Source organism: Sphaerodactylus townsendi, linkage group LG01, assembly GCF_021028975.2.
Source record: "Sphaerodactylus townsendi isolate TG3544 linkage group LG01, MPM_Stown_v2.3, whole genome shotgun sequence".
NCBI lineage: Eukaryota > Metazoa > Chordata > Lepidosauria > Squamata > Sphaerodactylidae > Sphaerodactylus > Sphaerodactylus townsendi.
Window position 1 is genome coordinate 98,738,864 of NC_059425.1, and position 423,718 is coordinate 99,162,581.

General features: G+C 43.2%; 1 protein-coding gene across 1 annotated transcript; it reads left to right on the plus strand.

The window, feature by feature from the left end:
* The first annotated feature begins 19,818 nt into the window (after positions 1–19,818).
* SYNE1 (spectrin repeat containing nuclear envelope protein 1) lies at positions 19,819–395,706 on the plus strand. The gene is made up of 139 exons (XM_048488624.1): positions 19,819–19,911; positions 28,661–28,839; positions 32,170–32,366; positions 34,167–34,276; positions 40,449–40,556; positions 41,517–41,654; positions 45,055–45,219; positions 51,200–51,312; positions 51,899–52,067; positions 54,968–55,064; positions 55,942–56,144; positions 61,321–61,485; positions 63,572–63,724; positions 66,908–67,051; positions 68,478–68,651; positions 73,119–73,277; positions 74,349–74,513; positions 76,685–76,819; positions 79,258–79,416; positions 81,161–81,369; positions 81,867–81,975; positions 85,039–85,203; positions 86,042–86,209; positions 86,989–87,165; positions 88,675–88,815; positions 90,531–90,691; positions 94,767–94,914; positions 100,231–100,458; positions 102,739–102,837; positions 104,381–104,568; positions 104,677–104,800; positions 107,688–107,854; positions 109,647–109,800; positions 111,131–111,759; positions 116,753–116,932; positions 119,729–119,879; positions 122,619–122,777; positions 124,104–124,286; positions 129,415–129,516; positions 130,009–130,212; positions 130,683–130,890; positions 131,381–131,493; positions 132,092–132,297; positions 133,364–133,519; positions 135,444–135,735; positions 137,086–137,258; positions 138,334–138,643; positions 139,567–139,731; positions 140,586–140,942; positions 142,534–142,670; positions 143,016–143,193; positions 144,574–144,756; positions 146,389–146,532; positions 147,719–147,874; positions 148,854–149,018; positions 150,990–151,162; positions 151,491–151,644; positions 152,591–152,734; positions 154,921–155,085; positions 155,362–155,679; positions 158,050–158,205; positions 159,648–159,818; positions 162,415–162,741; positions 165,055–165,207; positions 168,036–168,203; positions 169,933–170,109; positions 171,016–171,162; positions 173,036–173,161; positions 174,699–174,875; positions 177,827–178,092; positions 178,626–180,786; positions 183,133–183,470; positions 186,631–186,775; positions 188,451–188,669; positions 190,450–190,712; positions 191,602–191,767; positions 194,365–194,520; positions 195,130–195,282; positions 196,204–196,386; positions 196,726–196,863; positions 198,466–198,651; positions 204,380–204,502; positions 205,409–205,591; positions 206,730–206,873; positions 216,877–217,071; positions 218,534–218,674; positions 224,190–224,357; positions 225,663–225,824; positions 227,467–227,661; positions 229,260–229,433; positions 233,975–234,166; positions 246,190–246,321; positions 247,276–247,382; positions 250,395–250,551; positions 250,730–250,861; positions 251,276–251,431; positions 256,119–256,328; positions 259,592–259,693; positions 263,311–263,430; positions 264,002–264,202; positions 266,102–266,275; positions 267,309–267,440; positions 268,437–268,633; positions 269,394–269,526; positions 269,880–270,062; positions 274,668–274,817; positions 276,277–276,453; positions 276,601–276,756; positions 278,424–278,579; positions 281,625–281,795; positions 281,959–282,092; positions 282,571–282,775; positions 283,725–283,907; positions 287,435–287,581; positions 287,674–287,828; positions 289,958–290,105; positions 291,721–291,815; positions 295,232–295,466; positions 302,980–303,174; positions 305,815–305,940; positions 307,783–307,938; positions 319,458–319,616; positions 320,609–320,775; positions 337,083–337,245; positions 351,543–351,730; positions 352,504–352,654; positions 357,181–357,363; positions 357,529–357,666; positions 360,712–360,903; positions 361,648–361,972; positions 364,683–364,825; positions 374,915–375,041; positions 376,722–376,945; positions 377,867–378,067; positions 378,531–378,659; positions 379,166–379,378; positions 380,015–380,107; positions 384,211–384,269; positions 394,821–395,706. The coding sequence occupies exons 4-139, from the start codon at positions 34,202–34,204 to the stop codon at positions 395,062–395,064; spliced, it is 25,542 nt and encodes an 8,513-aa protein (XP_048344581.1). The 5' UTR covers positions 19,819–19,911; positions 28,661–28,839; positions 32,170–32,366; positions 34,167–34,201; the 3' UTR covers positions 395,065–395,706.
* The last annotated feature ends 28,012 nt before the right edge of the window (positions 395,707–423,718 follow it).

The window sequence follows — 423,718 nt, forward strand, 5'->3', positions numbered from 1 at the left end:
GGGGGGGGGGGGGTGGGGGGGGGGGGGGGTGGGGGGGGGGGGGGGTGGGGGGGGGGGGGGGTGGGGGGGGGGGGGGGTGGGGGGGGGGGGGGGTGGGGGGGGGGGGGGGTGGGGGGGGGGGGGGGTGGGGGGGGGGGGGGGTGGGGGGGGGGGGGGGTGGGGGGGGGGGGGGGTGGGGGGGGGGGGGGGTGGGGGGGGGGGGGGGTGGGGGGGGGGGGGGGTGGGGGGGGGGGGGGGTGGGGGGGGGGGGGGGTGGGGGGGGGGGGGGGTGGGGGGGGGGGGGGGTGGGGGGGGGGGGGGGTGGGGGGGGGGGGGGGTGGGGGGGGGGGGGGGTGGGGGGGGGGGGGGGTGGGGGGGGGGGGGGGTGGGGGGGGGGGGGGGTGGGGGGGGGGGGGGGTGGGGGGGGGGGGGGGTGGGGGGGGGGGGGGGTGGGGGGGGGGGGGGGTGGGGGGGGGGGGGGGTGGGGGGGGGGGGGGGTGGGGGGGGGGGGGGGTGGGGGGGGGGGGGGGTGGGGGGGGGGGGGGGTGGGGGGGGGGGGGGGTGGGGGGGGGGGGGGGTGGGGGGGGGGGGGGGTGGGGGGGGGGGGGGGTGGGGGGGGGGGGGGGTGGGGGGGGGGGGGGGTGGGGGGGGGGGGGGGTGGGGGGGGGGGGGGGTGGGGGGGGGGGGGGGTGGGGGGGGGGGGGGGTGGGGGGGGGGGGGGGTGGGGGGGGGGGGGGGTGGGGGGGGGGGGGGGTGGGGGGGGGGGGGGGTGGGGGGGGGGGGGGGTGGGGGGGGGGGGGGGTGGGGGGGGGGGGGGGTGGGGGGGGGGGGGGGTGGGGGGGGGGGGGGGTGGGGGGGGGGGGGGGTGGGGGGGGGGGGGGGTGGGGGGGGGGGGGGGTGGGGGGGGGGGGGGGTGGGGGGGGGGGGGGGTGGGGGGGGGGGGGGGTGGGGGGGGGGGGGGGTGGGGGGGGGGGGGGGTGGGGGGGGGGGGGGGTGGGGGGGGGGGGGGGTGGGGGGGGGGGGGGGTGGGGGGGGGGGGGGGTGGGGGGGGGGGGGGGTGGGGGGGGGGGGGGGTGGGGGGGGGGGGGGGTGGGGGGGGGGGGGGGTGGGGGGGGGGGGGGGTGGGGGGGGGGGGGGGTGGGGGGGGGGGGGGGTGGGGGGGGGGGGGGGTGGGGGGGGGGGGGGGTGGGGGGGGGGGGGGGTGGGGGGGGGGGGGGGTGGGGGGGGGGGGGGGTGGGGGGGGGGGGGGGTGGGGGGGGGGGGGGGTGGGGGGGGGGGGGGGTGGGGGGGGGGGGGGGTGGGGGGGGGGGGGGGTGGGGGGGGGGGGGGGTGGGGGGGGGGGGGGGTGGGGGGGGGGGGGGGTGGGGGGGGGGGGGGGTGGGGGGGGGGGGGGGTGGGGGGGGGGGGGGGTGGGGGGGGGGGGGGGTGGGGGGGGGGGGGGGTGGGGGGGGGGGGGGGTGGGGGGGGGGGGGGGTGGGGGGGGGGGGGGGTGGGGGGGGGGGGGGGTGGGGGGGGGGGGGGGTGGGGGGGGGGGGGGGTGGGGGGGGGGGGGGGTGGGGGGGGGGGGGGGTGGGGGGGGGGGGGGGTGGGGGGGGGGGGGGGTGGGGGGGGGGGGGGGTGGGGGGGGGGGGGGGTGGGGGGGGGGGGGGGTGGGGGGGGGGGGGGGTGGGGGGGGGGGGGGGTGGGGGGGGGGGGGGGTGGGGGGGGGGGGGGGTGGGGGGGGGGGGGGGTGGGGGGGGGGGGGGGTGGGGGGGGGGGGGGGTGGGGGGGGGGGGGGGTGGGGGGGGGGGGGGGTGGGGGGGGGGGGGGGTGGGGGGGGGGGGGGGTGGGGGGGGGGGGGGGTGGGGGGGGGGGGGGGTGGGGGGGGGGGGGGGTGGGGGGGGGGGGGGGTGGGGGGGGGGGGGGGTGGGGGGGGGGGGGGGTGGGGGGGGGGGGGGGTGGGGGGGGGGGGGGGTGGGGGGGGGGGGGGGTGGGGGGGGGGGGGGGTGGGGGGGGGGGGGGGTGGGGGGGGGGGGGGGTGGGGGGGGGGGGGGGTGGGGGGGGGGGGGGGTGGGGGGGGGGGGGGGTGGGGGGGGGGGGGGGTGGGGGGGGGGGGGGGTGGGGGGGGGGGGGGGTGGGGGGGGGGGGGGGTGGGGGGGGGGGGGGGTGGGGGGGGGGGGGGGTGGGGGGGGGGGGGGGTGGGGGGGGGGGGGGGTGGGGGGGGGGGGGGGTGGGGGGGGGGGGGGGTGGGGGGGGGGGGGGGTGGGGGGGGGGGGGGGTGGGGGGGGGGGGGGGTGGGGGGGGGGGGGGGTGGGGGGGGGGGGGGGTGGGGGGGGGGGGGGGTGGGGGGGGGGGGGGGTGGGGGGGGGGGGGGGTGGGGGGGGGGGGGGGTGGGGGGGGGGGGGGGTGGGGGGGGGGGGGGGTGGGGGGGGGGGGGGGTGGGGGGGGGGGGGGGTGGGGGGGGGGGGGGGTGGGGGGGGGGGGGGGTGGGGGGGGGGGGGGGTGGGGGGGGGGGGGGGTGGGGGGGGGGGGGGGTGGGGGGGGGGGGGGGTGGGGGGGGGGGGGGGTGGGGGGGGGGGGGGGTGGGGGGGGGGGGGGGTGGGGGGGGGGGGGGGTGGGGGGGGGGGGGGGTGGGGGGGGGGGGGGGTGGGGGGGGGGGGGGGTGGGGGGGGGGGGGGGTGGGGGGGGGGGGGGGTGGGGGGGGGGGGGGGTGGGGGGGGGGGGGGGTGGGGGGGGGGGGGGGTGGGGGGGGGGGGGGGTGGGGGGGGGGGGGGGTGGGGGGGGGGGGGGGTGGGGGGGGGGGGGGGTGGGGGGGGGGGGGGGTGGGGGGGGGGGGGGGTGGGGGGGGGGGGGGGTGGGGGGGGGGGGGGGTGGGGGGGGGGGGGGGTGGGGGGGGGGGGGGGTGGGGGGGGGGGGGGGTGGGGGGGGGGGGGGGTGGGGGGGGGGGGGGGTGGGGGGGGGGGGGGGTGGGGGGGGGGGGGGGTGGGGGGGGGGGGGGGTGGGGGGGGGGGGGGGTGGGGGGGGGGGGGGGTGGGGGGGGGGGGGGGTGGGGGGGGGGGGGGGTGGGGGGGGGGGGGGGTGGGGGGGGGGGGGGGTGGGGGGGGGGGGGGGTGGGGGGGGGGGGGGGTGGGGGGGGGGGGGGGTGGGGGGGGGGGGGGGTGGGGGGGGGGGGGGGTGGGGGGGGGGGGGGGTGGGGGGGGGGGGGGGTGGGGGGGGGGGGGGGTGGGGGGGGGGGGGGGTGGGGGGGGGGGGGGGTGGGGGGGGGGGGGGGTGGGGGGGGGGGGGGGTGGGGGGGGGGGGGGGTGGGGGGGGGGGGGGGTGGGGGGGGGGGGGGGTGGGGGGGGGGGGGGGTGGGGGGGGGGGGGGGTGGGGGGGGGGGGGGGTGGGGGGGGGGGGGGGTGGGGGGGGGGGGGGGTGGGGGGGGGGGGGGGTGGGGGGGGGGGGGGGTGGGGGGGGGGGGGGGTGGGGGGGGGGGGGGGTGGGGGGGGGGGGGGGTGGGGGGGGGGGGGGGTGGGGGGGGGGGGGGGTGGGGGGGGGGGGGGGTGGGGGGGGGGGGGGGTGGGGGGGGGGGGGGGTGGGGGGGGGGGGGGGTGGGGGGGGGGGGGGGTGGGGGGGGGGGGGGGTGGGGGGGGGGGGGGGTGGGGGGGGGGGGGGGTGGGGGGGGGGGGGGGTGGGGGGGGGGGGGGGTGGGGGGGGGGGGGGGTGGGGGGGGGGGGGGGTGGGGGGGGGGGGGGGTGGGGGGGGGGGGGGGTGGGGGGGGGGGGGGGTGGGGGGGGGGGGGGGTGGGGGGGGGGGGGGGTGGGGGGGGGGGGGGGTGGGGGGGGGGGGGGGTGGGGGGGGGGGGGGGTGGGGGGGGGGGGGGGTGGGGGGGGGGGGGGGTGGGGGGGGGGGGGGGTGGGGGGGGGGGGGGGTGGGGGGGGGGGGGGGTGGGGGGGGGGGGGGGTGGGGGGGGGGGGGGGTGGGGGGGGGGGGGGGTGGGGGGGGGGGGGGGTGGGGGGGGGGGGGGGTGGGGGGGGGGGGGGGTGGGGGGGGGGGGGGGTGGGGGGGGGGGGGGGTGGGGGGGGGGGGGGGTGGGGGGGGGGGGGGGTGGGGGGGGGGGGGGGTGGGGGGGGGGGGGGGTGGGGGGGGGGGGGGGTGGGGGGGGGGGGGGGTGGGGGGGGGGGGGGGTGGGGGGGGGGGGGGGTGGGGGGGGGGGGGGGTGGGGGGGGGGGGGGGTGGGGGGGGGGGGGGGTGGGGGGGGGGGGGGGTGGGGGGGGGGGGGGGTGGGGGGGGGGGGGGGTGGGGGGGGGGGGGGGTGGGGGGGGGGGGGGGTGGGGGGGGGGGGGGGTGGGGGGGGGGGGGGGTGGGGGGGGGGGGGGGTGGGGGGGGGGGGGGGTGGGGGGGGGGGGGGGTGGGGGGGGGGGGGGGTGGGGGGGGGGGGGGGTGGGGGGGGGGGGGGGTGGGGGGGGGGGGGGGTGGGGGGGGGGGGGGGTGGGGGGGGGGGGGGGTGGGGGGGGGGGGGGGTGGGGGGGGGGGGGGGTGGGGGGGGGGGGGGGTGGGGGGGGGGGGGGGTGGGGGGGGGGGGGGGTGGGGGGGGGGGGGGGTGGGGGGGGGGGGGGGTGGGGGGGGGGGGGGGTGGGGGGGGGGGGGGGTGGGGGGGGGGGGGGGTGGGGGGGGGGGGGGGTGGGGGGGGGGGGGGGTGGGGGGGGGGGGGGGTGGGGGGGGGGGGGGGTGGGGGGGGGGGGGGGTGGGGGGGGGGGGGGGTGGGGGGGGGGGGGGGTGGGGGGGGGGGGGGGTGGGGGGGGGGGGGGGTGGGGGGGGGGGGGGGTGGGGGGGGGGGGGGGTGGGGGGGGGGGGGGGTGGGGGGGGGGGGGGGTGGGGGGGGGGGGGGGTGGGGGGGGGGGGGGGTGGGGGGGGGGGGGGGTGGGGGGGGGGGGGGGTGGGGGGGGGGGGGGGTGGGGGGGGGGGGGGGTGGGGGGGGGGGGGGGTGGGGGGGGGGGGGGGTGGGGGGGGGGGGGGGTGGGGGGGGGGGGGGGTGGGGGGGGGGGGGGGTGGGGGGGGGGGGGGGTGGGGGGGGGGGGGGGTGGGGGGGGGGGGGGGTGGGGGGGGGGGGGGGTGGGGGGGGGGGGGGGTGGGGGGGGGGGGGGGTGGGGGGGGGGGGGGGTGGGGGGGGGGGGGGGTGGGGGGGGGGGGGGGTGGGGGGGGGGGGGGGTGGGGGGGGGGGGGGGTGGGGGGGGGGGGGGGTGGGGGGGGGGGGGGGTGGGGGGGGGGGGGGGTGGGGGGGGGGGGGGGTGGGGGGGGGGGGGGGTGGGGGGGGGGGGGGGTGGGGGGGGGGGGGGGTGGGGGGGGGGGGGGGTGGGGGGGGGGGGGGGTGGGGGGGGGGGGGGGTGGGGGGGGGGGGGGGTGGGGGGGGGGGGGGGTGGGGGGGGGGGGGGGTGGGGGGGGGGGGGGGTGGGGGGGGGGGGGGGTGGGGGGGGGGGGGGGTGGGGGGGGGGGGGGGTGGGGGGGGGGGGGGGTGGGGGGGGGGGGGGGTGGGGGGGGGGGGGGGTGGGGGGGGGGGGGGGTGGGGGGGGGGGGGGGTGGGGGGGGGGGGGGGTGGGGGGGGGGGGGGGTGGGGGGGGGGGGGGGTGGGGGGGGGGGGGGGTGGGGGGGGGGGGGGGTGGGGGGGGGGGGGGGTGGGGGGGGGGGGGGGTGGGGGGGGGGGGGGGTGGGGGGGGGGGGGGGTGGGGGGGGGGGGGGGTGGGGGGGGGGGGGGGTGGGGGGGGGGGGGGGTGGGGGGGGGGGGGGGTGGGGGGGGGGGGGGGTGGGGGGGGGGGGGGGTGGGGGGGGGGGGGGGTGGGGGGGGGGGGGGGTGGGGGGGGGGGGGGGTGGGGGGGGGGGGGGGTGGGGGGGGGGGGGGGTGGGGGGGGGGGGGGGTGGGGGGGGGGGGGGGTGGGGGGGGGGGGGGGTGGGGGGGGGGGGGGGTGGGGGGGGGGGGGGGTGGGGGGGGGGGGGGGTGGGGGGGGGGGGGGGTGGGGGGGGGGGGGGGTGGGGGGGGGGGGGGGTGGGGGGGGGGGGGGGTGGGGGGGGGGGGGGGTGGGGGGGGGGGGGGGTGGGGGGGGGGGGGGGTGGGGGGGGGGGGGGGTGGGGGGGGGGGGGGGTGGGGGGGGGGGGGGGTGGGGGGGGGGGGGGGTGGGGGGGGGGGGGGGTGGGGGGGGGGGGGGGTGGGGGGGGGGGGGGGTGGGGGGGGGGGGGGGTGGGGGGGGGGGGGGGTGGGGGGGGGGGGGGGTGGGGGGGGGGGGGGGTGGGGGGGGGGGGGGGTGGGGGGGGGGGGGGGTGGGGGGGGGGGGGGGTGGGGGGGGGGGGGGGTGGGGGGGGGGGGGGGTGGGGGGGGGGGGGGGTGGGGGGGGGGGGGGGTGGGGGGGGGGGGGGGTGGGGGGGGGGGGGGGTGGGGGGGGGGGGGGGTGGGGGGGGGGGGGGGTGGGGGGGGGGGGGGGTGGGGGGGGGGGGGGGTGGGGGGGGGGGGGGGTGGGGGGGGGGGGGGGTGGGGGGGGGGGGGGGTGGGGGGGGGGGGGGGTGGGGGGGGGGGGGGGTGGGGGGGGGGGGGGGTGGGGGGGGGGGGGGGTGGGGGGGGGGGGGGGTGGGGGGGGGGGGGGGTGGGGGGGGGGGGGGGTGGGGGGGGGGGGGGGTGGGGGGGGGGGGGGGTGGGGGGGGGGGGGGGTGGGGGGGGGGGGGGGTGGGGGGGGGGGGGGGTGGGGGGGGGGGGGGGTGGGGGGGGGGGGGGGTGGGGGGGGGGGGGGGTGGGGGGGGGGGGGGGTGGGGGGGGGGGGGGGTGGGGGGGGGGGGGGGTGGGGGGGGGGGGGGGTGGGGGGGGGGGGGGGTGGGGGGGGGGGGGGGTGGGGGGGGGGGGGGGTGGGGGGGGGGGGGGGTGGGGGGGGGGGGGGGTGGGGGGGGGGGGGGGTGGGGGGGGGGGGGGGTGGGGGGGGGGGGGGGTGGGGGGGGGGGGGGGTGGGGGGGGGGGGGGGTGGGGGGGGGGGGGGGTGGGGGGGGGGGGGGGTGGGGGGGGGGGGGGGTGGGGGGGGGGGGGGGTGGGGGGGGGGGGGGGTGGGGGGGGGGGGGGGTGGGGGGGGGGGGGGGTGGGGGGGGGGGGGGGTGGGGGGGGGGGGGGGTGGGGGGGGGGGGGGGTGGGGGGGGGGGGGGGTGGGGGGGGGGGGGGGTGGGGGGGGGGGGGGGTGGGGGGGGGGGGGGGTGGGGGGGGGGGGGGGTGGGGGGGGGGGGGGGTGGGGGGGGGGGGGGGTGGGGGGGGGGGGGGGTGGGGGGGGGGGGGGGTGGGGGGGGGGGGGGGTGGGGGGGGGGGGGGGTGGGGGGGGGGGGGGGTGGGGGGGGGGGGGGGTGGGGGGGGGGGGGGGTGGGGGGGGGGGGGGGTGGGGGGGGGGGGGGGTGGGGGGGGGGGGGGGTGGGGGGGGGGGGGGGTGGGGGGGGGGGGGGGTGGGGGGGGGGGGGGGTGGGGGGGGGGGGGGGTGGGGGGGGGGGGGGGTGGGGGGGGGGGGGGGTGGGGGGGGGGGGGGGTGGGGGGGGGGGGGGGTGGGGGGGGGGGGGGGTGGGGGGGGGGGGGGGTGGGGGGGGGGGGGGGTGGGGGGGGGGGGGGGTGGGGGGGGGGGGGGGTGGGGGGGGGGGGGGGTGGGGGGGGGGGGGGGTGGGGGGGGGGGGGGGTGGGGGGGGGGGGGGGTGGGGGGGGGGGGGGGTGGGGGGGGGGGGGGGTGGGGGGGGGGGGGGGTGGGGGGGGGGGGGGGTGGGGGGGGGGGGGGGTGGGGGGGGGGGGGGGTGGGGGGGGGGGGGGGTGGGGGGGGGGGGGGGTGGGGGGGGGGGGGGGTGGGGGGGGGGGGGGGTGGGGGGGGGGGGGGGTGGGGGGGGGGGGGGGTGGGGGGGGGGGGGGGTGGGGGGGGGGGGGGGTGGGGGGGGGGGGGGGTGGGGGGGGGGGGGGGTGGGGGGGGGGGGGGGTGGGGGGGGGGGGGGGTGGGGGGGGGGGGGGGTGGGGGGGGGGGGGGGTGGGGGGGGGGGGGGGTGGGGGGGGGGGGGGGTGGGGGGGGGGGGGGGTGGGGGGGGGGGGGGGTGGGGGGGGGGGGGGGTGGGGGGGGGGGGGGGTGGGGGGGGGGGGGGGTGGGGGGGGGGGGGGGTGGGGGGGGGGGGGGGTGGGGGGGGGGGGGGGTGGGGGGGGGGGGGGGTGGGGGGGGGGGGGGGTGGGGGGGGGGGGGGGTGGGGGGGGGGGGGGGTGGGGGGGGGGGGGGGTGGGGGGGGGGGGGGGTGGGGGGGGGGGGGGGTGGGGGGGGGGGGGGGTGGGGGGGGGGGGGGGTGGGGGGGGGGGGGGGTGGGGGGGGGGGGGGGTGGGGGGGGGGGGGGGTGGGGGGGGGGGGGGGTGGGGGGGGGGGGGGGTGGGGGGGGGGGGGGGTGGGGGGGGGGGGGGGTGGGGGGGGGGGGGGGTGGGGGGGGGGGGGGGTGGGGGGGGGGGGGGGTGGGGGGGGGGGGGGGTGGGGGGGGGGGGGGGTGGGGGGGGGGGGGGGTGGGGGGGGGGGGGGGTGGGGGGGGGGGGGGGTGGGGGGGGGGGGGGGTGGGGGGGGGGGGGGGTGGGGGGGGGGGGGGGTGGGGGGGGGGGGGGGTGGGGGGGGGGGGGGGTGGGGGGGGGGGGGGGTGGGGGGGGGGGGGGGTGGGGGGGGGGGGGGGTGGGGGGGGGGGGGGGTGGGGGGGGGGGGGGGTGGGGGGGGGGGGGGGTGGGGGGGGGGGGGGGTGGGGGGGGGGGGGGGTGGGGGGGGGGGGGGGTGGGGGGGGGGGGGGGTGGGGGGGGGGGGGGGTGGGGGGGGGGGGGGGTGGGGGGGGGGGGGGGTGGGGGGGGGGGGGGGTGGGGGGGGGGGGGGGTGGGGGGGGGGGGGGGTGGGGGGGGGGGGGGGTGGGGGGGGGGGGGGGTGGGGGGGGGGGGGGGTGGGGGGGGGGGGGGGTGGGGGGGGGGGGGGGTGGGGGGGGGGGGGGGTGGGGGGGGGGGGGGGTGGGGGGGGGGGGGGGTGGGGGGGGGGGGGGGTGGGGGGGGGGGGGGGTGGGGGGGGGGGGGGGTGGGGGGGGGGGGGGGTGGGGGGGGGGGGGGGTGGGGGGGGGGGGGGGTGGGGGGGGGGGGGGGTGGGGGGGGGGGGGGGTGGGGGGGGGGGGGGGTGGGGGGGGGGGGGGGTGGGGGGGGGGGGGGGTGGGGGGGGGGGGGGGTGGGGGGGGGGGGGGGTGGGGGGGGGGGGGGGTGGGGGGGGGGGGGGGTGGGGGGGGGGGGGGGTGGGGGGGGGGGGGGGTGGGGGGGGGGGGGGGTGGGGGGGGGGGGGGGTGGGGGGGGGGGGGGGTGGGGGGGGGGGGGGGTGGGGGGGGGGGGGGGTGGGGGGGGGGGGGGGTGGGGGGGGGGGGGGGTGGGGGGGGGGGGGGGTGGGGGGGGGGGGGGGTGGGGGGGGGGGGGGGTGGGGGGGGGGGGGGGTGGGGGGGGGGGGGGGTGGGGGGGGGGGGGGGTGGGGGGGGGGGGGGGTGGGGGGGGGGGGGGGTGGGGGGGGGGGGGGGTGGGGGGGGGGGGGGGTGGGGGGGGGGGGGGGTGGGGGGGGGGGGGGGTGGGGGGGGGGGGGGGTGGGGGGGGGGGGGGGTGGGGGGGGGGGGGGGTGGGGGGGGGGGGGGGTGGGGGGGGGGGGGGGTGGGGGGGGGGGGGGGTGGGGGGGGGGGGGGGTGGGGGGGGGGGGGGGTGGGGGGGGGGGGGGGTGGGGGGGGGGGGGGGTGGGGGGGGGGGGGGGTGGGGGGGGGGGGGGGTGGGGGGGGGGGGGGGTGGGGGGGGGGGGGGGTGGGGGGGGGGGGGGGTGGGGGGGGGGGGGGGTGGGGGGGGGGGGGGGTGGGGGGGGGGGGGGGTGGGGGGGGGGGGGGGTGGGGGGGGGGGGGGGTGGGGGGGGGGGGGGGTGGGGGGGGGGGGGGGTGGGGGGGGGGGGGGGTGGGGGGGGGGGGGGGTGGGGGGGGGGGGGGGTGGGGGGGGGGGGGGGTGGGGGGGGGGGGGGGTGGGGGGGGGGGGGGGTGGGGGGGGGGGGGGGTGGGGGGGGGGGGGGGTGGGGGGGGGGGGGGGTGGGGGGGGGGGGGGGTGGGGGGGGGGGGGGGTGGGGGGGGGGGGGGGTGGGGGGGGGGGGGGGTGGGGGGGGGGGGGGGTGGGGGGGGGGGGGGGTGGGGGGGGGGGGGGGTGGGGGGGGGGGGGGGTGGGGGGGGGGGGGGGTGGGGGGGGGGGGGGGTGGGGGGGGGGGGGGGTGGGGGGGGGGGGGGGTGGGGGGGGGGGGGGGTGGGGGGGGGGGGGGGTGGGGGGGGGGGGGGGTGGGGGGGGGGGGGGGTGGGGGGGGGGGGGGGTGGGGGGGGGGGGGGGTGGGGGGGGGGGGGGGTGGGGGGGGGGGGGGGTGGGGGGGGGGGGGGGTGGGGGGGGGGGGGGGTGGGGGGGGGGGGGGGTGGGGGGGGGGGGGGGTGGGGGGGGGGGGGGGTGGGGGGGGGGGGGGGTGGGGGGGGGGGGGGGTGGGGGGGGGGGGGGGTGGGGGGGGGGGGGGGTGGGGGGGGGGGGGGGTGGGGGGGGGGGGGGGTGGGGGGGGGGGGGGGTGGGGGGGGGGGGGGGTGGGGGGGGGGGGGGGTGGGGGGGGGGGGGGGTGGGGGGGGGGGGGGGTGGGGGGGGGGGGGGGTGGGGGGGGGGGGGGGTGGGGGGGGGGGGGGGTGGGGGGGGGGGGGGGTGGGGGGGGGGGGGGGTGGGGGGGGGGGGGGGTGGGGGGGGGGGGGGGTGGGGGGGGGGGGGGGTGGGGGGGGGGGGGGGTGGGGGGGGGGGGGGGTGGGGGGGGGGGGGGGTGGGGGGGGGGGGGGGTGGGGGGGGGGGGGGGTGGGGGGGGGGGGGGGTGGGGGGGGGGGGGGGTGGGGGGGGGGGGGGGTGGGGGGGGGGGGGGGTGGGGGGGGGGGGGGGTGGGGGGGGGGGGGGGTGGGGGGGGGGGGGGGTGGGGGGGGGGGGGGGTGGGGGGGGGGGGGGGTGGGGGGGGGGGGGGGTGGGGGGGGGGGGGGGTGGGGGGGGGGGGGGGTGGGGGGGGGGGGGGGTGGGGGGGGGGGGGGGTGGGGGGGGGGGGGGGTGGGGGGGGGGGGGGGTGGGGGGGGGGGGGGGTGGGGGGGGGGGGGGGTGGGGGGGGGGGGGGGTGGGGGGGGGGGGGGGTGGGGGGGGGGGGGGGTGGGGGGGGGGGGGGGTGGGGGGGGGGGGGGGTGGGGGGGGGGGGGGGTGGGGGGGGGGGGGGGTGGGGGGGGGGGGGGGTGGGGGGGGGGGGGGGTGGGGGGGGGGGGGGGTGGGGGGGGGGGGGGGTGGGGGGGGGGGGGGGTGGGGGGGGGGGGGGGTGGGGGGGGGGGGGGGTGGGGGGGGGGGGGGGTGGGGGGGGGGGGGGGTGGGGGGGGGGGGGGGTGGGGGGGGGGGGGGGTGGGGGGGGGGGGGGGTGGGGGGGGGGGGGGGTGGGGGGGGGGGGGGGTGGGGGGGGGGGGGGGTGGGGGGGGGGGGGGGTGGGGGGGGGGGGGGGTGGGGGGGGGGGGGGGTGGGGGGGGGGGGGGGTGGGGGGGGGGGGGGGTGGGGGGGGGGGGGGGTGGGGGGGGGGGGGGGTGGGGGGGGGGGGGGGTGGGGGGGGGGGGGGGTGGGGGGGGGGGGGGGTGGGGGGGGGGGGGGGTGGGGGGGGGGGGGGGTGGGGGGGGGGGGGGGTGGGGGGGGGGGGGGGTGGGGGGGGGGGGGGGTGGGGGGGGGGGGGGGTGGGGGGGGGGGGGGGTGGGGGGGGGGGGGGGTGGGGGGGGGGGGGGGTGGGGGGGGGGGGGGGTGGGGGGGGGGGGGGGTGGGGGGGGGGGGGGGTGGGGGGGGGGGGGGGTGGGGGGGGGGGGGGGTGGGGGGGGGGGGGGGTGGGGGGGGGGGGGGGTGGGGGGGGGGGGGGGTGGGGGGGGGGGGGGGTGGGGGGGGGGGGGGGTGGGGGGGGGGGGGGGTGGGGGGGGGGGGGGGTGGGGGGGGGGGGGGGTGGGGGGGGGGGGGGGTGGGGGGGGGGGGGGGTGGGGGGGGGGGGGGGTGGGGGGGGGGGGGGGTGGGGGGGGGGGGGGGTGGGGGGGGGGGGGGGTGGGGGGGGGGGGGGGTGGGGGGGGGGGGGGGTGGGGGGGGGGGGGGGTGGGGGGGGGGGGGGGTGGGGGGGGGGGGGGGTGGGGGGGGGGGGGGGTGGGGGGGGGGGGGGGTGGGGGGGGGGGGGGGTGGGGGGGGGGGGGGGTGGGGGGGGGGGGGGGTGGGGGGGGGGGGGGGTGGGGGGGGGGGGGGGTGGGGGGGGGGGGGGGTGGGGGGGGGGGGGGGTGGGGGGGGGGGGGGGTGGGGGGGGGGGGGGGTGGGGGGGGGGGGGGGTGGGGGGGGGGGGGGGTGGGGGGGGGGGGGGGTGGGGGGGGGGGGGGGTGGGGGGGGGGGGGGGTGGGGGGGGGGGGGGGTGGGGGGGGGGGGGGGTGGGGGGGGGGGGGGGTGGGGGGGGGGGGGGGTGGGGGGGGGGGGGGGTGGGGGGGGGGGGGGGTGGGGGGGGGGGGGGGTGGGGGGGGGGGGGGGTGGGGGGGGGGGGGGGTGGGGGGGGGGGGGGGTGGGGGGGGGGGGGGGTGGGGGGGGGGGGGGGTGGGGGGGGGGGGGGGTGGGGGGGGGGGGGGGTGGGGGGGGGGGGGGGTGGGGGGGGGGGGGGGTGGGGGGGGGGGGGGGTGGGGGGGGGGGGGGGTGGGGGGGGGGGGGGGTGGGGGGGGGGGGGGGTGGGGGGGGGGGGGGGTGGGGGGGGGGGGGGGTGGGGGGGGGGGGGGGTGGGGGGGGGGGGGGGTGGGGGGGGGGGGGGGTGGGGGGGGGGGGGGGTGGGGGGGGGGGGGGGTGGGGGGGGGGGGGGGTGGGGGGGGGGGGGGGTGGGGGGGGGGGGGGGTGGGGGGGGGGGGGGGTGGGGGGGGGGGGGGGTGGGGGGGGGGGGGGGTGGGGGGGGGGGGGGGTGGGGGGGGGGGGGGGTGGGGGGGGGGGGGGGTGGGGGGGGGGGGGGGTGGGGGGGGGGGGGGGTGGGGGGGGGGGGGGGTGGGGGGGGGGGGGGGTGGGGGGGGGGGGGGGTGGGGGGGGGGGGGGGTGGGGGGGGGGGGGGGTGGGGGGGGGGGGGGGTGGGGGGGGGGGGGGGTGGGGGGGGGGGGGGGTGGGGGGGGGGGGGGGTGGGGGGGGGGGGGGGTGGGGGGGGGGGGGGGTGGGGGGGGGGGGGGGTGGGGGGGGGGGGGGGTGGGGGGGGGGGGGGGTGGGGGGGGGGGGGGGTGGGGGGGGGGGGGGGTGGGGGGGGGGGGGGGTGGGGGGGGGGGGGGGTGGGGGGGGGGGGGGGTGGGGGGGGGGGGGGGTGGGGGGGGGGGGGGGTGGGGGGGGGGGGGGGTGGGGGGGGGGGGGGGTGGGGGGGGGGGGGGGTGGGGGGGGGGGGGGGTGGGGGGGGGGGGGGGTGGGGGGGGGGGGGGGTGGGGGGGGGGGGGGGTGGGGGGGGGGGGGGGTGGGGGGGGGGGGGGGTGGGGGGGGGGGGGGGTGGGGGGGGGGGGGGGTGGGGGGGGGGGGGGGTGGGGGGGGGGGGGGGTGGGGGGGGGGGGGGGTGGGGGGGGGGGGGGGTGGGGGGGGGGGGGGGTGGGGGGGGGGGGGGGTGGGGGGGGGGGGGGGTGGGGGGGGGGGGGGGTGGGGGGGGGGGGGGGTGGGGGGGGGGGGGGGTGGGGGGGGGGGGGGGTGGGGGGGGGGGGGGGTGGGGGGGGGGGGGGGTGGGGGGGGGGGGGGGTGGGGGGGGGGGGGGGTGGGGGGGGGGGGGGGTGGGGGGGGGGGGGGGTGGGGGGGGGGGGGGGTGGGGGGGGGGGGGGGTGGGGGGGGGGGGGGGTGGGGGGGGGGGGGGGTGGGGGGGGGGGGGGGTGGGGGGGGGGGGGGGTGGGGGGGGGGGGGGGTGGGGGGGGGGGGGGGTGGGGGGGGGGGGGGGTGGGGGGGGGGGGGGGTGGGGGGGGGGGGGGGTGGGGGGGGGGGGGGGTGGGGGGGGGGGGGGGTGGGGGGGGGGGGGGGTGGGGGGGGGGGGGGGTGGGGGGGGGGGGGGGTGGGGGGGGGGGGGGGTGGGGGGGGGGGGGGGTGGGGGGGGGGGGGGGTGGGGGGGGGGGGGGGTGGGGGGGGGGGGGGGTGGGGGGGGGGGGGGGTGGGGGGGGGGGGGGGTGGGGGGGGGGGGGGGTGGGGGGGGGGGGGGGTGGGGGGGGGGGGGGGTGGGGGGGGGGGGGGGTGGGGGGGGGGGGGGGTGGGGGGGGGGGGGGGTGGGGGGGGGGGGGGGTGGGGGGGGGGGGGGGTGGGGGGGGGGGGGGGTGGGGGGGGGGGGGGGTGGGGGGGGGGGGGGGTGGGGGGGGGGGGGGGTGGGGGGGGGGGGGGGTGGGGGGGGGGGGGGGTGGGGGGGGGGGGGGGTGGGGGGGGGGGGGGGTGGGGGGGGGGGGGGGTGGGGGGGGGGGGGGGTGGGGGGGGGGGGGGGTGGGGGGGGGGGGGGGTGGGGGGGGGGGGGGGTGGGGGGGGGGGGGGGTGGGGGGGGGGGGGGGTGGGGGGGGGGGGGGGTGGGGGGGGGGGGGGGTGGGGGGGGGGGGGGGTGGGGGGGGGGGGGGGTGGGGGGGGGGGGGGGTGGGGGGGGGGGGGGGTGGGGGGGGGGGGGGGTGGGGGGGGGGGGGGGTGGGGGGGGGGGGGGGTGGGGGGGGGGGGGGGTGGGGGGGGGGGGGGGTGGGGGGGGGGGGGGGTGGGGGGGGGGGGGGGTGGGGGGGGGGGGGGGTGGGGGGGGGGGGGGGTGGGGGGGGGGGGGGGTGGGGGGGGGGGGGGGTGGGGGGGGGGGGGGGTGGGGGGGGGGGGGGGTGGGGGGGGGGGGGGGTGGGGGGGGGGGGGGGTGGGGGGGGGGGGGGGTGGGGGGGGGGGGGGGTGGGGGGGGGGGGGGGTGGGGGGGGGGGGGGGTGGGGGGGGGGGGGGGTGGGGGGGGGGGGGGGTGGGGGGGGGGGGGGGTGGGGGGGGGGGGGGGTGGGGGGGGGGGGGGGTGGGGGGGGGGGGGGGTGGGGGGGGGGGGGGGTGGGGGGGGGGGGGGGTGGGGGGGGGGGGGGGTGGGGGGGGGGGGGGGTGGGGGGGGGGGGGGGTGGGGGGGGGGGGGGGTGGGGGGGGGGGGGGGTGGGGGGGGGGGGGGGTGGGGGGGGGGGGGGGTGGGGGGGGGGGGGGGTGGGGGGGGGGGGGGGTGGGGGGGGGGGGGGGTGGGGGGGGGGGGGGGTGGGGGGGGGGGGGGGTGGGGGGGGGGGGGGGTGGGGGGGGGGGGGGGTGGGGGGGGGGGGGGGTGGGGGGGGGGGGGGGTGGGGGGGGGGGGGGGTGGGGGGGGGGGGGGGTGGGGGGGGGGGGGGGTGGGGGGGGGGGGGGGTGGGGGGGGGGGGGGGTGGGGGGGGGGGGGGGTGGGGGGGGGGGGGGGTGGGGGGGGGGGGGGGTGGGGGGGGGGGGGGGTGGGGGGGGGGGGGGGTGGGGGGGGGGGGGGGTGGGGGGGGGGGGGGGTGGGGGGGGGGGGGGGTGGGGGGGGGGGGGGGTGGGGGGGGGGGGGGGTGGGGGGGGGGGGGGGTGGGGGGGGGGGGGGGTGGGGGGGGGGGGGGGTGGGGGGGGGGGGGGGTGGGGGGGGGGGGGGGTGGGGGGGGGGGGGGGTGGGGGGGGGGGGGGGTGGGGGGGGGGGGGGGTGGGGGGGGGGGGGGGTGGGGGGGGGGGGGGGTGGGGGGGGGGGGGGGTGGGGGGGGGGGGGGGTGGGGGGGGGGGGGGGTGGGGGGGGGGGGGGGTGGGGGGGGGGGGGGGTGGGGGGGGGGGGGGGTGGGGGGGGGGGGGGGTGGGGGGGGGGGGGGGTGGGGGGGGGGGGGGGTGGGGGGGGGGGGGGGTGGGGGGGGGGGGGGGTGGGGGGGGGGGGGGGTGGGGGGGGGGGGGGGTGGGGGGGGGGGGGGGTGGGGGGGGGGGGGGGTGGGGGGGGGGGGGGGTGGGGGGGGGGGGGGGTGGGGGGGGGGGGGGGTGGGGGGGGGGGGGGGTGGGGGGGGGGGGGGGTGGGGGGGGGGGGGGGTGGGGGGGGGGGGGGGTGGGGGGGGGGGGGGGTGGGGGGGGGGGGGGGTGGGGGGGGGGGGGGGTGGGGGGGGGGGGGGGTGGGGGGGGGGGGGGGTGGGGGGGGGGGGGGGTGGGGGGGGGGGGGGGTGGGGGGGGGGGGGGGTGGGGGGGGGGGGGGGTGGGGGGGGGGGGGGGTGGGGGGGGGGGGGGGTGGGGGGGGGGGGGGGTGGGGGGGGGGGGGGGTGGGGGGGGGGGGGGGTGGGGGGGGGGGGGGGTGGGGGGGGGGGGGGGTGGGGGGGGGGGGGGGTGGGGGGGGGGGGGGGTGGGGGGGGGGGGGGGTGGGGGGGGGGGGGGGGGGGGGGGGGGGGGGGTGGGGGGGGGGGGGGGGGGGGGGGGTGGGGGTGGGGGGGGGGTGGGGGGGGGGGGGGGGGGGGCGGGGTGGGGGGGGGGTGAGGGGGGGGGGGGGGGGGGGGGGGGGGTGGGGCGCCCCCGGAGGGGGGGGGGGGGGGGTGGAGGGGAGGGGGGGGGGGGGGGGGGGGGGGGGGGGGGGGTGGGCTGAATAGAAGTATCCTGGCCTTTGTTTCTTTTGTCTATGGTCATCCTGTGTTTGTGTGGAGCTGGTTAGACACTGTCTTGACTCTAGTATTTTTCAACACTGGCAGCCAAGTTCTGTTCATTTTCATAGTTTCTTCCTTCCTGTTAAAATTATCCATGTGCTTATGGATTTCAATTGCTTCTTTGTGTTGTCTGACGTAGTGGCTTTCTGCTAGCAGAACACATGATAAACCAACCTGGACATAGAATATTATTTGAAAAAACAGAAATTCTGGGCCACTCTGAAAGCCACTACGTCAGACTACACAGAGAAGCAATTGAAATGGGAACTAATAGAAGATGGGGGCTACACCTTTGAGGATCCATAACTTTGGACCCCCTAAATCAAACTTCACCAAACCTGGGTGGTATCATCGGGAGAGTCGCTTAAAGATTCCCTGAAAGTTTGGTGCTGCTAGCTGAACAATTGCACCCATGACAGCAGGCACCCCCTGAATTTCCCCAGATTCTCCTTTTAAATCCACCCCATTTGGCATGGATTTAAAGGGAGAATGTGAGGTCCCCAGTTTAAACATTGAAAGTGATGCTGTTTTGGGGTGGGGGATAATCTACCCCTAAAAAGCATCACTTTCAGTGTTGTTTTAACTGGGGACCCCAGCTTCTCCCTTTAAGGTGGATTTAAAAGGAGAATCTGGGCTTCCTAGTTTAAACACCATTGAAAGTGATGCTGTTTGGGGGTCGATTCCAGCATCACAGCGGCTGCCCATAGGGGAGGGTGCAAAACTTAGATTTTACACCGGGCTCCATTTTCCCTAGCTACGCCTCTGCCGGGAGGGGAGGGCAAAAGGAACTGCCGACTGCCAGCTGGGAGCCCAGCTGGTGGGAGGTGGGGAGGGGCAGGAGGGGTAGGGGAGTCTGCCATCCCTGGCTTCAAAGAGCTGCTTTTATAAGCACTGAGGCCGGCTGCGGGGCTTGGGGAGGCATGGCCACGCCCACCGAGCCCCCCCTAAAAAAATCTATACCTACGTCACTGAAAGGTGGTATGGTTATATTAGAATGGGTCAAGAGATGTTTCAAGGAAGGGAATAGGTCTGTGAACTGGTACGTGTTATCCATTGATGTATGCATTATCTTTTTCTAAGTGTATGATAATTCCACATACTGTAATACCATCTACTGCTTGTTTAATGTACCATGTTTCATACTTATGCTTTGTTCAGATTTCTGCAGTTCCAGGCCTATTTCATTGTTTATTAGATGTTTCACTTCGTGTCTCAATGACAAAGGTAGACTGTAAATACCATAAATAATTAATAATACTCTTACACATGTACAGAAAATGATAAAAGTAAATTCAATGGATTAAGACAGTAGTAAGTTCAAAGCTCTACTTTAGCAGCCACTTTGAAAGCAAAGAGTCGTTAGGGCTGTTTATGCACCCCCTACTTACCCAACAGCTGTTTCGTTTGCATTCAGGTTTTCCCACTTTTTAAATTTGCATAGCAGTTCTCCTCCTGTGAAGTGTCCCTAGCCAAGCCAAGCCATCATTTTTCCCACTCGTCTCTTCCTTTTTGCTTCTGTGCAACATCTATTTTTTGTGGGGGTGGGGGTGGGGGGGAGGGGTTGCCTGCTGCCTTTTCCTTCCGCTATCTTTGGTCTAGTGTTAGTTTGCTAGACCATGTCGATTTCACTGGGTCTATCACTCCAGTGTTAAACCTTCTGTGAAAAGAACAGAAAACCTTTCTGAAATGGTGGCCTGACGAGTGTGAGGAACTGCTATGGTGCGGAATGGGGAAGGGTGGGGAGGAGCAAGAAAACTCAGAGAATGCTTAACACAAGCTGATCTCCTTAGTTTTCCCTGCAAAGGGAGAGGAAAAGTTGCAGTTTCAGAGCTTTCAAAAACTACAGAGATTTTCTGATCTGAAGATGGGGTGACTGCTGAGAAAGGGGAAACGTGTGTATAACCAAGAATCAAACCCAAAAGGAATGTACGCTCAATGTGAAGGAGCCCACAAGTGCATAAATGGCCTAGGATTGTCCTGTTCGATGCTTCAATGGTACCACCTGTTTTTATATGGTAGATTTATATGGTAGATTCATGTTCTCCTAGTAAGGTCAGTAAACAGGGTTCTTTTAGGATTTTTACTGATTTCTGAAAAAAATCACAAAATTTGCAGCAATCAGCAATAGCTATTTTCGAAATAATGTGTCTGGTAATATGTACATTTTTGTCTTGTCTCTTACTTTCCCATCTCTATTCTAGTAATTGTTTCACATTTTAATTTCTGTTTGTTTTTCACGCTAGTCCGTGTACAGAGGATCACCGGTTGGTACATTGTATGAAATAGTCATATAACATATTCATAACATTAAATAGTATATCTTTTGCACCCTGTATTATTAAATACTTTATGTAGAGAGCAAAAACAATGTGGGAAAGTGGTGTTAATAGAATTTTAAAAACAACGTATAAAGGAGATTTCTGTTACTGAATTATTCTGTAATTAGTTCATATTTTCACTCTTCCTACTTCCCACTCCTTCTCTTCAGTTTAATTCTTTACAAGGCCTTTCTACATGGTGATACTGCACTGGTTCTGGCCCCTTACTGCTCTGGTTTATCATGTGACTTCTATACATTTTGTCCACCATTATTTTTCAATTCAAAATTTCCCTGTTCTACTGAAAAGGGAATTATGGAACCATCTTGGGGGATCATGAAGCAGTCGGGATCAGCACATAATGTAATGTGAGGATCTGCAGAGGGTGGGGAAAAGGGCAAAACTTGCTGTCATTCTTGGGAAGAAGCCTTTGGATCCAAATTGCTGTCTCCTCCTGCTCTTGTTTTACCTGGAAAATTTTTACAAAGTGCATAGCATCTGAAAGCCTATGATGGAAATTTCTTGCAAAGTGCTTTGTTCATTTTTATTAGCCTGTCAGGAAAAGATAAAGGAGACAGCAATGAACAAGCAAAGAAGTGATGCAGAGGACAGGGAATGTATGTTTATGAACTGCAAACTGCATGTCTTTTCTTTTTTAAAAAAATCTTCCTTCAGATTGTGGGATAATGGTAGATGTGGCTTCCATATTGAAAATACACATGATAAATATTCACCCTCACAAACATTTCTAAAACAAATGTAAATTCTTATAAAGACCTACTAAGTGGTTGTGGTGTTCTGTTGCAAATTCTAACAAAATACTATTTTTCTCCCTAAACAGATTAAACTTGTAAACATTAACTCAACTGACATTGCTGATGGCAGACCATCTATTGTGCTTGGATTGGTGTGGACTATAATTTTGTATTTTCAGGTATAGTTTTTTATTTCTTTTCTTAAATTTAAATAAACTGCTTAAAATACATTTTCATCAATTGTGCCAATAATTCAGAGACCCTACACTCTAGTATTCTTTCTCCTCCTCTTTTCTTCATCTAAATCTCTCTTCTCCCCACCCTGCTGTTTATTACTCTGAGGGAAAAAACTATGTATATTTTGTTCAGAAAAATGTCATGAGGGAAACATTTCTCTGCCAGAGAACCCTCTCATTAAGAATATTATGAAAAAAATGTACTGGTTGTACCATATGATCAGAAATACCACAGGGTTTTTTTAAATGGTATGGTTGGATCAGAAGGACGCATATTATTTTTCTCCCCCTGCGCCAATTAATCTACAGCATTATTCGCAAGGTAAGTCAATTCTGGGAATTTGACCCTTTCTGGATTACTACTATTAGCAAAACAGTAACACAAAGATTTATACCAGTTTTTAATTTGTGCTAGCATTATGAAATTACTTGTAAATATCTAACACCAAGATAAAGTCAGTTACCATTACATGCTGAATGTGAGATTCAAAGATAGGGACAAACCAATCCATAGCTCCAGGCAGCCGTGGACAGTGCTGCTGCCGCGCCACCCTGCAGTCTTTCTGGTAGCATCAGACGCTGGTGCAGTTCTGCAGCATCTCCAAATTCCAGGTATCATTGTCATGGAACTGAGTGGTGGCCGACTGGCAGCACCTTTTCTCCCTCTGCCAGCAAGGGTGCCCCTTTCACTGGTGGAGGGGATAAGCACATCAGTGCAGCACTGTGAAGCAATTCAGCCGCCATAGGTTTGGGCTGTTAGGGTTGCCAAGTCTGACCTGGGAAATTCTTGAAGATTTGGCACAGTGACTATGGATGGTGGAATTTGGGAAGGGATTTCACTTTGAATATATGGTATACCACAGAGTTTTCCCTCTAAAATTATTAGTTCCGAGACTACCAGTCCACCATCTAAGTGAAAAGTGGTGACTAAAGCGCAAGGGAATGCAAAGAAGGCATTGCTAAAATGGGTTCAATATGCAGCAGTAAAGTAAGTAATTTATGAATTTAGTAGTGGGTTAAAAAGGGGAAACGTGAGTGCTCACGCTCATTTGTGTCACAGTCATTTGGGGTAGTTACTCAAGTGTTGCCAAGATCATTGCAACGACAACAACTTAGTCCTAAACTATTCTAAATCCAAAGTCTTAGTTTTCTCAAACTTGTGGCACCTCCTCAAATTGCCTCTCAACAACCACTGTTTAGAGCAGGGGTCGGGAACCCGCGGCTCGCGAGCCGCATGCGGCTCTTCCGCCGCTGTTCTGCGGCTCCATCAGCCGAGCCGCGGGGCCCCTCTTCTCCCGCCCTGCGAGAAGCAGGGCGGGCGATCGTTCTTCAGCGGTTGCCCGGCCCGAAGCCGGGCTGGTATGCTCCCGCCCTGCAAGGAGCAGGGCGGAGCATCGTTACCCCGGCGCCGCTCCGCCGAAGCCGCTGGTGCACCTCTTTCTCCGCCGGGCTTCTATAAGGGAGCAGGGCGGAGCATCGTTATCAGCGTCGCCCGCCGAAGCCGCTGGCATCGCTTTTCCCGGCTCTGCGCGAGTAGGTGGGCGGGAGCAGCCGTTCGGGCCCGGTCGTTTCAACGCCCGAGCCGCTGGCTCTTCGCCCGCCCTGCAAGTGAGTAGGGCGGGCGATCGCTTCGGGCGTCGGGTCTGAACGCGAGCCTCTTCACCTCGCCCTGTAAGGAGCAGGGCGGCGGCACTTTCGCCCCGGCAGCCGGGTAAGGCCAGCCGCCGTTCTATCTACGCCTGCCCTGCAGGCGCGGTGTGTGTGTGTGAGCGGCGAGGGGCGCCGAAATGCAGCAAGGGCGGGAGGCGGAGGGGGGGCGTGCCAGCGAGTGGGGGGTGGGTGAGCCAAATGGCTCTTTGAGGGGAAAAGGTTCCCGACCCCTGGTTTAGAGCAAGTGAAAACTTTCAAATATTTAGGCCTTAACTATCATCATAAGGCCAACTGGATACAACATAAGAATAGTGATAGCACTGAGTAAAGCCACCAGCAACACTATCCTTTGCTTCTTCTACAACAAGGGACATAGATATATTCCAGCGGCTTTAAAGATCTTTAATGCCAAAATCTTTCAACAGCTCTTTTATGGTATCCCGTTATGGATTCAAGCATGGAACATGAAAGATGAGCGAATTCAATCTAGGTTCCTATACAGAATTTTTGGAATCCCCCATTCTGTGTCCTATGCTGTTTTGTGCTTAGAAGCAGGCTAGCATTTGATGGAAAGCAGAGCTTGGTGTCTCACCTTCAAGTATTTGCTATAACAACAAGGATTCTAGCTTTACTTCTCATGCTCTCACCTTCCTTCATTCAATGGGCTGGTGGGTTCATTGAACGCCAAACTACAAGATCTGGATTTGCCACTGGACTCTTTACTTATGCTAACTGCTAATGAGATATTTCATAAAGTAAAACATAGACTTTTTGAGCAGGAATCACAGAGACTGATGGCCCAAGCAAACAAAGTTTTCTCCCCTATCCATCTGGGCATCCTCCCTCGGTTTACCATCACAGCCAGCTACAGGAACGTAGGTATAGATTTTTTATGGGGTGGGTTCGGAAGGAGGGGCCATGCCCCCACCTGCCCCTGGGGGCATGGTCATGCCTCCCCAAGCCCCGCCCCTGGCCACAGTGGTTATAAAAGCAGCTCTCCAAGGGATGGCAGACTCCCACCCTGCCCCCACCGGCTGGGCTCCCAGCTGGCAGACAACAGTCCTTTCTACCCTCCCCTCCGGGCAGAGGTGCAGCTAGGGAAAATGGAGCCCAGTTCAAAATCTGAGTTTTGCGTGCCCCACCCGGGCAGCTGCTGTGATGCTGGAATCCCCCCCAAACAGCATCATTTTTTTATTTATTTATTTATTTATTTATTTCATTTTTAAACCTCCCTCCCCCGAAGGGCTCAGGGCGGTGTACATCAACATAATAATACAAATATAAAACAATTATAACAATTTTAAATTAATAGAATTTAAACAATTTAAAATTTACAATTTACAGTTTACAGATGGCGACTTATCCCAACCCCATTCCCACCCACGGGAGACCAAGATGGTATGGGGGTCAGATGGTCATCCTGGCTGGCCAAAAGTTCCGGCGTGAACAGGTCCGCTTTTACAGGCTCCTGCGGAAACTCTGAAGGTCTCCAAGGGCAGGGCCCTGGTCTCCTTAGGGGAGCCTGTCTCCACCAGGTAGAGGCCAGGGTAAAAGCCCTGGCCCTTGTTGATGCCAGCCGGATCTTCTTTTGGGCCAGGGATTTCAGCAACCGCCTCCTCCGTAGAGCCGGAGGGCCCTAGTAGGGCAGTACGGGGAGATGCGATCCCTCGATATGGTAGGTCCAATGCCGCTAATGGCCTTAAAGGTCAAGACCAGCACTTTGAAGATGGCCCGGAACTTGATGGGCAGCCAGTGTAGATGGTATAGGACCGGAGTAATCCAGTCCCAACTAGCTATTCCTGTAAGTAGTCTGGCTGCCGTGATGTTGAACGAAGTCTTCACTCTCTCGATCACCGACAGAGGCAGGCCAGCGTAGAGCGCGTTACAAGCATAATCCAGCCTAGAGGTGACCGTTGCATGGATCACTGTGGCCAGGTCAGAACGGGACAGATACGGGGCTAATTGTCTCGCCTCTGTCGCGAGATGGTAAAAAGCGATTCGGCAGTTTGAGTTAGGGGACCTGGGCCTCCATTGATAATGTCGGGTCCAAAGCCACGCCAAAGCTCTTAAATACAGTCGAGGTTAGATGTAAGACTCCTCGGGCCGCTTAGCATGAACGGGTGCAAAAGTCTACACCGGGTCTCTCCCCTCGTCTCCAAATCCACACAGGACCTCCAAGGCCTTTGCAGGGTTTAGCTTCAACCCACTCTGCTTCCTCAACCACCCAGCTACGGCTTTCTAAACAGCACTGGAGAGCTCCAGGCCGCAGACGGCTGCCCTCCATCGTGAACACAAGTTGGGTGTCATCGGGCGCATTGGATAGCACTTGCAGCCAAACTCCAACTAAACTTGCCAGGGGGCGCGATGTAGATATTAAAAAGCATCGGGGAGAGGGATCGCTTCCTGCGCACCCCTACATTCAATGGGGTAGCTTCTGGAGTTCTCACCCTCGATGTCACCTGCAGTCCCCGGTCTCGAGAAATGAGGCCAGCCAATCCAAGGCTGACCCGCAGACCCCAATATCAGCGTAGGGTGGTGGGACCAAAAGGTCGTGATCTACTGAACGTCAACGCCAGCAAGTGAGATCTAACAACACCAGCAGCCGCACTCCACCTTCTGTCCAAGCGAAGCCGGAGTTCGGCTCCCAATTAACGGCAACCAGCACCGCCTCGTTCCCATGGCCAGCACGGAAACCGGACTGGAAGTGGGATCCAACACGCGGTGCTTTCTTATCCAGAAATCGCTGGAGCTGCTCCGCATATCACCCGGGCCACAATTCACCTTGCCCAGGTGGTAAATGGTAGATTAGAAACTGGGCTGTAATTGGCCGGATCCTCAGGATCTAACAGCGGTCTTTTTCAGGAGCCGGGCGGACCATCCGCCTCTTTAAGCTTCGACCCGAAAGCTCCCTCTCTTGCTCAAGAGCGAGCTGTTGGATAATATCCAACAGATGGCTTCGAAGCACTTCCCCGCTGGCTTCTCACCCAGTTTTCAGGAAGGCACGGGTCAAAAGAACATGTGGTAGACCGTACAGCTGCCAGTGTTCTGTCAACATCTGATGGGTCAAGTCGGTCGAAGTGGCTCTAGACGAGGACTCCAAAGACGCCAAGGGGCCTCTAGTTCACTTATTGTATCAATCTGTCGGTAGGGTTTTGGCTTAAGAGCCAACACTTTGTCCGGGTGAAGTAGCTCAGCGAAATGTCTCACAGCTTACAGCCAATTTCTCTAATTTAGGGACCCATAGCTGAGGTCGCCAATGACCGGATCACTCCTAAACAATTGTGCTGGACGCTAACTAGCTTCTGCTAAAGAGGAAGCAAAAAATACCCTCTTTGCAGCTCCTCTCTACAGCACCCTTGTAGGATCTCTCATAAACGTCCGGATACGAGTGTCTTGTCTTCATCGCCAAGGGTCCGCTGCCACACACGCTTCCAGCCGCCTCCCCAGTTCCTGCTTCATCCGTCGCAGTGCCCCTCAGTATACCAAGGAGCCAGTCTGGTGCGGGAGCCGAGAGGGAGACTTTGGCGCGACAGCCTCAATGGCTTCAGAGAGCCTGTTATCCCAGCCCTCTACCAGCTCATCAAGGGTGCCGCCGGTGTAGGGTCTCCTCAAGAGCTTCCTGAACCTCTCTTGGGTCCAGTAGTCTCCGCGGGCGGAGCTAAAAATATGCCCGCTGCTCCAGACAGGGGGGCATGGCAGCATCTATCCGGCCTTAAGGACGAGTGGTCAGACCAATGCACTCTATCAATAGAGGATAAGCCCACATGCACACAATTCTCGCCACAAAGATCAGGTCTAGAGTGTGGCCTTGCTGATGTATGTGGGGACTCCGAAGGGTGTTTACTAAGGAGAGACTCTAGCGTCAGCCATGGTTGACACCTAGATCAGCGGCTATATCAAAGAGGGAGGGTCGACCAACATGGACGTTAAAGTCACCCAGCACCAAAAGGCGCAGGGTACCGCGAACGTCCATTCCAGAGATCGAATTTTCCAAAAGCTGCCAGCGACAGGCTTTCTGCCGGCAAAGCGCTAGGGCGACCGGTACACCAGCAGAACTGCCAGTCTCTCCGGAGAATCCCAACAAAGGCCCAAACACTCCAACTCCTTCCATGATCAGTGGACGGGGACGACCGAAAGGTGATCGAATCCCGGATGAGCATCGCCACACCACCCGCCCCCCCGCCCTGTGTCCTAGAGGCTGCTGAACAAACATAAAATCCCTTTGGGGTGAGATCATTGAGGGCTACCGCTTTCCCTCCCTCATCCAGGTCTCTGTAATGCACGCCAGGCTCTACGGTCTGATGGTAGATATATGGTCTCAAGGAGTGAAGATTTGTTGTTTATTGACCTCGCTCAATAACAGCAAGCAACCTCGAGCAGAGTCATTAATCCCCACCACACTACCTACATCTCTTTGGGATAGGGTCAGAGGGTCAGGACAAGGAGCCGTAGCATAACCAAGTGATCTCCCTCGATGTCTCCTCATATGGCTCTAGGCCTACCTCTCTTTCTCTACTGCCCTAGTATCACCGGAATCCCCAACCCCCCTTCTGGTCTCACCGTGGACATGGACAAAAAACCCATCCTAATCCACAATTTACCCACTAACTGGCACCTAGTAATTTAAACCACTCCCTTAGCCTAACAACTAACTCTAAAATTAATTTCCTTAACAATTTACCATCCTATTGTTGTTTAACCAATTCCGTTTGCCTAGTGCCTAACATTAACATTAATAGGGGAGCTCAAGGAAGAGACTAATTACTAACTAAACATCTATTACATCTTCTACTACTACTAGCTAATTCTAATCTCTCTTCCTGTTACCACATATAAGTCTCTGATGTGGACCCTTGTTATAAAAGTCTCTATGTTAAATCTTCCTTGCAGGCCACCAGCTGCTCCATTCACATCCACCAACACCCTCAACAGCGGCAGATGACACACCTCTGATGCTAATGCTGTTAATAAGCTCCCATTGATTCCACTTCTGCATTGAATCCAGTCCGGCCCAGTCAATTCAGTCCAGTGGGGGGGTGTCTGCCACTCACTCCCTTCTTGAACTACACAGCAGCGTCTGTATCGCACCAACCAACCCTCCCCAGCTTGATTGATAGGTCCAACCTGTCCAATCTGGATCCCCATAGGGGTGTCTGCCACCCACCCCTCCTCACGCGTGCAAGATTGAATCCACAGTAATAGGTTACCGGAGTTTGAGCAGGGCAATCGGAAGGAGTCTCAGTAGGCACAAGAGAACGCAGCAACATGCCCTATTTCTCCCCAGTGATGGAAATGCTGCCAACCCCACCAGCTCAATACACCCCTGGGGAGGCGACTGCCACTCACCACCTCCCCAAACCAGCCAGCAGGCAGCGGCTCAGGAGCAACAGCAGCTCACAGTCCCTCCAACGTCGCCAGCCAGACCTCCCAGCGAAGCCAGCAGCCAGTAAGCTCGCAGCTCTCTCGCAATCGAGGAGGCACCGCCGGTCCCACCAGCTCGACACAGTCGGGAAGGGGAGGGGTGTCTGCCACTCACCACCTCCTCAACAAGATCAACCGTCCACAATTCAATCTGGCGGCCAGGAACCAGCAGCAGCTGCAGTTCAAAGCCTCTCCAACGCCCTCGGCCAGTCCGTTGAATGAGAGCAACAATCAAATGGCCACAGCTCAGCATCCACTCCGAGAACGCCGGAGGAGAAGCGTCGGTGGAGGGGATGCGTCGGAGGAGAAACGTCGCCGAAGAATACCAGAGAAAAGCGCCGGGGGGGAAGCAAATGCTAAGAGAAACCGCATCGAGAGGAAAACAAAACGTTGGGAGGAGAGCAAAACGCTGTCAGAGAAGAAGCTTTGGAAGTGAAACAGGATGCCGAGAACTGCCCAGAAGGAACAGGGCGCGGGAGCCAGCAGGAGCCAGTTTCTCAACAAAACAGCAGCAAGGCAATTTCCAGCATAGTCTGTTAATACAGTCAGTTTCCAGTCCAAATCATTCATTCATCCACCCTCCGTCAATTTAAAACTCTCAGCTGGGTAGTGCGGTTAAAAAGTTAAAAAGTCATTGGAGCTACTGCAACGTGCAGCAGCTTCCGGTCGCCATCTTATTATTTTAAATGGTGTTTAAACTAGGGAGCCCAGATTCTCCTTTTAAATCCCCCTTAAAGGGAGAATCTGGGCTTCCCAGTTAAAACAATATTGAAAGTGATGCTTTTGGGGGGTAGATTATAGTCTAGCAGCACTGCAGTTTCAGGGTATTTTTAGGAGATTCTCCTGAGGATACCACTCAGGTTTGGTGAAGTTTGGTTCAGGGAATCCAAAGTTATAGGCACTCAAAGGTGTAGCCCCCATCTTCTATTAGCTCCCATTGGAAACAATGGGGGATGGGGCACCCTCTTTGAGAGTCCATAACTTTGGACCTCCTGAACCAAACCTCTCCAAACTTGGATAGTATCATCAGGAGAGTCTCCAAAAAAATGCCAAAACTTTGTTTTTGTTAGATAGCAACTCTGTCTCATTCCTGGAACCTACGCCCAGATTTCTGTGTGTCGTTGTCACCACATGTTCACAATTTTTTGCTAAACAAAACTTTTAATCCTTTCTTTTTAAAAAGATGGTTTTATTTAATGATATTAATTTTATAGTCTTCAAGCTTATTTCATATTATATATTTTTAATGCCATTAAAGGTTTCAATTCAATTCATTTGGGGTAATTGTATGTTAATTAGTGCCTTATGTAGGGTACTGCATGTAATTTGTATGATAGTGGTGGTTGAAAAGATTCTAAGTCATGCAAACCCAGAAAATAATGATTTCCTCTTTGTGGAGATAGTAGTTCGTACAAATGACATCTGTGCATGAGCAGAATCTGGCTAGTAAAATTGCATGAGTAATACTGACAATAAATACACTGCCCTACATTCCTTGAAGCACATTGTTTTCATGTAGCATATATGATGCCTGACTATTAACACAATGTAATTGATTCCAAAACTAACAGTCAATTGCTAAAATGCTCACTGCAGTTAATAGATTTTATTTCATATACAGATTGAGGAACTTACGAGCAACCTTCCACAGCTGCAATCATTATCCAACAGTACCTCCTCTGTGGACAGTGTTGTTAGTTCAGAAACTACCAGTCCACCATCTAAGCGAAAGGTGGTAACTAAAGTCCAAGGGAATGCAAAGAAGGCATTACTAAAATGGGTTCAATATACAGCAGCAAAGTAAGTAATTTATGGATTTCCTTAATGGTGGGTTAAAGGGGGGAAACATTAATTTATGCAGCAGCATAATAAGATGACTTGTCCTGGGAACAGCAGTGAAACCTAAATAGAGAATTGTAAAAGGTATACAGACTTCTCTAAAGGGAGCATGCAACTCTGGCTGTTGAGACTCAAAGGAGATTTGGTGCTACCCCCCACCTTCCAGACCCAGCACTGCAACTCAGAATAGACTCAAGCCTAATGCAAGAGATAATGAAAACTTAACAGGGAAAAGAAATACTTTGACCAAATTCCGCTGGAGGAGCTACTTTCCCCAGCAAACTGTCTTGTCCAGAACTCTTCTTTCATATGGTCTCTGTACTCTTTCCCTCCATTAATTTATGTATCTTCTGAAGACTTTGGCTATCAGAAGTAAATAAAGTTGACATCATTGAACTTGAGTACGGAGTTGGATCCTTTCAGAAGTAGTTGCAAGAGGTAACACATCGTTAAAATATTTGACAGTGCATTTTTTACTATACTGTTAGGGGCATCTAAACTGAGTTAAAATAATAAATGTAATTGCCTTTAAATCCAAGTAGTACACATCATGAACAAAAGTAACTAAACTGATATTTCTAACTGAAGATTTCATTGCATTGTTTGTATTTTTAGAAGAGAAGAAGAAGAAGAGTTTGGATTTATATCCCCCCTTTCTCTCCTGTAGGAGACTCAAAGGGGCTTACAATCTCCTTGCTCTTCCCCCCTCACAACAAACACCCTGTGAGGTAGGTGGGGCTGAGAGAGCTCCGAGAAGCTGTGACTAGCCCAAGGTCACCCAGCTGGTGTGTGTGGGAGTGTACAGGCTAATCTGAATTCCCCAGATAAGCCTCCACAGCTCAGGCATCAGAGCTGGGAATCAAACCCGGTTCCTCCAGATTAGATACATGAGCTCTTAACCTCTTACGCCACTGCTGCTCCTGTCAATACTCTGTCAATAGATTATTACCTTGTGTTTGAATTTAAAATTATCTTTATAAGCCTCAAAGATTTTTTCCCCCAAATATAATCTGCAGCCTTCAAGTAGTTTACAAAAGAGTGTGTGACATCATTATACAGTTTTGTTCATAATTTAGGATGCAGCTCCACAAAGCATAATACAAAAGCTTATGTAAAATCAAGCTAAGATATTACACTGTTCACTTTGTTTTGTCATTTTACTACTTCATGTTTGTTAGAAGTGCTTTAATAATTACCAGATTTTGGGCAGGTGAGGAGTGTTGTGCACTAATTTTGTTTTAACTTAATTAAGACAGGAGAACATGGGATTCATAGCAACGTGGCATTCAGGAAAACTAGGAGACAGACAAGGCAGAGAAGTGTGCAGTAGTAACTTTCTAGCCACTTGGACTACATCACAATTTTAAAAATCACATATAAGAAAAAGAATCACAGGGCTGTTTGGAAAGACGTGGAACTTTCTAGCCTGGAATAGTACAGTTGTTCTCTATCGATTTTGGACAGTTGATATTTAATAACCAAAAATAATTGACCTTAAGGAAATTAGTAATTGTCTGGCATTCAGGGATAGGCTTCACTTATCCAGAGGGTTTAGAACTGCCTTTTGGAAATTTGGAAGAGAAATGATTTAAACAAATGTAATTTGGAAGAGAAATGATTTAAACAAATAAGTAGGCAGTAAATAATAACATGAGATTGAATATGAGCCAACAGCCAATAGCAAATAAAGCCCCAATGGAAGCATAATATGTGTGATATAGATGTCTTTCATGATTTTTATAGCCAATGGCAGTGGTTGTGATTGTCCTCTAGCCTTTTTATTGGCTTGTCAGGACCCTTCCATTTTCCTTTACTGCTTTCTCCCACCATTCTAAATTCTAGAAATAGACTTCATGATGGAACTCAGGAAGGTATATCAGCAGGTGTATATTCAAATTCACATCAATGAGAGTTGACATTTGTAAGGGTTAAAGAGAAATGATAACAAGAGCACTAACAAAAATGCTTCAGTGTATATTCTGCATCTAATAAGTCAAGCCCTTTTATACAAGCTTATGCATACTCAATAGACTCAATACTCAATATATGCGGACTGGATGAAAGAAGCTGGAGTCAATGAGGAGATATGGGAGAAGAGATTACAAAGAATGAACTTACTGCTGTTTGTTTGATAAAACCATGAAGAAAATACAGGGGGGAGGGGAAAAAGGGGAAATGTATTGTTTGAAAACGAATGAAGAAGAGTATTAATATAAAATGGAATATTCAAATGATACAATAAAAAAGAAATGCATCTGTTTAAACAGAGTAATAGATTATGAGAAGAACATAAATATTAGTGTGTCTCTCACAGTTATTTGTAGCAGTTAAATCCTTTACCATCGTTTGTCTGATTTCTTACTGTTTTTCAGTGGTTTTTCTAAAATATGTGTTCATTGCATGTTATGTGGCAGGTCAAGAACTATAAAACTTAATAAGCTGTGAGTCGTGCAGTGTATCTTGTGCTGCATGAATGGAGCTGCTCTTGTAGAAGAGGATTTTATCATATCCCACTTCCTGTTGCAGCCTGCTGTGCTTCCTGAAATTCTGCCCCTAAAAGAATGTTGCACAGTTGTGATCAGAATTTTGCCACATAAAAAGATAGTAGAACAATAGATTTAAAATATATGTTGGTGTACCATGTCGTTTCTGTAGAAGGGGTTTATTTTCTCATTTGCATGCTGTAGAAAGAGAATAATTATATACTTCCAAACAGAGTTTTAAGACAACACTTAAAATAAATGAAATAGAAATACTTTTTTTGATAACATAATGGAATAGTTTCAAAAGTGTTGTTTCTAAACTTGTTTTATATTTTCCACAAAACAGTTCTTTCTCATAAAAACTAAACTTTCTATGGAAAAAGCAAAATTAAAATATTTTGTTTTCAGAAAGATGGTTATTAAATATTTAAATATTTATTTTTAAAATCTGAAGGAAGTAAACATTTGTAGCAAATAAAAAAAAATCCATTACCATTGTCCTGAAGACCATTTCTTGCTTGAAGACCACCACACAACTGTTAAATTATATGGAGTGGAATTGAGGAAACTTGCTCATCTATGTAGTAACTTATGTTCACATGAAGAAATAGTGGTAATTCTTTAACAATATTTCATAGTATCACATTTCTAAGACAGTGAATAAAGTGGACTTAAAAATCTGGTGACTTCACTATAAAAGAATAAAGTCTTTCTTGCAAAAATATAACACTTTGGATTGAAGAAAGTGAAGAACTGAAGTTCTTTGTAAAGAGTTTGAATAGTCTGTCAAAAATTATTTGTTATTAAGGCAAGCTGGTATTGAAGTCAAAGATTTTGGACGAAGCTGGAGAAGTGGTGTCGCCTTTCATTCGGTTATTCATGCTATTCGTCCAGAACTAGTGGATTTGGAAAGGGTGAAAACAAGATCCAACAAGGAAAATTTGGAAGAAGCTTTTACAATTGCAGAGTCAGAATTGGGAATCCCAAGACTTCTTGATCCTGAAGGTATGTAATGTCACCTTTTACATAATTCATATTGTACCAGAAAACGCTCCAAAGCAAGACTACTCAGAATCCTGAGAAAAGCTTTAGGTGGGATTGTTCTTCCTACTGATGATTCTCGCTTTTGCTAAAGAATGCTTGTGAGTCTTCAAGGTTATATTATTAGTTATTATGTATTTTTATTTTATTCCTGTAACATGCTCTATGTTGTGAGGATAAAATGGAAGAGAGGGGAACAATGTAAGCTTATTTGGGTTCACATTGGGGAGAAAGGTAAGATTTATACTTATGGGGGCCCTCCGCTCTCTTATCTTGTTTCTTTCCAGGGTGGGTTTATGAAGTTTTATGCTGGACGCCAATGTAATTTTGCTAATTTGCTGTTTTAATGGGGTTTTAATGTAATTGTTGTTTTATTGTGCTGTTCACTGCCCAGAGCCCTTCGGGGGAGGGGCGGTATATAAAATTAATTAATTATAAATAAATAAATAAATAAATTTAAATGAAGTAAATAAATACATACACATCCATGAAGACAATCTGGAAGGTGTCGCTGGTACAAAATGAGTCTGCTGTTTATTATCTGGGATTATGTTACTCCTAACTGGACCATGTTATTCCTATTCTGAAGTTTTTTTCATGCTACCATTTACTGCTCAATTTGAAGGGGGGCAGTAAAGGGAGGTATGGAGGCAGCAGAGCCCTACACTGTTTGATTTGTCTTCCCTGGAGCACTTACCTTGGTGGAGGTACAGATCAACTGGCAGGTGGCTGCCATCGCCCTCCACAACAGCTAGATGCGGGGCAAAGCACTGCATCAGCACTCTTGCTCTCCTGATGGTGTGGCCAGGAGTGGAACCGACCCTGGCTTTGCCTCCTGGAATACAAGCACCCAGGACATGGATTATGCCACCCTTTAGGTTTGTGTAAGCCTACTGAGCCCAATGCAGGGCTTTTCGGTGGTGGGGAGGGTCTTTTTGTTTTTTGCCTCCTTCCGCTGGCAAAAAGCTCTTTCTGGATTGGGCTGCCCATTTCCAGGTCCAGTTCAAGTTGCTGATGCTTATCTTTTAACCTTCAAGATTTGGGGCCCACATGCTCCCAACAGTCCAGGATTGAGCCTCTTTAGTGACTTTCCTTTGCCTCTAAAAACAGCTTCCTAGAAGAGGCAGGGGTAAGCTTTTACCATCCTGGCTTTCCTTCAAGGTTGCAAAGCAGAGCTGTTTCAGGCAGCTTTTGGGGTAGCCTGGGCAGAGGAGGAATACCCATGCCTGGGTGGGAAAAGGTGATTTGAGATAGATTTTAGTGGCTATATATCTGTTTTTAAATTTGTATTTTTTTCTTCGGCGTCCAGGTGAGACTGAGCTCGCCCACGTAGATGCTCCTTTTCACATGCAGGCTCCAGCCGGCTCCTGCATATGATGTGGCCTCCTGGCTCCATGGGAACGCACAGCCCAGCCCAGCCCCAGCCATGCCCCTGCCCTCACCCAGGCAACAGGGCTTGTGCCAGGCTCCTGCCTGTCCCGCAATGGCGGGTCATGGTCGAACCGTGGCTACGCCTTGTTGTTATGTGTCTTGGGTCCTGAGCTACCCTGTAAAAGAGAGTTCGTAAATATTTTAAATAAATAAATGCTTCTGAAATCTATTCAATGAAGTTACTTCCAGAAAAGTGTTCTTGGGTTGCATTGTAACTGGGTCTGTATTTAGGGTAGAGTTTATTTGTTCTTTTAACAAGCTTAAGCAGTGATTGCCCAAACATTTTCTGGATCTCACTTATGTGTAAATTTATTGTCATACTTATTCTTTCAGATGTAGATGTGGATAAGCCAGATGAAAAATCCGTTATGACCTATGTGACACAGTTCCTGAAGCACTACCCTGATCTCCATAATGCACCAAGTGAATCACACGAGCCTGATGTATGTTTTAAATTATAATTTATACAAGATAGGGATTTGTGAAACTCAAAGAGAATGAAATCCCTTTCCCTCAGATGGGTTCCCACCAACTTACCCTCTAATCCTTCCCTGGTGCTGGGTGGAAGTTCCAAGATACTGTGTGAAACTGAGCTGTCCAGCAGAACTCCTTCTGCCAGGGGGCCCTTTCTCTGTATGGCGTCAATATAGTGGCCATGTGGCCACACTTGGGGGGGAGCGTGGCTTACATAAAACATTGGTTCCTGTTCTTGTCTCTTTGTTTGACCCTTGTTCTACTTTCTCTCCTTGCATTTTTCTCTTTCCATCTACTCAGCTTTCTCTACTTTCCTTCCACGCTCTCTGTTTTCCTCACTGTCTCCTTTCCCCATCCCCACTTGACTCTGTGGAGTAAGAGTTGAACTCGTTACCCCCTATGTGGGTTCTTGATTTGGTCAGCACGTACACTCAGGGCCAAAAATCATGTAAAACAGTTTTTAGTTTATTGAGAAATAAAGTTCACAAAACAGATGAAGTTGCATCTGCAATAAACACATAAGGTCAACTGAAACAGAGCTAACAACATCAATCTAATAGCTGAAATTAAAAGAATAACATTAAAATATATTGTCGAAGGCTTTCACGGCCGGAATCACTTGGGTGCTGTGTGGTTTCCGGGCTGTATGGCCATGTTCTAGCAGCATTCTCTCGCCCGTTTAAGCCTGCATCATGACTGGCATCCTCTGAAGGCGAATCCTGAGGAGACTCTGCTGCCAGCACGGTCATCAATTGAAGCCCGAAAATGGCTACACCTTGAAGCTCCCCAACAGCTGTCATCAATAATCCATAATATATCATAGCCTTGGTTTCCAAAAAGCAAGCAAAGACAAAGAGAAGGTCATCTATAGGTGCAAGCAGGCTGAAATAGCATTGTGATGTCAGGTAGCGGGAGGGAAAAAGTTGTTAGGTTAGAAGATTGACTGATGGTTATAGGAGAATGATAGGGTCAGGTGGCACAAGCAAACCAATTTTGTTACATTGCCAATTAATTGCCAATTAGCAGTAACAGTTGGTGTGAACTCATAATCACTATCAGGTGGAGGTGGCTTCAAAGGCCCTGCTGGAATTTAGCTGTTGGATAAACAATCCACAGCTGGGACCCATCTCAATCTTCAGTTTATGATCTAATCAGGGACAGCTTGGGAAAGCTGAAAGAGGGGAAAAAAGTATTATTTTGAGAACCAAATCTTACTCACTATGGCTGCGCTTTATCTAAGGAAGACAATTTCTTCACAGACCCCGTTTCCCTCCTTCTTTTTCCACACTTCTTTTCTCATTCTTGTTTGCTTCCCAGCTCATTCTTAATTTTCATCCCCCATCCTTTCCCCTCATTTTCTTCTTCTCCCTCTGCTCAACACTTTCTGTGTCTACCCTCACTTCTGCTATTTTCACTTATTCTGTAGTAATAATAGAGTTGTCTGTACCCAAGTTTCAGTGCTTCAGTATCTAGTCAACTCCATGGTGATCTCAACTGATCTCTCCATTTTGCTATTAACCTTCCCTCAATTGTTTTTATTAAGTTTTCAGGTGGGGTTTGTTTTTTTTGGCGGGGAGAGGCAAACCTTGAAGTTCTTCCTGGAATTTCAGAAAAAAAATCTTCTATGTATACATGGCCACAATATGTAGATATTTGGATCCACACTCTAAGGCCATTGTTTTGAATTAGATACTGATAGTTACTACTGAGAATATTCCAGTGCAGTTACTCCCGTCTAATTGCTCTAAAATCAATGGGCTTAGGGTGAAGTAATTCTATAAGTTTACACTACGTCATATTGTTATTCCTGTTTTCAAAGTGGTTGGATTTTAAAAAAAAACTCAATTGTTTCAAGTAATGATCTGTTAGGAGAGAGTGTCAGTCAATTTAGACAAATTGTCAAGGAGACCTTGTGAACCAACTTCAAGAAAGTTCCCGCTGGAGTTCCGGATCATCTTTAAGGTGTTGGTTTTAACCTTTAAGGCACTCCGCTGCCTGGGGCCTTCACATCTCAGGGACCGTCTGTCCCCATATGTCCCCGCTCGGCTTCTGTGTTTGGCAGAGGCCAATTTGCTAGTGGTCCTGGCCCCCTACATGATATGGCTGGCCTCTACACGGGACAGGGCCTTTAGTGCCCTGGCCTTAACCTGGTGGAACACTCTTCCCCCAACCATTCGGGCCCTGCAGGACTTAGAACAGCTCCGCAGGGCCTGCAAGGTGGAGTTCTTCTGCCGGGCTTTTTGGGAGATCAGCTGTTGAGGGTGCCATTCCATGCATTCCATTTTCAATTTTTGGAGCACACATTTATTGTATCTGACCGCCCCAGTGAGTTCTCTGGTGTTGTTTGGTATCTGATTTTTAGAGTTAAGGTTGGAGTTGTTGTTAACTGATATTTTTAACTGGAATTTTATTGTGATTGTTTTTATTGACTTGTACACAGCCCAGAGCCCTTTGTGGATGGGGTGGTATATTAAATTTGAATAAGGAAGAAAGATAGATCGATCGATCTGGGAATGGATCTCTGATTTCAGTAAACTTTTTCCACTATTTTGGATTGATCAGATTTCTTTGAAAAATTTTATGCTATTAGGCAAGTTTTAAGTGCAGAATGTATTTGTGGTATGAATTGTTGAGACAAGGATGCAAAATGATCTATTCTTATATTTAATTACATAATCTACTGGGATTTGTTATTTTAGAAAACTTGTTTGTTGTGCGTGTTTTTTCCTTTGGACTGGCCTATCCATAGTATTTTTTATTAGCAAACAATATTTCATTTGCCTTCTAATCCTGATTGTATACATTTTTAATTGGCAAGTGTATAATTGCTACTGTGAGGCAATCTGTTCAGCTCCTTACAATCATCAAGATAGAGAAGATGCGTCTGTTTTTTCCCCAGCAATAACCTGCAAGTTCTGCTCAGGAAGGATATAGACCTTATGTCCTTTTGGGTCTGCAACTGTGACCACGACACACAAAATGTGAAGGGCAAAGTGCTTGTCTCATAACTGCTACCGTATATACTCATGTATAAGTCAAGGCACCTAATTTTACCACCGAAACTGGGAAAACTTATTGACTCATGTATAAGTCTAGGGTGGTAACTCCAAAGCAGGCGGGGGCAGGGAAGAGCTGGGGCACCTGCTCCCCACCGGATCGCTCCCCCCACCACCTCCTGAATCCCCACAGCAGCCCCAGCCCTTGGCTGCTCTGGTGTTTCCTTGCTTGCAAGCAAGGAAATGCCACAGCAGGCGGGGGCAGGGAAGAGCCGGGGCTGCCCATGATGCTGGGCACACGCCTGTGGGGCGCTCAGCAGGCTCTTGCCCACCGCCCACCGCCCACCGCCACCGCTGTGCTGCTGCCTCCGCCTCCCATCATCCCCCTGACTTACCTGCTCATCTTTCCCTTTCTCTGGCTGGCTCTGAGGCTTGGCTTCAGGGAAGCTGCCACTCGGGCAGGGTATCTTTATGATTTTCTTAAAAGGGCAATGCTTCAAAGATTGCTTAAGCAATCTTTGTTGAATACTGGACTTGTTAAATACTGAACCTTATGCATGCGAAGTATGTACTATGCTAATTGTTAATGAAAAACATGTTACCTGTTGTTGGATCTACAGGGTTCTCGGTGTAAGAAAAAAACATATCTACTTCCAAATGAGTCTTTTCACAATTTCTGTGGATTTTCTAACTTCACATATATTGGTCACTCCACTTTTTAAAACAGACTTTGAGCAACTTTTCACATCTGATTCTGCCCTGAAGAGTTTACAGTGATAGGCATGGCTTCTTACTTTTATTCTTGCAATAAACTTTGCCATCCTTAGGATCCTACTCAATGTGGCTTTCTCTCAGGAAAGGGTCCTTAAGAACACACAACCTAACATTCTGCCCACTGGACACATTAGCTCTCAGTTGTGTATGCATGTGTGACATGAAAATATTTGGTTGATCTATCCAGGAATTATGTGTTATGTACAACTTTATGTGAATGCAGTATACAGAGGCTAGACACACTGAAACCGACACAGTTTTAGGGTTGACACAGGTCATATAAATATTAATTAATCTGATTCCCAGTAAGCAAACCAGCAAACAATGTTATATGATGTGTATCTTGTAATATTTATACTTCCTCTTTGGTGCGTTTATACAGCATTCATTTTTGTTTGAAATGTTTAGAGTGATGTTTTTTGTTGGTTTGAAATTTCATCAGAAGCCAAATAGCAAGTTTATTTGGGAACATTTCATGCAATTCCATGATAATAACAACTTGGTCCATTACATGCTGACATTCACATAATTATTTGGATGAAGAAAGCACATTAAAAATTGAAGACCTTGCAGTTATTTTTAAATTTGAAACTTCAATTTTAGAATGTGAAAGCATTAGACTTTTTCGAATATTAAGGAATAGTAATGACTATGTTTAAGTCATTGTATTAGATATTTGTAGGAAAAATTATATCATCCTTCCAAATACAAGTACACTTAATATGGTTCAGAAAAGTAAAATACAATATAGAACTAAAATCAGCTTAAAAATGACAATACAATGAAAAAGATAAAAATGATATCCCTTTTATGCAAAGGTATTTCAAAGTGCATGTGTTTTAAGGTAATGCTAGAAGGCTTATAAAGAGGGGCTAAATGGGGTTCCTGAGCAAGGAAATACAAAACACACCTGCCATAATTTAGGTTCCCAGAATGGAATCCCTTCAGCGAATTTCAGTCTGTGGCAAGAAGTTATGAAGGGTGAAAGTCCTTATATCTTTGGCCCAAGATGATTTAAAAGTAAAACAACAACAACAACAACACTTTGAGATTCACTTGCAAACAAATTGGGAGCCAATTCAGTTAATGTATCATGCTTTTTCAGGAGCGATTCAACCACACCCAACCTATTGCTTTATCAGCATATAATCAATCTTCAGCACTTCCATTTGGTCTGGATTAAATTCCAGTATGTTCACCCTCAGCCCGTTCATTGTTTCCAGACAACGGTTTAGCACATTCACTCCCTCCCTGGACTAATATGGAAAAAAGAGAATTTAATATTACTTGTACACAGATGACTATTCACCGTAAATTTCTGGATGACCTGTCCCACTGGATTTCATGTAGATATTGGATCATATTGCAGATAAGATGGAGCCCTGTGGAACCCTAATGGCCAACTACCAAGGGACAGACAAAAAAAAAATCTCACTGCACCGCCTTCTGAGATCTGCGTTCTAAGGAGGACTGGTGCTACCTTAGACAGTATTTCCAAAATCTATTCCAGCCCAGAAGAATGCCACTCTTGATGGCACTGAAAGCCACAGACAATTCTAGTAACAACCAAGAGGGATGTAATCCCCTGGTCAGTAGACTGGCATAGATTATCGATGAAGTAAGCCTAGGTTGTTTTAGTATCATGCCCAGGAATTGGGCTAGTCTAAAAAGGATCTAGATAGAGAATTGCATTAATTGAATTAACAAAATGTATTCAAAACATGTTTTTATGACTTTTTTGCTTATAATTTATTTAAATATATTGATAATTCTGAAATTATATTGACTTTTCCCAGTCAAATTATCTTTTACTATCAGCTTACCAAATATGTGTGTATGATTTACAACATCATAAATTAAGTTAACTTATATATTATCACTTTCAATTAGCTTAATTTTCCAGAATACCAACCTTACAAATATATGATTTTGTGGGGAATAAGAGCCAGAAATAGTTTCATCTTCCAGATGCCTGTACCATTGTCAGTATACTACTGAAATTCTGTAGTAAAGACTTTGTGTGGATCTTTTGGAGCATGTACACTAGGGCAGCTGTGATACAGTTGCCTGAGACAGGCTTTAACTTTTGCTGTTAAACCTTTGCAACAGATACCTTAGCCTGTACTGCAGCTGCTGTCGTTGAAGATATGGTCATACTTTCAAGATCACATAAAACAATCTCCCTTTGATATTCAGTGGACTATATTGGGGGGTGGGGGGGGGAGAGAAAGGAAGACCTCTATAAACACGCAGAGGAAAAAGGGAAAGAGCGGGTTTTGATCAGTCAGGTTTGTCCACAGTAATTTCATATATATTTAACTGTTTTAATACCAGATTCACTTTCTTATGTTAACTCTTTTTCTTCTCACAGAAAGAGGACAGGCTCATATCACGAGACCTGAAAATTTGGATAGAACAGTTTGAAAGAGACTTGACAAGGGCTCAAATGATGGAAGTAAGCTTGCAAGAGAAATACCAGGTAATATTACTTTTTTGTTTATTTTCAAAGTAATTTGATGTAATTTCTAAAATTATTTGAATGTAGTTAGATATGGTTTATGACCTTGCCTTTTAAATGTTCTCCCTCAGTCATCTTATGGAAGTACTGATTGGTACTTCTTTCTTCCTTAAGATAAATGTTGTAGGTGACAAGGTAAACTTGGTTTTTATAACCTAAATTTTCAGAAAATATTCTAGTTTATTTTTTTTTTTTTGGAATTTCTCCATTTTTTCCCCTGTCACACTCATTTCCTTTCCTGAAACACCCAACTCTTTCTGTTTCTTTTATGTGAGAGTGCTTGGATAGATGAGGAAAACATTTCACCCATTTGACCACACAAATGGGATTGGTTAAAATTGAAGAAACTATTCATAGAACAGATAGGTAGATGGCCCCTATTTCTTCCAGGGAGAACCAGACTGATTATTTGGATGTACTATGGATATCCAAACATTTATCTGCATTTGTCAAATTAATGGATTTAGTTCTCATGGCATAGAAGTTCTAGATCCTGGAAAGAGTCCAATTATATAATTGAGGGTGTGCCAAAATGAAGCCTCCGTCTCTTGGGCCCATTTCAGTGTCAGTGAGATCCTCCCCATCATCTTGTTTTTACTGGATGATGCAAAGAGTTTTCAAGAAGCATAATGAGTTAACAGATACGAGCATGTTTGTATCCTGAAGGCCTGAGGCTCCACACAGGTCATGGCCACTCATAATTGTGTGACATATTTATTTGATCATAATGGGAAGTTCATTTTAACCCTGTACCACAAAACTGAGTGGGGAGAGGTCCCCATCATATCTCATGTCTGTTTTTCTTTTCTGGAAGAAAAGATGTAGAAAAATTTGCCAGTTATATGTAAAATATTAGAACTAGAATCCCCCTAGCTTATTTTTTTCTCAGTGTCTTATTGTTTGTTTGTTTTCTTTTTGCAGTCATTTAAACATTGTAGAGTACAATATGAAGTGAAGAGGAAACAGGTTGAACTTGCAATCCAATCTGTTAGGAAGGATGGTAAACTGTCACTTGATCAAGCACTGGTGAAGCAGGCATGGGACAGAGTTTCTTCTCGGGTAAGTTTATAAAAAATATGAAAATTTAAGACAAAGAACAACTATTTTTTTATTCATTTACAAAGTCTTTAGTCCTGACCTTCTACTTTTAAATGTACTCTGGGTGGCTTAAAAATAAACAGTTTTATCAATAAAATTATTTCAAACAATAAATATTATTAAAGCAGATAACAATCAAATTAACTGAGCCCCCACCCGACCCCGCAAGTCCCAAAGCCGAGGATTTGTAATCCCAAAGAGGATTAATCAGAACCAAATTCAAACTACTAACTACTACTAAAAAGTCAGTCAAACTAAACCAAAAATAAAGATAGGAATAAAACAAGCCAGGTTTGGCTGCTAAGTACAGTTGCCAGGCTATAGTTAGCAATCCCTCCCTCCCCTCCCTTGCATGCCACCCCTCACTCCCTCCCCCCACCCCCTTCCCTTGCATGGCACCCTTCCCACTCCCTCCACTAGGGTGGGTAGGCCATGTCCAGATGCCGGGACCCCTACCTCTTCTCCTCTTGCATGGCATCCCTCCCTCTACAGACTATTGTAATTCGCTCTACTCTGGCCTGCCCTTGCGCCTGATCCGGAGGTTAAAGCTGGTCCAGCATGCGGCAGCACGCTTACTTACAGGAGGTGCCTACTGTGATCATATTCAGCCTGTATTGCGCCAGCTGCACTGGCTCCCAGTGGAATTCCGGATCATCCACAAGGTATGGTGTGCTAACCTTTAAGGCCTTGCGTGGCCTGGGGCCCTCGTACCTTCGGGACCGCCTTACCCCATATGTCCCTACACGGCCTCTGCGCTCGGCAAGAAGCCAATTTACTGGTGGTTCCCAGCCCCTGGAGTGACTGTACGGCCAGCCTCCACCCGGGCCAAGAGCTTTAAATGGCCCCTGCCTGGTGGAACACTCTTCCTCCAACTGTCCGGGCCCTGCGGGATCTTGGAGAGTTCCGCAGGGCCTGTAAGACCGAGTTGTTCCACTGGGCTTTTGGGGAGGCCAGCCATTGATGGTGAGCGCCCTCTTTGCCTCCCCCCTTTTTAACATTCTGGGAGCTGTGACACCTGGATCTACCATCCCCCTCTCTGGGAGGGGTTTTATTGATAGTTTTTAATACTGGACGCCGAGTGGTTTTTGTAGAACGCTGTAATTTTATGCCTTTAATGATGTTATTTATATTACTTATTTATGGTTTATGTAATATTAATTTGTTGTTCACCGCCCAGAGCCCTCAGGGGATAGGGCGGTATATAAATATAAATATAATAATAAAAATAAAATAAAATAAAAATGCCAGGCCCCCTCCCTCCCCTCCCTTGCATACCACCCACTCCCTCCCCTCCCTCCGTCCCCTTCACTTGCATGCCACCCTCCCTCCCTCCCTTCCCCTCACTTGCATACCATAAACGCACACACACACACATGCCATATATGCATGTATGTTGCCACATATTAATATATCCTAATGTTAAAGCTTAACCATACTATGCAAACTAGGGCTTTATCAGGCTGTTTATATTTAGAATTACACTATTCTTTTTTCACCTCCTACAAAAATCTTTGTTTCTTAATGTGGGCTTTATTGGAATAGTATCATTTTTGTAGTTTATCATGAGTAGAGAGTAAGTACTGGAGTTTCAGATTAAAATTATTAATAATTCTAAAATATTGCTAAATATTTCAGATAGTTTTAAACCTTTTAAAGCTTTAAAGTGCAGATTGCTAACAATAGCCTAACATAATGTGACCCATGTAAGTCTTGTTGATTGAATTCCATTCCTATCCATAACCATGTTAAACAGAGGATGTTAAATTATGGTACAGTTGTTCTTGGAGTTATTCAAATCCTTCCCAGCAAGTACACACAACATTCCATATACATCCTCATGTTACAGCAATGGCAAATGAAGTTCAATGTAAGCAAGTGTAAAATGATGCATCTTGGGGCAAAAAATCCCATCTTTACATATTCACTGTTGGGATCTGTGCTGGCAGCAACTAACCTAGAAAGGGATCTTGGGGTGATAGTGGATAGCTCAATGAAAATGTCAACCTTGTGTATGGCTGCTGGGGAAAAGTCAAATGCCACACTGGCCATAATTAGACAAGGACTAGATAATAAAACTGCTGATATCACACTGCCCTATACAAATCTATGGGGAGGCCAAACTTGGAATATTGCACAGTTCTAGTTACTACACCTAAAAAAGGATATTGTACAGCTTGAGAAGATGCTGAAAAGAGTAACCAGAATTATCGGGGGACTACAGTGAGTGCCCTATGAGGAGCCATTAAAATGCCTAGGGCTGTTTGACAAAAAGTGGGTAAGGGAAAAGATGATAGCAGTCTTAAAATTATGCAAGGTATGTAGAGAGTGGAAATGAATATGCTTTTCTTCCCCTCTCATAATATTAGAATGTGGAGCCATCTGCTGAAGTTGAAGGATGAGGGATTCAAAACAGACAAAAGGAAGGATTTCTTTATGCAATGCATAGTTAAATTTTGGAACTCCAAAATTTGTGGTTATGGCTGCCAACTTGGAAGGCTTTAAGAGGAGAATGGACAGGTTCATGAGGATAGGGCTATCCATGGCTGCCAGTCAAACTGGGTACTAGTCATGATCCATACCTATTCTTTCCAGTATCAGAAGAACATGCCTATTATATTGGATGCTGTGGAGCACAGGTAGGATAATGCTGCTTCAGTCATCTTGCTTGTGGGCTTCCTAGAAGTAACTGTTTGACCCCTGTGTGAGCAGACTGCTGGACTTGATAAGCGTTGTTCAGTGGCTTCCCTGCTCTACCCCTAAAATTACTAGCCAGATTCCCCATAGATAAGTAACTGGCTTAAATTTTCCCCATAGATAAGTAACTGGCTTAAATTCATGGCATGTAGGTAAATAAGACTGTAATCTAATCAGTTATTAATTGTTTCTCCTGGGTATACATTTCAGGAGATAAGGCATTAGAGCTGAGTGAAGTTGAGCTTTTGAAACATTAGTGATAGGGGAATAGCAGAAAGGATGGGAAAGGATGGGCCCAAGATTTTGATGGCGATGATGCATGAACTGGAAATAGGCATGATAGTATGTATGAAAGTATGTATGTAGTTGGAACATATCTCTGTGTAGATTCTACCTAACTAATTTATTTTAATTAACATACATCTGCCATCTATTAGTTATTCACCTGCCACAATATTAATTAATTATTTTGAGGATAAAATTTTCTGTTTTGAGGATAAAGACTAAATTGTGTTAGTGCTTTATTTCTAAGAAGACTGTAACAAGATATTTAGTATGGATGTGAGAGATCTGTGCATTTTGAATTTTAAAAAAAATTCACTGTTTCCAATAAGACAAAGTATCAGACCCTATGTGCATATAATATGTATGCATTTATCTTTTCCAGTTATTTGAATGGCACCTGCAGCTTGATAAATCTCTTCCTGCTCCTTTGGGCTCTATTGGTGCTTGGCTTTTTAGGGCAGAGGCTGCTCTTCAAGAGGAAATCATTTTCCACCAAGCTCATGAGGAAACAGCAAACATGATTCATCGGAAGCTTGAGCAGCATAAGGTTTTTATGCATTGTAATTTTTGTAGTAATATAAAATCTTCTGAACCTAGGCATTGTAGAATTAGGAAGATGTGTTTATTGTGGTGATAGCTACAAATAAACAAAGAAGAGTAAGAAATGTTGCTATTTCCCATTAAGTAGAAGAGGTCATGATCTGAACAAAAATATGCTATGTTATTGTTTTGAGATCCTGCTCTGATATTTTCAGAATGTGGGCCCAAATATGTTTGCTAGTTGTGATATACCAACTTGAAAGAAATTCTGTAATTGAATTGAAATATCTACTATGAAACTTACCAAAACACTGAATTTACATTGAATCTATTACATAGACAAATTTAAAAACTGGAAAATGTTCAGTATGCTGAAGTTTACCAGTTCAGTGTCTCACTGAAAGATTCAAGCACATGCTCAACTCCTTATTTTAAAGCAGTGTAGTTAAAAGTATTTATCTTTATCTGGGATATGACCATTTCCGTTGTGTTTTTACCACCAACAGCCTCTCAGTAAACTAAGGGTCTACTTGGGCTCTAACACTTGGGAGAGGGCTCCTGGGAGTGATTGTGTCAGCTGTGTGTGCATGTTAAATGCTGTCTTGTCACTTCCAATTCATGGTGATTCTATGAATCAATGTCCTCTAAAATGTCCTATCGTTAACAGAATCAGGACTTGTAAACTGAGGACTATGCCTTCCTTTATAGAGTCAATCCATCTCATGTAGGGTCTTCCTTTTTTCCTGCTGCCTTCAACCTATTTTAGCGTTATTGTCTATGCCAGTTACTTCTTATTGTCTTCTTATTGTGTAACCAAAGTATAACAGCCCCAGTACAGTTATTTTAGCTTCTAGGGACAATTCAGGCTTGATTTGATCTAGAACCCACTTTTTTTGGCAACCCACAGTATCTGTAACACTGATCAGCTGTAGTCTTGCTGTGACACTTACTCTTTTAACTTTCAGCAGTAGTTGTTTCAAATCTTTGCCACTTTCTGCCAAAATGTAGTATAAAGGGCATATCACAGATTTTTTTAATGTTCCTTCCCCAGTTTTCACTCCACTTTCATCTAAATCAAATTCAGCTTTTCTTAAGATATGTTGCATACAGATTGAAAAGATAGATGATTTCCAGTGGAATGGCATTTCACTCTAGTTGAGCCTCTGAGTGCTCTCACACTACGCAGTGCTGATAGGGGCCATCTTTGCCAGCTGTGGAGCAAGTTTTTCTAAGTACTCACCTCCCCAGATATTAGGGAGCTTAAATTTGACAGCTGAACTGGAAGGGTCTGGATTTTAGACACAGTAGTTCTGAAAAAATCCAGAATCAGTGTGAATAAACCTAGCTCAGTGATGGTGAACCTTTTTGAGACCGAGTGCCCAAATTGCAACCCAAACCCCACTTATTTATCTCAAAGTGCCACCCCCGCAATTTAACCTGAATGCTGAGGTTTTAGTTTAGAAAAAAAAATGGTTGGCTCCCTCTTCCTCCGCCCCACCTGCTCGAGCAGGGGCCAGTCTGCTCTAGCCTCCAGCAAGTCCTGTGCGCACCGCTCTGTGCCTCTCTAGCATCTCTGCTTCCTCTGCGCCCCCCCCCGCCCCTCGGACAGCAGCCACCCGGAGCACAGTCACCAGGCTCGTCGTGGTCAGTGGCCCAGGCCAGCCTAGATGTGTGTGTGTGTGTGGGGGGGTGATTTTCCACCCCCCACATGACGAACTCTGTGTGCGTCTGCCCACAGAGAGGGCTCCGAGTGCCACCTCTGGCACCCATGCCATAGATTTGCCATCACTGACCAAGCTCTTGGAAACAGCCATCCCCTTAACTTTGTTTTTGTTCTCGTTGGTCTTTCATTTTCTTTTTCATCTTTTCCCTTTCTCCCTCTTTTATTGTTGTTATTATTTTTATTGCTATTATTGTTGACTTTCTTTTCTTTTCCTGTAATATTTTGTTCATAAAATTTATATATATATATATATATATATATATATATATATACACACACACACACACACACACACACACACACACACACACACATATACATACACTAGCGTGTATGTATATACATACACTAGCGTGGTGAAATGGGAAAGGAACAGTAGCAGCAAATCAATTGCAGAGGCCAGCAGTACGTGCTCATAAACACGCAGCCTGATACTGTGCAATGTTAGTGATGTGTGTGCCCACGTTCCTTAAGGGGGGGGGGAATGGAAAGGCACCCCTCCCACACATCTAGGTTGGCTGGTCATGATCCTTTACCTGAGAGTAAGTTTGGTTGGTGGCAATGGGTGTTGCTTCTGAGGAAACCCTCTGAGGGGCACGATGCAGCCATTCAAAGTATGTCATGGTTGCTGTACCGATCTTACTCCTGAGTAATGTGTGCCTGGTTTTCTTAACTGTAACCGCAGTATTCAGGGAATCTAGGATGCCTGTCCCCTCCCTCCCATCCCTTGCATGTTGCCCCTCCCTCACTTCTCTTCCCTTGCATGCCTCCCCCTTCGTCCCTTTCCTCTCCCTCCCTCTCTTCCCTTGCATGCCACCCCTCCCTCTTCCTCCCTTCCCTCTCCCTCGTGTGTATGTGTGTATGTGTTTCACTTCCACTCGAGTTACTGCCTATGTACTGCCTATAAAAAAAGCTAACAGTGTTTTTGTTGATGACAGTATACCTCAGTAACTGCTGGGCCAATTCCTCTGAAAATTCCCAGCCACTATAGTGAGCCAGGCGAGAGTGTTTTTAGATGTTCACATACCTGAAATTTCACACCTGGCCCAGGTAAAACGCCTTTTTCCTGGCGCTCCCTGGTGAAGGACATGCAGCTGCCTGTGTGTAACTGTCACCCTTAGAATGTTCGTGCTGCTTAGAATGTTCACTCAGATGGCCAGATATGAGCAGTGGAAACAGTACATAGGCAGTAACTCGAGTGGAAGTGAAACACATACACACACATACACACGCGAGGGGACAGGGGAAGGGAGGAAGAAAGAAGAAAGAAGAAGAAGAAAGAAGAAGAAAGAAGAAGAAAGAAGAAAGAAGAAGAAGAAGAGTTTGGATTTATATCCCCCTTTCTCTCCTGCAGGAGACTCAAAGGGGCTTGTCTCCTTGCCCTTCCCCCCTAACAACAAACACCCTGTGAGGTAGGTGGGGCTGAGAGAGCTCCGAGGAGCTGTGACTAGCCCAAGGTCCCCAGCTGGCGTGTGTGGGAGTGTACAGGCTAATCTGAATTCCCCAGATAAGCCTCCACAGCTCAGGTGGCAGAGCTGGGAATCAAACCCGGTTCCTCCAGATTAGATACACGAGCTCTTAACCTCCTATTCCACTGCCACTGAGAGAGGGAGGGGTGGCATCAGAGGTGGGATCCAGCAAGGTTCTCACAGGTTCCCGACAGTAGGTTACTAATTATTTGTGTGTGCCAAGAGGGGGTTACTAATTGGTGATTTTGCCACGTGATTTTTGCTTTAGTTACAACCCCGCCTCTCAGCAGTAGCGTGCAGAACTTGAAGCAGTCTAGCAGGAGGTGCACCGGCGTGCGTGGCAGCCTGCGCCTGCGTGCATTCGTTTCCCACCCAAGGACTGGCGCAGTGGCTGCGTCCCTGCCACAGCCCTGCCCAGGAATGCCCCGCCCCTGGAATACCCAGCCATGCCCCCGTCGTGCCCCGCCCAGCCCCATTGGCGCTAAGCCACAGTTTGAATCCCACCACCATGGGAACCTGTTACTACATTTTTTGGATCCCACCACTGGGTGGCATGCAAGGGAAGAGAGGGAGGGAGAGGAAAGGGACGGAGGGGGAGGCATGCAAGGGAAGAGAAGTGAGAGAGGGGAGACAGTGAGGGGTGGCATGCAAGGGAGGGAAGGCAGGGGGCCCAGCATCTTGATATGACCCACCCACCCCAGCGGAGGAAGAGGGAAGGGAAGGAGGGGGAGGGGTAGCATGCAAGGGAAGAGAAGTGAGGGAGGGAAGAGAGTGAGGGGTGGCATGCAAGGGAGGAGAGGCAGGGGGCCCAGCATCTTGATATGACCCACCCACCCTAGCGGAGGGAAAGGAAAGGGAGGGAGGGGAGGGTGGCATGTGCAAGGGAGGCGACTGGAGGGAGGAGGGGCCAGGCTTTGAGATTCCCTGAATACTGCGGTTACAGTTAAGAAAACCAGGCATGCATTACTCAGGAGTAAGCTCGGTACAGCAACCGTGACATACTTTGAATGGCTGCGTCGTGCCCCTCCGAGGGTTTCCTCAGAAGCAACACCCATTGCCACCAACCAAACTTACTCTCAGGTAAAGGATCATGACCAGCCAGCCTAGATGTGTGGGAGGGGTGCCTTTCCATCTCCCCCCCATCCCAAGGATCTTGCGGGCACACACATCCCACTGACATTGCACACAGTATCAGGCTTGATGTTTGTATGAAACACGTGCACTACTTTGTACTCTGCCATTGATTTGCTGCTACTGTTCATTTCCCATTTCACCACAATAAGCCACAGCAACGCATGGTTGGGCCATGCTAGTGTGTGTGTGTGTGTGTGTGTGTGTGTGTGTGTGTGTGTGTGTGTGTATAAATATATAAATTTTTAAATATATATATAAGAAGAGATAGGGAAATGAAATACATCCTAGTCTTTGCCAATTAGAAACCATTTTTTTCTCCATATTCTCTCCATATCCTGATTGTGTCAGCTACTCAGGCCATTTCCTCATTTCAGAGGTCAAACAGGGCCTCAACAGGAGCCCCAACTATCTAAAAAACAAATCTACAGAAGCCTTTAGAAAGCCATTCTGATCCATTTTGCCTTGGGGATTGATTATTTTCTTCCCCCCCCTTTGCAGGGTATTAGTATCTATAGTGTAGAATCAAAAGCGTATGGCATTAATGATCTTTTCATGACAAAAGAACTGTCATGAGCTCAGATTTTATTCCTCCCAAATAGAACAAAATACTTGATCAAGGTATGATAGGGACAAAGCAGATGCCAGTTTATAGTGTCTTAACATAAAGGTGAAACTAGTGTCCAGATGTGTAGCATGAAATATAGTTTCTGCAGTTCCAGTTTCCTATCCCAACTGTTGAAACATGGGAGTGGTCCTTTCCCTTCACTCCTTTCTTTAGGCATGGTCCTCTTTTTCACCCCTTCAGAAGACAATTCTTCCTTAAAAGGAAACAGGCTGGAGGGTTCCCAGCTCATGAGCAAGATCTTATGAAGTTCCAAGCGAGACAGGGGTTTTTTTTAACAGGCAAAACTGTTTAACACCCAGTCATGTCAAGCAAGAAAAATTATGCAACAAACTTAATCTTCACACTCTGGCAATCTTCTAAAAACTCATCATTTTATTTATAAATACTTCTTAGGTGATGATTATTAGTAATTCATTTTAATAAGTAATCTCCAGTAAACCTTGCAGTGTGCTGTTGCTTAGATACTACATGAAAGAGCTCTGATTATTAAGCTTATTCTGGTTTGTATTTTATCAGTGATGTACAGTTTAGAAGCTGCACTCTGTAACATTGAGTATATAACCACTGGGTTCTCTAATTTTGTGTGCCAGAGGTCATTGTACACTGAACACACGATGACCTTGTGAGATCGGATCTTCAGTTGTTTTGTTGGGGTGAGGAGATAAATCTAGGTGCAGAGAGCATTGAGATGAGGTAATTATTGGGTGGGGGGGAAGACTGTTATACAATATTACCAATTACAAAGTAATCTTTTTTTTCCTTGCAACAAAAATGCACATAGCTCAAAGAACATGTTTCCTTAAAGGTCTGAATGCTTTAAACAGTGCCAGAGTTGCCTTTTTTAAATGTGCTGGAATTATAAGGCACAGTTTTAGCACAATATCTCAGAAGGCACTTTTCTCCTGTACAAGCTTATGCTGCTGTGACAGCATGATCAAACACTTACATGCATTGAGTCATCAGTGCAGCTTTTCAAAATTGTACCTTTTTGGATTGCTTACTGAGAATCTTTTTCCCCCTCACAAATCCAAATTAGGATGTGCTTAAAAATTTAGATGGCTACAAAAAAACATTCCAGGAGATCCACAGAACTCAATCTGTCAATGGGGTTCCAGTTCCACCGGAGCAGCTAGATGATATGGCAGAGAGGTAAGTCTGATTTCATCCTTCATTAATTCAGTGGGTAAAGGATCTGTTTGCTTTTATGTTCTTTTCAGTTAAAATGTCTGTGCATGGTAGTTTTCCAGAGTGCATTTCTGTATTGCGAAAACTGAATATCCCATGCTGGACAGTAATTAAACAATATTCTTGAAATTAATCATGCTACCGATTTCAAAAAAGGATTTTTGTTCTAAATGATTTCTGGTTGCTACCTAGATAGCTATATGAGGAGCATTATGTAACAATATTTTTGTGATTCTTATGAGAAAACTGAGAAATGGATCTACTTGTCAATATGATTTGATAATGAAAGTTACCTAGGCAGTAACCCTAAGTATATTTAATAGCAAGTAAACTCTGCTGGGTTGAATGGGATTTGCTTCTTAGTATGTTATGATCTATGTATAAGACATATTTTTAACTTAATAAATATGATTAATTTGCTGATAATGAACAATCTTCAGTAAAATAGCAATACAAAATCAAATTTACCTTCAGATTTTGACTTACAAGGTGAAAACTAAATGTTCTACTTATTGTTTCACGGTTGTAATATACATTGGTTCTTACCTAGGTTTAATTTTGTTGCCTCTACGTCTGAGCTTCATCTATTAAAAATGGAGTTCTTGGAACTGAGGTACCGCCTGCTATCTCTCTTGGTTCTGGCAGAGTCAAAATTAAAATCATGGATTATTAAATATGGAAGAAGGGAGTCTGTTGAACTTCTGTTTCAAAACTATATAGTAAGTTTAATTTTTATGCACATTCTTTGCTCATTTTGAATGATACCTTCTCCAAATTATAGCACTCCCTCTGTTCCTCAGTCACCATACACACACACACACACACACACACACACTATTTTACACAAATGAGAATTATATACAAATAGATGAGAATGGAAACCCCCACATCTTGATGAGTTAAGGCACACATGGTCTTATATTTTACATTTTCTTGTTGTGTAGGCAAACCATACTACATTAAATAATGTAATACCTATTTGCAAAAGACCTATGTTTCCTTAAAGAATTATTGATTCTGTTTTCTGTAATTGAGCTACTGACCAACCAACTAAGAGATAATGTACAACACTCACTTCAGATTCAAACACCTTTATGAAGACTCATTTAATATGCAGTTTTGGTTAACAGGGGCCAAAGTGTATGCATGATCTAGAAATATTGAAAACATTCCATATGTGTTTAGGTTGTTTAAATTTTGTGCTCACTCGTGTGAGTTTAATGTTTTCCCCCAGAACAACATATATCTGTATTTCCCTTCCCTGAAAATAGTGCTATATTAATATGTTGCTCTCCAAAATCACAGTCTTGACTTTCAAGACAGTGTAGGGCTAAGAGCACCTTTTCAACACCTGTATCAGCATGAGGATGAAGAAGATATTGTGAAATTTAAGCTGCTGGTATAGCAAAGAATTAGAAGTGCATACTGGGATCGCATCATTTTCACTGCTTTTATATAATTAGCACCAATTCCTGCAAAATAAGAAGACTTTTTTTCACAATTGCCTGATGAATGCATGGGAATTCTCATATATTTATTACTTGCTTTGGGATTAACAAGTTTGCACACTTCATATCTTTTTTAGACCTCATGAAATAATGTGATTTTTCTAGAATTGATTTTATAAAAATCTGAAATTTCAACAATAATATGATGTTTCTAGTGTCAATAACAGTTGATTTTATAAAATTCTGATATTTCAACTGGGAAAATATTAGTGAGAAAATTGCCAGCTGCCAGGCTTATGAACTTGAAAATGTATGAGTAGCTGCTGCTTCTGAAATCTTAGACCAAATAGAAGGCCGTGCTGGCACCCCTTCCCATGATTGCAGTGAGAGAAGAAGGGACAGGCTTTGCTACACCTAGTGGAAACGAAGAGTGGCGGGATGAAAGAAAGCCCTTTAAAGAAATGTGTCTTATAAATTCTGCTTGACGAATTTAGACTTTCTAATTTACAATCCAATCCAAAGCCCCGGTGGCAGGATGGAGCACCACTGTGAAACCACCTTGCCACCTCCAGGAGGGCTTCTCAGAGGCACAGGGAGATATGATGAGAAGGAGAGATGTTAGATGCCCTAAAGCGTCTTCCTACTGACTCATGCCCTGAGGAGATTTTCCTCAGGGCATGAATTTTTCCAAAATTCTAACGGTCAATTATGCTTTGACTGAGCCGCCCTTTTGTTTGTCAGTATGCAATACAGTAACATGAATGTGGTAATTTAGACTTTGGTATACACTTTGCATTTTCCTACTTTTATAAATTAAATTAAACAGTAAGAATGGTCTTTAGTTGTTCAACCTGGACACTTCACATCCAGGAAGATTAGCAGCTTTGTAGGGGCACCAAAACAATTTTTTTCCTTTCTGTCAGAAAAAAATAAGAAACTGGCTCCTGAGGCTTGTAAAGTTTAAACAAAGTATCAAAAGGTTTTTTTTTACAGGAAATAAATCAGGAAGGTTTTTTTTGGCAAAGGATATAATTAAAATTATATGGTTGCTGCCTCCCTTTCTATTATATAGCTAGGCAGGTATATTTTAACTAGTGTCTTACGTGTATATTGTACACATTGTCTACTGTGATTTTATGACTTTAAAGATACTGTATCATTTGACAGGTGGTTTTTGCATGGCTGTCTTTATCAACATTTTGTGATTTGAAAAGTTGAACAGAAAACTAAATTGAGACAATAGGAAAAGGCAGAAAAGATACCTTCCTCATGCACTGCTCATATTTATCTGTGTCAAAGCCGTTTGGTGGACAGACTGAGAGTGGTGTAATTGGCTAAAGTTTCCAAAATGCTTGTCTATAGTTGTAGATGACTAACCCAACTTCCCTTTTAATTTTTGCTTTTAAACCTTTCAGTGCTATTTAAAACTTTATAAATGGATTTTGTTCAGAATCATGGATGGATTTTGTTCAGAATCACATGGTAGTGGCTGTTTCCGTTGTAGTAGTGCCAACTTACCTTTCAGGGCAGGCTCACATCCTGTCTTTCTAGATGAGCTCCTAATACTAATGTAGCATCCTACTTATGAGGTTATGCTATTTCCATATTTGTGATTCAACTAATTTTAAATGAGATCACAGGATCAGACCTTGTGAAACAAAAGACAGTCATCATGTGACCCAGGCTGTGATTTCGTCTAGGTTGTCTGAAGAAATCACCCAGTTGTTTGGACCTCCAGAATTTGTCCAACTTCAGCATTCCTGACAACAGACATTCTCCAAATAAAGAGAAGTTCTATTGATATCAAATGCATTTTAAACCCCCTCTCACTGTCCTTAATTTTTGTTGGATATTGTCCTTGTAAAAAGAGATCCCATCTCTAATTATTTTGGCCTTATTTTTAGTAACTAAAAGATGTCACCACCCAACCATATTTTCAGAATCTTGGAAAGTTTACAGCAGGCTCTTCAAGATTCATTTACATTTTTTAGTTAAAAAGGCACTTAGCAAAGATGGTGTGAAACTTGTATTTTCACATGTAGATTTGTTAGCGTATGGTGAGTTATAATAACAATATTGGACAAAACTCACCAATATACATGGTTGTATAGAATGATATTATATCCTCATAAATTTTGTTAATGTCTTGTAATGTCTTATTTCATTTTCAGTCTGTTATTGAAAATAACAAATTTTTTGAGAAGTATGAAGTTACATACCAAATCCTGAAAAAATCAGCAGAGATGTATGCTAAAGCTAATGGTTCCCGTAAGTACTGAAATATTTGTTTTAACACTGGCAGCACTGTAAAGTGCTAGTTAAGATTCCATTTTTATTATGCAGTCAAGCAGAACTGTAGATGTTGCTAAGCAATTTGGAAAATGACAAAATTATAGTCCATGTGAGTTCAGGGGACATGGGTCCCAAGACGAATACATTTTAGAGTGATATTGTTGCTAAGACTGTAGGCAGTCTATGTTTTTGCCATGTGTTCTCCTAATTACATTGAAACGTATGGAAGATTATGGCCTATAGCTGTCAAATCCTTTGACAACCTAATTTGCAGCCTAGTTAATGTGTTTCAACTTGAGCTAGTTCTTCACTATGTGCAACAGTTCTGATTTCATATACCTGTAGTACTTCCTGAACTAAAAACAATAGAAAAACAAAAGAACTGTAGGTATAGTATTTTCATACTGGACATTGTATTGACCTCAATTTTCCTATTTACATTTATCACAGAACCAAAAATTATGTGAATAGAATTTTAAGCACTGCCTGAGAACAAATTAGAATAATGATCATGAAATACCTTTTTTTTGTAAAGTGGTCAATTTAGAACTCTGGAATTTGTTGAAAAAAGAGTGGCCTGTAAAGTAATGTTTTCATTTAAGTTTTTGGAGTCTTGTGGATTATTCTAGTTGCCCATCAAAAAAAGAATATTGCTGAACTTTGAACATTCCAAGAAGTTGGAGACACTTCTAAATGCTAGGAAAGCCTAAAGCATTGGAGGTGACACAGTGAAATTGATAATTATTATTGCTATCCTTATCTTTTTTATCATCATCATTGTCGTTATCGTTATCTTTGACTAATCATTTCTGTTGTTTCAAGATTCATATTAATTCCCAGAATTGTATTTCAGCGGAAGAAATTGAGGCTGTGGTGAGGTTCATGAATGAAACAACCACACAGTGGAGGCACTTGTCAGTTGAGGTGAGAAGTGTGAGGAGCATGTTACAGGAAGTCATTGCCAACTGGGACCGCTATAGCAGCACAGTGGCCAGTCTGCAGGCCTGGCTGGAGGATGCTGAAAAAATGTTGAATCAACCTGAACATGCCAAAAAGGTAAGGAGTGTTCTTTTGCTTAATCTTACAGCAGGTGTTTGCCATTGTTGTTCAACAAAGGTTGAGAAGAACAATGACTCTAGGGCAGAACATCTGTTTTGAATACAAAGACTCCCTGGTCTAATCCTAGCGCCTCAAGTTAGAAAACATAGGTAGTAGGTGACATGAAAGAACTGTTTGAAACCATAGAGATCTGCTGCTATTCATCAGTGGTTCTCAACCTGGGGGTCGGGACCACTTTGGGGGTTGAACAACCCTTTCACAGGGGTCCCATCAGTGTTCTCCATCTGTAAAATGGATAAATGTTAGGGTTGGGGGTCACCACAACATGAGGAACTGTATTAAAAGGTCGTGGCATTAGGAAGGTTGAGAACCACTGAGATAGATAATGCAGACCTTTTTACATCAATAGTGTAAGATTGTTCCATGTGGTACACTTCAGTGATGGGTGGATAAGGACATGGGTGTATCTGAGACTAGTAAGTGATCAACTGTGTTAACTTTAGTGACCTTGATTTTCTCTTGCAGTGGAAAAGCAGTGGTTTCATTCCTTTTACCACCACTACCAAGCTATCTTGGTTACCTTGATTAGCCAGATACAAATCTTATAAATAAAATAGATGAATAAAATAGGTAATTTGATTGTCAAAGCTGAGCACTCCGGTTGTATGTTGAACATTGTGCACAATCCCAGTTCAACAATGGCAAATACTTAGGAAGTACACTTTTGTTCATGTGGTTCCTGATCCCAGTGAGAATTCACTGTGCACCCAGATGGCTTTTTTATTCATATAATATTTTCTGGAACAGAGCAAAACACTATAATTGTATAAGTGATGGACAGGGAATATAAATTATTATTATAGTACAATTATATTTGAGTACTCTGTCACAGGTCCAAGTGCAGGAAATGTTGAACATCAACATCAATGAAGAAACAGGAAGTTCTGAGCAAATTTACAAATATATTTGCAAATTAATTTTTGTTATAATTTTTGCATTTTCATTTATCTTTTGTAATAATGTTTGATCATATTCTTTATTATAGCTGTAGTAGAATATATATTTTACATTAATAATCCACTCTTTAAATGCACATCATTTAAACAAAATATGACATTGAAATTATTATATATAAGGGCCTAGTCATCAAACAACAGCTTATCTATCAACATTTGTCAAATCTAAAAGAATCCCAGAATCATCAGAACATAAGAAGAACCCTGCTGAATCAGACCAGTTGTCCACTAACCCAGCATCCTGTTTCACACTGTGGCCAACTAGTTCCTCTGGTTGTCTAACAACGGGGCATAGAAATGAAGGCCTCCCCTGATGTTGCTTCCTGGCATTGGAATTCAGAGATTGACTGCCTCTGAACATGGAGATTCACCAGTGCCTAGTAACCTCTAATAGACTTATCCTCCATCTGTAATATTGGAAAAGAAATAGATAATGGGTTATATCCAAGGTGTTTCCATCAGCAGAAGAAAGTGTTCAATTTGTCTGTAAACAGATAATGTAAAAGCTTTTATACAACATGCATAATATTATCATACATATTTTTCACATGGCCAAAGGCATTAAGTCCATTTGGAGGCTATCTGTATATATTTAGAAACATTACCACTCCCTTTAAAATGTAGGATAGACTGAGTCACAGAGATCAGAGGCAAGGTGCACAACAGTACAATTTATTATGCATGTGATTTGATTTGATTTATTTATTTATAGTCATTGACCAGCGAGATACAAAAGGGTTAAATTTACAAAATACAGATTAAAACAAATAATAAAATACAGATTAAAAGCATAAGAAAATTCAGGATGTGAGTACACAATAATAGAGACAGTATCTATCTAATAATAATATGCATTATTATGCATGCAGTGCTTACCCCCCTGGCTGTTTTCTTCACAGTGGGCTTTCCCACAGTTATCAGTTTAAACTGGGGATTCTCAGGCATCCCCAACTGAGCAAGCCACTTTTCAGTTCCCATGTTTCCTGCTGCCTTTTTTGTTTGTTTTTGGTTGTAATATTTTTTTTAAAAGAAAGAAACCCTTTATGCCTCTTTTCTGGCCTGAAGTGTGGTAGGAACTGCTGTTGAGTATATGGTGGCAAGAGGAAGGCTGGAGGGGTGTGCAGAACCAAAGCAAGCTGAGGAAGAAAAATCACACTTTGGAAAGTTTTAGGAGCTGCAAGGCTTCTTTGATTTGTGGTGCAGTGAGTTCGGGAGGGGGGGGAAACATGTGCACAACCAAGAATCTGACCCAAGGGGAATGTATGCTCACTGCGGGGGAGACCACAAGTGCATAAATGGCCTATGTTTTCAGGCTTCCATAATTACCTCTCAAGAATCACACTAGCCCTCTACAAATGATCTGTTAGTGAATTTTTTAAAAAGCATTTAGAGCAGGAATTGACACAAGTGTGCTGTCCCCTACCCAACTCCATGTGATAGCTGGCTCACAAACAAAGCATCTGGCATCAAGGCATCTTCCTTGGATAAACTGCCTCCACATTATTAGGAGTATTTGAAAAGTGGAGTTTGCAGTTGTGGGGAGGGAACCCATGTACATAGACTTCTTCTAGCGTAGACATGAGCTGGTGATAACGTAAGATAGATGGGTTTAGTGTGTTCATGCCCATTCCTACGGTGATTGAACATAACAAATAAACCATTTTTAGATAGTTACTCTTTGGAAGAGAAAGCATATCAGTTAGCACAATGGGCTCAGTGGCTATTTATTCATTTGTGTGTTTATTTAAAACTTTCTTATTCTGCCTTTCTACTCAACTTGGGGCCCTAAAGTAGCAAACAATAACCATCTTTAAAATACATGTATAAAAATAATTAGAACAACAATTAAACAAAGCATAGAAATAGGAAGAAGGTTCGGTGAGGAATTGCTAAAATGTGTTATATGTGAGCATCTAGAAGTTACAATTGGTGCAGAATGCCATGGCCAAAATGTTAACTGTCACAGAGGCCATAACACTCCAGCCTTGATCCACCTATACTGTCTCCCAATGTGCTTCCAAGCCCAATTAATAGTGATGACATTGACCTTTAAATATTTATATGACTTGAGACCAGCATACCATAAGGACCACTTACTCCCAAATGAACCTACTAAACCACTACAAATCCATCCCAAAACTACCTCCAGGCACTGGTTTACAATTCCTTCAAGTGTTGGCAGGGGGAGCAGGTGGGGACAGAACCTTGTTGTGTATCCACAGGCCAGCAGTAATCCCCCAGTACCATACTCTGTAACCCACATTCTAGCTAGAACAGAAACAACCAGAAAATAATGCTTCTCAGATCTAATCCCAAGAGTCAGTCCTGAGGGATACCAAGATAAATGGCATCAAAGACACGAAGAGGTCCTGGAAAATTAAAAGGATTGAACTTCCCCATTTATTATCTGGTGCAGATTATCCACCAGGTTAACCAAGGCTGTTTCAGTTTCATAACTAACCCTAAAATATGACTGGAAGATATCTGAACAATCTATGTTCTTAACCAAAAGATCAGATATATCAGTCAAAGGCTGATGGATTAAATAAGTTTTCTGGGAATAAGTCCATTGAATGATATAGTTTTCAAAAAACTATTTTTTCCTTCTGTTCATTTGTGAAGTTATATCTCCTTGTTCAGGATTCACTTCATCCATCTAATGAAGTAGGCTATAGCTATGAAACTTGTGCTACAATAACTGTTAGTATTTTAAGGTGGCAAAAATCGCTTCGTATTATTTGTTTGTTTTGCATGACTGTCCCTCACGTATTTGACTCTGAAATGACTTAATTTGAGACTTAAAGATTTCTCAAAATCTTAGCACATGAGTTTAGTTTCAGTTATGGTGCTGTTGGTAGAAAAGGTACCTCTGAACATCTACACAATAATTGTAGCCTCCCCACAGACCACTGAATAATAAAACTGTCGTCTCCCTATGTACTTAATAACTGAAGAGTAGGTTTCTTCTGGGAAAAGACATAGGCAAGAATTTGAAATAGAAATGTTGAACCCCCAACCCTTTACTATAGAAGAAAAAAAGCCACTCTTCAGTTCTTATTTCCTCACCTCACCTCATTTGCCACCTTTCAGTTTTCTATAGATAAACAGACAGACAGACAAGACCAGAGGCAAATGGCAATTTCATTTTAAAATGCTGCTCTTGGTTTGTTCTCAATTAAACATTGTGTAGACATTTTTGGAAAAAAGCTGGTTCCTTTGTTAGATGCTTCCATTTCTCATCCTAGAAGCTTCTGTTGCCACTTTTGTATGACTTCTACAAATATAGAAAAATTCAATAGCAGATGCATCTAGTTTGCATTGAACATGAAAGCTTCTGGGTGGGAAATTCATATAATATTATATATTTATTCAGGTTTCTTTTCGCAGTTTAATAACTTAATGTGACCAGCAGTTGCAGTGGCATAGCGCCAAGGGGCCGGGGGCACAATGCACCAGGCACGTGCCAGTGCAGGGGCAGGGCGGGGGGGGGTTCTGGGTGCGGGGGGTTCCGAGGTGGGGCTGGGGCACAAGGTGCACACTTGCCCTGGGTGCAGTTTCCCCTAGCTCTGGCCCTGAGCAGTTATAAGGGGAGAGGAAAATATTTTGTCAGTATGAACTTGAAGGATTCAGATTGCAGGGATATCTGTACCACTTGGGAAATCTTGATATTGCTGAGGTTTTTGGCTTTAGTTTTAGTTTTAGTCGCAGCCATAGAGGAGTCCTTAACATAGGAAGCTCCCAGTAAGTGATGAAAAAAGACTGAAGCAGTTTTTGGAAGAACAGCTCTGCTTGCCTAGTATGGCACTCCTGTTGCCATGGTAGTGAACAAGTTCTGTTTGTGACTCTTTTATAGAAAGCCATACTGAAAATAAAATGGGTCAGTGCCTTAATTCTCCATATCTGCAATCAAATCAGTTCGTTCCAAGTAAAACTGATCATTAATGAGTCTTTCTCCTCAGAAATATGTAACATGCTTCCAACAGTGTGTAGAACATGCACTGAAAATTGCAGTCCAGATTTTAAAACTGGTTTCCCTCCTTGGATGATAAGCATAAAATAACATCAGGGGGAATGGTGTGTGGGCACTAGCAATGTTTTCATCATATGGTAAGGCATGATAATAACATCTTCATCAATGCTAGATGTTTTATTCCTAGGATTTCTTCCGACATTTACCTCATTGGATACAACAACACACTGCTATGAATGATGCTGGTAATTTTCTGATTGAAACCTGTGATGAAACCATTTCCAGAGACTTAAAACAACAGCTGCTTCTGCTCAATGGACGGTGGAGAGAATTATTTATGCAAGTTAAGCAAGTATGTCCTTAACAGTTTTTTCTACAAATATTGATCATTGATATGAAGCACCCATATAAAATTAATTAATCTGTAAATCAATTAAGATGGATATTTTGACTTATCATGATATCAGTATAGATATTCCAACATATATCCTGTCTGGCAAGTGGTCCTTAGCTTTCTAGACCTGGAACCTACATCTGGAATTATGGAAGACACAGATCTACAAGCATATGACAGGAGAAAATCATGTAACATAGCATCTGTGATAATCCCACACTTTCTGGCACAATGTGGAAATTTTTCCCTCCAAAGGAAAATCAGTCTGTCCCTTCTGACTCCTCAGAAACTGAGAAACCCTTACTAGTGTGTAAGTGATGTTGTTACAAATCTTATCCCACTATTAAATTAAAATATATGTATTTAAAACATTGCCCTGCCCCCCCTCCCCCCATCTTAAGGACCTTCCCAGAAAACGGTAGCATATCATTGTATTTCCTCACTCTGTTCCTTGTCAGAAATGAATTGGCACTAGAGGCTTTTGACCAGTTTTTTTAAAAAGGAACTAGAAAAATTTATTAAAACTAAGTTGCATGGCATTGTCACAAAGGAAAAGCAAATAAGTTTCAGTATCAGACAGTTATTTACAGAGTACTGTTGCTGTTTCAATGTAGACACTGCTTCAAGATTGAACATGTTTCTCAGCCCCTGACAAGATGTTACAAGTAACTTAATATACAAAAAGCTTGCAAATGTTGGCATTTTTTCTTAGGAATGTATAATTCTATTTAGGTCTGTTCACCTTCAGATGCCTGAGTTATCAGAATTAAAACCTATATGTAGCTTGAGCAAATACTTTTACCCTGGGGTAAAATCTTTACCAATTTGACCTAACACCAGACTAAGGTTAATCTTCTAGACTATTCCTTATTCACATGGATTATGATCAGGATTTTCCTGACCCTCAGAAGAATCCCTTCCCTCTTTGAGTGCTGACTAAATTAGAAGTCTCACTACCTCTTACTTTCAGTGTATCATTCCTAAAGATAAACAATATCCCTGTGTGTATCTGTGTTAAACTGCTACTAGGGAACAGAGATCAGACTAGCCCTGTCTGTCTGATAATCTCTTCAGAAAGCAAAGCTTTCAGCCAAGAGTACTAAATTGTTCACTCAACCTCTACCTTTCCAAAATTCTCTTCCAAGTGTCTTTTCTGTTCAAAATAACCACCCACTGAGTTACACATTAGCAAAGTTCTGAGATTTGTCACAGCAGCCAAGTGACTTCAAGTCATATACCAGGAACAGAAGGAGCAAGGATTATTTCACCATTTTCAAGACCAGAATGGTGGCTAGCAGACTAAGAGATCTGGGCCTAGCAAAAACAAGCTAAGCAAGTAAACTGTAGAAAAGCTTTTATAGAGGTAGCTCTCAGCCAGCCTATTCTAAAAATGAATCCTTTCCACTACTTGGTGAATGTGTCACCAAGAAGCAGCAGTGGCATAGTGGATTAGAGCAGGTGTACTCTAATCTGGAGGAACCGGTTTGATTCCTGCTCTGCCACCTGAGCTGTGGAGGCTTTTCTGGGGAATGCAAATTAGCCTGTGCACTCCCACATCCCAGCTGGGTGACCTTGGGCTAGTCACAGTTCTTCTGAGCTCTCTAAGCCTTATCTCACAGGGTGTTTGTTGTGAGAGGGAAGAGAAAGGAGTTTGTAAACCCCTTTGAGTCTCCTACAGGAGAGAAAGGAGGGATATAAATCCAACTCTTCTTTTCTTCCTGCCATATTTTGACTTTTTTGACATGTGTGCAGACATGAAGAGTTGAGTCCTTGCTTTCTCTAGTCCCAACAAGGGTCTTTCAAGGCAAGTGAGAAGCAGAGGGGATTTGCCACAGCCTTCCTCTCTGCAGAAGAGGTGAAACCATTCTTCTGTAGTGGTCTCCCCTCCCAGTACTGACTCTTCTTAGCTTCTGAAAATTAATGAGATCAGGCTGCACCAGCCTGCCTTCCAATCCCCAAGAAACTATAACAAAATGTAAATACTTATTCCTGAACTGTCAGAGGTTGGGTTTTAGTTTTCATTGACTTTATCTTCCTTTTTCAGTATGCTCGGGCTGATGAATTAGACAGAATGAAAAAGGATTATTTGGATGGTGTTGCTGTCTTGTCTGCTTTCACTGATGAAGCAAACAGGAAATTCTCTGTACCTCTAGAAGTGTCCTTTTTAAATGTGAAGATGTTTGTCCAAGAAATGCAGGCAAGTTTCTTTTCTTTCTCTAGAAATTTTATTTTAGAGGATGTTGGAAATTAAGAATACAACTACCCTGTTTCCCCGAAAATAAGACAGTGTCTTATATTAATTTTTGCTCCCAAAGATGTGCTATGTCTTATTTTCAGGGGATGTCTTGTTTTTCTGCTCCACAGCGGCATGCTCTGGTCGACGGGCATGCTTCCAAACAAAAACTTTGCTATGTCTTATTTTCGGGGGATGCTTTATATTTAGCACTTCAGCAAAACTTATACTATGTCTTATTTTCAGGGGATGTCTTATTTTTGGGGAAACAGGACTTGCTCCTAATGGAGCTGTTATGTCTGAGCTCTTCCCTAGGGCAACATTTCTCATGGATCCAGACACTATGGTGGGTGCAGAGGCAGAGCTACAAGGGGACCGGGGGCTGCATGTTGCACCGGGCACGTGCCTGGGGGGCAGCAAAAATTTCAGGGTTTTTTTTGGTATTTTTTTAGTGTTTTTCAGGTTTTGGTCTGCAGGGGGCACAGTTTTTAGGCTAGCAGCACCAAAATTTCAGGGAGTTTTTGGGGGACTCTCCGGATGATACCACTCAAGTTAGGGGAGGTTTGATTCAGGGGGTCCAAAGTTATGGACTCTCAAAGGGGATACCCCCATTGCCCATTGTTTCCATTGGGAGCTAATAGGAGATGGGGCAACACCTTTGATAGTCCATAGCTTTGGACCCCTGAACCAAACTTCACCAAACCTGGGTGGTATCATCAGGAGAGTGTCCTGAAGATACCCTGAAATTTTGATGCTGCTAGCCTAAACCCTTCAGGCCCGGAAACTGAAAAAACTCTAAAAAATATAAAAAACACAAACAAAAGGGGGGGGCAGCAAAACTCAGATTTTGCACCGGGCTCCATTTTCCCTAGCTATGCCTCTGGGTGGGTGCAGGAGGATGAGGGGGTCCATCAGTCTTTATAGAGGATGTTATAAAGCTAATAGGAAAATGGAACCTTTTCAGTTTTCCAGGAACTGCAGGGATCCTAGGGAAGGGGACAGAATAGGTTTCATCTTCTTCCCCCACTATGAGCTCCTTTTACCTACAGCTACCTACCTTCCAGATCACTTAATAGCATTAGACTGATTAGTTGTTCAGATCCAGTAGCTTAGTCCTATTCAGTCTAATTTATTGAATAGAACTAAGAATGTACAGTGCTGATGCCTGATATAGTCATAATAGTTGATTCTGATGAACTGGACAGACCACAAGACCACTCTGTATTCACACACAATAATAAATCATGGCAGTTTTCAGGTGAATACCAGAATTTCAGGTTTTATGGGATGCTAGGGTTTTTTTCTGGCCTCTAGAAGCTATTAACCAATATGAACGTTTCTTTCTATTTTTTGGTAGAAAGTCCATTTAAGGGCAATTTCCCATGGGGGAATTCATCCTGGGATATCCCTGGTAGGTGTCCTGGGACAACGGAGAACTCCCCATGGCTCCTGTGTCAAATTCGGGTCAGTTTTGTCCCTGCCCTGTGATAGCCCCCTCATCCAGGGATTTTCAGAAATCGTCAGGAAGGTACTTCTTTTCTGGTGACCCCAGGATGATCCCGGTATCGTGGGGAATCCCTGAGTCTCTGTTCGTGCTGTCAGCCAATCATAGCATAATGGCCTGGGCATGCACAGAATGGGAGGCACAAGGCAGGCAGGAATGCGCCTTTTTAAATTTTTTCTTCTTACATACAAAGCTACGACCATGCAACTAATAGGTTCATTTTGTGTGGTGTTCTTGCTTTGTGCTGTCACAGCTACGTAGCTGTTACGGAAAAAAACCAAAACCAAAAAAGGGAACGCTCCTTCACGTTCCTGCCCTAAAGCAACAGGCAGTTGGGAACAAGGAGCAAAAGAGCCATGGAACTAATCCCAAGCTCTGATCCCAGTTTCAATTCCGGTTTTCAACCGCCGTGGGGAGGGACAGACCTGAATCAAAAGGTACTGTACTTTATGGTCCCAGTCCAATCCCAGGATGATTTTCCCTGTGGGTAGGTTTTCTGGGCTATGTGGCCATGGTCTGGTGGATCTTGTTCCTAACGTTTCGCCTGCATCTGTGGCTGGCATCTTCAGAGGTGTATCACAGAGGGTATCACTGAAAAAACCCTCACAGTGTGTAATAGACTTCCCTCTGTGATACACCTCTGAAGATGCCAGCCACAGATGCAGGTGAAACATTAGGAACAAGATCCACCAGACCACGGCCACACAGCCTGGAAAACCCACGAGAACCAGTTGAATCCAGCCATGAAAGCCTTTGACAATACAGAAAACCAACTGGATTTTTTTTTAAAAAAACCTCACCTCCCCGCTCCAAAGATTCTCATATCTCATCCAAAGCCCTGACAAACAGACAAGGCTTACAGCATTTTCTGGAAATCTCTAGTGAGGGGGCTCCCTCAACCCTTTAAGGAACCCATTCTATAGAGTAGAAGACATGATGGAAGAAACCTAGACTATGGTAGATGCTAGGTGGGTCACCTTAAGTGGAGGAGCAGCTCACGGTGCCATGTTGAAGACCTCAAGTGGCACATGGGTACATATGGGAAGTAACAGTCATTTAGATATGTGGTTTCCAGAATGAGAAGGACTTGAAAGGTCATAACCAGTTATTTGTTTGTCTTCAAGGACAGCCCAATGTAGAAAGTACACCAATAATTCAACCACAATGTTAGAATAGCATGGATCAATATGGCCAAATTGGCTCAGTCCAAGAAAGAAGAGAGTTGGTGGGCCAGGTTCAGCTGATAGAAAGATAACTGATAGAACAATTGTCAGTGTTTTTTTTAAGTTTAAGACTTTAAAATTCTTGCAGCAGATAATTTTGATGCTTCCTGTGTTTCTCTTCTAAGCATCGTGCTTCCTGTGTTTCTCTTCTAAGAGTTTTTAAGCAATGTTAATGGGTTTTCCAAGGAGGAATGGATTTTTCAAGGAGAAATCTTCACAAGAAAGTTACATAGAATTGTTGTACAGAGTCTGAATTTATACATACTTGATATAATATAAAATCATGCTTACTGATATAATATAAAATCATGCTTACTGAAAAATAGCTTTGTTAGTTGTCGAATAAACTCTTTCATTTTTTTTTCTGATCCATGAGAACCAACTGTCATAAAAAATGACACACATACATATTTATTGCAGGATATTAAACAAAAAGTGCCTGTGATGGAAGCTCAGTACAAGATGGTTACACGAACAGCACAGCTTGTTACTAAGGAAATTCCTCAAGAAGAAGTCAGTGAAATGCTTTCAACCATGTCAGCAGTTAAAGGACATCTCAGCAAGGTCACAGTTGTTGTTTTTTGGCTTACGTGATTGTTCACCTCATTGAAAGAGTTCAAAACCTAAAGCTAATATGGTTGGCCTGAAAAGGGAAGGATCAGACACTGGATTTAGTAGGGTCCCCCCACTCTCAATTCAGTGTCAGGCTCAGAAACCCTAAATTGACTAGTGCCCTCCTATATGTTGAAGGTGAGGGATGGTCATGGAGATACATGTAAATGCAGTAGGGACCACATCGGATCCAATTCACCAGCCTTTCCCCCACAAGTTGCTTACTACATATTTTACTGCCAAATCCTACCATTTTTTCATTGAATTCTGCATGTTCTTTCTTCTGTTTGGTTCTGTATTTTTTTCGTTTTTCCCTCATTGTTTCCCCAAGCACTTTAACTGTGATTTTTTTCTGATCCATTTCTGAGCCAGCTTCCCTTGAGCATGCCATCATGTTGAAACTTATTTTTCCACCCCACCAAACATCTGACACTTAACCACACCCCTGTTGCCTAACTTCCACTTCAGCTATTTTATCCTCCTCTTCATCCTTCATTTTCAAAAGGATTTAATTTTTTCCTTTGTCATATTGAACTAGTAATGTAACATTGAGGCAAAGATACAAAAAAGCAGAGTTGATTAAATCAGTGTTGTCAATTTCGCATAGAACTTGGGATGTTCAAATTAAAGCAGAGAGTGATTTTGAATCTGGAGGCTAAAAATTTCATGCTGGGGGATTTGGGAGGGGGGGTTCTCTATATTAGCAGCCCAAAATATCCCTTGCCAGTTTAGGCCTGTCAGTGTGTTCTCAAATCTGAATTCTGAGCTTTTGAACACTAAAGGAACTAAGTGTGTTGTTAAGTGCTTATCACAGAATTGGAGAGATGGCGTGGTGTAGTTTATTTTGATAGAATGTTTCCTTTTGGGGAAAAAAAAGCATATTCAAAGAAAACACTCATAAAAGAGAGCAGGACCAGGATAATAAATTTTGAAAATGAGCAGAACAACGCAAAATGCTTGGATTGGGGAGGTTATAGAGGAATATAACAAATTATTTTTTTAAAGCATAAGAAATCATAGTATAAAGGAGGAAATCTTGTAAGAATGTTAAATGTGAACATGGTAGGAGGGGAAAAAACGTGAGAAAAATGTGGAGGAAGAAGCTAGCAGTAAAAATGACAGCTGATTTTTTCCCCCATAAAGATAGTCTAATTACATTTAATGACTATGTATTAAACTAATATAAAGTTAATAGTACTGTACAGAACATGCTGCTCTTTTAAGCCTTTAGCACTAGTGATAGCTTTTGTCTGAATACATTATCAGAGTCAACGAATACATGACATACATAATGCATATACATGTATGCTTGTGTATGTGTTTTCCTGTTTTGACATTTTGGTAGAGGAATTTTAAAATATCTTTTTGATACCCACAGGTTAATGAGTCCTGTCCCGCTGTACTTTATGAATCTCAACAAATGCTTCCTTCCCTTGAAGAATTAGAGAAGCAAATTACACATTTTTATGAATCTCTTGAAAAGGTCAATGAAATTGTTTCTGTCTTGGATCCTGAAGTACAGCCTGCAGATGTTTTTAAGCAACAACATCAGGTATTCCTTGTATGAATATTCAATTTGCAAAAAAATAGCAATTTTTTTAGATTATGAGAGTTATTTCTGAGTGAACGTAATTGTACTAATGAGCATGTAAATCTACCCGTATGCAATCCTTAGACTTCAAGCACATTATTAGGCACTGTGTATTGGCAAAAAGGTTCATATTAGGACTGTAATGTTCTCCTTTAGCAACATTAACAAAACAGCTTGCTTGAGTGATGCTTTGTAGATCACCAAGGATCAATGTTATCAATGTATTAATGTTAAGCACAGTCTTTTTTAGCACATACAAGGTTTCAGGAAATAGCTTGCTTTTAGGAGAATACCCTGTGCAATACAGAAATCAAATAGTTATGTTTTTCTAACTAGGTGTTCAAAGCTTGGACCATTTGCCTGGTGGGGAGGACTTGAGTGGACTTAAGGCTGCTTAGCATAGTACTGTAATAATGCAATCCAAAGAACACAATTGGGAATAAGCCTTAAGTAGAATTCTGAGTGGACTTGCTTAAGATTGACCTCTACTTAAATAAAGATGAGCAAGCTCCCCTGGTTTGTTTCATAATGAGGTGATTTTTCTATACCTTCTTGTAGAATTTTTGAGAAAAGTATAACCTTTCCCTAGCTTTTTCCTCAAAGAAAGCAAGCTTGGAAAAGTTTTCCCCTAATCTTCCCTTTTAGTTCTCCCCTTTCAAGAAGTAAACTGATAATGGGGTACATCCTAGGTGTAGTGAGAGCCTTATAAAGCCTGATGGCTTCTCAGGTTCCTACCATAGTGCAAGGGACTTGTAGTTATGGTCTGTTTGGCACGGTATCAATATATCAGGTTGATGAAGGGAAATATCCCGGTTTGTGCAAGAACCTTGCATGGCTCCCATTTCTAAAGTGGGATTATCCTGCAATATTTCTCTCATGCTGGGTTTTTAAAAAACCACTAAAAAGTTGATCTTTTTCAAAAATCCCATATTGAACCCATTTTCATGGGAACACCACAGGTGCCCAATCGCTTTATTTTCCCCACCCTTATGCCTATTCTCCCCGCCTGATCTCATGTCAGTTTTGTTTCTGCTGAGCTACCAACTGGTGTGCAGCCTGCCCTTTTCGAAATGTTCCCCAAGCACATTTTCTGCCCATGGCAGCGACTGAGTGCCATTTCACCCAAGTGTGCATGGGGATGGATTCACAATGTTTCAGTGCTTCAGCTGAGCAGATCTTTGACAGCTCTTCTGGGACCCCGGCAAGTGACCCCATGCAGGAAAGCATGAGTGCTTGCCCCGTTCCCATTTGCTTTCACCAAGCACTGCTTGCTAGACAAGCCACAGCCCAGCTAGCTCAGTCCTGTGGCTCCAGGCTCGCTTTCTCAATGAGGTCCGGGGGCGGGGTAGGGGGGGAAGTACCTTCATGGCAGGATGCACTCAAGCATCCTGGGGCACCTTGGCACGCGTGACAGCCCCAAAGACCAGTTTGCCCAAAACACCCTACAGCCCTCCTCACCGTCACCCCCCCCCCATGAAAGGGCATGACATGAGCCCTTGGACTCACACAGTACTGTTCATCCATCCCTACTGTGTTTCCCGGAAAATAAGGCAGTGTCTTATATTAATTTTTGCTCCCAAAGATGCACTATGTCTTATTTTTAGGGGATGTCTTATTTTTCCGTTCCACAGCTGCACGCTCTGGTGTTCTGTTTGACGGGCATGCTTTTAAACAAAAACTTTGCTATGTCTTACTTTCGGGGGGTGCCTTATATTTAGCACTTCAGCAAAACCTCTACTACGTCTTATTTTCAGGGGATGTCTTATTTTCGGGGAAACAGGGTAGAACACCATTTTGAGCTAGGGCTGGTGATGGCTTGGAGCAGCAGCATCCTGGCAATGCTGAGTGTCTCATGTTAAAGAAATCAGAATATTTCCTCCCGGCTTTAACTTGATTCCTTCAAGAAAATGGGCACTTGTGCCAAGAGAGAAACTGGGATAAAACAGACCTGGATTCTAAAATATTGAATGTAGCCTGGTATTATTATGCTGTGCAGAAACGACCTGTGTATCCTGGTCCAGTTCATTTAATTAGGATATACCTAAGTAAGTGTATGAACCCTGAAATAAAAGAATCCATTTAATTTTATTTATTTAAAATATTTATATCCTTGGGTGCTGTGTGGTTTCCGGGCTGTATGGCCGTGTTCCAGCAGCATTCTTTCCTGACGTTTCGCCTGCATCTGTGGCTGGCATCTTCAGAGGATCTGATGTTGGGAAAGCAAGTGGAGTATATATTTGTTGGAGTGTCCAGGGTGGGTGGAGAAACCTTGTCTGTGAGTAACAAAGAAGGCAACCAGGTCAATAGTTGAGGGCATCTGAATAGAAGTATGAGTAACAATGAAGACTATAGCCTGGGAGTAACACAGTAGCTAAAGGATCCCTCTTATCCTTTGCTGAACGTAGCATCTGTTGAATTTTCTTAGTGGGTCTGTAGATTGTTTGTATCAGTGGTTCCCTTGATGTATGGTAAGAACACTTTCCCTCTAGATCCATGGTGGCGAACCTTTGGCACTCCAGATGTTATGGACTACAATTCCCATCAGCCCCTGCCAGTGTTCTTACCATACATCAAGGGAACCACTGATCGCATAGGAAAACTGATGAAGAAGCACAACCTACAAACAATCTACAGACCCACTAAGAAAATTCAACAGATGCTACGTTCAGCAAAGGATAAGAGGGATCCTTTAGCTACTGCAGGAGTCTATCGCATACCATGCAGCTGTGGACAAGTCTACATAGGAACCACCAAACGCAGCGCACAGACACGTATCAAAGAACACGAAAGGCACTGCAGACTATTGCAGCCAGAAAAATCAGCAATAGCAGAACACATGATAAACCAACCGGGACATAGAATATTATTTGAAAAAACAGAAATTCTGGACCACTCTGAAAGCCACTACGTCAGACTACACAGAGAAGCAATTGAAATCCATAAGCACATGGACAATTTTAACAGGAAGGAAGAAACTATGAAAATGAACAGAACTTGGCTGCCAGTGTTGAAAAATACTAGAGTCAAGACAGTGCCTAACCAGCTCCACACAAACACAGGATGACCATAGACAAAAGAAACAAAGGCCAGGATACTTCTATTCAGATGCTCCCACCAGTGACCTTGCTATCTCCAGTGTTACTCCCAGGCTATAGTCTTCATTGTTACTCATACTTCTATTCAGATGCCCTCAACTATTGACCTGGTTGCCTTCTTTGTTACTCACAGACAAGGTTTCTCCACCCACCCTGGACACTCCAACAGATATATACTCCACTTGCTTTCCCAACATCAGATCCTCTGAAGATGCCAGCCACAGATGCAGGCGAAACGTCAGGAGAGAGTGCTGCTAGAACACGGCCATACAGCCCGGAAACCACACAGCACCCAAGTGATTCCGGCCGTGAAAGCCTTCGACAATATATTTATATCCTGCTTTTTCTCCACAAACTTAAGGCTATTAACAAACCAGTAGAAGCTGCAGGACACAAACATCACAAATGTCCAGCAAGTTAAAACTAATATAGAATTAAAACACAGAGTTAAATGCCAGTACACAGAATTAACACAGCTATCACAGTTTATTCTCCACTAAATGCTTCCTGGAGCACAACAAAGTTGCATGTCTTCATGAATGTGGCATCTGAAGGTACTGCCCCACCTACCCTGGCAGACCATTCCAGAAGAATGGACCTACCACTGAAAATTCTTGTAATGAAAATAATGTCAAACAGATCAGGCAAAGAATGTATGTGGAAGCCTGCTTATGTACAGAAACATACTGGATGATTCTGAGCATGCCCAACAGCAGCTAAACCTAAGGGATAAAGCCTTTACCACCACCACCACCCACCACTCAGTGCAAGAGCAACTTTACTTGGGAAAAGAGGATTGACAGGGAGGATGCCTAACAGCTGGGCCTGAAGATTAGGACTCAGTTTGCAGCAAAATATGGATTTTCAAACTTTACTCATTCTTTTATAAATATCAGTGCTGTTTGTAGGTGAGAGTTGCATTTGCTAATCTTGTATTTGACAGCAGGAGCTGATGAAAAACTCTTAAGAAGAGTAAATTTGCAGATTCTAAAAAAAGCTTTGCTCATAAAGGAAATCTAGAATTTTGAATCTTTCATATGATCTTACTCCGGGCAATCATTTTTCCATGGAATAAAACTCATGGAGTTCTAAGAGTCATGGAGACCCTAGCTATACCCCTCAAATATCCAGGAATTTCTCAACCCAAACCTGGCAGCCCTACTGGATATAGAATTGCAGCCTTTAAAAATGTTAATAGAATGACATTACTTTAGCATCGTAATTTATTATTTTTATATGTATAAAATAAGGTTGAAAATATTACTCATAATTAGTGTCTAGGAACAACACAATGATGCCAATCTGTTTTAATGTCTCCTTCATTTTCTTTTAGGATCTAGTAGCCTATCAGGAAAATTGCAAGAAAGCATTGTCACTTATTGAGAGAAATTGTCAGAGCATTATGGTGTTTGTGGCCTCAAGTAAGGCGCTAAAACACTTCAGTTTGTCCGTGATTCAAAAGAAAGTCACGGAAATTCAAGCTGCTTTTCAGGTAATTTGTCTGAAGTAAGGTCAGTGTGTTTCTTCTGACGTGGCTGTGAAGAAAGCCAGAATGTGTCAAATGAGGCTAGGAATGCCAGCCTCCAGGTAAGGCCTGGGGATCCCCTGGAATGACAGCTCATCCTCAGACTACAAAAATCCCCTGGAGAAAATGAATACTTTGGAGAGTGGACTCTAGACCACTCTGTCTTACTGAGGTCACTATCCTCCCCAGGCTCTATCCTCAAATTTCCAGGAGTTTCCCAAACTAGAACTGGCAACCCTGCCCCCACCCCCACCCACATCCTACCAGTGGCCAATGGGAAACCGTAAATGAGGTGGCTTCACATTTAATAAGAATTCATAAAATTGAGTAATTTATTCTTGAGAATCATATTAAGGAATAATGTAAACAAGTGTATTTTGAAGATGCTATGTGAGGGGCTTAACAACATGTAATGTAGGGTAATTTCTCAGTGCAACTGTAATTAGTGTTCACCTTGGCTTCACTGAATTTGGACGGGTATATCTCTGTTTAGGATTGTATTGTTTGCCACCAAACCATTTTAAAATAGTTAAGTGACTTTAGGAGGTAGGAATTTGGAATGAGCAATGGGGAAAGGGTAACAATATATGACATGAAATTGGGGAAGGTAAACAATATATGACCTGAAATTTAATATGATAGTTACTTTTGTAAATATGTTACTTTTGTAAAGAAGAAAGGAACTTAGAATTTAGAACAGAAAAGTTGCAGGGAGGGAGGTCTTAACCTTTTCAGCAGTTACCCTAATCTGCCCCTTCCTTGAGTGGAGATCTACTGTCAGGAGAAAGAAGAAATCAATTGCCTTGACAACCTCTCAACCTACATATTACTCCATGATCCTGGGAATAGATTTCTCCAGGGTCAGGAATGGCTTCTGGGGGAAGTCAAAAGGTGGGAAAGGTGGGAAGATTGGTGGCCCTTATATGGCTTTACATGTGGCTTGCACTGGGTCTGACATTTTGTCACAATCCTTTTGTAATATTAAAATACAAAATCTAAGGCTACAATATTATATATGTCTTCACTTATACATTTAAGAATATGGCCAAGAAGACAAGTGACTGGAAGAAAAATGTTGAGGCAAATAGTCGTTTGCTGAAGAAATTTGAAGAATCTAGATCAGAATTAGAAAACGTTCTACAGATTGCCTATTGCTGTCTGAAGGAAAGAGGTAATCCTGAAGAACTTCTCAGGAAGCATACTGTAAGTATGAGAGTTTTTGAAAAGTTTCTCTTGAATTGTTAGTAATGTATATTTAAATTAATTAAAAATAACATGGAACTACATAAACTTGATAGCAACATATAGCATTTTGGAGCATGGCACAGATACCCTGCCCCTTCAGCTCTGCAGACCTGGGTTAAGGGCCTAGGGGCATGGTGGCGGCGAACCTTTGGCACTCCAGATGTTATGGACTACAATTCCCATCAGCCCCTGTCAATTCACCATGCTGGCAGGGGCTGATGGGAATTGTAGTCCATAACATCTGGAGGGCCAAAGGTTCGCCACCACTGGCTAGGGGGTTGTACACCTTCTACACTTTGTCTAGTAGAACATGCCTCCACATTTCATTCTGGATCATTCTCAGTAAAGGCAGTTTCAATGTCCTCTTTCAAGAAGTTGTAGGATTTGTGTTCCCCTACGAAAACATTACATTGTCTTATACGGAATCATTCCTTGACTGATTTTGTGACAGCTTCAGCCAGTGCTACAGTTAGCCTGTTCCATCAGGATGTACAAAATATTTTCCAAACTAATTCAGCAGTTGACTTTTTATATATTGAGTTTTCCAGACCAGTACCATTTGAAAGTTGAGAGAATTAAAAAAATTAAACTCCTGTCATGAAGCTGAATTAAGGAACTGAATATCCATGTATTTATTTATGTGTATACACTTATTTATTTATACACACACACATTTATACAAACATACATGTATGTATGTATATATTTTTATCCCACCCTATACCCGAAAAGTCTCAGGGCAAGTTACAACATAAGACTCATAATGTCTCTGTCAAGAACAGAAATGTACCACTTTTATAATTTCATTGCCTTGCATTATGAAATAGAACTATAGAAGCATATAACCATAGAATTGGAGGAGACTACAAACCTCCTGCCATGCAGAAGCACTATCAATGCACTACCATGTCAAAAATATCCTGTCTGATGGTTTTTGTGTGCTTATATGTGTCTTAACTAATTTTAGTCCTATTACATTGTTTATTGGATATCTTGCTCTGACTGCATATTTCATATTGTGTACTCTGCTTTGAGTTTCAGTAAGAAAGGTGGACTATAAATGAAGTGAAGAAATAAACTGTTTAAATTATATACATTTAATTTATTGTCAACATGAATGAGAAAAAGGGAGAATCTTGATTTTTGCTGCTATTGGAATACAATTGAATTGACTTGTTAAGATCAAGGATCAGCCAGACTACCAGAATGCTAAAATTTTGCCAATTGCCACTGGCCAGAAAAGAACTAAAATTTTCCAAATCACTTTAGATTCTGGTAACATAAATTGTGGAGTTGAGATCTTAGGATATACCAGTTTCGATGCCATTCATAAAAATAGTTTTCAGAGCAGAAATCTAAACCTCTTGCTTGTGCAATATCTGAGATTTTGACTCCAACCTTTCTTTTCCATGGCAACAATGTTATTATTCTAAATGTGAAACATTCTGGCCAATTATGCAGAAGACACTTACTTCAGGACTTTTCTCTGTGCGGTGGGCTTGCAGAGTGCTCTCCTCACATTTTTCTTTTTATGCACAAGGAGGCAATCTAGTTCCTGCTGTGCAGCTTCCTGAAGTCTCAACTCCCTCCTTTTGTTGCTTCTCTTAACTCCACCCATGAACAGCCTTAATATGATATTCTCTTCTTCTCTCTTCCCCTACACACATACACTCTCTCTCTCTCTCTCCCACTCCCACTCCCACTCACTCACTCTTTCTTGTTGCTGGGGGCAAGAGAGGCTTGTTTTAAAAACAGAAGCTTGCCTGAAAGAAAGTTTTAAAAATGCCCTCTCAATCATCAGCAAGTGCAGAAGCAAAGTGGTGGAGCTGGGGTACAGCCGGAAAGATACTCTGCTTGATATTGAGGGAATGGAGGAAGGGAAGACTAGGCATGCTGGCTGTGACAAAGGGAGGAGGTCCACGGCAAACCTGTGTCCACTGGCAAATCTCCCCACTTTGGCTGCGAAACAGAATTAAATTCATGCTAGCAGTGGTTTTGCTGTGGGGAGAATAGAAAGTGAAAGCGGGTCTTGAAAAAATACGTCCGTACAAGAAATCTTCTGGTGATGAACATCTGTCCCATCAGGCAGCAGATGCCTTGTGTGTAATTGGCCTCTCTTTCAATATCAGGAGTTTTTCAGCCAATTGGACCAGCGGGTGCTTAATGCTTTCCTGAAAGCTTGTGATGAACTTACTGACATCCTTCCTGAGCAAGAACAACACAGTCTCCAGGAAGCTGTGAGGAAGCTGCATAAACAATGGAAGGTTAGTGTTTTCTACAGTGGCATATCTGCCTAGGGATGGGGGGTACCCTCTTTCCCCGGGTGCCACTAATTCTGGTCATGCGGGGGGAACAAAATCGGCCCCCCATGTGACCAGGAAGACAGCAAGGCAGCAGGACTTTGTCATCTTTGGGCACCCTCGGCCCCTCCCATGTTGTCATTGATGTGGGTGGAGCCAAGGAAGCCTGAGAACACTGCCCCCAACCCTCGCCCCCCTTTCTTGGCTGCTGGCACTGAGCCAGCAGCTGGCAGTCCCTTCTGCCCTCCCCTCTGGGGATAGCAGAAGCAACTGAAAGGCTCCATCCTCGGCCCTCTGGGGAGAGCAGAAGCAACTGAAAGGCTCCATCCAAGCCCCGCCCCGTGCTTATAAAAGCAAAGGAGCCGAGGATGGAGCCTTTCAGTTGCTTCTGCTCTCCCCAGCTGCTGGCTGGAAGCCAGAAGGGGGGGGCGAAGCCTGGGGGCAGGGCTTGGGGGGCGGGGCACCCCCCTGAACCCTGCTCCCTGGCGTACCAGGGGGCGCCTAAAGAATGGCTGCTCAGGACTCCATTTTCCCACCATATGCCTCTGGTTTTCTATAAGTACAGAGTACAACTTATTAGCGCCAGAATCCATTCTGTCCATGAGAGTAGACTGGACTTCTAGATGTTCTTCACAGTTGGTAAAATTTAAAATGCTTATAAATTAGCCATTTTAAAATTTGGCATTCTTCTATTGATTGTACATAAAGCAATATGATGAGGCATTTTTCATTGTTTTCATGGCAAGTAGACCTAGCCTCTAGATAAATTAAGGCTGTTTTTTTCTAGATACCAGCAAGACAGCTTTTCAGATGATATATCTAGCACACGTGTTAACCAAATTATGTTCTTAAGATGCCTTTCTGTAATTGATGAAAGCAAAATAAGGAAACAATACAGATCTTTTGTCAAACCATTTTAAAACGGTTTTAATGGAGAAACTCTGCAGTACATATTCATATAAATCCACTATGATCGAAATCACACACTGGAACTGTGGAAATTTATCCATTTTCCTGCACTGCCATCAGTTGATTCAGAAACCTCTTGAACGTACAGTGTTAGAAGATGGCCAATCAATCATTTTATTAAGTTTGTGCCAAATGCCTGCCAAATGAAATGGTTTTCATTAGGTTTTCTCAAAACTACACATGTGGAAAGATACTGCCAATTTCAGCCGATCAGTGAACATTAGCATGAGTGAGGCCCGTTCCACATGGAACAATAAACACAGGTTAAGGGTTGTAAAAACACCGTTTTTTGGGGGGAACTTCACATGAATACACCCCTAAAGCAAGTCTGCCCTGTGTTATTTCCCCCATCCAATTTTTTTTAGAATCGCACTATTTGCGAGTCTTTTGAAAAATCCTGGGTTGTAGCCACTTGCAAGCAAATGTCTGGGTAGAAGGCGCTTTATTCAGCCGCACTTTCTTTAAAAAAAATTCCTGGCTTACATCTGCATAGCCACGCAGGTGTGAATGGTCGTATCATGGTATTGATACGTCAACATGGCTGCGGGGGTTCATTTGTGCATGCCTGCATAGCTACGTAACAGTGGGAGGTAAATAAAAAAAAATAGACGTGCCTCCGTGTGAAGGGGCGACAGCAACCCGCATTGTTTCCGTGGGCTCTGATCACTGTCTGCATGGATGCATGCGAATGCAAAAGCAGGAAAGCAGGTTAACTTTATTCCAGCTGCAACCCACTATACATTTGCTGTGCGGAAAGGGCCTGAGCACTACTCAACTACCACAAGGGGCAATCCTCTCACCAATGTTATTTAATGTCTGCATGTGCCCTCTTGCCAGGTTGGTTCAGAGCTTTGAGCTGGGCTGTCATCAGTAAGCTGTCCATACCCAGCTGTGACTGGTGACGGGTAGATGGCCAGATTCTACACTGGATATTCTGGCCACTTGTATGGGGGCCATAGGGTTAGGGTATGCCACCTTGTCTATGAAGGCACAAGTCACAAATGTAGCCCTGCTGGCATTTTACCATCTTCACCAGGCTAGTCTGCTGGCATCCTATCTGTCCCAACCTAACTTAACCACAGTGATCACAGTGATCCATGCAATGGTCACTTCCAGGCTAGACTAGTGTAACTTGCCCTTAAGACTGCTCCAGACGTTCCAGATAAAAATAGATAATTTGTAATTTGATTGCTGCTTGCTCTATAACACAAATAATTCAGAAAAAATAAGAGTAAAATGTTAAAATTTTGAAAAGACTCAGAAATGGAGGGGGCAGTGGCTATCAGAACTGTGTGGGAAAGACAGGTAATATTCTGTTCTATGTTTCCCCTTAACCAGTCACTTAGTGTTATCCATAAACTCTTGAGAGTTTACTAACTTTCTGAATTGTAGCATGTTAACTTCGCCTTTCTCAATCCCATCATGGAGTGCAGGATCTCCAGTCAGAAGCACCATACCATTTGCTTCGCTTGAAGATAGAAGTGGAAAAGAGCAAATTCTTCGCTTTGGTACAAGAGTGTCATGGTGAATTAGCTCGACAGCAGGAGCTGGTAGCCAAGGAGAGCAGTGAGAAGATAATTAGAGAACACAAGGTATGTTCAATAATTGTCAAGAGGATAATTCTAGAAATTCACCCACATGAAGCATGTAGCCTTTTAAAAATTATCCTAATGTGAAAATTCTTCGAATCATGACTGTAATGTCTCTTAGTCACAGCAAACACAGCAATCCTCAAACATGCTCATAGGACAGCAGTAGAGTTTAATAGAGAAACCTGGAGGCACAAAGTCTCTGAACATAGACAGAGAACAAGAACTAGAAGAGAACAACAACTGGCTCATGATAAAACACCAGGCTTAATAGACTCAGGTTTGCTAGGAGAATAATCCTAGTTAAAAGAACATACATCACAATGCTTGTATTTCAAAGTGAATCCCCTATGAATCCAAGTTAAAGCTAATTCATGTGACAAAGTTGGCATGTTGAAAGTCTAGGTAGGCTGTTGGCAAAGGATTTAGCATCTGATGAATCAATTGTGTGATTGCTTTGCCACATGCTGACCTCAATTCTCCATGTATCACCACTGCAGTTAGGGGGTTTCTGTAGACAATTCTTCTTTTAAAGCAATAGGAACATTTATGCTAATTTTGCATTTGTCAGTTAAAATGGGTAAGTAGCTTTGCAGGAGCAATAGTCATGCTATAAGTAAAAATCATTATTTTGAATTCACAGAAACAAAGGCAATGTGCATTCTAGTGGAGTGACTTGTGGTCACAAAGGAATGTGTTTGTTCTTGCTGTATTCCCCACTTCTAGGTTATACCAGTCTGATGACATGCAAGGGAAGACCCCCTCTCTCCACACCTCCTGGTAGTAACTATTGATGGAGGGTTGAGATAGTATAGAATACATATGTGTTTGGGGGGTAGGAATGAGGAAACATTTGCAGCAGTCACAGGTTGAGAGGTGATTCTTCCTCCCTGCCTACTTCTGTGGGGTTCACTATTCATGCTCCATTTGAACGAGTGGAAGCTTCAGTTTGGCTTTTGTATGTTGACGTGTAAAGCTCCTAGGCAAAGGTCCTACTGTTGTATATTGAAGTGTAAAGGTCCTACTGTTAAATATGTATACCAAAAGTGTTTATTCTCCATCTTACATATTCATATAAACTTCGCTTTTGCTACAGTTTCCATCAAGGAATTTCCTTGTTTGCATTCAAATGTGCTGAAATGAAGCCAGAGTAAGATAGTTCTATAACATACACCTTATGGACACTAGGGGTTTCCTGGCTTGGATTTATGTAGTACTTGAGAGAGCTGTGATTGGCTGCAAGATTGCTTGGTATCCTACACTGTGCTGTGTTGTGGAACATGGCAGGAAGCTGGGGTTAGGCATTTGTATTTTCAGTCTATGGGGCCTTTCTCAATTACAAGCAGCAAAGCAAATTACAAATATGAAAACACCACCAGTCCTACTGCTACAATCATAAACACACATACAAAAAAAATCCTCTGTTAAGCTAAACCATTTATTCAGTGAAGGAAAAGGTAATAAAGGTGTCCAATTATCTAGGACAGCTTTTCTCAATTACATCAGAGTTGCCACTGGAACAACATTATACTTGCACCAGAATTTACCAGTAGTGTATTTAGAATCACTGACTTCATTTTTTTTTCTTTAAGCAACCATTGGCATGACCTGAACTTTGGTTTTCAAACGTTTATTTGCATTAATATCATTTTGCATAAAGATGTTTATATTCATAATGGAGGGCATATTCGTTTTTACATGATAACATCAATTGAATTTGTATTCATTTTCTCTTTTGTGCCCTCAGTTGTCCTTTGGTGATAAAGGACCCTTACAACTATGTGAGAAAAGACTACATCTGATTGAAGAGTTATGCTTGAAACTGCCAGAATGGGATCCCCATAAGGCAGCCTTGGAAAGCTGCAATGAGTCCCTTGGTGAACTTAAATCCCAGGTTGCTAACACCTACATGAATCTAATTGAACACCCAGATAAATGGAAAGACTACAAAAACAGGTACAGTTTGTGTAAATATGTTAAAAGTGTGAAAGGCAACAATTAATATAACAATAGCAAACCCCATAGGCATGTGTCCCAATAAATATGCAGCTTTACATGTAAAATTGAGTTATCTAAAGCAGAGGAGTTCTTTAAAATACATTCATACATACATATGTATATATATATATGTATACACACACACACACATACTCTTTATATATATTTGTGTTTGTGTATATATATTGGAATTTTTGGGATTAATTATCTGGAATAGGAAAATTAGGAAATTAACTGGATTAGGAAAATTTAGCTAATCAATATATTTCTGAATTATATTTATCCATGTTACTTGTTCAGCCATTTTTTCAAGTTGTAAAAATAATTCCCTCAGTCAATCAAAAACTGGCATTTTGTATAATCATTTCAGAAATCAATTTCCTTTCATTCTGTTAACATTTATGTAGGTAACTTCCTATTCAGTAACCTATGTATTTTATTTGATTATATTTCAGGCTTTCTGAATTAGAAAGTTGGATTTTGTCAAGAGAGGCCCAACTTAAGGAGATTAAGCACAGTGCCACTGATTCTGCTAAATATAAGCACCTTAAAACATCAACAGAGGTATACTTATGGTCCAATCTGGCAAGGGAGCATATCAACCTGTGGGGCTGGAGTGGGCCTGCAGCAGTTCATTTGCCCTCTCTGGAACATCTACTCTGACGGAGAGGAAAATACACTAGCATGTGTGCATGCTCTGCAACCCTCTTGGATGCCCAGATGCAGCACTGTGTGCCATGTCAAGGTTGCTGTGCTGCCGCCGGCCCTGTTGGTGCATGCCAGAGCCATTCTTGGGGGTAGAGCTGATGTTAGCCAGCCTCCATGCTGACTTTGCTGGTAGGTGTGCCGTGGCCTGGGGCTTGGACTTGTGCCATCAGAAGGTCCACTCAACCCTATGAAGGTCTTTCCAGTGGTAATTTTTTCTGCTTCCCTGCACTGCTGGAAAGTCCTTTGGAGGTGGTGAGGTGCTGCCCCTGGCTGCTTCAGGCTGAACGTTGGGCTGCCTAGACAATGCCACCATTAGCTAAGATTGGGATGTTTTACTTGTAATACTACCAAATTTAGCTGCAATAGCAAAAATGGATAGTGAAGACAACCATTCATATGTTCGAATATGGCAAGTAACCTACAAAAATATAATCAACATTTTACATATATACAGCAAAATATAACAGAATTGACACTTCCTGGATAGACAAAACCAAGAAGAATGGCTACTGGCTGGAAGTGGCCCTCTGTAGAGGGGGATACTCTATGTCATATAGTTTAATACAGCAGAAACATGTGAAAACAAGTGACAGATAGCTAAGTATGCTACACAGAGAAAAGTAATTGGAGTCACTTTGATTAATAGGCGTGGTTTATGGGACAATATTGGCAAGATGTCACAGTGGACAGTCTGTAGTATGCTTATAAAATATATGCACTCTGATAAAAATCTTTACAGACACAGTTTAAAGGGTGGTTTGGGATACACTTTGACAGCCTATTTCACCCTTCAAAAGGTAGATGAGACAAGAATCTTGAATAATGATTGTAATTAAATGGATTCATGGTTAAAAAACAGGGCTGTTCATATGAATCAGGAAAATTAATTTGTCACTTTCCCCTCCATAATTACTTTCTTAAACTATATGTATGCAGAATATTCTTTGTAGAATAATAATGATAATAATGTAGAATAATAATTCAGAATATTCTATGTAGAATAATACTATTTATTCAGCTGGGCTGGACAATGGGTTGGATCCAGTGCTATCTTCCATTCATGGTGGTTTTTTCCTGTTCATGGAAGGTGGCTTTCTCTGAATGAAGAGGCACCATTGATGCAACCCATTTGTAAGGGATTATCAAAATTTTCCATATTTCTTATCATCATCAGTTTAAGAGACTGATTTCTCCCACCACAAAAGACCTGTGTCCTTGAGTGCTTCTGCAGTCAAAAGTGGATCAAATAGGAAACCAAATATAATAAATGGAAGATGACACATCAACAAAGCTGCAGTAAGACATGCCATTGGATTTGGAGCAAATGCTTCAGTGCTATTGATAATTGGCAAGTCTTCTATTAGTAATGCCAACAGCGGCATGGGGGAGCACAACACCAGCAGGCATTGTTTCAGAAATCAGAGGCTGGAGTATATATCATTTTTAAATTAAAAAAAACCCCTTGTATATGGAATTATAACAGTCAGTTTAAAATTCCAAAAACTTTAATCAAATTATAAATATTTAAAACTGCATCAAAATACATCAGTCATTGGTTACCTACCCTGTTTTCCCAAAAATAAGACATCCCCTGAAAATAAGACATATATAAGGTTTTGTGAAGTGCTAAATATAAAACATCCCCCGAAAGTAAGACGTAGCAAAGTTTTTGTTTGGAAGCATGCCCGTCAAACAGAACACCAGAGCATGCAGCTGTGGAGCGGAAAAATAAGACATCCCCTGAAAATAAGACATAACGCATCTTTGGGAGCAAAAATTAATATAACACACTGTCTTATTTTCAGGGAAACACGGTATATAGTTACCTTCCATTAGTGTAAAAATCTTTTAGTAAAAATGCACTTGTATACATGGGGATGTCACACACCTACAAGCATTTTTGCTATAACCAGGTATAATGATAAATAGTAAAAGGTATGTAAAGCAAACCAAATGGATTTCAGCTGTGAGTCTTTCCTTAGAGGTTTATATCTGTATAATACATCATATAGTGTTTTTGTTTAAATGACAGCACACCTGACAAAAGCACTGAGCATCCTAAAGAAGATAAACATTTAGATTAAATATTGTATTTAAAAAAAAATCTTTCAGGTTATTTACAAAAATATTAAAATTATTCACATCTACCAGATGTAAAAAAATTACATTTTGCTTTTAAAATAGCAATATATGTACCTATGTATGTACACAATGTCTGGTGTATTTTGATGCAGAGTTTTTTAATATTTGTAAATTGACTGAACCTTTTTTGGAATACAATTTTAGCTTTTTTAGCTGACAGTGATAATTCCATGTATAAGGTTTTCTTTCAACCTTTTTGGTTATCTGGTCTGTTCTGGGTTGAAATCTCCCCCCACCCTTTTATTTAATTTTTCAATGTATTCAGTTTTTTTATTGCAATTTGTAAAGAAGGTTGTCAAGCAGAGTCTGACATTTATATTTGATTTTAAATATACATAGTTTTTCACAACTTTTATTTTGTTCTGTTCTCAAAATGTCTGTGCTATAGATTGATACAACCAACTGGTTATAGATAGGAAGACAGAAACAGATGAAAGAATTTGGTAACACTCAAAGTGTTACCAAATTCCCATAGAGAAGATGATTAGTTTAGTGAAATTGCATAGCTCTGTTAGAGTGAAATTGCATAGCTCTGTGTATTTCTCAATGAGTCTGCTTGGAGTACACTGCTTGGAGTACGCTGAAAAACTGTAGCCATTTGTGATTTTTTATCATCTGTTATAATCTACAGATGGATATGAAAATGCTTTCTATGTAGGACTTCTGTAACTCCATTAAATATCCTGTAGTGACTCATCATCTGTACTGGTTAGTTCACTACTGCTGTCCAAAATAGTTTGTCTTGCATTTCTAATCTTTATATTGATTGTGTTTCAGGAAATCAGGCAAGAAGCTTTCAAGCAAGGTGAAATTATCACTTGGTTAAAATCAAGGCTTTCAACTCTGTCTGAGATTTCTTCTGAGGATGAAGTTAAAAAGCAAGGGGATGAACTTTCTAAACTTTCTAGTAATTTCAAGAGGCTTTTAACCTTGTTGACTGAGGTATCATATAAGAACATTCCGATAGATCCTTTATCATTATTGTTTCACACAGAGCAGCCCAAATAATGTACATTATTTCCATTCTTTCTATAACTAGATACTAACTTATTATTCCTTCTCAGCAGTTATTTGTTCAACATGGGGTTTTTCATTAACAAAAAGAGAGAAAAAGTTCATAAAGTTTCCTAGTTTTTCGTCTGAGTGCATACAACCATTTTGCTTATTAGAAGAAAGTATGGCTCCCCACATTAGTGTGAGTCACTTCTTTTCTATATTGCATTTACTGTGCAATCCAAAAAGGGAGGAGTGGAGTAAAGCTATTCTATACATCAGTTATTATGCATCCAGTCCAGTTTGAAAAGACAAAGAGAGAAACAGAGAGCCTGTATATATACAATCTTTTACAATTGTGCATGTGATAAAATAAATATTCCATTTATTTATTTATTTATTTATTTTATTAAACTTCTATACCGCCCTTCCCCGAAGGGCTCAGTTATCTCAGTTATCACATACCCTAATTCTGAAATTTATTTTAAAAGGTCATCATTAAACTGGAAGTCAAAATCAAAAAACAAAATGGGGGAAACCCAGTAATTCCTAGTTAGAATAGAGGATTATTCTGAGATGGTAAAAAAGACACAAAGATAGAGCAGCTCAGTAGAGAGAGAGATCATCTTAGGGCTAACACTAACAAAACTAAATGATTAAAGATAAAAGAAGAAATAATGGATTTAGGTTAATGTCGTTCATGCAGGGATTTATATACATTTTTAAGTGCATTGATTACTTGGAACTGAGCAATTTCAGAGAGTTCTAACATTTTGCCTAAACTTAGATTGAGAAAACATTGGCTGCTGTCAGTGATTGTGTACAGTACACAGAAGAAGTGAAAGACAACTTGGAAGAACTAATCACAAACTCGAAAGAAGTTCAGGAAGAGGTTGAGAAAATCTTAAATACAGAAAGTTTGCAACAAGCTCAGCAACTTCTTCGACATCATTTGGTAGGACATTTGTCTACACATAACTTTCATCTTGTTTTTTTGGTAGTAGGCAGCTTTATATTTGTATATCTTTTGTTGATGGTGCTGATAGTTTTTCCTGCGGGAATGATGAGTTTTTCCTGCAGGAATGATGAATGAAGTGTATCAACAATTATTTTAGAGTAATTCTGCAGCATTTGTTCACCTAACTGCAAATGCTGTTTATGTTAACTTTGAGATTCATGTTAGGTAGTGCTACGACACAGTAGCATTCTCTTATGTCAATCCTGCAAGATGTTTGATTTTCTGAAATTATACTTAACACAGTAATTTTGTATGCTATTTGTGATTGATTGATTGATTGATTGATTGATTGATTGATTGATTGATTGATTGATTGATTGATTGATTGATTGATTGATTTGGATTGAAATTTGTACACCAAAGCAGTACGAGGTCATCTTACTCTCCCTTTTGAAATGGGGGGGGGGAGATAATTCCAGTCCTGAAAGCAGCAATGTGTTTTCAAATGCTGTTTCATACACTGTACACTGAAAACGTGTGATGCTTATTCTGCCAGTATGACTGAGACTTCTTTAATTGTTGTTGCAGAGTGTTGCAAATAAGTGTGCTCCTGTTGGAACATAAAGAGAGGCTGGCCTATGGGAAAGTATTCAGACAGTCTTTAAAGTGCTTGCGTTTTACAAATACTTTTGTCATTATTTACTGATGTGCTTATTTCCTTAGTGAGTTAAACAATATTTACATCTACTTCAATACTTTTTAATATTTATTTCTAGCATAAGACGAAGAGCCTCCAGGCAAAAAAGCAAGATGTACAGCAGCAAATTGCCCGAAGTAAGCAGCTCCAGATTGAAGGTGACCTGTCTCCCAATGTACAAGAAGATTTATTGAAGTTAGAGAGCACGTTACAAAACATGCAGCAGTCTATGGATAAACGTGGTGATCAACTTCAGGTTAGTGTTCTTAAATAGGTATAGAAAAGGGGGAAACCTTAGATCTCTTGTGTGTAAAATAAGTTATACATTTGACTTATCCCTGATATGTAGTTAATAAATTCTAATTACTCTTCCCAGATGGATGTTTTTAGTCAACACCCTATTCCTGTCTACTCGTGGTAATATTTTCTCTATGGTGAATTCTAGCACTCATGAAGTAATTTTTAATACAAGAACTACGTGGATGAGGGCAGTTGCATAATTCCTTCCTATTCACTGATCACATGGGAAGAAACCACATAATTGACGTGACCCCATGTTTCTATTATCCAAACACTTAGTGTAGCATTATGGAGAGATAGTGTGATGAAACAACTCCCAATCATCTAGTGGAGAATATGAACAGGAAGGCAATATGTTGGCTTGTATTAAAGTATGGAAAAGCAGAGACTGAGAATCATCTGTGCTGCATTCAGTTTGGGGGAATCAAGAGGGCACAGAGTGTAAGCTTAATTTCTTGTGGCATATTGTGTCATATTATCATCAATATATATGATTTTCAATATAGCCTTATCTATGGATACTTAAATCCAAAGATTGGGACCATAGACAGACAAGACAGAACTTCCTAAAAACCTAAGAAAAGATCCAGATTTAGAGAAAAATCTAAAATCTTTTTTAAAAAATACCTGGGAAAGGGAGTTAAAACCCGCAAAATGATAAAAGCAGCACCTGTAGCATTAAGAAACAAATGCCTTAAGCTGCCATTGTTAGGCAAACATGACACTATTGCCATCATTCAAACTTTGGTTTCTATCAGTAATGGTCACGGGAACAATTGGCCTTTGGGAGAGAATTCATCAGGGCCAGGCTTGGTAGCATCTACCAGGAGTAGTGTACTGGGCCTAAATGGCACCTGGGGACATGACACGCTCCCCCCCCAGCTCCCTGCGCCCCCTGCACCTCACTTACAGGAGCCAGCGGGGAGGGGGGGCTTGATGGCAGCTCAGATGGGCGCCGCAGCAGCAGGCCAGCTCCTGGGCTCCTGGGCTGGCCTGCTGCCAAGCCCCCTCTGGCCTCCCTGCAGCCAGGCGGCAGGAAAGCCTGGGGGTGCAGCAGTCAGCTTGCAAGGAAGTCTGGGGGTGGAGCTTGGCCACAGGCCAGCCCAGGAGCTCAGAAGCTGGCCTGTCGCTGCGGTGCCCATCCAAACTGCCCCCCCCCCACTGGCCGGCTCCTACAGGCCGGCTCCTGGTCTTCAGCCTCTTCCTCTTGTGGGGCCAGGCCAAGGGGCACCCAGCAGGCACCCAGGAGGCTTCAGTCTGTGGGGGTATCTACAAAAAAAAACTTCATTAATTCCTATTATTCTTTGTATATTTTCACATGTCCGAACGTGATCTCCCAAAAGCAGCTGTCCAGCAACATCCATACCAGACACTGTTTTGTTGATTTTGGTCTGCAATCAATACTTTTTAGTAATTATAAGCCATGCTAATTGTCTTTAACATATCTTTTCTTTCTTTCTTATAGATCACTGTAAGCACATGGGAACAGTTTGAAAGGGACAAAGAAAGTGTTGTAAAGTATCTTAGTCAAGCAAGCTCTGCACTAGAACGCATCTTAAACTTTAGCAGTTTAGAAAGTTTGTCATCAGAACTGGAAAAAACAAAAGTATGTCTGTTATACAGTACTGGAACTACTCTGCAATGTGTTGGAACTATAGTTCCTTTGATGTTCTGTTTTTGTGTTTTTAACAGATACTTTAATGTGTTTTATATTTTCATTATTTTTCCCTTGGGAAAAGAAATAGTGTATTAATTTTCAACATAAATAAATATAATATACAAAACAGGATCCTAGAATCTTGACATTCAAACATGGAGGATTCAACAATCTGTTCAATGGAGTTCTGTTTTCCTCTCTTCCCTATTGATATATATGCAGGAAATGCATCAGGTCCGGTTCTGGTGGTGGGATTGAAATAATTTAACAACTGGTTGTTTACAATCACCATTTTAACAACTGGATCTGCCGAAGTGGTGCAAACTTGCTGAATCTCACCACTGGGTATACACTACAGCTATGGGTATCTTCCATATGTGGAAGCTGCACTCATAAAAGGACTAAATCATGTCTTAAATATTTATGCCCATCAATGTGATATAATTGTAGGTGAATTCTGCACAACATATTTATAATGAGTTGCAATCATCATAAGTGAACCCATTTTGCATTTTTATGTTCACACATGTGCCTTTTACCCATTCAGGAAGCGATTCGAGCTCATGAAAACAATTTGGGTTGTTTTGGCCCCTTCACACGAAAATACATTAAAGGTTTTTTTTCCTACAATGCATGCATAGCTTTGAAGGCATGCAAAAATGAATCCTTGTAGGCAAGCCAATTTTTCCGCATTCTGATTGACTGTTCCTTTTCGCCCACAATCTAATAGGATATGTCCAGTGTTCCCTGCCTCCTTTGCTTTCATTGGTTGTCACAGCAGGATTGAGTCATGTGTTTCAAAGTCCTTGCCTTCCTGTTTCTCCAGTATAGAAAATCACTGTTACAAAATTATTATTATTATTTTATTATTATTTATTCAATTTCTATACCGCCCGATCCCCACCACCTGGCCTTCTTTAAGTTCATCATAGTCATTAATAAAACGTGATGATTATGAATCCAAAAATCTGGGCTGTTCACCTAACAAACTCTCAGTCTGGATTACAGTTGAGTGCATTTGTGCAGCTTTGCATTTTCATCATTCAAAATTTTTTTTAAAAGGAACTTTCATGCAATGGCCAGGCAATAATGGATGTATTACTATCAATTTATGTGTGAAACAGCATAATTGCTGCCATGGGGAGAAAACCTGCTTGGGGAACTTTGTAAAATGGCAGGCGGTCAGAGAATCAGCCTACAACATTCTAGGTGAACTGAACAAAATGTGGGTAGGCAGAATCATCCTGAAATGATGGACGGTGGTAGAAAGCAAAGTAAAAGGGTGGAAGGGAGGGGGCAATTGGCCAATGGGTGGGAAAAATAAAGTGTCTTCTGCCTGTGCAAACCAGATTTTTGAAAAAAAGATCGCTAGTTTGGTGATTTTTGAAAAACACGGGTTGGGAGAAAAAAACAGGATGAGAAGTTCTTCCCCAAAACCCTCTTTATAACATCCTCAAGACGTTATATTTCTGCTGTGCAGAATCCACCAGTGCCTTGAAATGTGTGGCAGAAAATTATTTAGAGATACTTGAAGCATTAATTTTATAACACTTTTTGAGATTTATTTTTACATTTTTATCAAGTAAATATAATTTTTACTCATAATTAAATATTTCTGGGAACTTTGATCAAGCATATCTTTTCATAACTCCACACTTTTACAGGAGCTTTCTAAACAGACAGTAGCTATGGCGACGGAAGCTGAGAACCTTGTCAAGAAGTCGTTTGCCATACAGCTTGGTGCAAAGAGCAAGCAAATCCTTCAGCAACAGGCCAAGTCTATCCAGGAGCAAGTTAAAAAAGTGGAAGCTACCCTTGAAGAAGAGTATGTTCTTTAAAAGTCATAGTATTTCCTCCCTGATGACACCTTTTGTTGACCTATCAAAATGCATCGTTTAGTCAAAAACTTTGTAAACTCTAGTTTGTGATGAAAAATTAATTCATGAACCAGAAGTTACCATATTATACAGATGGTGGATTTGGCTATGGTAGTGATGGGAATCCAACATTTATAGCCCACAAATCTAGAAAATGGTGACAACCCCACTGTCTTTATACTGGGAAGTAAATTCTCATTTCTTTAAGTGGGGCTTACTTCCAAATAAGTGTCTTCATTATTGCCATGTTAGGCAGCAATCTGAATCCAATTATGTGTATTTAAGCCCATTAACTTCAACGCAGCTAAGCACTATTAACTGGACAGATAACTAAGGCCTTACTAATACACAGTACATGATCCCACTCAGGCTCAGATAATTTAATACTGCCATGTCCCCAAGTGCCTAGAGCCTTTAGAAAACTATCTCAGACTACCCTATGAAGTATTTTTCTTGACAAAAGATCAAAATGTGCCTTCTCTCAATGGAATTATATCAGTTCGGATTATTTGTTCCTGCTATTTAAAATAGTTTATTACAATGTATGGAAAGGTGTACAAATCTTGGGCAAAACATTTCTCACATTTTGCAGATTAGAACTGATTTTTTTCCCTCAGAAAATTTCTTTTGAAAGATGAGCTTTGATAAAAATTATATCCATTAAGTGATGTTACTGGATCTGGGACAGTAGTTCAAATTTTGGAAGTTTGAGGGTTGTGATTTCCGTAAGAATAATCCATGAATAAAATCATCCATGTGAGGTCCTACATTGTAGTCATACTGTTCTTGGCAAGCAATCATATACGAGTATTTAATAGGTTTTAGGAATAATATGAAGTTAGATATTAGTTTCAACAGATTTCAGTCGGCGGATTCTGAACAAATTAATAACATTTTCAGAAGCCCTGAGTTGGTACCGTTGTGTCACAAGTTATATTTATTATTGTTAACAAAGATCCTCAGACATTATCTAATTTGATGCTGCTTTATTGGAATAAGTAATAGTTAACAAAGCCTGTTCCGAATAGGGACATAGGATCTTATCTGATGTCTCATTCTAATTTTCTGCATCCAATCATTTTTCCTCGTCTCTAATCCAGCTGATTACGATGCAGATTATAACTCTACATCCACTGTTTATTCTTTGCAATATCTCTCCCACCTTCTGATTGAGATATAAGGACTCAGAAATCTCCATTCCAACACATATCTTACAAAGGGTGGTTCTAGTCCCCAAAACCTATGCCCCCCAAATCTTGTTGGTCTCTGAGGTGCTACTGGACTTGATTCTAGCTTTTTAATCTCCACTGTATGTTATTTCCAGTTATATTCATGTAGAGAATGTCTTCTACAGTCTAGAATTTTGATGGATACATCTGTTGCTTCTTGGACCCAATCATATTGCACTTAAAGCATAGCAACACCTGGAAAAATCCACAAGAGTAATGCCTGCTTCTGGGCCATAAGACACCTTCCAGAGTCATGCATTAATACTATCACATGCAGACCAAACTTAACTGTGGAATATGAACTATAGTGTATAAAGTACTTTAATGAAAGTATCTTTTCAACACTTTTTATCAGGTGTGTCATTAATATTCCCACAAGAACCTGAGGGTAAAATTTGCTCAAGGCAAGTAACTAATTTCATGTGCAGAAAGTTAAGCCAGGTTCTCCTGAGTCTCACTGCAGTTTTCTGGATCATAGTTTTTTTTATAACAAACTTCACAAAGAGATTGAAGACATACTACGGAATAAGGATTGCCTTGGTAATTGCTTGGATTTTAATTATATGCATTTTTTTCCCCGTGAGAAGATGCCTAACCTTTTGTAATGTTGTTTACCACACATGTGATTGAATTTTAACAGTTTGGGAGAAAAGTTATGTTTTGATATAACCATTTTGTGCTTAATATTAATCCTAAAAAAAGTAATACATTTTTCTCTTGTTGGTGGCTTTATTCTTTATGGACTCTGATAATATAATAGGATATATTATAGTTTTTGTTGGATGACTATGATTTTCATTGTATACATTATTTAACAGTCATCTTTTTTACCAGATGTAGAAAAGTTCTTTTAATTATCCAGTGTCTTATTCCAGTTACTTTTTTAAATGAATTAAAAATAGCTTAAATAGCCTTGTTCCTGTTTCAGTGTATATTTTGAATAGAGTTTAATATAATTTAATTTGTAGAGTAATCTACCTGTTAACAAGCTACAGACAATCATGATTAGTTGCAAAATATGTATTCATATTTAAGCAACTGTTTAAGCAAATATGCATATTTTAGCAACTGTTAAAATTTATTTGAAACATACTTAGGCCGTTTCTGCATGGCCACGATTGGGGTTGGGTCGGCGTACATGACGCCGACCCAACCCCCCTGGGACTGTTCGCACGAACGGTCCCAGAAACAACCGGGAAGACGGCATCGCGGAGCGCCGTCACCCGGTCGACCTACAATTGCTGCGGCCGTCCGGCGCGTTGCCTAAGAAGCCAGGTCGAGACGCTACCCTGCCCTGCGCAAACCAGCATTTAGCGTCGCCGAGGGCAGGGCAGGGGCTGTGTCCCCAGCGGCCTCGACAATCGCGCCCTAATTGACCCGGCCGCCCAGCTAATTTGCAATCAACAGTTGAAAGGGGGGAGGGAGGGCGCCTTCGAGCTGCCATTTTCCATAAACCTCGCTGGGGAAGCAAGGTCGGAAAACCGCGGTTTCGCGCGGGGGCAGCGCAGCTGCGCAGCAGCTGCACCCCCTATGCGAATAGCTCCCTGGGGACGGCGTTTTTGCCGTCCCCAGGGCACTGTTAATGGCCCGTGCAGAAAGGGCCAGAGACACAGATAAATGGTTTGCGCATATAGTTGTATGGTTCATATTGCACATGCATTCTTTGCAGCATTAGCATTCGCACAAGAAAAACTGATATGCTGCTTGGAACTGGATGAAGCTGACTTTGAGTTCAGACATAAGATGCTAGTTATATCAATGGATGTTATGCCACATTCAGTGCACTGTTTGCTGTACAACGTTGCATCCTCTTCCAACATAATTGCGGCATGAGGACAATAATACAGTGTTCATAATAAATTATGTCACATCCATAGTGGGAAGGAATCGAAAAAAATGGCAATGACAAAGTAAGGTGAAGCAAATGCATGAAGGTTTGGGGAAGTATTGACTTAGGTACAATAATTAAAGCTGACCTAATCTATACCCTGGAGGCTGTAAAAGAAAGTAATATGGATTGGTAATGACATGAAAGAAACAACTAGCTGTGCTAGTTGCAAGAGGTCTGTACCTAAGGTAGCACTGTGGGTGCTGCAATTCAGTACATAAATGGAATTTGTGAAGCCCTTGCATGAATTACAGGGAATAGACTCGGTCAGCTTTAATTATTTTCCCCAGAACTTCAGCACACAGCTCTTTCTTTCATCTGAAAGAAATAAGATTGGGTGTACCTACAGTACTAACAGAGTTATAATGTACCTCTTGATGGTTCTTCTATATTTTGTTTTGATTTCAGTAGTCAACCATCACAAATATATGGAGAGCAAGTCACTGAATTTATTGACAAAGCTTGAGTAGAATTTAGTGGCCCAGTACTATATCTGCAATGCTAAATTTAAAATGACTGGCATTATTTGGAATTAAAATTAAGTAATTAAGAATATGCTGTTGTATAGCCTCAGTTGGGTACAAGCTGCTGCAGTCTGGCTTCTTCTCATCTTGCTCCAGTTAGGGAAGAGTCCCGATACCATATTTGTGATCAGCCTACTTTTTGGGCCAGCATTGTCCCTTTGGTAAATGATGTAACAACACTGGTAACTTCATTAGCTAGTAAGCTTCAATAGTGCTGGGGCAATATAAGAATGCTATAAAATGCTAAAGCAAAATTCTGGTAAATTTACGGGTATTTACAGGTAATTGTAGGAGCATTTTCATTAAATTATTTATATAAAGATGGACACAGTTACACAGTAACAGACTGTTTATTTTTTCTACTAAATATGGTTGATTTTAGTATTAAAACCATGGAAATGGTGAAAAACAAGTGGGATCATTTTGGCAAAAAATTTGAAGCTTTGTCCATCTGGATCACTGAAACAGAAAAAGCGCTGGATACCTTGGAAACATCGTCTTCCTTGGATATACAAATCAACCAAATTAAGGTGATTGGTTCACATTATATTTAGCATTAAAACAGCCTTCTTTTCTCCATTAGAAAGCCATAGAGGAAAGGAATGTGCATTTAACTCATGTTTCAATCTACAACAATGTACAAAAATGTCACACTTTGTGGCGAAGATACCCAGATGGAATATTTTGCAGGAGTTGAGATAAAATGTATTTGTTGAGTTCCTTCCCTGTTTTTAGTGTGCAGTATTTACTTATGCATCCATGATGTGCAATGTGAACATATATAAGTTTTAGTGGATAAATATCTTTTCAATTAAAATTCCTGGCCTGCAAAATATCCTTGTGGTATGTTTTCACAGAGTGTGGAATGTTTTATATTGTAACATGTATGACAGCTAGTAGTATTTTATTTCAGTATGGTAGATAACTTACATATGATTTGTGTATTTTATTTCTCAATAATGCTGAAATAATAAAGAAACTACTATGCTTGGTAGCTTCTATATTCCTAGCCCTTTGTTACATGTTCTGAATTTATTTCGCACAGTAGATTCCATTTTTCCTGGTTCAATAATAAACCTTGACAACACAAGAGTTTCTTGCATGAAAAGAATTATTGTTCCCCAATATTATTGTTTATTTCCTCCTCATTTTGTTACAAACAAATACACATATTTTCAAAGGCTTTGGCCTCAGTCTCAAGGGGCTCGTGTAAGACAGAAAGTTGTACATTCATTATGTTCCAGGAGCTCCTCCACCAAGCAGATGGCTTGTACTGCTAGATCTCTCAACACTGATAATCTGTTCAGGTAAAAGAGCTTATTATACCCAACCAAACCCAGACACCTGATTAGTGATGTCAAAATAACAGTCCGGCATACAGCGAAGCATCCAACATTACTGCATCTGTACTTTTGGAAGGTGAATATGGAGGGTTTTTTTCCTCCTTTGCAGTTACCGTGACATACATGAGATTTGATCCAGAAAGGTACACCACTTCTGCTAGATTAGGGCACACATGATCATAGGTAAAAATGCCTTACTTTTGCTTTAAGCATACTTTCATTCAAGTTCAAGCCAGCAGTACTGGGCTCAGTAAGTGCCTTTAAAGTCCCTTAAAATCATTTGGCCTTAAGTCTTCATAAATTGCACAAGATATCAAACAAGACAAAAGCTTCTTGATGTACTGTTGTTAAATTGTATTTTAAAGATGCAGAGCAATTAAAAGATACTTCAGAAGATCCCTTGTCTTGTAAGAGAGAGGGTTGTACTTTTAATAGAATTTCTGAAAATCATATAACATTAATTATAACATTAATTTGAATATCCTGAGGGTTATGGGTTTCTTTTCTTTTCTTTTGCCATCAAGTCACAGCAAACTAAGGGTGACCCCATAGAGTTTTCAAGGTAAAATACACTCAGATGTGGTTTGCCATTGCCTTCCTGTACCTAACAAACCTGAGATTCTTTGGTAGTCTTCCATCCCAATACTAACCAGAGCCAACCCCAATTAGCTTCTGAGATCTGCCTTTCCTGATCTATGTAGATCAGGTCATCTCCTGAAAATGGGGGAGAGAGGCGGGATGTACTATAAATTTTATACGCGAAGTATTAAATTGATCAGGTCATTCATGTCTTAATTGCAGTGGGGTAAAATACTCCCTGAAATTGCCCTTGAATCAGCAGTGAATCAGCAGCAGTTTTGTCAATCTGTTGCAACTGTCCTCCCTCAAGGGACTGCAAGACAGTATACATGGGTCTCCTCTGCTCCACTTTCCCCTAATTAATTTATATCATGTATTTTTATTTGTTCCAAATCCAAAATCCAAAAAACCTTTATTAGGCATAAATATTTTTATTTGTTAAGAATGATGGAATAGATTTCATGTAAAATAATTCCATCAAATGAAAATATCACGATCACACAAAATGTTAATTGTGATTGTGTGCCTGGCTTTCTCCAATTTACTTATTAGAGGGTGGGGGTAGGGTGAGTATGCATGCATGCTCAGGTTGTTGGTTGTGTACCATGTGTGGTCTGATAGGGGATTGCAGAGCATTGCAGATTATAATTACCAATTACAAGAAATCAACAGAGTACAAAGTACAGCAACATTTCTCTGTCTGTATATATCCATGGTGGCGAACCTATGGCACTCCAGATGTTCATGGACTACAATTCTCATCAGCCCCTGTCAGAATGGCCAATTGGCCATGCTGGCAGGGGCTGATGGGGACCATAGTCCATGAATATCTGGAGTGCCATAGGTTCGCCACCACTGGTATATATAATACCTGTTACGTATGTATGTATATTATGTATGTATGTATGTACACACACACACACACACAAATACCAATATGAGCCTCATAATGCAATTCTACACAGTTACCCATTGATTTCAAATTGCTTGAGTGAGGTAGCTTTGAATAGGATTAAATTCCCGAAACTTCCAATGTAGGAAAACTAATAATGTTTTCAAAAATTAATGCTGAAAGAGAAAAAAGATGGCTAATGGTTATATGTTTGTTTAGATTTTATATACATATATTGCTCAAGTGATGACCAAGCATATAAGCTTCCTAAGCCTTGTGCCCTGAGTTGTTTAGAAGGCCAGTCATATAAACATTTTTAAATGAATGAGAATAAAATAAACAAGCTGCAGTCCCCTTACTGCTAAGTGGTAGTATCTTGCTTATAGAATCTACACCTCTGTGAAAGTGTTACACTGTACTGAAAAAAACAAAACAAGCAAACACTTCTAGTCTGGACCACTATGCAGAAAATAGTGTACCCTCCAAGAATGCAGACCATCACAAGCTGAAATTGAAGCTGATATTCCCACACACCTACTCTTTCCTTGTTTTGTATATTAATGACAGTAAGGAACTGTCTCCATGAGATATTTTGTACTTGGTTAGAAACACCAGATCATAAAATAGGAGGATACTGTATACATTCTGCCGAACAACCACAGGTTTCTCTTTAAAATCAGTGGAACTCATACATGGGAAAGGACCCAAACCCTTGCTTCCAGATATCTTAAATCAGGAGTCTCCAGTAGAGTGCTCATGGGCCCCATGGCACCCGCCAACACCTTTTCTTCTGCCTTCCTAGTGTGTTTAGGAAGTGAGTGGGGACTTTGCCCATTTTATTATTGAAGATTGGACTGGCTGTGCAGCTTTTTTAAAAAGTTGCTTTAGAAGCAGCTGCCAGCACATTACAAGTATCTACACTGTGTTGCTGTGGCAGTCTTTTTGTGATTGGCTCCACTCCACTGTCTGCAACAGCCATTTTGTTGCTATGCGCATCATGCTTTGTCAGAATTTCAAATATTCCCACAGGCTTAAAAAGGTTGGGGACCCCTGTTTTAATAACATCTCAGAGAAGCCTTAAAACTGAGGCTTGTAATTACAGAATACAACACAACTTTTGATCAGCTTTAATGTAAGGTATCTATATAAAAAATTAAACAGCCTTAGGTCTAAAACACAACCCCGTTATATCCCTCTAGAAGTATATATGGGATTAGGCACGTGGTCAGCTCAGTTACAAATCACTTCCAACCTAGTATCAGAACAAAGCCATTGTATCAACAAATATTTATCAATGGATATGTTCTTTAGCTTAGCCCACAAAGAATCTCTAGGTATGGTTGGGCAGGGCGGAATATAAATTTAATATAACAACAATATAAGGTCTAAGGCTGATTTAAAATCAATAAAGGCTGTAAACAAAGTTCCATTTATGAAATGAACATATTTATCTAACCCATTTAATAAAACTTCCTCAGAAGTTTTGAAAAATCTTACCTTAATCTTCTAGCAAATAAATATAGTCAAATCACAGAGAAGATAGCAGAATTTTGCACTGCAGTGAAATCAATTTATGCTTCAATGGGGAGGTAGTTTTATTTTATTTTTCTAAATTATGTACATTTTATTTGGTATTTTAGTTTTGGAAAACCATGGGATCAGAAATGATTGTAGATTGGAATTATTAATTATTTGTGTGTGAGTTTTTAGTTATTCTGGTCATTGACCATGATAATAAATTCTATCTGCTATATATATATGCACTGGGAAACATATTTTAACTTTGTTTTTCAAAAGGAAGAACATCAGTTGTCTCTATATATGTGCACCATGAGATTATATCAATTTTGCTTATAACAACTAAGCAAGAAGAAATAATGCAGAGGGGAGATAAAATATATTGCTTACATAATAAAATATTGTTCTGCTATAAGTCCAAAAACAAATTTCTTTAAAAATTAAATTTAATCTAAAACTGAAAACATTATTTTAAAAATAAACCATTTTGTATTTCACAGTTCCATGATAAAAAAGAGCTGTCTCCCAAAATATAGTGGAGATTTATTACATTTCTCTTTTTCAGAATGTTCTATAATAAATTGTAGTTTAAACATAGTGCTGCAAGACAATTTAATGCATACATTTCTCATGAAACTATTTCCTTTGTCTTTTGTTTTATATTGGTTCTTTTATCTCATGACCTCTCGCAAAGAATTGTGTGAGATGTAGTTTGGCAAGAGGCTATAAACACTAGTTTAACTCTAGTACAAATACATCCTTCTTTGCCTGGCATTGATTCTGATTCTTGTTTCTTTCATTGCAGTGCTCATTGAAAGAATGTTTAGGCCACATCCTTTCATTAATACCTTGCTAAATTTGTTGAATGCAAAGGTGTATACTATGTATACCTATTTTTAAATCTGAGACAACTATAATGTAACTTTTATTTTCCTTCTAAAACAAGGATGGGCTATTTACATAGTTCTGGAGAATGAGATATAGATTATTGTAGTCCACAATCCCCAGAGCTTCTCTTATGTAAATATGTTCACTTGGCTGTTTGAGGAGGAGTGATTTTACATTGGCCTGGGGGTTCACATATTTGTCACAATAACAGCTGGTAGACAGCAACCGAACAAATTCAGATCTCAGTAATCCACCTACACAGCTAGCTAATTGCCACATGTGAGATGATTAGCGTGGGTATAAATTCACATAATCTCTACCTGCTTTACCATATGTTGTGGTTGCTATAATGGCAATTAGTGCCTTTCCAAGCACAATAGTATTGAGAAGCAAGAACAGCACATTAAACTTTTGATTAATTCCAATTTTTTAAAATTACTTGTAATGTAATGTAACCTCAGTTCCTAATGGTACACTCCATCTACTTTTACTTCCATGTTGTGGCTGTACTGTATGCAGTAGCCCTAAAGAATCCACGCAAGTGTATGATAGAAACTTCTGGGAAAATGGCTGGTTCGAAGGCAAACTGTTAATGGATGCTGTATCCAAATTGCTTTACATTTTAGGTTATTATTAAGGAAATGGATGGCAAGAAAAATGAAATCCCAAGTCTTGAAGAAGATACTCAATCATTTTTTCAATATCTTACCTGTGGAGAATCAGCACATATAAAAGCCAAGCTGACACAGATCAGAAGGTACTGGGAAGAACTCAGAGATCATGCACAGCATCTGGAAGAAACAATTGTAGGGAAAGCATCACTGCAACAAAAATATGAGGAAAACCTCACAAAGGTAGACTCTATAAATTCTTTCCAGGCTATTCAGTAGGTGACAGTTCACTATCTCCAGAACGGTTAGCAATTAAAATACCATGTTTTCTACAGCAACTTTAATGAAATATATTTTTGTTTGTTTGAAGAGCTCCAATTTATCATGAATAACATATTAAAATTAATGCAAAACTGCAGCTCTAATATGGGAATAATGTCACTGTGTCTTTCAAATGTCCATCTTAATAATTTGTGACAGCTCGGCTGCAACATATGCTTGTATGTGGGAAAGACAGTGTGACTCAACTCTGGAACAACTCTGCACAGAATTCTACTGTAAGTCTCACTGAATTCAGGGGACTTAAGATCCTCAAGCACTGTAAAAGCACTTTAATCTAACACTTGATTATCCAAAATGCTCAGTTAACTAGCATTGTCAGATGGCAGACTCCTCCGCCTCAACCACCGTAGCTCTGCATCTTTAGGCGTACATGTGTCCCATTCTCATTTCTCTGGTGGATTCCACACAGGCCAAAATCAGCACTGTGAGGACAGTAAAAACACCATTTTGTGGGAGGACTTCACACAGCTACCACTGCTGAAGCGAAGCTGCAATGTCCTATTTTCCCCAAACCGGCATATATGTGACTCGCTAAATGAGCAAGTTTTTTTCAAAAACGCTGTTCTGCAACTGGTGCCGAGTGAACAGCCAGGCAGGAGGCACTTCTACTTCAGCTGTGCTTGCATATTTTTTTTCATTTCAGTCTCACTTCCACGTAGCCACGCAGGCACACAGAGTCGTATCTGGGTCTCGTAGGATGTCAGCATGGCTGTGGGTATTCATGTGTATATTCCTATGCAGGAATGGATGCCCCCTAAAAAACCAGCCACGCTTCCATGCAAAGGCCTGAGGCCCGGCTGATTTGCATGCTGTCTACGGGATGCCCAGCCATGCAAATGCCCTGGAGCAACTGCATTTCCGTTTACGCCAACTGCACTCTGCTGTTTTCGGCCCATGCAGAATCTGCCTCAATCCAACTGGCTTGATGTTTCAGGCTGTTAAGTGTCTTGCAGCCCATGTTTCCAGTTGACAAGATCTTCAGACGACTTCTTCCTCAGTCTTCCTCAAGGTGTAGGCAGCCAGCTCTCCTGGAGGGCTCCCAGGCAACTGGCCTGCTGTTCTGTCTGCTGAATAGCATGGCTTCATGGAATGGGGGAAAGAGAAATGTCCTAACGGGTTGGGGGTAAGAGTTGTTGCCATAACATTCCCAGTGAGATGGGATTTGGTCAGCATGGATTCCTGCGGGCAAGAGACAAGGCAGAGCAATAAGCTTTGAATATCTGGCACCTTTGATTAACAGAAATTCCAATTCCCCATGAATGTTCAACAACAAGGCTTTTATTATAATTACAATTGAGAGGAGATACACTGGCAACCCAATTTACAATGCAACCCTAATCAGAGTTATAACTTTTTCTAAATTCATTGAAATCAATGGGCTTAGAAGGGTGTAACTCTATTTAGGACTGTACTACTGGACTAACCAATGGTTAACAATATTTCTTTAGGGAAAAAAACACCTCATTTATTACCAGCTGTAACAACAACAGCAACAAAAAAGGAAACCAACAAATAGTTTGTAGTTGCATGACAACACTGCTGACTATACTGGTTAAACAACATTCTTTGAAAATTCTTTACTGTCACAATCTCAGTTTTGTTGGTATGTGTCTAATTAACCTTTTAAATGTTCTATCTATCCAGTTTCTTCCCTATTCTCACCCAGGTCTCTCTCCAGCTTCTTTTTTCCCTCTACCCCCTTCCCTCTTCAACTATCCCCAAATTACTTTTTCCCATCTTTTTCTTTCCCAGACATTCTATATGTCTCCACTTTCAGTATGTTTTATAATGTCACAAGAGTAGATATTACACTCCCATTCAAATAAACAGTCCTGACATTAGGCTGCATGTCACCCATATATATGTACCCAATGATCCATCACTTTCAGAAGCGTGAAGGTGTTCAGACTTATGTGTTATATGAGCAGAATACTTGGAATTATTTTAATGTTTGGATTTAATCATGTTGGAATTAAAAACAAAAATGAATAATAATATAGAGATGCATAAAACTATAGCAGTGCCAAAAACTACAAAAATAGCTTTTCGCTCAGGTCATATTAAGTTTAAAAGGGTCTGTATAAGAATAGTTCCTGAAATGTAGAAAGAATATACATGACAATATCAAAACTGCAGTGTATCTGTTAAGCATCTTTGTTTTCATTGATTACATTGGTTTAGATTCAACAGGACCTTTACGGATATGAATCCAAACTGGCGGAGACAGATATTATATGTTCTTCATCAGCAGAAATTTACAAGGCTCTCCAATTTCATATGGTAAGAATAAATTTAAGGTTTGCCATTTATTATATGTTTAACGTTGTTATTTACTTAATTTTTATTTAGAGAACGTTTATTTATGTAGAATTTTGTGGCCATGGCCCAAGGCAGCCATAGAATAAAAACATAAAATATGTTACTTTGGCTTGTGCGCGCACGCACGCACGCACGCACGCACACGCACACACACACACACACACACACACACAACAAAAATAAGCATTCAAAAGAGTCCTGAGAGGGTATTACAGCCAGGAATAGGCTTGTGAGACCTGAAAGGTACACCAGATACAGACCTTGTTTACATTTGACTTCGTCAGGAGATCCCCGGGAAGAAGGGGCTGGAATTGGTGAACTCTTACAACTTTATTTGCAAGCACATGATTAGTTAGAGACTCATCCTTGAAAACCAGTTACTAGTTCCCACCCCCTTTATATTAAGCTTCCCTGTTTACTTAGTACAGGGGTAGGGAACCTGCGGCTCTCCAGATGTTCAGGAACTACAATTCCCATCAGCCCCTACCAGCATGGCCAATTGGCCATGCTGACAGAGGCTGATGGGAATTGTAGTTCCTGAACATCTGGAGAGCCGCAGGTTCCCTACCCCTGACTTAGTACATTACAATTCCTGTTGTTATAACTTCATGTCAGTGTAATTGTCAGAGTCCACCATGGTTGAGAAAGGTCTAACCCTGAATTGCTTTCAGCTGTTGTCTCAAATCTTGTTTATACAGGCATGCTACTCATTTGTACTCATATTGTACTCAATTGTACTCAATACTCATTTGTATTGATATTATAATGCCATAGCACACAGTTTCAAGATAGGCCATTTCCATTTAAAATCTTGCATGGTCTTGTGTGAAGACTGGGTCTGTGACCATTATCAGGCCCTTGTTGGAGATATGTGGACTCAGAAGGGCTTTGATATTGTGAGTTATTCCAGTTCCTCTACCACCCCCACATCTGACCACATCTCATTTACCGTTAGCTGATTGCCCTGTTCTAAGTCAGTTTTCAAAGACATTTAGTTTATTTTATTTTGTACCTGTGCGTGTCTTACCTTTCTGCTAAAGAAGTGTTCAAAGCAACTTGCAAACCAAGTGTCAAAGCCACTAAAGACAATAATATGTCGACAAAATCAAAAAGGTCAATCTAAAATGTTCTCTTTTTCAACAAACAATAACTCTGATGAAAATCCTGATGCCTGTCACCTAATTTGAAACATTTTTTTTAAAATAAAAATGCCTTTACCTGCCAGCAGAAATTGTCCAACATGGGAACATTGGGGGTGTCACTGCAGATGGTGTTCTACTGTGTGGGTGCCATTTCTGTGCATTCCACAGGTTCTCACAGTGTAGGGAACAGTAAATGTTCTAGTTATGTTTATGTGCTGTCTGAATTTACTGCACTAGTACTTGTAAAGTAGCTGTTTGATTACTAATCTCACATTTTCTGACAAAATGTAGTACCACACGACAGCCATGTTTTTTGGATGAGGATAGTAATTGCATTCTGTTTGCTGCTTTAAATTAAACAGGATTTCTCTCAGACTTTGGACAAAATGAAACAAACATTGGCCTCTCTGACACTGAGTGGTCGCAAAACTGCAAACAAAGAAAAAGCAGCTCAGGATGTTTTAATATTACAACAAAGACATGAAAAGGTTATGAGCCAAGTTAAAGATAGACTAGCCTCACTAGAGACCTATCTAGCACAGTGGCAGAGGTGAGTAAACCAATGTGTGTTTTACTCAGTTTGTGAAATCATTGTAGACTTCATCATATTTACCTTTTTAAAGAAATGAACTAATAAGATTTTGTTGTATTCCAATAGACAGGAGAAGGACCTGTCCGCCTTCCAAACTTGGTTAGAAAGGTGTGTAACTGTTGCCAGACCTTCTGAAAAATATGTTTCTGCTGACAGAGTCATACTAGAAAATGAACTACAGCTACTTCAAGTAAGTTTTTTATTTGGCTAGTGATGTCATACCCCTCTATTGTCTTCGCCTGGGTTCTGCCATATGTCTATCTATGGAAAGCTTCCTGCTTGAATGGCCTGGTGAAGTTTGCTTATGCTAGGCTCTGTTATCTCTTGCATCTGCAAGGGGGGTGGAGTGAAACCCATTAGCTTTTCACCCTCTCTCCTTAGTCATCTCTGGAATGTATCTGAGTGTGTGTGTGTGTGTGTGTGTGTGTGTGTGTGTGTGTGTGTGTGTGTGTGTGTGTGTGTGTGTGAGAGAGAGAGAGAGAGAGAGAGAGAGAGAGACCCTATTCCCTCTTTCCTCCTCCCTCTTCCCCACCCTAGGAATGCATGAATGTGTGTGTGTGTTCTCACCTTCAGAGAAGGAAAGGGGTGGGTGGGGTGTGTCTGACTTGTCTCTGCTGGGGGATATAATATTTTGCCTGTTGCCTTGTATTCAGTTCAAACAATATAGTCATCAGCTTTACCATGCCTATCATCAATAAATGAGAATTCTACTTCTAAAGTTCTGATCCCTTTCTTTGAGCAAGTCTGGGGTTGTGACAAGTAAAATGCTTCTGCATGATGACATGGGCAGGGTAGACTGCCGTGTTACCTAGCTTAACAGTATGAACATTTGTAAAGTATCAATGGGGAATAACTCAGCTTGGCAGTACGAGAGGCAGGCTAGGTGGGATCTTTTAGACAGCTATACCAGAATTGGCTTTTGAAACATTCCACAGAGAATACAAGGTGATTGAATTATAGTTTAAATATTTTTATAAGTTTTTGGTGCAAACATTCATACTGTGAGGCATGGAGAAGCATACATGCAGTTCCTAAGTAATATAGGCAGGGAGGAAAAATAGGTTTGGATGATAGATTGGGAAGGGAAGCAGTGGGGACTATACGTTACCTAAGTTCAGCTGAGAAATTCTAGAAAGAGGCAAGGATTTCTATGCCAGCATGGAGACTGGGGGCCAGCAGCAACTGGAGCCAGTCTGGAGAGCCAGCCTGGGGAGCCAGCTCGGAGAACCAGCATTGAGAACGTTGAACTTGGGGTGCAATGTATCTTTATACCCCTTAGTATAGTTTGGGGCAGGAGCTAGTAAGTTTCAGTTTTGTTTTCCTGAAACTTCATGGATTTCCATGCTGGGATTGCTGGGTTGAGCTGATTAATGTAAGGAATTCCATAGAGCAGAAATAAAAGGCTTTTTTGGTTGAAAGACCGTTTATTCAGACATCTTAGAAAGCTCACGTACACGCCGTGACAGGAATGAAGTCTCCCGCCAGAACCACAGGTTATAAGCTTTTCCGTCCCATCCCCCTCCCGGTTTCCCCAGTCCCATTCTCATGGGAACGGCATTCTCATCTCTTTCTGTGAGATAAGGCCTCTACCAGAGTAATAGCCACCGCTTCTGGCCCATCGCCCGAGTCCTGGAATTCAGTCAAGGCCAAGCGGCTGTGCTGAGAATCAACACCATTGAAACCTTTACAATTAATAGCTCATATGTTGTCTTCTAAATGTTGGGATAGTAGGACCAATTGTCTTGTGATTAGTTCAGGATAGCACTGAATGGCTTGTGCAGAGTGTCTTTTGAGAGTCTCTGCCCAGGTATTCAGATTTAGCTGAGGCTTTGAGTAGATCAGGGAGGGAAAGATTGTAAATGTTGCTGCAGCCATGGCAAGGTGTGGTATTCAAGATACAGTCCATGAGGCCTGTAGTGAGTTAGCCCTTTCATTGGTGTGCTGGCAGATCTCCTTTTGCAGAGTTGGCCTGTTTTTAGCTTGGACCTCTGCTCAACACATATATGGCTATTAGCTTTTATATATATATAAAAGCTAATAGCCATATATGTGTTGAGCAGAATTAATATAATTATTATATAATTAATATAATGAATTAATATAATATAATTGATATAATTATATATATATAATGAAAAGTCATATAAAATCCCCCAATATGCCTCTGTTGCAGTAAATGTAGGGAGGAGGAAGGATGCATATGTACCATTTAATAAAACTCAATTTAGAAGATCCATGGCGTTCAGGCTCCTGTGAGCAAGAGGGGGTAGAATCTTTAAGATCCGCAGGCTCTTGCTGAGGAAGAGGGGAAGTGGTGGCATTCAAGAATCATTTAAATGATCCCCGAATGCTCCCAAATACATAGAAGCCGATCCGAATACTTTCTATTAGGATTGACTCGTATTCGGGCATAATGTATTTGGGACGAATATTGCCCGAATATGCCTGAATAGGCTGCGATTCGGCCCGAATAGGTGATTTGTTTTATGAGAATCACCAACCCTAGTCCCAATCAAGCAATTGAACTTGAGTCAATCAGTTTTAGACCAGAAAATTGAGCTAAGACAATTTTCCCCACTATTCTCACAATGATGGGAAAACTTTTCATCTGTATTGTACTCTTTGAGAAGTCTTTGTGTGTGGGGGTTGGGGTTGGGGGTGTTTTTTTAGTTAGAGGCCCCAAATTTTCAGCATAGCTGCAAGTACCTCTTCTTATAAGAGCTGTCGAGTATGGGTGAGAGGGTCCAGTTTAACAGGCATCCAGTTTTTCTCCATTTGATTGCCCATAATATTGGATTCCCTGACCCAGCCTTCACCAAAGATGGGTGTTCTTGTAAGTAGAGGCACTTGCTTTTGTGTATGTCCCTTAAACAGTTGCTGCTCCCAAGAACCCTGGAATTATTTGCTGTAGGGAAACATGGAATTGTTCTCTTTAAAAGTTAAAGGGAATGGCTCTTACATTAATCTTGTTGATCTATCTGGTGCTACTGGACTCAAATCTCACTTTTCTACTGCAGATCAACAGGGCTACCCTCTGAAATGATCTTCATTATAAGGTATGCTTTTTTGTTTTACAGGAATTGCAAGCTGATATTGTATCTCATGCATCAATATATAACAGCCTATTGCTGTTAAGTGAGTCCCTATGTAAGTCAAGTTCCAAAGAACGCAGGGAAGTAATTAAAAAAGATTTGGAAAAACTAGACCGAAGATGGAAAGCTCTACCTCAGGAAGCTGACAAAAGGTTTGGCTTTTTTGTTTGTTTTTGTCTCTTTCACACCAACATTTCCAGTGGTATGTTTGAAGGGTGTTTATATAACGAAATAATATTGTACTGACAGAAATTCAAACTATAATCAGAACATAAAATCACTAAAATAAATAATTAATCTATAAAACTTGCAGTAGTATTCTAAGTAATGCAAGCTTGCCTAGAGTGTCATGTCTTAATAATCTTCCTAAAATTCTTGCAGAATTCCTTAGAAAGTATACTGTGTAATGATGGAGCCACAAATGAGAAGGCTTATCTTTTCCTGCTCGTTGCAGCATGGAGACTTTTAAGAAGAACCTGCTCAAATGAGCTAAAGGAGGGATGATTGCAAATATAGTTAAATTGGATTTCACAGTCAAGTCTAGTTTCCTGTCCTTGTGACTACCCACTGAATCAAATCCTGTTCTATGGGATTTCCGATGAAGAGTCCAACCAAGTTTTGAACACGCCCATTTTTTAAATGATACTTGTGAGATGTTGAGATTTACTGTGCAATCCAAAGGCTGGGGCTAAAGCCGCATTAGAAGCGGCATGACCCCTGTGCCAGCATCATTGCCACTTGCACCACCCAAATAGTCATGGATGCAGATGCAGTGGCGATAAAGTTGGCAGTGGGCCATTGCATGGCTCTGTGGCTGCCAAATGCAGAAATTTGCCCCTGTGCCACCAGGCCTCTGTTGCAGGAGGCTGTGCTGGCAGGGATTGGGGCATTCTAAGGATGTTCCCTAAGGATTGGGACATTCTAAGGGCTAACTTTGGCTAGCTTCCTAAGCCTTTTGGGCTGGAAGTGCTCCTGTACACTAGTGCTATTTTGCAAATGCAGAATTGGGGGTGTAGCCTATGTGTCTGTATATTCCACTTTCACATAGGGTTTTCTTTTTCATTTTTGGATTGCCTGTCATGGCTCTGCAATCCTCTTCAGAGGCAGCATGGCAGTGGCTGGCTGTGTTGCAACACCCCCCCCCCCCTTGGATTGGACTGTTAGAGACCTTTGCAACTCCCATGACTTTCGTAACATTTGAATGCTTTAGGAAAGTTATAGGAATTAATTTACCAAGATCCCTAAATTGCGAATTGCACAAGTGTCATGCTAAGTCACAGTAAACGCCAGTTGGGTCAGTCACTGAAGGACAAGGATAGAAAGAAGGAAAGGAGAGGCCATCTCCAGTCCACCTTGGGGTTTTGTTCTGTTGATGTCCTTAAGCTTTAATAGAAAATATTTGAATTGTATCCCCAGGTGTGGACGGGGGAGGGAATGAAACTTATGATAGGAAAGAATTGCAAAAATCAGTTGTTCAGTCATCTGAATTCATATGTATATGGGAGAAGATAGTTGTTAATTTGGTGTAAAGATTGCCAAAATAAAACTTTTATACGGCTAATTGAAAACTTTTATATGTCTAATTGAAAACTTTTATACGTCTAATGCTAAGTATCATTAGATTGCTTTATAATTTAATGTACAAAACAAATAACAATGTATTTACCAGAATTCACATTTCACATTATAAACTCTGTTTGCTTAAACTGTTGTTTTGAAGATGTAATTCTTCATACTCAAGGCTAGAGTTGAATACACTCCCTTCACCATCCACTTTCATTTCTTTTTGTAGGTTTAAGGTTCAGTCCACTGAGGAATGCCCATTTATAAATGCTACCAAAATGAATGAGAATTTTGCAGGAAAAGTTCTCAGTAGATTATGTTGTTAACTTGGATGTCCTTTTATTGGCCAGCCTTTAAAAAAATTAATTTGTTGTCTTATAGAATCAGTTTGCTCCAAGCTGCAGTTGCTGAACACAGGCAGTTTGATGACCTCCTCCTCAGTTTTTCTGACTGGATTAAGGAATTTCTTGGTATACTCCATGCTACATCTGAGATAAATACTGTTGATCTACAGCCAGCTATGTGTCACAACAAGGTAAAATTTGTTTTAAAATAAATATCCAAATAGAAATATTGCATTTACAAAGCTTTTCCAAAGAACAGCACATTTCCAGTCTAACATGATACTGTGATCTAGAAATAGGAGCAAGCTGCAATGTAATGTCCTTTTAATGATCTCACAAATTGACGGGAAGGGATTAAGATGGGAAGAATCCCCCACTTTCTCATTCATTATTTTATTATCAAGATCAAAGCACAGGCCAAAGAGAGCTTTCAAATGGTATCTTAATATTATAATACTAGCAATGAAGCCCATTGTGTGAAAAAATACAATGGGCTCTAGAAAACTGTTGCTCTAGTCATACCCTAAATCCTGGCTTTGCAAAGCAGGTGGGGAGGGAGCCAGCAGGGTGCCTGTGAAGATGGGGAGAGTTCTTCCCACCTCTATTGGCATCCCCTCATTTGCAAAGCACAATAACATTGAGTGCTCAGCTGTCTGTTTTTTATCTGCAGTCAGGAGAAAACAGTGTGGGTCTGTCCCCAGGTCTCTCCCATTCCCCTCACAGTAAAGTAGAGGCTTCTCCAACAGGTCCTGCCTGGCTTTGCCCATCTTTTCACGCTTCAGGCATTCAGCAATATATCTGGAGCAATGTATCCCATAATAATGGCATCCCATGCTCAATCAAGTTGTAGATAGCAATACTGTAAATCTGATGGCTATGGCACCCCCTCCTGGTTGTAAAAAATACCTTCCAGAACAAGCAGCCTCAGTTCTTCAAGTCACAGGGGCTGATGGGAATTGTAATGCATTACCATCTGGAAAGATCAGACACCTCCCTGATGATAATGCAGCATAATTCCCAGCAGCCCCTGCAACTTGGAGAACCAAATGTTGCTGCTACAAACGCTCAGTCAAATCTCCCAAAGCACAGACAGATGGAGTTCATGAGCATCTGGAAGGCACGGAGGGTCTGGCCCTCATGGACTACATTTCCGATCAGCCCCCACTTTAAAAAGTGAGTCATCTGAAACACGCTGGGCTTTTACATAGTAGGATGTTGTAGCCAGGGCAAAACAGACAGGATCCACAAAAAATAGAAAATTTGGCTAAAATGTTGATTTGCTACAAAATAACTCTAGGAGGAGCACAAACCTCTGTTTGGATAGCAAAAATATGAGGCTTGTATTTTGTATTTTTAAAAAAGATGCTTGGAATTTGGGAGGTAAAACCTGCTCAAATGTTTGGTAGCACTTTGATAACAAATTCTGCTGGCTTTCTAAACAAGGTGTGTGTTAACAAAAGGTACAGATATTTCACTGTTTAATGCATCAAAGATATTAATTTCTCATTGTTCATATTACAGGAGCATGAAAATGAAGTGAAAATGAAGTATGAAGAACTAAAGACACTGAGGAGTCATGTTGAAAAGCTGTGCTCTTTCAGTTGGCCAGAGGACCATACTGTGTTCCAGAATAAGGCTGAAGACTGTCTTCAGCTCTACCGGGAGGCCAGTCAAGTTATCAGTCGAAGGCAAGAGACTCTTCCGCATCTCAAGGTCTTCCTGGAGCTTCATGCGGCTGCATCAAAGGTACTGTACCACTTGAGGCAAATGGTAGAAACCACTGGAAACATTGATAAGTCTAAGTCTGAAGTGTTGAAGAAGGAGCTAAGTGAAGTTGTTCAGGATGTCAGCAAACTGGAATCTACTGCAGGCACTTTGGATGCATCTCTTACTAAAGCCCAGTATCACCTGAAACATCATGGCTCTGAGCAAAGGACCTCTTGTAGAAATATTGCTGACGATCTGTGCATAGAACTGGAGTCTATCCAGTCTTTGCTAGGAACTAAGCAGAGTGAAGCAGCAGCCCTTGCAGCACTGCACAAGTCTGTCATGGAGCATAAAGAGCAGCTCCTGCAAAGCATTGAGGACATTGAAGAACGGGCTGACAAGGAAGGACTGAAAGAACCAAGTCTTCAAGAAATTCAGCAAAGGTAAAGAAAAAATTACTGAGGATGTCTCTCTTATCCAGATGGAATTCAGGAAAAATGTGTGTGTGTGTGTGAGTTTGTCATCAAATCACATCTTGATTATGGCGACCCCACAGGGCTTTCAAGGCAAGAGAAGTGCAGAGGTCATTTTCCATTGCCTGCATAGACTGAGAGAACTGTGACTGGTCCAAGGTCATTCAACAGGCTTCATGTGGAGGAGTCGGGAATCAAACCTGGTTCTTCAGATTAGAATCCACCACTGTTAACAACTATACCAACTATACCAAGCACTGAAGGCTGCAGCGTTTGGGACTCTTTAGTTTGGAGAGGAGACGTCTGAGGGGGGATATGATTGAAGTCTATAAAATTATGCATGGGGTAGAAAATGTTGACAGAGAGAAATTTTTCTCTCTTTCTCTACAAATACTAGGTAACCAGGGGCATTCATTGAAAAATGCTCGCTGGGGAAGAATTAGAACTAATAAAAAAAGGGAAAAGACTTCTTCACTAAGCGATGTGATTGGTGTTTGGAATATGCTGCCACAGGAGGTGGTGATGGCCACTAACCTGGATAGCTTTAAAAGGGGCTTGGACAGATTTATGGAGGAGAAGTCAATTTATGGCTACCAATCTTGATCCTCTTTGATCTGAGATTGCAAATGCCTTAACAGTCCAGGTGCTCGGGAGCAACAGCCGCAGAAGGCCATTGCTTTCACATCCTACATGTGAACTCCCAAAGGCACCTGGTGGGCCACTGCGAGTAGCAGAGAGCTGGACTAGATGGACTTTGGTCTGATCCAGCTGGCTTGTTCTTATGTTCTTATGTTCAACTAGTGGTACCTCCTTAATTAGGTTAATGATTTACCATCACAAACACTCAAGAATTAGCACATTAAACAGTTTCAAGTCTTAGATGAGATACATATTTGCACTATGTCCTTATGTGGATGTCAGCTTTGCAAAATATTGCAAGACTGAGTAAAATATAAGTGCAGGTTTGTTCACTTAAGACAAAGCAAAGGATGTATTTAAGAAATTTAGGGAATATCTGTGTCCTGTCACTCAGATGCTGAACTGTCACAGGCATTTCGTCTCACTACACACACACACACACACACACACACACACACACACACACACACACACACACACACACACACACACACACACACACACACACACACACACACACACACACTGTTACTTTTTCTGGCAATTTTAATTATCATATGATAACCTCAGAGTGTCAAGCAGTTATTTTTTATTGAAGCTATTCATCAATTGGCAGAAATCACTGATGTGGTGACCCTTCCATCCATGGTCACCAAAAGTGATGTCCCCTCTTTTAAAAAATAAATATATAAAAAGTGCCAACTAATATTTGTTCCCTTAATTCTTCTTCATGTGGTAGCTGTCACCAGGAATATTAATACCCTCCCCCAAGAAAAACCCCTCCTTTATCTCATCTTGGTAGTGTGTACGAGCTTATAAGGCAAAGTGGATGGCTTATGTAGTCCTAAAAAAATTAGGGTGAGATTCCAATGTTTCTTCAAAGTAAGATTTTGTTTATAACTGATAGGTAACTTCAAGGTTTGAAGCTAAATATTGACAAATAAAATAAAATAAAATGGAGGCAACAAGTACTTTGAGGACTTCACTCAACATAAATTTACTCTGACACTTCCTGACAGCTTCTCTCTCATAGTCCTCTCAGTCTCTCTGTCTTTATTTTGTCTAACAGTTTGTCTAGGCTCTGGCTTTCTCTGTATACACTTTGACTTTCTAACTCTCTCACACAGCTTTGTCACTCTATGACATCTCTCCCAGAAACCCTCACACAGTTGGATTCTGCACATGACAAATATAATGGATGTAGGATGCAATGCAAAGTGTTTGGGTAGGGGACTTTGCTCGTCCCCAAAATGAGTCTGCTCTGTTTCATTTCTCACAACCTGGGATTTTTGAAAATCACTAAACCCACAATCCTTTTGCAAAATCCTGAGGTAGAGCCGCTCCTGTGTGAACGGCCTGGCAGGAGGTGCTTTATTTCCTTTCCTTCCATTGTGCTGTGTCCACAGTCAGGGAGAATCCACCTGCCATTGCCCTGCCATTGCAGGGAGACCCCTTTCTGTTTTTTTCTTTATTTTGTGTGTTGCACATGCACAGCTCTGCAGGTACAGCCGATTGTATTGTGGGATGATCGGCATGGCTGCAGGGGTTCATTTCTATATGCCTGCACAGCTACACATGTGTTGCAGGAAATAACAAAAGAGAAGTGTCTCCGTGCAAAAGGTGCAAAAGCAACCCGGATTGTTTCTACTGGCTCCAATTGATGCCTTTATAACGACTGCAACCCATTATACATTTGCTGTGCAGAATCGACCACACTCTGCCATGGTCACACAAAGCTTTAACTGTCTCTGTCTAGAGTTGACACTCCCAGTCTTGTCATTCTGAAATCCTGACACCTTCTGCCAGTCTAACATAGCCCTCCCAGATGCACATTCTAGAATCAACCAATCATATTCCATCCCGCTCTCATCCCTCTTTCTGTCCAATTCAGCTCTCAGTGTAAAGTCACTTACACACACACAAACAATAATTACAGATGACCTTAAGTAGATCTTCAACAGGGTGACCCAGGACTTTTCCCCATGCTGAACTTATTCCGGATTTTCTTGGCAGTCAGTCCACAAGCACTGAAATTTATTTGGGCAGCATTCTCCCACACACCTACCCTCTATCTACATTTTCAGAGCTGTGGAAACAGATTATTTTCTTCCACATGCCATCAGCAGGGGCTGGTACAGTCATTATTAGTGGCGTCATTTATGCTATCACAGCAACCACCCCCCTTTTTTAAAAAGTCCCTAAAATATTGATACATTGCTACAGTGTTATAACATTAGGCATAGCAAGTTCTCTGAGTAAACAGCTTTTATTTTTTCAAGTAAGCTTTTATCCCTTTCCCTCAAAGATTTATGCTTTTTCCCTTCTATATCAACAAGGGAAGAGGCTAAAGACTTACTATTTTGAAATGAAAGCTGGGAATTCAGATAACTGTTAATCCTATTGTTACAGCAATGAAGTAATATATCAGTGTTTCTGGACTTTTAAGAAACTGGTCTTCAGTGTATGTGGGAGGTTTAGAGTGGTTTGGCCACCACAGTCCACTAAAAAATGGGATAGAGGTAAGTGAGACGAAGCAAACCTACAGAAACATTGGCTCATTCCGCACATGTAGAATAATGCACTTTCAAACTCAGTGCTCTTTGAAGCTGTGCGGAATAGCTAAATCCACTTGCAAACAGTTGTGAAAGTGGTTTGAAAACGCATTATTTTGCGTGTGCGGAAGGGGCCATTATGTATGAGGGAAAAGGTACATCAAAATTGGCTTCCAGAAACTATCAGGGTAAAAGTGGTCTGAAAAGCCTTTGGGGGAGGGCGGTATATAAATATAATAAATAAAATAAATAAAAGACTGACCAAAGCAGTATGGGACCAAACCCCATAAAAATCCATTCAGAAAAGCTCCAGTTTGGAAGACAACATTATGTGTGTTTTTAAGTGAAAGTATCCTGCAACAACATTGACAACCACAAGCCGGTAGCCAGTTGTAATTAAGTAAAGAATATGTGACATACACTCATGAAAGACAGCATGTGTTTTAGAGACTTTAAGGTTGGATATAAAACATCAACTGTGACATTATATTATGGTAAAATCCCACTTTTTGCCATCAAGTCACAACTGACTTATTGCAGCACCATGGAGGTTTTTCAAGAGAAGAGATGTTCAGAAGTGGTTTGCCATTGCCTGCCTCTGCATCTCAATCCAGGACTTCCTTGGTAGTCTCCCACCAAGGATGTACCGCCCTAGGTACATGGGGATACCCATATCCCCAGGTGCACACCTTTCAGTCATGTGGAGGGGCGCCAGACGCTGCCCACCATGGTGCCCCATCCCATTCCCGGCATCCCTGCAGGCCCTGGGGAGAGCAGAAACCGGCATCCAGGGATGCAGGGGGGAGCTCCACAGCGGGCAGCAATGGCACCCTGCCCTCCCAATCTCCTTGCAGGCTGGCTTCTTCCTTCCCCAGGCCCTGGGGAGAGCAGGAGCTGGCCTCTAGGGATGTGGGGGGGCCTCCACTGTGGACGATGTCAGTGCCCTGCCCTCCTGGGCTCCCTGCAGTCAGGCTTCCAGAAGCCAGCCTACAGGAAGCCCAGGAAGGTGGGGTGCCACTGCTGCCTGCTGTGGAGCCCTCCCCCGCCCCATGCAGGCTGGCTCCTCTCCCCAGTGCCTGCAGGGAGGCCAAAATGGGTGCGGGACCCCAGCCTCCATGCTTTCAAAAGTCGGCTTTCAAAAGCTTTGGCTTTCAAAAGCCAGCCTGCACGGAGCCCCGGCCCTGAGTGCAAGGAGGTGCGTGGGTGGGGGCAGTGGTGGGATTAAAATAATTTAGCAACCAGTTCCAGGGGTGGAAATTCAAATAATTTAACAACTGATTGTTTACAAGCACCATTTTAACAACTGGTTCTGCCGAAGTGGTACAAACCTGCTGGATCCCACCACTTGGTGGGGGGTACCTGGAGAAGGAGTTGACTCCAGCTGCCATTTCCCCCCAATATGCCTCTGTCTCCCACCAAATACTAGCTAGGACCCTACTTAGCTTCCAAGACCTGATAAGTCAGGGTTAGGCAGGTCAGGGCAAATAATTCATTACACTGCTCAAAAGTTCTCCAGAATTTTAATTGAATATTTGTAAGTGCACTGTGTAACTGACTGGGAGCAGGATGTATGTAAAGTTTAGTTTATGTTTCGTCGTCAGTTAAGTCCATATAGATCTGCCACTGCACTATGAATATCCAATATTCGATCCAGATTTTTTTGTAGTACTGATGCAGACATTATATTATATTTTTATATGTTGCTCTTATGTCATAATATGTAAACCTACAGGCAAATTAGTAATATGTAATACAAATTTGTTGATTTGCAGATTAAGGGTTTTTAATCAGTTGGATGATGAATTGAATTCTCATCAGCATGAACTTAAATGGCTAATGAGCAAAGCAAAGCAAATAGTTCAAAAAGATATAAATCTTGCTCCAGAAGTTGACAAAGTAATAAACTGTTTGGAATTTACTTGGGAGGATACTAAGAAACTAATCCAGGAAAAGTAAGTACTAAATGTAATGTTTATATTTTGTTGGGGATGCATAAACACCCACCAGTTTGGCTCATGCCCTGTTCCCTAGTTTAAAAGCAGAGAAATGATTGTTTGATTATCAGTTTGTCAATCTGCTTGTGGACATTTGACAGGTTGTTTCATTCTTACCTTACTAATCATACAGTACAGTGCAAGTAGCTTCTTGCACATGTGTTCTCACACAGCCCATCTGAGGTCTGCTGCTTTCCAACCTAGCTATGTTACTGCTCTACTCACAATCAGTTGTTTAAATAGACAGTTTCATTATTCATAAATCATATAAACCAGTCATGAATAAATTCTGTGTTTCAATAAAATTCAACCCTTTTTATGGTGGCTCAGTAGTCCTTAGTAATGCTAACAGCTGCCGATTCAGCAGCAACCTTGTGACTGCACAGTCTTAGGAAAATCTGCTCAAACAGGGCCAGATTTGGGGCTGTGTGGGGCCAGCTGCCCTGCGCGCAGGAAGAGAGGTGTTTGTGGCAGAGGGGGGTTGCCGGTGAAGCAGTCACTGGTCAGTGGCTGTGGGTAGCTGCCGACCTGGCTGCTGTCCACATTGCCCTGCTGAGCACATGAAGTGGGGTGATGACACCTCTCCCCTGGCCAACCCTGTTCCTGGGAAACAGCATAATGAGGCAGAGGCTACAAACACTCAGCTTGGCTCAGTCAAGCCACAGCTTGGCAGCCTAGCTTTGATTCTCACAGCACCCGGGCAGGCCCCAGCACACCCAGTCAGAGGCGTAGCTGGGCCATACTGCGCCCGGTGCACACTCTGTGTTTTCTATGCCCCCTATGGCGTCCCTTCCCCCCCCCCCCACACTTCCCTTAGTTCAGCCTGAAAGTGCAGGCTGGAAAAAGCAGCCTATTCACTTGAGGTTGAAAATGGCCTGGTGGGAACTATACTTCCCAGGAGACCTTGGGGCTCACAAGGTCTCCTGGGAAGTGTAGTTCCCACCAGACCATTTTCAGCCTCAAGTGAACAGGCCACTTTTCCAGCCTGCACTTTCAGGCTGAACTAAGATAAGTGTGTGAGGGTTGGGGAGCCACGGGGGACGGGGGGCACTGCAGGCAGTGATTTTCTGCCCCCTCCCAGGCATGTGCCCGGTGCAATGTGCCCCCCGTCCCCTAGTAGCTCTGCCTCTGCACCCAATACATTGCCAGCCCTGCCACCTCCCTTTTCTTTGGCAGTGTCCACCTTCCTTGCAACCTGGTCAGTGAATAGCTGCCACATTAGATCACAAACTAGGGACAAGGTGAAATGATGAAATGATGATGAAATGATGAAATGACTCTCATCATGTTTCTACATTCATTAAAGTCTGTCTTCCTAACATCTAATATAGGTGTCTGACTATGAACTCCCCTGATTCTCAACAACAAAATTCTAGGAGGGATTTATAGATTGCTAAAATAATGTAAAAGTGTAATCATTCATTAACAATGCATCGAAGTCAACACAATTTATTCTATCGTTTAAAAGAGTAGTTGATTATATATGTATATATTTTTGCCCCACTTCAAAAAAATGTAGATCTGCCTGAATGCAAAACTGGTTCGGCAGGCATTTGAAGGTACTCAGCTTGAACTGAAGAGACTGCGTGATTGGGTCTCATCTGATAGCTATCGTCAAACACAGCAAGATCTGCAGTCAAATGTACTCATAGTGAAATTTGCATCATTCCTAGATGTTGTTTTTAATTGAAATATTACAGTGCCTTAACATTTGATGCTATGTATAATCTATTATCTCTTGGAGAGGAAGTGCTTGTGTATATATTGTCAAGAAGAAATTCGGTAGGAAATTCTACATAATTGTTCATTGTGTCTTCTGTGTGCAACAGGTTTCAAAAAGTATACAAGTAATTTCCTATAGAAACTTCCCTGTGCACTTAGGTCATCATCTGAATTTGTTGCATTTTGTTGCATTTTTATGCCAACATTCCTCCTACAAGCTCAGGGTAAAACATATGGCCTGTTCCCTCTATTTCACATTTCCATGAAGTAAGTTTATGCTGAAAGAGAGTGACTGGCCCAAAATTATCTTAGTTTTATGGCTGAGTGGGGAATTGAACCCAACATGGTATAGTGGTTAGAGTGTTAGACTAGGACTGGGGAGACCTGAGTACAAATGCTTATTGCTCTCTCAGACTGACAGGTTTGTCGTGAGAGTAAAGAGGACAGGGAGAACCATTTAAACCATTTTTATTGCCTGATTGAAGGTAAGCTGTGGCAGCCATTTTGTGATTGGCTTTGCTTCCTATGGCAGCCATTTTGTGACTGCTACAACCATATTGTGTCAGAATTCCAACAGGTTCAATGTTGGATACCCCTACATGGAGCATTATATCATGAAAGCCGATCAACTGCCTTGATCTATGAAGCCATACCTTGAGAGATAAAGTATATGGAAGGACATGAAACAGTCTTTGTAAAAGCTGTAGAGCACTTTCCTGGTAGAGGTCTGCATGGCTCTTTTTCTGTTACTATTTAAGAAAAGGTTCAGACCATTCTGTTTTATCAGATGTATGGAACTAGCTAAATTTATGGAACTAGCTAAATGGAACTAGCAGTCAGATTAATAGCGGTTAGTGGTTTAATTTGGTACCTTGGATTATGGCATTTGTTAGTAGGATTTGCTTCACTTCATTTTTCGACATTTTATTATTTTACGTAGCTACATTATACAGATTTACATATCTAATTGATTGAAGAGGTGTGTTATAAATATTTTAATTAATAAATATGTGTCATCACATTTCTTGCCAGGCAGGATCAATGTTGTATCCTCATTGATCTGATAAGAGAATATCAGAACCTGAAATCCATAGTAACTAAAGCCATAGAGGGTGCTAGTAATGTAACAGTAATCAAGATCATACTTAAAGATCAAGAAGATGTCAAGTGGTCTTTATCAAAGGTAATGTACATATTTTTCAATTAAAACAATGACAACAGTATTTGTTTACTTAAACATTTTGTATTTTTAATGGGATTGTAGTCGCTGCAGCTACAGATAGATTTCCTGTTTCAGAGAGCTTTTACTTTTCTGTTCCAGCTGAGTTGTGTAAAGATTTGTGTAAAGATCTTAAGGTTGTGTAAAGATCTTAATATATACAGAAGTCCAAACATACTCCCGCTTTTTGCCCTCTCTTTTCTTTGTGCAGGACAAATCAGGTATGTTTTTCTCCATTTCTGGCCTAGACAACTTGTGGGGCATCAGCCCAAGCATAGTGTACCAGTCTTCTTATTTGGCAATCCTTGATAACTACACTGATTTGCAGTCTTAACTGAAACAAAACAAATTGTCAATCCCTTACCATGTAATACTGAACTGTGTTTGACATGGCATATCACAAGTTCTGGAGAACTACTGTAACGAAAATATGTTTTTGTTAACTGCTGATTGATTGATTTTTTTTTTGTGGATTGCTATGTCCTGGCCCTAGTTTATCAACAGATTTCTAACAATTGCAATAATTAAAAAAATTCCCTGGGCAGGAATTTTGAATAATGGCAATAAGACCCCCTACTTCTAGGTAAGATTAAAACTGCAGTCCTATGCACTCTAAGCACCACTGAACAAAATAGGACTTGAGTGTTCTGACAAACTGTAGATAACAGAAGGCTAAAAGTGAGGTGGACGAACCAAGGACGTAGGTAAGGGGGGGGGTTTCTCAGGTTCAACCCCCCTTACATGTCTGAAGCTCCCCCCCCGTTTGTGTTTTTTGTATTTTTTAATGTTTTTTCGGTTTTCAGGATAGCAGCACCATAAGTTTAAGGATTTGTTGGGAGTCTCTCCTGATGATACCACCCAGGTTTGGTGAAGTTTGGTTCAGGGGGCCCAAAGTTATGGACTCACAAAGGGAGTGCCCCATCCCCCGTTGTTTCCAATGGGAGCTTATAGAATATGGGGGCTACACCTTTGAGGGCCCATAATTTTGGACCTCCTGAACCAAACTTCACCAAACCTGGGTGGTATCATTAGGAGAATCTTCTAAAGATACCCTGAAAGTTTGGTGCTGCTAGCTTAACAATTGCACCCCTGACAGGCACCCCCCCCCAAATTTCCCCAGATTCTCCTTTTAAATCCACCCCCTTCGGCATGGTGGGGGAGAATCCACCCCAAAACAGCATCACTTTCAATGTTGTTTTAACTGGGGACCTCAGATTCTCCCTTTAAGGTGGATTAAAAGGAGAATTTGGGCTCTTTAGTTTAAACACCTTTGAAAGTAATGCTGTTTGGGGTTGGATTCCAGCATCAGAGCGGCCACCCATGGGGGGGCAAAACTCAGATTTTGCACCGGGCTCCATTTTTCCTAGCTACGCCTCTGCCCAGAGGGGAGGGCAGAAGGGGCTGCTGGCTGGGAGCCCAGCTGGTGGGGGGTGCTGGAGGGCGGGGCAGGGGAGTCTGGTGTCCCTGGCCTCGGAGAGCTGCTTTTATAAGTACTGAGGCCTGGGCGGGGCTTGGGGAGGCGTGACCTCGCCCCCAAAGGCGGGTGGGAGTGTGGTCTCACCCCCGAACCCCCCCATAAAAATCTATTCCTACTTCCCTGGCATGAACCACAATTCTGCTAGGTTTAAATTATGTTCCTACCATATTAGATCACAGTTAACATGATCTAGAGGCAGCATTCTATTCTCAGATCAGCACAGGTACTATAATACAGGGCAGTAATGAGATAATGTTCTCACTAAATGTGCAAGTCTATTTACAGAACAATGTGTTGAGAGAGGAGTTTCTCACTGATGAAGGAAAACCGAAAGCACGTACAAACGTGTCGTGTTCTGTTTTATGCCCTCGTTATGATTGTGGGAGTTCAAGCTTCATAACAACGACTTGTAGATTGCCTAGCACAGGTCCTGACATCCAGGTGCAACTAATTAGTACTGCAGCATTAACAGTCAGAAACATTACATTGATCACAGAGACCGTATGTTGATTTATTACATGAATATACTGATGCAAGATTCATTGTAGTGTTGAAGTGACTATAAAGGAAGCATATAACCTACAGGTTTGGAATGAACTGTTGAATGAATTGAAACGTTTTCATAGATGTACTTTACTGTAATTGAAAAATATTGTAAATAGACTTGCACATTTAGTAAGAATATTGTTTTGTATATGGATTAATTTGATGTATTGTACAATACTCTTGTCATTGCAGTACTTATATGCAACAATTTTGGTATTTTTGAATCATACTTTCCTTGTTGATTTCTGTTGCATAAGGTCATTTATATCAGCAATGAGATAATACATATGAGGTTGCTGAATATAAAACAGAACTGTTTTGTTTGCAGTTTGCTGGATCATGGTGCTTAGATATAACATTACTGTTATCTGTGTGATCCTAACTGCAGTGTTAATTATGAAAGTGTTAATAGATTTAATGATCCTGATATGGTTTGTTGTCTTTAAGTTCCACTGAAGTCAATGGGTTTTAAGTTGATCATGACATGTAAAATTATCTTAAAATTAGGTGACTAGGGGTAATTAAGCAGAGTGTATGCATGATGCTGCCTTGTACTGAATCACATGCTTGGTCCATCATCTGAATATTATCTACTCAGACTAGCAGTGGCTCTTCAAGGTGTTCGACTGAGGTGGACCTCTTTACAGATGTGTGTAACAAGCATATATTTCTGTTCACAGCATGAAGCAGCAAGGAAGAAGTTGAATGACAGACAGACTGACCTGGATACTTTCACTAGCAAAGGAAAACACTTGCTAGCAGAACTGAAAAAGATTCCAAATTGTGATCCCAGACAAGTGAAAATAGATATGGACAGTACTGTGGACAAATGGCTAGATGTAAGAAAAATATTAAATAGTAATTAAAGATTAAACTATTGATAATCAAACAATTAATCCCATTTCCATTGGTTCAATGGGAAATTTATTTCTGCCCATTATGGGATTCTTGTGTACACAGGAAACAATTAGTCATCAAAAAATAAACACAACACAAACAAGCAGTCATTAAAGTTATTTAGAATGACTTTCATTCTATTAGCATCATAGAAATCAGAATCTTGTTGTTCCTTTAGAATTTTAGAAAATTCAGCAATATCCCTAAAAAAGGTCTCTATTTCAATCTTTAGATTTTTATCTTTGATGGTGTTTTCATTACTGTACAGTATCCAACAAAAGTATCTTGGCCCTATAAAATACCATTTGACATAAATAGCTTCTGATTTCTGTCTCTGAAAAGAATATTTCAATCTCTGGCTTGACTACTGCCAGCTAAAAGCACTGGTGGATACAGAGACACAGAAACATAGTGCTAGAAGATACCTCAGGAGTCACCCCCCTTTGCGCAACACAGGAAATTCACAACTCCCTCCTGCCCACCCCAGTTCCCCCAGTGATTCCTTTTCTAAACCTAGAAGAAGGCAAAAAACCTCCATTATCCCTAGGCCAATCATGTCTAGAGGAAAATTCCTTTCTGATCCCAAAGGGGAGATCAGCATTACCCTGAGCATGTAAGCACTGGCTAATCCCTCCTTGCCATGATTTGTTTAAATTCAGAGAATTAGCATTGCTGGAAAATAGCCATTTTGCCTCTGCTCTAAAACCTCTAAAGGAGGAGAGCCCTCCACCTCCCTGTTCCACTGAGGAACCACTCTGACTGTCAGGAAGGTCTTCCAAATGTTTAGACAAAAATTTTTTGATTTAATTTCAACCTACTGGTTCTAGTCTAACCTGCTCCATCCTCTATATCATAGCCTGTTAAGTAACTGAAGATGGCTATTATGTCACCTCTCAATAATGATTTCCTCTGTGTCCCTTCCCCCTCCAGCAGTCCCTTCTGACTCCTGGAAAGATGGTTTCTGGGACAGTGGGAGCCATATGAATAATATGGGTCAGGGGACTTCAGTGAAGAGGGAGAAGAAGAACCATTATCCATCTACTATCATCTGTGCTTGTGGAGAAGGAGGGAGGTGATTTTGTCCCCTTCCACCTCCTAATCAGAGCTCCAACGTCTATTATTGTGGGGGGGAAAGGATGGGTGATTGAAATGAAAATCTGTGCTCCTTCTATGACATCATTGAATTCAAACTATTTCTCAGTTTTGTTGCAATAGTGATTTGGTTCTAGGAAATATTCTTCAGGTTCCATTTTCTTTCATTGCATAAGGTTTCAGAGAAGCTTGAAGATAATATAGAGAAGCTGAGAGTTAGTGTTTCACTATGGGAAGATGTGCTGGCAGTTGGTGATGATATTGATAGTTGGTGTAGTAATTCTGTCTCACAGCTGAATGACATCATAAGCAACTTGACCAGCTATCAGGGAACCGAGTCCTTCTTGGAAGAATTTCAGGTACTCTAAAATATACACATACAATATTTTCTCTGTGTTATCAGGTGCCAGGTTTTGGAAAGGAGCTGAAGTGAAAAACTGAGTCCTTTGGGAAGATCTCTAGAAGTAAAATGCTTTTTATCATTAATATGAACATGAAAGGAGAGACTACACTTTAAAAGTTCTTAGAAAATGCAACATATCTCTTTGCACTGTGCATACAATGACATATTTCAACCCCTTCAGGATTTCTGTCGGAAACAAGGGGAGGAAGGCAAGTTTTATCCTAACCACAGTGATATTCTAAGTACAAGCTTTACTTTACCAAAGGAATAAATGGTCACCCTAAGTAAATAGAACTCAGGAACCTCTGTTTCTGCCCATCTGTGAGTGAGAAAGTCTCTTAACCATGCCATCTCCTATCCAGTCAGACTTCCCACCTCTCTCTCTCCCTCCCTCTCCTTCTCCCATCCATCCCCTTCTCCCATCACCAACTAGTCATTTATTAGGGTGCTTCCTTCCTGAGGATTAACTCTCAGGAAACTTTTGACCTCATTGTGACTTTGCCACCAGCCTCATTGCCACCTTGGCAAGATTTTTCACACTCAACTTACTTAGCATGACAAAGTCTGAAGAATTTTACAAGTATGGAAAAAGCCCACTCATGAAATATTTTCCCTTTTTCAGTAAGAAATACCTTGTTTAACAAACCATTTCACTGATTCCAAATGTACAGCATTAAAATGTCAAAGGATTTTCTCAATGGAATTTTGGAGGTCACTAGAAAAAAACCCTCTGATACTATGGTCCAGACATATACAAAATTTATGAACTGTTGTTTAAATGTAATAATTTTGCCAACAATTAGTAAACTGTTATCATTAATGTGATAGATTATTAAAACGCCTTAACCCCCCCCCCCCAAAAAAAAACACAGATGGTAAACAACTTCTCAACCTGGAAGCAGAGGGCGGACAAAATGGTGGTTATGTTTAGTGGGACACCTCCTTGTTCATAATCCAGGAAATTTGAGATGTCCCTCAAATTTCAGAATCACACAGCTGCACTGCAAATTGTAAGTACACAAAGGGCCAAGTATTGCATACATTTCATTTTTTCCCAATATTTCCATTGTCTCCTGAAAAATACAATGAGAAAAAGAGGTTTTTTCCCATTAGCTTCAACATGTCCAAAAATTACTCCTTTGCCTACCCTTTGTGGATCATCTTTCTTTTCCTTTCCCAAAAGGAAGGTCTGTTCTTTCTCTTTTGGCCTCTCAAACTGTAGGTTAGGTGTGACTCTAGTTGGGTATGTACTGGCCACATACTATCCTTGTCTAGGGCCACTTGTGTTTATATGGTGCTGGATCTCTGGAAGGTTCTGTTGCAGACTGTAACACACTCTCCCTCACTCACAGAGGCCCTACAGGTGGGAGAGCTGAGAGTTCAGCTAATAGCTGCTGATAGCCCAATCACACCTCACTCACACACCAGCTTTTTAGGCAAATCCTGTAAGGAAATGTAGGCTGCCACCTTTCTGAGGGAAAATGGAACTCTTGAGAGGCGTTTTAATAGTAAAACCAATTTATTTACAGTATTTTTCTTCTCAATTTGATGGTTCAGAGAGATTTTAAGCGTTTCTTTTACTTAGGCAGAGACTTCTTAGATGTTACATTCAGATCTTAGCATTTTTCTTTAGCTGTTTCACTTAAAAGGCTGTTTCAGTTTATAATATACTTTCATGCACCCCTTTAAGTCCTTCTGGGTAAACCTTTCCTACACAGTCCTGAACAAGATCCTGAACCACCCACCCTTTACTCCTTCGGATTTCACTCTGGGCTGGGACAGACAAGCTCTGGGTTTCTCTAAACCCACACTTGACTCTGCCAATAATACTAACACACCCCCAGGAACTCTCTGGTCCCATATCTAGTTGCTGGCTCTTCCGAGACATTACCAAGCCCTTTGTGTGTGGCCTTAGGATTGTCCCCGTGAATAGGTTTTTTCTCTGTTCTTTCACCACCCACTGGTGAAATAAGGATCTTTTCCTCTTAGCTTTTTAGAGATTTCTTTGAGAGCTCTGGCCACCAAGCCTCTTGACTCTCACTGACAGGATCTGTTGACTGACTCCCTCTGTGTCTGACTCGATCTGACTTCCTCTCTCAGGCGAGCACACGCCCTTTTTGTGGCTCTGGCTAACTGCATCTCAGCTGACCAATCAGGTGGAGCTCTGGTTAACTCATTGTGCTCCTGTTCTGTCTGAACTGCACCTTTTAAAATTAACCATTTATACTGTAATCACACAGACCAATATGGTTACCATCTGAAACTATTCCCACTTCTCTTTTTCTACCTTTCCCCTTCCAGTAAAAAGTAACTTTCTAACCTCTGAACTGATGTAGACCCAGTTATAAGAAACCTTGATACTCATTTTTTGTTTACATGCTTCCATGAAAGGCATTTCACCAAAACCATTTTTTATTTCACTGAGAGAAAGTGAAGGATATTTGGGTATCTCATTGAGGTGGAAATTGAAGTGACTTCCTTGTTAGTGACCTCAGTCATGGAGAATCACGTCAGCTCCTATCTGCAAGACACTACCCCAGAGGTGTAGCTAGGGAAAGTGGAGCCCGGTTCAAAATCTGAGTTTTGCGCCCCCCTCCCACCCCCGCCCAGGCAGCCACCTAGAGGCATAGCTGGGCCATACTGCACCCGGTGCCCACTCTTTGTTTTCCACCTCAACCCTCTGGGGTGCCCTGCCACCCAGAGGGCTCGCATAGCCCCACCCCCACACACTCATAATCCCGCCCTCTACATGCCCCTACTGCTGGCTCCTGCTCTTCCCAGCATCTGGGAAGAGCAGAAGCCTGCCTGCACAGACCCCAGGAGGGTGGAACAGAGGCATATCTAGGAAAAATGGAGCCCAGGGCATAATCTGAGTTTTTCACACACCCCTGCTCCATTTTCCCTAGATACAGTGGAGGGGGGAGAGAAATCAAGCCATCTGCCGATCTCTTCGAGGAGTGCCCAGGTCTACTGCTGGGCAGGCAGCAGGAGGCCCAGGTCTATTGCTGGGCAGGCCAGAAGGGGTTGAGTCAGCGTCCTGGCAGGGGCTCTGGTTCCGGAGGGTCAACACCCTCCCTTGACCTGTGGCGCCCACCTTAAAGGGAGAATCTGGGGTCCCTAGTTTAAACACCATTGAAAGTGATGCTGTTTGGGGGTGGATTCTCCCCCCCCCAAAAAAAAGAACCAGCATCACTTTCAATGGTGTTTAAACTGGGGACCCAGATTCTCCCTTAAAGGTGGATTTAAAAGGAGAATCTGGGGTCCATAATTTAAACAACATTGAAAGTGATTCTGGAATCTACCCCCAAACAGCATGGCTTTCAATGGTGTTTAAACTAGGGACCCCAGATTCTCTTTTTAAATCCACCTTAAAAGAAGAATCTGGGGTCCCCAATTTAAACATTGAAAGTGATGCTGTTTTGGGGTGGATTCTCCCCCACCCTGAAACAGCATCACTTTCAATGGTATTTAAACTAGGGACCTGAGATTCTCCCTTTAAATCCATGTCAAAGGGGGTGGTTTTAAAAGGAGAATCTGGAGAAATTGGGGGGGGGGTGCCTGCTGTCAGGGGTGTAATTGTTGAGCTAGCAGCACCAAAATTTCAGGGTATATTTAGGGAACTCTCCTGATGATACCACCCAGGTTTGGTGAAGTTTGGTTCAGAGGGTCCAAAGTTATGGACCCTCAAAGGTGTACCCCCATCTCCTATTAGCTCCCATTGGGAACTATGGGAGATGGGGGCACCCCTTTTGGGAGTCCATAGCTTTGGACCCTCTGAGCCAAACTTCACCTAACTTAGGTGGTATCATCAGGAAAGTCTTCCTAAAAATTCCTGGGCGAAATTTTAGGGCTCTCTAGAAAGTTAGCTCAGAAGAGGGAACCTGCGGCTCTCCGAGATGTTCAGGAGGCCTGACAATTCCCCATCCAGCCTGCAACAGCATGGCTGGTGGCCATGCTGACAGAGGCTGATGGGAATTGTAGTTCCTGAACATCTGGAGAGCCGCAGGTTCCCTACCCCTGTGCTAGCCTAAAAGCTGCGCCCCCTGCAGGCCAAAAACGGGAAAAACACTAAAAATACAAAAAACCCAAACTTGAATTTTTTGCACCTCCCCCCGCACGCGTCCAGTGCACCACATGCACCCCAGCCTCCTGGTAGCTCTGCCACTGTACTACCTGTTTTATATTGCCCAATCCTAATTCTATTTCTGTGAGTGTTGGAATCTAGGGAACAGTAAATATACCTTGGCACACATACATAAGAATAATCGCTATTTGCATCAAGGATAAACTCTGCTGTTACCATGGCTGAAGCAGTTCTTTTTCACATCAAATCAGAAGTGTCCTGGCAAATCTAGACCCCTGGTGGGAACAAACCCCACCTAGATCTGTTCACTTCCTGAAAATGCTTGATGGGTGCCGAAAAATGTGTCTGTGGCTGCTAGATGTTGGTGACCTCTGGATTAAACTTTTGATACAAAAGAAAATGTGGAATTTTATGCAGAATCTTTTTTTTTTTTGCTTAGCAAACAATTGAACTGTTTCCAGCGAGTTGGCATTAATGTGTGCCATGTGCTGCTATATATAGTCTACTGCTATGCTGTTTTCACTTGAAGAAATTGTAGATATTTGTTGCATCACATTATCCTTATTTTTTCATCTTGAGATTGCCATGTCATGCCTCCTTATGCCATGGAAAATTTTGGAAGTCTAAGCATTTAAAAACCTGCAATATCAGCACTCACATCTTACCTGATGAGAGGTTAAAAGTGTGTGGATTGGTTCTCATGGAATTCCATTAACCTATTAAATAAATTTATGGACATGTGATATATAGTGTAGGTGCTTTTATCCAGTATTTTGTCCGCTATTTAAAGACTCATCATTTATTTGGTTAATTTCAGCCAAATTGATTTTTAACTAGAAAAGAATAAAGTGGAGTAATGATAAGAAATAAGAACTTTAATGCTTTATAGATGTTTTCTTTTTAAATAGAACATTTTCTATTCTGTAATTGTTTATTCTAAACCATTGCTAACTGCATCCACACTTGATAGTTATAAATTTATCCACATGTTCTTTTACAGTCTCAAATTAAGCACAAAGAGCACAGCTTGGAGCAACTTCATTTAAAAATTTGTGAACTTAAAGAACTAGTAAATATGGAAGAACTTCCCACAGATCTTCAGGTGAGATATCATTTTAAACACTTTGTAGCTGTAATTGAACAAACATCCTGGAGAATAACTAAACTGAGGCTATCGTACTTTGGTCACATAATAAGAAGACAACAGTCACTGGAAAAAAACAATGATGCCAGGAAAAGTTGAAGGCAGTAGGAAAAGAGGAGCACCCAAAATGAGATGGATTGACCCAATCAAGAAAGCCCTCAGTTTGCAAGACCTGAGCAGGTCTATTCTAGTTATGCTGGCTTTGTATGTAATGGTTTTTTGTTTTTAAATAGCAGAGAGATTATTCTACCCAAGAGTTGTGCTAAATTTGTAGCTCAGCTTTAATTCCTTTCAAATTGGAGACTGATTTTATTTTGTTTGGACATTTTTCTTTCCTTGAAACCACTGGTACCTCTCATATGCCTCTCCATATATAGACATAACATTCAAAGCAATAATAAGCATACTGTAAATATCAGAACCATTTAAATCCATCTGTATTTCGTAAAGTTTTTAGAAGCAGATCTGAGGAAAAAGCTGATACATACAAAAGAAATGAGTGAAGTAGCAAAAGAAACTCTGAAAGATTTCAGTACTCAGAAGATGCAGTTACAGAACTTCATTAATCAGATGGAAGATTGGCTTGCCAAAACGGAAGAATCGCTTTTACACTGTGCTCATAGCCAAGATCCGTCTGGTCTAAGTACAATCAAGGTAGGAGCACAAACAAACAGAAACAAAAAGATTTTGAGCTTCATGTTCCTTTCAGGCTTTACTCTCACTGTTGTGATTATTGTAAATCTGACTCTGCCTGGATGTTTGTTATCATCTGATGATCACATATATATTGTGGCTACATATACAAAATAGGTTTTAAATGATACAGATTGGAGGGATTTCTTTCTGTCTTCAGCTAGACTTCAAAAACTAAAACTATTTAAAATGTATATGAGGCTATGTGTGTATTTCCAAAAGGTGATATTTGTAGTCATTGACCTACAGCTGAGGTACAAAAAAAGATAGTTTAGAATTCTGAGACATCAGTTTGTGATTTTAATGCCATTAATGAATAAATCAATTTCGGGGGAATTTTAGAATTTAAGAAACTTAATATGCTGGCGTATAATTGAACATAATAAAAGTTAAACATCATGTGATATAAATGTCATGAAATTGTTCTTCAGAAAATACAAAAAGAGTTTCAGCAACAGCAGAGCCGATTTGATTCCATTCAGGAGACTCTCAACAGCCTCTGTCGCAAATATCCATCCATGGAACTTGAGACCCTTGGGAGCACTGTCACTGCACTGATTAAAAAGTATGAGACTGTGAATCAGTTAAGTTTGAAAGCACAAGCTTCCATGCAGGAGTCCCTGGAAAAACATTTTTTCGGTGAGTCCTCGAGATTGTTAATATGTTAGCCATTTAGACCACAGGAATGTATGAAACTTCTTAAAATAATCATGTCCTCAGAGGCTGGTGAAAAGTTTCCATTGACTTCACATAATCATTTGCAAGCATAAGGACTATAAATCTCTTAGTGTCAAAAATATGTTATTGACTGGATTTTATACATAGTTTCTTAACACATTTGCTATTCAAGGCAGGAGCACTGATCAGAATTTGCTCAAATGTGCCTTTCAGTAACATTAGATTGCAATGAAGTACCATTAATGTATTACCAGTATTCCTGATTTTATCATACGAAGTGATTTTTATTGGATTTTGCTAGGTCATGATTCAATCTCCCATTAGTGAATTAAAATCTGTGTTTACTTTAGTAGCAATGATTGGAGTGCATAATTCGGCGGTGGCAGCTGTTAAAAAGTTCTGAACACAGAATGTCTAATTCAGCCTTTTAATTTTCTTTCTCCTTTTTAAGTGACAATGACAGAATTCCAAAATTGGTATTCTAAGTTGAAAATCACTGCAAAAGATTCATATATTACATCTGGTGACAGTAAATCAATAGATGAAAAACTCCATGGATTGAAGGTATGATTAGTGAAAGTGAAAAAAAATTGTTTTAACTCTTATGCATTCCTGCAGTCTTATATATCTTACGGTCTCTAATGGGTTGTGCAGCCAAACTTAGAGAGCTTGTTGCTGCTGGATCCCACTGACATCCCTCCCTGCATTCTCCATTTATTAATTTGCCAAGGTAAAGGGGGATGAGGACATCTATATGGAACAATATTTTTTCTTTACTATTGTAAGCTGCCTTGAGCAGCTCTGGAGACACAGCATATTTTATTATTTATTTATTTACTGTACAATTTTTTCCTGCCCATCACCAAAGTCCCTGGGCAGGGTACAGTCATTAAACACCATAAAATACAATCATAAAAACATCTTTTAAAAAGTTGTTACAACTTCAGTTTCAGCATAGCCTTAGTATCACATTTGGTCTATGCTGAATAGATTCTAGCAAGCCTTTTTTTTAAAAAAAAAAAGTACTTTCATTGATGTTTGTATCATGTGATTAGTCTACCAGTCTAGACTCAGCTTTCTAAATATTTGATGAAAGAGATGAAATGCATAGCCCTCACTTCAGTTTCCTTCCCATTCCTCATGTAAATCATGTTTCACTTAGGAAGTGCTGGACTCTCTTGATGAAAGCAGGAACAAACTGGAGGTAGCCTCTCAGGAAGGAGAACAGTTATGTGCTTATGTACCAAAATCATCAGTGAGTAGCATTCAGGAGCAGATAGCCAAAGCTCATCAGGACTTTGAGGAATTTCTGAAACAATGCTTGAAAGATAAACAAGCTTTGGAAGAATGTGCTGCAGAACTTGAAAGGTAGGCTATTTAAATTAGATGAACATGTGATGCATTGTACCAAATAGTTATATGAACTGCCTTATGCCCACTCAGGCCATAGGTCCATCTTGTCCAGTGTCGTCTGCACTGACTAGCAGTGGCTCTTGAAGATTGCATGCAGCGGTCTTTCCTAGTCTAGCTGCTCAAACTCTTTTTAACTGGAATTGCCAGGAACAAAACTTGAGACCTTATGCATACTTAGCTATGGTTTCTACTGAAAAAAATCCATTTGAAAAGTTAACGTGTATTTGAAAATACTGACATATAATTCAACGCTGTGAAATCATGGGTGATCATTTTAAGGGATTTCCTTTCTAGAGAGTAATAGTGATGTGTTTAATCTTCATTCATGGAATACCAACAGTTGCAGGGAAAACAATACCATAGAGTTGTTCACATACCAGACAATATTTTCTTTCTGTTTTTTCATTATTCAACCAGAAGTGAAGTAGAATCGCCACTATTTATTCTGGCCACAGCTTAGTAAAACTTAAGTTGCAATCTCTTCTTTCCTCAAATGTCTCATTTGCTGCTCTGCAACTTCTCTGCAAGTGGATGTCCAGGGAACACACAAGAGGCGACCGTGGGCAAGGATATGAAGAGGATATGGATCAAGAGATCTTACTTTCCTGTGTATCTCAAAATATAAAGGATGGTATTTGGTGTCCATGGTAGGAGGTACCAGCATGTGCTAGGAGTACCAAAACCATCAAGACTGAGGGAACATTTGACAGTTTGAATGGCATACCAAAAAAATCAATTTCCTTAAAAAAAAGTGTTCAGCTGTAAAATTTGGATAGTGCCGCCCCCCCCCCCCCCGTTCTTAAGGACTTGTTTGGCATATTTAGATTCTTGCTGAGTATTTTAAATTATTTGTCAGTATAGAAAACTATTTTTGTGCAGCTCTGATTTACTAGGTGATGAAACTTATATCTATGAAACTTATATCTAGACAAATTTCTTACTGAGTGGTGATTAACTATGTAATAATTATTGAATTGGTTCTAGACTTTTCTAGAAACAAGTCTTATATTTTTCTTGATAGCTTCAAGGCTCTGTGCAAAAACCAGAGCCAGTGGCTTCATGAAATGGAGAAGAGAATAAGTACAGAAGCTTTTGGAGAGACCAAACAGCACATTCCTGATAAGAAAAATGTGGTGCAGAAAGTGGAAGCTTTTCTCGAAGAACTACTGCTTGCAAGGTATAAAACCAACTTTACTGTATTTTCCTGTTTTGCCAATGTTTTCAGTGATGTATTATGAGACCTGTTTGGCTCCCATATGGGAGGCCTGTCTTCCACTGTGCTTTCAGCTCCAACCAGGGAAGGTTCCTTAGCATCAGAATTGACCTAAGAAGAATTTAACCTCTCCCCAGGAACTTTGTTGTCCCAACTGGCTAGTTACCACATCAAGAAATTCTCCAGCCTTCTTCCATCTCAGCCATCTGAGAAGTACCTTTCCTCAAAGGGAGGTTGCTCCATCCCCTTTCTTTGTGCCCAGTATGAATCCTTCCTTCCCCAGTGCACCCTGGTGATTGGCAAACCAATCCATCTTCCTCACCTCTGTTCCAGCTAAGTCTACCATGTCATACCTGTCCTCCCTGGAGGCATTCTTCCCACCCTGGCTCAGCCCCCCTTCATTGGCTTTGCTCTCCTCCAGCTTGCCAGTACTTGCTTCCACACCACCATCTGAAAGGGTCATTGTCAGCATTTTGCCAGGCTCTGGTTGTGATGCATCTCCCCCACAAGTCCTGGCCATTTTGGAAGTTGCCTCTCCTGCTCATCAGAGGCACCTACAGCCTGGCTCACTGGTTCACTTCCCCCGCCCCATCCCAGATAAGGAGGGGGAGGAATGCCCCCCCCAAAGGTCCAGGAGACTGGATGACCTAAGAGATATATACCATATATACTCGAGTATAAGCCGACTTTTTCAGCACATTTTTATTCTGAAAAAGCCCTCCCCGGCTTATACTTGAGTGATATATGGTAATTCCAAGATGGCAGCTGGAGCTGGGGCTGCTGTGGGGATCCGGTAAGCTTGTTGCTGCTTTTTTCCTAACTCACCAGAGAGTCGTAAAAACAAGCTGTAAGGACAGCCTACATAGCATTACAACTAGGTTGTGTGTGTGTGTGTGTGTTAAAAGAACACAAGGCATTTCTCTCCTAAGGGTTATTGGTGCATTGCATTCTAGATGAATACAATTCTTCGTACAGTAGTTTACTGCCAAACACTGATGTTGCTGAAGAGCAAAGTTGGAGCAAAGTTTAGGCTGGCATGGCTATGAATCCCAGAATTATTCTACATTTGAAGGAAAACAGTGGTTCATTTGTGTTCCTAGAGTGCTGGAAAGCTGCTCATCCCTAATGCAAACTCTGTTAAGCAACTCTATCTCATCTTGCTTCCAAATCTTCTGTTTTTAGCTGCTACTGAGTCAAGTTCGAAGGCTTATACTCGAGTCAATAAGTTTCCCATTTTTTTGTGGTAAAATTAGGTGCCTCAGCTTTTATTCAGGTCGGCTTATACTTGAGTACGGTAATGAAAGTAAGTTGTTTGCTTTATCCCAGTGGTGGCGAACCTTTGGCACTCCAGATGTTATGGACTACAATTCCCATCAGCCCCTGCCACCATGGCTTTATCCTCTTCAATGGCAGAAGATTTTTTCCTACATATTTTCTACATATTTTCTACATATTTACAGCAGGGCCCCCCAGTCTTTTTGTGCTTGGGGATACCTTTGGAATTTTGAGAAGGTGTGGTAAACACCACCTCAAAATAGCTACCACAGGAGCTGGAGTCATATGATCAGAATATGATAGATATCATTTGGCATTAAAAACAGACAATTTTGGCTAAGAGTTATTAAATGGTTTAGAAATTAAATGGTTGAGAAATTCTCATTGAGAATTTACAGTCAAATTCAACTTAAGTGCAAATAATATAGAACTGCAGTTTGATAATACATTTTTTACTAGTCTTGGCATAAGGGCTAACAATTATTTTTCAAACTGTAATTTTGTTCATATTTCCTTAAATGAAACAATTACCTCTGAATCATTTTTATCCATCATTGTATTGGCTAACCATCACTTAATAGCTGTATCTATAATTTTAAATTTTCTTTTTTAGAGAATCTTTTGAAAAACTTTCCTGGCAGGCACAGGCTTTAAATGAGAAAGGGTATAGTGCTGGGAAAGAGATCCGACTGGCATCCCAGCATTTTTCTGCATATCAGGCGCTTGTCAAAACAGTCAAAGAAAAACTGAGGGCCTCTCGGGTGGCCCTCCAGGAGCACCAAACCTTTGAAGAAGCTCTGCTGAACATGTGGACGTGGGTGAAAGATGTGCAAGAAAAGCTGGTCTCTGCAGAGAGCACCGTTGGGAACAAAATTACCTTAGAAAAACGTCTTTTGCAAATTCAGGTAAAGTAACAAGATGATGTAACTGTTATTATCAGAATTATTGCTATAAAATAGAGGCATCGGGGGAACCATGTAAGAAGAACAAGTTTCAAAGTGGCTTACAAACTCCTTTGTAAGGAGCAGCAGTGGCGTAGGGTTAAGAGCCGGTATACTCTAATCTGTAGGAACTGGGTTTGATTCCCCACTCTGCCGCTTGAGCTGTGGAGACTTATCTGGGGAATTCAGATTAGCCTGTGCACTCCAACACATGCCAGCTGGGTGACCTTGCGCTAGTCACAGTTCTTCGGAGCTCTCTCAGCCCTACCTACCTCACAGAGTGTTTGTTGTGGGGGGAAGGGAAAGGGAAAGGAGATTGTAAGCCCCCTTGAGTCTCCTTACAGGAAAGAAAGGGATATAAATCCAACTTCCTCTCCCCACAACAGACAGCCTCGGAGGTAGGTAGGGCTGAGAGCGTTCTGAGAGAACTGTGATTAGCCCATAGTCACCCAGCAGGCTTAATGTGATGAAACGAACCAGTGACATCTTGAAGACTAGATAAAACTGTCAAGATAAAATTTAATGTTTGAGCATCCCTACAGGTAACAGTGACCAAGGAAAGACCGAAATACAATATTACCTTGATAACTTTTTGTATGTTTACTTATGAACTTGCATATCACTTTTCTACAAATGATGTTGAAATCACTCTAATAAAGATGGCAAACATACAGTAACACTGATAAAATCAGAGACAGAATTAAAAACTAGATTGACAGCACCCACAAAAAAGGTAAATCGTTTAAAAAGGTCTACATAGTCAGTCTGCAAAATACCTCAACAAGTTGCAAAAACCATTCTAAGTGGGGGAAAATATTCATCTGACAGTGATTGAAATTAAGGGGCTGAGTAGAATTCTTTAGAAAATGTAGTAGTGGAGAAGTCCTGATGGATTCATGGAGACAGATTCATGAAGGCTACTAGCCATGATGACCAAAGAAGACATCCACATCCAAAGGCAGTAAATATTTTAATACCAGTGCAAAAAAGCAAATCAGGGGAAGGCCTTAGCCTCTGTTCCCTGTTCTTTGGCTTTTCAGGCAGCTGATTGGCCACAGTTTGAAATACAATGCTGGGTCCAGCCGGGCTCTTCTCCTAAGTCCTTATTTAATGTAATTTTAACATAATACATCTGTGAGGAAGCAGCCAAAAGGAATCTGTTGTCCATGTCACAGTATTGCCTCTTGAAAAAACAACATGGTTAACTCTGTCTGCTTATATGATACAGTCTGAAATTATCACAAAGCTTGATGTGGGTTTTTTTTTCAAGTCTGAAAACTACTGAATTGGAAAAAAAGTCTTTTTGCTTCCTAGGATATCCTTTTAATGAAAGGAGAGGGAGAAGTCAAATTAAACATGGCCGTTGGCAAAGGTGAACAAGCCCTTCGAAGTAGCAATGAGGAAGGGCAGAAGGTGATACGGAGCCAGCTACAAACATTAAAAGATGAGTGGAGTAGCATTATCAAAACTTCAGTGATCTATCAAAGGTAAGTATATTCATTTTTGTTTGTTGTAAAATATAGCAATTATATGTGGTAATTATTTTGTAATTATGTTAATTGAGAACAACATAATCTTTGGTTCTGTCAACTCACTTGAGGTCTTTTTGCACATTCGGCCATTCACTGGGTACATATTTCAGTGTACGAATCAGGCTGTACAACATCTATTCAGTATACAAGCCTACAAAATACAGAACTGTAAACCAAAAAAATTGAATTCTGCATTCATAAAAATGTGATATTATAATATGCACAATGATCTCGTTATAAATATTGAATATAATATCCATATATACAGACACGTCATCTTCACCTCATAGAGAAAAAAACTCTGCCAAAATGAGGCTTTAGGATCAATAAGATTTCCCTTATTGAGAATATGTTTTTATAACATTAAACTACGATTGAGTCCAACTTTACTCAAAAGTTTCCTTATAGTTTTGCCAAGAGGTTTGCTGGTTCTTATTGGATCAAGCTGACTTCTAAGACTGAATGAATTTTACTTAGCTTCTACTACTATGTTTGTCGATGGGTATTATATTAAATATGTGAATTAGTGAATTCCATTAGATCAATCTTTTATGTTAGCTGAAAAAGTAGCACTAAGGACTGGGTTCATGTACAGACCATGTTTTGAGTTCTGTGTGAGAATCTCCATAGAAAGTGAGGTGGAACTGTTCATATGTAAACAGTCATGTGTAAATCTTCAATCAATGCTTCCAAGTATGCTTCTTTAAAAAGGCAATTATGTCAGGCTATGGCAATGTTGCTAATTTGGGTCGACTAGAATTTAGGGAGAATGTTAATTACCCATGTCACAAATGTTGACATGAAATTAGAACTAAAGGAAATTAAGCTATGATGCTAACCTGACCCATTCAGAGATTTGTGACAAGTGACATTTTCTGTGTCATTTTCTCTGTGCAAATATTTGTTCATGCATTCATTTTTTTCAATAGTAACCTATATTAGCAGTTCTGCTGAACATTCTGTGATTAAAAATAGTATCTCTGCAGTTATGCAGAATTTCTGAAGTTAATATGTGTTTCTTTAATATAAGCTTGCTAGAGTCTGTAATTAATCAGTGGAATGACTATCTGGAGAGGAAAAATCAGCTAGACCAATGGTTGGAGTCAATAGACAACAAAGTGGAGCAACCTTTGGAGCTTCAGAGTGGCCTGAAAGAAAAATTTGCACAACTGGATTATTTGCAAGCTATTGTTTCAGAAGTTGAAGATCATTCTACTGACCTGCACCAACTCATAGGGAAAGCTAGAGAACTGCATGAAAAAACAGAGGACAATTCTTTCATAGAAGCTGCTCAAGAGGAGTTGAAAACACAGTTCAGTGACATTACAACTGTCATAAAGGTAAATGTTTTGTAAGTTGTTTTGTAAGTCATGGACCCTCAAAAGGGTAGCCCCCATCTTTTTAGCTCTCATTGGAAAGAATGCGGGATGGGGCACCCCTTTTGGGGGTCCATAACTTTGGCCCCCCTGAACAAAACTGCACCAAACGAGCGGGGTATCATCAGGACAAACTCCTGATGATACCCTGAAGGTTTGGTGCCAACATGTCTAAATATGCGCCCCCTGCAGGCCAAAATGTGAAAAAACACCAAAAAATTAAAATTCATCCGAAATTCCTGGACATTCCCACAGATTCGGGTCAGTCCGAATCTGCAAGGTTCCGAGCCCATTGATCCGAATCTGGTCCGAATCCGAATTGGAACAAATCTGGCTGGTATCGACCAACTCTAGTCCATTTGCTAATACTGATTTAGGAAATATCAGCAGTGATGCTGGTTGATAAAATTAAACCTTTTATGGATCCTTCCTTGATTTAGAAACACCTGTTAGGTGTTTCTGTGCCAAAGAGTTAGGTGGCAGTCCTTTTAACTGGAAATCTGTGCACAGTTTTTAGACTATAAGGACCTTAGTCTATTCTTTTAATTGTAAAGAAGAGTCACAAGTATGTCTTAGTGCCATTTGTGTGTAAAGTGCAGTTGCAGCTGACTTATACCAATCCTGGTGAAGTTTTCAAGGCAAGTGGTTAAACAAAACACTAAGAATCTAGGAACTGACTGATGTCCAAGTGAGTCTGAAGCATCAAACCCTATGTAACCACCTAATTAAAAAGGGGATAATTGGAGATAATAAGAGAGTGGCCTGGGTGATAAATTTGGGCAGAGGCCAAGAAATCACATCCAGTGAACTGACAGTGAACTGACACTGAAGCCTTTAGATTGTTGTTGTTCAACCATCTCATTAACCACGATCTTCATAATTTACAGGAAAAAATGAGAAAAGTAGAAGACATGGTCAAGGATCATTTACTGTATCTTGATGCAGTACATGAATTTACAGACTGGCTTCATTCAGCAAAAGAAGAGCTTCAGCGCTGGTCAGATGCATCAGGGGATTCATCAGCCATAAAAAAAAAACTGACCAAAATAAAGGTGAGAAATTTTACAACTGTAGCTTTACTAGCAATTAATAATGTGTATTAAGACACAGCATGCTGATTAAGATAATTTTTTAAAAAAATATTACATTTAGTTGCATGCTTATATACCACACACATGTATGTATGTATATATGTGTATATATGTACATATGTATATAAATTAAAGTTTTAATCAGAGGTATTATAATACAGCACTTGGCTTACAGTGATAATTGTAACCCATGTGTACCATAGATCTAATAAAATTGTATACATAAAGAAGGAACAGAAGTATGATATACTAATGGGACCATCACAAATGCCACTGGCAGTTTTCTATTTTGCATTTCTTTGTGTCTGTATATATCACATTAACTTTACATATCACTTCCAAAACAAAACACAGTTGTGAGTACCTAGTAAAAATGCTTCTTCTCACAGAAAATATTGATGGAAAATGTGGGAGACAATTGCAAAATAGCATTTCTACATCGGCCTTTGGTGAATTTATACTTCTTATAAGAATTCACATGTATTGTCAAGCTTAATTAAATGTAACTTGTTTGCATCTTTTTGAAAATGTGTTTTTTTCCATTGTGAGTTTTTTTAATTCTCTGTAACTTCACACTATTATTGGTATTTTCAGCATAGCGCTTTTGGTCAGCATATATTGTAACATTGTACTAACATTTAGCATGTGTTCAGATTAAATTTCTGGATGAAATTGCTTTCTAGTTCGTACTCATTCAGTTGGCAGTGACTGTAACTGCTCCGTAAAATGCCATCCACTGTTTGTAGGAAGTGTGTCATTATCCAGCTGAAGTGAATCACAGCAGTTTCAGTTACCATGGTGATATTCCATTGCAGGAGCTGATAGATTCCAGACAAACTGGTGAGAGCCGCCTAAACAAAGTTCAGACCCTGGCTCCTTTAGTGAAAAAGAGCACGACTGTTCAAGGGTGCAAACTCTTAGACGCTGAAATGCAGGCCCTCCAGTCTGACTGGACTCAGTGGGAAGAGAGTATATTCCAAACTCGGAATGGCTTGGAGGAGCTGGTTAACCAAATGGCCTTGTCGGAGCAGGAATTTACTACTCAGGCTTCTCAATTGGAAGAGGCCCTGCAGCGTTTCAGCACTCTTCTTGCAACCTGGTCAGAAAGACTGACCCCACTGGCTAGTAAGCACACAGACAAAGAAATTGTGGAATGCTGGCATCAAGAAAAGGTAAACAAGTTTTGTTTGCATTTGTGTGTTTTGCTAGCAATTCCTACTTTTTTAACTTAAGTCGGGAAGAGACATGCTGCTTGCAAACAAGAGAATGCAACATACTGTTCTTGGTAAACTGGAAGTTTCAGAATGTACTTTTAACAGAGGATAGGAAAATACTGAAAGAATGTTTAAAACACAAATACTGAAAGAATGTTTAAAACACAACTAACACAATGTTTAAAAAGCAGGAAGCTAGTCACTATGTAGAGTGACTTCATGGCCTCCTGCATGCACATATGGTTATATTAAACTTTTCAGTGTTAACAGTACACGGGGCCTCTGAGCAGACGCTGTGAAGCTTTTGTTTATTAACTTGTGTTGTTTTCCAGGATATGTCAACATATAATCAAGGCAGAAACTTTCTTAAACAGGAGAAATTTACTCAGAAAGTTATGTTTGTTCATTTGAGGAAACTTTGTCTCAATTTATTTAATTCTTATAGACTTTGGGTTAGAAGTTTCTCACAAAAATTCCTGTGTTTTGTCAGTCAGAATAAATTTAAAGGAACAAATCTAAACTCCCCCCACCCCCACCCCCTGCTTAGTTTAATACTTTTTCTAATTTGGGGCCAAGGGGAATCAAAATAGTTTTTCTAGATCCATAATATATTTAAATGTGGGCTAAATCTTGCAGTCTGTCAGCAAAGGCATTTCTCAGGAAAGTGTATTCATGGGGTCCTGGTGTATTCCTGAAAAAAATAGCCACATAAATCTGGAGGCTGTAGTGAGAAGGGGGAAAAGGACAAAAATGCTGCCACCTTCTTCTTCTGTGAGTGGAACTCCACTCTCAGAAGAGAAAGAGGAAGAAGAGAGCAATTTTACTGTCTTTCTCCTCCCCATTGTAACATCCCTGTTTGTTCTTATTCTGTGTTGCTCCCATTACTCTGGAAATTACTTTTCTTGGGAATGGAAACAGCTTTGAGAGGGAGGAGGGAAGGCCAACCAATCTGTACAATGTGTTCCCCTTTGAGGCTTGCCTGGTGCCTACCCTACTCTCTATTAGGCTTTAGTTCAAAACATTTCTTTTAAAGCAAGCTTTTCCACTGAGTATTAGATCTTTTAAATTCTTTTTACAATTCACTGTTGTTATAAGAATCATTTTGGCTTCCTAGTGTTTTATACTTCTGAGTTTTTATGTGCTTATAAGCTTCTGGATTTTCACTTTTTTTTATGGTTAATAATTTTAGTGATTTTATATTTTACCTTATTTTGTTTTATGAGCCACTCAAGCAAATATCTGAAGAAGCTGCATATAAATAGTATTCACAGCTCCTTGTAGATATATGCATACTCATTTTAATCTCTGACAAAGTAAAATTGCTGCTATCTCCTTTATCCACTGATGCAAGCTACAAGAGGAAGAGAGTTTACCAATCTTCAGCAAAGAATCTCAGTAAGGCCAGCGGGAAGTATAAGATTGAAAAGTCTGCATGTAGGATCCAACCCAAGAGAAAAGAGTATCACTTATATTCTGTCACTCATACTCTAATACTTCTGAAAAATAGGCAGCTGTGTAAAATATTTTAAGAGTATTTTCTTTCAATTAGGAAATGTTGGATGTCCTAACAAAGGCTGAACCTATGAGTGATGACATCAAGACTCAGTTAAATGATCTCTGTAGGTTCTCCAAAGATTTGAGTAACTATTCTGAAAAAGTATCACAGTTAATTAAAGAATACAACAGGTAAGTTTCCATTGTACAGAATTAACAACTACCGGTAGTTCAATGGATATATTTGTGTTGTGTGAATTCCATGTGGAATTTCTGTTCTTTGAAATTTAACTTTAATTGTCATAGTAATATAAAGTGTACTGAAAGTATTAGGATGTAAGTTATTCCACAAGTTCTTTCAGTGAGAGATTCAATTCAGATACTGTCCTTATATTCTGATGCAACCTATGACAGCACTGTACAGTTTATTATATGAACAAAGTTGTGCTAAATTGTGTGACACATCCTGGGGGGGCTCCCACCTAATTCTAACAATTTCGATCCATGTTTTCATTCGGATGGCATGACACTCCAAAGTCTTTGTCTACAAGCTTCGAAGGGTTGCCAGAGTAAAGAGCAGGCCTTGCAACAGAGATTCCGAACAGTTTTCAGGGATTTCCAGCAGTGGCTGGTCAGTTCAAAAATTGCTACTGCCAAATGTTTTGATGTACCTCAAAGTGTGAATGAAGCTGCAACCAACCTACAGAAATTACAGGTAATTCCAAGCCATGTAAACACTTTCAGAACACAAGTAAAATACAGATACTAGTTTGTTTGTTTTCTGTTTGACTGTTGCAGTTGTATTTAAAATATTGATTTTGAAACCATAATCTGATGTGTGGTTCTCAGCAAAGGGTTATCTTTTAATAGCATGCAAAAGACAGTTGAAGGTTCTATTCTTTTCTATTCTATTCATATTTATTACCCATCAATTACCACAGTCTCAGGGCAGGTTACAGTAAAAACCTACAACATTAAAATAACAGTAAAACACCATAAACACCATTCTGAAAACCCAGATACAATCTAAAATCTCCTGTGCTCATCCAGAGGGGTGTACAGAGATCTTAGTAGGAGGAGTCAGCCAAACGCCCAGGTGAAGAGGACTGTCTTCACCAGGTGCCAAAACTAAAAGAGAATAGGTTCCTGGTGAACCTCTGGAGGAAGGACATTGCATAGTGTAGGAAGCATTGTGGAGAAGGCCCTCCAGGCTTCTCTCAGACCCTTTCCTCTGAAGGGGGCATGACAGCCAGGCAGGCCTCCCCCTCTGATCTCAGCCCCCAGGCAGGAATATGTGGGCAGATGCACTCTCTATCACACAGGTGTCAAACTCGCGGCCCTCCAGATGTTATGGACTACAATTCCCATCATCCCCTGCCAGCATCGTGCTGGCAGGGGATGATGGGAACTGTAGTCCATGACATCTGGAGGGCCGCGAGTTTGACACCTGTGCTCCATCAGATACCCAGTACTGAAGCCATATAGGACTTTCCAGGTTAGTACTAGCACTTTGAATTGAGCCTGGTAGCTCATCAGAAGCCAGTGAAGAACACTGGTCAACAGACATGCTGCCATATTCTGCACCAACTCAAGCTTCCAGACTATCCTCAAATGCACCTCCATGTAGAGCATATCACAATAATACTATAGTCTATGCCAGGACTCTTGAAATAATGAAGGGTTTGAAATAAAATTAGACTAATAGCAAGTTAAGTGAACTTTAATTTGTCCTTTATTTGCAAGAAACCTATGTGTTTTTCTTTTGTTTACAAGAAACCTATGAAAAGAAAGATAATGGGACAGAGAACAAAATGTAGACAGGTCATCTTTCACACTTTTACATTCATATTCTTTCAATAGAATATTTGTTATATGTTTCTGGTTTAATATGGTAATCTCAACTGTTGATGTGACTGGTTCTTCCATTAATAGAAGCACTGAGCACTTAATCCTGCCATGGATAATATGGCGGGGTGGGGTGGGGGAGAGCAACCAGGGAATTGTCTCCAACCTAGTGACTTTTTAAACTAGGTCCAACATTGTACTTGCTTCATGCTGCTTTATGATGATTGGGATGTACTGTCTTTTGTAATAGGAGTTCTTAGCTGAAACTGAAAATGGCCAGCATAAATTAAATCTGGTGGTATCTAAAGGAGAGCTATTAAATACTATTCTGATTAAAGACAAAGCTCAATCTATTCAAACTAAAGTTGCTACAGCTAAAGAGGACTGGAAAGAATTTATCTCTTCATTGCACAAGAAGGAATCAGTTTTAGAGGTATGAAATGAATGAGAAAGAATGGGGTGAAATAAACATTTGCCTTGCTATTTTAATTTATGCAGGTTTAGGGCAGGGTGGGGTAGATTAGCTGGCAGGTGGGTTGGTCGATGCGGGGATCAGTTTGCTCCACACTGAACCAAGGCTCCATCAGCTGCTGTACCAATAAAGTTGTATCCATTTTCAGTTCAAGAAGGATACTGTATTTGTACATGTGTTTTGCTTGGTGGAGAACACTGCCATTTCTTCACCCCTTCACTGTTGGGGCTCCAATTACTGTTCCTGGTTTTTTCTGCACAACATAAATGCAGTGTCTTCAGGATGGAAACAAAAGCATTTTGGGGAAGAATCTTGCACAGTTTTTCCCCAGTTTCTTTTTAAAAACAGTCTATTTCCACCCAAAATGTTTTTTTAATGCTAAAATAGCAATCTTTTTTGCCAAAACATTTGAAAATGTTTCCTTATTATGCAGTGAGCCGGACACATTTTATTTATCTCACCCAATTTTGAAGCTCTCTTATTTTCTCCACCAGATTTATGGAGAAGTCTATGGCTACCAATCTTGATCCTCCTTGATTTGAGATTGCAAATGCCTTAGCAGACCAGGTGCTCGGGAGCGGCGGCAGCAGCAGCAGGCCATTGCTTTCACATCCTGCATGTGAGCTCCCAAAGGCATCTGGTAGGCCACTGCAAGTAGCAGAGTGCTGGACTAGATGGACTCTGGTCTGATCCAGCAGGGTTTCTTATGTTCTTACTCGCCACCTGCCGTTTTCTGCTGCTTCAGTGATTTTCCATGCTGTCCACCATTTGCTGAAGTTTCCCAGGGACATTTACTCATCTGGCATTGTGTATGCCTGCCATTTTCATCATTAATGTCTATTAACGAACTCAGTATTGCCTGCCAATTATGCTAAAGTGTCATTTTTTCCTCTTTTTTGTTTTCTGTAAGCTATCTTTGAATCTACGAAGACGTAATATGAGAATATGGCAGTCTCCATAGCTTTGAAGATACCTCACAGAAAAATTTTTAAAAATGGAAAGAACCGTTGTCACCAGAGTTGCTTTATTTTCCTGCACTATACAGACAAAAAAAGTCAAAACAGTTCTTTCCAAAATGTTTGCAAAACATCTTAAATGTTTTGTGCAGAAAAAGCCTATTACTTTTTGGACTTGGGCATACATACAGGACTGTCAAACATGCTAAAAAATAAAAAAGTAAAATAGTATTGATGTTTTGAAAGATATATCTGAAACAAGGGATTCACTTTTTCATTTAGTAATGTATATAGTAATTGTTATGCAAAGTAGCTGTAGCATGCATTATTAAAAAACCCTAACAGTTCTTATAGGAGTGATCAGATTTCCCTGCAGTTCAAATGGCAACTAAGAACTTTTTCTCATTGTGCTCTGGAAGCAAGCCCACTATACACATGGCACATGTTGCATGAACCAAGACCTGCATATGTACAGTTGTGGACTGCTCTTCTCAACAGTATATACTTACAAATACATGATTTAAGTTCAAACTACCATTGTCAGTAATGTTTATACACCATGTTATTCCTGTTTTCTATTAAACATTGCTTCAGTAAATATAAACCAAACATGTATGTGTTTTCCTGTATTTTCTAGAACTTGAAGATTCAGATGAAAGACTTTGAAGCCAGTGCTGAACCATTCCAGGACTGGCTAACAGATACCAGGAAAATGGTTCAGGAAAGTGGTAATCGTCTGCATGATCTCCCAGCCAAAAAAAGAGAACAACAGAAACTACAGGTTATTAGGATTGTTATGTGTGTTCATACTTCTAAAGCTTCAGTCTTCTTAAACATTTGGGTCATAACACTTCATTTCCTTATCTCATGCACTGGGTATTCAAATGGTCAATTCAAAGCACAGCCAAATAGAATTTTATTCTTTGTTTGGCAAAGTCTCATTGAAAGGCACTAGAACAATGTCCAGTTTAGTTTTTGACTGGTATCAAATGTGTGAATCTGGAGAGAGGACTGTATATCACCGAACCAAAACCTTTGTAACTGTGGAGGAAGAAGGTAACCTGGATGTTGTTCACCACTTCAACAAAAACAACAACTACATGACTGCTTCCATACTAAGATTGTACATCTGGGACTCTCACCATGCAGCCTTAAGAACACTTTAATGGGAGAAAGCTGAATAGAATCGAGAATTCTGATTGACCTGCTTAGGATTTGTCACTAAAACATTAGTGATAAATAGTACAACACTTAACAAATGGGTGGGAAGGGGATGTTTTTCATCAGTGGGAGTGTCATATACACTGGAGTACATCCAACAATGCCTTTACACAGTACTTTTGCCCATGGAATGTGATTTTCACAACTTCTCCCTCATGTGGCAACTTCCAAAATACCATTAGGGATTGCTTCAGGAGGAGGGAGAAGCAAAAGCTGCAGTCTTCAGGCAGAAGTCATTGCATTCACATCCTGCAAGTGAGCTCCAAAAGGCATCTGGTGGACCACTGCGAGTAGCAGAGTTCTGGACTAGATGGACTCTGGTCTGATCCAGCAGGCTCTTTCTTAAGTTTTTAAGTTTTTGAGCCCATGGAAGCATACTGTTGGATCTAACTCAGTATCTCATAGATGTCAATAACACTCATTAATCATGTTTTTCCACTATGGATGACAAAAACAAATGTGATTGTGAAAAGGTGGAAGAAGAATGATTGGTTCTCCCTCAGGTCAGGAAAATATGATGCCTCTTTAACAAGAGCTGCTTCTTGAGAAATGGTGGCAAAATCCTCCCTCCAAACAAATGAGCAACAATTATACATTTGTCATGCTATGAACTGGCCATTTGGAAGCTCCAGTATGTCTAAGCCCATTAACTGAACTTTTCTATTGGCTATCCTGTGATTTCCTTGCTGCTTGCCTTCTTTATCGCTTGAATTTAAGCTTAACAAAAACATGCTTGTGCTTTACAGTCTGTCCTTGAGGAAATAAGGTGTCATGAATCTCAGCTCATCAGGCTTAAAGAAAAAGCTCAGCAGCTTTGGGAAGAACAGGCTGCCAGCAAAAACTTCATGCACAGAGTATCTCAGCTGTCTTCTCAATATCTTGCTCTGACCAATGTAACAAAGGTAACGCACCCACCGCTGTGTGCTTTTATGCTACTAACTTGCGTTTAAAAAGTGAATGTCCACTTCATGAAAAAAGTGAATGTCCACTGCAGTTCTGTTTGTGTGAAGTTTCCTATCCACTAAGGTTGTAAAAGTGGATATGTTAATAGAAGTGTCAAGAACCCACCTGGGGCCTTTCCATGTTTCATGTCCAGGGGAAGCTGGGAAAATGTGACACTTGGTGTATGTATATTCCTTTTCATTGCTTTGCTTTGCACTAGACTTTGCTCTTCCCTGGTTTCTTTTCTCTGAGCCAGGCAGCACCTGGCTCCTTATCTGGCTCTGATCTTGGAGAAGTGATGCAAACTGGGAGAGGAAAACTGTTTCTGTTGGATGGGGCACAGTGGGAGGGGTCTAAGAGTGGGGTTTTAGCTAGTGGTGGGAACATTTGAATTTCAGTTTCAGCAACACTCAAGTGCAGCCTGTTCATTACTCAGATGCAATAAACAGATTTTGTTTGAACCTGAGTCCAGTTGTAAGGGAGGAGGTCAGCTGCCACAACACAAAGATTAAAAAAAAACAACCTTAGCAAGAATACTTGGAAACATCTACACGCTTGTTGAAGAATATGCAATCTAATGGTAGGATCCCAGGTCAGCAGCACAGGAATACCAGGACAACAACTGTTTCTTGGGCAATGTTTTAGTCAGTACAAATCACAAGTTTCCATTTCTGCCAACTGACTCATGGAAATTTAGTCTTCTGAGATGTCACTATGGCCCCTTCCGCACACACAAAATAATGCATTTTCAAACCACTTTCACAACTGTTTGCAAGTGGATTTTGCTATTCCGCACAGCTTCAAAGAGCACTGAAAGCAGTTTGAAAGTGCATTATTCGGCATGTGCGGAATGAGCCTATGTGATTTTTTCCCCCCAATTGTAGTGGAATGTTGAACTATCTAAACGATTGGTAATGTTAACATATGTCTGAATTTAAGGAAAAGGTCTCCAGAATGGACAGGATTGTAGCAGAGCATCAACAGTTCTCTCATGGTCTGAAAGAACTTCAGGACTGGGTAACAGATGCAATCCAGATGCTGGAATCTTATTGCCATCCCACATCAGACAAGAGTGTCCTTGACAATAGAATGTCAAAGCTGGAGGTAGGTAGAAGAAGACACAAGGCACACTTATTTCAGATATTTAATAGCAAACATATTAACTGATGAAATTTCATTTGACTGTAATGCTGGAGTGTTACATAAGCAGATAAATAAATCAAACCAGGTGGGACACTCCATGTACTCCATCTTTGACAGAATACTGGCTATCATTCAGAGTTTCTAAATATTGTATAGCAAGACAAAGAAAATTATGTACCAGAATGAATAAGATAATATGTGGGATAAAAAAGTACCTGCAATGAATTTAAATACCAGACCCATGAATGTGGAGTTTAGTGATTTTATATTTTATTATACTTTGTTTTCTCCTAATTTTGAAACTTTATCAGTAACATTTTCAGATTTTTTTTTACATTCACAAAGGCTACAATTTCTTGCATTTGAAACAGGAGTTTATGAACAGATTGTTGTCTATTATGTACATAATCATCACAATATGTTCAAACAATGTAAACTGTGTAAATTGTGGCAGTTAGGGTTGTGCATTCAGCTAAGCTGAACTGAAAAACAAACAAACCCCAACTGCCAGACTGTGGCTCCACAGCCCAGAAAACTCACAACAGCCACCCCAAAAAATACCTTATTAGTGTTTGGGGGGGGGTGTCTCCCACCCAAATGACAGCAATGTAAGGGAGCCAAAAAGCAAATCCCCCCAAATGCTGAATTTTTTTAGCATTTTTAAAAACTGCTTCAGCCCCACTAGTATTTTAAAAAAGGGGGGGGGGAAACCCTCTTCCCCCCCTCTCCCCCCGAAAAACCACTGAAAATGCTCTTGCCCTGGTGGATGACAAGCAAGCAATCTGTTTGCATGGTATTTGTACCATTTTGTTAAAACTTTTTAAGAGACAGACAAAAATAACAAATAAAAATACACACAAAAACTACACTGAAATAGGGAAAGGGAGAGTTCCTGCTTTCCTCTGTGCCAAATATAAACATGGCTAAAGATTTATCACATTCTCCCCAGTTACAATTATAATTCAGTTAATAATTATAATCAGTTAATAAATTATAATTCAGTTAATAATTATTACGACTACTACTAAGAACTTTTCTCTATTGTGTCCATTTTCTTGTTCTTCTGGTCCTCCATACAACAAATCATTACTTCATTTTTTCTGTTTTAAACCTTTCAGAAATTTCCAGTTATTGATAAAAGTAGATGAGTTCTTTTCTATAATCACAGATGTAAACTTAGACATCTTGGCCAATTCCAGTATCTTCACAAAAGACTCTTCTATTGTAGATATAGATGAAGAGTTTCATTTTTGCGCATCTAATATTCTCTCTGTTGATGTTATCTATAAAAACAAATATAAAAACAACATTCCATATTTTTTTCAAACTATCTGCCCATAAGCCCCAAAAGCCCTACTTTCATTTGTATATTAGTCTTTAAAAGCTTCTGGATTAAATGCATTTGTATCCAAAATTTTTAGCTTTATTACACCATAAATAGGAAAATCACCCTTCATGGTGTTCACATTTCCAACACAAGTTTGGAATACCAGCAACACACCATTTTATAGAGACTCGCTCTGAGATTCGAAGTTAATGTAAATTTATTACTTTTTAAGCACATATTCTTCCTTCAGTCCATGTCTACATTATACCCAAAGTTACTGGCCTGTTTTATCATACACAGACCAGGCATCTGTAGAAGGCGCAACAGTGATGATCTAAAGAGGCAAGGGATCATACTGCGGGAGGCAGCAAACTGACAGTTTTTCTGAATAAAACAGAAGTCCAGTGGCACCTGAAAGACTAACGACATTTATTCCAGCATGAGTTTTCATGACTCAGAGCTCACTTCTTCAGATGATATGAGCTGTGTGGTATGGTGGATGGGATGGGGGATATTGTTCCCGTTTGATAATTTCTTCCTCTGCCTCTATTTGTGTAAGAATGAGTATATGACAAGCATGGGAAAAGGATCTGTTTATTCTACAGGGATTGTTTTCAGTAAAACAGGAGAAAGAAATCCAGATGAAAATGGTGCTGACAAGAGGAGAATCTGTTTTACAAAATACCTCTGTAGAAGGAGTGTCTGTGATTGAACAGCAGTTAAAAATGCTTAAGGATACCTGGTCTTCTTTTTTGTCTGCTTGTATACATTGTAAAAGGTAAATGGATATATGGCAGTTTAAGACAGTTAAACTAATACTTGGAATGTGTCTGCAGTATTGTTTGGTCTATGTTCAAGTAATGCTTTCTGTCCATGGGCATTTTAGAGCCAAGTCAGACACCAGCTACTGGGAACTTATTTCCCAATACAGTCTTCAGGCTTCCCCTTCCCCATACTGTTTTCCTTCCCCCAAATTACCCCGGGTAAGGTTTATAAATATTGTATAAATTGTGCGTGGGAGTTATAAATATTTTAAAGAAATTATTCATATATGTATTCATTTAAACTATGTAAATGTGTATAGCTAATATCTGTACACATTTCAGCCAGCTGGAAGGAGCACTGTCCAAATGGACAAGTTACCAGGATGATGTTCGACAATTTACTACCTGGATGGACAACGTGGAAGCAGTCATGAGTGCTTCTGAAAGGCAGAGTGCGGAACTGAGGGGAAAAAATGCTTCACTTAGCAGAACTAAGGTTTGTGCAAAATCCAAGCTCAGATAGCTTGTAACAGCATGGACACCCACAACAGAGACTATTTCATGACTTTTAAAACTGTGTTTAAAATGGGAGCAGCTAGATCAAATGATTTTTCAGGACTGTCTCAGAAATTTTATTTTTGTGTGAGTTCACTCATTTTATTTGCTAAACATGTTCAGGTAGTTTAATAGGTTTGTGTCACATGTCTGAAATTGTTATTACATTCAAATGACATCGCTATTGGCTTCAGCTAGGGATGTTGCCAAATTTTGTGATTCATTTTAAAAGTTCAGGCACCTGTTGTGGTTTCTCTGTATTCTTTTTTCTTGGTATATTAATCAAATGGGAGAGAAAGATGGGAATTAAAGTTGAAAACTTTCATGTATTAGCTAAATATAAGTGCCATTATAGTGACATACTACATAAAAATAGAATATGCAGTATAAAATCTTGTGAACAGACCTCAAATAAGAATTTGTTAAAGAAAAGAAGCAGGATGAATGTAATCTTTCTGACAGTGCTCAAAACATTCTGCTGTGCGGAATCCACCAGTGAGACTAGAATTACAGTGTCTACATTATTCATTCATTCGTCATTGATGAATGACCAGGATCAGAAGGAAATTTATATTGAGAGGAAATAATTGACCAAATCCCGTTTCAGAGGGTGTTTACCTGCAGACTGTTTTACTTGCTACATTGCATAAATTCAACTTTGCCACTGGGATATGTTTTACAAGGAGCTGTAGCCAATCCTAGCTTTCTGATCAGTATGCCTGTATAATAAATAATGTTTTTAAAAATCAGTTTGCCTCATTCACATTTTAGATGTATGCTTGACAAACTCAATTTGTGAAGAAACTATTACAAAATTCAGGATCAACTAAGCTGCATAACTCCTGTTGTATGAGTCATATTGTCAACTTTTTGTTTGTGTTCTATAGTTACTTAAAGAAGAAGTGTTTAGTCACAGTGTGCTGCTGGACAAAATTGAAGTTAAAGGCATCAGCATGACTGAACATTATGTAACTCAGCTTGAACTTCAGGACCTTCGAGAAAGATACCAGTTTCTCAAAGACAGGACAATGGTACTGCTTCACTTCACAACACTACTATCTGTCTCCTTGTGTGAAATCATTCGATCTGTGACTATGGTCTTTCATGGTTCTTAGTAAACTATATAGCAGTTTTGAAGACTATCAGTCAATCTTTATTTGATATCCATAGGCCATTCAAATTAAGGCAATAAGAAATCAGCAAATAAAACACATACAATTTAAAGCTAAATCTTATATACAAATGAAAGAACAAAACCCTAAGAGCTAAGAAATTTGTACCATCTTGCAGACTGCAACTTAGCCTTTATACTACAACCTTTCTGCAATCTAAGTTTAGATGAGAGAAACATAAATGTGGTTACGTTGCATGTGACATCCTCGAAGACATCAGCCATTATAAAACACATTTTATTCTCCTCAGTACCTGATAATTTTGCTAAAATATTTTTAAGATATCAATTCCGGATATGAGAATGCATAGGACAGTACAAGATATAATGCATTACATCTTCTATCTGATCTAAGCCACAGTCACATATGCATTGATCTTTTGAGCTCTTATTGTATCTTCCAAAGAGATAGTTTGATGGAAAAGATTGGAATCTTAGGCTTGTGAAATCCTTTCTTAAATTTGGATTTGTTAAATTTGTGAGATAAAGAGCCTGATTATTATGTTTCTTAATTTTTGAAAACCAAGGGGCAAAATTCGTGTTAGCAGCACTCTCTATATCCTGTTGGGAGTTTTTATTAAATAACCAGTCTCTAATTCTACTTGACTCCCATACCAAGATAGTTTCAAGGGACGGAATCTCATAGCTATTTATTAAGGCAGTTAAATGGTCCAACCAAGTTTTAATGTGCTTTCTAAACCCTAGACAAAGTTTGGCCAGATGTTCTTTAGGTAAACCAGCCAGCTTTTTATAATATAACAGTAGCCTAAGTTCTTGTTCTAATAGTTGGCACCCCTGTCTCCAATCGCAACAAAGAAGCTGGAGTAGATTGGGGGAGGCCAAGAATTTTCCTAAGAAATTTATTTTGAATTATTTCTAATTGCTTGATTAAACTTGATCCCCAACCCCAAATTTCTGCTCCATATAATAACTGAGCAATTATTTTACCATTATATATTTTAAGGATCGGGGGAGTCAGTTGGCCACCTTTATAGTAGAATGTTAGGAGTAAGTTTGTAGAGCGTGCTGCAGTCACGACTTTTTCCCTTATTTGAGCCCTCCAAGAAAGAGACACTTGAAAACTCCCAAGTAACTCCCAAGTATTTGAATAAAGAAGTTTGTTCAATTTGTTGGCCGAAAAATTGCAATTTATGTATCTTTAACCTTCCTCCCAAATACTACTATTTTGGTTTTATTAAAATTAATGTTTAGTTTGTTTTCCTTTCAATATCCAGCCAGTTTATTTAATATCCTACCTAACCCTATTTTAGTAAAATACAGTACTGCCATATCATCTGCATGTAGTATCAGTGGAATCCTTCTCCCTTCCAACGAAAAGGGAAGCTTTAAAGACTAGAAAATGGTTGCAGAGACAGAGGGCATTTTAACATTTTCCTCCCATACCTCTTCAGTAATATATGACATTTGAATTCTGTACCTAGTTACCTAGCAGGAAATAGAACTGCCAGTTGACCTGGGAAAAATCCTCTCCCTTCAATAGCAGTTTAATATAGACAGTTGGCAGTCCCTGGCAGTTGGCAGTCCTAGGAGGAAAAGGTGCTATTCTGTCTTGATCCTCTAATGAGCAAACCGCAACTTCAGAAAAGATACTGAATTTATTCCTCTTTTAAAAAACACTCTTAAAAAAACCACTGTTTCCTAGAAGCCTTCCAAACAGTTGCACAGAGCTGCTAAGTAATTTTATAACGTGAGTTATACTCTTCGTGGATATTTTTGCCATATCAAGCTTGATTCCCAAAGAATATTTGGAGAGGAGCATTTGTTGCTACTTTGTTCATGAATTTTGAAGCATATATTCCAGAGTGACTATTTTTTATCTTAAACAACTTTTAACTTTAGAAGGCAGATTTACATATCATAATGTACATGGTATATTGATATCTCAGCTATTTGATTCATAAACACTTCATGCAATCCTACGCTTGAGCTCTCTTATGTTAGAAAAGGAGATCCAGACATTTCAAGCTGGTTCTACTTCAAAGATCTTTTTTTCTTACTCCACTAATGAGATTTTTCTAATAACAGGAGGCAATATGTAAAGCTGAGGAATGTGTTCACTTGCATCATGAATACCAAAAAAATCTGAAGGCTTTTGAAGCTTGGCTAGAAAAAGAACAGGAAAAACTCAACTGTTTATCCCACCTTGAAGGTGATGCAGACAGACATGAAGCAACGCTCAGGGAACTCCAGGTAGTTTCTTACATACTGAATCAAAAATTATCTTCCATATAAAGACTATCAGAAATATATTTGCAGAGGCATATGAAACATTGTTCTGTATAAGTTTATAGTTATATTTACTTTCTAGTCAACTTAAGTGATATTAAATATATCCCCAGAAACTGCAGTGGTTGGTTTATATGTCTATAGAAAGCTCTTAAAGCTCTTAATTTATGACCAGAGTACCTAAGGAATATCAACAGAGACTGAATGAAGCAAGTAATGCTAATATTTTTTTATTTCCAGGAATTACAGGTGCATTGTGTAGAAGGACAAGCATTGCTTAACACAGCATTGCAAGTTAGAGAAGAAGTGATACCATGTGGTATACCACATCTGGAAGAAAGATTATTAGAGTCTGTTTGTCAAGACTGGACTATTTATCAACAGAAGCTTTCTGAAGTGAGGACACAATTAAATACTACCCTTAGCAAACTGAGGCTTATGGAAGACAAGTTTATGAAGGTGGATAACTGGCTGAAAACCTTGGAGGGAAAAGTTAATATTAGGACTGGCCGTCAGTCTGATAGAGCTACAAAGGAGATGCAGTTACAGCAAATGAAGGTAATGAGGTGGGATGATGGGCATTTATAGTGAACAAATTTATGTAGATCTGACACTAAATTTGAACCCTATTGAACATTCAAAGTGCTAAGAAATTAAAGTTCCAAGACTTAGGGCTTAAGGCCAAAAGTGTATGCCACTGATGAGAAAGCATACAGAGATATGAAAAGACCATGAAGATCTGGTTGGTCTGCATGTGGAAACAAATACAAGAGAGGGAGTGGTGTTTGCATGTGTATGTGTGCAAATCTGGCTTGGATCAAGCAGTGATTTATGTTGATTGACTTATTCCCTGTCTCTCTCTACTTTAATCCAAAATAATACCTGGAGTGCTGCTCCTGGGGCACAAGGACTTCCAGGGAATCAGTGGGAAAGGGTATCAGTTATAATGATCTATCCATTATCCAGTTGTAGGAATCCTGCTCTGGATCAGACCCTGTGACTTGTGTTTGTGTTTGAGTGAGATTACTCAGTGAAAATGAGAGAATTGAATATTGAATATGAAAGAAGTGAATAAATGATGTGTGTGTGTATGTATGGGAGATCTGACCTGTGTATTAGTGGATAATGAATGCAAGTTGTTGAAACAGACAAATCTACTCATAAATGATTGCATTAATTAGGATCAGCTTCTAGGAGAAATGCACCATTTCCAGAAATTTTGAAACCACAGAAGAAAACCATGTTTTCATCTTCAAGGGTTCTGTGTAGTCCCACACTGGAACTGCTCGTGCACCGGCCAACCATGGAAAAGATTTCCAAGGCTTTCTAGTAGACGAGGAGCACTGCTCTTCCTGGTGCTTTCATGCCAATATGATCACCGCACAAAGAGAATCTTCATTGCTATTCTGGTTTTTCTTCACCTCATTGTTATGGTTCAAGAGGAGCCTTTTCAGGATTATGTCAACTGTGGCTTTAAAATGGTGCTGATAAATACCTGTTATGAGTGCCTTATCTGCTTGGGGAAATCACACAGCAAAACTGCCTACTCTTTTTGTCACCAGTCTACCCCTGAAGGCATGATCGAGTAGAGCTGGACCCAAAAAGCTCTTTTTCAAAGATTTTTTTTCAAGCACCAGCCTGAATTAAGGTCCCTTCCCCCTCTTGGTGAGGGGTGATCTCACAGAACGTAAGATTCACTGACCATTTTCAAAGACTTTGGCTTTGCGCCAGCCTGAATAAAGACACATTTCTCCTGCTTGACTGTGTCAGCTCTGAGGGGAGAAACCAGGAATTGCTGCCTGAAAGATCCTCTGATTCAGACCAGCTCTTTTCTAAGGCTTTGGCTGCAGTCTGCCTGCCTGAAAGACATTGTAAGAGGGAAGGACTCCATTTCCTTTTCGGTCTCTGTGACATTGAAGGTCTTTCAGTTCTGAAGGGAGAAGTTTTGAGTCGTAGCCTGACGCACTTCTTTCATCAGCTCTGAAGTTTTTCGGCTCCAGGAGCCTGTCTGACTGAAAGCCCCCCTCCCCGCCCTTCTGTCTGTTTGGAGGAGAGGAGCTTTGAGGTTGTGACCTGGGAGAATCTTTTGAAGGCTTACCTATGCCTGAGTGAAGGAATCTTTCCCTGGCTACCCTCAAAGGTGAAATCTTTGGAGGCCTGGGTTAACAGAACCTTGAAATTTTCAGTGGCTCTTTGTAAACTGTGTTACTTATCAAGAGAGTTTTGTGGGTTTTAGTTGGGGTTATTTGGACCTCTTCAGCCTGTGTAGTTTTTGGAGAGTTGCTGAAGTTGTTGGAATTTCCTTTTCTTGTGTTCTGAGGCAACCAGCCAACTTATGGTCTGCTGAGCTTTATTTTACCAGTCAACACAGTCACGTCGGTCCACCCTTTTGCTCCAGTCTCTCAGCACTGATTCTTAATCCTAAAGGGTTTTCAGAAGAGGTACTGTTTCAAGCATAGGCAAGACTTGCTATTACTTTCTCCATGGAGAGCTCAGAATTGATCACCGAGATCTTGGGTTTCTGTCTGTTGCTCTGAGGTTCCAAGAATGACTGGTCAGTATCCTCACACTGCTTGTAGGTTGGTATAATTCATCATGAAGAACTGTACATATGTACAATGTGCCCACCTTGTCTTAGTAGGCCTCCCAAATTTCCAATTTTCTGTCAGAGGCATTGAAAAAGGCCTTTAAAAATCTGGAGAGAAAAATATCGGAATTGTTCCAGTTTGATTTACAGGCCTTCACATCTCTAGCTTCCATAAGATTGCACTTAATTTGTTCATATTTTTCCCATTGAATAAAAGTGTGAAAAGTATACGTTTTTATTGCATAGGAGAGATGTATAATTTTCTGATTCGATTTGAAGACTCTAAACCACAATTTATGATACTCAGCAGTGGTTACAAGCATTTCGTTTCTTTGACTCAGAAATGGCATGAAGAAATTATAATCTATAAAGATGAAATTGAAGAAGTTGGACTGTTAGCCCAGCAGATCCTAGAGGAGAGTCATACTTCCAGTAGGATGGGAAGGCAAGCAACACACCTCGCCTCTCGGTACCAAGCTCTTATCCTTCATGTATTGGTGAGAAGTGAAACATTTTTTAAAAATATCATTATGGAATGTTAATTACAAGAAACATGTTTTTCATTAGCACAAGTGTTTCACGGATACAAAATATTTAACCATTGTTTGTGAATGCCTCAATCCATTCTTCTGAAAACTACCTCTGATTTTAATAGAATGTTTCTAAAACCAGCCTTAGTTTGTATGGAGCAATATCAAAACATACACAAATTATGAACAGTAATTGTTTTCAATTTCAGTTCTGATCTGTAATACTGAATCCTTCCATTTATTTTACTATGGTTTTCAAGTTACCTATTTTTCCTATGAAATGAGAAAAGTGCATGCAGATGTTGTTTTTAAAAATTCAGTGTAGGTTTAAAAACCGAAATGGGCACAAACATATTAGTACCTGTGACCAGATATAGAACATAATAAAAACTGGGGGAGGGACTCAGAGGGGACACAGGAGGAATTAAGGAAGTTTCAGGTGAGTCACCTTATTAGCCTTATTAGCCTGTAGTAATAGAACAAAATTTGAGCCAAGAAGCAAAAGACCAACAGCTTTTTACAAGGTAGAGACTTTCAACAATTTGGCACAAATTAGAATGAAGATCCATCAGAAATAATATGCAGTTCAGAATGTGGAGGAGTGGTACAAAGAAGAACTGGTTGGAGTCACGATGCAAGATGGAGTCAGGTTGATTAGAGCAAAGAAGTATACATGGAAATGGGAAATAGAGAAAATCACACCTGTAATGAGATAAGAATCCTATGTCCCTATTCATCCTTGGGGGAGGGGGGTGTCCCTTGTTTTGAATTTATAAATGAATTCAATTTCAGCAATCTTGGGTTGTAATCTCCCCTTGAAGGTTCCCTGTTTGAATATGGCATTGCTGCCACTCAGCCCCCTCCAGAGGGCTTCCAGGTGGTGCAGGGAGGCAGGAGAAGCCAGAGAAGCCCTGAAAGCCCTTCATAGGGGAAAACAGCTTGCGTAAGTCCTTCTACCCTGCCTCTGGTGTTCTCAGGGCCAAACCCTGGTGGTAGCTGACTTATATTGGCTCTGCCTCCAAGAACACCCCCCAGTTGCATTGGCCTCCATGTTATGTTGACACAACTCTGGAAGTGGCACCTGGAAACTGGTTGAGCACCCCAGAGCTCAGCGGAGCACTGTGGACCTTCCTATTTGCCCTCCCAGCCATCATAAGTACCACGCCAGCCACAAGGGCAAACACATTGTCATGAGCCTGCACCAATTTCAATGGCTGTTCAACCCTCCTCCACCCCTAATCTGGATTGGGCTGTAAAATCAGCAGTGGATATCCCGGAAAAGTAAAATGATCTCCCCCTGGTTTTAAAATATTGTGATTTTTTAAAAATGTCTCCTATGGCTTATAAAAAACCAAAAATTGTATAAAACAGTATAAAACTATCAGTGTCTTTTTATATTGTGTTTTCAGGAACAAATAAAATTAATTGAAGAAGAAGTTCGAAGTGTGGAGGAATCAGAGCTGGCTCTTAGTGTTTACCGAAATTGGTTTGGAGCTACTCTGAGGAATTTCAGAAATGTGGCAACAAAATCTGATGTAGTTGATAAAGCAGCAATGGAGAAAAAAATGCAAAAACTTGAGGTACAGCATGGGAGCTCTATGATACTGTGTAATGATGCCATCTTTGAAAGTAATAACTTACTGATATCTCTGAAATTCATTGCTCAAAAAAATAAATTTGCTGAGAAATATCAATATATTTGCATGCTACTGATCTTAAATTCTAGGCTACAATTTCAGGTTGCGTTGGGCTATTTGGAGACTTATTTGTTTTAACAGTCACTCTTCTGCAATTATACTGTTTTGATATTCCCATGAACATTTAAGTGGAACAAAAGGTATAAAGGCACATTGACCTTTTTTACTGGTATAATGAATAATGGTTTTTTTCATCCTAGAATCAAGATGGTATATCCTATTTGACATTTCTCATGGACAGTCTACGTGGCAAGCAGCTTAATATGACCACATTTTTTAAAAGCCGAATGTAAAATGCCTGTTACATTTTCTAGACTAGTGGTTCTTACATTTTTAAAAATGGTATCCACTTACAAAGTAACTCTGTTACTTTCCCTCTGCCCAGCATAAAACGCAAGAATCTCACAACAGTTAACATTAAATTGTTAACATTAAACAAGTTTATGTGTTATTATTCATTGTTATTATTTACAAATATAAATTACTACTGAATAACAGGGTTTATACCCATATGTCTATTTTACACATGAGGCAAACCCAAATTTGCCATCAACCCATTTTCCCATTTACCTGCTAGGAGCAGCAGTGGCATGGTGGTTAAGAGCAGGTGCACTCTAATCTGGAGAACCAGGTTGATTCCCCGGTCTGCCACTTGAGCTGTGGAGACTTATCTGGGGAACTAGATTAGCCTGTGCACTCCTACACACGCCAGCTGGGTGACCTTGGACTAGTCACAGCTTTACAGACTCTTTCAGCCCCACCCACCTCACAAGGTGTTTGTTGTGAGTGGAGAAGGGAAAGGAGTTTGTAAGCCCCTTTGAGTCTCCTACAGGAGAAAAAGGAGGGGGGTATACATCCAAACTCTTCTTCTTCTTCCTTCTGTTCGTAATGTGCTCACCACTGATTGGCAAGATAATTATGGCCAAAACGCAAAGATATATCCCACTAATACACAAGCCTCAATATAAAGTGCACAATGCATTTATTGTGCTAGTGTAATTTCTAAACATCCACTTATCACTATACCTAACAGACAACCACTACATACTATTGCCTAATTCTAACACACTACAAATACTTATTACCAAACATACCACTCTTACTCATAACATACCATTGTGGCCCACAAAGGCACCCAACCACAATGTGAAAAACCATTCTCCACTCAATTTCAGGAAGCTTTATAGGTGATTCTTTCTGTGACATTTTGAACAATTTCAGGCAGCTTCATAGCCAGTTACTTTTAAAAAGTCATTTATAGGTTCAGCTATTTTATTGTCCAGCTTTTAAAGAACTAATGGTGCAATGCTGTACAGAGTTTCTCCAGTCTAAGCCCACTGATTTTTTTTTTTGCAGGCCTAGACTAGGGTGATTTTGCAGAGGATTGCATTGCAAAACTAATAAGCAGCATAAAACAAATAAATAAGAAGAGGCCCCTTCAAATGTAATGTCTAGTGTGCTACAAAACCATAAATGTATTTTGTACTAGGGCTTTTGGAAACTGTTTTGAGGATCAAAAAAACTAATACTACGAAGTTCTGCGTGAAATAGAAATATATTTCACATTAGACTTCAAGAGTAATTCTTCTGCTGAGGGGAATTTAAAAGAAGGAAATAAAGTCTACCAGTAGGAAAACAGAGATAATAATACATTGTATTGTCGAAGGCTTTCACGGCCGGAATCACTTGGGTGTGGTTCTGCATCTGACCTTTCGCCTGCATCTGCATCTCTGAAGATGCCAGCCACAGATGCAGGCGAAACGTCAGGAGAGAATGCTGCTAGAACACGGCCATACAGCCCGGAAACCACACAGCACCCATAATAATAAATTGTCTATAGTCTTATTGACTAGGGGTTGAGAAGATTTCCAGAATTTGATTAGAAAGGCACATGGTCTGCATGGCTTCTTTTCCTACCTGGGCATACCAGCTATATGGTAGAACTGTAGAAATCTCCCTTAAATAGTACTTGCCTAACCATGTCTGAATTACAACTACTTCCTTTGGCTCAGATTAAAAAAGACCTAAGAACAATTTCTGTGAATGTGCAGAAGCTCATTTTATATTGGTCTAATTTAGTACTTCTCATGGAGTTGACATTTGAATGGTAATAAGTTGAACATTACAAGCTGGACTGATTTGTAATCTGAACCAAGTATTTGCACATTTTGCTAGCATCGGTAGTTCTGATTGCATTTTATGAAGCATAGTATTCAGAAGAAAATATGCCGGTATGTCATTTGTATCCCTTCTGACTGTTAGCAGGATTTTGTAATAGATATTAAATGCCTGTGAACAGACTGTGCATATATGTGGCCTTGAACAGAATAAATTAGCTTAGAAACAAACTTTGCACTTGAGCAAACTAAACATCTCTTCAGTAAAGTGATATCTCTGCCATCGGAATATATCTAAATTTGCACAAAGGGTTCAGTAATTGTCCTCAGTCATATAAACAAACTATATTTTTTGTATGCAGGACCTCATGAGTGACATGGATGTTGGTCAAAATTTGCTGAAATCTGCTCGTGAAAAGGGAGAGAGAGCTATTAAATACATGGAGGGAGATGAAGCTGAAGAACTAAAGACTGAGATCAGTGATTGTGTGCAGAAACTTGAAGAAATAACCAGCTCTATCAGGAAGGAGCACACAGCCTTAGCAAAATCTCTCCACTTAGCAAAGGAATTTTTAGATAAGTATAAAGCACAGACTCAATGGCTGTCAGAGTATCAGATCATACTTCACACTTCAGTTGATCTCAAAATGGAGTTATATGAGAAAAAGGCACAGTTGTCCAAATACAAGGTAAGCAGAATGTGATCAAATACAAAATAAGTAAATGCTTGAACAAGAAAACTTTAAATAGAATTTTCAGTTGTTGATAGCTCAAATTGATATGTATGTGTGTTCATATTAACTTGCTAAATATCCATTCCTAATATTATATGTAAGAGCATAAACATGGAATAGGGGCACATTTTGTGAGCAACGCTGAACAGCTTATGACATAAGTGAAATATGAAGCATGGGTTCAATTAAACCATAAACATCAAAAATACACTGAACCCTATAAAAATATGTAACAGACATGGAAATTTTAATTACCCATAATAAACAAACATCAACACCCTCACAATCTGGGTGTTCAGAAAACCATGTACTTATGTGCAGCTACAAACAGTAGAAGTTTGCACTTACCTCACTGGCCAGTGACGCAAAACATGAAATGAGATGGTACACTACATCTTGAGTCCATTCATACCAAACAGTACGATCCCAGGGATCCATATCACACAATTCAAGGGACTGGAGAATGAGATCACCAATCACTCTCAAAGGAGTCTCATGTTGTGGGGTCTTAGTCCCTTCATCAGCTTTCTTATATAGATTATAGCTGCCCATGTAGTTTCTGGAGCTGTAATGATGCATAATAACAAATATTTCAATTCATTTTTACCCAGCCATCAAATGCTGTTGATTAAACATCTACAATTAAGCATGAACAATTAATTTATAACTCTCTTAAAGTGACGAAGGGGCTAAACCCCCATGAAACAAAAATCCTTTATAACTCTCTTAAAGTGATGAAGTGTCTCAGATTGGGTCATATGTAGTACAGACCTAAAGCCAGTATTTCTGTAAAATGTATTTCAGTGAATTATTTTCTCTCCGATTAATGTGAAGATTGCAAATGAATAGAATTTCAACATCCTGGTTTTTTTTTTCCAGTGATCGTACATAAGGCTAAAAGCATAAGACTCCAGAAGATTCCAAGTTTTTTTTAAAGATCTAAGTAGTTTGGGGGGGGGGGGATATTCAGAAAAGAAGTGCTAGAATATGCTTTTCCCTATGCCATTTTCCTAATTAAAATTCATTTGTGCATGCACATGAACTCAAAATTGCCTTTGCTACTGCGAAAAAATGAATGACATGCCACATTGGCCTCCAATTATCTTTGCTTTTTAAAACCTTTCTGTATCATATGCATGTACTGTTAAATGTCTTTTAAAAACTAAGTATTCTCTTAGGAAGTATAGCCTGTATGTGGATATCTTTCTTAGCGTATAGAAATAATCCCCAACATTAATGTTAGTTTCTCTCATTCTTTTTTTGAGCATCCTGAGGTCATCTGTGCTGAACTTCTGTTCGCTCACAACAGCTTTGACCTCTTTTCATGAATTCCTAGTTAGTGACACAAGTATGGACCACATAAGGGATCCATGGGAGGGAGTAAGATAAAACTTGGGGGATATCTCCTTTCTGTCAGAATTGCATAAGACTGCTGAACTTGAAGGCTAGAATGCTCTTTATGTATCCCTGAGGCTCCTTCCGCACATGCAGAATAATGCACTTTCAATCCACTTTCACAATTTTTGCTATTCTGGATTTTGCTATTTTGGATTTTGCTATTCTGCAGAGTAAAATCCAGCTGCAAAGTGCATTGAAAGTGGATTGAAAGTACATTATTCTGCATGTGTGGAAGGGGCCTGAGTCTGTATAATCTAAACCTGTAGCACAATTTCTCTGAAGTGCTGATTTCTTTTCTTCCACATTCCAGGCAATGATCTCAGAGTTCACCTGTGTGTGTGTGTGTGTTTTAATTGACATTCAACTTTCTTCACTATTCATTGCTCCTGGAGAACATTGAAGATGTTTAGTTTTCATTGGGCAAATTTGGGGGGTGGGGGGTTATTTGATAAACTATTATTTTGTTCATCCCCTGGAATTCCTTTGAATATTTAGAAATCCCTACCTTTTATTTATGGGTGATCCTGTTTCTTGCCTTACCAATTGGGTCTAGATCAGGGGTCTGCAACCTGCGGTTCTCCAAATTGGCCATGCTGGCAGGGGCTGATGGGAATTGTAGTCCATGAACATCTGGAGAGCCGCAGGTTGCGGACGCCTGGTCTAGAATTTTGAGTTCAGTAGTACAAAGAGTGATGCTGTCAGAGATTCCATGACCCATATTTTGCTGCAGGGCATTTCATATGGGAGCACTGGTTAAGGGTGATACATTGATTAGTTTTTTCTCCCCCAAAATACAAGGAGGAAGCAACTCCCCCCATTTTAGATGCAAGAAAATTTTGAAAACATTCCTGACAGAATTTTTCATTTTAGTCAGTCCAGCAGATGGTGCTGTCCCATGAACCGTCAATAAAATCTGTGAAGGAAAAAGGAGAATGCCTCCTTGAACTGGTGCATGATGTTAACTTAGCAGAGAACATTCAGAAACTTCAAACTGAATACCAGGACCTCTGCAATACAGCAAAGGTAAAATGAATGGTTCTTTAGAAAAGATTCGCCTCATCCCAGAAAATGTTTTAGGTGATATTAGACCTTCACCATAAACTGCCAGTTGTAAGTTCATATGAAATAAGATATAAATTCTCTTCTTGAGACAGAGTGACCACAGTTAGTGAAATGCCTACACCAAAGGAGTATTACTGAATTAGATGAAAATTTCTTCAACTACAATTTCTTCTTGGACTTTTGCTTTTTAACCCAATTAATTTAAAATAATTAGGTAATTTTCCTAACAATCTGTTGTTCTAATACATTAAAAATAATTAATTTCTGAGTCATCATCTTCTCTCAACTTGCTCCCCTGAGAAGCCCAAGGTTTGGTAAAGTTGCTAGAGTCTGAATTAGAACTATAAGTTTATTAGAGTTTCAGCTCAACTCAGCCATGTGGTCAGCCGGGTTATTTACTGGAAGGGTCACAGTTTCTATTAATAAGCTGAAAAGTGGAGCACTTCACAAAATATTTACAAGGATTGACTGTAAAGCATTTTTGCATATTAAAATGAGTTCAAAAATATATTATTATATTATAAAAAACAAAAGTGGCTGTTTATTTAAGAGGAAACATTTTTCCATCAGAAATATTCAGCAATCCTTTCAAAGGAATATAGTCCGTGATACCTTTTGCCCCTAATGAGAAGGGCTTCCTGTTTTGATGATCTTTAAGAAAACACACAAACAGGAGTAAGCATTTCTTAGGATAAGCAAAATTTTCTCACTTAGGCAGAAAAAATGAAAAATGAAATGTACAGATGTAAGATGGGTGACACCTGGCTTGAGAACAGTATGTATGAAAGGGATCTGAGAGTCCATGTAGACCACAAATTGAACATAAATCTGTAGTGTGATATGGCAGCCAAGAAAGCCAATGCAATTCTGGGCTGTATCAATAGGAGTATAGTGACTGGATCAAGGGAAGTAATTGTACTCTCCATGGGTCAGACCTCACCTAGAGTTCTGTGTTCAGTTCTTGGCACCACAATTCAAGAAGATACTGACAAGCTGGAATGTGTTCAGAGGAGGGCAACCAAAATGGTAAAAGATCTGGAATTCATGGGAGCTGTTTAGTGTGGAGGAGCGAAGGTTAAGGGGGGATATGTTAGCTATGTTTAAATATTTGAAGAGATGTCATGTTGGTGAGGCAGCAAGCTTGTGTTCTGCTGCCTCAGAGACTAGGACACAGAGTAATGAATTCAAGGTTGTCCGCGAGAATTACATGGCTGCAGCGGCGAAACACCGGACTTCATAACCAGGGCAGGACAGCCAGCGGGAGGTAAAGCCAGGCAGGACCCGGCGGCAGCCGATCAAGGAGGCCCAGCGTCGTGAGGTAGCAGGCCAGGCAGAAGCCCGATGCCGCAGCTCGGCTACTGGAACCCGGCAGCTGCGAAACCGCCAAGCGCCCAACTCATGCAGGCGGCAGCGGCAGCGGCAGAAGGAACAGGCAGGCAGGAGCAGAAGGGCCAGGAACAGCCTATCAGGAGGAACCTGGCCCAAGGAAAGGAAAGAAGCGGGGAGAAGTAAGGCTGGTGCCTTGAGGAATTGCGCGAGAGCAGGAAGGAAAACTGGCGTGGGACGAAGAGGAAGAAGGCAGGAAGTTAGGGAGAGGAAGGACTGCGAAGCGGAGGTTCCTGAGCGCAGAAGAGTAAGAGGAAGGCGGCTTTCTCCGCGAAGGTAGTTGGCTCTACCCGTGGGCCTATGGAAACCCAGCCTGAATTAACCAGGCAGAGTCAGCCCACCGGCGAGAGCTGCTACCTCCTCCCCTGGCGGCCACCTGTAAAGATTCCGGCAACTGGCAGTAGAAAGGCCCCAAGGGCAGAGACCCACTGGCGAGGGACAACACCACCAGTTAAAGGAGACGGAGGGCGGATTTTGCAGCCAGACTGCAGAGCAGAGGAACGCCACAAAGGTACAGGAAAAGAGATTCCACCTAAACATTAGGAGGAACTTTCTGACTGTCAGGGCTGTTCGACAGTGGAATTCACTGCCTCGGAGAGTTATGGAGTCTCCTTTTAAGGAGGTTTTTAAACAGAGGCTGGATGTTCATGTGTCAGGAGTGCTTTGATTGTGAGTTCCTGCATGGCATGAGGTTGGACTTGATGGCCTTTGTGGTCTCTTCCACTGAGGCATAATTAGGAGAATTTATAAAATCAGTGTTGAAATAAGGTCATGCTTGGTTAGATACGAATTTCAGTTTCTTCAAGAACAATCATATATAGGACTACTTAGATGTAAGTTCCAAGTTATTCAGTTGGCCTTGCTCCCAAGAAAGTGTTTTTAGGACTGTAGACTTATATTACTGATGTGCAGAAGCAAACTGATAAAACACATCGCAGAAGCGTTCTGTCTAAATGGTCTGAGCCACACTTGACTTCTATCATAATCACATTCACAATGCGGAATCATAATCAATGCGGAATACTCATAATATGGTAGTGAGCAGATGAATGAATCGTGTTGAGGCAGTGGCCTAGGGAAACTATAGAAAGAAACAACTTGAAACAGAAGCAGTCGTTTTTGATCTGCCTTGAAATCTTTGCAGATGAATATTCAGTGCAGCTAACTATAGCCAGATTCTTGAAGATTTATTTTCTCAAGAGAAGCCAATTTGTTATTTTTTGAAATAATGTTCATTCTTAATTATTGCACATCTTGCACATGTTGATTATCAGCAAGATGAGACAGATGCAAGTTATGCAGTCACATTCGCAAAAAGGCAGATATAACTCTAAATACTACTTTGAGATTACTCTGATGCTGCAGCTTTTAAAATAGTAACTGATTTTCTTGTGAACATGCAGGCACATGTTGCAAGCTTGGAGGTGAAAGTAAAACAACATGAAGAGTACAATAGTGATTTACAAGATGTGGAAAAGTGGTTGTTACAGATGTCAAGCAGGTTGGTCGCCCCTGACCTAATGGAGATCAGTAATCTAGAAGTTATAACTCAACAATTAGCCAACCACAAGGTAAGTCTACATGAGACACAGATGGACTTTTACATAGAAAAAAATCTCAAATAATTATGTATCTCCTTTATAGAATCATAGTTACCGTATATACTCGTGTATAAGTCGACCTGCATATAAGTCGAGGCACCTAATTTTTCCACAAAAAACTGGGAAAACTTATTGACTTGCGTATAAGTCGAGGGTGGGAAATGCAGCAGCTACTGCTAAATTTCAAAAATAAAAATAGATACCAATAAAATTACATTAATTGAGGCATCAGTAGGTTAAATGCTTTTGAATATTTATTTCAAAGACAAACAATAAACTAGCTTTGTAAGTGGAAAAGGGAGTCAACAAAAACAATATGGTCTCAACAATAACTTTAAAAGTACAAAAACCTTAGCTCAGCCAGCAACCAAGCTAAAACACAAGAGTTAAAATCCTTCAAAATGGGATTTTTGGTTAGGGGAGGAATGTTTATGTTAGCAGTACCAACATTTCAGAGTATCTTTAAGAGACCCTCCTGATGATACCACCCAGGTTTGGTGAAGTTTGGTTCAGGGGGTCCAAAGTTATGGACCCTCAAAATGTAGCCCCATCTACTATTAGCTCCCATTGGAAACAGTGGGAGATGGGGCACCCACTTTGGGGATCCATAACTTTGGAAACCCTTAACCAAACATCACCAAACCTGGCTGGTATCAGCAAGAGATTATCCTGATGATACCACCCAGGATATTTTTTTAAAATACCGCTGACTCGCGTATAAGTCAAGGGGGGCTTTTTCAGCACAAAACAATGTGCTGAAAAACTCAACTTATACACAAGTATATACGGTATTGCAATAGTAATCATGCTTACTTCACTTATTTGAAGAAACTTTGGAATTTTTGATGGGAAAATATTTTCAATTTAGGGAAAATAAAAATATTCTTACAGCATCCTATTTCATGCTATTTAAAAGGTGCAGTGCAAACCTGGAAGAATTTATTTTTTAAAAAAATGTTGTTTCCCTCTCTTTGGGGCTATAGCCTCCATTTTGGTAAATTCTCCCATTCAGTTTGGGTTGCCTGTTCTGGGTTGGGAAATACCTGGAGATGAGAGTGGAGCCTGAGGAGAGCAGGGTTTGGAGAGGGGAGGGGAGGGTTTTCAGTGGGGTGTAATGCCATAGAGTTCACCTTCCAAAGCAGCCTTTTTCTTCAAGTGAACTGATTTCTGTCACCTGGACATCAGTTGTAACAGCAGAAGATCTCCGACTACCACTTGAAAATTGGCAACCCTGCATTCAGTACAAATCTGTCAGTCAGAAATTCTGTAATTTATTCAAAGGTACACATTCTGGGATTTGTTTTCATTATTTATCAGTATGTAAGGAAATTATAAATATGGAAAATGGTGTCAGTATTTTAATTTGAAAAATAAAAAAAATATAAAGACTAACCCTGTACTACCTGTATCACTAGGAGAAAATGCTTGTTAATTTCACTAATATTTTCTTTTGGACATTGTACAGGCCAGGAACATAACCTTTTGAATGCATGCCAATGTAGGTTTCTGTTTACATTCAGAGTTTTCCACTACAGTACACTGTAGAATAAAGAACACTTACTTGGGTGTTCAGTTGAAGCCCTAAATCATGTATATATTGACTTTGGTGAAAAATGTAAGTAAACAATTTTTGCTTTTTAAAAAAAAGGCTGAAGATTTTTTTTAAAGTAAAATGATGGTTTGTTGCTACTTTTTAAAGGCAATGATGGAAGAAATTGCTGGCTTTGAAGATCGCCTGAACAGTCTTAAAAGAAAAGGAGATCTCTTGATCAGTGAGTGTGCAGAACATCTCCAAACAAAATTTAAGCAAAATATAGAAACTCAACAGCAGGGAACAAGGGACAGCTATTGTGCTATTTGCAGCACAGCTCAAAGAGTAAGTCTTTTAAATCCACTGATTTAGCAGATAACAAAGCAAAATGTGCTAGCAAATAGGATTAAACAAAATACAAATCATGATTCTATGATTCCTCTATGCTGGAATGGATTTATAAACATGTCTTAAACTATGGCATAGTATTAAACAGAGAAAAGGTGGAATCTAATGTATCTTAGCTTTGCATTTGAAAATAATTTATTTATTGCATTTCTAAACCACTCCCCATCATGACAGTCTTGGAGTGGCTAACATCAGAATTATACATGTCAGTAATAATACACATCAACATACAAGTATGACAATAAAACACAGAACAATAAAAACCTAGTACCTTAAAATATAGTATCCTATGAAGGGGGAACCATGAAGATTACAGTGTTCTCCCTAGACCCCACAGGACCCTGGTCTCACTAGATTGAGCATTCCAGCAGGCCACGTCAGGACAGCCAGACATCTTTTGGGCCAGGGATCTCCAGTAGGTTGTTGTCTGCCAAGCGTAATGCTCTTTGGTGGGCATATAGGGCAAGGCAGTCCCACAGATATGACAAACACAAACCATATAGTGCTTTAAACAGTAACACTAAAACCTTGAAATATTAATACTAAAATGCTACCTGGAGCCAATGCATCTGATGTAAGCCCTCCACAGTGTCCCAAAAAGGATTGGGCATCCACATTTTACACCAGCGGAAGTTTCTGGATCAATCTCAAGACTGTCTCAACTCTAGTCCTTCATCAGGAGGGAGCACTGAAAGATAAAACTGTTCTGGAATTTGTTACCAAATCTTAGGTAGTTCACATCTCATTTAATCAGCCAGCCTGTCATCTTAATCAAAGATTTACTTTCATTAGTGGCGCCAGAGATATTACTTGTTTGATTCATGTTTTGTTTTATTTGGGTAGGTGTTCCAGAGTTTGGAACATGAACTACAGAAACATGTTAACCACCAAGATACTCTTCAACAGTGCCAGTCATGGTTCTCTACTGTCCAGCCAGAGTTAAAGCCAAGTCTTTGTCCACCTTTTTGCCTTGCAGATGCTATTAAGCAGGTAAAATGAAAGAACTTTGGGAAAGAATTGAGAACACAGCTTATTGTTACAAGTCCAAAATGCATTATGAAGACATACCTTGTTTTTCAAGGTCTTGAAATACTGTAGTGACTCTTCTAACTTCAGAAAGGAAATAGAGTGCAGTATGCAAGATGGAGTGCAGTATAATTCTGGCAGGGAGTCATAAATTTCCAACTAAAATCTGCTGCTAGATGTTGTACTGTGTATTGAAATCATAACTTTTTTGCATAGTTTTTACATTTTCACAGTTTTATTTATTTATTTATTTATTTATACTTTGGGCTTCTAGACCGCCCCATCCCCGAGGGGCTCTGGGCGGTGTACAGCAGATAATAAATACAATTTTAAAACATCATAAATAGGCTAAAACTTATAAAAGCAGCGAAAACTAGCTAAACATTAGCATTTAAATGTAAAATAAATGTAGGCATAGGTGTAGGTGGCGCCCGGTGCCTAATATTAAATTCTTCCACCCCCAGGGAGAACGGTAGGTCTAGATAGATGTTATAGGCCCAGATGTAGAGGCCGGCGGAAGGGCCAGCGGAAGGGGGCCAGCGGAAGGGGGCACCATCAGCGGCTGGACTCTCCAAAGGCCCGGCGGAACAGCTCCGTCTTGCAGGCCCTGCGGAACTCACCAAGGTCCCGCAGGGCCCGAACAGCTGGTGGGAGAGCGTTCCACCAGGCCGGGGCCAGGGCTGTAAAGGCCCTGGCCCGTGTGGAGGCCAGCCGCATCATCGAGGGGCCGGGGACCACCAGTAGATTGGCCTCTACCGAACGAAGAGGCCGTGTGGGAACATATGGGGTGATGCGGTCTCGAAGTTGTTTGTATGTTACCTAATAATTCTGTCTGTTCGATCTCAAGTGCATTACCTGTTGCCATCTGACTGTTTAAATTAATTGGCAAACACTTTCTTTATAACTGTGGAACAGGGATGAAGAAAAAGGTTGTGTGGAGCAGAAGATCAGTTTTGCCATGAACTACATTGCCGTATTTGCTATATCATGTAGAAGGCATTGCTAGTCTTAAATAATAAAATCCACACGTTCATTGTAGGAACTATTTTAATTGCATAGTAGTTTTTATGTACATTTTAAAAATTATTTTCCCAGACTCGTCTAATACAATATTACCCACTGCGAGAACATGTATAAGGGTACAGTAAGGGATTCAAGGGAATTTCTGACTGTAGGATCCATAGTGAAGCACTTCAGTGACCTGTCCTTGATATGGTTTATCACACCCAATACTTGTCTTTCTAAATGTAATGCTGTTTCTGGCAATGGTGATGCAATTGCTTCCTTTCATGAAGAGAGACCTGCTGCTTGAAGGTATAATGCCATTAACACAGAAGTGGATTAAGAAATTTTCAGGGAGACCAGATGGTGATTAATTAGTTCAGATATAGAATAATTAGTTTGTCTAGACAATCAGTTCTTGGGTGTTAATTCCTTAGGAAAAAAAATATGCAGCACAAATTCTAGCCGGACAAAGCGTCAATGGAAGTTGTGCGCACTTTGCTGTCTGCAAAATTGCACCCTAAAAGTGTTTCTGTTTCCTAAAAGTTAAATGCAAAGTGAACTATTAGTATCTCTCAGTATATTAGTACTTCTCAGTATAGAGAACAAGGTGTATGAATGCATACTGTGTTGAAGCTTTCCTTTTTATATTTCAGAAACAGATTTAGGATGATTCTCATTTTTGTGACTTTTGTTAATTTTAGCAAGGAAAAGACAATTTCATATTGATACACTGATATTTTTTATTCCAACAGACTATTGGGTAAGGGGAAAATTTCTCAATTAAACGAGAAAAGTCTGTGTTTTAATGAGAACATTTGCTCATTCTCTTTAGGTTAAACATTTCAGAGCCCTGCAAGAACAAGCAAATACCTATTTGGATCTTTTATGTTCTATGTGTGATTTGTCCAATAGCATGGTGAAGAACACAGTGACAGACATCCAGCTAACAAAGCAAACGGTATGGGATAAACTGTGACTGACCTTCACTAATGCTTCTTAGAGGTTTAATTGTCTTGCTTTGTCACCTGGGTCATGTTGGGTATTATTTGTCTGAAGAAGCAGCACACCAAGGCTTCCCTCCCGTTTTTTCAAAGTGAAACACTAACAACTTACGCAGTAATATTTGGAATATGCAGATTTAGCTTGGGTACCATTATTCATAACTGTTACACATAAAATGAATTCAAACATGTAGATAGATTTCAATGGTTAAAAGATACAATTTCAAGTATTTAGTGATGCCAAGTCTGGAGCCAAAACTACTACAAAACTACAGTGAAATATTGGGAACCTAACATTGACATCTCCCATTGCATCACTAAAATTATGTCTTATAACAGATCAGGTATAATAACTATAATATTTAATAAAGTACATACATTTATTCACATATGTAACAGTTTTGCTCAAAGGCAGAATTTTTTATTTAGATATTTATACATTATTTGGCTTTCCAATAGAGACACAAAGCAGTTTACAATACTGTTACAACACTTGCTCCTCCATTTTAGCCTTACAACAGTTGTGTGGGGTAGATTAAACTGAGAGAGATGACTAGACCAAGGTCACCCAGAGACCTTTCGTGGCATAGTAGGGATCCCAGTCCAACCATAATACTGCTCTGGCTTTCAGTGTGTTGCAGAGTATGTCAGAATTTTTAAATCAGAATGCTTCAAAATATGTCTCTATACTAATACCGTCACATAAGAATTTTAATAGTTTACCCTATCCATCAGTACAGCACAGAATTCTGCCTTAAACACTTCAAACACAGCTAAATAACAAAACTGTCAATTGTGAATTAAAAACCAACAATCAGACATTTACTCCTAGAGTGGCAAATAATATAGATCCAGGCTATCTGTAAACTGTCTGAAAAAAAAGTGCATATGTAAGGGAGATTGTTTTCCAAGTCTCTAGAAAGACAGATAATAGAGGAGGAAAGAATATCAAGCAAAGTAACATCTGCCTTTCCTAAACCTTAAAGGCAAACTGCCACTTTCCTTCAAGTAAACTAATTGACTAATCAGCAGTGACACACTTAGTTCTGTTTTCGTTGAATGTAAGTACTAGCAAAAGACAAACAACATCAGTCAAATCAAACCGAAGTAAAAATATTTCGTATTTTACACAGAATGTGTAGGTCTCAGGAGCTCTTGGGGCACAGGCTGTAGAGGACAAGCTTTACAAGCTGTTTCTTTAAATCCTTTTGAACCCTTTTCCCTAAGTGATAGAAAGTTTGGCAAGTTGTAGATGAAATTATAATGAAAGTATGTAGTGATTTATGCTATGGAAATCTTTAACTTTGATATTTTGCAGGGCAACAGCTTTATAGACTTATGCAAGCTCCCTTTATCCTCCATGTCTGTTGCCTTTCCCCACCCCCTTCTTTAAATCTACTGGAAGTGGCTGCCCTACATAAAGTGCATACCTTTAATAAGGCCAGTAAATAATTGCATTAAAATGTTTTTATTACCTTCCCTTATATTTTTCAGATTGAAGATCGGATAATGAATTCACAGTATCTTGCTCAGGGCTGGGAGGAGATAAAACAGATGAAGACAGAGCTTTGGATATATTTACAGGATGCAGAACAACAGCTCCAGAATATGAAGAGACGAGGGGCAGAGCTGGAACTGAATATTGCCCAGAATATGGTTTTGCAAGTGAAGGTAAGGAGCAACTTTCTTTTGAGTGAAAGAAAAGTTCATTTCTAGCAGTTCATTTCCTTATTGTGCTTTTAGGTGCAATCCTATGCAAGTCTACTTGAAAGGAAGTCTCATGTTATTAATTGGTAGTTACTTCCAGGAAAGTATAATTCAGATTGGAGCCTCAGTCACTATATTCTATACATTAATTTTGTTGATCAGTCACAGTATACATATGGAATGTGATCCCCTATAACTATAATGCCTCAATTTGTGTTTTAGAGCTGGAACAGATCGTTTAGAACTATTCTTTGTTTACAGTTGACTTCATTTCTAGCAGATCAAGCTCCTTTATAAACAGGGACATTCTCTAAGATTGATTTCATACTTGTTCCTTGGTAAACATGAAATTATGAATTCATTGCTCTGGGGTACTGTATCCATATTTTTTTTCTGAGCACAGATTATATAAATACTTTTGTTTTTATAAAGTACTGTTCACTTGCAGATGGTAGAAGTATGTCTTTAGAGTATTTAGTATTAGAAAGTAGGTACTGTAGGTCAATTTTTAACATCTAAAAATACCTTATTTGGGTGCATATGTGTTAGACCAGAAAACCCCTTTCTGGCCCAGATCAGTTACATTTAAAAGACAGAAGGACAATTTCCAAAGACTTAGGTTTCAGAGGATTTTTACTGTTCAGATTCAGTCTCTGTAACAGGGTGCTCTAGATAGAGACACTCATTTCCCAGTCACAGATCTCGATTCTTATACTTTCAAAATGCATGCATCAGGATTTTTTCACATACAAGCCCTCCACCATAAAATCTAATTTTTGCTATTCTAACAATTTAACACAAACACAAATTTCCTCTATGGTAGCAACACAGATTTTGCTAGTATAGCTTATTCGTTCCTTCCATAGGTCAGGCAATAAAAGTATTTTCAGCCTTTCAATCACATTAACCAGTTTCCAACATTCCTGAAGAGCACTATGGTGCAAAATAGCCTCTTCCATAATGTGATTCAAATAAAATACATATATCCTTTTCATATATTTCACTGTCATTTCAGAGTTCATTAAAATATAGAAAAACACATTTTAATTATCACTTTAGATTTTACCTATTTTCTATTTATTAACTAAGTTTCCTCTGCCTAGCTGAGGATGTATTTTGGACCGTAAGAGATGCTGTTTTTAGAGTTCTGCCCTGTTTCAGGATGTTATAATTTACTTAGTAATATGATAAGGCCCTCCTGCTTTGTACCTTTGCTGACAAATTACTTTTTACAATTGAGAGACTCCTTGATTTTCAGTTTATATAGATCCCTTATTCTTCTATATCAAATATAATATTCTGGCTGTTTTCCTGTTCCTATATATGTGATATACATTCATGCAAAATTCACTCTGAATTTTGAGGAACATTTTTTCTTCAAACTGTCTCCCTGTGGTGTTAAAAGTATCTGTCTTCATATTGATCCAGTCTCCCCAGAACTGTATTGATCCAGCCTCCCCTAAACTGAACAAATCCAGGATAGATTTTGGCAAAGAGGAATCAGATCTGTGTGTCATTATTAATCAATCCCCTGCCTCTAGATAATGTCAAACTGTATAATATAAGCACATTTCTAAGTACCTCTTTCCAATTATGCAAAAAATTTATTAGGCCTGCTTAACTTAATTACTTGCATGGAAGGGCTCAGAATACATTACCTTGCAAACAGCTGTAAAAGTAATGCTTTGAAATAAAAGTCATTTTTTTAAAAAAAGTAATTCTGCATGAGAAAAGTTCGGCCCTTTCAGCACGGGCCATAAACAGCGTCGTAGGGATGGCAAAAACGCCATCCCTAGGGAGCTGTTTACATGAGAGGCTCCCCCCAGCGGCTTGAAGACTCTGCTTTTGAACCTCGCTCCCTGAACAAGGTTTTTTGGAAGCAGCATTTTCCAAAGGCAGTGGCTAGAAGGCGCCATTCCCCCCCCCTTCCCGAACGCCTTACTGTCCCCTCCGGCCTTCCGGCACGTCGCACAGGCCAGGGGACACGCCCACCCTGCCCTGCGACTCCAAAGCTGTCGCGCAGGGTGGGGGGCGTGTCCCCTGGCCTGTGTGACGCGCCGGAAGGCCGGAGCGGACAGTAAGGCGTTCAGGGGACGGTGCAGCCTGTGCACAGGCTGCGCCATCTTCCCCACCCCTACCGGGACCGTCCGTGCGAACGATCCCAGTGGGGTGCATCAGTGTTGTTTATTCCGATGCACCCCTGCAGCATGGCTGTGCAGAAATGGCCTTTGAAACAGAGAAATGGAAAGAGGGCAGAGGACATAACCCACATGTAATTTCTCTGTCCAAATTGCCTGTCCTCAAGTACATTTTCTCCTTCTAATTTTGAACATGAATTTGCTGAAGCACATGGCAAGAAAATGAGCTTGTCCTCTTCTCTACCCTAAATTCCTCTCTCCCAAACTGCTTTTTTTTTGGGGGGGGGGGGGGGCGGGGACTTTTAAAATAATGTTGATTCTTTTTTGGTTTAACATGTATTTACCTCCTCTCCTCAAAGAACTACTAGTATTTGTCTGTAAAGGCAGCCTATGCATTAGTGCATTTGTCTTTCTATGTGTGTGTACACACATGTGTTTTCCATAGGACAGGAAGACAAGGTAAAATGGAGAGCTTTTCCACTGAGCTATAGAAACCATGCCTAGGAAAAGGCAATATTTTATCTAAAGGGAAGATTAAAAGTGAGATGTTGCAACCCATATCAACTGCAGTCTGAGTCTGCAGGACTTTCCATTTGATAAACTTCCTTTCTTGTTGCTTTATTTTCTATGAAGTTGTCAGCACAGAAGTCATGGAACTGAAAGGGGAAATTCTGTCTCCTGGATGTTTTTGTGATGCAGTCTGAATAGAGCCTTTATTTACTTCTCTGATTTTAATGGGAAATTCCTTTGTGTTTTTTAATATGTTCCCTCATATAGGAATTCAGTCAGAAGCTGCAGTCCAAGCAGGCAGCTTTGACAGTTGTGACTGAAAAGGTAAGCAAACTGACCCAAGGACAGGAGTCACCAGAGCACAAGGAAGTGGGACGCTTAAGCACTCATTGGTTAGATCTTTGCCTTGAAACGAACAAGGTGCTCCTACAGAGGGAGGAGGATCTTCAGAGAACAAGAAGTTACCATGATTGTATAAATGCTGTAGAAGTCTTTTTGGAGAGGTTTACACAGGAATGGGACAACTTGGCAAGGTAGGAAAAATATTTTATACATGAAGCCAAAAAAGCCTGTAACTGTACTTTTAAAATGTATCTGACTAATAGTGCCACAAGATATCTGGCTCTTTTTAAGTGTCTCACTCACATGTTTGCAAAATGTTATTTCTGCCACCATAAATCTTCCTTCAACTATATGATTGGAAGAAAAACAGAAGGCAGGGGGAGACTATCTACATATGTGATTCTCCTTATGTGCCATAGGGGCAGTTTCATTCTTTTCTCTGACACTTGTACTCAGGGAACAGTGCCTCCTTCAAAAGGCAGTAGGTGGCACAGTTTGTTTTTAACTAACAGCAAACTTACTAAGACTGCTGAAGTTATTAAAAATATCAGAATTGTACAGCACATTGCATAAGTGCTCGTATGCTAGTAATAGAAGTGCTTGAAGAGTCTAAGTATAGTTCTAATTTCCATTTTAAGAAACTATTCTAATGTACCTCCAAGATATTTTTCCTGTTCTACATTAACTTCTGGGCTGCTCCAGTAATAGATATTTCTCTTAACAGATCAGATGCAGAAAGTACTGTTAAGCATCTTGAGGCACTGAAAAAGCTAGCACAGACTCTACAGGAGAGATTATCTGTTCTTGAAGACTTAAAAAATCAAAAACAGAAAGTGATGGAACACCTGAACCTTGATGACAGAGAATTAGTGAAAGAACAATCCAGCCACTTTGAGCTGCGTTGGGTCCAGTTAGAGAACCTCATCAAAAGAAAAATCCAGATGTCCATTACCACTTTAGAAGAGCTGAACATACTGCAGGCCAAACTTCAAGAATTAATGGAGTGGGCAGAAGAACAACAGCCTAGCATTTCTGAGGCCCTCAAACATAGCCCACCCCCTGACCTAGCTCAAAATTTTCTCATGGATCATCTCACAATTTGCAGTGAAGTGGAAGCTAAGCAGCTTGTACTGAAAACACTTATAAAAGATATTGATAGGTTGATGACTAATTTAGGACTTAATGAAAGACAGATGCTGCAGAAATGCCTCTTGGATGCTCAAAATCATCTGGATTGCCTTAGCGATCTGGTTGGGCAGAGGAGGAAACACCTAAGCAAAGCATTATCTGAAAGGACTCAGTTCTTCCTTGCCACTTTTCAGGCCATTAATCATATACAACAACATGAGAAAAAGGTGATGTTCCATGAATTTATCTCTCTGCTACCAGAAGATGTGAACAAACAAATTAGGGCTTGCAAGAGCACACAAGCCGGTCTCAAGTCTTTCCAGAGTGAACTCTCTGGACTCTGGTCTCAAGGGAGGAATCTAATGAAGGAGACAACAGAACAAGAGAAGAGTGAAGTATTAGATAAACTTCAAGAGATTCAAAACATGTATGAAGGTGTTTTACAAAAATGCAGCCAGCGACTTATAGAACTGGAGAAACATATGGTTTCTAGAAAATATTTCAAAGAAGATTTGGATAAAGTTTGCCATTGGCTAAAGCAGTCTGATATTGTCTCATTCCCAGAGATCAATTTAATGAATAGCAATTCTGAACTTCACTCCCAGTTAGCAAAGTATCAGCAGATTCTTGAGCAATTCCCTGAATATGAAAACCTCCTCCTGACACTACAAAAAGATAGCCAAGAGATCTTACCGACACTTAATGAAATGGACCGTTCCTATCTTGATGAAAAACTTAGCATTTTGCCTCAGCAATTCAATATGATCATTACCCTAGCTAAAGATAAATTCAGTAAAGTCCAAGAAGCAATTTTTGCCCGTAAAGAGTATGTATCGTTAATTGAATTGACAACAAAGGCTCTCTCCGAATTGGAAGACCAGTTTATAAACATGAATAAAACCCCTTCGGCTCTTTTAGCCAAAGAGGCTGTGTCACTGCAGCAGGATTACAGAGCTATCCTAAGTGAAGTCATAAACCTTGGAGCTGCAGTGGATGAATTAAACCAAAAAAGGGAAGCTTTTAGGAGTACTGGGCAGCCATGGCAACCAGAAAAGATGTTGATGCTCACAACTCTGTATCACAAACTAAAAAGGCAAATGGAACAGAAAGTTAACCAGCTAGAGGATATGGTAGAGGCATATCAGGAACATGAAGTAATGTGTAACCAGTTTGAAATGCAGCTAAATTCGGTAAGGGAAGAACAAGCCAAAGTGAATGAAGAAACACTCCCAGCAGAGGAAAAGCTGAAAACCTACCACATTTTGGCTGGCAGTCTGCAAGATTCAGGGAGCCTTTTGAATCGTATTGCTGAACATCTAGAGATGCTTTCTTCCCAGCTTGAGTTATCTGTTCATGACAAAACAAATCAACAAGTGCGAGATTGGCAGGAAGAGTTGAAAACGTTGCAGACTGCCATTAGCGATACTGTGGCAGAGTGTGAAAACAGGCTCGTGCAAAGTATAGATTTCCAAACTGAAATCTGTCACTCGCTTGACTGGCTAAGACACATTAAGATGGAATTAGCTGAACCAACCAGTTTTGATTTGAAATTGCATAATATCCAAGAAGAAATTCGCAAAGTTCAAATTCAGCAGGAAGAAGTGCAATCCAGCTTGAGGATAATGACAGCACTGAGCAATAATGAAAAGGAAAAGTATACTAAGGCTAAAGAGTTGATACCTGCTGATCTAGAACACAGCCTTGCTGAGCTGTCTGGACTTGATGGTGACGTCCAAGAAGCAGTACACAAAAAGCAGGTCAGTGCATCTTTTTAAAAAATTGCCATCAAGTCACAGCTGACTTACAGTGACCTCGTAAGGTTTTAATGGCTAGAGCTATTTGGGGATGGTTTTCCATTGCCTATTTCCATGTCATGTCCTGGTATTCCTTGGAGGTCTCTCATCCAAATTGACAGGGTTGAGGCTGAGTGTGTGTGACAAAGCCATGATCACCCAGCAAGTTTCTATGGCAAAGTGGGGATTCGAACCTGGGTTTCTCCGATCCTAGTCTGACTCCTTAAACACTACATCATGCTGGCTTTCTCAGTTCATCTTTATTTATTCTTATTTATTTATTTATTCTTTGGATTTTTATACCTCCCCATCCCCAAGGGCTCTGGGCGGTGTACAACACGAAAAACAACATAATCAATTAAAACATTTAAAAGCAGCGAAAACCATAAAACATGTCTAATAAATATAAGTTATAATAAAATAAATAGCGTTCACCAATCCATTACTGAGTAACTTCCCTGTAACCCTCCCCCAAAAGGGGGGAGCAGTGGCGTCCGACATGCCAATACTAAACATTCCCTCCCCCTCCAAAAGGGAGGAATGGCGAGTCTAGAATGACAGTTGGGCTCCAGATGTCAGAGGCCAAAGGGAGGCACCTTCAGCGGCTGGTTCCCTCCAAAGGCCAGAAGCGGGAACAACTCCGTCACCTACAGGCCCTCTGCGAACTCAGCGAAGGTTCCCAAGCCAGGGCCCGGACATTAGTTGGAGGGAGAGCGTTCCACTCAGGCCGGGGCCAGAGCGTGGTGAAATGCTACTGGGTCCCGCTGTGGGAGGCCAGCCCATTACCGCCCGAGGGGCCAGGGACCACCAGTAGATTGGCCTCTCCTGATCGGAGAGGCCGTGCAGGGACATATAGGGTGATGCGGTCTCGAAAGCCGTGCAGGGACATATGGGGTGATGCGGTCTCTTGCACCCTTTGCAACTAAAAACATGTACCTTAACACAGTATATAGCAGTGGTGGCGAACCTTTGGCACTCCAGATGTTATGGACTACAATTCCCATCAGCCCCTTCCAGCATGGCCAATTGGCCATGCTGGAAGGGGCTGATGGGAATTGTAGTCCATAACATCTGGAGTGCCAAAGGTTCGCCACCATGGGTATATAGACTATAAGAACCTTGGTTAAGCTGCTGAGGCCCAGCTAAGATGTTACATTGGTAGCATGGATTTCATTCTTAGCACAAACGTTATAGGCAGTGTAAAAGCAAAGAAAGCCTTAAGCTAGTTTTAAGATTTAAATTGTGGACTCAGCGATGAGGGAAGACAACACCAAGAAGGAGAAACCACACATAAGCCATTTTAGGGAAAAGTAGGTCACAGCCTAAATTGACTACAATCACAGAAGCATTGGCGCAGCATGGGGACAGATCCCACCTTTGGGTGACCTGACTGCCACCTAAAGCTGTGCTGCCAGCCATCAGGGTTGCCTGAAGGAAAAAGCCTCTTGCCCCTTTACCAGAAGCTTAATGGGATGTTATTTAACAAGTGATGTTATTTAGTGATGTTATTTACCTGTGTGCTATGAAAAAGCTTCAGTGTCTCATTTATTCACATTAAGCCTCGATAAGGGACTGAATTTTTTTCCCCAGGCCAGTTGACAGCCCTACTAGCAAGTCTCTGATAACACAATTGGTATGACAAAATGCTGGGTTTCTTGCGTCTAGCAGCCATGCAATCTGAATCACTCCTTTACAGTCGCGGATTTTGTAAAGTGCCCAGCAAATAGCCTCATCATAAAAATGAGTTCCATAGAACTTACTCAGAAAGAAATGTGCTTTAAGATTGTAGCCTCCACTCGGAAGGCTCCTTCATTAAATTTCAAAGATTGGAAATTGCTTTCGTAGAGAAATTGGCAATGAGACAATTTTTTGTGTGACAGTAAGTGTTTTGATTCAATATAAAAACATATGAAATCTTTCCTTCTGGTTTCACTTTTCTGTCCCTTTAGCTCTAGCAACCATGTGTATTTTGGGGTATCAGATATTCTCGCTTTATGGGAGTTATATGAATACGATACATTTTAGATGTTTTTGATGGAATACTCATGTGGATGCTATTGTATTCTGTCAATGAAATGCACAGTTTGTGTGAATTCAGATGCACATCTTTATACTTAAAACATCCACCTTGTGTGACAGTTTGTACATCAAGCCGTTGATCTCTGAGCCTCCCCAACTATGTATATTGAATCTGAACAAATGAATAGTAGATGGAGTCTATGTAACTGTCTGTAACCGTAGAAATAAAATAGCCTGATCAAAAATAAAACCTGTTTTATTACTCCATTGCAATTTTCATTATTATTTCAGGATAAGTTGAATAAATTGTATAGTCTGTGCCAAAGATACTACCAGGTTGCACAGACTGCTAGAGACTGGCTTGAAGATGCTCAAGAACTGCTGCAGTTGGCACGAAATGGTCTTGACATGGAGAACTCAGAAGAAAACCTAAGGAGTCACATAGAATTTTTTGACACCGAAAAGCAATTCCAAAGCCATCTGGAAGAACTAAGGACTCTTGTCTCTGACATGGAGCCATTAATTCAAGCTGCAGGAAAAGAAGAGCTGGTAGAGGGCATAGAGGCTTTAGAAAAGAAGGGTATGGAATCAAACGAAGAAGCACTGTCGCAAAAAGAATTACTAGAAAGGTATTTTTATCTTACCCAAATGATCAGGCAAATAGTTGTTCTAAGTTGCCCCATAACGTTTATTTATTACATAGCGCATGTTTATCCTGCCCTTTGTCCAAGAATCTCTGGATGGTACATATCCTTCCTGCCTCCATTTCATCTGCATAATAACCATCTAAGGTAGGTTAGGCTGAGGGAAAGTGGAGTTCATGGGGTTTCAACCTGGACCTCCCAGAATCTAGTCCAATACTCAAAAGCGTAGTGGAGAGGGCATGATGGGGCTAAAACGGGTCTGCAACCTGCGGCTCCGGAGCCGCATGCGGCTCTTTCAGCCTTATACTGCAGCTCCACATGGCCTGGAGGTCAGAGGGTAGTGTGGGTGGGTCCCTCCAGCCCTCCAGAGCAGCGCTGGAAGGAAATGTGAGTCGAGGGGCTGAACCAGAGGCAGCTTTGGCATGAGGGCGTCACTTTTTGCATCCCCTCCACTCACCTCACCTTCCAGTGCTGATCTGGAGGGCTGTGGGGACACACCCATGCTACCCTCCGACCCATCCCCCTCTGCTATCCCTGCAGCCGCCATCCCCCCTCTGCCCAATGGAGCAGGTGACTGCCTGCTCCATCAGGCAGAGGATGTTTCCCTGCCTGGCGCCAACGCCTCCCACGGCACAAGAGGCAGCAGCACCAGGCAGGCCATGGCCGCCATCCCCTCTCTGTCCCACGGAGCAGGCACCTGCCTGGCTCTGCTGCCTTCCAAAGCAAGAGGCGGCGACACTGGGCAGGCCACAGACACCATCCCCCCTGTGCCCCACAGCGCAGGCAACTGCCTGCTGCATCAGGCCGAGGGTGTGTCCCTGCCTTGCGCCTCCACCTCCCAGCGCTGGAAGGAAAGGTGAGTGGAGGGGCCAAACTGGAGGTGGCTCTGTAGATCTTCGGGGCTGTGGATAATGGGTCCAAATGGCTCTTTGGGTGGTAAAGGTTGCTGACCCCTGGGCTAGAGCGCCAGGACCCACTTCCTTTGGGTGCATTGCTACGCCCTCAACTGCATTCCAGTTCCTTTGGAGCCAGAGCACTGCTGAAGGGCAGCTCCTGCCAAACTCCACATGGAGCAGCCATATTCTACTGGTCTCAGCTGGATTCCAGCTAGAATCTAGCCCAAAGCTTCACTGAGGCCAGCAGCAAACTGAGCACATAGCTGGTAGTTTTCTACTGTTGACTCCACCCCTAAGCTCCACCTCTGGTCAGGTGGAGCCTGGGCCGGGGTGGGGGGTGGAGGTAAGGGCAGAGCCATGAGTATAAAAGTAGAGGAGGACTGGCTGTGTGCTCAGTCTGAGCCTAGCCTCAGTCAGTCTTGGATCCAGCTCTAAGCTGCAGGCTTCCATCCTGCAGCTTAGAGCTGGATCCAAGCCTGGCTAATGCTTGACTGAAATTGGCCTTGCTGCTCTGATGTCCAGGTGGAGATTGGGTGTGGTTGGCCTCACACCCAATCTTCACATGGAGATGGCACAGGGCAAGGCCGACTGGCCCCTTTCCCACCCTCCATGTGGAGGCAAGCGCTGCTCACTCAGACTCAGCTGCACTCCCCAACAGGGCGGGGTGCAATTATTGACGTGGTTTGTGCCCAGGGTGATTTTAACAAGTTGTGCCACTGGCAATTGTAACAAGGTTGAACAACAAAATGATGTTTCAGAAGGCAGTTGGAAAGGGTAGAGTTAGCACCTGAACTTTGTATCCTGAATTGTTTATCTGTAGCCCAATTTCTTTGGAGTATTTTGGTGGATTTAATTGGCTTGTAAAATTATTCTAGAAAAGGAGTTTCTGTGTGGTGGTATCTTGGATGTCATTCCGTACATGGCAGCATGAGCCAGTCACAGCAGGTTCAGGGCACTATTGTACTCCTGGTTGCTGGAGCAACTTCTATAAATACATTACAGGTGTAGACAGAAATCTACTTTCATTGTCTGGTCCAGAGGTAGCTCCTAGTGGTAAATTATGGTGCTATCCAGTTGCTTGTATATTCTGGTCTATTCCAATTTCACTGAATTAAAGTTAAAGCAAAATTGTGTACCTGAAAGTATGCAAATATAAGATCGGAACAATGCCATTTGACCAGCCCATATTATTTTGAATTTGTGGACATTAATGTTAATGGCTGACAGGAAGAATGTAGATTCTTTTAAAATGTGATGTCGGAGGAGAGTTTTTTGGATATCATGGACTGCCCAAAAGTTTAAAAAGTGGGTTCTACATTAAATCTAGCCTGAACTCTCCTCAGAAGTGAAAATGACCAAACTGAGGCTATAATTCATTGGCCACATTCTGAGAAGACAGCAGTCATTGGCAAAGACAATAATGCTAGGGAATGTTGGAGGCCGCAGGTAAAGAGAAAGAGGAGATGGAGTGAGTCTACAAATGAAGCCAGAGCCCTCAGTTTGCAAGACATTGTAGACATTATTAATTCATAGGGTTGCCATGAGTCAGAAGTGACTTGAAGGCACTTAACGCATCCACCCACACAATGCTAATGTTATAGTACACAATAATAGAACCAGGGGGCATTCATTGAAAATGCTGGGGGGAAGAATTAGAACGAATAAAAGGAAACACTTCTTCACGCAACGTGTGATTGGTGTTTGAAATACGATGCCACAGGAGGTGGTGATGGCCACTAACCTGGATAGCTTTAAAAGGGGCTTGGACAGATTTATGGAGGAGACGTCGATTTATGGCTACCAATCTTGATCCTCCTTGATCTGAGATTGCAAATGCCTTAACAGACCAGGTGATCGGGAGCAACAGCCGCAGAAGGCCATTGCGTTCACATCCTACATGTGACCTCCCAAAGGCACCTGGTGGGCCACTGCGAGTAGCAGAGAGCTGGACTAGATGGACTTTGGTCTGATCCAGCTGGCTTGAGCCCTTCGGGGGAGGGCGGTTTATAAACCTAATAAATAATAATAATAATAATAAATATTGTTCTTATGTTCTTATAGTAGCGTAATAGTATCATTTTATACAGTAAGGAACTTAAGCACATTATTAAATGTCTCCAATTGACCTAAATGGAACTATAAGTACATGGTAAAGTACATGTTCATAATAGCAAGCTACATATGTTATGTAAATTATATGTTGCTAACTGATTTCATAACATTTTCTTACTAATGATTTATTTTTCAAGGTATGCTTTCCAATGGCAAGAATATCAGACTGTGAGACAGGATGTAATTGAACTGATGAATGAGTCCGAGCAGAAATTATCTGACTTTTCTACAGCTAAAGCTACTTCTAGTCTTGAAGCGCAAGAAAAGCTAGAATCACATAAGGTAAAGCTTCTATAAATGCCAAGAGATGGTATTTTACAGCTTTGAATTCATTGACTTTTAAACCTTTGTTATCCAGCAAAAACAACATATCTAAAATAAATGTAAACCTTCTGACAATAAATGATAGTACCAAAATGTAGCAAGGTTAACAAAAGTTATAATTGTTTTTAAATAGCACGGGGTTAACCCGGTGGCAGATTGTTTAAAATCTGGGCATCTCTTCTGGCTTTGCATTTTGCTCTACATGTTGAAGTTGTGATGTTCATCCAAAGAAAAGCGATTTAATTTAATGTATGGGTAAATATCCCTTCTTTTCTCACTGGTCTCATATCTTAAGTAGACACATACGGAAGGTTTGACTTAAAAAGTAATTTTCTAGTTCAGCATGTTCATATAGCAACTGAGATCCTCTAACAGTTGACCATTTTTTCCTGTATTATACATGTAGATCCCTTCTTGCAAGTTCATTTGTGCCTTTTCCTATAGCTGTGGTGGTGAACCTATGGCACTCCAGATGTTCATGGACTACAATTCCCCCTGCCTGCTTTCTGTTTCTCTTTCTCACGCCTGCCATTTTCTGCCACTTGGAACTCCTCTATTCTGCCTGCCATTCACTAAAGTTGCCCTTGGACATTTGCAATTCTCATATTGTCTGCTCATGTGTTTGAAGGCACCTCACCAATTTTTAAAAAACAAAAAAACTATGTTACTGGAATCGGCAGGATATGCTGAGCTGAATCATGTGCTTTATACAGTAAAAAGGTAGCCAGCAGCAATGCCTGCAGAGCAAACGTCCTAGGTTCGCCAGCAGCACGGAGGAATTAACTGGCAGAAAATGGCAGTCACAAGGAAGAGAGAAAGTGAGAGCTGTGTGACTGAATGGGAGAAAGAAGTAGTCTCCTCAGCTCCTCACAGCAAGCAGGAGATGAATTTAAGACAACTTCAGGAAAAAAAGATCTGTAGTTTAGCATTTTCAAAAAATCCCAGGTTGAGCTGAAATAAAACCTCCTGAGGACGTTTTGGGGAAAAAGCTGTTCTGAGTTGCTCCCCACAAAAACTGTGCTGAGTTCCATCTTTTCACATCCTAAAGACATTTTATTTGTGCTATGCAGAAAGAACCTACGTTAGATAGACACATTATATGAACTTTTGAAAGCAGAAAATTATTTCAATAGTAGTTGATGTCTTGTCGAACAGAAACAGTGTACTTCTTCGTAAGATAAATTCGTTTAACTGAGGTAGACATTGGTATACTTGATTTAAGAAGTTTTCTAGTGAAATTTCTTCAGTTATCACTTTTGGACTTGTGAATGTTGACCATTTTTTTCTGAAATATCTGAGGCCATTCTGTAGCATGTGGTTGCATATTTTCCTATACTAATGTTTACAAGGAAGCATATGTCAAGTTTCAGTTTTTTAAAAAAATCAATTTTCTAATGCAGTTTCTCTGATGAGTGGTTCCTGTTGTGGGACTCTTGAGACTTTGTCCATGGAGGAGCCACAAAGGCTTCTCAGCATGAGACATTTTGGTATTTTCCTGAAGCCTAGGGACAGAGCACATTTGTAGAGCATTTGACTTCTGGTCCCCCATTCCAATATGAAACTTTCAGTGAAGTTCATAGATTGGTTTAAAGTTATGCCGAGTATTCTACCTTATTTCCTTTGTTTTTCTCAGTTGCTCGTGTCCACAGTAAACTCATTCCATGAAACTATCACTTCACTAGAGGAAAAGGCATGCCAGCTGGAGAAAATCTGCAATGATGCCAGCAAGGCAACTATAAGTAAGTCTATGACCACTGTCTGGCAGAGATGGACAAGACTCCGTAGTGCTGCCCAAGAACAAGAGAGAATTTTCGAAGAATCTGTGCAAAAGTGGAATGTATTTAATGATAAGGTATGATGATCCAAGTTATTTAATGTCCATAAATAGTCTCTGTTGTTCATTTCAGCATGTATCGTTATAACATTAAAATAGATTTATTTTTATTTTTTTATTTATTAAACTTTTATACCGCCCCATCCTCTAGGGGATACATCATGTACATGTGTGCCTAGGAAACTAAGGGAACTATGCTATGCTTTTGTGTGCTAAATTGACGTATTATTTTTGCCCCCGGGATTCTTTTTCCGCATATATTTAGGTAATCCATTCTTTCCCATATGTGGACTGAAATACCTTGATAGAGGCAGTTTTTGACTAGGCCCCCAGAAACCTCATGAAGATCAAAGTGGAGTCCAGTGGAAGGGAAAAATTGCAAAAATGGCCTTTCTCTCAGTTTATATTATCATTGATGGAATGTTAATTCTATGTTTGATTTTTTCATACTAATTCTCATGCAATGTTATTATACTAATTTCTAATTTTTATATTTATTAAATACTGATGCACAGCTAAATTATACTAATTTTGAAAGAAGACTGGTGGAACTGAATGCAATTTGTAGGTCTACCTTGAAAGCAACTCCCACTAAACAAAATTTTACTTTTGGGAAACTTCTGAATAAACTTTCATAAGTTATTTGCATTTCTTAACTAGTTTGATGTATACAGTGTTATTAATGTTATTTCAATGCTGAAACAGGGTAAAAAACATTAGAGTAGCCCAGTTCCAACAGAGCGTAGAAAACCAATTTGGTTGATAAATATTCCATTTACTATATTCTCCTTCTTGTGTTTCCAGAAGTCCAAATGTGACTAGTGAGTTGCTGAAGGTTAATTATCAGTCTGTACAGTTTTCCGGTTGGCTAAAAAGTGATTGTTTTTCCAGACATCTTGTTGCTGCCCCATCTGGGCCATTCTGTCTTTGTTTCTCTTTTTGCATTGGACTGTTGTATGTTAGTCTTTGTCCTGCTGTTTGTTAATCTTTGGTTCTCTATTGTCTGTTTTTGCATTGGACTGCTCTGACTTTCTGTTAGAGTCAGCCATGTTCTGTCACAGCTCTTTCCTAAACCTCACAGATTTTGTATAACAACACCCAGAAGAAGAATATTATAATAATTCAAGGTAGTGGTTTCACAAAGAAGCAAAACTACAAAGCAAGTAAAACCAAGACACTGCATTCTTCATTTTATACCCCAGTGTTTAGAAGCAAATCCTATGGCATTTACTGCACTTTTAAAAAGAGATTAGAGCTATAGAAAAATGCCCATAGCTCCTTTTTGGCCTACTGAGTGAAAACTGAAGCTAAAATTTCAGGGTTAGACATGGGTGCAATGAAAAATCAGAATACTACAAGCATGTGTATAATTCAGGTAAACTACTACAGAAGTAAGGATTAGCTTTAGCACCTAGTCACGTTCAAACTTGAATTTTTCAAATTTAAGTCACGTGCAAACTTGAGTTTATTTTCTACAAAGTATGGAATGGCCTGAACAAAACTGTATTCTTCTAATGACAAATGTAAAGAAATGGATAAGCTGGCTGCCGTGAGTTTTCAAGGATGTGCAGCTGTAGTCGGATGGTTTTACCTCCTACTTTTTTTCCTCACATCTGTGCCTGGCATCATGCACAGCCCTCTGATGATGCCAACCAAAGTTGCAGGTGAAATGTTAGTAGCTAAACCAGACCACAGCCACACAGCCCAGAAAACCCACAACAGCCACTTGATTTTGATAATGGAGACCTTCAATGAACCAATAAGCTGCTCAATTTTTTAAAAAAATTCTTTCCTTTAGATGCAAAAAGCAACCAATACTGTTGATCAGTTGCAAGATCGTTTACCAGACAGCTCAATAGAAAAGGCCTCAAGGAATGAACTTCTGGATCTTCTGGATTATCACAATAATTTCACCCAGGAGCTAGAAAAGCAGCTGTCGTCACTAGGACTGCTGAAGCAGTCTGCTCATGGCATGCTTCGGGACATAGAAGTGGAATCTAGCTCTGAGGAGCAAATGCCCATCATGCAAGAAATCAAAGCAATGCAAGACAGATGCCATAAGTAAGAGAAATATCAATTTTAAAGATGTTGGCTGTGACCAGAGCCCAATGTATTGAATGTGGTTCCCACTGCTGGATGCAATGGGATGCAAAAAACTTAAACAGATAAGGTTCATGTGTCAATAGCCAATATAAAAATATAAACCAAAGGAAATGCAATGAAATTTACTATAGTGAACCTAACACAGAGAAATGAAAGTGAACAAATAATCATTACTGTATATACAAACGTAGGTGAAGACTTCATATACAGCTGGCAAGGTACACGATCACCAAGAGAAACAATCCTCTAAGAACATCTGTGGCAAACCCACAAAAGAAAGCCAAAGTACGCTATATACTGATCATAAAGTCCTCCTTGTAATAGCATCCGAGAATTGAATTGCCACGGCTCAGGTTAGCCTGGTGGAGACTTGAGAATAATGTACCAGCTATAATCTCCAAACAGATTGTGGACAACTAAAAGACTGGGAAGAGCTGACAAAGTGGACTCAACATCCTGCAAAATGCTACTGCAGATCGACAAAAGCGTTCTGCAGTTCCCACTTTTCCATGATTATGATTATTTGTTCACTTTTATTTCTCTGTGTTAGGTGCACTATAGTACATTTCATTGCATTTTCTTTGGGTTCATGGTTTACATTTTTATGTTAGCAATTAAGCAATATCAACAAAGAATGAGATTCTATCATTGTTGCTGATAAATTATTTTGGCTGTTAAAGATTACAACCCTGACAAGAGCATACTGCTTATATGTAAAATACAAGATGTGTGCTCTATTGCATTTGTATTATGTGAACAACATAAGGCGGTTACCAATAGCCTTAAAAACTGGGAGAGTGTGAGATGCAACATAGTAAATGCTTACCAGACTTTTTGTGTTTTGAAGCATGCAGCAAAAGGTGAAAAGGAGTGGGAAAGTGGTTAAGCAAGAACTCAAGGAGCGTGAAGAAGTTGAAAGAGAGATTAGGAAAGTGCAGTCTTGGATTCAAGATACCAGAGAATATTTATTAAATCCCACAATAGAAGTAGATGCTCAGCTTGAAGAACTACAGGTATGTCAAGGTTTATAGCGGTTGGAGGCTCCTTCACCTTATCACATGGCTTTCTGCTAATTAATTCTGTCCCCCAGAGTAATCTGATTCCTCCAGTTCGCCTGCTGAAGGAATATACCGCAGTGGAGAGATTAGAGTGAGACATACCAGACTGGTAATGTGCCCATGACTGGTGCCTCCCTCCAACCCTCGCTAGGGGCGCAAGCATCTTAGCCCCCCACGGGGCATCCCAACCATTAGTTTATTCCACCCCTACCTCTTAAGGAGGTGTAATGACAGGGGAGCTCCCCCAGCAGCCCTTTCAGCATATCACCCCCCCATGCGCAACCTGCCATAGAGCCAGGAAGGAGGGGCAAACCCAACCCCCCCCCCCGGCTCCCGCCAAATGCCTTCTAAGCTTTCAGCTAGTCACACAGTTCAGCTCTAAGGCTATACAGTCATAAATCCATGCCCTGAGACGATAAGTGAACTCCATCCTGCCTATACAGAGCCTCTACCCTAAATGAAATGTTGTGATGTGGAACCCCCCACCACCCCCAGTCCTGTACAAAGTGTGTTACCACCCGGCAAGTCCTCGCTCTGGCTCCATTCACCCACCGCAGGTCGGCTGCTCCCCTCCAGACACATCTCTCCAGCAAGTGTTACCAAAGAGCACTGTTTCCAGCAGCAGCCGATGAATGGAGTCTAAGTCTGCCAACATCATTTGTAGCAGCTGCATGCTCCGCACCGCAGAAATGTCCTTCTCTCCCAGCTGAATCACCAATGTGTGTGGAGGGCGAAGTTTTCCAGCTTGTTCCTCAAGATAGGAAGAAGGTCATGCCACCACATGCCTCTTTTCCCAAACTAATGGAGCCTTGGTTCTGGTGGGCCGTTGTCTGGTGGATCTTGTTCCTAATGTTTTGCCTGCATCTGTGGCTGGCATCTTCAGAGGTGTATCACAGAGGGAAGTCTGTTACACACTGTGTTCAGAGAGAAGGAAATGTTTGGGGTATATATTGTCCATGTCCCAGGGTGGGGAACCAATCAGTAAGTGTTTGGGTGAAACTTGTTATGTAAAGATGTGGTTGATAGTGTTGTATTGCGGGTGGGGCTTATCAGTCCAGGGAGTGATTCACATTTTCATGCCCTGCAGCAGCATTAGTATTAATGAATGCAAATCCTGTGTTTGGATGGAGTCCATTGTTCATGAACTTAGCATGCCCTTGGGGTTTGCTTTTGTTGTTTATAAGTACTTTGCTAATTTTTAAAGTCTCTTCTTTCCTGTTGAAATTGTCTTAGTGTTTGTGAATTTCAATGGCCTCCCTGTGCAGTCTGATAAAGTAACCTTCTGAATTGTCCAGAATGTCAGTGTTTTCAAATAAAATGTTATGTCCAGTTTTGTTTAAGACATGTTCTGCAACTGCAGATTTTTCAGAATGGTTAAATCGACAGTGTCTTTCGTGCTCCTTAATACGAGTTTGAATGCTGTGTTTTGTGGTTCCAATGTAGACCTTTCCACAGCTGCAGGGTATGCAATAGACTCCTGCAGAAGTGAGGGGGTCTCTCTTGTCCTTTGCTGAGCATAGCATCTGCTGTATTTTCCTGGTTGGTTTGAAGATGGTTTGTAGGTTATGTTTCTTCATCAGTTTGCCTATTTGATCTGTGATTCCCTTGAGGTATGGTAGAAATATTTTACTTGTGGTGGGCTGTTTCTCCTCAGTCCTCTGGATTTCTCTTGGTCTTAAAGCTCTTCTGATTTCTGTTGTGGAGTAGCCATTAGCCTGCAGAGCCCAGTCTAGATGATTGATTTCATCAGGGAGTTTTGTGTCCCTTTTCAGTTATGGATGGTGATTGGAGTTTTTATGTAGATACTGGTCTGTGTGTGTCGGTTTTCTGTATACTGTGTGGCCCAATTGATGGTTGGGTCTGCAAAAGACCAAGACATCTGGAAAAGGCAGTTTTCCTTCGTTTTCAGTTATCATGGAAATTGGATGTTTGGCTGGATGCTGTTAAGGTGGTCCAGAAAGTTCAGCAGTTCCTCCTCACCATGGCTCCAGATTGTAAAAGTGTCGTCCACAAATCAGAACCAAGTTGCAGGTTTCCTGGGTGCTGTTTTGAGAGCTTGTTTCTCAAAATGTTCCATGTAAAAATTGGCTATCACTGGACTAAGGGAGCTTCCCATGAATACCCCATCGGTCTGTTCATAGTATTCATTGTCCCATTGGAAGTAGCTGGTTGTTAGGCAGTGTTGAAATAAAGCTGTGATGTCATCTGGAAACTTCTGGCCGATGACTGCAAGTGTGTCTTTCACTGGAACTTTGGTGAACAATGAGACAACATTCTGACTCAGTAACTTTTCTTTCATATTCAGTGTTTGCAAATTAGCATTTAAAAAGTTCTTGTAAATGGGAGTTTTGGTTGTTGAACATTTTGATCATGGTATAGTTGGAATGAGGTTGATTTTTAAAAAAACCTTGGAATTATCTAGATTTGCTCATTATGTTGATAAACTATATCGAATGATGAAAAATCTAGTCTGAATTACGCATTTTAATTTCAAACTTTAAACCTAAAACATATTTTTTCTGCTGTATAATTTCTTCTGCTTTCCCTACTAGGGCCTCCTCACTGAATCAACTGTTCATTGCCAGGCTGTTGAGAAAATGGCTGAACAGCAACAGAATAAATACTTAGGACTTTACACCATTTTGCCTTCTGAGCTTTCTCTCCAGTTAGCTGAAACAGGATTGGCACTTGTAAATATACACGAACAGGTAAGACCCGCACTGTGTGTTTCATGAGAATAGATGTAAATGTAGTATGAAATCATGGTGTTCAGTTAAGCTTGTTCACCTCATTGGTCTTATGCACATTTGAGCAGAGTTATACGCAGACTTTTTTTTTGCAACAATAAACTTCTGTGTGATTCCCATACGTACATCTAACTGTTCCCCTTTTCTATAACTTGGTTATAGGCCTTCTGAGGAAGCCCAGAAGGAGTGCTCCATTAAATTCTATTCTATTTTGTGTCTTACATTCAGAAATGCTTCTAAGAGGATATATTGTGCCTTCAGATTTTAGTAGAATAAGTGCTTAAGTGCAAAATAAAAACACTATAAGTCTCTTTAGTGTCACAGTATTTTTAAATAACGTTAGTTCAAGTCTCTGTATATACAATAACATAATTTATTTCTAGATATGCCAATCATAGTCATTTAAGGTTGGATTCAATGTTACAGGGAGCAGAACAGGGGAAAAACACAATTCTTGTGTGAATAAATCAGTGGATCCAACCCATTATATATCTGTGAGTGATGTTTTTACCTCTTTACCAACATGGCATCAACCAATATGCTGTTCTTTGTCATTTTAATTTTTGACAGATCCAAGCTAAAGAAAAAGAATGTCAGCAGAACAAAATATTAAATCAAGAATTTGGTCAGAAAATTCAGAGGATAGCAAAAGCTCTTAATTCAGTTCTGTTCAAACTAAAAGAAAAGACAGATAACATAACACAAGCTAAAATTGATCAAAAGGTAAATAATTTCTTGTACCAAATAGAAATTTCTTGTTTAAGATACTAATGGAAGCAGAGTTTATTAAATTACTAATAATTTATTCTGGCGTCTGAAATCACGTGTAGAATGGTGAGAGAGTGGGGTGATATCTCTTTGCATCTTCAAAGTAGCAGAAAGCTCTTTAAATGAGGCTGATATGAGATGATCTGTTGAGACTTTTGTAGTAATGGTTAGTTTGTACATCTTGGTACATGATTTTTCATCATCTAATATCTTTCAGCTGGACACATGCATTGTCTTTGAGATGATACATAGTGTTAGGAAGTTCTGTGCATAGTGTTGTATGTGTGATATTTCATTCACATAGAGGCAACTTATCACATGATGTTGCAGACATCATATATATGTGAAAGTCATAAACATACTGAGAATGGCAATCTGTTATGTTACTCTTCATGTCCTTTTTACTATGCAGGTTTCTTTTTTAAAAGTATATAACTATAACTGAAGATAATAAAATACTTCAGTGTGCCCAGTGTGAATATTTGTACATATTTATGGGTGAAATGCTACAAATACTTAGGATTAACTTACATACAATGGAGATACCCCAGCCAAATTCTGTATGCTTTTAGATAATTCATTATGGCTTCATGGTATAAGCATATACAGTTTGTCATAACTATTCTATATTGACAAACATAAAATCTGAACAATGCAATACTAGTTATTTTGTTAGTGTGGGTGAAAATAATCAATCACTCTAACGAAATTGAACTAGAAGCACTGTAAAAGCAGCTGTGAGATCTAGATCTACCCTCTCGCTTAACAACAAAATCCTTGCAGGCAATATAATCAACTAACAAGACTTTGACAGGAAATAATAACTACATAGAATTTTTTCTCCAGTAACTGAAGGGTATTCTCTTCCCATTCTAGGTCCTTGGAGAGGAGCTGGACAGATGTAATATAGAACTGGTAGAACTGGATGCAGCCATCCAAGACTTCACAGAGCAAAATCCTCAGCTAGCAAAACAGCTGACTGGTGAAATAGGCAAACTGACACTGATCCATCAGCAAGCTGTTAGGCAGGCTGAGTACAGGGCATCCAAACTCAATCAGGTATATTATGCAATTATTTTGCTATGTTTGAAAGTCTGTTCCTCACAAGCGGGGGGGACTGGCAAGGAATGTGCCTATGGAAATTCTAGGTGGTATGTCCTAATACCTCTATATAGCTACATCGAACTTATGAGCATATATTGTGTGTGTGCATGTGTACATATGCCAGATGCACTAATTTAATTATGCTATGTGATAATGAGAAATGTAAATGTTAAGAGACCATCAGAGTTGAAGTAAATAAAGTTGATAGAGTGACATGTTACTTATAGAAACAGGATTTTTCTCTACCAGATCAAAGTTCAGATTTATTGAAGTGTATTTTCTTTGCATTTGCAGGCCACCTCGCACATAGATGAATATAACGAGATGCTAGAGTTCATTCTGAAATGGATTGAAAAAGCTAAAATCCTGGTTCATGGAAACATCACATGGAATTCTGCCACTCAGCTTCGTGATCAATTTATGTCTCATCAGGTTATTACACTTTTCAGTTGTGTCTCAAGTAGGGACAAGCCTCAAGGGGAGGGAGAGAAGAACAATATAGATAAATGGGATAGGGAGAATATCAGGGGAAGTTTCATTGGTTATAGGTTCCTCGATATTTGGTGCAACAAAGGCTGGGGGCAATGGGTGCAGCTGACAGCCTGACTGCTGACACCGAGCCCTCCCCGCCAACCCACCTGCCTGTAGGGAGCAACCAAGACAAGGAGGCTTGTCTTAAAACTAGAAAAAGTGGGAGCCACTGTTCCTGCTCACTAACAAAGGTAGGTGACATGCCTCAACCCCCAGAGTCTTTCTAGGGTCATTCGGGAAGCTCATATTTGCACATCCTGGACTATGTACCTCAACAATGGCTAAATTACAGAGGAGCCAGATAGGGCCACTCCAGCTTATTTATTGCATGCTGTGGAATCAACTGTATCTCTTTGCCTGTACCTCTCTGGCTACACAAATTTTCTTAATAAAACAATTTGAAGCAGAACAGCAGATAGGCAATGTTCCTGTCACACCAATGATGAAAGAAGAAATATTTATTCATAATGCTAAACTCTGTCTTCAATGTCAGAAACCCTTCTTCCTCCCACTTAATGTCATGTGTTTTTTCTCCCAATTGTTTAGGATAGAATAACTGGATAGTTCATATCAAGTGTGTGTCGCACCCTCCAATCATAATCCATCAAGACTGAGTTTTTGCCCCTTATGTAATATATCAGAGGATAGATGTGTAGAGGTTATTTGTCCATATATAAGACTATCACAATACAGAGTGTCGTAGCACTCTCTTTCTTAAGGTAGCATTGTAGATTTTGAGCTAGCCATCTCAGGATTTTGTTCCTTTATGAGTCTTTGACAGCCCTGGTGAAGTACACAAGTAACTTTGGCCCCTTCATATTTCCTTTTTCATGGGATATAAATAGATAGAATGCCGTGAGGTAACACAAGCTATCAATTGGTCTAATGAATGTGCTGTTCTGGTTATTATTAATTTGGTAGGAGTCAGGGCAGCAGTACACATAAAGATAATGGGGATCCTAAGCTATATTAGCTGACCTGAGCATTTTGTTAAAATAAAAATAGGGGTTACAAGATTCCTCTAAAAATGATTTGAATAAGAATAGTTCATGCACTTGGAATGGGAATTGAAAGCCTTTGGGGTGCTGGTTGATATTTGATTCTCGGGGAGAATGAATGTGGGTTATTTTCTGTTTACTGATTTATCTTTCAAGAGCTGTGTTGGTTTTATCATTGTTTTATTTTTATGTATTATAATTTGGATTTTAGGATAATATAAATCAACTCTGGTTGATGCCTCAAAATTGAATATGTAAATAAATAAATACATTTGGAATATTGTAAACTGCAAATTTAGCTGGGTGTTTGTACAAGCAATTGATTGCAAACTGATGTTTTGTACATTCGTTCTAAGGTCCAAAATAAATAGTCAACTATATCCTTGGAAAATGAAGTTAAATTAGAGTGTTTGAGTGCTTTGTCCATTATGATTTAATTATCTTATCATTTTGCTGTCTTGGGATCTGAAATATGACATAAATTCTTCTTCTGTATTGAAATTAGGCCATTCTTGAAGAGTCTAGTGAGATCCATGGAGATATTGAAGCCATGAATGAGAGGACAGAATATCTGGCAAGTGTATACTCAACTGAAGGAATGTATCAACAAGTGTCAGAACTTGGACGACAGACTGATGAGTTACAGCAACTGATCAAATTGCGACTGCAAAATATTCAGGATGCCGCCAAGGTATAGAGTGGTGTTCTTCATAGCTAACTTATAACTAGGGCTATATGGTATGAAACATTGGGTATTCTGGTGTGAGGTGCTAGGGAGATACTTACCAGCATACCCTGCCTGCCTTAACTAGGTATTTGCCACAGACCTTGTAGTTGTGTGTCTTCATTTGAGAATTGAACGCTTAGTCAAAGTTTTCATGGCAAGCCCCATTCAAATGGATGGAAGATTTTCATGCTTCCACTAGGACTTGTACAGGACAATTTCACAGTTAATTGTGCTGTTATGCCTTTCTGTGATTTATATGTATTAATCATAAGAAAAATGAATTGTAAACTCACCATTCTGACAGCATACTTTACCAAATTCAAAAGTCTAAGAGTCTTCTTATGCTCCCTAGTCCAGTATTACCTTGTTTGTGCAGGTGTTCTAAACCCACATTCCATTCTAGGCTTGGAGATTCGGGTAAACCAAATCCCTTCAAAAAACGGCACCCTGAGTCCCTGATCACCCCAGCTACTTTCTCCTCCTTCAGATCAATAAAGTATCCACCCTCCGTCCTGCTTGCGCTTCTCACCTGGTTCCCCACCCAATTCCCAGCCAAAAAAAAAAGTCTCCCCACTCACCCACAGTCGTGCTGTCCAAGAGGCTTCCCTCCATGTAAGTCACACACAAGGCTGAAAGTTGAAGTGCTGCAAAAGTGTTGTAAAAAGACAAACAAACAGAGAGTCTGGTTCTGGTGGGTTTTCCGGGCTGTGTGGTTGTTGTCTGGTGGATCTTGTTCCTAACGTTTCGCCTGCATCTGTGGCTGGCACATTCAGAGGTGTATCACAGGGAAGAATCTATTTCACACTGTGTTACACACAGACTTTTCCCTGTGATACACCTCTGAAGATGCCAGCCATAGATGCAGGCAAAACGTTAGGAACAAGATCCACCAGACCACAGCCACACAGCCCGGAAAACCCACCAGAACCAGTTGAATCCAGCCATGAAAGCCTTTGACTAAACAGAGAATCCCCTCTCCCAAGTAAAAATTTGGCAAAACAATATTTTAACAAATTAAACTAACAACTTTAAGTATGAATCCCCCCTCCCTGGGAGTTTTTTATCTACCTTGCCTCAGGAATCTCCCTCAAACTATCCTGTTTGCACTGCTGAATCTGTGTGAGAGAGCAGCAGTGGTGTAGTGATTAAGAGCAGGTGCATTCTAATCTGGAGGAACTGGGTCTGTTTCCCCGCTCTGCCGCCTGAGCTGTGGAGGCTTATCTGGGGAATTCAGATTAGCCTGTGCACTCCCACACATGCCCAAATTAATCCAAATTTTATCAAATTTTTAGGGTATTTACCAACCCTATTCCATTCAGTTCTGCAGAGGAAACAATTCAGATACACATAGGGATGTGAATTAATAGACTAGGAAAGCCAGTGTGTGTCCATGTTCATTTTATGTATCTGTAGCCATATCAGGAACTGACCCAAACAGTACAGTTGACTCCAATTGATAAAGTATTGATCAGTTCATATGATAAGCTGTCCTTTTCCAGTTTGTGAAAAGCAGGTGATTGCATTATACTATCATTTTAAGAACATAAGAACATAAGAACAAGCCAGCTGGATCAGACCAAAGTCCATCTAGTCCAGCTCTCTGCTACTCGCAGTGGCCCACCAGGTGCCTTTGGGAGCTCACATGTAGGATGTGAACGCAATGGCCTTCTGCGGCTGTTGCTCCCGATCACCTGGTCTGTTAAGGCATTTGCAATCTCAGATCAAAGAGGATCAAGATTGGTAGCCATAAATCAACTTCTCCTCCATAAATCTGTCCAAGCCCCTTTTAAAGCTATCCAGGTTAGTGGCCATCACCACCTCCTGTGGCAGCATATTCCAAACACCAATCACACGTTGCGTGAAGAAGTGTTTCCTTTTATTAGTCCTAATTCTTCCCCCCAGCATTTTCAATGAATGTCCCCTGGTTCTAGTATTGTGAGAAAGAGAGAAAAATGTCTCTCTGTCAACATTTTCTACCCCATGCATAATTTTGTAGACTTCAATCATATCCCCCCTCAGCCGCCGCCTCTCCAAACTAAAGAGTCCCAAACGCTGCAGCCTCTCCTCATAGGGAAGGTGCTCCAGTCCCTCAATCATCCTTGTTGCCCTTCTCTGCACTTTTTCTATCTCCTCAATATCCTTTTTGAGGTGCGGCGACCAGAACTGGACACAGTACTCCAAGTGCGGTCGCACCACTGCTTTATATAAGGGCATGACAATCTTTGCAGTTTTATTATCAATTCCTTTCCTAATGATCCCCAGCATAGAGTTTGCCTTTTTTACAGCTGCCATGCATTGAGTTGACATTCCCATGGAACTATCAACTAAGACGCCCAAATCCCTTTCCTGGTCTGTGACTGATAGCACTGACCCCTGTAGCGTGTATGTGAAGTTTGGATTTTTTGCCCCTATGTGCATCACTTTACATTTTGCTACATTGAACTGCATTTGCCATTTCTGAGCCCACTCATCTAATTTATCAAGGTCCGCTTGGAGCTCTTCGCAATCCTTTGTGGTTCTCACCACCCTACATAATTTGGTATCATCTGCAAACTTGGCCACCACGCTACCCACCCTACTTCCAGGTCATTTATGAATAGGTTAAAGAGCACTGGTCCCAAAACGGATCCTTGGGGGACACCACTCCCGACATCTCTCCATTGTGAGAACTTCCCATTTACACCCACTCTTTCCTTCCTGTTTCTCAACCAGTTTTTAATCCATAGGAGGACTTCCCCTCTTATTCCTTCATTGCTGAGTTTTCTCAACAGTCTCTGGTGAGGAACTTTGTCAAAAGCCTTTTGGAAATCCAAGTAGACAATGTCCACCGGTTCACCCCTGTCCACATGCCTATTTACACCCTCAAAGAACTCTAGTAAGTTTGTAAGACAGGATTTGCCTCTGCAAAAGCCATGCTGACTCTTTCTCAGCAGGTCTTGCTTTTCTACATGTTTTATAATTTTATCTTTAATGATGGATTCTACTAATTTACCAGGAACAGATGTCAAACTGACTGGCCTGTAATTTCCCGGGTCCCCCCTAGATCCTTTCTTAAAGATTGGTGTGACATTGGCCATCTTCCAGTCTTCAGGGATGGAGCCTGATTTCAGGGATAAGTTGCATATTAAAGTGAGAAGATCAGCAATTTCATGCTTGAGCTCTTTAAGAACTCTTGGGTGAATGCAATCTGGGCCAGGGGATTTGGTAACATTTAGTTTATCAATGGCTGCCCGAACTTCTTCCTTGTCTACCACTATCTTCGCTAGTTCCTCGGATTCGCCTCCTAAGAAGCTTGGTTCAGGTGCAGGAATGTTCCTCACCTCCTCTTAGGTGAAGACAGATGCAAAGAATTCATTCAGCTTCTCTGCAATCTCCCTGCCATCTTTTAGCACACCCTTTGTTCCTTTGTCATCTAACGGGCCTACCGCTTCCCTTGCTGGCTTCCTGCTTTTGATGTACTTGAAGAACTGTTTGTTGCTGGTCTTGATGTTCATAGCCATGCGTTCCTCATAATCCTTTTTTGACTCCCTTACAGCTAACTTGCTTCTCTTTTGCCACCATTTGTGTTCCCTCTCATATTCTTCATCAACCAAACTGGACTTCCATTTTCTAAAAGACATTTTCTTTTTTTTTTGATAATTTCCTCAACCTCTCTTGTTAACCATGGTGGCTTTCTTTTGGACTGGGTGCTGCCTTTTCTAACCTGTGGAACACATTCCAGCTGAGTTTTTATTACTGTGTTTTTAAATAACCTCCAAGCATCCTGGACAGTTTTGACTCTCTTGATTTTCCCTTTCAGCTTCCTGCGCACTATCCCCTCATCTTTGAGAAATTTCCCTTTCTGAAGGCGAATGTAACTACATTAGTAGTTGCCACTTGTTCGCATGCTGAGATACTGAATCTGACAGCATTGTGGTCGCTGTTCCCTATCGGCTCAACAACACTGACTTCCTGCACCAGGTCCTGGGTCCCACATAGAATTAGATCTAGGATCACCTCTCCCCTGGTTGGTTCCACAACCATCTGCTCTAAGCCACAGTCATTTAGCATATCCAGGAATGCTCTCTCCTTACTATGACCTGAACATGCATTTTTCCAGTTTATATGGGGATAGTTAAAATCACCCATTACCACTACATTTTTTTGTTTTTGTTGGCCTCTCTAATTTCTTTTTTCCATCTCAGAATCCTCTTGTGCACTTTGGTCAGGAGGACGATAATATATTCCTAATATTAAACTGTCCTTCACACCTGGTATTGATATCCACAGTGATTCTGTAGGGGAACCAGCTCCCCTTGCATTATCTATTTTATGTGATACTATGCTCTCTTTGATGTAAAGGGCAACTCCACCCCCAATGCGCCCTGTCCTATCCTTCCTATAGAGCCTGTAGCCTGGTATAACAGCATCCCACTGGTTCTCCTCATTCCACCATGTCTCTGTAATGCCCACTATATCAAAGTCCTCCTTCAAAACTCTGTACTCTAGCTCCCCCCATTTTAGGTCGAATGCTTCTACTATTAGCATAGAGACACCTGTATACCTGTCTCTGTCCTTAACCTGGGATTTATGTGCTTTACCCTCAAGTCTTTTGTAGGCAGACATCTATCCCTTGTCACATGCACATTGCTATGTTCCCTCGCTTGTATGTGGTTGATTTAGAAAAACCTCTCCCTCTCTGTCTGCATCCCTCATAGAATTACTGTATTCCGAGACCCGAAGGGTCACCTCAGCTCCTGTCGACTTTCCCCAGTGATCGAGTTTAAAAGCTGTTCTTGCCACCTTTTTTTTTAATGTTGGTAGCGCCAGCAGCCTGGTTTCCTCTTTGGTTAAAGATGAAGGCCACGATCCCGTTTGTAGCAGGCCACCTACCTTTGTCCCAAAAGGTTCCCCCAGTTCCTGACAATAGAAATCTGAAACCCTCTGCCCTTACACCACCCCTTCTCATCCACGCATTTGAGACCCTGTATCTCCGGCTTGCCTAGCTTCTAAGCCCTCTTGGCATGATGGAGCGAGGTAGGCATTTCTGAGAATGCCACCTTGGAGGTCCTGGACTTCTCAACCTGTTTCCTAGCAGCCTAAATTTAAAGCTTCCAGAGACCTCCCGGCTACATTTCCAGCCAATGTCGTTGGTGCGCCAATGTGGACCACAACTGCTGACTCCACCCCAGCACTGTCTAAAAGCCTAATATCTAGGCAAAGCGTGAACCATCCGCCAACCAGCACCCAGGCAGTGGCTTAAAGTCACCATCGCGGTCATCACGCCTCTCACAAACCCAACTCTCTACATTTCTCATGATCGAATCACCCACTACAAGGAGCCCCCCACCTCCCCGAGGGGTATCCTCAGTGCGAGAGGATAGCTGATCACCAGTTAAAGGAAGGGATCCCATCTAAGGGAGCATCTTCCCCCACCTAAGACTGGCACCCACCATCCCCAAGGCCTTCATTCTCCATGACATCTGAAGAGATGTCACCTTGGGAGTGGGACCCGGCTGTTAGGTCCCTGAAAGCCTCGTCTGTCACCCTCTCTCCCTCTTTCAGCTTCTCCAGGTCTGCCACCTTGGCTTCAAGAGAACGCACACGTTTCTTGAGTGCCAGGAGCTCATTGCAGCGAGGGCACACCCACGACTTCTGTCCTAGTGGCAGATAATCATACATGTGAGATGTGTCTTGCTTTCGTTTTTATCAGGATATGAAGAAATTTGAAACTGAGATAAAAGCACTTCAGACAGCTTTAGAGCAAGCCCAAAACAACTTGACATCAACAGAGATAGGTCGTTTGAGTCTTAAGGAACAACTTTCTCACCGACAGGTAGGTTGATTGTATTGTTTAAGACTTGCATGAAAATTGCTGTGAATAATTTGTTCTGTTGTCACTTGATGTAAACTTGCTCAGATTGCTAGACTTAAAGCATTATTTATGTTGAATGATCATATCTTGAATAATTTTGTTTCTATATTGAGTCTGGTTTTGATATGTTAATCGGCTTACAGATGAGTTGGTAAGTCAGTAATTTGGAATGGCTGTTTTTGGAACCAGTCCTGTCAACAAATAGAGCCACAGGTTGTATTTATTTATTTATTATACATCTACTTCACCTTTGTTGCTGAGACACAGCAGACTGCAAAATTAGAACAACAAGGAAAGAAAGGAAGCATTATAGGATATACCATAAAGTCTTTGATACTTAAATTTTAAAAATACTTATCTGATAATATGAAACTTAGATGCTGTGTGGTTTCCAGGCTGTATGGCCGTGTTCTAGCAGCATTCTCTCCTGACGTTTCGCCTGCATCTTTGGCTGGCATCTTCAGAGGATCATGCCAGCCTGCATCTGTGGCTGGCATCTTCAGAGGATCATGCCAGCCACAGATGCAGGCGAAACGTCAGGAGAGAATGCTGCTAGAACACGGCCATACAGCCCGGAAACCACACAGCATCCAAGTGATTCCGGCCGTGAAAGCCTTTGACAATAAATATGAAACTTTTCGGTAATGAATGACAATTTTGTGATCATAGCATGGGTTTATTACACTCATCATTAATAATAGTTTTCTTTTTTTTAAGTATGTGAAATGCTTGAACTATAAACATTCATTTTGAGCCCATCCTGCGATTTCACAGTTTAATGGTCAATTTTTGACAGAGTTCATTTTAGTGAAAGGCCCTTCTAGTTTATGGCAGCATTACTTTATTATTTGCCAAATTCATTTCCAGCATCTGCTTTCTGAAATGGAGTCTCTGAAGCCAAAAGTTCATGCAGTGCAAGTCTGTCAAAGTGCTTTGCGGATTCCTGAGGAAGTGGTCACCAGCCTACCAATATGTCACATGGCCCTGAGGCTGCACGAAGGTGCTAGTCATCTGCAGCACACAGCTATTCAACAATGCAACATAATGCAGGCAAGTGCCATTCACAGGGTGCAAACTCCGTACATGAAGAAATGTTTCCTTGATGTAATCAACCTAAATACAGATATATTTTGAATTGAAGTGTTCATTAATGATTCACAGATATCTATTATTCAGTATCATCCCACAGGCTCACTCTCTCACCTGCATTCACAACTGTTCTCCCTGGCTTCTCCTTCCTCCTCTCTACCACTCTGCTCATGAAACTGCCTCAGTGTTGCTGCCCTTCTCCTCACCTGCTCAGCCACTGCAGAGGGGGTGCAATGGAGATAGCAGCTGCCACTCTTCCACCTGCTTGTTTGGCCAGCCAGCCGGCTCATATGTTGGTGACCCTGGTTCCATTTCCCCTACTTGCTTATTTTCCTGGCTCATGTGTCTGCACTTCAGTTTGAAAAAAAAATTGGCAGCCAAGATTTGTGATACTGTTGTGAAATCTTGGTATTTTAATTAAAACATTAATTTTTGGTTTTTTAAAAACTTTTTTGTGTTTTTCTGCAAACCTGGGTACTCTCCCAAGCCTGTAGAAAAATACCCCTTATCTGCTCTTAGTCCTGTTTTCTGATTCCCTCACCCCACAGAGACAAGTTTCAGAATCAGTTAAAGTATATAGTAAGTATGTATGTTCTATTCCACCTACACTGGCTTTCACATTGCTTCTAGGCTCAATTCACAGGCCTGGTATTGACCATAAAATCCCTGTATGATCTGGGACCAACATAAGGACCTCCTTCTCCTATGTCAACCTACTGATTCACTTTGGTCCCCTGCTTTGGTTGCCCCCACCATTTCAGTCTAGATAGGTGGCATTCTAGGAAATGGTTCTACCATTCATGGCACCAACATTTTGTGGAACTCAGGGAAATTTGTATGTCTACCTCTGCCCGTGTCTTCTGCTACAGGGTAAAGACTTTTTGCTTTATTTGGCATACTCCAATAACAGTTATTTCCCATCATCCCTGGTTCTGGTGTTTTTGTTGAATTATTTCTATTTTAAATGTTTTCCATTGTTCATATGTTTTCATGTTTGCTGCCTTGAGGGCCCTACTGGATGGAAAGGCAGCATCAAAAAATTTTAAATAGAGTATTTTTCTTGCGTGCTTTTACTATTATTATTTCTCTTTTTCTGTAGGAAGCAGTAATACAATATGAGCAATATGAACAGGAGATGAAACATTTACAGCAATTGATAGACACAGCTCACAGAGAAATCCAGGACAAACCCATTACAACAAGTAACATTGAGGAATTGCAAGCCCAGATTTCACGCCATGAGGTAATTGAACTGAAATCAATTTAGAATCATGCATTGTTTATTTGTTCTACACAAAATCTGAAAATCATTTTCCTTTTCCATTGCTCCATTAAGTGACTTACATTTTGCCTGTTCAGCATGTGTGAAAAAGTGTTCCAGTAGATCTTCTTGTATAGTTTGTGGATGCAAAGTACAATGAATCTGTAATTGCTGAATTTATTTATGTATATTTATTACCAGCCCATCATCAAAGTCCCTGGATGCAGACTTGATATGATTGTCACACAGATATTTCCCTTTAATGTAATGGAATGCATAAATGTTTCAAGGCAATCATAAACCCCCATATTTTGTTTTAGAAGTTGCCTCTACTTTTCTATGTTTCTCCTCTCCTCACATGCTAATAACTTACCGTATGTACTCGAGTATAAGCCAACTTTTTCAGCACATTTTTAATGCTAAAGAAGCCCCCCTCGGCTTATACTCGAGTATATACGGTAATTCCAAGATGGCGGTCGAAGCTGGGGCTTCTGTGGGGATCCGGTAAGCATGTTGATGCTTTTTTTCTAACTCACCAGAGAGCCGTAAAAACAAGCTGTAAGGACAGCCTGCATAGCATTACAACTAGGGTGTGTGTGTGTGAGAGAGAGAGAGAGAGAGAGAGAGAAAAGAAACCAAGGCATTTCTTTCCTAAGGGTTATTAGTGTGTTGCATTCTAGATGAATACAGTTCTTCATGCGGTAGTTTACTGCCAAAATAAGCTTGGAGATCCGGAGCCGCCAGAACCGCGTTCCAGCCGAGCTCAGCGAGTTTTGGGAAATTTTCGGGCATGCTTTCCCGACCCCAGGCTTCCCGAAACTCACTCTCTCCGAAGCTGCTGCTCCGCCTCCGAGCCTGGTAAAAAAAAGAAAACAAACCCTCCCTACGGTGGCCGGAAAGGATCGCAAAAAAAAAACACCCTCCCTCCGCTGGCGCCACACTCCCACATCAAAAGAACCTCAAACTTCCCCCCTACAAACTTCCCCCCAGTCCAAGGACCCTAGCAGAGCCAGCGTGATCCTTCCCAGGTGCTGGGAGGGAAAAAAAAACTTCATGCACGCACTCACCCCTCGTAGTTTCTGCTGCTGGCCGGCACGAGCAAGTTAAACACACACACAAACACACGGGAGGCTTTCCCTCCCTCCCTGCTTCTCAATCCACCTTAAAAAAAAATTCATGCACGCACTCACCGCTCCTTGTACTGCTGCTAAAGGTCAGGCAAGAGCAAGGCAAATAAGCACACACATGCTCACAGAGCAGGGGCCGTTTCCATTCCCTAAGCTTCCCAGTCCACCTAAAAGAATACCCATGCAGTCAACAGCTGGAGCCAGTGGTTGTTTAGATTAGAATAGCTGTCTACAACAAATTGCTTAGGAGCTTTAAAAAAAAAAAAGCTTTAGAGGTGACATGTTTAATATAATAGGATTTAAACCCGGTAGTAAAAATAAATTACAGCATTGCACAAAAAAATGTATTTACCATATAAGCTTTCACTATTTGCATTTGTATACTGATTTTACAAAGTAGAAGGGGGGAATACACATATACACATATGCAAGCAATTGCATAACTTATACTAGCAGTGTGATTTTTTTCACTTGAGGTCACCCCAAAACTCACTCACCACGTATCACAGCACAAGTCCTTGAACCACGCGATGGTTCTGCACAAAACAACCACACATACCACGCCATTGGCCCACAGTGGCACAAAGAAACATGGTCAAAGGCATAGATCTGCGGATCCAGCCTGTTTTTTTCCCTTTGCCACCCCAAACTCACCACCACATCACAGCACAAGTCCTTAGACCGTGTCTGCACAAAGAGCAACCACACACATACCACCGCGGCCATTCAGGCCCCACAGTGGCACAAAAAACATGGTCAAAAAAAGCGCTTAGATCCTCACGGATCCGCCTCGTTTTTTTCACTTGGCACCCCAGGCCTCCACCACCACATCACAGCACAAGTCCAACGAACCCGCGTGTCTGCACCATTTCTTTCCACACATACCAACGGCCCATTTGGCCCCAGTGGCACAAAACATGGTTAAAAGCATAGATGCTCACCCAGGATCAGCCTGTTTTTTCGCGGCACCCCAAACTCACTCACCACCGCAAGGTCAAGTCCTTAGGACACGTCTGCACAAACAAATTCCACACATACCACGCTGGCCCCACAGTGGCACAAAACATGGTCAAAAAAGCATAGATACTCAATGGATCCACTTGCTGCTTTTTCACTTCACACCCTGAAACTCACCACCGCATCACAGCACAAGTCCTTAGACACGTGTCTGCACAAAACAATCACACATACCACGCTTCGTGGCCACACAGTGGCACAAAAACATGGTCAAAAAGCATAGATCCTCATGGATCCTAATCCTAACTTTGGCTCCCCTCAACCAAACTTGGGGGTTATGATAAGCAAAGTGTCCTGAAGATACCCTGAAATTTTGGTGTCACTAGCTTTAAAAAAAAATTTTGTGGACCCTCCATGTGCAAGAGCACCGAAACACACCAAAATATTTTTAATGCTAGTGACACCAAAATTTCAGGGTACCTCCAGGAGACTCTCCTGATGATACTCCCCAAGTTTGGTGAAGTTTGGTTCAGGGGGCCCCACGTTATGGACTCCCAAAGGGGTACTCCTTCCCCCATTGTTTCCAATGGGAGCTAAGCAGATGGGGGCTACCCCTTTTGAGGGTCCATAACTTTGGCCACCCTCAACCAAACTTCACCAAACCTGGGGTGTGTCATCAGGATAGTCTCTTTATCCAAATCCAAAACCTTTATTAGGCATAAAACCGGTGCCAAGAATTTCAAATACAATAAAAAGATCATTATTGCTCAACTTGCAGTACACAGAGTAAAAATATAGCAACAGCTTGAGAGATTTCAACATTAGAGTTATTTAGAAGTTTAGCCATTTTTATTTTATCAGAAAGGAGCATAAATCCTGTTGGTAATACAGTTCTCAAATCAGTTCTGATGTTGTTGTATTTGGAACAATGAAGCAGAATATGAGAAAGTGTATCAGTTGTATCAGGACAAAATCGACAGCAATGCTCATTTTGTGGAATACCAGAGAAGCGACCTTGAAGATGTACTGACGGAAAAGAGTTACACCTTGCTCTAGTCATGACCCATCTGCAATTGTAATTAATAAGTTGTTTAATATGCCATTAAAGGTTAAAATGAAAATGAAAATGAAGTTGTTGCAGGTATATAGCAGGGCTAGATTTCTGAGGGATAATCCCAAAGAATATTGGAGAGCAAGAGCTTTGCGCTTTGCTCAGGAGAAATTGGTACTCTTGATCAAATAATCTAGTCTTTAAGCGATGGTAAATCTCCGGAGCGGTGAGCATTTGTAGGGCCTCCCAAGAGAAGCCCAAGGAAAATATCTTTTTTTCAATGTGTAGCCACCATTTCGAAAGCTGAAGCTCTCTCATTTCTAACTGGGACAAACTGTTAGGGTCAGTGCAGAAACAAAGACGCAGCCAAAACTTAAAAGTTACAACCCATGCCCTTGTTTCTAATAAATGTTGCCCTATCAGGATAGTCTCTTTATGATACTCTGAAATTTTGGTGTGGATAGGTCAAAAAATGAGCCCCCTTCAGGCACCCCCAGAAATTTCCCATTGAGAGACATGGAGCAAATTCACAGAGAAACTAAGAATCTTGGGCACATTTCTGGGGGTGCCTGCAGGAGGCTCATTTTTGACCTATCTATACCAACATTTCAGGGTATCATAGAGAGACTGTCCTGATGACACCCCCCCCAGGTTTGGTGAAGTTTGGATTATGGGGGCCAAAGTTATGGACTCCCAAAGGGGGTGCCCCTAACCTCCATTGTTTCCAATGAGAGCTAATAGAAAATAGTGGCTATACCTTTGGGAGTCCATAACTTTGGCCCCCATGATCCAAACTGCACCAAACTTGGGGGGGGGGGCATCATCAGGAGAGTATCCAGATGATACCCTGAAAGTTTGGTGCTGCTAGCTTTAAAAATTCTGGTTTGTGTTTTTTCACCCCTCCTCCACATGAAGCCTGCTGGAGTGAGTGAGTGGTGAAAAACACAAACCAGAAAAACACAAACCAGGCCAATCCGAACCCATTGATCCGAATCTGGGCCGAATCCGAATTGGAATGAATCTGGCTGGTATTGACCAACCCTACCAAATACTGATGTTTCTGAAGACAAGGACTTTCTTTGGAGCAAAGTTTAGGCTGGCATGGCTATGAATCCCAGAATTATTCTACATTTGGAGGAAAACAGTGGTTCATTTGTGTTCCTAGAGTGCTGGAAAGCTGCTCATCCCTAATGCAAACTCTGTTAAGCAACTCTATCTCATCTTACTCCCAAATCTTCTGTTTTTAGCTACTACTGAGTCAAGTTTGAAGGCTTATACTCGTCAATAAGTTTCCCAGTTTTTTGTGGTAAAATTAGGTGCCTTGGCTTATATTCGGGTTGGCTTATACTCGAGTATATACTGTAATCATGGGTGTTGTTTGGTTCAGTGTAAGGTTTTTGCCCAAAGATTTTGTAGTTTGAGAACAAAATTAAACTAATAACTCATTATAGGGAAATAAATTGAACATTGGTGGGATCAGTTTACTCGAGACAAAATGTGCTCTCACAGAATATTGTGGCAAGCTTCAGGCTGATCCTTGTTCGTAGCTTTCTTTATATTACTGAAAATGTAAAATAAATATCATTTTTCACCTGAAATAAAGCCCCCAGTACAGTAAACCTTGTTGATATTATGTGATGTAAAAGTGTGAAGCATTGTCCTTATAGGGTAACTTGCAAATCATCCTATGCATTTATTTGGTTTCTTAAAGTATTTCTGTATTGTCTCACAGTGCAGGGACTCTTGAGGTAGTTTTTGACATAGTTTTAACCATCCTAATGCCAGAAAACAGAGTAGTAAAAACACACACAAAATATTGTAATCATATTGTAGCATCATACTTTGAATAAAAATAGAATTCAAAGCAGACACCAGAGAAGCTTAATTGCCAGATGCTCAAGAGATTTTTCACATAACATTTAAAACTCAGACAAGGTGCCACTTCTGTAGTGGCAAGAGTCGGCCACTGAATAGACAGCAACATGCTGGGTTTAGGATTCTTCCATCTGTTTCATGCTCTGGAGATGCTTTTGTGGAATCTGAATTGCAGTAATTCACATGTAAATAACTGTGGTAATTCACATGTAAATTGCTTTGTTCATAACAATCATCACTAGGGGACACTAGTGTTACAAGGAAGTTTAATATGATTTCTCTACTGACTGTAGCAATGTTTTTTATTTATTTATAGTCCAGCTTTCTCTCTGAGGGCCACAAACTAAATGTTATCCTCACTTTAGCTGTAGGAAAGACCTTCTTTAAAAAGGAAGAAAAATGAGAATGCAGAAAAACCCAAACTGACATAAGGTGTTTTCTGTATAGTGGAGGTTATTGTGACAAGATTTCTTCTATCCCTGCTTTCAGTTTGTACTCTATCCACAGCAAGCAAATGCACTTATAGCACTATTTTAATTTTGCTTTGCTGCAAGATCAGAACAGTGGGCACAGCTTTACCTCACACCTCTTCCTTTCTTCCTCAGCCAGCCCACCTAATCTTACCCACCCCCCACTCGCTCATGCTGCTTTGCGCACTTCCCCCTCACCCTTCTCACTGTTGCTGATGACTTTCCAATTCTTGTCCTGCCATATCACTTCTATTGCCCATGGCCTCCCCAGTCCTGCATAGCTTTAGATTTTTTAAAAAATAATTAACATATCAACAGATTAAATTGATACTAACACCAATTTTTTAAAAATAATAAGACTAATCAATCAGTCCAAACACCTGATTTGCCCCTGCATTCAATCAACAAACTGCTACGTCTTCAACCTTGTAGTCTTACACACAAGCAATCCATGATTTCAGACCATGTTGAGAAAAGCCTGTTGGTCTTGATGCTCGGGTTTACAGCACATCAGGAGATGGACGATTGTGAACCTGGGAAGCTTAGCAAACAGCAGTTTACATTGTCCTCGTACGGTTTTGCAGTTTGCATGCCGCCATTACTATCCCCTCACTCTCTGCCATAAAAGACAATCAGTGTTCAGGCCTGATTCAAGACTTTTTACCTTTTCCCGCCCCTTTTATGTTGATGTGTCAATCTATTGATAGATTGATATAGCGATCTACTGGTAAGATTAAAGATAAAAATTAAACATTATATTAAAAATTAAAGCACGCATGCATGATAGAGAACCTGCAAAACATTGCCCCTCTAGACACAAGCAAAAAAGCCAGCTAATAGGTAACGTCTGCCCCACTGCAATTTATTCATTCATTCATTGTCAGTGAAGAAAGCACTTTTTCTTCTAATGTAAGGTATGTTGATGTTATGAATCCTACTTGTGTAGTGGACGTTATGAATCCTACTTGTGTAGTGGAGCTTTTAGATTGGGGTGATTGGCTTGAGTGAAGCTGACTGCAGATATGTAACTGCAAGAAAAGACAGTCCCAGATTTGTCTTCATCTGCAGGATGAAGGGATGGGAAAGGGGGTTCTACACTCTGGCTGTAGTGGCTACGGCACTCCTGGCAGCCAACAAATGGCTGGTGACTGGGATTGTCGTGGAGGCCAGAGGAGGATTTGATTTCCCCAGTCCTCTCACTGGTCTGCTCCTCCCCCTTATTAAAGCACATGCTGTTGGACCCTTGCTCAGCTGGCCCTGACCTTCCCTCCTTCTCTCCCTTCCTTCCTCTGTTATGTGTTGTATACCAAGTTGTTGATCTCATTGTGTCTATTTCCTGTCACAACTCTAGGGCAGTTCAAGCATTGGGCTGGATCCATATTGGGAGGGGGTGTGCCTGTGTGTTTACACAGGCCAATCCCTGCATTCACAGAGAGGGATGGCAGCATTATGAATCCTACATGTACACTAGAGCTTTAGGATTGTGGTGACTGGCTAGAGTGGAGCTAGATATAGATATCTAACTGCAAGAATGCATTGCTCATCCATTGACTGTGAGCAGAAATCAAGTTTTATCAGTTATATAGTGCCATATGCATAATTGCAAGGTGAAAAAATCATTGAAAGCATATTTTATCATAGTGTCATTAGTTTGCAAATGCTAAATGAAATGAATGGAACTCTTTCAGCAAAATCAAGGACATTATGGTGAATGCTGTAATCACTTCACACATGTTTTATTAATTTAAATTAGTAGCCTTAAAATATGAAGCCTTGCTACTATTCCCAGAAGATTTTTACCTGTGAAATTGAAAATTTTGTCATCAATGACAGTTGACATTATGGACTAAATAATTTTTCCAGTGCCTTTTCAAGTTCCTTACTAAGTATGTTGGATTCTTCCTTTTTGTTGTTTGATGATCACTCTTAGTCCTGTGTATACTCATGCAAATACTACTACATAGTAAAGCAGTTGAGCTACTACAAATGCCTGGGTTGAAATTAAATTAACTTTCTTGGCCCTGGTTGTGATGGGTTTTCTAGGCTGTGTGGCTGTGGTCTGGTGGATCTTGTTCCTAACATTTCACCTGCATCTGTGGGTGGCATATTCAGAGGTATATCACAAACGGAAGTATGCTACAAAACGCAGTGTGTAACAGACTTCCCTCTGTGATACACCTCTGAAGATGCCAGCTACAGATGCAGGTGAAACGTTCAGCTACTACGGCCACACAGCCCGGAAAACCCACCACAACCAGTTGAATCCGGCCGTGAGAGCCTTCAACAATTTCTTGTCCCTGATTTCAGAGATGGTGCCTGAAATGAGTTGTGGTATTCCTTACTTAAGTTAAGATCTCAAATGAGACACCCATGCCCATTTCTGTCAGAATCATATGTATATGAAAAGTCCTCTGACTTATTTAATAGCTAATTTATTCATATCTTCTATGTTTCTCTCTGAATCTAACTGAAGCAGTTGTATAATTAGCAAGGCAGTCGGGCAAGATTCCTAACATACAGTTTGAAAGGGAAGGTGCTCAGCCTTTAAAGCTATCAGGTAGTGTACTGAATTAATTCCTTCTCTCATATATCCACCAAAATGCTGAGCAACTGGTTTCCCCAGCTTATCAGGTTGTGAAATTACACTTGCCTTTAGGCTTTTACTCCAGTTCATCTTTTCTGTAGCAATTCCATACCTCGTTCATTTGCATTGCATATTATTTGCATCAAAAATGGCACCACTTTGTATTTAAATAACTAAAATATAACATTCCCTTTACCTTTTTTATTTGATGACTAAAATCTAAGCAAGCATCGGAGGAAAATGGTTAAACAATAAGTCAATAGCAAATGTGTTCATTTGTTTCAAGCCATAAATCTAACATGCTGCTATTCAGTTTGTGAGTTTCCATGGAGACTGTAACAATAGCTCTGGCAAAAGTGTTCGGGGCTTTTAACCTTGTTTGCACATGCAGAAGATGGAATATTGTCCAGCAATATGAAGTGAAGTATCAACCAAAAATCCCCATCCCCAGTGTGTGTATCCCATCAAAGTCACAGGCCTTCTGCTGCACCTGGCCATCTTATACACAGAAGCATTTCCGCCCTTTCTGGGTTCAACAGCCAATAGGGGCCATTTGGAGCTATCTCATCAATTACCTTTCTTAGATCACCAGCAGGGCACTATTTAGGTCATTAGGTACATACCAACTGGTATTATGTTGTTTTGTTTTGAAATGTTCTCCATGTTCTGTATTTTGTAGTACAGCACTTAAGCATGGCCATTTTTAGCTTCAAATTAAAAAAGCTCAGTGGATCTGATGCTTGGCTGTTGTTGAAATAAATGGAGTTATCTCCAGCCTATGTCCTGGCAATTGTAGATAGCTATAAAGTCACCTATTAATCATTGATCCTGAGCCTGTACGTACAAAATTGATTACTGTAGATGCCAAAATGAGGAAATTCAAGGCTTAGATTAAAACTGGTGAAGCGGCAACTGTTTAACCTGATGTCACTTTTGTGTAAGTGAATTAGAGCTAAAAACTAATTTTACCTTGTTTCTGTATCAGCTATGACAAGACAATGGTCTTCCAACACTGCATACATTTATTACAACCCTATCCAAATATATGTGTTGCCATACTTGTCTGTTTTTATGCCTCAGTGGCATTCTTTTGTAATGCTAGGTTAGTATGATTTGTGGTGCTGTTCATAAAGCAGTCAGTAAACCTAAAATCCTAAATACATATTTGCTGTGGCAGCAAGGCTTAAAACTGGAAGTTTAGTACCATAATTGGTTTGTGCTTATGCTTTACACAAATTGTGACTTTAAAGATGCAGTACAAAAATATAAAGGAAAACCAACAAAGCTCCTGTGAAATAATGTTAAAGGTGCCAAATGTGTTGCCATATCTGCCTCTAATTTCAGTGTTTTAGAACAAAGCAAGAGGAAAGGCACATTGTACATGGCCGCCTTATGCATTACTCTCTGTACGGTTCATTGTATTCAACCTGGGAGAATTGAATGTTGCTTTTTTGTTTTTGTACTTCAGGTCATACATGACCTCATTTCCCCAGCATGCACTAACTGGGGAGTTTCAGCTTGTTTTAGTATGGAGCGGGGGTGGGGGGGGTGGGGTCTCTCCACCTTTATTTTTAATAGAAGGATTCCAAGCAGAATACGTTTTCCATGAAAAAATATAACCAGATGCTCCTCCTATCCATTCCAGATAGTGGAGCTTTAGCAGTGCTTTTCCAGTTCCACTCATAGGTCTCTCTGTTCAGTGGTTTAGCTGTGTAGTGAAATGCAGCCTGACTTGTTCTCTTTGCCACAGTCAACATCCTGCCGTTCAGCTACTGTTGTTGCTGATGTAGGGCTTCTGAAACAGAGAGCTGTGATTTTATTGGCTGACCTTCGAGAAGCCAGCCGGCCTCTCTAACGGAAACAGTATTACTGCTAGGTCTTATACTGCATCCGAGTCTCACAGAGAAACATGTTTCCTCAGGAGCTTGCACAGAAGATTAAAGGCTACCAGGAACAAATAGCATCCCTGAATTCTAAGTGCAAGATGCTAACAATGAAAGCCAAGCATGCCACTATGCTTCTGACAGTGACAGAAGTGGAAGGACTTTCAGAAGGAATGGAGGAACTGGATTCAGAACTCCTTCCAACACACGCAGCTCATCCCTCTGTTGTTATGGTAAGCAATGAATTAATAATTTGGCTAAGGTAGATATAATTTGCAGTCATCCTTCATGCACTATATGGAGATTGTTTCCTCAGCCATTTTTCTGTACTTTAATAAGAAGTCTGGGTGTTGCAGATTTTTTTTTAAATGATGCTCGTACTTATGCATTTGTGTAACATCAGCTTTGTAACTAGCAATTATTTATGAAGAGAATAGAAACCAGTTGGTTAAAAGAAAATGTAAACCTGTTTCTTATCTTTGGAAGTACTTGGGCACTTCTTTTGGCAATTCAGCTTAACTTGGAAAAATAATTTGTCACAAAAAAAAGACCATGTAAGCTTATATTTAGCTGGGGTTTGTGTTTCTTATTTATTTTTGCATCATCCTAGTACCTATGGATTGAGTGCTTAAAAGTAGAGCTGAGAGTGGAGAAATTAAAAAAAACACAAATAAACATTTGTTTTAGCTCACTGGAAGAATTCTTGGAATAAAGAAAGACTATATTCTTCTGTATTTATATGTTCCAGTCATTTCTGAATGCACATCGTTGGTTATTTCCTATATTACTTTTCTTCCTGCTCATGGCTTATAGATATTTAGAAGCATTTTGTTTTTTAGTAATACTTCTATTTAAATTCTCCAGTAGTTAAGTAGAGTTAGCAGCCTATCCTCTTCTGTCTACAAAACTAAAGCAGTTTCAATGTGTAGGTAGAACAGAAGCAGAAGAAGGCAAAATTCCTTTTTCTCTTATAGTTCTAAAAGATAGTTACTCAAACTGTGTCTTTTTTTGTTTTGTTTTCCTAACTAGAACTTAAAGTAGCCTGGGCATTTTTAAATCAGAAAGGAAACAAGTTGTTGTTGTTGTTTTAAAAAAAGAAACCCTCCTGCAGTGCCATGACCCTAATCTATATGAGATCCATCCATTAGGGATGTAAATGAGCCTATTTTTGGTTCAAAACAGTGCCAAAAATGTCCTGTCTTGTTTCAGATTGGAAGTAACCAAAATAAATCAAGGTACTCCTGAACTTTAAGGGATTTTAAAAACAGATTAATGGATGGTAGACCTGGCATCCACATTCCAGAAGCCAGGACTACTTTTCATTTTCAGTAGGTGGAACTCTAAACACCAGATTTACCATCTAGCATTCTTGAACTGGAATAATTATCCTGGAACAGATTTTGGAAATGCCAATCTCCCAAAATTTCAGCAAAACTATAATAATGTCCTTTCCGAAATAAAGAAAATTAAATTGCTATTTTGCAGTATCTACCTCTAACCATCCAGTCAATCTCTGTAGGTTTTTTGTTTGTTTGTTTTTGAGCAAACAAACATAGAACAAGTGTCTTGATCCAAGTATGTTGTGGTGGTTCCTGAGTGAGGCATGAATTCTCTTTTTTAGAATTGTATTAAATAAAATGCCTTCTGGTATTTGAATGATCTTCCTATTCTTTGGGATTGCATTTCCCATGGCAGATGACTGCTGGTCGCTGTCACACACTTCTGTCCCCTGTTACTGAGGAGTCTGGGGAAGAGGGAACCAACAGTGAGATTTCTTCTCCACCTGCCTGTCGCTCTCCTTCACCTGTGGCTAATACAGATGCTTCTGTTAACCAGGTATCTCCTTCTTGGCATTCATTCTGCTGTGATGTCTGTAAAGATGTGTGCTTCTCAGTGTGTAGTCTCTGATGTCTTCTGTTTTAAAACTTGAGAGTGTCTTCTCAAGCTCAAAGATACAAACTTACACAGCATGCATTAAATATGGAGTTATTAGTTCATCCTGGCATGCCTTTATTTTTAATACAGGAAAGATATTAATATACACAATTTTACTGTTCATGTAATATATGATATTAATGATATTATAGCTCAAGATTTAATGACCAAGCTCCTGAGAAAACACATATTTGTGAAAACATGAAACATCCCACTGTTTCTATCTGTTTGCCATAGTCATGCCATTAGATTATTGGAAAGAGAAAGTTTAATGCCTTCCACTGTTTTTGTAAGTCCAGTATTAATTGTCACTTTTAATGTTGTTCATAGCTTTTTTCATTCCATCAGTTTTCTTTCAACATGATCTTTTGCTTCAGCAGCTTCAATACATTCATCCCATAATTCTATGTTTCAGGAGTATCTCTACATATTTCTACATGATTTATTCTTAATGACACATTAATGGCCAACATATCTTGGAATTGGTTGATAGTTAAGGTTCATTGTAATGTATTGTCGAAGGCTTTCACGGCTGGAATCACTTGGGTGCTGTATGGTTTCCGGGCTGTATGGCCGTGTTTTAGCAGCATTCTCTCCTGACGTTTCACCTGCATCTGTGGCTGGCATCTTCAGAGGATCTGATGTTGGGAAAGCAAGTGGAGTATATATCTGTTGGAGTGTCCAGGGTGGGTGGAGAAACCTTGTCTGTGAGTAACAAAGAAGGCAACCAGGTCAATAGTTGAGGGCATCTGAATAGAAGTATGAGTAACAATGAAGACTATAGCCTGGGAGTGTTGAAAAATACTAGAGTCAAGACAGTGTCTAACCAGCTCCACACAAACACAGGATGACCATAGACAAAAGAAACAAAGGCCAGGATACTTCTATTCAGATGCTCCCACCAGTGACCTTGCTATCTCCAGTGTTACTCCCAGGCTATAGTCTTCATTGTTACTCATACTTCTATCCAGATGCCCTCAACTATTGACCTGGTTGCCTTCTTGCTTTCCCAACATCAGATCCTCTGAAGATGCCAGCCACAGATGCAGGCAAAACGTCAGGAGAGAATGCTGCTAGAACACGGCCATACAGCCCGGAAACCACACAGCACCCAAATTAATTGTAATGTCTTCATCATGGTCCCACACAGAACTGCACAGGCCAGCCATGGAGATTGAGCTGGTTCCCACTTGAATAGTCACATGATAGAGACAGGGAGAGCTCTCTTCCCTCAGTTCTCCCTTTGCTGCCAAGGAAAGAGTACCAAGTGTATTGTGGGGTTTCTGGGTTGTATGTCTGTGTTCCAGTAGCATTTTCTCCTGATGTTTCACCTGCATCTGTAGCTGGCATCTTCAGAGAATCTGATGGTAGAAAAGCAAGTGGAGTATATATACCTGTGGAATGTCCAGGGTGGGGGAAAGAACCATTTGCATTGGTTAAAAGTGTTAAGGGTTCAATTTGCAAGTGTAATTTTCATGTGTTAAGTGGAATACACCCATTTTAGCATACGTATGTAACACTGAAGTTGCATAATCAATTAGTGATTGCCTGACAGTTGCCTAGCATTTTAATCCATTTAATTGCTTCCTGCAGAGAGACATCCTGTGTCTGGGTGGTGTTCACTAACCATGGTCTTGTTTCTAGTGTTTTAATGTACTGGTAGCCAAATTTTGTTCATTTTCATAGTTTCTTGCTTTCTGTTGAAATTGACCATGTGCTTGTGGATTTCAGTGGCTTCTCTGTGTAGTCTGACATAGTGGCTGTCAGAGTGGTCTAGAATGATCAAAAAGTAGGACTGTGCATCAAGGATATATGGTGTGAATTGCTTTACTCCATGTATCCTTGATGCATAGTCACTTTGAAAATGACCAAGCCCTTCATTCTGTAGAAAAAGCGAGTTGCTTATCTGGAAGTCCCTGTTTTCTTTGGATTCCGTGACTGATACCAGGAGGATCTTCCTTTATGATATGTGACTAACCTGTCACTGTTATTTACCTTTTGGGGGAGCACTGAAATTGATCCTCCAGACCTCTTGTATTTTGCTGTTTATTTGTATATGTCAGTGATGGTGAACCTTTTAGAGACCAAATGTCCAAACTGCAACCCAAAACCCGCTTATTTACCGCAAAGTGCCAACATTGCAATTTAACCTGAATACTGAGGGTTTTAGTTTAGAAAAAAAACAATCTTTTGTCTTAAACTAAAAACACAATAGCAGAGCTTTCAATGATACAAAACTTTTTATTGAATGTTTTTCACACCAGATCATCTCAAAGTCACCATTACATTAGAACATGCCCCAACTCACACAGCTTTTCCATCTCTCATACGCACAAATGCTCTCGGAAGGAGTTCTCCTTTCAGCGTTTCCAAACATTCCATCTCACAAATACTCTGAGGAGTTCTCCTTTGGCACATTGTGTGAATAGTACTTTGATGTTCGTATATCAGAGTATGGTCAATTTTAAAAAAATAGTTGTGCGACATAAAAAGTTGGGAAACACTGCTCTATCATCACACACCCCTTTCAGCGTCTCCTCTTTAACCTGAAAACCCCCAGTGCCAGCCACAACATGTCTTTGTAAAATAAAGACAGGAGAAGGAGATCCTAAATAAGTTAGAGTTTCCTTCCTCTCCCCAGAAAAGTTTCTCAGGTCAGGGGGCGAGATGCTGCCGACCTCTTCCACTTATACTAGCAACCCACGCTGCAGGCTCACCTTTCTATTGCCCCCCCCCCCGAACCTGACTGAGAGTCTCCTGGTGGAGTCCGGGGGCAGCGCCCAGCCATGCCACCTCCGTCCCCTTCGGCACATGGCCCTGGAGCACGCGCAGCCTGCCCCGTCCTGGCTGGACTGCCTGCCGCATGCTTGTTTTCCGCTCAAGGGCAGAGGGGAGGTTGCTTCAGAAAGCCAGAAAGAAAGCGGCAGCTAGTTGTAAGCTCTCGGTAACCCAAACCTCATTCTCCTCTCCAAGAAGAAGAAGAAGAAGAGTTTGGATTTATATCCCCCCTTTCTCTCCTGCAGGAGACTCAAAGGGGCTTACAATCTCCTTGCCCTTCCCCCCTCACAACAAACACCCTGTAAGGTAGGTGGGGCTGAGAGAGCTCCAAAAAGCTGTGACTAGCCCAAGGTCACCCAGCTGGCGTGTGTGGGAGTGCACAGGCTAATCTGAATTCCCCAGATAAGCCTCCACAGCTCAAGCGGCAGAGCTGGGAATCAAACCCGGTTCCTCCAGATTAGATACACGAGCTCTTAACCTCCTACGCCACTGCTACTCCTCCTAAGCGAGCAACGTAGATACCACAGTTTCTAGAAGGTCAACACCAGCAGGAAAGCCGCACGCCCCGCTCTTGGCAGATGCACTCCTCCCAACCAACGTAAGCCCCTCACCCGGGCTGCCGTTTTTTAACCCTATCCCCAACGTTTCAGTTTGGCCCCAAAAGTAACATGCCAAAAAAAGCGTGCCAGCCTCCAGTCTCTCAAGCCTTGTCCACCACTGACAGCTTCTTCCAGATTGTGCTTCCCTTTCCCAGCAGTCCCAGTCTCCTCGTCAATTAAGTGGAGGTTGTGCCCAAAATTGCAGGGCCCCCCAACAGAACTGTAAAGCCCACGGGGAGGCTGGCACAGCTGGCTGCAAAAAGTAACGCAGCCCGCAGAGAGGGACCGGTGTTGTGCTTTGCCACACACCCGGACTGCAGCGCAGATGGCGGGGGAAGGCACTCTCTCTGTGGAGCTGGCATGTTGCCCAAGTGAGCTCGGGGCTTCTGGGCCTGCTGCCTGGTCCAGTAATGGGGTGGGGGAGAGGGGGTACTTGTGGGGCTGTAAATGGCACTTACAGCAAATCAGGTCAACTCAAGAGGACCTCCTTGAAGTTCAGCCCCAGCTGTCAGAGCGCTTTGTGCACGGCCAGCCTGTGCAGTGTGACTCCAACACATCTGCCGGCAGCAGCCTCAGTCGGTGGGAGGGAGAGGGGCAATTTTCTGCCCCCCATGTGACTCACCGGTGCACGCCTGGGGCACAAACAGCACACCCCTACCTCCTTATGGCTATGAATCTATGCTGAGCCGACAGCACACATGCCCACAGAGAGGGCTCTGAGTGCCCCCTCTGGCACACATGTCATAGGTTTGCCACCATTGGTATATATTACATTGTGCTTTGTTCCTGTTTTTATGTTTGCATTTGTTTGGCCCTTTCCGCACAGCAATTGTATAGGGAGTTGCAGTCGAGATAAAGTAACTCGCTTTCCTGTTTTTGCGTTCACATGCATCCGTGCAGGCAGTGATTGGAGCCCACGGAAACAATGCAGGTTGCTATCACACCTTCACACAGAGGCACATCTTTAAAAAAAAAATTTACCTTCCACCGATGCGTAGCGATACAGGCATGCACAAATAAGCCCCCAACAGCCATGCTGACATCTCACGATACTGTGATACGACCATTTGCACCTGCATGGCTACGCAGATGTAAGCCAGGAAATTAAAAAAGAAAAGCACAGCTGAATAAAGCGCCTCCCGCCTGGCTGTTCACTCACAACAGCTGCAACCCAGGATTTTTCAAAAGACTCTTAAAAAACCCAGGTTGGGGAAAATAACCCTGGGTGAACTCACTTTAGGGATCCATGAGAAGTTCCCCCCAAAACGGGTTTTTTACCATCCTTAACCCATGTTTATTGGCCCATTCAGAATGGGCCTTTGTCTTACTGGTGTGTTCTGGTACATATTCTAGTTCCTGTTTCACATTAATTGGGGGGTTTTTTTGCCTTAGCCTTGGTGTAGTAGATTTTATTTTGCCTGATTGACTTCATTCCTTACCAGCTACCTCTTTTTACTGAACTGGGTGAAAAAGATAGTTGAATGGCTGGGCAAGAAGTACAGGTTGTCTCGGGCTGGGCCGCACCAATCCAAAGGCAGCAAGAACCCCTTTCAGTTCTAAAAGGCAGACCTAAGTAAAGAGCACCACACAGCACATACACTAGTCTTCATCTAAAGTGTCCAAAAGCATGCCATGGCCTTCCTCATTGTAACTGATTTTTGGGAAATATTTCAGTTTGATTTTGACCTCTCTCTAAAAGAAAGAAGATTCCACAGGATTAAGAATGTCTTTCTACCATATTGTTCAATTAAGTTTATGAGTACCATCTTAGTACTGAAACAAAGAATGTATAGCAGAATCATAGTTGCTCAGTTCTGTATTTTCTTAAAATGAAAATTACCTATTTTGTAAAAGTTCTGAAGTCTGTGCTATCTTGTATTTTGACAAATTGCATACAAATGTTAACAGGGAGGCGGGGGTAACATTCATGCCATAAAGTCCCGTAAGTGTATATGGCCCTAAACTGAAGTATACTGATGTTTCAAGAATGTGCAGAGTCTTGTATTTTGAAAGTGCCATGTTGTGCTTCATGCTTATAGGACATTGCTTATTACCAAGCCTTATCTGCTGAACAGTTACAGACAGAAGCATGCAAAATTCAGCCCAGCACATCATCCAGCCAAGAATCCTATGAGGCAGGGTTAGAGTCAACCACCAGTGCCAAATTGGATGACTTGCAACGTTCTTGGGAAACATTAAAGAATGTGGTAAGTTCTCTGATGTAAAGTATAAAGGGAGATTAATATACATGCCCATGTAGGTTTGGTTGTTTAATTTGTCCTTGCAAAGAAATGGCTTGAAAAACCTGAACATCACTAGTATGATGGCATTTGAATTCTAAAGATTCCTGCATGCACGGGGTCTTGAACTATCTAGTGCAGTGCAACAAAGGCCAAATCCCCACTGAAAGTTACCGTAAATACAGATACAACCAGATTTCAAAAGAAACGGCACTTTTTCATTGAGGTGTCAGAATTTGTCAGCATTAGCATTATGTCTCTTGTTATTCATGCTGTATGTGATGACATGGATGTTCATTAATTTATCCTCTGATTACTTTGTATTGTTTAATAGTCATAGTTAATTGTGTACACAGTAGGCCCTCTTTAACATAATGTCTTAAACAGCAGTTGATATAAGCTATAAAGTTTAGTTACATGGGAAGAAATGATACACCTTCCTGTAGAAATGTGGGAGCAACTATATATCTTGAAGTACATATACAAAAATGTGAAGTCCTAGAAAAAAATTGAAAACATTTTAAGGGGCATTTTCCTAGAATAGCCCCTTTCCTAGAAATCCCCCCCCCCCAAGTTTTCCAATTTTAAAAATTGAGGGAGTACTAGGGGGGGAATCCTGTTAAATATTTGCTTTTGGAATGACTGAAATATTTCTTAAGATTGATTCACTCATAATGTGTGATACGAAGATTTGTGTGCAAGACAGTGTGCTTCATTTTAAGATTTTATATGCTGGGTTTTTGTGCACTTTTACTATTTGGGTTTTTTAAATGGTTGTTCATTTAAGTATAACACCTTAAAGATGTTCATTTCAAACAGCTCACCAAAAAGGTAGCATATAAATTTTCTAAATAAGTAATGGCAAATGGGGTTTGGATAAGACTCTCAAGAGAAGGGAAATCCCCTTTTCTTCATCCTCCTTTCACACTCTCACAGACCCATTGGCCCTCTAGTAGAAGGGGGGGGGGTCTAGGAGCGAGAGGTATGTGTACCCTGTGCATCATGACATGGCTGCTATTTCTGTTTAATATATAATCACTGATCTTCCAGTGCACCATATTGTTAGATGATTAGTCTACAAACTGAAAGATAAAAATCATATTACCTTAAAAACTGACTGCTGTTGGGCAGGCTTTGTTGTCAAATGGCATGGCTTGTCCTCCTGTTTATGTTTTGTTTCTAAATGCATAGGATAGCTACAGGAACAGAAAGACATTAAGTAATGCTAAATCAAAAGGCTGAATATGTATTAATCACTACATTTTTCTCTAGATTAGTGAGAAGCAACGCACCCTTTATGAGGCCCTTGAACGTCAGCAGAAGTACCAAGATTCCCTCCAGTCCATATCCACAAAAATGGAAGCTGTTGAAGTGAAACTGAATGAGAGTCTAGAAGCTGGCAAGAGCCCTGAAAGCCAGATGGCTGAACATCAGGTTAAAAAAGAAAAAATTATTTCTCACTTCTTTTCCTATTGCAGGTCTCAAATCTTCAGGTACCTGAGACATTACTTATTAGTTCAAAAAACCCCACCATCCTCTACATTTTTAGCACATCAACAAGTGGAAGGGCACATAAATACATGAGGATTGGGTAAATTAGGTAGCCAAAAATGATATCAAATGTAAATTTCTATCTGTCTTAGCTGTTTTTCTCTCACTCCAGTTGCGGAGACCAGTATTCAAAACATTTATTCTTAAATGTATATGAAATAAAGGATAGTTATTGGCTTTTAAGGTGTTCTGAAAATTCTCAGTTCACTTGGTTCTTTCTTGCCTCAGTGGGGTAAAGAGAAGATGTGAGATAGACTAGCGATTGATTTTATTTTGGGTAGATTTAAAAGAACTAGCAATATCTGGATAGTCCCATATTAGAAAAATTATGTACATTGTTGCAAGATGTCAATGAAATTGTCAATAAAAGGATTCAAAAAAAGATTTACATCTTAACAATCTCTGTGTTAGATTTGTGAATACCAGTCACCTCCCACTGTGGCATAGTGGTTGGACTGTTGAACTAGTATCTGGGAGGCCCAGGTTCAAGTCCCCACTCTACCACCGAAGGTCGCTAGGTGACTGTGGGCCAGTCATACACTCAGAGGCCCCTTCCGCACAGCACAGGGAGAGTAGGTTGCATGTCGGATAAAGGAACCCACTCTCCCTCTCGTCCCATTCGCATGTCTCCGTGCAGGCAGCGACCAGAGCCCACAGAGGCAATGCGGGCTGCCGTTGCGCCTTCGCACAGAGACACGAGTTTTGTTGCCCACTCACCTTCCATTGATGCATGACTGGCCCTCCACAGTCATGCTGCCTCGCTGGATGGCCCTGTGCAACTGTGTGGCCATGCAGATACAGGGCGGGAAGGAACACCACAGCAGAACGCACAGCCACGGAGATTGCCTCCTACTCGGGCCATTCGCACACAAGCGGCTGTGGCCCAGGCTTTTCAAAATGCCCCACAGATAACGCAATTCAAGTAAAACCTGTGGGTGGGGGACATGGGGTAGACCTGTGTTAGTCTGGAAGCTGGCAAGAGCCCTGAAACTGTGCAAAGTTCCCGGCAAAAATAGGTTTTTGACTGTAGTTATCCCACGTTTATTGACCCATGCGGAAAGGGCCTAAGTCTAACCTACCTCACAGGGTCATTGTGAGAATAAAACAGAGAGGAGAACAGTGTAAGCTGTTTTAGTCCCCATTAGGGAGAAAGGAGGAGTATAAATGTAATAAATAAGGTGAACAAATGGAAGTTAGTGATCCATAGTGCCATAAATGCACAAGGTTTTCACCTGCCAGGCATTGTATTTGCGATGCTCTTCTTTGTTGGCTTGTGGTAAGTGACTAATATGATACTAGTTTAAACTGAATTTGGACTATGTCCTGTTATTTCACTTATGACACATGTTCATGGATCAGCTTTGAGATATGAAACTCTGTGTCCAGTTTATAAATTGCAGTCAGCAGCAGGCGGGCCTACTGGGTCATTCCCACCCCACCCCCCCCCCCACACACACCTTGCTCTTACATTCTTTTTAGAAATTCTGCAATCAAATTTGTCCTGCTTTGACTTTTGTTTTATTAGGCTTTGATGGATGAAATTATGATGCTTCAGGATGAAATTAGTGAGCTGCAAACATCACTAGCAGAAGAGCTTGTCTCTGAACCACTTGATACGAATGCTGCTGACCAGTTGGCTCTGCAGTCTACACTCACTGTCCTAGCAGAGAGGATGGCCACTATTAAGATGAAAGCTTCAGGGAAACGGCAGCTGCTGGAGGTACAAGGATGTTGAACCAATGTTTTCATTAAGCACTGGTGTTCTGGTTGAATACTCAGCATATTTAAATGAATAAAGCCTTTTCTTACTTTTCAGTGGGCTGGATCTAAACTATCATGAACCTCTTCACTTCCCACTGCAGCATACTGAACCCCTAAAATGCAGCTTCTGGGGGATCAGGAGATCCTTACCACAGTATGGCAGTTATCCATTTCAGTGACTTTAGAAGACCCTACAATCCATTTACAGATGTCCCAGAGACATTGCACAAATTCATATTAAATACTTGACAGTACTGTCACATCAAGTGATGACTTGCTTGTATATGAAAGAGTCACTGCAAACCAAAACCAAAGACAGAACTTAAATTTTATTTCATGTGATTTAAACACAATTCTATCCAATGGAGGCAATTCACAAATTCTGATACAAGTCATAATTTTCTCAATAATTACTTGATCAAAAACTGGGGGGTGTATGTGTAAAGACACCCATAGTGAATACAACCTTTATGTATTTGAATATTTCTTTCACTTTTGTATTGTTCTGGTCATATTTCTTAACTAAATTGCTATCAATATCTTCCCCCATCCAATTCCCATTTGAATATTTTTTAGAACATTCTACAGCCATGTTTGTAACCTATGTCATCCTCAGTGGATTGCAACTAATTTAAAAAGCAGAAAATCTACTGTGTATTGTACAAAGTCTAAGAAATGCCAGCAACAGCAACTTTTAACAACCACCAGAACCCAGAATAATAAAAGTTTCAAAACACACAAAAACAGTAAGAAAAGTCAAAGCGTTTACCAAAATCACTTGAGCTCAGGTGAATAAAAGAAATTGGAAAAATGGGATGCTGCAGGGTGAGGGGATTCCAAATCTATTGCACTGCTGTTGAGAAGATACTTTTTCCTGCGGCCATCCCCAGTATATCAAATGGGAGGCAAACTCAGGCGGATTCCTCATGGACCAAAAACAGCAGTGTGAAAACGGTGTAAACCATTTTACACCATTTTCACACTTCTGTTTTTGGCCCATGCGGAATCCGCCTCAGAAAAGAACCTCCAGTGATTATCTGAATAGTTTCTTGGCATACTTGATTAATGTTGTTAGCATAAATCCTCGTCAAATTCTGAAAGTTGCCATAATCTTGAAAGTTTTTAATATTTACTTATATGACAGTCCCTCTGGTCTAATAGTGCATTCTGCCATTTCCCTAAGGGTAATTGGTTTGTTCTTGTCAATGACTTCTGTGCTGTATCTACACTATGATTAACAGATCCTTGTTATCATACAGAGGGTTGGATCCTATTCCTTTCTCATTGGCATAAGAATTCTGCTGATGATGATGTGAGAAACTGTTTTTGACTTCTGTCTCCTTTTCACTAAGGCCCATTTTGCCTGATGTTTAATTTGCATAAGTTCTATCATCATTTTCTTTTAGGGGCTCACAGGTGGCTGCTGGGGATAGGGAGATCAGAAAAGTTGTGCCTCTGTTAGCGCTTTCCATTGATTCTACATCAAATCTAAGTCACAGATTTGTTTCCCCTTTCATATTAAAGAATCGTAAATAATGATACATATCTTATTTCTAGGAGAAGCTAAATGAGCAGTTGGAAGAACAGCGACATGAGCAAGCTTTGCAAAGATTTCGTTGTGAAGCAGATGAACTTGATCATTGGCTCCTAAGAACAAGGGCCACACTAGACACCACCTTGGCTACTGCTCAGGAACCAATGGACATAGATTCTCAGTTGGTGGATTGCCAGGTAAAATAGTTATTTTTAAATATTACTTCTGTTGAATGTGTGGATATTTCCTGTGTTAAAGATTAGACACCACCCCATATAATGTGTGGGCTGTGAATAGGTCTGTACTTATACAAGTGATATGTACAATGTGCCAAATGGTCAAAGGTTCCTGCTGCTTGTAGTGCTTGCTCATCTATACCACATGTTCATGAAAAAATTCTCACACCTTGCACATACACTGAAAATATCTAAACAAGCCCCTGTAAGGAAGGGAACTACCTTTTCATTGGTTGCAAATTAGACACAATACAATCATTTTAACAGCAGAACTTGTTTTTATGACCACATTATCTTGATTATTTCTCCAAGCTTATGCTGTAATGTTAAACATACAATACACTTTTCCACAGTTTTGGCGAGACACATTCCTTAACTATTCAGTAGCATTTATGTAATTTAATTGAGTTTCCTATTTCAGTGTATATTTCATTAAATTAGTCTGAATACAGTATTAGTCACTTTGGATTTCCTTTTATATGTAAATCTCAGTAACTTTGGATTTTCCTTTATATGTAATTCTCAGGTTTTTAACTTTTGATGGATGTTAGCATAATATAAATTGGTTATCTAAAATGAGCATGGAAGAAAAAGAGCCCCAAAACTCAGACACGGTAATGATAATGCCAAAGTTCATAATTCCATGGTAACACCTCATAATGCTCACCACAGATACAAAGATCCCTCAAATCAGCTCTGGCTCAGATTGTCATCTGAGACTGACAACTCCTTCCTACTTCCAAAGTTTGCTCTTACAATTTTCATGCTGGTGTCTATATTGAAAGGAGATGGTTTCTTGCCCCCCCCCCTTTCTCCGTCTCCCTCCTTCTCCTCCTCTTCTTTGCTCTTGTGCTTGCTCTGGTAGTGGCAGGAAACAGGGGAGTTCTTCTCCCTTATGCCCTGAATGCTACTATGGTAGCATTAAATGTGGAGCTTGGGATTTTTTTTTCTCCAGGATACCTTCTGCTTGAATACTGTCATATCATTCAGGATGCCATTGAAGGAGAGGGGAGAAAACTGGAACTAAGTTCACAGTCCACATAACTTTCTGCTGCAGTGGCCAGCAAACCCCATAGAAAAGAAGGAGAGGGGAGGGTCTTATCTCCCTCTATGTCAACACTATTACTAGACCAGAGACAGCTGCAATTGTCACAAGAGTTAAGCAAGTTTAGAATTGTGTATGGATGAGGTTAAGCTGACCCTTGCTGACTCAGTTAAGAGGCTCAAGGTTGTACTGCTCCCAACACTGTTGCTGGGGAAGCAAGATGGCACAGTTTTTAAAAGGCTTTCTTCCAATTCAGCCTAGCTTAGAAAATGGCCCCTTACCTGGGTGAGGCTAATCTGGCCACCCAGATACATGCCATAATGACACTGATATCTGGTTACCAGTAATACACTGGTCTCCCCTCAAAATCAATTTGGAAGTTTCAGTTACTGCAGAATGCTGCAGCTCAGCTATTATCAGGAGCCAGATGGAACATATACATTATTCTCATATATATTCACTCTGCTGGCTGCCCATCAGTTACTGGGTTCAATTTAAAATATTGGTGATTACATACAAAGCCCTTCGTTGCTGTGGACCCTCATATCTTCAAGACTGACTCTGCCTCTATGCTCTGCTAGAATTACTTCACTCATTCAATAGGGCCTTCTGCAGGTGCCAACCTACAAATGGGAAAAATCAACAACTGCTCATATACATGCCTTCCCTGTTGTGGTCCACACCTTGTGGAAAGGCCTGCCTGAGTACGGCCCCTTATGCACATGCAGAATAATATACTTTCAGTCCACTTTCACAGTTGTTTGCAAGTAGATTTTGCTATTCCACACAGTAAAATCCAGCTGGAAAGTGAATTGAACGTGGATTGAAAGTGCATTATTCTGCATGTGCAGAAGGGTCTGAAGGCTCCCACTCTCCTGGCTCTCTGCAATCTATGCAAAACTGAATTAATCAAAAAGGCTTTTCTACAAGGACAGTACAATAATATTGTATAAAATGTATCACAAAAGTACTTGTGGGTCTCAAGTGAGAAAGACCGACTATAAATCATGCAAATAAATAAATAATGTAAATAAATAAGTATGTTCAAAGGCTTGTGGAGAGATATCATGTGAAGTTTATGGATAGAGCCAGGCAAATATCAAATAATTTCAGAATTTTTGTGTTGGGGGGGGCAATATTTTGAGAGATTTTTTCCAGTGTCATATTGAATTTGTTAGGCTTTCTCTGAAGAAAATCATAGGCCAATTATTCACAGCGAGGTTCCTGTGACTTCAAAGAGAATTGGCTGGGGAGTCTTTGTTTTGGGGATGGTCAACATTATTATCACAGTCCTGTTTGCAATGGGGCAGGCATTACCCATCAGCTGGCTTTTTGCTAGCGTCTGTGCAGACAATGTTTCATGGGTTCTTTATCACACGTGTGCTTTAATTTTTAATATAATCTTTAATTTTTATCTTTAATCTTATCAATAGATTGATATATCAGTCTATCAATAGATCAATATCAGTAGATTGATATATCATCATAAAAAGGTGAACTATTAAATAAAAGTCTTGAATGCGGCATCTGTGCACTTTGCCCAAAAACTGATAGTCTTTTATGGCTGGAAGTGGGGGGTGGGGGGATTAAGGGCAGTGTGCAAACTGCAAAACTGCAAAAAGATGTGAACTGCCATTTGCTAAGCTTTCCAGGTTCATGATCGTCCATTTCGCGATGTGCAACCCAGGCGTTGGTGGGCTTTTCCTGGTGTGGTCTGGAATCACTGATTTCTTGTTTATCAAACTACGAGACTGGAGTCATCCCAGCTTGCTGATCAAATGCAAAGGCAATTTGGGTGTTTGGACTGATTGACCAGTCTCATAATTTTTACTTTTTTAGTATTAGTATCAGTTTATTGATCTATTAATATGGTTATTTAATTTTTTTAAAAAATCCAAAGATCTAAAGTTAGGCAGGAGTAAGGCGACCAAGAGCAATAGAATGATATAGCAGGACAAGAAATGGGAAGTACTTGGCAACAGGAAGGAAGGTGAGGGGGAAGAGTGCCGAGCAGCATGCGGGAGTGTCGGAGGTAAGACTAGGCGAACTGGCTGCCAGTGTAGGGAAGAGGTTTGGGAGCAAAGTTGTGCCCAATGGCAAATTTCCCTGCTCTGGCAGCGAAGCAAAATTAAAATCATGCTATAAGTGGATTTGCTTGCTGCAGAGTGAGTGGAAAGTGAAAGCAGGGCTACAGGAAATATGTCTGTACACAAAATCTTGATGTGGTGGACATTCACGTCCACCATGCAGTAAACATCTTGTGTGTAATTGGCTATACATTAACTGTGAGGAGCATTTAATACAATGTAACTACCAGCTACTAAATGCACAGTGATCAGATTCAGGAGATGTACATGCAAGTATTGTATTGTATAGTTAATTTATATACCGCCCTTCCCTGAAAGGCTCAAGGCAGTGCACAACATCATAATAACAACACCAGTAATCATAACATCATACAACAAACATCAATAAACATAAAATCAATAACATCATAATGTTATAATGGACCAAGCCTTTGTGTTTTTGTAGTTTTATGGTTGTTTTTATTGAGTGTGATCTGATTTATGCTGACAAATATGGAGCCCTAGTATTTTAAGAATGTAATTAAGTTGCCTGAAGACACAGAACACTAAGTAGCAACAAGTGTGCTTCTAGACTTTGGCCTGCCATCGAACTGTGATTGAGCTATGTCTTCAGTCTTTTCTCATTCCTTCAGTATATACTGAAATACCATCCTTATCCCCTATCTATGGTAATATTAAGTTTATTTGGAAATATAAAAATACTATTTAAATGTAAATCATTTAAGTTATATTCAGATTATTACCATCTTTTCTATAAAACGTGTAAGTAGTACTTAGCGACATTTCAAAATAAACATGCCAGAGATTTGTCACTGTAAGTCGCTCTCTAGACAAAAGAAGATTACATGAGGGTTCTTAGGGCCATTTATTCACCAATCAGAAAGATCTACAGTGAGGAAAGAAGCTTGTCAGTACAACCAGCGCAATGAGAAGACGGAAGGAAGAGGAGGGCAGAGAAAGGAACCTCCCTGAAAATACTTGGCAGAAGTGGCAAAATAAAAGGACATCCGTAATGGATTGTGGTTCCTTTAAGGTACCGGTAACTTAAAATGATGAAATAACATTTCACCTCTGAAACTGAAATACAAACAAATATTTACATTGCAGCAGAATCTTTGCTTTCAAACAAGGCAAGCTGTTGGTGGATCTGAATCTACTTAGAAAAATACCAATACAAAAGATCTTTGAAAAATGCATACTACTGGCAGCACATTTTTGAGGACTCTGGAGAAAACTGGGGAGGGCCAAGGTGCAGACTCGGCATACTCGTAAATTGAAAGAGGTTGAAACAATCCCTTGGTCTCCTTGCCAGAAAACTTGGTGGATGCTGCAAGATGTATGAATTTGCCTCCTTGTTTTTGCTGCTTCAGAACATGCTTGTGGAAATTGAGCAGAAGGTGGTGGCTTTGTCTGAGCTGTCGGTGCACAATGAAAACCTTCTCATGGAAGGGAAAGCTCGTACCAAGGATGAGGCTGAACAGCTGGCAATAAAGCTCAGAACACTAAAGGGAAGTCTTTTGGAGTTGCAGAGAGTCCTTCATGACAAGCAGATCAACATCCAAGTAAGAAGCTCTTCATAATTGGCTTTAAAGGGGGAGGGGGGAGTTTAGGTTAACATGTATCCTTTTCCTCTATAGTAGGACAATTTGTAGAGAGAAACTTTTGTTATTATAAGTCTAATTCTAATACATTATTGATACATTTTAATCCTCCAGCTTGGTTATAATTTAATTAACTGATTGTTGTCTTACTGTTTCTCCCCAAGTCTTCCATAAAGCAGTAATACACTGTTTAATATTGGAGGGGATTACTAGTCAGGAGATCTATATTTACTTAACTTCTCTCTCAATTCCTTATCACCTTTCCCACTTCAAATAGTACCCTGTTTAAGCTAGGTGCTGTATTTTTTGTTCATGTTTTAGCATACTTATTAACTGTAATCACTTTGACTGAGTTGTCTGATAGTCTTTTAGGCAAGAAAGAGATTAAGTCATTTCTCTTTATGTGTGATGGAAGAGAAATCGGCAAACAGAGATGTGTCTTCACCTGAAGATGTCATTCCCTGGTTTAGAGAGAGCTAATGTAATTAAAATGTGGGAGTAATATGGCATTTGACAGATTTAATGTGAATCAGCATAGTCATAGTCATTGGGCATATGCATGGAGTGGTGTTATACACCAGGAATTTTCACTTTTTTCTCACATTCATTCCTCACACTACTTAGAAAAATATTTCTGAAACTGCCCTGGCATTGCTGATGGTTTGTCCTCTGGTGGGACAACAGTTGTTAAAGGAGAGAAATTAATTAGCTACATAAAATCTCTGTGTGCATCATTTGACCTAGTATAATCTAGCAGTTAAGAGTTAGACTCTAAGCAAATTATATGCAGGATGCTCTCTCTCAAACGCAGCTACAGATATCATAATTATTTGGTCTACCCCTGCCAATAAGATTTGGAGAAACCCTCAGAGAACAGGGGTTTTTTTGTCAACTAGTATAGAGTGCAATAAAGCCACGCATGCCTCTATGTAAAATCTACACTGAAATGAGACATAAACCAGTAGAGTTGACAACCTCCAGGCGAGACCTGAAGATTTCCCAGAATTACAACTGGTCTCCAGAGTACAAGAGAGCACTTCTGCCGGAGAAAACGAATGGTAAACTCTATGGCATTATACGTCAGTGAGAATGAAATGTTTTATTATCAGCAGGGTTACCAGGTACCCTGTGGCTACCCATGGTGTGTGTGGGAGGGTGTAGGATTGCCAGCTCCAGATTGAGAAATTCTTAGAGATTTGGGAATGGAGCCTGAGGGGGACATTGACCTCACTAGGTTACAATACCATAGTGGCCACCCTCCAAGGCATCCATTGTCTCCAGAGGAACTGATCTCCCTAGTCTGGAGATGACCTGTCATTCTGAGAGATCCCCAGGCCCCTCCATTAGGATGGCATCCCTAATTGTTAGGCTAAATTGAAGACCAAAACTACACAAAAGTCCATATTTTGTTATTTACTTCTGGAACTCTGTTTCCTTGCTGCAAGTGTGCATAAAAGGATCCTCTGTGCTTGACTAGGACCTTTGGCAATACTTCAAAGGTGGATAGTCCAGCTATTTTTTTTTTATGAAGCCTTGACTTTACTGTGCAAATAATTGGTGAGCTCCTAATATAAGACAGGTCTTTATATTACCTGCCCCAGCAGTTCTTTTTCAGGGGATGTCTTATTTTTCCTGTGTTCTGTTCGTCGGGCATGCTTCCAAACAAAAACTTTGCTATGTCTTACTTTCGGGGGATGCCTTATATTTTGCACTTCAGCAAAACCTCTACTATGTCTTATTTTTCGGGGATGTCTTATATTAGGGGAAACAGGGTACATGAAATAGTCGAGCTACATTCTATAGGCAAGAGCTCATACACATTTCCAGCATAGTTAAGGCCCGCAGAGTTTTTTCCCTGTAGATTGCAATGTGGTAGTGTGGCATATGGGACAACATACCATTCTGTCACACTGAATAAAATAAATTGAAGCCCAGTGAAATACCCTAAGACAAGGCTTTTATTAATAAACATGAAACACTAGACTATGTTAACATTGTCAGAACAGTGAAAAAAATGGAAAAAATCTTTACAAATACCACACTCTCATACTCTGTCATGAAGAGACAGAAAATAGTTTTTATCAACATATCTTTCTGAAGTCCCACTGCCGGGGAGGGCTGCAGTGCCTGCATGCCAGAAGATTTTCCCCTCTGCTGGAGCAAGTGCCCTGGGGAGTGCAAATCCACTGGCACTGCCACACACTGCTCACACTGGCAGATTTGCCTGCCTACACACACACCTTTGGATGGGAGTGTCAATTGTGTGTAGCTTCAACAATAAGTTGTTTGTCTTGGAAGCTCCCAAAAGTTACAATGGATAAATCTTTGAAAGTCATTTGTGTCTTTTAACAAAGTTCAGAAAATAGGTTTGCCATTTGAAGTACCCCAAACCTAAGAACTCATTGTGAGACTAAAACTATGTTTAATAGGATATATAAGAAGAGACAATTGATGAACATGCTTATTCCTGGTTAAGCTTGAGCAATACTGGAAAAAAATGGTACAATTCAGATTCAGCTTGATTCGGCTGTAATACTATCATTATAGCTGAATCAGCCAAATCTCTGGTTCGGCTACCTGAATGTATTCGGGTATACTGAAAAATTCAGGTTTGTTTGCATTTTTGGGTTTTTTAGTGGTATTTTTGTTTTTTGCCTGCAGGGGGCACATTTATAAGCTAGTGGCACCAAAATTTCAGGGTATCTTCAGTTGACTCTCTTGATGTTACCACCCAGGTTTGGTGAAGTTTGGTTCAGGGGATACAAAGTTATGGAGCCCCCAAAGGGGGTGCCCCATCCTCCATTGTTTCCAATGGGAGCTAATAGAAGATGGGGACTATCCCATCTTTTTACTTTCTTTTCTGCTGTGGCTGTTTTCTATTGATTTCTTTTTTGTATTTTATACCAATAAAGGCTTATGCATGTATGATTCAACCTGTGGAAGGGTGAATTAGCCTGGTAGCTGCTTCTGAGGCAATACTGTTCCTGTCATTATACCATAATGGAAGATATAATTGCAAATTAAAATCCAGTTGTATTATTCTTACTGAGCTCAACCCTTCTGTAAGGCATATGTTAGCTGGAATTTTTACCTCGAGGAGGACATGTAGTGACTTGTCCATAAACTGTACCTATACATAGGGGAATTTGTACTGAGCAATGTGACACAAACCAGGTCTGACTCGGAATGGCATAAACTAGTAAGTTGCTTTTCCAGTTTCAGCTGATCTTAAAATATCTGTAGTGAAAGAGTTCAATGGGAGAATGATCATCCGAGTCACTAAAACGCTACAAATGCTACAATTCATATTTACCTGATAAACCACACCCCATGACTCCCTTCTTTGGTTCTTCACTTTTTCAGAGCTCTTCCCATCATTCATCATGGTAGCTCATGGAACCTCTGTGCTCAGAGGCTATGTACCTCTGCATACCAGATGCAGGAAATTAATAGATACTGTCATGCCCTGCTTTTTAAACTCCTGAGAGGGATTTAACTCTGGTCTGCTCTGACCCCGATTTGGAATTGGGCAGGGTACAAATTTAATAAAATAAAATAAATTAACTGATCACTTTTGTAAATGAAGTATAATAGTAGGTAGAGACAGTTGGTGTACTCAGTGCCATAAACTTAATACAAAAAGGAGGCGTTGGTGAAGTTCGTATGCGGAGCTCCTCCATGATTATTTGGTCTACTTTTTCCTTTGTTTTCTGTTTGATACACTTTCGAAATGCCTGTGCTGTAATGGTTTTATGCTGCTTAAATTGTTCAGTCTTGGAAGATATGACAAGACAAGAACTGCTTGCAACTCTGTGCTTTCTTTGTGCTCTCTTGGGCTGTTGGCGAGCTGACTTGAATGGCTCTGTGCACTAGACGGTTCCTACTTGAGCTGATCATTTTGAAACTGCTCCTTCTTTCAAGTGCTGTTTCACTTTATTTATTCTTGGAAAAGATAACGTTCTTAATTTGCTGAGAGTTTTGGAAGGGCCAGTTGGTTACTCTCACGTTAATTGGAAGGGGAGTAGCCCTCAGCACAGCAGCAGCAGCAGCCTGACTACTCAGCTCTTGGGAACCACTAAAGACTTTGAATTTAAACTTTTAAGTTTTATAGGCTTTAAAAACAATTTCTAAAGCAGTATTATTTTTTCTAACCACCTAGTTGTATTAATCTAAGCTTGGACACTTTCGCCAGGTCATAGCCTGTAAAGGTTTATTCCAAGAGCTTTTTTGCAAGTTCCACTACTATATCTAATTAGCACATTATAAGTGTATTCACATGAGTGCCCAAACATTCTTCTGCACGAATTAACTTGTCTTTTATATATAGATGAGTTTGTTTTATCCTGACTTTTTGCCAATAAAGGCATGATTGATTGATTGATTGATTGATTGATTGATTGATTGATTGATTGATTGATTGATTGATTGATTGATTGACGGATTGATACTATATCTAATTAAGACAGTGGGGGCAAAGAAACTATGCCGGTCATCGCCAAATATCGCCAAATATCTCCAAGCAGAAACCATGTAAACAATCAAGAATAGATCAATTTTATTCCAGTAACGACCTTCTAGGCAGCTATATTGGAAGTATGCCCCTCTCAAACAGATTTGAGGTGCTGAGTGTTTACAATGACAATGAACCAGGAGCAGTCAACTCAGATGTAACAAGACAAATTTATGAGGTTGTTGATACTACATTGCTTCATCAGGCCCTACACTCTCCATCTAAATATACTGGAAAACTAAATGATGAGACAGGAAGTGCAACTACTGGGAAACTGAACACAACTGGTTCGATTATGTGCTCTAACACTCTGTTAGAAGTTCTATCTAAGGAAACAATGTTGGTTTCTAACAGTGGCGTAGGAGGTTAAGAGCTTGTGTACCTAATCTGGAGGAACCGGGTTTGATTCCCAGCTCTGCTGCCTGAGCTGTGGAGGCTTATCTGGGGAATTCAGATTAGCCTGTGCACTCCCACACACTCCAGCTGGGTGACCTTGGGCTAGTCACAGCTTCTCGGAGCTCTCTCAGCCCCACCTACCTCACAGGGTGTTTGTTGTGAGGGGGGAAGGGCAAGGAGATTGTAAGCCCCTTTGAGTCTCCTGCAGGAGAGAAAGGGGGGATATAAATCCAAACTCTTCTTCTTCTTCGGATTTTTGTTGACCAAAATGTCTTCATTGGACCATAAGCTGAAAACTCTAAACAAATTGCACTTGACCTTGTCAACATATGGTTTGGACAATAGCAAATAGTTTTACAATGGATTCCTTAGAACCCAATACAATGTCTCTTGTACTACAGAAATGTCAAGTGGTTGTATATATTGGCAAATCCAAATGTAACCTTAATACAAAAAGGAGATGAGGAGTGAGCTAATGTTGCCCCAGTTTTCTTGAGATTCAATTTTTAGAAACATTCATGAAATGAACCTTTCTTTCCCACTCATTCATGCTTCTTTTGTGAGTGCTCTGTACTATTGTTTTCCAAATCTTGATGCTGCTTCCATACCATTCTGCCAATCAGGGAATCACATAGCCAACAAAGTTTTCATCATTAAACGACATCATTAATTTTGTGTGCTTCCACAGGAGCTGAGAGTGACTTCGGTTCGAATGTCACAGAGTCCGCCGGGGATGGTGACACAGAGAGAGGTTTTTTTCTAAATCAACCACATGCCGGTGAGACATAGCAATGTGATAAGTGATTAAGTGTCTACAAAAGGCTAGAGGGCAAAACACATAAATCCCAGGTTAAGGACACAGAGACAGAGGTATACAAGTGCCCCTATGCCTAATAGTAGAAGCATTACGACCTAAAATGGGGAGAGCTGGAGTACAGAGTTTTGAAGGAGGACATTGATATAGTGGGCATCACAGAGACATGGTGGTGGAATGAAAAAAAGGGGAGAACCAGTGGGATGCTCCATTTATCCCCAGGTTACAGGCTCTACAGGAAAGGATAGGACAGGGCGATAGGGGGGTGGGGTGGCCCTCTACATCAAAGAGAGCATGAGTGTCACATAAAATATGGAGCAATGCAGGGGAGCTGATTCCTCTACAGAAGCACTGTGGATATCAATGTCACTCAGGGGTGGGAAAGCAAAGTTTAACATTAGGAATATATTATACGCCCCTGACCAAAGTGCACAAGAGGATTCTGAGATGGAAAAGAAATTAGGAGAGGCCAACAAAGCAAAATACCGTGGTAATGGGCGATTTTAACTATCCCCACATAAACTGAAAAAAATGCATGTTCAGGTCATAGTAAGGGAGAGAACATTCCTGGATATGCCTAAATGACTGTGGTTTAGAGCAGATGGTTGTAGAACCAACCAGGGAGATAAAATCTTGTGATCTAATTCTAAGTGGGGACCCAGGACCTGGTAAAAGGGAAGTCAGTGTTGTTGGAGTCGATAGGGAACAGCCACCACAATGTTGTCCAGATTCAGTATCTCTGCATGCTAACAAGTGACAACTACTACCGATGTAGCTACATTTGCCTTCAGAAAGGGAAATTCCTCAAAGATGAGGGGGATAATAGCGCGCAGGAAGCTGAAAAGGGAGAAAATCAAGAGAGTCAAAAAAAATGTCAAAGGTGCTTGGAGGTTATTTAAAAAACACAGTCTTAAAAAAGCTCAGCTGGAAATGTGTTCCGAGGGTTAGGAAAGGCAGCCCAGATCCAAAAGAAAAGCCACCGCTTTTGCTAATAAGGGAGGTTTGAGGTAATTATTAGGTACAAAAAAAGATGCCTTTTAGAAAATGGAAGTCCAAACTTTAACTTCGATGAAGCAATGTGTCGCAGAGAACACAAATGGTGGCAAAGAGAAGCAAGTTAGCCGTGCGGGAGGCAAAAGGATTATGAGGAACGCGATGGTTGCTTAACATCAAGGACTAGCAACAGCTCCTTCGCTATCAAGTACAGAAGCCAGTTAGGAAGCTGTAGGTCCGTTAGACGATGAAGGAACAAAAGGTGTGCTAAAAGGTGACAGGGAGATTTTAGAGAAGCTGAATGAATTTTGCACCGTTCACCCAAGAGGAGGTGGGAGGAAAAAATTCTGCACCTGAACCAAGCTTCTTAGAGGTGAACTGAGGAACTAGCTAAAGTTAGTGGGTAGACAAGGAAGAAGTTCTGGCAGCCATTGATAAACTAAATGCTACCAAATCCCTGGCCCAGATTGTATTCATCCAAGAGTTCTTAAAGAGCTCAAGCATGTAAAATTCGCCGATGTTCTCACATTAATATGCAACTTATCCCTGAAATCAGGCTCCATCCTGAAGACTGGAAGATGGCCAATGTCACACCAATCTTTTAAGAAAGGGTCTAGGGGACCCGAAAATTACAGGCTGTGTCAGTTTGACATCTGTTCCTGGTAAACAAGTAGAAATCTATCACAAAGATAAAATTATTGGGAACATGTAGAAAAGCAAGACCTGCTGAGGAAGAGTCAGCATGGCTTTTGTAGAGGCAAGTCCTGTTCAAACTTACTTAGAGTTCTTTGAGGGTGTAAACAGACATGTGGATAAGTGTGAACCAGGACATTGTCTACTTGGATTTCCAAAGGCTTTTTGACAAAGTTCCTCACCAGAGACTATGAGCAGAAAACTCAGCAACATGAATAAGAGGGAAGTCCTCCTATGGATTAAAAAACTGGTTGGAGTGGTAAACAGGAAACAAAGGGTGGGTATAACGTGCTCCCTACAATGGAGAGATGTAGGGAGGGTGTCCCCAAGGATCCTCGCTTTGGGACCAGTGCTCTTTAACTTATTCATAAATGACCTGGAAGTAGGGGTGGGTAGGTGTGGGTGGCCAAGTTTTGTGTGATGATACCACCATGTAGGGGTGGTAAGAAATCCACAAAGGATTAAGTAAGAGCTCCAAGCGACCTTGGATACCAGGGTGAGAGTGGGCTAAGAAATGGCAAATGCAGTTCAATGTAGCTTAAATGTAAAGTGATGCACGGGGCAAAAAAAATCCAAACTTCACGGCTAAGAGCTACAGGGTCAGTGCTATCAGTCACAGACCAGGAAGGGATTTGGGCTGCCTTAGCTGATAGTTCCATGGGAATGCTCAACTCAATGCATGGCAGCGTGAAAAAAAGGCAACTCTATGCTGGGATAATTAGGAAAGGAATTGAGAATAAACTGCAAAGATTGTCATGCCTATACGTGTACATCGCGACTTGAGTACTGTGTTCAGTTCTGGTCGCTACATCTCAAAAAGGATATCGGAAGATAGAAAAGTGCAGAGAAGGCAACGAGGATGATTGAAGGATTGGAGCACCTTCCTTATGAGGAGAGGCTGCATGCTTGGGACTCTTTTTTTTAGTTTGGAGAGGAGACGCCTGAGGGGATATGATTGAAGTCTATAAAATTATGCATGGGTAGAAAATGCTGACAGAGAGAAATTTTTTCTCTTCTCACAATACTAGAACCAGGGGCATCTACTGAAAAATGCTAAAGAATTAGGACTAATAAAAGGAAATGACTCTTCGGCCAATAACGCAGGATTGGTGTTTGGAATATGCTGCCACAGGAGGTGGTGATGGCCACTAACCTGGATAGCTTTAAAAAGGGCTTGGACAGATTTATGGAGGAGAAGTCAATCTATGGCTACCAATCTTGATCCTCCTTGATCTCAGATTGCTAATGCCTTAGCAGACCAGGTGCTCAGGAGCAGCAGCAGCAGAAGGCCATTGCTTTCACATCCTGCATGTGAGCTCCCAAAGGCACCTGGTGGGCCACTGCGAGTAGCAGAATGCTGGACTAGATGGACTCTGGTCTGATCCAGCAGGCTAGTTCTTATGTTCTTATGTTCTTATGTTCTTAGATTTGATTAAGTGACCACATTATGAAAGGCAAATGAAATTCTGAAGAAAAAAATTAGTGAGATCCCTGAGCCAACAAGCCTTTCCTCTCTTTGCTGAGCTTGCAACTTCATTGTCTTCCAGTGCTACAATGCAAGACTGTTGCGTTGATATAGCTCTAGAATCATAGAGTTGGAAGAGACTGCAAAGGCCATCCAGTCCAACCTCTTGCCATGCAGGAATACACAATCAAAGCACCCTTGACAAATGACCATCCAGCCTCTGTTTAAAAATCTCCAAAGAAAGAGACTCTACCACACTCTGAGGCAGTGTATTTCACTGTCAAACAGTCCATACCATAGGGAAGTTCTTAATGTTTAGGTTGAATCTCTTTTCCTGCACTCTGAATTCATTATTCCTTGTCATGGTCTCTGGAGCAGCAGAAAACAAGTTTGCTCCATCTTCAACATGACATCCCTTCAAATATTTAAACACGGCTATCATGTCAGCTCTTAACCTTCTCTTTTCCAGTCTAAATATACATAGCTCCCTAAGCCATTCCTCATAGAGCATGGAATCCAGATCTTTTATCATTTTGGCTACCCTCTTCTGGACCCATTCCACCTTGTCAATATCCTTCTTGAGTTGTGGTGTCCAGAACTGGACATAGTATTCCAGGTGAAGTCTGACTAATGCAGAATAGAGTGATGCTATCATGTCCCTATATTCCTATTGATGCAGCCCAGAATTGCCTTAGCTTTCTTGGCTGCTGCATCATACTGCTGACTCATATTCAGTTTGTGGTCTACTAAGACTCCCAGATTCCTTTCACATTTACTGTTGTCAAGCCAAGTGTCAAGCCAAGTGTCACCCATTCTATATCTGTTAATTTCATTTTTTGTGCAATTGTAGTATCTTACATATATCTCTGCTGAAATTTATTTTGTTAGTTTTGGCCCAGCTCTCAAAGTTGTCCAGGTCATTTTGAATTCTGGCCCTGTCCTCTGGGGCGTTAGCTACCCATCGTAATTTGATGTCATTTACAAATTTTATTAGCATGCCCTCTATTCCATTTATCCAAGTAATTAATAAAAATATTGAATAGCACTGGTTTCAGGACAGAACCCACTAGTGACATCTCTCTAAGATGAAGATGAGCCATTGATGAGCACCCTTTGGGTTTGGTCAGTCAACCAATCACAAATTCATATAACAATAGCTTTGTCTAGCCCACATTTTACTAGCTTTCTTGCAAGAGTATCATGGGGCACTTTGTCAAAGGCCTTACTGAAATCAAGCTATGCTACATCCACAGCATTTGTTTCATCTGAGCCCTTTGGGGGAGGGTGGTATAAAAATGAAATAATAAAATAAATAAATAAAATAAATCTACCAAGTTTGTCACTCTTATCAAAAAAAGAGATAAGGTTAGTCTGGCATGACTTGTTTTTGAGAAGCCCATGACTTTTAGTGATTACAGCATTCCCTTTCTTCATTGTTAATCTTATTTTTGAGAGTAGTATGAAAAGTAGACTTTCCGTTTGTCTTGAAATTGTTGATTTTGAATCTTATTCACAGAGTTCATTAATGTTGCCATTGTTAAGTAATTCTTGCTATTGCCTTTTGATTCACTGGAAAAATAAAGTGTACTCAGGTTTACATACCTACCAACTTTGTAAGCATCTTTATGTGTCTTGCACATCAAGGCCATCAAAAGTTTTCAACATGCCCCAGAACCCCTTCGTGTTTTTGCTAAACTGGGTATTTCTTAGGAGAGATTGTGTGGGGAGGGTTTACTCAGAAGCAAGCCCCATTGCCAGCAGCCAAGCTTACTCCCAGGTAAAGGATTGCGCTTTAGTTCTTCACATGAAAATCAGTGGGGTTTAACAGCACTTAACAGGGTTACCTACACTGCTTCCCCAAAACTAGGTCTTAGGTTTAATGCTAATAATCGAGCCCAGTGGCCCAGGCCAGCCTAGATGTGTGTGTGTGTGGGGGGGTGACTTTGTTTGTGCGTGCCCACAGAGAGGGCTCTGAGTGCCACCTCTGGCACCCGTGCCATAGGTTCGCCATTACTGCTATACCCCATCCTCACATGAGTAGGGTTGCTTTCCTGTGGAGGAAAGAAGAAACAGAAATTTTAGGAAATCACTTGCTTACTTTACGTGAAGTCATTTCTTACAGCAGCCAGTCTTGAAACTTGCAGCATATCAATAATTTCTGATAATAAACTGTGTTTATTTAAATATGATGTTTGGCTCAAATGTGTATCCATGTAGGTAGTATCCAATTTAAATTGGGTCACTTTGCTTTACAAATAGTATTAGCAACCCTGAGATCCCAAGCAGGACCTCCCCCTCCATTTTTCCAGTGTGGAAAAAAGTTTAGGGCATTGAAAGCATGACACATGTAAACATGAGGCATACAACTCCCCCCCCCCCTAAAACTGAGATAAACAAAATAATAATATCTGTCCAAAAAGGGAGCAAAACAATATGTCACATCCACATCCAAATAAGTTGCATCTGCCTAGCTATGTGCTTTGAGCACCTAAAAAATAAAAGGAAACGGGACAATTGCTCACAGTGACCGCATTTGTTGTGAATCCATTCCTGTACACATTTGGGTGAAATGAAGCTCACAGTCACTGACATGGGGAGAAAACGTGCTTGAAGGATGTTTCAGAAATGGCAGGCTATCACACAGGTTGGTAGGTCAGCAGAAGTAAAACTGGCATGAAGTTAAGGTGGGAGAACGGGAGGCAGACAGGAAAAATAAAGTGGTTGGGTGAATGTGCTGTTTGCTTGGGAGTGGATTCAACCTGGGATTTTGCAAAAACATCATGATTTTGGCGATTTTTGAAAAACTCAGTTTGAGGAAAATATAATGGGCCAATCCCTCTTTGAGGAAGGGACCCTTACAAAGTACGTCCCCAAACCAGGATATTTCCCTTCATCAACCCATTATATTTCTACTGTGTAGAATCCATCATTCTAAAGCTGTATGTGTTGCAATGAAGAGGTTATAAGAGGTAACTTTGTATGTGTCAAGAAATTTCACCTAAATCAGATCTTAATCTGGGTCTGAGCAAGAGAAATATTGTAAACCTCAGACTGGCAAACCTATCTGTCTAATTTCATATTCCTCTTGTGTTTTCCCTTTTTCAAATTCAAAGCAGGAAACTCTACAGGAAAAAGAATGTGAATCCGATTCAGTCACCTCCCAAAGTCCCAGTGTCCAAGAATGGTTGGCGCAGGCAAAGACAACCCGTTCACAGCAACAGCAAAGCAGCCTGCAGAGACAGAAGGTGAGCTTGCTGTACTCAGTGCATGTGCTGATTCAACTTTGCATTATAGAGCAATTAATTTTATTTGTTTGTTTGATTCTATAGCTGGGAGCATGTTTGTGATTGGGTCATAGGCTATAGATTTAGTTTTTATGATCTATCTCATGACCTTTTGTTTTCCATGAAAGCAGACTTTACCATGATGATCCTATCCCTGAGAACACAAAGAGAATCATTTCACATGTCTCCTAGCTTTAACATTTCCTTGCTGCAGAGGTACACATAATCCCAAGACTATATTCTCTACTGTGAAGTAGCTACTATAGGAAACTGAGTACAGTACACAGTCTATATTTACCTCTGCACCCAAAGTACTATTACTCTGCTGAGCATGCTGTGAGTGAGCCAAACAATGCACATCAGCCAGAGGCTATCACATGTCTTGCCATCAAAGACCCCAGCCATCACTGTTCCTTTCACATGGCTCCTGCTTCTGCTGGGAGTAACCTGTGAATCAGAAACCTAGAGAACAGTGGGCACCAGAATGCTTGAATAAAGGTACTTCAGAGGCTCAGTAGATGTGACTGGCCTGGACAATTAACCATATTTTTTCAGAGGAGCAAAGCTGTGACAGATAGAATGTAGCATAAAGAATTGAAGTATACATTTTCTGGATGTTTTATTATGATTATTTTAGGGCATCTAAAGTTATAGAGAAGGAAATGTCAGGAGGCACTGTAAACTGTGACATCAAATCATAGAGTTAGTCATTTTTAAATACAGAGGACCTCATTCGTGTTGTGGTGGGTCTCATAAGTTCTCATTAGCCATGTGTGAATTTCATTCACACATTTTTGCACAATTCACACATTTTAAGTGCCATCCCGTCTGCTTCAAATGGGTTGTAGAAATTTTATTGGACACAGAATTAGATAATAGTCTGTTGCTGAAGAAACTGTGTTTGATTCCTTTCAGGAGCTGGAGAAAGAACTGGCAGAACAAAAGAACCTCCTTCGTTCAGTGGCAAGTCATGGAGAAGAAATCCTTATACATCATTCTTCTCCTGATAACATTTGTCCCAGGTGCCATTTAATAATACTTTTGTTCAGTCAAGATAGCTGTAGTCCCATATGTTGTTGTTTTTAACCATACATCTGGATCATGTACTTTATGTATCTATTTAAACAAAATGTGAAATATAAATTACACTTGAAGTAAACATAATGGGAATGTGTTAAAGATTTTACCCACTTTAGACTAGTGACCTGCTTTTCATCTAAACATATTTTCATAAGAAAATTCCAACTGGGATGATAGAAGGCTAATTACGAAGGGTAGGCATGATCTTCCTCACCCTCCTACAGTATTTCCTCCTTTTGCAGTATCCGAAAAAATGCCTTGGATTGAATAAAGTATGCCTAGTAGCAAGGATCTGAGGATATTGGCAGTGCATTCAGAGTATCAGTGAAGCCATTACGTTCATCCACTGCCACTGGAACAATTACACAGTTGTGGGCATGCCTGTACACCTACCAGAAAATAGATGTACAAGTGGGGGACCTCTAGGACCTCTGAGGTCACTGACCCCACAATTTACTTTTTCCTTTCCCTCAAAACCCCCACAGTCTCTCTCCTTTTCCTTATTATCTCCTTCTCACCCACCAACCCATATGTGCCTTTCTGTCTTCAGCTTTCATTTCTTCCTTCCCATGGAAGCTTTCCCTGTGAAACTGTGTGCAGCACTAGCCACCAGGCTGGGGTGGGGCCAGTTGTGTGGTGCCAGCCACCAGGCCTTATTGTGTGGTGCCTGCCCAGTTGCCCTGTATGTTTCTGTCTGTGCTAGGTTACTTAGATATGTGACTATGTACCTTTGTTGCTGGAATGTGCTAATGAACAACAAGGGTTCCTTGTGTTAATGAGATGAAATTTGAGTATAAAACTCCCTCTGGATCTCTAACCTTGAAGCTCCAGCCTCATGATCTCACTTGCACCTGTGCCTGGTTCCATTTCATGTTTATCTCTCTTGAAACTGCAAGTCACTATGACATTAATTTTGCAAAGAGGAGTCTTCAGTAACTTGACTAGGCATGACCCTGAATGAAAAATTGAAAGAAACATACATCAGTCTGTTCTCCTCCATCTTATTACCATTAAAAATCCTGTGACCCAAGGCTGTTCAAAGAGTTTCCATGACTGAATGATACAAACCTGGGTTTCCCAAATGCTAGTCTGAAACTCTAACCACTATACTTACTACACTGGGGGTTTCTTGGGGTTCTTCCTGTTTAACAGTAGCAAGCAATAAGGCTTGGGTGAGTCATGCAAGTCAGGTGGTAACAAGTCAACCAGTGATTGCGGCTGGCCTTGCCCTCAATGTGTCTGTCCCATAGACGTACGACCTATATGGACATGGGGTCACCCATGTTCCCGAGTGCATGCCACAGAGCCCCGCCCCCCGGTCTCTGTGCAGAACAGCTCAGGACCCGGCCTGCAGAGATCTGGGGGAGGGAGGGCTTGGAGGCAGTCGGCTGTAGTGCCCGCCTGGGCCATCTGCCGCCACCGAGCCCCACCCACTGGCCTCCCTGTGGGCCTGCTTGGAAGCCAGGGGTAGGTGACTTAGCCTGCACGGAGGCCAGGAGGTGGGGCTTGGGGGGCAGGGCTGCCCACCACTGAGCCCACCAACCTCCATGCAGGCCAAGCCCCCCCTTCCCCCAGCCTCCGTGCAGGCTGGCAAGGCCTAGGGAGGCCTGCACAGAGGCTGGGATGTGGTGCCACATGCCACCAAGTCGCCCTGGCCTCTGTGCAGGCTGAGACCCCCCCTACCGCTGGCCTCCATGCAGGCCAGCAGGGCCTGGGGAGGCCTGCATGAAGGCTGGGAGCGAGGCTCAGAGGAGGTGGGGCCGCCCACCACGAGCTCCATCCCCAGCTCTGTGCAGGCTGAGCCCCACCCACCCTGCCCCAGCCTCCGTGCAGGCTTCCCCAGGCCCTACTGGCCTTCATGGAGGCCGGGGGGGGGGGCGGTTGGGTCTTGGCCTGCACAGAGGTGGGAGACACATTGAGAATTTCACATAGCAATAGAGTAGAATAATGAATATCCCAATACAATTACAGTTTCAACATTGCTAATTTGTTTTGTTGTAGTAGTAGTAGCAATAAATTTATTGTCTTGGCCATTGGCCTTCACAATCTCCTTATACACACACAAAAGCACCCCATATACCAATAAAACTGAAACAAACTAATTAGTATTAATACAAATATCCCCGTCAAATAATAAAATGCATCATCACGACACCTTAAGAAGTCTGATTCTTCTTGCAGCATGAGCAAAAAGTGCTACTCAGTTGGAAATTTATGGATTGCCATTGGATAGTAGACAAATCAGTTTCCCACTGTTTTCACAATCCCCCACAATTGGGAGAAATCCTTTAATATATTTAGTCCTTATGTCATCATAGGATACTCCAAAACATAATGCAGAATGTCCTAATCTGCCTGACTGCCATCTACAGTTAGATACCAGCACATTACTACATCATGTTCTATACCAGTGGTTCTCAACCTGGGGGTCGCGACCCCTTTGGGGGTCGAATGATCCTTTCACAAGGGTTGCCTAAGACTCTCTGCATCAGTGTTCTCCATCTGTAAAATGGATAAATGTTAGGGTTGGGGGTCACCACAACATGAGGAACTGTATTAAAGGGTTGCGGCATTAGGAAGGTTGAGAACTGTTGCTCTATACACTACCATTGGTATAGCCTGGAATCTCAGGTTAGTAAGTGCCACTCTGAAAATATAAGTTGACATTCTAAAAATATAAGTTGACAAGGGGGGAACTTTGGACTGATTAATTCGATCTCTATCTATTAATGCATCCATCTGAAAGATCCAGTCCGTCAGATCCATTCCCTGGCTGCCACTATTGAGAACATCCTCTGGTATAGAATAGCGTGTTTCAATTAAAGTAAGATATTCTGAATGAGATTTCTCTTGGACCAGAGTCAACATCAGACTCTGATGACACAGAGTTTGGATCACTAGATAACTGTTTCCTCCAATATTTTAAAATGCGTGTTTTGTGTTTTCCATGACAGTAAGAAGCCAGATGTGTTATCAGAGGAGCTTGGCTTAGAAGGAGAGAAACCATCAGCTAAAGATCAAATGAAAATGAAGTGGGAAAGTCTTAATCAAGAATTCATCATTAAACACAAATTTCTTCAAAATGCCCTGGAACAAGAGCAGGATCAACCAGTAAGTAAGAAAAGAAAATTGCCAGTAATTCAATACAGTTATGTCATTTACTCAGAGTGTATTCTGGGAAAAAAATTACAGTGTAGGCTACAATCCTACTAATTGTGAAGAGAATAAATGTATCTTATATTTTCATTTTAGGATTTCTAGAATACTGTAATCATTTTTCTTTTAACAGCTCTACAGAAGACCAAACAGACTTACTTCTGGTATGACACTGTTCAAAGCAGAAGGTCAGGAACAAGAGAAACCATCAGCTCCATCTTTGTTGGCTAGTTTGAGTAAAGCTTTTGAAGAGGTTTCATGTCAGGTAGAATATTTTATTACATTTATTTGTGTTTAACTTCTTGTGACATGTCTTTGCACAGCTAGCACTTGAAGGCAAAGTAACTACCATGGAGATTAGGTCCATCAACAGCTCTTAGGCATAGTGATTAAAAGAAACCTCCACATTCAGAGGGAAAAAACCCTCCAAATGCCAGTACCTGGAGGCAATATAAGGGAAAGGGCTTGGTCTCTATGCCCTGATGTTGTCCTTCCAGAATAATTGGTTGACTACTGTGTAAGACAGGACTAGATGGGCCACTATCAGCTCCAACAGGGCTTTTTTCATGTTCTAATGATTGCTTTTGGACTTCTACTAAGGTAAAATATAAATGATATGTCTACATATATTTAGTTGCACTAATATGTTGCCACTCTCATTTTGGATGCCTTTGTTTAGGGTGAAGGGTCTGCAAAGGAGAGCCTGAATTTTGAACAAAAGTTGTACAATGGTGTTTCAGCCACCTCTTCCTGGCTAGATGGTGTTGAAGAACGCTTATTTGTTGCCACATGCACAGCATCTGAAATGACTGAAACTTGCCTCTCTGATCAGGAAGTAAGTGGTTTCTTAAGTTGCCAGTTAAAGTGGTGCTTTTTCACTTATTGAAACGTATGGGTATGTGTAATAATACAAAGGTACTAACGTCTGTAGTAGGTATAATTTATCAAAACATAAAGTTAGGAGTTTCAAAATTGACCCCAACTTCAGATGATGGTAGAGGTTGCAGTGCCAAAAATGAAGCTAATCAAAATATGCTGCTCCAGTCGTCTCTAGAACAACCCTGTGCTATTTGCAGTGGTACTGTCCTGTCTCCTCATTAGCCGGAAGGGTGCTTTCCCTACCCTGGATTAGGAGCAGACAACCTCAGGCCTGCCCAGAGGGTAAAGAGGTTGATAGTTCTGGCAGACATTACTAGGGCAGATGGGACTCACAGGCATTCGGAATGCTCTCTTCCCCCACCCAACATTTTCATTTGAAAACTTCTGTTATACCAGCTTCAGGGTGATCATGGGAGCTGCAGTGACAAAAGGGAATTAAAATATCCTGGCTCAGATTAGCTCCAGAAAATCCCTGTGTGGTTTGCAATGAAAGTGATGGGTTTACTCACTGGAAGCCAGGAGGATAGAAGTAGCACAGACAGACACATGGAGCCGGTAGTAATATTAACATCCTTCCCTCTACTGCCCTTTTCTGCTAGCAAAAGTGTGTAAGGTAGAAGGAAAAGAACAATAAAGCACTTCCTGCTGCTGCATGTGTTAGGGAGTTTTTCCTCCTCCAGCCCAACTCACATTTAACGTACTGTCTAATCAGACCCTTAGAATGGCCTTCTGGCATTGACCAGCACCTGGGCCTTTTTCATCGTAGCTCCTGTTCTATGAAGAATAGTTGTTATTGTTAGTTTTGCTTTCTACTAAGTCTAGAAACTGATTAGCTTTTCATAGGTACATTTTCCATGAACTGGAGGTTGAACAGACAAAGCTGTTTGTAAATAAATTGGCAAATAGATTATTTTATCACAAACCTGCTTCCAGACTCTTAGAGCTCTTGGTATGCTGTGCATACCTCATAATGTCATCGGGGTGCCATGGAGTTCTAGATTCCTTCCACTTCCATCTCTACAGCATGACTTCCCTTCTCCTAGAGCAGGGGTAGGGAACCTGCGGCTCTCCAGATGTTCAGGAACTACAATTCCCAACAGCCTCTGTCAGCATGGCCAATTGGCCATGCTGGTAGGGGCTGATGGGAATAGTAGTTCCTGAACATCTGGAGAGCCGCAGGTTCCCTACCCCTGTCCTAGAGAGAGGTGTGGTGAAGTATGGTGTGCAGCTAACAGGCAAGAAAATTCTGGCCGCCTCCTTCCATCCTTGTTTGTTACCATCTCTCCTTTCCACATCAAGTGACTTGAATATCAAGTAAATGTAAATATTCATTAATTTTACAGCCATAGGCCTTAACAACATAACATAATACCATATTGATAAAAGAGATACAGTAAAATAAAATATGCAATAATTTAAAACACAATAATCAATTACCTAAACAAAAGCAGGACACAGATCTATTTTTGAGGGTTGGCAAGCATGAACCTTTTCCTTATAATTTAATTGATAAATGCATAAAAGAGGCAACCCTATATGTAATCTCTGGGTTTATATCCACCAAAAGAAAACAGTTGTGATATTCTGACTCCAAAGACTGTGGAATAATTTGGCTCAGTCTAGATTGAATATTGTCATATAATGGGCGATGGAAAAAAATATTGGGCATGGTCTTCTACATTATTAGAGACATATGAATAGAAACAAGGATCACGAGAAATTTTACTATATCTGCCCTGAATATATGCCGAGGGCATTGTCTGAAAATGCTTTCCTTAAGCTGATTTTTCATGGCCAAAATGCCCCATGGTAGATCCGGGAGCGTATCTGCCATGGTGCTTTTTGCCCTACTTCTGACTCCCCATGGTTCCCCTGTTCTTCCCGGGATTTGAGGCGGGGCGGCGCGTTATGCCCCAGCTGTTTCTGCACAAGCCCGTTGCTTTTCCATTTGCTCTTCTGCAATGTCTCCCGTGCATGCGCGGACAACCTCCATTTCCACATTCTGATTGGATGAATTTCCCCCTCCCCGTTCCTCCCACTCACTTTCACTAGTTTTAAATGACGCTTGACACAAAACAGGTGCTGAGAATCGGTGCCCTCGGCCCCCTGTCTAAAATCCTTGCATGTGTGAGAGAATCACCGTCCTCCACCCCCTCTCCCTCCGGTTTTTTTCCTACTGCAGTGGCAGCCACGTCTCTTATCAACAGGGATCCTCTTACATATGCAAGGATTTTACGCAGGAGGGAGGGTGCAGATTCTCAGCGCCTGCTGATTGGTGGGGTGGGCCAGAGCATCAAGGCAGAAAAAATGGCCCTGGTTCTGCTGCCGTGGAGTTTTTCATCTCAGCGGAAGCTACCAGAGCAACAAAGGGGCATTTCAAAAGATCCTCAACATTGGCGATTTTTAAAAGCCACAGAGCAAAGGCAATGCTGTGGGGCAATGCTGGAGCAACAACATGGCAGATACACTTCAGCCACAGGAGCCGTGAAGAAATCCCAGCTGCACAGGAATATTCTCCATGCTAGCAACGGGGCATTTTGACTGTGAAAAATCAGTCTTAGTGGTGCATCCATAAGCTCAGATAAATACTGTGCCACACATGTGCTACCTGTCTTGGTGGCTGATGTTGTCCTCTCTGAAACATGTCTTGTGCTGTTACCTAGCCCAGGTACTGGGGGTAAATGGTCTCCGGGCGCCCGTCCTCCCCCTGTCTGAAGGCAGGGCTCCACCCCCTCGCTGCCACCCCCTTGCCTGAAGGCAGGGCTCCACCCCCACTCTGCTCTCCCCCCCCTCCGCTGGCTGGGCTCGCAGCTGGCAGCCCCTTCTGCTCAGCCCTCCAGACAGGCCAGAACAGGCTGCAGTCCCCGGCCTCAGTGTGCTTTTATAAGCACTGAGGCCTGAGAGTGGGGCTCAGGGTATGTGGCCATGCCCGCACTCGCCCCTGGAGGCGTGGCCATGCTTCCCCAAGCCCCACCCCCAGCCTTAGTGCTTATAAAAGCACTTCTCTGAGGCAAGGGACCACAGTCTGTTCTGGTTTGCCCGGAGGGCAGAGCAGAAAAGACTGCTGACTGCTGGCTGGGAGTTCAGTTGGTGGGGGGAGTGTTGGGGTGGTGGGGGGGGCAGGGTCGAGGCTGTTGATACATGGGCAGGGTCGAGGCTGCTCGGAAACAATGTGGCAGCAGGAGGTCCTACTGCCTCGTCATCTTTGAGCACTCTTGATCCCGCCCATGTCATCAACATGGGCAGGGTCAGGGGCGCCTGGCTCCACTCCCCACCGCCATCTTTCTGGTCACGTGGGGGGATGATTTTTCACCCCCCACAAGATCAGAAGTTTGGCGTCTGGGGACAAGGGGTACCCCTAGGCAAATACGCCACTGTCTGGATCCAGATGTTTTTTCAGTCTTATATCCTATTCACCTATTCTTGACTTGCTGTTCAGTAGAATGAGCTTTTATACCTGCACCCTAACCGTTTCATTATCTCCCCTTTCCAGTTCCTTTTGAATTTTGACTCATATTTGAAATTGTCAGATATAACCCCACTTGGAGAATCAAAACATCCTTACACTTATGAGCGGAAATGTGTTGGTCTTTTAATATTTGTACATCCTGAGTTGTCTTTTTTGTTGTTGTTTGTCATTGTTTACCTGTCATTGTTTGGATGTGTCTGGAGAACAAATCACTCCTGTTCAACCTCTCCTGTTGTATGTTACATTCTATATTTCTGTAATTCTTTCCGAACCTTAGGGAAATAGCTTGCACTTTTTTCAAACTGCCTTTGTCACTGTGACAGTTGTGAATAAAGTTTTCTATGACATAAAAGAATTCAGCAGTTTTACAGCTTTCTTCGCTATGAAGGTAGACTTTCTAAATAAATGCAAACTTTGGAACATTTCTAGATATGTCTGAAGCAAACATTAAGTATAATATTTCATTGAAATTACTTAGGAAAGTCAAATCTGATCTAAAATGTGTAATCCATAAGAGAACTGTCCATACTTAAAGCCATTTCTTTGATTTTCTTATGACCGTCGTTAAGTGTGTATGGTGTATAGGAGAGCTTAATAGAAATAAATGAGAAAAACATAAGCTTCTCCATGGATTATAATTAAACAGTTGTTAAAGTTTCTTTTTGCCGAAGGGCAAAAGTTTATCTTTCTGTTAAAGTGAATGAGGTGTCCTTTGTGATCTCTTCTTCTTTTGTGTTCCGTTGTTCATTGGTATTTGCAACCTTTATCAGTGAGACTACAAGGATAAGCAGGAAACCGTCAGGGACAGTCCATTCCTGAATTAACTCCCAAGAAATGTTTATATTGAAGCTCAATTAACATTTGTTTGGATTTTCATTTCTTCGTATCAGCTTAGAAACTATTTTTTCTCTGCAGAGTTGGATACAGTACAATAAATATGTACCAGAAGCCACTAGTATCCATGTCATTGTGTTTGGTGTCATGTTATGATACCCAACATTACTGACACATTTTGTTACCATGTTTTTTAATTCAGATGTAAAGCAGGTTTTGTGAAACAAGATAAGATACTAGACTACTGCTACTGCTAATTATTATTTCTTTTACTGTTATTGTTATATGGTCTATTGCATTTAAAGTATCTATTCTAAAGTTACGTTTGTACATTCTTAAGGATCTTGCTAAAGATATCAAGGAAATGACAGAAAAAATGGATAAAAACAAGCGTTTATTTTCTGAAATGTTTCCTGAGAATGCTGATAACAAAGATGTGATAGAAGAAACCTTGGACTGTTTGCAGCAGAGACTAATATTACTGGAGACTGTGGTAAACCAAAGATGCCAACAGATGAAAGGGAGATTCCAGCAAATGCTGAATTTTCAGGTCAGAAATTTTTTCTGTAATATTGTACTTCATAGATAAAAAAGAGTAGCTGATACATCACAAAAAGTTGAAATTTTCCCGTCAGTAATACATTCCAATTTGTTAGTCCATTTCAGTCAAAACAAAAAGGACTTTTGTTACAACTAAAGACTAAAAAATGTTTTAAATGTACTTAGCATTCCAAAACCAAGATGTATTGCATCACATTTCACAGAATAGAGATTTCACAGTATACATATCACAGTATACATACATTTCACAGTATACATATCTTTCGCTTATTTTGATTTGGTTTTGTTTATCTATACTACACAGTTTATTTATATACACTTAAATAATCCAACCGATGAAATGTGGACTGCTTGATTTCTGCTGCTGTTGAATTGGCAAAATAAGATGAATGCAGAGATCATTACTACCTGTAGTAAATGTCATTTTAAAGGTAAAGGTGCAAATACCAGGTCATTACTGACCCATGGGATGATGTCATATCACAACGTTTACTAGGCAAATTTAGTTTATTGAATGGTTTGCCATTGCCTTCCCCCATTATATACTATTTACCCCCAGCAAGCTGGATACTCGTTCCACCAGCTTCAGAAGATTGGAAGACTGAGTCAACTTAGAGCCACCTACCTGAAACCAATTTCCATTGGAATTGAACAGGTTGTGAGCCAACCTTTGACTGAAGTACTTCAGCTTACCACAGGACTCAAAATGTCATTTTAAATATATAGTAATACCCTGTCATACTTATTTTTTAAAAATTTTATTTTGAGATTTCACTTTTTGTGAAGCAGTCAAGGTAATGTAATATTTGCAAAAGTGTATTAATCAAATAAAAATATTACAAACAATATAAAAACAAGGTTGACTAAGATAGTTTGGAAACTATCCAAAATCATCTTGTTGCCATTGTGGCATAATTCAATTCCATGAGTAAAAATTCACATATTCTGGGGCAGGCTAGAAAATATATATGATTGTTTGAGAGCAGAGGAAGGCTCAATTGGCAAAAATGATGGCAATTGGACTTCCTTGACCAGAATAGTCCTTGTATGTGCACTGTGTTTATAGTTCACATACGTTGTGACTCATTAGAGAAAAATTGATTTCAGTTTCAAGCAGCAAGTATGAATTTTACTACTATTTCCTGCAGTTGACTTCCAGTCATAATGTGGTATTCCCAGACATTTGCATCCTAAGTACTACTTGTGATATCATATGACATCAAAGATAAAAGTATGACAGTACGAGGACTGCTAGTTATCTGTTCTGCAAGGAACAATCTATAATGGTTGGAAAGTATTTGTCCCTTGTTTTTCAAAACCCACCATAGATGACAGTCATGTTTTAGAAATGCATCTGTTGTCAGTCTCAGATCTGGCACTGCTGCTTAGTAGATGGTAGAAGTGGTCAAATGCATTTTACCTGCTTGAGGGGGTTTGCCAGTTACAACCTTTTCTGGATTAAAAGGCACTAGCTACGGTAATTCATGCTTCAGTTACATTCCTATTGGATCATTGTAACCTGTTCAGTATGGAACTCCCTTTGAAGAGTGTTCAAAAGCTATAATTGCTTCAAAATGTGACTGTGAAGTGTTGACTCAGTGGAACATATAATTCTAGTTTTGTAACATCTTCATTGGCTTCCAGTTCTTTTCTAGGTATAAATCAAAATGCTGATGTTGGCCTTTGCAGCTGCAAATATTTTGAGTCCAAGAAACATAAAGTACTACTCGTTCTTTAAGCTGTTTCTTGGTGCCTCTGTTCGCCAATCATTTGAAGTATAATGGGTGGCTGTTCAGGACAGAGCCTCAGCCATGGCGCTGAAATTATGTAACTCTCTCCACAGGGGTGCTTGCTCTGCCCCATCTTTAATGGCTTTCAGATGCCAGGGAAATGTGGCACTTTGCATTTGATGTGTAGTTCCAATTTTTTCTAATGTAGTATTTATTTATTTATTTATTTATTTTACTTCATTTGTACCCCGCCTTTCTTCCCAAAGTGACTTGCGTCATTCTCCATTCCTCCATGTTATCCTCACAAGAACCTTGCGAAGTAGTTTAGTCAGCAAGTTTATGACAGGTCCAGAAAGTTTCCGTGGAAGAGTAGGGGTTCAGATCTGTTCTCACAGATCCTGGTTGGATAATCCAAGTGATGTTAATGTATTATTATTTTCATTTTATGTTGTGTAACTTATATTGTGAGCCACTCTGGAAATGGACTCAAATCCAAGCTTTTGCATATATGAAGATTTGAAGAATCTTTTTTTCTTGTTGCTATCAAGGGAATCTGTGTATTTTTTTATCATGTTTTATCATAAATGAATAGTTTGTTTTCATTAAGCAAATGAAATTAAAGATAGTTCATGAGGCAGAGAGGTATAGGTAAAATCAGTTATACTAAATGAAAAGTGAGTCCAGCGCTCTTGTAGGAGATTACTCCTCAGTGGTGGTAGAGGAAATAGCGCCATGCAGGTATATGGTTCACATACTGAGCACCTTAACATAAGAACATAAGAACATAAGAACAAGCCAGCTGGATCAGACCAAAGTCCATCTAGTCCAGCTCTCTGCTACTCGCAGTGGCCCACCAGGTGCCTTTGGGAGCTCACATGTAGGATGTGAACGCAATGGCCTTCTGCGGCTGTTGCTCCCGATCACCTGGTCTGTTAAGGCATTTGCAATCTCAGATCAAAGAGGATCAAGATTGGTAGCCATAAATCGACTTCTCCTCCATAAATCTGTCCAAGCCCTTTTTAAAGCTATCCAGGTTAGTGTCCACCACCACCTCCTGTGGCAGCATATTCCAAACACCAATCACACACGCTATGAAGAAGTGTTTCCTTTTATTAGTCCTAATTCTTCCCCCCAGCATTTTCAATGAATGCCCCCTGGTTCTAGTATTGTGAGAAAGAGAGAAAAATTTCTCTCTGTCAACATTTTCTACCCCATGCATAATTTTGTAGACTTAGCAGTGACCAGAGCACTGGCACCATGGCCCACACTAGTCATTTCCAACAAGTCAGTGTTCATGTGCCTGCATGGTGCTGAACTGGCAGTTCCATACATTCACAGCTGCTCACAATATGTTGCAGTAAGGTTGTTGGATCCCCTTTGCTTTCATTTGCTGCTCACTGGCAGAATCCATTTTACTACCAGTGTACTGATCCTCAGGCCCCTACTAAAATAAACCAGCGTTTGATTGTTCCAGACTATTTTATCATTTTAAAATCTCACCTGTCATTTTCCTCACTGACAGAATGACCTAAAGCTGATGTTTTCATCCATGGTGGATAACAAGTATATTGTCCTGCAGAAACTATCTGAAGCAGTTGAACGTCCTGAAACAGAACAAATGCAGGTACAATTTTCCTACAACTCAATATTAGAAAGAGCACCAGTGTAATGCATGCTGTTGAATTACACCCAAAATACCCTCCAAAGGACTGACACTGTCCCTTTATCTTCCTCATTACAGATAGGTAGTACCCGACCTTCAAACACTATTTCAAAATACTTACATGGGAGTAAACATTACATAACATATCTAGAAACATGCCACGATTCTTTGGGATCATATATTTACACTGATCAGTCACACTCAGTCCTGCCACACTTGATTATTTCACCTTTTCTATTCTTTCTTTCTTTCTTTCTTTCTTTCTTTCTTTTTTGTGTTAAATCATAAGTGACATTAGGCATAAATATTGCATTTTGTTTGTTGCCCATCTCTAAGAGTTAAACAGACAAATTAGGTACAGGATTATAATCCTGAAAGTATAGGTAAATTTGTTGGAATGAGGTTTTGGATACAGACTATTATGTGCCATTGTAAAAGATAAAGAACAAGAGCTTTTAGTTGTAAATAAGAGTAACCATCTGGAGCACCGTGAGCATTTGTGGAAGAGAACAATTTGAACATTCTCCTACCCCAAAATTTCACCATCCAAGGTACTACAAAGTATCAAGGTTTTGAGCAGATTAATCTTCCCCTTTTTGTTTCTTTAACTGACCCCTACCTACTGTCTACTTGTGCTCTTATGGTAGAAAGCCCCATGCTAGCCTGATCTAATCAGATGTCAAAAGCTAAAGAATGTCCGCCCTAGTTAGTATTTGGATGGGCAACCTCCAAGGAATACTAGGAGCATGATCCAAAAGCAGGCAATGGCAAACCGCCTACCAATGTTGCTTGCCTTGGAAACCCTATGGCAGTGGTGGTGAACCTATGGCACTCCAGGTGTTCATGGACCACAATTTTTATCAGTCCCTGCCAGCATGGCCAATTGGCCATGCTGGCAGGCTGATGGGAATTGTAGTCCATGAACATCTGGAGTGCCATAGGTTCACCAGTACAGCCCTATGGGATTGCCATAAATCAGCTGTGACTTGACGTCACACAAACACACAGCGGTAAAACCATTTTTGGATTCCATCCCCCATGCACACATTCAATTCTTTTCTTGTGATTAATATTTTTCCTATATACTTGGGGAATCCCCTGAACATTGTTACCCAAAATGGTGGGACGCAACGACCCTCTTTGAGGAAATTAGCTGCAGAGCACAAGGTCACTTAGCGTCGCTGAGGAGCGTTGGGTAACTTGATCGCTATATAGCGATCAATATATATAGTGATCTAGTTAGATGGATTGATGGATTGCCTATTTATTCGGGCTTCAGCTCACCATAAGAATGCAGCAGAGAAAATAAATTATTTTCAATGGTTTTATTGGGGAAAATAATAAATGGAATAAAACAAAATCTCACTCACAATCACTCAATTACTGGGGTAGAAACACACACATACAAGATTTCCTAGGATGTAATTTAGAGGTGATATACAGGTTTTGGATATATAGAGAGAAGGGATGGGATAGCAAAGATTTATATTTACCAGTCTTGTAGTGGATGTCCAGGAAAATGGCTAGGCTCTGGATGATCAGCTGAATGGAACAATATGACTGACCACCATGGTGGCGTGATAATATTGAACAACTGACTGGGGTCTGAGACATGCTTTTATAGGGAAAAGCATGTCTTGGGCAAATGAAATCCTTTTCAGAAAGGATTTTTCCTGCTGTTCCAAGGTGAGGTAATGGTCTTGAGTGTCAGACCATTTGACCTGATGGCTGAGCCATTATCTTAATGGGTTTCGCTGGCTGTTGGACAAAACAGGTAACGACTCTTAATGGGTGTTGCAACATATATGGTCACAAGGATGAAAAGTCACAGGGAGACTCTTGAGTAGATTAAGAGACAAAATACAAAAGAACTAGTTTCGCCCAGGTTATTCTATTGTCCATATGCAAATGCTGTTTCCTGAGTTTGGGCCAGGCATTAAGTTGTGTATGTGGGTGTGTGTGGGGGGTTCCTTGGGGCATTCTTGCCCACAAGTTCAGACAGTCCCAAGATGGAGTTTCTGAAAACAGACTCCTTTCAGAGCACTGTTTTGCCAGGTCTGTCAAGGCAGCATTCCGGGAGAAAGACCACTCTCTTACCCTTTGCACTGCTATAGGTCTTAGGTTGACTACAACACATACCTTGTCAGTTTTGCTGCTATTGTGATCATACGCGGGAGCAGCCCTCTATTATTGGAAGCAGTGTTGACCAAATCCCTGTACAGTTCTGACAGTTTCTTAATAAAAAGGCACTGGGTTGGATCCAGTGGTAGATTTGTGCTTATAGAAGCAAATTGATCTTTGCTGAATCCTTCATTCCCTGCATAGCCACCCCTCATGCTGTTCCTAGGGGGTCCGTTGTTCCCAAGGGGATGAGAAATGCCAGGAAATTCTATTCTGCTGATGGAAATTCTTTTAACTAGATCCAACATACCATATAAGATGTGAAATGTAAAATTAAAGCAAAGAAATGAATGCATTTAATTTAAAAAATTAACAGCTACATAAATTGCCTCCTTTTCAGGGTAAAAGTATATTTATTCAGAAAGTGAGCAGTATAATCCAGAAAGAATGTCTGAATGCATGCTGTGCTGAATCAGTGCAAAACAGGAATTCCAAACTATGGTTTATACCTTGCTTGTTAACTGTGCATCCTTGTGAAGCAGGAATGCAGAAATACCAGTTTGTTCTATGCCATATCAAAATCTGGACCTGCACAAAATCTGAACTGGTTTGCTGTCTTTACCATCATTCTTCTTCCGTTTGCTGCAGCTGATATAATAACAAGTTAACTGTGTATGTAATGAGGTTTTGGTAGCAGTGCAGCAAGGCCAGTGCCCTTCAAATAATGTTTGGGATTCAGTTTGGTAGAAAGTAGACAAGCAGTAGATTGTGGGATTTAGAAACTTTGTAATGTTACAAAGGCATAATAAGTTAACCAGGGTTTGTGCAACAAAGTGTGGTATAATTAACAGTTTATTGTAATGCCTGAATACAATCCCACATGCTATTGGGGCAGCAGCCTTCATACATATATTGTGTGACAACATCAACAACCATTGCAATGTAAGGTTTTTATAAATCTAGGTGGGGGAGCTCTGCAGCAGCTGGGAATGGTGCAGGGGAGGTGGCACAGTGCCCCCACCAATGGAGCTTCACGTGGTGCAGCAAGTAGTGGGAAACCCCATACCCACACTGCCGCCCAGAAAACTCCATTGAAAAATGTGACTTCGTGTGTTTTTTGTGGAATAAGTTACAGATCTGCACTGGAGGCATTCTAAGGCCAGAACCCAGTGGAAGCTTGCTACTGTCGGCTCCTCCTTCGAGAATGCCCCTAACTCCCCTCCAGTCGTGCTGGCATCCTCCTTTATGCCAACTCAGCTGTGGGGGCAGAAGCCTCTTTCATGGCACCCACCCACTGCCCTATTTTCCCTCCCCACCAGCATAGGTGCCACTTAAGTTTGTGAGATGGGTAAATGCATCGGCGTGGGCCCATATAACTCCCATAGCCCATTCCGCACCCCCACCCCCCCAACCTGGATAGGTTGTGAAGGTATTTATTGTAATTGTCTCTTATATAGGCTATTCAGCAAGCAGAAGATGGACTAAAAGAGCTAGATGCAGCAATCAGTGAATTAAAGAAACGTGGAGATAAACTACAGATAGACCAACCTTCCATGCAAGAGTTATCAAAACTACAGGTAACTTATATATTTTGATCAGAAATTTTCTAATTCTCTTATTTTAATTCTCTGTTCTGTTCTCTGTTAATTCTGTGTTCTGTTCTCTGTTAATTCTGATCTTAATTCTCTGTTCATGGACCAAAATAATGTATTTATAGATAATAAAATGCATTGAATATGATGTAAGATTCTATAAATGAATGATTCTAGAGCACTTTTATGTTTTACATTTTTTATTTAGTCACTTCTTCAGAAACATGCTTGACAACTTGTGACTGCTCAAAATAAAAAAGACATGTTAAATTTTAATTAATGACAATATCAATAATGCATATAACCCCCAAAATAATGAAGAGCTCAATAGTAAAAACAAGCAAAAACATATTAAGGACTTGACAGCATCAGAAAGCAAAAAAGAAACCAATATAAAATCCAAATGGATACTCTGCAGCAAAACAGCTATGGATGAATTGGACAGAAAAGATCCAAATAAAAACCAATAAAATCAGTAAGATATGAAGGTCCAGATAATGTGAGCTGTCTATGACTGGAAGAAAGATAATCATTATTGCTTCTTTTCTCATGCCAGGATATGTATGATGAGTTGATGAAGATCATAGGATCCCGGCGCAGTGGACTGAACCAGAATCTGGCTCTTAGGAGTCAATATGAACAAGCATTACAAGACCTAGCTGACCTGATTGAAACTGGCAAAGAAAAGATGGCTGTTGACCAGCAAATGATTGTTTTCTCTAGAGAGGAAGTCCAAAAACTTCTTGCCAGACATAAGGTAAAAACAATGCAGGTATCTTATTAAAATGGCAGTATCTTATATTATAATAATCAAGTGTGGACCAATTTTAAGAAATTTATATCCGTGGATCAAGCCCACAATGACTAAAAACAGGTAGTGCCGCAGACTTAGGAAACTCCTAGGGTTTGCAAAAAATCTGAAAAGGCTTTTAAAAAGCAACCTTATCCTCTGCCAGATAATAGCAGCAGCAGCTGTGATGGTGGGGAAGGTGGCGATGGAGGTTGGAAGCAATGCAGGGCTCACTGGCAGCACTGGTGGCAGGAAGCCTTAGCAGGCTCAGCATTGGTAGCCAGAAGCAGTGTGAGGCTTGCTGGCAGCATTGTTGGGGAGGCCAGGAAGCACTGATGGGCCCAATGGCAAAGACCGTGAGCCATAAAGAGCTCGTCATCATTGATGGTGATGGGAGAAGACACTTTGTGGGGCTTGGCACTGGAGACTGGGAGCCACAGTGTGCTTATTGCTGTTGCTGGTGGAGAGGAAGAAACCTCAGTGGGCCTGACAGCAGAGGCCAGGAGTCATGTATGTCTTGCAGCCGGCAATTGAGGGGGGGGGGATATAGGTAGGAGTGGGAAAGGATCGCCCCACAAACATTACATGTCCCCACTTGTTTAATCTATTGCAAAGATTAAGTTCTTCCATTATTGTAATATTTTTAGTAACTTGGCTGTCTTCCAGTTCAGGAAAGAAATCAGTTATTCTTTTGTGATTGAATAGTGCTTGGGATAATTTAAAACTAATGACACTTTACAAAAATGAGATTTTTTTAGGATGCCTATGCAAAGTTACTCCAAGCCCATTGAAATCAATAGACCAGAACTGGAGTAACTCTGCATAGAATCGCATTGCAAATGATGTGATTTCTATAAGGCCAAAAGAATCCAGAAGAAGGTAAATGCAGAAATGTATGGGCAAGTGGAAGGGGTTTGCTTAGAACTGATGCAGCTGTAGAGTATCTGGTCTCGTTAAGACAACCCATCTGACCAGTTAAGTCACTGGTTAGCAATACTGTACAGTTGATTGGTCATTACTTCATTGGCTGCACATTTGATTGGTTGAGAATCATGTCAACACAGGTCATTGGGCATAAGGAAAGATTCTTCGGTATAGTTTCTGCCCTTTGTTTGAATTACATCTCACTTGAACACTTATTGATTTTGGGTGGATTGTGCTGGCCTTGTCTTGGACTTTGAATACCTGTTGGATTCAATCTTGCTGAGTAACATCTGGACTTTTAATTAATGCTTGTAAATCTTCTAACCTTAAATATTTAGCTTTATTAAATTATCCTCACTGTTCTTTTATTGTATAGTTCTGCACAATCTTTCCATAAATCACTTTAATTATATTTGTGCTGTTCTTGGGTTTTGGGGCTTCAATCTGAATCCAATACTTTAGCCCATATTGGCTACAGCTGCCAGGATAACTGTTATTTTGTGTCCTGCCTTGCAGGGTTGACTTTTTGATTTTAGACCCGGGAGGGCTGGAAGCTTATTCTCTTGGTCTCTAGCTGACAGGATACTCAAGTGGACAGGTCGTGGCATACTCTGGGGTTTGAGGATTCACCCTCCAGCTAAATAGTCATGGGAAGTTTTTTGCTAGGATGTGCAGATTCTATTTTATGTCATATTCATCTTGCATTCTGAATATACCCATTAGTATTAGTTACCATGAAATCAGTAATCACAGAATATAAATGATCACTTAGAGTGCCATCCTGAGCAGAACCTCATGCTTCTGGTTGATTTCGGTGAACTCTAGACAAATGCATGGCTTACATCAGTGTATGATCATGTTTACGTTTTTTGTTTGGTTAAGTAATCCGTTGATGTTTTGTTAGTAAAAAATGATTGTTTTTAATTCGTTTCTGAAAATCAGGAATATTTCCAGGGACTGGAGTCCCACATGATCCTGACAGAAACACTTTTCAGGAAGATAAGCAGCTTCACTCCTGTAAGGGAAACTCAGGCCCACGGAGAACTGATGGCACAGGCCTCTGCTGTGTTAAAACAGGCTCATAAAAGGGGAGTAGAGTTGGAATATATTTTAGAGGTAAGAACTTGTATGTTATTTTTCTCTTTTGCTTTCCTGAAACGGACCAGTGAATTTAACATAATTTCTCACTAACTTCAGAACTATACAACAATGTAAAGGTCTTAAATAAACATAGCATTTAAATAAGTATTTAAAAACATATAGAAAACTGCTTTGGTAAGCAGTGCATTTTTGTGGTGAAGTTGCAGTACAGGAAAGGAGTTATTTACCCTTTCCTTACCCACCACTTTTCTGCTACCTATGGATTGACTTTTCTTCCTGTTGATCTCCACAGGGGGGAAGCAGCTGAGTGTTCAATTGCTGTAAGAAAATGGGAGGTGGGGAAAGGTTTGCAAATTTCCTCCTCCCTTCTTTTGAAAATAGTTCTCTGTCACAAAAGAGGTCAATGGAGTTTTGTTACAAACCTTTGTACTTAGGGTTGCCAGTTCTGGGACTGTGAAATTCCTGGTGATTAGAATGTAAAGCCTGAGAAAAGCCAGATTTGGAAAGAGGAAAGTCTTCAGTGAGATACTCTGTCATAGAGTACACTCTCCAAAGCACCCATTTTCACCAGGGGAAGGTCCACTGCAAAGAAGAAATGGCCCCGGAAGCTCACTGGGTGACCATGGATCATTCGTGACTCTCAATCCTATTTCAAATGGTGCTTGTGAGGAAAAAATGGAGGAGAGGAGAACAATTAAAGCTGCTTTGCATCCCGATTGGGATAAAAGGCAGGATATAAATGAATTAAATACTATCTCCTTGATTGTCTTTTTTTGGTCACAGTATGTAGTCTGATTTACAGAGTCATATCAATGATTCATAGTTCCTTCTTTAGAACTGAGTTTCCCAGTCAAGTCTATAAAAGCTTATCTAAAACAACGTATTACTTTCTTTTAAGTAACATGAATAAATTATAACCCTATGCCTTTGCATGTGTGATGTCCTATCACTTGAGATGTCCTATCACAGTCCGTGTAACTTCCATTAGGGAGTGTATTTGGAAATCGCTAAGAAACTGATTCAGCTTTAAATATGGATTTTTTTACAGACTTGGTTACGTCTTGATGGGGACTATCAAGAACTCACAAGACAGCTGGAGACTGTTGAAACTAGCATTCCTACTGTTGGGTTGGTAGAGGAGTCTGAAGAAAGACTTGCTGAGCGGATTGCACTTTATCAGGTAATTGTGAAGGATTGTTTTCAGGTTTTAATTATGAACTTAAACTGGTGTGTTGCCTGCCTACATTACTGGCTATTCTTCAATATAACATTCCTAGTTGGGGCTTATAGTTTTGCAGCTGAGCCCATAGCAGCTCCACAGAACATTTCAAGGAGATGAAAAGAGGCCAGAGGAACTAACTCCTCTTTTATAGTTAGGCTCATAGATTGATAGTTTCCAGTTTGGCTCATAGATATTGGCTTGGATCTCTCGGAGTGTTTTCATGGGCAAAATGAGAACAGAGAGCACAACTTTATTACCCCCCCTCCTCCCACAGCAGTCTGAAATGCCCCCTGGAATCTTGTTCTGGTGGGGGTGCATTCCAGGCTTCTTGGAAGGGGAAATAAAGAAAGTTATGCTCTGAGAGCACATGGAAATACTCCAAGGTATCTAAAGCATTATATTGTTTTAACCCACACAGTAGCCTTAAAACTTTAGGACTAGAATACGATAAATATTGTCATATTACAGATGGGGGAGAGTCATGTAAGACTGCATAGTTTGTGGAAAGCCATGAAAGAAATGACATTTGAACCAGGGACCTCAAGGATTACAGCTCCATCTCTTAGGCATCATGCTAATCCAATTCCAGTAGTACATAAGTGGAGATTTTGCTTTATCCCCTCTTATCAGCAACATAAGAAAATTATCATACTACTAGATCAGTTAGCCCCACTTTCTGTTTTCAGCAGTGGTATCCACCAACCTTTTTCTTGGAAAGAGCTACGATTCAATCAAACGCAGAAGGTCCCATGTTTAATCATTTTCTCCCCAATTGAAAAATCTTAGCCAGGAGTTAGGAAAGGCCTTTTATGCCGGGGATCTAGCAAGATGCTTTGGCTTTGAGAAAAACTCAGTAATTAGGTGATAGGATTTTTTTTTCCAGAGTGTTCAAAATAATGTACTATGGTCACTATGGAGTTAAAGCTGTTTGTTACTTCCTTTTTTTCGTTATAGCATCTGAAATGTAGCCTTACAGAATACCAGCCCAAACTTTACCAAGTAGTAGATGATGGGAAAAGACTACTATTCTCTGTCACCTGTTCAGAACTGGAAACTCAGCTAAACCAACTAGGGGATCTCTGGTTAAGCAACACCAGCAAGGTCACCAAGGAACTACATAGACTGGAAACTATACTTAAACACTGGACAAGGTAGTAACAAAGAAAATGAAAAAAAAGACATGCTTCATTTCTATTCTAATTTTTCAACTATCAGATTTTGCCTTTAAAATATGTTGTTGTTTTCATTTAAAATGTTTAAAGGAAGTCCCATGAAATTAATTCTGTATTGTTCAGTCAGGCCGGTGCAACCTAGGTTAATGTTTATCTGTACCTCATTTACAATTCATATATTTTTTCTTTCTATATCATCTATTAACAAGATTTCAAAGTAAATATTCAGATGCATGCTTCCAACACTAACCTCAAGCCTTTGTCATTATTTAATTGTGTGTAGTATTATTGCAAAGGTAGCACAATAGCATGCTTTGTGGAATTTTGTGAGCATATCAGTTGGTACTCCCCATCCGAGTCTACTATTAATTTATAAAGTCAGTCTGCAGTTTCTTATTCTGAAGAAGCATTGTATATTTTTGGTGGGCTAGCTCCAAGTAAGAGATAGTCATAATTTGCTGCCTAGTTGATGTGCTATGTCGAATAAAATAAAAGAGCAGGCTCTAAGATGCCTCCAAATAGATGGGCTATTGTGCCAAGGAATACACATGTTGAAGCACTATGGCAAAAATCATCAAAGAATTTTCGATTTTAAAATGTCATGTTGTCCTCCTGTTCTGAAATTTGGGCACATTTTGGTGATGAAGATTTTATGTAAATCTCTGTAATGAAGAATCTCAGCACATACAGTAGAATACTTAAAATGATACATGAAATATTATTCTTTTTCCTCTCGCAGATACCAAAGGGAATCTGCTGAGCTAATTCATTGGCTCCAGTCGGCAATGGATCAGCTAGAATTCTGGACCCAGCAATCAGTAACAGTCCCTCAAGAACTGGAAATGGTCCGAGATCACTTGAATGCCTTTTTGGTAAGTCTGAATCCAAATTTGACCCAACTTTGTATCAAGTTTCTAAGAGTTCTTGTACTGCCAAAAAGTTTTAGGTTGTAGGAGTATTTTGCATACCTAGCTTTATAATATATTGTAATTAACTGGTTTTTCTAACAGTCCTTGTGTTAAAAAAACACAGAGTATGCATATTTATTGTTGTACCTCTTTTAGGCTAAAACATTTTGGCGCAGATTATTGTATTTGTCATATTAAAATATTGTGCTTTTAATTTTCATAGTATAGCATAAAGACAGTTTAAAGATTTTCAGTTGTAGTACAGAATAAATAATATTTTATGTAATTCAGTTATACCCCAATGACAATCTCTTCAGGAATTTTCAAAAGAGGTTGATGCCAAGTCATCCCAGAAGTCTGCAGTTTTGAGCACTGGAAACCAACTCCTCCGGCTGAAGAAAGTGGATATTGCCGCTTTACGTGCAGGCCTATCTCAGATTGACAACCAGTGGACTGAGCTTCTCACACAGATTCCTGTAGTGCAAGAAAAACTGCATCAGGTATGGCCGATTCTAGGTGTATAATGTGAGTCATTAGTAGGTGATGTGAAGTGTAACTCTAAAGGCATTTGTATAGATGCTAACAGAAATGAATGAGAGACTTCTAGATTTTTCAGGCAGGGCTTCCGGAAGCTAACTTTCAGAGATTTGATTTAATACCATCTCCGCAACATAAACAGTTTTCTCATGTAGACTTTTTCCATCTCAGTCCTGCTATGGTGATCTTGCCACCAACATCACTCCAGTGCCCTGCTATTAGACATTAGCATTTGCACTACAGCCTTGCATCTCAGTCACTTGTTGCCCCCGGCCCATCCATGGTCAAGGAAAGAGTGGGGCCTCATTGGGTTTATGGCTTTTGCCTTCGAGATTTTATTCACTCTTGGACTAGTCACAATAGTCACAACAGCCTCGATGGATAAAGCCCAGCCCCCAATAGCACTTTGTTGGTGTTCAGCTGCATGCACTAGAGAACTCTGTGTTCTCATTACAGCCTAATCTCGACCAAGGCTAGAGCTCTGCAACGGGTGGGGATGGTGTGTGGAAGGTAGTGCTACACTGCCTCCAAAGGGGTTTCAGGTGGCCTAAGAAGGAGGGAGATTTAAAAACCATCCTGCTGCCCAAATAGCCACATAGACCAAACAGGTTTATGCCACAATTTCCTGTGATGTAAGTCTGTGGCTGGGAAGGGGGCCATTCCAAGCCAAAAGCCTGGTGAAAGCCGACTAAATCCATTTCCATCCCCAGAAACACATCTAACCCACCCCCAGTTGCACTGGTGTCCTCAGTTATGCCTCCACAGCTCTGTAGTCACAAGCCTTTATTGGCATAAAATAAACATACAAAATCAGCATACAAAATTTGCCCATTATTGCTCACAATTATAGACACTGGTACTAAAATACTAAATACTAAAATATATACATGGTCCTTCTGTAACTATAGGACATTCCTTCAGCTAAGTTAACTCACTTAAACGTCATCGGATACTGACAGAAGCTAGAAAAATTACTGCTGGCTATATGTGGTCATAATACATAGACATTGGTTGGTATTCATCTAGACTTACGTCTATTTATTGTTAGCAGAAATTTTGCTACATTCTCACACACTGTGGGATCCATGTTGTTCAAAAGCATAGGTATCTTAAGAGCATCAGTTAGATTGTTATACAGAAATGGGATAAGTGCAGATTGTGACATTCTGATTTTTGCAAACCTTACACAATGAAAGAGGGTATGATCGAGTGTCTCCACCTGACCCATATTGCATGGACATAGCCTCCTCTGTTTATCAATTTGTTGATATCTGCCATAGAGCAGCATAGAAGGCATTAGATTGAATCTGGCCAGTGTTAAAGCTCTTCTTAATTTAGGGTTGGTGATCCACTGTAAATAATTGGCCATGTGTAAATAATTGGCCATGCCTCCACAGCTCTGGAGGCTGCATCCTTTTCTGGATCAGGTGCCACAGAGCTGGGCAGTGCCTGTCCACTGCCCTTTTTACCCTCACTTTTAAAAAAATCTTCACTGTTGTAGGAGCCATGTACACTTGCAGGGTATGCAAATGCATTGATATGGGCCCATGCTGATTCCAGGTTTTGCTTTGCCCTCTCCAGATTGGACTGGCCATGTGATAAATATTTTCAGCCAGAAATGTATACATGTCATTATTCTTAATTGTTTATATAGGCATAGTAATAAATTAATCAAGTTTTAAGCATAGGTGAAAATTTGGATAGATTCTGTTATTTGGATTAATCCAAATTATCTGCAGCTTCACAAGGCCTATGTGAGAGGGAACAATAGCCAAAATTGGGACAAGTGGTCAGAATTCAAATACTGAACAGCATAAAATTTGCTTAATAAAGCAATTTTAACTGAGTTTAAGCAATTAAGAACTATGATTATTATACTTAGAACAAAGGAGATACAGAAGAAATTAAGGTTTTTTAAGGCAAAAACATTTTGGACATGCAAATAATCCTGGAAGATACTTTGCACATTATTTAAAGAGAGAAACTGAAAGAAGAATAGGAGTGAGGAAATGAGATTGCATGCAGAAAAAGAGATACAGGAACAGTTTGCTATCTGTATAAAAAGGACTTAGTAACAGAAGATGGAATAGAGGAGTACATAAAAGGAATATATACTGAGAAGTTTACATTTGAACACAGGAATATATTGACTCAAACTATTACAATTCAAGAAATATCACATATAAAGAAATTGAAAAAAGATAAAGCACTGAGCCCAGATGGACTTACAGCAGTATACCACAGAGATGTATGAAAGACAATGCATGTTTTGTGTTGTTGGACACTGAAAAAGCATTTGACAATATAGGTTGACCCTTTTTATTGAAGATGCTTGGAAATTTATATTGTAGTTCAAGTTTTATTGGTTGAATACAGAATTTATACAAAATAATATGCAAAGATTCTAATAAATAGAGTGTTAACTGACAGATATCAAATTGAAAAAGTAAATGCATTTCCAAAATTAAACATTTTCTTTCAGATATTATCAATCTATATACAGGGGGGAAAACTTTGAAGAAATGGCAGAAATAAATAAGTTCATGTGGCATGACAAAAAGTCAAGATTCACAGTGCAATCTGGGGTGTGTGGCAAATCAGCATTGGAAGCAGTGTGACTCCTGTGCCAGCATAAGTGCTACTTGCCCAATGAAACGGGCATGGATGCTGATTCATGGGAGGCACACAGCAGTATGATGCCAAGGTGCTGTGGAAGCCTTAGAACCGCCAATCTGCTGACTTAGGAGCTCATGCCAGACAAGTGCAGACATTCTGGGGGCATTCCTAAAGGGTTGAGCTACTTTTGTTGGCTTCCTATGGCTTTTCACGCAGGAACACACACCTTTTGCTGGTGTGGTCTCATGCCTGCAAAAGGACAGGCACAGTCCATTGTGCTGCATTTGGTTTGGAGACTGAGCAGGGATTTCTGCCATTTTTATTGCTTCTCGTGCTACCTAAAATCCTTTTGGAGGCAGCATCATCCCCAGCCCATGCAAAACTGCAGCCCCATGGATTGGGCAGTTAGTTTTACAATATAAGAGAAAGAAAGACTAACTTTACCCAATACTAATCTATACTGTTAAGCAGCCGGCCTGGTTTGAATTGTGAATTGGATTTAAAGCCCTGAACAAAGAGTAATAAAATTGGAAACTGCAGGTTTGGAACAAAGTCTACATTATTACCTCTAGGATAAAATCAATTTAAAAACACATTGCAAAATAGAAGCTATGTAATCAGAGATGGGCAATTTAGAATTTCAGAATCCACTAGAGAAAAATAACTCTCCAGTTTCTCCATTAATTCCCCTATAGAAGATACTATTATAGGTATGTGATGGAAAACAGTGACTTCATAGCATTTGGAGATATAATAAACTCACAAGGAGAAATAAAATCATGGCAAAAGGGGAAAGGTAAAAGCAAAAATGTACAGTTTTCAGTTAGCTTCAAAGTTGAAAAACACATACATTCTCACAGGTAGAGGCCTAATGAAGAAGTTGACTGGATTTGAAAAGGTGATAATGCAACAAAAAGAACATTTATTAGGACAAAGTTTCTCAATTACTTCAATTTGAAATAGAAACAAAACAAGTTAAAACCTGTATGGTATGACAGATGCAACATTTTGAGGAAGAAATATCTCATCAACTATAAAAAAGAATATAAAATTCACAGCTAAACAAACATTAAGAGAAAGTTGGTATAATGTGGTATGTTATCCCAAAAGATATTGTGAAGATGAATAAGCACTATAAAGGAAAATGTTGGAAATGCAAAGAAGTGGATGATAGTTTTTTCATATGCAGAAAGAAAGAAAGAAATTCTGTAATTCAGAAAATTTTGAAAGCTAAATTTACTATGGAAGCTAAAATATGCTATTGGGCATTTTGCCAAAAAAAATCCAGGAAAAAGTGGAGTTTAAATATATGATAATAGTGGCTACAGTAATACTTACAGCAACATGGAAAAGAGAAGAGTGTCCATCCTGGGAAAGCTGGGAAAATAAACTAACAGAATATGCAGTAATGGCAAAATTAACAAATTATGTGAATAAAGTACCGATTAAATAATTTCAAGACAAAAAGAAAGTACATTATTTATATTATTTTTAAAGTGAGTAGAGAAGGATGTATATGAATTATTATTAATGTTCTTGATATATTGTATTGAAAATTTATAGAGGGGAACATTTAATGCAATATCACAATAGATGAACTCAATTCAATGTTTGGGAAGTATTTTTTTAGAAATTAGTAATAATCACCACTGTCAGTCTTTTGTTATCCTATTTCATTATAATTTGCTTTATGCTATTAAGTATTTAGGGTTTATTAAGTATCATATAGGGTATCTAATGATTTCCGTTGAGGTTATTATGATTATTATGATCACTGGTCAGTGTCCCTTATATTACAATTTACTGTTCATAGCTGCTATCATTTATAACTCATTGATTATTATATCATTGGCTAATATAGTTGTCTTTGACTTGGAATGCAGTTGATGTTTGGATATGGTAATTTTTTTTCTTTTCTTTTTATTAAAAATAAATTAATAAATTATTTGCAGCTCCAGATGGACAAACTTCCTTCCCGACATGCAATCACAGAAGTCATGAGTTGGATTTCATTGATGGAAAATGTCATTACTGAAGATGAGGAAAATATAAAAAATGTAGTGGGGCATAAAGCTATTTGTTATTATCTTCAGAAATATAAGGTATTGATGATCAGAAATATATGCAGAACAACAATTTCAGGTTACAACATAAGATGAGCTAGATATAAATGACTAAATTATTGTTACAAATAATACCCAATTTACTTCTGCATCTACTGTCAAGGTACCACTGAAGACATAGCTCATTATATCTTACCGTGCATGTCACACAATGTCCCCACAATTAAACATTTTTTTAAAAGAAATTTTAGATGGTTGGACTAGAAAAAGTCAAGCAGAGGAGATCATCCTGTTGCTGTGTGCTGTGTGACTGAAACCAAACTGGAGGTGGAGTCAAGAAATAAACGAAAAGATAACTTAATAGCAGCTATGAGGAGTGGTCATGACCACAGCACAGGGGAAAGGATGTGTTTAACCCTTTGCACTGGGCCATCTTGCTTTCAACCTTCTCTCTCCCCAACTTTTTTCCCCCCTGAAATGCAAGGAGACAGATAGATGTCTATGGTAACTATCAGTGTTTCTCTCCTAAGGCACCTAGCAGCTCTGGAATAGTGATTGAAACTTGTAAAATGGGATGTGAGAGAAGGTTAACTTTTGCAGCCCAGTCCAAGGCTGGTTCCCTTCCTCCAACTGGTACTTGTACCTGAAAAGTCTACAGAAAATCCATTTACAGATTTGTCAGTGGCATATCTGGCTTGGAACTCAGATAAATGTTATTTGTTTTGAAATCTAAAAAACCTTTAGCAATTATGTGGTACCAATTTGAATTTCAGGTTATGATAATTTAATCAAAACTAATCAACCTTTTTTGTCTTGCACAAAAACATCGAGATGATTGGGTTTATGTTCCATCTGATGTTTGAATGTGCATATAAGACTTTCTTTTCTTTTTTTTTACTTTCCCGGGAAATAACATAACTTTATGAATTTCAAGCATTCCCATTGACAGATTTTGTATAGATGTTACTGATTTCAGTATACCCATCAGTACAAATCTAAGCAGAATTACACCGTTTTAACTATATGGACCTCTGTGCATTAGGGAGGGTATGGTTCTGGGATTGCACTGCTAATTTAAAATTTTGTTATACAATATTTTAGGTGAAATTGAAATGCAGCGTATACAAAGCCTTGTAGTGTGTCCATGGATCTTGATACTAAGAGACTATTGTAAAAACAGATTTGGACACAGCTGTTTTATTTTCAGTCTTTTTTTAACTTCTCCCAGAATTAGAACCTTAACTGTGGGTGCTTTTCCCATTTCTGGGAGCCTTACCTTTGAGACTCGGCCTTCCATAAGAAACTTATATGCTATGGGCAACTGCCTCTAATTTTGGAAAGGATGTATAGTGTACAATGGATGATGGAAAGCTCCCTCATTCCTAAGGGCCTAATTCAATGTTTTTAACACTGCATACTATAATAGTGTCTTAGAAGACATGTCAATCTCCTAGGATAAATGGGAAAAAATTCCTGATAGGTTCTTCTTTTTCACTAGGGTTTCAAGATTGATTTAAACTGTAAACAGTTAACTGTGGATTTTGTTAACCAATCAGTGCTGCAAATTAGCAGCCAGGATGTGGAGAGTAAACGCAGTGACAAGACTGATTTTGCAGAACAACTAGGAGTCATGAACAGACGCTGGCAGGTCCTGCAGGGTGTAATAATAGAAAAGGTATGTAATTATGTATACAAGCTTTAATCAGAACTAGCAATAACGAATGTTACGAAAGCATGAATGAGTACTGAATACTTTTGCAATGAAATAATTGGTTACCTAGAACATGTGAATACTTTATTTTGAAAATATGCTTTTTATCAGATCCAGCTGTTGGAAGGTTTTCTGGAATCCTGGTCCGAATATGAAAATAATGTCCAGTGTCTAAAAACGTGGTTCGAAACTCAGGAGGAGAGACTGAAAAAGCAACAAAGAATTGGAGATCAAGCTTCAGTCCAGAATGCCTTAAAAGACTGTCAGGTAGTTTTTTGTTATAGAAGCAACAGAAGTCCTGAACAAACTCTGAATTTCTGCTCTTAAGAAAGAGGTTTTTTATTGAACTTTCTTGATAGTAATTCTACTTTATTTAAAGTAACCATAGGGTTGCCAAGTCTGGGTTGGGAAATTCCTGAAAATTTGGAGTGGAGTTTGGGGAGGTCAGGATTTGAGGAACCTCAGTGGGGTATAATCCAGTTGAAATAACACTATAGTTACCATTCATTTGTGAACCTATGTTGCTAGAGATACATAATTGTCTTTATTTGAAAGCCTTCTCATTTTCTACAATAAATCCGAAGGCAGAATGACACTTTAACTGAGTTATAATATTGGAAGGATAAAATGTTTCAATTGGAAATATTTTTGACTCTTGGGCCATTTCTGCACAAGTGGCAGAAATGGCTGTCCACTGGCATAATTAATGCCAGTGGATGCTCGCGACATTTGCACGGTCTCGTGTGGGCAGCACCGAGGCAGCTGCGACCCACCAAGGCAGCTCTGCATGGAGCCGCCCGCAGGTTGTCTGGGTCACCTATCTTTCCCCCCTTCGCAGCTCTGGATGGCTGGGGTGACACACCTACACTGCCCTCCGACCTTCCGGGCATATCTCTCCAGCCATCCGGATTTGCGCAAGGAGGAGAGCTAGGTGAACAGGAACACTGGTGGGGCCAAAAGTGGCACCCTCATGGCAGTGCGCTTCACATGGCGCCAGTGGGAAGACATAACTTTTGAAAAAACTTTCTCAGGAAGTGAGTTTCAAAAGTGGCGTTTTCGCGCCGGTTGGAGGGGGGGCAAGCACGGCACTGCTACAATGCAGCAGCACCAGCTGTGCGAACAGCACTCCAGGAACGGTGTTTTTACCATCCCTAGGGTGCTGTTTTCTGCCCGTGCGGAAACAGCCTTGGAGTATTTTTGTCCAATCTGATTACTGTTTAAAATATATATTTAAGTATATTTATTTGAACACTGTCATAGACCTCAGTGGTTCAACCATTCCTAATACTGTAAAAGCAGTTAAAGCATATTTGATTTGTAAAGGTAAAAGAGGAATATTAACCATTATGCTAGTTCAACAATTATACATTTGAAAGAAAGGTTGGTTTGCTGGAATAAAAGAACATAGATAATGATGATAAATACTATTAAAATGCTATCCAGTACACAAAATATGAAATAATAGATTGCAGCTGTACTGAATTTTTGCTCCTAAACAGAAAAATAGAAAAATCAGGGCTCTTCATTTTATCTATGTTCATCCCATTTATATAGTTTTTCAGCTTCCTTTTTAAAAACAGTTGAAGAAAATTGTTACAAAAAGTGAAAAGATAAATAAATATGTATTAAATCTAAGGTGAAATTATTGTTAATATACACATTTTCTTGAGTTTATCAAATTAATAAAAGGTTGTCATTTTTAAACAAAGGCAGTTGTGTTCTCTTATCTGAGAAGCATATAAAAAGATGAAGATAATCTGTTGTACCGGCACCGGGTCATCACTGACCCTTGAGGTCACATCACATGATGTTTAGATATGTATACCTATAAGTAAATTTTGCCCAGAGTTAAAAGATTTTGTGTCATTACGCCCTTGTGATTCTAGAAATGTTATACAGTAAAAAGAAACACCACTGGAACATATTTCTTTCAGGAGCTGGAAGAGCTGATCAAATCAAAGGAGAAAGAAGTTGAAAAAGTAGAGCAGAGTGGACTTGTCTTAATACAAAATAAAAAAGAAGCTGTCTCAGTTGTGGTCATGAACACACTACAAGAACTAAACCATTCATGGGCTAATTTGGACCACATGGTAAGCATACTTGACTGTTGAGTGAACAGAGACTTTTCTGCCATTAGTTGTAAGAAAGGGAAAATACAACACTCAAATGTTGTATTTCTAAAAAATGTTGGTGAGTAGAAATGAGATAGGAGACAAATGTTTTGTTTGTGAAAATGGTCACTTGGCAAGAAACATAACTGAAACAGTGAAGAGCAAAAAAAATACTGGATTTATTTGTTTTTATATTCCACTTTTTCACTATGGGTTTCCATAGGTGCCTAAAGCATCATTCTCCTTTCCTCCATATTACCCTCATAACAACAGCCCTGTGAGGTTATGCTAAGAGAGAATGATTGGCCCAAAGTCATTTTGCAAATTTCCTTGCAGAGTGGGGTCTCCCTGATACAAGTCTGATGATACTCTAACCACTACAACATGTCAGCTTTGGGGAAATGTGTTATTTAAGAGAGGAGTCACATGTAATTATGCCCAGTTCTCCTCTCTTTCCAGTCCTACCTATATGAAGTTTGATTTGAAGGGGGATTTAGCTACTTTTGGCTATGCAGGATTATATCTAGAAGACCAGACGGACTTCCTAAATATTGTTGTAGTGTACGTGCAGCTTGGGTCGAGTCTGCACGGTCCAAATATCCCAGGTTGTGCAAGTGAAATATCCTGGTTTGGCCAAGAAGTTCACATGGTTCCCGATCCTAAAGCAGGTTTGTCCCGCATTATTTCCCTTATCCCATATATTTCAAAAACCACTAAAATCACGATCTTTTTCCGAAATCCCGCATTGAACCTGCTGCCGTGGGAACACCAGGGGAGCAAAACCAATTTATTTTCCCCACCCCGCCTTACCTCTCAGTTTCATTTCTGCTGAGTTGCAGCCCATCCTTTTCAAAATGTTCCCCAAGCAAGTTTTCTGCCCTTTGACAGCTCTTCTAGGAACCAGGCAAGTGAATCCATGCAAGAAAGCACGAGCATTCACACATTCCCGCTCACTCTTGCCAAGCACCACTTGCTAGCCAAGCCGTAGCCAGCCAGCCCAGTCCTGCAGCTCCAGGCTCACATTCTCAATAGGATCCTGGGAGGGCTGGGAAGCTCTTCTGGGAGCCAGGCAAGCGAGCCCATGCAGTAAAGCACGAGTTCTCACCCCGTTCCCACTCGCTCTCACCAAGTGCTGCTCACTAGCCAAGCCACACCCGGAGAGCCCAGCCCCACAGTTCCGGGCTCACATTCCCGACGGAGTCCTGGAGGGAAGGAGTGGGGAAGTGCCTGCCTGGCAGGATGCTCTCATCCTGTGATAGCTCAAAAGACCAGTCAAATGTTATTTGGCATATTGGGGGTGGGGAGTGAATGTCTCGTTCGGTGGTTTCTTGCACACCTTTAAATGAAGATGGGACATTGTGGTCTGCCCAGTATTGGTCAAATGTTTTTTACTTTATATAGCACAATGTGCCTGCGTGTTGCTCACTACACTGGCTCCTTTCCAAAGCTAGAGAAAAAAGACGTGTGTGTCCTGCTTAGTTTTCTTGTGGTTGCTATGGATCTGCTAATCAAAAGTGTTGCCTTTGGGGAGGGAACAGCCAATCAGAATGCAGCCCCCCAAGGATGTTTGAGCATATGGCTGCATCTGTGTTGTAAAAAAAGAAACCCCAAGCTCATGCGAAAGAAATTGGAGTTTTTCCTCCCAGTCTTAACTTGATTCCTTCATGGAAACAGGCACCCATGAGAAGTAAGAAACCAGGATAAAATAGACCCAGAATTTTAAATACCAAATGTAATCCGCCATTGTTATGTTGTGTGGAATTGACCTTGGTTTATGTGAAATTTGTTCTGCTCTACTGTGTTACAGTTTTTTGTGTCTGTATGTGTTAGAATGTTATGCATTCTGTAAATGTATTCAGATATTAAAATCTTTTAGAAATTTTAGAGTTTACATGCCTGGTTTAGTACAGACTCCCATACATGCAACCACCATGCATATGATATATATTTTAGTATCAAGTGCACACCCACATATTTAGACAGCTTTGTTTGCTTCAGATTCCTGCCATCCTTCCACCTTGATTTTTTTGAGTAGTAGGGAGACATAATTTGGGTGTACACACAGATTTATTATGAGGTTTAACACTATCTCTAACCCTGATTGAGCCTAGGACTTTTAGCTCTTGATACTTGTGTGTCACCTCACATGTTACAAAGTCTTCATGTCTCCTACATGGCCTTTATGACAATTTTGGATTGGATTTATATTTGGAATTCTTTGCTAAGAACACACTTCACAAGTGCACATGGACCTGATAAGATGAGACGTGACGTGCATGGGGAGGTGATCGCAAGTATTACTCCCACACTATTCTCCCAACTTAAAACAGCCTTGGAGACTATTTACCCCAATGGAGAAACTTCTGTGCAGCCCCCGATGGAGCAAACGGTAGCCCTCCAGAACAGTTCCAGCTCAGGAAAAGAGCATGGTGGGGGAGGCTTAAGCCCCTCTCCCCATTCATCATGGTCCTGGATAGAGATGTAAAGACCAAGAAGGAAAAAAACCAGATTTTTAAAAAACCACCTGGATTTGTTCTGGGGTTTTTTGTTAAATTGGAAATTTTGGGGAGTACTGAAAAAAGCTCATACGAAATATTTTCTTTTTCTGATGTGAAATGCTTTTAAAGGTAGACATATGCAGCTCTTAAATCCAACATGCATTTTTGCACTTAGAGCAATGCCTGAGCATTACGAGGGAAACATGCAAGGCTTGAGGGGGGAGGGGGGCGGCGGGATAGGAAGAAGACATTGTTTCCCATAGTGTCAAAAATTCTCAAAATTTTCCATCTCTAGTCCTGTCATATATTAAGCTCTTGTGCACCTGTGAATTAAGTTCCCCAGGTACAGATCTCCTAGACCACAGCTGACAACAGACACCGTGTGGAATTTGAACCGTGTAAATTGGCTTTGCCTTAACAAAACATGAGTCTGTCCACCTCTTACAGGTTTTAAATGGCTTAGCATAATTACATTTGACCCTGTGCTAATATGTAATGAGGTTTTGTTTTATTTCTTTTTGGTCAGGTTGGCCAGCTGAAAATATTGTTGCAGTCAGTCCTTGATCTGTGGAGCATCCACAAAACAGCTTATGAAGAACTGAATAGTTACCTGATGGAAGCCAGATATTCTCTGTCACGCTTTCATCTTCTTACAGGTTCTTTAGAAGCAGTGAAAGTCCAAGTAGATAACCTTCAGGTAAAGCATGAACATCAATGTTTTTGTTATATTAGGCGGAACATAAATTTTTATTTTTGTCAGTCTTTAAGGAAAGCTGTTTTATTGCTATTTATGGCTTTTCAGATAAGAATTAAAACATCATCTACTCTTGCTTTATATTTAATTTCTTCTGCACATATAGAGTTTGCAAGATGAACTGGAAAAACAAGAGCATATTCTACGGAAGTTTGGATCCGTGACCAATCAGTTACTAAAAGAATGCCATTCACCTGTTACAGAAGCGCTCAATAGCACTTTGAAAGAAGTAAACATGAGGTATGAAACTACTTCCAAGTCAAATCTTAAACAAAAACCTACTTCATTCGAATATTGTGGAAGTAAGAAACAAATAGGATTGGTCCTGCTTTGAATTTACTCTTGACACTGTCAATAGTGATATAAAAACTGTTTCAAATGAGGAAATTGACAATCAGATCTAGTTAAACTAGGTTCCCATGCAGGCATACTAATGCATTAGCCCATTCTCAGGTACAGGATTTAGATGACAACCTTCTTTAAAAGCCTAAAACCACATGGTGGTTATTGTGTATGTTTGCTTACTTTCTGTGGGAGGAAAAAATCAGATATGACTGTACATTAAATATATTCTGGAGAACATTATAATGGTTTACATATTTGGCTCTTTTTCAAACTCTGTGGGAATTAGTCAAATGATATTGTTAGCTGGTGCTGTGGAACTAAGCCCCTTAGGCAATGGTCAAAAGTTCTTCTCCAATTCATATTTTCCTTCCAGATGGAACAACCTTCTAGAAGAGATTGCAGAGCAGCTACATTCTGGTAAAGCTCTGCTTCAGCTCTGGCAGAAGTACAAGACCTATTACATGCAGTGCTCTAGCACAGTCCAGCAATATGAGGAGCGGACAAACGAACTTCTGAAGGCTGCATCCAGCAAGGATATTGGTGATGATGAAGTTACTGCTTGGATTCATGACAGCAACGTATGTATTGCAGACTTTAAGGCTGTGTTACTCTTAGCTTGAAACTGTAACAGAGTTCTTAAAGTACAGATGGAGAAAAGTGAAAAGGGCAGAAAGAGGCCATTCTGTTTCCTAGCTTGCACTTGTCACGGTCACTGCTGTCCTTCTCTAGCACTACCCAGCATCTCATCCACTACTGAGCAATTGCTACATATGAAGCACAGAGAAGGACCATCTCTGCTTTGCCAAGCCCTTCTCCTTGTTCTCTTATATGACCTTAGTCTCTAAGAAAAATATGACAGACACTCTCTTTTATGCCAGACATTGAATTTGGAGTGACACAGATAAGTCAATTTCTGTGTAGCTTTTTTCTTGCCAAATGTGGATTTGGAGGCATATCTCTGCAACCTTAGATGTACCATAAAAAGAGGAAAGAAGGGTGTTACAGCCTCCCATAGGGTCCCCATTGGTGGCAGATGAGCCCACCGGTGTCAGTGGGCGGATTTATTTGTCACTGCAAGAGTGACTCCAAGGGCAGCACTTAATTTTTTTCTGTAGGAATGAATGGATGCAATACACACATTTTGGAGAGAGTATCCTGGCTCATATAATTCCCATAGTGGTAACATAAGATGTCCAATGAAGCATAGATCTCTATATGAACATAACTACTGCCCATATGAATTATTTCAAACATTACAGAGGTTATACAGATGCAAATGTGAATATAAACATATCCTATTGATGTATACTCATTTGCATAATAATGGTTCATATACAGTAGGGCCAATATTCTAGCACACTTTCAATATTAGACTGTTGTGGTCAATGTGAACCAGTCCTGAATGTAATGATTTTGCATACTGTCAAATTCACCCCTCAGAAGCTGCTTGGTGCACTGATCAGTATGAAAAATTTGCTTCCTTTCTGCAATTTTGATCCAAGATTTTAATGATAGCCTTTTCCACAGGATCTACTTAAAGGGATGAAGACTGTGAAAGACTCTCTCTTTGTTCTATGTGAACTGGGAGAACAGCTAAAACAACAGGTGGACTCTTCTGCTACAGCAGCTATCCAGTCTGGTCAGCATTATTTGAACCAGAACTTGTCTGCTTTAGAACAGACTCTCAGCAGGCAACAGTCTATATTACAGGTAGGTTGCTTGGGTACTGTTACAAAATTCTCCCCTCCTAATGCCTTTTTCTAGACATAATTAGTATTTCTTTGGACAGTCCTATCACCAAATTTTAGGACATCATTACTGTTAATATTGCTTGTTCACAAGATGGTTCTCACAGAAATAGCAATTCTGTCTCGGACTGTTGTGGGGTTTCCGGACTGTATGGCTGTGTTCCAGTAGCATTTTCTCCTGACATTTTGCCTGTATCTGTGGCTGGCATCTTCAGAGAATTCTCTGAAGATGCCAGCCACAGATGCAGGTGAAATGTCAGGAGAAAATGCTGCTGGAACATGGCCATATAGCCTGGAAATCCCACAACACTCCTGTGATTCTGGCCATGAAAGCCTTCGACAGTGAATTGTGTCTTGGTTGCGATATTACTTGATAGCAACCATATTAGCTGTGTGAAAGATTCCTTGAGTAGAAATGACTTGGCACAGTGGTGGTGCCTCTCTCTCCCAAATCAGAATATTTGGCCTGTCTTTAGCATGACAGCAGCGCAGACTTCTGTGAAGAAAGTGTGATGGAACTGTGGGATTATTTTTGTGTATTTTTTAACTGATTTGTATTCCACGTATCATTGTCTTAATTAGTACATGCTGATCATTTTGTTACCCTTGATTGGTTGAGAATGGGTTGGATATTAAGGTTCCACATCACTGACCTTTCCCTTGGGGGAATATGCCTTTTCCACTGAAGAATATTCTAGTGCTAATGGAAGGTTCCATGTGTCAGAAGACTTAGCAGAATGGAATCTTTGGATCCAACCGAAAGTGCTCAAGTTATACTGCCATAAATAAATGCGCTGTGTTTCTTCACAAACCTAATATTCTGTTTCCAACATACTTAGCAGTGAAAGAGCAGGATAGAGCAGATGGTTGTAGAACCAACCAGGGGAGATGTGATCCTAGATCTAATTCTATGTGGGACCCAGGACCTGGTGCGGGAAGTCAGTGTTGTTGAGCCGATAGGGAACAGCGACCACAATGCTGTCAGACTCAGTATCTCTGCATGCGAACAAGTGACAACTACTAATGTAGTTACATTTGCCTTCAGAAAGGGAAATTTCTCAAAGATGAGGGGGATAGTGCGCAGGAAGCTGAAAGGGAAAATCAAGAGAGTCAAAAATGTCCAAGATGCTTGGAGGTTATTTAAAAACACAGTCTTAAAAGCTCAGCTGGAATGTGTTCCACAGGTTAGAAAAGGCAGCACCCAGTCCAAAAGAAAGCCACCATGGTTAGCAAGGGACGTTGAGGAAATTATTAGGAAAAAAAAGATGTCTTTTAGAAAATGGAAGTCCAAGTTAACTGATAAAGAATACCAGAGAGAACACAAATGGTGGCAAAAGAGAAGCAAGTTAGCTGTAAGGGAGGGGAAAAAGGATTATGAGGAACGCATGGCTGTGAACATCAAGACCAGCAACAAACAGTTCTTCAAGTACATCAAAAGCAGGAAGCCAGCAAGGGAAGCGGTAGGCCCGTTAGATGACAAAGGAACAAAGGGTGTGCTAAAAGATGACAGGGAGATTGCAGAAAAGCTGAATGAATTCTTTGCATCTGTCTTCACCCAAGAGGAGGTGAGGAAAATTCCTGCACCTGAACCAAGCTTCTTAGGAGGCGAATCCGAGGACCTAACGAAGATAGTGGTAGACAAGGAAGAAGTTCTGGCAGCCATTGATAAACTAAATGCTACCAAATCCCCTGGCCCAGATTGCATTCACCCAAGAGTTCTTAAAGAGCTCAAGCATGAAATTGCTGATGTTCTCACTTTAATATGCAACTTATCCTTGAAATCAGGCTCCATCCCTGAAGACTGGAAGATGGCCAATGTCACACCAATCTTTAAGAAAGGATCTAGGGGACCTGAAATTACAGGCCAGTCAGTTTGACATCTGTTCCTGGTAAATTAGTAGAATCTGTCATTAAAAGATAAAAATTATTAAACATGTAGAAAAGCAAGACCTGCTGAGAAAGAGTCAGCATGGCTTTTGCAGAGGCAAATCCTGTCTTACAAACTTACTAGAGTTCTTTGAGGGTGTAAATAGGCATGTGGATAAGGGGGAACCAGTGGACATTGTCTACTTGGATTTCCAAAAGGCTTTTGACAAAGTTCCTCACCAGAGACTATTGAGAAAACTCAGCAATGAAGGAATAAGAGGGGAAGTCCTCCTATGGATTAAAAACTGGTTGAGAAACAGGAAGCAAAGAGTGGGTGTAAATGGGAAATTCTCACAATGGAGAGATGTGGGGAGTGGTGTCCCCCAAGGATCCGTATTGGGACCAGTGCTCTTTAACCTATTCATAAATGACCTGGAAGTAGGGGTGGGTAGCATGGTGGCCAAGTTTGCAGATGATACCAAATTATGTAGGGTGGTGAGAACCACAAAGGATTGCGAGGAGCTCCAAGCGGACCTTGATAAATTAGATGAGTGGGCTAAGAAATGGCAAATGCAGTTCAATGTAGAAAAATGTAAAGTGATGCACATAGGGGCAAAAAATCCAAACTTCACATACATGCTACAGGGGTCAGTGCTATCAGTCACAGACCAGGAAAGGGATTTGGGCGTCTTAGTTGATAGTTCCATGGGAATGTCAACTCAATGTATGGCAGCTGTGAAAAAGGCAAACTCTATGCTGGGGATAATTAGGAAAGGAATTGATAATAAAACTGCAAAGATTGTCATGCCCTTATATAGCACATTGCAGCGACCGCACTTGGAGTACTGTGTTCAGTTCTGGTCACCACATCTCAAAAAGGATATTGAAGAGATTGAAAAAGTGCAGAGAAGGGCAACGAGGATGATTGAGGGACTGGAGCACCTTCCTTATGAGGAAAGGCTGCAGCGTTTGGGACTCTTTAGTTTGGAGGGGAGACGTCTGAGGGGACATGATTGAAGTCTATAAAATTATGCATGGGGTAGAAAATGTTGACAGAGAGAAATTTTTCTCTCTTTCTCACAATACTAGAACCAGGGGGCATTCATTGAAAATGCTGGGGGGAAGAATTAGAACTAATAAAAGGAAACACTTCTTCACGCAACGTGTGATGGGTGTTTGGAATATGCTGCCACAGGAGGTGGTGATGGCCACTAACCTGGATAGCTTTAAAAGGGGCTTGGACAGATTTATGGAGGAGAAGTCGATTTATGGCTACCAATCTTGATCCTCTTTGATCTGAGATTGCAAATGCCTTAACAGTCCAGGTGCTCGGGAGCAACAGCCGCAGAAGGCCATTGCTTTCACATCCTACATGTGAACTCCCAAAGGCACCTGGTGGGCCACTGCGAGTAGCAGAGAGCTGGACTAGATGGACTCTGGTCTGATCCAGCTGGCTTGTTCTTATGTTCTTATGTTCTTATGAAAGCATCAGGTTATGTAACCCTTGGTGAAAGGAGAAATACATACCAAAGATCACTCCTGTCATAGCTGTGTAAGAAGCAGAACATATTAAGAAAGAAACCAATATGGTGTATTTATTAAACTTCTATTTTTAAACCTAAGGCTGGAGTGCAAGATTATCAGACATTTACTAAGAGTTTAGGAGGGTTGGAGGACTGGATAAAGCAAGCTGAAGAAGTATTAAAAACACAAGACCCTAGTCATTCATCAGACCTGTCCACAATCCAGAATAGGATGGAAGACCTTAAAGTGAGTATAAAACATGCATATTGTGGAGAGTGATCCTGTGGTTATTCATCAAAATTGTGCTTTTCAACTTATGAATCATTTATTCCCTACAGCGCCAAATGTTAAAGTTCAGTGGCATGGCATCAGACTTGGATCGTCTAAATGAACTTGGATACAGGCTACCTCTGAATGATAAAGAAATCAAAAGAATGCAAAATTTGAATCGACATTGGTCCATGATCTCTTCACAATCTACAGAACGATTTAGGTAAGACCATTATAAATGACCACTCTTAGGCAGAATACTGGTTAAGTTTATCACAATTTTTTCCAATTTCTGGTTTTTGAATTAATTTTAGATACTTGTAGAGCTCAGAGATGTAAAAATTCATTGAATTTAGTCCTCTACCAAAATGCAAGTCTCTGTATGTTTGCTTCACTATAGATAAACTCTGTGACAAAAAATAAGGATAAACAAAGAGCATCACGATAAAGACCACTGCCAAATTAAAACTTTAATGAAACCATCTCAGTGACTTGAAGCAAGTAATGTAAACTATATGTAAAAACACCAGACTGGGGACTTACGCAGTGGAGACGAGGCACATGACTCTGTGCAGCAACAGAATAATTTGCTAGAGGATGGAACCTCTGGCCTTTTTTCTCCATGCTTCAGCGCCACCACTGAGAATGGACAGTATTGCCCTTACTGATTCTTCTGATGTTGGGCACTCACCGGGCCAACAGAGTTGCACCTGCTTATATAAAGCTTCTGACTCTGGCCCAGTTAATCAGTTTCAGTTCCAACAAAGCCACCATTTTCCCATGGGAACTGATCTGTGCAGTCAGGTGATTTCTTGTAATTCCAGGATATTTCCAGTCCTTACCTGCTGGTTAGCTGTCAGGGCTTATGACTAGTCAATCAGTGGACTCTGGATGCTTGTCAGAAGTCTTTGTTGAACACAGCTAGTACCTGGCTTTTGCAAAGCCAGTTCTGCTGGGCTATGAAGATAGTTACATTTATCTCCCCCAGAGTTCCCACCATAAAAGTCCCCCCTCCCAGATTCCCCAGGAATGCAAAAACAGCCCAAAGGAAAGAAGGATGTTTAGGAGTTGAACATCTCAGGGTGATAGTACCCAGCCACCTGCCGCCTCCCCCACTGAGAAGGTGCCAGGGTCACTTCTAGTTAGCTAAAGTTACCAGCATCAAAGGAAAGTAAAAGAACAGGGAAAGATCCATTAACATACCAGAAGGTGAAGATTCTTTCCCCTCCCCACACCCAGGTGTGAGTCCTTGCACCTAGGCCCCCACTCTTTGACGGCAGGAGGGCACATCTTGACATTAGTGACCGAGTTTCATTTATAACATAACAATGTTGTATTCTGGCTACTGGCTTCTACTCCTCCCTATACTAGGGGGCTCATCATCTGGTTTGTGGCCCACCCACCCTGTCTGCCCTCCCAGACAGCCCTCCCTGCAGCAGTGGTGTAATGGTTAAGAGCAGATGCATTCTAATCTGGAGGAACTGGGTTTGATTCCCCGCTCTGCTGCTTGAGCTGTGGAGGCTTATCTAGGGAATTCAGATTAGCCTGTGCACTCCTACACACGCCAGCTGGGTAACCTTGGGCTAGTCACAGTTCTTCTGAGCTCTCTCAGCCCCACCCCCCTCACAGGGTGTTTGTTCTGAGGGGGGGATATAAATCCAAACTCTTCTTCTTCTCTCCAGCCATGACATTACTTGCTGCAGAAAAAAGAAAACTGACACAAACCCCAGGCAACCTTTAGGTGACAAGACAATCCCATGCAGGGAAATACTCCTTCACACTGTCATATTTAGTGATTCGTTGCACTTTCAACTTTACATGCAACCTATACCAAGAGTTTACCAACACAAATTGTCTTCAACCCTCAGCTAAAAGTCTGCACACACATCTATCCAACATTCTCACCTGTGATGCTGTAAAAGGAAAAGTGTATTACCCAGTTAGACAACATGTGATCACCAGTTTAAAATTCATATTTAATAAATTACCTGTTACTTTCCTGTAGTTACTGTAGAAATGTTTCTGCTATGGCTGCATAAGCAAATCTATTCATTTGATGAAATATGCTAACCTGCAAAATTAATTTTTTTTCAAAATAAAGGTAGCTGTGGCTTTTTGTTTATGAAATAAAGGCACATTTCAAGTGAGGAAAATATACTTTGCTAACCTGCAAACTAAAGAAATAGGCAAGTCGAAATGGATAATTTAAATTCATATTTATCTATATCTTCCCATGATGGAGAAGTCAATACTATCATTTAAGCCAGAAATGAAATGGCTCCCTTAGGAAACACCGTAAGTTTGTTTTAGCAAACCTAGAGGCAGTACTGAATCACTCTTTTATACTTGCAGTAAGCTACAGTCCTTCATGCTGCAGCAACAGACCTTTCTCGAAAAATGTGAAACTTGGATGGAGTTTTTGGTTGAGACCGAGCAGAAACTGGCTGTAGAGATTTCAGGAAGCTACCAGCTTCTTTTAGAACAGCAGAGGGCACATGAGGCAAGTTTTGACTTTAAACTATACTGAAAGAGTTGTTTCCAATGTTACTTTGATCTGTCAGTCTCTTCCTTTGGTTATTAACAGTGTAATGTGTGATGAGAAAATGCACATAAAATGCATTAATACACCAGAGCTATATAGAAGTTATCCATACTTTGCCTCCATCCGTGATATCTACTGCTGGAATCCTATGTATGAGTATCAAATGACTATAACTAGACTGATGAATATTTCCTGATGTCAATTTATTTTTATTTACACATCTTTTACCCCGCCTTTCTGCCTTCATCCAGGACCACCAAGGCAGCTAACAGATTAAAAACAAACATAATAAAAATATGTTATAAACCCTTAAAGCCAAACAAAAACACGTAATTAAATCCAAAGCTGAAATTAAAAAAACATCAAAATAACAAGTAAAATATAGGGCAGGAAGGAAGGATCACTGAGGAATATCAGCCTTTACCCACTGACCAGAGTTAGCAATGGAAAGGGACTGACAGGTTTCCCAGGGGAGAGAGTTCCAGAGTTTGGTGCCAGGCTTGGGTATTTTCTCACCAGTGTATTTGGAGTAACCCTTGAGCTGTCCTCTCATAAGAATATAAGAAAAAGCCTGCTGGATCAGATCAGAGTCCTTCTTGTCCAGTACTCTGCTAGTCGCAGTGGCCCACCAGATGCCTTTGGGAGCTCACATGCAGGATGTGAAAGCCTTCCACCCTCCCACTCTTAACACCAGAGAAAGAATTCCCTGTCAAAGCAGAATATGCTGGGTTAATTAAGGATCCTTTATGATTCAGGAAGATTTTCTTGTTAAAGAGAGGTGGTGGTGGAAAGGGCCATGAAGTCACAGCCAGCTTATGGTGACTCCTCATGGAATTTTCAAGGCAAGAAATGATTAGAGGTGGTTTACCATTGCCTGCCTGTACATAGCAACCCTGGACTTTCTTGGTGGTCTCCCATCCAAATGTTTAGCTTCCAAGATCCAATGAGATCGAGCTAGCCTGGGTCAACCAGGTCAGGGTTTTGCAGAAGGCTACCTACAATGGATAAACCTTGTTGCCGCTAGAGAGCTCTTGCAAACAGAGTGTAAACATCCCTATCAATATTCATCCATAATACATCCAAAGTTCCTGAATACGTCCAGGTTTTACCTAATATTTAATGTAGAAGCCTTTTTTTCTTAATGTATAATGTATTCCTAATGTATAACATGCATAAAAATTACATAGTTTAAACTTCATCACCATCTATATCATATCAAATACATTTGTACCTAGTAGCTTGTATATACAATAATAATACATCAGTACTATCTGACTTCCCAAGGTGTGCAATCAAAGTTGGAAGAACCACAAAAAGCAGCATGTTTTTACCATCACTTCATAATTGATCATCTAGATTTTTGCAAAACTGCATTCTTGGTTGGTTGAACCTATAGCTTCTCACTTTTGAGATGTTCCTACACTACTTTTAATTATTTCTCAAGACAGCACCATTTTGCAACAAACACCTTAGAGCAGAACTACATTGTATTAGATGTCATTTATTTTGGAGTCCAGTCTTTCAGTGTTTTTAAACTTAATTGGTAGTAATTTGTTAACTTCTTATCCATTAGCTATTCCAGGCAGAGATGTTTAGTCGTCAGCAGATCTTACATTCCATCATTGCAGATGGTCAGCATCTTCTTGAACAAGGACAGGTGGAGGACAGGTAAGAGCATGGAGAACTTGATTCTTTGCTTTTGTGCCATTTTCCAAGATTCTACTCGGTGATTTTAAAAAACTACAAAAACGCTGCAAAGTATCTAAGGCATCCCTGCCGTTCTGAACTGTGTGTGTGTGTGTGGGCGTTCAACAGAAAAATATTTGTACAATCAGATGCATATTGTACTGACAACAACCAGGTCAGCATATGTATTTTGTCATTTCACAGGCTTCTCAATATCCACTTCCTTTTGTTTCTCAAGGGTTTCTGCCTCCAGTCTTTTTTAGGGTGGTTTTGTTAGTTTTTCTTCCCAATTCTTGGTTAAAAGTGATGGAATCAGATACAATAAAAGTCTAGGATAGTTGTCTACAGCAGCATAATTTCAGTATTCTCATAAGAAATCAGATCTGGCAGGCAGTTGATCAAGCAGTTTTAGTGATTGTTTACTTTTATTACCATTTGAACATCACCATTTTCAATAGTTACACAAAGTCTAGAATTGATACTTTTCTAGCTCTGTGGTCTGTTTCTGAAGTTAATAATGAAGAATTTGGAAATTGTGGAAGGGTGAATTCTGAATTTCAGAGAACAGAATAAGATGATGGTGTTAGGAGGAAGAATTTAGACTTGTTAGGCACCAGGAACATTCTTTGCCAAGTAAAGTCTTCTAATGGAACTGGATTAGTGGTTCTTCAAACTAGGGTGGCCAGCTTCAGCCTGTCAACTGGTGGGAAACTTACCCTGGTAGTCACTAACTAGCAATACAGTAACATAATGACAAAGCCTTTATGTCCCTTCCAGTGCATGCCAGAAGTGACATTGTTGTGCACTGGTGATGCACTAGGATTTACCCCAAACTCTATGGTTTAACTAATGCTACTGTGTCACTTAATGTGATTATGTAACTTCTTGGGCATGCTGGAAATTACATCATGGCATTAGGTGATGTTGGTGCCCCCTGCCACTGAGTCCTGCCAGAAATGACATCATAGGGTAATGCCAATCCCGCCACCCCAAGTGTTTTCAGGCTTTTTTTTTTGCTATCCAGATGAGTAGCAGAGAGCAGGAGCCATGGTTTCCCTTTTTAAAAAAAATGAAGACTGTGTGTGCAAGGTGAGTTTAGCCACTGCCTGAATAGAATTTAATAAGGGACATGTGGCACCAGCTGACTTCCAGCTTCATCACTTACCACTTCCTGCAAAGTGAACCTTCTGTAAGATATGTGTCAGCCTGATATGACTTCTGATGTATAGTGACAACAGGCAAAATGAACAAATATTTCACTTATTTTCAGGGGTCTTTTTGCAAACACAGGCAAAAAGAGGCCTCATTTTTCACAGCTGATCAAAATGTTCATTAAAATGATCCCCCTCCTCCAGTTGAGTCTTCATAGTCAGAGCTGCAGGCCATTTTTTCTGCCCTTATTGTAACAGCTATGTTCTGCCTCAAAGCTGGAAAGCATTCAGAAATGGGCAATGCCTCCCAGTCTCCACAGGCAGGGCTATACAAATGATGGCATTTGTTCCCAGTTCACCAACAAAGTCATTGAAGACATTCAAGAGGAGAGTCTGAAGAGCAAGAGGAAAAAAACAAAAGTGTAGACATAGAGGCTGTTCCCCCTCATTGTGCTTATCATCCTGCTCCTATAAACATTCCAAAAGATCCAGGAGAAACTCTAGAGCTCATCATATACATTCTTCAGAAAAGGCTGACTCCTATCCTCCAGACCCTGGGCATGTGGCTGGCAGAAGAGGCTCAATAAGCTCCGCCAGGAGCAAAAAGGCAAAGCCCTCACTCCTCCCCCATGGCCTTTGTGCATCTCCACATTGTCCCCTCTGGCCATTCCAATTATAATCACTCAGTCTGATAGAGAGGAAGGGGAGTGGTCAGGAAAGGAGGAGTCCAACCCAGCACCAGCCTGTGCCAGGCTTCGCCAACAAGAAGATTTTCCTCATTTCCTAGCCAAAGGAAGGACAGGGCTGAAATTATCTACTGAGACGCTTCCCCAAATTGCACAATCTGTAAAGAGGGATTCCACAGTTTTTCACCAACCGAGGCAGACCCCATCTACTGTGCCTTTCCCTGACTCCTTTGAAGAAATTCTGAGAGGTGAATGGACTGTGCATGGAGATGACAAGAGCCTGCATTCTGTGGCCAAGAACCTTGATTCTTTCTTGACTACCATTATGAATATTCTTCATGTTACTCTGGTGGATGACCCAGTGCTAGCCCTTCTTTCAGGGGAGTACTCTCAAGAGCCCCTCGGGGACGTGGCGGTATAAAAATCGAAATAATTAATAAATAAATAAATAAATAAATAAATAAATAAATAAATAAATAAATAAGAGAAGGAGACAATATCCTCAAGGACCCTGTGGATAGCAAGAATAATCTGTCCCTTAAAAAGTTTATGAAGCCAGGACATATTTGGATGGATCTTTGGATAGACAAGCTCTTACAGAACCTGACCCGTTCAGTCTTAAACAAGCACTGCTAACGACTGAGAGCCTCTGCTGTTGCAGCTAATCCCAGTTTGGATGCCATGCTAGACTATGGAAGACTCTCCCTGCCAACATCATGATTCAACTCAACCTATGGCTGAAACACTGGCAAGTGGACCACCGATCAAAGAACAACCTCTCTCAATTCCCTCAATTCCCTTCTAAGGCTAAAAACTGTTAACGGGTACAACTCGGTAAGAGGTGCTGCTCAAAACAAATGAGAAAAAGAAGGCTCAATCTATCATCCATCTGAGCACCCATGGAGGTTGAAAGGTGAGCCCTAGAAAGGCATGGATGCCTTCCCAAGGTTATAGCCATTATGCTTGCCTCCAGGAAACCTTCCACCAACAGGGTTTTTGAGGCAACTTGAGGGCCTTCAACCAGTGCTGCTGCAGAAAGAAGGTCAGTCTGTCAGCAGTCAGAGTCAGGAAAGTGCTTCCCTCTGTGATACACCTCTGAAGATGCCAGCCACAGATGCAGGCGAAACGTTAGGAACAAGATCCACCAGACCACGGCCACACAGCCCGGAAAACCCACCACAACCAATCAAGGATTTCCTCTCAACAAAGCTTGGCAAGTATGAACTGGGGGCTTGTCCCCCAGCTAGATGTGGAAACAATGCAGAAAGGATTTGCATAGCCCTGCCTGTGGAGTAGGTGGGGGGGACCCCTTCTTTTTATGTTTCATTTTGCTGAGCAGAAGAAACCCTCATGGGTGTAACCAATGTTTCAGTCTCACAGTAGGATAGTAGAGGTAAACAACCAAGTATTAAAGGGACTTGGGTGACTGTAAAATGAGTCTCTAAGGTGCATAAGTAACCACATTATTGGTTTGTAGAAAGAGCTTTTTGAGTTCAGTTAGTTGGTTCAGGTTCATGGGGTGATTTCATTATTACACATTTTGTATTCTCTTTTCTTTCAGAGATGAGTTTAATCTGAAGCTTGCCCTGCTCAGTAACCAGTGGCAGGGAGTAATTCGCAGAGCCCAACAGAGGAAGGGAATAATTGACAGTCAAATTCATCAATGGCAACGCTACAGAGAGATGGCTGAGAAACTGCGCAAATGGCTAGTGGAAGTAGCTTGTCAAACTGTGTGTGAGTTAGGCAAGGTTCCCATTCCACTGCAGCAAGCTAGAGCTCTGTTGGATGAAATGCAGGTAAATATTGGAAATCCTCTGAATAAATGATGTTTTATCTGTTTTATTAAGACAGTGTTTTTATTAATTGTATAGTGCTGTAATTGACTGCAATTGTTGACTTACATAAAAGTTAGATACTAGAAAATGTTGCTTTTATGCACCAGTAATAGCAGCTGTTAACATCTGCTGCATAACGTCTGATTATGAGGAATATATGACTAAGCCCCATGATCCATACTTAATTGTTGTTTATTTCTCAGGTTTCTTATGAAGTTATTGGTTCAGGTTTCAAGCATGCTTGTTCTTTAGAGAGCTTTACGGATAAAATATTAGGCAACCCTTGAATTTTCACAGTGCTGAAGTCAAATTAAACCTTCAGATAGGCTAAATAATGTCGATACAAAATATAGAGTGCCATTCCAAGAACACTTTCATAGTCCATGAAGTATATCTCAGTATTCTGAGCAGATCTGTTTAGAATTGCTCCTGTACAATGGTGTACCCATGGGGGGAGGGGCAGGAGGGGTCTGGGGGGCTCATTTTGGCCCTCCTACCCTGCCTCTACCCAGCACTTAACTTAACTTCCCACCCACCCACCCCCCCCACCAAACTCACCCTGCTGCCATGCTACCACCCCTGCAACCGTAAAAAAACCCCTTTTTTGCTCCACTGAGCAGCGCCCAGAGGTTCATTTGACCCATGCACTTGGGTCATTTGGTAAGTGCATTTTGGCCCCTCATCCTGCCCCTCTCTCTCACCTTGCCCATCCCCCAGCCAAACTCCTCCCACCCCCAGTGTGTTCCTGGCTGGCACTGCTTGGACGGAGCAGAGGAAAAAGTTTGTGGGGGGGGGGGGTTTGCCAGAGCAGTGACGTGGCTGCATGGGAGAGTTTGGTGGGAGCTGAGTGCTGCTTAGTGGCAGTACCCCACTGCTCTGATAATGCTGTGAACTTGCAGTTAACGGGAAGAAAAGAACTTCAGAGAAAGAGAGTCTTTTCTTCAGTTATGCTGATAAAAAGAGAATGATAAGAACTTCTGACCTGTTGATGAGGAGAATGGGGAAGAGGAGTATCAAGCGTAGTGTTCTCTTGCAATTCCCAACTTTATGAATTATTAACAGCAGTATAGGGTTTTTGTGTAATCAGAAGCACCCAATGCTGAAGCATTGCAACAATTTAATGTTTTGTGGACTTGATCAGTACTGGGTGGGAGACCTGTTGGAAGCACCTTTGAACTTTCTTCAGGAAGTTTTAAATAAAAATATAATAAATAAAATACTTCTTATATGTTCTGTGTAACTTCCATAACGAAAGTTCTCACTAAGGCTGTTTCTGCAAGGCGGCAGAAATGACTGTCAACTGGCATAATAGGTGAACGGGATAACCCACAGGTGGCTCCGAGTGGAGCCGTCTCTGTGGGTCGTAGCAGCCTTGGCGCTGCCTGCACGAGACCGTGTGAGTGGCGCCAAGGCTGCTGCGACCCACAGAGGGTCATCTTGTTCACCTACCTCTCCTCCCTGCACAGCTCTGGATGTCTGGAGGGGCACGCCCACGCCATCCAGAGCCGCACAGGGAGGAGAGGTATGTGAATGGGAACACGAAAAGGGCCAAAAGTGGTGCCCTCACGCTGGTGTGCTCAGGAAGCGAGTTTCAAAATCGGCATTTTCTCACTGGTAGGGGAGTGAGCATGGTGCTGCTGAGCTGTGTGAACAGTGTTAGATTTCGTTTAGAGTCATGGATATGCCCAGTAGTGTGTGTGAATGCAGTTTTTAGAAACTTCTCCAGAGACATAAATGTAAAAGGTAAAACTTACATTTATTCAAGCATCTTCAGTTCACAACTTTGTTCCAAGAAAAAGGTAGATAGAAAGAACCCTAGTCTAAAGAGATTACTTTCCACGGCTGCAAGTGGGCACAACTAACGGGCCATCAATGCAGGTGTGTGGAAGTGAGTGGATGCCGTAGTGGCAAAGGCCTCACTGAGCAGGCTGCAATTGACCATGCCGGGTCAAAGGCTAGGAGCAGAAGTGAAGCTAGCATGGGGAAGAAAGGAAGTTACTGGACGGTCTCCTGGCCCAGACAAGGAGGGCAAACAAGAGAGGCAACATCACAGAGTGAGATACACAGCACCCCCCCCCCCCCAGTGTCCATGCATGCAGAAGTCGCTTATTCCAACACTCCCTCTCGACACTGCATGCTTTCCAGGTATACAATGTTCAGTTTGTCACGCAGGCTTTGGAACTTGTCTCTTGGCAGTGGTTTGGTCAAGATGTCTGCTGTCATCATATCAGTAGGACAGTGGCGAAGTTTCACAGTTCCTTCTGCCTGTAAGACTCTTTACATATTGATCCTTAATTCCAATGTGTTTAGTAATGTACTATTCTTTCTGAAAGAGAGAAAGAGCTATACAACTCTTGGTTATCTTCTAGCATTTGTACAGGTAAATGTTCATCAATACCAAAATCTTCTAACAACATTAAAAGCCATTGTAATTTCTACATGCCTCAGAACTGATACTCAATTTCGATTCAGTAGATGAGCGAGCAACAACACTTTGTTTATATCGCTCACTTCCAGCTTACAGCACTTCCATAGAAAACACATAGCCACTGGTAGATCTTAGATCTGTTCTTTCTCCAGCCCAATCTGCATCAAAGCATATCCCAATAGTGGGATCTTTAGTTGCTGGCAGTTTCAGTTTAAAGTCTAAAGTACCTCTTAAGTACCTCACCACTCGCTTAACAGCAGTCCAGTCTCTTGTGGTGGGTGTGCTAACCCTTCTGGACAATATACTACATGGCTGTGGCAATGTCAGGTCTGGTTGTCATTGCTAAGTACAAAAAGCTTGCCTATTGCAGTCCTGTAGTCATTATTGTTGTCAGGTAGCAAGTCATCAGCGTAGTACTTCTGTCTGTTCAGAAATCAGAACTCATTGGGGTAGGTACTTGGATTTGACACCTTCCAGGTTCCCAGACTCTGTAGCAGTCTCCAATATTTTCTGCTTGGCTAAGTAGAAGTTATAGCTTCCATCTGGTTCATGTTCAATTTGGATCCCCAAGTAGAAGCTGGCATCTCCCAGGTGCAGTTTTGACTTCTACTTCCTTTGTTTGAGTTGGGATATAATCTCAGCACAGTCAGTTTCATTTTTCATGGCAAATAATCAAGTCATCAACATATGTCAGGATTTAAATGTCCATCTCCCATTTCTGTGCCTGCTATAAAGACAGGGGTCTGCATTCCCTTTGTTTGAAGTCCTGACTTAGTAGTATCTTGGCTAGCTTTATCTGACCAAGCTTTAGCTGTTTGTTTCAATCCATAAAGTCCTTTTCTGGAAGTTTACAGACTAAATGTTTTATTCCCTTTTCATCTATGAACGCTATGGTTGCTTCATATAAAGCTCCTGTTCAATTTTGCCATGCAAAAAATGCAGTAAAGTTTTAACGGCCCAAATGCTCAGTTCTTCGTGGTTTCTAGATGCAGCAATGCTTAAGAGCATTCTAATTGTAGAATGATTTTTACAACAGGGTGCAAAAGTCTGGATCATAATCTTTGCTGGTTCCATAGATCTGAGAGAATCCTCTTTTTAGCAACAAGTCTTGGCCTTATATCTCTCAATCTGACCTCTCCAAGCATCTTGTTTGAAGCTTTAAAAAACCCATTTACAATCCGGGATAACGTTTCTTACCCTTAGGTAGTTCTGTGAGAGTCCATGTTTGTTTTTATGTGTAAGTGCAAGCACTCTTCTTCTTGTGCTGCCTTCTTTCCACTCTTCTTTTGCTTCTGGTTCAGTGTGGAATTCGCTGTAACTCAGCCCATGAAGCTGGTTCATGCAGTGATGGCTCTCTGGTAAGGCAAGTGCTCGGCTTGGAACTCCCTTGTTAGGGGTCAGCTGGCTATGAGTGCCCTGAGGGGCCAAAGCGTCTGTCTGCCTCCCAGCAGTGAAGTTCAGTGGACTCCTCTTGCCTCACCCTGTCAGGGTCTTGGGATTTCCAAACCGCTAAGCCCTCTTCAGGTTGAGCATTACTGCTGGCTGCCTGCACGGTGATGTCATCCTTGGGGACTCTGGCCTATGTAGGATCAGCTGGTCGCTATCGCCATCTCCCTCTGAATGGTCAGTCCATCACAGCAGGCTTTGCCATCTCTGGGTCAGCCGTCAAAACTGCACAATTCTTGCATATAGGTAATTTGGTTAGTTTCTGGATCAAAAAAATCCTGTATCCTTTTACTTTCTGGAGAGAATAGCTCAAAAAATATACCTAAGCTTTGCTTAGTAGGGTCTCAGCTTTGGATCTCTTTCTTTCTTATGCATGAGCATAAGCTTTACATCCTAAGACTCTGATGTGTTCTTACATTTGGTTTCCCTGCCATGCCATAACTCATATGGAGTTGCTTCTGTGGTTTTATTGGCAATCTATTTTGTAGGTAACCAGAAGTCATTGCTGCCTCTCCCAGTGTTTAAGTGGAAGCTTGGAATCAATCGAGTGCAGCATGCAATCAATCATGTCCATTATATAACGCATTTCTTCTTTCAGCAATTCCATTTTGTATTGGCTTTTAATGCTAATTCACAGTAAGTCTGTGTTGATCCCATGTTCCCTCAAGAAATTGCTTTATAGATATGGGAAATGTATTCCACCTCCCCTCTGTCCGCTTAGATACACTTGGTTTCCTATTAAAACTTATTAGGATACCATAGCAAGATAGTCTCTGGTTTCTGTTCAGTCTGCTAATTTTTCTCTTAGCAAATAACACACAGTGTATCTCGAGTAGTCATCAATAAAAGACAACAGATAAGTGTGTTATTGCTACCAGTTGATGCTGGTTTGATTGGTCCACATAGATCAGAGTGAATTAAGTCAAGAGGCTGCTTAGAGCATCTCTTTGGCTTTGCTTTGGGGAATGAAGGCCTAGTTCCCTTCCTCTTAAAAAACAATCAATCACACAATTGGTTATCATTGGGACAGTCTTTATGGAAATACTCTGTTACCAAGTCCTTGCTTTTTCAGCTTCAGGATGGCTCCTTTATCAATGGGTGGGCAAACCTCCCTATGCCAGAGCTCCAAAGATCTGCTGGGTAGAAGTTATCTTGGCTGTGCAGGCTTGTGGTTCCTCACAGTCCAGTTCAAAGACTCCATTTCTTAGGGTACAATCTGTGGAATATAGCTCACCATCTACGAGATAGTGCACACATTATTCTCAAAAGTGAACAGCAAATCCTTTTTTTTCATAGTGTGGGGACGCTGATCAGATTAGCCGAAGGTCTGCACAATGTAACAGGACAGTTTCTGCCAAGCAGTCTTCAGTACTCATTACCAAATCCAGTTGGTAAATGTAAAGTAACTTCTGTCCTTTCCATTCACTGGAATCTGTTTTCCATTGGCTAAATACACATTGCATCCAGCATCTCTGTCTAATTCATTGGAACAAAGTAAACATCTGGAAGCCATGTGCCTATGAAGCACCGCCATCAATAATCCAAGGCTTATATTTTCTCATTAGTTTGTACTCATGTGGGTTGTGCAAAAAAAGTTGAATCGAATTTTAGGGAGTAAAATACCTTGGTCTGTGTGAATAAGCAGTGTGTGAGATGGCTTGCTGCCAGTCTCAGCATTCGGTCCTATTAATAGTCGACACTCCTCTGAGGTGACTCAGGTTTATTACACTTGAAACAGATGGGTGGGTCCTCCTTTCCCTGTGTGGGATCGGATTTTCTGTATTCAAATAATTTAGTTCCTGCCCTTGCCTCTGGCTTCTTGGGCAATGTAATCCTTTGAGCCATTTCTTCCCCTCTGCTCTCAGAGAGATACCTCTGCTGTTTGGCCAAGTAACGGTTCAGACCTAGTTAGGTCCCAGAATTTCCCTCAAATGTGCAGTCTCTTTGCCTATCTCACAGGTAGAGAGACAATAAAAGCTGAATATTTCTCAGGTACAAATGAGCTGTAAAAAAGCTAGTCCAATTTTCAGGGGTTCTTCCCTCCAGAACTGTGCCAGTGGTTGCTAACTTATCAATCAGTGGATTCAGCAATTTCTCTATATGGCAGTCAGCATCTCCATTTTCTTGTAATTTGATTGAAAATAGTTGTTTGAATAAACTCACTTTGTTATTTCTGTCTTGTTCTCCAAAGATCCTTTTTTTAACGCTTCTAGCATGTCTCTTTTCTTTGGTGTGAAGGTCTTGTCCCAACATACACCAGTTGTGAGCGCTCTTTAGGAGAGTACCAACAATTAAATTCATGGCCTTTTCATCTGCTCTTTGCCATCTAGTCTCTATTCTTCATTTCCACTGTTCGGTTTTATGTGAAGTTAAAAACGCGAAACCTATGCCCCTCTTCCTTATTTGGGATTTGGGAATTCTGTAGTGAGCCATGAGAGTTGTACCAGGTTTTGTAAGCTTCTTGCAAGAATTGCCTTTACGCTGAGCCATTTCATTTTAATGCCAAAGGCTTTCTCTTGCAATCCTACCAGTGAGTCACACACACAAGAAAGAGTGAAGCAAGCCTTCGTGGCTATGTAACCTTTTGTTACCTGGCTGGCCTGTTAGGAGCCAGGTGAGCAAGAAAACATTAAGAACCAAAGCAATGGCTGCTTAATGCCATGCAAGGCGAAAAAAATTGCTCCAACTTTAAAATATATCTGGGCTTCAAAAACAACCATCAATCGTCTGCTACCATGTTAGATTTCGCTTAGGAGTCATGGATATGCTCCAGTAGTGTGTGTGAATGCAGCCTTTTAGAAATCCTCTCCAGAGACATAAATGTAAAAGGTAAAACTTTACATTTATTTCAAGCATCTCTGCCAGTTCACAACTCCCTTGTTCTCAAGAAAAAAGGTAGATAGAAAAGAACCCTAGTCTAAAGAGATTACTTTCCCCACGCACAAGTGGGCACAACTAACGCTGGCATCACTACCGCAGGTGGAAGTGAGTGGATGCTGCAGTGGCAAAGGCCCCACTGAGCAGGCTGCCATTGAGTCAAAGGCTAGAGCAGAAGTGAAGCTAGCATGGGGAAGAAAGGAAGTTAGTGGGCGGTCTCCTGGCCCAGACAAGGAGGGCAAACAAGAGAGGCAACATCACAGAGTGAGATACACAGCCCAAGTGTCCACAGGGCATGCAGAAAGTCATGAGTTATTCCAACAAACAGCACCCCAGGGACAGTGTTTTTACTGTCCCTAGGCCGCTGTTTTTTGGCCAGACTGGAAGAAGACCCCTGGTTAGAGGAAGCAAGAAGGAAGGTACTGAAAAATTGCTAAGTTGAGAGCAGGGAAAGGATTTAAAGGAGGGAAAGCAGAAAAAGTAAGAACTTGCTTTGGCGAAGCAACAAATGTCAAATTATATTGCTGTTAAAAAACCTCAGCATTGTAAACACTGCTTGTTTTTTCCTTGACTGATACCTTAACTTCTTACCACAAAACTCTAAACATTTCTCTTATACTAAAAAGAAGAGTGTTTCTTACAGTCTGGGTTTAGGATACTTCTGATTCATCTAAGAAACTATTATGGAAGTAATTGCTTGGGAAACATCTTTGATTTTCACAGCTTAAAGAGAAGGTTCTTCTTCGACAACAAGGGAGTTACATTTTAACTGTAGAAGGAGGAAAGCAGCTGTTGCTCTGTGCTGATGGTGAGACAGAAGCAGCTCTACAAACTGAACTTTCAGAAATTCAGGAGCGCTGGAAATTGGCCAGCCTCAGACTTGAAGAACAGAAGAAACAGCTTACATTGTTGTTAAAAGTAAGTTTAAGTAATAGAGTCCCAAATAATATTTCTATGGCCCTGCAGGAATGGCATGAGACCCCCCCCCCCCCCCCGGTGCATGTTTTCCCTTCAAACTTTGTTTAGAATGATATTATTCTACATGCTATCTATTTTCTTTCACATATTTGATGTTTCAATAATTCTTTATAAATATTTTAAAAGAAGACTACAAATAAATGAGACATTGGAGGAATCTAGGCTAGTGTTCTATCTTTTGACAGCTGTTTAAAGATACCTTGCATAACATCTGCATACCTTAAGTGTGTCTAATTTTTTGTTACAGTTTGCAAGCTTGACTTCCAGGATTTTCAGTTGCAGCCAGGGCAAATATGAATTGTTGTGCATTGTTTGAACATTAGCTGGTACCTCACAACTCTGTCCTGCTGATGGTAGAATTTTGTATTAGAATAAGGCCCTCTTCTACAGGCATGAAGCTTCTTCAACCAAAACCTCTCCATCTGATAAATTTAGAATTGGTACAAAAAAATGAAACTTCGACTAAAAATATTGACTATAATGTAGGCATTTAAAGAAATTAAGTATTTTTTTTAGTATGAAAAATAGTTTACAGAGTCTGAAGTGCAGAGTTTATGTCCAGTGGATTCCATGTGGTAGGAATATAATTGGTCGACGAAGGGAAATATCCCTGTTTGGGGAAAAACTTTGCATAGGTCCCTTCCCCAATGTGGGGTTGGCCTATTATGTTTCTTTCAACCCAGGTTTTCAAAAATCACAATATTTTTGAAAAATCCTGGGTTAAACCTGCTCCCAAGAGAATGGCACAGGAGCCCAACTGCTTTATTTTTCCCGCCCTGCCACCTGTTCTCCCACCGTACGTCATGTCAATTTCTGCTGAGCTGCCGACCAGTGTGATAGCCCGCCATTTCAGAAATCTCCCCTGAGCATGTTTTCTCCCCATGGCAGCGACTGTGAGCACCTTTTTGCCCAAATGTCTACAGGAACGGATTCACAACAAACAGGGCCATTCCTTTTATATTGGGTGCTCAAAGCATGTAGCTAGGCAGATGCACATCTTTGGATGTGGATGGGACATATTGCTTTGCTTTGCTCCCTTTTTGGATAAATGTTATTATTTTGTACATCACAACATTAGGGTGGGAAGGGGTGGATTGCATGTTTCATGTTTACGTGTGTCGTGGTTTCAAAGCCCTACACTTTTTTCCATGCTGGAGACATAGGAAGGGAAGGTCCTGCTTGAGTTCCTGGAGTTGCTAGAGATTCTCCACCAATCAGAAGTGTTCCCTTAGCAGAGGATGGGAACAGGCAGGAGGGAGGCTATGGTGATGAAACAGCTAATCCGAATGCAGGAAAAAATGGGATGTTTGTGTCTGCGCAGCTCCGTTTGCATTGTAAAAAAAATAGTGGATTCATGCGAAGGGGCAGAAAGAAAGCGGACTGTTTCCTTCATGGAAAACAGGCACCCATGCAAAGGACAAAATGGAATAAAATAAACCCAGATTCAAAAATAACGATGCAACTTATTATTATGCTGTGTAGAATCCACCTCTGAAATCTTTTGAAAATTAGTTCAGTGTACATAAGATGAGCTGAATAAAATTTCTGTTTACCATATTCTTTGAATAAAGAATATTTTATTTTTGAAGTTATGCTTAGAGATTAGCTAAACATTGAGTGCCTGATTTCTTACTCTGACTCTTAACCAGTTTCTTTAAATATTTAAAATCTTTTTTTCTGGTGAAGGCAAATTCTGCCTTTTTCTCACCTTGTTGCAACTTATTATTTTATTACTCTTATTGCATAAAGCCACAAGTGAACTGTGAATAGATAGCTTGCAATTTTTAAAAATCAGTGTCCTTATGTTAAATAACATTCCTACTGAAAACCTTCATTTTGAGTAGTGAGTATTGCATTTTAGAAATTGTTTTTGCAGGGAAATTCTAAAGTGTACACAATTCTATAGTATGTCATCACCCAAAAAGAAAGATGTGAAACAGTCATGAAAGAAATGATACCAATTCTCTCATTTCAGTCAGACTTAGCTTCAGTATAGGGGGAAAGGGTTTTTTAAATCATTTTATCTTATATATATGGAACAGTAGGCTGGGTCAACAGTTATAAATGGAGTCAGATAGTGTTCAGTACAGTCTGTAGAAGTGAGTATGAAGTAAAATTCCAGGTCATTTTCTTCCTTTCTTACCATTATTTATCCAACTATGAGTCTTTGCAGAATATTATATTAATAAGTTTTCAAAAGAAATATTTTTCTTTTCATATTTAGAGCTGTTTTAATAAGTTAACAATAATACACAAATATTGTCGAAGGCTTTCAATGTATTGTCGAAGGCTTTCAATGTATTGTCGAAGGCTTTCATGGCCGGAATCACTGGGGTGCTGTGTGGTTTCCGGGCTGTATGGCCGTGTTCTAGCAGCATTCTCTCCTGACGTTTCGCCTGCATCTGTGGCTGGCATCTTCAGAGGATCTGAACACAAATACAATTGTACACAAATAATTGTATCATTTGAACAAATTTTCTGGTTTATGTTAATCATAAAAGTATTCAGGTTTTTTTTTCCTTTATTCAACCCCATTGCTTCTATCTAGAAAAACTAAATTTATATATTTTCCCTCTTTAGGATTGGGAAAAATGTGAAAAGGGCTTAGCAGATTCCCAGGAAAAACTGAAATCCTTCAAGAAGAAGCTTTCTCAACCGTTGCCAGACCATCATGATGAACTTCATACAGAACAGATTCATTGCAAGGTAGATAATCAGGTAGAATGCCTCTAAGTCCAAAGGTCAACATAGCTACAATAGCATAACAGCAATAGCAACAATTTTAGGCAAGTGGTGCAAGTCTGTCCCACTGTTTTGCATCAGATTTGCAATAGAAGCATACTGACTAGCAAGATTTGCGCTGAAGTATGTTGCTATGTTGCATTAAAGTGTGAAGAAGCAGACTATTCTGTTTCTGCCCAGTATCGCACCCTCTTAGAACTAAATGTCTCGTCTTGCCTTGTTAGTGATCAATTTACCCACTTAAATGTTACCAACTTAAGATATTACTAGTATACTTGTGGCCTACCAACCATTGTTAGCAGGCCACAACTATACTTTATCTTCTCAGATGATTGATAAACATGCATGCATGCATGCATGCATGCATGCATACATACATACATACATACATACATACATACATACATACATACATACATACATACATACATATGTTATCAAAAGACATTTTAGCCTGCCTCTCCAGCTAAATATAATGCCACTTACAGCAAGATAAATAATAATACAACACATAAAATAGCAAAAAAGACAATAGCAGTGAAAAAGGTAAAATTAACATAAAGATTAAAAATGCTAAAATAGGCTCAGATTAAACATTAAAGATCATAAAAACCTTAAGCGTATCAGAAATTAAGAAACAAAAAAAACATTTAAACTTTATATGTATAAAACATAGAATGCCTAATAAAATTCTGAGCAGAAAGGAAAGCATCCAAAAACATGAATTGGGAAAACATGAATTTCAGGTAGTCACCTAAAAGAGTGAAGTAATTCCATAGCCTAGGTGCCAACCAGACCTGCTAAGGATCAGCTGGGGCAGAAGTTCCCCTAATTTAAGTTCTTGTTGCCCACTGCTGCTCCAAGTGGAGGGGAGGGGGGTTAAAAAACTCCCTGGCATTGTGAGAATGATGACATCACTTCCAGGGAAAACATCTCAAATTTATAAGCTAATATAAGAAAGCTAATATACAGTTAAGTATGAGCAACTGGAAGTTACTCACGTAGAACAGCAAGCAGTAATATTTCCCATACAATCTTTACCTGATCAGTCATGAAGGAAGTCTGCTTTGCCACCTAAGCCTGGCATAGGGTGGCACTTTTGACTCATTCCTTTTCCAGGGATAGAACATGAGAAGGCAGAAGTAAGCTTGAGGTCGCATGAGTGCTTCAGCCAGTCTAGGAGGCATTTAAAAAGCCTCCACCTCCCTTAGTAGGAGGCATCCAGTGATGAAGGGAAGGTTACTGAGATGAGTGATTAATGACAGGTTTTGCCTCTGTTGCACAGTGCTCAATTTTTCCCATCAGAAGTGACTGCTTCTAATAATCTGAGAATCTGTGGTGAGGATATATTTGTACCACAAACCACTCCCACCAGTGTTAACATTTGGATTCCATTTGCTTTTTTCTGTCAGTCACTGTTATCCATGGAAATGAAAAGACCTTTTCTCCACCCATATCTAGGGAGCAATCACTTTACTTGACCAATAGAACATAATAGGGTGCCATGAGGTATACAGCTGGTGAGCATACTTGCCACAAAACTGCATAGAACTACATGGGAAGCAGTTACAGATGTTTCTTCAGCCACACGGAGCCCTAATCTCTGCGGAAGCAATTTCAGGAGCAACTACTTAATTGTTATTGCTTTAAGCTTGGTCAAAGAGTCACAATACGGCAAGAAGCGTAAAACATTTTTTTCCTTCCAAATACCATTGATTTGATTTATATTTTAGACAGCTGTACAAATCATCAAAGCAAAAATAAACCTAACAGAATTCCTGATGGTAATTTCTTTCTCATATCTAGGAACTGGAGAGTACTGCCGAGGGTTGGACAGATGATCTTGGCCACCTGACTTTGTTAAAGGAGAACCTATCCATTTACATCAGTGCAGATGATATCTTGGTTCTCAGTGAGCGCATTGAACTTCTGCATAGGCAGTGGGAAGAGTTGTTTCACCAGGTAAAGTAGCAGTAAAGGCTTAAAAAAAAACACCTTTGGGCTAAAATGGAGATCTAGGGCAGAGCAATGGCTAAAGTGTTGTTTTGATGCTGAACTGGAGAGAACTCCACACAGCTCTCAGAGCTACTTAGATAAATGTTGTAATTCAACAAATAAACTTCTTATTGTTAGAGTAAGGTTGATAGAAGAGATTATGAGATTGTTTTGGAAGAAACAAGATCTTGCCCAAGATGTTGCTTTTGTTATTCAAAGCTCTGCCTTTCTCTAAACCATATTACAGTTCGGGGCTGATGCTAATTTATAGCACATCTAGCAGTTAGTAGGATGTTCTGTTGTACCAACCCAGGAAGCCACTAATTTTTATTTGTTGGAATAGAAACACAGGAAGTGCCATGTTGACTGTGGTCATTGACTTGTCAGCATTCTACCTTCTGGGAGTGAGCAGCTTACATCCTACAACAAAGTTTACAAGCAGAGTAGCTGAGACCTACTTGTTTCGATGCTAGAGCTCAGAGAACCACAAAAGGAAGTGTAGTATAATTTTTGTCATTTAAAAAAAACAAAAAACCTGCAAATAAGAGTCTGCAGTCAATTGGTAAGTTCTCATTTTCTTTGTGGAAATTCTCATGTAAATTCAGAAAGACATAAACGTTAGAGAAAAGAAGAAACAGCTGCAGTAAGTAATATTTCCTAATTGTTGTCACACAATTTTCATGAAAATTAGCAGGTAATAAGAGTAGGTTTTTTCCTAAGACCTGTTTGCAACTATCCAATCTTCTTTTAGTCCACAATTTAAGAACATAATTGAGTCATTGTGATTTCGTATCCAGGATCTTTTGTTTGCCAGACACTCATTTCCTTTTTATTTTTCTACTATGTGGTCTCTATGAGTATTTCCTTATTGCCTACTAGTTTTCTGAGGTTATCAGTTATCTCTTTAGCTATGTTATACAAAAAGGGACAAATTTATCAATTTAATTTTCTAAGAACATCTAACTGAGAGTGCAAACTAGGTCAACATAACTGGATACACTAGTGTTACAAAGTTTATGAATTTGGTACCATATTGCATTAGTATACCAAATATTTTTAAACCAGCCCATTTGGCAAACAGAAAAAAAGATAGCAGTGTGAATGTCACCCATGGACAGGAAAGCATTTCAGGCTAGACTGAGAATGATCTGTAGTTATGTCCTCAAATTATATTTCATTTGAAGGCCCAATTAATATATAACACTTTTATGTACACTGAAAAGTTTGTAAGTATACCTAAAATATGAATTGTGAAGGCAGATACACTTGTCAAAGGATTGTGATTGGTCGTGGTTCTGTGTTCACTGCCTCCATCTAGTGTGGGGCTGTTTCCCCATGGCACAATTATACTGGGTTTGAACCGGGGTCTTAACATACCTTGTCTAATTTATCCCTGTTTTTTCTTCTGCATGGCTCCTCACTTATTCCCAGGAGCAGAGTTAGGACCCGGAAGAAATGCTCCAGTTTGCTCCGCACAAGCCCAGAACGTCTGTATTTACTTTGGAAGCATATCTGAGCATTCCCGGTGTCCTGCGTTCTGATTCAGTGGCATTCCTGCCTAGGGACAGGGGGTACCCTATGTCCTTGGGTGCCCCCCATTTGGTCATGTGGGGGGCGCCAACATTTCAGGGTCATTTGTGGGTTTTTTTAATTTTTAAGTGTTTTTTCACGTTCCGGCCTGCAGGGGGCGCATTTTTAAGGCTACCGGCACCACAATTTCAGGGTACCATCCAGAGACTGTCCTGATGATACCACCCAAATTTGGTGATGTTTGGTTCAGGGGAAGCAATGTTATGGACCCCCAAAGGGGGTGCCCCCATCCCCATTGTTTTCAATGGGAGCTAACAGGAGATGGGGGCTACCCATTTGAGGGACCATAACTTTGGTCCCCCTGAACATAACTTCTCAACTCCAGAACCTGGAGTGGCACATCATAAGAATAGATTAACAAGATGCTACCCTTGAGAATTTTGAGTGTCACTAGTTTTAGAAATACACCCTTTTCAGGCAAGTAAATCCCAAGAAATTAGCCCAAGATTCTTTGTTTTGTAGTGACTTTGCTCCATTGTAGCCAATGGGGAATTTCTGAGTGTGCAGGCAGAGCTGCACATTTTTTTGAAAGGATAGAGGCACCAGATCTTTCAGGGTGGCTCCCGAGGAGGGCCTCTTGGTAATAGCATCCCAGGTTTGGGAGACCTTTGCTTCTGGGGGGTTCAATTTACCTGGACCCCAAAAGGAGGCTTATTTTGTTTCCTGCTCCTGCACATGAAAGCCTGTGGGCTGAGTTCTCTCAGAACTCTCCTTCTCAACTCCCCACCTGCACTCCAGAAGCCAAAGAGACCTCTCACCAAGATTGGATGCTATTACTCCAAGCCTCTTGGAGACCACCCTTGGAAAGTCTGACGCCTCTATCTTCAAAAAATGTGCAGCCAGTGCTTACACACTCCAAGACATTCCCCAGAATCTGCCAGGCTCTTCCAGCAAGTTCTGTGGTGGGAAAAAATTACTTTTCCCACCATAGGACTTCAATGGGGCTTTCTGTTTATGCCCCAGCCTGGCTCTGTGGTAGAGGTTTCCAACAGGAGGGCACTGTGGTAGGGATCTTGCTCTGGGTGGGGGCATTTCCCTGTAGCTGCTGGGTGTGAGTCTCCTGAAAGGAAAACCAGCCAAATTTGCATTTAAAATGTGTGTGGAAGAGAGAGGGAAAATGCTGTGGGCACCCGAGCCTTGAGAAGGTTGCAACCTGATGCCCACAGCGTTCGGCCATCACAGGCAAACTTTAGCAAAGTTGGCTGGTTCCTTTCAGGAGACTCACACCAGCAGCCCTGCAGGAAATAAGTGCCCCCGCCCAGAGAAAGACCACTACCACAGTGCCTCCTGTTGAAACCTCTACCACAGAGCTGGGCATAACAGAAAGCCCCATTGAAGTCTATGGTGGGAAAAATATTTTTTGCTGAAAAGCCTGGCAGATTCTGGGGAATTTCTGAGTGTGTTAGCAGTGACTACACATTTTTGAAGACAGAGGCTCCAAGACTTTCAAGGTGGCTCCAAGATAGCATCCAAGTTTGGTGAGCTTTGCTTTTGGGGGTGAGTGCGGGTGCTGAGAAGTTCTGAGAAAACTCAGCCAGCAGGCTTTATGTGCAGGAGCAGGGAAACAAAATAAGCCTTTTGGGGGACCATAAAATTGGACCCTCAGAAGCAAAAGTCTCTAAGCCTGGATACTATTACCAGGAGGGCTTCCTGTAGCCTCCTTGAAAGTCTGGTGCCTCTATCTTCAAAAATGTGCAGCCTGCCTCAGAAATTCCTCATTAGTTACAATGGAGCAAAGTCACTACAAAACAAAGAATCTTGGGCTAATTTCTTGGGGTTCCTGGAATCTAGTGACACCAAAATTTCAGGGTATCATCTGTTAACTATTTGTAAGGAATTCCATAGAAGCAGAAATAAAAGGCTCTTTGGTGTAAAAGACCGTTTATTCAGACATCTTAGAAAGCTCAAGTACACGCAGTGGCAGGAATAAGATCTCCCGCCAGAAACACAGGTTATAACTCTGTCCATCCCATCCCCCCTCCCGGATTCCCATGGGAACGGAGGGCTCATCTCCCTCGCAGAGATAAGGTCTCCGCCGGAGAAGCTGGCCCATCGCCCGGGCTGTGGAATGTATTCAAGGCCAGGCGGCTGCCCCTCTCATCAACACCATTGAATCCTTTACACTCTGCCTCCCCTAAAAAAGACCCCTCCCCTCCAGGTTTGTGCAGAAAGGTGGGTGGAAAGCATGAAATAAGGGCGGGAGGCGTCAATATTTTTCCCGGAATAAACTCCATTGATTACCCAGAGGAATATCCCACCCAAGACTAAATATTGTGTTTGGGCCATGACAAAGCGTAGAGTCCAGGGATGCATGCCAATTTCGCCAGTAATGCTTGTGGCCATCAATAATAGTCGGGTGGGGGGGTCTCTCCAGCCAGTGCGTGCCGTACAGCGCATCGAGGAAGCGGGAGCCTCCCTTGAGTAAACTGGAATGGAGAGGAACAGGATGAATGTTACTAAGAGAGTTCCAGGGTAAATCCAATCGGGCAGTGACATCATCATTAATCACTTTGAGAAGTAATCTGAAAAGGTCCACAATGTAATCTTTTGCCTAGTTTAGAAAATTTATGCACGCCTCTACCAGATTTTTTGTAGACAAATACACCCAGGCTTCACACGCATGAGGGGAAATCCGAAGGGTGATTACTTATCCGCTTGCAGCTTTTCCCAGGAGTTCCTTTAGCCTGTTGTAAAGGCAGTCTGGACCGCTTTCCACCCCTCAGCCAGAGAGATGAAATCCATTGTTGAAACTCTGAGGATCCAATGCTTCCGTGAGGTAGTTGCGGCAACGGGCGGGAAGGGAGCCGACCGGACCACAATTTCTTTGGGGTTTTTTTTTGTACTGCTATAGAACCCATTGTTATAGGCGCATTACTCTGCAACGGAATTAGCTCGCTTTTTACCAATTGTCCTGGTGGTAGTTGGTGTAACAAAGCGTAAATACTGCTCTAGGGTTCTGTCTGCTCTCTCTCCGCCTCAACAGCCACTTTGAACGCAGGTAGGCGGACGCACCGGGCGGCCCCTAACAACCCTAGAAAAAAAGCTTTCCAGAACTTTAGAAATGAATCCGGTGGGGTCATGGGTCGAGACCACCTTGACGGGCGGAGTGCAGACGGTAAACGTAAGGAATGAACAGACAGCTACTAATCCTAGGAGGCCGAGGGGATGGGAAGCACATGGAATAAAATGGGTTTGTTTGGAAAATAAGTCCACCACCACCCACAAGACCAGAAAGCCTACAAGGACTTTCTGGCAAATCTGTAATAAAATCCATGGAGATGACTTCCCCAGGGCGGGAGGCCACCCGGGAGAGGTTTCAACAGACCATAGGAGCTTTCCCGAGCAGTTCTGGCTTCTGCACAAACAGAGCAACCTTTGATGTACCGCCTCAATGTCCTTACAGTGATCGCTAGCCACCAGAATTGCAGCCGGGCGGCCAAATGCAGAGTTTTTAGAAAGCCAAAATGTCCAGCCCCGGAAGGGCATCATGGCAGGCCTCGAGAACCTGTTGGCGGAGGGGGAGGCACGCGATACAAGCCAATCCCCCCACGCCAGCGCCCATTCTCCAAATGCAATTGGGAGTCGCCGCCCTCCGCCCGAGGAGATCGCAGTAGGGCCATGCCGGCCCTCAAGTTCCCGTGAGGAAAGGAGAGACCAGGCTGGGAATGGGCGAGAGAGGAGGGAGTGGATGTCTGAGATGCGAGGGTGACAGCCAGCCCTAATTGGGAGTGGGGGGAGAGAGAGAACAGTCGCTGGAAGGAATGTCCTTGTTGGCTGAAACTCCCACCCCTCCCGGTAGGCTGGTAGCGAGGCGCATCAGCCAGTTTATTGGTTTTTTCCGGAAAAAGCGGACCGTGAAAGAAAGAAACGAGAAAGAAATCAGCTCCAACGGTTGCTTCGCTGGACATCTTGAGGGGGGTGGAGAGGGATGGCCGTTCCCGTGATCCCACCAAACTTGAAGGGGTGTTTAGCCCTCCAGCCAGTGGCTTCAAGGGAGAGTGCTACTTTAATGGTCAAGTAGTCTTTATCCCCTACAGTCCAGTTGGAGTTCAGCAATCGGAGAATTTCTTTGATAAATAAGCACACGGAACCAGCCTATCATCTTTTATTTCTCTGCAACAGGAGGCATTCCCCAAGCGCTTTGTCCTGAGTATCCACGCGGAACTACAAAGCGGGAGATCCCGGGTCCAGGGTGCTTTAGGATAGGTTCGATTGGTAAAAGCAGACTTTAAAAGCTGAAAAGGCTGTCTGGACATTCTTCGGACCAGGAAGAAGGGGCCTGGCTATGGACAGTGGATCTTTACCCTTAGATGCGTAAGAGGGTCTGTGAGAGGGAGAGTCAGTTCCAGCTTAATTGGAGGAATTTATAAAGTCAATGATAGAAATTAAGCAAAACCTAGAAAAAAGATTGGAGTTTAACTTTTCGCTTGGTGAACGCAGGCCATTGGAGGACCGCATCAATCTTGGGGTAGGATCCATTTTTAGGCTCCCTCGGCGATCCGTATTACCCAAATAGTCAATAGAGGTTTCAGGAAACAGCACTTGGAAAGTTTGGCAAAGAGGGAGTTGTTGAGCAAAGCTTTTCAATACTTCCCAACCAATGCTTCATGCGTTCCTCCATGGTTTGTGAATAAATTAAAACGGGCCATCTAAGTACAATTCACTACCCCTTTGTACAATAAATCATGGAGAACTTCATTGATAAGGGCCATACAAAGTCTCGGGGGGCCCCACTTAACCCGAATGGCATTAAGAAGTATTCAAAGCTGTCCAAACTTTGTGTTAAATGCACAGTCAAGTGTTCATAGCCTTCAGCAATTCTAACTCTGTGTAAGCTTCTCCTCAAGTCCAACTTAGTAAAGATAAAGGCCCCTTTGCCCACGCGCCTAAAAGGTCCTTGATTAAAGGCAAAGGGTACTCCTATTGGACAGGGAGACTGCATTGAGACCTCGGTAATCTGTGCAGAGCCAGAAAGACCCATCTCTTCTTTACAAACAATACAGGGAGCAGCATGTGTGTGTTCAGTGGCTCACAGTATGAACCCTCAAGGAAATAGGTTCTTATCTAAGAAGGCAACGGGTTCCTTCTCCTCATTGGGACTCATCGGTAGATTCTACCTTTGGGCAGTCATACCTGGCTGTATTAATGCGATTTTGCAATAAAGTGTCCCATGGCAAGTGGTAACTGATCGTGATTCTTGCTCCTGAAATACTCTGGCTAGATCTTGCATGCGCCCGGTGGGATGCCTCGGGTAGAATGCAGGAGCAATAAGCCGCTGATGAAGCCGGGGGGGGGTGTGTCAGAGAAGTCGAAGTTTTTCCCCCCAATTCATGTAGTTCCCCGCAGGGAGGGTCAGTGAATTCCAAGATCCTTTCTTTCCAAAAGGAATTTAGGTTCATGCTACAACAATGAACCATGGCATACCCAGAACCATAGAGTGTTTGGCCACCGGACGCCTTAGAATAAAACTAATTTTCTCCCAGGATGGTCGGCGAGCGAGGGAGAACCGGGCTGGCGCTTTTGAACTGGGCTGGTCCTTCGCCTCCGAGGACTGTCAGCCCATTTGGGTGAATGGTATGGCTTAGCCAGGGGGGGACTTGGTCTAGACCTGGCCTCCTCCGGGCCACCCGGGGCCGCATTAAGCAATGGGGAGCAGCCAGAATCCGCCAAGGGCTGAGGCTATAATGCAGATGGTGTGCTTAGCGGGCTTTGGCCAGGAAACGCTTGGATTGTGGGGCCGGTGGAGCGCTTGCCTTCACCTCACCGCTGCCTGGAGTCGTAACCCATGTCCATGGGGGGGCTGAAGACAAGGCAGACAGTTGCTTCCCCTCCTCCGAGATCACTGGATGACTGCCTTAGACGAGCCCGTTGGGGGTGGCCCCTGATTTGCGTGGTGGCTTTGGCGAGATGGGGTGCGCGCGTCGAGCGGCGGGTGATTTGGTTTTCTGGTTTTTTCGGGCAGTTGGCGGCTAGATGACCTGGACTCGCGACTTGGTAAAGACCACAATCCCAGTCGGGCACGGCACTCTGAGGTGGTCTCTGCAGGGGCGGCTGGACTTGGCTTGCAGTGGACGTAGTGGCAGAGGCCAGTTCTGGCGGGCGACCTCGCACGAAGCGTACTCCTAAAGCTTGTGACGCCACCTGGGGATCCCAATTCAATCCAATCAGTAATGGTCAGCGGGGACCCGGCTCGTTCACCGCTTACCGAAGCTGGGTCACCGAAGGTATCCGAGAGTATTCCTCGCATTTCATGCGCCAGGCTAATTCTCAGGGGAGGGAAGTCGCAGCAGCCGCATCGGGGCCACGAAATTCACGGCAAATTCTGCAAATGAGCCGTTGCCTTGCTGGAATAATAGTTTTGATGGTGCGGATAGCTTCATTTTCCGCACCTCGATCTTGGAAGCGCAGCCCTAAGGCTTGGAGGAAAGCTGGTACCGTATCGCGAGTATCTTCATCTGTCAGGTTCGAGAGTCATTAAACCAATCGGTTGCTGCCCCATCCAGGACTGTGGGAGCCGATGTCCCGTATTTTCGGCTCAGACCGTATAACCGCGTCATAGTCCCGCCATGTGGGCATCGAGTTTACTGCAGGATGAAGCGCAGGGAAGTTTGGAAGGCGGTCCCATCGTAAACCGGGCAGGTATTGGAGGTTCTGTAGTAACCCCTCTCCTGACCCTTGGTTCTTGGCGATCAGAAGCGGGCGGCGCAGGTTGAGCTGGGTTGAGGCAGCGGCTGATTCGCGCCAGGGGGGGGCCGATGATCGGTGGAGGTATCAACGCCCGGTGCCGCTGGTGTTCCGGGTGGGAGCCGGTCCCTGGAAGGTTCCGGTTGACCCAGCAGCGTCAGCTTCCTCTAGGCGCCGGGCTGTACCCGCGACCAGCTTAGACTAAACCGGGGTTGTCCTGGTCTGCTGCTTCTTCAGTTCCTCTCCAAGGGCAGCCAGCTCTCTCTCCCTTGGCGCAGTCAATGCATCCTGAGTAGCGCATGCAAAGCTGCTTTCTCTCGCCTCCACTTTAGCCAGTTCGGTCCCAAGAACAGCTGCAGTGCAAGTTCACTTTGAGTGCGCCAAGGCCCTGAACACTTTCACGCGTTGACGCTTCGTAAGTTCAGTTTGGAGTGTTCCAGGACTTTATCATGGACTGATAGATTCCCAAGGCGATATTGCCGTTGAGGCGCATCCCTTGGCACGCGGTCCACCCGAAAGTTGGATTTCTCGGCGCTTGCTGCTCCCGGCCCTCTGCAGGTTTTCACTGCGCTGCTTGCTGAAGCTGTTCCCGTGCCTCTTCCCATAGCTGGCGCTCATCGGCTCCATGCTTCTTGGGCATCTCGCGAATGGCCCACTTCCTCATCCCAGCCTCTTCTCGGCGGGAGAGGGGAACAGATCCGCTGGGAGTGTAGGCTTTCTCCGATTCCTCGAAATCGCTCTGGGACGGTGAGGCATCACGTGCACTCCACCGGGTGGCTCCACGGGCATCTCAGGTATGCACGCTGGTCCGGGATCAGGGGATCCGATCGGAGGACGGGTAATGGAGTACACCTCCCAATCCTGGTATAGTCCCAGTGTCACCGGTGGTCTTTGGACGGGCCCCAGTGCTGTGCCACGGTAGGGCCTTTGGGAACATCACCGCAAAATCACGCAGTCCAGGAATCGCTCGAATGGACTCCTGGGTTGCCGCGATGAAAGGTGGTCAGGCCCGTCGCCTCCGATGACAGGCTTGCATCCTGAGGCTTGTAATACCATGCGAAAATGGGTAGATATCCGGATCCACAGGCGCTCGATCCATAGACAGGCTTCCCAAATCCACTCATGCAAAATCCCCATGAGTCGCTCTTTCACGCCCCTCGCTCCAACGGAGTAAAGGGAAGACTCCGTAAGGATATCGAGATCGGGAAAAGAGTCACCAGCTGGTGGACCTCAAGTTCTCCCGCCCGGCTCCTCCAGATATTCAGAAGGAAAGGTCGGATTGCCCTCTTTGGGGGCTACCGCACCTTCCCCAGAAACATCCAACCTCTCCATGCCGCAGGCACCAGTGTCCACTGCACCTAGGAATATACACTAATTGGGATTCCTGCACACAATGTAAGGGAATTCCATAGAAGCAGAAATAACAAAGGCTCTTGTGAATTGTAAAAGACCCGCTTATTCGAGACATCTTAGAAAGCTCGCACACACGCAGTGGCAGTGGGAATAAGATTCCGCCAGAAACACAGGTTATAACTCTGTCCATCCCATCCCCCCCTCCCGGATTCCCATGGGAACGGAGGGCTCATCTCCCTCGCAGAGATAAGGTCTCCGCCGGAGAAGCTGGCCCATCGCCCGGGCTGTGGAATGTACTCAAGGCCAGGCGGCTGCCCCTCTCATCAACACCATTGAATCCTTTACACTATTCTTATGATGCCACCCAAGTTTGGTGAAGTTAGGTTCAGGAGGACCAAAGTTATGGTCCCTCAAATGGGTAGCCCCCATCTCAGGTTAGCTCCCATTGAAAAAAATGGGAATGGGGACATTCCATTTGGGCGTCCATAACTTTGATGCCCCTGAACCAGACATCGCCAAACTCGGGTGGCATCATCAGGGCAGTCTCTGCATGATGCCCTGAAATCATGGTGCTGCTAGCTTTAAAAATGCGCTCCCTGCAGGCCAAAAAAACACCAAAAATACCCCCCAAAAGCCCAAATGCCTTGCATTCGCATTTGTTCATATTTGGGCAGGACATAATCGGACAATTTTTGTCCAAATTTGCCCAAATTTGCCCGGATTCCAGCCGAATCTGCTATTTGTTTCATCTGAATCTCCAACCCTCAAAAGTGATGCTGTTTCTGGGTGGGGGAGAATCCACCCCCAACAGCATCACTTTCAATTTTGTATTAACTGGGGACACCAGATTCTCCCTTTAAGGTAGATTTAAAAGAAGAATCTGAGCTCCCTAGTTTAAACACCATTGAAAGTGATGCTGTTTGGGGGTGGATTCCACTGGGAGGTGTTTTGTGAGAGATGATGCATGACATTCTGTTTGGTAGTAATGTTTTGCTTGGGGGTGATTTGTGAGAGATTTTACATGCTTAATACCGAAATTTTTGCACTGGCTTGGAGTTTTTTTTTTCTCAGGCTAACAACCTACCCTCATTAGGGTTGTTGTGATTAGGAAATTAGGAAAAGAGTTGGTGGGGAGATAGCCATGTATGTTTTGATGGGAGTGGGAGGTGTTTTGTGAGCTGGTACAAAAAATCATTGTTTGGTCATGGTGGGGGAGGGGGGGGGCGCCAAACTCAGGTTTTGTCTCCGGGCGCCAGTTTGCCTAGGTACGCCCCTGTTCTGATTGGCTGTTGCTTTTGAGTGGCAGCTGCAAGCACCTCTGAGCGTGCCCGGTGTCCCACATTCTGATTGCCTGTTGTTTTTGTGTGGCAGCTTGAATGAACATCGGTTGAGCAAGAAAAATAAACCGTTCCTGCTCCCGAATGGTTTTTGCACAGTAGTAGGCACAAGCAGGGTCACACCAGGATTTTTTACCTCCAAATTGGTGATTTTTGAAAATCCCGGGCTATCACTGGGCATCACCGGGGCAGGCCCACGTTAGCACCGGCTGCACAGGGATATTTTTCTTGCTCACCCCTGGATACTTTTTTGCAGTACCAAAAGTTATCAGTATTTGAAACAGCAGCTCAACCTTGTGAGCTTCAGTGCTTGTCTGTGTCTTTCTACCTTAAGTGGGATTTGAACCAGAAGTAATTGGAGATTAACAGTGATCATTAAACTGTTAAAGGGGTCTTGCAAGCTATAGATCTGTTTCTCTAGTGCTTCAGAGACAACTGTGTTGCACAGTTTTGAGATGTTATTTGGAGTTCTTTTATCAATGTAATCTGACTGTGTAATTTCCTCCTGCATTACATGTTTAGGTTTTCTTGAGACGACAGCAAGTGAGTGAGAGAATGAATGAGTGGGCAGTTTTCAGTGAGAAGAACAAAGAGCTTTGTGAATGGTTGACACAGATGGAGAGCAAAGTGTCCCAGAATGGAGATATCCTCATTGAAGACATGATAGAAAAACTCAAAAAGGTATAGTGCTTCCGATTATGTTCTCACAATTAGGTTCTTACCTTCTATAAGTATTCTCAGTTTATCAGAGCCTTAATTGCTAGTGATGCTAGGTTTGAACAGAATCTAATATAACTATTTGCACTTACAGTTTAGTCCCTGCTGTACCTTTATATCAAACCATTCTCTTATAAACAGCTTCTGAATGATAAAAAATGTAGCTACCGTTATTTTTAACAAACGTCTTCAGTCAAGCAATTCAAAGTGCCTCACTATTGTCCCAAGATGGCAGTTGTCTTAGACTCCGTTTGCCTCACGTTCTTTTGTTGGGCTTGGCTGGAACACTTACTCAAAGCCAGGAGGAAGTGAGGCACAAGGCAGAGCAGCAAAAGGTTGAACTTGGAGAGAGCCACAGTGACAGAGGCCTCCTGGCCTCACAGGCAGGAAGTGGGGCCAGCCAAAGCAGTCCTACAGAAAGGCTGGCAGCCGTGTGAGGCCTGCTCAAAGGGAAAGGTTTTCCTGAGGGCAGGCCTACCCCACAAGGAGGGCCACAGCCAGGCAGCAGCAGAGAACTCGGCCAAGAACGCCAAGACGGGGTGAGATTGGTGGGAAGTGATGGGGTAGGCAGGGTCAGGACCTGACAGACAGAAGGGCCACCCAAACCAGGACTTAAGGGAAGCACCAGGGAGTGACTCACAGAGCCAGGTTGGAAGAGGGGGTGGAGCAACCCCTTTAAGAGAAGCCCAGCAGGCATTGCAAGTTAGGAAGAAGAGTGGCCAGGTACCCTGAAGCAGTGAGGAATTGCCATCCCAGGAGTTTGAGAGGTTGGATTCATCCACCTTTGCCTCCCTTTCTGAAACCACTGACCAGGAGCAGTATCTGGAGACACCTACTTGGACATCAAAAGAGGTGGAGGATGAGGTGGCTGTGGCAGAGCACCTCACTATGATAGTCCTGAGCAGGAAGGTGTATTGAATAACAGTCTGATCCTTGTGTATCTATGTTTTGTCCAGGATTATCAAGATGAAATTGCAGTTGCCCAAGAAAATAAAATCCAGCTCCAGCAAATGGGAGAGCGACTTGCTAAAGCAAGCCATGAAAGCAAAGCTTTGGAGATTGAGTATAAACTTGGCAAGATCAATGACAGATGGCAGCACCTTCTAGATCTCATTGCAGCCAGGTAAAATGGATGAACTGTTTAAATGTTATAGAACCTTGTGTTAAAAATCATGTTGGATGTAACAAAATTTTGAACCTTTGTTGTAGTTAACTATCAACTTCCTTACTTAATAATCCTTCCTTGATTTTTTCATATTACATGTTGTGTATTTAGGGAGGGAAAGGGTCAGTGCTGGAGTCAGTAGTAATCATAAGAACCGTTCTTATTGGAACACAACAGTCAACTAACAGAACAGGCCACAACTAAAGGTAAAGTTTCCCCTCCAGTTGTATCCAACGCTGGGGTACCCCTGCAAGCAGTGATTTTATAGGCAAGCTGCTTTTGTGGGGTAGTTTGCCATTGCTTTCCCCGGCTATTCTTTACCCCCTAGCTAGGAGCTAGGTACTCATTTACTGACCAAGAAATGGATGGATGGCTGAGTTGACCATGAGCCAGCTGCCAGGATATCTCTGACCCACAGCGGGCTCAAACTCCTGACCGTGTGAGTGGCAGTTCAAGCACTTAACCACTACACCATGCAGCTCCTCAGGCCACAACTAGGCCTCAGTAACTCTAACTCCTCCAGTTATGGTCAGAATACTTGAGTGTCCCCTTTCTAGAGAACTCTGGGAGTACCAATATACTGCACCTCTGTCCTATTTCTGTTTGTTCAATAATTTGGCCACTAATATTTTCATAGTGAACTACTTTTCATCTGTATTGCTCACTTAATCGTTGGGCTCAGTTTCGATGTCATGTTGGGATTAGCATCAGATGACCACTTCTGGTAAATCTGTCTCCTGAGATTTTTGAGAAACTGCTGTAGCCTCTGGTTGGTCAGGTTGTGGCTCAGAGACTGTTGCTCTGACTCTGCATGTGGAATAGAGTGCGGGGGTGGGGGGGTACTAAGTTGACCCTCAGGTATCTTCTGTTGCTCCAATACCTTTCTCTTGCTAGAGTTTCAGTGTAATAGGACTGTGGGTCTGGGCATGATGCTATTGTCTTTGCAACCTTCCAGCCTTCTGACATTTTCATTCCTAATGGGTCCTGTGGATGGAAAACAGGTAGTGGTTTAGCTATCTGGTCATTTTACTCTTTCTGCCTCTCTTGTAACTATTGAAGAGTTATCCCCAATATGTGTTCATCAGCAACTGTGCTGGGATGTATTTCAGACTGAAAATTACAATATTGCCATCTTGCTTAATCCTGTGTGCCCAAAATGTGTTGCATGAAAAAGCTCCTAAACGTGCAGCAAATGAAACACAATTTATTGAGTTTTAATGATACTGTGGTTTTATGTTATGTACAAATGCATAGTTGCTTACCACAAACATGATTTACTGTAAATAGATGAAGGGTATAAAGGTTTATCCCCTCTTTCACAGATGTTTGGAGGCGTTAGATCAGGAAGTGGTACTTGTTAGATATAGTTGGTTCTTGAGCGTATGGTATGCTAGGAGGGTTCACAAAATATTTATGGGTATATAGAACAACATTTGTGACCTTAAAGAGCAAGATATAGGCTATTGTGAGTGAAAGCTCAGAGATTCTCTCCTTGTCTGTCTGTCTGTCTGTCTGTCTGTCTGTCTGTGTATATATACACAGAAGATGGTGATTCACAAAGACTTGCATGGGACATTTCATTTTCCCTTGAATCCCCTTCCTATGCTATTTCTTCTTTCCATTTTCTGGCAGCCGCTATAGCCTCTTCCTTTTTCCTGCTTCCTTTTTTTCTTCCAGCCAGCACATCCATTTTCTGCTCCTTTCTCTTCAGTTGCTTCTTCCTCTTCCTTCACTCTGGCCGTCTCTCTCATGGAAAAGGCTGTCTGCATTGTTGTGAGATAACTACCATAGCACATTTCCATAGCTACTACTAAAATGACCATGTAGGTGTTAAACTACATAAGAAACTGTATTTTCTTCCTACACAGTTTGGGTAATTTCAACTATAATATTTCAGATCCACAAACTACCAGAATGAGGTTTGACTTGAAGTCTTTGACTTCAAAATGGAATCATCTTGTATGGGAGTCTCTAAACCTTGTTCTAGAACCACTTAAGGTTGTATGGTCTTGGTGCAAGTCTTCAAACTAACAGTTCCATAATACCAGTAAGGAAATGTCACTAAATTATACATTCTATCACTACATCACTTTGCGTGTTGCAGAGTCAGCTGCACCATTTTTTCTAGTAGTAAATCAGGGAAATGACTCCCCCACATGCAGTTTTAGCACAGGAAACAGTGCTGCTAAGAAACAATTCTTCACATCTGCTGTGCCGCTGCAGGAAACACAACAAATTGAGCTTGAGGAAGCCAGACTCAACTCTTTAAAACCTGTAACATCTAGTTTGATCCACAGTGAATGACCATCTAGTGTCTCTAGCCAAATGCAACTGTAAAAGAGATGCAGACCCTGAAAACAGTTTTGCTAACCAGCAATGTTTATGTAGAGGCATACTGTGGCCATCATGGATAATAAATTGTGGCTAGATAAATTTGGGGAGTATAGGTCTAATCTTCTTGTAACGTGATCTCAGCCAGAGGCCATCACTATTTTTGTGGCATCCTATTCCACGAGTTAAATATGTGAATTCTGAGAAGAAATCATTTATTTGCTGTATATTCCAACTAGATGTTATTAAAGATTATGCATTTGTGTTTTGGGAGAGGCTAGAGTCTGAATGACTTTAGATTTGGTTTACAAGGCAATCCCAGAGGGTGTGTGTGTGGAAACCATTCCTTTTGACATGGGAACATCCCCCATATGTCACCTGGCAAACTACACCATGTTTTAGAGAGGTGTAGCCCGTTGGGCAGCAGTGGAAGCTTCCAGGTTGGCTGGCAAATTTTTCAGTTTCCTGTGCTCTCTGTGCTGCCTGAAACCCCTTAGGACGCAGCACAGCTGTGCCGCAGCTGCACTATTACCAGCTGCCATGGGACTGTCTCCTATGGATTGTACCATTAGTTTTCAATCTTTGCTGTCTTTGACCTCACAGAAACTACAGTTTGTTCTACTGGTTAGCTCACTCTGCACTTATACCTTACTAATTTTGTAGCTGTATACTCAGTAAACCCCTTTCTGCATTAGCTTTAATCTGCATTTATGTAAATTCTGAGAAGGGCTAGTTGCTCCAGCAGTGGTCAGACAGTGTATGATATTTCAGAATTATGGGTTTTCTTTATGTTCATACCCCACATTTCTTCTAAAATGTCTCACATAGATTTCCCAAGAGGTCACCCATTTTATGTTTTTATTTTAAACCATTACTATTCATTTATCTCAATGGGCTCAAAGTGACAGCATAATTAATAAATTTCATAAAAACAATCCAGAAAATTCATTAGAATAAAAGTACAATAAAAATACTCATAATCCCCACCACAAACCAAACACTGTGTCTCTCCGACCAACGTATTCCACTTTAATTACAAAATCAATGTCACTGAACAGAAAAAGTGATTGATTTTAACATGAGCAAAAAACCATTCTATTCTGAATGGATTTTTATTGTTTGTTGCTGAAGTCCATTACAAATATAAAACAGAAACCAAATAAAATGACAAATTTACAATAAGTAATGTAAATAGTATGATAGATAATATACAATAATACATACTGACTCAAAGACTGAATAAAAAGTGAAATTAGCCCAGATATTCCTGGCAGCTAGGGCAAAAAATGCCAAATTGTATGAGATCAGAGGATCCATATCTAATAACAGACAAATTTATCTGAATCAGATAAAAAATTCTGGCTCATTGGAAACTTCACAAACCAGATAACCCTGAGCCCTTCGGGGAGGGCGGTTTATAAGCCCAATGAATAAATAAATAAATAAATAAATAAATAAAATAAGAAATTCTGGCTCATTGGAAACTTCCCCCAAAAACTGGACCTTGGTTCTGAGTACATGGGGCAAAAAAAATGTAGTAAAGTAAATCTTCCACTGCAGGATCTCCACATTTACATTAAGGAGATGCCATCAACACTGATAGAGCTGATGGTATAGTTTGAAAACGTAATTAAGTAAGTAACATTTGGAGCAAAATCCCTTCTAAAGGAAGCAGTAGCAGGATTTAACCTTGATTAATATGTAGGTATTAATCTATGTAGGTATTAATCGACTTCTCTTTCTGCAAATGCTTCTCTTGTCTGAATTATTTTTCCTTCAATCATTTGCTTCTACAGCTGAGGTGCTTTGAGAAACACAACCCAGCTGAATGAGTGGGTCAGAACAGTGTGAGAGTGAAACTGAATTTTGGGAACTGCATTCACTCCCTGCCTTTCCCCTAATGGAGACCCACGTCATCCCCCTCTCCTCTATATTACCGTCGCAAAATACTTTGAGGTAGATGAGGCTAAGAGAGTGACTGGCCTAAGCTCACACAGTTTTTATCAACTGTGGAAGTCGGAGTATAACATTCAGACCTACCCGTTATTCAGAGAATGGTTTTTTAAAAAACTAGATACATTTATTTACCATAGTTTAAGTCCTGTTGGTTTAAATTTAGATGTTTAATCAATAATGTGCAGTTATTGCTTTTCATTTAATATTTTTATTTTCATTTGTAACTTTTCTACAAGCTGCACTAATCTTATGTATCTGCCCAGCTGCATAATTTCTCATTCTTATCATTATCTGACTTGGTAAATAACTTTCTCCCTCTAAACTCTCCCTTGTTAAAAGACCCGTTTACCACCTCTCCTCCTCCCCTACATCAAAGGCATTTTGCTATGTTTATAAAGAGACCCACTTTTTTAAGGGCTGCCCTCTGCACTGTTGAGTCTACAACTGCTCACTCTCTACAGAAAGTCTTTTCCTCCTCCCCTCCCCCATTCGTGGCCTACATTCCAGGAGATCACCCTGGCACATGTTGATGAATGTAAGTTTTATTTAGAAACATGACCACTTGTCACAGCTCAGTCTCATATTATCAGGCCGCCTGTTACTAACATTTGTTTGGAGCAGGAGCATTTTTTGCACAGAGTTGTGGGACTCAGCCTAGCTTTACTAACGTTTGGACTGAATGATCTTCTGTTTAATCCTGGAAAGTTCAATGCTGGTTTTGGCAGATTTATGTGCCGTTAGGATGGCAGATGACGGCAGTGTGGATTCAGACCTCCCCGACTGCAATTGCGATGTGACAAGGCAGGCAACTTTCTGATTCATTTTCTTTTATGCTTTTCTTTTTTGTCACTTTCATATCTAGTAGGTGATTAACTAGGTGCTAGTTGATGGCAAACTGAGGCCTGTTCTTTAAAACACTTGAGCTTTTAGAAACCTAGAATGAGCAAAACATTTTGTTTAATGAGGAACAACCTTGGTGTATCTGAAGTGATACTCAATAAAACTATACAGCTGGTTTTGCTGCTAATTAAATGCATCCTAGATTACACATGAGACATAGTAGAAAACGCATTTGCTGGTAGACTTCTGTGTGCTGCTAATGGGGCGTTGAAAAGGACTGACACAGGAATGGTTTTATAGAAGTATTTTAAGTACTATGCATGTTACGAGCCTTTTGCTGTGACCATTTTTGGATCTATTTTAAAGTATTCAGTGTGTTCTTAGGCTATGCAGAGAATTCCACTTCTTATTGCTGTCCAAGCAGAAGCATGAATGAAACTGTATCAGAACTGTACTCAGAATATGTGGCTGAAATTCAACTCCTTCAGAACAAGGAGTGCCATAGCAGACTTTTCTTTCATTGCTCCAAGCTCGAGATTTTTTAAAAAAATGTTTAAGTGTTTATATTTTCCTTTGTGAAAAAGAATTGTTAGGCATGCATTAATTATTATGAATGTTTGAACTGTTAGCAAGCTGGGAGAGTTTGTTTTTTCTTGAGGGCATAGTATTTTTTTAAAAAAAATCATTGTAAAATATTATTAGTAACCAGCTGTCTGGCTGGATCATCACTTTGACCTCATGATATACTGTAGTGGGTATGTGAATCATACAAAACTTATGTTTAGAATTAAACATATTTAAAGAATGCGTAATTCTGAATATTACAGTAAATACTATAAAACACTTAGGAAGCAGGGCAGGTTGGATTATTAAGATATGAGGAGACCTGCGAGAAAAGTACAGTAACTAGCAAGCATGTACTATACTTACTTTAGACTTGCTAAATTTACACAGCCTTGCTTCAACCTGTCATGTGATGATTCAAATACGCTATTTTAAATGTGGAATCTTTGTAATTCTGAAAAGGAATTCAGCTGAGGCTTCTTAAAGCAATATGGTTAGACACACTATGCAATTTTCCAAGAATGTTGGTTTCCAAGTATCTCAGAAAGTACACACTTGCATTTTGTGCTGCAGAACTGGAATATCTCTCACACACAACTCGGATGTCTCTGTCTCTCAAATCACTGTCCTATAGTAAATAGTTCACCAGGATTTTGAATATTAGTCTTTTCATGCAATATGTATTTCCTAGGTAATAACATACACACAAAAGTTCCTTAAGCCCTTTTGTACAAACCAGAGAATAACAATAACTGAACAGGATAACAAAAATTTGTATATTTCCCAAATAGTTTGAGCACCCATTATTTTAAATAATATTTTAAATTAATTTTCTCATATATAATTGACTACCAAAAAGGAAATATAGAACAGAAAAGGAAAAAGAAAAGAAATGATAATACACAGTGGCTCTCAGGGTTACAAAGCTAATATCATTCAGAGAGAGCATTACATTGTTTTAAAGTTCATTACCTCCTAACCTTTAGTTCTAAAACATCAATAATAAACAATTTCTTGTATTTTAATCATTAACAAATTAGTATCTCGGTACTGGCTATTATTATTGGCTATTACCATATTATTATTACATATTATTATTACGCATGATTGATTCAGATTTCCTCAAAATCGCAGAATGTCACAGTTCCCATTTCTCATCAAATTCTTGTTTTGACCATCTGTTTATGAGGTTTGTTAATTTAGCCATTGCAGCATATTCTCTAGCTTTATCTTCCCAAAGTTCTGTGTTGATATCTTTTCCAGTTTTCCAATGGGATGCAACTGTTACTCTTGCAGCTGTTAGTAAGTGCCAACATAGTTCATTAAGCTTCTTTGGAAGATTTTCTGGCAAAATGTCCAATAACATTGCTTTGGCAGTAAAGGAAATTTTTTGTTTAATAATTTTTTGTATTGTACTTCTATCCACTACTTCTTGGGTTGTGTTTTTTTTTTTTTTGCAAGTCCACCACATATGGAAAAAAGACCGAACCTCTTCTTGACATCTCCAACAGGAAGCCATCACTTTCTGTTTTGAGTCATCTTGATAATTTCAGTTATTTATCATCTGTAAAACAATTTATACCAGTTCTCTTTTAACATTTGGCATATAGGAAGTTTAATATTTTTGGACCATAAAGTTTCCCATTGTTGAAAAGTTATCTCTTCTTTATAGTGTTGCATCCATTTTGCCATGCATTTCTTTTCCTGTTCCATTTTTGTTTCAAATTTCTGCAAAATCTTATATATTTTGACATTTCACATAATATCTCTCTCTTTGATTTTAATTCTCTTCTAAGTCTGGATGTCAGTTGAAAATATGTCAGTCATTGTATTCTCTTGCCCTCCTCCTTTATCTCTTGCCATGATTTAATTTCCCCTTGATCATTGACAGTTATTTCCTTTATAGAGTATATTATCATTATTCTGTGTTTCCATATCACGATTGGCTTCTTTGGGAGTTTTTAGAGGGGTGGATCTAAGTCCATAAAAAGGGTTTTTTTTTTCTAGATTTCAAAAACTCCTTTTCTGATTGTAGTGGGAGTCTTTTGGGATCCCAGCCGTCTTTTTTGATCGAAAGCTTTTTTCCCCTGCCACTTAGTAACCATGTATACCATTCGCTTCGTTAAGTCTCGCAGTTTCTCACATTTTATAACAGGTTTGAGCTCACAAGTGGTGGGATTCCAAAAAAATTTAAGAACCTTGATGTTCTGGTGGTGGGATTACAAATAATTTTAAACAACTTCGAAAGGTTGTTTACAAGCACCATTTGGCAACAACTGAGTTCTGCCAAAGTGAGTGCTTGAACCTGCTGAATCCCACCACTGGGTTTCCTTGATCCAATCAGAAATCCATACAGTCATGTCCTGCTGCTTGATTGTGTATATAATTGAGGTTACTACCATTGTTTTTATGAAGCTTGGTTGAGACATTTTGTGCATTTCCTGGAGTAAAGAGGTGATCAGTAAAAGGAATTCAGGGCTGATGGAAGTGGCATGGGGCTAATCTCCAAAAATGCAGGAGGTGTGAATGTAAACTGTGGACTTCAACTGTAATCTTGCCTAAGGTAAAAATCAAATTACTGAAATTCTGGTTTTAAATTTTCAAATGCTTGTGTTTGCCACAGTTATTATAGTCTCCCTTTCAGAATGGAAATGGTGAACTGTCTCAAATAGTTTGCCAGAAAAATCCATACGAATGCCAGTAAGGAAGCTTTTGATTTCCCTGAACCAGCCTTTCTCCAAACGCTGTAGAAATTAGAAAATGTTGTACTTTACATCTTTGCCAAATCTTCCGTTGTGATTTTCCTTGATGGAGTTAAATTTTTTAATTGGTAAAACAGATCTGGCAATGAGGTGTTAGTTGCTATGTTATTATTAAATTCCTGTAAGAGGCAGCTGTCCCATCTTATAATTTTTTCCAGCATTATATGTGAGAAGAAACCTGGGTTCCTCTCATTACTCTGTTGTTTTAGTATCATATATTAGCCCTACCATGAAAAGATTGTTTTGCCTCCATTCATTCTCTTGAATTTACAAGTGAGCTTTTCTCTCAGATGTGGGTGTGCCCTCATTTTATTTTAGTTTTGAGTGTTGCAGATAGTTGAAACTTCCCATTATTACTAATTTGTTCTTTCTTGAAATGTATTTATGTGTGGGAGAGAGCATAGTCCATATCTTCTGCATGGCTTGGTGATCTGCAACATATTAACCCCAATATTGATTTAATTGCTGGGTCTCTTCTTAGAGTTCTGTGCAGGCGTGCACATTATTGACATAGGAGTAGACATGCAATCCTAAACACCCTTCCAAACCCATTGACTTAAACGGTTTCAGAAGGGCATAACTCTGCTTAGAATTGCACAGTATATACATCATCGGCTTTCATGGGAAAGACTACTATGTACTGGTTCATTATGAATGTTCTTTGAAAAATGGCTAAGTTATGATGTACTGTTTTGGCACATGGATTGTTGGGCAGCATTCATTAGACAGTGGAATTTGTCCATTTCCTCTTCTTCCCTTGCTTTTTAGAGCCAGGAAACTTTCCCTCTCCCTCCTTCTCTGTTCTGGATTTCCTGAAGGTGCACAATTCCTCAGCTAAGAATGCCTTGCTCAATTTCCTAATCTCAAAGCTGCATCCAGTCCAACATAACTCACTGAGTACTTTCTCATTTGAAAATACAATTGACTAAGGCTGCAATACAAAGGCCGCTTTTTCACGGCAAAATTGCACCTGGAAGGCCCAGGGATATCACGTGCCGGGTCAGTGATTCTGCACAGATCCCCACTTCTGCCCCTACGCTGATCCAGCTGTTTCTGCACGGGCACAGGGCTTTTTTTCATTTGCCCCACAATCTATTCAGCACATACGTGGACAACCTCTGTTTCCCACATTCTGATTGGCTGCTGGTTTATTGTCACTCCAAATGAGCATCATTTCTCTCCCCCATTCCCCCCCATCTACACTTTGATGGAGGGAGAAACATAGCTTTGGAAAGAGAAAGCGGGGAAAGGGGGAACAAAGAGCAGTCTGCCTTTCCCAGGCAGGACAGGAGGAAAGCGTGTGAGCGGGGTGCAGCAGCCCTTCTGCAACGGCTGCAGTGAAAGACTCCATTTAGGAGAGGAGGAGGGAGCCCTTTTCATGCAGATGATGGCTAGGAAGCTGCGATTCCTTTCACACTTTCAGCCTCTTCTCTCCTCCTCGCCAACACCTCACTCCGCCCCCATAAATAAATCCCATCCCCCTCCCTCCTGCAGGTGGATTTTTGCCACTGCAGCTCAGCAGGGGGTGTCCCCCTCCCTCTTCTTGGGCTGCACACAAGCCTCTATTTAATGTAATCAAAGCACACACTAATAACCATCTTTGCCATATTTGCATTTCTGGCTCACACTTTCAGTGCAGAAAGTGGCTATGGCTGGCCCGGAGCCAGCAAAGGCCAGGCATGGAATTTGCCTTTTCTACAGTCATGAGAACTAGATTGACATTTTCATCAAGCTAACCACTACCACCCCAAGCTCCTTCTCTTGGTCTGTTCAGATCCCATCAGTGTATATATACTGTCTGAAGTTGTGTTTTTATTCCCAATATGCATCGTTTTACACTTGCTCTTCAAATTACTTAATTAGTGATGGCTTGAGACCTGAATTCTAGATAATCTTTACCAATTATAGGCCACATTTTTGATGTCAAATGTACATTCTATAATTTTGTGACTACTAAAATGTTTAGGTTACATTGTTCAAATTGTTAAGCAAAAAATCATCAAATCCATACTGCAAACTGCCAAAGGAAAAGAATGTGGTTGTCTCAACAACTGCTTAGTGACATATTTGGTGTTTCTTTTACCTGTGAGCAGGATATGAAGAAACTAAAGGAAACGTTGGTTGCAGTCCAGCAGTTGGATAAGAACATAATGAACATCCTGAGAGCTTGGCTTGCTCACATTGAGTCTGGAGCTGTCCAAACCCATTGTCTATATGAAAACCTTGTGACTCCGAGGGAGATTCAAAGGGAAACTAAATGAACAGCAGGTAAAACAAAAAATATGAGGTAGAAGAGCAAAAAATCATGCATCACTACTTCACTCTCCGTTTGCCACAAATGGTGAGGGGTGACCCAAGTAAGTGTGGTACAGAGGCTTGGGCCTGCTGTATCCAGCTCCTGGTTTTTTACAAGAGGGCAGGTGAGAGGAAGATGCCCTTAAAATTCAAGAGCCAGATGATGCTTATGGCATTACTCTGATAGAGTCTTCTGGCTTCTTTGGACATCCAGTCAACATGGAACTGCTCACTGACCCTACCAAACAGAGGTAATGCACCATGATGTTATGATCAGAATGTCAGTTTATTCAATAATTAGCTCTTAACTGTAGGAGTTTTTAAAGTAGACTGCAAGACACTCTTTACCACCACGTAGAGAGTGTTCTGCATTTGTACTTTGCAAGCTTTATAGATGCTTTGAGAATCTCTGCGTTTAGAATGCTCAAAGGTTTGTTCTACTTGGCTGTTTCTAAACATGTATCTGAATTCCTCTGCATGTGTGAAATGTGCATGAGCTGTAGAGAGAAGTATTGTTTAATTTTCATTATGCTTGTGCATTAACCTGCAAAGCCATGGATGCACAAATGCACAGGAAGAGGAAGGAAAAAAAAAGGAAAAAAGAAGGAAGGAAAAGATTAGTGTGTACACATGCCGTAAGTTACAACTGACTTATATGAAAAGCTGCAGCAAGGGACTTTCAAAGAAGCATGTGAAAAGCGGTCATGGTTTACCATTGCCTTCCTATACATAGTCTTTCTTGGTCTCCTGGAACAAGTTACCAGCCCAGGTTCTGAGATCTGACAAGACTGCCCAGTCTATCACGCTTATACCATGCCACCATTTCCTCCCAAAATGGCATTTGCCAGGTCACAACTGTGCTACTAAGAAATTGTTTCTGGAATCCCACAACTGTGATTTCTATTAAAAGAGGCAGAATAATTTATTCTAGTCCTAAGAGCTGAGCTCCAAATTGACCGACATTCTGGAACTTATTACGGCTTTTCTGCTTGAGGTAATCGCAGAATCACTGTTGGAGTGCAATTTTAGGCATCACGAATGATTTCTAAGTGCCCTAACATACAGTGCAGCAGAAACAAAAGGTTTTCACATGTCAGGTTTCCCCACATTTTATGTGCACGAGTCCCTTGGGTACCTCCAGTGAGGTTTTGCTGTGTTTCTTTTTAACTTTAGCAATTATGTTATAATGATCTGCATTCCTAGCTTTCACTTTCACTTTTGTAAAAGCAAGTCACTTTCATTGCAGAAATAGAAGAGGAATTAATGGCATGTTTTTTACTCAGTGAAAATGGCTAGACATATACTTTAAAAAAATCCCTCACTTCACACAGAAAAAATGGCTCTACCTACTGCAGGGGACTCTAGGCCAGGGAGGATCCATGTCCCTGTGTACATCAGCATCATTTTTTTCAGCTGCATTGGAGACCATCTTGGCTTCCCTAAAATATTGTTTTTTGTGAATTTGCTTGGTGGTGGTTGTTGCAGAAGGAGATACAGTTAGGAGGGAGTAGTGAAGGTTCAGGATGCAAAGTGCACCTAATTAGGAAGCCACAAATCATTATAATCCATTACTGTATAAAGGGTTGCCACACAAGTATTAATGGCTGTTAATAGGCTCCAAGCTTCAGTAAAATGAACAAATACACACATGATACTGCAATTTCTGTGAACTAGTTCCCTCCCTCCACCCCCCCAGTTTTTTTTAAGCAGGTAGGTGCACTTGCAGGAATCTGATGATTTGCATTAGGGGCCACAGTGGGTTAGGGGAGATCAGGAGTTAAGGTTCCCTCACGCTTGGATCATCATTTTTCCAATCTGGAAAAGCAGACCCTGTTTTGCAACATCTGTTTGCCCTGTTGAGAGTTTCACTGGCAATCCAGCTCTGCTGTGGCCATTTCAAATTAGAGGCTATTATTATTATTATTATTATTATTATTATTATTATTATTACATGATTGATTCAGCCTCAAATGAGAATACAGTTCCCATTTCTCATCAAATTCTTGTTTTGACCATCTGTTTATGAGGTTTGTTAATTTAGCCATTGCAGCATATTCTCTAGCTTTATCTTCCCAAAGTTCTGTGTTGATATCTTTTCCAGTTTTCCAATGGGATGCAACTGTTACTCTTGCAGCTGTTAGTAAGTGCCAACATAGTTCATTAAGCTTCTTTGGAAGATTTTCTGGCAAAATGTCCAATAACATTGCTTTGGCAGTAAAGGAAATTTTTTGTTTAATAATTTTTTGTATTGTACTTCTATCCACTACTTCTTGGGTTGTGTTTTTTTTTTTTGCAAGTCCACCACATATGGAAAAAAGACCGAACCTCTTCTTGACATCTCCAACAGAAGCCATCACTTTGTTTAGTCATCTTGATAATTTCAGTTATTTATCATCTGTAAAACAATTTATACCAGTTCTCTTTTAACATTTGGCATATAGGAAGTTTAATATTTTTGGACCATAAAGTTTCCCATTGTTGAAAAGTTATCTCTTCTTTATAGTGTTGCATCCATTTTGCCATGCATTTCTTTTCCTGTTCCATTTTTGTTTCAAATTTCTGCAAAATCTTATATATTTTGACATTTCACATAATATCTCTCTCTTTGATTTTAATTCTCTTCTAAGTCTGGATGTCAGTTGAAAATATGTCAGTCATTGTATTCTCTTGCCCTCCTCCTTTATCTCTTGCCATGATTTAATTTCCCCTTGATCATTGATTATTTCCTTATAGAGTATATTATCATTATTCTATGTTTCCATATCACGATTGGCTTCTTTGGGAGATTTTAGAGGTGGACTAAGTCATAAAAAAGGGTTTTTTCAGATTTCAAAAACTCCTTTTCTGATTGTAGTGGGAGTCTTTTCGGATCAGCTGTCTTTTGATCAGCTTTTCCCTGCCACGAGTAACTATGTATACCCGCTGTTAAGTCTGCAGTTTCTCATTTTATAACAGGTTTAGTCAGTGGTGGGATTCAAAAAATTTAAGAACCTGTTCTGGTGGTGGGATTCAAATAATTTAACAACTGGTTGTTTACAAGCACCATTTTAACAACTGGTTCTGCCAAAGTGGTGCGAACCTGCTGAATCCCACCACTGGGTTTCGTATCCAATCAGAAATCCACAGATGTCCTGCTGCTTGATTGTATAATTGAGGTACTCATTGTTTTGCGAAGCTTGGTTGAGACATTTGTGCATTTCCTGAGTAAAGAGGTATTAAAGGTCAGGCTGATGGAGGTGGCATGGGGCTAATCTCCAAAAATGCAGGAGGTGTGAATGTAAACTGTGGACTTCAACTGTAATCTTGCCTAAGGTAAAAATCAAATTACTGAAATTCTGGTTTTAAATTTTCAAATGCTTGTGTTTGCCACAGTTATTATAGTCTCCCTTTCAGAATGGAAATGGTGAACTGTCTCAAATAGTTTGCCAGAAAAATCCATACGAATGCCAGTAAGGAAGCTTTTGATTTCCCTGAACCAGCCTTTCTCCAAACGCTGTAGAAATTAGAAAATGTTGTACTTTACATCTTTGCCAAATCTTCCGTTGTGATTTTCTTGATGGAGCAATTTTAATTGCAACAGATCTGCAATGAGGTGTTAGTTGCTTGTTATTAAATTCTGTAAGAGGCAGCTGTCCATCTTATAATTTTTCCATTATATGTGAGAAGAAATCCTGGGTTCTCTCATTTCTGTTGTTTTAGTATCATATATTAGCCCGCCGAGTAAGTTGTTTTGCCTCCATTCATTCTCTTGAATTTACAAGTGAGCTTTTCTCTCAGATGTGGGTGTGCCCTCATTTTATTTTAGTTTTGGGTGTTGCAGATAGTTGAAACTTCCCATTATTACTAATTTGTTCTTTCTTGAAATGTATTTATGTGTGGGAGAGAGCATAGTCCATATCTTCTGCATGGCTTGGTGATCTGCAACATATTAACCCCAATATTGATTTAATTGCTGGGTCTCTTCTTAGAGTTCTGTGCAGGCGTGCACATTATTGACATAGGAGTAGACATGCAATCCTAAACACCCTTCCAAACCCATTGACTTAAACGGTTTCAGAAGGGCATAACTCTGCTTAGAATTGCACAGTATATACATCATCGGCTTTCATGGGAAAGACTACTATGTACTGGTTCATTATGAATGTTCTTTGAAAAATGGCTAAGTTATGATGTACTGTTTTGGCACATGGATTGTTGGGCAGCATTCATTAGACAGTGGAATTTGTCCATTTCCTCTTCTTCCCTTGCTTTTTAGAGCCAGGAAACTTTCCCTCTCCCTCCTTCTCTGTTCTGGATTTCCTGAAGGTGCACAATTCCTCAGCTAAGAATGCCTTGCTCAATTTCCTAATCTCAAAGCTGCATCCAGTCCAACATAACTCACTGAGTACTTTCTCATTTGAAAATACAATTGACTAAGGCTGCAATACAAAGGCCGCTTTTTCACGGCAAAATTGCACCTGGAAGGCCCAGGGATATCACGTGCCGGGTCAGTGATTCTGCACAGATCCCCACTTCTGCCCCTACGCTGATCCAGCTGTTTCTGCACGGGCACAGGGCTTTTTTTCATTTGCCCCACAATCTATTCAGCACATACGTGGACAACCTCTGTTTCCCACATTCTGATTGGCTGCTGGTTGTGTCACTCAAATGGCATCATTCTCCCCCATTCCCCCATTCACTTTGATGGAGGGAGAAACATAGCTTTGGAAAGAGAAAGCGGGGAAAGGGGGAACAAAGAGCAGTCTGCCTTTCCCAGGCAGGACAGGAGGAAAGCGTGTGAGCGGGGTGCAGCAGCCCTTCTGCAACGGCTGCAGTGAAAGACTCCATTTAGGAGAGGAGGAGGGAGCCCTTTTATGCAGATGATGGCTAGGAAGCTGCGATTCCTTTCACACTCGCCTCTTCTCCTCCCCGCCAACACCACCCCGCCCATAAATCTCCCCCCCTCCTCCTGCAGGTGGATTTTTGCCACTGCAGCTCAGCAGGGGGTGTCCCCCTCCCTCTTCTTGGGCTGCACACAAGCCTCTATTTAATGTGATCAAAGCACACACACACCATCTTTGCCATTTGCATTTCTGGCTCACACTTTCAGTGCAGAAAGTGTTGGGCGGGCCAGGCCAGCAAGGCCAGCATGGAATTTGCCTTTTTCACAGCCGCAGAACTAGATTGACATTTTCATCAAGCTAACCACTACCACCCCAAGCTCCTTCTCTTGGTCTGTTCAGATCCCATCAGTGTATATATACTGTCTGAAGTTGTGTTTTTATTCCCAATATGCATCGTTTTACACTTGCTCTTCAAATTATAATTAGTGATGGCAGACCTGAATTTAGATACTCTTTACCAATTATAGGCCACATTTTTGATGTCAAATGTACATTTATAATTTTGTGACTAAAATGTTTAGTTACATTGTTCAAATTGTTAAGCAAAATATCAAATCCATACTGCAAACTGCCAAGAAGAATGTGTTGTTCAACAACTGCTTAGTGACATATTTGGTGTTTTTACCTGTGACAGGATGAAGAAACTAAAGGAAACGTTGGTTGCAGTCCAGCAGTTGGATAAGAACATGAACATCCTGAGAGCTTGGCTTGCTCACATTGAGTCTGAGCTGTCCAAACCCATTGTCTATGAAACCTGTGACTCCGAGGAGATTCAAAGGAAACTAAATGAACAGCAGGTAAAACAAAAATATGAGGTAGAAGAGCAAAAATCATGCATCACTACTACTCTCCGTTGCAAAATGGTGAGGGTGACCCAAGTGTGGTACAGGCTTGGGCCTGCTGTATCCAGCTCAGTTTTACAAGAGGGCAGTGAGAGGAAGATGCCCTTAAAATTCAAGGCAGATGATGCTTATGGCATTACTCTGATAGAGTCTTCTGGCTTTGACATCCAGTCAACATGGAACTGCTCACTGACCCTACCAAACAGAGGTAAGGCACCATGATGTTATGATCAGAATGTCAGTTGATTCAATAATTAGCTTTTAACTGTAGGAGTTTTTAAAGTAGATTGCAAGACACTGTTTACCACCACGTAGAGAGTGTTCTGCATTTGAACTTTGCAAGCTTTATAGATGCTTGAGAATCTCCACGTTTAGAATGCTCAAAGGTTTGTTCTACTTGGCTGTTTCTAAACATGTATCTGAATTCCTCTGCATGTGAAATTGCATGAGCTGTAGAGAAGTATTGTTTAATTTTCATGCTTGTGCATTAACCTGCAAAGCCATGGATGCAATGCAGGAAGGAAGGAAAAAAGGAAAGAAGGAAGGAAAAGATTAGTGTGTACATGCCGTAAGTTACAACTGACTTATATAACTGCAGCAAGGGACTTTCAAAGCATGTGAAAAGCGGTCATGGTTTACCATTGCCTTCCTATACATAGTCTTTCTTGGTCTCCTGAACAAGTACCAGCCCAGGTTCTGAGATCTGACAAGATCAGTCTATACGCTATACCATGCCACCATTCCTCCCAAAATGGCATTTGCCAGGTCACAACTGTGCTACTAAGAAATTGTTTCTGGAATCCACAACTGTGATTTCTATTAAAAGAGCAGAATAATTTATTCTAGTCCTAAAACTGAGCTCCAACACCGATTCTGGAACTTATTACGCTTTTCTGTAGTGTCAGAATCACTGTTGGGTGCAATTTTGGGCATCAAGAATGATTTCTAAGTGCCCTAACATACAGTGCAGCAGAAACAAAAGGTTTTCACATGTCAGGTTTCCCCACATTTTATGTGCACGAGTCCCTTGGGTACCTCCAGTGAGGTTTTGCTGTGTTTCTTTTTAACTGGCAATTATGTTATAATGATCTGCATTCCTAGCTTTCACTTTTTGTAAAAGCAAGTCACTTTCATTGCAGAAATAGAAGAGGAATGGCATGTTTTTACTCAGTGAAAATGGCTAGACATATACTTTAAAAAAATCCCTCAATTCACACAGAAAAAATGGCTCTACTGCAGGGGACTCTAGGCCAGGGGAGGATCCATGTCCTGTGTACATCAGCATCATTTTTCAGCTGCATGGAGACCATCTTGGCTTCCCCAAAATATTGTTTTTGTGAATTTGCTTGGTGGTGGTTGCAGAAGAATACAGTTAGGGAGGGTGAAGGTTCAGGATGCAAAGTGCACCCTAATAGGAAGCCACAATCATTATAATCCATTACTGTATAAAGGGTTACACAAGTATTAATGGCTGTTAATAGGCTCCAGCTTCAGTAAAATGAACAAACCACACATGATACTGCAATTTCTGTGAACTAGTTCCCTCCCTCCACCCCAGTTTTTAAGCAGGTGCATGGGAATCTGATTTGCATTAGGGCCACAGGGTTAGGGAGATCAGAGTTAAGGTTCCCTCACATGGATCATTTTTCCAATCTGAAGCAGCCCTGTGCAACATCTGTTTGCCCTGTTGAGTTTCACTGGCAATCAGCTCTGCTGTGGCCATTTCAAATTGGGAAAAGTGTGGAGGAATAATGTTTTGAACAATGAGGCTGTGGCTAATTACACTCCAGCGTTGAACCTATGACCTCAGGGAAAGTTGCAGAGAAAAACTGTAGGGTTCCTGGATGACATATCTGCTCCATACCCTTTCCTCCAGGCTGCCTGCCTGCCTGCTGCTTCTTTTTAAGGCCTCAGCTTCATTGGCCTGTCTTTGACTTTCATACACCAGCCAAAAGAGGGGATGGGTCCATGCTTAGCTTTCTGACACTCATGGTAAGACAGCCCCTCTCCTCACAGCTAATTGTTTGATCGATCCAGTCTCATACTTTCCTGTTCTCACTCTTTCAGCCCCTGATTTAACCTCATGATTGCCCTACTGAATTCTGTCACTGCTAGTCAATATCTGTGTTGGTGCCCCTCACCCTCTGCTGAATAGCCAGTGGAGCTCCTACCAAAATCAGAACACTGCCAGATAGAGGAACAGTGGCTCTTCTGTGCCCCAGTGGGAGTCCACTGCCTGGCAGGAAATTGGCATCCGTGCATGGATTTACCCTGTGGAAATCTGCAGAATTCTGTGCTGTCAACTGTGCTTTTTAGTATTACATAAAACCTTTAAAGGTGAACAAATCTTGCTTTGGACCTGGTTGTCATCAATATGCTCATGACACATAGCTTTGCCTCTCTGCCTATCTTTATTTAAGCCTCCAGAAGTGGTTGTCTCTTTTGAGGACCAGTCTCTATTTGCCTCGATAAAGTAACTAAAAACAAACAAGCTGCTATATGTTGTGTTATATGGCGTGTTGTAAGCTGTCCTGAGTCCCAAAGGAGAGGGGCTGCATATTAAATCTAAAGAAATAAATGACTTAAAAGGACAGAGCGGGGTAGTTGTTTAGGATTGCGTGGTGAGTTGATGGTTGGTAATGGTCATGTGAAAGGTATGGACCTTGTCATTTAATGATTTCATGGTTTATATATTTTAAAATTAGCTTGTAAACCATGTTAAGTATTCTTGGGGAGAAATATAAGCTTGAAACATTTTAAATAAGAATAATTCCCTTGTATCATGGTCTGAAACATAAACCTGCTATTAAAGGAAAGGAAAGTGTAAGAGCTCCATTCACTGACCTGCTAGAATCATTGTGTCTGGTTTAAACAAAATAGCCAGTGTCCTCTTCAGACAGAGCTTTTAAAAAGTACTTTGGCAGGGGCCAACCATAGCTTTTCCAGTAACAGGTAAAAGGATGAAAGTCAGTTTCCTCTCTCCCTTGCCAACCACAGCATCCTAAATAAAGTGCAGAGACTTCTGCCTTTCCTTTTACTGGGACAGAGCAAACGTATACACACATACCGACTTAGAAGGTAAAAGATAAATCAGTGATGTCAGTCTCAAAGGCGCAAGGGAGAACTGCTAATACAGCAGTTTTCAGGAACCTTTGTTGAATTTAAAAAGCACAGAAGCTGTGTGGGAACCTATTGGTATATTCATCCATAAGTACTCTTAACACGTGTTTAGAAATTGTTTATGCATGCAGTGAACATATTGTGTTTCCCCGAAAATAAGACAGTGTCTTATATTAATTTTGCTCCCAAAGATGCGCTATGTCTTATTTTCAGGGGATGTCTTATTTTTCTGCTCCACAGCTGCATGCTCTGGTGTTCTGTTCAACAGGCATGCTTCCAAACAAAAACTTTGCTACATCTTACTTTTGGGGGATGTTTTATATTTAGAACTTCAGCAAAACCTCTATTACATCTTATTCTCAGGGGATGTCTTATTTTCGGGGAAACAGGGTATGTAGAGTCATGTTACTTAATCAGGGTTTCTTTTATGTATTGATTGTGATTTTTAACTTGAATGCACATTAAGTGTTCTTACATTACCATCATTATCTATGTGTGTTTTCCTCAACTATGGCACCCATCTGCAGATGCCTAAATCTGCAGAGCAAGGCCACACTTAGCCAAAACATATAGTTTAGGAAACTTGAGGGATTCCCCAGGTTTTCCGAAAAATCTGAAAACTTTAAAAAAATGATGGGGGATATAAATTCCCCTCAAAATAAAACAGCATTGACTGAGCATACACTTATCTGTAGAGCTGTCAGCAGCTGCTGCAAGGAGCCGCTCCAGGCCCAACTGCAGATGCTGGGAGCTGCTCTGGGCCCAGCTGTAGCAGCAGTGGGTGTTGTGAGCTGCTTTGAACTCGCCAGCAGTGGATGTTGGCAGCTGCTTCAGGCCCAGCCACAGAAAATTTCAGGTGTGGCCTCTGCTGAGAGTTGCTCCAAATTTGCAGTAGGTCAGACTCAAAGATAGAGAAAAGGGGGAGGGGAGAGAAAGAATGGGGGATTATCTGAGGGAGAGGGCAGAGGAAGAATGGGGAATGCCTGCATAAGGAGAGAGAGAGAGAAATAGAAAGAATGGGGGATAGAACTATAGAACAGGTGGATTATCTGAGGGGGGAGAAAGAGAAACCGGGGCATTTTCTGACAACAGATATCTGTCCCCATGAAGAAAATGCCTTTGGAGAGTGAAGTTTATGGCATAGCTAGCAGAGACCTCTCCCATCCGTGCCTTCCCTAGACTGCGCCCCAAAATCTCCAGGAATTTCCCATCCTAGAGCAGACAAACCTAACCCCAGGCCAAATCCAAATGAATCTTCCCACAAAAGCTAAAATAGCCTTGGAGAGGACCCTCTCCCTTTTACTCTCAGAAACTCTCTGTTGTCTGGAGATCAGTTATAATTCTGGCCCCATCTGGAGGTTAGCAACCCTAGACCTAGCACTATAAGACTTGGTGACTTTATATCACTTGATTTACATGATTCAATTAATCCCAGCTGCATGAAACTGTTTTAATGCAGGCACCCTACAAAAACCTGTGTAGTGTAGTTCATAACACCTGGGGACCCAGGTTCAAATCCCCATCTTGCTATGAAAGTTCACGGTGATTTTGGGCTACTCACATAGTTTCACCCGAGCCTACCTAATAGGGTTTCTGTGAAGATCGAAAGGAGGAGAGAAGAATAATGTAAGCTGCTTTGGTTCCCTCTCCCCATGGGAAATGCTGAGGTATAAATTAAGTATAAATATAAAGCATAAGTGAATATAACTGAAGATATAACCTGTTCAGGCAGAAGGTAGATTGGTGAATCTGACATTGAGAATATGACAGTGACACATGGAAAGAGAACAGAATATGAGAAAGAGGAAAGAATGTGAGGAGGAGGGTACAGGGAAGGTGGGTTGACCCTGTCAGACCGTAATCCCAGAATAAAGCGACCTGTAGTTTTTCTTTTAAAAAACGTAAGACTTTATTGAGGACTGATGCATGCGTGGGATAGTCAAATTCTGGGGAATATAGAAAGAACCAAACCTTAAATCCCTGCTGCCCTTGGCCTGCCCCTTGCCGGACCCAAGAGACGCAGTTACAGTAAGATAACAAAAGGAAGAATACCAACATTCAAATACAGAGTTAACATTACAAAGGATAGGAGCTTGGCCACACCTTGGAGGGCTGTGGCTGCATTTTAGCTTTCGTTTCCTGGAAGGCTGAAAGGGGGAGGGGGGATGAGCCAAGGGGCCCATCCTGACACACACATCCTTCAGGGTTCCCTACCAGGCAGGTGGACTTTTCCCAGGGGTTGGCACCACATAACTGGGTCACAGTTTTCCTAAGTAGAGGCTTCTGGGGGTGGAGAGTGAGAGGGAAAGCTTCAGACAGAGGGACAGATAAAGGGTAGGTGGGCTGCATGGGAAAGAGATAGGATTGCCACTCCATGTTAGGAAATTTGTAAAGGTGGGGGGATGGAGCCTGGAGAGGGTGGGGTCTAAGGAAGAGAGGGCCGTCCGAAGGTTATTATGTCATAAACTCCACCCTCCACAGCAGCCATTCCTTTCCAGGGGAACTAGAGTTGCCATTCTCCAGGTGAGAGTGGAGATCACCTGGATTTACAACTGATCTCCAGGTGTTAGCGATCACCTAGAGAAGATGGCAGCTTTGATGGATAGTCTTAGTAAAATTATACCCTGGTGATATAATTTCCCTTCTCCAAATCTCACTGTTACAAGGCACAATCCCCAAATATCCAGGAATTTTCCAACCTGGATCTGGAGATCTGTTGTGATTCCAGGAGATCTCTGAGTCCCATTTGGAAGTTCGCAACCCTAGAAAGAAAAGGAAGCAGGAATGGGAGAGGGCTATGGGCGCTTTCAGGACAGGAAAAGAAGAAATGGTGGAAGTGGGGCAAAATGAGATGCCTCCTGCAAGTCTGTGGATTCCCACTTGTATCTTTTAATAGTGAAGTTGGCCCAATATGAGGATACTTAAATCCAGTGATTTGGCGCTGTGAACAGGCACAGCAGCTCTTTCTACAAACCTGAAAAGGACCCCAGATTTTCAGAAAAACATGAAACCTAAAAGCAAATGTATTGGGCAGTTAAAAAATCCCAAATGATAAAAGAAATACGTGTAGCTTCAAAAGTGCTAGATATTAGTAGCAGTTGCTAGGCAACAATAGCATTCTAGGCTTGTCTTTGTCAGTAACAGTCAGGGGGAGGGAGAGAGGCCATTTTGGCCTCTGAGAGTGGACATCAGGGCCAGGCCTGGTATCAATGACTGAATGATTTGATACCACCTGACTTGCATGATTAACCTAATTCTGGCTCCCCCCCCCCGATGCCGCCACCTTCCCTTGCCTCCCCTGCCCAACATCGGAAAGGGGGGGGCGAAGGCACAACAGCCAGGTAAGTGGGTGGGGGGCGTGTGGCGGGGGGTTGAACCGGTGGTTGGTCCAGTTGAATCCCGACCCTGGGAACACCCCAGCCCCCACCTCCCATACTGGCATCCATTCGGGACACCAGCACAACCCCACCAAGGCCTGGTCTTCTGAGTTTCACCCTGGCAGGACTGAGAGGTAGGCAGACACTGATGGCAAACACCCACCTGCAAGGCTGTGCTGCTCCCTCAAGCCCTTTTGCCCTCCCCCCTTTTGGATGGAGCTCTTAGTAGAGTAGCAAAATGATAGGGAGTTCCATCAGCAGAGCAGAACTTCCTTGCCTCCTACTGCAGATCAAAATTGTCCCCCTCCCTCAAGAAAGTTGTTCTGGGAGTATAGGACATCAGAAACCCCATGAGGGATAGGCTGAAGTTCTGCCAAGAGAGGGGAAATTTGCAAAAATTGCACTTCCTTCTGTTTATGAAATTCCCTCACTCCAACTTGGTATATTCTATTCATTTTTACTTTGTTAATATTCTGAGACTTCTAGGGCAGTGATATAAGAATGAAAATGAAAGCAAGAAAAATTTCTAGTTTTCAGAATAAATAATATATTTGTAAGGAATTCCATAGAAGCAGAAATAAAAGGCTCTTTGGTGTAAAAGACCGTTTATTCAGACATCTTAGAAAGCTCAAGTACACGCAGTGGCAGGAATAAGATCTCCCGCCAGAAACACAGGTTATAACTCTGTCCATCCCATCCCCCCTCCCGGATTCCCATGGGAACGGAGGTCTCATCTCCCTACACCCGAGAGATAAAGGTCTCCGCCCGGAGAAGCTGGCCCATCGCCGGGCTGTGGAATGCAGTCAAGGAGCCAGGCAGCTGCCCCTGCGTCAACACTACATTGAATCCTTTACACTCTGCCTCCCTTAAGAAGACCCCTCCCCAGGTTTTGATGCGGAAAGGTGGAAGCAAGAAGAAATAAGAGGCTGAAGCGTCAATATTTCGAGAATGAAACCCATTGATTATACCCAGAGGAATACCCCCACCCAAAGAGGCCTAGAGAATATTGTAAGCGTTTTGCGATTAAAAGCGAGAGTCCAGGATGGGCGTCGTCAATTTCGTAATACTTGTGGCCATCAATAATAGTCCCGGTGGGAAGCCTCTCCGGTAGATGCGTGCAGAGCACTGGTAAGCTTGAGGCCTCCTTGGAACAGGTAAACTGGAATGGAGAGACAGGATGAATGTTACCTACTAAGAGAGTTAGGCAACCGTCAATGCGGGCAGTGACATCGGTAATCACTTTAGTAATCTATGAAAAAAGGTCCCACCCGAATCTTTTGCCTAGTTTAGAAAATTTATGCGTCTCTGAAGAGATTTTGTTGGTAGACGAAATACACCCAGAAGCCCACCGCATGAGAGGAAATCCGGCGGTTGCTTATCGGCTTGCAGCTTTTAGAGGAGTCTTTTAGCCTGTTGTAAGGCAGTCTGGACCGATTTCCACCCTTCGGCCAGAGAGACTGAAATCCCATTGTTTGAAACTCTGGAGGGATTGAAATGCTTCCTTGGGTAGTTCAAAACAGACGGTGGGAAAGGAAGCGACCAGAACCACAGCAATTTCAAAGGGGTTTTGTACTGCTATGACTACATTGTGCATTGTTATGGTACTCCATAAGCGGAATATGAGCTGCGCACCAATTGTCTTGAGTGGTAGTTGGTTATGGCTAACGTAAATGGCATTGCTCTAGGGTTCTGTTCGTTCTCTCGACTCTACCGTCCACTTTGAAGGCATTGGTAGAGGCGGCAACCTTACGCCGGCGACCCTAACTTCAAACCTAAACTTCCAGAACTTTGAAATGAATTGGGGGCGGTGGGAATAGACCCTAACTTGAGGCGGAGTGTAGGCGGTAAACATGCTGAATGAACAAAGGCAATGAGCCAACTTGGGAGGAAGCGGAGGGATGGAAGCACATGGAATAAAATGGGCTTGTTTAGAAAATAAGTCCACCACCACCCACAAGACCGTGTTGCCATACTGACTTTCTGGCAAATCTGTAAGCAAAAATCCATGGAGATGACCAAACTTCCCGAAGGGGCGAGGAGGCCACGAGGAGAAGAGTTTCAACAGACCCGCTGGGGCTTTCGGAGCGGTGCTTAGCTTCTGCACAAACAAGAGCAACCTTTAATGCTCACGTCTCAATGTCGCCCCATGCGCGTCAGCGCCACCAGAAATTGCGGCCGGCGGGTAAAATGCAGAGTTTTTAGAAAGCCAAAAATGTCCAGCCCGGCCGGGCATCATAGCAGGCCTCGAGGAGACCTGCTTGCGGAGGGAGGGGAGGCCGCGGTACCAACTCCCCGCCATAAGCGCCATTCTCCCAAAGCGCATAGCTGGGAATTAAGCCTTCCTCCGCCCGGAGGTTGCGATCGCCCGCCTCCCTCAAGTTCGTAGGAAAGGAGAGACCAAGGAGCTGGGAGATGGGGCGGAGAAGAAGGAGAGTGGATGTCTGAAGATGGGGTGACGAAGCCAGCCCCTAGTGGGAGGGAGAGAACGGTCGCGTGGAATGTCCCGTGTAAGCTGGCTCACCCCTCCCGGGTAAGCAGCGAAGGCGCATCAGCGCCAGATTTATTGGTTTTCGGAAAAAAATGGACCCGTGAAAGAAAGCGAGAAAAAGAAATCGGCCCAGCGAAGTTGCTGCTTGAGACATCTTGAGGGGGGGGGTGGAGTGGAGAGAGTACGGCCAAGTTCTTGTGATCCGACCAAACTTGAAAGGGTGTTTAGCCCCTCTCCAGCCAGTGGCAAAGCCGAAGTGGAAGTGCTACTTTAATGGCGCAGTCTCTTTATACCCACAGTCCAGTTGAGTTCAGCACCGGAGAATTTCTTTGATAAATAAGCACTGCTGGAACCAGCCTATCATCTTTATTTCCTCTGCAACAGGGCTGCCCCAAAGCGCTTTGTCGAGGCATCCAGTGAACCACAAAGCGGGAGATCTGGGTCCAGGGTGCTTTTAGGATAGGTTCGGTGGTAAAAGCAGACTTTAAGAGCTGAAAGGCTGTCTGACATTCTTCCAGACCAGGAAAGGAGGGGGCCGGAGCTTGGCGGACGAGTGGATCTTTACCCTTAGTCGCGTAAGAGGTCTGTGAGAGGGAGAGTCCAGTTCTTGAATTGGGAATAAAGAATCCGCGATAGAAATTAGCAAAGAAACACTAGAAAAAAAGATTGGGAGTTTCTTTTCGATTGGTGAGAACTTACGACCATTGGAGGACGCATCAGTCTTAGCAGGATCCCATTTTAGGCCCTGGTGAGGATTGATAACCCAAATAGTCAATAGAGGTTTGGTGGGAAACAGCACTTGGAGAGTTTGGCAAAGAGGGAGTTGTTGAGCAAAGCGTTTTCAATACTTCCCGGAACCAATGCTTCATGCTCTTCCATGGTTTGTGAATAAATTAAAAGCGTCATCTAAGTTACACCACTACTCCCTTGTACAATAAATCATGCCAAGAGAGCTTGGTTGATAAAGGAACCATAAAGAAGCTCGGGGCCCCACTTAACCCGAATGGCATTATTAAGTATTCAAACTGTCCAAACTTTGTGTTAAATGCACAGTCCAGCGTTCGCAGCCTTCCTGCAGCAAATTTCTAGACCCTGTAGTAGAAAGCTATATAAGAGTCCAGCTTAGTAGAGATCTCGTCGCTTTGCCCAATGAAATGTCTAAAAGGTCCTTGATCCAAAGGCCAAAGGAATTATTTATTGGACGAGGGGAGACTGCCATTTGAGACCTCGATTAATCTGTGCAGAGCCGTAGAAGACCCATCTTTCTTTTACAAACAATACAGGAGCAGCATGTGTGTGTTTTGGTAGCCGCCCGTATGAACCCTTTGGCGAGTTCTTGCTTGTCTAAAGAAGACCACTTTGAAGTTCCTTCTCCTCATTGAGACTCATCCACGGGTAGATTCTACCTTTGGGCAGTTAAGCCCCCCCTGGCTGTAATGCGATTTTGCAGTCCAGTGTCTCTATGGGGTGAAAGCAACTGATGGCATTCTATGCTCCCTGAAATACCCTGTAGCTAGATCTTGAGTAATGCGTCCCGGTGGGATGCGGTAGAATGGGAGCAATAAGGCTGAGAAATTGAAGCCAGGGGGGGGGTGTCCAGAAGTGCGGTTTCCCGAATTCATGTGTTCCCGCAGAGAGGGTCGAGTAATTCCAAGATCCTTTCTTTCAAAGGAATTTTTGCGGTTCATGAAAACAGCCCTTAACAACCATGGCATGGCATACTAGAACTATAGAGTGTTTGGCCGCACTGGCATGAGAATGACTAACTAATTTTCTCCCAATGAGTGGTACTTGGCCGGAGAGCCGATTCGCGTTTTTTGAACTGGGCCGGTCCTTACGCTCCCGAGGACTACCCGTCCATTTGGGTGAAGCGGTATATGGAAGCCGAAGGGATTTGGTCTAGACCTAGCTCCTCCGCCACCTGCAAGGGCGCCGATTAAACAATGGGGTAGCAGCAGAATCACACAGGGCTGAAGGCTATAATCTGAGTATGCTTAAGCGGGGTTGGCCAAGAAAGCGCTTGGATTGTAATGGGAGGCTGCCTTCACTCACGGCGTCTGGAGTCGAACCCATGTGTCCATTACTTGGGGCTGAAGAAAAGGCAAACTGCTGCTTCCCCCCTCCCTCCCGGTCGCCCACCCGATGACTGCTTTAGATAGACCCGTTAGAGGCGGCCCTGAATTCTAACGTGGTGGCTTGGCAGATGGGGTCTTAACGGCGGAGATGGTTGGCTTCTGTTTTTTTGGTTGCAGTTAGGCGGCCTAGATGGCCGGGACTACTCCGCCCAGTAAAGTACACCAATCCCAGCCCGGCGGCGGCGCTCCCGGAGAGTAGTCTCCGGTAGGCTGGAAACTTGGCAGCCAGTGGAGCCTTGTGGCGGCACCGGTGAATGACCTCCGGACGCAGCGTACTCAAAGCGAGGCGCCGCCCAGGATCCCCAATGCAATCAATCAGCCAATAGTGCGGGGGGGACCGAATTAAAGAAACTACCGTTTCCGCGCCAGCTTACCGTGCGACAGCATCGAAGTATTAAGCATTTCATGCATCCAGAGCCACTCAGGAAATGTTGCCGAGGTATACAGCGCCGCACGGAATTCACCGGGCAAATTCTGCTTGGCGGTTGCCTTGCTGAATAGTTTTTGATGAGATGCGGATAGGCTTCATTTCCGCACCTGGATCTTGAAGCGAGCCCTCAAAGGCTTGGAGGAATCACGGGCACCGATCTGCAGTATCTTCATCTTACCCGGAGTTTCAAAGAGTCCACAAACCAGTCGGCTGCTGCCCCATCCAGGACTGAGCCGATGTCCCGTATTTTTTAAGCTCGGGCCGGTATAAATCAAATCATAATGATCACTCCATGTGGGCATCGAGGTTACCAAAGATGAAGTAAAGGGAAGTTTGGAAGCTGAGTCCCCATCGAAGCGGGCAGGTATTGGAGGTCTGCGTAACCCCTCTCCGCACGACCCTTAAGCCGCGGCGTGCAGTGATTAGCATGAGTTAATTGGCGAGGTTGAAGACATGCGGTTGCTTGTGGGGGGGGCGGAATCGGTGGAAGTATCAGCGCCAGTGCAGCGGAGTGTTCGGTGGGGAGCCGGTCCTTGGAAGGTGGCTGGACCCAGCTTAGGCGTCGCCCCTCTGGCGCCCGAGCTGTACCGTGACAGCGTAGACTCCAACTTGGGCTGCATCCTGGTCTGCTGCTTCTTCAGTTCCCTCTCCCAAGGCAGCCATGGCTCTCTCTCGCTTGCGAGTCAAATGCATCCTGAATTAGCATGCAAAGCTGCTTTCTCTCCGGCTCCAGATTTAGCCGGATTCGTCCCGTTGAACAGCTGCGAAGTAAGTTCACTTTGGCATTGTCGCTATAGAAGGCCTGGTTTTACGCTTTCGTGTTGGCTGTAAGTTCAGTTTGGAGTGTTCCAGGACTTTATCATGGACTTCGATAGATTCTCGCATATTGCCCGTTGGAGGCGCCTCTTTAGTACGGTCAATTCGAGTTGGACTTCTTTGCTGCTGCTAACCGGGAAGTCTCTCTGCGAGGTTTTCAGCTCTTGCTGCAGCTGTTCCGTTCCTCTTCCCATAGCTGGCGTTCACGATTTGCCCATGCTTCTTAGGCATCCTGCCGAGTCGGCCCACTTCACTACATCCCAGCTCTCTTTTGATTTGGGAGAGGAACGAGATCCGGCTGGGAGTGCAGGCTTTCTCGGACTCCTGCCGATACCGTCTGGTGCCAGCGAGGCATCGTGCCCACCGGTAATCACGGGGCATCTCCAGAGTGCAGCGGCTGGTCGGAGATCAGGGGGGGTCGGTCGGAAGAGCGATGCGGATACCTCCCAATCCCTGGTATAGTCCCAGTGTCACGGTGGTCTTAACCGGGCCGGGCCCCAGTGCTTTTGTGCCCGCGGTGGTTCTTTGGGAGCATCCGCCAAAATCTGAGTCCAGGAATGCGATTCAATGGACTCCTGGGTTGCCGCATGAAAGGTGGTCAGGGCCTGTCCTCCTCCGTGACAGGTTGCATCTGAGGTTTTGTAATCCATCATGCAGCGGGTAAGGAATATCCGATCCACAGCTTTCGATCCATAGACGGCGCCCCAAAGCGACTCATGTAAAGTCCCCATGTAGTGCGTCTTCAAATCCCTCACGATTCAAAGCCCGGAGTAAAGGAAGACTTCGTGCTGATCACGAGGGTGAGAAAAAAAGTCACCAAGCGAACCCGTTCTCCCGCCCGGTTCCTCAGATCCAGAAGGGAAAGGTCAGGAGCCCTCTTTGAGGCTACCGCACCTTCCCCAGAAACATCCAACCTCTCATGCCGAGGCACCAGAGGTCCACTGCACTAGGGAATATAGGTAGATTAAGATTCCTGCCACAATGTAAGAAGGAATTCCATAGAAAAGGCAGAAATAAAAGGCTCTTTGGTGTAAAAGACCGTTTATTCAGACATCTTAGAAAGCTCAAGTACACGCAGTGGCAGGAATAAGATCTCCCGCCAGAAACACAGGTTATAACTCTGTCCATCCCATCCCCCCTCCCGGATTCCCATTAGGAGCCGGAGTCTCATCTCCCTACGCCTTGGGAATAGATAAGGTCTCCAGCCCGGAGAAGCTATTATCGCCGGAGCTGTGGAGATGCCCAGTCAAAGGCCGAGGCATGGCTGCCCTCTCGTCAACACCATTGAATCCTTTACAATATTGCATTTAAAGCAAGGTGACTTGAAGTATAGCTTAGTTTGCTTTGCCTTTTATTCAGTATTTACTTGGAAGATCAATTCATTTGATTATTCCAGGTGTAGTATTTCAGATGTTAGTGGCAGAGATTTCACTGTGGAGTGAGGTGGCAGATTCATAGCAAAGGCATATTCTTACATATATGCAAGACTAAATTGCAGAAAGTATTGCACATAGTGGTAGGTAGTTTGTTTTTAGGACTCATCATATCTGTAGCAGTGCTATCACAAGGTCAGGCAGTCATTTTTTAACAACCAAAAATGTTCATATAGAAGATGTTCATATCTAATGCATAAATTTAGAGAAAAAATTCATATGACAAATGAAACATTAGCAGGTTGCCTCCCAACCCTTATTCAATGACATTCCCTGCACCAAGGTTTAAGTCAAAATCTGTACAAAACTGAAAAGTTCAGGGTTTTTAAATCAGTTATTTTCACCCTCATTCATCTGTGAGTGTTCTGAGCTTGCCTTGCTTTTTTATACTTCATAATTTTAATTAATCACTGGTTTGTCTAAAAGTTTATAAGTTCATTTATTAACCTACAGGAGCTACAAAGAGACATAGAGAAGCATAGCACTGGGGTCGCATCTGTCCTCAACCTTTGTGAAGTCCTCCTCCATGACTGTGATGCTTGTGCCACAGAAACAGAATGTGACTCGATCCAACAGGCCACTCGGAACCTGGACCGAAGGTGGCGAAACATCTGTGCTATGTCAATGGAAAGGCGACTCAAGTAAGCACTAATTCACATTTCCCAGAATTCAACAGATATTTATCAGTTGTCCTGAGTTGATCAATAAATCTGCTTTTGTTCAGTTCAAGAAGCTGTCCAAGCAGACTCAAGGGAAAGTTTAGCTAAGTCTTGCATATTCATTTACAGCTGAATTATTCATTTTTTATCGATGGTTGATCTGGAAGTAAAATCTTCTGACATTTTCATAGGCATTTAATAGTTTTATTCTGTTAGCTCTCATCTAATTTGTAATTTGCAAAAATGCATTAAAGAAGGTTCATTTGAAAATGTAGTATTTCATGTTTTAGCAAAACCTTCCTTGATACTTTGCCCTTGAAATATCATTAAATCTTTTTATTGCAGGGTTCATCACAGTTAGAAAGTTACGTTTTGTGTTTGTCAACCACACTAGAGCAGCTGTAGTTCATATAAAGAAGATTGCACTTCTGGATCTCTTCTGCTAAGGGCTCAGTTTACAGTATCCCTACAATAAGCTCATAATGAGTCTTTATATGAATTCCAAATAAGAATTTGCAGTACATAAAAAGAGGAGAAAAAAACACAGCTGTTTTAATTCCAGTTTAGACTGAATTCACCCTAGCATTTATGTTCCCTGTTTATCAAGCTTACTGTCAGTTTTTAGTTGTGAGACATGGATTGTTTGCTGCAACTGCTTGGACAAGTTAAAGTATGCTTTCCTCATTGCAGCTGGTGAAGCATTGAAGGATTAATTTGAATTTCATTCTATCCTCACTTTTCATTTTTCCTTTCAGGATTGAAGAGACATGGCGACTGTGGCAAAAGTTCCTGGATGACTATTCTCGCTTTGAAGACTGGTTGAAAATTTCTGAAAGGACAGCTGCTTTCCCTAGTTCTTCTGGTGTACTTTACACAGTTGCTAAGGAAGAATTAAAAAAATTTGAGGTGATTTACACTCCTTGAAATGTTTCTCTTGTGGCCCTGTCAATGCACACATTTGTCAACAGATAGAAAAGTTGATAGTTCTTCAGCAGTTTCACTAACTTAAAATCTGCTGAAGATAAAAAATAATGATAATTATAAATAGAAAGAATAAAAAGAAAACTATAATTTAGCCATTGCAAGTCACTGCTCTACATTACATTGTCTAAAACAGTGGTTTTTAACTCAGGGTTTAGGACCCCTAAGAGAAGCATTGTTTTGCTTCTTATGGAAGGACGTACTGTTGGTGAATGTAGTTGCAGCGTGGTAGCACATATTTTTGGCTTTTGCATGTACACTGAGAGGAGCATCAGGATAGCAAAGTGAACTCAGCAGTGGAGAAGGTTCCCAATTGGCTTTGACCCTTGGTTTGTTCCTCTCAGGTCCCTTCCACACATGCAGAATAATGCCCTTTCAATCCGCTTCCAATGCAGCTGGATTTTACTGTGTGAAATAGCAAAATCCACATGCAAACAATTGTGAAAGTGGATTGAAAGTGCATTACTCTGCATGTGCAGAAGGGGGCCTGTCATATACTTTTTTTGGTACTTGGCATGTGTTAACTGTATCTTTTATTTAGGCTCATGTTCCTGGCATTGACACCAATGAGATCATAACTCTGGACTTCTTTCTTGTCACATGATTAATGTCGCATATTTGTAGCTCACTGGGTCTCATGCTGCCACCTGGCTTTATATGTTGAGTTCTGTGACATTACAAATAGAATGGTTCCAAACCCAAAGAAACCATGCCACAATACTGAATATTACTTTTTTCTTTTCTTCTGTGGTGGGGGATTTAAACTTTGAAGATTTCTTTTCCATGCTTCTTTACCCTTCCTATTTCAGGGATTTGCTAACTGTTGTCATCCCTTCCAGGTAGGGCTTGGTACTGCAAGCACTCCTATGCATCTATGGCCATTTTTTCACAGCGAAATTGTACCAATGTTAACACAGGGAATATCCCAGTGCAGCCTGGGATTCTTCACGGTCCTCAAAGCTGCACTGGGTCTGCCCCAGCGTTGCCCCGCCTTTTCCCAGTAGCTTTCAAAAACCACCAAATTGGAGGTTCTTTTGAAATGCCCGTGTGACTCCGCTTTCCTCTGTGTGCTTCCACTGCCATGAAAACATGATGGCAGCAGAACTGGGGCCATTTTTCCTGCCTCACCGCTCTGGCCCGCCCCACCAATCAACAGGTGCTGGGTATTTGACAGAATCGGCGCCCTCTACCCCCTCTCTGTCTAGATCCATGTGTGTTTGAGAGAATCGCTCCCCTCCCATTCGAGGCACTTCCAAACACACACATACACACACACACACCGGTCTAAATCCATGTGCATTTGAGAGAATCGCTCCTCTCCTATTCAGGGCACTTTCAAACACCCACCCACCCCCATTTAAATCCATGTGTGTTTGAGAGAATTGTTCCCCTCCCATTCGGGGCACTTTCAACCCCCCCCCCCCCCGTCTAAACCCATGTGTGTTTGAGAGAATTGCTCCCCTCCCATTCGGGGCACTTTCAACCACCACCACCCCAATCTAAAATCCATGGTTTCTCCCTCACGCCCTGGGATCACGCAGAAACAGCTGGGGCATTTTGTACCAGTCCTGCCTCGACTCCCAGGAAGAACCGGGGAGCATTATGGGGCATTATGATCGTGCAAAAACGGCCTACATGAACAAGTAAACTACATTGTTGGAACTGCTTGCAGCATTTTTATCTTCCCATTAATTCCATCTGTCTTTAAACTACTAAAGAATCATACATTTAATGAGTCCCAGTAAATGAAGTTTAACCAAGCATATCTGAGTTGGCTTTGATTTTCATTAAGTAGTTTTATCATGATGCTTGAAGCCCTCTGTGGGAGTGTTTTCTGGCTCTTTCCCTTCATCCTGTATAGATGCCTGAGAGCTGAATTGTATAACCACTGGGGGGAAAAAGAGGATATGCTCAGTACCACATTTCTTCAGGAATCATTTAAATTGGAACTACACTATTCCTGCATTTCATTAAAAGTTGACATAAGGCAAGAATTTAGGGTGACTAGGCTCAGAAGAATGGAGTTGCCATTTAGAAGACAGAATGTAACATGAGCAGAAATAAGGAAATCTGCTTTTACTGAGATTTCTTCTTTTGTACAACTTGAAAGACATAGGAACCCTGTCCTTCTTTGCATCTGGTTATCCTACAAAAAGTTAAACTACATTTCAGTCTCTTCTTTAGAGTTTGTACTAGGAAGAACAAATGAAAGTGTTCCTTAGTTTCATATTTACAACAGTGGAAATTCTCATCACATCTGGCTTGAAGTTTCTATGATCAGGACTACAGCTGTTTTCGCTGTTAATTCTGTCAGTGCTTTCAACAAGATTTATAAAAATAGTAAATAATCCCAAACTTGAAAATGTATATAACGATCACTGTTTGAACAAAATATTATGACATTGAGAGACTTGCAACAGTTGCATGGGAGGGGAATTTTCCATTTTCTTCCCAAACTCTACTAGCAATGCTTCCCCACACTCTTTTAACCTTGCTCCCACCTTTATCTTGTCCACTTCAGCCAACTAATAATATTTGTGTTCCACGGTGTAGTAAATTATTCTGAAACATCATAAGACTACCACTAGATTTTGGCAGTCATTTTGGGTTGCTTAGACAATCCAAAATTGTTCGTGAGATCACTTGAGATAATATTACAAGTTCTAACAAAAGTTATTTTATATTTATTTTCTCCCCTCTGCGTATTTTTTCAAAGTTTAAGAAGTCACCCACAGGTTTGCAGAAATATCTTCCTAATCCTTACATGGCCTTATGTGGATTCTTGATCTGCTTGCTGTGGGCCAGATTTGGAATTAGACATAAAATTATAGTGGTTTGGAAATTCTTCAGATCATTTGAAAGTTCTCACTCATGAATGCCAATCATAGTATCATTGTCCAGAGATTCAATAAGGCTGATGAATTTGGTAAAGAAAAGTATATTGTAAGTGCGGACTGGAAAATATGTACAGCTGTCCTTCCTCTGGACAAAAGTTGTTAACAGGTGAAACAGCAGCTGTAGTTGACTGAACATAAAGACTGCCTGTGTTAAAGTTCTAATCATTACTAACAAAGCAGCAATAGTTCTATTTATTTTCTAAGAGAAACTGATTATCCATTTCCCTGAACTCTGCTTAACATTTCCCATGCATTAGAAAAGCTATCCTTTCTACCCACCTACTTTACATTCTTAATTGACATTTACATGAAGGGTATTCATGTAATAAGAATAACCGGAGAGGGTTTTTTGTTGCTTCAAATTACATAGTCCTCTTTTGGCCTTGGCTGTGGCTTTGCAGCACAACTGCCTAGTTTCAATTTAATTAGCTGGAACTACCAAAACAAATTTGAGGAAAAGCAAAACACCACTGCTTGTCACAAATGTATCCATGTCTGTAGTTCATTTGCATCAGTTCAAGGACAAAATTTAATAGCCCAGCGAAATAAACAACTTTATAATTTTTGTTTCACATTAGTTTTATATTTCTCATCTACATTGTATGCTTAACTTTGTTTTGTCTTCTTGAATTGGATACTTGGCCTTGGTTATTCAATTAATAAATTTAGTTGGATTCAATTTGAATTCTCAAAAGGATGTCCACTCATAGAATGGATCTTTCCTATCTCCACCTTCTCTTTCCAGTTCACTGTATTCCTCTGGGTAGTTGCTGGATTCTCCACAACACCTAGCCATGCATACGAAAGTATTCTGTGGCAGGGGGATTCTGTGAAATTCCCCCTTTCACAAAAAGAAGTCTACTTCCATTTATAGAAGGAACCTTTGGATCTAACCTTCTATCTTTCTATTACCTCCTTTTGATTTTTCATATTATGTTGTAAAATATTTGACAATACAAATACATTCCATTATTTTTGTTTTCAATGTTAACCATAGTGAATAAATTAACTTTGATATGTTTTGCTCCTATGAACATTTGTGCCATCATTTCTAAAGTGATGTCATCAGAACATGATGTTGCGGTGCTATTGATCTTAGTGTTCTTCCTTGGTGACTCTTTTTTATTTATGAATTACCAAAAGTTTGTATAATCCAGACCACAGCTAGCTAGAAAAGTACGGTTGTACCAGAGAAGATACAAAAATAGTCAACGGTTGTAAATAACTTGAGAGAAAATGACAAGCCACTTTTCACAGAATAATTTTACTGCACAAAAATGTGTGGTATAGCTAATATTGGTCATTTTTGATAAAATCTGAATGCGCAGATATTTTTAAATTATTTTTATAGTTAAAATTTTTACTTGAAATAAATAGAAACACCAATGAAAAGCCACTTACCGGTATTCTTGAATGAGCCTTTTAATCCACATGTAATTGGTAATGATTTACATCTTGTTGAAGCTTGTTGACAAAAAAATTCCATATTAGTGATAGCCAAGATCTGAAAGGCCACTATTCTGATAGGCTACTTTGTTGCTTCTTTTCTTGTAGGCTTTTCAGCGACAAGTACATGAAAGTCTTACTCAGCTAGAACTGATTAACAAACAGTACCGTCGTTTGGCTCGAGAGAACCGGACTGACTCTGCTTGCAGTCTCAAGCAAATGGTCCATGAAGGGAACCAGAGATGGGACAACTTGCAAAAGCGAGTCACCTCCATCCTCCGCAGGCTTAAAGTATTTCTCCATTTCTAGTTGATTTCTTACTGTAATACATTCATGGGGGAATGTTGGGAGCATCACAGTTTTATCTCTGTCTTACTAGTTGGCTTTTTAAAACTTTTAGCTTTATTCAATGTATTTCAGTGATATCTAGGAAATACCTTACCTTTTCCTTTTCAGCATTTCATTGGCCAACGTGAAGAGTTTGAGACAGCACGTGACAACATTCTGGTCTGGCTAACAGAGATGGATCTACAGTTGACCAACATTGAACACTTCTCAGAGTGTGATGTTCAAGCAAAGATAAAGCAACTCAGGGTAAATAAATACAAACTATAGGCGCACATTTAAACAAAACAGAAGTGGCCTACCTGCATTATTGAATATCAGGTATCATGACGTATATGGTTTTGCGGCCAGTGCAAGTTTTAAAAACATTATAAATTGCATATGAATTAACACCAATATTACCTGCCCTGCCAGGCTAACACAAACAGCATTCATAGCAACTAGCATTCAACAGGTGTGGTAAACTTCAAATTGCTTCAAGGATTACCTTTCCCTGTCAGTGGTTAAAGAGACAAATGAACATCCACCATAAGCCTCCCTAATATCTGAAAGACCTTTTGCAGATCTCTCAATTCTTGTTCATACAGCTGCAGATCTTGCACATGTTATGGTATGTGAGGAAAAGAACTTACATCTGAAACAGTCCTTGAGGATATTAATAATTTGTGTATTTGACCTTCTCTATGAAACCTGATCTAGACATTGAACAGCAATCAGAGAGCTTTTTTTAAATTGAAGAAGCCTTTATTGGCATAAACATATTACTAGAATACAATCCATAAAATACAAAAGGGCTAAAAACACAAGTTGCTTCAGCTGTAAAAAAACTCTAATAACTCATAAAACATCAAATAAATAGTGTTATAATATTACAAGTCAATTAATGAGTTAATGTTTTTCTAGAGCTAAGTCTATAATATTTAATAGGTAATTAGCTACATTCGCGCAAATGGTGGGGTCAGCGTTATCTAAAATTAGAGGGATCTTAAGAGTATCAGTTAGTTGATTATGTAGGAGTGGGATAAGGAAAGTCTGGTTCAACCTAATTTTGTCGATTTGTTGGTATCTACCATAGGGAAGCATAGAGGGCATTATATTAAATCGGGCAATAGACATAGCTTTGTTTTGGATTTAAAAGACAAAAAAAGATAGTTAGCTATGTGCTCTTGTTCTAAGGGGATGAGCAAAGTTAAGGGGGAACATGTTTTCCCTACGGCAACTATCAAATCACAGTACCCTTGCTCTAGAAGCTTGGTTTTCAAACAACTATATGCTTCAGATAAAGTGAGAGGATATTACGTTTCTAATCATAAGTTAATAGTACCATTTTTTTTCCTCAACCATCTCTATCCATTTAGATACCACAGCGTCAGAGAGCATTTAAGAAAGTAAACTGTTCCTGTAAATTATGGATATTTGAAAGTTCTCAGCCAGGCCATTGATACATAAGTTATTTGCCCAAATTCTAAACACAGGGCTGCATATGGAACACAATTTGGTAAGCCCGTGATTTTATGAAAAAGCGGGACTGGAGTGTATTTAAGGTTTGATTTACAGCTCCAATCCAAATCGGTGCCCCATAGAAGAACAGGGTTAATCTTAATTTTAAAGCACATTTTTAAATTTTAAACCACAGGCTTTTTTGGTGGTGGTGGGAAAGTGGCCCCCGTCCTCCTGTGCCACCAATGCTGGGAGGGAAAACCCTGTGGTTGCTTTAAAATTACAATTAACCTACCTCTAGGCAAGTGGTGGTCAAGAGGGAGCTGAAGGTAGTGACAAGGCCATATAAAGAGCGGCCTCCCTGCCCCTACCCAGTCGCCGCTTGCCTAGAAGTACCGGTAAGTCAACCTTAATGTTATTTATTTATTTATAGTTTATATTTAGTTTATATTTACTATACCACCCACCCCCAAAGGGCTCTGGGTGGTGTACAATCTAAAGCAATCACAGGTTTTCCCACTTTCTCTCTGAATGGAGGATACACGCCAATTGGCCATGCAGGCAGGGGCTGATGGGAATTGTAGTCCATGAACATCTGGAGTACCATAGGCTCACCACCATTGCATAGTAGTCGGGGAACAAGATCTTAGGGTATGGGTGGACAGTAAGTCAAATTTGAGCAGTTAGTGTGATGCAGCGAAAAAAGGCTAATACAATCTTGGGGTGCATCAATAGAGGCCTAACATCCAGATTGCAAGAAGCTGAGGGGACGCAGTTTAAAAACTTGCCTTGGGCACCATTTTCTGTAGATTCTCCCCTGTTCACAAGGTGTCTGTTGTTGGGAGAAGAAGAAAAGGAGTTTGTAAGCCACTTTGGGACTTCTTACAGGGCAGAAAGCCAGAGTATAAATACAAACTCCTCTTCTTCTACATGTTTGTCACATTCCAGGAAGAGTGACAGGCAGGAGAAGGGTTAAGCCTCTCTTTTTGCTCACCTCTCTTGCAAACTATGCTCCATCACTGTGTTGTTGTTTGTTGATAGCCTAGTTATCCAGAGCCATGGCTGCCATTAAAAATCTAGTTTTGACTTGGTGTTTTGAAAGAAAAAAGAAAGCAAGTATATTAAGAGTGCATAGATTTCATCTGGGCACATATTTTGCATTAAATGCTGCCATTTTATGAGGTTTGATCCCACAGTAAATATATTGTTCATGACTGATAAGAAAGCTAAAGCTATATTGCAAAAATCAGTTTATAGCGGAAGAGCTATTCAGTTATTTCCTTTGTGTTGATGCTGAGAGCATCATGCCCAAATATCTACTGTATGTGGCATGACACAAAACTTATTTTAGTGTGTTGGTCGATATACTGTGTGACTGAGCAAGAGATTGTTCTCTGTTGCAGGAGGCACATTTCTCAAAAGGAGCGAGAATAACTGATTTTCCCCTCCCACTGCAGACTTCCTGGTCACATACAGCACTTTTTTTGTTGGGAGTCCTGAATACAAGGCAATATTGCTGACGGTGCAGTGCTTCAGTGCAGTGGGATGTGGGTGTTCCATTCTGTACTTTGTATCCAACCCTCTGTCATCCCCAGTAACCACCTGAATTTTGCTGCACCCAGAGTAGGGTTCTGAAATCCTTGTCAGTGAGTTAGAAAACCAGCGGCTGTAGGGGTTTTTGATCAGGTTCTTTAGTAGCCGGTATTTTAAAAGCATGACCTGAGAATGTCAGGTTGCCCCATCTGTTTTGTTTGTATATTATTGGGCTTTTTCTGTACACAATCTTTATTTCTGTTTGGAGATTACGTGTAAGAAACCAATTTTTCAATACAATACTATGGCTTTGCTTTGTAGGCTTTTCAGCAGGAAATCTCATTGAACAACAACAAAATTGAGCAGATCATTGCTCAGGGAGAGCAGCTGATAGAAAAAAGTGAACCGCTGGATGCAGCTGTCATTGAAGAAGAGCTTGATGAGCTTCGGCGATACTGCCAGGAAGTCTTTGGCCGAGTGGAACGCTACCATAAAAAACTAATCCATCTCCCAGTATGCATCATTCTTTAAACCTAATTATTTGCAGACTATAAATTTTAAATAAGTTAAAAAAATTCCATCATGCAATTGCTCAGGCCATATCAAGATGTATAAATTTTATTCTTTATAACCTTCCTGGTCATCTGTAGTGCTGCATAATGTGCAAAAATTATATGGAGGCCAATAAAATATAAGTTAAACTTCAGAAATGCATAACAAAGTTACAAGAACAGAACACCAAAATCCACCGTACACTGCATGGCAAGTTCTGTTGAATCGATGTTGTCTAATTTAGAAATAAAGTTATCAGTCTTTATAGACAGATTTTTTTTACTAAGATTCGAACCAAACTTACAAACGGTAAGTGGAGAAGTTTGAGAATCAAACCAAAACTATATGATGAGGAAGAGTTTAGAATATGTACAGAATATGAAAGAGAAACAGTCAGTATTGTTCCAGGTTAATTTCTATTTATAGTTAATTTTGCTGTATGGCTGGGAGAGTTTTTTTAAATAAAGACAATTATCTGATAGCTAAATAAACATATGAGCAGTAAGAATGTTAAAACATGCTTCTTTTCAGCTACTTTTATTAAATATTTTGTGAATTAAAAATATACATAAAAACAACCCAGAAAAGAACAAATTGAGACTTGTAACAATGAATTGTGTAGTGGCACTTTTATCTTACTGACCAAGCAAGAAGCAGCATGGTTCTGAGAAGAGTATTCATTATCTCTTTGATGTTTCCTTCTAGCTTACAGATGATGAACATGACCTCTCTGATCGTGAAGTGGATCTGGATGAATCAGCAGATCTCTCTGACATCCACTGGCACGACAAATCTGCAGACTGTGTTTTGTCCCCACACCCCTCCTCCAATCTCTCCCTGTCTCTTCCCCAACCCCTCCGAAGCGAAAGGTCAGGACGGGACACTCCTGCCAGTGTGGACTCCATCCCATTGGAATGGGATCATGACTATGACCTGAGCCGTGACCTAGAGACTGCAGTGTCAAGGGCATTACATTCTGAAGAAGAAGAGGAGGGACAATCTTATCTTAGAGGAGCAACGGGCATCACAGGTATAATCAGCTACTCTTGAGAGCCAGCATGGTATAATGCTTAAGAGCAGCAGACTCTAATGTGGAGAACCAGGTTTGATTCCCCACTCCTCCATTTGAAGCCTGCTGCATGCCCTTGGGCCAGTCACCATTCCTTCAGAACTCTTTCAGCCCCACCTATTTTACAAGGCGCCTTTTTGTGGGGAAAGGAAGGGAATTGCTATTATCATAAGACAGCTAAGACTTGACAGCACTTTGTACCACCACCAAGGCAGTTTACAGTTGGAGACAATGATAATCCAGAATAATTACACTACAACACTAAGATGTTTTAAAGACAGGCACACTTTAAAAATCATCTCAACAAAAGGCAGTATAAAAAATTCCAAATCCAAACAAATTAAAGCAGCATTAATGCAAAATCATAAAGTTAAGAACAGCCCCAAAGGCCCCCAAGATATGGGTGAACAAGAAGATTTTCACCTGACACCAAAAATTAATAATTGTGTCAGGCAAAATTCCATAAGGAAGGAATTTCAATTATTCTGCCACAGTTGAAAAGGGCTAGAGCTCACCAACCTGGCTTCAGAAGGTGAAAGCGCATAGAACAGGACTTCTTACTATTATCTCAGTAGTTTGACACTTTCATATTGGAAAAGAAGGTCCCAGGTACTTAGGACTTTAATATGTGGCACTTTGAATTTGACCTGGAAGTATGTTGAAGTCAGGTGAAGTTATTTTAAAACTGGTAACAGATGTCACCTCTAACTTTCACCAGTTAGCAAACTTAGAACTCAATTTTGTATATATGCATCCTCTGGGCCACCATCGAAGGCACCATTGAAGGAAGAAGGCAGAATTGAGTGCTAAGGAGGACCTGTGCTGGTTTCCTCATTTCTATAGTGCCTTTAAAGGCATTTATAAAATGCCTTTAAGCATTATGGCATTGCCATAGGATAAATCCCCAAAGAAGCAGTTTCTTGTGGTTCTGGTGGGTTTTCCGGGCTGTGTGACCATGATCTGGTGGATTTTGTTCCTAACGTTTCGCCTGCATCTGGCTGGCATCTTCAGAGGTGTATCACAGAGAAAAGTCTGTTTCACACTTTGTCTAAGTGAGAAGGGAAAGTTTAGTGGGGTATATTGTCCATGTCCCAGGGTGGGGAAACAATCATTAAGTGTTTGGGTGGAACTTGCTATGCAAAGGTGTGGTTGAGTGGGGTTATCAGTCCATTTTTTAAGTACTGGGAGCCAGGCTTTGCTAATTTTTAACGTCTCTTCTTTATTATTGAAGTTGTCCTGGTGTTTGTGAATTTCAATGGCCTCCCTGTGCAGTCTGACATAGTAAGCTTCTGAATTGTCCAGAATTTCAGTGTTCTCAAATAAAATATTATGTCCAGTTTTGTTTAACACATATTCTGCAACTGCAGATTTTTCAGGATGGTTAAGCCGACAGTGTCTTTCGTGTTCCTTAATACGGGTCTGAATGCTGCATTTTGTGGTTTCAGATCTAGTGATTTCAGAACGGTCTTCAGCCACACGTGTCTCCCTCTGCATTTCTTATGCTTTTGCACAACTTGAATTATTGTAGTATTATGCAGTTTAGGTTTTCTTTCGTATGAAGACTAAATATGAAGACTAAAGTGGTGAATAATCTCAAAATATTTCTGAAGAGAAGAGGCAGCTAAAAGTTATTTTAACAATTACTTTAAGTTCCTTGCTGCAGCAAAGTATTTGTCCTGGAGGTTTTTTTGCATCCTTACTTACTGTGTAATTTTCTTAGCAAAGAATCTAAAGAATTTTATAACTTCTAAACAGCCATGGGTTCTGGCTCATTATCTTCCCTGCATGCTAGAAATTTAGCAGTAGTCTTAGGAAAAGACTGACACCAATGGCCAAACTACATGTTATGGCAGATACAGGTCCAACCCACAGCCACAGACATAATTTTAAAGGAAGATTTAGTTCTTTGCTGTGAGGCACAAGCTGCAATTCCATCAAGCAATCTTGTTTCCTCCCACACACACCTTTTCAAATACCAACACTGTTGCTGGGGGTGGGGGGTGGCAGATTCAGTACATTAAAAGATGCAGAAGGGGAAAACAGGATTGCTTGTTGCCACTATGCCACTGACCCAATCAGTTTGAGCCCTTGCTGTAATTTTTAAATTACAAACTTTTTTTCTGGAAAAAAAAACCACAGCAGCCATGGGTTGGAATTGCGTCCACCTAAACGTGTAGTTTGGCTTTTAGAGTGAGAGTAATTGTTGTCCTTGCAGTTTGCAAGAAAAGTCATTATTACTGTAATTTATTTTTAAATTCTGAGACTACCAAATGCAGGTAACATGACACAAAGCCCTTCATGAAATTTTGCTGTAGAAATCTAGTAACATGAATATCAAAAATGTATGAATATCAAAAACGTTGAAGAAATACCTGAGACTGCACTAATATAGGAATTTGTCTTCCAGAATTATTTACAGGGAATGAACTTCTTAAATTATCATGATTTTGAGAGGAGTGTGGCAGCACACACTTCTGCCAAAATCATCCTGCCTTTAAACAGTAGTTTACACACTTCCAAGTTAGTTACAAATTTGATTTGTCACAGACATGCCCCTGCAATGGACTTTTGTCATGGTAATTAGCACCATCCTTTGTTTTCCTCTCTGCTCATTTTTGAATATCACAGTATGGTTGCTTTGACAATACTTGCTCTTGTGTATTTGCTACAGGAGAACCAAGCTCCTTGGAAAAACACATCCGGCAGCTTGACAAGGCGTTAGACACCAGCCGTTTCCAAATACAGCAAACAGAAAACATTATACGCAGTAAAACCCCAACAGGACCAGAGCTAGATTCCAGCTATAAAGGATATGTAAGTACATATAAGTGTTGCTACCTAGTGGCTAAATGTAAAATAACAAAGTTTATGTTACAAAAAAGTAATCATGTTAGTCCAGTGGTGGCGAACCTTTGGCACTCCAATTGGCCATGCTGGCAGGGGCTGATGGGAATTTTAGTCCATAACATCTGGAGTGCCAAAGGTTCGCGACCACTGTGTTAGTCTATGGTCAGAAAAACAAAAGAATCCTATGGGCCTAAAAGACTTAGCACATTTATTATGACATAATCTTTCATGGACATGAGCTAATAGAACTGCAATAGTAGAACTGAATATTGATTTGTAGGGTGCAGTAGATTGTACAACTCAGCATAGAAATAACCATTGAAATTACAAGGGTGTTTTTTTTTAATTCAGTAAATAGTAATCATTTTTCCATTACCTTCAAATACAGTTTAGGGCCCTTTCCACACAAATCCCCAGAAACATTTGTAACATGTTTTCAATCCCCTACTTTACCACTATGTATGTCCACACTCACCTCCGCCAAATGATTTTGTGATTTCTCCCTTTTTTCTCCCTTTTTGTTTGAGAACATAGCTTCTATGCTTCACAGTGAAGTGCTGCAATTCCCTGTGCCTTCAGTAGTCCATCCATCATTGATTAGCGTGCCCCCTTCCCCACAAAAAATAAAGAAACTTGCAGCAAAAACCTGCAGGAAAAACAAGTGAAAAGTAAAGAATGAGCTGAGAAAATGGTGCTAAGGAGGAAGTCAAGGAAGCCATAGAGGCATGGGAAATGTATTAAAGGTACAACACAGGCAATAAGAACATAAGAACATAAGAACTAGCCTGCTGGATCAGACCAGAGTCCATCTAGTCCAGCATTCTGCTACTCGCAGTGGCCCACCAGGTGCCTTTGGGAGCTCACATGCAGGATATGAAAGCAATGGCCTTCTGCTGCTGCTGCTGCTCCTGAGCACCTGGTATGCCTAGGCATTTGCAATCTGAGATCAAGGAGGATCAAGATTGGTAGCCATAAATTGACTTCTCCTCCATAAATCTGTCCAAGCCCCTTTTAAAGCTATCCAGGTTAGTGGCCATCACCACCTCCTGTGGCAGCATATTCCAAACACCAATCACACGTTGCGTGAAGAAGTGTTTCCTTTTATTAACTTCCTAATTCTTCCCCCCCAACATTTTTAATGAATGCGCCCGGTTTCTAGTATTGTGAGAAAGGGAGAAAAATTTCTCTCTGTCAACATTTTCTACCCCATGCATAATTTTATAGACTTCAATCATATCCCCCCCTCAGACGTCTCCTCTCCAAACTAAAGAGACCCAAACGCTGCAGCCTCTCCTCATAAGGAAGGTGCTCCAATCCCTTCAATCAGTCCTCGTTGCCCTTCTCTGCACTTTTTCTATCTCTTCGATATCCTTTTTGAGATGTAAGCATTCAGAACTGGACACAGTACTCAAAGTGCGGTCGCACCACTGCTTTATATAAGGGCATGACAATCCTTGCAGTTTTATTATCACCTCCTTTCCTAATGATCCCCAGCATAGAGTTTGCCTTTTTCACAGCTGCCATGCATTGAGTTGACATTCCCATGGAACTATCAACTAAGACGCCCAAATCCCTTTCCTGGTCTGTGACTGATAGTATTGACCCTTGTAGCGTGTATGTGAAGTTTGGATTTTTTGCCCCTATGTGCATCACTTTACATTTAGCTACATTGAACTGCATTTGCCATTTCTTAGCCCACTCACCTAATTTATCAAGGTCCACTTGGAGCTCTTCGCAATCCTTTGTGGTTCTTACCACCCTACATAATTTGGTATCATCTGCAAACTTAGCCACCACACTACCCACCCCTACTTCCAGGTCATTTATGAATCTATGAATCTATTTTGAAAACATTTCAACTAAAGAATTGTTTAAAAAGGGCATTCATTTAAAATGTTTTGAGGTTGCAAATGAAATGTTTTGGGGGTAAAAACAATGCAGAACTCTGTGGAAGAAATGTTTTATCTCCTGCCTCAAAATGTTTAAAAGTGTATGTGCGAAAAGAGCCATTCAAGTACTCACTTTTCTCAATCATATATAGTTATACTCATGATAGCATTTAATATTGTATCACATAAGTGGGAATCCTCAAGAAACTCAAGGGGAAATCACTCCCTCCCTCCCCATTGCTCCTTTGCTTGTTAGAAAACAACATTTTCCAACAGATCTATTCTTACTTGGGGAGACAGAAGGATACAGGCAGCCCAATCCTGATGAAGGGTGAATCAGCTGTTGGAGCCATCACAGGGCTGTGCTGGCGCATCTGCCCACCCCACTGGTGTAAGTGGCACTTATGCCAGCAGGGAAGGCAAACAGGGAGGCCCAACCCAGAAGAACCTCTATCTCTCAGAGCTGCACCAGCCTAAACCTGACCACCAGCACAGCTACAGATAGGCTGGGGCATTCCTGGAGGTCAAAGCCGTAAATAAAACTGAGTTTTCTGCCCCCCCCGGGCTCCATTTTCCCTAGATGGGGGGGGGGGGGAGATCAAGCTGTCTTCTGATCTCACAGAGGAGCGCCGGGTTGGCGATACTGCCCAAAGCCGGCGAGGCGCCCAGGTCTACTACAGGAAGCTGGCAATGGTGCCTAGGTCTACCGCAGGAAGCTGGCGATGGTGCCCAGGTCTACCGCTTGGCAACGGTGCCCAGATCTATCACCCAAAGCCAGCAAGTGCCTAACCCTGGCACCCTCCCCCCCAAGTGATTAGATACTGTGAGCCCGGGGTCATGTGATACCCCTTGTTCCCATGGGCTGGGGGTGGAGTCAACTTTAGTTGACTTCCACTGGTCTGTCAAGCTAGGAATATCCCCAGGGTGGCATAAGTCCATTTTCCCATATGGAAGACTTTCAAGGGGCTGGGGGTTTCCCAGTTTTTGTTGCTTGTTGTTGCACTGAAAGCTCTCTAGACATGTCACAGTGGTTCAGGAGCATCACTGTCTCTGGCCACCAGAACCCTCTGCCTCAATGGTTCTCAACCTTCCTAATGCCGCAATCCTTTAATACAGTTCCTCATATTGTGGTGACCCCCAACCCTAACATTTATCCATTTTACAGATGGAGAAAGTCACCTTTTGGGGGCCATCTTCTACTTGGGCACTTCCCTGTTTGTTTCAGTGGTGACTTACTCCCTTGCCTTACTCCACATGACTTGACCAGTCACTGCTTTCTGCCTTGCCTTTTGGGGCTTGGCTGGACAACACCCACAGGGGCTCAGCCAGGCCAGCCATTGTCCTCTGACTTTCCTCGCCTTGTGTGGGACTCACCCCAGGTGCTGCTGTCTTTTTTACCTCATTTGAAGCTTGGTTGGGTGCTGCCACACTGCCCCCCATCTCATTTCTCATATGTAACTCCAACAAGCTGAACTCTGACTCTCCTGCCTCTCCTCAGACTGGCTAGACAGCACTTCTCCTGCCTTGTGTGAGACTTGTGTGGGTTCAGCTCAGTTCTTCTGTCAGAGGGCAGGTGTGGAGAGGTGGCCATCAGCCCATCAGGATGTCTCTAGGTCCTGTCAGTGTTTAATATGGCCTCTGCTTGTTAAGTAAATTAGTCTGAGAGTGTGTAATTAGGCCAGAATCACCCAATGTGTTTCCCAGACTGAATGGGGATTTGAAGTCCTAGTCTGAAACTCTAACCATCACACCACACTGACTATTGTAGGGTAGCTGCCATTGAACATTAGCAAGTACTCAGACCTGGGTGAGTCATGTAAGTCATATGATATCAGATTACTCACAATTGTTCCTGTTAGGCCTGGCCTTCATGAGTCCTGCTTCAAACATGAAAAGAGTCTTGAAAAGGGCCCTCTTCCACTCCCCCACCTTTTACTGGTAGGAACCAAGTCTAATGTAGTTGCTTAGCAACAGCCATTGAGGGTGTCCATTTTTTAAAGCTGCAGATGCTTACCATTTGGGGGGGTTTAATCCCTCAGTGTATTTTTTGTCTTGCTGCTGTTGTTGTTTTTAGAGTTCAGATTTTTCTTGGGCATTTTTCAGGTTTATCTAAAGATTCATCTTCTCTGTTCACAGGTCCAGTCTCCAAATTTAAGTATTCTCACAGGCAGGCGGGGGGTGGGGAGCTTCAAAACTCACAAGGGGGGAATCACATCCATACCCCACCCCAAGCGGGTAACCCACCTCCCCAACTGCTTTCCTCAGAGCTCTGTTACAGAAGGCAGCAGCATCTGGGAAACATTTTGAGCCAGGAGCAGCTCACAATGTCCATTGAATCCAGTCCTTGAGCAGCTCCCAGTGTCTTCTGCCTCAGCCAGGCCCACAGCGGCTCCCAGCATTTGCTGCTGCTGTGACCTGGCCTGCCATCAACTCCTGCAGCAGTGGCTGCCACTTCAACAGATAGGAACGTTGTCTGTGCTGACAGTGCTGTTTTTTAACCCCATCCCCCATGTATTTTTTAACTTTTCAGAATTTTCTGCAAACTTGGGTATAGCACCCATGTGGTCTTGATCCACAGATTTAGGTATCCTTAGATGGGGGTCACATATCACTGTTAGATATATAAATGATGATGATCTGTGAGTTCTGGCTCATTTGTTATGATCCTGCTGAAGGTTGTTCTTAATTGTTTGGTTGTTCAGATATATCACCATAATTTCACATACATTTTGATTTATCTTTGTAACTGTAGGATAAATCTTTTAGCTTTCATTCAAAAATAACAATTTACTGCTTTTGCTGCTAGTTTCTTCTTTGAATGAGGCAGGAGGGCATCTTGACTGTGTGATTCCCATCCCTCTTTACTGAGTCAGGAAACAGAATCTTGAACTTCCTGTCTCCTTGCTGTGAATCAGCCCTCTTCGGTCCTTCCTCGGATGGGAGTAGCAGCATTCAGACTCTTCATTTCAAAAGCTTACTCAGTCTTTAAACCTACCCTTTAGTCTTTTCTAAGTAGCTCTGATTCTCAGATCTTCGTTCCTGTCCTGATTGCTGATTCTTCAATCTGTTAACTACTGCTTATTTCTGTTGTCCATCTCTCTCTCCTGCCTTCCTCACTTTCTGCTAGTGGTAAAAGAGTAGGCTTATGGGGTGCACATTTTTATAAGCCTCACAATGGCTAAAGAGGATGACTTTCTAGGGGATGAAGAATGAGGGGCCTTTACACCTTTACAATGAAATATTAATTTCAAAAAAGATAGGCCCATTTCCTAAGGATCTAACAGTCCAATATTGGCAATTACATATTGATATTTTAGGATCTTACTTAAATCAGACCAAGGCCCATCAAGTCCATCTGTCTGTTCACATACTGGCCAAACAGGTGCTTCTAGAAAGCCCACAAGCAAGACAACTGCAGCAGCATTATATTGCCTGTGTTCTACTGTACCTAATATAATAGTCATGCTCCTCTGATACTGGAGAGAATAGGCATATATCATGACTAGTAGCTATGGATAGTCCTATTTTCCATGAACATGTCCAGTCCCATTCCCCTCTTAAAGACTTCCAAATTGGCAGCCATCACCACATCCTAGGGCAGAGAGTTCCACAATTTAACTATGCGTTGTATGAAGAAATACTTCCTTGTATGTGTTATGAATCTCTCACCCTTCAATTTCAACAGATGACCTCATGTTGTAGTGTTATAAGAGAGGGAGAGAAGCATTTCTCTGCTTCTGCTCTACACTCCATGCATAGGTGTATGTTTCTATCATATTTCTCCTTACCTACCTCTTTTCTGAACAGCCATAAGCATTTTGATCCTCATAGGAAAGTTGCTTTAGCCCTTTACCTTCTACACTTTTCTATACTGCTCAAGCTGTGTAATATCCTTTTTTAGGTGTGTAGAACTGTACACAATATTGTAAGCAAGGTCACACCATAGATTTGTATAAGGAAAGTATGATGTCAGTAGTTTTATTTTCTATTCCTTGTCTAATTATGACCTGCATGGAATTTGCCTTTTTCACTGCAGCCACACACTGAGTTTACATTTTCATTGCGAAAATTTCTTTCTTGGTCTTGTCACTGCCACCACAGATCCCATTAGTTTGTATGTGATGGAGGTTTTTTGCCCCAATATGCATCACTTTACATTTGCACACATTGAATCTCATTTTCCATTTTAATGCCCATGCCTCCTGTTTGAAGAGATCATTTCAGAGTTCTTCACGATCCTTTTTTGTTTTGTTTTAATCACCTTAAAAAATTTGATGTCAACTGCAAACTTAGCCACTTTGCTGTTCACCCCTTAGCTCCAGGTCACTGGTGAAAAGGTTGGAAAGCACCGGTACCAACACACATCCCTGAGGGACTTCACTGCTCACATCTCTCCATTGTGAGAAATGGCCATTTATTCCTACTCTCTGCTTCCTATTTTTTAGCTGACTCTCAGTCCATGAGAGGACTTGTTCGGTTATCCCATGAGTATGAAGTTTGCCTAAGTCTTTGGTAGGGGACTTTGTCAAAAATATTTCAGAAATGCAAATGCAAATGCACCATGTCCACAAGATCTTTCCATGTGCTTACTGACACTTTCAAAAAACTCTAAAAAGTTTGTGAAACATTCCCTACCTTAGAGCTTGTTCTCCTATATGCTTAACAATTCTGTATTTAATAATGCTTTAACATACTATGAATTGTTTTAATTTGTGTATTTTGACTTGACATTATTGTTATAATTTAAAAACTACTGGATGCTGTGCTATGTGGAGGTTTTTAAAAGGTAGTCTTCAACTGAAAGCTCACAATATAATTAAAAACAGGACATTAGGGTTGGAGATTCGGACAGTCCGAATCTGGATTTTGACCGAATCTGCACTGATTCGGACAGATTCGGACGAGCAGGGGCTGAATCTGAGCTGTCCGAATCCCATCAGATCCGAATCCATGAAATTCGGATCACCAGCCGAATTGCGTTTTTATTTTTTTGGTGTTTTTTCACGTTTTGGCCTGCAGGGAGCGCATTTTAAAACATATCGTCACCAAAATTTCAGGGGATCATCAGGGGACTGTTCTGATGCTACCCTCCAAGTTTGGTGCAGTTTGGTTCCAGGGGGGCCAAAGTTATGGACCCTCAAAAGGGGTGCCCCTATCCCCCATTCTTTCCAATTGGAGCTAAAGAGATGAGGGCTACCATAACTTTGGCCCCCCTGAACCAAACTGCACCAAACTTGGGGGGTATCATCAGGACAGTCTCCTGGTGATAGCCTGAAATTATGGTACCGATATATCTACAAATGCGCCCCCTGCAGGCACCCCCAGAAATTTGTCCAAGATTCTTTGTTCTGCAGTGACTTAGCTGCATTGCTGTCAATGGAGAATTTCTGATAGAGGGCTGTGGAGTGCACATTTCTCATGGTAAACCCACAAAACTTTCAGGGTATCTTCAGGAAAGCCTCTGGATGACACCATCCAGGTTTGGGGAACTTTGCTTCAGGAGGCAATGAGCCCTACCCTTTTTGGGTCCCATAGAATTGAACCCCCTGAAGCAAAGTTCCCCAAACCTGGATGGTGTCATCCAGAGACTCTCCTGAAGATACCCTGAAAGTTTTGTGACCATACCTTCAGAAATGTGCACCTTACAGCCCTCTACCAGAAATTCCCTATTGACAGCTTAATACAGCTAAAGTCACTGCAGAACAAAAAAATCTTGGACAAATTTCTGGGGGTGCCTGCATGGGACGCATTTTTAGATGTATAGACACCAAATTATCAGGGTATCATCAGGTGACTGTCCTGATGATACCCACCAAGCTTTGTGCAGTTTGGTTCAGGTATGGACCCTCAAAAGGGGTGCCCCTATCCCCCATTGTTTCCAATGGGAGCTGATAGGGGATGGGGGATACACCTTTGAAAGTCCATAACTTTGGCTCCCCTGAACCAAACTGCACCAAACTTTGGGGGGGGTATCATCAGGACAGTCTCCTGATGATACCCTGAAATTGTGGTGCCAATATGTCAAAAATGTGCCCCCTGCAGGCACCCCCAGAAATTTGTCCAAGATTCGTTGTTCTACATCCACACAATCCATTGCTGTCAATGGGAAATTTCTGGGGGTGCCTGCAGGGGGCACATTCTTGAGACTAGCAGCACCAAACCTTCAGGGTATCATCTGGAGACTGTCCTGATGATGCCCCCCACATTTGGTGAAGTTTGGATCATGGGGGCCAAAGTTATGGACTCCCAAAGGGGATGCCCCATCCCCCATTGTTTCCAATGGGAGCTAATAGAAAATAGTGGCTACCGCTTTGGGAGTCCATAACTTTGGCCCCCATGATCCAAACTTCATCAAACTTGGGGGACATCATCAGGACAGTCTCCAAATGATACCCTGAAGGTTTGGTGCTGCTACCTTTAAAAATTCTAGTTTGTGTTTTTCACCCCTCCTCCACATGAAGCCTGCTAGAGTGAGTGAGCGGTGAAAAACACAAACTAGAATTTTTAAAGCTAGCAGCACCAAACTTTCAGGGTATAATCTGGAGACTCTCCTGATGATACTACCCAGGTTTGGTGAAGTTTGGATCAGGGGGCCAAAGTTATGGACCCTCAAAGGTCCATATTCCCATTGGAAACAAATCTCCTTATTCCCATTGGAAACAATGGGGGATAGGGCACCCCCTTTGAAGGTCCATAACTTTGGCCCCCCTGATCCAAACTTTACCAAACATGGGGGGTAGCATAAGGACAGTCTCCTGATGATACCCTGAAATTTTGGTGCCAATATGTCAAAAAATGCGCTCCCTGCAGGCCGGAACGTGGAAAAACACCCAAAAAATAAAAAACACCCAAAATTCCTGGATTTTCCCACAGATTCGGCCCAGTCCGAATCTGCAAGGTTCGGAATTCGGCCAATCCGAACCCATTGATCCGAATTTGGGCCGAATCCGAATTGGAACGAATCTGGCTGGTATTGACCAACCCTACAGGACATGCAAGGAAGGAAAGGAAGGAACAACACAAATGATCAGTTGTGAAAATAAAAAGTAAAGAGCTGTATCTTCATAAGTCACTTGAATGTGGTTCTAAAGAAAGAAAAAAGTGAAGTTAAAGGGCATTTCAGTGGTAGGCAGCTGCAATGGAAAATGGGCATTAGTGAAGAACAGAACTGGTGTACTCTAGATAATTAAATCAATCAGTGGTCAGGCAACAAATGAAAGATAGAGGTTAGGATATTATATTACTGCTCAGAGCCCTTCAGGGGTTGGGAAATTTAAATAATAATAATAATAATAATAATAATAATAATAATAATAATAATAATAATAATAATAATAATAATAATAATAATAAAATAATAATAATAATAATAATAATAATACCACCTTTGGCAGCTACATATGAGTCCAGAAGCAACTTAGAGACCAACTTTTTGCAGGATGTGAAATGTTATGAGCTGTGAGCTGAACACCTGTGCTAGGAACTTGAGATCAACTAGGATTCATTTCATGGACCCAAAAGAACTGTAGGCTTGTGTTTCTAGAACAGCATGTCATGTTCATTTCATGAGTTCGGTTGGGGATATAGTCCTGGGAGCAGGTTTAACTGCACATATGTGGATGATACCAGTATTTTTCTTTCATGGAGCAATGGCACGTAGGAAAAAGGTAGTGTTCCTCACTCCCACAGTCTCCATCAGACCTCTGTCTGTTTCCCTCTATGGTTTTGAGGCTGCTTTTAACTGCTAAAAAAACTCACAGGAGACCTGATCATTGCATTGATGTCTGCTGCTCAAAGAAAACACATCTTAAAATTGTAGTAGGTGAGCCTAAAGTGGCTCTTCAAATCCTGGACCTGATAAATAACTGGCAAAAGCAAAGTGTTGAGTCAATTTAAGTTCCTTCAATCTCATATTTTTGTTAGCATCATTGAAAACTCCACAGTAGAAAATGTATATCGTTAACCTGTAATCACTTCCTTTTTTGTGTTTAAATGCTATTAAAACAAGAAGCTAGACATATGAAATCAGTCAGACAATAGCCTTCCCTCTACTGCATCAGGAGATGACTTATTTGAGAAACTATTACAGAAATTGCTTTATAGTTAGCTTCTTCTATCATTTTTTCATCATGACTGAGATTAATGAGAAGCATTGTTTTTCAAACAGATGAAACTTCTAGGTGAGTGCAGTGGGAGTATAGACTCAGTAAGGAGGCTTGAGAACAAACTGAAAGAAGAAGAAGAAAAACTGTCTGGATTTATTGACCTAAACAGCACAGACACACAGACAGCTGGTAAGTAAAATTCGAGTCTGACTCTTGCAATGTGAGAAAAGTAAGGATTAGAATAGAATAGAATAGAATAGAATAGAATAGAATAGAATAGAATAGAATAGAATAGAATAGAATAGAATCTTTATTGGCCAAGTGTGATTGGACACACAAGGAATTTGTCTCCGGTGCATATGCTCTCAGTGTACATAAAAGAAAAATACATTTGTCAAGAATCATAAGGTACAGCACTTAATCATAAGGTACAGCACTTAATGATTGTCATATAGGTCTAGTAAGCAATCAGGAAACAATCAGTAGTAATGAAAACATAAAATGTAAAAAATTAATTAATCACATGCAGGATTAATCACATGCAGGATTGAATCAAGGGAGCAAACAGTTTTACAGTTCGACTTTATGCCCTCACTTTTTCGATTTGATTCCAGTAGCACCTTAGAGATCAACAAGTTGTTTTAAGGTATAGACATTCGAGAGTCAAAGCTCCCTTCATCAGGGAGCCAGGGAACAGCATCTTGGGGCAGGGAAATGGTACAAAATGTAGGAAATGGTACAAAATAAAAGGTTAACCCCCTCCTGTCTCAGAAGCCCCACTCTGAAATAGAACACACATAACTGTTTGTTTGTTTGCCTTTAAAAACACTGGAGATTCTAATTACAGATCTCCCAAATCCCATCTTGCATGGCCGTAAGAAGGCTGCATCCTTTCCTATAACAGGAATGGTGCAATGATACATTTTGAACGGCCTCTTTTAATAACATTGGGAAGGATTAATGAATGGTTTATTAGAAGTTGCTCTGGAGCTTGGAACTTGTCTTTAATAATGGGGTCACCGTTTGTCGAAGCCAGTAAAAAATTCTGACTAATTTACATTTCTGAAACCCTTTAATAAAAGAAGCCAGTTATCAATCCCTTCCATTAGGTGATTTATCATATGAAGAAAGCAACTGGTACATATTATAGGATTTTCTGGTAAACTAATCATAGCCCAGTTCCTTCAATGAGGGTTAATACTGTGTTGCACAAGTCAATATAATGTACATAAAACTATATGTTGACTGTCATGTCTTTCTATAACAGTAAAACGCTAGTGCTGTATTTTAGGAAGATCCCTGGGATTGCAGTATATTTCAGCGTAATTTACTATTTCTTTATTTAGAAAATGTGTGTTCCTTCTCTCCAGAAGGCCTGTTTGAGGTGGCTAGATTTAGGTCCAGTAGCACCTTAGGGACCAACAAGATTGCAGAGGTATAAGTTTCCAAGAGTTAAAACTGCCTTCATCAGATAGGTGCTTGAGGTGTCTAAGCTCTAATGCATGAAGATAAGTTGTCCCCCTTCTTGGTGTCCCTGCTCCTGGTAGCTTGGCTTTTTGGTGTCCACACAAAAGATAGATTTTTTTGTTCCCATCGAAACATACAGTAAAAAGGAACACTAAGGAGTACTGTGTGGCAGTAAAAAACTCATACCTGGTCATTTCAGTCATTAAAAATCAAGTCTACACAGAAAGCCCTGTACTAGGTTTGTTTCCTAATAGTACTATCCTAAGCAGAAGTATACAATTTTTAGCCCAGTCAGCAGCTTAAGAAGGGCATAACTCTGGTGAGGATGGCAGTCATTCTTGAGTGTGACAGGACATTAGGAGAGTTGGACAGAATGTTGGGAACTGGCTTTTTTATATATAGATCTCTCATTAGGTGTGATTGATCGATGGGAGTTAATCCAAGCCCAAGCCTTAAGTAAGGAACTAAGGATGAAGCAGAATCTTCAGCAATGGCAGCAGTTTAGTTCTGACCTGAGCAACATCTGGATGTGGCTGGGAAAAACTGAAGATGAGCTGGAACAACTGCATTGCCTTGATCTTAGCACAGATATACAGACCATTGAACTCCGGATTAAAAAACTGAAAGTGAGCTGTAATTTCTGACTCTTGTTTATGTTACTGTCTCCTCCTCCTCCTCCTCCTCCTCCTCTTCTTCTTAGTTGCCAACCTGAAAACCTCACAGGATTTTCAAAGTGCAAGACGTTCAGTGGTGGTTTGCTATTTCCTGCCCCTGTATAGCAAACCTGGACATGTTTGGTAGTCTCCCATCCAAATACTAACCAAGATCTGACAAGATCAGGTTAGCCTGGGTGATCCAGCTCAGAACATTGCCTTTCTATCAGGATTTATTGTTGTAATGGTGTGTTACATTCTCATAAAATTACCAGTTTATTGGCACTGTGATTCTCCATCTCTCTAGGAAACTATACTCCCCATCAGCTTGAGAGCTGTGCTGCTGTTTACTGGAGGTTAAAACGTGGTTGGGAGGAGGGGAACCTGACAACTTTACTATGAACATTATGAGAAGATGACAGAGGCATCTCAAGCCACCTAGATTCAAAGGAAAAAAATCAAAAATAAGGGTGTTGCTTATTATATTGCCCTAGGACAGGGGTAGGGAACCTGCGGCTCTCCAGATGTTCAGGAACTACAATTCCCATCAGCCCCTACCAGCATGGCCAATTGGCCATGCTGACAGAGGCTGATGGGAATTGTAGTTCCTGAACATCTGGAGAGCCGCAGGTTCCCTACCCCTGCCCTAGGAGAAGCATTTCAGCATGTGGGGGGGGGGGGTCATTTTGAACTGCCACATGGGAGCAAAATCTTCAAAAATCACCCCCCCTTTTTTTTAACATGGATATGACTTTTGTGTTGGAATCCATTTGTACACTGTAATATGTGACTGATATACACATTCTATATCACTGTGTATTCTTGAAAACAGTTATTGAATTCTGTAGTATGTTTCCTATATTAAAGTTTCCCTTTTCACCTTGAAATCTACAGGAGCTACAGAAGGCTGTTGATAACCGCAAAGCCATCATTTTGTCCATCAATTTATGCAGCTCAGAATTTATGCAGTCTGACAGTGAGGAAAATAAGAAGCTACAGGAGCGGCTATCACAGATGAACATGCGCTGGGACCATGTGTGCACTATGTTAGAAGAGTGGCGCTGTTCACTACAGAATGCTCTGATGCAATGTCAGGTCTGTTTTGGTCCATGAGAAAATCATTGCTGTGAAACACTTGGGAGACATTGCAGAGCCAATTGTATTCATTATCCTAAATGACTGATTTTAATGTGTGTTAGTCATCACATCCTTCCTTGAATATATCAGACAGAAGGCACAGACGTGCATGCAACCATTTTTATTTACAGAAGCTTAACTTTTATCCAGCTTCTGAGTCCTGGGTGAAATCTTTTATACATTTCCTAAATTCCTTCCTGAAATATACATTTTGTATGTCCCAACTTTATGCTATTAGTATAGCATACAGGTAAGATTTTGCTGCAGTCAAAACTAATTAAAAACAGAATATAAACATTGTTTAATCACTTAGGTGTGAATGGCTACACCTGGCTCTGGTATACTGCCTCGGGGTATTAAAAACTCAAGAGAATCAAGAGTTTGCACAATTGCTATAAAAAACGTAATCTCTCACTTTTAGGATTTCCACGAGATGAGCCATGGGTTGTTGCTGTGGCTGGAGAACATTGACAGGAGGAAAAATGAGATCCTGCCTATCAATCCAAACCTGGATTCTGATACCCTACAGGATCATCACAGGCTGCTGATGGTACAGTATCTTTGCCTTAATGAACACTGGTGGAGGGTTCCAAGGAGAGTAAAAATAGAGAGATACAAAAGACTATAAAACCTCTTCTTTAGGAAGGTATACTGTGTGCCTAATCTTTGCTATTAACCTTTGCTATTGGGGTCTCTATTACTCCCAATCAAAGGGAATTTTGCATATTCCTAGTAATGCCTTCCATGCTTGTTGATGTCTTTATTCAGTATGAAAAACCATTTCTTTGCTTTTGTCGTGGATTTGTTTGTTGTTTTTGTAGGGGGATGAGACAAGAATTGCTGAAATTTTTCTACAAATCTTGTGCAACAAAATGTAAAACATTCACCATCTTTATGCATCTACAGTTCCAATATATGTCTTATTGTAGTGATTCAGTGCCTTTCCCAGTCTTGCAAATACAGTTCAAGAAAACAGTGTTGTTCACTTAATTGATTTTTGTATTGTTCTTCCTGCATTTATTTAAACTTACAAATATGCCTTTTTCTTTCTAACAGCAAATCCGACGTGAGCTGCTGGAGTCTCAGCTGAAAGTTGCATCTCTTCAAGACATGTCCTGCCAACTGCTGGTCAATGCCGAAGGCAAGGATTGTCTAGAAGCCAAAGAGAAAGTTCATGTCATTGGAAACAGACTTAAACTACTCCTGAAAGAGGTCACACACCACATTAAGGAATTAGGGAAAACCCTTAATATTTCAAGCAGTCAGCTGGTAAGTCACTTTGTCATGACCTAGGGAAATGTATTTTCCATTTCACATATTGAGTCTTTTGAAAGTATGTCTAGCTATTTTGCTACCGTCTAAAAATGAATATTTTGGGCAAAATATTTTATGTTTGCACCAATAGCTATAAAATCCTTAACCAGCATCTGACATATGAAGAAAATGACCATACTTCTGCCTGAGTTCTTGAAAGTAGGACTTGAAAAATATGACTTGCTGTTGCATGCAGCCATTTTCCTTTAATTTTTCCCAAAAAATGGTAGTGTACTTTACAGAGAATGCAATTCATATTCAGTCTGTCTGGTATAGTTGTTTGAGCGGAAATAACATCTTCAATTCCAGTGGCATATTTTTACTGGGTACACAACACGTCTTAGCTTTTAAAACCTATAAAAAACAACAGTTTTCTTAATCGTGACTTGGCCAGAAATGCTTCACTTACCAAAGCAAGCTAGAATTCTTGCATGCATGTCTCCACAAACAACGTTGTATAACCTGTAGTAACTGATCCCAAATTGCCTTCAGTTAGTTCACTTTTTGTCCTCTTCCCCCCTTTTTGTGACCTTGTTGTTCCTTAAAAGATAGTTTGTGCTCTTTCTAAACTTCATTGATTCTAAACCTTAGGACCTGTCCTCCTGGTCATCAGCAGATGAGCTGGATACTTCAGGATCCCTCAGTCCAGTATCTGGAAGGAGTACTCCAAGCAGACAGAGAACGGTAATGGCATACCAGACACCTTCTGCCAGCTCTTGGGTTGTAGCACCAGGTAGCTGTAGCCAGGTGAAAGGTGTACAGTGTCTCCTCATAGGCAAGAAAAAGGCACAAACGCAGAAGAATTTTCCCTCCAAAAATGCTGCTTCCCAAATCCTTCTGCATTTCTTTCCCTGCATGAAATCCTAATAATAAAATGCTATATATAAATATATATGTATAATTAAAGCACAGGGCTCAAAGTGTGGCAAATGTATCACGATATGGTGTTCTGTCTTGACTGTATTGTATTCTAGGCAAAGAAACATCTGCTTTTGCTCCAGAAATGTTACAACCACTTGCTCCACTCTCTTTGATAAGGCACTGTTTGATAGGGGACTTCATCAAGAATCTCAGGAACAAAATTTTATTAAATGTAACAGATAAACCTGAATGATACTGAGACTTGATGGTGCAATTTCTTAAGCCTGATTGCTAAATGCACACAGTTGCTTGGGTTGCTGTTGAACTGGAGCCATGTGAAAGTACCATTTCATATGGCAAGTCATTTGCATGGCATGCAATTTGCCAAAACTGCATGTATAGCTGTTGGAACACAAGTGTGTGTGTTGGGGGAGGGGCATATGAATTAAGCAAAATAGGTTTAAGAGATTTGAAGGCAAGAGGGTGACCATTATGGCAACATTGCCTGATCTGGCAATATGGCTAATGCATTGCTCCATATCAAGGGGAAATCACTTTGAAAGAAAAAGGAAAATGTCCGAGGTGAGGAGGAGAAAACCTTTTCATTATTTGTCTAAAAGTTCAACAAGTGCACATTTTGAGACACACAGCACTTCCTCTATGGTAAAATGTATGTGCTTCACAGCAATGAAAACAACTTGTTTTCTCAGTTCATTTCTAGTGCCTTAGACTGAGAAAACGAGTTGTTTTGCCAAGACAACAATTTCCTGGTATACAAATATGACACACTGATTAGTAGAGGAGGCAGTTTATTTTCCCTGAAAAAGAGCAAAATATTCATACATTATTCTTTGATAGCAATATTTTCCTCTTATGTCTTGCACTGCTGCAGTGTGGCATCTTTGTTATACTACTAAAGAATAGTGGTCCTGAACCTATGGATCAGGGCCCTCCAGTGGGTCATTAACTCCTAAAAAGTTGACATTTCTGATTCTTTTTAAAAGCAGCTCTGACTAAGCACATGCATAGAGGTCATGGGCAATAATCCCACTGCTTCTCTGCCAAGAAGAGCAGCAAGCTGGTCAGGAAAAGTCACACAATGGTGAAGATCCTTTTTTAGTAGGGGCAAATTGTCTGGCTCCTTTTATTCCTGCCACGTGACTCTGATATCTCAGCCTTGTAGTTCAGAGAGTCCTAACTGTCATCTTCAGGTTAAAAAGGCATATCCTGGGTGGTATAGTGTTTAAGAGCAGGTGGATTCCCTACTCCTCCACCTGAGTGGCAGAGGCTTATCTGGTGAACCAGATGTGTTTCCGCACTCCTACATTCCTGCTGGGTGACCTTGGGCTAGTCACAGTTCTTCGGAACTCTCTCAGCCCCACCTACCTCACAAGGTGTCTGTTGTGGGAAGAGGAAAGGAGTTTGTAAGCCCATTGAGTCTCCTTTCAGGAGAAAAAGGGGGGTATAAATCCAAACTCTTCTTCTTCTTCTAGAATGGTTGAAAATGGTTGTACCAGAATATAATACAAGCCAGGCAGTCAGACACACACTATACTGCTCCTCACTTTGAGCCCTGTACAGAACTGGGTTTTCATTCCTTTTTCATTTATTTTAATTTAATTATGATTCAGCTTTCCTTAGCTTTTAGAAAACTGTCAATTTTCATTTGCACTCTTACAAAACTTCTGAGTTCTGTCCTTATGACCTTTACAGCCTCTTAGAATTGATTTTACTACATTCACTAGTTTCTTTAGATCCTAGTTTGAGAATGTAAAGGAACACTGGCTTTTCAAGAGAAGAAATCAACATAAATTATTACAGTTTTATTTCTGGGTTATTATTTTTGTTTTTAACATTAGACATACTAACATATGGCATGATACCATAAGTATGGCTGATAAACTTGAGAAGAAAAAAGGTGATTTACCATAGGAAGCTTTGAACAGTCACTAAATAATAGCAAGAAATTTAATAATCTCTGTTTTAATGTTTAAATCTGTGTTTTTCATCTCTAATTCAGCACTCTTTTGTTGGTACACATCATTGTTTTTATCATCTCTAATCCTGAACTATGAGTTTGGGTTCATTAACCCATACTCCTTTGTTCAGTAGATATATCTTTCCAACTAGTTTCTCAAGCTCATGCACATAACGGGCACAAAGCAAAACTGAGGGAATAATAAAAATAAACAGATCGCTCTTTGTTTCTGCTGTTCTAAAAGAAACCACAACCGGTAATATATTTTGACATGTTGACTAAGGGAAGATCCACACATTCATAATTCAGATGTTACAGCCAAGAGTGAGCTTTAAATGAACAAGCCTGTGAAATCTTCATGCTCGTAATCTATCTCCTCCTCATATGCAGCTGCTTCTGACAAGACTTTTGGATGTATGGCAAAGCATACTTCTTTATTACTTGATTTGGGATTCCGTCTATAAGGCAGAATACAAACCAGTTTTGGATTCAGTGACAAACTGTGGTACTCTGTTGATCTGGAAGTCTTTCATCAACTGGTCTTGCATAGAAGGAGAGAAACTAATGCCTGACTACTAGGGGATTCTCATGCTCATTCCCATAGCAACAAACCATGGTTTTTCATTATGTCATAGTAGTGGCATAATGACAGTCTCATGCAAGTTAGCTGAAATTACATCCATACGACAGTAGCCCCTGCTGTGGACATAAGTATTAGCATGGCCTATCTTGCAGATTGCCTATGCCATAGGAATAACTTCTGGCACTCTTCCAGTAGCCATCTGGAGGTTCAGGTTGTGATGTAGGCATTCTCTCTATTATGTTGCTAACCTGTGCTATGTTTGCCTGTAGCACTGAGCAGTTTTCTTATACAGAAATTATTTTACTCATCTGCTGCATGTCTTCTTTGATCAGTAGACTTGTCCAAAGATATATTGATAATGAGAAGCACCCATTGTCAGGATAAGATGTATTATTAAGTCTAATATTAAGTCTAAGATGCATTATTAAGTCTAAGGAGCAGCAGTGGCATAGGAGGTTAAGAGCTCATGTATCTAATCTGGAGGAACCAGATTTGATTCCCAGGTGTGCTGCCTGAGCTGTGGAGGCTTATCTGGGGAATTCAGATTAGCCTGTACACTCCCACACATGCCAGCTGGGTGACCTTGGGCTAGTCACAGCTTCTCGGAGCTCTCTCAGCCCCACCTACCTCACAGGATGTTTGTTGTGAGCGGGGAAGGGCAAGGAGATTGTAAGCCCCTTTGAGACTCCTTACAGGAGAGAAAGTGGGGATATAAATCCAAACTCTTCTTCTTCTTCTTCTTCTAATATAACAGCTGCCAGTTCTTCAGCTGGTTGTTGGCCTTTCATTACAATTCGAGCCTCACCCAGAGGCCTAGGAAGTTGTAATGTATCGGCATAGTATTCTTATTATTATGCACTCAGGTTTCTTTTCATCTGGTCCTCACAACAACTCTGTTAAGTATGTTAGGCTAAAAAATAGTGACTGGACGAAGACTATCCATAAATCCACAGCTACTAACTCTTAACAATGTAGACACTAAACAAGAATAGAGGGACTTTGTTTTTTTAAGCATAACCTTTGGGGTATTTTTTTTTTAACCAAACTTGTATTTTAGATAAACATGAATTCATACTACAGGTTGCATAAAATGTTTTTCACAAGGTTTTGTTGAATGCATTGCACTTTCTGTGTTCTGTTTTATTGACTGAAGTGTCATTTTTAAATTCATGTTGAATGTTCCAGTTAATTTCACATTCAGCTTGGATCAGAAAAGCCAGTTTCCTTGATTTGTGGGAATTAGTTTACTTCATTTGATTTTGTGTTTCCTTTGCTGCACTTTTTAATTTATTTTCATCAGTAGCTTGTCTTAATTTGCCTGGACTGAACATTCTTCTTTCTTTACCCCCTGTTCATTGCAAACAGCCACGAGGCAAATGTAGTGTATCACAGCCTGGACCCTCTGTCAGCAGTCCACATAGCAGGTACCTTATTCTCCTGGTTTCTGCACTCTGTTCTAGAATTCCAAGAGGATGATGGAAACAGCCTGGCCAGGGGATGAGCCGGTCCACATTTAACCTGCCAGAAACACAGACATTAAGCTGTTAGAACAGTTTTTCTCCTGCAAAAATCAGTTTATGCAAGTGAAAATATTTGTGCAAACAAGAGGTACTGATAATTCTGGACTAAACAATGTTCGCTTCCAAATTTACTTTTAAATAAGTTAAAGGCATATGTTATGATCACATGGGTGATGCATGTGATACATTTACAATATTTCTATTAAGATCCTATTTTCAGCTGCTCTTTGATCTGTGGCAAAGGTTTTTATCATCCTCTTTGTTTCTAGATAATAAATTATGGCAGGTATTACACCAATATCAGAATTCACAAAACCCACAGATCTGGATCAGACCACTAACATCCTTATTTCCCTTTAAAGTTTAATTTTGTAATGCTTTGATCAGTTTGTAGGTTTTCAAATTTCATAATTCCAGGGACAGTCCAGAACTGGAAACATTGCAACTGTGGATTTAGCAACAATATACCTTTTATCTACCAAGAGCTCCATTACAGCTACAACATACTAACCACAGCCCTAACATAGCCAGATGCTTACATATACAGATCATTCGGAGAGCAGCACACCCCACTCAAGCACAGTCTTAACAGCTATGGCTTTCAACTTTCACCTTGTGTCCAGCAACCTGCAGCTAACAGTGTTTCTGTAGTCTGTTCTCAGTGTGATTTGGTGTGTGTGGTTGTGTATGTCTCTTTTCACTCTTTTACCAATCGATTCACTCTGTCTACTTGACACTTTCCTTCCTGCCAAACCCTGTGGAGAAGTAACAGAGAGCCCCAGAATATCGACACACATTCATATTCTAGGTCATGTTAGAGGGTCAACATCTGATTTTTATAGCAGAAATCTAAAATGTAGAAAGAGCAACAAACAAATTCTGAAAAAGTTCAGCTTTCAAATTGTCAATATACTCTTTTCCAAAGACTCACTAGTAACAGTGCAATCCAATAAAAGGAAGGTTTTGATCTTGCAGAAATCAGAGCTAAAAATGTGGTTAACTGCTAAAGGCCAATTTATTTCATAAAGTTTAGGCATGCCTACCATTTACCAGATTGTGCTTTATTTTGTTTCAATCCTTTTGAGCCCAATATAATAGATTTTAAAGGTAGAAACTTGACAGATATATTTTGTACAGTAAAGGAAGTATCCAAATAAATGTACACTAAATCACACATTCTGTACTTGATGTCCATTCCTTTAGATTTTTCTCATGTGAAGTGAAAGGGGAGAGAGGGGAACAAGTTCAGTTATCTCCCTCATTGCCATGTGCTATTCAGAATGCCTTAAAATTTCACCCCCATGCACAGCTTGTGACTTTAAAATTCTACCACTTTGCTGACAAGCAACAAGTGATTGGGATAGGAAATATATTCAGTGCTTTTCCCCTCTTTCCCCCCAAAAGTTCCATCTACTTGGAAATGTCAAAATTGCAGATGAATGTATTTGGGGAAAACAGCTTGGCTGTTGTTGCATTGTGGAGCACAGAATGTGGCATCTAATGCAAAATTAATTTCAGTTATACATAAAAAAGCAAATGTGTAGCCCACATAACCAAAGAATAAAACAGAAAAAAAATGTGTTGGTCGCTTTGATTAAAACACAGCCAAGGGGTGCCTGTACTTTTATGCTGTTTTTTTCTTTCTCACCCTCACCCACACTTTTCATGCCTACCAACTCTTATTGCCATTTCCTTCACACACAAAAAATGAGCAGAGATCCTAAAAGACACTTTCTGAAAATCAGTTGGGCATTTACACCAATGGAAGACATTTATGCATTTCCTGTGGGTTCTTAATTCACCCAGTAATTTGGTGGAGCATAAAGTAGTGCTGGAAAGTATTAAGAAGTGGAATGTAGTAGGAATATTTTTTTCAGTTGACACTTGTTAAAGGATAAGCTGTAAGAAATATTTGTGCTGTCAGTCAGTATTAGGCGAAGGGAAGGGGTATTTCTGAATTACCCAGGGAATGAAATGGACATGGAAATATTGAGACATTTGCAGTTTGAAACATTAAGGCTTTTTATGTCCGCTATCTCTCTTCTTCCTTATCTGCTTGCAAATGCACATGCCCTCTTGGGATATTTTGATATTGAAAATGTTGTTTGGTGAGCCACCATGCACTTTAGTAGGACTTTCCAGCTTTGGGGCCCACCCATATTTTAACTATGGCATCTACATGCCACCTCTCTGATCTGAATTCTCCAAACTGTTTATTAACACATCTCTTAGTTGTATAACACAATAATCAATTTGTCATTCAGACAAGCATGGAAAACAAATGAGTTTCTACTGAATAGGAAAGTTAATCAAACACGCAAGCCAGACAGGCTGTAGCTGATATTTAATGTGGTTTTAACTGATAAAAGGAGTACAAGCTGTTGTGGTGTTCTTTACTATTCTGACATGCCTGTGATCAGAGTACCTTGTGTTTGATCTTGCACTGGATCAGCTAACCGTAGTAAACTGGGTATATGACAGAGAGGCAAGCTGTTCAAGTGACAAAGTTCTGGCAAATTAAATGAACAGCAGAGTCTTTTTTAATGAACTAAAGATAAAAAGATATAAAGAAAATGTGTCTTTGGCAAGATAACTCTCTCAAAGCAATGTTCGGGTACTCTAAAACCAGATGCACCCTTCCGCCATCCCTTGCTATAGACCCTGGATTTCTCTCAAAGGTCTGTTGTTGGCAGCCTGAATAAACAGTACTAACAGGCTGCAGGGCTTTTATGTAACTCCCATTTCCAGCATCCTATGCTAAATCAGCAAGTAACATTGCTTTTCAAATGCTTTAATATATTGTCACCTACATCAAACTGTTGGGTTTTGACAGGATCAAAACAAAACAACCACTTATTTGTGCCCTATGTCATGAGCAAACAGCACTAAAAATGTACTAATGAACTGACAGATGTTCATTGTATGGCACAATACTTTTACTTGCCATGACCAGCCACTGAAGAATCCTTCTTGTACAGTATTGCATGGGTTGCACCATTAAAGTAATTGTGGTTTCACTCAGATTTGTTTACACTATCATCTCCCTTAAGAGGTCTGTTTTATTCTAGGTGCCAGTGATCCAACCTGTTGTCTCCAAAACTATTAATCAAGGATGATGTTCTTTTGTATCACTTTCCATTTCAAATGTTAACCCAGGTTTGAAGGACTATGTTGGCTTCCACAGAGTAAAAAGATTCAGTGAATATGTGATCAGAACAAGGATTTTGTGATGAGCAGCCCAATCCAGATCCTGAGGCATCCAGGGAGAGCACTGCTGCCGCACTGCCTCCAGAGGGCTTCAAGGCAGCATGGGAAGGCAGCTGGAAAAAACAGCAACAGCTGCCTGGAAGCTCTCTATAGGGCTTAACGGAGTTATGCCAAAAGGGTGGCGTAACTTCAAAGCCCTGGCTGGGTGGAAGTTTTTTACAAAGTTTAGGATTCCTGTGCACCACTCTACTAGAAGAAATATAATATAAAAATTAATTGAAATAGCTAAACAGTAGTCCTCTATGCAAGCACAAGGTCATTTCTGACCCATGGGGCTTTGTCATATTATGTCAAACTTTGTTTTCAGGGTGGCTTGCCATTGCCTTCCCCAGTCATCTACACTTTACCCCTAGCAAGCTGGGTGCTTATTTTACCAACACTTATTTTACCAACCTTGGAAGGATGGAAGGCTGAGTCAACCTTGGGCTGGCTCCCTGAAACTGATTTCTATCGGGATTAAGTTTAGGTCATGAGCAGAGTACTTTGACTGCAGTACTTCAGCTGATCACTCTGTGCCACAGAGAGCTCCCCACTGAAACAACATGCTGCACTTAAAATCAGATCAGATGATCAAATCTGTTTTGTAAAGTATTTCTTCCATATTCTTGTATGTCCATCAAAGACATTGAGATTTGATGCTTATTCCTTCCCTTCCAGCAGCATGTCCTCTGTTGTGGAAGTGCTGCACCATTATGGAGTGCATACCTCCAGTATTAGGTGCTTTATGCTAAGCATCTTGCAGTAAGCAGAATGTGCTTAAAACCAGAATGCATTCCTCAGTGGATGACTTTCTCCACATTGGTTTTGTTCCTTAGCTCAAAATCCTCAGTCTGGATCTTTATTGCCATTTGACCCTAATCAGAAATGGTCACCTCCACCCTTGTATCCTTGGATCTCATCAGCAAGGGTTCAGCGGTTATTGACATTGCCATTCATAAATACATCTGCCCTAATACAAAAAATTACAGAACCCATACATTAAAATCAAGAGTTTCTCAAATGTTGTTCCCTAGAAACATGAAATATATGAGCATCATTTGGATGCTCTTACATTGTTAAAAAAAACCTTACTCATGCAACTGCACTCTATTCCAGTTATATCTAGACCACTTTCCCCCTAATTATATTGTTTACAGCTGATAATATCACATCCTGCAGATAACGATGTAGTGTGTCCATGGCTATAATGGACTTGGAGGAAAAAACACTCAGGGCCACAAGATGGATTTTCTTACATAATGTTAGAGTACGGTTACCTTTTAACCAAAACACATATTGTTTTAAGTATTTGTCCTCAATACATATTTTATTCTTTGCTCTTTTCAGTAACCTGTTCATCGTTTCCTATAACCTGACATCAACTAATTTATGCAATATGGAGGTTGAGCTATGTGAAATGTTTAATTTGCTGAAGCAAATGTTGAGCTTTGTAGTCTACAGTTAGTGTTAATTAGCAGTAGACAGTTTGTCAAGGCTTTTGCAGTTCTGGCACTGAATAAATTATAATATTTACTGTTTGCTGACTACCTGCAAAACTAAGTGCTAGCCAAAAGAGACCTGCCCAAATAAGTCTAGTCTCTTACAGACAACAAAATAGTAATAGTATAATTTAAAACTGGGAAAAAGAATGCTACAGCAGTTTAGTCATAGGATAACTGGAACAGATGAACTGAAACTTTCTTGATACAAGAAACAATAATTTAGTAAGTATTAATTGGCCATGGATCCCCCCTCCCCCCAAGAAAGCAATTTGAAAAAAATGGGAAGATGTGAGAAAGAAGAAAAATACAAGATCAAAAGAGCAACACAGAACTAACAGACCAAGAAGTCTAAGAATGTGAATGTACAGATGAAACTTAAAAAGAAATTGCCTGATCATTGCACTGAAAAGTGAATAACATAATTTAAAATCCAGTGCAAGACAGAAAAGGCAATCAGTGCAATTAGAAGCGGATAAAAGTATTTGCATACAAACATTATAAGGACAGAATATAACAACAGGTTTAAAATGGGAATAATGGGAAAGTCCAACTAAAAGAGTATTCAGCACCTGGGTAGACTCATCCCAAGAAAAATGAATTGGTTGTAATGGGTAGCAACAAGAGTTAACTATTGATTCAATATGAAAAGGAAAAGAATTGGGAGGGGCAGAGTTGGTTCTGTAATGAGGCCATCTGAGGTGGTGACTTCAGGCACCGTATTTAGGGATAGCAACCTACTGTTCTGCTTGCTGCTAACCTCCTGTTATCAATTTCTTGCCTGCCTGATGGCTGTCCAGGAAGCAGAGGAAAGAATCATCCTTATATCTTTACTTCCTCAAGCCTCTTTCGAAACAGTGAGGCATGCCATTCATTCCAATTCTGAACTCTCACAACACTCCTTCATGTAAGAGTTTGGCCACTTTTTCTGGTGGTCTGTTGGAAAGAACCTTTGAAGAATTAGGGAAGGCCTGCCAGGGCATCCACTGTTTATTATGCTTTTAAGAACAAGCCAATGGAAGCAAAGAGGGAAGGAGCATTATTTCCTCTAGCTTCCAGGTGGATTCCATTGATGAGGCAAGATGAGAAGGGTCAGGACTGTGGCCGTTGCTGCCACTGCCTCAGGTGGCAAAGTGTGTTATGCTTCCACTAGAGAGAAATACTCAAAACAACATCAAGATCTCTAGTTTCATTGGGAAGCTGGGAAAATAGCTGCAGCAACAGAATGCATAAAGAGACATAAGGACTGGCTGAGGGATTAAAAAAAAAACTTAAAAGATTTAATGTAAAAGTGTCACCAACTATGAAGAAATAACATGATGGACTAGTAATAAGAGGTAAAAAATCAAAAAACCAAGAGGAATAACTGAATATTTCCAACAATATTCTTAATAGCAAACCTGATAGCCTTGTATCTATCATTCAGTTGGAAAAACAAAGCTTCTACATTATCAAAGGATTCCCCATTTATGTAGAAAAGTATGCACTGGTAAGCTGCTTCCAACGTGCATAGATTGCTAGGGGCACTTGAGTATCAGTTAAAAAGAAAAGGGAAATTGGTCTTACTCCTGAGGTATTCCAGAGGGAAAGAAGGTAAGAGGCATTCCAATCCCAGTTCCCCCCCCCCAAAAAAAATCCAGGATAGTACCACTACTTTGAAATTAGATGCCTGAACGAGATAATTAATTAGGGATGGGAGAAGAGCACACATTCACCCTAAATTAAGTCCCCGAGACACTGAACAGCAAAACAGGCATTTCCTTTGTACATGTAAATGCTATAGCATCTTGAAATTGTGAAATCAGGGCTGAAGGAAATGTGGTCAGTTTCAGAGTTTTTTTCCCAATTTATCCCATACAACGTGTGAGAAACGATTATAAAATACTCCTTCAAGTGAGGGGTTAGATTATCAGGTTCCTGGTCAGCAATCAGTTCTACAGAGCAATTGTGCTGTAACTGAACAGTAGTCCAGGACTTGGCGTGCAGGAAGTTACTAGACTCAGAGCTCACCAGTTACATACTATTGCACTACTGGGGAAGAGGAATAGTCAGTTCTCCCATTCCATACATGCCCACCATGACACCAGCAAATAAATATAATAATTCCAAAATCATAATTTTTAAAAAGCCATTAAAGGCCTAAGAACAAAGGACTCAATATGGAAACCTCAGGGTTTCCAGTATGCTGAGAAGTGGGAAGACTGAACAGAAATAATAAAAGTGAAATTACAAAAAGATAACAATAAAGATACACTATGGAAGAAAAAAAGACACAAATTAAATAGTATCAAAATCTAGAGATAAATTAAGACAAAAAGCAGAGTACTGGCACTGCTGTGCTTGGACAGGAAAAGAAAATTGCTTGAAATAATGTAATCTGTTGATCGATAGCAATGGAAATGAGATTGCTAAAGATCAAAAAAGCCAAATAAAAGCAAGGCATTCATGCGGTTGAGGAACAAGACAGTAATGAGCCAAAACAAAACAATCAAGAGGATTTTTTTAAAAAATCATTAGAGGTTAGTCTAAAGCAACTTTAAAGCCAAAAAGAAAAACACAAGTGGCTAAGCAAATGGTTGACATGTAAAGTAGCTAAGAAACAGCAGTAACAATCTGTACAAAGAATTCTGTTAGTGAAAGATTTTAAAATAGGAGAAATTAAAGGAGGCAATTAAAAAGAAATAGGATCAAAATACATGTAAATTCCCCAAAGTCTTTAATTGTAGATAAAGAATCAAATTGAAGCGTACCAGATGGAAAGAGAGAATTAACTAGCTCAGGAAGGTGAACACAAGAAGTTATCCTTGTTCATCAGAAAGAGTAGAAGTTGAAGGCAAATAAGTTCACAGGAGTTAAAAAGAATCAGAGTTTTGCCAAGCATCACCTACCCTACCCCTGTTGTACTGCATCAGTGTCCAAGCTATTCTGTGGGAAATGGAGAAAGAACAGGACTCTTTACATTAGGCTGCCTACCCAACTGCCTGCTGGGCCCTTCCTTGTTCAAACTATGCCAATGGCTTGCCTCCCTGAAGCAGAGAGGCTGTTATCCATTTGTATTGGTGAACTTGAATTTCTTTTGAAATAAAGTGAACTCCAGTGCCATCTTACTATTCATTGTGGATATTGAAACCATAGTGTTAATGTTTACTTAGAAGTAAGTACCACTGAATTCAGTGGCCTAATAAGCTGAGTAAGGGCAAAAGCCCAATTTCAAAATCAGACAGAAAATCTTGCCCCACCCTAGCTAGTAGTTTAAATGAGAGAAGTACAATCATAGAAAGACAAGATACACTTGAATAAGTCAGTCAGATGGTAGAATCCATTAAAGCAAACAAGAAAAATGAATTGAAATCTTGAAAGTTATCCTTGTTAACCACCTAGTGACTTACTTATAAAACACAAGAAAATAAAATAGATAAAACTAAATTCAGCCAGATAGCAGATCCTGAACTTTGCAAGCAAAGTAAAATAGTACCAGCCAAAGAGCAAAGACAGATTCCTTGTGACTAATGCATGACAGCTACCCAATATGACAGAAACTCAAAAGAAGGTGAATCTGGTGCAGCTAGAGTTATTCAGACCTTGAAGATAGGGTAGTTGCTCTCTCCATGGCATACTCCTCACAACAGCTCAATAAGGTTGGCAAGGCTGATAGATTATGACTGGCTTAAAGTCACACAGTAAGTATTATGACTGTGGTTTGAACCTGGTGTCCATATATGCAGTGGAGATAGGAGTAGGATCCATGAGACCCAGTTTCGTTCAGATCTCCACTTTTATCATGGAGGCTTGCTGAGTAACTTTGGCCCAACCCACCTCACAGGGTTATTGTGAGGATAAAATGAAGGAGTAGAGTATAATGTTGTAAGCCAGCCAGTGTGGAGAAAAGAGGTATATGAACATTTAAAGAAATAATACAAATCTAGGATAGCAGGAGAACTACTATCCAAGAACCTGATGTGTATTGTAGGAGTTTAAGACCAAGAGAATTCAGAGTGATTATGAAAAATTTTTTAGAACATCTCCCTATTGTACCATTTTTATCATGGTTTCATCCACAGACCATACTTGACCTCCACTGATTGGAGGTGACATCTGTCCAGAATGCCTACGTTAATGCACATCAGTATGTATAACATATGGCTGTGCAGTCCACATCCTCCATTTTCCATGGATACAAATGACATGTTCATACTTTACACACTTTTGACTGTGTGCCCAGAAACCTTCTTGTGCAAAGTCGCCTCCAGTATGTGAAGGGTGAGACTAGCTGTCATGATCCCTTCCTTTTCATATGTACGATTACAGGCCCCTTCCCCACATGCAGAATAATTCACTTCCAATCCATTTTCACAATTGTCTGCAAGTGGATTTTGCTATTTCACACAGTAAAACCCATTGAAATTGTTTTGAAAGTGCATTATTCAGCATGTGCAGGAGGAGCCATAGAGTGTCCATCTCCATGAGCCCAAAGAGTACAGTCGAGTCCTGTGAGGAAACAGTCATGTCAAGAAGAAGTTGAGTAGAAGTTGAGTAGACTAGGATGACAGTTAAGCAGCACTGGCTGTTCCCTTTGTCTTTCTCTCAGTCCATTAACTCCTCGTGTTAGCATTGTCAAGACAGTGGAAGGCTGGGTCTAATTGAACTTTAATATAGAATGCTCTGAAGCTGTTAAATGTGCCATATCGTTTCAATGCATTCATAATACAACGTCTCACTTAATGCCAGACTAAGCAGCTTTCCAGCCTACTTCCAGTGATGTGCCTGTAAATAATCTGCAACCTTTTGTTTTTGATCTTGAGTCTCTTGCCAGCCCTATCATTTCAAGTAGTTAATCATTTATTAGCTTTGAACATTCACATCCCCACTAGTCAATTAAATGTAGCAAAAATAACTTCCTGGGTTTCTTGAGATTTTTGAGAAATGCAAAGATACATGTCCATAAATCATCCAGTAGCCACAGAAAGGCAACCCCCCCCCCCCCCGCAACCATTGCCAGAAAAACAATCAAAGTCACTGTTACTTCAGTTAATCACAAAATATAAGGGTGGGTGATATTTCCTGATGATGAAATCAAAAGGCCCTTGTCAGGACAAGCAAGTCTGAAGTTCTTCGTTACTTTTTGCTGAATTCATGTTTTGTGGTTGTAAATTCTAATACAAAAGTCTTCCTACAGTTCAGTCATGGATTTTAATTGCCCCTTCAGTGCAAAAAGAAACGATGTCATCTGTCCTGTTGTATATGGATGTTCAAAATTCTGCTGACTAGTAGTGGCATATTATGCTCACTCCATGACACAGAAATAGCTGGTCCACTTCCCTAACATTAAAAATAAATGTTAAAACAGTTGAAAAGTGGACTTAGAGCTACCCTTGCATCCTGCTCCTGAAACCGTCTCCCTGAAAGCCAGTAATGCTGCTTGTTTGTTTGTGCTCTTAGGTGCTGATATAATAAAGTTACTTTAAATCAACATGGAACTTGATGGAGGTACTTGGTGTCTTAGAGTTGTGGTGGTAGCATATTATTTTAAATAATTCAGCATCCAATGTCAAAACAAATATTACATTACCTGAAAAAGGCCCTCTGACTTGAAGTATGTTTGGAAGATGAGCATTACTTTTATATTCAAACCAGTATTTCATTAAATATATCAACTTAAATAATTCATAATAAAACATGACTTTATCTCTGTATTGACTTATCTCCTCAGGTCCACAAGAGGTGGCTCAGATTCCTCCCTTTCTGAGGGCCAGCCAGCCCGGCAGCATCGCCAGTGTTTCCTTCTCAGAGTCCTCAGAGCAGCTCTTCCACTCCAGCTTCTCTTGCTGTTCCTTGTTGGTCTTGCTTGCCTTGTGCCAATGACTGAGGAAGACTTCAGCTGTGCCATGGCCAATAACTTTGCACGCTCCTTTCACCCCATGCTAAGATATACTAATGGCCCACCACCTTTATGAAGTAGTTCAAAAGGTGACAGGGAAGTGGGCATTTCAAACACAGGTATATCCCATGTCGGCAGCTGTGATGTCTACTTGACCACGTGCTAAACGAAATGTGGATCAGCACCAAATTGTATCAAGCATCAGGTTGCATGTTTGCAACTGAAAAGTCTATGAAATACGAGATGGGATCTTTCCCTCCCCTCAGCCACTATCCTGAATTAATCAGCCATTTTGGGTCAGTGCCCTATACTATGCATAGCAGAGGACTTAAGACTGAAGAAGAACTTCATTCATAACCGCGCCTTTCATTATCAGAATAATTGATATTTACACTGTATGTGTGTATGTGTGTGTATGTATGTATGTATACACACACACACACACACACACACACACACAAACTATGTTAAAGAGCTTTTAGAAACTTGTAAGATAAATTTTAAAGAGCTTGTAAGGGACTGTATTATTTCCCCCACTCTTTTGTGTGTGGGGATTAGGGTGGGGCATGATCTTTTAACCTTTGCTTTGGATGCACAAGCTGTAAATCTGAATGGCGTTTTTTATGGTTAAAAAAGTAACAGATGTAATAAATGAGATTCCAGAAGGCTTTATGAACAAATCTGTATGTTAAGTATTAAAAAGATACATATTTATGTATGTACAGTTTGCCAAAATTTGTTTGTAATAATTTCTTACAGAAACCATGGAACAATTTGTCTATGTGCTTTTTTAAAAGTTCTGGCATCAAAACCAGATGGCTCATATACTTACAGATGCAACAATTCAAAAACCAACTATAAAAGCTGTGATGATGATCTATTTAGAAATATTTGAAAGAAGCAACATTTTGAAGAATTGTTGCAATATTCTCTGGTGTATAAGAAAATTCTTCCATTAAAAGGAAAGCCCTAATCAAGCAAAGAAGTGAGGAAACAGGCTTCCACAGTGGTGTGCCTTTTGAATGCAGTGCTGATTGCTGGATGAGGATGGGAAGTCCCACCTCCAGCCCTTCAAGATACACACCAGCTGCTCCTGTGCTTCGCACAAAGGTGACCATTTCCACGGTGCCAGTTATTTTTGGCATTATTCATTCAAAACTGGTTTCCAGATGGTCTTTAAGGACAAGTTTGGATTTATACCCCACCTTTCTCTCCTGTAAGGAGCAGCAGTGGCATAGTGGTTAAGAGCAGGTGTACTCTAATCTGGAGGAACTGCGTTTGATTCCCCGCTCTGCCGCTTGAGGTGTGGAGGCTTATCTGGAGAATTCAGATTAGCCTATACCCTCCAACACACGCCAACTGGGTGACTTTGGGATAGTCACAGCTCTATGGAGCTCTCTCAGCCCCACCTACCTCACAGGATATTTGTTTTGAGGGGGTAGGGAAAGGAGTTTGTAAGCCCCTTTGAGTCTCCTACAGGAGAGAAAGGGGGGATATAAATCCAACTCTTCTTCAAGGTGACTTACAAACTCCTTTCCCTTCCTCTTCCCACAACAGACACCCTGTGAGGTAGGTGGGGTTGAGAGAGTTCCGAAGAACTGTGGCTAGCCCAAAGTCACCCAGCAGGAATGTAGGAGTACGGAAACACATCTGGTTCACCAGATAAGCCTCCACCACTCAGGTGGAGGAGTGGGGAATCAAACCCGGTTCTCCAGATTAGAATCTACTTGTTCTTAACCACTATACCATGCTGGCTCTCCTATTCACTCAAAATGGCAATGTTATGTAGTGTACTCTACATAAAAGTGCTCTATACTTTTATGAGGCAGAAGAGTAAAAAAGGTGGTCTGCAGTGCAAGCACTGGGTCATTTCTGATCCACAGGATGATGTCACATAATGACATGTACTATGCAGACAGTTTATGTGTCATTTGCCATTGTCTTCCCCAGTGGTCTGCACTTGACTTATTTTACCAACCTCAAAAGGCAGAAAGTCTGAGTCAACCTTGAGCTGGCTATCTGAACCCAGCTTTCATCAGGATCAAATTCAGATTTTGAGCAGAGCTTTGACTGCGGTACTACAGCTTACCATTCTATGCCACAGGACTTAAATCCTTCAAAGGATGTTATAATGGAGAAAGAAGGAAGCAGGTCAATCAGTATAAAGTTAGATCTCTAAGCACTACTGATTAACACAGCAAAGTGATAAATACCCCACTAAAACATTCCCTTCTCACTGGACACAGTGTATAGCAGACTTCCGTACGTGATACCCCTCTGAAGATGCCAGCCACAGATGCAGGTGAAATGTTAGGAACAAGATCTACCAGACCACGGCCACACACCCTGTAAAACCCACAACAACCAGAGATGGAGTAATTCTCCCAGATCCTCTTTATTATTTTTCTTACCTCATGAATTCAAAGGTGTTTGTTGTTGAACAGCATATTGTTGGGGCCATATTAATTTTGAATTTGATGGGAGCACCATGCATGACTCCAGTTTACTGCAATCAATTTTATGTCATGGAGCTTACCAGGGAAAAAGCTTCCGTAGATTAAAAAAAATGAAAAAGGGCCAAGAACAATATTTAACTAAGATGCAAATAGTGAGAATAAGGAAAGTAAATTATGAATAAATCCTTTTATAATATAGAAGGGTGAACCACAAGGTTGAAGCAACAAAGTCATCAGTAATACCAGGTAATTGGACAGGGTAGGGTGCTGTTGCAGGAATTGTCAGACTTCATTACACTGTTAAGTAGAAAACAGCAAGAGTCCAGTAGCACCTTAAACACTAACAAAATTTCTGGTAGGGTATGAGCTGTTGTGAGTCACAGCTCACTTCTTCAGATACAGCTAGAATGTGAATCCATCAGTCCTTAAGTATAGAGTTAATTCAGACACCCCATGGAAATAGCAGGTAAATTACAATAGCAGGCAAGATTGGATTAGATGTGGAGAAATCAGCACTGGTGATTAGACAGGAGACCTAGGTCTCTACCTAATCCAGGAGAATGCCTTGCCTTGAGCTTTATTAGTTACTGTAATTCAGCAGTTTCTCTTTCTAATCTCCTTTTGGAATCCCTTTGTAAGAGAACTGCTACTCTTAAACCAGCAACTGAATGGCCCCAGGGGTGTACCGACCACGGGGAAATATGGGATCATATGTCCCAGGTGGCCAACATTTGGTCACATGGGGCAGCAGAAAATCCCCCCCCCCCCGCACTTCTAGCCTGGCCTGGCTTTTTCCTCAGCAACTTAGTCAGGCTCAAGTTGGAACAGGCCAAGCAGCAGTGACTTAATTGGTTGCCTCCTTCAAGGGGAGGTGCGCAGATGCAGTCCTGCCCCTTGTGCAGTGTAGCCTCTCCGCCAAGGGTGCACCGCCCAGCCAGGGCTCTTTCCAGTTTCTCTTGGCAAGAGAAGCAGTCGTGGAGCATGTGGAACAGTGGTGAAGTGCTCCTGAGCATACACAGAGCAAGGCCTTTGCACAAAGATGGAGCTGGGGGAAGGGGTTCCTTGGTAAACTTGAGCCTGACTAATTTGCTGAGGAAAAAGCCAAGTCAGGCTAGAAGCGTGTGGGGCAATTTTCTGGGGGGCCCCCATGACCAAATGACAGCGGACACACACACACACACACACACACACACACACACACACACACACACACACACATGAAAACTCAGATTTTGCCCCGGACTACATTTTCCCTAGATACACCTCTGAATGGCCCCTTCAGCAAGTCACAATAGCAGCTTTGACAACCCTGCCCCCAGAAGTCAATGCAAAGTTGCTGTACAGATACACAGGATAGAAAAGTTGGGGAAAGACAGCGGAAAATGCATAGAAAAGTCTCACCTATGGAAGTTTCATTGCCAGTATGCATACTTCTGCTGCAGAGTCTGGCGGTTTTTGAGGGGACTGGAAAGACAGATCATACCTTGGGAGAGCTGCTGGATCCTGGTCTTGAAAATGGTCCAGAAACTTTGACTGGTTCCAAAAGTGGCAGCTGGGCGCAGGAGTTGGTTACAGACTTTTGTGGATATGTTTTCACTGGAAGCTGCCTCAGTTTGGACTCAAGAGGCCATGTATCAATTTACTGAATAAATAAATATTTATGTAAATACCTCAACTGCCTCTAAACTAATGCTCACAAAACATTTTGTTATTGTGAAAGCAAAAGAATAATTGTTGTCTAGAGGGGGTTTTTTTTACAAGAAGTAACCCATTTGTAATTGTGTTTAACCAGGGGAAAGTGACCATGATTAGGAAATAACATACAACGTACACACATGAGAAAAATGTAGACCTAGCCAGAATTATTTTGTAAGATGAACAAAAAATATAGATGCTGATTCCAATTATTACATGTGTTTACCAAAAGCAGTTTACCAAAAGCAGTTTTACATTTCACTAGCAGTAAAACCCATTGAACAAAGACATACGATGGGTGCTAGAAAGGTTGGTGAGTAAAGGGAGGTCACTGAGGGGGTAACCTCTCCTGCCTTTCTTTCCCCTTGCTCTGGCCTCACTGAAACCATAAGGGACTCCTTTCCCTCCCCACACAAGGCAGCCATTCTTCTCGGATCAGGGGTCTCCCCCCAAAGCTAGCTGCCACTCTTTGCACTGACTGAGCCACAGCTGCTCCCCCCCCTTCTTCCCACCCCTGCACTGCTTGTCTCCTGACTGCCACTGATGCCAAACCCTAACAGCAGGAGGTGGTTGACATAATAGAGGTTGTGGCGGCTCGCAGGAGAGAGAGACGTTCTGGAGCTGCTGGGCCCTGAGCGGCCCAGGTGGCCAATCGCCATGGAGGACTCACTTCTAGCCTATTGTCACACATGGCTTGGCTGGAAGTGAGTCCTGTGTGGTGACTGGGTAGGAGTGTGTCATCGCCACACATTCCAACCTTAGTTATATCTTAGAATAGATAAATTAAAAAGCAGTAAATGGAACAAGACTGCATTTTGGTAAAGTATTGATTCTGTGTTTTGCAGGACGTTTTATTTCCACAGCTAATAAAACAGAAATATATGGCAGCAGTTAAAGTCCTTACTAACCAAAAGCCTCACACTGCACACAAGCTCCAAAGAGCAATCAAGGATAGGGGCCAGTGGTCTCTCTTAGCTCTGATTGCTTGTGTGGGCAGAAGGAAATAGGGTAAAGGAAACATTTTCATTTCTACTGAACAAAGTCCTTGCTGGCAAAAAGATATGACTCAGACATCCCAGTGCCTCCAGCTCCTGCCCCATCTATAATGATTCTGTCAAAGCCTTCACTTAGAATCCCATCATAGGGCCAGTCTGAGAGGCTGAGAGTGCAAAGGCTGCCATGGGAATTAGGGCAGATTGCTGGAAGTAAAATGGATCATATACGGGAACATTCCTTCTTCTGGCATTAGACTACCTCTCTCTCTTTTCCCCTTTCCTCTTGTTGATGATTTGGTGTAGCTATTTACTGTTATTTGAGGAAATTAACTTTGGAAAAGGAAAATAAGATAACAGGATTTTTGTTTTTATAAATGGCAGAAATGTAGGCTGATTAATAGGGTTGAGTCTTTTTTTTTAGTAAAAAAGTTTTTTTTAGTAAAAGCCAGCCATAGTACTTTCGCTTTGTGGGGGAGCTTCTATGTTCTTTCTTTAGTTTTAGTGTGGATGAAAAACTTTTTCAAAAACCAGATTTGGGGGGCTATATTTTCCTGCACACTTTCTGTAGTTCAGAGCCAAATGTGTCTGGCTTTGGAGGGTTTTTTTCAGTGTTCTCATTCAGCGGACAGTGGTCTCATTGACTCTGTCTAAGGCAAGTAATTAAATGTCTCTCTGGTTAGTCGGAATTCTGGAAAATGGAGTTCAGGATGAGTTGTGTTAATGACCATCTGCCCAAATCAGCTTGTATCTGTTGGATCTCCAGCAACCTTGATGGGTCTGGCTGTAAGCAAAGAAAATGGTAATCAAACTAAGGTTTACATTCAGATGGAACCTAATGAAAACAGAAACCAGCGACTCCCTGTTCTTTTGTATTATTGTTGTAACTCGTCTTAATTTAGAAAATTAGCAGTGGTTATAATAAGGGAAAGTTGTTTGTCCGTGTAGGCATTTTACTGATGCAGTTTCGGGAGGCAGTGGGACGGGGAGAAACTAGTTATCACAAAACAGAAGTGCCAGCCAGGCTTGCTGAGCAATAATCATCCATGGTCTAACCACCAAAAGGATTGCACTGATAACCATGGTCTAACCACCAAAAGGATTGCACTAAGATCCTCTGAAGATGCCAGCCACAGACGCAGGCGAAACGTCAGGAGAGAATGCTGCTAGAACACGGCCATACAGCCCGGAAACCACACAGCACCCAAATTGCACTGATACATTTCTTTTTTTGTGCACAGCATTCCATTGCTCTGTCAGAGAGGGTTTCCAAACACTGCATAGGCCTGCAGCGCAATATATCCCTGTCCTTGTTAAGTACCTGCTTCTCAGGAGGAGACTGTGTCAAAAGACTCTGTATTTGCATTTGTTGAGCTTAACGTGAATACACTTGCCTGAGGTCACCAAATGCATCCCTGGTGAAATCCCCACGGTCAATTAATCATGTGATACGCAAAATATCAAGGTTTCAGCAAGAACTCTCCACCGCTCAACCAACAAACATGGATTCATCCTGGTTCTGGTGCTCCCACTCCCCCTTATCATGTGTTTTTTAAGAACCTGCATGGAAGTGCACCTTTTTAAAAAACACGTGCCAAAGCCAGATCGGTGGGGAGGTTCGAAGGTTGAATGTAGATTTATTTTTCCGCCATAGGGAATGACACAGAGCCTCCCAGCCAATCAGAGTGCAGTGGGTTGTGCGCAATGTGCACGCAGCCCCTTTTTTTGCTTCATGCCTGTGGTGGCTATGTTGAAACATGGATATGTGGAACATGATTTCTGTGCCAACTGTAAACTAAAATTAGACTTTCATGCCAATGCAGCTGCGTGGGTAAAGAGTGCTGAAAAACTCAAAGCTGCACATAAAAGTAGCTTAGTGTAGGCGGGGAAATTCTATCTATGCATTCGCGTAGTGACGTAGCTGCGCAAAAAAAGTTTTTAAAAAACACTGCCCCAATATAATGCGACAGCCAATCAGGACAAGAAAGAGCAGAGCTGCTGAGCGGATCATGCATTTGTGGGGAGTGCTGCACTCTTTGAAACCGTGATACACATCGATGTCCTCATCATACACACGCTGCAGTGGGGAAGGTGAAACTGCGATGAAAAGGTTCTGTTTCTTTTGAAACCTAGTTGTATCCAGCTTTAATTTCTCAAAGGGGAAATGGTCCCTGTGGCCATTGTTAATTAGTTTCCCTCAGAACAGGGATTCTTCACTCTATCTGACATTGGGTGGAGAGGATTCCTTGGGTGAGTGGTACATTTTCCTAGAGAGGAAGAGAGAACAAAAGGTACAGTCAGACGTGAGTTTCCCATTGAAACCAAAAGCACTTACTTAGAAGAATTATCTAAATCAGGGGTCTGCAACCTGGCCAATTGGCCATGCTGGCAGGGGCTGATGGGAATTGTAGTCCATGAGCATCTGGAGAGCCGCAGGTTGCAGACCCCTGATCTAAATAATATAATGAGGCCATCATGTAAGTAAATATGCCTAGGACCAATCTGTAAACGTTTAGAATTTTCTTCACACAAGGATTAGTTGTGAGTGAAAAAACAGAGCTTCTTACTACAATGGAAAGTAAGATTCATATTTATTGATTAGTACCATAGCAACTATTCATAAATTTTCAGATTCAACTAATGTATTTGGAGGGCATGAAATAAGTGTTCAAGGTCACCCAAAACAATTCTATGCATGACCTCACTGAACTTCAAGATGGCTTTTCCTATATTCATAGCTCAAATAAATCAGCTAGTTATTGAGTCCAATGTGAGACACATTAATAAATGTAGTACATAACAATGTGTAATTTATAATACTTAGAAGTCAGGCATTTCTTTCTCATGACTTTTTAAAAACTTAGCAAATTTCCCTTTACCGATAATTCAATGTGTTTGTATAGATAATCTCCTAAAACCAAATCCCCACTATGTAGAAACTTCTATCACATTTGATTGCATTGGATTCAGATTTAATTTTAAAATGTGCAATTGTAGAAAAAAAACAAAATGCTATAACTGGGATTTTAGAACTAAATTTAAATAGGATTTTAATTTTTCAAAATATTAAAAATGTTTAGCTTTCCAAGGTCAACGGTGGTAGAAGACAATGCGATTGTAGGAAGAGGCTGGCACTTCATGGTAAAGGATGAATCGGGGGTGAGGAGCAGAATTTCATCATTTGAGCCAAGCTGACAATTGTCCTAATAAATTATTTGTAACCCTCTGAACCCTTGCGTCCCATATTTCCAAGCTGCCCGTTGGACAATTTATACTTTTGAAAAGACTGGACAAATCATCGTTTGGGGAAAGTTTGAGCCTGTATCCAAGTTCTGATTGACTCAGAAATTATTATATCATATGCAGGACTCAGAATAAAGCAGATCTGACCAACAGTTTGCCGATTTTGTGACTCACTTAATATGTGAAGCTGGGTACTCAATTTGTGAATTAACCATGCAGCTATCAGTGTTTGACTATCCAGAGAGAGGTTTTCAACACTCATTGAAGCACTTTAGTAACTGCAACACCAAGAAGGTTGTGTATATAGTTCTATGTCCCTGTTGATATTCATGTGTAAATGGAAAATTTAGCCCAAGATTTCTGAACTCAAATCACGGATGAAAAATTGAATTATGGATGCACCATTGGTTAGCCATTCTGTGCAACTGGAGTATACAGGAAAAGACCTAAGAATTTTTGTAATCTGGTGCTTCCATCTGGCAGTTACCCAGAGAACACCACTAGAGAAAAGGGAATGAGTTTTTTTTAATTCTGTAGTTTTATTTTTAAAACAGCCTCCTTGGCTGTTTGGCAACTCATTGCGTAAACTTGAGACTCTGGTACAGTGAGGGAGGGTTAACAGCTGAGGTTAAGTCAAGAGCAGGAAGGTTTATGACAGCCTTAATTCTAGTCTCTCTTCACTAGCAATGGAAGGGAAGGACCCTCACTCAACTAGTTCAAATTTGTTCATGAAGGAGTAGATGTAAGAAAATGAAATCTGCTTAGAATGCCAAAATAAAACTGTTTCAAAGAGATAAAAGAAATAAATGACCTCAAGGTTAGAGGCAGAGGATTAAAAACAGATAAAAATCTGAATTATGGCTCTTCTTCAGAGTGAAAAGAAATCTTAAAAGGAAAGAATCGTAGTGGCCTGCTTTATTTTCATGTATTATTTTATTTGACTTATTAACACCACTATGTTTGGCTTATTAAGTTCTGGAAAGAATCTAAAAAATTACCAGATGAGATGAGCAGCAACTTGGCCTTGGCTGCAGACAACAGGAGCACAGTGAGAGCTGGAATTTGTATCAGGTAAGCAATTGCCTTATCTAGAACATCTGTTTTTCCTAGGATAAATTTGAATAGTTTTCATTTGGGAAACCTGGCCCCTGGCCCAGACTCCCTCCCTCCTGAACTTTGTAAGTCCTTTAAAGACTTGTGGGCACCTATTTTGGCCTCTGGGTGTTGATGGCAGACTAATCACTCTGGTTAAAGCTTTACATACAAACACATCTTGTCAGGTCAAATGTAATCATCTAGGCCGTCTCACCCCTCCAATACCAACTAATAAAGAGGTGAAACAAGGGTGTGTTCTGAACTAACATTATTTAATATCTACCTGAGTGATTTGCCTGCTGTTCTTTTAGCTCTTGATGCTCATGAACCATCTCTAGGGACTTCCAAAGTGCCCGTCTTACTTTATGCAGATGATGCAGTTCTACTTTCACGCTTTCAAGTAGGTTTAATGCATCTACTCAAGTGTGGCCAAGATTATTGCAATGACAACAACTCAGTTCTAAATCCTTAATTCTAAATCCAAAGTCTTAGTTTTCTCAAACTTGTGGCACCTCCTCAAATTGCCTCTCAACAACCACTGTTTGGAGCAAGTGAAAATCTTCAAATATTTAGGCCTTAACTACCATCATAAGGCTGACTAGACACAACATAGGAATAAAGCTACAGCCCTGAGTAAAACCACCAACAACACTACCCTTCTCTTCTTCTACAACAAAGGACATAGATATATTTCAGCGGCTTTAAAGATCTTTAACGCCAAAATCTGTCAACAACTATTTTATGGTATCCCATTATGGATTCAATCATGGAACATTGAAATTGAGCAAATTCAATCCAGGTTCCTATACAGAATTTTTGGAATCCCCCATTCCGTGTCCTATGCTGTTTTGTGCTTAGAAGCATGCCAGCATTTGATGGAAACCAGAGCTTGGTGTCTCACCTTCAAGTTTTGGCTACAAATTTGCTATAACAATGAGGATTCTAGCTTTACTTCTCATGCTCTCACCTTCCTTCATTCAACGGGCTGGTGGGTTCATTTGAATGTCAAACTACAAGATCTGGATTTGCCACTGGACTCTTTACTTATGCTAATTGGTAATGAGATATTTTGTAAAGTAAAACTTAGACATTTTGAGCAGAAATCACAGAGACTGGAATCCCAAGTGAGTAAAGTTTGCTCCCCTATCATCTGGGCATCCTCCCTCGGTTTACCATCACAGCCAGCTACCTTCACCTCTTAACTGATCCCAAAATGTGACAAGCTGTTTCTCTGGCTAGATGTGACGTGCTTCCTTCCACCAGAAGATTCATCAGAGAGAATCTTATTGCAACCACTGATAGAACTTGCAGTTGCTCCCTGGGATTGGAGGAAACTGTCCACCATGTCCTTCACCACTGTCCTTTTTAAGACTCTGTGTGGAAAAACTTACTTGAACCCCCTTTTTCTGGCCTAGACAGCATTGCGGATGCTGCCAAAACTCTGTTTTTGTTAGAAAGCAACACTATCTCATTGCTGGAACCTACGGCCAGATTTCTGTGTGTCATTCTTACCACATGCTCCCAATTTTTCACTAAACAAAACTTTTAATCCTTTCTTTTTTAAAAGAGTGTTTTATTTAATGATCTTAATTTTTATAGTCTTCAAACCTATTGCATATTATATATTTTAATGCCATTAAAGGTTTCAATGCAATTCAATTCATTTGGGAAACCAGATGCAACTCAAAAGTCCATCCAGCTCTTCAGCATGAGTTAGAACAATGGATGCAAAATTCATCTAAAGACATACAGGTTTTCTATGGCCTTACATAGAAGCAAAGAAGAATAGTTTGGATTTATTCCCCACATTTCTCTCTTGTAAGGAGACTCAAGGTGGCTTACAAGATCCTTTCCCTTCCTCTCTCCACAACAGATACCTTGTGATGTAGGTGGGGCTGAAAGAGTTCCGAAGAACAGTGACTAGCCCAAGGTCACCCAGCAGAAATGTAGGAGTGTGGAAACACATCTAGTTCACTAGATAAGCCTCTGCCACTCAGGTGGAGGAGTGGGAAATCAAACCCAATTCTCCAGATTACATAAGTAATGTAAACGTATTTGGTCATTAACTGTAAATAAAGACGACGACTACTAGGCAATGTAAATACAAATAAAGCTACCTCATATGCTGCTATGAGCACAAAGCAAAAACTAATGGCATATAACTCAAGTCAATGTGTGTGTAAAGTGCTGTCAAGTTGCAGCCAATTTATAGTTTCAAAACAAGTGATTAAGCAAGGATTGTTTGCCATTGCCTTCCTCTGCAGAGTCTTCCAAGTACTGACCCAGCTTAGCTTCTGAGATGTGATGGGATCAGGCTATACTTTACCATATCATATCCCCCTCAAGAAGATAAGAACATTTCATCTCACATGTAACAAACATGTACAGCATTACAGCATATTCTTAAGGGATTAAACATTTAGAACACATCCTGGAAAACAAGACGGCCATTTTAGAAATGGCTGAGAAACTCTAGTTCAAAAAAAGAAAAAGAAAGAAAAAGAAATCCATGGCAGAGAACTTAAAGTTCTTGTAGAGCTAATGGCTGAAGAAAATGAGCCAAACAACAAAGCAAATGGACAGCAGAGAGAGCTCAAAACACATGCAGGCATTTACACAAAAATACAGGACCTCTTTCCCTCTCCTTGACCCTCCCACTGACTCACTCTCTTGGCTGCTGCAGGCAGGAGGTGATAGCTTTCATTTTGGCAGCCAACCTTGGCACTTTGCATTGGCCAGGCAACTAGGCTGCCTATGCTGCCCAAAAACCCACCCAGAAGTAGACAGGGCTGCAGGGATTAGAGGAGAAGTGGGCCAAGATCAAAAAGGAAAAGGAGAGGGAGAAGAAAAAGAAATACCATTCTGCAAAGGTAGATTCTGCCACACCATCCAATCTTTTCATCTCCTCCTTGTTCTTGTCTTCATCTAGTACACAAAAGTATTTCGTGCCCATTTCTAGTTACCTGAAATAACAGTTGCTAATTGACTTGCAGAAATGTCTGTTTATGTTTGTTATATTTGAATTGTTCCATACTTGTGATTTTCTTTGTTCACAGAGAAAAGCTAGGATGTAACTATCTATCTATAAAAATCTATCAGTGCGTTTTTCTGCTGACAGGTAATCTTCCAAACTACTGGACCGATTGCTTTGAAATTTTCACACAACATCGCATTCGTGTGCGGCCAGGTTTCCATACTGTTTCCACACCTCCTGTTGTGTACATGTCACAACTGTGTCTGTTATTGTGTACATGCCACACCTGTGACAGTTGGAACCACAGTTCTGGTCCGCAACAGCGCCATCTGCTGGCCGTCAAAGCAACACCCTCTGATACAAGGGAAACAACCATGCCTTCCTTGAAAACCACTGCCTTATGGAGTGAAAGGGATGGGGCGGGCTATCTGCACATGGCCCACCCACCCTAGCGGAGGAAGGGGAAGGTGAGGGAGGGCTCTGAAACTTGAACACATTGTAGCTCATGCCTCCCAGCGTGTTTTATGCTAGATAATTCACCTGCAAGGGAAGGGAGTGAAAGGGACAGGACCAGCCACCTGCACATGGCCCACCCACCCTAGCAGAGGAAGGGGAACGTTAGGGAGGGACCGGCTGGGTTGCCATGCAAGGGAACGGGAGAGAGGGAGGGGAGCGAGGGGCCCCTTGCCCCTCCCCTCCCTTGCAAGCATTGTGCAATGACACATGTTCAAACTGTTCGCTTCCCCTTTTCTTTCTTTTCCACTTCACTAGACTGAGCCACAGCAACGCGTGGCCGGGCCTGCTAGTATGAAATAAAATGTTAAATAAAAGCAAGTGTGTGGTTTTATGGGTGACTCCACCTCTTCTGCAGCCATTCTTCTGGCAGTCATTTTGTGCTTGCTTCCACCTCTTGTCACAACCCCAAAAGTGTTCACAGGCTCAAAAAGTTTGGGGACCCCTGCAGTAATTAGTAAAAAGTTTCTACTGACCAAGTCTTTAAAAAATATTTTAGACGAACAGTAGATCGGCAATACTGGATGTTGCAGTCTGTCAGTAGTTCTTAAAAAAAATTAAATAACATTATGTTTGTACTTTGTATAGGGGAGGGCTGATTTAATATGGTATCCCTAAAATGAATAAGTCCCCTGGTTCTTTGCATTCCTTTAATGTTGCAGGAACAGAGCACCATCAGAGAGAAAGCATCAACTAAAATGACCAACCTCTCGCTTAAAATAAAAAATGATATGATGTATATTTTATAAGCATTTAAGATCATCATGCTTATTTGAAATACTTAATTTTGAATTGAAAATAAAACAGTTAATTTGTCATTCAATAAAGTAGGGCTGACAAGAGCCACTACATGCCCATGGCAAAGATTCCTTCTGAATCACACAATTCAGACCCAAACCAAGCATCTTCTAATGTAATCATTGTGTAATCATCCTGTAATCATCCATGCATGGCCACCTCTAAACTGGACTACTGCAACTCACTCTTACTCAGGGCAAACCTGCTCTGGAACCTCCAGTTGGTGCAGACAATGGAATACCTACAGGGGGACAGAGGGGGCTGACACCCCAGACACCACCCCACAGGATTGAGGAGCTGCATTGGGCAGCCTGCCATGCTGCCACTTCCTCCTACGCACCCTCTGGCTGGTTGTTGGCCATCAGAGAAGAGGCAAGCAGGCAGGCAGTAGAAGCCCAGGTAGTGGGTGGGCTGGCTGTGTCCCCCCAGCAGCAAGCTCCTCCATGCGCTGCTGTACATGCTCTGTCAGGTTCTATGCATCTGCCCATCTCAGATCCATCCCCAGATCCATCCCCAGCCCCACTGTCATCCAATGGGCACCAAGCAGCCGGCAGCAGAGGCAGCAAGAGAGACTTTCATAGACAGTCCAGTTAGTCACAGGACGCTCTGTGGGGTGGAGGCACCTGTCAGGCTGAGGCACAGGGCAGCGGTGGAGCCAGTCAGAGGAGGAGGAACAAACAATAGGGAGCCCTGAGCAGGGTGAAGGCAGGCCCAAGGCACCTGAGAAGTAATAAGGAGGAGACGAGTGGGAGCACCTGGGGCATAGGAGAAGAGTGCAGGCAGCACTGGAGGACTTGATGGTAGGCAAAATGAGGTGCTGTCCCCTCAGAATTGGGGCTTGGGAGATCAGGCAGAGAGGGGGATGAGGCAGGTCAAAAGCAGGAGACAAAGTGACTGTGGGGCGAGTCGGATGGTGGAAGGCAGAGCTGTGGCAGCAAGCATGCAGCTGGTTTTATTTATTTATTTATTTTAAAATTTATACCCTGCCCTTCCCCAAAGGGGTCAGAGTGGCAACAACAATTTAAAACAACACAATAAAAAACAGCAACAACAGCATTAAAAGCCTAACCCCAGATGACGACTTATAAACTTGATATGCCCCCCCCCCCCGGAGGCCAGACAAAGATGTTAACCCTGCTGGCCATCAGAGAAAGCCCGGCGGAATAGCTCCATTTTTGAAGGCCTGCAGAAACTACTCAAGTCCCGCAAGGCCCTGATCTCAGTCAGGAGCATATTCCACCAGGTGGGGCCCAGGACCAAAAAGGGCCTAGCCCTTGTTGAGGCCAGCCGCATAGTTTTCAGGCCAGTGATTTCCAGGAGGTTCCCCTCCGAAGAACTAGGGTAATATGGGGAGAGGCGGTCCCTAATTGACCATCTTGTTTCCTCAATTTCTCTGCCACGGCAGGGAGTGCAATGGGGGGCAATTTCACTGCTTGCTCTGGGCACCATTTTTATAGGTATGTCACTATGTGTAGAATGCAGCAGTGAGACTCCTTACGGGGACCTAGTGGCGGGCACATATTCAACTGGTGCTCTGCCTGCTGCATCAGCTATGGATGTAGTACCAGATCACGCGTAAAGTTTTGGTCCCTACCTTTAAAGCTCTGAACAGTCTGAGGCCAGAATATCTAGGAGACCATCTCTCCCAGTAAACCCCTCAAAGATTGCCATGCTCAGCAATGGAAAATCTACTGATGGTTTCTGACCTGAAAAATGTCCCATTTGCCTCAACCACAACCAGGATCTTTTAGGACTTGACCCAAACCTGGTGGAATGATCTGTCCAGTGAGACCCGGGACCTGAAGCAGTTCTGCAGGGCCTGTGAGACAGAGTTGTTCCCCAAGGCACATGGTTGAGGCAGCCATGGTCCCTGCGCCCCGCCCCCATCGCAGCCTTTCCCTCCCCCTCTTCCCTCCTCTTCCACTTTCTTTCCTTTAGTGGGTTTAGTAATGTATTTTAATGAACTGTTGCCATCAATACTGAAAGGAGGTTATATGTTTTAAAGGTTGTTTTAAATTGATTTTATTGTTTTATAGAAAATGTTGGAAGCTGCACTGAACCCATGAGGGAAAAGATAAGACAACACAAGGCAAGACATGCCTATTCAGATACCAGCTTCAGGGCTTGATGGGCTCGAACAGCTACACTGATATACATTTACTACTGCAAGAACTTTCATGAAGTTTGTAAACAGAAATCGCGCCCCAGGCTTCAGCCTGGAGGCGCCATTGCAAGGGGGGAGGAACGAGTGGAAGCCTCCTTCCCCGCCGGCCGACTGAGGCTGTCACGTGGCCGGGTGCCGGCACGTGACAGGGGCCTTGAGCAGCCTATAAAGGGCTGCGTCGGCGGGGACCGGCCTCTTCGAGGCCGGCTGCTTTCAAAGGGAAGACGTTTGACAGGTCTCCCTGGCGGCCTCGTTGAGAGTGGGGTGAATCGGCTTTAGCGTAGGCGAACCCTCTCTGCCCTTTCTCTTTGCTCCCTCCCGCCTCGCTCTGCCTTTGAGAGAGATCGCTGGCTGATCAGAGGATCATTCGGCCGCCCTTTGGGCTTCATTTTGTGCAAGCCTGAAGTGCTGATTTCTCAGCAGAGCTGGCGGTTGGGGAGCCGCCCTTCCAATCGCCTCCTTCCCCTGCAGTTTTGCGGCGGAGTGGGTGGTCGGAGGGTCGTTCTTCACCCTCTCTTTTCCCTTGAGAGAGCAGCTGTTCTTTGGGCTTCGCGGTCTTTGATGCAGGGGCACACAGCACAGGCGGCTGCTTTAAAAAGGGGAGGAAACCTTTTGCGCTGGTGCTCTCCCTGGCGGCCTCGGCAGAGCTGGCTGACTCGGCCTTCCCTGAGACACTCTGCGGCTCTCAGGAACTGTCAGCCATCGAGCCTCCCACCCCCCTTCCTACCCTGTTCTCCACAGAGCCCAGGGAGAGCGTGTCCGCTTGGCATGGCCGAGCGGATACTTGGTGAGTCAGTCCGTTGGGCTATACACGCTCTTTGACGGGATGGCCCAACGCGGACGGTCTCTGGCCCACGGCCTGGTATGCGGGCAGCCAGCAAGCCCTAAGAGATGGGCTCTCATCCAGGGCCGGGGAGGCTGCTTCGCCGCACGGATTGCTTCATTGGGGCTGCATCGGCCCCAGCGGCAGTTGGGCCATCATGGGGGTGTTCAGGGTAGGCGATTTGCTTGCTGCTCCCTCGAAGTTTCCAGCAGGGGCACTGCCAGTGTCTGGCGCTGACGCCCGGAGAGGCCTTGCTCCGGCAATTTAAAAGATGCTTTCGGGCAGCGCATCCCCCCCCCTGTTAGCGAAGGGATCGTTCTAGGAAGCAGGGTTGTTTCCCAAAGCCGGTGTAAATAGCAGGGTGGTGGCCGAGTCGGAGCCGACAGCGCCACTCTCAAAAAAAAAGGCTCTGTGAGGCTCTTCAGGCAGGCTTATTTCCCACAGGGCCCAAAGCCCCTGGTGGAGCAGCCATTTTAGGTATCCCTCTTAAGGCTACCCCCTTTAAGGGGCCATCTTATTTCCTTAGTGCCTGCCACTTCGTTTAGATAACAGATGGAGAGATCCAGCATGGTGTAGTGGTTAAGAGCAGGTGCACTGTAATTTTCTGGATGACCCAGATTCAAAATAACCGGATGGAGGGAGAGATCCAGCGTGGTGTAGTGGTTAAGAGCAGGGTGCCCCGTAATTTTCTCCGGCATGGGTAGTGGGTTAAGAGCAGGTGCACTTTAATTTTACTAGAGCGGTTGACCCAGATTCAAAATAACGGATGGACTTTAGATCCAGCGTGGTGTAGTGGTTAAGAGCAGGTATTCAAAAATAAGAGATGGAGAGATCCAGCATGGTGTAGCCAGTGGTTAAGAGTGCAGGTGCACTTCGTAATTTTCTGGATGACACAGATTCAAATTACAGATGGAGGAGAGATCCAGCGTGGTGTAGTGTAAAAGTGCACTGTAATCGGGAGAACCAGGTTTGATTCCTTGCTCTGCTTGAGCTGGGGAGGCTTAAATAATGCTTTCATGCTAGAAATCAGGCCTCCACTCTCCCCACAAGAAGCCATTTTCAAGCTATGGTCTGGAGCTTTTCTGGAATTACAGCTGATCTCTAAACTTCATAGAGTAAGCAGCGAAACTGCTTTGGGAGGTTGGATGCTGCCATGTGCATTAGAACCTATTTCGTTCCTACCTTTCCCCAACTCAATTTACAGGTGGAATTCTCCAACCCTAGAGATGGCAACCTCTATCACCCCAACACTTGGAAGGAAGTCAGTAATGTAAACGAGCATGGACTTGTAGGGGTTTAGTCATTTATGTTTTGAGAAAATGCATATTGGGCAGCCATGCATCATGACTATGCCTTTGAAAATAGTTATCAAAACCTTTCTAAGCATCCTGATGATAAAAAGGAGTTTCAGCAGTTGATTGCCTTTTGCTCCACTTCTTTTCTACCTGTCACAAGGTAGGTGCGTTTCTCTTCACTTTGAACATAGGCAAAATAGCAAACTGCCACTATGCCAAGCAAGAAGAAGTTGATAAACAAAGGGACTGTAATTCAGCAGTTTTTATAACTGGTGGTGAGCAAAAAGGACTTTGACATGTGCGCTTTGAGGGGGCATTGGGAGATTCAAATTTCATTAAAATAGACCATTCTTTAAAGCCAAAGCTGGCTTGTCCAGGAGTTCAGGAGGATTAACTGGGGCTGACTCTGGTTGGGCAGATTCGCTTGCTGATTAAGCCAGTTATATATGGTTCAATGTAGACAATTATACCATGCAGAAATCCATCGAAGTAGATCATCCCTCTGTGCCTACTAAAAGCGACACTCTAGGTTTTTTTATAACAAGTTGTTGGGAAAAGTGTCTTCACTGGATTTTACACAGGTCTTGGATTTCATAGGATCAAGTGTTGTTTATGGGCTTAAATTCAAGCGGTCATGGATGCGCTTCCGTTCGAGCACCCAAACTTGTCAGCAGGGTTGTAGCACTTTAAAGCGGGATGCTTTAGGCCCAGCTTGCCCAAAATAAAGAATTGACCATACGACTTTCGGCCATCAGTGTTCACTCATGGCACTCACAATATAATACCGTCAGAGCCTGAAAAGCTTGGCATGGACGGGTTTTGTCATGAAGAGCAATCCAACCGCACTTTGGTAAGGGTTGGGCGCTTAGCCCAGGAGATGGTGTTGTTATGTGAACTAATTGGCATTTCTTTTTAAGGCTGGTTTTTCCCAGGTATCAACATGGATATTGCCAACAGTTTCTAATTCGTCTCGCCAGATGGATTGTTTCCGCCTCCCCTGGCTCCCCAAGGCAGCAGTAGCCAAAGGAGAGCATTTCCAAATCAGCCACTTATTGGTGGGCGATTTAATTTTATTTTATTCGGTATTTATTTTCAACTTGCGATATCATCACCCCATCCCGGGGAACTTTTGATCTCTTAGCTTGGCCAGGAGGCCTTTTTTGTGGCAGTAACGGGGACTCCTTCAGGTCTCCTCCCCCTTTAGTACTGCCGGATTACTGGATGTTAGTGGGTTCAGTCTTCCTCTCCCTGTTCCATCATAATGGGGAGGTAGCACCTTTAAAAAAAAAAAAAAAAGGGAAGTGCCACTGGCCATGTATTTTGCCACGTGATCATGTGATTGGTGACAACAATCTGGTGATACCGGGCTGAAGCACCGAGGTTCCAGAAACTGCCCAAGCATGGTTCAGGGAGTTCGAGGTATGGGGCTAAGACCTGGGATTACCACATGGAAACCCCCACTGGCACCAGGGAAGCTTGCTGGGTGACCCTGGGCCAGATCATGCGCACTGATGACTCCTGCTTCAAGAGGACCAGGGTGACACGTTGATGGCTGGCAGGGGCAAACCACATCAGCAAAAGGAGAGGTGGACGCGAATCTGGTGAGCATGCGGTTTAAACCACACTTACAGGGGTCTTTGCACATTGCCCAGATCAATGAGGGCAGCTGTGGTCCCAGCTCAGTATTGGGCTACTATTTCAGGCAATTTCACCAGGGATGGGTCTCCCTATTTACCGATGAGTAAGATTGTGATGTTTCATTATTTTATTGCATGTCGCACGTCTTATTCAAATGAGAAGAAGTGCCAGAACACCAATCTTTTCTTGACCTCTTCACTTCAACTTAGCACCCGGCTGTTTCAAACAAAGTAGACTCCAGGATAAGTATTGATCCTGGCTTATACTTAAGTTCGATCCCTGGTCATGGTTCTGTGCGCTTTATACTCTTAGTGTTGGCTTGGAATTTTGTATCACGCGGGGCAGCACTACGACTGGAGTTCACTCCCTGCACCAAAGCGGCTCACACTGGGGCAGTGGCAGAGGACAGATCACCCCTTGGTGAGCAGGAGATTATAGTTAAGTTGACAAGGTGAATGGTCAGCCTTCAATTCCTCCTCTATTTTCTTTACCTAGTCTTATCAAAGCCAGCCAACTGGAGTTAGCTGGATCGAAGCTCAAAAGGCTGGATTGGTTTGCCTCATCGATCCCCAGAAGGGAAGTGGAACACTGCGGTTTGGGGATTCCATCACATTAAAAGCCAGCTGATCTCGAACGGTATGGTTGGCTGACGGGATGTTAACGCTGCCACTGCTGCTCAATGTGGTCCACCGCTGGCCAGGGCTCTACGCCAGCTAATGGGATCAACATCCTGCTCCAGGTAGATTTTCAGTCAATAGCGAAAACTGGGCCATTTCCCCACTCCCGAGCCGAAGCGGCCGGCTGGTCAGTTGGCAGCAATATTTCCCTAGGCCACAAGACCACAGGCAGCCCATTACAAAAGGGGCTCCTGAGAACGCTGCTTTGGCCTTTTTATGGCTTTTTCCGGGCAGTGAACTTGTTGCCGACTTACCAAATCATCGGCCCCTTTAGCCTTTCAAAAGGGTCGACATGGGCATGGTTGATGGGGAGTCATTGACATGCTTGGCAAGAACAAAGAGTAGATTACCTTTCTCCAAGCCTTTGGAAATATTTAAATGGTTGCTTTATTAAATTTTAATTTGTTGGGCAGAGCAGGGAGAAGATCTATTATTCACTAAGGCCCTTGCCACACTACAAATGTATAGTGGGTTGCAGTCCTGCTTTCCTGTTTTTGCATTTGCATTCATCCATGCAGGCAGCATTTGGAGCCAACCCGGTGGCTCACATGACTGCATTAGCAGTGTCCAGATATCAATTCACAGCTGTTCTGCGGCATTGCTTGTGATTTCTGGGTCTTCTTTCTGAACAGTTTGGTTCCCACTCCCTCCAGATGGGAGCGGCACCCTCGGCCTCTCAAGAGGGCCACCACACGGACTAGACTCCGGCTACAGACCACTCAGGCTGGAGGCCGCTGGAAGTCTTTGGCCTTCCATGTGTACGTCTGGCCTCACCTTTTGTGTAACTCTGTTCTCTTTATAGTTCCAGCGGTGCGTGCGTTACCGAAGTTTGGCTGGTGGGCCACAGTGTGCTGTCCTGGGCTGGTCGTTACGCCAGTGAAGTCCATGAGGTGGTGTTCCCTACTCCCCTGGTTGTGGGATTCCGTCCTTCAATTTGGCTTCCCCTGATGGAGTTGTGCTACAAGTGGGAGAGAATGGCATTCCTGGCCTTGCAGAATCCTCATGGAGACTGACTTGAGCTTGCTGCGTTGTAATGCATGCCAAAAACCAAGCTGTTTGGTCGTGCTTACTAGAACGGGAGGACTTGGAAGGATCCTCATGGAGCCTGACTGGAGCTTGCTGCATTGTAAGACGTCAAAGACCGCGCTGTCGGGTCGTGGCTTATCGGAACAGAGGAATTGGAGGGATGTAGTTGCTCCACCAGGGAAAACAAAGCCAAGGTTAAGGCTTGTCGGCCGCAGCCCGGGTTGTACAGGATATAGGGGATGTTATTCCCCATAGTGATATATCCTATGCGCTTGGTGCGCTTGTCTTTGCCCGATAGAGTACACTTATCAGATTGACGCCAGGACATCTGGTGAAATGATGTCGGTTATGCTCTGATATGCTTTGTTGCAGTGGCTTTCCATGGCATGCACTGAGCTGCTCTTGTTGCAACAGCTTCTGCGGCATGCACTGAGGGGAAACTGAGCTGCTCTGTTGCAGTGACTTCACGGCACGCGACTGAGCAAAATGACGGACTGATGTGTGCTCTCTGTTGCAGTGGCTTTGGCGGCACGCGCACTGAGCTGTGTGTGACTCTTGGGCTTTCGCGCTGAAGCTGGGGCGGAGCTGTTGGTTTTAACGGCAGCTCGGGTGGGCGGTTTGGGGCATAAGAGCACATCCTATTTTGGGGAAGGCAGTAGCTTTGTATGCCGGACCTTCCCATGGAGGAGCCTCCATATGAGGTCCCTGGTGGTAGCGTCAGAGCTCTTGAAGCCAAGCCTTGCAGGGCCGTGCCAAAGAGCTTCGGCTGCCTCGGCAGGGAGGGGTGTCCACAAATTGGGTTTTAAGGCCCATGTGTGGCACATCTAGTAACTTCCTCTGTTCCGGGTTCCCTCGGGGATGTGCTGCCGGACGAGGGTTCTGCAGGTCCTAAGGGCCTATAAGGGTCAGCTGGGGAGCATTGCCCTATAACCAGGTCAGGCGGTTTGCTGCCCAGCTGGGCCAGGATGTGCTCTGTTATGCTCGCCCGGCTTCAAAGTTTTGTTATATGTTAATAAATTTGGGCTGCGGCCGATTTCTTTTCCAACAAGTATGTGTCAGTGTCTTTGTTGGAACGAGTCTCCACACATCCCCATGCAATGTTCGTCTTATAAGTGACAGGGAAAACTAATTGTGATTCTTTTCTCCAGGCCTTTTGTGCTTGCTACATTGGTCCCAGACCTGGCTTCCCAGAGGTCTTCTGATATAGTAAATATTAAACAAAATCTCTACCTGTAGTTACAGACTGACTGTAGTTACAGTCATCAGATTCTACAACCACTTCTGTGTAGGGTTGTCATCCTTTAGGTGGGGTCTGGAGTTTTCCCAGAATTGCAATTGATCTCCAAGCTAATGAGATCAGTTTCCTTGAAGGAAATGGCCCCATCAGAGAATGGTCTGTAAGTAATCCTCGCTGAGCTCCCTCTCTTTCCCAAACTCCCTTTCCCAAACTCCCTTTCCCAAACCCTTTCCCTTTCCCAGCCAGGTCTGGGACCAATGTTCCCTGGACTCCAACCCCAAATCTCCAGGAATTTCCTGGGCTGGAGCTGGCAACTCTATGCCACTATCCTGATTGCCATTCTCTCTCAAACCTCCTCTCTCCTCTCGCTCCTCCCCTCAGAAAAAAGGAAAATGTTTATTAGATCAAACACTACAGTTGTTGGGAGAAATCCTTTCTACTAACTGATGAGACACACAAATCTTCATAATTTTGGGAAACATGATTTTGTTTTAAACTGTAAACTTTCTCATTTATAAGAGGTTCTTAGGGTAGCAAGTGTAAAGGCATTGGGTTCACTGCCATGAGGTAAGTTATGAGGCAAGCAAGTAGAATGCAAAGGTTGCTGGGACATGAAATGTATGCAAATAACAAAGAAGTTTTACTTAATTACAGATTGGTTTTAAAGAACAGTTCAGCACCACAGATTTCCTGTGTCAAAGGATAAATCTCATTCAGACACATAGATTTAAGCTTGTTGTGACTTCAGAGTGTGGTTTGAATTCTTCCTCTCATATGTACAGGTGCAAAGAGGCTTTCAGTGATTAGCTACTAGGTTGGATCCTCTCACACATACACCCACACCAACCTACCTTCCTCAAGAGTCAATTGCATGAGAACTGATCATCACCAGAGACAGTTTTCACAACTGTTTACTCCACTCTCTTCTAAAGGTAGAGACAAACTACCCTGTTACACTATCTTTCAAGCATTCTGTTCGTAGTGCTTTCCCAAACACGAATAATGCCCTTTGCAACTGGATTTTACTGTGTGAACCAGAAAAATCACCCACAAAAGATCACTAAAGTCAGTTGGAGATAGACTGAAATTGGATCCTTTGACTCAAACTTTACCAAACTTGGGAGTTATTCTAAGGAAAATTGCTTGCAGCTATGATGCAAAATGAGTGCTTCCACCTCTGCCTCTGGAGCAGCACTCTCAGAATTTCATTACAATCCTATGAAAATAAATTGCTTTACTTGCTGTTACCATTAAAGTTACCAGCCACAAGGTGGGGGGCATGGCGGACTACACAGTATAACAGCACAGTATTACATTACAATTTTATATGTAATACCTAGCAGAAAAGTTGGAGGCAGGGCCATGGAGTGACACAACACTGGCTGTTATGTCAGTTCTAGAGAAAAGCTGAATGTGATATGAGGTAGCACTAGGGACTGCCAGACAACCTACGGCAAAAACACCGGGGTTTGGGCAAGTCCTAGAATACCATAGTTGCATACTTAGACATAATGGTTTGGACTTTTTAGAAGACCGGAGAGACCTTTTACAGAATATCTTTTGAAAATCTATTCAAACAGAGAAGTAGTGGCAGGATTTGAAATTTAAAGGAAACAGATTGTAAACACTAGAACACATTTAAGAAAAACTGTTGAACTAATGTTTTAATTATATGCATACAAACAGAATTATATGCATACAAACAGAATCCAGCATTAACTTTTAATCAAAGATGAGTTAGCTGGAAGTCAATATATAGTATGTATTGGATTGTATTTTTATGTTTGTATGTTTTGGTTGTTTGTTCTATGTGTGAAAAAAATAAAAATTATCTCAAAAGTAACATAGCTGCACAGTCACCTTTGCCTTAAAAAAAAGTCTCCCATTGTGAGTGGTCTGACAACCCTAATTAAATCCCTGCTAGGCTCCCTGCCTTCCTCAGACACTGCTTCCAAATCTTCAGGAATTTCCCAAACCAGAGTTGGTAGCCCTAATCACCATGGCTTATTTTTTACAGTATTTTCCCCTTCCCCAAGGTTGAACTTGAGCTGAGGAATTCTCACACACTGTTGAATAGCATTACTAGCCCATGGCTGGCAACCTGCAGGACAGATTTTTTTTTTGCTTCACATGTATCCTGATGAAGAGTTCTGATTAACATGAAAGCCTGCTTTGTGACATTTCCTTTGATCTTAATGGATAGTGTTAGGTTACTGTTTTTTTAAGGCTGCTGACACTACTGTAGAGTGGTTTTCTTCATTCACTTGAGAAAAGAAAAAATGCAATAGATAAGTTCAGTCTATCTGCAATGTAATGTGGGACTGACGGCAGAGAACCTGGATGAAATATCACAAAACCCACAGTTCCAAAACACTAAAATGCAATGAATTTTAGTTTTTTAATTCAACTTCAAGAAAATATGTCACATGAAAATGGGCAAGCTGATATACTGAAAGGAGTGAATTGCAAATAAAAAACTCTTCCCTAAAGGATACAAATGTTCTAAAACTAAAAAGAGGGTTCATTGAAGGGTGAGTGTTTACAGCAGAAGGAAGCTTCCAAGCTTCCTAGAAGTGAAATAGCATGATCCTGTTGACAGTTACTTCAGTCTAAGCCTGATGAAATGAATGGACTTAGACTGGAGCAACTCTCCTGAGAATTGCACTGAAAATGAGAAATAAAAGTTCCATCTGTTAGTTTGTCAAGTCTCCCATGCCCAGCCGCTGCATAATCATCCATAGTTGTGTCAGTGGGATGCCACAGTAAAGAATGGTGACTAAAGTGTAAACACCTTGAGTAGGCTGCAATCAGCAAGTAATTTTGGATTTTCAACTAAGCTGTTGTTAGACTTTCAGACAGACTGAAACTTTTATGACTTTTGTTGTCAGTAGGTTAATTTTTAAAGTAACAATTTTGTAACTGACTGAGAAAGAACAATGTGTTTGAGTCAACAAGTTTCCAAAAAAATTCCAAAAGGATATGTTGATACACATCATGAAGATGTAGATGATGAAGAACTACTCAGGCAGGCAGGATATATTTGTTTACCTGTTGCCATGGAAACATACCTTCAATTTCATTTTCCCATTATATTATCCTCATTCCTGTTTACATTCCTCTGGGATTTGAGTATTAAGGCCTTATGATTTCATTTCTCTTAGTGAATGGAAGTGCCATGGCACAAGTTGCTGAATGTATGGATATACATTTAGATATAGCCAAGCCACATATATATCAGGATATATTACCAGGATACTGGTAAATAAGTCCCAAAAAATCCAAGAAAAGGTCAGGATTAAACAGGACTATTGGGTGCCACTGTTAAAAGGACTGCATTTTTTTCTCTTTTTCTTCTTTGGAGTGTTTGTGTCTTCCCGGACTTTGTTGCCAGGTTGATTTCTCTTAGATTTTTCCTTTTAAATTGTTTTTTAAGACTTTATAAAGTTGTGTTCTTTGATTGAGTGGCTTACTGTCAGGTGTGTTTTTTTCCTGGTAGATTCTCAGGTTTGACATTACTGTAGATTCTCAAGATGTTAAATTTGCTGGATTATCTGATTTTACATTTTCTAGGCTTGCAAATTGGTTTCCAGTTGGCAAAGGTGTCAAAGGATGTATTTTATCTTCTAGCTTCAAACTATATGCAGAACATATAAGGAAAGGTGGATTGGTTTTAGATGAAGGTGGAATGAAAACAGGTGAAAAGATCATTAACAATTTGAGATATGTCAATGATACTTCATTACTGCCAGAAAATAGCAGAAACTTGAAATAACTACTGCTGAAAGATAAAGGTGAATGTGCCAAAAGCAGGGCTACAACTGATCATGAAGAAAACAAAAGTAATGACGACTGAAGAATTACTCAGCTTTAGGGTAGACAATAAGGGGACTGAAATTACTTGAGACTTTTATTCCTTAGCCCCATCATCAACCAAAAGAAAGATTGAAACCAAGAAATCAGAAGGAGACTGAAGCTAGGAAGAACAATCATGAAGGATCTAGAAAAGATTCTCAAGTGTAAAAATATATCACTGACAACCAAGATCAACTTAATACATGTCATAGTGTTCCCTATTACTACACATGGGTGTGAAACTGGACAATGAAGAAAACTGATGGGAAGAAAGTTGATTTGTTTGAAGTGTGCTGTTGGAGGAGAGTTTTAGGAATACTGTGGACTGCCAAATATACAAATATCTAGGGTTCTAGATAAAATCAAGCCTGAACAGTCCCTTAAGGTGAAAATGACCAAACTGAATCTGTTGTACTTTGGTCACATTATGAGAAGACAAGATACACTGGAAAAGATAATTAGGCTAAGGAAAGTTGAAGGCAGCAAAAAAAAGAGGAGGAGCCAACATGAAATGGATTGACTCAATCAAGAAAGCCACAGCCCTCAATTTGCAAGACCTAAGCAAGGCTGTTAATGATAGGATGTTTTTGGAGGTCATGAATTGATAAGATCACCATAAATTGGAAGCAACTTGGCAGCACTTAACGCACCCACAGACTTGCATCGGTGTTCCTATTCAGTTTGGCTTAGATTATTCTTAGGTTGTACATTAACTTGGACTCTTAGGTTTTACATTTTTCCCTATAGAGATCAGTGAAGTATGACTGGGGACATCTTGTTCAGTGCCCCATAGATTGGGACCTCTTGATCCAATTTCCTTGAAATTTGAGATTATTTAAAGGACTGTCACCTAGATCTCTGCTGTGATTTTGGTGCCAGTAGCTTTAACAACAGCCCCTACAGCTCCCTGGAAACTTTCCTTGTGGGAAACAATGCAGACACAACTATCAGAATCCTGAAAAAAAGCCTGCATCCAAATACCAAATAGGACTTCATCTGAATACCAATAGTATTTGGCACTCAGGTAACCATGAATACTGATATTTTTTCTGCCCCCAGATATCTGGAGCAAAAAACAAAACAAAACCCAAAATGTTTTTGAGCTGCACATCTAGCTGAATGTTGCAGACTTCATGGAAATCAATTCTGTGTTTTCTAAAATCTTTATAAGCACAACATTCTTGCAGATATCAGGATAAATTCCAATAATCCAGCCTCTTCCTCTAAATGCAAAACCGTCAAGTGGCTTTGGGACAGATGTACATTCTAAAGCAATTGTAGCTGATCTCCTAAAGGGCTTAGCAATTTCCAATTAAGATGGTTGAAAAGCCTTGTTCTTAATTTCCCTCTTAAGAAATATAAAATTGCTTAAAAAATTTGTAAACTGATATATTCCCAATTTGATTGTGCATGTTTCATCGACTGTAGGTCCGTTTCAGACCCAGACAAAAATACTCTGCAACTGGAAAGTCCTTGTACTCTGTACTGATTTAAATATTGACTTCTCTGCTCTCGACTAAGGTTAGGGTAGTTACGTGGCAAAATATCACACCACTTTTCACATAAATTAAGGAATCATCTTCACATGCTTTTGGGTCTCAACTGGGCATTAACACCTGCAAAATTTTCCTTTATGTTTTGCTTTTCTTCAAGTCCATTCATGCTTAGTACTCCACACTTCAAGAAAAAGGAAGTATTTTGCTACACTTAAATAAGAACCCTGTGGTGAAGCGAGGTAAGTTACAGTATTGGAGTTCCCCTCTATACTTTGGGATCACACCCCCGAAATCTAGCCCTGCTGTATACTTAGAACAGCTTGTTAATCATAAGTGCAGATGGGTCATGACAAGAGCAAGGTGCAACTCATTCCCCTCTATCTATCTTCAAGGTCGTTTCCTTAACATCCCACAAAGTGAGCGTTGCTGTCGGTACTGTCCCAATGCTATAGACTCAATCCCTCATATCCTGCTTTACTGTTCGAGGTATAATGATATTAGAACCGACCTGGGAGCTTTACTACCTCTAGAATTTATGTTTCTCTCAGACAAACAAAAAATGTCTAAGCTATTGAACAGCCCTAATGTAGAAATTTCTGAAGCAGTTGCTACATTTTTAATCCATGTTCTACATGATATGTAACAATGATCCTGTTTTTGTATTTGGAATGTATGGTACTTCTGGTTTATGCCTAATAAAGGTTTTTGGATTGGATTGGATTGGAGTCAATGAGTTCTGCTCATGACCTGAGTTTG

What these genes read in the sequence shown, in the direction of transcription:
- SYNE1 (XM_048488624.1), top strand. Translation starts at nt 34,202, where the DNA reads ATGACCTATGTGACACAGTTCCTGAAGCACTACCCTGATCTCCATAAT. An exon ending in CAGCTATGTGTCACAACAAG is followed by an intron (nt 109,801 to 111,130) that starts GTAAAATTTGTT and finishes TTCATATTACAG; the next exon opens with GAGCATGAAAATGAAGTGAA. An exon ending in AGCTTACATTGTTGTTAAAA is followed by an intron (nt 303,175 to 305,814) that starts GTAAGTTTAAGT and finishes TTCCCTCTTTAG; the next exon opens with GATTGGGAAAAATGTGAAAA.